Consider the following 506,576-nt stretch of genomic DNA (forward strand, 5'->3'; position numbering starts at 1 on the left):
TAGATCCTGGTTTGAGTGAAGGAGAGAATAACAGAGTGGCTGATGAGGGGTAAGAAGAGGAAAAGTGGCTTCTTGGGAAAGACTTTTTGTGGGGAAACGCAGTATACCTGACACTGGGTCCTTTTTATTCTTCCCATTGCATCAAGGTTGCTGCTGTTGCTGGGACACGATGGAGGCAAGACAGAGAAATAGGTGGTGTTTTGAACAGGATCACAAGAACACACCATTAAATAGATCTGTCACTGCTAATATTGTTTGAAGGCTTTCTGTTTCCATGACAACCTGACAACCTAACAGCCTGGCTGACAGTGCTCTAAATCACTCCGGGATAAAAGCCTTTTATTTTTTTCTTTCCCCTGCATAACTTTGGACATTAACATCTTCAATGTGTCTTGACAGTTTTATTTGTTGTTTTTTTCTTAGAATCATAGGGTTAGAAGGCACCACAAGGATCATCTCGTCTAACCCCCTGCCAAGATGCAGGATTTGTTGTGTCTGAACCATCCAAGACAGATGGCTATCCAGCCTCCTTTTGAAAACCTCCAGTGAAGAAGCTTCCACAACCTCCCTAGGCAGTCTGTTCCATTGTCCTACTGTTCTTACAGTTAGAAAGTTTTTCCTGAGATTTAATCTAAATCTGCTAAACTGTAATTTGAACCCATTGCCTCTTGTCCTGTCCTCTTTGGTAAAAGAGAACAACTTTTCTTTATCTTTTTTCATGGCAGCCTTTCAAGTATCTGAAGTCCACTGGCATATCCCCACTTAATCTCCTCTTTTCCAAACTAAAAGTACCCAGTTCCTTCAGTCTTTGTTCATATGGCTTGCATTCCACCCCTTTGATCATCTTTGTTGCTCGCCTCTGAATCCTTTCCAGTTTCTCTACATCCTTTCTATACATTGGAGACCAAAATTGGATACAGTACTTCATCTGAAGCCTAACCAGTGCCGAGTAGAGTGGTACTATCACCTCCCATGACTTTCATGCTATGCTTGTTAACGCAATCTAAAACTGCACTTACTTTTTTTGCAACAGCATCGCATTGCTGACTCATGCTGAGGTTTTGATCCACCACAACTCCTAGATCCTTTTTAGCAGTGCTGCTGCCAAGGCAGTTTTCTCCCATTCTGTATTTGTGCATTTGGTTTTTCTTCCCTAAGTGTAGCACCTTATATTTCATAGAATCATAGAATCTCAGAGTTGGAAGGGACCTCAGGAGTTCATCTAGTACAACCCCCTGCTCAAAGCAGGACCAATTCCCAACTAAATCATCCCAGCCAGGGCTTTGTCAAGCCTGACCTTAAAAACCTCTAAGGAAGTAGATTCCACCACCTCCCTAGGTGACCCATTCCAGTGCTTCACCACCCTCCTAGTTAAAAAGTTTTTCCTAATATCCAACCTAAACCTCCCTCGCTGCAACTTGAGACCATTACTCCTTGTTCTGTCATCAGGTACCACTGAGACCAGTCTAGATCCATCCTCTTTGGAACCCCCTTTCAGGTAGTTGAAAGCACCTATCAAATCCCCCCTCATTCTTCTCTTCTGCAGACTAAACAATCCCAGTTCCCTCAGCCTCTCCTCATAAGTCATGTGCTCCAGCCCCCTAATCATTTTTGTTGCCCTCCGTTGGACTCTTTCCAATTTTACCACATCCTTCTTGTAGTGTGGGGCCCAAAACTGGACACAGTATTCCAGATGAGGCCTCACCAATGTCGAATAGAGGGGAATGATCATGTCCCTCGATCTGCTGGCAATGCCTCTACTTATACAGCCCAAAATGCCGTTAGCCTTCTTGGCAACAAGGGCACACTGTTGACTCATATCCAGCTTCTCGTCCACTGTAACCCCATTTGTTTTTTTTTAATTTCATTTTGTTGTTTATAGCCCAGTTCTCCAATTTATCAAGATCCCTCTGAATTTTAGTTCTATCCTGCCAAGTATAGGGGCACCTGGCATTGGCCACTGTCAGAAGACAGGATATGGGGCTAGATAAATCTTTGGTCTGACCCACCATGGCCATTCTTATGTTCTCTTAACAGTAGTTCTGTCGAGCCCGCATTTCTACAGCTTACTTATCAAAGTATCAGGTCAACAGCCTTGCTGAAGTCCAGGTATATTATGTTCACCGCATTCCTCCTAGCCACCAAATCAGTTACCCTGTCAAAGAAGGAAATCAAGCTGGTTTGGAATGATTTGTTCTTGGTAAATCCATGCTGTCTGCTAGTGATTACCCCTTCATCCTCCCTTCTTAAACACATCGATTGCTGGGTGTTTGGAGATGTTTTTTCTTTTTAATTACCAAGTGACGGGGAGAAGGATCAAGATCAGAGGTGAGGAATAGTTGAAAAATCCCTCCTTAAAATACTTCTCTGCTGTGGTGCTCGCAACATACCCAGCAATGATTGTGGGCAGGCAGGCAGCTGGTTTGCTGGGACTGTTGTTTTTCATGCTGATTAATGCCATCTCTTTATTTCCATTGGCTCAGTCCGGTTGTCTATTGTATCCATCGGTTGGCTGTGACCTTACACTAGAGCATAAGCTCTTCAGGGCTGGGACTATCTGTTATACCAAGGGTCGGCAACGTTCGGCATGCGGCTCGCCAGGGTAAGCCAGGCGGGAAGCGGCGCGGGCTGAGGAATGTGCCAGTGGGGGCCGCGATCGGCCGAACCTGCTGCGTCAGCAGGTAAATAAACTGGCCCGGCCCGCTAGGGTGCTTACCCTGGCGAGCCATGTGCCGAACGTTGCCGATCCCTGTGTTATACATTTGTACAGTGCCTAGTACAATAGAGCCTTGGCCTTTAGGTGCTATCTTATTAATATTAATGAATCAAGGTCCCTTCTCGGTCCAAGACACACCACTGTCAAGGATAGCGATGGGAAAACAAAGCAACAATTCCGTAAACCGGCAGTTAAAGAAATACGGAGTGAAGAGTCAAATGCCTAAACCAAACTGGCAGAACAGATTACAGGCTGTGAATCGCTCAGATACTATGGTAATGGGGATTGGGGACCATATAAGAACAGTAGAGAGGTGAAAGGCAGCAGAGGATTGGGAACTCTCTCCTTTTGGCATCTACAGCGAGGTCAGGTGTTTACCTGCAGCGTAGCTGTACTTGGGCCAACCTTTGGCAGAGGTGTAAGCTGTGCCTCGTGCCTAAAACCCCAGGGTGGGCCAGGGCTGAGACTCAGGCTCTTGGCTGAAGTCTCAGGCCTTGCTCAGCCCGCTCAGGGTCGGGGCCCGGTGTGCCAAGACCCAGTGGCGCACGGCCGCAAAGGTGATGCTGATTAGCAGGGAGGGCAGCAGAGCACAGGCCCCCAGGCTGCAAAGGAGAGAGATGGCTCTGGAGTCCTGCAGCCGGCTGGAAACATGGCGCAAGCTGCCCAGGAGGGGAGATTGGCCCCTAACGTAAAACATCTGGCGCAGGGGCAGCTCTGTTCCCCTGGGGGCTGGAGGGGGCGGAGCAGGAGGCAAGGGACTGGGGGGGGGCGGTTCCATCCCGGGACTCCAGGTCCTGAGGGGAATCCCCCACGGGAAGGCGCGGCGCGGGGTCTATGACACACGGCAGGGCGGACTCAGCCAGGCCCGAAGACTGCAGCGGGCCTGAGTCGCTGCCCCTGCACAGGCCGGCGGCATCCCGCGGAGAGCGCTGCTTGGCGGGGAACCTCCTCCCTCCAGGGGCCGTTCTCCCGCCACAGCCGGAGGACCTGCGCTCAAGAGCGTTCTGATTGGCTGGAAATAAGTCTAGCCGCTCAGCCAATCGCGTAGCACGGTGTATGTGACTAAGCCAATCAGAGAGAGACTATGAGTTCACAAGCCAATCAGAGCCTCTCGGCTAACCCGAGACCGGGAAAACGCAGCAAGCGGCGCGCGCCGCTAAATACGGGCAGCGTCCGGCGAAGGTATGTGGTGGGGCGGGGTCTATCTTCCTCCCAGCCAATGGCAAAGGGCGGAGGCCGGCGCGCGCGTGCTGCGAGTTCCAGTTCCGGCGGGTTGGCGGCGGCGCCCCCTCAGGGCCATGGATCCCGCCGAGGCCGAGTTCCTGGCCGAGAAGGAGCTGGTGACCGTCATCCCCAACTTCAGCCTGGACCGGATCTACCTCATCGGGGTGCGGGGCGCGGGGGTTGAGGGGCCGGACCGGCGCGTGTTTGGGAGGGGAGCGAGGGGCTGGGCTCGAGGGCGGGGTGCAGGCAAGTGGGCCTGGGTGGGGGCTGGGCTCTGCGGTGTCTTAGGCTGAGGGGCGGGAATGGCGCATGTGGGGGGGGGGCGCAGTGGCCTAACGTAGGGAAGCAGCGTGTGGCGATGGGCTGGCCCGGGGCTCGGCTGCGGGGAGGGGATTGGTGGGGACGGCTGTGTGGCCGACGGCCTTGCCCCACTGGCCGGGGTCGGAGAGCCATTCGGGGCTGACCCGCTCCGCAGTGGGGCTACTGGCATCCCAGGGGGGCTGGGATAACAAAGCCCCTAGTGGAGCAACAGCAAGTGCCCAGTTGTGAACGTTGCATTCTCCCCCCCCCCCCCCATGGCTCTTCCTAACCTCCACATCCCCTTTGGCTAACTGCCTATTAGCCCAGATCCCCCCTGCAGCGTCAGTGGATACAAGAATCACCTGCGCTTACTGCCCTGCACTAGCTGTTCTGCTATTAAAACCTCTCCCATAGTCCACCCACTGCCAAGTGGCTACATCCCAGGGATGGGAGAAGTAATTTTCATCTCTAGCTTATGAAAACCTTTAGGATAGAAAGTGCCATCAAAATGTAAGTAGTTACTGCTAAGGGATGAGAGAACTGTGCTGGGATCTGGGACCAAGGGGAAGGGTGATATCAGTTGGCATGGGGTGGCTTCCCTAAATCTACAGGAAACTGTTGATCCTTTAGCAATGTGTGAGGCTGATGAGGGAAAACTGGATTTTCAAAGAAGTGTCACAATTTTCCATGACCTGTTACTTATACTTTCCTTATTTTCATACTGAATTTCATTTTCCAGGGGGATTTGGGTCCCTTTAATCCGGGCTTGCCTGTGGAAGTGCCTCTTTGGCTAGCTGTTAACCTAAAACAGAGACAGAAGTGTCGGCTAATACCTCCTGAATGGATGGATGCTGGTAAGGAGAACAGTAGCCTACAGGTTAGGTATGGACTTAGCCAGGCTGCAGGGCTAGTGGAGAGTCCTGAAATACAGGAATTGGACCTTTGCACTTTTCCCAAGGAAAAGTTGCAGGGATAAATGGAATTGTGGGAGCAATCGTTGCCTAATGCAGTGCTGCTGACATTTTCAAGACCTAGCATGATTTTAGACAGACAAGGTGGGTGAGGTAATGTCTTTTGTTGGATTGACTTCTGTTGCTCCAAGAGACAAACCTTCAAGCTTACACAGAGCTGTTCTTCAGGTCTTGTCTCTTTCACCAACAGAAGTTGGATCAGTAAAAAATATTACCTCACCCACCTGTCTCTCTAATATTCTGAGACCAACATGACTATGACAATGCTGCAAACTAGCGTGATCTTAGCATATCATCATTGTAATTTTTAATCTGTGCAGTTAGAATATATTCTTATTCTGATACATAAAATTGGTTTAAAATACTGCATCCCAGTTCTGCCACTGCTTTCAGTGTGATCTTCAGCTGGCCACTTCACTGTTCTTGGCTTTATTTGGCCACTTGTAAAATGAGAATCATACTTGCCTACCTCAGTGGTGAGATTTGTTTGTAATAAAAATGCAGAGTATTGTTATAATCAAAGAGGGGGGGGGTCTGCTGCCTTTTAGCACCTCTCTTTTCTAGCTTTATCTCTAGGGAAGAGGGGCCTTTGGAGAGCATACAGAAGTTCTGATCTCCTCATTCTCCTTTGTCCCTTGAAGGCGGTCAGGAGTTGAAGAGATTTTTTACCTCAATGTGATGTATGTTCCTCCCATTAGAAATAAAAATCCTAGGTTCCTCCATTCTGCTATCTTGAGGGAAATGTGTAGTTGAGGAGGGCAGGAAGCAGGTAATGATGGAATCTCAGGAAGAGTGAAGAGGCTTTTGTCTCTAAACATTCTCCCTCTTCCACATTTTCTTCATTCAAAGAATGCAAATCAGTGAGCCAAAATGTTACTTGGCAGAAAGGTTCCCTTTTTTTTTTTTTTTTTGGGAGGAGCTTTCTCTCCAGGCATGGGACTCCTTCTCTCCTCATGTCCCAAGTGGTGATGGTGATTCATCCTTCTAGCTATGTAGGACTGAATGTTGCTCCTCAGTTCCTGTCACCGCAATCCTGGGTTGATGGTGGTCCCTTTCTCCCATATGAGTTGAGGTCCACTTTTGCTTCTAGACATGAGATCAGAGCAACTTTTGGGCATTAGAATTGTTTCTCCTGCAGCCTCTGGTGTCTCCACCTAAGTGCTGATTCCACCTGATGTAAACACAAAACTGGCAGCTCATCCTGCAAGGTTGGTCGAGGGGACTTGACACCAGAGCACTGAAGCATCTAGTAAAGTATGACTCTTCCAATTGTGTTTCAGAAAAGCTGGAGGAAATCCGGGATCAGGAACGCAAAGAGGACACTTTCACTCCAATGCCCAGTCCCTACTACATGGAACTAACTAAGCTGCTGTTAAACTAGTAAGTAGGTCTCTTACTGTAACCAGTCAAAGACACTTTCCTCCCTGCCCAGTGGGGTTTGACGTTGGTAAATATTCAGGAATGTGAGTTGTGACACAGGAAAGCTTTTAGGATTTCATTGGATTTAAATTTGGAGGCCTTTGGGAAAGTGTTAATAGGAAGCGTAATCCAAAGTACATCAAGATTTTGCTTGGGAACTTACCTAATGGTAGCCTTTGTATTCATTAACTTGGTTTCACTTGTTCTGTGGTGTGATAACTGGACTGCAATGCTATGTAACTATGTGTAGTGGTCCTGGATGTATTTAGCATATTTTTTAGCTTCATTTATCTGTATAAATAAACAGATTCATAGCTCTTTCAATCTACCTGAGAGGCCCAGCAGCCTAATCTTTCCAGACTTCTCAGCCCTCTGCTGCTGTTATGGTACCCTTTAGGAGATTGAAAATTCTTCCCTTCTCAGCCTGCAGAGCAGGGATTGGGGGTGTTCTGACTCTAAGCCAGGGGTCGGCAATGTTTGGCATGTGGCTCACCAGGGTAAGCACCCTAGCGGGCCGGGCCAGTTTATTTACCTGCTGACGCAGCAGGTTCAGCTGATCGCAGCCCCCACTGGCCGCGGATCACCGTCCTGGGCCAATGGGGGCGGTGGGAAGCCACGGCCAGCACATCCCTTGCCCGCGCAGCTTCCGGCCGCCCCCATTGGCCTGGGACGGTGAACCGCAGCCAGTGGGGGCTGCGATCAGCCGAGCCTGCCGCGTCAGCAGGTAAATAAACTGGCCCGGCCCGCTAGGGTGCTTACCCTGACGAGCCGCGTGCCGAACATTGCCGACCCCTGCTCTAAGCTGTCATGTCTGCTAAAACATTTCATTACCATAAAATTAGCATTCTGGCTGGTATTTCTTCTAAGCCAGTGGCTCTCAACCTTTCCAGACTATTGTACCCCCTTCAGGAGTCTGATTTGTCTTGCTGACCTGAAGTTTCACCTCACTTTAAAACTGATTTTGTAAGCAAATAGACATAAAAATACAAAAGTGCCACAGCACACTATTATGAAAAATTGATTACTTTCTCATTTTTACCATATAAATCAATTGCAATATAAATACTATATTTACAGTTCAGTGTATAGTGTGTGTATATAGAGAAGTATAAACAAGTCATCTGTATGCAATTTTAGTTTGTACTGATTTTGCTAGTTCTTTTTATGCTGTTGTAAAGCTAGGCAAATATCTAGATGAGTTGAAGTACCCCTTGGAAGACCTCTGTATACCCCCAGGGGTATGCGTACCCCTGGTTGAGAACTACTCTACTAAGCACATACCCTTCTGACTTGAAAAGCCCTTGATTACAGAGGACTGGCCATTTGAAGCCCAACTGTTTCTTCTGATGCTTATGACGTCTTAGCATGCAGACCCTTTCCTTACACTAGAATAACCATGACGCTTCTGTCCAGGTGAATTGATCTGATCTCTTGACGTCCTTGTGGAAGTATTTCATTGCCTGACCATTAGGATGTTACGTGGTACAAGCTGTATGGTCCTTGTGATTGAGTGGTAAGCGTGCTGGGCTCAACTTGAGCTCTAGTAACAGTTGAGCCATTGAGTTGCTGTTGTGACTTTGGCCGGGTTATTGGACTTCCTGGTATTCCAGACCAGCTGGGCAATTAAAGACCAGAAGGATTGTACTGAAAACTGAGCTTTCTTGGGTAAATAAAGTATCCGGAAAATCCCAGCTGCAGAAGCCGCAGCACTTTGGATTTCAGTGTTCACTCTTTGTATAATGCAAATTACTCTGCTCATGCTTCAGAGATTCGAGAAGCTGCCAGTGTTACTCATGCCAGAGACTTAACTTATTAGTCCCTTGCAGCCTGTTCTGACCTACCTCCTCCTCTTCTAGTGCCTCAGACAGCATCCCGAAAGCAGATGAAATCCGAACACTGGTTAAGGATACCTGGGATACACGGATAGCTAAACTGCGGCTGTCTGCAGACAGCTTTGTCAGACAGCAGGAGGCCCATGCCAAGGTACAGTAAGGGAAATCTCGGGTGGGCTGATAAGTCTGCTAGTTTTGGCCTGAGAATGTTCAAGATGCTATGTGATTATGTGGCTTGTGAATGATTAATACTGCTAGTAAATGTTCCAGTTGTAGCTCCTTCCCCCCCACCCCACCCCCCCAGTGATTTGGTTACTTCTCAGTTGAGAACTATAGCCATATGGAGTTTTTTACTCCACATGTATTATGTTGTGCTTCTTTCAACGCTAAGTGTCTACACTACAATGTAGCTCTTGACAATGTAAGTCACCCAGTACACTGACCTTAAACTCCACCTCTGCAAGAGGTGTAGCTGCTTAGGTCAATGTAGTTCAGTCTACACAGTATTACTATAGACACTGCATTTACTGTTCCGGCTGTCAGCCCCTGGTGGCTGACAGCTCTGAGCCCTGGCTGTCAGCCCCAGTGGCTGGGCTCCGGGCTTTCAGTGTTCCACAGTGCCCCACGCTGTCATTTAAATTGGTGGAAGTGCTCCTGTTGAGGACACGCACTGCCAACAGGGGGAGGGTAGTGTGGACGTGAAAAATCGATTTAATTACTGCAGTGAGTATATGTTGACGTAACTTATGTCGACTTGTCCATAGACTGACCTTCCTTTTGCCATTGTGAGAGATTGTAGTGCTGCTTCCCCAAATACTGCTGTAATGTCACCCTCCTTGTCTTTTAGCTGGATAATCTGACCTTGATGGAGATCAACACCACTGGGACTTTTCTTACTCAAGCCTTAGATCACATGTACAAACTACGCACAAACCTTCAGCCGGGTGAGAGTGCCCAGTCCCAGGATTTCTAAGATGCCTTCTGACAGTCTAAAACCCTCATGGGATGAGGCAATAAGAGTAGGAGGACTCTGCCCTGTGGGCACTATTAATGAGTCCTAATGCAACTTGCCTTATGCTGTTTTTATGCCGTAAATACCCTGTATAGATCTCTGCTAAAAACCATACAAGTCTTACAATTGACAGGAAATGTGTATCTAACTTGAGTCTCTGTGTGTGTGTGTGTGTGTGTGTGTGTGTGTGTGTGCGTGCGTGTGCCATAGAAAGAAGGCAGTCTTGTGGCTGCATATTAATAAGTTGAGGACTGCTAATGGCACAGGGAGCTGCTGAGCAGGGAATGCCATCGTGAACAGATTCTGCTCTGTAATGAGCATCCTTGGCAAAACAAATGATTCTACCTGGCGGAACTCTCCCAGCCCCTGTGCAGCTGTCTTTGCGAGATGAATTGGTTGCAGCAGTTAGATGCTGTTCGGAGGTTTTTCTTGTTATTGCCCTATTGGATGGGGATTTAATATCTCTTAAATGATATGTAGCAGTAATAAATATGCTCTTAGTTTAGTGTCTTGCTCTTCTTCTCCTTCCTCTGGGTTGTCTAAAGCTTGGTTGAGGAAGATCACAGAATGGGACTGTTTTGAACACCTGGATGCACAGCAGTCCTGGGGCTTCCCTGGGTTAGAGAGTGATATATGGATTTTAACCCAACTCTACTGCATCGTAAGGCTTGTTTCTTCAACGGGGCCATCACAACAGTATATTCATCTCTGAGCAGAGATGAGCTCACATAGCTGGCTTGCCAAGGCCACTTAAGTGCACAGTTCTCTCTCTGTGCACTTGTAGCTTTGTATTTTTCCCTCAGTGGGAGGATACAGCTTTAAAGAGAACACACACTACCTCATTTGGTTCAGGTACTGCTTCTAGCAGGCCCCTGAGCTATTCGGTTTGGATGCAGCTGTGGCAGGTGGTGGCTTACCAGCAGCATTTCTCTCTCATGTACACTTTAAAAAAAAAAAAATCCCTTTGTTGATTTTCCTGAATATGAATGTTATCTCTGCAATAGAGAGAATATTAGATGGTGTTCAGAGAGCATGTTCCTGAATGCTGTGGGGGTAGGTGATCGTTTGAAAGCAAGAGACTATGATGCATCTTAGCTCCCACTGCACTGAATCTAATCTCTGACAATATGCCAGTTCCTGTGCTAGGCTCTATGTGGACAGCAGTAAAGGGGAGAGCCTAGCCAAGCTGCTGGCTGTTTGGGAGACTAAGAAGTGGGTCCAAAATCCAGTTGGAGGAGCAGAACAAAATATTCTGGATGGTTGGAAGACATGTCACCGTGACGTATTGTATATTTGATCTTTTGACTGAAGTTACTATTTGTTTAAAAAAAAAAAAAAAAAAAAAAGGCATAAAACAGAGTGAACTGTCTGTCAGAAGAATAAGACTCCTGTTCCTTTACCGTACACGAATTGTGTGAAAACAGCTCCTCTTCTCTTCCCCACATCAGCTGCAAAGGGTGTCCTTGTCTATCTCAGAATGTATAAACGGGTCTTACTGTCAGTTTTAGGCTCAATTATAGCAGTCACATCTTTGTGAACACTGCAAGGAATCAAATGTAGCTGAATGTGTATAGGGGCTGCCCGTCGCTCAACGGAAAGCAAGTCTCTTGCCCATGGCTCTCATCAGGCAGCAGTATTTAATCACCCTAATGTTCCCCATGTCTTCAGACAAATGTTTCCCTACTGCCTTTACTCTCCAACAATTGAACTGTCTCTTCCAAATATCTCCCACCATCTACTCCCTTCTGAGCTTCCGCTATGCTGTTTTTGCTATCCCATTGTCTCTTATGTAGTCCCTGGTTAATCTCATTGTCAGGTGGGTGTGAGTGAAGTGGCCTATGTATCTGATGCTGTAATGAGGTAGGATACTCTGTACTGACTTGATCCTTCTGAAATAACAAATCCCCTGACCTATGTATAAGCTGCTCAGATACTTCACCCCTGCCTTAAAACAGCTTGTAGAGCCTGGGCTGGGTACTGGCTAAATGCCATGATGTAGTGTCAACCACACAATGCCTTTTTGCTTGAATCTTGTAAATAATGGTAGTGCATTGTACATGTTGTCCTTCACGCTGGATCAGTGTAACTTTTCCATCCACTAGTGGGAGGGAAAAACAATCCTTTGCCATGATTTAGGACAATTTTATTTTTTGGATGTTGTCAGAAATTACAGCAATATATTCATAAATACCTAATTACTACATTCAACAAATAATATATTACATTACAATTAATTCAAACAAGTACACTTAGAACAGGTTTAATTTTTCTTTCACAGCATCTAAACTGCCCCCAGCAGGCCTGGGCTTTCTCCCCCCTCTGCCTCTCCCTCCCGTGCTCTGGTTTTTACTGCTCTAGCAATTCTGCACAGGGTACATACAAATAAACACAACCAGTCAACATGGCCCGTACGGCAAGGAAGAGGGAGGGGAGTATTACTGAGACTTTTTAATTAAGCACTGGGCCAAGAAGTTGGTGATTAGCTCCTTTCTCTATTGGTATGTGAGGGATGGGGGTGGAATTGACACTCAAGTTCAGGAATTGTTGCTAAGCAAAGTTACATTTTCAAACAGGCTCCTAAACATTGCCATCTGGTGGTGTGCTTGTGAACTCCCACTTTCCAGTGTATTGAAATTGATGGATAACCTGACAATGAACTTTTTTATCAGGGGCTGGGAGGGGAAACAGCGATTTAAGCATAAAGTGTATTTTTCTGTGTTTAAAATTATCATGAAGTTTGTGAATTGGCAGGTAGTAGGCCAAAGGCTTGCTATGCAATCTGGTTTAAAGAACTGTCAGCTATACGTGTATTTTGCTTCTTAAACAGGTAAGTTAAACCAAGAATTTGTGTGCTGCTTTTTTAATGCACTTTTTGCACATGCACCAATAGACCTGAAACAGAAAGCAGTGGTAACTTCCTTTTTTTTAAACGAAGCCCTATTCATTTTTAAAAGCCCCCAGTACTTAAATGCAATTATGATTAGAAAAGTGACTAAAAACAACATTATAGTGCTACTTGGTGTATGCTGAGTCATAATACCCACTCACACTTTTTTCTGCTGTGAGTCGTGTAGTATTTACAAGACTGAACCCCAGAAGCTAAATTCTAGTTACCGCAGCAGCATTGCCAACTAAATTCGGATGCTAGAATCTTTGATTGCTGACAGTGTGTGAAGCAGGAAGGCTATGGCTTTAGTTTCAGGTTAGCAGTAACCTGCCTTGGCATTAAAAATAGTCCCACTTTAAGTTGTAAAAATAGGCAAGTCTGATCACAAAAGCATCAACTAGGAGTAAATCTTTAAAAACCACATAGTATTCCAGTCACTTGCCTGCCCATAATGGGACTTTAAAAAAATCTCTGCCCTCCGAGTGAAAGGAAAACTGCAGGCCTGGTGCTGTGAAGACATTGCTAGTCATGGAAGACAGAAGTTCCTTCATGTAAATACTTTGAAACCAGCGTGGCGTAAATCAGCTCTGAAGCCAACTGTGCTGTGTAATATTTGCTGTTCTTCCTTTTGTATATGTGGATGTTTTGTCTGCTCTTCAGTCTCCCAGATGGGAAATAGTGTCAGTCCACCAGAAAAGAAGAATCACACATGAGCAGTCCTACAATTAATCATTTCAGCTTTTTGGGTAAAGCTAAATTGACACTAATCAGTGACTGCTTTGTTTTCTTCCATTTGCAAAATGGAACGGGCTCAAGATAGGTTAGAGGGTTGCTGTTTGCATTGCCCTAAATACCAACACAAAAGGGGAAAAAATAGAGAATTGCATGGTTTAAAACGGGTATTAATTTCAGATTTCCTTTCTGGTCCTTTGCCTTGTTCCTGCTGCATTACAGCCTTAGATTTACTTAATCTGATTGTCTTGGGGGTACTCCTGGGGGTAGGGGGGAAAAAAGAGCCTTCAATGTGGAAACTACCCGGGTTGCAATGGGGTGTGTGTAGGAGCTATGGCTAGAGGAAAATCATAGCCTCTACATCAGGGGTTGGCAACGTCTGGCACGCAGCTCGCCAGGGTAAGCACTCTGGCGGGCTAGGCCAGTTTATTTGCCTGCTGACGCGGCAGGTTCGGCCAATCGTGGCCCCCACTGGCCATGATTCGCCGTCCCAGGCTGATGGGGGTGGCAGGGAGCCGCAGCCAGCACATCCCTCGCCCGCACTGCTTCCCGCCGTCCCCATTGGCCCGGGACGGCAAACCGCGGCAAGTGGGGGCCACAATCGGCCAAACCTGCCGCGTCAGCAGGTAAATAAAGTGGCCCGGCCCGCCAGGGTGCTTACCCTGGCGAGTCGCGTGCCAAACGTTGCCGACCCCTGCTCTACATGCTACATCTAACAATAGATTGATGTTACTTAAACAGTGGCACATAGATTTGCTTTTCCCTGTTCTGCCCTCATTGTTTCACTCTGGCTAGCCCCTCAATCATGAGCTATGCAAGAGGGTGAAGTAGCTGTCACTGCCCTCTGACAACATGTAGGTGCAAAATCTTCTAGGAATGCAACAAGCCAACCCTTGCCCTGCCTGAGATGTAGTGGGGGCAGCGTGAATGTTTCTTTGGAAGAACAGCAATAGACTCAGGCTTTGTCTACAATGGAAACTGAACGACAAAACTTTGGTCATTCAGAGGTGTGAAACCCCCTCCCCCCCCAAATGACAAAAGTTCTGCAGACAAAAAGCGGTGTGAACAGCACTTCATTGGCAGGAGAGTTCTTCCACCGACAAAGCTACTGGTGCACACGCGGGGTGGAAGTTTTTTGTCAGTGGGAGAGCTCCCTCCTGCTGCTAAACAGTGGCTACACTGCGCTGCATGCCTTTTAGCGGTAGGGCTGTAGTGGCACAGCTGTGTAGTGTAGACATAGCCTAACCGGCTTGCCTTCTAAGTGTCAACTGTTAGAAACCTAAAGCAAATACCATGGAGACAGAAGGCCATGAACCTTGTCTAGAGCATATTGTGATTACTAAAGGCTGTTTTTCCACGCCAAGTGCTTCACCGTTCCAACAGAACAGGTGTCTCTGGCTGTCTGTGTCTTCCGAAATCTGCTGTTGAAGGAGACATCTCCAACCAAGTCTAGAGACAACAGTAGTATGTAGATTTTGATCAGAGATGTTTGTGATACTTTTGCCCTCAAACTGTCCCACGACTCCTCCCCCAGCTACAGAACATTTACAGTAGCTGTTGAGTAGGGGAATGGGATATGTACATCTATAGCCCTTCCTGTCTAACTTACAGCTGAAAACGAAGAGCCTGTTAGTGCTGTTCCTCCTGCTGCCACTTCATCTTAATTTAAGATGAAATATTCCTGATCAACATGCACAGCAAATGCTATATGAGGAAACACCTAATGCAATATTACTGCCAGCTGCTAGGAAGTAGGGTGAAGCAGAAGCCTATTACCCACAGTATCCCTCACCCATCTAAGAAATTAATAAAAAACAAAATCAATTCCTGTGCACTGCTCAGAAAAGACTGAATTTTGCCAGCAGCTGCCCCTCGGCTGCTTACAAGGACTAGAGCTCAGCTAGGTTAGGGATAACCCAACTGTAAACTGAACTTCAAGCCAGCTCTTTGTGAAAGAGGTCCTCCTACTTCACAGAAATGTTATTGAGGAATAAGTACATGGAAGAGACAGAAAGGGCAAGCTGGGAGAATTTCTACTTCCTCCTCCCTATTCGCACTGGTGTTTCTCATGTGCGTGAACAACGGGAAATTCAGCTCAGTCTGCACTGCTTCCTCTCCTGTTGTTCTCTAACACCTCATTGCTAACACAAGCAGTCTCCCCCCCGCCCATTTAAAACATTTTCTAGATTACTTGTCAGAGCGCTGGAAAGACATCAGTAATGCTGAATCAGAGACCCAAACAGTTCATTTAGTTCCTGAACTTTTGTTCCCAACACAGACTTGTCCACTCCCTTCCCCATTTAGTAGCAGCTGGTCATATTTGTAATGTAACTTTTGAAGTGCTTGAAGGGGAAAAAAAAATAATCAGTGAAAGAGCAGTAAGGAATAATTAATTCCTGGCCTTTTAGTAACAGAATTTTCTGTACCAGTAACTGATGCTACACAAAGCAAAAAACAGAAGTGATAGCACATGCCCCAGTGGAAAGCTTTTTTTTTTTTTTAAATTGTTTTAAAACACTTCAATATTTGTCATGTCCTGACCAGCAGCAGTACAAACACTAAAAGCAAGTTATTTTGCCAAAAAAAAAGCAGAAACATATTAAAAATGGCAAGCTTTTTATAACAATAATTAAAGTAATAAAAACATACAAAACTTTTTAAATATATACACAGTACAAGGCTGAAGCACCTTTTTGACTTTTTTTTTTTAATTGCAAAATCGTTTGAGTTTGTATGAAAAGTTCACCCACTAGGGTATGTAATTTGTCTCTCTCTCTCTCTCTAGGTGTGTGTGTATTGTTGTTCTGTACATTCCGTTCCCTACCCCCCAAAACAGTAATAAAAAGGTACCTTCGGTTTGTTTATTCACTTTATTTTTTTATAGCGAAGTGCATTTCCAGTGGAAAGCCTGTTGATTTAGGAAAAGGCTCAAGTTCTGAAGCTGTGTTGGCTCCTTCCAGGACTTGTTACTCTGCAGATCACTACCACAGCTTTCCGTATCGGAGATACACAGTTCATTTGCTTTCAAAAGTATACCCAACTTCCTCTTAACACGAGACACACCATCTTCCCCGTGAAGAACAGGCAAACCCCATGGTACAGTAGTTGGACTAATATGGCAACAAAAGAATGATTTTGTGTGTGGACAGCACCCTCTCTACAGGGAGGTGGCTATTAGTGTTGTTGATGAAGTCTTATCAGATTTAAAAAATAATAATTAAAAAGTGGAGGGGAAGGAGGAAAAAAGCACCCCTCATTAAAATTAAACAAAATCTAGCCTTCATGGGTGGGTTGTGGGTTGCTTGCAGAATTACAAAGATTCAGTTGCATTGAAGTCAAGATAGAGGTGGGTATTTTTTCTGGATCCCATAATCCTTTGCTCCATGCATGGCACATTCTCCATTTATATTTTAGCTTCAAACCTCCCAGTGAAAAATATTAAATATTCAAGGTAATAAAATAGATTATTATTTCTATACTATATGTTCAGCCTAGTGCAAGGGAGCGTCACCTGGGATATCCCTTGAAATAACCCCTAGACCACTGCATTGCAGGCAACGCAAGGCACTTTCTCAAGTGATCTAGTTCGGCCTGAAGTCGCTCCCTTTCCGAGACAATCTTCTGCTTCTGGTTCCTTAGTTCCTGTAAGGGAATAGGAAAAAACAAAGTGAAAAAAGGGACACTGACACCTCTCTCCCAGCATGTGCATCTATGGGGGATATATTATGCTCTTCTGCAGGGGCAGGCCACTGGGTTTGTTGCAGTCAACATTTGGGTGGTTTGGTAGGCAGATGGAAATGATACCAAAGTTGGATCAGATCAGAAGAGCTGATTTTCAATCATGCTGGGGTAGTCCCGTTGAGTTTCCCCTGAGTAAGTGAGCTCGGAATCAGACCCACATGTTTTCCTCAAACTTTGTGGCATCTATTTTCCTCAGCACTGTTCCTTCTTACATTTGTCCACCCTACTGCCTCAAAGCTCCTGCCCTAAGAATGGAGATCCTGACATCCAGCCTTGGCTGGAGCCAGCCCATGTCTTTTTCCTGTGGTGCAGAGGTGGGGAACCCTGCAGCCAGCTTTTCAGTGGGCCAGACAGGAAACTAAAAGGGATGGCAAAACTTGTACTGCTGCATTTAAAAAATCCTACATGGCAAGTGTTATAATAAACCTACTGCCCTGCACAGGCTGAATTCCCAGTGATGGTGGGGGCACTGAACAAGCACAGAGAATCACAGGGGAGCGGTTCTGCCCTACAAGTTGTTTATAGGTTTGCACAGACTCTGGATGGGTCTCCTTTCCTTGCTAACAGCGTTATGCTGCTTACAGTGACCCTGTCTGCATGATACTTGCTAGTGCATTTTTATTCCAGAAGATGCTGTATACAAATGGGCAGTAGGTCATCTGAGAAGCATGCTATTCTATACAGGTTTTTACACCACACTCATCACCATAGTGTCTGAGTGCCTTCCAATAGTGCAATGAGCAACACGACTACACGTGTCATGTGTTGGTTCTCTTGTCCTCACCTGCACATTCCCAAGGGCAGACTCCAATTTTCCTCTACTGGGGTTCCAGTAGGTTCGCCCTCCCCCCCCCCGAGCATGTTCAAGTGTCCATCACTCACCGCCATGCTGTGTGACAGCTGCTCTGCAGTCAGACTGAGACTGTAATGCTGGGCCTCCAGCCGTCGGCACTGTGTCTGCAACACTTGGCGTTCCAGGTTTTGTTCTGCAAGCAAATGAGAAACAATCAGCCTTGCATGGTATCATCAGACTATTTGGCTAATAGCATCTCTGGTCTGGCTAGTCTTTCCCACACCAGGCTCCTGAATTCTCACCCTTGATGTTGGCCTTCTGAAACCTCAGAAGGTCACTGCCAGAGGCAAGATGTCAGACGTGCCAGTCTGCTCCAGCATGGACCTCTCAACCTTCATCCACCACTACTGAAATGTTCTCACCATATTATGTCATGGAGATTAAGGACACCACCACTGTAGCCAACGATCAACTGCGCAGCAAACTACATAACCTCATGGATGGAAGAGTCCTCCATATCTTGGCCTTTTTCCTAAAATTTGTGCACCATGCTGCAATGTTCCTAAGGTGTTCATTTGTGCATTCACCAGACATGACCGCTGGCATTCTTTAAACCAAGCACTGGCACACTGGACAGATCTGTAAAAAGTTAAGGCAGGATACTTCTTGCCAAATTCTCTCCTATTCCAGCAGGATTAACTCTGCCCTTCCCACGTAGATTAAAATAAATTCCAGGCAGTCTACAGTGCCTCTAGAATGCAGCATGGTGCTGGTTCCAGACTTACCGCCTCTTCAGAATGTAGGCCCAGCTCCTAAAGGTGTGTAGGCTCCTATCTTCCATTGATTTCAAATGTGCTCAGTTTGCATAAAGGAAGGATTTTTTTTTAACTGCCAGTCATGCAAATACAGCCTAGGATCTGAGAGACAAGCTGGGTTCTTTATTGCTTGTGCATCATCAACTAGGTGCCTAAATCCCATAGGGAATGGAGAACAGGCTCTGCAGCTGGAACAAAGATTCTATTGATGGGTGAGCCAAAATATAGCATCCAGGTTCCTCCCCCACAACTCTGTTGCCTCTGCAAGGCTAACAGGAGTAAAAGCTTATTATGGTATCAGACAGGAGTCAGAATATATACAGGGAGCAGAGCTGTTGAGAGAGGTCCATTTTCCCCCTGACATTTTTCTGACTCCACACTTTAAACAGAGACTCTGCTCTGTGTGGAGTTTAACCATCCAATACCACTTTTCCTAAGGCAGGACTGGTCTCCTGTCCAAAACTCCTCCTTCCACGCGCAGCCTGCTTTGAGCCAGATGACTACCACCACCCATGGCAGAGGGAGCTACATTATAGTGGCACTGTTGGTGAAATACTTTGGGATCCTCCAAGATGAAAGGCTCTCAGGAACGCAAACTAGTATCATCATTTTCTAAAGGAAAGTAAGAACTGATCTGCAAGACAGCCCGATGTCAAATAAAGGGTCCGCAGCTTATGGAAAAAACACTGCCGAAGCTCCTTTGAGAAAGCTAACAGCACCTTTCAGTTTTCTAAAAGACAATTTAAACTGTATTCAGAAGGATCTGAGTACGTGAGATGTAATTAACTTCCAGGGTATCAGAAACATTATTGGGTCTTGCACACTAACAAAGGATTTATTGCCGCGATAAAATGAGAGGGGAAGCGAAAGCAGCTGATCCACTGGAGGCTGTTCAATATTTCTATCGTCTTATCAAGAACACAAAGAATAATCAGAGCGCCGGAAAATAAAACAGCATGTAGCAAAATTTGTGCAGCACTGAATGTGTGGAGCATTCATAGGTGTTCATAGGTTAGCCAGCTGTATTGACGCTGAAAGGTTGCTGTGTATTTTTGATAACCATCTAATCACGGAGGACTAATTGCAGTGGCATGAACAAACACCTGAGTCTTAAGAGCTGGAGAATCAGGTGGATAGCACAGAGATGGGAGCTGTGGAAAACAGATTAAATTAGATTCACCAATAATGGTAAAAGATGCCCCAATCCTATTTCAGACTCTGAGTTGCAGCCTACACATGTATTTATAACTGCAATAAATTAGGGAAAGACTTGGTGATCAATCTGCATTTGTGTTTTCCTGAGACTTGGCTCCAGCTCGCCGTTTGGTAATTAGCTGTGTTGTAATTCCTAAAGTGTCTCTCTCCACAGATGAGACTGACAGCCCTTAAGTGAAGTGTTGTTCAAAAGAAAATGACTCACAGCCCCTTGGGTGCAGCGCATGCCAGTGGCTGAGCTATCGGATTGTTTTGGGGCACAGTGGAGGGTGCGCCAGGTCACTGTTTGACACCTGTATGGCATCTCCATTGCCAGCTTGAGGCGGTGCATCAGCGGGGTTATTTTTAGAACATTTCAAGAATATAAAGCAGGAGACTAAGGAGAAAAACATCAAGGGGTTTTGCGCTCTTGAATCCAGACTCCATTTCACTGTGCAGCCTTACAGACACTGCTCTAAGGTGCTGGGTCGTATTAATGAATTTTCATACACACCTGTCGCCTTTATGTCTATCCTCTGCTAATTAACAGCCTTATGCTTTTCCACAGCCCCTTCCCGTCGGAGGATCTTAAAGTGCTCGACAGATGTGAATAAATTTGCCTCACCTGTGAGTCTGATCAGTTTTTAATCCCCGTGGTACGGATCAGGAAACTAAAGCACAAAGTAACATGCCCAAGGTCCCAATGGGTCGATGGCAGAGCCAAGGCTCGAACCCAGTGCTCTTGGAAACTAATAGGCACAGAGCAGTTCTTATCATTATCAGAGAGACAACCCTTCAGTATTGAGAGAGCACAGTCAAGCAAGCAACTGCAGCAACAGGGACAGCAGTAGCCCTGCTATTCCTTCTCCACTCCAGCTGAGGTTGAAGTTGGAAGTTTCACCAAAATTCCACCTCCACTTACATTACAGAAAATGTAGTGATGTGAGCACACTCTGAGATGGTAGCAGAAATACCATACTGTCATTTATAGGACTGAGACCTCAAGGTGACAGGAGGGCTTGAAATCGCCTTGATGACCCATTTGTAATCCTTTTCCCTTACCTTCTATATGTTCCTGATAAGCTTCGAAGATTGCCTCAATCCCCTGCCATTTAGGTCTAGGGTACTCCTCTTCCTCCTCTTCTTCCTCCTCCTCCTCCTCCCCCTCTGAGTCAGAGTCCTTGTCCTGTTCGGGTGGGATGAGCCCCTTCCGTGCCAGTGGGGTGTCTTGCTGCCCATTCTGTTGAGGCAGCTGGACCCTGCTTGAGGTCTGAAGCTCAGGAATGTTGTAATGGATAGAGGTGTCAATTTTGTGGTTCTGCTCTGCAGTAAGTGCTGCTGCACTTCCTGAAAGCAAGACAGGAACAGAAAACAATCAGAAAAGAAGACTTCTTATGTCCTCAGAAAACATTTCAAACTAAACAGGGCACATACTGGAAAACATCTCAAGGCCCGGGCCAGCGCGGATAGTCTACATGAGCTAATTCCACAGCTACCACCTGCGATCAGCCTAATTTCTGGGTGTCAAAGCATGTCCTGCGATGAAGTATATTAGGACTGATTTTCCAATCCTTGCCTCCATCCGTGTGCATGCACCTGCTCTGCACTAACACCTATGCACACAGGTCGACATGCACAAGTGGGGGCCAGGTGTTGAAGCTCCACTGACAATCAGATTCGTAGCAGTGTCTGGTTACTGTAACCAGGCAGCCACAAAGGCTAAGAAGCTTGACTCCTCATTTGCTGGAGACAAGAGGAGTGTGGGAGCTGGGGTGTGGATCACCTGCCCACTAGTGTCTGATTAGAATTCTCTGTCTCCCTGCTTGCGAGGAACAGTCTGACCCTGACTGTCCGGGCAGCCCATGTGGAATCACACTGGTTGATAAATCTAAAAAGGATGAGTGAATGAACTCCATGCACTTGCATCAGTGTGAAGAGAATGCCAAATGCAAGGCTGCAAATTCCCTTTCACACCCTTTGTAACAGAAGGTGCAGTGAGTGCAAGAAAACTCTCTTCACAATCCTTCTCTAATCCTCAGCCTCTCCTGATGGCACACACGCCTGGAAATATGTTACTGCTTTTCTAAAATGCTACAACTATTTTGTGTATTACAGTAGCGCCTAGTGGCCCCTAAGCTCTTTAGGGGGAGATCCTAACTGGCAAGATAAGAGACAGGGCAGGAGGAACAACAGAGGTGCAGAGAAATGATGTGACTTGCTGTAGAATCATAGAATATCAGGGTTGGAAGAGACCTCAGGAGGTCATCTAGTTCAACCCCCTGCTCAAAGCAGGACCAATTCCCAACCAAATCATCCCAGCCAGGGCTTGTCAAGCCTGACCTTAAAAACCTCTAAGGAAGGAGATTCCACCACCTCACCTCCCTAGGTAACCCATTCCAGTGCTTCACCACCCTCCTAGAGAAAAAGTTTTTCCTAGGTCATACAGCAGGTCAGTGGCAGAGTTGGGACTAGAGTGCCGGTCTCTTGCCCGTCAGTCAAGTGACCTAATCACTGAATGTGTGTCCTTAAAATAGGCTTCTTATTTAAAAACATTTTTGATCAGGTTGCATTAACAAATGTGCTGCCCTTGGCTTATTAATTTGTCTATAAGATTAACTTTTCTTCCTTAGCGTTGGAGATGTCTTCAGTAGATTTTAATGGCTCTCTGAGCCAGTCATTGCATACATTTATGGCCCCGTACTGTCTACATTTTTTGTATGCTGCTCCTCTCTGCTTTCTTAATACTTTTTTAATTTTCTGTTAACAGCTGCTCCCTACACACTGTAGTAACTTTACTTCTGCCCACTGAAATTAATGAGCTTTTCAGTGCGTGAGCCATATTTTCAGTGCCTCTCATGAAGTTCCCATATTTTTACCTCCTACTGTAATTGTTCAGGCTGTTTCAGTGATGGGAAAGCACAGATGTATTCATAATTTCCAGAAACAGGTTGTGCTTCATGCTTACATTGAATACCCACATGGCTGGCAGTCAGATGTGCTTTTCTCCCTTCCCATAATGGTCATTTCCAAAACTTTTTTTCTAGAACACGTAAGAGATAAAAGCATGGCTGGCTGGGGAATTACTGTCATTATATCTGTACCAACAGCCAGATTTTCTAAACTAACTCCTGCATTTTTACATGCACAAGTTTTGCACGCACTTTTATTTCAGGTCTAGGTTTTTGTGCACACAAACTCCCATGTATATGTGCAGATGTCCTTTGTGTACACAAACTGGAGGTTTTGATTCTAAATACCTGACATTGTACAAGCAAATAAAATTTGGCCTCTATTCAGGATCCGCACGTGCTAAAACTCAGGTGAGGAAAAAAGTGTGCGTGCAGAATCTTACATGTGCAAAAGTGTGGACACTTGCTTTAGGGCTTAGATGGAAGCCTCATTGAGACTTCAGTGCAGTGCTCTTATTTGTACACATATACTGTTGCTGTCTCCCCCTCCATTTCCCCTCTGGGTCTGTTCCATTACCTTTGTGCTTCTGCAATGCTTTCTGTGTGGACTGCAGCACAGACTCGTGAAACTGATGTGCAAATTCCTCAGCTATGAAGGGCTCCCATGGCTTATTCTTCCCATTCATGCTGTGAGAGAGTGGCACCGGGATATCCTTAGGCAAAGGGCCCCTGACATAATTGAATATGCTCAGGCTCTTCTTCCCGGTGTGCCCATCGTTCAGCCTGGGCTTCTCAGCAGAGACCGGAGCTGGTTCCTTGGCCCTCTGGAGCTCGTGTGGTCTCAGCTGTTCTAATCGACTGGGCTCTGATGTCTTTTGAGTGTCTGGCAAGGAGGCAGTGATACCAACAGGTTTATCTGAATCCACAGGAAATTGCTGCACCTGGAGCTCTTTGGGAAATAAAACACAACAGAGTTACTAGTGGTACTTGGGACTGATTCAGAGGAGATGCTTGATTCGAATGTCCCTGTGTTCCCTGAGGCGTTACTAAATGGCCGGACACATCATGGCTCTGGGGAAGGCTCTCCCACTGCCCTTTGGTTGATTTGCTGTTTTCTAGAAGAAGGTCCATTCACACAGCACGGGATAGATCTTCCTCCAGCTGGCTGGGGCTGGAAGAGAAATCCTGTGCCAACAGTCAGGTGGGCCTGTAATGCTAAAGGACCTCTAAAACCCCCCCAGCAGACGTTGCAGTTGCAGATCAGTTCACTGCACCTTGGACTGTCTGGCCCATGACTGTGCACAGCTCTCCCCCAGGGCACCCCAACTAGGCTCTGCACATGCTGTAGAGGCCCTTTGAAAATCTGACCCAGGAAGTGTTTCAACACCAAGCCTGCAACAGGCCTGACCCTCCCCCCTCCATCACTTCAACAAACTCTGCATTAGCCAGTTACTGTGAAAGCCACCTGTCTGCCTTTGGAGGAGGGGGCAATGGGCAGAATGACAGGTGAGTGTTGCCCATTTTATCCAGTTCAGTTATGAAGAGGTGATTGGTTGGACCCAGCTCCCCTCTCGCTCATGCTGGGGTAATTTCACTGACATCAAAGTAAAAGCAGTCAAAGTACGAGGATTATCAGGCCCACTAGGTGCGCACTCTTTAGTCCCTATGATCCAATTCTCAGGAGCACCATGGAGGTCTGTCCATCCGCTCCATCCCACTTTTCTCCCCCCCATCAGCTCCTCTGCCCTGCTACTTACCAGCTGGGTTGAGACTGGGACTGTCCCGCGGGGAGCTTTTCACCACCACTGCTGCCGTCACACTTTTCTGCTTCATGGCATGGAGCATTTCCACCAGTTTCTCTTTATCTGCAGGATGGGAAGCTGAGATTTAGTGCAGCCTTTGCCCATTGGAGCAGAGAGAAGTAGGAAGATGCCGCAAGCAGACAGCACAAGGGCAGCTTTTGGCTTTGCAAGTGCACACATGGGAGATTAGTCTCACTGGAGTTACAGCACACAGACATGAACATGGCAGTTGGCCAGCACGGGGCACAAAGGCAGCAAAGGAACAACAACTGATTTTGCAGTCGCTACAAATCAGAGCCTGCAATGGGCATTTTGCTGAGCTAGTAGGAAGTCACTGCTTGTGCCCACGCAGCAGCATACGGCACTATCCATAATCAGGGTGGTGGTGGTGAGCACGGGGTTAAGGATGCTTCCTGTATCAGCTTAGCTGATCTATCCAAACCTGGCCTTGTGTGTTGGCTCCGGGGAGGGGGTGGCTACCTGGCCAGTGGAGCCATGCTACTCTCTTGCAGCACTGGGCAGATTCCCACCAGGCTGCTGACGGGTTGCATGCCATGTCATGGGAGAGACGGCATTCATGTGTTTCGGCTCACAACTGGATTGCAAATTAAACATTCCTTTGGATGCCCATTTTTATCACACTAGCTGGGGCCGCCCCAGCACCAAAGGGTTTCATTCCTGGGCAGTGGAAAATGCCCTCATTTTGCTCACCACAACCAAAGCACAGATCAGGACCAGGGCGGGCTGGATCTACCGGAGAAGCAAAGCCGCTCTAACCAGCCTGCAGCAGAATGAAAACCTTGAAATCAAGAGTTGAGTGTGCCTCTTCATCTCAGACTAGTGTCACTTGTCCCAGAAGTTCAGGACCTGCCTTGCAGAGGTGCTGAGAACCTGCAGCTCCCCCTGACTAATGGAACTGGGGGTGCTCTGAAAATCAAACCCTAGGGGTGCTGTGTGTAGGGGTGGGGGTGGGGAGGGAAGTCACAGCACCATGAGGCAATGCGTCATCACAGGGCAAAAGACCATCACCATGGTGTGACACACAAGTTCATGGAATTGAGACATTTCTCCTAGTGCTGCTCTAAAGCCCATGGCCACCAGCGTTGTGAGTTCCCCCTCCTTTCACTCATACCATAGTGACAGGGCTGTATATGTACCTAGAACCTCATCTGCAGAATCCAACACACCACATCCCTCCCCACTGGCCTGCATGGATCAAGCTGTACCTTTCCTTTTCTCTGCGCTGATGTGAGTCAGGTTGAAGATGGTCAGGAACCTCTTCTTCTCCTCGAAGTTGGGGCTGTTGTTCATTTCGTCCGGGCTGTAGCGCGTGGAGAGTGGGAGCCGCGGTGAGGGCGTCCGACGTTTGTTCTGGACTGTGGGAGGGGATGGACTCCTCTCCCTCAGCATCCTCCGCCTCTTCCTCCTCTTCTGAGTCAGCAGCTCCTCCTTCTGCTGCTGGGTGGTCAGGCCAAAAAGCTGCAGGAACTCCAATTTCTGGAGTTCGGCAATGAGAAGAGCCACATAAATGAGTCGTTTCAAAGCTCAGCGGGACTTTTCTTCAGCTGAACAGTGAAGAACCTGCTGCTGCCATGTTTCCCTGTCATATACGTCTCTCTAGCTAGCTAGGTTCATGGGGGTATAATTCCACATACACCACACTGCTTTCTGGGGACGCTTACGCAGTCTGGAAAGGAATCCATAATACTAAAACCAATGGCACGGGAAACCCAGCGTCTTTTAAACAGAGACTGAGCTGTTCCGTTCCTCCCAAACCACAGATGTACAAGCCATCCGGAAAGGGGACAGGATTGGTGGCCAACCTAAATGCTGAAGACAATTCAGCCTGTCAGCAGGTAGCATGGGAAGTGCACCATGGTGCTTGTTCAGATCAGAGAGCTACAGGCTAGCGGTCTAGACATGGGACTGGAAGGCAGACTTCCGAGCACTCCTCCTCCTGTTGTTGTTGTTATTAAATATTTATAGTATGGTAGGACCAAGGCCCCCAATCGGGATTGAGGCCCCATTGTGTTAGGTGCTGTATAGACACAGTAAAGAGACAACCCCTGCCCCGAAGGACTTGCAATTTGAAGACACAAACAGACTAAGGGTAAGGGAAGGTTATGGCTCGGACACTGTCTCTCTCTACGGCCCCGAGCAAGTCACTTTACCTCCCTGCCTCAGTTTCTCCATCTGCCCGATGGGGTAATAAATCCTCATTCCCCTGTCTCACACAGGTTAGTTAATGTTGGTGAAATGCTGTGAAGCTGATTAGTGCAGTGGGCTACACATTAATAGAGGCCCTCTTCCAAAGGCTGGCAACGGGCTAAGCCTCGGGTACAGTGAGGCAGTGAGAGGAGGATGATCCTACAGCCCCTTTTCCGAGCTGAGAAAACTCAGTCTCTCCTCTGCATCAACCCTCTGAAACCCCCTCACTGTATCTTTCCACCTCGCTCAGTCACCTTCCTTGTCTGAAAACACCCCTTCCATCCTTTCACTGGGCCCCTTCATTGTGGCTTGCCTCCTGCTGCTGCTACTTACTTATCTCTGCAGTGGGAAAGGTCTGAGAATCTATACAGCGCAAAGCCACAGTGTCCTCAATGGTCCTCCTGGGCTAGAAACATACCATGGCTGTATCCTAGGCTGCTCTGCCCCATAATGCCCAGTGACCATATAGAGTCTGAGCTGGCTCAGGGCACCTCACCCATAGGACTGGCCACAAAGGCTCCAGAGTAACCTCAGCAGGATCAGACAGCTAGCATACCTCCGAGGAAGTATCCAGCTTCAGCGGGGGCTGCTCGGCAACGCACCGGAGATGGGCTCTCACTTCCTCCTCATCACTCTCGTCGTAGGAGTCATCCAGGTCATAGTAATAGCCTGTGCGTGAGAGACGCAAAGTGGGACGGTGAGGCCAAGAGGCAGGACAGACAGCTCCCTCCTTCCCCCCCTCCCCACTTGAGAGAACCCGTCAGAGCTCCATCAACTCAGACTTGGGTAGCTTGCGATGAATCCCAGCCAAGTGACACGCCGGGAGGGCACAGCAAGCAGGCCTGGAAGAATTGCCCAGCTCTAAGGGCTTGTGACTGGGCAAAGGGCTCCCTGCAGGAACAGTTTTCAGCCTGCTGTGTAATTCACAGAAGTGGCTGGCTGTACCCTCAGGGGGCTGAAGGCCATGCCATGCAATAGGCCTACAAGTGCATTTCAGTCCGTCTCCCTGGGCCCATTACACAGGGAAAAGAACAGTCCAGGGCATGTGTGCATGTACCTACGTCACTACCTGAACCACACGGGGTGCCACGGTGACTGGCAGCAGTTTGGGTTGCAGCTATGATGCGTGGGGAATATATTCTCTCTACGTGCCAAATGTCTCAGAAAGCCTGCTTTTGAAATGTTTGAAAGAGGCTTTAAGCTATCACTGGTCCTTTATTCATAAGCCTCCACCTGGGAAGCGCAGCTGCTTTTAGTACCAGGAAGGCAAGTGGCCAGGATTTGGAGGCAAAAGTGGGGAATTATCACTAATAAACCTCTACAAGTTCACCACAAAATGGCTTTTCTCTCTGGAATAATAGCACATAAATGGCTGAAATCCTGGGACTGGTCACAGGCTAGCAGAATGTGCTGTGGGTCCCAGTGGAAAGCTGGGAAGTCCCCTTCCCAATGGGATAAAGCTCCCATTTCTAGTCTTGATGAGTGGAGAATTGGGGAGTTCTCAGACCGCTATTGGCTCAGGGCTTGGCGATCCTGGGGCTTGGTCCTTTTGGGTTTGGAGTGGGAGGAGAAGAGATAATTTCCCAGGTTGTTGATGGGTTTGTTTTTCATATAAATGCAGCTGTCTGAGGCTGCTCAGTAGTTTGACACATTACAAATAATCCCATGGGAGGAGGATTCATGATTAGAGACACAATTTATTACAACCACGGCATGTGCAACTACCATGATTGTGCACTGGTCATTTGGATGTATAGTCATGGTAACTGAATATGCAGAATAGGCATGTGTGTCTGTGTGCTTAGATAAGCTTGCGTGTGTGATCATATTAGCTGATCTTTCAAGATTATTCCCCGCCGATAGAGGAACTCAAACTAAACTGACACCCCACACTTGAGCAATCCACTGGGAGCCGATATTGATCTGCAGCTGAGATCAGAATCCCTGCACACGAGGAGGAGCTCCCCTGAAGCCAATGGCCTTCCCCTGTGTGCTCTGAAGCTGCCAGCTCCCCACTGTGGCTGACAGCCCATGCCCCTCCCGCAAGCATTCGGAGTCACGTGTAGAATTTGCGACACATTGGGTCTGCAGCATCAACAGTTGTTCAGATTAAACATCTGAACCTTGCCGATCTGTAACTGCTCCCTGCCTGTCACAAGAAAACAGCTTCTTGGAGATGCCCAGCCAGGTCAGTGAGGAGTTCAGGCCCCGCTGAATAGCCTCAAATAAGGATGTCCTCCTGGGTACATGGAAGCCATGAACTACCAGGCAGCCTTCTGCAGGGAGGGGGTGGAGTGGTGTGTCTCATTTTTATGGCAGAAGCATCTGTGCACTGCAGGAGTGACCAGCGTGCCACCCTGGCATAGTACCCAACATTGCAGGAGACACAGCTCACATGCACGGCAGTGTAGCAGCCTATTGTGCCGTCAGCTGCTTCCACTAGCTCCAAAGAGTTAATGGGCAGAGGCAGGAGGTGGGCCAAGTGCAAAGCAGAAATAACAGAACGTTTGGTGCCAAAAGGGAATAGAAGAGAACTGCAGCATGCCGGTGAGCCAAGAGCCAGCCATCTGAGACACAGCATGTGTCAGCAGCAGAGACAGCAGCAGCCCAGAGAATGACTGTGTAGCTCCCATGCCCCAAATCCCCCTCTCCCCACCACAGAGCAGTCTCCTCCCTCTGTTCCCATCCCTGCTTGTACAGTCCTATTAATATTTAAAGCCATCTTATTAGCCTCAGTTCATCATTTATTAATTGGGCATGTCTGCAGCGGAGGATGTACAGAGCTGCTCTGATTTGGCTTTCAGCGTGATTTGCATAGGCAGTGGGGACAGCAGTGTGGTCTGTCTGCTCGGCAGAGGTGTCAATTAGCTCCCTGGAAGACATACGACCCCACTACCAGGGCTTGTTCAGAATCAAAGGCGTTATTGTCCTTATTTAATTGTCTTGGACAACACACACACACACACTCTCTCTCTCTCTCTCTCTCCCCCCACCCCCCCCATGGAAGAGACAATGTTGCTGCTGCTTTACTGTGTTTGGAGCAGGATTCACAGCCCTGAAAACTCCAGTCCTCTCTTCATCTCCAGAGCAGGGCCAATGGCCATGCTGCCCGGCCAATGCATTTGGCCCGTCTCAGAGGAACCCCCTCTAATGAACACGGCCCATTCAATCTTTGTCTTTCACATGGACACAGACAGGGGTGCCAGTGAGAGCCAGCCATGGTGGTGGGTGAGTGAGAGAGACAAGAGACTTGTTCAACAGGAATTGGACTAAGATATCCCCATCCTGAATAATTTCACGCAGGCCACTGATCAGCCATCAGATGGTCACAACTTTCATCCCCTGCTGACCTCAGCTGGGTTTGAGCCTTTGCTCTAGAGGTTAAGGGCTCTGCAGCTCATTTCCAATCTTCTGATCTGTCCAGTTCCCCCTGCCCAAAGCTACAGCCCTTTAGCACTGCTTCAGTTTGTTTCTATTCTCAGAGCTTGTCTACACGGGACGTTACTGTGCGACGAGCCAGGGTTTGAATCTACCGTCCAGGAGTGCGCTTTGGCTACTACTGTTTGTAAAGTGTCGCAAGTCAAAGCACTCTCCCGGCCTGTTTGTGCCCTGTAGCACAGGGTGTTATGGCACAGCGAGCTACTGTGCTGTAGATTCACACCCTGGCTCACAGCGCAGTAGCATCCTGTGTAGACAAGCCCTCGGTGAGATGTCATGTTCGGCGCTACTGCGGCACTGTGGCCGGAAGGGACTCCTCAATGCAGGCACTCACCTTTCTCCCTGGCTTCTCTCCGCCTCCGCTCCTCCAGGTCCAGTTTACTGACTAGTTTACGGTGTTGCTGCAGGAACTCGTCGTAAACGTACATGGGGTCGTGGGCCCTGGGCAGCGGGTGCCGGTAAGGTGAGCTAGGCTTGCTGGGCAGGCTGACCTCAGCAAACTGCCCCGGCTGGGAGAGCGATGCCCTCTGTTGGTTAAGGATGGTCTGTGTGGACTTTTCCAGTTCTGCCAGGAAGGGCCCATGGGAGAACCCACCATGTTCCGACGCCCCAGGCTCCCTGGCAGGCTGGTATTTGTCCAGTGTCTCTCTCTTTCTGGCCCCTTCGTCCAGCTTCTCGGGGCAGTATACTCGTTCCACCTTCACCAAGGGGATGGCTTGTCGGCTGGGCTCGTACTGGGCAGGGTGGGCATGGAGAGAGTGATTCTCCTGGATCCTGCGCGGCTCCATGTTGTTCTCCAGCAAGGACACAGGGTTCCAGAGCGAGGTGGGCACTGGGTGATGCTGAGGTTTGGGAGAGATGAGCGGAGGGGGCCCTCCAAAGTGCTGTGGTTGGTCTCGGCCACTTGGCTCATGGCGGTTTGGTCCTGATCTGCGGAAACAAGAGACCCACAATAAGTTAGAGAGGTGTCAGCAGGATCCTAGAAGCCACAATTTTGGTGCCACTGGGGGACACTTGAATAAGAGGAGTGCCTAGCAGTCATGCCCTGCCACTGTCACCCAAAGCAGACCTCGCAAAAGGAAGCTGCTCCCCTGCTGCTCATCTGCATCCTTTCACATTGCTCCTGGGGGGAGAGAGGCTCCCATTCAGTAAAGGGTCTATGTGAGCAAGTGCATTTCAGGGCCCGCTGACACCAGCATTGGGAGCCCCTACGCAACACCAGCAACAGGGGAGCTTCACGCTCATTTCTGAACTTTACCAGAAACATTCAGCTTTCGTTTGGTTTTAAGGGCCAGATCATCAAAAAAGATAGGTGCAAAAATGCATGTGCAATTCCTCACCTCATCTACGCAAGCAACTGCCACATCAGTACAGCCACACAGGGTGATTGCATTGCTGGCCTTTTTAATGCATCTGTCGGCATTGGTCACCCAGTTGGCACCCCCCCCCAGTGGGAACGATGGGCACATTTGCACACTCAGCTTTGATAAATGCAGCCTTAAGAGCTCTTTAGAGTGGTGTGATTTCTCCAGGTGAGGAAACCATACCACGTGACCTGTAAGGACTAAGGCTATGGCTACACTTGCAGATGTAGAGCGCGGGGAGTTAAACCAGCCCTTGGAGACTGCAACAGGGAAAACGCTGCCATGTGTTCACACTGTCAGCTGCAAGCGCAGGGGCATGGCCACATTAGCAGCTCTTGCAATGCCACAGAGAGCAGTGCATTGTGGTAACTATCCCAGTGTGCAAGTGGCTACAGCGTGCTTTTTCGGGGAGCGTGACAGGGAGTGTGTTATGTGTATGTGAGGGGAGAGAGAGTGTGTTTTGGGGGGCAGAGAGTGTGTCAGCATGCTGTCTTGTAAGTTCAGACAGTGGCGAGGGAAGGGGGAAACCCTGACATCAGCCCACACACACACACACACACACACACACACACACACACACACACACACACACACACACCTCTGCAACAGCAGCATTCCACAGTAATGGTTTGCTTTGTCCCGGAGAAGATAAGCATGCCAGCTGTCAGAAACGGAGCTTTGAAAGGGGATAGTCACATGCCTGCGGCCCAGTTCAAAACAATGACCGGAGTGGCCACTTGACTTCAGGACTTTACAGAGGCCAATCACAGCGCAGTAATGCAACACGTCGTCCACACTGACACCCCGACGTTTCAGCCAGGGCGCAGCAAGGTGAAGGTGGATTACCAGGGACGCTCCAGCCGCGGAGTCCAGGCGCTCTAAGTGCCTTACCAGTGTGGACACCTCAGGAGTTAGGGCGCTCTAACTTGCAAGTGTAGCCAAGCCAAGCCCTAGGACACATCTTGGGCCTCCCAGGGGAATAGCCAAGAGATGGCACAGGAAAAAAGGTATTCAGATTATGAAGGCATTTAACTCTGGGATGGAAGAAAAATTCCCTGCTAAACTGCATCTTCAAGGCTTGATAACCAGATAAAGGGCCTTCAGACTGCCTCTGAATGCAACTGGCACGACATCTAGTGGTCATTTAGTTAACTGCAGTGGATAATACACAACTGTGGAAGGCATTCACATTATAATTAATGGAGATATCCCATCTCCTAGAACTGGAAGGGACCTTGAAAGGTCATCGAGTCCAGCCCCCTGCCTTCACTAGCAGGACCAAGTACTGATTTTTGCCCCAGATCCCCAAGTGGCCCCCTCAAGGATTGAACTCTCAACCCTGGTTTTAGCAGGCCAGTGCTCAAACCACTGAGCTATCCCTCCCCCCTTGAGCTATCCCTCCCCCCCAATGCATAAACCTATTCCATTATCAGCTGTTGCAGGATGCGATTACAGAATTAAAGACTGTGTGGTAATGCATAAGTGAACCTGGGAAGAACTGAGATGGCACAGTTACCCTTAATGCCTACATAATTTGGGGAGTATTTAACATGTAACCAGTTCGTCAGGAATCAAGTTACTCTCTTTCTGATGCATAAGCTTTAGTCTGAATTTTGCCCCCTTTTTGGGTTAATGAATCATTTGCAAACCGATCTGGAGTCTCCCTCAATGGCTTTGTTATTTAGAAGCATTTGATAAGCAACTGGCCTAAAAACCAAAGTTGTGACTCAAGGCTGTTTGCAAACAATTCATAGTTCGTTATTGGTCATCTAAGTCATATGATATGGTATTTTCTTGCCCAGATTGGACAGGCTTTCTGGTTCTTAAACACCTGGCTAAAAACTCTCGGATTCACAAACATTTCCCCAAATACCTGCTGGTCAAGTCCATGGTTAACATTGAAGCTCGGCATTTTTCATCAATTGCTTGTTTAGCTATTTGACCCACCCTAGTTGTCAATTCCCCTATAGATATCTTACTTCCAGCCCAAGGCTCTGATCATGCCTCTTGATTGTTGTGGGTGCACTGCTGTGCTCGCATGGAGCGCTGTTCAGTGGGGATCTGCACAGAAGCAGCAGTTTACCTGCGTGGGTCCCAATGCAGGACCCAAGGGGGTAAATCTACTTTTTAGCCATCTACAAACTACCAGATACAGCCTCTGCCCAGGTTCTGCTAAATAAAGGCGAGGAGATGGGGCATGGCACTCAGCGCTCTAGAAGCACAAAGGGAACGACACCGTGAAACCCTTCTTAAGTAACCGGCAAAGGAATAAAACTGTTAGCAGAATAAATATTTCATGCGCTGAAGCTGTGCATTTAACAGTTTTCCACTTCAGAGCCCCGGACCTCCGTGCACTGAAGCATCAAGTTCAGATCAGCGCTACAATTTATAGCGCAGCTGCCATGGAGCTGTGGAAAGCAGAGGTACAGACACCCACAGTGAGCAGGAGACGAGCCTCTTCCACTTCCTACCTAGAGTGCTTTCCTCCTGCCAGCATGCATGAGCTCTATAGGCCTGTCTAGTATAGATCGATCCTGTCCTAGCTACAGAGCTCTGGAGAAATTGGCCCATGTCACAGCAGCCTGCTTGTTTAATAGACCTTTAAGAAGGCAGGGAAGCAATGCGCATTCAATTCGACATGGCAAGGTAGCAGGGCTTCTTATTCAGTCATGATGGACGTTAACTGGCTCGACTGACATCTCAATTGTCAAGCATGAGTGAGTCCTCTTCGAGGGAGACGCAGCACCTCTGCTGAGCAAGGCAGATTAGCGCCCACACGCTTCCTTGTGGCCGCTCCCAATGCAAGCCTCCCCACCCAGCCAGCCTGCACTTGGGGAGGGGTGGAGGGTGAAGGCGCCCCCAGCCCCCACATTCTGGTCCATGTAGTGGAGGTGACCTTGAGCTACTTGCTTGGGTTTGGGGAGGGATGAGAACGTGGAAGTGGAGAGTGAAATGAGACTTTACCATTGTGCAGCCCTGCAATCCGCTCCCTATTATACCTGATTAGTTTAGCTAATCCCCTTGATACCCAAAAATGACAATGGAATCCAGTGGCAGAGATGACTGGATGAGCCAGCAGCGCTTAAGTGCTCAGCCACAGAGCAAGAAAGCCAGCATCAATCAGCCCCAAGGTGGCAGGGTTAGAGAGAGGGGCAGTCACATCAGGAGGTGTCAAAGGAGGCCGCGTGCTGCTCTTGCCCCACTGCCCCCTTGTAATTTGCTGACCTGCTCCCAACGCCGAGGGCTGACGTGGCGCTGCAAGGTAAGAGAGGGGTGCTGCGCAGCAGGGCTAGGCTGGCATGCAGCTTGCAGGGGGCTGGCCGGGATTCCTGGCTGTTCAGGAAGGCAGGCTACCATACTGAACTCCCCACTGCACCCAGGGCTCCGCTGGCGCCTGACAGATGGAAGCGCTGATGGAGCACTCGGACCTGGAAAGAATCTGGACTCGTCCTCTCATTAAATAACAACGAGATTTTGCCCCTGTATTTACTGGGACTAAAGGTAGATGCTGGTGAATGGTGTCACACTGACAGCCCTGCAGCCCCAGAACAGGTCCGAGGCGGGGCAGCAGCGCATGCTGCTTCCTCCTGCCCTGCCAGGGTGCCTGACGCCTAATCTTGGAGGAGCTGCCCCTCGGGGGTGCCGTGGCTCGCTTCCCCTGCAGTCTGAGTGTTTTCATACTGCCAGCCAGGGTAGCAATTAGCAACATCTAGTCACTAGCAACTGGCCTGAGGTCACCAGACTTATCTCACGCAGGCCACTGAGCAGCTGTCAGGAGATATTAAATTGCGGTCACTGCCAGCACAGACCAGATTGGAACCAGTGACCTAAAGGGGAAAGACTCTTTAACCCATTGCCCACCCCTCTGAGCCAGCCCGGCCCTACGAGAAAGGGGCTCAGCCAGCCTTTTGTGGTAGCCCAGCTGCTCAGACGCAGCACGGAGCCCTCTTAGGTGGACTCAAGCAAAGCCGAGCGCTTCCGGCCTAGTCAGCAGTTGCCTCCTGAATCACACAAGCCAGGCCTGGCTGCTCTGCTCCTCCGATTCCCGAACTCCAGAGTCCCTGTCTATCCCAGCGCTGGAGTCAGCCCTTACCTGGGGTTCTCCGGCCGGTGCTCAGCTTCCGGCTGGTTCGGCGGCCGCCCGATCTCCAGGTGCTGCTCCAGCACTTGCTGCCGGAACTCCGACACCTGGGACTGGCGGTCCTCCTTCTCCTGCCGCAGCCGACGCTGGCGCGCCAGCCACTTCTCCTCCTCGTTGGTGCGCTGGATGAGAAGAGCTGTGGCTGCGCTGCTCCCGGGGAGGGGGAAGACGCTGTGGCTGGAAATGAGGCTGGGCACGGGATGGTGGGAGGCGGGCGGCTGGTGCAAGGGGTGCTGGACGGGCTTAGGAGTTGGGATGGTCGTGTCCTTGGGTTTCTCTGCAGGAGGAAGAGGACGCACTGCAGTCAGGGAGAACTGTCGTCTACTCTCAGCCCAGCCAATCAGTTTGCAGATGATAGGTGGGCAACTAGGTGCAGTGTTCATTACATGAGGCAGAGCAATGGGAACGGCCCCCAGAACTCATCCCCGCTGGAAACCCAGCACCGATACTAATGAGAGTCCGACTAACGTGCAATGACAGCCAGGACTGGCAGCTGCAAGATCTAGGCTTTAGCCTTGACCTCACCACAGGCTTCCCGTGGGATCTCAGTTAATACCCCTTCCTGCCTCACCTGGGGGTTGGGAGGCTAAATTCACCTGTCTGTGGCATTTCAAGGATGGAGGGGGGCTGGAGAAGGACAAAGCTTTGGTACGTCACTAGCGTCGGGAAGCTGCCGGGGGCAAGCCTACCCCATCCTGTAGTCACGAGCAGCCCGTCTGCCCAGAAGGCAATCGGAAGGAACCGAGAGGAACCCAGTGGCAGTCATTTGGGTTGGGGCAAAATCCTGGAGCACGGCCTGATTTGTGACTCCCTATTGGCTGGGCTGAGTCTTGCTGTGAGCTTCCAGGTGAACTCAATGCAAAATCCCAGGGCTGCGAGTCTCACAGAAGGCCCAGACGAAGGACGGGCCCCTGGGAAGTTACCAGTGGGGCCTGGCTCAGCTGTGCCTGGGAGAGCAGCCAGCCCGGAGTGCGGCATGTGGGGGGAATTACCTGGTCTGTTTGGCGTCAGCTGCTCGGCTGGTTTCACACGCTCCTCCGCCGGGTGGCTCCTCAGCCCGTGCAGCTCTGCCACTGGCAGAAATGGGCTCTCCATGGCTTTGGCCAGGTTCATCTCCTTCTCCCGGGCCCTTTCTCGTTGTCTCTCCAGCTCTCTCTCCCGCTCCCTCTCCTTCTCCCGCTCCCGCTCAAGCTCCTTCTCCCGCTCTCTCTCCCGCTCGCGCTCCTTCTCCCGCTCCCGGTCGGCTTCCCGCTCCCGCTCCTTCTCGCGCTCCCTCTCGCGTTCCCTCTCGCGCTGCCTCAGCTCCTCGTCCATCTGCAGCCTGAAATCACCAACAGAACAGCAAAGTTAGCATCTCCACGGGCCTCCCCATCCTCCCGCCCCAGGGGCTGCGCATGACACGGGACATGGAGCCCTTTACCTCTCCGCAGTCAGACTGGACATCCGCTCGGACTGAAGGGCAGAGAGCGACGAGTGGGGCAGCTCGGTGGGGTACCTCACTCCCGACAGATGGAGGTGCATGGCTGAAGGATGAAGAGGTGGGAGCGAACCCGGGGTTGGGATCGGGTAGAAGGGGGACCGCAGGGCCGAAAGGCAGTAGGATTCATCCATCCTGGAGAGAAAGAACGGGTCAGGTTGAAAAGCTGCACAGCTCCCCTATCCAGCTGGCGGCAGAGGCCAGGAGTGTGTGGCTACTGAAGGGAAAGCACCTGCTGTGGGAGAAGTGACTTCACGTCTATGGCAGACTCTTGTCAATCCCCCAGGGATGGGAGTCCCAGCCTGACTCTACCACTACAAACCGCCCGGCAGCTCCTCAGAGGCCTCTCCCAGTTCGGGTTCAGGCCGGCTCCCATCACTGCCCCTCTCCCGACCTTCCACAAGCCTGCCTGTGGAGAGCCACGGCTCCATGCCAAAGGAACTGCACGGTACGAGCGCCGGACGGGCCCTCGGGCTCTGGGGAGAAGCTAAACCCAGCCAGCTTAGCAAGAGATTTCCCAGCATCCTTTGCCTGCAAGGGGGATCTGGGCTCTGTGCTGATCGTTCCTTTCTCTCTGGTGAGGGGATAATGCAAGGGGCTTCGGCACTGCTCCCAGCAGCGGAGCAGATACAAGCCTGCCGGGAAGGGTTCACACTCAAGGAGCTAGTTATCAGCCCCGCCGCAGGAATCTCCGCTGCTGTGGTAAATGACCTCCCTGGAATGCCTTATTACCATTGTACTGAAGCACCCGGGGAACCATCAATTGTGGATAAAGTGTACTTATTTCTGTGTGGCTTCCAAAGCCGACGCGCGGGTAATTGATTGCACTGCTCTGCCTCAATCCACGGCCCCCGCAAGGTTTGGTGAGCAGCCGCTGTCGGCTGGACGAGTGGAGAAAAACAATCGCTGCCCAGCCCCGAGCAGTCCCTCTCTCCCCTGGCCTCTGATGCTTACCTGAAGGCTGGGTGAGGGAAGGGGTGGTGGGCCAGGTAGCCGGGGTGGTAGTAAGCGGCGGCGGTGGCCGGATCCAGGCTGATGGGCGGCAGGGAGGACATACGGAGTTCCTCAGCAGTGTGGTAGGGCCGGAAGCTCCGCAGGTAATCTTCCGTGACCGCGCTGGGAGGCACCACATGGTGTACAGGCCGCTGCAGGCTGCTGGCGGGGAGGGATGGAGGGAGTGTCAGTGACCTTCCCAGTCCAGGAGATTCGCAAGCCTCTGGATGGCCTCATCAGCTTGGATCTAGGGAGGGGACCGGGCTCCCAATGCAGAGCCCGGAGAAGGGGCAACTCCTACTGAGATGCTGGTGGCTGAGCATAGGAAGTCACTGCAAAGGCAGAGCCACAATCCACTCTGTGCCGGCCGTACCCTACCAGGCTCGCTACCTTCCAGCACCTGCGTCCCCTTCCAGCACCTGCGGGGCACTTCACCTCCAGGGGCCTGGCCATCCCCAAGCCATGCTGTCCGAAGTTAACACAGCAGAATGCAACCCACCCAGTCACCCTCTGCTCAGTGAGAGTCGGCCACAGGCAGAGGGAGGAAGGCAGCTGCCTGGGAATGGTGGGGCAGTTTGAGTGGAATGCTGCCCCCCACTGGTGAGAGCTGTCAGCGCAGCACCTTTAGCTGGCAGAGGTCATTCCAGGGAGCAGCCACCATCCCTCAGGGTTTAGATCTCCCCAGTGAAATGTAACCCAGCACATTTGCCATACAGTCCTTCAAGGCAGTGCATGAAAGTCTTAGGTCTGTGCTGCTGGAGATCTGGGTTGGGAAGGAGCACTGGTGACACACCCAGCATTGGTGTTTGGAATGCTGGTTTCCAAAGCAGTTTGTTTTAATTACACGTGGTCCTGCCCAAAACCGCAGAGCTGCCTCCCAGCTCCCCCAGTCCTTGGAGACACTTGGGGCCAGTCCTGGCCTTGAACTCTGCAGCTCAGGCCCACCTTTGGTTTGAATTTGTCGCCTGCTCCTGGGTTGGTTGGTTTGAGGTTTTGAAATGTACAGGGAGAAAGATGTATTCAGAGTTGTGGTTTGGGTTTGTGTTGGAAGAACCCCGGCTGGGACAGATGAGAGCGTTGCACAAAAACCGCATGGCTCAAGGCAACGTCTGTGATGAGCTTCTAAGCCACAGAACACATGTCGTGGAACTTGGTGGGAGAGGAAAGGGCAAGTATTACAATGGACCCTGTCCTAGGTGAGCCACTCCAGGGACCAGCAGAAGCCAGGTGGAGCCAGCCTGTGGTTGCAGATCTCGCTGTGTTCCTCGGTTACTTCTATCTGCGCTATTTCAGGAGCTAAACAAACCAAACACCCACCTACAGGATGGCCTGCTCTCCAGGGCTGTAGAATTCTTTGGGGAACCCCAGAGAAAACAGCCACAAAGGAACTCAGCCTGGAAAAGGGCAGGCAGACACCAGGCTCTGAGAAGCAATACCAGGCCACCCCACTGCGGCATGTGTCAGAGCTGGCAGCACACGAGTGAACCCGACACTGCAGGAGGCTGATGCCGCGGATCCTGCTCCCGGGGACGTGACTCACTTTAAAGGCGGGAAGCGGGAATCCTGGACGACGGAGGTGGGGGGGATCCCGAAGGAGTAAGGCGTCCCGAGGAGGTGAGAAGGGACAGCGGGACCCCCGGCTTTCTCCTGTGGGAGTGGAGGCTCGGCGATCAGGCGCTCCCGGCTGCTGCTGCCTCTCGATCCTGCTTCTTGCTACAAGAAAACAAACGACCACCCCACCCTGAGTGTCAGGGAAAAACTTTCCGGGGGGGCAGGAAGCAGATGCATCTGGCCAGGAGCTAGCTCAGTGCTCCCTGCCCAACTGGGAGTCGCAGGGTCTCCCTGCTGAGGAACAGATCCCCAGCAACGAGCCTCCTGGAGGAGTCTGTCCCAGCCTGCCCTGCAGTCAGACTTACTGGAGGCTCCCTGGGCTGTAATCTAGGGAACTGCTCAGGCCAGACTCCCACTGACTGCCTTTATCCCATCCTTTGGGAGCGGCAGCATGAGGGTGGAGGGAACTGCCAAGGCCGGGTCACTCTGGATCTTTGATAGGCGAGCCCAGCGATTTTTTTATCTGAAGCGCCTAGATCCAGGGAGAAGTGCTTCAGCTCAATAAACCCACCCGTGGCCCTGATCTTCAGGAGGGCTGAGCGCACGCAGATCCCCCTGACTTACAAGTGACTCTGCAAGTGCCCCTCAGCTCGGAAAACCGGCGGGTAGAAAAGGAGATGGAAATGCTTCAGGAGCTGACACGATGAGAATGTTGCCAGAGGGCGAACAGAGGAAGGATTTCAGGACTGCACATGTGCACACACTTATATACACACACTCGCTTCCAAACCTTTCCAAAGTTTTAAATAATGTAAGAAAAATAAAATCAGGAGGGTTTGGAAACAGCTGGTGGTAACCACCATCCCTACTGGGCTGAGAACGCACAGACCCGCGGACACGCTGAAAAGACAATATGTCTGAGCTCCAGGGGAGATGGGAGCAATCCGCATGGGGCCCTCCTTCGCACGCACGCCAGCGATCATTCCTGGAGTAAGGCTGGCATCTATTCTGGCACCACTGACACAGAGAGCGAGAGGGGACATTAGGAAGCTGGCATTCCTGCCGGGATAGGGCAGGCTGGTCTGTAACCAGCAGTTCCCCTAAGTGGCCCTGATATCAGCTGCGAAGGCAGCTGCTTGCCTGTGCTGTCACAGCTATTCCGGCAGCACCGACGCACACGTGAAAATAAGGGAAGGAGGCACTGGGGCTGCTGTTGCCACCACAGCCTTTCCTCCCTTCCCTGGTAGGGCTGCATGGCCCAGGGAGCGCCCACATGCTGCATGTTCTCCGCAATCTTTGAGGGCCTGGTAGGGGAGAAACTACTGGAGGAAAATGGAGCTCTGTAAGGGCAGGTGGGCACAGAACCCACTTCTGTACTGAGCTGTGGGGCTAACCCTGCCCCCCAGCCTCCACTGCTGCAGAACCCCTTGGGCAGGGGCTCTCTTGCCCTCTCTGCGGCCTCGGAACGGCACTGCTCCCAGGGCCGCAGCCCAGGCTGGCTCTCAGAAGAGCTAAGGAAAGAACCTGGGGAGAGGGAAGGGAAGCAGGAAGAAGAGAGGTGAAGGGAGGGAGAATACAGCCAATGCGTTTGGAAGCTGCCAGATAGCACCTAGATTGACAGCAAACCCGTCGGGGGAATGTTTAAACCAAAATGAAGGGGAAAAGCTCCTTTCACTGAAATCATGCCAATAAGAAGCGGCTCTGTGGCGCTGGACACGGCACAAAACATCCTAACCCCCGGGGGCAGGGAGCGTTGGTCTGTTCTGTGTTTGTACAGCATCTAGCACATTGAAGCCACGAGCCACAACTGGGGGTCCTAGCAGCTATACAACCCTGCTGTGACGAGCCCATGCTCCAAACTGCTGAAACGTGGAAGGAGAAAGTGAGGCACAAAGAGGGACCCGCCCAAGCAGCAGAGTTGGGAATTCAGCGCAGGTCTCCTGAGTGTCAGGCCATTGCCCTAACTACTGCACGCACTGGGCCCCCAGGCCAAAGGACGGAGCCTGTCCTCTTAACAAGCTTCCTGCCGGCAGGGTGGACAATGCAGGAAGCCCATACACCTTATAACGCACCATCGGGTGATCAAATATTAACCACCTCATGGGCTTTTCTGGCTGACAGGCCTTGTTCGATTGGCTACTCCTTGTTTGGATTTGGAAGGAAATCCCATTCTGTGAACCATTTCCCCTCCCGAGGGGCTGCCACGCTCCAGCGCTGGCTCCCGGCCACCGAGCGCTGACCCAGCGCGGCTCCCGGCCGAGAACATGCAATATTAAATGTCAGCAATGTTATTTTTGCCGAGCCCGCATGTTGCTCAGGCCCGTTTAACGTGCGTTGCCCCTGGCGGGGAGCCAAGCAGCGCTCTCCGGCTCTCCCCGGCCCCTTGAAAGGGATAAAACCCTTCTAATGGCTCTGCGGGAGCGGACGCTCAGCGGTACCCTGGATGTGTGCTGAGGCGGAAAAGCAGTTCAGAGATGTCAAAAGAAGTCAAAATCAGAGTTCAAGTGCCTCCCTGGCCCCTCCCGGTGCTGGGTCTTCTGAGCATTTCCGGAGCTGCTTCATAAAGAAACACAGGCCAACCACCATTCCCACCAGCCCTTTCACTGGGGGCTCAGACAACTGCCCTGCTCCAGAAAGGAAACCGTTAACACCGCCATCAAAGCCTTAACCCTCTCCTTGCCGAGAGTCCTGGAGTCCTTTTCCCAGTCGCTGGGGAAACGCTGACACACTGAATTGCCAAGGGATCCCAAGACAAACTCAGCCTCTTCAGAGCACTCTGTTAAGTCATTCATCCTGTTAACCCCTTCCTGCCCAGGACTAGACACCAGTCTGCTTTTGAAAACAAGGCATACGGTTTTAACAGTGAGGGTAATTAACCAGGTTCCCAAGGGCCGTGGTGGAGTCCCCATCACTGGCCATTTTAAAATCGAGATGGGATGTTTCTTCTAAAAGCTCAGCTCTAGGAATGATTTAGGGGTGGGTCTCTCACCTGTGCTGTGCAGGGGTGATCACAAGGGTCCCTCCTGGCCTTGCAATCTAGGACTCTAAGAGACAGTGAGCTCCTTCCCCTGCAGGACGAGACCTGGGAGTCTCCACCTACCTCTTTCCCGCCAGCTGCTCTAAGGATTTCTCACCGTGTGCAGGGAGACCATTCTGTTTGCAATGGCTTACTGCAGCTGTGGACAGTTTATAACCCAATGGGCTACCAAGGACAATACAATGACTGTAGCCCACATGTATTATTGGGTAAAGGGATTCTCAGCTGGACTCGAATTTTTTTTACACCATCAGGTGGGGTTGCCCTGCCATCTTTGGGACCCTATGATGTGGTCACAGCAGCACCCAACGTTGGTACTGGACTGCTAAGTACTTTGGTGGCCCTTTGGCCATCACGGTGTTCCTCTCCCTTGTCCTGCTTCACTTAAACAACCCTGCTGTTTTGAGGAGTCCTGCTCAGTCAGGCCTTTGTTGTGCTGCAGATTTCCCTCTCTCCAAACATGGCTTTCGCCCAGCTCTTACATGGGATGCCAACGAGACTCCATGCAAACCCCTTCGCTCGGGGCCTTTGGCTCCGACAGCACATCCTTCATGCACTGCAGGGAGCTGGTACCAAGGACCGGCAGCCAGATGGACAGTAGTCGGGGGCTTTTAGAGCTCCAGCAAACCTGTCTTGGAGACAGACGTGGGCTACTCATTTCCTAAACCGTGATTTTGAAAAAAAGGACGGTAACAGTCATGGAGGGGAAAAGAAAGAAACCGCATGGCAGAACAGAGTGAACGATCTGTGAGAGGGAGGGCTATGGACTGGCTGTGGGGGGAGTGGAGGGTGCTAGTGGGGACCATTCCAGCCAATGCCACAGGTCCTGCAAGGTGAATAGCGCCTCCTGCAGGCTGCTTTCAGCTCTTGGGGAAGTCAACAGGAACGGAGCTGAGCGCTACGTGGGTACCAGCTCCCCAACCATTCCTGTGGGCTTGGTGCTGTGCAACTTGGCGGCAGTCCATGCATCCAGCTGACCACGGACCTTGCCTGTATGCTGGAGGTGCTCAGTCGCTCTCTAAGCTTCTCCTGCCCTCACTCCAGACGCACATCATCCTGCAGGAGAAGGCACTTTGATACAGGAGCCAGCCGTTCCTCCTGTCTGGAATTTATCTCCCAGGGAGACAGAGGGAGCATTGTTTTGCATAGTCTGCCCTTCTTACGGAGGCCCATCCATCTTCATATCCCCAGATAGTGACATCTTGGAACACACAGCGGATAAGATTTAAACAGCACTGGGCCAGGCTGTGCCGCACCATCAGGGGAACTGCCTTCATCAGTCAAGTGTATTTACTAAACACCACCACAGCACACACTCCGCGAGCAGCTGATGGCTCCTCAAGACTTCATAATCTCTTCAGAAGACACATCGGCCATAATTAATTGAAAGAGATGGGACCCGCTGATGGGAATTTTTAATGAGCAGGAACATCTGTTCACTCTCTGCGCCTTGTAGGCACCCAGACCCCCACGTTTGGCCTCTTTCGTGCCCAGTGGGCCACCTCTGACCTTCTCCAGAAGGCGCGTTCCTGGGATAATGATATGACTGGACAGGAGGGGTCAGGGCGACTCGACTGGAACAAAACACGTACGTCGCGGGGCTGGAGAGGACGGACCATATGGAGCGGCCGCCCTTGCCTTTCGCAGGCAGGGGGCGAGGGCATCGGGGAGATGAACATGGGCCAAAGGGTGACCTCGGTGCAACGCCACCGACAACACCCCAGCAACTCTGGGCCTCTCTGAGAAAGGCCCAGATCTGGATGAGCAGGAAGGGGCCCACAACGGGGTGTGTGTCTGTGTGTAGCTCCCTTCCCACCAAGCCGGGGGTTGAGATAAGGCAGGCGAGCGAGTGGGAGGGAGGAGAGCTAGCAGCAGGCCCACATTTCACCTGCCTTTAGATTTACAGGCAGCTTTGTTCTCCAGCACCATTAATCATCCAGGGAGGATACAGACGCCTATGGAGCTTGAAACAGCACAGCAAGTATAAATCCAGCAGGCCTTTGATAATGGCCATAAAACAAACAGGTTAGTCAGGCATTGCATGGAGGGGCCCAGGAAAGCGAGCCCTGCGGACAGGCCACCATCGGCACACCCCTCCCAGGCAGCAGGCGCCCCCGGCTCATCCGTTTATAATGAAATGATGATTTTTGTTCCTAATACAGGACTAAGGTCATCTCCTTAGATCAAAACCCGGTCAGTGCATTGGGGAGTCTGAAGGAGGGGATCAGTGACAGCAGGGCAGGGCCAGAGAGGGAGGGAGAAGGGAAAACTCCCGCCCAGCCTATCGCGCCTGTCAGAACAAACCCGTCACTCCCCTCTCCGTGTCACCGGGCAGTACTGACCCGAGAGGAAGGACACAGATTGTACGCCCGGCCTAGCCTTAGCAATAATCCATTCAGAAACAAACAGGGGCTCAGCTAGGCAGAGAGCCAGGGGAAACAGTGGGTGCCCAGGGGATAGGATCTGGGGTGCCAGCTGTCTTAGGAATAAGATAGATCGATAGATAGGGTTCTCAACCTGGGGACCCCCAAAGGAGACACAAAGAGGTATCAGGGTGTTCTAACATCCCTGCCCTTCCTATATGGCAGAAAGAGAGCAGGGTCCTGGGTAGATTTGGGGTTGATGGGAGGTGATGCCCTGTCCGGAAGGGGCTGACAGCTGCTGGGTTGGACGGCTGGATGAGAGGAGTAACCAGGGCCTGAGCCCAGCGTGGGGCAGAGAGAAGAAAGCGAAGGCAAACCAGAATGTCCCTGGGTCACATGAGTCAGAGATATCCTGCCCTGGGGCAAACAGGGCGGCCCTTCCTCATTCCCCAGCTGGATTGGCGACACGCCCCCAAGCACAGCACTGCCACCAGGGCCACGGCACACCCATGGCAGCTTCCCAGGGCTCAGAGCGGCACCGGACGGCCTGCGTTTGATTTGCTGTCTCGGAGCGGCGGCTGTGACGATGAAAGGGGAGGAGAGGAGGAGAGACGGGGGAGGAAAAGAAATCCGTCATTCCCTGGCGATTAGCGAGTGATCTCCGCCAGTGAGAATGCAGGACATGCCCTATTAGGTTTAAAATAGACTATTCTTCATTTAATCGGGCCTTTCAAAGGCTCCCCATTACCGGCGAAATCTCGGTAACCCTGGAGAAGCGGCTGCTGATGGATCGGCTGCTCAGCTCCCCATTTTGATTTCTGCATTGCTGATGCGAGTGACTCACCCCTCTAACTTTATGAAGTTATTTCCCTCTGTCTCCCCCGCCCCCAAAGAGAGGATTAAACCCTCAATTGAGTCTTTGTGCAGGGACTGAAGGGCCATATATCATCTGTTAATCCAGTCCCGGCTCCCTCCCAGCTCTCCCCGGCAGCATTAGTGGTTTGTTAAGCGCTGCGGCGATGAATCGCTGGAGCGGATCTGTCCCGGCCCCATCTCGTGGGGCACTGGATGCTTTGCAAGCAGCCGGGGGGAGGCGTTAGTACTCAGTCGGCTGTGAGGACATGGACAATAGGGTACTGGGGATGGCACAGGGGAATCCAACAGGCTGGATGAGCTCTGAGTCGGTGCAGGGAGGAGTCTAGGCGTGGCCCGGCCTCTCCCCCATTCCGTTTGGGGTGATGTGCAGAGAATGGGGGAAGTAGGGGCCTCCCGGGGTGTGGACCTCCCGAGGGGGAGAGGACATGTCCCCCTCCACCCTGCACCGCCACCCGGGGGCATGGAGATGCTGGCTCTCCCTCTAGAAACTGTGTCCTCTCCCCCTCCGGAGGCCCCGACCCTCTCTGAGCCTCTAGAATGGAGAAGGTAGGTTCCCAAGCGCTGCTGTCCCTGGGCTACGCTGTCGCTTCCCCCTAGCTTAGAGCAGGGGCAGACGGATTAGCGCAGCGCACTGACCCCTGGGTAATGGGACCCAGCGGGGAGAATAACGCCATCCCCCAGTGCTCTCACCCGGCACGGCTGTGCAACTCACTGGGAAGCAACGGGGAGTGGTGGAAAGGGGAGAGCCCCACCCACACCCACAGCTCTCGGCACAGGGTGTGGGTCACTGACCCAGTGGGATGTAGGTGTAGACAGGAATATCCCCCCCAACGCCAAAGGGCCTTGCAGAGAGGAGAGACTCAGGATGGGGGCAGCGAGACAAGATCCAAGGAGCTGGGGAGGTGAAGGGACACGGTGCCAAGGCGAGGCAGTATTCTTGGGGGCAAAGTCCAAGGTGATCTCTGGGACAGGTCACAGCATGGGGGCTGGGTCCTGGCTATCTGCAGCAGGACCTTCATCTGCTCCCCCAAGATCCTCTTGCCCTGTAAAGAATGTGTCCCCTACGGCTCAGTCTGAAACCATCTCCCTTCGGGTCATTTGCCCCGCAGCAGGGGCCAGAGGAGGGATCATGGCAGATGGGGGGGGAAGGGTGTGAGGGGGTGGCATCGATTTCTGACTCATTGCATGACCCTGCAGAAAATCACTTCTCTGAGCCTCAGTTTCCCCATCGGTGAAATGGGCTTGAGGATACCTGCCTTCCCTTGTAAAGCGTGTTGAGGGCTACAGACGAGATATGCTACGTATCGCTATCACTCCTCTCGCCCAGTGGAGAGGAAGGGTGGCCCAATAGGTAGGGCGCCAGTCCCTGCTCCATCACAGATTGCCTGTGTGACCTGGGGCAAGTCACTCAGCCTCTCTGGCCCTCCGAACGGACAATGGGGACTTGCCCTGCCCTGCCTCTCCGGGGGGCTGTGAGGATGACAGCAGCTTCCAGCTCACGCTTTGCAACCATTAACTACCGCCCCTCTGCCAGTCCCCTGGGGGTCCCAATTAACACCGTGTTACAGCTATGGAAACTGAGGCATGCAGCCAGTAAGGGCCCAAGCTTCACACTGATCCGTGTGGACCTCCGGGCCCAGCACTGCTCCACCCAGGGGCTGCCCTGCCCAGACTGGCTTGCAGGGCCGCGGCCGTAAGGGATTTGCACACGGCTGTCCCCTCCAGCGAGTTGTGCAAAGGGCAGGGGTGGATCAGAAGGAGCAGGAATGGCCTCTTCTCTCCTTTACCATCCTAGCGCATTAAAGCCTATTGTGTACGCGGCAATTACCTCCTCGTCTCCAGGCGCCAGGCTGGGACGCAGCTACGCGAGACAATAAACCAGACCTGGTTAACCTATATTTTAAAAAGGTCACTTCTTACGAGGCAGCCAACGGGGGGAGGAGGGGGACAATCAAGTCAGCAGCCAGGAGGGGGAAGGCTGAGAGAGAGGTGCTGTGAGCGCCCTGCCCCTCCCAAAGCGCTTGCAGAGGGTTCTGCTTCGTGGGATTAGAGCCTGCGTCCCTTGAAGCACCAAGAGTTTTGCTTTCCTTCCCCTCTCGTCTTTGTGTTTTAATTAGTATTTCCAAGTGGTGTAATCCCTCCGGGAACCCGCCATAAAATACAGGCGAGGAGAACCGCTAACAATGATTCTTAATTAGCAAGCGCTTCCTACCCAGATTGCAGCATGGGCATGGGGCGGGGGGAGAGACAGGAAGGGAAGCCTAGGACAAACCAAGTCAGATTGGGGTGCCAGGAGCCACAGGGCGAGGGCCTGCTTGGTGGGTGTATATTTACTGCAGGCTGCATGGAGATTAGAGACAAAGGCTGCCCCGCTCCCACCACCTTTTATCACTCTTGGCACTGGAACCAAAAACATTTGGCTTGAGAGCAAAGTTCCCACCAGTCTCCTTCTGTGCCCGGTATCAGATACACGCACAAAGCAAACAGCGCTGTGCACACATGTGGCTTTGTCCTCTGAGCTTGCATACACAGCACACACCCCTGCGGAGAGTCAACACATTCTTGTGGCGCTGGATAAGGAACTGCTGCACCAGGTCAGATCTCTGGCCCATCGACTCTGGCGTCCCGCGGGGCCAGTTGCTTCGGAGGAAGGTGTAAGATCCGTGCACTGATGGGATAAACCAGCCTGCAGGGAGAATTCCCTCCTGACCCCAAAAGTTAGAAGCCAGTTTATGCCCTGAAGCACGAGAGTGTCTGTCCCTCATAAGATTCAAGCGTGCGCGCACACACACACACACACACACACATACACACACACACGTTACCTGTCTGCCTTCACTTCTCCAGACCCCGTTCACCGTTTTCGTTGGGGCGATGGTCACCACAGGGGGCGTGCTAGGCACGCTGTGCCCCCCAGGGGGGACGATGATGGGGCCCATGGGTCCTCGCTTGGGTGTGCTGGCAGGGGAGCTGTGGTTGGTAGCTGGCGAGGAGACGGGGGAAGACTCGCTGCTTATCGAAGACCCTTTAAAGAAACCGAGAAAGGAGATCAGAAGGGAAACCTTTAACAAACCCTTAATAGTAGCACATCACCCATTAAACCTCATTGACAAACCCCCTGTCCCCGGATCGCCAGGCTGTGGATTTGGTGGCACCATTAGCTGGGTCAGAGACCATAGATTGGGCTAGCAGATTACGTCCTGTGCAACCCCCCTTCAGAGCCGCTGACCTCTCTGAACAGGAGCATACAAGAGCACATCACCGAGGGCCCCATCCTACACGGTGCTGAGGGATTCCTGTGAGCTACTTCGCACCCACAATGGCCACTGACTGCCATGGGTATGGAGGGATTGGGCCCAGAGTGTCGGGGCCACTAGGAAAGGTCCTCAGAGTCCCATGGAGGGCCACCATCTATCCTCAATGCCCCAACTAGTCCAGTGTCATGGCCACCACTGGAGCCCTGCCTGGTGGCCCATAGGATATAATCTGCAAAGCCAGATCTATGGCTGGGAAGGGAGAAGGGCCAGGAGGGGACCTCTCTCTTATCAAGCAGGCCTCTGAATGAAACGCTGGGTGAGTACCAGGGCTGGTAGAACCCAGGCACCACAGCGACCAGCGCAAGACACCCCCACATCGCAATGCCGCTGTGTGGGTTAGACTCCCAGCAGGTGGCAGCTCCGCCCCGACAAGGCAGTGAATGCCCATGCCGGGCTGAGCGGATCTTTGCCATCCCCAAGGTGGGGGACAGGGGGAGATGGATGAAGATCCCGGAGGTGAGGGAAAGGAGGAGATGGATGAAGGCAACCTCAGGACATGTCTACCCAGGACAATTTCCCGGCATAATGATAATTACGCGCACACATACATCCCATGTCACTCTGGAAGCGATACAAACACTAGTGGAATAAGAGTGCCTGCAGGGGGCAGTTATACCAGCAAGGTGGGTACATTTCCCAGGGGGTTAAAGAAGGGATCCGTGCAGTGGATTTACTGTGTACGTCTGAGGACCTATTAACACCCCCTTCCCCGACCCCACACCAGAAGATCCAGCAGCCAGAGAACGTAGCAGCCATGTTTGTTTTCAAACAGACTCTACTTTGCCTTGCTCAGGCGAATGACCCTTTGCTCTGGGCTGCCTGAATGGCTGTTGTGCTTCATCCCAGAAGTGGCTGCATTTCAGTGGCGGAGGCACTCAGCCACAGCCAGGGCGTAAAGTACATCATGGCAATGAGTCTCGCTGTACAGTGCTATTAATAAGAGACCGTTACTCCTGCCCAGCCCCCCCAAAGCTGGCTCCTTGCCCATGGAGAGAGAGGCTCCAAGACGACCATGCAGGAGATGTGCTGCTGCTGAAAGGGGTCAGAGGCATCAAAAGCGATTAGTTGTTTATTTATAATTCAATACCCCTTTATTCAGCACGCGGCACTGTCTGTGAGCGTGTGTGCTGCGGTTCTCATTAGGGAGCATCCTCTTAGCGTTAAAAGGCTTTGCCGCACGCTGTTCAAATGGCCCAGAATGGATCCTCTCGTCAGTCCCGCCTGGCCCGGGCAGCACCACAGCCAGGAGAGGGCTTCCACACTCGAGGACAAGCTGGGCTGAAGTCACTCACCGAGGGCGTCTTTGTGCAAACGGGGCAGCTGCCCGGCTTTCAGTGGTGCCAGATGCTGGCAGAGGGCAGGGGTCGGTGCATGAGGATCCCGCCCCTTGTCCTCTCCCCCAGGGCCTGGCATATTTGGTCAGCAGGTCCGTTGCTGGGGGGATGGGAGGGCTGGAGTTCCTGACATACTGCCTCCAAAGGACCTTGGTTTTTCACCCCCAAGCCCCGATGCAGTGGAAGGATTTTCAAGGCCCTCTGCCCAACCGTGGGGGCTTGAGAGCACTTGGAAAAACCGTCTCTCAAACAGACAGCTCTGCTGAGCCTTAAGACAGGGTCACCGCGGCTGCTCCATGATGCGGCCATGTCTGTGCAGCCTCACATCACAGATCTCCCCATCAGGCAGCCAGCGGCGCCAGCCCCCGGTAAGGAACAGCCGGCTGGGGTGGTGACAGCAGAGGGGAATATCTCCCCGAACAGCCTTTGCTCCCGACCGTGGTCTTATTCTCCAGAGCCCGTCCCCAAGCACCGCACTCACGGCAGTTCTCTTGCATGGCCAACAGGGAGGCTAAAATGTGCCTCACAGTTCTCCCCGCAGCCCCTCTGGTGCCATGTCTAATCCGACACAGGGCAATGAGATCCCCTCTGGCAGCTGGAGGTCTTGGGGGCAGAGGACACGAGGGCGACTGTCACGAGCAGCTCACCAAATTACTCTTGTAGTTCAGAAGTCAAAGATGCTGCTTTCGGATAGGAAGATCCTTGGTTCAAATCTCAGCAAGGATAATTGAGCCGTCTTCCATGCCCTCCCCAATGGAATGAGAAGAGTTTAGCAGCAGGCTGCAGTAACTTACAAATATGGTGGGGTAGTCATTTAAGATTTGGCTCTCCAGGTCAGCCCCTCAGTTCCCCTGTTGACCCTCTAGCAGGGGACTATGATTGTGGCATTAGAGGAGGACAAACCCCCTCACAACAAACCCAGCTAGCAGTGCCATACTAGGTAAACGAGGAAACACATTCCTTCCTGACCTCCACAGTGATCGCCCCACGCCCTGAAGCATGGAGATTAGACTAACAAACAGAACTACAAGCTTTATCGCTGCTCAGAAAATGTTCCAATCCCTTTTAAAACCCTGCCATGCTATTTAACTCAATAACTCCCTGTGGCTGATAACACGCTGTATGAGTACGTGTGTCCTTCCCAGGGGCACCCAGTCTACAGTACACCACCCTCCACACAGGCAAAGCTGGGGCAGCTACAGATGCCTAATGCAAAGTCCTGATATTCCAACTTTGAGCCAACATGAGAATTTTTCCAGCCCTCAGTTTGGCTGACTGAGCGGCATGGACATTCATCTCTGGCACTGGAGACGGGAAAGGGGCATCGGGGATGCCAAGCATGCGCAAAAGGGTGCCACTTGCGTGGCGCCAGCACCCGCTGCCAAGGACGCCCATCACGGCACACAAGTGGGGGCACAGTGACCCGAGAGCGTGACCGCTTTCTTTCAAGAAAAATTAGCCAACACTTGCAGTTGAGGCTGCAAAAGTTACTCTTGAGTGAGCGCTGGCGCTCGCAGACGCAGGCATTGGGATAAATCGAGTCACTCTTTGTAACCCTGGGGCAAGGCTCTGGCATTATTTGCATAATACATCTGTATTTTAAATTATACCCACCCCGGGGATGCCGGTGATATTTGCAAGGGAAAAATAAAACCTCCGAAATGGAATTAAAGTACCGAGAGCAATGCATATAGAAGGGAAAGGCTGGGCCAGAAATACAAATGGGATGCTAACTAGGGCACGCAGAGCTCATCATGTGCTTCACTGCAAATTGCTAGCATGTAAAACTGAGCAAGGACAGGCCAAGCTTTCGGATGTGTGAATTTTGTGCTCCTGAAAGATACCGCTGTAGGGCCGTGGAGACAGCAGCAGGAGCAGCGTGGGCTGCAGTGACCCCACGTCGCTCTGCCAACGCGCTTCAGCATCGACCACTTCCAGTGCCCGTTCAATCCTTGGCTCCTCTGCTGAGCCCGTCAACAAGCGGCCTAATTCTCTGCTGGTGGAAATGGGCAAAAGGCCAACCAAGTCAATGGCGCCGCATCCATTTACGGCAGTTTGCTAATTAGCACCAATTCTGAGAGTGGACTTAGCGGGAAGAGAACTGAGGCTGCTCTCAGCCATCAGGTGTCCCGACCGGCCTGGGCTCTGCAACTCGGTCCGACTCCCCCAGCACGTCGCTAATGGCGTCCCAGCTGAACGAGGTGCCTCTCAGCTATGAGGCTGGCACAGAGCTGGATTGAATCCCAGGGCTTGTAACTCAGAACTGGAGCCTGCAGACCTTGCGCCCGCTTGGCAGGCCAAAGGAAACGCCGTGTCGTGAGTTCAGTGGGAGTTTGGCACGGATCTGGGCCTGGCAGACTCCGTGACGTCACTAGCACTACTGTTTTCTGTGGAAGGTGCCCAGATGTCACGGTGACGGGCGGCAGGATAAAGCTCTAAGATAAGATGTTCCCCTAATTCACCTGTGGGCTCTCGAACGCTATTGCTCCCCATGCTCCGGTGGCAACGCAGAGCCCAGCAACTCTCTCCGAGCCACTGTGAGAGCACGGAGCTTGGTGCCGAGCAGCAGGGGAGGAGCATGGGAAGTGGAGAAGCACCAGCTGTTTCACGTGGGCTCGGCATGGCTATCCGGGCAGGCTGGGGGATGGGGGAAACGAAGGGGCAAGTGGCGGAGGAATCCTACCAATGGCGGTGTGCGGAGAGGCGTTATTAGCTGCCGAGCCCTATTAATTATTCCTGAGTCTCTTCGGGGAGCATCAGGGAGAGAAAGGCTGCCCATGACAAAGGAGGCGGCCGATACGGATTTGACACCCTCTGAGGTCTATCTTGTCAGCGCAAGGCCAACAACAATTAGCACCTAATCCCCTCTGAGCTGGGAAGCCATTACTCACCACGCGCTAGCGTTAACAATCAATACCGCCACAATGAGACGGGCAATTAATGAAGCTAAAGTCTTACTTCAGAACCTTAATTCTCGCTGTGTGGCTTTAAACGGGAGGGTTTGTGATCGTTATAATTAACTGGTGCTATTCAGCCAGGAGTTAGTCAATGAAACTAATCTGGATTGGAGATGACAAGAGGCACAGTGTGATGGTGTCACCTTTGTTGTCTGACCTCCTGCTTTCCGCTCAGTGATAGCAGATTAGCAGGCGAGGCTGACAGGCAAATGTAATTAACAGCTGAGACCCTGCAGAAGAAGAAAAAAAAACAGAGATCTGAACCAGCGAAGCCCACAATCGGCTGAGGAGCTTTGGGGATTTCTTTGTGCCTCCTTCCTCCCTCTTCGCTGCGCCTCCCTTTCAGAATAAATTTACTCCTTGATTAGGCAAGAAAAGGTGCAGATTTCTGTCCAGCCAAGAAAGGCGTCGGGGACCTGCATCCCAGACACTGCAAAGGTCTGAGTTATGAATGACTCATCCGGCAAAGCAACCTCACAGGCCATCCACAGTGTCTCTCCCCTCTCCTCCCCTCCCCTCCCCACCCCTCTAGCAAAGCCATCCACAGCTGGGAGGCATTCGCATTAAAGGCCAAACTAGTCACCATCTGTTGGCAAATAATGTGGCGCACTGAAGACACACTCTTTTTCCAGCTTCTTACTCCTGTCCGGTGGATAGAGCAAGGGACTGGGAATCAGGACGCCTGGGTTCATGCCCAGCTCGGTCGCCAGTCCCTGGCACCACCTTGGGCAAGTCTTTAGCTTTCCCCTGCTTCGGTTGAACTATGAGTAGAATATACCACTAGAGGTCTGGTCAGCACCCAGGTCTGAGCACTTGGTTAGCCTAGCCTGAGTGTGAGCAGCCCCCCTGCAAAGCCCCACCCGAGTTACGGCGTCCTCACCGGTGCTGCGCTCACCTGCGCATGTCGCTAGGGCTTCTGGGGGCGCATCGCTGAGCCGCTCAATGATCCTTTCCCAGTGAGCTGGGGGAGAACTCATCTCGCTGGCTGGGCACATGGGGGAAGGCACTGGAGGGCTGTCAGCACTCGAGAGTGAGTTAGCCAGTGTCCTCTCTGCAAAGCGGGCGGGTTACCTGCCTGAGTGAAAGCAGCACCTGGGCTCTAGCCTATACCCCCAGCCAGGCCAGCTAGCCAAACCCCCACTCCCAGCCGAGGGGGATGGGTTGGGGTAACACCCGGGGCTAACTCTGCAGTGAAGGGATGGCTTCGGGGGGTACCAGCTCCTAATGCAGCAGGGCTGACATCTGACAGGCTCAGAACCCAGCAGGGCTGACCCAGCTCTCCTGGAAAGGCAAAGTTCTCGATGCTTTGCTCTAGCCGGGCCTCTGCACACGTACGGATGTTTGCCCGGCTTGGCCGTGCATGAGGACCATGGCGCTTTGGGGACCCCGCTGTGTGCCGTGCCGGCTGCATCCTTGTGCCCCACGATCCTCACAAGGATGGAGACGCTGCAGGGGTCCTTGGGAACCTGCAGTCTAAAGGCGAGGGATCGCTGGGCTGACGTGGGGGTCGGCTCGCCCTGCCCCGTGGGAAGCCGTAGCGAGTTCCAGCCCGGGGAGCACAAGGGGGCTGGGCAGGCAAAGCCTTATGGGGCACACTGGGATGACACTACTGTACCCCACACTTAACCAGCCGGAGTTACTCCGCGGGCCGTTCCTTCCAGCTCAGACACACGGCAGCGCATGCTCTTGAGGATAAGCCCCGCAGCCTCCCCGTTAAAAAATAGCCCTTCCCTTGAAATCCTTCCCCAGGACTAGATCGACGGGGCCTGCTCCTGCCAATTCGCAGCACACACCATGCTTCTTCAGCAAGCAGCCGTGGGTTCCAGGGAGGCACGAGTGCTCAGCGCCTGGCACGGTCAGGCCCTAAAATGTGGCAGAAACAGCAACAGGCAAGCAGGAACCCAGCAGCATTTCACTGGGGCTGGGAGCGGCTGGAAACCAGCCCGGCCCGATGAGCACACTGGGCCAGATACTGGCCGCAGCGACGCCCTGTAAAAGCAGCACAAGCCCCCAGCGGCCAGCGCAGCCCCTCTGGGTTCACAGCAGAGAGAATGAGATTGGAACCAGGCCCTCTCTTCAGCCAGTTCCATTTTGGTGAGCCTCCCTGAGCACGGATCCCTGGACAGCTTTACTCTCGTAGAACGGGGCTGAGCCGGCAACGCAGCGAGGATGGACCTGGCAGTCTCTATCCTGGAGAACAGCAGCACCGTGGGGGCGGCTCTGCACAGCCCAGGCCCTGGGGCTCAGATATTATCTTGATCATCTGTGTTACAGTAACACCGAGAGGTTCCGGCTGAGATCCGGCCCCTGCTGCGCCAGGTGCTGCCCAAACACTGCCCATCCACCTTACACTCTAAGCAGAGGGGGAGGGCAAACAGAGGGAAATGGCTTGCCCAGGTGACCTGACAGGTCACCAGAACCCAGGGCTCCTGAGTCGGAGGCCAACGTCCAACCCGCTAGATCAGTGTAGCTGTCAGTCATGGACAAACACCGAGAACAAAGGGCCCTGGCTGCTCTGACATGGCCCTTGAGTTCACACGACAGACCTTTCCTTCCTGGAGGTTAATATCCCTTTAACAGATTCACGCAACACCAACAAGGGGGGGGGAAATGACTTTGAACTCTGCGCTGCATCTCCAAGCTCCCGGAACTCAATTAACATCCATTTGATATCAATAACTATGTTAAGCAGCTCCCTGTTTCTGGATGCGGCGGGCTCCCGGCGTGGCTGCTCACACACACAAGCCTTTCCCACAGCTTCTGAGCCTGCCTGGCCTCTTCCTTTGAGATGAGAGAGAAAGAAATTGCAAGAGAAACCATGTCGCTTTAATCCCCACCGGGCACGGCGCCCCTGGTTAGCTCTTGTTTTCCCCTTAAAGTCGTGTTTCAGCTTGAGCCGAGCCATTCACTAGGAGACACAAAATCCTACTCAAAAGGCACCAGCAGCTTTTCCAATGGAGTTGCGGGGGGGGGGGGGGGGGGGTGCTAGACCTGGCATACAGAGTTCTTTGTACTGGGACTGGGGGGCGGCTTTCGGGGAAACTTGGTGGGTGAATTTATTGCTCATGAAAGAGGAACGAACAGCATTGGGTAGAGCCGTGTGGCTGGAGTGCAAGAGACTCGCTCTCCCAATGCGCCTCAGCCCTGCCCTGCAGCTCTCAAGCATTCCCCTGAGAAGAAAATGACCAGGGCTCAGAATCAGGAGGTGAATAAACATCTGTTAGGGGCCAGGGATGCTGGGGTGGGGGGAGGAGGCGGCCATGGCCCTCCCACTTTTTACCAACCATAAGGTCAAGTGACGGGGGGGCAGGGAAGAGGGGAAAGGGGGGCGGGGGCGGAGACAAGCGAGTGGGGGGGGGTCTTGGGTGGAAGAGGAGCAGGGCCTTGGGGAAGGGTTGGTGCAAGGGTGGGAGGCCTCTGGGAGAAGGGGCGGTGTGAGGGTGGGGCCTCGGAGGAATGGGTGGCGTGGGGGCGGGACCTCAGGGAGAAGGGGCAGCACAGGAGGCGGGGCCGCAATTCGGGCCCTGGTGTCCACCCCCCACACTTTTAGGGATCTTCTGCCACTCCTGTTAGGGACTGAGCCTCTCGAATTCATTTCTCCAGTGATCTAACCGACATCTGAACCTAGCTCTCCCGAGATGAGAGATCAGTGCACCAACCTACCGCAGCCTCTAGCATCACAGGAGAGAAACACACCAATTTGCGTCCACTTGTCAAAGGCCCACTGGCGCTCAGTGCTCTTTTTACCCGCAGCTCTTCCTAATGCCATATTCCTGTTCTACACAATCCCCTTCCTCTCCCCGCCAAAGCCTCCCGAGCTAGATAATCTCATATATTATACATCTAGGAGATGATCCATCTCACAAACCCAGGCAGGCGGGGAAATCTGAAGACGGGGAAGGATTCTGCAATCAAATTATACAGTAGTTAAATCTAAATCAACAGAGAAAATGTGTGGCTTTTTATTATGAACCAAATTTGCTGGAGCAGATCTCTGTATATCGCTGCAAAGGAAAATGACTGCATTGGTGAGGATGACTGGCGTGCGAGAGAAAAATTTAAGCATCAGGAAATCAATGTCAGAACCCACTAATGTCGCTTTTGATGGCTAAGCAGCGAGACGTGGCTGAGGAGAATGAGACAGAGGAGGAAAATGGGGCGGCAGAATCTATAGCATTTTACAAATTGATTCTCCACCTTGTGTGGGGGTGGGGGGATGCGGGGGTTGCTGACCCACAGACCAGCGCCCATTATGCCAGGTAGGATCCACGTGTGATTCATGTTCTCTTTCAGAAGGCTGGGCAATTCCCATCGTAATTATTAATGAATCCTCTGCCGTGGTGAGCCTCCACATTTCAGAGGCCAATCAGCCGCTTGATGTAATCCTGCCACCCCACTCCGGGCCCCCTCTCGCTCTGTGTTCCGGGGAGCGTCCCTCGGGAGATTTGCCTCTTGGCACTGGCCGGACAGTGGAAAATGTTACGGTGCATCAAGCAGAGACGAACGGCCGGGCACAGAGATCTCCCCTGTCACCAGCAGCCCACAGCTCCCTCCCTTCCCCCGTCGCAAGACACAGCCCGGAGCAGCCAGATTGAAGCTTGTCTGCATTTTTCACTCCCTTCCCCGTGAGAAATTCTGCTGGCAGCGCAAATGATGCGCAATTACTGAACTTCCCCCCCCCCCAATAAAACAGATGGGCTGCCAAACAGGCGCTGTGCCGCCGAAGGAGGGGGCCTGGCGATTGACACACGCCATCCACGCGCTGCTGAGCGCTGGCGCGTTGCTCTTTAAAGGGGCCTAGCCAAGGCAGAGGAGCCCCGAACATGCTCCCCAACGAGCCGGGATTGCCGTGCGGTGCAACGGGCCAGCCCTTGGGCTCTGCCCATGCCCGTCTCCTCTCCAGACCAGGGCTGGCCCTGGCAGCACGTGGCCCAGAGGCATCTGGCACAAATGGAAGGGCAGCGACCAGCGCTAGGCTCTAGCTCTGTAACCTGGCTACGCTCATCCCAGATGAGCTGGTGGAGAAAGGGAGGCAGGCCAGGGACCTGGCTTCTCTGGTTCAGCCGCCCTGCGCACAGGCACTCCTGTGGCACCGCAGCCGTGCTAACGGCATTAGCAGATGGGACAGGTGAAGCGACTTCACGCTGCTGTGCCGGGGAGAGCCACAGAGCTCTAGTGGCTAGCGGTGACCCTGGTCCACAGCACAGCCACTCCCACAGGGGCCGGAGCGAACCCAGCAGGGGCCAACCTCTGTCTGAAGGAGAGGGAGCTGGCTGGGGTGCTGGGGACGGGGGGTCCCAAAGAAGAAAATGGTTGGGCTTGGAGAAGAGCCAATGGCTGTGCAGGGACCTTTCTGAACTGCAGTGAAAGCCGCCAGGGCAGGGCAGCCTGTGGCCACAGGAGCAGCTTGAATCATAGAATCTCAGGGTTGGAAGGGACCTCAGGAGTTCTAGTCCAACCCCAGACAGATTTTTACCCCAGTTCCCTAAATGGCCCCCTCAAGGATTGAACTCACAACCCTGGGTTTAGCAGCCCAATGCGCAAACCACTGAACTATCCCTGAGCTTGCTTTGCTTTCTTCCTGATGTCCCCCCCTTGGGCTCCAGGGCCCTGCAGCACTCCCAAGCTGGCTTCCCCGGGACAAGGCTCTCTGCAGCTCGGAGACGCTCCCTAAGGCCGACCCCTGCCGGCTGGTGCTGCGGGTGCTGGCTGCGCTCCAAGGGTGGGAGTCCATTTAGAGAGGGCGGGGCTGGCTGACGCCACCAGCAAACTTGAAGCGACAGCTCTGCCCTGCTAGCCCGGTCCATTAGCGCTGCGGGGAGATTCCGACTGGCCGGGGGCAGCTTGTTTGAAACCACTTCCCACCCCCCGGCCCTGAGAAGTTGGAAGATCCCGAGGCTCCCATCTCGCTTGGAAGAGTTGATGAGAAAATGGCTGAGAGGGAGAAATCCCAATGAGAAGAGGGTGAAATATGGCCCAGAGCAGGAGAGAGGGAATCTGATGGAGGAAAGGCCCTAGCCTGCGTCCAGCGTACCCCCTGGGGCCAGACGGGCACTATGTGCATGTGTCCATCTGTCCTGCTGCTCCCTGCTGGATAGGACAAGCCCTGCTCTGTGTGCGCGAGGGTGTGAGCGCCGTTTAACGCACCCCACGCTGGCTGCCCTTCAGCTAGAGCGTCACATTTTGCTTGTTGCCAGGTCTCCCTTTTAAGTCACACGGGTTTGAATGACAAAGTCCTTTAAATCCTCTGAGCTCCCCTGGCCACAGCAGCTTCCCGCCCAGATTAGAGGCTTTCAATGGAAACGCGGGTCAGGTTTCCAGGCGCTTGTCATGCAATCCACACTCCCCGAGCGGTACCACAGGGCGGCCACAGCCTCTGCGGGTGCCATTGCTGGGGGTACGAGGGCAAGACGTGCTGAGGTGATACCTTGTCCTCACTGTGCCAGCCCAATCCCGCCTGGCCAAATGACCTAGCAAGATGCAGGCCAGGCTTACGGGCATTGGGAGTATCCAAGAACAGCTGTGGCATCCTCTAGCACCCCCCTCCCCCCCTGAACATGTGACATAAGGAACGGGTGCCCACCAACGGTGCTTCCTGCACCCTCGCCTCTAGGGCTCCTGCCCAAAGAGTGAATTCCAAGCCTGCCTAGCCACACACGGCGGGATAACGCACAGCCAGCTGCAAGGGCCTGCGAAAGGAATGACCTCGCTGGAATGACGGAGTGACTGCCCGGGACGGCTCTGCCTCGGGGGATCAGGAACGGGATTCAGCTGGGCACCTCCAGGAGGCCCCTCTCCCGGAATCGCACGTCCTGGCCTGGGCACGCTGGCGGGCGGGTATGAAAGGAAAGGAAGCTGCACCGTGTACCCCATTGCAGCCGCAGCAGAGAGGCCAGCATGCAGGGGAGTGCTGCAGAACCCTGCTGGCAAGGCAGGGAGCGAGGACACCCGTGCTGCAGGGAGCTAAAGGTCTTTGCTTCCCCCAGACTGTGGCCCCAAACCTGGCACTGTTACATGAATGAGAATCCGGAGCATGGGGCCGGGAAGTCCTGCCACTCCCTGCTACCCCCCAGCCCTCCACTCTTCCTCTAATTCCTACCTGCGCTTCCTCCCGCCGGCGCCCGCGCGATGCCTTTGGCCGGGCTCCTGTTAAATAGCCCATGAAAGAGAAATCCATTTCTCCAGGCCGGCACCCAGCAGTCGCCGGCTTCGTTATTAGCAGGGCAGTTTGGCTGGTGAGCGAACGCACGGAGGAGCCTTAGGCAAAATAAAACTTCACTGAAGCATGGCAGTCGACGTGGGGGCAAGGCCGGCGTCTCTCCTCCGCGTTCTCTCAGGGGACAGCAAATGAGATGGCCTGTGGATCACTCCATCTGAACCGAGTGTTTAAACTGCCCCCTCCAGACACGATGCCGAGGAAAGACATTAGCCCGGGAAGCAGCAGGGAGAGCAGGCAGTTGTCTAGGGAAAAACACGAGGGAGCTCGCCAAGGCGGAGAGGAGTGAGACCGGGCCTCAGACCACGGCTTCGAAGGTGGTTAGAAAACCCAGGGCCAGGGGCGCAGTGCTGGGTCAGCTCTGCAGATAGGTCGGCAGGCAACTGGGCAATATGGGCTGTCACTCCATGCCAGGGCTCAGCTGGCACCGCAAAGAACTGGAGCAGCCGGAACCGCCAGGGAGAATCAAACCAGTGGCTCCGGGTTATCGGAATGAGACAAGGAAAACCGTGGCCGTGTAACTGGCCTGCAGTGATGGTGAGAGCATGTGTGCGTGCACGCCAGGCTCCCCCCGCCTCTGCCCCCAGTTTCTGTGACTGCGGCAGAGCCCACAAGCGGGTACGGGGTGACTAGAGCTCCCCGACCCTGCCCACGTGCCCAGCATGGGCAGCTGCGCACTCAGATCTGGGCCGACACAGACTGTTCTAGCAGCTGTGGGGGTCTGAGGCTCCCCTCACGCCCGCCTCCTGCCAACACTGCCCCTACTGCAGCACTGCGCCTCCGACACGTCCCCCACAACCCTCCATTGGCTTCCATCCTGCCCCCTACTGCTGCCCCCTCCCTGCGACTGCCTCAGCTCCTTGGAGAGACTCTGCCCCAGCAACTCCCTCTTCCCCGGCTTGGCCTGGCCGCTCCTGCCCTCCAGCCTCCCTGGGCAGCCGGCTCCAGCAGCATCAGGGGACCAACCGTCCCCGTTCACGGCGCTGGCAGGGCGGCTCCAATGGGCTGCAGCACATTTCCCAGGCCACAGTCCCCCGCAGGGATTGGCGCCAGCACAGACCCACGAGTCGGCTGAAGTCCCACCGCGCAGGCAGAGCTCTGTCTGCAGGCACGGCGCTGGGCACCGCAGAGAAGAGGGAGGGGACAGTCTAAGGCCTGGCTGGGGGCCTGCTAAGGGCTCTCGCTAAAGGACTGAGAGGTCTGCCAGTGGGCACAGCAGCAGTCAGTGCGTGGGGCAGCAGGAGGTCTTCCTAGTCCGTGCTGCCCAGGGTACTGCAAAATGCCACTACCCGCCTCTGCAGGGTCCTTCGCCTGCCAGCCCCGATTCTAGGCCACGGCTAAGCCCACCAATAAGCCCGGCCTCTCCAGCTCCCTGGGAAGCAGCCGCCCATGGCCAGGCCACCCAGAGCGATCAGAGCCAGGGCAGGTCGCTCGGGGCGTTCGGCCTCCCGTGCAGGGGGTGCAGCCCGATGCAGACAGGCGGCTTTCCCCCATACCCTCCCTGTCCCTGAGCTGAGTTCCAAGCCGCTCAGTGCATGGAATGCGCAGGGAAGCCAGCACTAGATTTGCACCCGGGGGCCATGGACGGGCTGCCCCAGACGGGCCTGGGGTTTGGTGCCACCTGGACCTGGGACACACAAGGCATCATTGAGCTTTATTCCCAGGATCCTGACCCTGTCCCGTAGGGAGGGACCTGGCCCCAGCACCCCAAGCCCAGCTACAGAAACTGCTCCCCCTTGGGACTCGCCCCCCCGCCCCATGCCCTACAACCAATCCAAACTCCCTACAGCCACAAGGGGCAGCGCGTTCCCCAGGTGATCCCGTACCCACCATCCACAGCAGGAGCATGGCTCTCAGGTGCACCCGCGTGCCAGCTCCCCAGGCCTCTCACACACAGATTGGTCACAAGTGCAGACCAGGGCAGTAGTGGGCCAGTGCAACCCCCCAGCATTTGCATGTGTAAAGTGGGGACCGGTATCTACAGACGCACCTTGCAGGAGGGGAGACAAGCAGATGCACCTGCAAATTGGGGAGCTCTTGGTAAGTTTGGTCTGCGGCTCCGTCCTATGGAGACCGACACTTTTCAAAGCTGTTCCTCAGAGTCCCACAACCCTGAGCATCCGCGACTGAGTTTTGTGCGCGTTGCCCCCCCGCTGTTCCCCTCAGCTGAGGATTAGCCGAAGGGATACAAGGAGCAGGACTGGGGTAAGGAGTTAGCAGTGGGCAAGTCTGCTCTGGGCATGCAGCATCCGGGCTATGGAGGCCCGGCCCAAAGAGACCGGGGAAGAGATGCAGCCCTTTGGGGAGTCCCAGGTTGATTCTGTGGAGGGAACCAATGGACGGTTCGTACTAATTCTTCCCATCACCAGCAAGAGAAAAACATCCGCTGAGGATTTAAGGATGGTGAGATGGAAACGGCTCTGCTCCTGACGCAGATCTGCTCCTCACTAGCCAGAGCGCCCGGCTCCTTGTCCTGCCCTTGCGGGTCAGTGCTGATCCCATGCCAGGCGCTTGGCACACAGGGATGTGGTCCCGGAGCCGACGGGCCTGCAATCTAGGCAGGCCCCAGGGAAACACAGCAGAGGGAGCAGGGGAGGAGGGCAGGGGAGGCAGAGTGCTTCTTGAAGGAGGGCTGGAGGGGAGGGCAGAGGCATGGGGAAGTGCCCTACAATCCACTCACACCCCGGGGGGGGGGGGGTCACTGATCTCACTCTCCACAGTGCTGTTCCCAAAGACAAGGGTCTCTCCTGGGTCCCCACCCCTGGAGCCGCGCTGCAGCTGACTGGGACCCCCAGACAGGCCAGGCCCAATCCCCTGGGTCCAAACACTCGCTGGTCAATCCGACCTGGCTCTGAAACCTGCAGCTGGGCCCCCTCGAGCATGGGCTGCACCGATGGCTGGACCCCAGCGGGGCAACCGGAAGCAGCTTCTGACCCAAATGTAAGGCCCGTGGGTACTGTATGGAACATGCAGGAGGAAGGCACAGCTCTATACCAGCCAGCCAGGGGCTGGCTGCCCAGCGGGGTACAGGGTGAGCCCCTGCCCTTGCCCAGAACTCCTGCCAGCGCGTCGCAGCGAGGGAACAGCGCCGAGGGCCGAGGGAGCCTGTCCTGCCAACCACAGCCAGTCAGTGCCTGCTTAGCACCACCACTGGGCGGCTCAGCACCGCCCCCTGAGAGCGTTCGGGCGGCTCCTTCAGCGACAATTCAATGAGGTCAGGAAAAAAGCCAGCCGCTGCCAGCTCCCCCGCCCTGCCGAGCGAGAGGCGCCTGCCAGACAGTTGATGTGACAGGTTTAGGGCTGGCAGGATTTATGGAACGCTTGGGCTGTGGGAGAAACAGGCTGGCACAGAGACAAGCAAACAGGCCCCGGCCTCAGCCACCTCGGGCTGGGCTGGCGCGAGAGGCAGGCCCCAGGGCCCAGGAAGGGACGGCGGCAGAGGGACAGGGCGGCGGCTGGGGCTTGGCCGACATGGCCAAGTTAGCTCGGCGTCGCTGTCGGGAAGGAGTGCGGAAAAGCTGCCACCCCCCAGGGACAGAGCTGTGCTGGCCACGCCCCAGTGCAGAGCCAGGAGCCTGGCACAAAAGCCCATTTGCTGGTCTAGCTTATTGCGTTCAGGCAGGTAGGTTAAGCTCTGGCCAGTCTAAGCTGCATTTCCAGGGGGGCAAAGCTCCGCCAGCCAAGCCTTCAGTGCCGGCAAGGCAAGGCAGCCTCAGAGGCCCTGAAGGGGGGGGGATGGGGCACAATGGGGCTGGCAAACACAAATCCCGCATGACCACGACCTCCCGCAGTCCTTGAACAGCTTCCTGGCCTGGCTACAGCCTTCAAACCCGGCCTGCAGGGTCGGTGCAGGGAGCGCCAGGCCAGGCGCAGTGCTGCTCCCCAGGTGGCGCTTGCACGGCTTGCCAGGGGCCCCCGTTCCACCCCCCAGGTGCTGGGCACTGCGCTGTGGCTAGGGAAAGCCGCACGGGGGCCCAGGCCTCATGTGTTCCCCGTGGCACAGCCAGAAGAGAGGGGGCGGGCGGCGGGGCCAGGGCGGCGGGAGGGGAGGGCTTTGGTTTACGCTGGCTGCTCTATTTCAGCTGAGCTCCCCGCAGAGCAGTCCCGTGTGTGTGACGAGCGAGCAGTAACAGCAGCCACGGCCCTCCCGGCACCTTGTCCTCACAGCTGGGATCGGAGCACCTCCAGCCAGCGCCCCAGGGCACAGAGCCCCCAGGGCACAGAGCTGGGCTCCGCAGCTGGGTCTGGGTTAATATCGGGAAGGGGGTTTAAGTGGGGAGTGGAGACAGGTAACAGGGTGTCAGAGCGGGCCTTGGATTGGCTTTGAATGATGGGGACATGCCCAGAGGCTAGGGTGACGGGCAGTAACGCCTTTCTCTACAACTGCATTGCTGGCCTTGCAGGATCTGGAGATCCCTTTGCTCAGAGCATTGTGCCCTTGCCCTGCCGTAGCCCTGGGGGGCGAGGGAGCACAGGGCCCCCTATCCCAAAGACACAGGGGCAGACACTGCTCAGACACAGGGCCTGATCCTGCAGCCTGCTGGGCTCCCGCTCCAAGGCAGTCACCCCACTGATCCGCACAGGCGTTGCCAAGCAGCCCATCCACACCTGTCTCACATAAAACCACGGTCCTGAGTCCCTGAGCGATCACAGCAGTGGGGCTGTTAACCCCGGCGTCCTGCCCGGTCTCTGGTAAGTAACACTCTGCCCATCCAGTATCCCCCTTCAGCTTCAGCGAGACAAACACTTCTTCCCTCCTTGCCCCAAACGACTGCACAGAGCATTGCTGTGTGCTGTTCCAGCTGCAGCAACCCACCCCCGAGGCGGCTGCATCTCAGCACTGTGTGGGTGATCCCTGCACAAACAGTTGCCAACCCACACCCCAGAGGCACCTGCCTCTCAGCACTGGGTGGGCAACCCTGTATAAAAAACTGCTGCATTTCATCCTAGAGGTGACTGCATGGGGGTGGGGGAATCCTTGTGCAACAGCAGCTGTGTTCCGCCCCAGAGGTGGCTGCATTTCAGTACCAGGTAAGTGACCCTTATATAAACAGCTGTTACATTCCACCCCAGAGAAGGCTGCATTTCAGCACAGGGTGACATGATCCCTGTATATCCCTTAACCTAGCCTCACTGGGGGGCACTGGGAGTTTTGATTCAGGTTTGTAAAGCACTTTGAGATCCGGGGGTGAAAGGTGCTCGAGAAGAGCAGAGTAACGCCATCACCGCACGCCATGTTCAATGCCCTCCCAAAGCGGGTGCTGTGCATGGTGCTGGACGGGAAAATCCCTGCCTGACCCCCACTGTCCATCACTCAGCTTCGTCCTGAAGCTTGGGGCTCCTTGAAGGGAGCTGCTGTGAGTGCCTGGGGTCAGCTCCGACCTTAGGCGAGTATCTCAGAGCGGGGCTGGGCAAGGGGTCTGTCTCAGGCACTCCCTCCTCCCCCACCCCCCCCGACGTCATTTCCAGGGCCCCTCTCCCTGCTCCTCTCTTACCTCTGGGTTCCTCTGCCTGTTTGGCCAGTTTGCGCAGGGCGGCAGCGAAGCTGGAGGAAGGCGCTGACTGGACTGACAAGGAGCTGTTGGCCGCTGGGCTGCCATTGGGCACAAGGGAGCCATTGAGAGGAGAAGGGGTCAGGGGGCTGACGGTGGCCGTGGTCCGGGTCGCGGTGGAGAGCATTCCTAGTGAAGGTGACTTTGGCTCATGGCTCATGCCTGAAACAACGAAAAGAACAATCCAGATCACCGGGAGAGAAGGCGCCCGAGTCACCCGAGAGTCGCGACTGCGTGCAGGGACAGAGGCCGGGGCAGACGACAGCAGTCGGCTCCCTGGCACGGACAGAGGCAGCCCAGCAGCCATTCACCCCCGGCACCCAGCAGGGCTTTCCAGCCGCAGATCTCAAAGCGCTCTGCAAAGGCAGCGCCCCCGTTTACCAAGGGGGAGACGAGGGACGGGGACGGGGACATGACTGTCCTAAAGTTGCCCCCAGTTGAAGCCACGTCTCCCAGCTCCCTGGTCACCAGTCACGGCTGCCCAATGCCCAGCAAGGCCAGCACGGGCGGTAGTGGGGGAACGGGTGCGTCTCTTAAGGGAGCTGCCCAAGCCCGCGCCCAGCGGTTGCCCAGCAGGGCTGGGAGTCTCCTCTGCTTGCACCCCCAAACTTGGATCAGCCTAAGGGGGCAACCATGTACAATCACCATAGGTCACCATCCACCCAGGCCAGCTGCCTCCCTGGTCTCTCTGGGTGCTACATGGAGCTCCCACTCCAGCATCTGAGCATCTCCCACTTGAGGTACCCTCCCAATGCCCCCCTCCAGAGGGGCACGCTGCCCCATCTGACAGAGACCACGGGCCAGGGCCCCAGAGCTTGTGAGGTTCCTAACTTCCCTGGGAACCTAAGGAAAGTGACTCAGCCAAGAACCTGTGGTGGGGCCAGGAATTGGACCCAAATCCCCATTCAGTGCTCCACCCACTGGACCATCCTTTCCACCCACACAGAACTGCATCGAAGACGCCGTATGCCAACAGCGTCCCAGCTCCAAAAGGAGCCCGCCTGCCACATCAATACTGATACAAGCCCAGCTGACCCCGTGCACTACGAGCGCCCGACCCTCCCCTCGCACTGCGGACTCCCAGGAGGAGATCGCCGTTACAAACGAGCCCATCTGGAGGAAGTCACGGGCAGCCGTGTGAGGGGAAGAGGCAGAAACTGATGCCAGGCAGGTTCCAAAGAAAGCAGGAGCAGACCTGCCCAAAGGGGAGAGGCAGCGGCGGGCAGACCATTGGGGCCAGATCCCAAACACAGACGTCTTGGAAGAAGGCCTGGGGTCAGGCTGCACCGGCCTAGGATCTGCTAGAACAGGAGCTGTTGGACTTTCAGTCCTTTTCCCGAAATCCAGTGGGAGGGGAGGGAATCAGAGACAACAAAAATAGTGAATCTAAGCTCTGATTTCACCATCCCACTGGGACTCACAAGATCGGACACTGAGCGAGCAACTGGGCTTCCCCCTTTGGCTCCGCGGGGAAGGGGAGGGGAGAAATAGACGAGGATTTCAGCCAAAGGCAAGAAAGTCTTTGAAACCCTCCTGCCCGATGAGCCCAACCGCCCCCTGGCCTGTGGAGTCGCATGGCGCCGGGGGCACAAAGCATGGCCCCTTCTCCCATCCCCTCCTCCGAAACCCAGCCCCAGAACAATGAATCAAACGCCCACCCGGTGCCCAGGTCAGCCAGGCCACTTCCCTGCAAAGGAGAGAGTAGAGAATCAAAGAGCTTACAGAGCGCAGGCCAGCAGGTGACTCCCGGCTTCCGTCAGCTGATGGCTCGGGGGCTTTGGGTTTAATTTCTGTAGCCCGCGATGGATTATAAAAGAGAGCGGCGCTCAGGGAAACCCCATTCTTCCCAGCGAGCGCTCGGAGCTTATCTAACAAAGCAGCGGCACACAGACGCTGCTCCCCACAGAAACCAGGCTGACACTCTCGGCCGAACAGCTGCCGCGAAGTCACATGGCCCCAGCTGATCTGTAATATCCAGGGCCGCTTTTAGATAACAGTGGTGTTTTGTCAGCGCAGCGCCCAGCAGCAGGCCCTATTGAGCGCGTCTGAAGCAGCATTGATCCAGGAGTTTGACCCCGCCGTGTCCTCCGCTCTGGTGCTAAAGGCGGAAGAGGGAGAAAGCAGCCAGGAGCGGGCTGAGCCGCCGTGCTCGCCCATGAGTCTGCGAGGGCTGAGCAAGATTTAGCACAAACTGCACCACTGATTGCTCAGCCAGACACAGGGGCTGGAGGCCCTCAGCCGTGGCCTCGCAGCTGCCGCTCGGAGCAGCGCACGGGGAGAGGTTGCTCCAGGGGGCTGGCGGCAGCTCCTCCCGCAGTGCTGGGGGCTGGCTGTCCCCTGACTCCCTGCTCCGGGCTTCTCGCTCAGCTGGGAATGATTGGACTCAAATACAGCTTAGGAAAGAGGAAGGGCCATGGCTGCCAGGCGGTTCTGCCAATGCCCCTCATTCCCGACCCGCAGCCCCTGCTAGTCATCCAGCCCTGGGCTCCCCCAGTACCCACAGAGTTCTGCCAATGCCCCTCAATCCCGACCCGCAGCCCCTTTACCATCCCAGGTCTGGGCAGAAATTGCCGATCAGGCTTCACATGGTGGAAAGAATTGTTTTGTGGCAGAACAAACATCCATTAGCCCGTCACACCCATTACCCCCACGCCCTGAGCCAGGTGGGAATCCAGGGTTATGGGGTGAAGGGCCATTGCAGAGACGAGAACACCGACAGCCATCGTCGCCCACCCTCCCTTCCCGCCAGGAGAACATTCCTAGCCTGTGGGGCCGCCCCTGCGCTGCAGTGTCACTGCGGACACTGGGGCCTTAGCACTCGCTATGGACGGGGCAGGGCTTGGCTCACCTGCCAGCAACAGGGCGCCAGGAAGAGCTGCAAGGGGAGGACAGCCAGGGTAACTGGGTGAGCTCAGAGCCAGGCAGGCTCTTGCCAGCTTGTGCCAGGCCCCATTTGCCCAGGAAAGGGCAGGCTGGGGCATAGATTCTGTGCCTCTGGCGGACAGGCTGGCAGGAGCTGCCCGGCGCCCAAGCAGTGATCCGTCAGAGCCGCCCATGAACACTCTTCACTGCAGTCAGACCTACTCTGCCGGCTGCTCTCTCGGCTTGTAGCTCCAGCCGGAGCTCTGGGTTCAAACGGGGCCGTGGGGCGTTACCGCCGCACCTGACAGAACTGGTTTGTTGCAGGACGCCCTGGGGGAAGTTCTCTGGCCCTCCTGGGGCTGGGCAGGGATCAGACCAGACAGTCAGAATGATATCCCTGACCGGAGGCCGGCCAGGGGCTCCAAGTGCCAGGACAGCGCCCGCCACCTTCCTGCACTCAGAACAGGCTGCAGAGCACCGGAAAGCCCACATCAGCCCCGGGAGGCCAGGGCGTGTTGCCTCACAACAATCTCCTCTGGGCTCTCTGTCCCAGGCTGCCGTCCCTGCATCGGCGGCCCCCCCAGGGAAGCTGTGCGTCTGGCTCTCCTGGGCATGGAGGTGGCCAAGCAGGAGAGGGGACGAGGGGGCACACCAGGAAAATGCCACTGGGTTCAGAGGGAACTTGGCACTGATGTGACCCCAGGGGGCAGGTCACAGCTTCCCCCAAATCACCTCAATCTACAAGCTCCCCTATTATCCCCCCCTGCCCTGGCACCTTCCAAGGGACTTCTCCAACCTGGGAATCTTCCACACACAGGGGGGACCCCCACGCCCGGCTCCCATCTGCTGTGGCCACTGGAGCCAGGACTTTCCCTCTCCCCGGCTGCCCAGAGGAGCCCTTCCCATCGGAGGCCCAGCCAGAGCTCTGCCGCAGAGCGGCTGGGCGCTAAGGGGGCCAGATGACAGCGAGGGCACAAAGGCTGCGCTTTGTCCCAGCTGCATGGCGCCACCTCACCCCTCAGCCCAGCTCCGGGGTTGTCTCCATCTGAGGAAGGCCCCATCTAATCAAGCCTCTGGGGCGCTAAGCGACCGGGCTCTGGGGGATACAGCCCAACCAACGGGACCAGGGAGCCCAGAGAACCAGGCTGGGAACAAGAGCTGGGCCCAGCCTCCTAGCACGTTCCACACGCAGTCTCGGTGAGGCCTGGCTCGAAGCCTTTCCCCACTCAACGCAATCCCCGGACGGCACCTCAGGAAGGGCCCATCTTCACGACTGCCTGGCTGAGGCCTGGTTCCATTTTGCAGCTGGGCCTGGGCCATCACTTGAGGCGCTAGCAGGCTCTGCAAAGGCGGCCCGTGAAACCCTGGAGCTTGTGCCATTGTGCCCTTCTCTGCGCCGGACAGCAGGCTAGTTCTCCACACAGGCCGTCTCGCCTCAGAAATCTCCGGCACGGCAAACCGGGCTGCCCTTGGCGAGCAGCCGGCGTGTCTCACAGCACGTGGGCTGAGGGGGCAGGGAGCCATCTTTAGCCAAGACTTCCTTTCTCCAGCATGCTCACTGGCCACTGGAGTAAGATGCGTGTCAACAGCCAAGCACTCAGGCGCAGTGCTAAACCAACGGCCACCCAGCTTTCCCTCTGGCTGTCACACGCTCTCCGGTCACCACAGACTCTCCCCAGCTGGACAGGAGGCGAATTTCTAATGTAAAAACCAAACAAAAACCCTTTCCAGCTTCCTTTCTTCCCCACCCCCCCGGCCTCTGCAGCTCCTCAGTGCCCTATGTGACACAGCCCTACTGCAGTGAGACAACAACTGCACCGCCAGCAGGTCTCCAGGCACGGTGCCACGCACAGGGGGCCTACGTGTGCATTGAACAGGGATGCTTGAGAAGGCAAGAACTAGCGCAGGAGCAGCTGCTGCACGTCTGTGGGGAGACGGGGAAGAGGCAGGGAGAAAGCCAAGCACTTGAGTGGCCCGATTCCTGGGGAAGATGGAAGGGGAGGGCGGTGGTTCTGGAGTGTCACTCAGCATTTATTAATCTTTGGCCCCGGTGGCCTCGAGAGACACCCAGCGAGCCCGAGCTCTCTGCCTCTCCCCTCGCCTCTGCCCTCATTATAGAGGCATTTATTAACTTCTGCGCTCTCAGCCATTGACTGGAGTCTTGTCTACATGATCAGCTCATGTAAATTCATTATCCTAACAGCTGGGAATAAAACCCTGCCTGAGCGGGAAGGGAGCTGACGGATGAGGGCTGTGGGGGCGGCGTGTGCCAGGCAAGGGATCTCCTGCCTTTTATGGCACCTGCTTGAGCCAGAGGGAACGGGCGGTGGAGGGGGAAAAGGGGCTGCAGCCCTGAAACATCTGTTCTAAACCAACATGCAGCATGTCAAACAGCAGCTCTTCGGCGCGCTGGGTCCATGAACTCTCCCAGAGCCGTCCCTTCCCTAAAGCCGTCGCCCATCACCGCAGCCTCCGGGGCTCCTCACAGAGCCAGGCTGCAGCGCCGGCAGACAGTCACCAAGGCCCAGGTTTTCCAAAGCATTTAGACTCCTAACATCCATCGCGAGCGGCGGGGGCGCCCGGTGGCCTGCGCGGTACATGTTTGGTGGGTCCCATGCCACGGCAAACCCCCTAAGCGCATCTCAGCAGAGAAGCCTGGGCCAGCCTGGAAGCGAGCCCCCTCTCTCGGGAGCAGAGAGTCGCTGCCCGGGCTGTCCCTGTCGCGTTTCTAATGAAGCTGCCCCGTCTCCAGGGCTGGCAACTCACCCCGGCGAGGCCGGATGGGAGAGGCACCAATCAGGACTCCTGGGTCCTGGTGCTAACTCAGCCCTGTCTCCTCGGGCCCTGCAGAGCGAATGTCACGGACTCACCTCAGCAGGGCGCTTTGAGATCCCTAGGTGAGCATTACGGCTCTTGCTGCCACACCCCTCCTTCCTGCAAGGCACCCGGCGATAAGGAGCCCGGATGGGTTAATCAGTAACTCCCCCATTCACAGGGAGCCGGACCAGCTGTCCCAGGGCACCAGCCGATAGAAAGCAAGCCTCTTCTCCTCCATTAAGTATGGCATCTGTATCCCGCCGCACCCCCCTGCCCAATAAATGGTTCAAGAAGCATTACTAATCAGCACTCTGCCTGCCTCCTGCCGATTCCATAATTACTCCTTCCTTTCATCCCCGGCTCTGCGCAGACACCAGACCTCAGGCCTGCTGCCTGGCTGCTCTGTAATTACAAGCTAATAGCTTCACTGAATTTTCTGCTGGGGCCCAGTTCAAGCACCAATCCCGCCCCTTCCCCCTTGACGACCCCCCTTGGGGTAATTACACCCTGGAATGCCAGGCGCAGCAGGCCTCCGCATTTCCTCACAGGAGCTCACTGGCGGCCTGAATTACCTAATCACCCCACTCGGTAATTCTTCATTACCAGAGAAAGAAATGTTTGTGAACAAATAAAGGACGCCCCAGAGCTGGGTGCACTGGGCCTTCCCCGCCCCCGCAGGCTGGGCCTTCCTGTGCCCCCACCCCACCCACATACGCCTCTCCCAGGGGGAGACACACACAGAGCAGGCATCATCCCCCTCCAGCAGGGGGCAGGAGAATGGACAGACACACAGAGCAAGGATCATGCCCCCCCCTCCCCCGCCCGCTGCCCCCTCTGGCAGAGGACAGCAGGACAGACAAGCTGACAGACACAGAGCAGGGCTCATCTCCTCCAGCTGGGGGCTGCTGGACAGACAGACAGACACAGGGCAGGGCTCACCCCTCCAGCTGGAGGCTGCAGGACACACATACAGCATGTGATGCTCAGCTGATCTCCGCAGCTGCATAATAAATTCCTTGTTGCCTTCGGCATGTTCCAAGCTCACTGGCACAGCAGCAATTTCCCCAAAGAACTGGGCAGGAAGGGATTCCCCCTGGAGGGGCAGTCAAGCAGAGGGGGTTTAACGCCTAGGCTTTCATCCCACAGAGACCTTGGGGTCTGGAGGGGAGGAACGAGAGAATCCGGGGGCCGGAAAAGACCGATTTCCACAGGTCAATGTCTCGGAGGCCTTGCCCCGGCGGCCTGAGCCAGGTTACAGCAGGGCCAATTGCCACGACTGAGTGCAGTGCCGATGCAGCTCCCCGGGCACGGTGACCTCCTGCACGGATGGCCCTAGGGGATTACCCTCCACCCTGGCAGTAAGGAGAATCCCGAGGTGCCAGTAAAACGGGGAAGATGCCAAGGCCATGCCTGGAAACCAAGCGGTTCCGAAGAGGAAGACAAGCTGCTCTTCCTATGTCAAGGCACACGGCGACGCGCTCCTCAGCAGGACAGACGCTGGCACGCCTGGCGGCACCGCAGTGCCCAGAGGAAGCCACATCTGTGTGGAGGGGCTGGGCGCGTGTGAGCCTGGGGCTGGGTTCTTGGCTGCGTGTCCACGCTTGTGCCTGTGTGCGTGTGCGCGCACGGGAGGTCTGTTGCTGTCTATATGGGTCTGAGTTCACATGGATCTGTGTGGTCTTGGCTGTGCACACAGGGCACGTATGCATCACAAGTGCTGTGCAGAACACTGGGTTTTGCACACGTCCTGGCTGGCACATGCCAGTGGGCGGGGCTTGCACGGTCGCATGACATCCATCAGCTGGAGCCTCAGGCTTCTCCGAGCCCCTACCCTCAACCGAGTCGCAGGCTCCGGCCCTGGGGCCCTGAGTGTCATTCTGTGCGGGGTTGGACCTAGCCCATTTACTAAGAATTTCTAGGGAGATCCCAGTGCTGGGGCTGGAAATGCTTCAGATCCCAGCTCAGCAGCCCGAGCGCTAGCCAGCAATGTGGGCAGCACGCAGCCCCGCCTAACGGCTCGCGGGAGATCTCGGGATCCGCCAGCCACTCGCCAGCTTGCATGGAGGGTGGCTGCAGCCCCTAACTACACAGCATGGCCGCGGCTTGCCAACACCGGGCGGGGGAAGGGGGCTGTCCGGAGGGGTTTTCTCTGCAAAGAACGCCCTGATACCTTTCAGGAGATGCCAGGCAGAAGCCCTGTGCTCCCTCAAAGCATGCAACACATCCACTGAGGGGCTCCAGTCTGCAGAGAAACAGGGTGGGTCTGGAAAGCATTTTCTGCAAGGGCTCTGCCATTCATCTCCCCTGACCCCTGACTTGGTCTAACAGAGCCTCAATTTGTTACCTTCCCAAGCCCTCTCTATCAACCCAGGCTTTCCCAGAGGCACATGCATCTCTGAACCCCCGAGAAAGGGGCAGGAGATCTGCTGCGCAGCCAACATTTTCCTCCTCAGCTCTTCCCACTCAAAGCCCCGGCGCCCCACGTTCTGGTGCAAGAAGAGAGCCATGTCGCCAGCTCCACGGAGGTGCCTGCCCCTTTAAGAAAGAGCGGCCAGTGCACAGCATCAGTACAGGACAGACAGGTCAGGAGATCAATCCCTTTCATTGCCACCCACCAAGTCAGGGCTCCCTTTACAAGGAGGGAGGATGGCTGGAGCCTGTCTAAAGGTTTCCCTCCTTCCCCACCACAGCCAACCTCCCTCGCAATCACGAGAGCATATCATGGAGAGTCCTTTAGGCAGGAAAAGTTTCTCTCTGGGGTTTCCCCCCCTTAATTAACAACAGTTCTGTCCCCCCCCACCCGGCCAGCCCCGAGGTGCAGCCTGAGCCGCAAGCTGCTAAAAGCAGCATCAAATATTCAAGAGACAATTTGGTGTTAAGAACTCAGGGCGGAGCCGGCCTGGAGAGAAAGTTCCCACCTGACCCCAGGGGAGGGGAGAATTCCGCTCCGCTTAGCTCTCCCCTTCCCCCCTCCATTAGCTCATGCGCAGAGATCGGCTGGGAGACAAGGCATGACCCCTCCCAGGATGGAGCGGGAGGGAATCCCGCCTCTGAACCTTCTGCAGGACCTGGGGCCGCATTGTTTCCCCTCTTGCCTGTGCTTGGGGGTGTCACCTGTTCCCTAGAGAACCTGTGCACACGCGCGTGCACACACACTCCCCGGCCCCCTAGATATGGAGTGTAATTTCTGGGTGGCTGGTACTTAGCCCTCGTCTACACATAAAAATTAGACTGACCAAGCAATGCCGCCTAGGGGTGTGAAAAAGTCACGCTCCGAGCGTCGGAGTTAAGCAGACCTAACCCCCAGTGCAGACATGGCTAGGGCAACGGAAGAGTTCTTCCATCAGCCTAGCCACCATCACCCAGGGAAGCTGATTACCTGCACTGACGGAAAACCCCCCTCCGGTGGCGTAGGAAGTGGCTACGCTACCATGCTACAGCGGCACAGCTGCAGACAGAGTCTCAGTCAAAACCAGGCTCCAGCCGGCACGTTCGTGCCCAGTTTCTAAACAGGTCTAGATCCAGATTCCCAGGCCAGAAGGGATCACTGTGATCATCTAGTCTGATCTCCTGCATAGCGCGGGCCAGAGCACGGCCCTGAATTAATTCCTACCTCGATCCCAACAGATCTTTGAGGAGAAAACATCCAGTCTTGATTTAAAAATTGCCAGCGTGGGAGAATCCACCACAAGCCTCTGTCAGCTGTGCCAATGGGTAGTTACCCTCACTCTTACAAATTCGCACCTTGCTCCTAGTCTGAATTTGGCTAGTTTCAACTTTCAGCCACTGGATCTTGTTAGACCCAGAGCCCGTTATCAAATATTTGTCGGTACCTACAGACTGTGATCAAGTCACTCCTTCACGGTCTCTTTGTTACGCCAAACAGGTTGAGTCTATCACTGGAAGGCAGATTTTCTAATCCTTTCATCATTTTCGTGGCTCTTCTCTGAGCCCTCTCCAATTCATCTGCATCTTCCCTGAACTGTGACCACCGGAGCTGGACACGGGATTCCAGCAGCGGCCGGACCAGTGCCAAACACAGAGAATACCCTCTCCCCACTTCTAGCTGAGATTCCCGTTTACACATCAAGGATCGGAACTTCGAGGCTACCTGATACAATCAGTGTTTTCAGCAATTTGGCTGGAACTGTGTTGCAAACAAGCTGTGAACCAGTTCTGCTATTTGGTCCCCAGCAGTGCAGACATAGTCTAAAGATCTCAAGGTCGGAGGTGTTTTGGCCTGACTCCAACTCAGGCAATGACGTCTGGCCTACCTAAATTCCTTCCCGGCAGTTTCAACCAGAGGCCATACCCTTCTGCTCTCGGCGCCCTGGACTGCTGTGTAATGTTGCTGTGCACTACGCTACAACTGCTGTTCCCCACACCAGAGGTGGCTGCCTTTCAGCGGTGAGGCAACTAGATCTGGGATGACAGGTGCTGAATACATCTACACTACGTTATTTGTACCAACTCTTGCTCCTGCGTAAGTCAGCTGCAAAACTCTGTGTGCACAGGTTTGGGGTCTTCCTCAGATCGGACTTATCCTGAATCCTCTGGGTGCAGAAATTGTGCAGCGGAGTGGAGCTGGCGTTCCCTCCTCAGGCAGGAGGCGATACGCTCTGAGGCGCCCCCAGGATCTCAGGGCGTAGACAATTTAGAGGCAGGGAATGCTCCAGGGTCGTGTTCGGGTACAAAGTGGAAGCAACAGGATGAAATGAAATAAAGGGAATTTAAGGTGAGTAACAGGAAAATCTCGACTGATGCCTCAGGCAGCATGAGGGAAGAGGTGGCAGACCCAGTGCTTCAGATTTTTAAATGGACACTAAGAGCAGGGGAATCCGCTGTAGGCAAATTCTGCACCAGGTGAACGACAAGGGACTAGGAATTCTCTTCCATCCCCACCTACTCATTTCTGTACCATTGTTACGGAGCTGGATTTCCCTGGGCTCAGTAAGATACACTGGGCTTGATTCTGATCTCCCACCTGCATAAATCTGGAGTAACTCTGGATTCACCGTCCTGCCAGCGAGACCAGAATCTGGCCCAGTAATTTTAACCAGGTTTTGCATCCTGATCTTCAGGATGATCATCAGCCTGCTTGCTCACCTGGTACCCACCTTGCCACGTTACTCGGTGCTAGATGGCATTAGGAGCTCTTTGGCCCAATCCACTATTTCTGTGGTAAGAGAGGTGCCAGCGAGTGAAAGGTGCTGTTTGATCCCAGGGTTTACATGCAACGGGAGAGATCTGGATAATGGCAGCTGCTGGGGATAAATGATCCTGAGAGAAATAGCATCAGGTAGCCAAAGGACCCCACACAGCAGCACCAGGGCTAGGCAGCAGCTCTGCTGGGAAGGCCCATCGGGAACTATATACATTAACACCTAGACTTGACAAGGCGTTGATCACCCCTGGATCTCAAAGCACTTTACCAGGGAGGTCAACGGGGAATGGAGTCGCAAAGAGGTGAAGGCCCCGATTCCCAGAGGTATACAGACGCCGAACTCAGTGGGAAATCAATGGGAGCGAAGTACCTACAGAACTTTGAGGATCTGGCCAGCACAGCAAGTCAGATGCCAAGTTGAGAACAGACCCCAGGCCTCCCGAGCGCCAGTCCAGTGCCCTGCCCCCGGGACCACACCCCGTCAGGTACTTTCCGGACATATGTGTAGGCTGTGTACTGCCCTTTACCTCCTGTAGGGGGAGCTCTTCCTATGGGAACGAGCAGGATCTGTACCCTAGCCGCAGGGCCTGAGGTCAGTGGGGGCTGCGGGACTCACCCCGTGCACCGTCAGGCCCTCATGTTCTGTAGGTCTCCCTCCCACGGCGAGCCCGGGGCGTTCGGGATCGCAGCACGCACCAGGGCACCGCCGCTCAGCGAGGCGACAGAGACACGGATCGGCCCACACGTACAATGGGACCGATCCTCATGGAGAATGGGTCCATCAATGACTACTAGCCAAGACATCAGAGACGCAAGCCCATGCCTGGGGTGTCCCTAAGCCTTGGAGTCTGGGCGACGGGATGGATCACTAGATAAATTTTGCCTTGTTCTGGTCATTCCCTCTGAAACATCTGGCATTGGGCACTGTCGGAAGACAGGATACTGGGCTAGATGGACTTGGTCTGACCCAGTGTGGCCGTTCTTACGGTCTTAACTCTGGGCCTAAACCCAGCCAGCCAACCCCTTCATCCCCGGGGAGTGGCTGATCCCCATCTGTTAGCCTGACAGCTGCCCGGGCCCTGGGCCCTGCTCTGTCTCACTGGCACAGGCTGTGTTTGGACCCTGCCACGTGTGGCCCTGGGCTGGCCTCACAGGAGTCACATTTGCACAGGGGAGCACAAGCCCCCCCTGGATTCAGCCAGCTCTGTTTGTAGCAGTCTGGGCAGGGACGAGCAGGTGTTTCCATTTGTACAAACAGCCCCCCTCCCTCCTCAGCCACAGCCTCCGGTCGTAATCCCAGAGCTGCCTCCTCCTCGCCCACAGAGCGCCCGCAGCGCGCCAGACCAGAGCCAGCCCCGGGAGAGAGGCGCCGCGGCTAGGAGCCTCTCTAGACACAAGCCACCTGCAGCGGAAAGCCCGGGAGGGGTGTGAAGAGCTCGCTGCTGCTGCATGTGCTGAGCCCGGGCTGCGTAACCCTCACCGGCTGGGTTGGAGGCAGCTGTGGGGAGCAGCTCGCTCAAGGTTCGGCCCAACTCCTGGGGCATCATTGGCCAAGAGTTCATTCGCCTGCCACTGACACGCATCGGATCCACTCAGAGCGGCTGCTCCGAGAGCACCAGCCTTAGCTCCCTTAAACCACAGCCGTCTTGTCTGTGTGCTCAGGGCAGGGCCTGGGAGCCAGGACTCCTGGGGCCTGACACCGATGCTCTCCGTGACCTCAGCCTGAAATAGCCCACAGGACCAGGGTCCGTGAGGCCAGGGGCTGGGTACTTCCTCTGCGGGGGCGCTCCCGTTGGGTCGCGTTACAGCACAGGGATGAGGGAGCGTGAGCCTCCATGCGTCGGTCAGCGGGGATCCTGGCTCTTTAGAAAGGGCCTAGACAGTGGACGGGTGTGCCCAGCGCAGCTGCTTGGTGACTGTCACGGGACAGTCACAAGCGGCCATCGGAACGGGCTTGCCCAGTGGCTTAGGGGAAAGGTCCTTTTAAGAGAAAGCAGCAGCAGACAAGCCATGGCAGGGTTTCAAATGCCAAGTCTGGGTTTGCAATCTCCAGCCGTCAACAGGATCCGCCCCCAGACTTCCACCGAACTCATAAACAGCCGGGAGCAAATACAGGAGCGCGGCAGCATTCATCAAAGGGGGAAGCTCTCCCATAACCAGCCCAGCCCTTAACCCAAGGCAGCGCTTAGGGGGCACTGCTACCAGGAAGGAAAGGGAAAACCCCCCTCACTCCCCCAGTATGGAAACAGGCAGCACCTCCACCTGCCAGGAATCACTGAGCCCCAGCAAACATTACAGCAGCACCGGGACTTTCTGACTTGCTTGGGGACCTGAATGCTTATGACAGAGCAGGATGAGAGGGAGGCATAGGGAGAGGGGCTGATGATTGGTGGGATTGAAAGCTTTAAATTTTAATGCGCCCATCTCTGCTGTATCTGGGCGCGTGACATGCGTTAGCAATGCCACCAGGGCCAATCCATCTGAGGGGTAACTGCACCAGTTCTGGGGGGGAAGGTTATATCAGGCAGGAATCTGGCCTTTCATGTCCGTCTGTTTTTACTCCCAGTATGTCATGCGCCTCACAGAGACCCTAAAATGCAGCCTCCCACCCCAAGAGTTTTGCAGGGAGGAGATGCGGTCTGTCACTTTAGGCTCTCCCACTTTTGCTCTAGGGCAGCAAATGCAAAATCCATGTAGGCTGCCTACAGCAGGCAATCCAAACAGCCACACCGCTTGTAAACCCCTTTCCCATCCCCCTCCGCACACCCCACAAAACAAACACCACAAGACTCAGCACAATCCAAATAGCCTCTTTGTTCGGGGCCTGGCTCGGTTTCTCCAAACTTCCAGAGAGCAGGATCACTCGGCACCCAACCGTGTGGCTTAGACAATAACACTTGGCTTGGAGTACCCCCCTTCCCCCCCTACCCAGAGATCAGCACCCCTGAGCTCGTCAGCAGCCAAACCTCACAGCTGTTCTTTAGAGCTACAATGGGCTGAACCGAACCAGCCCAGATCCAAACCTTCCTGAAACGGTGGGAACATTTCAGACCCAGATCTGGAGCCAAACCTCTCTGGGCCATGCCTGCCTCCCGTCAATCCTAAATCATGGAGCATGAAAGAATATCGGAGAGATCCAATGCCATGGCTCAGGAATTACAGAGCTTTCCAACACTGTCACTAATGGAAGTGTAGAACACACACACACACACACACACACACACACACACACACACACACACACACACACACACACACACACTTCTCCCAGGCTCCTGTCTTCCATCAGGTTTCGGATCCCTGCAAGACGTCCCCTGGGAACTAAGCACGCCCATCGAAGTCAGGACTAGAGAAAACTAGAGTTTTGCGCATTAAAGCCACCCTGTTTTGGCCAGCTGCCCCGGCACTCGCTAGGGTTTGCAGCGTAAGGAGAAGCCCTGGGTGCCCAAGGAAGGGGTACAGTGGGGCTAGCCGAACGGAGAGAGAAGCCCCCCGCTCACCTTTCATGGCAGGGCAGCGTCCCAGAGCTGGCCCGTTCTCCTGCCGTGGCCCCACTTATCTGCTCTGCAGCTCTTGGGAGATGTCCCGCGTGGGGAGGTGGAGCTTCCTGTTTGGGGACACCTGCTGCTGCAGGACACACCCAGGCCAAATGGTTTCACTTCTCCCGCCCACACCAGCCGGTGCCTGGGGCGCATTTTTCCCTGTGCTGCCGAACAGGGCAGGTTGGTTCTGATCCCAGCTACGCCCCTGGAAGCCGGAGTAATACCCCTGACTCCTACGGCTTTGCCCAGCTGGAGGCGAGGCAGGACCGGCGCTGGGAAAAGGGGCAGGGGATTAAAATCACAGAAACGTCAGGCTGGAAGGGACCTCGAGAAGTCACCAAGTCCAGCCCCCTGCACTGAGGCAGGACCAGTAAACCAGACCAATGCCCATCCGGGGGGAGGGACAACAGGGAAAGACACAGGACCCTGCTTATGATGCAGACAGGACTTTTGGGGGCAGACGCATCTTCCCCCGTAGTTCTCAAACTGGCCATGCAAGAACAGGTTACTGATTCCGCTTGTCCAGCTATCCAGCCTCCAGCCACCGGCTAGCGGCCTCATGCCACTAAAAGGCCCCTCCCCAGCCGCGTAATGCACCTGGCTTTACCAAAACCCTGCATGGGGTGAGTGGGGACAGAGCGATTCCTTCCTGACCCCCAGTGCAATCAGCCCCTGCCCTGAAGCTTAAGGGTAGATCTCTTTTATCTGCCTCTCGCTATATTAGCTGAACACTTACAGCTTCAGAGGTGCAAGTACTCCTCAGCCTTGACAGCCCATCTCAGTTGCTTTGCTAGGCAGCCATGAATCCAAGAGTGTTTGGCGGAGGGGATACAGCCTGGCTTGGTAGTTGGACTCAAGTCAAGACTCCTGGCATCTCTCTTTGCCTCTGGCCTCGTGGGAGGCCTAACGAGCATTGTCTGTCGGCGCGCAGAGACCCTCTGAGAAAGGGGTCACAGGGCAGCCAGCCCTTCCCAGGTGGGACCCTCGCCCAGGCCTGTTGCTACGATCCAGCATGGGAAGCCAGCGCCAGAGTCAGATGGCCACAGGGCTCCCTCAGTCCAGCAGGCAGCCAGAGACAGGAGGCTCGAGCTGACCTCCCCCCGCAGCGGTGGGGAAGTTCGGGTCCAGCCCGCTGACCCAGGCTCAGCTGCTGCTGGGTCTGGCGCCCCACCTGGCTTCCCGGCCCTGGAGCGGCAGAACAGCCGGTGGGTCAGCGAGGGAAGGCGGGGATTTACACGCACAGGTGTGTGGGGGGGTGCGTGTGTGTACAATGCCCTCCCCCCCCCTCGGGAAGCGGCGGAGGATTTGGCAGCGACGCCGCTCCCTGCTGCCCTGGCACAGTGCTACGCGCCTGGCTCCTGGCACCGGAGAGCAAACAGGCTTGGCAAAGATAGCGCGGAGGCCGGTGAGTGATGAAAACCCAGTCCCTGTGCTAGGGATGAATACTGATGGGGGGAGCCCAGGAGGGTGGGGGGGAGGGGCGGCTGATTTACTCCTCCCTATGCCCCCCTTGCCAGCTCCGCAGCATCCCATCCGTGGGATCCCCACCTTGCCTGGGACAGGGGCCTGATTCAGTGCTTGTAGAGCAATGCCTATTGGGCATCACTAAGGCGGGCGCCACGCTCCCTGCCTCCAGCTCTGACGTGGGGCTGGGAGCTGGGCCCTTGCCATCCTCCCTCCATCTGTTGCTGATGATGCCGATGGATTTTTTGGCACGGGCAGCCTCCTCTGACAGCGAGAGCAGAACCAGCCTGTCTGCCTGGTGCGGCTAGAGACAAATAACATACCGGCAGCAGCCGCGGGGCAGGAGGGAGTGGGATCGGGGCTGGCACCGCAGGGTGACGCGGGGAGGAGGGTGCTGGGGAGAAACTGGCATTGCAAGAAGCTGGCATGGATGGTGAGGTGCAAGATGGAGATCTTTGTTGGTTCACCCCAGAAATGCAGCTCAGGGGCCCGGTGCAGAAAGATCACACCCTGCTCCGGCCCGCCCCGCCAGGGAGAAGCAAAACACTCCCTGGGCAAAAGAGAGGGGCCAAACTGAAGGGCTGTAGCTGGCCAAAATCTGGGATACGCTGGTGGGGGCCTGATCCTGAGAGGCGCTGAGCACCCCCAACGCCCTGTGGCTGCTGCTGAGTGGACCAGGGAATCCTGACGTGCCATCGCTGGCGGGGGGACACGTGTGGCTGGCAGCAGGGCAGGGCTGGGGAGACCAGCAGAGGACAGGGCCCCAGGGAGACGGGCACCGCACCGCACCTAGCAAACCCCTGCATAACCGCATCCCAGCGGGCGGCGTCAGTTCCCCCTCAGAGCTCAGCACAAGACAGCTGCATGTCACAGGCCGGATACAGCCGCGGGGGCCGAGTCACACCAGGGCTAAGTTAGTCCCAGTACCCGCTAGGAAGATTTGAGCCTAAGCCCCTGAAAGCCAGGCTGGGGGTGGGGGACTGAGCTCCCTCCAGCTGGAGAGCGGTGTCTCCGGACGCCAGGTGAGGCTGGGGCGCTGCTCAGGATGCACTGGTAATAGCGAGGCTCAGAGTCCAGGGGCCCAGCTCTGAATGCACCAGCGAGGTGCAGGAGAATGAATGGGTGGAGGGGTGGGAGGCCTGGCACGTACCCCAGCAGCCACCAGGAGGCAGCAGCCAGCCAGCCCTCCCTTTGCTCAGGGGAGACGCTGGCAAAGGGGAGGTGGCTGACGCTGGCTGGCACTCGGCTCTGTCCGAGGAGAGCCTCGGAACACCCAAGGGAATCGGTCACTGGCACCCACAGGCTGCTCTCCTGCCCAACAGGCCATGCCCGTGCCAGGCTTCCCCCTTCCGCCAGCGTCGGCATGACCCAACCCTCTACCACCACCGCAGCTGGGTCCCAGCGCCCCTGTGCAAGGCAGGGAGCTGGGTGTGAGTCATGGGAATTTCCCTCCACCTAAGGTCCATCAGTCCCAGCTGGACATGGTAAAGCCCCCTGGCAATGAGGGGCCGCAGCTGTCGAGGGAAACGCTGAGCAGTTTGGGGAGCAAATACCAACACACCCTGCCCATCGTTGTACCTCACCATGTGCTCTTCCCTGGCGCGCCCCCAGCATCCCATTCTAACGAAGCCACGAGAGCCTAGTGGACAGAGCACAGGCCTGGGATCAGGGACTCCTGAGTTCTAGTCTGACTCTCTCCAGGGTCTCGAGTAGGGCATTGCCCCTCCTTGCCTCAGTATCCCTATCTGTCATGGGCTCACCATTGGACCCTGCCTCAAGGGGACCTGACCGCCCTGGAGCAGCATTTCACAGACACAACCCACTACGTGAGCCCTTCTCCCTACAGAGAGATGGCTGCCTCAGGCACTGCTGTGCGACGCCCCCTCTGCCGACTCCCCTACCCGCTTCACCCCAGGAATCAAATGGATTTCACCGGGGCGGAAGGACGGCCCTGGGCGCCTGTGAGCTGATGTCATGAATTAAAATTCTCCCGGCGGCCCCTCCATACATCACGGGACCAGGGGACGCGGGGAAGTGGGAGCTGTCATCATTAATGGCCCCGTCTCTCCCTGCGGGCCTGACCATTAGCTACATTACGCATGCGTCCATTTGCTTTAGGCACCATTAGTGTTTTCCTCCTTGTTGTGGCATGGACGAGGTGCCGGGGGCGGGGGGGGAATAACAAGGGACTTTGCACATGCCGGAGCCCCCATCACACGCCTGCTGCTTGCTCGCTCTTGGGCTGGGGGAGGGAAGGCCCCCCTGTCACGCTCCGCTTAGCAGCTCCCAGGTCTCATGAAATATGGAGCGAGGGGCTGGGGGAAGCGGATGCCTCTGAACGATACAGCAATTACTGGGAAGCTGCAGCAGGTGGCTCAGATTTATAGGCACTTGCAAGGAGCAGCGAGGTAAGTGCAAGGAGTGGGGGTGGGGGTGAGACATAAATCAGGCTGGGGTGGGGTGGAAAGGGGGGGACATTTGAGAGGGTGGCCTGTCCTCCCTGACAGCCTGGCCTGCTGGCTGCCTCCCCAGGTTGGTGCTGGGATCTCAGCTGACACATGCTGATCTGCTCCAGCCTGCCCGCGTCTTCGCAGGGAAATGGAGCGCTCTGGGCATAGCCCCTTCATCCCCCCCGCCCGGTACGGCACAGACACCTTGAAAGGCCGATAATGAGAGTGAAGTACCCTTCAGAGCAGATTGCCATTGAACTCAACCCGCGCCAGCCGCCTGCTTAAAAGCCGCTATTTTGAGCTCGTGGGAGCAGCAGCAGTGGAAGTAGTAATTTATTACCAACTACGATCCAGCAATATCTCCAGCTCCTGGCAAATGGAGCATAACCCCCCCCCCGTTCCCCCAGTACAGCCAGAGCCTGGGCACTGCGACACAGAGGGCTAGCCACACAGACAGCGACCTTAGCCACACACCCACTTGCTCCGCTTTCGCTAAACCACTGTCGCTGACCCAGTGGAGGCCACCCGGCCTTTTGCAGACGAGCATCACTGTTCCACATCGATGCCAACGAAGCTGAAACCCACCTGGTGTAAACCAAAACGCACGTCCGTGCTGCCTTTGCAACCGGTTTGCTGTCACTCTTTCAGATGGCCCCTAGACAGGGCCTGGGCTGCCCCAGGAAGGGGAGCCGCCCCAGAGCCTCCGAGATGGACAAACAGCTGCAGCAAAGTCCTGTGGGCAGGAGGTGAATGACCCGTAACTGACAGACACAGCAGCAAAGTGAAGGAGTAGGGGGGGAGATCCCATCATCTCAACAATGGCATTAGGTGACCTCCCACCTTGTCGCCATCGAAGGGGGACCATGCTCGGCCCCCCCTCAACCAAACCCTGCTGGAAAGGAGCCTTCCCAAGCAACCCAAGGCAGGCAGCTGGAGAAAAGCTGGGATCACACACGCACCCCCGTTCACGGACACCGTGCCCCGGAGAGAGACAGACGTGGGATATTGGCCAGGCCTGCATCCAGGAGGCCTGGGACGGGGATAAGGCCTCCTCTGTCCCCTTTGGCTTTTGTTCCATTGCTTTGCCTCTTAACCCTGGGCTGCAGTGACACTTCCTCTGGTCTCCGGCTGGAGCCAGCGCACAGCTGCACTCCTTTGCAATCAGTTAACAGCTGGTTTGCATAGATTTTCAATTCTAATTGCCTCGCATTGTCAGAGCTGGAGCACTGGTGAATGAGGCAGCCGGAGCCTGGTGAAAGCATGTGTGAATGTGAAGGGGGGGGAGTGCAGGCGGCACGCAGGGGGGCATGTGCATGCTTCCCTACTGAGGATCCACGCTTTCTCCTCCTGTTCCTTCCCTCCAGAGCCAGGGGACCCCCTGGATTTTCCAGACGGGAGTCTCAGCCCGAGGCCCCAGGAAGGAAAAGGAGGAGGGAAAAGCCTCGGTTGCTTTGCCACTGCCGAATTTGCTGACTGTGCGGTGGGACCCAGCACCAGGGCGGATTGCTTGGCACATAGGGCTGTCTGCACAGAAATGAGACCAGTCTCGCTGGTGCTTGGGAACTGGGAGACTAATTGGATGGGACAGCCGAGCACCAAGCCTAGAGAGAGCTGAGTTCTCCCCCGAGAGGGCCGGGTTCTCCGCTGGGAGGGATCTCCGCCCCCCCGGAGAGGGCCGGGTTCTCCGCCGGGAGGGATATCTGCCCTGGGGTCTGGGCACAGGGAAGGGGCTGGGGGCTGAAAGGGGCAGTTTACACAGCAGAGCCGACCAGGGGCATTAGACACATGACTCTCCGGCTTTCCCACAATGGCAGGAGCTGTGCGTCTAACTCCCCTCTGTTAACCTCACCCCTGGCTCCCCAGCCCTGTGCTCATGGCCTCCATTTCAAAGAGGCGGCCTCCCTTGTGGGCACAATCTAACTGCAGCTCAAGTCCCAGTGGCCTCAGCTCTCACTCCCCGGGTGGCAAGACGTGCAGTGGCTAAGAGCTGCGTCCGGCTTTCCCATGCAGGGGCATCAAAACCAAACCAAGGTCCTGCCTGCAGAAGTGGCGGGTGAATTTCACGCAGAGGGGAAAACGATTGCACAGTAGGAAAGGAGAAGACAGGCTTGCCCCAAGCTCCGGTAACCCCCAGGCTGCACCTGCTCACAAGCAAACAGAAGCTCCCATTCCGTCCCTAGCACCACATATATGAGTCACAAACACCTGTCGAATGAGCAAAGATGTCGCCTCAGCAAGCACAGGAGAAAGACCCTTGAGAGACCGCCCCCCGCAGATAGTAAACCAGTAACAATCCCACCCATCCCATCCCATCCCCGCACCATCAGCAGGGACAGAACCTCAGACCTTCAGAGCCAAAGCACAACCCTCTTCCACTGGAGCTAGAGGAGGGATAGCTGTAACTCCACTAACTTATAGTAGGCTGTTATCCTCCACAGGGACCAGCCACTAGAGGAGGACAAAACACAGCCAGCACATGCCCCCTGTGAGATGGGCTAATGCCAACAGCCTGAGATCCCCAGGCCGCCCCTTCCTAACCACTCACCACCCCCAGGACTAGAACTAGAACCAGTGGCCTTTAGCATCACGTGCCCAGGCCCCACCCACCTGTTCCCCCCCTCCTAGGCAAGGATTAACAGCAGTGGCACGTGACAGCGGATGCATTTCGGTGGCCTCCCTGGTACTGGCCGCCCGCGAGGAATACTCATTTTCTAACCCAACAGCTAGTCAGCGCTCGGTGCCCCTGCCAAGGGGGTGGGGGCCTGCCTCATTTCCGTGCGATTGTTAACGAGGATTGCTGCTGAGCTGTCACATATTCCCCGCCCCTCGTTAGCAGAGCTCCAGTGCACCTACAACCCGCTTCATTAATCCACTGCCTGACGGGCGCCCGCGTTACACCTCCCCTGGCCGTGCTGCGGCACGCTCGCAAGGTTCGGAGCAGAGTCACAACCACTGCGGGCACGAGGGACGGGCAGCCGCTCTGCAACCTTGGAGAGGACATGGCACCGCTCCCTGGCTGCTTCCTGCCGGCTGCCCCTCGCCCCCACCTCCCACTCCATCAGCTGGGACGCTAGACCTCTTCGCTCTTCCCCAGTGGGAGATCTGGCCACACGGATAAAGGGGTTTTCACCACTGGGGGACGCTCGCCTTCCCCATGCAAACGCCAGTGTCAATGGGGATCCAGTCAGGAGGGTGCCATGGTCTTTAGAATTCAGGCCCAGCTGGGATCCTGCGGAATAGTGGCTTAAGTACTCATGCTCCTTAGGAGATCTGCCCCTGCCAGAGTCCATGGTCCTGCTTTGTCTCCGTAACATGGCAGGACCTTTCCAGTGCCCCCAGCCGCGCGGCGCATGCAGTGGGAATGGACACCCAGGAGGTCCTTGGGGATGAACGCAGCTAGATATGAACCACCTGGCCTGACTCCAGGATGGGGGGCGGGCATGGGATGAGGCAGAGACATCTGGAATGGGCCTGCAGGTCTGAGCTGGGACGTTGGGGAGCCTGTGGGGCTGCTGCTACCATCCAGCCCCCCCCCGGTCTCCTGGCCGTGGTGCGAAGGCAGAGGGAGGCAGGGACCACCCCCCAGGACGGGCTGGGGATCACCCCAGCACCGAGAACTGCTCCCTGAAGTTCCTCTTGTGTCTGGAGAAACTTTATCCCGGCCACAGAACAGGAAGGAAGAAAAAGGACCCTGGAATTCCCATTTCAGTGAGACAGGCTCTCAGAGCTGCTTAACTGGGCCTTGGTGAGAACCCTCCTCTGCCCGGTTTAACCCAGTCCCCCAACCCAGCCATGTGCACCTCGGTGAGCCATCTCCCCACGCAGTCACACCAGCCGCTGGGCGCCTCTCCCCCCACCCTCCTGGTGCCTGGAGAATTACCATGTGCCCGGCGGAAACTCCCACAGACTCCGCCCGGGCCTCCCTGCAATGCCACCTCTGAGCTAAACTTAGCACCAAGCTTTCCTGCAACTCCCATCAAAGTCACCGCGACCTTCCCGACGCGCGCAGGACAAGGCTGGGACTGGCTGGGCTTTCCGAGCATTTCCAGCCAGCGGGGGTGCTGCGCTGGAGCAGCGGGGTCTTCACTTTCTAGCCACCACCAGGGTAACTGGGTAACAGCCAACACCGAGGGCCAGGACATGGGTGATGGGTTCGAAAGACAAGGTCCCGAGGCCAGCAAAGGCAACGGAGAAGGAAGGCAAAGCACTCGCCAGGAGAGATCTGAAGTCTGTTGTGATGAGCATCTCCCCTCCGCATGCAGGAGCTGGAGAGGCTCAGTCCTGTGGTGGGGTTATAAGAACCTAGCGGAGCTATTTTCCCATCGCTGCATCCCCGTGATCCTGAAACCCTCACTCAAGCAGTGGCACGAGGGTGAAGGCCTCCTGCGGAGCTGTGCCAGCGCCACCTGCACACACCGTGCCCTGGAGCGCCAGGCGGGCCGATGGAGGTGCGTGGCGCATCGGCGTCACGCTGTCTAGTGATGGCTGCGGGACTCCAGCCAGGAGCTTCAAGAGAGACGCAGGAGGGGGAGAGCCAAAGAGCTCAGCAAATTGTCCGTGTGAGCCTCCCGGCGGGGAATAGCTGGGAGGTTTCGAATGCTGCTGAGGCAGGGGCTGCCCTATTAGCCCGTTCAGTTTTCATAGGCTCTTCCATCCATCACTCTGCCACGGATCATTGATCTGGCAAATGACAACAAGCCAACTAATCAGAGCTCATTTCGAGAGTGCAGGCACCGGAGAGAGGAGCCTGGCACCGGTGCCACTCGCGGGCATGTGATCACAGCAGCGTTCTGCTGCTGCGCACTGTACTGCAGTGCCCCATGCACCACGGCTGCGAGGCGGGGCCTGCCGCCGAGCGGGGATCCCCTGCGTTGCCGGGCGGGGCCTGCCGCCGAGCGGGGATCCCCTGCGCCGCCGGGCGGGGCCTGCCGCCGAGCGGGGATCCCCTGTGCCGCCGGGCGGGGCCTGCCGCCGAGCGGGGATCCCCCTGCGCCGCCGGGCGGGGCCTGCCGCCGAGCGGGAATCCCCTGTGCCGCCGGGCGGGGCCTGCCGCCGAGCGGGGATCCCCCTGCGCCGCCGGGCGGGGCCTGCCGCCGAGCGGGGATCCCCTGCGCCGCCGGGCGGGGCCTGCCGCCGAGCGGGGATCCCCTGCGTTGCCGGGCGGGGCCTGCCGCCGAGCGGGGATCCCCTGCGTTGCCGGGCGGGGCCTGCCGCCGAGCGGGGATCCCCTGCGTTGCCGGGCGGGGCCTGCCACCGAGCGGGGATCCCCTGCGTTGCCAGTTGCCCTTACAGAAAGCACAGCAGCATCCTACAGCAATGGCTTGGGATCCCTGGGCAGAGACAGAGAGCAGAATATGGCGTCCTCCCTCCCCTTCTCTCCTTGCTGCACTACTAGGGGGGCACTTTACCGAGCATTCGCTGTAGAGGCATTTGCTGGGGTTTCCAAGGGAGGATTAGCAGCCTCACAAAGCGGAGGTTGGTGAGGGTTTGTCGAGAGGATTAGGTGTACCTGCTCAGCCATTTGAATCCGGGTGCATTTAAGCCCATTGTAAATTACACTGGCAAGGCCTGAAAGACCAGAGAAGTGTTTTAATTGGAAGGATTTCTCGCCAGGCTGCAAAGCAGCACAACTGTGCGCGTCCTTTGGTGCGTGCACCTCAGGACACTGCTCCCTGGAGCCCCTCAGGCCCTCCCGGCCCGGCCCAGGTGCAGAAGGATGATGCATTCCCAGCAGGAATACAAATCCAGGCCACTGGGCACAGGGTATCCACCGTACTGGCCTGGGAAGGAGCCCAGAGAGCAGCAGCAACCCGAACGGCCATCGTGCCTGCAATTGCAAAGGGCTCGGGAACCATTTTCCTTGTCAGTTGCACACAAGGGGTGTGAAAAACAGGAGCTCACAAAGCAGCTGGTGGCGGCCAGTGGGGAGGCCTTGTGGGGGGCAGCGGAGGAAACCCCCTCACTTAGATCATTTCCCCAGGCAAAGCCCTGGGGAATACCCACTAGGGTTACCCCCTGCGCCGGCCAGAGGGGCTGGTCCACATGGGACCTGGTCTGGCTCCTCGGACAGGGATTGAAAGCCACCTGCCGCTAGCTGGAGGGGAGAGGAGAGGAGAGGAGAGGAGAGGAGAGGAGGGCACTCACTTTGCATCTCAAAGAACCTCTGAGACCCCCTTCCCCGAGCAAAGCTGACACTGAACATGCTCCTTGGAGACGCCTCAGCCTGGCTGGCGCACCCAGGATTTGTGGGGTTTCTATTTTCTCCTGGGGCCTTTGCGGGAAGAGGAGAGCTTCGTCTCTATCTGCACCAGAGCTCGTAGGTCCCACAGCCCAGAGCTGTACACCCCCCCACACACACACTTTGGTGTAGTTCCAAACCACCCCGCTGGCCCCATCTTATACCGGGCAAAACCAAAGCCTTAGATCTTAGCACCCCTGAACGTCGGGGTCATGGGAACCAAGCGGAGAATCACCCTGGACAGCGCAACGAGGGCAGCATCCTACTTCCTGCACTGGCCAGCCCCAGGCCCTTCAAAAGGAAACTCCTGCAAAGAACAATTATGCAACTAGATGCTTAACAGGGAAGCTTTTTCCTAACCGGCCTAAGGCCTGAAGCCTGACGGTTCGGCTCCCTTCTCCTAGCTAGGGTAACCGCAGGACGTTTGCATCTGGGGGTTCCCATCCTCCAGGTAGGAGATCCCGCACCCTTCGCTTGTGACGTCCCAATGGGAGGCTGAAGACAATCCAGGCAGGGCTGACGCAGCGGGAGCAGACGGACTTGTCACCAAAGATCCTGGTTTTATGCAAGCATCTGCAGTAATCAAATTGAAAAGACGACGGAGGAAAACCCCGCAATCCAGGGGAAGAGAAATCCAGGGAAATGGAAGTGTCTGCAGATCCGCCGCTTGCCGACGGTTACATTGGGTCTTTATTAAAGGAGAGACAGGCAGGGGTGGCTCTATGGTTTTTGCTGCCCCAAGCACGGTGGTCCACTGGTCACGCAGATTCGGCGGCATGCCTGCGGGAGGTTCGCCGGTGCCACGCCTTCAGCATCCCCGCCGCCGAATTACCGCTGAAGCTGCGGGACCGGCGGACCTCCCGCAGGCACGCCGCCGAAGGCAGCCTGACGGCTGCCCTCACAGCAACCAGCAGGCCCCCCCCCCCCGCGGCTTGCCGCCCCAAGCACGTGCTTGTTGCATTGGTGCCTGGAGCCGCGCCTGGAGACAGGCTTGTCTCAGCCAGGGCCGTTCCAACTGCCAGTGATTCAGATGACCTGCTCGATGACTGCTTGTGCTGCGCTCCCACTTCACTCCTCGAGTCGTCTGGAACTCGCAGCTCCAAGCGGGTCTCTCCCCAGCGCCTTCGGCAGCGTGGCGCGGACAAAGAATACGGGGAGTGAGAGCTATTCGAACCAGAACAGCCCAAGCGGTTACTCTCCTGCCTGAACTAAGAAAGGAGCATATTCGAGTGGCCGTGCCGCCCCTCCCTAGACAATGCTGAGCAGATGGGCCCCATGTCCTAGAACCAAGGAGCACGAGCTGGAAACAATCCTGCAGATGGAGGGCTCCGAGGACAGTGGCTGGGCCTCTCGTGCCCGGAGCCAGGTGGAAATGCGTCAACCTCCCGTGATTTGGGTTGAAATCCTGCCCTGGGGTTTGACGGGCGGGGGACTCTGTCTGAACAGACAGCAGCGGGTTTCCCAAGGAGGAGAGAGAACCCCATCATCCTCAAGCTCACAGCAGGCCCAGGGACTGTTTGCCCCCCACCCCACCCCGAGAACGCAGCACGTACTGATTAGCAACACCTCTCCCTCGCACGCGCCACTAGACTCCAGCACCACGACGGGGGAGACCCCCAACAGCAAAGGACCGATCAACAGCAGCTTCCATCTATGGGGGCTTGCAGACCCCTTTCCTCCACACACCCCTGCATCATTGCAATGAGGAAACGTGACTGTCCCCGATGTCCAGGAGAACAAACCGCCCGGAACGCCCTGCACGGCCATGTCTTTTTCGTGCTCTCCCCCCACTGCTGCCACCAGCGCTCGGCCGTCCCATTGTGCCCTGCTCCCTGGCTTTGTTCCCCCCTCCATGGCTTTGCTTTTCCCCTCTGGCACAGAGCTAATAAGCTAGCAGCCCAAGCGCTGCCTCCTCCACTCCTTCCCCCTCCAGCCTCGCCAACCCCTTTGTGTTCAAGGAGTCAGGTTTGCCATTCTGATGCATTAAGCAAGCCCAGTAATGAATGGCTAATGTGCCCACAAGGGGGGGGGGGTGGAAATCGTGCAGTGCACAGAACTCCTGGGCAGGATTCCAGGTTTAGCTGCTGACCCCCCCCCCCTCCCCCTTACCCCTCTTCTCCACGCAGATCCCCCTGCCCAGGCCTCCCTCCCCACAGATCAGCCAGGCAGCCGCATGCTCTGCCATCAGAAGTGCATTGTTCTAAGCAAAAGAAAAAACTTGCCCAGCAGATGGCAGGTATAACAAAGCAGCTTGCTGTGGCCAAGCCAATTATTTATCTAATTATGATTTACCACTTAACCACATGATCTTTCTGCAGAGTTGTGGGCAATTAAAACCAGGGTGATTATGTGGATTATGCAAATAGGCTGGAGCAGAGCGAATAAAATTGGAGATTAGACATTCACACAGGCTGGAGCTGGCACAGGGCAGGCCATGGGTGGGGGAGGAGGGACACAGAGGGCAAAGAGGCTAAGGGGGCACGGGGAGCAAAGTTGTGAGGAGATGGGGCCCGGATTCTGGGAGGAGGCGCTAGCAGCCAACTCCACTGGCCAGTCCCTCAGGTCAGCCCTGTGGGTGGGTCACACGTTAGGGCCTGATCCTGCGAGGTTCTGAGTACACAGGGCGCTGGGAGGGCGCTCGGCAGCTCCCCTAATGGTATGCCGTGGGGGGGCGGGGTCGAGGGAAGGGGCTTAATGCACCAGATGGAGTGAGCTGGGCAGTAAGATTGCACTCCAGTAGCAGTTAGGGTTCCCTGCCCTCTGCTCTGGGTGGTCTCAGAGGGCTTTACGCCCCCCGATGAGCTGACCGTCTGACCCCGTCCCCACGAGGCGGGTGCTGGCACCCCACTCCCCATGGGCTGCACGGGAGGGCTGCGGCAGAGTCCCTGGGCCTGAGTCCCCAAACACACCCTTCCCAAAGGCACGGGCCAGCGAGCGGGGGATCTATCTCCTGTGCCGCGCTGGCAGTACCCAGGCCAGATGGCCAAAGGGTCTCCAGAAACACAGTGCTTGGGCGTGCAAACTGCGTGTTTGGCAGGAGGGCCTGCCCAGGGAGGGGAAGAGACGCGGGTGTGAGCAGGACCACATTTCTCATGGAGGCCAGCAAGATCTTCTCATTCTCTCATCAGGGCTTTTATCGATACGCAGCTGCCCCGGCCGGCTGCCTTGCTAACCGCCCCGGCTTTGCTCGGTCTGGGGTAAGCCCTGGCTGTCGGGGACAGATCAGCCAGCGTGCCCCGGTCTCAAACCGCTGGCGAGGGGCGGGCAGCACACGTGTGTGGTGGCAGCCGTGCTAGGGAGATAACCCCGCACCTCCTCTTAAAGTTGACTCACCCGCCAGGCAGCTCAGAAGGGAGAGAATCGCCCAGGTTCGCGGCTGGCCACCACTCGGTTCCCTGGAGGTGGAATCCCGATGCCAGGCCACCGACGGGAGGACCAGGCCTCATTCCCCAGGGGCGGGCACTAGCTGAGCCACTGGGGACTGCACTGAGGAGCGGAGGGAGCCGCTGGCCCCTGACGTCTCCCCGAAGTGCCAGGTCTTCACTGACTAATGGGGTTTGAGAGGGGCACAAGCACCACCACCTGCCTGAAGCCAGCTCCCTGCAGACACACACAACTAAGCTGTCTCCCTCCCCCACCAAAAGTGTGCCATAGAAAGAAGGCGAGTGGTGATTTCCTCCTAGCCAGGGACAGCTGAACGCTGCCCGCCCCTCGTCACACCACGTCTCATGCAGCTCCAGCTTCCCCCTGGACCTTAACAGCCACCAGCGAGGGGGAGATTGCCAAAGGCCCAAAGAGGCTCCAAGCTCCCAAGTGCCAGTGGCTTTTGGTGGGAGGCAGGTGTCCAGCTGGCCTGGCATTTGTGCCAACCACAGCCCCGCAAATAAACCCACAGGTAGGCACACAGCACTGCCCCGGGGAATTACAGGGGTCAGGGAAACAAGCCAGTGCAACGGGAAACTGCCCAGAGAGCCCCAGACAACCCTGCTGAAATCCATGGGGATACCTTGAACGGGGCCTGATTCGCTGATAAGCACCCGCCCCCTGAGAACCAGGCTCCTTCAAGGTGCCTCCGCAGTTGGGCTCCCCAAATCACTAGTGAACATCTTGGCCCTAATGCCCCATTCCTGAACAGCGCCACCTTCAGGTGACACAGGGGATTCACCCCCTACATCAGGCCAAGAAGCATGCACAGTCCCTCTCCACCCGTGCATGCGACACCCCCTGCCCTCCCCCACCTCACTGAGCCTCCTTTGCTAGGCTCCTATGGGGCTTTCACCCCCTGACCAGTGCCTGTCTCCTGCACTGAGAGCCCGCTGCCTATCTACCCGCGATTCAGCCGAGCCACTCCAGTCCCCCTGCTCTCCAGTGGGAGCGCACGAATCTCAATCTGTACTTAGTCCTGCCCTGAGTGCAGGGGACTGGCCTAGATGACCTCTTCCAGTCCTATGAGTCTATGTACCTGGATACCAGATAGAGAGGACTCACCTGGTGTATCCCAGCACCCTGCAACCTAACCGAACCGCAGCAAACAAGATCTGCGCTAGTCCAAGCAAGCTTGTTTTCAAGGCGGTTCCTTCTGGCCTTGAAATCTGAGAAACCAACCAGTGCTGGCCTGCCAGTAACGCCAATGGAAGGAGGAGGCCAAGCCCAGCTGGTGTCATGCCCCAGAGAGTCCGGTCCATAAAACATCTCTGCACATGGTGGGGCGGGATCAGCTAACCCGCCCCTCCCCACCCTCCCGGAGATCAGAAGGACCTGACGCAACATCACAGCATTGCAACACAACCAGGATGCAGCAGCGGGACCAAGGGGGCTGCAGGTTGGTAGCACGTGCCCACGCCCAGAGACACAAAGGGACCCGCAGACGGGCGGCTGAGGCGCAGTAGCTGGGCGGAAGGAGATCAGGATGCTGAGTGCGGTGCATCCTCTGGAAGAGCTGGCGATCCTGGCCTTTTGTTGGAGACAGTATAACAAAGAGCTTATGCGGCGAGGGCGGCGCGTATTAATAACACAGCCTGGCAGATTACTTTGCCTGCCTGAGTTGATATGAGATTTATGCATCGCCCAAACCCAGGAAATACAGAAGTATTAATGATAATACTTCTTGTCCTAGCAAAGGTCACCAGCAATCTCTATCAATCCAGCTGCAGAGAAGGTTCCTGTGTTCGCAGGCAGAGGGAAGGAACTGCCTTTTAATCGCCTCATTTGGTGAGGCAGCTGAGGTTGTATGTCACGAGAATTACAGATTCAGCAGTAATTGGCCAGATATGGGGGCTATTCCAGCCCCCCGGGTGTCATAAAGTGAACTCCCACACTGGTGATTAGCCCACGAGCAGGGCGGTCCCCGGCCACTGGGAAGGTGAGGCAATGCCTGCAGGAGGAGGGGGAGAGTGAACTGTGCGTGCACCTGTCTGTGTGTGCATACATATGTGTACCGCTCTTACGTGTACCCACGTGCATGTGACTGTGTGCAGTTTGCACGTCCATGGCTCTGAGCGTGCACATGGTTTGCATCTGTGGCATGCACATGCCTGCGTTTGGGTTCACCTGTGTGCAGGTACGTGCCTCTGTGTGCATGCACAGTTTGCATCTGCGGGCATGTACGCGGCGTGTGTGTGTGTGCGCATACCAGTCTGTGCATACGTGCCCGTTCAAAGATCCCGGACACGAAAGCTCATCTGCTTCCCACTCATCCCCCCCCCCCCCCTTGCCTTTCTGCGAAGCGGAGGGCCCCACATGCGTGCAGACACTCGATCAATTCCGCCGTAATGTATTTTATGAACATGCAGATGGCATGGCATGGGCCAGCGGGAAGGTTTTACCTTGGGATAAGAAATTAACACTGGCAAATAGCAAATTTACTGCATGTATTTTCATTTTCCTAATACCAGCACCATCTGCTAGCAATTGGTGCCCCACATCCCGTTTTTTTTCTCCTCCTCCTCCTTTCTTTTTTATGCACATGCAGAGCAAGATGCTGGATCTGTCTGAGACCTGAGAACCAGCTGCCAGGCAGCCCAACTTTCACCTGGCAGCAATTGGGCGAGAAGTGCTAGCCCCTGGCAGGGACGTGGGGGCTGGGATGGAGTTGGCTTTACAAACCCGAACCCATGGCTGGTTCGGGTCCAGATCACATTTCGAACAACACCCGGACTGCACTGGGCTGGGGAGGTGTCCAATAAATGGTTCCGGTGTGGGCACCTCTACCAGAAAACCCCGTTCCATTCCCCAGTTTGAGTCCAACACTTGGCTGGTGGAAATCTAGCTCCACGAGCGTCAGCGGGGTTAGCTGATTTGCACAAGCTGAGGATGTAGCTCGCTTGCCTTCCTCCTGCATGGATTTCTCCCTCCCCCCCCGCCGCCCCCAATTTCTGTCTTGCTCCTTCAAACCAGCCCCTGACACAGCCGTGAGCCCCGCCGACAAGGCAGGAGGCGTTTCAGCCACCGGCAAAACCTGCTGTCACAAAATGTTAACTCCAAGCCATCCCAGTGCCGCCGCGAATGAGCCCCTTCTGCATCACTCCCAGCACAGCCCCGCCGGGGGAAAGCTGCCCCTGCCCAGTCTGCACCCGGCCTGGCAACAGGATCGCACAGGGAGCCCAATCAGCCCCGGGCTCATGGCAGCAAACGAAACCAACCTGCCTTTGCAAGCCTCACGCTCCGGCTTGATGCACTCTGAGGCCAGATCCCCGGCTGGTGCAAATCACTGAGGCTCCAATTTATGCACCTGAGAACCTGCCCCATTGTTAGTCTCAGCCTGAAGCCTCCAGCTGGTCGGCCTGCCAGCGAGCAGCCGGGTATTGGCATCGGCCAAGCTACCCCCCATGATCAAGCCATGACTTGGGGGTTTATTTCCTTAGGGGTGGGGAAGGACGAGGGATCGTGTCTGGGGAGAAGGCGGGTCTGCTTTACCTACTAAGCAAATGAGATCAGCGCAAATGTTGAGCAGATCTAAGACCCAGGAACGAGGTGTTATCAGAAGGTGCACGTGTCTGCGTGAGCACGCCTCCTGCTTTCAAAGCCCATGGCCATCTCTCAGAGCAGCTGGGACTCTTGGCCGGGGAGATCAGTGGCAGGGCAGCTGGCAGGCGCCCTTTCCTGGACAGCACCCAGCAAATATATTGAAGGGAAACCATTCTTCCAGGGCTATAAAAATCAAATGCTGGCTGTATGGCAGTTAACCTCGCAAGCACACAGAGGGCGAGGAGCGTATTACAAACCCAGGGAGATTACAGAGCAGCTCACAGAGTCAGCTGTCGAACCAGCGCTCCCAACGGGAGAGCAAACACGCTGGGAGTGGGTGAGCGAGCGTGTGTTCGGCACAGCCGGCAGGGGCACGCTCCCAGCTGGCTGAAAGCACAGACGAGTTGTCAGGAGGCACTTCTCACCAGTGATCCCCCCCACACCCTGGAGGAAGGCGTGCCAGATCCTCCCCTCGCAATGGAATGGCGGAGGGAAAAGGCTGCCCTAGGAGACGCCTGTATCCAGGGAACACAGTACGGACTCCCTCTAGCTTGGGGTCCGGACTGAGGCCGGTTTGGATTAAAAGAGCCAGCCGTCGGGCGGTGAACTTTACCTTGGGGGGGCCAGAGGGGACAGACTTCTGTTTCTTATGCTGACGAGGCGCTCGCGGCCTCTCCTGTCTCTCTAGAACAGAACTGATTACTGATGGGCAGATCTGTGATCTCGGCAGCTCTCCCAGCGCCAAGAGATGGCAAGGCTCCGGCACAGGCCCCCTTTGGAAGCCTGAATGGCCGCTTACAAGGTAGCTGGCAGTACAGACTGGGATGGCTATGGCTCCAGTGCATTTATTACGATGGCTGGTCACGCCAGCTCCCTCCGACAACAGCAGGTGGAGGCTAGCGCCGGTGTCAACAACAAAAACCTGAGCGGTGTACCGTCGCGACTCCCTGTGCTGTAAAATACGCCAGGGTGACTTTTCTTCAGAACAGTCAAAGCGCAAAACCAAGTCTCAGATCATTTGATTGCATGCGGGTGCCGCAAAACCTGCCCAGATAGCTGTCTGCCTCAGCCGAATTCCCCACCGCACAGGGCACTGATCTGTCCATCGGGAGGTGGACTTTTATAAAGAAGACTGGTTGCCTGTTTCCCTTGCCAGCTTGGGCAGACGGAAGGCGAGCCTCACAGCAGAGGCTGGTCGTCAGGCTCCATGGAAATGAACCAGAAAGCACCGCAGTGGTTGCCGAGACGACGCACAGGCATTGTAAGCTCTTTGGGGGCAGGCGTCTGTGTCCCTGCGTGGCTGGGAAGCCCCTAGCGATATCAGATTCCCCCAGGAAAGGGGGAAGTTTGGATTGCTTATCGCTAGTCCCCAGAGTCCATTCCGCTCAGGGCTTTGGGGGAGGGGGGTGCTTTTAGCACAAGAGCGGGGACCTGGCTTTGATTCGGTCGGTTTTGATCGCTACGCACAGTGACAGTTTTAAATAGTAATGAGGCATTTAAAAAAAAAAAAACCCAAAGGGTGGGAGGAGCAAAGGACAACAAAAAATAAAGATGGGCCCCGTGCACCAGGCTGGCAGGACGCTTGCCAAAGAGGCTGGAGTCTGAGCGGATGTGAGTTACAAAGAGAAAAGGCTGCGGGCGGCTGTCTCACTGGTTGGGGGTTTTTGAGGGGGGAGGATGGGGGGGCACGGTGGGGAAGGTTCCTGCTGCTTTGCAGACCTTTTCAAAGCTGCCTCCTAAATCTCGCGCAGAGACAGGTAACACATTCATTATTGATGGATCAGTAGCTGAAGAGTGTAAATTACAGAAACAAACATGGAATAATTAGGGCATTCGAGAGAGCGTGGAGGGAGAACAGGGTTCGTGAGGCTTGGCACTGGTTTTCATCTTTGCAGGTGCTCCCCCCGGTGGCAGCCAGCTACACACCCAGTTTCCCATATGCCCCTCTCTGCCAGCCAGTTCTCAGCCGGGAGGCCTGCTGCAAAGCCCGCTCTTGCCCAAACGAAGCAGAGAGGGGAAGGAAATAGCATCTCTTTGGCAAGAGGATTGGCGTTGCCTCCAACCCGCCCCCCCCCAAAAACCGTTTGTGTTTGAAAGAGGCCAGTGTGCGGGCAATACAGCTGGTGAGGTTGGTACCAGCCCATGCCACGGGGCCTTTCATGCACGCCTCGAGGATTTCGTGACAAGCACAGAACTGATCAGTCAGACTGCAGCGCCATAATTAGGGCCAATTGAAAGAGAGAGTGAAATCTGCGAAGATCACAGTGGGAAGCGGCTGTGATGAACGCTGGCTTTGAAACAGCATTTTGTAGGCAGTGGACTACCTTCATCGTTACATGAAAGCTATCTTCCTATCGCCTTTGCCCAGATCAGGCGCACAATGTGCACACACACACACACACAAATACACCACACAGGTTTATATTCTCTCTTGCTTTTCTAGGTCAGGGCTGATTTCTGGAGGCAAAACAAAAGACTAGGTGTCAGCCGGTTATTTGTCATTCTGCGAGGGGGATCTTCCTCCAAACTGAAGGGTTCTGGAAACCGACGAGAAAAATCGTTGCTCTGTGCAACGTTTGTGGTTTCTGGTATTCAGCGAATGGAGAAAGCAGGAGAAAAAGCCAACAGCACTTCCCTACCTAGAGTGCAAGGCGATGGATTTTCATATGGCTTCCAGGCCAGATCCCTGACAAAGCACCGTCGATACGTTTGTTCACACCAGCTGGCTGGCTTCCTGCAGTGCTGGCCTCCATCTATAATGGGATGCTACATCCTACTGTCCTAAACGGACACTGAGGATGGGCAACAATTTCATGGACTGACTGCTCCCAGGGTCACCTCTTTGGAGAGCGTTTCCATCGGGATAAACTCGGGCGGCCCCGGTGTCACGTCAGCATGTCCCGACGCCAAGGGCTTGCATCGCATCAACGGGGGAGGGGTGGCGCAATACTGCAGCGACTGGTGATTAGACAGAGAAATGCAACTGCGGCCTTTGAGCTCATGCTGATTCCAGGTGTGTGGGTCTCCAGGCCACCTGCATACCTGGCCCTGTATCATGGCTGCTATACAGGTGATAACTGTCTGGGAACGGGCAAAGTGCCTCCACCCCTGTGTATTTCACTTGTGATGCCAGCTGATGAGAACGCTGGTCCACGTGGGACATCACAGTGTCTGAGAAACTAGTGAGGAGAGGCAAGGGGTAAGGCATTTAATGGTGGCTTGACTGTTATAGCCACATTACACCAGTGTTCCCGCGCCTCCCTGCAGCTCCTCCCTGGCCAATGCCGGGAATTAATTAGATTAATTATATTCGGCCAGCGATCCTGCATGTTTGTGCCAAAAATACTCTCTCGTGTGTGTGCCATTTCCTTCCTTCCCCCTACAGTAATCCTCAGCCTGTAGAGCAAATTATTAAAATTCACTTATATTTAATCTGCCTTCTGGAATTAATTGAATTTTTACGCTCGGCAAATGTCACTTTTCGCACTACCTTTGACTGCTGGCCGGGGGTCGGTTAAGTGACGGGCTTGAGGACCAGCGGCAACTTCAGAAAACGGGATCAGCGTGCTGGGGCCGGCAGCGCCTCCGGAGCCAGCATGAGGCAAGCGCAGCGCGAAGAGCGTCCGGGCTCTCTGCATGCGGCGCTAGGACTGGGCAACAGATACACTGATGCCAGTTGTTCCAGACACCAAGGCTGGCTGGTCCGGAGAGCTGGCGACTCATTGGCCCCGAACCAGCATACAACTGAGGCGCGTGTTACTCCGGGTGCCAGCCAATTGGCCAGGCGCTTGTTTCATCCAGGATCCAGCGTCCCGGCTTTGCTCCAGCCAGGGGGCGCACGGGAGCGGAGTTCCTCTGGCTCATTCTGCCAACTGGGACTAAGACAATACGGTGATACTGGGGGATGGCACCCACTCACTAACTCCACCGCCAGCCCGGCTAGCGTCCTGACAGCCGATTGCTCGTGCCTCTCCCAGAACCATGCGTCCTCCGAGCCCCTCCCCTGGACCCCTTTCCAACACACACGGGGAATATTTAACACAGGAAGAGCTCACTGGGCACTGCAGGTCACGATGGGACACTTAGAGGCCACTGAATCTCTTGGGTTTCATTTCCCATAGGACCTGATCCTACACCCAATGGGAAGCTTTCCATTGACTGCCATGGGAAGTGGATCTGGCCCTGTTTGAGATCAGCGGTTACTGCTATGTCCCCTTTGGGGTTCCGAAGCTTCACACACGTTCCCCATTCAGCCCTTCCAGCCAGTATCCTGGCAGCTAAAAGGGACTCAAAGAAGGTCCTAGATCGGTCAAAGAGTTCACTCCCTCCAAACATCCCCCAGAAAGGGCCAGCTGACAGAAGCGCACCAAGGCAGTGCTTTTCGGAGGGGCTCTGTAATCAGAGCTCTCGTTAAAGACAAGCCCTTAAGCTTCCCGCCTGCTCAGATAACTGTCAGAATGTGTAACCGACACAGTGACGTCTGCCTGAGTCTGCAGGCAGCCTGAAACAACTACCGCCCTCTGGTTAAACATGGCCTTCACTCTGAACCCCGGCGATCGCTCTGCAATTGTCACAGCTGATTGAGAGGAAGAGGTGGGTCATATAACGAAGATCAGCATGACCTCTCTGGTGAGGAGCATCTCAAGTGGGTGAGGCTTGGGTTGTGGGGGGAACTTGGCAGGGAACTTGGCTATATCTCCTCCCACTCCTGCAATTCGACCCCTAGGCAGGGGGTGCAGCTGCACACCTCCCTCCTGGAGGAAGAGAACCCAGGATAGGAAAGTGACCGAGTTCTAATCGCCTGCCCGGCAGTGCTTGGCACTGCTGCTAAGCCACCTCTCCCGCTGGCTGACAACGTCACTAGGGCTGCAGCCAGCTCTGGTGAGGAGCCAGAGGGCCTCTGGAGAAGGGCTGGATTTCTCAGCGGGAGCGGCACCTCCCGGAAGGCTGAAAGAGTTCAGCAGCAGCCTGGCTGCAGAGCCCTCCCATTTCCAAGGCGGGATGGAGACATTAGACAGACACACCAGGGCTAGTACCACCCTCTGAACTTGGCCCGGAGAAGCTCCAGCTGCTCCCCGACTCTTCAAGACCCACTCCAGCTATTGCAGGGCATAGGCTGGTTCTGCGCCGGAGCCTGCCATGACGTAAGCAGACTGAGCCGCAGCAAATGCAACCTGCTGGCTGTTTGCTGAAAGATAAAAGGCTTCCTCCCCCCTCCCCCCAACTTCTTGAAATTGCCCAAGTGTCTAATTTGCCTGCCTGGAAGGGAGAGAAAAAGAGCCTCAATTTTCCTGGGTAATAAGCCCTCCAGACAAAGGCAGGAGCAGGCATTCAGCAAGCGCTGGCGCTGAAGGGAGCACGGCGTGTTCCCTCCTGAAATGACAGGCTGGGTCCTGGGCCCAGGTATTGTTCCTCCACCTGGAATTTCAGAGGGAGAGGAGGGGGTGGAGGGATTAGCTGATGCCCCTGCTGTTGCTCCCTCCCGACTGTGAAAACAACGTGCCAGTGAGAGACTGGTGCCAAGATGCCACTCCAGGCAGCAGGCGCTTTGCAGAGCTCAGGAAGCAGGCGATCTTCCCCAGAACTGGCGGAAGGGGGAACCGGACAGTGCGGGTCCTCCACTAGCCATTTTAACAGAGCACAGAGCATCCCAGAACTACCCCTCCTGCCTTGGGATTGCCAGAGACCAGCAAGCTGGCGTTTGCCACACACAGGAGTCAGAGCATCCAGAGGGCGGAGCCGGGGGAGAATTCAGAGAGACCCCGGGGCAGTTTACACCTGGCCGCAGGAGTCCTGGGGACAGAAGGACCTGCTCCTTGGAGCAGCAGCTGGACCCCTGCACGTGTGAAGAGCAGGAATTCTGGGCTAGGCCCAGACAGCTTGGGACACTGGTGACCGTAAACCTTCCCCCCATCTCCCCGACTGCAGCCCCCCCTCATTCCCCATGCTTCTCCGGCTGCAACCCCCCCAGTGCCTCCCCAACTGCACCCCCCCCCCGCTGCTGGTTTAACTGGTGGCCCAAGACCAGCAATTCTGTTTCATTGACAGCTCTGAGGTTTTGAGATGAGTTTTCATTCTGATGCAGAACATTGCATAGAGGGGGGGGGGAAGCGCGCGCACCCAAGAGACAACAAGCCACTAATCAGGACGCTCAGCTGAGATGTGAGGGACTCGGGTTCGAATCACTGCTTTGTCCGGTTCAGACACGGACTTTTACTCGGGTCTCCTACATTGCAGACGACTGCCCCGCTTGCTGGACTAGTCTGGTCAGTCTCTTGCTCTGCTCCTGCCCCTCCTGAAATTCCACCCGGGACCTGAGAAACCTGCCCGGCGAATCGACCTCTTTCCAACGGAAAAAAGTTTTGTTTAAAGTTTTCCGACCAGCTCGAGTTCTGCCCCGTCCCACAGCACCAAGGAGCCCCCAGCCCCTAGCGGGTGGCTTACACGCTGGACTCCATCTCGCTCGCCTGGGACCAGCATACATGAAAACATCATTGCCCCCTGGGAACGTATAGCACGAAGCTCCCGGCACTGACAAGTGCGTTTCACACAGATGGGAGAGATACAAACAGCGCAAAGGCCTGCTCTCCACTGACAGCGCCACAGCCAGCTTTCGCTTGGGGAGCTGCCCGCAAAGGCCCCCAAGCAATCCAGCACTGGGCGGGTGCCCTCAGCCACAGGGGAGCTGCTTGGGCCCTGGCAGCTTGCCTTGACCCCAGCCATCCGCATGGCTGCATCATCAGGGCAAACAGGCACTTGCACAGCTCCCCCTGCTGGCCAACGGGGTTAGCTGTACCAGTGCAAACGTATCCTGTCTACACCAGGCGGCTTGTTCTGGTGCATTCGTTACGGATGGCTGAGAGCCCTGCTGCAGACAAGGACTGGGTGCCTCTGAAAATCCATGGTCTCGGAGCTACTGGCATTTGCCACGTCTCTTTAGATTCCATACACACACACGCACACAATTAATCTGCCTGCCAATCGACCTGGGATAAAATGGTCACACGCTTCTCGGAGGAAAAATCTACAGCTTACAGCAAATGCTAACAAAGGCCCCGGCCTGGCGCTGCCTGCCTGAGCGCTCGGGTCCAGTGGCATATGCTTCCGATGTTATCAGTGTCGCTGCGCCGCATTAAGGTGGAGAAATTGATTAGAAGGTTACTTATCCCCAAGCTCAGGCTGGGACTGTAAAACCCGGGGAGGGAGATGCAGCCAGCAGTTGTTCACGGGCGGGCTTTGCTTCCTGGGTGTCAAATGAACCCTGCCCGAGGCCATCCCTCCTGGCTGGCAGGAGCGGCTGTTCGAGCACTTTTGCAGCAGCCCCACCCTAACCCCCTCCCTCAGTCAGCAGTGCCCTGAAGAGTTGTATGGGGGGAGAGCGGTTCCAATCCAGACGGGGGTCTCCTCCTCCTGACCCCCCTCCATCTCCCAGGTCAGCATTGCACACAACACAGGGCCCACCTGGAGAGAGCTTACCCGCTAGGAAAAGTCACATCCAGCCAGGCAAGCTGCCCTGGGGGGGGGCCTGGCCTCTCCCCTTGCAATCCAGTCAGCGGTGGGGAAGAGGGCGGCCCAGGGCATGCTGGGATGTAGAGAGGCTCTGTGAAGGGGAGGCGACAGGAGGGGAGGAGCTGCCCAAGGGAACTCAAGGGGGAGGGCACGCGTTAGCTCGGTTGGGTGGCTGGAGACCCCGTGCCCACAAGCCAGGAACCACGGCCATGTGACGTCAGAGCTACGCTAGGAGATTGCTGCCCATGGCTGCTAGCAACGGGTCCCCTTGAACTGGCGCTGAAGAGAATCCACGCGGCTAGCCGGGGCGGCCACCGGCACCGAGACCCGCAGTGCCAGGGACCGTGCTGAGAACAGGACGGGGAAACCAGCTGCTCCATGGCAGAGCAGTTCCAAGGCAGCGTCTTACTAACCAGCCTGTCCAGGAACTCGCCGAGACGGGGGCTCTGTGACAGGCAGGGGAAAGGAGGCATCTGGGCCACAGCGGCTGGACTGCGAAGGGGAGCACCTGGAAGGAACAGTGAAAGCTCCCAGCGGCTCCTGGCTCTCCCTCACAGAGGCTGCGAGGCGGTAGGATGCTGCCTTTATTCCCTGTTCGAGCGAGACAGGCACGTTCGCTCCCACCGCTTTCATCTTGTCCCACGGGGTGCCTCGGCGTGCAGCCACGCTGGGCTTTTCAGTCTGGGGACGGCAGCGCTTGACACTCGCCAACGGGCTCTGACTGCCTGGCTCTTCATCTCCGCCTTTCATCTCCCTTCCAAGGGGGACCAGCCGCGCTCCACTGAAGTGGGTGCTTATGAGAAGAAAGTGCTGAGCTGGCGCCCGCTGCAAAGGGCTCAGGGACGCTGGGGTGTCAGTCGTTCCAAGGGAGAGCGGGACTGAAAAGGTGTCAAGCCCTTGGCTCCCTGCAGTCACTCCCTTTCTACCTCTGGGGTATCTCCAACTGGATCCTAGCCAGCTCCCCAACTAGGGGACCGGGCAGCTGAGCCAAACTTCACACGGGCATCTCTACTATCTACTGCCCATCCCTTCCGCTCTCCCTGGCCCCCCACCTCTCTGATCTCCCGCCTTCCTTCCACCCTCGGCAGCTGTCCTCCCCCCTCGAAGGCCCCGGTCTACACCTGAGAAATTCACGCCAGCGTAACTCCCTCCATGCAGCGCCAGCAGCACGGACGCAAAGTGGGGCTTACCCCGGCCCAACCAATGTCAGCACCTCGCACTGGGGCAAGCCCCACGTCCCAGCCAAGCAGCGCACCCCCCACAGAAGCTGGGATGGCAGCGGTGCCGTTACCTCCTGCAAATCTCTCAAAAGGCAGACAGAGCCTGGGGAGAGGAAGAGGATGGGCTGCCATCTTCCTCCTCCCCCCTTAGACAGGCTGGCTGCAATTCCTCACTGCTTTGTGCCCTGTGTTGCCAGCTGGGAGCCTCCGACACCTGCCTTGCAGGGGCAGACCTTGGAGCAGTGGCGGAGATTGACCCCGTCATGTGACCGCACTATTAACTATCGGTAAGCCATGACCCCTGCCAAGTGCCGAGGTTCTGGATGATGGAGCGTGACTTTATTACCTGTGCACAGACAGGAGGGGCAGTGAAGAACCAGGTTCATTGCTTAGGAAGGACGCTCTATCATTTTTATTTCTTTAAACCCCAGTTAAATCGGCCATTCCTCCCCTTACCCAGACTTGTTATTATATGGGTCAAAGGTTTCAGGCAAAACCCTTGCGTGCCACGGGACCAGCACACATGGGGTTAAGCAGATCTAAGGATGGAGTGATTCTCTATCTGGGTGTCCCCTCCTTCTCCGATCTCTGCATTAATACCAGTGGGTGCACCAGCGCTGACGGTCAGACACATACAGCTGTCACATGCATTAAAAAAATAATAATCAATGTAGCAAACAACAAAACAGAGCGAAAATTCAGGCGGCTAAAACAAATACAGCCATAAAAAGACGGGAATCCTAGCAAAGCTATCTGTGCAATTAAGCAGTTTTCTGCTGTATAGTGATAATCACCTAATTATACTATTAATGACAGTTCAACCTGCTCTGAAATAAAAGGACATTCTTCCAGAACAGGATGCCAGCTGTTTGTTACAGATGTCAAACATCTTTAAAGCATTATTATTAAAAAAAGGGGGGGAAAAAACATAAAACGAACACAGCCTTATTCCCCTCCCTTGCCATGTAAAAATAACACAGCGGAGAAACGGTCGCTGGCTAAAAGAGTGAGCCAGGGCACAATTAAAACCTGAAACGGGAAGGAGTGGGGGGGGGAGGCAGCATATTTTTATTTTAACTGCGTCTTTAATTCTTTCCAATTAAATAATTCATTGAGGAAGAGGAATGTTTATCCAGTAGAATAGCTCTCCCAGTGACTCAGACTCAACTCCCCATGTAAACAGAAACTGTAAAATACGTTGTCATCCCAAGCAGTTCGCCAGAGCCAAATTTAGAGAGCTGCAGGCTATTTGTGGCAGCCCCAGCCTGCCATTCGCGCCTGCCCTGAACTCAGCAGACATATGCTCGGGTTTTCATTCCCTGCCAGTAGTTCTTCGGCGCATGTGGGCCTTTGACATTTGGTAGCACGAAGGTGTAATAAATATCCAACTTTGTCTTTTGACAAAAAGCAGCCGCATTTAATTAACTAGAGTGTGCAAAAGGGAAGGGGGGTGGAAAGGAAGAAAGAAAGACAGAAAGACCGAAAGAAAGAAAGAAAGAAAGAAAGACAGAAAGAAAGAAAGAAAGCCCTTTGAGAAGTAGAATCAAGGGCAGAAGAGCACGGCAGGTTGTGGAGAACACTCCGTTCTCTAGGGGCAGCTCAGGACGGTTCTGATGGTCCCCAGAAAGGTGCTGAGAGCACACGGCACTCACCCCCCTGGTTTCACATCCACAGCCCAGGAGCGGGGTGACTCTGCCCTTTCCCAGTGGGACCGAGCCCACCGCCAGGTGAGCAGACTTGCTCAGGCTGGACATGGCGCCATCATTAGCCTGCAACCTGCTTTCTCTGCATTTCTGGCTGACGCTGCAGACAGCGCCCCGCTAGCTTTGCCATCTGCACATGCCAGCGGAGCGGGGCAGCCCGCCTGAGTCCGGTGCCAGGGAGAAATGGGATCCAGCAGGTGCTCCAACCCAGAGCCAAGCGCAGTTCTGAGGCAGGGCACAGGGGAAGGAGGGGTTGTTTATTTCCCTTTCAAAGGTGAGATCTCCAGAAGCCAAATGGATCCATTTGGAAAGGCCGCAGGAGCGGAGCGCGCCGGATCCAAGCGAAGGCAGATGCAGGAGACACCGGCAGTTCACATTTTAAGGTAACATCTGCTAAGTGCTAATCTGCTTGTTGGCCCTTCAGCAATTCATTCATAGGCCTCTCCACCATGGTTACAGAGCAGGCCCTCCTGGCAAGGGGGAGATCAGATGTTGGTAATGGAATTAATGGTTTGTGGGACTTTCATGCAATGTCACAGGTACCCTTATCACCAAGGGGCTTTCAAGTGGGACAGGAGGGGAGATGGGGGGGAGGCTGGGCAGCCCATAATCCGCCACCTCCCCGGATGAAGCGGCAGGAATTGCATGTGCTCTCTGCACCATGCCGCAATGTGGAATGACAGATCAGGGGCTCCTGCCAAAGCCCGAGGGGAACATTTGCTTTCCGAACAGCAGACCATGACAAAACCTGCCTTCCAGGCAACTCGACTGGCCCCTACTCCAGCCATTTGAGCTCCTTGACAGCCAACAACCGCAGCCAGCAGAGGGTTTTCAGCAGCGCTGCGCATCTGCTGCAGTGCCACTCGGGGCTGCCTCCAACCCATGGGGCTCTCACGAGTGCTCCCAAGCTATGATGTGTCACGCTTAGGGGCTGCTTGGCTGGGAGAGATCCCGGAGAAGGCCCAGTGCAGCATGAAATGCATGTGGGGATAGTCCAGGGGTGCTCTTCCAAACCAAGGCCAGGGGGGCGCTGGGCTGCCAAGGGGACCATCTTTCAGATCAGATTAGGTGAGGTTGTTAAAAATTCCTTAGCGCTTTTGCAAGAGCTCGGGTGTTAGCCCCAGTGTCCTGGCCAAATTCCTGTCTGGATAATTACATTCTGCCTCCCGAAATCCTTCCCAGCACTTCCAAGGGAATACAACATTCTTCTGATCTGCTAAAGAACAGTGAGCAGCTGCTGCATTCCACCCCAGCGCTGGCTGCATCTCATTGATGGGTAAACTGATCCCTGTCTATATAGGCTGCAAAGCATCTTGGGATCCTTTGGGACAAGAGGGGCATAGAAATGTCAGATGATATTACTGTTACACTGGGATTACAAGTGCGCACACACACAAACACACACGCTAGCAGTCATTACCACTATGTCCGATATGGCTAAGGGCAAATCTGTCTTTAAAACCATTGGAAACCAGGCTTAACCCAGGAATAAAGAGATTAAGGGGAAGGGGGGGGGGGGGGAAGGTTGGCTTAGTAATAACTTACTTCCCCCTCCCCGAGCCATTCACGTCCAAACCATGACTACAAGCAAAGCACACCGCCATACTCCCAGAGGAGCTGGCCATAGTGGGGATGTAGAAGGAAATTGGATTAAGGTGAAGCAGGGAGAAAAGGCCACCCATACCAGGCCAGATAACAGATATTCACCCAGATTATACGGCCTAGCGGCGCAGAGCACTGGTAGTCAGGAATCCACAGTGTGTGACCTTGGAGAAATCCAGCCCCTCCCCCCAGTGCCTCAGTTTCCACAGCCATGAACTGAGGCAAATGTTACTGAGCCTCCTTTGTAAAAAGCTTTGAGATCGTTGGCTGGCAGGAGCGCTCTGGCTGTGCCGAGTGTTGCCACCGCTACAGTCCACCCCCGGCTGTAGGATCCCACTCTCAGAGGCCAAGCGGGTGGCTAACCTCCCCTCCAGCCCAGCAGAGCTATGAGGCAACACCCAGGTGCCAAAGCAACGTCCCATTGCCATCAACGCCTGGCAGCCAGCAGACAAATCCGACACGGGCTACTCATCACGGGGAGGGCGGAGAGGAGGAGTAACAGGCCTGGGGCCAGGGAGGAGACAGATCCATCCAGCAGGCCACAGCTGGGCCCGCTCCCATGCAGCACCCTCGCCTTAGCCTCATCATGGGAGCTAAAGGCTTCAGGCCAAGCCCTAGCCCCACCGAGTGAAGTCGGTGGCAGATGCTTGCCCCATTGCCTGCAGCGGGTGCTGGGTGTGTCCGCCCCTTTCGGCAACGGGCAGGCCGTGGGTTACGGAGCAGGGCGATGACGCCCACCTCAGGTGCAGCTGGGCGCCGGCGGGGGACGCCCACCGAACAGGGAGCGGCTGTTGGAGCGGAGAGCATGGCCTTACCCAACCGGCCTATAAAGCTGGGCGCTGCACTGATTCTCAAACGGGCAGCGTTCTAACTGCACCCGCTCGGCTGTAATGAGCTCGCTCGCTCTCGACCGCCCTCCGGGCAGGTGCCGCCCCGGGTAGCAGGGCGGCAGCAGCAGAACACACAGGAAGGGGTTAAAATCTCTCTCTTGTGCCGGCTGCTATGCAGGGGTGTGAAAACGGCCTCCCTCCCTTTCTCCTTCCCCTTCCCCTTCCCCTGGAACTGGGGCCGGCTGGCTGAAAGCGCCTCTGCTAATCACCGCTCAAGCTCTTGACACTTGTTCTGGGCACCACGGTGCCAAGCAGGGGAACAAAAGGAGCCGGGCCCTCGGCATCCTCTCCTGCACACAAAGGAAAGCCAAGGTGACAAAAATCTTTGCCTTTCCAGCCGCCCGCTTCCCTCCCTCTCAATGTTATTGATTTCCACTGCCTGTTCCTCGGGTCACAGATCCCCTCCGCGCCAGCCATGAAAGCACCACTTAGCCCCTGCCCCCCCTCCTCCCCCCACAGCTGCTTCTGCAGTAATTAGTCCACGGACGCCCAGACATCAGGCCTTGTGCAGGGCGGTTTTCCTTTTTTTTGCTCCCTCCTTTTATATCCTCCCTCTTTCTTTTCTCTCCCACCCCCCCTTTCAAATAACCACAGGGAAACTAGCAAGTGGGTGACACTGTTGCCATGACGACCAAATTTAGGACTGGGGGGGGTGTGTGTCCTGGAACTAATCCCATGTGAATTACATTACAAGAGGGGGAGAGTGCTATCACCTCGGGGCTGAGCCACGCCGGGGAGCTGCAGGGAGAGGCACAGCGTCGCCAGGTGCCGAGCACCCGCACCGACTCCAACGGGAGAGGTGGGGGCTCATCACGTCTGAAAAGGAGGCTGCAGGATTGTCCAGATGACTCTCATCTAGGAACCTAGGCAGAGCCCAACTTTTATAGATTCACTGATTTTAAGGCCAGGAAGGGCCATTAGATGATCCGGTCCCAGTTTCTCCACAACACCTGCTTACCCCTGTACTGAGACCAGTAACTGGTGTTTGACTAAAGCATATCTGACCTCTGGGGTGCGTTGCCAAATTCGGCTTGTTTGTAGGAAAACGGATAGGGGGGAAGGATTGTAAGCCCCGATCCCACCAGCTGCTCTTCATTTGCCAGGACTAGGGGGACACCAGTGGGGTTTGAACTGTGGACAAGAGTCTGATCCGTGGCTGCGCATTGCTTTAAATCAATGGTGTTTGTGCAGCCGGCCTGACCGAGGAAACACATTCGAAACAACCCTGAACACCCAATGGGATTTGAACCAAGGAAGCCTTGTATCAGCCTGGTAAAACAATAAACCAACTCCAGCCAGGGGCCTTTCAAGACCAAATGGCTTTGTGGACCAAGATACGGCCAGATGATAGTCTGGGCGTGGCTTGTAGGTGAAGCATTCTGATTGGCTGGTGACACTGACCCACCTGTCGTTGTTTGCAAGATTCCTATTGGGGCTGGCAGGGAACTTGCCAAGGGGGAGGAAGGTGAATGGCTCCCAAGACTCAGCCAGGGAACCCGGTTTGAGCTGGGGATGCGGATAGGGAGTGGGGGGGCGCTAGTGATCAGGGCAGAGGGGGCAGAGGCTTTGCCACGGACTCACCCCACAGCCTGGGCCTTACTTGCTCCTCCATTGGGGCTAGCAGGCAAGAGGCGCTTTGTAAGCACCCTCCTGATGGGAGAAGGGATAAAAAGCCAGTCCCCCACCTTCTCCATCATTCACAGGGCTCTCTGCTCCGGGGCTGCCAAGAGTACTTTTTCATTACCAGCCGCAGTGGTACCCCAGTGGGGCGTACAGCATTGCATTCGCTAGGCACTCATCTGCAATTTGCAGGGAGTGTGTGCACCCATGTGAGTGAGATGGGGGTGATGGGGAAGCAGGAAACTTCCCTCTCACAAGCCCAACTTCACAGGGCATTTCTCACTCTCCCACAGGAATGCCCTCATCTGTTCATCAGCTCTGGTTCTGCCAAGGCTTGCTAGGGTAGGAAGTGTGGCCTAGTGGATACAGCACTGAACCGGGACCCTGGAGACTTGGGTTCTATTCCTGGCTTGATCACTGGCCTGCTGGGTGGCTTTAGGCAACTCAATTCCCCTCCTGTTGCCTCAGTTTCCCTTTCTGTAAAATGGAGATAATGATCCTGCGCTCTGAGCTCTCCGGAGGAAAGGCACTACACACAAGAGCTTGGTATTATTATGATGTCCATCTATTTAAAACCAAGACAGGAGAGGCGACAGGTGCCACTTTCAATGCGATGGAAGTATTGCCTCAGCGCAGTCCCCCATTAGTTACCACTTCCCTCCAGAACCCTTCATGGGGGAGCTCTGGAGGCAGATACACACTGCAAGGTGTGTGATTCAGCGACCCATGGCCTTTTTGTATAGCAGGGCAGAATGCTCCTGGGTGCTTCTAACAGCACCTTTCATCTGAGGATACGAAAGCGCTTAGCAAACTATTAACCGAGCGTCACATCAACCCTGCCTCAGGTGTAGTAGGTCAGCGCGGCATCCATTTTACAGCTCGGGATGTCAAGCCACGTACGCCGGTCAGGCCCCTGCAGTCCCAACTTGCTGGCCCCCACTTCAACTACTAGCCCCCACGCCCTCTGAGTGGGAAACGGAGTCCAAGCCGCATGGTGTGTTTTCCCCAGCGAGGAGCCTGGAGGCGGAATTACGGCCACGGCCCAGCAACGAGGCAACCTCAGAATTAACAGGACCTTTCCCATGTAGGTGCTAAGCCAGGTGCAGCTGCACAGAAGGGATGTGAACGTCCTCGCCGATGCTGGAGAACCCTGCCCACACACTTTCCCGAGGGGAAGGCTGCACTCTGAGAACAGAGCAGGACACCGGAGGAACACAGCTTGGGTGACTCATCCTTAACACAACGCAACCGACACAGGCAGGGCAGCGTTTACACGGCAGACCCTAGATCCCACCATCTGCTCTGATCCGCTGGCTAATATTGCCACCCTGGGCTGAAATTAGGAACCAGTCACAGAGGCCCTGATTCTGCAGCTATCCCCATTCAGCAAAACACCTAAGCATGCGCTTAAGACTTTCCCAGAGCTTGAGTGTGTGCTGGAGTGGGGTCACCAAGAGAACCCCAATGGGATAAAAGCGAGGGTCTGACCCACAGTGACCCAGAGCCCAGGGAAGGGACTCCAGTGGGATTTGTAATAGGCCCACAGCTAGGTGGCTACATTGGAAGGCTGGGAGCAGCCAGAGAGCGAGCGAGGTCATCACAGCCTCCCACAGGATGCTGAAAGGGAAAGCAAACTCCGGCACGGCAAAGCCAAGTCTTCACGGTGAGCGTGGGGGCTGCTAACAGGCAGCATCCCCAGCCCTGCTCAAAGAGCACCATCTCATGGGACTGTTACGGGGCCCGATCCCAAAGCCAAGGGGGGGTTGCCACTGATGTGTGTGACTCCCCACCCCTACCACATCCATTCTGGCTCACAAGGGCAGCTGGCTTGGATGGAAATCGAGTTCCTTTCCACCACGCATCAAGTTCTCTGCCACAGGCAGTCCCACCCCCACTGCACACCCTCGAGGCTGGCGGCTGGACAGCTCAGAGGTCAGCCACGAAGGCCTGATGCAACTGCGCCCCCAGGAACACAGCTTCCCCTCGCATTCAGCACCCGTGTGCCGGGGGCTGAGTTGAGCTGATCTGACCAGGTGCTCCAGCCAGAGGCTGAGCAGGACGGCATGAATCAAACCAACCATCTCAGAGCCAGCAAAAGGCTTCACCACACTGATCTTCAGTCCACAAGTTCAAAACAATCCAGCCACGCAAAAAGAGTCATCAATAAAGGGGCAACACCGATAATGGGTTACTCTGCAAGGACCAGAGCTCCGGGCTGTGAAGCCGGCAGCCTGGCGATGGTCCTTGCTGGGGAACAGAACCCACAACAGACAGCTCCATCCAGCTCACATGGAACGAGCTGCCTCCCACCCCCTTGACAGCACTGCAGACAGAGAGGAAGCGTCCCAGGAAAAAGCCTCCCAACCAATTACTGGGATAAATGGCAGAGAAGGAATTTCAAGTTTTCCATCCCCCCCCCGGTTCCTTGCTGGTCTTTAAAAGAAGTCTGGCTCCTTTGACGCAAGCCCAGATGATGCTGTTAAAGCCGTCCTGCCCCACTTCAGCAGCAGCGGATCCGGTCTGGTTGCCATATCCCTTTACTAACGACTAGCTGAGCAGCCGTGCAAGGGAATGGGTCTGGTGCTCTGAATGGCTCAGAACTGCACCCTTCACTAGAAGAGGTGCAGCAGGGAGAGTGAGAATGTCCACTCTGATGAGTCGGTTCCTCAGCCTGGACCACGCACCCATCTAGACTGTGCTGAGAGCCCCAACTCACTTCCACCTAACGGTCAGAGAGTTTTGCATAAGTGGTAAAGCGCAGGACTAGGAGCTCTGCATTTGAGCCCTGGCTCTGCCACTGCCTGGCTGGGTGGACTTGAGCAAGTCACTTCTCCCCGGCTTTGGTCTCCCAATCTGTAAGGTGGGGCTGATGAGCAACCACTGCCTCACAGGGATGTTCTGAGGCACAACAGTCATAAAAATAAAGCACTCAGGGGGTCCTGGGTGCTAGAGAGGTGCAACATGTGGTTACTGGTCTATGGCCCACGTGAACACCCGCCCCACACACACACACATCCTCACTGGTGCTCTTGTAGGCAAGGTGTTGGAGAAAGTATTGCCTCCAGGAACCCAGACAGGTCCTAAAAGAACAGGTGGCACCTGCACTGGCATGGGAGGAGCTTACATTGTTGCGTTCCCTGCTGCTGCACCTGTTCCCTCAGACAGAGGCCTTCAGGCCCCAGGGCAGTCAGTCTAGCACCTTTCTTCGGTGCTTTCTGTTTCAAATAAAAGTCATCTAGGGTGTGAGGCGCCCACCTCCCTGTTCTCCTATCTCCCCGCTCCGCCCACTCAGGTTACAATGAGCTGTTGGCCTGACATTACACACACAACTCCACCTCTTTGACCTGTGGGTTTATGCGGGTCGCTGTGCATGACACCAGACAGCATGGGGACAGGCCCAGTGATGGAACAGAGACGGTTACAATGCTCCACAGGGCTTCTGCAGCTAAGTCACCGCCATGATCATAAAACCACTCTGTAAAACGCTTGAAAGCCTAACTTAGAAGGTTGAAATTTACATCTGCTCTGACCCTACCTGTGCTATTAGCATTTCCTAATGCCTCTGGTAGCTGCGAAGGCCTGCGTGCAATGATTTCTCTGTTTGACAGCACCGTGAATAGTCCACACATAATTTTCCTTAATTGCTTTAAATCTCAAAGGCTGACACTTCAATGCACCTCTTCTTTCTGACGCTGGTTGGAAAGAAAATAGACCATCTGATGGATGCCCAGAGAAGGTAGAAATACAGTGGCCTGTGAAGGGGAACGGAATATTACTCTGCTGGCAATAGATCATACTTTTCTATCACTTCCTGGAACAAATCCTTTTCTCACATCTGCAGTGAATCTATTTCGATATTAAATGCCGATTTGTTTTACAGGGTGTAGGAATTAGTGAACTAGCAATTATAGTAAAACAGAGAAGTTTCACGCAACGGGGGCACAGTAGGTAAATACCGCTGGATTGGAACATGTTAAAAAATAGTCTCGCTCCATCTGCTTAGAGACTTTTCAGGCATCCCCTGTTTGATTTTACAGGACCAAAAAAAAAAAAAGTGGAGCATTTGTGCAGTTACTATTGATTTCCATTTTAAGCAGTGAAAAAACCCCAGAGCAAGCGAGAAATGGAAACCCATGAAAACGCATCTCTAAGGATCCTCAAGACCTCATAAAAACACAAAAAACTGGGAAGGAGGTTAGGGATCTGCACCCAGAGCAAAGGAAAAAAAAAATTGGCACCGAATGCAAATAAAACAAAACTAATGAGCTCTGCCTCTCGGTTTTTATCTTTGGGGACACGTTTCCTGTTGGCAGCACGGTGCTATATAAATAATAACTGCGCCTGCCTCAGATTGCACAGCATCCCTCGCACCCGTTTCTTTTTTATATACCCTCTGTGCTAAGTTGAAACAAGTCTCAAAAACAATAAGCACACTTCCCGGGGACTGCAGCCGCTGGGCTGAGCGATGCTGCGGAGCAGACAGCTACTATCACAAAAGGGACTGCCACCGGTAGCTGAGTATTTAGGATCTGTCTGGGTGACTGTAAGGCCCACACAGCTATAGGATCTGAAGGCCTCCAAGGATTAGTGATTTATCCTCTCTACCCCATTGTGAAGTCAGGGTCCTAAGGGTAACAGGCCCTGAAATAACTAAACTGGTTGAAATTTGCACCTTCAGTTCTTTCGGTGCAAATCTGTGTGTGGACACGCTGATTATCTCATAGACAAGTTACACCTGTGCAAATTCACTCTGGTGGCATGACTCCAGATTTACACCGGCACAACCATGCTCAGAATACAGTCAATACAGTCTACCGTCAATAAGAAAGCAGCTGAGAAACTCAGGAAAACCCTTCAGAACACAGAATTGACCAAAACAATGATATTTAACAAGACCAAAGGTCAAACCGGTTGCGAGCATTCATACATTACCATTGTGGGGCAAACAGAATTCCCTTCTCCAAGTATCCAGCAGACTTTCAAGAGCACTGTAGCCAGTTTAAAACCAGGCTGTTATGAAAGACACCAACAACCTTTTCAGTACAGGGAACTTCGCATCAGCTTAAAGACCTTTGGGGCTCTTTTTTTTTTTTTTAATAACAGTTCATTCCTGTAACTAACTGCCACATGCAAAACCCATTTCCTGAAACAAATAACCATCACAAACAGGCACTGCTATGAAACCACCAAAGGAGTCACAACGGCAAAGGTAACTGGAGAGCTAGTCCTCCCACCAAAACCACATGCCTGGTGCACGCAAACAAGCGAGAGAGAAACCCCCCCGCAAACTCGACAGCCCGAGCGCCGCGGTTGCATTTCGGCGAGAACTCTAATTTAATTTTTTTTTAAATACAGATGGGGGAACGACAACCAGCTTTTTCTAATCTGCTGTTAAATTATCCATCTCCTTAAAAGAATATGATCTTAACGACAGGCAGATTTACAGGCAAAGCCGTCCACTCATTTTCCCCAAACTTGCACTGAAAATAAAAAGTTGGCGTGCAAACTGTTGCTCCACTGTGAAGGGTTAATGAAGAGGAAACAAAACAGAGCAATATTCTTCCCCTGCCATAAATATCTCGGTATGGCTTACCTCCTCTCCCCGCCTGAGCAGCAAAGAGTGTCAGGAAAGCACATGTCAGAGCAGCGACACACACCTCCTATCAAGGGAGAATAACCCCAGGGACTTGGGGCAGAAAGGGAAAGGGGAAAAAAGTGGGGGGGGGGGGGGAGAGAAAAGAGGAGAGACTTCGAGTCGCCACTTTGGTGCTGTCTGCTACATGATCGGAGCTCACTGAGCCATGAAACAATATTAGGCACCACTCGAAAGTAACTTCACACCACACTTCTGAATTCACCTTAGATTACTTAAGTGCTTCTGCCGTTTGCTGTTAAATAAAACAAGGCTCACCACTTAGGACGCCGAGCAGGGCAGACAAGAGGAGCGAGATATGCTATACACCCCAAGGGCTGGGTGAAAACTACAGAGCTCACGTTGCACAAGGATTTCGGAGGGGAGGGAAGAGGGAAAGAAATACACAAGGGGGCCCGATTCTCCTTTCATTTACGCCTAACAGCCATGTAATTCTGGCGACTCCCCGTGCAGTTATTCCCCATTTACTCCACACTACTACTATCCACTGCAGTGGGATTATTCCTGATTCACACCGACACAAATCCTCTGACTCCAGTGCAATTAATCCGGATCTACACCAACAGAATTCCATCATCTCCAGTGGAGATACTCCAGATCTGCAGGAGCGTGGTGTATCAGAGAATCAGCGCCCATCTGTTATTATCAGCTGTACAATGAAGGTGGGGGGGGGAGACACACACACAATCAAACACATCATGCATCTCCTTACCTGGTAAGTAATACAGAGGGGGTTTCAGTCCAAACATGATTTATGTTACAGTTCCATTGCGACCAGAAAAATCAAAGGTGAAAAGGATGAAGGGGGTTGTCGAAGAAAAGAAATAAACCACACAAAGGGGTTTTTCAAAAAGCAAACAAACCCCAAAGGCAAAAATAATCTAAATAATAATAATGTTTTTTTTTTAAAGCAGCAGGGATGGGGAAGGGGGGAGGTCTCTTGTCAGTTTCAGCAGCAGCCTGTCACCTGCAGATCCACACGGAGGTAATTGACTAACAACACAACAGCACTTTAAACAGCTGCCATGCCTTGATGCCTTCCCCTGTTTTTCCTGCCTTTTTAGACTAGAGATGCAAATTACACACACACACACAAAAAAGAGAGAGAGAGAAACTGAAGAGTGAGGAGAAGGAGGAGGAGGAGGAGAAAGAGGGATGGGGGGCAGAAAGGAGGGTCCCGGGCTGTAAACTCTCCTTTAGGGATTACTCATTTGGAGAGAGAGGAGGGGGGGAACAAGCCCCCAAAACCTGCGACTTGCACTCTTTTCTCCATTCAATCATTTGAATGTCAAGGGCGAGCGAAGGGGGGTGGGGGTCAGTGGATTTGCTTCCAACAGGGCTTCATGTTCAGAATCAAAAAGGGGGGGGCGGGGAGGAGAAAGAGGAAAGACAGATTGAGAGAAAGAAGGAGTGGGGGGGGGGGAACTCTCTTGTTACCAAGGCGAAATCGGCTTTGTTTTCTTTCCCCCTTAGCTACCGGTTTCCAAAAGGGAAAGGTGGGGGTTAGAAATTACTGCACAGAAGTGACGCTGGGGTTTCTCCTTTAGGGGGAGAGCCCGGGGATCAGAGCTGCTGCGGGTTCTTATCGCCTTCCCCTCGGTGTCCCGCCACTGACTCGGGAAGGAGCGAACGGGAGAAGGGGAGGAAGGAAGAAAAGAGACAGAGAGAGAGAGAGAGAAACCCAAACCTCCCCGAGGCTACAGCCAGCCAGGCGGAGCGAGCCGAGAGCCTAGCATCAGAAAGCCCCCTCGATCAATTTTCATGCAAGGATCATTATCGGTAAATTGGAAATCTGGCTACTTGACAGCAGATTTGTCTCCTCTAATGAAAGAGAGAGGGTAGGAAACCATCAGGCATCTGTTCATCGCAGGCAGTCTCCAGCGCTTAATGCCGGGTTTGTTCCTCCGCTCCGGAGCATTCATCTTCTGCTTTCCCCATTGCTTTTATATATTTTTTTTTCTTGGGGGGAGGGAGAAGGGGGGGGGAGAAACACAGACGAATTTGTAGCAGTTTTCACTTCCGATCTTCCGGGGTGCGGGAAGCAAGGCGCCAAAGAAGCCGATCCATGAAAAACCGGGATGCAGAAGTCTCTTTTCCAGTCCACCCTCCCCCCAGATAACAGCTACCCCCCCCCCCGCTCCTCCAGCATTCAGCCCCCCACTCTTCGCAGCCTTCCCCCCCGGAGGTGGGCTGTGTTTCCAAGCAGCTGCTGATCAAAACCAACCCGAACGATAAGCCATACAAAAGACCTCCCAGCCACTTAAAAAAAATTGCCTTCACCGCATGCCCTGAGCTTTTCTCTCCCCTCTCTCTGCCTTGCACATAAAAGACTGACAGGAGCAGCGGGGGCCAGGAGTTAACTATCTTGACTGAGGAGCAGAGAGAGAAAAAAAGAAAGAGGAGGAGGAGGAGGATCCAAAAACTCCTACCTGCCCCAGAGACTGGCTGCCTGGCTGTTCACAACACACACACCCCGCTTGCCAGGTTCAGACTACAAGCCATGTCCCTTCCCTCCCCCCCATTTCCCCCTTTCCTCCCCAGTCCGAAAATATCCCTGTTGTGACCGTAATCAAGTGCCTGATACAATCTCACACATTCCCTCTCCACCGAGGCATTATCGGATCCGGGAAGACATGCTCGCAGGCAAATCGGGCTAATAAATGCTATTACAGAGCTCTGGCTGCACCATAGTAACAAAGGCCCAGGTTTAATTTGCTTTAAGTAAACGATCAAGTGACACAATGTGCTGTGGGCCTTCGGTCCCTTTCCGCCACCCCTTCCTGAACTGCCGGCTGCTATCACCGCCAAAGTTCACCAAGGCAAAGGTGTGATATCTCCCTACTGCAAGAGAAAGCCACATCCTGTCTGATAACTGACCAGCCCATCCACCAGCTTCAAGATACAGTCACTGCGCAATGGTGTGGCTTCCCCTTTGAAGTCAGAGTCACAAAGGAGCCCAACGGCATGGCTAGTTATACCCTTATTGCGCCTGGAAGTCCAGAAGCCACCAGCAGGTTGACGGGTCATCATCTGCATTCCTGTCCATGCACAGAAGTGGGGTCCATACCTCAGCCCCCAAAGCCAGGCACACGTGTCAGGGGCACATGGCTCCTCCTGACACAGCTACTCTCAGACAGGCAACTCTAGCCTATTGAAACCAGTCATGTATTTGCTATAACACACCCTGGGCCTGCTCCAAAACCCACTGCTTTCAATGGGATCTGGATCAGGCCCTGTAGGACAGAGAAATACACAAAGGAAGAACTGTGCTACTTTCAGATGATGCCAGAGGCCCCCTGAAGCTAATTTGGTGAATAATATTTTGTGCAGGACAAACAGCTGGGTTTTTTTCTGGTTTAAAACCACGTAAAAAACCCCAAAGCCTACATCTGCCAATACTGGAGCTGAAAGTATTTCTGGGAGAGCAAGCGGGGCCCTAAATTCAGGGCTCTCTCGTGTACCCAAGTATTTCAGAGGTCCTTTTTTAAGCTACTTTGCAGGAAAATACACTGGAGCCAAAGGGTGACCCCCTCCCCGCCCCCGCCGCGAACGAACACGCGCACACACACGTACACATGGTTTTATTAAGCAAAAGTAAAAGCACTTACAAAGTGAAATGACTTTGCCTTGTCCTCGACCTGTCCCTAACGGTTCAGTGGGTGTAGACAGAGCACAGGCTCCTATCAGCCCAGCCAGTCTGGGCAGGAGATAAGCAATAGCGTAACCCTCCCCCTGTGCTGTTCCTGAGCGCTGGGGTGGCCGCGGAGCAGTCGGTGCTGTGTGTGCTTCCTCCCCACCCCTCAGCAGAGTGGGGGGAGGGGTTGACCCAGTGGAAATGATCCGCTCTGGGGCCATAACAACACAAACACTGAGCATCTGGCCTGGCCTTTTTATTTATTTTTTGGTCTGGGAGACCCCGGGCTCCCCTGTGGGCTCCTGTGCCCAGGAATCTCTCTGGCTCCAGGGCCCTGTGCCGGACTGCCAGGGCCCTGTGCCGGACTGCCAGGGCACTGGCTAGCATCACCCACCCTGCAAAGGCTTTCAATCTCCAGCCTGCTTGCTCAGACTCTTCTCTCTCCAGCACCAAAGATCCCATTCCCATCCCCCCCAAATGTCCTCAATCCCCACAGCCCCTCTCTTTCCCTTGGGATTGCCCCCCGCCACCAGGCACCCCCCTCCTTTCCCCTCCCACCACCCCCTCGCCTCCCAAACGGCTAGCCGCACCCACACCTCTGACCCATCTTCACCCCCGCCTCTCCCCCCCGCTTACACAGCAGCGCCAGCGGATCCACGCCTGGGAGCGAGCGCAGACACAGCCAGCCAGGCTAGGCCAGGCTCCCACCGAGCCAGTGGCTAAGGAATAATGGCCAATATAATCTCTAAGGTGACGCTTCCTCCCATTGTGACCCCAACTCTCCTGCTAGTGATGGGGTCCGGATGGTACGGCAGCCTCTGCCCCCATAACCCTGACAACAATTCTGCCCGGCCGGCAAGCTCTCCGTTTTCAGCGGCCAAGCCTTTACAGGCTTGTAATTCGCCAGGATGACACTAACGGCAGAGGTAATTAATACTTACCTCCCCCCCCCCGACTGTATATGCTAATGGCGTGAGCCATAAAAATTAATTTGCAAACATGTCATTACACAATAGAGGTACAGGCAATAAACCTGTAATTACAGGCCAATCACAGAGCGGGTACAGAGGGAGGGGTGCCTTGCCACTCCATTTATTATTTTAATAATATAAAGCTCTACAGAATGGTTTCACTCAGGTAAGTTGGACTCTGCTTCAAAAGCAAGTTGTGCCTCTGAGGCAGAGAGCACCTCTTGGCAGGCTTAAATAAATATCAATGAATAAATTAATACCAACTCGTGCTTTTCATCAGCGCATCCCGCAGTGTTTTACAAAGCAAGTCAGTCTCACTAGCCCTATGGGGAAACTGAGGCACAGGACAGGGAAGTAACTTGGCCAAGGACACCCAGCAGGCCAGTGGCAGAGTGGAGAACAGAACCCAGGTCTCCTGCACCAGTTCAGTGCTCTCTACACTAGGCAAACCTGCCTCTAACCAGCCAGGGAGGAGGAGAGAAACCAGGAAGAATGGACACATCAAAGGCAACTGCCTGAGCCTAGCAAGCACGGGACAGAAGTGCTGAGTCTGCTCGCTGACAGCCAGATGTCAAATCCCCCCCCACACCCGAGGCTGTCTGGGCCCCGAATTTTGCTTTGGCCCAGCACAGACAGGGCCGGCTGAGTTCGAAGGATCCCAAGGTCCCGACCTGCCGGTACTAAGGGAGATCTTTGAGCACAGGGCAGGCCCCCCTCCTGCAAGGGGCTCAGGGCAGGTGGCTCCTCGGGGCTCTGCCCCGCTGCAGAGGGTCCATCCAGGCAATGTCTGTAAACGCATCTCAGACAGGCCTGTCCCTTCCTATGTGTGGGTACCGCAGCCAGCACACAGGGATCCTGAACCAGAACGGGGCCTCTGCACAGGACTGCGGTCTAGATGTGACAGAAGAACAGCACCGGCAGCGGCGATGGGGAGGGCAAAGCTGACTGGATGGGAGCCTCCAAGTCATGCCGGGAGGGGGAGGGGGGGTACACTCTGCGGTGCAGCATTGGGCCGCCAGATTGAGAAACGGGCCTGCCTGAAGGAGCGCTGCCCCTTGCAACATCTGAAACCCAACCGAACTAACTGACGCTCTGATTCCAGCCCCCAGCCAACCTCCCATGGCTCAGCGGGAGAAGGAAACGTCTGCGAGCCCGCTCGCATCTCCTGAGTTACACAGGTTCTTGCTTCACTTGAACAAGGTTTTTAAAGACGAGGCCAAGGGGGAAAGTTCCCAGTAGAAGGTTGGTCCGATTGTGAGGCCCTAGAGCGCACGGCATGCGTCTGGCGGCGTGAGCGTGGGTCTGAGAGCCACGGCTCAAATCCTGGCTACGTGGCCCAGGTAAATCGCTTCCCCCTCTGGGCCTCAGTTTCCAAATCTGTCATCTGAGGCTGCCAATCCTGACCCACTTCCCAGTGGGGCGAGAGGATGAACTGGACAGAGCTCTAGGCACGGGCCGGTGATATTAGCGAGGCTCAGGGGGGCTAACTCGACTTGTTTGGCAGGAGCAGCTGGCCATGCATCATCTCCCTCCGACACACTTTCAGCCCCAGCTCAGAGCTCTGCTGCAGAAGCACAGTTCCCCCGCCAGTCTGTGCACTGCCCACTCACACTCACCCTCCCCATGCCAGGGCCTCCAGGGTTTGGCGATGGGAAGGGAAACCATGCCAGGCAGCGGGAATTGGCCACTTGGAAACGAGCCATCGTTTGCTTTTGTGTACTGAGCGCCAAAGGGTGGGGTGAATAATCCGGCTCAGGGAGCCCCTTCAGGGTTTGGTGTTTTCGATGGAATATTTCCCCTGCATCTGCCAAGTGCCCTTTAAACTCTTACAGAAGCGTGCTCAGCGCCCAACGACAATCCTGGGGTGTATTCACCTAGAGATAACAAATGCAAAACCACAGAGCAGCCAGCTGACAGCCAGGCCAGGCCGGAGAAAAGCAAAGCAAACCCGACTCCTCTCTCTTCATGGGACGCCAGGTCCTTTCCCCCCAAGGATCAGCTGTGAGCTAACTACTGCATCTGGATCTGTGCTGCAACAGAGGGGCCCTGCCTGCCCTCTAGCGGAGGAGACAATGCCATAGCAGAGACACAGGCCAGGCAAGGAGTCCAAAGGGGGTAAAAACAGACCCTCTCCCCACTTTGTAAGGCGCTGAGAACGCTGAGGTTGTCAAGCCAGAGCTGCCAAGAGCTCCTGAAGCAGGATGACTCAGATCTCACCAGCATGCGGCAGCATCTGCCCGTCTCCTTTCCAAACCCTCCAGAGCAGCAAGGTCTGCTTTTCGCAGGAAGCCTCGGAGCTAGCCAAACGCTAGCAGCGCTGCTTCCCATAGACCCTGCTACTCCCTCCCCATGGCCTGACCCATATCCTGCACTCTGGGCTCGTGCCAGCCACAGCAAACAATGATCAGATACCTTGTCTGCCTGGGAGCTCCAGTGTCTGGTGAGGGTCTGTGTGAGCTCACGGCTGGATGGAGCAGCCGACACACAAAAGCGGGTGACTCACCCCGCGTCCTACAAACACACGGTGGGAGCAGGGTAAACTGTAGCACTTTGTACGTTTCTAGCGCTGCGATCAGTCTGCCCTGTCCCTTCAGTTCTCCCATCACGTACCATTTGAGGCTCTCAAAGCTCATCGCAAACGTTATCAAACTGAGCCCCATGAGGTAGGTCAGGCTAATCCCCATTTGACTGATTGGGAAACTGAGGCACAGAGTCCTTCAGACCAAGATCACTCAGCTGGTCTGTGGCAGAGCTCCCGAGGTCCTAGAGGGGGGTTTCAACTTTAAATCCTTGGGCAAGCTTCTGCCATAACCCCTGACAAACGGCTCCTGGCCTCCTGATCATATTTATGACTTTGCAATGGACACAGCTTGTTCCTGACACTGAGTGCAAACAGGTAACATTCCCGCCTGCCAAACCCTGAGTCGCACGTACTGGGATCCCGTCCTCGCTGCCTGCGTTCTGACAGGTGAGGAAACCTGTTCCCAGGGTTATCGCCCTCTGTTTGCTTTGTAACCCACAGTGCCAGGGAAGCCAGGGCAGAGCGCCTGCCATTCTGACCTGCCACTTTCCCGCAAGTCCACTCCTTAGCAGGCTGCGCCAAGTGGACCATCAGAGAGCGGGCGGGGGGCAGGGAGGGAAAGCGGTGCCATGCTGAGAACGCGTCAACTCCTTTCACTTTGACCCAGATCCCGCCTAGGTGGCATGTGCTAACCAAGCCCCTGCGCTGACCCAGTAGGGCAGGGTTGGAGCGCCTCATTCCCACAGCCGCAGCAGAGCAAGCAGGGGGCGTAGCTGTGCATGCACGGAGCATTCAGATTAGATCTCAGCTCTGAGTTAAAGCGAAAGCCTCGGTGACAGGAGAAAAATAAGCCCTGTCTCTCCCATGAGTTATACAAGCTCTTATGAGCTACGTGCATGGGCCTAACCTATTTGGTTACGTAGAGTGATATACTGATGCTGAATGCTGCCCACATTCCCTCGGCGCCTGTTCGCGCCCTGCCTCTCCCGCTGTGCTTGCCTGGGGCAAACCTCGTTACCAAGCAGCTAAGAGAACCAAACAGGCCAGTGAAACCTGCAACTGGTGTGCCCAGCTCTACCTTCCTCTCTCCGGCTGGGCTGAAACCACCCGGGAATGGGCCTAGGAGTGACCCAGAGAGGAGCATGTGGCCCTGTGCTTGAAACAAGCAGGCTTCCTGTGGGGAGGGGGAGAGGGGAGATCACACACAGCACGACTGGCTGAGGGGAAGCCAGGCCCAACCTTTGCTGTAATTTGACAGGAACATTTTTTGACCTGGAAAGGCTCCAGGCAGAAAAACAGGTCCCATTCAAAGGAATGCAGCTCTTCCAAGCCAGCGAACCCTCAGTAGCTCAGGGTGGATTTTATGAGCGCTCTTCCAGGTCACACCAGGGACTGAGGTCTCTGAGGGGAGTAGGGACAGCAGGAGTTTTCCAGCTCCTTGCTTTGCAAGCCATGGGATGGCACCAAGGAAGGGACACTCTGGCTCACAACAGGTCTCTGAAATGGGGGTGCAATCTCCCAAGGGAAGGGCTGGAAGGCCCAACCCACACAAGCCAGAACCAAAGGGAATGTGTACAAAGCCCTGGAGAAATGAAACCTGCCTGGGCCTGCCTATGTCCCTATACAATTATAACGTTGGGTGAAGCATTAGGTAGTACCTGAACTGCTGGATAGCTGGGCTCTCTAGCCTGCCTCAGGCAGCCTGTGACAATGGGAAGAGGTGTGTCCCCTCTTCTGAATGCCATAAACTCTGCCAGGACTGGCCTGGGCTCCCCACTTTCTTCAAACCACTTTAAGCACAGAGTATGGGACAGGTGTTGGGACAGGTGCAGTGGTACCGGAGGGCAGGAGCAAACCACAGGAAGGACTCCCCATTGGCTGCCTGGCACCCGTTGGACCCACAATCAGTGTGTGGTGAGTCAGAGGCACAATGGGCGCTAGAAACCGCTGTGTGTGTGTAATGGGCGCTAGAAACCTGTGTGTGTGTGTAATGGGCGCTAGAAACCTGTGTGTGTGTGTTGGGCGCTAGAAACCTGTGTGTGTGTGTTGGGCGCTAGAAACCTGTGTGTGTGTGTGTAGAAATCAAACAAACAAAATAATCAAGCACGGGCGACTGCCTTACATTAAATAAGAAACTCAGCAATGATTTCCTGTTCTCATTGACCTTTGACAATGCAGAATACAGACATAAATCCATATTTTTAAACCAATCTGAGTCCCAGCGAGGCCCAACAACCATTTATAGCCTCCGATTTGGATGGGGAATGAGCAGGAAGGCAGTGGTTTCTTTAGGCACCATTCCCCAGGGGGAAAATGAGAGAGAGAGAGAGAGAGAGAGAGAGAGAGAGAGAGAGAGAGAGTGTGTGTGTGTGTGTGTGTGTGTGTGTGTGTGTGTGTGTGTGTGTGTGTGTGTGTGTGTGTGTGTGTGTGTGTGTGTGTGTGTGTGTGTGTGTGTGTGTGTGTGAGAGAGAGATATAGATAAAATAAGGATTGTTCCTCTGACACCGTCCCCCTAACTCATGAATAAAACATATGGCTGTGTAACTGGCTAATTACGATGTGATGACAAACCCGCTAGTCGCCGGGAAAAGAAATCAGCTTTTTAATCACCCAAGTTCCCTCTGCCTCCAACGTAAGTAGAATAGTATATTCCGGTCTCACACACATACCCCGTCTCCTTGGCAGACGGCCCCCTTTCCTGGCAGTCATTTTGGGTGGTATGTTCCAATGAGCCTAAGGGAATGATGCCCAAATCCCCCTGGAATCTAGGCTCCCTTGGGAAATCCCAGTCCACACTCTCCGATGTGTCCCCGCCTTGGTGGCACTGGGAGGGGCTCTCCGAGGTTTTTGCAGGGCAGGGCTCAACCCAACCTGTACCCGGCTCCTGCGGCCGCAACCGGGAACTGAGGGCTGACCTTGCTTGTGCTTGCTCTCTGCACAGGGGGGAATTTCCCCCAGAATGCACTGGGGGTTCTCTCTGGGGTGCACATTGCAAAGGCCTCAAGCGCCTCCCCAGAGCCTATTCCCCACCCTTCTGGCTCAGACTGAGCTCCCCTTTGCCCGCTTTCCGGCTCCGCTCCCTCGGACAGCTCAGCACAGGCCTGACGCTCACTCACCCTTCGCTGCTTACCCCACAGGGTGCCTGGTAAAAGTGGAGGGCCAAATGCTGCTCTTGGGTACAGCAGCGGAAATCTGGAGTAATCCACTGCCTTCACAGATTTACACCAGCCTAACCGGGAGCAGAGTTTAGACCATCAAATCCTCAGGCGGTGTAAACGAGCCTCGCTTTATTGGTTTCAGTAGCGCTATGCTGAGGATCTGGCCTCTCCCACTGATTTTTACAATGGTCCCGTCCTGCTCTGAATGAGGAAAAACCATTTGCCAACACTTTGTCTAGGTCCTACACATAAACAAAGCCGCACAGCTGCCACGTCCATTGCTTGGACGAGGGGGCGGGCAGGGAGAAATCAAGCCCCGTTACGCACGGTTCAAACGCTGGCAGGTTGCTCCCTAGACCTTCAATACGCCCGGTGCGGGGGGGGAGAACCTCAACACTTCCAGCCACCGCTGCACCCACCTCTCAGTCACCTTCTCCGGGCTGAGAGCAGCCTGCCTCTCGCTCAGCTCAGCAACTGCCAGGGAACATACAGAGTGAGCCGAGGCTTAGACGTTCAAACCACGTTGTGCTTTTCCCAGCAAGGCACCTCAGCCCTTCGCCTGCACGCCAGCCACCCCGCTGCGACCCCCCGCTCGGCGTGAGATTGATTCCCTGCAGCGGTCCGAGCTCAACCCGCTTACACAGCTTGGCCAAACAAGCTGGGAAGTCATCCCCAGGTATTTCAATGCTGTTCAGCCTCCAGGAGGGGCAGGAATTGCTCAGGATTTCCCCAACGGGGGTGTCACGGGGCATGATCAGATGAAAAACGGGCAGATGGACAGACAGACAGAAGGTGTGTATGGGGATGGACAGGCCGAGGGGTATTTTTATCCCGTAGTGAGCTCTATTAGCCTGCCGGCCCAGGGAGTTGCGGGGGGCCCTGTTATTTCCAGCTGGATTGCTCAGCGTGCGGAGGACGTTCCGTAGGGCGCAAACTGCCCTGGCCGAGGAGGAGCAAAGGGACCGGCTGACCTGGCCACCCTTTCTTGTCTAGCTCTAGCAGTGATGAGGCGGAAACACAGAGACTGGAGCGCACGCTGCGCCTTTGATCGATGACAGATGCTGGGTCCTCTCTCCTTTTATCTGCCATCAAGCTGCAGGCGAGGCAGGCGTGGGCAGAGGAGAGAGATGGCGCAAACCAGAGAGCGCGTGAAGCTGGCTCAGCAGTTCAGCAGGCTTGGGCTTGTCACAGGCTCCGTGCTCCCAAGAGCAGCATCTGAACCTTCAGCACAGCGGCGAGCTGCCTGCTCCGGCTCCCCAGCCAGGGCGTGGAGGAACCTTGGTGCTCCCAGCTGTGCGCCATGCAACCCTAGGGGGCTGCACTTCCCCTGCAGAGAGACAGGCCCTGTCTGCTCAGGGCACATGGATGTGTCCCAGGAATACTGCCCGGCTGCCTGGGGGGCCAGCCTGTGCCCTGTCCTACAAGCACGGGATCTCTCTTTCCTGCAGGCTCAGGCTGCCAGGCCTGAGTCTGGGGCCAACGGGGGCCAAGTCCTGGAATGGGGAAGCGGCTCTTGTAGGCCAGGCCTTTGTCCCACTCTCAGAAACATGTTCAAAGCAGGAGAGGTCCCTTCTCTCCTCTCTGGGCACAACTGCTGCCCGGTTACGTTGCACCCAGGCACCGAATGAGAGCAGACCACCCCCCAGCTTCGAGGAGAGGACGCTCCAGGCCAGCTCAGTCACCCCGAGATTCAGTGGCAGCCCTGATGGAGGCAGGACCCCCAAGCAGTCTGTCCTGTGGGCCAAACGCAATCAAATGGGTGCTGGGACAACGGATCCTCCTTGTGCCAACGGAGCAGCAAAGCCCAGGTTCCTGCGTGCAGTGCGATGGAGCGACCCTTGAGTGCAGGCACGCCTCTCCCACGGGAATGGGACCTGGGCGCGATGCCCTCCCAGACCTTCCCTGGCCCTGGCCCCATCGTTCTGGGCAGCTGCCCGGTGCGTTCTCTACCCAAACCGGAGTAGATGGCAGCAGCAGCAGCAGCAACACTCACACCAGCATGCCCGTGGAGACCGCCCACCGTGAGGCCAGGTAGTACAGTTACCCCTGAGAGGTTCAGTGATCTGCCCAAGGCCAAGCCCTGTCTGCACTGCAGGGCACCTGGTGCCCAGTCCAGCATGGATCCACTAGGCCAAGCTGCCTGCTTCCCCGAGGGGCTGCAACGCAGGCGGCAGGAGGTGCTTCGGACAGTAGGAGCTCCTTGGAGCCGCCCTGCCCAGTGGGGGGCTGCATTACAGACTGGGAGCTCTCCTGCGCTGGATCCCCCAGCTCACCTCGGCTGCATGTTCAGCCCTCACCGGAGCGTGAGAAGCGCCTGCAGTTTCAGACGCCGTCTCCAATTCACCCCGGAGCCGGGGAAGGGGGGCAGTTCTTGTTTCTCCGGCTTCACCCAAAGCCACATTCGAAAGAGCTTCCTCTTCCCAGCTACAGAGTCAGGCCGGCCAGGGCTTTTCCTCCTCCTCTCTCGACCTGACCTTTGCCCCTGTGCATCTTGGTTTAGAGGGGAGCGCACGGAAGCCTGGGCGCTGATTTCCACGCTGGAACCATCAGCATTTCCCGGCCGTTACCCTCATCACAAGCCAAGCCGGCCCCAGTCTTTAAAGCAAGCAGCATTTTCTGGGTGCCGACAAATGTTCCCAGCGCTGCCTACAGGGCTTTACTGTCAAGCTAATTAGTCTTAAAAATACACCCAGGCTGGCTGGGCTGAGCGCTGATTGCTGTCTGGAGGCGGCGCGGGTGGGAAGGGAGCTCAGAGGAATTGCAACTGGGATATGAAACCTTTCACATCTCTAGGTCACTGCTTTGAAACAGGCCCAGGTGCAGCTGGTGACCAAAGAGGCTCTAACCATTTCCTGACCTCTATGCAATGAGCTACTGGTTCTCAGCCTGGCTCCCCATGTCTAAGGTCGCTTCTAGGCCCGGCACAGAGGCCTCTGGGTGGGGCAGGGCAGCGGCACTGCCGCGGATGGAGAAAATTTTGCTACCAGCATGGGGGAAAGCGATTTCAATGCAGGATCCTGTCCTGGGAGACATGAGGCTTTGATCTAGCAGGGCAGAAAGCTGCAATTAGCCCCTTCTCTGCCGAGCCTCCGCTCCATGCAGGTTCGGGGATGGCATCAGACCCATAACCCGGCCAGGGTCGCAGACAGAGGGGCTAACACAGTCTACCAGCCGCAGGGGAATACGCAAGTCAGGGGCAGTTTGGTGGGGTCTAGCAATCGGGCTCAGTGCCGGCCTGTAGGAATCCCAGCCTCTCGGCATCCATGAGCCCCCGCAGACAGAGCGGGCTCAGCGTGGCTGGGGATGGGAGCCCGCTTTGCTTGTCAGCCTCGCTGAGCCTGGACGTCTCCCAAACACTAACCAGGCCTCCTCTCCGCCCGCTGGAGCAGGCGCTGCTGACCCCCCCTTTGAGTCTCGGGCCCAGAGCCACACAGTGGGACCTGAGGTGCTCCCTGCGCCCAGTCCTGTGTTTGGAACACTAGGGAAAGCCTCTCCCATGGGCTCCAAAGGAAACCCCAGCCTGGCCGATGGGTGACATCCACCCCGGCCAGGGGGCCGCAAACGGCCCAGGCACCACTGAAACCCCACCTATGCCCAGACACACTCAGGCCACCAATTCTGAAATGGTGCATTGGACCTGTGTGCAGGATGAACTACACAGGCTGAGCGGGGTGCATCACACTGGGGGGCCAGCTGGGGATGGGTCTACGGGGAAGTGAAACAGACACAGGGAAGCTTTATTCACATGGCTCCAGCCTTTTCAGGCGATGGGTGGTTTTCGGAAGGAGCCAGGACACTCTGGAAAGGTATCGCTTTGGAGGCTGTAATTGTTTCTTACACATTAGATCCATTAATGAGGATTCTGATCAGCCGACTGGCTGTTTGGCGAGGAGGCTTCAAGTAGCAATTTTCCATTTGCCTTTCAAATTTTAATGACTGTTCCTGTCTAAGGCTGAGATGCGTTACGATAATCTGCGCTGCTCGGGTCAGCGGCGTAGCAAAGGCTGAGGCACGGGAGGGATTTCACAAGGGTTTGATTTCTTTAGGGAATAGTTCATATAAAAAACAGTAATCGCAGGAGGCAGCGCTCGTCTCCCATTGGCTGCGGGAGCCGGAAAGCTACAAATCAGAGGGTTATTATTTCTTTTGCCTGTCCCTAAAGGATCCTATATCTTTGGCAGGAGAGGAAAGTTCAGCCCTGCTAAGATTGCATCACTGGGTAGGATACATTTGCTCACTGCTGTTGCTGCTTTTTTTTTTTTTTCCCCCTCCTCGCACCTCCCTTTCCCCTTATTCTTTCCTTTTTGTCAATAATTCATGTGTGCTCCTCTCCAGAGCGGCCAATGTGGCTTGAAGGCGAGCGCTCTTGGAGCTGTTCCAGCGGTCGATGGATGTCGTTCCTAGGCCAGCACAGAACGCAGCAGGTAGCCTAGCGCCTGGATCACAGTTGGAGGGCATTGCTGGGGGTGAGTCTGTCGCCCTTGCTCTCCTGGAGTCAGTGACCTCTTGGGGCGAGGCAGGGCCTTGCATTTCCCCTTCCCAGAGCTGCCGAGGCCTGCTCTCCCCTCAGAGTCCCCACAGCCCGCCGAACGCCACGGGTCTGGGCTCTGATGGGCTTGTCCCTCGTGGCGGTTCACCGAGGGTCCTCGACAGAGCCTCAAGAGACAGCCAGTCGGTCCCCAAAGGGTCCACAAGTGAAATCTCCCTGTTCTGGACAAAGCCCCCAATCCACTCCCTGGGTCTGAAAGAGACTCAGGATGGGCCTGAGTCCCGAATGAGTCCATGTGGGGTCCCCAGAGGGGTTTGAATGAGGGAGCTACGAGGTCCGTGTAGGAGGCCAAGCAAGCTCGGTGGGCAGGCCGAGAACTGGAGTCCCACGTGCTTTCCCCTTGCTAGGATGGCCAGCGGTCAGGTGCCCCCCCTCAGCAGCATCGCCATGGCTTGCTGCGAAATGGACGGGGAAGGGGTGGGGGTGGGGGAAGAAGATGCAGCCCCGAGAGCAGCTGGCACTCGCAGAGGCCGCGGGGCTCCACGGGCAGCCAGTGTGCAAAGGGGAAGGGAAGGAATCCTCCTGCATTCAGGCCAGTCTCCTCCTGTCTTCCCATGGCCCCGGCACGACGACAATAACGAGAGAATCGGAGCCGCGGACACGCTGTGAGGACGGCGCTCTCCCTCCAGCCCAGACCAGCACGTCCTAAGGGGTCTGTGAGCACGTGCCCAACTCCCGCTCCCCTCAATGACAGCTGGGCCAGCCCAGAGCAGGAGAGAACAGACCCCTGGTGCTTAGCCCTACCGCCAGGAGCTCTCCACACGCCTTCATTTCACACCCAGCCAGACCGGGAGCATCTCTCAGCTCCACTGCTGCACATTAACTGCATCAGAAGGGCACAATCCAGCAACAGAGCCCAGACCTGCACTGCCAGGTTGGGGAGTGGCGCCTTCTCCCAGCCTTTGCAGAGTAGAAGGTCAAAGCCGGGGTCCTTTGGTGCCCCAGCGGGGACAGCCTTAACCTAAAGCCCAACATGCTGAGCTGGCTGGTTCAGGCTTGCTCCCTCCTCTGAAGATGGCTGCTTGGCAGCCACTGGGAAATGAGCGGGTCACCTCCCTCCATTTCTGGCTGGCCCGGCGGCTCCAGGAGCGCCTTCTGGCTGGCAGGCTCCGTGGCGAGGCGGAGGAGAGGATGGATGTGGAAACTGTCTGCATCCTTTCTTTCAGGTCATGCTGAGCGCATTGGCAGGGAGTGGGTGGCGGCCAAAGGCTGCCTGCTCTGTGCGCTGAATCACCAGCGCCATTCTCCTGACATGAGACAACTGCCCCCCACGTTCTCCCCAGCCTGGGGCCTTCGGCAGCACCCCCCGGCATCGTCCCTCCCCGCCCGGCCCAGCCCCTTCCATCCGCTGTGCAAACAGCCCTGCCACCAGCGCAGGGAAATCCCCGCTCGAGAGCAAGGCCCGCAGAGGGGAAGTGACTCACCCGAGGTCAGTGCTAGAGCTGGGAACAGGCTGCGGGAGGCCGATTCCCACCCCGAGCCTGAGCCCCCAGCCCGGGCAGCCGCTGCCTCCACCCGATGCTCTCGCTCCGCTGTGGTCTGTGCCCACGCCCCTCCCACCCCTTTCACAACGGCATCCCCCATAAATCACTTGGCCACTCAGCAGAGCACTGTCACGGGGCAGGTCCGCATCCCCCCCCCTACCCCCACCAGTGCAGCTGGGGCTGCCTGCGCGAAGGTCGCGCCGGAAGGTGAGATGGCTGCCAAGCCAGCGGCCATTTAAAGCAGCCGATTAATAATTCAGCACGTTTACCGGAGGCGGGGAGGAGAGGGGGGCACCGGAGCTGCTGGCTCCGCCATCCATCGATCTAACGCACCCACCTGGGTGCTAGAAGCGAGGAGGTCAAGGCTGAGAGCAGCCAGACAGATCCAGAAATCACTCCTAAGAGGACATGATTTTTATAACCCTGTTTTGGCACGTCCACCGTTAACTTAATTTACCATCCATGTTGCTGCTACTTAATTAAATAGATGAACTCATTTTACATTTGCAAGTCTTAATTCATCCTGAACAAAATTGGCCATGTTTAGTCCTTTCTACACCACCAGCTCCCCGGAAAAAATGATTGCCTTTTGGAGTTAACTGCTAGTACAGGTTAAAAGCTAATTACCAGCTCAGGTAGGGTGTTAACTTCTTTATTTATCACAAGGGGCCATGTGATTTCTGAGGGAGCAGGGCCTAGCGCTCCCTGCCTCTGGCTGGCAGTACTCCAGTATGAATGGCAGTGCTGAGACTACCGAGTACTACTGCCCGGGGTACTCACACCTCAGCACAAAGCGTGCCAGGCACGTGGCATTGCTGACAATACCCAGGTACTGCTGCTGGGCGTACCGGAGGAATATTCTGCCTGAATATGCTGAGAATACTCAGGTACCGCTGCTCGGGTACCATTACTCTCTCGGTATGGGGAGGAATGGAGGCGATGCCCCAGGAAGTGCTTTGCTATATCATTGCACTTTGATGCAACAGCTCTGGGCCAGGCGCATGGTCTAGTGGTCACAAGTCTGGGAGCCAGGCAGTCCCGGGTTTTACTCCAGGTTCTGACCCTGACACCTGCTACAGCCTTGCTCCACCTCCCTCTTCTGAAGGGAACAGAGTCATGGAGCCCAAGGCCAGATGGGCCCACTGCTATCATCTCACCCCCAACCTCCTCCAACCCGAGGAAGGAGCTCCGGGAGGCAGGGAGACCACGTATGGCCCTCTGTGAATGCTGCTCAGAGGCCAGCCCTGCTGCTGAGCCCAAAGGAGCCCCCATCAGGTGGAGCCTCCACGGCCTGCCCTTTGAACTTTCGCCTGCGGCCGCAATGGTGGCTTGGCGCCCTGTCCTGCCATGGGACCTGGACGGACACGCCACCGAGCCACCTGATGACTCCCCCCAGCCCGAGCTGGAGTCACATGGGGGACTACAGGCAGAAGCTCCGTTATCCCATGACCAATCTGCAGAGCTGTGCAGTCCCCTTGCTAATTCAAAGAGAGACCCCTTAGCTTTCTCCTCAGCGCACAGATCCCTCCAGCCCCGGGATCCGGCCAGGAGACCCCTGCCCCGGGGCCCACGATCCATCCCAGCCATGGGGCAGTGCCCTGGTTCTGACCCTGGCATTCTCACAGCACAGCAGGAACAGGGCTCCAGGAAGCCTCGTCTGCTTTGACTAACAAATTGCCAACTGCTTCCCCCGGGGCAGGTGGCGAAGGTGCGGAAAGGAAACAAAAGCTCCACTGATGTAAACAACCCTCCTCTCCCCCCATCCCCCCAGGACAATGTGGCTTCCCTGCACTGGGAGACTTGCCCCCCCTCACCCCCCGCAAACCCCAAGGGGAAGGCGTGCGGCTCAGACGGGAAAGCTCTTGTGAAAACCCCCATCTGCAAGCAGGGCATGTGGTGATGCAACCCCGCTGGGCTGTGACCGAGGCTGCGGCTGGGCTAGCGGATCAGAACCCCCTCGGGTGCTGCTAGGAAGGGCAGGGGAATTTGTTGCGAGGCACTTTCCCACCCACACACTGAATCATTGCGAGCAGGAACCCCTGGCCCTCATGGTGTGATTCTCCACAGCTGGCTGCTTGCAGTGCATCAGCCATCATCATCCTTCTCCTTTCCGGCCTCCCTGCCAGAGCCCTGCCCTCCCTGCGGCCATCTCAGCCGCCCCCTGGAGAGGGGACTCCCTCCGGAGCCAGGCAGTGCAGTTCCTCATCTAACCACCGGTGGGTGGGCGGCTTCCTCCCAAACCAGAGCCCAGACCCGGCTGTCTCTGCAGCCGTCCCAGTTTCACCTCTGGGACAGCCCCAAGCAGGAGCAGCCAGTTGCTTTCATGGCCAGAGCTAGAAACATGTCCCCTTCACCTACCAACCAAACCTAGCCTGGCCCGTCTAGCCGTGGACCCACCAGCCTTCACTGTGGCCTTCAGAGAAGACAACCGTTCCAGGAAAAAAGCGCAGGGCAAGGAGCACCCAACCATGTCAGTAAAAACACACGTGTGGTCTGCATGTGCAGATTCCAAGTCTCACCTCCCCCTAGCCATCTGCCGCGACTCCCCACAAGACTGCATGCCCCAACAGGGCACCTCTTTACACACCCCCTGTGCTGACACCTGGCCCACAGCATTTCCTCCTAGAAACTCCCTGTTTCACGGCCGTCCTGGGCTAGTCCGGGGTTTCAAACAGCATCCTCGTTTAGTTCAAGACCAGACGTCGCCTTCTGGAGTTCTCTGGGCAGGCACACGAGCTCGCCATGCCAAGCGACGCACAGATTGCCACCTCCTCCCTCGCCCCGGCGACCCTACGGCAAAAGGGCCCCTTCCCATACCACGTCCCTGGCACATCAGCCTGCTCCGGGACAGCAAAGGGCTTTACGCTAAGCACCGGGATTGCAGTGTTCCTTAGGCCTCATGCTTCCCCTGCCCAAGGGTGAATTTCACCTCTAGTGAAAGGCCCGTCTTATCCCCATGCAGGGCACCACATGGGGGGAGGTTCCCCAGGGGAGGGAAAAACCCCACTCTCTGGAGAGGGCTTTAATCCCAGAGTCAGAAAAGCTGTGGCAGGTTCACCCAGTGTCACGCTGCAGTTGTAACACCAACAGACCCCGGTTGTCGGCGGGCGGGATCGAACCTGGGATCTCTGGAGCTTAGGGCATGAGCCTCTACCGCAGCTGGAAGGACACACATGCCCATGCTAGTTTGTGTAGCTGCGGCAGCACGAGGGGCTGCTGCCTCATGGACCCGCCTCCGGGTTCCGATGGGATTGTACTCCAGCCGCTAGCTCCTCCTGCACCGGCACCGCCGCGGCTATGCGGCTGTCGTTAGCGTGTGTTAGCTGGGGACGTCCGCCCGAGCCGGACCGCCCGCCTCCAGCTCGAGCCGACGTTCAAGGGGTCGGCAACCTTTCAGAAGTGCTGTGCCAAGTCTTCATTTATTCACTCTGATTTAAGGTCTCGCGTGCCAGTCATACATTTTAACGTTTTTAGGAGGTCTCTTTCTATAAGTCTATAATATATAAACAAACTATCGTTGTATGGAAAGTAAATAAGGTTTTTTCAAATGTTTAAGAAGCTTCATTTAAAATTAAATGAAAATGCAGAGCCCCCCCCCGGACTGGTGGCCAGGACCCGGGCAGTGAGAGCGCCACTGAAAATCAGTTTGCGTGCTGCCTTCGGCACACGTGCCTAGGTTGCCTACCCCTGCGTCAGACCCTCACAGCAGGATCTGCCCCGGCTGAGCAGATAGGGACACAAAGGGATGTGACAGAACCAGCAGCTGCGTAGAGGCAGGCCAGGTGGGACAAACCTCAGCGAGGCCTGCCCCCGGCTGGGGAGTGCAAAGGGGGTTGGGTCCCAGCCCCGTCTGCAGGGAAAAGGTCACAGAGGTGCTGCTCTCTGGGGAGCGCTGTCTGCCCACTTATCTACACAATCTCTGCACAATGGGCCAGGCCTGCCTGCTACCTGTGCCGTTGTGTCACCTCGACCCAGGGCAGATAAGGATCTCTAGCCCCAGTAAGACAATACAAGACTCTGAACTGGAACTCTCCTGTTACTCTGCATTGTCCCGAGAGCAAGCAATGCGGGTGCGCTCCAGCACCAGGTGCATGGTCCTTGGCCTGGGGCCAGCTTGAAGGCAGGCCAATTCTGCACACACACAAGGAGAGCAATAACCTGCCGGTTCTTGCCAACAGTTCCCCTCCCCCCGCCCCCCACTGGTATTGCATCACCCTGATCTCTGCAGCACAGGCCTGGGAGAAGCAGCTGGAAGCAATCCTGGGCTATACCCCAGAGGAGCGGGGCTGCACCCAAGGGGCAAGCCCCCCGCCGCTCTTTCTGCCCCACGGATGGCGGGACCGGGACCGGCCCTCCCCAAGGTAGCCTCCCTCAGCACCCCCAGGCGAGTGCCAGATGAGACCCTGCAAAATGACACCCTCCGGTTCCCTCCTTCGGCTGCCCTGGGGAACATGGCATGTTTGGGACCCAGCCTGCACTCCTGGACACGGGGATGGGAAAGGCTGGGGGGGGGGGGGGTAGGGGAGAAAGATGCTGGGTCTCGGTGAGGTGGGAAAGGAGAGGAGTGCAGGGGAAGGAATGCAGGGGTTGGGAGGGGAGGGAAGAGGAGGAAGGTGGGGGAAGGGAAGGGAGAGGGGTGGGCAGGGGAGGGGCAGAGGAGGGCAGGGGGAGGAGAGTGAAGGTGGAGGGCAGGGGGAAGAGCAGATGAGGGTGGGGAATGGGGAAGGAGAAGGGAGGGTAGTGCAGTGGGGAGGGCAGAGAAAAGAGAAGGGGTGGGGGAGGGGGAGGGGAGTGCAGTGGGGAGGGCAGAAGAAAGAAAAGGGGGAAGAGGGGAGGGCAGAGGAAGAAGAAGGGGGCATGGGAGTGCAGTGGGGAGGGCAGAGGAAGGAGAAAGGGTGGGGGGGAAGTGCAGTAGGGAGGGCAGAGGAAGGAGAAAGGGTGGGAGTGCAGTGAGGGGGGAGGGCAGAGGGAGGAGAAAGGGTGGGGGGGACTGCAGTGGGGAGGGCAGAGGAAAGGGCTGGGGGAGGGGAGTGCAGTGAGGGGGGAGGGCAGAGGAAGGAGAAAGGGTGGGGGGGAGTGCAGTGGGGAGGGCAGAGAGGGCGGGCGGGGGGTCTCATATTTCTCAGTTTGTAAATGGCACAGAGAAGCTGCCTGGTTTTCCAGCAGGCGCCAGCTGATTCCAGAGGCGCGGGGCCCTCCCTGCACCCAGCTGGCAGTTAGTGGGCAGGCCGTGGAGGGGGAGGAGGCTGGGGGGAGCTTCCAGCAACTGATGCCCTTGGCACAAGAGGACAGGGTGTCCCGGTGCCACCAGCCAAAGGCCACGCGAGCTCCCCTCCAGAGGCCCTCTCTCCGTGTCACTGCCCAGCCAGCCCCAGGAGCCCAGCGGGCAGAGGTCACCTCCTTGCCATGCCGTCTCCTCCATGCACCAGGCCTGCTTTCTGCTCAGAAGAGGCCAGCCCAGCCCTTCCGTCAGGGCTCAGCTTACCCCCAGCAACCAGAGCCGCCCCGGGGAATATGTCAACTATTCCTGTGAGTGCAGGGCCTTCCTTCTTCCCTCCTGACCATCCAAAACAGAAGCTGCAGGAAAGCTGCCCCAACCAGAGCGTGGCCTAGCTGGGCCCTATGGATCTCCCTGTGCTGGACGGACGGACGGACGGACGGACGGACGCGCGCACGCACACACACACACACACACACACACACACACACACACACAGAGTAAGGCTAACGCTCAGATCCCAGCAACGGAGCTAAAAGAGACTCTCCCCGCGCACTACAAGCCCTCTGTCCCATGGCTGAGTGGTTCCGGTGCCTTCCAGCAGAGGGCAGTGGAGTACCAACGGGCTAGCCTGTACGCTACCGGCAAGGATTATTTATCCGGGGGCTGGGATCGTGCTGAAAAATAGCCACAGGGCAGTTGTGACCCACCGTGGACCTCCAGAGCGGCTGCAGCTTGAGCGAAGAGCCAGAGCTCTGTAGCTGGGAGCTGCAATAACCCTCATCCTCCAGGAATCAGCACCGAGCGGGACCCGAGACGCCCTCACCAGTGGGTCACATGGTTAGCGCTGTTCCCTAGAAGCCACTGGCGGGCGCCTTAGAACGGAGATCCAGAGCCCCCTTGCTCTGCAAAGCCAGCGTGCAATGATCGCTTTGCAGTTCCCAGATCTCTTCCCCGCACACACACACTCTGCTCCTCCAGCACTGCTCAGAGGCAGCGCCAGCTCTGCCCCATCTCTCTGGAAGTCTCTTCTCCCCCTTTGAGCCCCAAGGAGCCACCTTTCCACAGGAGCTCAGGCCCCCAGATGACAGGGCCGCGTTGTCTAGGGTGCCCCCACAGCGCCTGCTGTTCTCGGCGGCAAGCGCTGAGCACGTGCGGCATTCTGGCCCTACCACTTCAATGAAGCCACATCGCCGGGCCAGATCCTCCGCTGGTGTAAATCAGCAATGATACAAAAGGAGCCAGTTTCCACCCCCCGAGGATCTGGCCCCCCAGATTAAAGGATGTAATTAATTCTCTCTCTCCGCTACAAGCAGCACTTCCACACCGAAGGGACTTTAACCGCCTCCTCTCCCCGGTTCTCGCTGCTGATCTACCTTTTGCTCTGTTCTCAGATGGATTGTGAAAGGAGGCTGGTCACTTTCACATTAGAATCCAGTCAGTTTCAACCCCGCCTCTGCCCACCATCCCCAGGCTCTGTTTGGGTTGAAATCAAGGCATGAAGGTGGGGGACGTTGGTCACTTTTCCGTCTCTCTTCCCAGTCTGCCTCTGCGCCTTCCCTCCAATTGGTTCCCCTGTGAGCCGCTTGGTGTGGCAGTGCGTGCATTAAGGATGCGCTGTAAAAGCCGGCTGCACTGTGGCATCAAGGCGCTTTCCCTTCTCAGGATGGGTGCGGTGAGCCCTAAGCCGGGGCTTCAAAGGCAGGGCCAGGAAACGGCACCGCTTAAAGCAAACTCACTTCGGCAGCCTGGCTTCAGCCCTTGGAGGAAGGACTCGGTCGTTCCAGCTCCAATTGTCCCACGCACCCTGGCATGAAGTACCGGCTCAGCTCAGGAGATGCCCTAGAGGCACGGGGCTGCCACAGGGTCAAGATGGAGATGCCAAGGCTGAAGGGCACTGGCAGAGCCTGGGGCTGGTCTGGGGGAGGAACACACCTGGTCCATCACATCCCCACTCCACCTGGGCACTGTTACCTGAGCACCACGCCCTGAGAGCAGCACTGCAAAGCAATGCAGTCAGAGCGACTTAAACACACAGGACCTGGCTCTCCTCTCAGCGCTGCTATGCCAGAGTCAGTCCATCACGCGCCAGGGCAGGCCCAGAGAGCTAAACTAGTTAACCTCTTAGTACCGGACTAGTTTTGCTACCATCACGCAAAATAGGATGGGCCGCATATGTGGCTCTCAGGCTAGAGGGCTGGCTGCGAGCAGGGACCTACATGTGCCCTGTGTTAGCGCAGCTTGTCTCGTTTGGGGCTGCTTGTTCCTTTTAGCACCTGCTTCTCCTATTTCCTAAGTTCCAGCTCACGTCCCTGCAAGCGGCTGGTGAGATTCCAAAAAGCACACGGGGCTCTGATGGAAACGAAATCTTCCCAGGCAAGCCCCCATTGCTCCCCCCACCCTCTGCACGCTAATACTCGGTCGGGACCCTCCCCAAAATCACCAGGATCAGCAGAAGTAAATGACAAGGGCTGTAGCAAGCGGGCGGGTAACATGATAACAGCTCTCTGCGCGGGAGAGATAAATAGCGCCAGCAGCGAGAAGATGTATTCGGCTAGAAGCTAATAGTGTCTGTCAGTGCGTTTTAGGCACGGAGCATCACTCCTGGTGCCTGAATAGGGGAATGCCAACAGGAAGTGACAGGGAAACTGAGCAGAAAGCGACAGGCAGCGCACAAAGAGCATGTCCTCTGTAAGTGGCGATAAACCTTGGAAAAAAGAAGAGCTAAATCAGTTGTTTAGCCGATGTACCACATGCTGACAGGGCAAATGTGAAGGCTTTTATGGCCACATGGGTTTTCATTTGCAGTTATTCATAGAGGAGCCGGGTGCTTTATCTCACTTACATTATGTACGACCACAAAGCAGACACTTGCACCGCAGCACTCGCTCCCCTAGAAAATATTAATATGTAAATGTCAGTCTCCGAAGGCCAGGAATGGAACGACGGGGGAGCAGCTCCGCGCAGGAGATAAAACAAACCCTGAAAGGGGGCAGAGAACTGAACGGCACCTGATGGACTCGGTAACTTTCCATCCGCTCCCAGCAACCACCTACGCCTGGACACTCAGAGAACCAGCAAGAGTGCAACCATGCACACCCCGCACAAGCACTGGGGCAGATGAGCGTGCACTCATGCACCCCCCCCACGCAACGGAGGAGGTGAGTGGGCACACATGCACCCCCACCCCACAGGCTGGGGCAGGTGAGTGTGCGCACATGCACCCCCACCCCACAGGCTGGGGCAGGTGAGTGTGCAGCCCCCCAACACACACACAGGCTGGGGTGGGTGAGTGTGCAAACATGCACCCCCCACACAAGGAGGGGCAGGTGAGTGTGCATACATGCACCCCCCCCATTCACACAGGCTGGGGCAGGTGTGCACGGGAGCACACACAGCCATGCAGACATACGTGTACAGATGAGGAATACACCTTCCCAGGAGCTGAGCACACACGACACAGCAGAATCGGTGAATCCACATTGGAGCTCGCTCACACGCGCCCGCCGGCGTGCACACAGAGCCATGTGCACACTCAGACACAGCACACTTAGAACCAGCATAAGCACACGCTTCAAGGCAGACATCCAGGAGCTGGGCCCCCTCCCACGCAGCGTGCTGCTGGCTGTCCTGCTTCCCGCACCATCCCCCGCAGATGGCAACACCCTCAGATCCCCCTGCCTCCTCTGAGCTCCCTGCACTACCAGGATCCAGGTCTTTGCGCCCCAAGAGGGGCTGCGATGGGGAGCTCCCTTCCCTTGGGTTCGGAGAGCGCTGAGCTGCGGTGACACTGGCGAACTGGGGGCAAGGCTTCCCGGGAGCAGCGGAGGGGTGTGCAGTGCAGGTATCCAGAAGCCAAGGGACTGGGCATCAGAGTGCCCCCAAGTGGGGTGTGTAGACTGTCAGGAGCCAATCTAGGATGTTTCCCGGTGTCTCACGCTGTAAGCAAGTAGTGGTGATTCGCCCCGGCCTAATCCCGCGCTGTGTCACAGCAGGACCATAGGATCGGGGTCCAGGGATCGCAGGGGGCCCCCATGGCAGCTGGACCAGCTGCTTATCTCACTTTCCCCCATGCCCCCAGCTGGCGCCCTGCCCAAGGATGCTTAGACAGGTACAGCGCCGTGCCTTAGCCACTAGGCCCTGCTGCTTCTCAACCATGGACGCTGCCTCAGAGAGCTATGAGAGCAGGGCAGCCAGAACAGGGACAGTGCAAGCAACGGTGGGGACCCCCGTTTCGTGGTGTTCTTACCAGCCCCAATGCTGCAGGAGGGGCCACGCTCTGACAACCCCGGCAGCTGGTCCGGGAACATTCCCCACACAGGGAACCTCTCTGAAAAGACCAGGCCCAGGGGAGCAGCAGAGCCCAGCCCAGCGATGCTCTGGGCTGTGGGGACCCCAAGAGGACTGTGCGCCCCGGGACAGGGCGGCTGGTATAAGCCCCTGCTGTGCCCTGCAGTGGATACACACAGGAGTGGAGGGGTGCGTCGGGAGTTTGCGCAGAGGGCTGGGGCAGGAGTGGAGGACTACGCGGGAAGGCTAGGAGGGGGGAGAGGTGTGGAGGGCGGTTGGGGGAAGGGGTAGATGGGGAATCGAACCCCTAGGCTTGCCAAACAGCTCACCCCCCTCCCAGGCCCTGGGGAAGGGCTGCACTGCGCTGGCAGGGGGGAGCCTTGTGGTTCCCATTAGCTCCCAGATAGGTGGCCCAGCCGAGCAGGACTTGGCGATGAGGAAGGCTTGCGTCAGAGGTGAGCTCAGCGTCTAGCGGAGCGAGATCAGCGTGAAAGCCCGCGGCGGCCTCCTCTAAGCCCGTGGGCTGGTTACCACGGCACGGCGCTGTACCTGTCTACACAACAAAGCGCCCAGAGCGCAGAGCCGATCACAGCCCTGGCGGAGTCAATGGAGCGAGACCAGGGGGGACCCGTCCCCCGGGTACCTTGGGAAAAAGAAATATTCCCCGGCCATTTCTTTTTTGGCCGTTCCCTCCCTTCTCCAGGCCCCAACCGCTCCCGCGCGGAGATACAATTAAATCAGCGTTCTGCTAACAATCTCCCGGCTAATCAGACATCTCTCTCCTCCCCCGCCACTCCACCCCAATCCTTGTGTGATGGGAGCGCTTTGATATCAGAGTGGACCCTAATGGGTTCAGTGTAAGGGAGCCTTAATTTATTACGTGCCTGTAATTGATGTTTATATAAAGTAGCTCTTACAGCTCCTCAGAGCAGGAGATGAAAAGCAATCAGTCAGCCATTTGCCTCCAAAGGAAGAGGGAGAAAGAGAGAGGGAGAGAGACAACCCGACACATATCAAAAAGCTACTCCCTGCAAACCAGGAGGGAGGGTGTTGGATTAGCGCGCCGGGGGCTTTGAAGCTGAGCCATCCAGCCACATAGACAGGCTGCCGATTCCCACCGCGACAGGGACTAGAAAACACGGCGGCAGGCAATTTGCAGGCACAGGGGAGCCGCGTCAGGAAGGGTTCCCTGCAGAGCGCAGATCTCTCGGCCTGCCAGCCCATTCCTCGCCTTTAATGCCCCACCCTCCAAGGTGCTGAGTGCCTCAGTTCCACGGATCAGGACCGCTGCATGGTAACCGACCACGGCAGCTTCACCCGGCCATGGCCATCAGTAAGGAGCAAACCCGTGTCCTTCAGCATTCAAAGTACAAGCCCCTATCACTGCAGCTAACAGCGCACCTCCTTCAGGGAGGAGCAAGTAGAAGGCTGTTACCCCCACCACTAGAGGGAGCCACAGTCTCACGCACGCAGAGGGCCTAGACCCCATGGTGACTGGTGGGTTAGAAATACACCACCTAGGCAGGTAGGTAGGTAAGTATCTAATGACAAAGAAATGTCCCTGGGAAACCATTTACCACTGGCTCTGGGTAGATAGTTAGGAACAGGACTGGTCAATAGAGAAGGAGCAGGAGCCCATTTCTGTCTGGGAAGGGAAAAGCGAAATCACAAGAGGTGGCATTGCCGGAAGCGGCATAAGCAGACCACAGACCCCCTGGCTCCGGGGGGACACCCCGACAACAGTGCATGGGAGCCCTGGGACCCTGCAATGCTGACAGGAAGCCAGAGAAATAACCTAGCAACAGGCGCGCGAACACCTCCACGAGAGCTGGTTTCCACAAGTGGCTAGCAAGCCTCAGGGAGGGAGTCTGCTTTTCCCAGGGCGGGAGCTCGGTGCTGTCCGGGAATCAGGCCCTGTAAGGGTGACCAGTTGGGCCCCCCAAAATTGAGGGATCCAAAATCATCAGTGACCTTGGAAAGGCGTCACCAGGTGTGGCCAGAGAGAGGCCAAAGCCAGCCTGCTGTGCCAGTTTTACCAACCCCTGGGAACCAGGCCCTCCCATCCCGCTGGCATCTCTGCCTGGCAGGGACCAGTACCAAGGGAAGAGGCTTCTCTTCTCCTCTCCTTATGTATACTCCCTCAGGCCGCACCCCGGCACCCACATAACACGCCCCCAACCTGACCAGCCTTAGCCCACAGCCCTGTCGAACCTCCTCCTGGGGTCACCCCTGGAGCTGCCATGGAGAAGGTGCTAGCACCCGCAGGGGCAAGCAGTGGGACAAGAGAGAGGGGAAGGAGCAGGGAGGAGCATGAGGCCGGCGCGGCTGGCTGGCGCCCATGGGATCGGGATTCTACAAACTCTGTATGTGCCTGGGTTGAGGCGGGGTGGCCAAGCTGCTGCCTCTGCTGCCTGTAATTGCAACTGGCATTAAGAATTCATCAGCCCAGAGGCGCGAGGTCTTGAGCAGAGATTCCCCCGGAGCCAAGTCCTGGAGGTGGAGAACTGACTGCTGGAGAAGGAGACTGAAATTCAGACCTCCGCTCTCAGCCACACCATCTGGGCCGCCAGGGAACGGGGAGCAGGCACAGCGCTGGTACCAGGAGGGGCGAGGTCCCCCTGCAAAGTCCAGCAAAGCGGCGTAGCGGCCGCTGGCCCATGAGGCGTGGTTCTAACACAGGCTCAGCCCCCGGGAGTCACATTCTGCGCAGCTCCGGCTGGGGAGCCATACGTCACCAAACCCAGCAAAAAACTGGTGCTAAATTGAATCAATCCATCTTGGAAATGGCTCTTGTCAGCCTGTGTCAGGGAAAGCGGCTGCAGGAGAGAGAGGGATCAGGTGGTGAGGGGGGGCCAGTCGGGAGTGCTGCACAAACTGCATGCACAGCAGAGGGGAGGGGAGCTGCACACGTTCAGCACCCCCGGAGTGCCTCTCTAACCAGGGCTGTTCACAGCCTGAGGCTGTGCACAGAGCCACCATCGCTGGGCGGGAGGGGTGGGTCTGACTGTCAGACATGGCCAGAACCGGACGGGTGGGGGAAGAGGTGTGTTAATCACGCAGAGACACAAAGACTCCCCCTTCTGTCTCATCCCTCCAGGCCCGCAGGAGCGAGAGCCGGTGCTGGGAGAGGACGATGGGCCTCATGCTTAGCGCACAAGGGGAGTCACTCTGTGCCTCGGTTTCCCCACCCGCTGCTGATAGGCGTGCAGGGAGAGACAGAGAGATACGGCTACGAATGCTCCCCATGTTGCACTCCCTCCCCTTGTTAGGCCCAGGCCGGCACCACAGGAAGCCGAGGCCCGAGTCCATTCGCTCTGGCAGTTTGGCTGCTTCCAGAACACGACCCCAGTTCGACCCCAAACCTCCCCTCCCCACCCCTCTACCACAGACAGCCTCTCCCCGCCCGAAGAATCAGGCCCTTTCTCCCGAGTCTCATTTCCATCCTGGAGCACCACGCCCGCACCTGCCCCATCCATGTCCTAGATCTCCAGGTGACACCGGCAGCTGTCCTACCACAGCCACACTCCCAGGGCCTCCCAGCTATGTGGGCTGGGCCTGGCCGGGGCTCGGCAAGGAAGCCTCTTGGGAGAACGCAGGCTGGGAGACGCAGGCGGTGGACCCAGGGCTTAGAAGAGGATTATAGGGTGCTCTGTGCTGCTGGAAGGGACGTCAGCTGGAAGGCAGAGGAAAGATGGCCCAGTGGTTATGGCGCTGCCTCGGATACGGGAGACCCAGGGTCAACCCCTATTCGGCCCCCAACTCCCTTCTGAGTCACTCAGCCTCTGTCCAAGGGGGACTAGAGCACTGCCCTGGCTATTAGGATAACTAGGGCAGATTGTGAGGGGTTCAGCTACTACAGGGAGCGGGGCCAGATACTAACACCTTGGCTAGAAGACAGGTCGTGTCCAAGTCCCGCCCCTTGTGGCCATCCCAGTGCCTCCCACAAAAAGAGATGGGGGAGCCCCAGACTCCCGGCCCCATGGGGATGGCTGCATTCTGCCTCCATACGCACCCCCTGCGGGGCCAGCCTGGCCAGTTACTGCTCACTCCCCCCCGAACCAGCGCCGCTGGCGGAAGCAGCCCACCCCTGATCCTTGGGGGGTGGAAACTGGCTCCTTTCGTATCACTGTTGATTTATACCAGCGGAGGATCTGGCTCAGGACTTTGAACCCAGCGATGTGCCCACGGCCCAGTTTCACCTAGCGAATACAGCGTCGCTGCCCAGCTGCCCTGCCCAGAGGCAGTACCACATCTCCACACGAGGCCGCTCAAAGCGGTGTGAAGGGGTGGCCACCTGTGTACTAGAGGCAGGCAGGGGACAAACGCCCGGGCCCCGCTCACTCCCGTAAAATGCCCCTTCCCCAGACATTAATTTCCCAAGTGGTGCCCCAGAACGGTGGCCGCTGAATACGGCTCTCTGGGGTGGGATCCATGTGGAAGACAAAGGCAATCCGGCCTGACACAAATAGAGATGGATGCTGGTGTACCGAACCTGCAGACTGGCCAATGAAAATGCAGCACAAAAGGGGGCGGCGGGCGTGGATAGAGCCTGGTGATTGATTTTCCATCCAGACCTTCACACCAACCAAATATGTCACCCAGACAGGCACTTTAAAAGCCGTGGCAGGCACAGATTTATCCCCTGCCTGGACCGGAGACCATCAATTGTTTCGCGCCGGTATCTGCGGGAAGGGGGATTTTAACTGTAGGATTCCAAGCACCTGGCTTCATGAAACTTAACATGATACCTCCGGCCCCGCCCTGTGACGGGAGGTGTGGGGCCAGGATGACTGACCAGAGCTGGCACCCTGGGCGCGAGAGGATGGGCAGGTCTGTGTCGGGGTGGGCAGGGTGTCACAACCACCCCGTAAGGGGCCTTGGTACATGGCCGTGCTGCTGCAATGCAAACGACAGACTGACGGGCGGGCGCCAGCGTAGGGCGTGAGCGGGCACGCGCGTGCCAGGGTGCTCCCACAGCCACGGGGGGTACAGATTCACGTGTGCAATACGCAGTGGTTACGCACGCACGGCGTAGTGCAGACACGTGCGCACACATCCGTACACTGCTCCACCGCCGGTGGTGCTGGCCGGGACTGCTCTGACACCTATCAGCCGCTGCCACACGATTGCACAGAGCCAGCCAGTGGGGGGGGAAGGCGAGGGCTCCATGTAGCTGCGCCCGCAGAAGGAGAAGAGAGCTGGCAGCTCTGAGAAGGAGCAGCTCAGCGCCGGCACAGGGCAGGCGTGCGGGGCAATCCGGATACCACCCATCTGCCGCAGACAGCCACTCTCACTCCGCTTCTGCGGGGACAGGCCACGAGACGGGGGCATGGAAGGTCGGGGGCAGGGGCTGGCCTCCCCAGGGGTTATGGGTAAGCACCAAAGCCAGACACCCCCTAAGGTCAGGAGTGTGCAGCCGGGCCCCATCCCCTGTTCCAATGCCTCCCCCAACCTACATGGGGTGGATGAGGAAGAACTGTCCCCCGTAGCCTGCTTGGCTTGGCTCCTGCCTTGTTCCAGCTTGGCCTGGGATCAGGAGCTGCACCGCCTGATAACAGCCCTGATCACATCCCCCCGCCCAGCAGCTGCTGTCAGCAGGGCCCCGTCAATGTCCCTCTAAACAAGGCCCCGGGAGGCCCAGCAGGCGGGCAGGGCTGGAATCTGCTAGCTCAGCACTCTGCCCCTCAGCGCTTAGGTAGGACCCCGGAAACGTGGTTCTCAGGCAGGAAATTTGAAGGGTAAATCATCCATCTTTTGCACCGCTGGTCCTAATTAAGAGCCAGCCAATTCCCCTGCCTGCCGGCTTCCTCTCCCTAGCACAATACGTTATTTACCTGCGGCTAATAGGTTCAGCGGAGTAAGGACAGTCTTGTATCAAATGGCTGGATCGTGGCTTCTGACAGCTTGACAGACCCGTCGCCGGGACACGAGGGTTTCTAATGACAGGTTTTGTCGGCCGCGAGGTTCCAGCTGAACCCCACCGTTTTCCGCAGGTGACACGGCCGCCCAGATTTGAAACCCAGCCCCAGCCCAGACAGTTGAGGTGAAGAATATGGCACCGTGCGAGGCCAGGGAGCGCACTCGGAGTCGCTGCCGTGTTTAATTAATTGGAGTGGAACAATCCAGGTGCCGTGTGCAGTAATTACAGGCAGGCTCCCCACTCTCGCCCTCGGTGGTTTCCGGCTGTGATCCGGGGGAGGCACTGACCTGCTCCGATCAGATGGCGCCTGCTTTCGTTAAGGCAGGAGCGTTTCATTAGGCTTGGAGCAGGGAGCCCGTTTGCCGGCAATCCAAAGCGCAACCAGGGACAGTCTCCCTAGGGGCCGGGACCCTCCCTGCTGCATGTCCAGGGGTGTCTCACAGGGAACGGCTTCAGGGCTGGTTGGGGTATGGGGGGGCTCCCCGGTTCCCTCCTAGGTTGTAACCAACTAACAGCCACCACCTCCCAGCTCCTTGGGGCCATGCGCTCACGTTGGGACCCCAGGCCTGCTGCCATGGGTACCACGAGAGCACAGGTCACCGTGGGGGATGGGCAAAGCTGGGGATGCAGGATAGGGGCTTAGTTCCTCATGCCCTCCACGGCCTGTATCATGGCAGCCCATCCTTCCAGGCCAGGCAGGACACCGCTCCCGGGGGGGGAAGGGGGGACACACACGGGTGCTGACCTCGAGTCAGCTGATCTGACGGGGAAATGTGCCCGGGGTGCCCAGGCCCACAGATCTGCCCCCTAGCGCCACCGGACCGAAGCCACAGCCAGCAGTGCCAGCAGGGATGGGGACGAGGAGAGCCGGCTTGTCAGCAATTTCACCTCTGAGCCAAAATCCCTGCCTGGGAAGATGCCCCTGCTCCGCTGCAGTTCAAACTGTGCCTGAGCCCCTAGCCCAAAAGCAGCCACGGCAAGGCGGGCCAGCCCTGAAGGGACAGCAAAGCTCCGAAGAGGAGGAGCAGCAGCGAGGGGAAGGGCGCGAGGGAGGGAAAAGCAAAACAAACGAGCCAGCAGCTTGAGATGGCGTCATTGCCAAGGTCCTCCTGGCAGGCACGGAGGGCAGCATTAATCACTGCCACGCAAGGCACGGCTTGTCCTTGCTGCCCCAGGGCCCGGTTCCCATGGTGCTACCCAGCCGCAGCGAGAGAGAGAGAGAGCAAGCTAGGGAACAAACCCCACTGGCATGTTTGTTCGGAAGCCCAGGCCCCTCGGCCTAGCGGCTCAGCCAGGCCTGCGTGGGAAGTGGCAAGTGATTTATTTTAGCCAATTACTGGTGCACTTTTCCCTTCCCGGGGACCACACTTCATTGATTGAAACCTATTGAAAACAAATTAACCAGCTCTGGGATGCAAAGATCTGTTTATCGCTCCTCTGGAGGCTTGTGGGGAAGCCACGTGAACTGCGGCGCACGCTTCAGAGCCGCAGATTTCCTCTCCAGTGTGTCTGGGATGCCAGGCGGGGCGCAGACACCCAGACGGGCGTACCAGGACATCCCCCCGTGCCCGCCCGGGAGCGCTTCAGCCCCTCACAGCTTTACCTTGCCTACTGGATCCGCCTCTAGGCACGGCCACACAAGGCACAGGAGGTGTCATTTGAGGCCTCCCTTCCTCTTCCTCGGGGGGATGCCATGATTGCGAGCTGGATGCGGATCAGCCAGCGGGTGCTGAACCGGGAGAACAGGGCCCTTTCCACACAGCCTGCAGCAGGGCCAGTGGGGAGGGAGCAGGAGGGCTTGCCAGGGCCCAGCTGTTAAAGGCCTGTCCACACAGCACACGTTACCACGCATGGGGAACGTGTTATCACCTGGATCCGCCGCGGCTGGGCCGACAGGACCAGACCGCCTGATAAAATCTCTAGCAGCCAGGGCTGTCCAGGGCTCCCACGCAGCTCAGCGTCACGGCACCAACAGCTGCGCCGTGCACCCATCACGGACGAGAGTCTCCACGATCCTCCACACACCCCAGACAACACAGCGTTTATTGTGGTGATGGGCCCTAAATGGCTCCCAAGGGGTTGATCCTCTCGGCAGGAGGGACCAAGGAGACGGTGCATTCGGACAGGGATGCCCAGCCGTCCCCGCCTCCCAGGCTGTCACCAGCAGTCGGCACAGGCAAGTGCAAATCTGTTCCCATCCTGTGCCCTGCCCTCCTCAGAAGCCGCCTTAACGACTGCGGTCTCCTTCCAGGCATGGCTTCCTTCGAACCACCGCAAAGCATTCTGGGGCCACAGGGTGGGCGCGTGGCAGGACAAGGGGCCGAGTGACTCCCCCACACACCCAGAGCCACGTGCTACAGACACGGCAGGGGTGGACGTGGCCTTCCGAGTCAATGCGCACACTTCACTCATGTGCCTCCCCAGCACAACCCTGCTCCCCCAGCTCTGTGCTTAGCCCTTTGCTGCCCGCGAACGCTCCCCAGCTTTCACCCAATCCATGCCGGGGAGAGTCTGGGGAAGAACCGTGCCAGATACCGGCAGGCAGCAGCAGCAGAGCCAGCAGGAATCAGGGGCCCCCACGCGAGTGCTGGATTGGGGCAGCCGCTGCATAAAGGTACGGTTGGCGAGCGGGAGAAGAGGGGCGGTGTCTGTGGCACCGACATCCACGTCAGACCGGCCATTCCCAGCATCTCCCCAAATCCTCACCCAGCCCACTTAGCAACACCTTCCCTGCCCCACATATTCACTACTACGCACGGCGGTGCAGGGAGCATTGGGGGACTGCCCAGGAGAGCAAGGCGGGTCCTACCAGCGCCAGGCCTTGGCATTCCTGCTGCTGCGTGAGGCTCGAGGGAGGCGTGGTGCAGGTTTGCCCCCAAGCAGGTGAGTGCTCTCCAAGTTTTTCCTCCCTCCTCCCCCGCTCCGCTCCCCTTAATGGGATAGGACACAGCAGTCTAGATTGCCAGCGCTATAATTATAAATAATTGAGTGTGTGAAAGGAACGGAGGCCGTATAGAGCAACTGGGTGGATGGAAAACGCAGCCAACTACCTGCCTGACCCACAAAAAGCCAGGCCCTGTGCCTTACGGCACGCCAGCGCACCGCCTGCCCCACCAGAGCCTCCTCAGGACAGCATCCAGAGCTGGTGCTGGGAGCTGGCTGCAACGCCACCTCTGCCCTCCTCCGTCTCAGCCCAACAGCCTTGGGGGCGACACATGGGCAGAGCTGGGAGCTCCCCCCGAGCGGGGCAGCAGCCTGTGTGCCGCGTGGAGGAGCGGGACAGAGCTCTACACAGGGACACGGACAGGCAGTGGGGGACTGTTCCAATCCAGCGCAAGGGGCAGGCCTAGTCCCTGGGCTAGGCAGCTCACTTCCATAGGAGAGGCACAGGTAACGGTATTCACAGGTCATCACCTCAGGCTTTTCTCGCCAAGCAGTCAGGCATTACTGGGGTATAATCATAATTCTGTGCACCTCCTTGTCACCTCAAAGCACTTTAGGAAGCCGCATAAAGTATCCTAGTCCCCCATTTACAGATGGGGAAACCGAGGCACAGAGCAGGGTAGTAACTTGCCCATGGTCACCTGGCGGAGTCCGGAATAGATCCTAGGTCTGCTGACTGCTAGGCCAGTGCCCTCCCCACTGTCCCATGCTTCCTCTCTAGGAGCACACGCGGGTGTGTTATGCCCGGGGACTCTGCCGAGCACGGGGGGACACCAGGGGTAGGGCAGAACAAGAAGTCAAGTCCTCTGGTGCCATACCCAGGCCCAGCCATGTGCCCGATGACTGAGCAGTGCCCGCTGCGGTGATGGGTCAGAGCGGGCAGAGACAGAACAGACCAGCCAGGCACGCTGTGAGCACCAAATACAGCCTCGGCCGCTAGACATCAAAGGGAGCCTCTGCTGGGCTCAGCCCAAACCTGCAAGGGTGGAACATAGTCCCCTCCCTGCTGGGCAGCCCTCCCAGGCTGGGGGGCAGTTTCTGGGGGCGGGCACAGGTGGAGGAAGCTATGAAAGCTGCATGGGGCCATAGACCGGGGTGAGGTGGGGGGGGAAGGCCATGGAGATGGCAGGCACTTTCCATCTTCCACTGAGGGGCAACTCCTGTTCCACAAATGGGAGGCTCTGGAGGAAAGGGTCTCTCTGCCTATCCTAGTCCTGGAGGGCTCAGTGCTCAGTGCTCCGGGAAGGAAAGCACCCCATGGGAAGTCGCTAGGAAGAGGGGCTGGACAGGGAGGGAGGAGCTAGAGAGCAGGACCGCCCCCGGAGCAGCACATCTCCGCACGGCGCTCTCTTTTGACATTAGCGCTTACCCAGAAGCTAATGATGGTGACCCCATTAAGTGAACCTGGCTGGCATTAATCTGACCATACACACACACACACACTAATCAGCTGTAACCGTGGCACCCGGCTCAATTCAAATTGATTTACCGAGGCCGGGAATGGATACAAATGTGATTAAAGGCTTTTTATTTGACAAAGGTTCTCTAGAAAATGATTTAAATCAATTGCCAGGTAAGCCTCGCGTTCTCTCTGTGCCGGGGCGCCGCGCCGGCTGGCCGAGACGCTGCTCGGGGAGAGAGCCGCCCAAGCGAAGGGCAGGACGTGCGTCCCACCCGCTAACGACTTGTTGTCCTTTGGCCAGAGTGTTCCTAGCGTCCAGGGGCCTGACTCACCGATGGAAAGGGTCCCATCGCCCCGCTGGGCGGTGTGGGAGTCAGGATCAGCGCTGCCCTTGGGCAGGACACAGCTGCCACCAAGGAGCTTAACACGCCCACAGCAAACGCCTGATCACGCCTCTCCAGCTGTGGGGAGGGACGGCCTGGGCTCAGGACTCCACCCACTCCAGTCTGATGCCTTCACCTGGTGCCCTCACGGGACCAGTTCAGCTGGGTTTGAGCCCCATGCAAACCATGCAAAGACTGTCAGATCGCTGCAGTCCGCTGGCAAGAACCAGCTCCTCTGGGAGCAAGAGCCTCCCAAAGAATTCGCTTTTCCTTGGTCTCGTCCCAATCCCTGGTGCTCAAAGCACTCACCCACCACACCGCCTGGCATGACCAACAGGGACACCAGCAATAGCCAGGGGCACTGCGGGTCAGGGCCAGGGTGGGTGGAAGGACGCTGGACTGGGCCAGCCGGGGGCGCTGCTCCTCCCCACAGCCATTCTGACAGGCCTCATGCATCCCCAGCCCCTGCTACAACCTCTAACCAGCGCACAGGGCTGGCGCCTGCCAGCAGCACTCCTGGGTTGGGTGGGGCGAGGAGGCGCTGCTGTGTGGGGTGTGGCACACCCTAGCCCCCAACAGAGCTATACTGGGAAGGGACATGCTCCTAGTGATCCTCGGGGCTGGGGGTTACAAGTGGGAGATCCCAGAATGCAGAGGGAGGCACTCAGAGGTGGGGGAGGGGGGATTAGCCTTTGCCCCCCCACCTTCACTTGCTCACTTGTCACCCACAGGCCCCATGGTTTTCACTGGCTGGAGTGAGGCCAGCGCAAAGACTGCCTTGGTAAACGGGCAGCTCTGCTCTCCGCTAGCCCAGCCCTGCAGGAGCTGAGCCCCCACCCCTACAGCCAAACATCCCCCCGACGAGGCGCCCGGGGCCTCTGCCATCAGCGCCTGCGAGTCCAAGAGCCACGCCCTGGCAACGGATCAAAGCCCATTCCGCCGAGTGCTGAGGCCTGACCATTGTTCTTCAATTATTCAAACAATAATTGCAGCCTTATTTAAAGTCTAGTCTTGCATCCGCAGTGTTGCAGGCTGCCAAGCCCCACGCTACGCTGGTAGATTTACACCAGACCACGCTCCTGCTCTCACATAGCCAATTAATTAAGTAAACACATTCATCAGCATGTTCTCAGGTGTGCAGCCAGAGAGGCAGCATGTCTCCTTCCCCACCACCTCGGCTCTGTCTCATTTCATCCCTGCCGGAGCCCGCCGCACTCACGTGAGCGGGGAAGTGGAAAGCAACCGGGCAGGGGCCACGCTGCTGCACGACCACTCTACCATTGCCACACCCACACCTGGCACGTCAGTGTCCTCTATACACAGAGGTCACGGGAAGCCATCGAGAGCAAAACTCCAAATGGAGTCTTCCCATTCCCTTCCTGGCTCGGGCCCGCAGGCCCGTAGAATGCCAGCCGTGAACTGGCCCAATGCACTCAGACAGGTTCAGCGTGACCTCTGTGTGCACAAACCTCTGCTAGAAATGGTGCTTGCAGACCCTGCCCTGGCTAATGCAGTGCCCCTCACCACCTGATTGTTCTGTGATCTGAGCAGTTAGTTAAAACATTGTGCTACACACAATGCGATATAAGCCTGCTGCTTCTGCGTCCAATACACACCCTCACACGCGCACACACAATGCGTGATACGCCTGCTGCTTCTGCGTCCAATACACACCCTCACACGCGCGCACACAATGCGATATAAGCCTGCTGCTTCTGCGTCCAATACACACCCTCACACGCGCACACACAATGCGTGATACGCCTGCTGCTTCTGCGTCCAATACACACCCTCACACGCGCACACAATGCGTGATACGCCTGCTGCTTCTGCGTCCAATACACACCCTCACACGCGCACACACAATGCGTGATACGCCTGCTGCTTCTGCGTCCAATACACACCCTCACACGCGCGCACACAATGCGATATAAGCCTGCTGCTTCTGCGTCCAATACACACCCTCACACGCGCGCACACAATGCGATATAAGCCTGCTGCTTCTGCGTCCAATACACACCCTCACACGCGCACACACAATGCGTGATACGCCTGCTGCTTCTGCGTCCAATACACACCCTCACGCGCGCACACAATGCGTGATACGCCTGCTGCTTCTGCGTCCAATACACACCCTCACACGCACACACAATGCGTGATACGCCTGCTGCTTCTGCGTCCAATACACACCCTCACACGCACACACAATGCGATATAAGCCTGCTGCTTCTGCGTCCAATACACACCCTCACACGCACACACAATGCGATATAAGCCTGCTGCTTCTGCGTCCAATACACACCCTCACACGCGCACACAATGCGTGATACGCCTGCTGCTTCTGCGTCCAATACACACCCTCACACGCACACACAATGCGATATAAGCCTGCTGCTTCTGTATCCAATACACACCCTCACACGCACGCACACAATGCGTGATACGCCTGCTGCTTCTGCGTCCAATACACACCCTCACACGCGCGCACACAATGCGTGATACGCCTGCTGCTTCTGCGTCCAATACACACCCTCACACGTGCACACACAATGCGATATAAGCCTGCTGCTTCTGCGTCCAATACACACCCTCACACGCACACACAATGCGATATAAACCTGCTGCTTCTGCGTCCAATACACACCCTCACACGCACACACAATGCGTGATACGCCTGCTGCTTCTGTGTCCAATACACACCCTCACACGCACGCACACAATGCGATATAAGCCTGCTGCTTCTGCGTCCAATACACACCCTCACACGCGCGCACACACAATGCGATATAAGCCTGCTGCTTCTGTATCCAATACACACCCTCACACGCGCACACACAATGTGTGATACGCCTGCTGCTTCTGTATCCAATACACACCCTCACACGCACACACAATGCGTGATACGCCTGCTGCTTCTGCGTCCAATACACACCCTCACACGCGCACACAATGCGTGATACACCTGCTGCTTCTGTGTCCAATACACACCCTCACACGCGCACACACAATGCGATATAAGCCTGCTGCTTCTGCGTCCAATACACACCCTCACACGCACACACAATGCGTGATACGCCTGCTGCTTCTGCGTCCAATACACACCCTCACACGCGCGCACACAATGCGATATAAGCCTGCTGCTTCTGTATCCAATACACACCCTCACACGCACACACAATGCGATATAAGCCTGATGCTTCTGTATCCAATACACACCCTCACACGCACACACAATGCGATATAAGCCTGCTGCTTCTGCGTCCAATACATACCGTCTGTCAATATAAAACACACACAAAATCTATGTTAAAATAACATTATTAGGGTGGCAAAGTCAAGCACTCAAAAATTAGGAAATGCCCAAAGTAGGGCTGCCTGTGCAACATTAATTCGGCCACCTTGTATGTCTCCATTATAATACAGTCTTTCATGACATGGTCACATATTGTTCTTTCCACTCTCAGATCTGGTGCCTGGCCCAAGCCAAGCCCGAATCAGCTTGGAGGCAGAGGTGACATGTGGAGGAAGGGGCATGTGGGGTCACGTGCCCCCTCCCGCTCCCCAGAGTTGCTGCTTAGCTTGTACGAGTATGCTCACCCGGATTGAGCATGCTCAGTAACACTGCTGAAGCCAGCTGCCCTCACTCTGCCCTCCCACTAAACTATCAGCAGGTATGGCTTCACCCCAGTTGCTCAAGGTTGGAGCATACTCAGTCTCTCAGCACTAGGAGCAGTGGGCGGTTGGAGCATGCTCAGAGAGGGTGGACTCTTTGGAGTTTTTAGCGGCTAAAATCGAAGCAGTCACTACTGAGTAGGTGCAAACTGTGATTTTTCAAAGGCAAATCTAGACGGATTTTCACAGGGACGACAAAGGGCACCTCCCTAACAGTCAGGCCCCCACCCTGCCAAATTTCAAGCCCCTGCTCCATACCCTGGGGGCATGAGGGATGTTCAAAGAAAAGGTCGCCAGAATTTTTGTAACGTTGCGAAACAACATTTTGTTCTCTCGCCTCGCTCTCAGAAATAGCTTAACTGTTTTGGCTGAGCCGTTCCAAAATCATAACAATAATAATTCAGTCTGAGGCAGACACCCTGCATGGGACATTTCAGCCCAAACAGTTTGAGTTTGGCCAAGTTATAAGCAACTGAAAAGGGGTCTTATAATGGGATGTAATAACCATCATAACAGGGGGCGCAATAATAGCTGGAGTTACCAGTCCCGCCCATAATACTGTGGCTTCGAGCACTGGGCACACAGGACTGCCTGGGATCTAATCCCAACGCTGGCACTGATTTGGTGTGACCCTGCCCCAACTCGCTTCCCATTTCTGGGTGTCAATTTCACCATTTGTAGTGCCGGGGTGAGCAGCCTGCCCTTATCGCAAGGGTTAATTAGTGCTCACGCAGCTCTTTGGACAGGCCAACCGTGTCACCAATGCTTGGGGTTATTCAGAACGCACGTGTGCACACACACCGACGCCTGTCCAGATACTCTACATGGGAATTGCACCTGATTAGCGGCATATTTAGTAAAATGGTCGTGTGCCGTTGGTTTAGCGCCTAGTAAAACTCCCTGGAATAACAGTGGCCATAGAAAGCCCATTAAAGGCTTGGGGGCACCATAAATTGAAAGCACTTTACACCTGTCTCTGGTTTTATGTGGATTTTTCCCCGAGGGCTGATGGTGACAAGAGACCGGTTCTGACTGGAGAGCTGGGCTGAGCGAAGTTAATTCCCAAAGCAGCAGGGCTGAGGGGAAAATTTGGGGAAAGAGGGTGGGAGGCGGTGGCGACGGGCTGGGGCTCCAGCTAATGACCACAGCTCATACAGCCTGGCCCCACCGGCTGATTCAGTCCCTCAGCTGTTCATTGCCCCGCCTTCCCCCCCCCCCCCCAAATGATAGGTTATAAGCAAGGGGAGGAGAGACCTTGTGGGTTTGGCTTTACAAACCTCTCAACTGGGGTTCACCAAACCAGAGGAAATTCACAGGCTTCTTCTGGGATTACAGTCGTCTGTCAGGGTGATTTGGTTTTAGAACAAACCTGTTATTCCAGCTTAGGTTTGATGGCTCGCCAAAGCAGGTCTGCAGGGCTGAGTCAGGCCAACCCGCACTTTAGACAGGACTAACCATTGTATGTCTTCATGGAAAAGCCACCCGTCTGAATTTCCTCATCTTCCGCATGCTCCTATGGCTTCATCCAAAACTCACCGGGGTCAACAGGCGTCTTTCCATTGCTATCAGTGGGCTTTAGATGAGGCCTCTTAGGGGGATGATACCTTCTCCCCGCCCAGGAGAGCTCGATTTCTACCCTCCCGGGAATGGCGCAGTGGCTAGGATCCGGAACGGTGGCACGCTAGGGACACGACATGCTCTGGGGGGGCGGAGAGGGGATGCTTATTCATTCCCTGATGGTAATCACCCAGAGGACATGGGTGCCCGGTCAGCCCCAGCTCCCACCCCTCTTTGCCCCTAACAGCCTTCTCCTTCCCTGTGCGCGAGGGTCGAGCAGAACCGGCTGCCCTGTGAAGAGTGCAGAGCCCCTCCCAGCACGGCACACGGGGGTGGAGAGGACTCAGTTGTTATGACACAACTCAGGCGCTAACTGCAGCGTTCCCAAAGAGAGGAAGCGGCTGGAAGAACGGACTGTGTCTGGAAATGCTTTTGTGATTACTCGCCACTCTGGGGGGACTTGGGGAGGCTGCTCTGGACGAGCGCTCCAAAACTGACTCCAGATTAAGCAATACCCTTTCTCCACCTCCCTCCAAATGTCCCCGGGGAAGGAGGGGGCAGAGGAAGGCTGGGAGCTGACGTGGATTCCATTTATTAGGGTCCGTCTGGGCAATCACCTAAAAGGGAGGAGGGTCAGGAGTGCCAGGCACAAAGAGGTCAATTAATTCAGCTGGAAATGTTATTACAAGTCAAAATTTATTGTCCCTGGGCCACATTAGCACTGGCAGAGAGGACATTAGGTTGCACCCCTACTGAATAAGCAGATAAATTAAAGACATCTGGAGAGCAGAATGAAGGGAGAGATTATTAATGCTGAAATTTAGAAGCCAAGGTCTAAGCCACGAATCCATCAGCGCCACTAGTTACGTCCAATAAATTAGGAGAGATAAGGATTGAAGGATGGTGTATTAAAGGCAACCCTCATTTCTGAGCTGGCACATGGGCTTTAAGGCATTCTTCCCCTTAGGCGTTTAACCCTATCTCTTTACAAGCCACACCGAACCAGCCGGCGGGTTAGAGCTACAGCGCTCAGGCCAAGGGAAGGAGGATGCTCGGGCTGCGTGGATGGGAAATGCAGGCTGCCCTGTGGAGCGACACCACACTATTACTTTCCAAAGCAGTTTGCAACACCCACTCCCAGTCCAGCCCTGACCCCTCAACGCACTTCAGTCCTGACCAGTGACCCCCCCTGGCTACGCAAGCTCTCACCCCTACCCCGCACCCCAAGCTCTGTCGTCCCTCAAACCTCCCAGGAAGCCCTCCCCGCTAGTCCAGCCCACAGCTCCCCATCACGCTCTGCCAATGCCCGGACCCTTCCAGTAGCCCCCATTATTCCAGTCCTGCACCCGCTCACAGTCCAGCCACTGCCAACCAAGCCCGACCCACAGAGTCCCTGCTATTGCACCGAAAGCCAGGCCTGGTAAACTGGGGGTGGGGCGGTGGGGGAGGGCATGCTGTGATGTACAAACATCAGCCAAGAACTAACCGGCTACCACCAACCTTGTGCTCCCCTATGATTTCGGCGGGATTTGAAAACAGGCCGGCAGATCTGAAAGGCTAATGCATTAAACAGTATCACCAGCCACCCTGCAGACGGCACCTCAAGGAGGGGGAACAGTGTAATTGGGATGACCTAGTACCCAGCAAAGATAGGGAGAACGCGCAGGGCCTCATTCCCCATTCCTCCCCATGGCCAGCCGTTCCAGAACCACAGCCCTGCTTGGGCCAGTGGGGCTAGCAAAGACAGTTACAATCAGCCGTGATACTGGGGCGCCATCCAGACATCCGACTTCCCGGCAGAGGCGCTCTGCCCTGGAGCCTGCTCCCTCCTGCAGCCAACCAGAGCCACCTTTTAGGATGTGCTGCAGGATACATCCCTGCAGCTGGGGAAAATTCAGCCCAGAGCGGGGGGAGTGACTTGCCAGAGGCTGTGCAGCGAGTCAGTGGCAGAACTAGGAATAGAAGCCAGGGCTCCTGAATCCCAGTCCAACGCCCTCCTTGCTGGCACTGCTGCAGCCTGGATGTTTATGGGCAGTGGGCAGGGCCAGGCTGGCTCTCCTTGGTGGCCAGAAAGATATTGCTTCTGCAAAGGCTCCCAGCTAGAGTCAATGGGTCGCGCCAAGCGAAGTCTGGCCGATGCCCACAAAACTGCTCTAAAGCCGCCCCACCCTCACAGCAAGGGCCCGGCCCGCCCCCTCCCACCTCCATCATTCCAGCCGCCTGTCTATTCTCCCCAATTAAGGCTGTGGACCAGTTCCTGGGCCTTTCAGACTGCCCGGGGACAGAGCGTCTGCGCCCTTCACCCCCACCCTCCCGATTCCAACCTCCTTAACTCATTACCGGCCTGGGGTCAAGTTGGCGGAGTAGGTCGTTCAGGGACTCATAAACATGCCATGGACATCCCTAACGATCAGCCTGGACAGAGCCCATCTGGGCCCTGACCTCTGCTCCCCTGCAGTCATGGCAACATACAGGCCACGTAACAGGGGCTGGGGCTCCCGCGGCTGTCCCAAAAGGATTATTCACTTCTTCCTCGTCTGGGATTGGCTGAGGGGGGAGCTTTATTTGGAGACATGGGGGGGGGCCGCGTGTGCTAGGTCTTGCGCACCCCGCGGTCGCCCGCCCCGCGTAGCTCTGCCGTCGCAGGTGCCAGCTCAATATTGATTTAACAGGAGTCGGGCGCTACAAAACCAGATTAGGAGCGCAGCAGGCAGGCGCTGATTGTCTAGCGGGCAGTGGGAGGAAGGCAGGTTGGAGCCCCTCAAGCAGTGGGGTGCCTGGGAGTCCCACCACCAGTCTGTGCCCACCAGACCACAGGTAAGGATGAGAGCAGGTAGTCTATAGGGAGGCCCTGGCAAAGGGGGTGGATTAGCTGAAACCCCCCAACATTCCTCGACATCAAGTGATGCCCCCACCCTCTGCATCACTTGCACTGAACAGCCCTCCCCCCCCACCGACCTGCCGTACTGACCCAAATAGATTCCCTGCCCCTCCCCCCGTGCTAACCAGTGCTCCATGGGGCCGGCGGCCCCTACAGCTGGGGTGCGGGATGGTTCATTTCCAGATGAGAGGGGTGCTGCTGGGAGCTGGGAATGAGCGACATCCCCTCCCCGTCGGCGCAGGAGCCAGAGGGCGGTATGCTACGTGGCAGGAGGCAATAGCTATTAAAAACTCACCGGGGTTCTTTCCTCCCCATCCCGCTGCTCGCTGTCGCTAATCCAGAGGGCTGGGTTCCCGAGGCTCCTTCACCCCATGACTGATGACAGGGGATCGCTCGCACTCCCATCCGGGCAACAGCACAGCCCGGGGCGGTGGGTTGAGCCTCGGGCTCACGCAGGCAGCTGGGAGTCAGGGCCTTGGGCCAGCCTGGCAGAGCGTGACTTCCAGAGCGGCCAAGAGCTCCCAGCTCTAGCCAAAGTTAGCAGGAGCCAAGGACACTCAGCAAGTCTGGGAGTTGGTCCCTTCAGCTCGCTCTGTGCCTCGGTTTCCCCATTTGTGAAATGGGGCGAATTACACTCAGCTACCTCGTGGAGAAGAGGCTAAACTGATCAATCTCTGGGATGTGCTTTGAACTGAGCTGGGAGGGCCGGGGAGAAAGCAGCTTGAAGCAGAAAGGGGAGTTCTTGCTGTACAGCCAGGGCAGTGAGGGAGCTGCCCAACTCCCCCTAGCTTGGGCTCCTGGAAGGGGCCAGAGACATGCAGAGAATTACTGTTCTAATGTGTCCTGACAGACGGACAGACAGACAATCCTCCCTCCCCCATCCTTCAGTCTCCTTAACAGTAAGAATGGGAGGGGACACCCCCTTACTCAGGCCTTAGGGAAGCGTTGCATTTGCTCGTCACCCCCAGACCAAACTCAGCTCATCAGTGTCATGAGCTGCCAATTCTCACATTCTCTAAAGGACACTCAAAGGCCTGGGTCTTGGGGGAGGCAGTGGCAGGCATAATCCTGCGCAGAGGCTCCGGTACCTGCAGCACAGCCGTGCAGGGGGGTCTCTGGTACCAGCCGGCTTTGCCCTTGCTTAACCTCTGCCTCAGCAAAGTGAGTGAGACCACCCCGATCTCCCCCTCTGGCCTCCACCAGCCAGCGGCCCTGGGGCCAGCCCAGAACAGCCCCGGAGGCAGAAGCACCAGGTGCATTTACAGCCCCGGAAATCGCCACGCAGAGGGCGAGCCCCGGGAAGGAGCTTGCGCCCAAGACCGAGTGTGTCTGCTCCTCTCCTGAGCCGTGCTGGGAATCGGAGTAGGGAATGGAACCAGAGTGGGAGGGGAGGAGAGGGAGGGAGGGAGGGACCAGCACGCGGCCTGGCACAGGCTGGGGCTATGATGAGCCATTATTAAAGCCCAGCTCCTCGCTCTGCCTGCTTCTGCAAATCGCCCCTGGATACCGAGCTGGGCGCTGTTTGGCTCGCTCCCAGGGGCTGGCTAACAACACGCTGGTGGTGTCTGGAGGGAGAGGAGAAGACTGCAGTATCTTGTGCCTCTAATGAAGATTCCCACCCCCAGGCGGCCCCCACTGATTTTAAAGCGACAGGGCTGGGGCTGGTGGGAACGAACGCCAAACGAATGCACCAGGCCCCTGGGGAGATCCAAGCCCCCATGCCTGTCATTGGTAAGACAACCCTGCTTGGGGCAGCACACACCAGTCCCGTGGCTAGCACAGGGTTTGCTCCACTGGCTGGGTATGCACTATCTGGGCATGCAGAATTCGAGGCTGGCTAGAAAATAAATATGGCCCTGGGAGTTTCAGCAGAGGCGAAACCCGGAGCTCGCTCTGTATTAAAGCACTCCAAGGCTGGCGCTCTTCTCCAGTAGGGAGGGACAGTCCGATTCCAAGGGGAGAGACCTCGAGGCCGAGGGGCAGTGAGGATAAAGCCTGTGCAGGACCCTCCAGGGACAGCGGGGGCAAAGCTGGCATGGCTGTGCTGTGCCCCTTCTGGGTATCAACAGAGGACCAGACATGTTCATATATGGCTTCCTAGGGCTAAGGCTACAAGCCCATCCCCTAGATACAGCTCCCCAGCCGTCCAGGGACAGCCCTCCATTCCCCTGTATACGGCTCCCAGGGGCCTCGCCCTGCTGTCTGCCATTTCCCTGCCCCTAGGATCCGACCCACCAAGGTGGATGCAAAGTTCCCCAAGCCCCAGCAGAGGAGGGAGCGGGTCTGGGCAGGACAAGACCCGAGTGGGCTCCGGACAGAACATCAGTCGCAGACGCCGCGGGACACCCAGTGAGCCTCTCGCTCGGGAAGTGGGCGACAGGGACAGCGCAGCTCACCCTGAGCTGGAACCGATCGGCACGGGCAGCAGGACAGACTGCCAGACCAGCTCCCTGCTCCCTTCGTTCCCAGCCCGACGCCTGCTCCCCTGCCAGCCTCCGCGGAGCCCGGGATCGCTGCCCACCCCGGCCTCAGCTCCCCGCTATCTGAACAGCCTGCTCCACGGCTCCATCTGCTGATCCGCTCCCGGAGAGGCAACGTCGGAGCCAGAGGAGCTTAATCGGTGCCTCTAGCCTGCATTGGAGGGCAAAGGCTCCGCATGGCCTGCCGTGCCCTCTGCCTGGTAACCGATGGCAGCCAGAACAAGGAGGCAGCTATGCTCATTTCACTTGTCACACAGCAGGTTTCTGGTCATAGGGATGAGCGCGCACGGCTATTTCTTTCCCACTGGATTCCCCACTGCTGCTGGCGTCTGGCCCGATCCCTCTCCTCCCCCGGCCCCTCTGTGCCCAGGGCAGAGAGAGCAGCACGACGATGGTGCGAGATCGGCTGCTCCCCCGTTCTGACAGGGTTGCACTGACCCCTCAGCTCCGGCCAATGGAGCCGCATGGGGACCCGAACTCTCTGCCCCCGGGGCTAAGGGACACTGCACTAGCAGCCAGGAGGACAGCTGGCAATCTCCCCCGGGAGACCCAATCCTCTGCCGCAGGCTACAAATTGCTCCCCTGGACTTACTGGGGGTTACTCAGCCTGTGTGATGGGTGAACAGGGCCCATAACCCCTCCTGTACAAGGCCTGAGGCCACTAGAACAGGAATTGCCCCAACTGAGCTTTATCCCACACCCGCGGCGCAGGGCACGGACCCCACAGCGGGGGCAGTGGGATGGGCGCACGTGTCACTGCCTGATGCAGTGAGAACCCAAACCCACTGGTGGCCCAGAGGTGACGCCCAATGGGGAAGCGCAGAACCAATGGCTCGCTCCATACTCCTGGGAGGAGGTGGAGCACGAGTGGAGATGGGAGGCCGGACCCATCCCTAGGCAGGGTGGGGAGCAGAGTCTGTTGCTCGCTCAGAGCTCTTTCTGGGGCTGGCCAGGAGTAGGTGTGCAGTCACACCAGGGGGCTGGCCCAGCCCCAGGGTTTAACAAGCATTGCTGCAGCCGGGCCTTGCCCGAAGCCGTACCTCCACCTGGAGCACCTCACTGCACATGGGGCCCCACGGCGGGCCAGGCCGCTGGGCCTCTCCTCCAGCCACCAGCTCCCTCCTCTCATCCAGCCAACCCGCTGAGACACAAACAACGGCTCCAAACACCAACAACCAGCAAGTCAAAGCGACACCTTGGCGTTAGCCCAGGCAAGTCCCGCGAGTAGCTTCAAGAAAAACCAGTGGCTGCTTCCTCCAGGGGGACTGCTCAGAAATTACTCGTGCTCATGTTATTAACTAGCTACACGGGGAAAACGGCAGCCTGGAATCTGGGGGAGCCGGGCATGGGGGCAGCTCAGAGAGAGGGCAGGAGAGGGACCCCGGTTCCCCCCAGCACCATCTCCCAGCTCGCGGAGGCATGTCTGTGGGACAGCCCGGTCAGCCGACTGCCAAGAGAGAAAGAGAAGGAAGCAGCGTCTCCTGGTCCCTCAGAGACACTAACCACAGACTTTGACATCACCGCAGCTGGACAAGGGACGACTGATTTCCCTGCCACAAAGAGACACCGCTAGCCACAGCGCCAGGGCCCCACCCGCCGGCAGCGCCACACCTTATCTGAGCCTTTCCCACCAGGGCTCCCCAGACAGAAAGGCTGCGGGGCTTGGCACCCTTTTGGATGCCCTAGTCCCTGGCTTGCTTGCTCTGAATTGCCCTGGCGGTGACACACTGTATGGCAGCCTGGGCCTTTATGTGCCACCACTGCACTCTCGGGCTCCTGGGGAGTTGTGTGTGGGCTGAAGCAGGGCCATGCCAGGCAGAGGCCGACTCTGCCATGGGGCGGCCAATAAACCCTTCCCTCCACTGTCACGGCTAAGCCATTACAGCCTGCCGGCACTCCCGCACCCGACCCTGACCCACGCTCCCCCCAGGTCACACAGGAGGGGCTGGGCCGGGGATCCTCAACGCTCAGCCTGAACATAACCAAACGTGACCGAAGCTTCTCCTGAAGCAGCTGCAAAAGGCTGGGCTACGAGCACTGCACAGCGTCCCCCAAGAGCTGCCGGCACACAGGTGGCAGGAGACCAAACCTGTCCATTCCTGAGAGCTCCTGCCTTGGCCGGCGGCTGCATTTGCTTTGCTTTCGCCAGGCCACACTGAGACATCTGGGCGCAAGCTCTGAGCCTCCGGCTGCCAGGAACCAGAGTGAAGGGCAACGAGGGGGCTGCATCTGACATGGGCAATCGGAGGTGGGTGGCCGGGGCTGAGAATCTGGGTCAGTCCAGGAGAGCGCCTTGCCAAGGCCAGCACAGACCAGGACTCGGGTCCCACAACGATCGGGGGAGGGGGCAGCGGGAGACCTAACCTCGGCTTGTACAGTGCTGGGCCACCTTGTGGCACGACTTGCAAGCTGCTGCCCCCACGCCCCTGAAACGAGGAGCAATCTAGTTGCCCGTAGCTACCAGCAACTCTCCCATCCACCCCAGGCTTTGAAGAGCATGTGGCTTTCTGATTTATAATGACCATCAGTCACCGTGCAGCCACCAGGAGACACCAGCCCACGCTGGGCTGGGGGTAGAGGGCTCTCCTCCCCCTGTTCTAATGGGGCTCACGCCCCGCCACTCAGGGCTCTGGTAACACCATAATCTCCTTGGTGGCAAGCACCCTTCTGCCAAGCCATGTTGCGTCTGCCTCTGAGTCCCCCCTTGGCCCCGGGGCCATCGAGTTCCTGATCTGACATCTGATGGCTGATCTCGGGCGCATCTCCTCCAGCTCCCGAAGAAGGGCAGTGGCAGCTGGGCGACCAATACGACGTCTTGCTTTCATTGTTATTGCGCGGGCATGGAGGACGGTGCAGGGAGGGAGAGAGAAACGACCCAGTCACTCCGGCAGGAGGAGAGCTTACAGGGCTGCACGCTGGGGATGTGCCTCCCGCCCAGGGCCGCCTCACAGCAAATTTTAAGCAGCCTAATCTGGCAGCTGACAGATTTAGGATTTGTTTAAGCGCTTTTCACCCGCTGGACTTTAATCATCACATTTCCGTGACCTCCGCAAAAGCGCCTCCCCCCGAGCTGTCCACAGTCAAACCGTATTCCTGCAGCAAGCCGGTTCGGGGACCTGACGGGAGCCCTCCAAACAAGGACCTGAAACACCAGCCCCGCTTGCCATGCGGAGGGTCTGTCCTGCCGCTGATGGTGCAGTGTGTGTGTGTGGTGGGGGACACTGGTCTGGTACTCTAGTGTTCAAAAGCCAGCACGCCCATGCGCAATCAAGCCAGGCTTTCTGCTCCATCGCTGCCCACAGAGCAAGGCTCAGCCTCCTGCCTGGGAGTAGCTGTCAAATCACTTTGCACAGAAACCCTTTTTCAGAGGCCCATGGCGCCCGCTCAAACGCCTTGGCCCTGTTTTCACAGTACTCCCTCATCCTGCAGCACCCCCCACCCCCTGCACACTGCTGGGCGCTCTCTGGGGGACACCGCTCTGCGCCACAATCCCATCCAATTACTTTCCGAGCAAGGTCCTAACACCAGCTTAACGGCACATCCCACGCCAGGGCTGTGCCAGGCTCGCGGCCCGGGCTGAGGCTTCGCGGTAAGAGGGGAAGCAGATCTAGGCTGCACGCTCCATAGCCCTCTCACCTTCCCTCGCCCCCTCCCTCCCGGCACAGCCCGTCAGCACTGCCCCTGCATGTCGCTCTCCCTCCCGCCCCGGGGACAGGGGCTGGCTCCAGAAGAGAGAGCAGCTCCCTGGGTTGGACGCTCAAAGTTTTCCCGGGGGGGCTTTTTCCACCCAGGATTCTCCCATCCTCCGCAGCATCTCCCAACACTCCCACTCCAGGGGCGGAGGAGGGACAGTGGCCAGGCGAGCCTGCGGGGGAGGGCTCCTGGCTTCTCTGTCAGATCCAGCGCCTGGCCCCCCCGGCTGGCATAACAGAGCAAACCTGAGAGTCCCTGAGTGTGCAAGGGGGAGCGAGTGTGCTCCAGGGGGAGGGGGGAAAGGGGGTGAGTTGATTCAGCCATTCTGGGCCTTTTACTGCTCTCCAGTACACTGATGTAAATCCAGGGTAACCCCGCTGGGCTCACAGGAGAGGCCCTGGGCCAGGAGCCAGGGCACGTCTGACCTGGTGTTTCCAGCTCCTCTTGCCAGGCACTCAAGGGAAGTAAATATTTGCACTTACTCAGACTCTGGAGCAAGGATGACCAGGTCTTCATCTCCAGCATAGTGCCCCAGCCCTGGGCAGCAGGACCCCAGTGGGTCTAAGACGCAATCCTCAGCATGGCTAGTCCGGCTCCCCCCTTCACCCTCGCGAACAGGGCCACTCACAGCGCCTACGTCCTCGCCTCCCGCTGGAGTTTACCGTCCCAGCCCCGGGGTCAGCGGAGCCGGGGAGCGAGGGTGGGCTCACGGTGCCTGCGTGAACTGGGAGCAGCTGCTCTCTTGTGCTGTGGGATCCGTGTGGCAGACGGCGCGCCAGCCGAGGGAGATAGCAACCATTTTATTCCCTTTTAACTCTGCCTGCCTTACTCCGTCTCTCCCTCTGTTCCAGGGCTCGTCCTGAGCTAACGGAGCTTTCCTCCCCCCCTCTCCTCCCACTCCCTTGCACTTGATAGCAGGCTTGTCAAGACTGCTGAGTTGCTGCTGACCTCTCACCCGCAGCTGCTAATTAAGGTTCCACAGTGACAGTTCAAGTGCCTTGCCTCAAGTTTGCAGCACCAAAGCGTCTAATTGGAGCCGCTTTTTATTTCTCAATAGCAGCCGCTCCGGGTTTGGGGTTTTTTTTTGTTTTTTTCCCCCCGCCAGACCCGAGCAACAGTGCTTCTGGCTTTTGTGTTCACTACTGGGGGAGGAAATTGGGAATAAGAGAGGGGCAGAAAGGCAGACCCTGCTCCTCCCCCCGCAGCCGTCCACCTAGCCTGCCAACTGCAGCCCTCCTCCTCTGCCCCCATCCCGTGGGACGGCTTGACCCCACGCTCCCGCCGCTTGCCGTTTGCCTAGGCCCCGCTGCTGCCCTCCGAGGCCGGGTGATGGGAGAGGCCCAAGGGCTGGTGCGACGGGGCCACCCCTCGCGCTGCATCCTGAGGTTGGCGTGGAGCAGCAGGAGGCAGGTCCCTACGGTCACACCTTCCCGGGGCAACGCCGCCACGTTATTTACACCCCATGTTAGGTGCCGGCTGGACCCCGGCAAGCCCCGTGGGAGGGCTGGTGTGGGAAAGCATCAGGAGAGAGGAGGCAGAGAGGGGAGAGACGGGACAGAGACCGAGGGGAAATAAAAAGGAGGGATAAAGGGTAAGATTTAAAAATAAAGGGATGGAGAGAGACAGGCAGTGAGGGGTCATGGGCACTGGACAGCATCAGGTGTCCAGGCAGCGCCTAGCAGGATGGGGCCCGCTCTGCTCTGCCATAAGGCAGTAATCATCCCAGTGAGGGAGGAAGGGGAGTTCTTGGGTGCCCAGAGTCACGGCAAAGGGCAAGAGTGCAATACACGCCCTGGGAATGCTTCAGCAAAGAATTAGAAGGTTTTTTCCAGTGGCAGATTCTCAAAGTCCGGTTCCCTCAGCCAGTCACATGCGCCTAAGCGATGGGTAGAAATAAACCACCGGTGGACTCGCAAAGACCATGACCAGCCTCCCAGATGAACCCCAGACAACCCCTTTGCACTGTTCGTCTGAGTCTATGTTTGAAAATAAAATCCTTGCCGTGCGACACCCCACGTCATTAATAACAGCTCAGCACCTTGGCTTTGTTCAAGTGTTTGCTGCGCAGCCCGACAGCTAAATCCTACAGGCTTTTCCTCTGCCTTCCGGAGCGGGACTGAGCGGGAGCCTGAAATGCCACACAACACTGGGGGACAGTGGGCTCAGGGGCGGGACGGCTCTTGGGGCCAGCAGTGGGATACGCAGCCTTTCCCCACCACCTTCTCTAATCATCTGCTTCGCGGCCATCCCCAAAGGAGGAGCAACTGGTGTTGGTTAGCCCGACTGCTGGCAAACGGGCAGGGAGGGCAGGCACTGAACAAAGCCACGTGCCAGGAGCAAGCTCCCACTGGCACAAAATGCAGCGACTCGGGTCTCCAGGAACACACAGCTCTGGTGCCCTGCCCTCTGCACTGACTTCCCACTGGCCAGTTCAAGGGCTCTGCCGGTTATTCCGACCCTCCATGAGACCAGCACAGAGGGACAACTACTCATAGGAAAAACCACCATCCGGGCTGGGGAGGAGGAGAGTGATTGTTACACTCTGGAGGCACCTGGATACCAGCTGGGTGGGTGGGTGGACGGACAGACAGGAGACCAGGCTGTGAAGACTGAACACCCCCTCTCACTGCCCCTGTTCTGGCGGATCCATGGCTGGCTTCGGTCCCCGGGGTTGTCAGTCTGGTGCCTTTCACTAGCACTAAATTCTAACAAAGACAAATCTATCAGGGTTAATATCTGCGAGAACCTGCTTTGGCAAAACTCCTGCGGCCCATCGATCAGCCCTTTGGCGAAATCGGCAGCTCCATCACTTCTAGGACTCAATACTGTTAATTTCCCAGACAGCAGGATCTGAGCCGAGCTGGATACGACATGTGAACAAAAATCATTGGAAGCTCTGAACAGATAACGCAGCAATTCATAAAAAGGCCGTCAAGTCAGCAGTAAAGAGCCCTTCCTATTAGCCAGGGTGATTAGGGCAGGGAAGAGGAGCTGAATATTTCATCCTGCAGTGTCATTAACCAACTGGGAAGCAGTGTGTGGCTGGCCCTGGGTTCTAGGACTCTGAAGAAAAACCATGCCAATCTGGGCATTACAAAAAGACATGACGAGAACACACCTCCCCATGTTGCAGTGTGGTCAGGGAGTCTCAGAACCATCTCCCTGGGAAGGTCTGTGCCATGGTCTAGTGGGCAGGATATTGAACTGGGAGCCAGGACACCTGGGTCCTACTCCTAGCTCTGCCTGTGACCTTGGGGAAGTCAATTCCCCTGTTTCCTCTGCCCTCCTTTGTCTGCTCATCTCTTTAGACTGCAAGCTCTCCAGGGCAGCGATTGTCTCTCTCTGCGAATGGACAGACCTAGCAGCACGATTTCACCAGGGGCCTGCAGGTGTTACAACAACACAAACACATCACCACCACCGCAGGTCTTTAGCTCTGACTAACCTACGTGAGAGTCCATCGATTCTCACAGAACCCACCCCATGTGGCTAAGGTAGAGGGATGGGCACTGTGCTCCCTGGGAGATGGCAGCCATACAGCCCCTGAGGGCAGATACACAGCAACCCAGGGAGCGGTAGTAGGCCGTGGAGCCTTTCACCTCTAGATCAGGTCTCCTGTGGACTACAGCCTTTGCCATCTGCTGCCTGTCTGCGGGCCTGAGAGAGGCAAGTTGGCAGGGTCCATGCAGGGGACAGCTAGGACCCATGCTGCCAGCATCAACAAAACAACCCAGGTGGGAACAGGTGAGAGCAGGAAGTCCCCCCTCCCTGCTGGAGTGCGCCACATGGGTTTGACCCTACTCTACCGACAGGGTAAACTAAAGCGTCAATGCCATCCTGGGAGGTTGGGGTCTAGTAGTCCCACCCCAGGTCTCATTGGGATCATGGCCCCTCCTTCCTTCAGAGGGAACTCATTCAGGATAATGCTGCACCCAGCCCCCTGTGTGAGTAAAGCCACCTGTCCCCACGCTGCCCATCTCTGCCACGGGTGCTTTATTCCCGGGGGTGGCTGAAGGATGGCCCAGAATGGCCCGAGACAGCCGCAGCTTCTGCCCTTGCTGCACCTCGAGGCGAGTTGCAGAGAGAAGGGCGGTTGGAGTGGAGGTGGAGTGGGAGGTCTCCCCTGTCTGCCAGAGCCCCGAGGGGGACTGCTAGCATCCGCTACATCAGCGGGGCAAGAGGAGACGTGGCACTGCACGACCGAGCAGCCGATTGATCTGAGCCCTGGGGAGGCCGGGCACCCAGCCCACCTGCAGTGGGGCTGGTCCCCCAGGATGCACTGAGAAAAGGCATCTCAATCGCCGCAGAGGCTGCAGGCTCCATGGCAATCTACGCACTGGGTTTGCACACAACGCCAGGGCCAAGGGGCGGCACACGGGGCTGCAATACGGAGCAGCCCGCACAAGAGAAGCGGCCAGGCCCGTAGCTAGAGAGAGGCTTAACCTAACGATCTGAGCACAGACCCCAGGGGCAGGAACTCCTTGAGCAAATCATGGCCCTTGCGTGCCTCGGTGTCCCCATTTGCAAAGCGACGGGGATCCTGGGAAGGCGGTTCAGTGAGTGCCTGTTTGTCGGGTACTTTGAGATCCTTGGGCAGGAAGGGCTACAGAAGCGCTGAGTGCTGTGAACACTAAGGCAAAGGGTGTCGGTGTGAGTCTAGTCCCGGAAACCCCCCCTCTTGGGCAGCACAGACTCCACCGCGGGGCGGGCGATGGACACAACCAGCTCTAACCTCGCTACCGCAGGCACGGGACAGCCCCAGCCAGACTCTGCTAGTCACTGTGCCTCGGAGCCCCCCAGCTGGCGCAGGGGTAAGGGGAGCAGCCGGCGAGGCCGGAGACAGGGCCCCCGCTTTGTCCCCCTCCCCTCCCTTTGCTTGTGCCAGAAGCTTGACAGATCTATTGTGTCGTGAGCACTTGAGACGTTTTATCAGGGCGAGCGAGACAGGGAGAGCCGTTGTCCTGACCCCGTAATCAGTCTGAAGAGAAACAGAAGATGGCTTGTATCATCCTCCCAGGTCAGAGGCCAGGAGGAGTTAGCCATTACCCTCCAGCGCTGCCAAATTCCTGGGATTCACGGCCAGGCAGGCAGCTGCTGTCACAGGCCCGGCTGCGCCTCTTCCGCTCCCCTCTAGGTCTGTGGGAGACAATAGAGCAGGTGCTGAGCAGGGGGGCAGGGAGGCCGGACTCTGCTGAGGAGGGGACCAAGAGATGGCTGCACCGACAGCCTCCCCTGCAGGGTTAGATTGACCCAGTTTAGACTCTAGGTGGAGTTTTCGTTTTCGATCCTGTTCTAGCCCCTGCGAGAAGGCCTCTCCCGGCCCGCTGGGTGCGGGAATCTGGGGCAAAGGTCAGAGGGCGCCAGCAACCCGCCCACTTCCGCATGGCTAGAAGGGACCCCCAGCTTGGCTGTGCTGATCCTGCAGCCTGGAACCTTTCCTCATTCCTCTGGCGACACATGGCCGGGGGCAAGGTGTGGGGTTGCAATGCCCCCACAGAGAACAGGCCGCGCTGATGCGCGCTCCTCTTCACCACCTTCCCGACAGACAAGGAAAGCCGCCTCCACGCCATATCGATGTTTTTTCCATCTGAAATCAGCTGCGTACAATCTGACCCTGTCCAGGCAGTGCTCCCCATTCGCACCGCGACCGGAGCACACACCGGCTAATCTCTAATCAGGCATCAATTCTTAATGTCCCTGACACACGAGAGAGAGAAAGGAGAATTCATTCAATTAGCAGGGCTGGAGACTCTACCCTCGCCTGGTACCTGAAAAGAGCCAGAGCCAGGCATTAGCTCCTCACCCGAGACCCCCCACGATCCAAAGTGGTGTTATGTCCCTCTGCCCTGAAGAGAAAATCCCAGGACCCTGATTCTCGCCAGGCAGGCAGGTTCCTCCTGGGTTTAGCTCCAGCTGAAATCCAAGAACTCACTTTGCAAACGTGTGAATGGGGAAAAAGAGATGGCTCAGGTCTGGCCAAGCCAGCTGGTCAGGCCTCTGATCTGTGTGAGCCGACCCACAGCTGGGGAGGGCAATCTAGCAGTTACAGCGAGGGTCTGGGGCCGGGAGACCTGTGCTCTGTTCCCAGCTCAGCCCCGACTTGCTGCGTGACCTTTGGACAGTCGCTTAGCACCTGATTTTCCGGGGTCAGTGGGAGCTGTGGGGTGGCTCATCCCCTCTGGCAATCAGGCTGCTCCGTGCCTCAATTTCCCTCTCTGTAAAATGGGGCTAAGAATTCCCACCCACCCCAGGGGGGCTGTGTCGATAAGTCATGCTGGTGCCTGCGAAGTGCTTGGACACTCTCCGAAAGAAGAGCTAAGTAACCTCAGCGTTCAGGGGGCAGATGCTGGTTAATAAGCGACGGACTCCCCTATTTCCCAGCGAGGGGTGGAGCGGCAGAGCTCAGAACAGCGCGGCTGCAGCTGCCTCATGCTGTTGGCTCAGAGAGTAGCTGGGGCGGCCTGGAATTGCTGAAAAAGAAACACGGCATCTCTGAGCGCTGCAAAGCAGCCAACGACACGCACAGCCCTGGCCTCGGGGTTCCTCCGGCCGCTGACCTCCATTTGGGAGAGCGTTCTGAAGCTGACGCCGCCCCACGCCCCGGATAACAGGCCCAGCCAACAGCCTTAACTGCTTCCCTCATACACATTAATTGGTTTAAATGGCTTCCCTAGGCCCCTTGCTAATGTCCCCGCATCACTGCTCTCCCCCTCTGCTACGGCACCGGCAGGCAGCGCAGGGGTGTTCTTCTTCTTTCCCTTAATAAGAAGGGCACCAGGATCCTGTCCGCGTTTGTGTCTCTCGCCGGAGGGATGAGGCCGAGCACTAATTCTGGCACTTAGCAACGCTCGGAGACACGGAACGCGAACGTTGCCTTTCCTCGGCCGCAGCCGGCGGGTCAGGAACCCTCCTCTCTGGCAGAGGGTCATTACCAGCTTCCTCTGAGGGGGATCGGAGTGGGCGTGGGGTGGGAGCAGGCCCTAGGCATTGCACAGGAGCTGCTGCCCACATGCCTTCGGCCGCCATCCCAGCGGCCCAAAGTACACCCCAGTGGCAGCACCTGGCACAGACGCGGCGGGAGTGAATCAGCCCACAGGCACACGCGTGCGCACACCGGCACATGGCAGAGGATGGGTGGGACATCCGGGCCTCTGGAATCCCTGGAGACTTGGTGTCTTGTTGCTGGTGCCCTGATACCACAGTGATGGCAACATTAGAAAGCCAGAGACGGATCCAAATTCATCGCAGCTGGAGCTTCGCTGATCTCCGTGGAGTCCCCCCAGGGATGGAACTGGCCCCCACCTCTCGAAAGGCCAGATTTCCAGTGGTGTGGAGATGTGTGTGCTCAACAGCTTTGGGAATCAGGCCATGAGCCCATCAGGGGATGGGCACTCGCTCACGAACACCATAAACGTGTCGAGGCTCCCAGGAAGCAGACGCACGCATACATGCTCGTGAACACGCACCCACGCACACCCGAGGGGAGCAACCGCTGCTGCACAACCACCAAACCAAGAGCTGATGGCACTGAAGTCTGTGAGAATCCATCCAGCTCCTTACCCGGCCTGCTGGGGCCAAACCCCCACTGAACATGGCCCCAGAGTGCGCTATGCCTGCACCACAAGGGGCGGAGAGGCTGATGGGGAGCAGACAGGAATATCAAGGGGAACAGCAGCATTTGGGGGAGCATGCAAGCATCGAGGGGAGAGGGGTGCTCTCATTTCCCACCAGCCCCGCTGCAAAGCATCAGCTGAGAACGAACCGCCCTGGCTAACGCAGAGAGGTGACGTGTACCAAAGCAAGCCCAGGCTAGAGGTGCAGTGTAAGTAATTCCCTTCATCTGCTTCCCCACTCCGCGCGGCCTCGGATCTGCTCCTGAGCGTTAATTATCCCGGCCTTTATTCCGCATCTTTCAGCACGTGAAAAAAGAAAGAAGGAAGGGGAGGCTATCAAGCATCATCAGATTATATATGCGAGGAGTCAGACAGCTTGACTCTCAAGACATAATCGTTTTAATTGCAAACCCTCGTAAAGGCCAGAGTTGCAAACTGTTCCTGCTCCCCACTCGTTGTATTAAAATCCAATTATTCTCTTGCCATGGGTCACTTTACCAGGCACAAAGATGTCTCTTCCTCTGGAGCTAGGCCTGACTTCAAGAGACACATTAGCATCCAGCAGTGAAACACCTTTGTGCTAGCAAACTGCCCGGGTCCCTACAGCGGTGGCAATGGGACAACAGAGAGGCGCAGACAGGCCTGGACCAACCCCCCACAGCCAAAAGCTGCTCCAACCTTGGGCATGTCACTGCTGCTATAACAGGCCAAACCAAAGCCCCTGATGTGAACTGAATCCCAAGGCTTGGATCTGGACTGGGCCCATCGCAGGTTCCAGGCTCCACTCACTCCCTTGACTCCGGCATTCCCCCACAGCGAGCGAGAGCCCCACAGTTCCACATGGATCTCCTCCGGCTCTACCCCGCTGTGAGTGAGGCTGGAATTCACCCGCGCCGGCCTGGAGATAGATTGCCCGCAGAGGCTTTGGTGATTTCACAACCGCAGTAACTTTTGGATTCAAGGGCCAGCGTTTTACTCAGCCCAAATACTTGTTTTATTACACAGCTTTATTTGCTGTAAATAAAAGCGCCGGCTCAGCCAGAATCCCCCTGGCCATGCTTCCAGATATGGGAACCATGAGAGTCGAGGGGGAGAGGCTAAATTCTGCTCTCAGTTAACTCCACACGTTACTCAACGAACCGTGGGGCACAAAGAGGCCCCAGTCCTCCAGGCAAAGGTTCACCCTCCACCCATGTATCCCGGCTTTAGAGCAGCGTAACTGCTAGCGTCAACTACACCCGTGGGACTGAGTGCAAACCCACGCCCTGCAGCCCAGGTATGACGTAAGAGCCATGCATGCTCCGACAGCCTGGCTGGCAGCGTTTAACAAGGAAGTTAGTGTCAGGGAGGTGGACAGTCGTGCCAGATGCAACCCAGACTCCTGCCAGCTCTCAGTGTCTTCATTAAGAGCTCCCTGTAAGCAGGGATGCAGTCAGCCATTTTTGTTTCAGGCCGTGCGCGGTGACCTAAGCTGTGCCTAGAAAGCCGTTTCAGGTGGCACGGTAACGTTCCAGCCACTCAAAATCGAGAGCAACACGGTAACGTGTTGTTAAAGGGACAGACCCACCCGGCTGTCTCTCTCACCTGCAGCCCATGGGGCGAATGTACCCAATGCACGCACACTCCCACCAGCAGAGTATGGGCCCACTGGGATTGCACAGGCAGACCCCAGGGGAGGAAAGGGTAACCGTATCACCAAGCTAAGGTTTTACAGAGCTGATACAGATCATATTTAGCAGTTATGTAGCACTTCTCCCATGCAAAATGGCATACCATTTCTCATAGCAGCCCAATAAGGTAGGTGCTGTAAATCGGATTAATTAATTAGCCCCATTTCCCAAGTGGGGAAACTGAGGCACAGAGCGTAGGCATCTTGACCAAGGCCGCAGCAGGAGTCGATGTCCGAACTGGGATGAGATTCGATCCCCAGTCCTGTGTTTATGCCCCGGCTCCCCAGATACAGCTATCCCGGGCGTCCACACAACCTCTGCAATCTGTGCTGGGGCCAATGTGACCTGAAGGCCCTCAGCCCCATGTAGGACCGCCCCGCACTCTACTGCACAGGTGTATTAGGATGCTGTAGTCAGGCACCGAGATGTTACGGAAAGGAATGCAGCCATTACCAAGGGAGTGCACAGAAGGGAAACCAAGAACTCTTCTTTCCAAGCAGCACTCGGCTAGGGTGGACAGCTACCCAGCTGCAGATCCTCCACACCCAAGTTCTCCCTCCCCCTCCTCTGCGCCTCACCTCAGCCAGCACCGAACCAGTCAACACTGACTCAGGTTGCCTCATTCCAGAAGCATGAAGGGGGAGGAGGAGGAGGAGGAAGGGAGGAAAAATCCCAGCTACTGAATTTTCTACTCAATTGCTGTGAAAGGAGATGAGAAATTGCCTTCCTGACCCAAAACCGAAGTTCACAGCTGCACTTCATTACAGATTCCTCTATGAAGCCCAGAGAGAACGCCGCTCAGTAAGAGATCACCTGTTAGCAGCAACAGCCCCCGGCCTGCCTGGAAATCGCTCTGTGCTTTTCCTGCCCCAAGACCAGTGTCATGGCGGGATAATAGACAGAGGAGGGGAGGGATGGCTCCTCCTTCGTCCTGGGGGCTCAGACTGAACTGCTGGGAGGGAAACAGGAAGAGGCAGCATCGGGGTTCATCCGCCTGGGAGCTCCAACCCCATTCACTGAACCCATCCTTCGGTGGAGAGCTTTCAAAAACCGCCGGACAAGGATTGGCCAGACGCGTCTGGTTTCAAGGCAGTGCTGCTCAATGCTGCAAGGGGATCCCCGCTCAGCATCTCACCCCTCCTGCCCCATCCTTCCCTGGCCTGCTGGGGTTCTTTAGAAGCGAAAGAGACTCAACTGCAGGTGGAAATTCCAGAGAGCTCAGGCCCAGATGTCCAGGTGCTGAGCACCCACAATTTGGGCCAGATTTCCCGGACAGCTCACCTCCCATTCAGATACCGAAATAAGGAGCAGATTTTCACAAGCACTCAGCACCCACCGGGCACCCAGTGTGCGGAGCACGTTCCAAAACTCTGGCCCTAGGGACGCGGAAGGCCTCTTCAGTAACCACGTTTGGCCTGGCACTCGCTGGCAATGCCAGATTGCTCCTAGCAGCGCGCTCTCCAGGGCCTGGGGGCAGGGCCGGCCTTTTTGTTCGGTGTTTGGAGAGTGCCTGGCACAGTGGGTCCTGGTGGGTCCTTTGAGCAGGGGGTGCGACTAGATGACCTCCTGAGGCCCCTTCCAACCCTGAGACTCTCTGATTCTGTGATAAAAATCATAATAAATGAGACGACTGTGGGATGATCTAACCAAAAGAAAAAGCTTCCTAATCCTTGGCCCTGTGCTCAGCGTCACCCTATTCTTCCCACACCATCTCTGCCCCCCACCTCAGCTCGGACCGAGCTTTTATTGCAGCCGCATCCAAGGGAACTGCAGGCAAACTCGCAGGGTGGAGCGAGCAGACGGCGGCTGGGTTCTAGCTAGAGAGCTCAGCTTGAGGAACAAGAGCCTCACCCAAGCGCTCACTGGTGCCCTCTCAGGATGGCACGGTGCAAAGGCATCAGGTGGGCATGGAAAGATACAGGTGGCAGCAGAGCAGCGTGGTGGACAGATCCCTTGATCCTCCTAGAGCTTTGCCGACTCCAGGCCAGCATCATACACCAAAGCACCCCTATGTGGGTGGGACCAGCCAGCGGGGAGAGCAGTCGGTCCTTAGAGCAAGGTCCCCCTCAAACGAGGAGCCAGCAATGCATCCCAGCAACTGAGCACACAATGCGACACGGGGACACGAAGGTGGGGGCCAGAGCCAGCCATCCTCCCTGTCCACAACAGGGGAGCTGATCCTGCTAGCCCTCAGTGCACCATGCTGGCACCAAGGGGAGCACTGGGAATTTTGCCTGAGCGAAGGCTGCAAGCTTGGACTCTTGGGATCCAAGCCCCCGGGTAAGTGCCTAGCGACTCGGGGAGGTTCTGCGATTGGAACAGGGATGCCCAGCCGCATGCTCCCCTCCCCGCCTCTGCCTCTCTCTGCGCTGCGTCTCAACAGGCGCCTGGGGGGCGAACACATTAAGGAGATACAAAGCAAATCAAACCCATTTCCGCCGCAATTTTCTCTATTCCATTATTGACAAGCTGTTTCTTGCAGGTGACGGCAGGGTCATCACGCCAACCCAGCGCTGCTGAAGCACTGGCTGAGATGGGGGCCTGTGCATCTCCGATCATCCCCAAGCAACACTCCCCACCTTGCCCCCGCAGTTCTCTGATACAGCAATGCCATCGGGGGAGGCGCGAGCATCTTCCCCGCTGCAGGCTCCACAGAGATGGCGTGATACAGCAGGGAGCATGCTGGGAAATGCACACCCCCTGAACCAGAGAGGGGCAAAAAGCGGGGTGGGCTGGGGTTTCATAAAAACAGACACTGGGCTCAGATCATCAAACCCAACAGCTAGGGTGGGAGGGTTTGTCCAGTTACATCTTCAGCACTTCCAAGAAGCAGGAAACAGACCAGATGGGGGGTCTGTGGGATGGAGCTGGGGTACCCCGGTTTATCCCCAGCAGCAGAGCTCTGGGTGATGAGAACCAGTATCCTTTGGGTGCCCAGCAGCTCCTTCCACTGGGGGATCTCAATGCAAAATCACATACACTAATGGGTTTAGTGGCACAGCTGCCCCCCGCAGCAAGGCAGCGAAGTATCATCCTCTCCCCTGTACAGACAGGGAAACTGAGGCAAACCCGAGGTCTGCCATCTTGCACAAGACCCAGAGAAAGTCAGCATTAGAGCCCAGCTCACAGCTCTGCACTTTAACCACTACACTGCACTCCCTCTCTCGCTAAGTAACGGAGGAGAAGCAGCCCCCAGAGACAGCTTGTCCCCCCACAGCAAGCCCCTCCCCAGCCAGAATCAAGATCACATGGCCACAGTCTGACAAAGGGGCCGAGGAACTGGGTCCTACGGCCGGCGAGGCGCCCGCAGAGTCTGTCGTTAGCACCAGGCCAAACCCAAAGTGGCTGCTTCTAAACTGCAATCCAATAAAAGCGCGGCTTGTCTATTTATCATCCTCAGGGCTTTTTATCGCCGTGCAGATGGCTGCTACCTTTGGAAGGCACAGCAGTGTGCTGGCACACGCCTGCCTCGCAGAAGCCATGCTCAACAGAATCTGGGCCTGCACCTGTGCAGAGCAGCCGTCGCTGACTGCTTCATCTCCGCGTGCGATGAAACCCTAGAGGAGAGCTACCTGCTAAGCAATAATTCAAAGGGTTCAACAATACACGTTTATAGGCCAAGCCCCCAACCAGTCGGGGGTTTTTCTTCTGCTGCTGCTTAACACCGACCTGCTCTCTACGGCGTAAGCAAGTGATGAAACCCAGCTAGCAGCAACACTAACCCCTCCTCCACTGATGTGCCAGTAGCAGCAGCCGCAGCACCTGCCTCGTGCCCTGTAATTACCCCTTACGCAGGTTTCCTCTTCAGAGGAAACACACAGCAGCAAAACCTGCTGCCAGGCTGGGCAGAGGGGCAGTGGGTGGGATCCAGCGAGCGGGGGGTGGGGGATGCGTGTGTGTGAGAGACAGAGAGAGAGAGACGGTGATTAAAGCCATATTAAGTGTCTCTCTAAACGCTGTAGAACAACACACCTAATTATCCAGCCGTAGTTAGATGCAGGGGAGGATCGGAAGAAGCACCCCAGATAGCGATCACATAATGAAGCATAATGTGCGGTGAGACCCGGTGCAGGGAGCACATCGAGGGCTTTAATTAAGAGACGGGAAAGCCAGAATTACAGCCGCAAATCCTGCCCGTCAGCCCAGCATAGTGAGGCAGGGGCAGGCAAAGGGTTCAAAGTAGCTCAGACTCACACATTAACACACCACACACACAGAGCGGGGTACACTCCACACGCATCCCGCACACGCTATGGACACACCCAGACATAGGGTATGTCACTGCACCACCTGCCCCGGCCACATCCCCTCTCTCCGGGCCCCTGCAGCTCAGCACAACACACACAGAGAGACACACAGCACAATCCACACACACACACACCACACCAGAACAGACACATCCATTCATACCTCAGTACCACACCCATACTGCGTGCACACACACACCACTCACATCAAGCCCCTCTCCAGACATCTACACAAGTGACCTCTGGCTGTGTGCACACCCACACCACCGCACCCTCCCACACCGGAGCACACAAACATGTACCACAGTGCTCGCAACACAATCCGGTCCAGAAACATCCCACCAGCTGTATCTTCAAACACGTGCTACAATAATCACTCATCCACTGACACCCACCAGAACACAGCCATACAGAAACACACACCAAACACCCACCACAACAGACAGCCCGCTCTCTCACATTTGCATACCACCTCGCCCATAAAAGCATACGACTCTTGGGGGTTCAGGAGCCCAGAACCCCCAGTCCCTGGCATGGATGCAATGGTGTCTCTCTCTCAGGGAAGGCCAGGGAGGGAGTGCTGAAATCTCATGGCGAGACCTATGTCTGGTGCTGAAGGTGGGCTACAAAAGGATCTAAGAGGTAGTCTTTAAAGGAACAGGCTGCCTTGTGGATGCTCAGGGTCAAATGAAATAAGCCATGAGCTGCATCAACAAAGGCCAAAAGCAGCGCTCGAAAGGAGGCCATCCCCGCCCATCGTAAAACAGCCACGCTACACCGGGCTAACATTTTGGATGGGTGTATCTGAGAGGACACGGGGCGCTCGAGTGACAGCAGCCTAGCCCCTGGGCGCTGTAGGCGCTGCACAACTGCTCATCCATGTAGCCAGCTGCTGTATCATGCGCTGGGACCTGGGCGCCTCTCTAGGATTTGAGCCCCTTATTCTCAGCCAGCGGGAGCAGGGGCAACAATCTGCCTCCCTCAGCCAGGCCCAGCTGATCGCTCGTGCTGCAGAGATGGCTCGGGTCACTGATTTGGGCTGTGGGGCAGGTCCTGTTATTGCACTGTATTCACAGCGACCCAATGGCACGGCACTGCCGGGCAGCCTGTGACACCGCCACCGGGAGAGAACCAACCCCACTCTCGGCATGGAGAAAGGCAGCCCAGCACCAAGGATGCCGCCCGGCGACGGGCAGTGCAGCACTTCGTCACCTCCAGTGCCCCCAGATGTTCCTCGTTTAGTCGCAGTTTGCCCAGTGTCTGTCCTGCATTTGTGCAGCGCCTAGCACAACAGGACCTGCTCCATGACTGGGGCTCCTAAGCCCTAGGACAACACAACTAATCAACAGTAAGTATCCCAAGCGAGGGCCTCCATCACCTCCCTGGCAGACGAGTCCCCAGCCAAACCCATCTCCCCGTCACGAGGGTTGGTTGTTCCTGCTACCAGCCTAAATCAGAGTGTTGGGGATTTCCATTTCTAGTTTTTTAGATGTTCGACGGATACGATCAATGTTTATTTTTCAGCATGCATTTCAACTTGTATCGATTTCAAGTCTTCTGGGAAACGCTGAGGGGGGGTCAAACACTGGGGTGGGGGTCAGACAGTAATTATTTAATGACAGACTCGGAGATTCAAAAAGTTAAAGCTTAATAACCATTAAAACACAAATTGTCAACCTCACACGTCAAAACACACAAAGCAATCTCCTTCAATTAAAGTTCTCAAGCAGCATTTTTCTGTCTTGCCCATCTGTACATTTCAGCAATCATCACCGGAAAGAGTTTCCATCAGTTTGCCTGAGTTCGGCGAAATCGACGCACGTATTTGGCTCCTCCCTGCTCCCGTATCCAACTTGTCCATATTGTTCTCGCAAGGAGCCCAGAGGTGAACGCAGCATTTGCCCCACAGCCCCTGAGAGAGAGAGAAACCATCTCCTGCCTCCCTGTGCTGGGCTATTACTGAAGGGACAAACCGTCTGCTCAGCTGTACTGACATCACTGGGGTTGGGCTGGTCTGATCTGTATTGCAGTGGTGCCCCACTGGGCGAGGCACTGCCCCATGCCCACCCTGGGTTCCTGCCCCCTAAGTTTGCACTCCAATCACAGTCTGGGTAATTGTAAGAAAACTCCGCCCTGCTGTATTCTTGGCTGAGGCTGGCAGGGGGTGGCAGACAGTCTGGTAGGATGTCCCCACTAGACCAGTCTAGCCGGAACTTCTCCACCAGGAGTCCGTGTCCCCGGTGGCTGGGGGTACGATACAGGCCAGGCAAGCAATGACTGCACAGCACGGCCTCCCCTAACCGCAGCCCCCATGAGCAGAGCGTGCCTGCTCCAAGGGCCGAGCGAAGGCTGAAGCCCAGTGGGTTTGGGGCTCCCTTGCAATCCTTTGGCTTGGGCTCTACCTGGCACCCGGGGCGGGAACAAGCTGGTGGGCTTTGCCTGGCAAGGATGCACACCTCTGTCAGTCTCCCTGCCCCGCCAGGAGCCGCTGTGCAGCCACCTCCCATGGGTATGAGGGGAACAAACCCGCAGCATTCTAGCTCAGCTCATTAGCATTCCTGGGGGGGGGGCACTGCAGTGGCCTCTTGGCACCACACACTGCTGGAAGATGCCATCCTCTCTGCCCCTTGGGGAGGCCTAAGTGAGCAGCGGGTCTCAGGGTCAACCCCATTTCTGGTGGCAGCTGGTTCCACAGCCCCCCCACTGGCTCCCAAGGCCCCGCCAGCACCAGCATCCCCAGGGAGAGGCAGCAGGGAGGCTGGGGAAGGGGACCCTGGGGTCCAAATGAGGATCCCGCTCCAAGCGCATCTTCCTGTGGGGACCCCTCCCGCACAGCCCCCAGCCACGAGGACCCGTCACCCAGGCCCACCAGTGAGAGGCCTCAGGCAGTCTTGCCCATCCTGGCACCTTTGAAACGCAAGGCAGGTGCCTGGCGGGAGGGGGCCGCGTTTGAAGTCCTGTTTTTGGCGCATTGACAACTCCAGGCTCCTGACTACAAAGCACAGCCGGAGGGGAGGGGCGGGGTGACCCTCCCTTCTTCGCACGCTGTCTTTTTTTTTTTTTTTTTTTTCAAAGCTCTTCAGAACAAAGTACACCCTCTCCCTCTTCAAACCCGCCATCTGCTGCACGGCTGAGCACCGCAGACAGCCAGAGCCGCCCGGCCCCTCTCCCTGCCCAGGCAGATGGTGTCAGGGGAAGGCTAAGCCCCTGATTCTAATGCCCTCCAGCGAGGCAGGTCACCGGGGGTCTATCTTCCCTGACCCCCATCCTGCTAGTCACATTAATTATCCACCATGCCGAACAAACAGGCTTTCCTGGGTAATTGTCCAGGACCCCACCACAGCCTTTAACTTCTGAACCGCACTGACCCCTACCACCCCTGGCCTCTGACCTCCACCTCAAGTGGCTTTTCTGCAGCAGCCGCTCCCCTCCCCCCCACCCAAAAAGAGCAATAAATCAAATGGACATGACAGGACAAGGCTTGGGGGGAGGAAATTCCCTCCCTCTGTCTAGCCTCTGCCAGACCAGTTCCAATGCCTCCCCTCATGCTTAAGGAACTGCATATGCAGAGGGACCCTGGCGAGGGACCCTGCATGAGAATTTTCACACCTGCAGTTTTGCACGTGCATTTCTCACGTCTAAATTTTTGCACACACAAAAATGTTTGCGGAGGGCAATTGTCTGAGCAAACACTCAGCTGGAGTTCTCACCACCCAATTCGGAGTACGCAAAACGTCCTGGCATGTGCACAGCGGAGTTTTTGCCCGGGCAGAAACTCAGGTGTGGGGGGGGAGGAGGGAAGGAACCATGCTGCCAAATACTGCAAGGGCCACTGCCCCTGCACGTTTGGTCCATTGACCAACCCAGTCAGGTCAAAGCGAACAATATCTGCACTGCGGAGCTGGCTGGGTTTGTGGTGGTGTTGCTTGGTTTAAAAAACAAAAACAAAAAGCCACCAACAATACAGGAACAAACAATGAGAAAAACAACAATGCAAGTCAGAACATGAGCCACACAGCCATCCTGCATGGCTGTCCCCAGGGTGCGCCCGCACGTTCCATGTATTTACGGCTGTGTCTAAGATGCTGCAATGCACGGGGGGGGGGCCCTCTGGATCACTGTCACTCTCCTGCCATGGCTCTGTCCTGGTGGTGCACGCCTGACACAGCTTCCCCGCCCTGTCGGTTCCAGCCAGGAAGGGCTGACAGGGAATGGACACCCACCCAGACCACAGCACGGCTCCTGGGCTGGCCATGACACTGCAGTTCTCAGCCTAACTCAGGGTGGGGGCAGAGATGGCGGGATGCAGCCAGGCTGCAGGGACACCTCTGTGTTGCCCCAGCCACAGGCAGGGCCTGGTGGGTGAGATCACCCAGCCCCTCTCACGCTCCTGCCTGTACAGCGCCCCTCCATGCCAGGGGTTCAGATCAGAGGGGAACCCCAGAACCGGCTGGGGATTGGGGATGCGAAGTGCGAGCCTGCCCTAGTGCTGCACGGGGCCAACACACCTACCAGCCCCCATCCATGCAGTGCTGACCTGCCTGGTAGCTAGCCTTAACTTCCTCCCTTTCCCTCCTGGGGCGACTCAGCCCCCCACTGTGACCCACCTGGCTCCCCGCACATCCGGGTGCCCTCGGAGTCGGGGGAAAGGCTGGGGCTGTACAAACAGGGCAATGACCGCTGCCCAGGCCTGGCTGTCGGGGGATAGGGCAGGGCAGGGGGAACAGACAGACAGGGCAGGGCTTTATTGCCTTCATTGGTTCTGCAATGCCTGGGGACAGACTTGGCGGCAGCAGCATTTCACTCTAACTGCTCTTCTCCAGCTCTCCCTTTGGGGGCCGGGGGCTCTCGGCCTCTGACTGTCCCCACAGTTGGATTTTTCCCCTTTGGAGACCTCTGGCCCAGGCAGCCCCCAGAGGACCCAGGGCACTCGGAAAGGGCCACCCAATGGGGCTGCGCAGCTCAGCTCAGACAGGGGCTGGGGAGTGATCGGTCATGGCCTGTTAATGGGAAATTTCATGGGTGTGGTAACACGGGAACCCAGCTGGATGAAGTGTGCCCCGGAGCCATCTGCTCACAGGCCAGAAGTCGCTGGAGACAGCCTGAGTCCAGGTTGCTGGAGGTTTCAGCTGCGCTGACCTCATCATTAAAAACAGTTTGCAAAAGCAGATGTCACGCCCTCGCCCCCCCACACACCCCCGCCGCGGAGCAGTCGGGTCGGTTTCCTCCCGCTACCAGCGTGCAGCTCAGCATCGGCTTTCAGCCCAGCTGCCACGGCTAGGTCGCTGCAAAGGCAGGAGTCTGGTCAAAGGGGAAACGAGACCCCAGGTCTCCCAGCTTAGCCAGCGTCTGGGCCGGACGCCGCCTGGGCCTTCCAGCGGGCGGGTGAGGAGGTGGGCTGAGTGCAGACTGGAAAGCATTCCCAGCGGGGAAGGGGAGGAGCAACAGGCTTAGGCCACTGCAACCAGATGCTGGAAATCTACAAAGGGGGATTGCCTGGGGCATGGATGAGGTGAGCAGAGCTGGGTCACTCTCTCTGCCTGGCTCCCAACGGGCTCCCCTTGTGACAGACAGGCCCGGGAGCGAGCCTTGAACAGCCCCTTCCTCTGCAAACCCCAGGACACACAGCAAGCAGGCTCCCGGACACGTGCGCTGTCCCTGGGCGCCCGACAGAGCTCCCCTGCAGGGCTATTGCTTTCACGCAAGCTGAGGCAGTGGTATTTAGAGAGCTTAATGTGACTGAGACACAGCCCGCGGAGCTAAGTCCCTGAAAACCAGCAGAACAGCAAGTGCTTTGCGTGCGCACACACACACACACACACCTCCCACCCTTAGAACCATCCATCATATGCTGCCTCTTCTCCCACAAGGAAGAGCAGCGCCCTGGGGTCAGCGCAAGACCCTGCTGTGAAATGCCTTTGTGTTGGCGATATAAACACTCAGGTACCTCCCATCCCCATCTCCCAAAGCTCTTTACCCAGGAGTATCGTTACCCCCCTTTACAGAGCGGGAGCGAAGGCACAGACACAGCGCCGGCTCCAAGAAGATTCTCTCCTGCTGACGACAGGTGGAGAACGTGGTTTAGTCGCAAGCATTGTTCAGAACAAAGTGCGGTTAGTGGCTTCTGCTAAGGGTGCTGATCGGGCGTTGCCCTGGGCTGTGCTTGCAGTTAAGCCCTATTCAGCACTGTACGTCTTGTCAGCAATGGGCAGTTTTCCCAGAGTAGGCAAGAGTAGGGAGGGGAAGGGATTTGCCCGAGGCGACAGAGGGTGTCAGTAGCAGAGCAGAGGCCAGACTCCAGGTCTGCATCTGACCATGGCTACGAAGTGGGATGAGTTACCATTCACATTCCTCCACACGTCCAGTTCTCCTCTGTGCTCCGCTCTCTGAATCTGCATAGCTCAGTGACTGCTCTATGCTTCCCCTCTGGCGTGCGCTGTTAAACAACTACCGCCTTCTACCCCAGAGGGGACTGCCCCGCGGTGGTGGGTAGAGCCATCCTTCTCACATCCCTTCTCAAAAAGGAAAAGCACTGTAGGAGCAGGGGACACTATTACTTCTACAGCTAACGAGGAGGCCAACCCGGAAACCCAGCCCCTGAGCTCTGGGAATGTTGGGCTCTGAAATTCGGAGCTAGCCCATCTCCGTGAGGCGAGGCCGATCCGAAACCCTGGATCCATACCCCTCCCCTTTCGGACCACTCTGAACTGTGGCGTTTATCCCTCTCCCACTGGAATCTGGATCTCAACAGCACAGCCTGGGCCTGTCTCTTTTCATAATACAGGGCCTGGAAGAACCAATGCTCGAGTTGCCACGCCTAGAGGGCATGATTGTCCAGTGCTGGGCACGAGGCTGGGAGGCTGGTAGGGGGGAGGGATAGCTCAGTGGTTTGAGCATTGGCCTGCTAAACCCAGGGTTGTGAGTTCAATCCTTGAGGGGGCCACTTGGGGATCTGGGGCAAATTAAGTACTTGGTCCTGCTAGTGAAGGCAGGGGGCTGGACTCGATGACCTTTCAAGGTCCCTTCCAGTTCTAGGAGATGGGATATCTCCGTTAATGACTTTACTATTACTTAGAACCGCCTTGCCTGATGCTGCATTCAATGGACCCATCACTTCCATCTCAGGGTTCAAATCCACGGTAACAGCAACCTCTGTCCTCACACGCCATAATGGCCTGGATCTGCTATTTCTAAACCAAGGAAGCGCCCGTGACTCTTCGGATTTAACAGCGCCTCGATTCCAGCCCGCTGTTCCCTAGGAACGCTACGCAGGGGACCGACCTATTCAGCTGGCCTGGACTTTAACACAGGCTAGAGCCTATTTTAATCTGGGCCTACAGAGTGGCTAATGACAGTGAATTTTGGACTCATTAAAATTCATTCTGCATGATTTAGGACCTAATCTCGGTGAAACTCCACAGTGCTTTATTAATAGCGCATTAGCGGATAATTCATGCATTGGGATGAAAAATCATCCTGTGTTAGTTTATGGAGGGGGAGGGGGAGAGCAGCAGGCATGGGGGGAGGGGAGACCTCGGCTCCCATTCCTCAGCTCTTGCCAAGCCTCCTGCACCTCCACTTCGCCGCGGCATCAAGGAAATGCAGCAGCCCTTCTGACAACTGCCACCACTCATTAATCTTGACGAGTTTTCTGCTGAATATTCTTCCACGGGCTTTCAAACCGTTCACTAATTGCAATTAATCACTTACCGAAACAGATGTCAGGAACAATGGAATTTGGAAGTCTGGAGGCTTGATAAAGCTGTCAGAGGAGAGCGCCTGTGTGGTTACTGGTGCCAAGAGGCGCCCGCAACACCTTCCCTGTTCCATTTGTTCAGGGGAGCGGCCTGACCCCTGCGCTGCCTGCGATAGCATCTGTCAAACTCCGCTCCGCCGCAGAGACAAGCAAAAACCAGGACAGCGGCGGAGTGACAGTCTGCGCCCTCCGAGCAGGGACCGCACTCCAGCCATCCCCAGGGCAAATGGGGCGAGAGCCCCATCGGGAAGCCTGTTCCCCCTCCTCCAGGCGGCAGAGGAAACGGATATTAATCTGGTGCTTTGCCCCTTTGGATGGCGAGGGGTCAGCTCTGCAGCAAAGAGCGATTCTACAGATGCTCCAATAGGGGGACAGGGCTTGGCCTCCCACAGCCCATCAACAGCTCTGTCTGACTATTGTTTGCCTGATGGTGGAGCCTAGGAGCCCTACTCACAGACCAGGCCCTGCCGTGCTAGGCGCTGTACGAACAGACAGCAACAAGGCACCCTTGCCCTGAAGAGCTTACAAGCCTAATAGATCCGCTCTGACCTTTCACTGTCGCTCTCCAAGCCAAGGGAAATCTGCCCGGCTTCAGGTGCAGCCCAGGCCCTTCTGCTAGTTCATGAACAATGCACGGTGCTGGTGGCTGTCTGGCCCAGAGATGGGCCCCCTCCCAGATCTGACCTCCCCGCCGCCCCCCAAAGCGTGGGGGTGATTGGAGCTAGGGCTCGGGGGTTGGCCCATATCAATACGGGAAGCCCTTCTGCACTCACACCTTGCATGGCTCTGAGCAAAGAACCCGTGAAAATTCCGCAGCTGTGACCGTGTCTGGCTTTGCGTTCTGGGGTTTGCTAATGAGACATTCAAATTCCACACAGCCACGCCGCAGGGTACCGCCACGCCCCAGCGCCAGCCCCTCACTCGTGCTGAACAGCTCAGTCCGGTGGGTGCTGCCTCCCTTTCCCCCTCCTCCAGAAGTAGTCTGATATGGCTTTTGTATCTGCCACGCAGGACGCTGGCTGGGAAAACGCCTTCCGTCCCAGCAATCCCTTCGCCAAGTGATGGCAGGGAGCGACACACCCTTCTGCTCTGCCCCCCGGCTGCCCTGGGAGGCGACAGCGCCCCCTCCTCTGATCTTCAGGAGAGCATGGTATCTCGTATTGATCAAGAAACCCACAACAGCTCCCCCAGGGGCACCGTGTACGCGCGCCAGGCTCACACGGCAACCGCACACATTCCCCATGGCTGCCAGACGCTGGATTAGCACCAGCAGGAATCCAGCGCTCCTCTGAAGCGGCCTCTTCAACACTGTTTACCCATCGCAGATGAAAGGTGCTGGATTGACAGCTCTGGAGACTGAAGGCTTCTCCCTGCCTCTACAGCAGGTACAGCCTAGGCTCCCCCCGAGCCGCCCTCTGCCGGGGAGCATCAGCCCGACTGGGAAGACCCTACCACTCGGGGCGAGAAGGGAGTTTGGTGTCCAGGCTCCTGCCCCAGCAGCATGGGGTTCCAATTAGGGCCCGTCACGGGGTGGGTTTGGGGACCTCTACGGGGCAAAAATCCATCTGTCAGAATAACCTCCCAGCATCAGATTCTGATCTCTCCTGCCCCCAGCACAGGGGCCAGTGCCGAAACATCTCTGATGTTCGGGTTGGGGTCATCGGGCTGGAAGGCAGCTGGTTCTGCAGAGCTGGGGCGGGACGGCTGTGCGGCTTGTTTTCCATACCCGGGACTAATCTCAAGCCTTTCACCCAATGCTCCTCACTTTGCTGTGCTCGTTCGCTCTAAAAGCCAGCGTCTGAACGTACCTGAGGTCCCGGCCCCCAAGGAGGAAGGATTAAAAACAGGCTCCTATACATTCTTTAAGTCTATTGACTGTGCTGCATTTGCACAGGACCTTGTAATAGTGCCAATGCACACGCAGACACTTGCTGGCTTACAAGGCCAGCAGATCGACTTTAGCGGGACTTTATAGGGAATTTGGAAGCAACCTTTGCTGGATCTGATCTCCTCTAGCTGCAGGGGCTCCAACCTGCCCCCTTTCTCCCCCCAGCCCCCAAAGCAGTGTTTCTTTGGGGCTGTTGCCCTTTTGCACCTCTCTCTCTGTGTTCCCGTTTCAGAATGGGCATTCACTCCCAGCAAACCTTCCTGGTGATGACAAGCGCTCTCCCCAAACACATCTGCTTCCCCCATCGCCAGCGGGGCTCACAGAGCAAAGGCAACTTTGGGGAGCAAGTATCCAACAGGATGTATTGTCTGCGAGACACCTGTGGCATGCAGTCTGCAGACAGAACTTATGAGTGCCACCGCCGCTGGACTGCTCCATACACGTCAAAGGCTGTCTGTAGGCGCACCCAAGAACAGCCTACTAAGGAACAATGTTTAGTAACACCGGGCCAAATCTGGGGAGCCATTGTAGTTAGGCACGGATTCTCAGGGCAATCGTTAGCAGGCTTCTTTCTACAGCTCTTGGTCCAAAGTTGACATCCCTCGGTCAGCGGCTTCATTCTGCTGCTAGCCAGGGGCTAACACACTATTAAGTTCTCAGCTTTTTCAGAAGGGTTAGATGCGTCACACGCATCCTTTGGAAAAAGGTGAGCACGCATCAATTCTTACAGACCCTTTCACACGCTTCAAAGCACCAACTCTAGGGAGATCCCTTTCTCCACCACCAAAACACAGCTAGCTTTGGGTGAGAGGCTACAGCTATCTCAGACAGCTCAGGAAAGGAAGTAAAAGAATGCTGCCTCCAGTTAAAAGAACAGGGGATGCAATTAGCCAAACTGGAATCTGCCCAAGCTAGCTAGATTCTTGCAAGACGGATCTTTAATAATCACAAGTGATCAGTGCTTTGAGTTTTACATCTTATCTGAAAGTACCTACCCCCACCACCACCAGCAGCAGCACGGAGTCCCCTGGCAAACAGACCTTCGGTGATGAAAGAGAATTTCCAGCCCTCCTGCACAGGGCCTACGTTTGTGAGCAGCGCAGCCAGGACACATGTTAAAATAAATATTCCACAAATCTAATGTTCCATATGTATGATTTGGAGGGGTGATGATTTTTCTACTGATCACTGGAAGTGACAGCTGTGTGAAGAGCACGAGAAACAAAGACACCGACTGCTCTCCCCGTTACACTCTGCTAGAGAAATGATCGCCTGACATGGAATTGTAGCATCTGGTGGCTGTGGAACGCATGTGGAAGCAGAATGCCTGTTAGTGCTCAGGAAGAGAACATTAGAGATTCTGAGGGACATATGAAGCAGGTGTTTGCAAACAGCCTGTTCATAATAATTACTTTTAGATTGTTTTAAAGTATTTCGAGCAGGATCCTGCATGCGGTGGGGGAGAAAGGAAAATATAAAAATTAAGAGCTTGTCAATACGGTCCCGCCCTCGTTAAACAAGAGAGCGGGCAGCTGGCTCCAACCCCGCATTCTACTGCTCCAGTCCCCCCATCCCTACATCCAGATGGGATGACTGTTTTGCGGTCCAGCCTGGCACCGCTTGGCAAATTCGCACACATAGTAACCTGGATGTCAGATTGTTTCTCCAAAGCTGCCATCTACACTGCCTTGCTGAATAATGCAGATTGGAGGGTGGGTTGGGGGGAGCGGGGGGGCGGGTGATCAAAGGTATCAGTTCAACCATGAATTGTCTTCATGCTGCTGATTGTTCTCTTCCAAATCTCTGTGTTACGTTCTGTGAGTGTGACATTCAGCCACCCTGCCTGCCGCTTGCCTCTCCCTGCCGCTGTACTTCCCCTGCCCCCCACAGAAACCAGGCTTCTGGAGGCAGTGAGGCTTGTGGTTACAGTGGGGGGGAAACTGGGAGCCAGGAGAGTTGGCGTCTATTCCCATCTCTGACACTGACTTGCTGTGAGACCTTGGGTAAGTTACCTCCGTTTCCCCTGTCAAATAGAGAGAATGATACTGACCGACATTTGTACAGTAACTCAGAGATCTGGGGATGAAGAATGCTAGCACAGTGCCAGATGCTGTTAATTATTAAGGTGGGGCATTTACAAACAGCAGGTATAGCAGGCAAGGGTTAAAAGACTCAGGTAAGGTTCACTTGGGGCAACCAAAGCACCTGGGGATTACGCACAGGCTTCTTGCGATTGTGTAGCTGCCTTGCACCGAGCCTGCTCTGCAGGGACATGCCCGGGGACCTTTGCACAGACCTAGGGCAGCACCTGCTGGCTGACAGGGCAGGAGTCACAGTTCGGAGACCCAGATGGTGAGAGATCAGCCAAAGGGTTATTGAAAACCCCAGGCATGTTCAATATTTGCATTAGCTTTGCAAGCCTTCCCTCCCTCAGATAAAGCCAGGACTGCAGCGGACTGGAGGGAGCAGTGTTGGGTTCAGTTAATAATTAGCGAACATGCAAATTCCCCTCCACGAGATAACAATAAACACCCCGATTTCAGAGACAAATGGGGCTTTCAATTGCCAGCAGCCTTTACTGGTGTAAAAAGAAGTGTCCCTTATTTATTTAGCTCCTTTGAGAAGCCACATCAGTCCCCAAACAGTCTTTTACTGTCAGGCTACAGTAGAAACCTTTATACACAGAGAAGATACTGACAGCTACCCCCAGCACAATCATCTTTTATTCATGCACATAATATAAACTGTATTGCCTCGGAAACAAAAGGATTTAACCCGTCGCTGGCTGGGACGGCCTAACGGGAGCGTCAGGCCAGCTCGGGTGAGAGGGCCTGGGCAATCATGCAACCAGGCGCGGCCATCAGCACTCGTATGCTGGCCTCAGGCCGGTGCGGGAAACTCGCTGCGCACGCTCCCCCATTGGGTTCAACAGGGGTCGCACGTGCGACAGGCCGAGGGGGACGGGGCCTTTGCGGAGAGGGGGGAGCATTCAACACAAAAACCCAAGGCCCGGCCACTGGCAGGTTAGAGCAGACCCAGGCACTACCAGGCTCTACCATCCCCCACGCCAGACCTGGTGAATCACAGGGCCTAGCCGGGCCCCAAGCAGCTCAAACTGCCCCCGTGCACAGCATGCTGTGGCCAACGGGCAGCCCAGCAAACCACGAGCCACAAGGGAAGCCACATCGCTAAGTCCCAACCCAGCACCCGGCCAGGCTCCGAGGCAGCCGAGTGACGGAAACAGCAGGGACGAAGGAGATACAGCAAGGAGCTCCAGGGTGCTGTCCGATTTCCAAGAGGCCCTGGGCATGAACAGTGCTACCAACAGCGTGCCAGGCAGGCCCAACGCAGAACCCCCCATGCCAGCAGCCCGAGCACCACTTTGCAGTTGGCTCCAGCCTCTGCAATGGGTCGAACCAAAACCCCTAGATCCAAACATCTCTCCCCAGAGTTTGGATCCTGTTCTGACCTGTGGGGATGTGGCAGGAACCTTGTGAACGTTCTGAAATCATTTGCTGAAACAGGTGCCAGGGACAGCCACTCTAACCAGTCCCCATGTCTGCACTCATCACCGCAGCATCCGGGCCTCGCACGGACGGCTGGCGCCCACAAGGAAGTGCTCTTCCAGCCCACAGCATGCCACGGCCTCGTCTACACCAGAAAGAAACCGACTCAGAGCATGCCACCACTATGAGGACTACAGCAGCGTAGCAAGGTCAGTTCAGCGACACTGGCATAACATGTAGACGCAGCCTACACCCGACTCCTAACCCGTCCTACATTTGCTGACCCCCTCAGAGTCCCGCTAATGCTCCTCAGTCCTTGTATACCAGCCTGCCTGCTCCTCCCCTCCCATCCCCAGCTCTGCCAAGCTACCCCAGGCCTAGCCTGCAGTTCTGGGCCACTAATGATTCCAGGTCATGGATGCCGGGGACTCGTTTTTAGTTGTGACTTTGGCCAGGATTTGAACTCAGCTCTCCAGAGGAGAAAGGTTAGTGCATTACCCCAGCACGCCACCTGGAGCCCCGCGGCTAGCTCGGGCTGTGCCATCAGGAGACACTGACACATCAGAGCAGGGCAGGACAGTGTGGGGAAGGGGAAGCCGGGGAGTGAGGAAGAATTCAGGGGGAGCACACGGATTCCAAAGGACGGGCAGAGTCTCCTGGAGACACAGGGGGGGTTCAGACTGAGGTCTGGACATTAATTGCCTGGTGGGAAACATGAACACAGACAATTTCCTCACCCCTCCCATCCTGGTGACTCTGTGCCCCCCTCCTTGGCAGCGGGTCTCCACTGCTCCCATGCGGGCCCAGTGAGACTCCTCCAAGGCAAAGCCGGTGCTACTGTGGTTGCGGGCAGCACGGCTCTGATGGGGGCCGACCCCTTCTGGATGTCCGCAAGTCACCTGGGCTCCAGCGCCAGCCCAGGAGAACTAGAGCATCCAAAGTGCAGTCCCCCCACGCTGCAGCCTTTGCAAAGGTCTCGCCCTCACTCAGCTTGGCGCTGGTATCTCGACGCTCCCATCCCCAGAGTCCTCCCCAGCCGCCCAGCACTTCTAAGGGCCACGGGCCGCCCGGCGGGGAGGCAAGCAGCTGTGGCCTCATTACTCTCCCGCGCTCTGTGCCATCAGTGACTGAGCACAAGTCAAATAAAACGGATAGTAATGGCTGAATCAGAGGCGTCATTATGTAACATTATCCTGGAGAGACGAGGCCGCGGCGCTGAGGAGCGGCAGGTGCACTCCCAGGCCAGCAGCTCATTTGCTGTTTCATTTCTTCCTCTCCTTTCCCCCCCTCCCTCCACCTCTGTAATCTAAAAGTCGCCACCATCACACGTCCAATTGCATACTAAGTGCAAACCCGACGCCCTCCGAGAACGTCTGCGGCGCCGCCGAGCCGGCAAGCGAATACTAATGAGGCCTCGATGCCGGCGGGCGCCTGGCTGCGGAAAGACAACATGATCTTGCCCCGGGCCCTGCCACCCAATCACCCCCCAGAGCAGCCAGGCATAAGTGAAGAGGTAATGCCCAGCCGGGGTGCCTGGCTGCTGGCGAGACAGAACCAAGCAGGAGGGACGCTCAAGGGAGGAGCAGCCAGTCTCTGAAAGTTTCCAGCCTGACACCTTAAGAGCCTTTCATCGGGCCCCTTCCTGCCTCCCACCTTGATCACCTGCTGGGGCAACCCGGCCACGCTCCATCCTGTATGAGTGGCACTCTCCAGGGATGGGCCCCCAGGGTGAGAGATCGTCTCCAAAGGCAGGGGGCTCCCAAAGGCGGGAAGGGAAGGGTGAAGGCACGTGGAGCGGCACAGAGGCCAACAAGAAGCCAGCGCCATGCAGCAGCCCCTCCGAGAAGAAGAAGAGCCCCAGCAGCACGCCGTGCATGGCGGGGGTCTAACCCTGCAGCAGTCTCTGTTCTCAGAGTGGGGTGGATTGGATTTGCTTTCCTCCCCAAACCAGGAATCAGGTCAGGTTCCCGGAAACGTGGCTTCGGGCTCTCCAAAGGCTCCCAGTGCTAGGCTCAGGGTTGCAATCAGGTGGGATCTCCTTCTGCCATCCCTCTGGAATGCCAAGGGACACACTTCACCTTGGAATAGCCCCGGCGTGGCGGAGAAGAACTTGGCCCTAAGAACACTGCTGCCTCCTCCAGCCTCTCGGTATATCTAGGTCTGATCCCAGCTACCCCAGGTGTGAGAGGGAGAGCCCCACTAGGAATCACAGAGCTCTGCTGTAGGAAGTGCAAAGAGCCAGGTTACAAAGGGACTCTCTGATATTTAGGTTAATCAACCAAATGCACAATCTTGGCCTGCTCCCACAAGACGGGTTTGGGATGGGCGTGTGATTAAAGTGCTGAATGAGACTCAGGAGGCCTGAGTTAAATTCTTGCCTCTGCCACAGATTGCAGCCTTGTGCAAATTACAGATCTCTTGGGGGCCTCGGGCCCCCACCTGTAGCATGGGGATAATAATCTGTATCAGTAACGGGATTAGCTTGGTTGCCCCCTCCCACTCAGAGCTCCCTCGGGGGTGGTTTCTGACCCCATCGAAGGGGAAAAGCCAGCCCTAACAATCTCTTCCTGTTTAGCTTGACCACAGCAGCTGCTAACCCTTGTCTAGCACAGCTGGTTTTCCATAGATTTCACGGCCTTATATGGCTAAACTGCTCTTTTTCTCCCTTGGCTTATCCCACATGCGAGATGCTTTGGATACAATAATTTTATGACAGCTGCATTTTACTATCGCTGCTCCACAGTCACCAATGAGGTGTGAATCCCACTGCCGCCGTTTCCAATGACACCGGAAGGATTTGTCAGGCAAATTGCCGCTCAACAGACTCAAGAATCCAAAACCCCGCCAAAGGCAAGAGCCATTCACGGGCCTCCGGGGTTCGCTCCCCTCCAGGCACAAGGTACCGCCAGGCCCTGATCCCAAAGGATCCCAGAGCACTTCATCACCTCTGCACATGCGGGCCGACCGAAGCACAGCCCCCTCTGGGCCAGGAGGGCAGACAGCACACAGCACACTGCGGACAGGGAGAGAGGGAACAGTAGCCAAGGACACAAACCAAAGAGCCATGGGCCCTTGCAGAGCCGAGCCAGACACAGGGGGATTTCTATACTACGGACACCTAGGCTGGGCTGAAATCATCTCACCCAAGCAGGGCTCACTTGGAGTCACCACCAACCTAACTCAGATTCAACCCAGCGACCTAGAAGTTAATATCCCACTGTGACTTCCAAGAGCCAGCCAGCGCTCTTCCTGGGCAGCCGGAGAGCCCCACGCACAGCAGGCGGCAGGTGGCTGGGCCCCTGCACAGGCCTTGCAGACAGCCACGGGTGCCCCCAACTTACCACGGTCTCTGAAAGGGGACCATCATGGCTGCTTTCCCTTCCGAGACATGACTCCCTCTCCCTTCCCTGCCCCAGTCCTCAGGGCAAAACTAAGGGGCAGACTGGAAACAGGAAATCCCAGGGCTTCTGATGCAAGATCTGCTCTGTCTCGTTCCCTCTAAACAGTCCTCCGCTCCCTCTCTGCAGACCCACTTTCTCCGTTTCCTTCAGGCGGCCTGCCGGTTAGTGCACAGACCCAAAGGCTGGCGCATGCCCAGCTGTGGAGCTGGTGCGGGCAGTTGCATGCCACGCCCATGACTCAGTCCCTCCTGTGGGGGCTCTTGTCTCAGGGTGCGAATGGAAAGCTGCTCTCCACCTCACTGCTCTCCTGAAATGCCACTTTTGCAGCAGCGTTCCTTCTTCCGGGGTCTGCAAGAGCAGGTTAAGCTTCTACTTCTTACCACTACGATGGGCAACGGTTTTACCAGAGAGGGTAATTAACCAGTGCAGCAGCTTACCAAGGGCTGGGTCGGATTCTCCGTCACTGGCAATCTTTACGTCAAGACGCTGTTCCAAGAGATCGGCTCTAGTTCAACCCCGGCCATTGGACGTGATGCAGGAATTCATTCAGGACAGTCTAATGGCCTGTGTTATGCAGGAGGTCAGACTAGATGATCCCAATGGTCCCTCCTGGCTTCCAAAATCTATGACTCTATTCATCTAAACCACTTACCCCATTCCCGGATGGCTGGATAGCTGGCTAACACCATCTCCAGGCCACAAGGGGCACCAGAGACTAGGGACTTCCCTGCTGCCCATCCGTTTTTCCTGGACTGTGCAGACAGCGTGGTGATGGGCAGCAATACAAAACCCAAAGACAAGCAGAAAACAGAGCAGGGCTCACCACCCTGTACAAAGGAGACGCCACCTCTGTCTCTACGCTCCATGCAACGCCAGCCCTTCCTCAATACTTATGCCACCCTGGGCACCAGGGAGCAGAGCGCATCGTACTATAGGCGGACAACGGCTTCCTTTAAAGTTACACATGCCCACGGCACATCTGTGCTACGCTAGGCTCCAAGGGTGAAGGGCTCTCCTATCTGCCAGCGGGCACTGAGCCTGCATCCAGAGAAAGAAGGGAGGAAAATCATCTGCTCAACCTTGAGAGATTAAGCAAGCCCTCCCTGCTCCGTGGCTTTGGACGCTATCCTTCCCTCAAATCAGCAGGCAAAGCGGTGATTACAAGAGTGGTTCATATTTAATAATGCAATTTATATTCCACTCGCAGCATAAACTATTGTAAAGGCACACTAATGTAAAAATACATCTGGCTTGTCAATAGTTTATCTTCTGGATCTGCATCTAAATCCCTGGGCATTCTTGACTTATGGCTGCACCAATGTCTAATGAATAAAAAGGTGCAAATTATAGGCCTTGCTTTAATGCTCATCATAAAATTAGATGATAGTTGCAAAAGCTGCATTCTCCTGCCCACAGAGCAGCAATAGTAAGCTATAAATAAAGTGTATTTAATGTATCCCAGAGCTGTGCAAAGCCAGGAAACAGTATGTTATTGCACAGCTTTCAATGGATCCGCCACCAGTTCAATGAAGTGATAACTGATCCATCATGTGAATTTATGTTAACTGTCGGCTCACAAAGTCATGGCCTCCACACTGTAAATAGCCTACAATCCTTCTAGCCGGGTCTGCCTGCCAATAAAACTGTCACTGGCAGGCTTGTAGCAAGCACCTTCAGGACAGTGGAAACAAACCATTCCGTTCTTGGGTTTCTCATCCCAGTGGTCTCCTAGCTTCTCTGCCATTTGCCAGCATGGTTAATCTGCAAGGGAAAACGCAAACACATCCTCGCTTCGGGGCCCGGCAGATTCGTATGACAGGGATCAGCGGAAGCCCCTGTCACCCAGAAGTTGTGCTGACCACCGCGGGGCCACCGCACAAGGCTGGGAGGGGGCATTCAGAGAGCGATGTGGAGGAACGGGCAGGGTCAGTCAGGCAGCCAGCTCTGCACAAGCTTCAGAGAACGAAACAGCAGCGGCACAGTCCTCAGCTGGCTCTAGACAACCTTGGGGGAGGAGAGGGAGAGCCTGTGAGCATCCAAATACCCACAATGCCTCACTGCAGGCCATTTATCACCCAGCACAATGCGGAACCTCTCCGAGAGGGGCTGACCCCTCACTTGGGAAATCCGACCCGCTCTGGTGACACAAAGGCAAAACAAAGAGCTTGGCTCCAGTGCCAAGAATGGGCACAGGTCCTGGTGATGAGCCCCACTCCCCTGCAGCACTTCCCGTCCCCGAGGGGGGGGCCAAGGATGTGGCAAGTTTGAATCCAGTTCAGGGTTAGGCTAAGAGGGTGGGGGTAGGAGGAGAGTTTGACTGCTACCCCCAGGCCAGTTGTTTCTCGGGAGAGGTCGGCGCTGAATGGTGGAACTCCCACACGGCCAGTCAATCTCACAAGACTTCCGCCATCTTGAGCAGTGGAAATCTCACGCAATGAGCTGTTCTCACACCATGGCTGCAGCCGGGGGCAGGCGACTTTGGCAAGAACCTCAGCAGCAGCTACATCAGCACCAGAAAGTGACCCCCTGGTTCTCCCAAATCTAAAGGCAGCGGGGGCAGCTCGATCCCGGGACTCAAATCCAATCCCCACCCTGCTCCAAATCTCAAGGAGTTCCGGCCCAAGCTTCCAGGGTGTCCCATCTTGCTTTCTGTAGCTCCGAAAGGGTTAGTCTGGCCATTCTGGAGAGAGGAACAAGAAGAGGACCCCTCTCTATCTATCCAGGCTCTTCTCCTGCCCTATCAGCATGGGATCAGAGCACTTCACCAACACTAGCAAATAGCCTCACAACATCCTGGGAGGCAGGGAAGGTTATGACCCCCATTCTGCACAGGGGGAACCAAGGCACAGAAAGACTAAGTGACTGGCCCACGGTGACACAGTACATCTGTGGCAGAGCCAGGAACTGAGCCCAGTGCCTTCAACACACAATCATTCTTCCTCTAGGTTGCCACTTGGCTTTGGACAAGACCAGAGCCTGATTTTTAGTTCTGTGATGAGCTCTGCTTCCCATCCCCCTGAGACCTGTCACATCAGGGATTCCTTAAACACAGCTCCAAATCCAGTGTCCCAGGGCTGTGCTCACCCCAGGGGCCGGGAGCTCGCAAGCTGAATAAGCCTGGGCCAGGCTAGCCCTCAGGGAGGAGGCCTGCACAGGGCTGCAGGCAACAGCGTTGGTGTTCCAAAAGGTCATGCTCGTCCAGCTGTGTCTGAACGGAACCAGCACCCCAGGGTTGTATTAACAGGCATTGCCGGTGGTGCAGACGTTTGGAGTAAGTTGGAAAAACATTCAGAGTCGCTGATGATCACATGGCACATTTTGCAAGAGGTGAGGTTAACTCCCGTGTCCCAGCACAATCCCAGTTGCACTCCAGAGCCACGCCCCCATGTCCCAGCCCAAATCCATTTCCACCCCAGAGCCACGCCCCCATGCCCCAACCCAATCCCAGTTCCACCCCAGAGCCACGTCCCCATGCCCCAGCCCAATCCCAGTTCCACCCCAGAGCCACGCCCCCAGGTAGTGAGGCAATCCCAGTGAAATTCTAGAACCACGCCCCCATGCCCCAGCCCAATCCCAAAGCCATGCCCATTCCCCGGTTTCAGTCAGATGCAGCATTCTTCTTTTCTCCATGCCCAAAACTATACTTTGCTGTGCACGGTTAAACACCTGTTGCCTTCTATGCCAGAGCCAGCTGCATTTCAGTGGTGGTATGCCTACATATATGTCTATAAATAGGATCCTACTCTGCATCTTTTATCTAGGCAAAGCTCCCAGTGGTGCAGGATAGGGCCGTGGTTCATAAGTCAGTGTGGGATCATTCCAGGAGAGAGGTTACATGAAACCCCCTGGCTTTCTGGCCACTGGAGCAGCCAAATTCAGTCATGGTGTAAGCAGGTTCCCACAGAAACTAGAGCCCAGCATTGACCTACTGAGTCATCCAGTTTCTGTTCTGCTTTCTCAGCTCTGTGCCTCTGGTCCCAGAGAACACCCCTTTCCCCGCAGCACGCAATCCAAGTGAAACCGCAACCCAGCCACACGGCCACATGGTACATGGAGAAAGAACCATTAATGCAGCTTATTATTTAAAGAGCATTAAGGGGGCTCCGAGGCACTGGAAAACTTCCCTGCCAGTGGGCTAACCACAAACAAAACAGCTCTTAGGCCCTGCAGAAACAACCTCTTCACAGAAGGGAAGGGGTGAGCGCCAACCTTCCTCCAAGGTCTCATAAAGGCCAACAGGCTAGATTCCTTGTTTTTTTCCCTGCAATAACAGTCTTTTATATTCGGATAGGTATTTTCCTCTTAACAGGATCCCAAAGCACTTTGCAAACTACAATCCCACATACTACCAGATTGCTGGCATGTCAAATTAAAAAGGGCATAGAGGAATTTTTAAACTAAGGGCTGGGGGAAAGCCAACAGCTGCGGAGGTGCACGTGGTTCGGACAGAGACATCCCATAGGGGAGGATTTATTAAAGGGGAGACTCTGTATCCTAGAAGACCCTTTGTTCGTGTGTTATGTGAAGGAGTAAATAACCCACGATTTAAATTAGCTTCTGTAGCAGGTGACTGGAGGGATAATTAATGTAAAGCTAATTTTTAAAAAAGACTACAAAGGCAATCATAGGCTGATAAGCCTAACTTCTGTACCTGGCATGCTGGTTGAAACTACAATAAAGAACAGAATTATCAGACAGATTGATGAACATAACATGTTGGGGAAGAGTCAACATGGCTTTTGTAAAGGGAAATCATGCCTCACCAATCTATCAGAATTCTCTGAGGGGGTCAACAAACCTGTGGACGAGGTGATCCAGTGGATACAGGGTACTTGGACTTTCAGAAAGCCTTGACAAGGTCCCTCACCAAAGGCTCGTAAGCAAAGTAGGCAGTCCTGGGATAAGAGGGAAGGCTCTCTCATGGATAAGTAACCAGTTAAAAAATAGGAAACAAAGGGGAGGAATGAATGGTCAGTTTTCACAAAAAAGAAGAACAGGAGGACTTGTGGCACCTTAGAGACTAACAAATTTATTAGAGCATAAGCTTTCGTGGACTACAGCCCACTTCTTCGGATGCATCCGAAGTCTCTAAGGTGCCACAAGTACTCCTGTTCTTCTTTTTGCGGATACAGGCTAACACGGCTGCTACTCTGAAACCAGTTTTCACAGTGACAAGAGATAAACAGCAGGATCCCAGGAGTCTGTACTGGGACCAGTGCTATTCAACATATTCATAAATGATCTGGGAAAAGTGGCAAACAGTGAGGTGGCAAAGTTTGCAGATGATACAAAATTACTCAAGATAGTTTAGTCCAAAGCAGACTGCGAAGAGTTACAAAGAGATCTCACAAAAATGGGTGACGGGACGACAAAATGGCAGATGTAATACAATGCTGATAAATGCAAAGTAATGCACATTGGAAAATATAATCCCGACTATACATACAAAATGATGGGGCCTAAATGAGCTGTTACCACTCATGAAAGAGATTGTGGAGTCATTGTGGAGAGTTCTCTGAAAACATCCCCTCAATGTGCAGCGGCAGTCAAAAAAGTGAACAGGAACCATTAGGAAAGGGATACATTATAAGACAGAAAATGTCATAATGCCATAATATAAATCCAGGGTACGCCCATACCTTGAATACTGTCTGCAGTTTTGGTTTTCCCATCTCGAAAAACCATATTAGAATTGGAAAAAATACAGAGAATGGCCACAAAAATGATTAGGGGTATGGAACAGCTCCTGTCTGAGGAGAGATTAAAAAGACTGGGACTGTTTAGCTTGGCAAAGAGACAACTTTGGGGGGATATGATAGAGATCTATAAAATCATAACGGATGTGGAGACAGTGAATTAAAGAAGTGTTATTTAATCCTTCACAGAACACATGAACCAAGGGTCACCCAATAAAATTAATAGGCAGCAGGTTTAAAACAAACAAAAGGAAGTATTGCTTCACACAACCCACAGTCAACCTGTGGAACTCACTGCCAGGGGATGTTGTGAAGGCCCACTGATTCAAAAAGAATCAGATAAATTCATGGGTGATAGGTCTATCGATGGCTATTAGCCAAAATGGTCAGGAATGCAACCACATGCTCTTGGTGTCCTTAAATCTCTGACTTCCAGAAGGTGGGACTGGACGACAGGGATGGATCACTCAATAATTGCCCTGTTCTGTTCATTCCCTCTGAAACATCTGGCACTGGCCACTGTCAGAAGACAGGATACGGGCTAGATGGACTATTGGGTTGACTCAGAATGGCCATTCTTATGGTCTGATGTTCACTGAATGGGGACAGAATCTATAGTAATTAACACAGCACAGGTAAAAAGATCAGCAGGTCAGATCCGAAAGACTGTGGTCATGTATGCACACCCTCATGCAGACACACACATCTCACTCACCCAACCTCTGAAATGCAGCTACCTCTGGGCTGGAACACGACACTGCTTAGCAGAGCACAGCAACATTGCACAACACTTTAGGACAGGAAATGCAAACAGTATTCAACTGATTGGGCTCACATAGAGCCATATTTTCTGGAGCGCTTCCCCCCCACACCTCACAATGCTCCATCAACTCTCCCTCTGTCTGAGGGTGGCTGGCTGTAACTGCGCCCCTAACCCATCATTATCACTGAATGCGGGGGTCACCCAGGACACTCCCACCCTACCCATGCTACTCCTGCAGCACCTCCGGCCTATGCACTTTCACACCCATGCAGGGCAGCAGGCCCCTGGGCGGTAACTCATTCCACGCTTTCCCCTCCCTTCAGGAGCCGTAGGACGATGTAACACAAACAACCACAACAGCGTCTGGGAGCACTGCAGCCAATGAGAGATGGGATTCCCCAGCGCATCACCACAAACACCCCGGCAAGGCAAAACGTGAGGCTGGGCTTCCTTTCCCCATAATGGGAGCATTCACCCCATAGCCCCCATAGCGATTTCCAAGCAGCTCAGTGTGCCCCCCAGCCCCGCACTCCCTGTGTGTGCCGACTGGGGCCTAGAGGTGCGAGCAGATCAGAATAAGCCAGGGGAGGGGGAGGCAGGAAGAGAGGGGGACAAAAACATGTTGTAAAAGAAAAAGGGGGGGAAATGAGGTTCAGAAACCCCTCTTAGAAGCCAGCTATTCCCACGGCTTGTCTCTCATTACCGCTGCGCTGATATCCCTATTAATAGTACCAGTAAATCCTCCTCCCCAATTCGGGTCCATTTCTATAAATAATGTAGAATCTTTTTATTTACTGACAGGTTGTAAAAGTATCAGGGAGAATAATGTGAAATCAGGGGTTGCTGAATAATTCATGCTACCAGCTTAACACTCTCCTCTCCCTCGGCCTGCCCGTTTACTGGAGAGCACCTTATGCCCAGGAATCTAATAAAATCAGGACTAACGACCTGGCACTAATTCTTTATCAATTGGGACTTTTATAGCTTAAAAAAAAGGAGGCGGCAGAAAGAGAGAGAAAGGCCTAGAGCCATGGAAAGAATATGCACCCTATGAAAAATGCATGGGGTTTTTGCACAAGTGGGGACATGGTGCATTCATCTCCACCCAGCACCTTATCCTCATGGTGCAGAAGGGCCTGTTCTGAGCCGGATGTACCGGTTCCTACACCTTAGATGGCTGATTCCCGATATCTCCGAGGCTTTCCAAGAATTAGTATTAATTATGGAGCCTGCATTTGCACAGGCAGACAGCAGGGCTGTCACAATAAAACTCCCTCCCTGGAGGTAATTCTCTGTCATGTGTGTGATTCTCTAGACCAGGTTTGTTCTCCCAGCAGGTGGCTTTCCTTAGCATACAGGGGAAGTTCAATTCCCCTTCGGCACTGATGAAAGTGAAATATGTAGCATCCCTGATACATGCCAACAGCACGCCGGGCTTTGCGGGCCCGCTGCTGCCCTCACATGGGGGGGGGCCACTGCCCAAGGGCAGTGAAGGGACTAGCAGTGCCAAGGATTGGGGATTAGAATACACCCTGTTCTCTGCCCGTTTCGAAGTGCTAAAGCAGCAACCGCAGCATAAAGAAGTATCAGACACACACACACACCTCTCAGCCAGGTGTGCAAGCAGACATGCAATCACATGCACTCGTACGTTAGTCAGAACACAAGCATGTGCACACGTGTGCACACAGCTGAAGGGAACCCATGCAGCATGGAGGCAGGTACAAACCTCCGGAACTCCTCTTTCCATGCAGCTCGAGGGTCGGCCTGGGGAATGGAATTAAATGACGCATGGCCCAGCTTTACCGGTGGCTTCCCCTTGCTCTGCAGCTCAGAGGCAGGCGGGTTCCCCACTCGCTGACAGCTCCCAGAAATAGGGTAACCAGATGTCCCAATTTTATAGGGACAGTCCCGATTTTGGGGTCTTTTTCTTATATAGGCTCCTATTACCCCCCACCCCCGCCCCGATTTTTCACATTTGCTGTCTCGTCACCCTACCCAGAAACGAGGCCGGCGTGGGGTGAGGGGTGGGGTGGGAGCCCTGCCACACCAGGTGGTTCGTTCACTGGGCCCATTGTGCTCTCTCAGGTATTCCCAAGGGGGGCTCACTCACCCTAGCTCTCTGCACCAGTGACTCCCGGAAGGAAAGAGGGCCTGGCCTTTGGCCTGACCGAGCTCGGACACATCACCGCTGGCGTCAGGAGGGCAGTTTGCTCCACGGGAGCCTCCCAGGGGCTGGTTCCCAAGGCGGCGGCAGCACCTCCTGGAAGCTGAGCACCAAGACAGGATATGGAAAGGCCTTAGGGACCATCCCCAGCTCTCCACAGCCTTGCTGGGCCTTCCCTGAAACAATGACTCAACAGCACGGTGCTATCTGGGGCTTGGCACGCAGCATCGCCAGAGATCCCTGGGCCCCAGGGGGGTTCCCCTTGCCCACTACAGGGCCTGGAGGTCCCCCCGCCTGCTGATCAGTAGGCACCACTCTCGTGTTGGAAATACCAGCGCGGTGTGAGGTCAAGCCCAGGGTAACGCTATCCTTTCTCTAAAGAGCCAAGGGGAAATGGGCAATGTACAGCCGGAGGCGTCATGCAGTCCCTCTTTGTTCTGGCCTAAAGCCTTCCAGATGTGTTGGCCCTTCCACCCAGCAGCCACTCCGAGTGAACTGTCAGGTGCCTGGAACAGCTGGGGTCAATTTGTTCAGCCCCCAGGGCCCTGGAAGAGGAAGAAAAGGTTCTGACCCACTGATCTGACATAGCATGGCCCTAAATCCCGCAGACAGGGGCTCCAGGCCTAAGACATCACCCAACAGTCAGCATGTACCGCATGGCAGCACGGGCAGGGAGCTTGTTCCACATGGCTAGCAAGTCACTGGGGCTGGCTACCCCTTCCTCCCCCCCACCCACACCCCCCAATGCCCCCAGTGGTCCTGCTCCCTTCGCAAGAGGAAATGCAGTCTTCCTCCTTCCTGTGCTTTTAAATGAAGTTCAGGAGGCTTGGGTTTGTTTATGTGTACGACCTACACCAAGCGCTGTGTGTGTTTGGGGGGGTGAATGATCGCTGTAAACCACCACCCAAGGGGAAGGCGGGACAGAGGAGCCAGTCGCCAGCTCTCCGAGGAAGCGAGAGAGTCAGGGCAGTCCCATGGGGTGGGGAAATGCAGGGGACGTCTCAGCCCAGCCCTCACATCACAAAAGCCACCAGCTCTACCTCCCAGCAGGGCTGGGGACCTCAGCAGAGTGGCCAGGGACAGGGCAGGCCTCTGGAGCCCAGCCCTGGCGGGTGGGCCAAGCACCAGGACAGTTCGTGCTGCTGCCAGCTGTTCCACTCTCTGAAGCTTTAAGGTTCTATTTATGACAGTGCGGTAGCACCTAAGGGCCTCAGTGACACCCCAGGCCCCCACTGTGCTGGGTGCAGATACAAACTGTAGGTCCCGGCCTGAAAGAGTGGGCGCTACCATAGCACACATCAGTAACGAAGCAGATGCCTTCCAGCTCCAGGGTTGTCAAGCCAGCCTCTCCCACCAGAATCACATTTACACAAGAGCGTGAGTGCACACGCACACCCTGGGCCCACTCAATCTTCAGCACAGGAGAATGTGTCTGCAACCTGGGGCACGCGCGCCCAGCCACACGTACCCAGCATCCCCTGCCTGCGCGCACCGAAGCAGACAGGCACAGAACCACGCCCATGTCATCACAGAAGTGCGAGCTGGCCTGTGAGCTCCCCTAGCCCGTCCCGCTGTGCCTCGCCTGACCCCACCCCACCCCACCGAGGGGCTCCCCTATTTCCTGTGCTGGGCTCTCTGCAGCTCCCCAGCACAGGGGGGGGGCGTGTGTTTGCTTTAGCCAGAGCTCCCAGTTCCATTCCTGGCCTTGGCCTCTGCCTGCCCCCACCCGCCCCCTCCCAGAGGCTGGGAATGCTGCGGAGGCGACACAAGCCAGGGGAGAGGGAGTGACCCCGACAGCTGATTTAGGAGCAGCGGCAGCAGCACTGATGGATTGGGTCCTTGTGCAGAGGAGGCGGAGAGAGGTATGTCCCAGGGTCCAAGCGAAGCCCATTCCCTCCCCCTCTCAGTGACTCAGAGATGACCTGGGCGTGATCTAGCTCCACATCCAGGGGGCCCTGGATTAGGGGGTTTCTTCCACCCAATAAGCACCACAGTGTAATAGGCACTAGAGGAGGCTGGCACCCTGGGGCACAGGGCTGGGAGGAGACGGAGCCCTGGCCTTGCCCCCTCGCAGCAGGGGCACCTTCCCAAGGGTGCTCTGGGAGGCGCTGCGGCTCCCATCTGGGCCTACAGGAATTGGGGCTGGGCATGAAATTCAGCCCTGCCATGCAGAGGATTCTGGAGAGAGTGTGCTGTGGGCTTACGGTCTCCACTGCCAGGCTGCCAATCAGATGCCCTGCTTCCCCTCTCCCCCCCCCCACCCCCCGAGTGCCCCAGGCCAGCATCGCACGGGCAGCCTCATGACAGGAACCTAGATGCTAGGGAGATGGGCCTGGAGGCCCACAGACAGATTCAGTCCAAGGAGAAAGGAGGCCCTGCCTGAGGGCCATGGGGCAGCCTCTCTGATGAAAGGAGATGGGCAGAGAAAGCCGAGGACCCTGCCTGTATGAACCTTCGGTTAAGGGGCAGCAGGACAGCACAGCTGCGGCGCTCCATCCCCGGCCAGAGAAAAGCTCGGCCCCCAAGGGGTTAACCGCACCAAAGAGACCCAGATAAGCAGAGTGGCTAATCCCTGGGCCCTTTGACAACCTGATACCCAGCTCACAGACAGCATTATTGTCCCTGGCCCTGCTAAGGAAGGAAGCGGGGCGTGCTGGGGGGGCCAGCGGGCAGCTCCCCCTGCAGCCCACTCCCCCTTAGAACAATACCTGGCCTCTGCGGTTTTGATGTGCAGCACAAAGCCGAGCGAGCTTGCCATGTAACATGATAAAAGCAAGTCCCCAGCTAGCACAATTATTTGATAATTCTCCCTTAACACCCATCAAATTAAAGCAATGTCCAAGGGCTGCCTGAAGTGGCACTGATAGGTATTAAACTTTAATGAGATTTAATGGCTCTGGCCTACTTTTTAAGCGCTTGGGCCTACACTTATGAACATTTAATTTCGCAGGCCCTGACCTCTTTTCTTCTCTCTTGGTTTATCTTCCCTCTGCTGTCCCCCACCCCGTCTCTTCACTGCTCCCTCCCCGCTTCCACACGCAGCTGGTTTATGTTAGTGCTACCAGCCTTCTGCAGACCAGGCCAGGCCACCGCATGTCACAGGCAATTGGGCGTGAGGCTCGGCAGGCTGGCTGATATTAATCTCCCTGCACTTAGTGACTGAATGTTGATTCTATCAGGGAGCTGGGGGCAGTGGGCGGGGGGGGTGGGGGGAGAGAAATACAAAAAATGTGATTCAATAGCAGCAAAAGCAGACGAATTTATGGAATAATTTAATTTGCTCCCAGAATGACATTACGCTGCAGGTCGGATCAGCGCAAGTCCCTGCAGCAAGAGCCTGGCCAGTCTGCCCTGCGGTTTGAGTCCCTCTCAAGTCTCGTTTAATTGTTCTCCTTAACCTCCTCCCTCCACACGCCCACCCCCGAAACTTTCTTCCCCGCCCCCCCCCCCGCCTCACACACACTTCAGCCAGCAGAATTAAACAGCCACCCAGGTGCGACTCCAAAGCAAACAGTCCCTGGGGCATCCTGGCTGTTGTGCCTCGGGTTAAACCTCCGGCCATTACTGGAAATGCCACCGGATCTGGCAAATTCAGAAGGTTAAATCCTAAATATCCCAGTGATTGAATGTAATTTAGTCTTGTCTGTGGGCTTGGTGCCGGCCAGCTAAGCTCACGGCTGCCCTCTAGTGTGCAAAGGACAGGAGGTCCCTTGTCTTAACCTGCCCCTCCAGATCTAGCAGGGACGATGAGAATTAAAATCTGCCACAGGAAACCGGCTGCAGCCACAGTTTCTGGGTGGAGGAGGCCGAGATCATCTGGCACAGAGCAGGTGTGAAGCTCAGCCTTTTGCCTAGCTTCTCTCAATGCAAGGGGTGATGATCTCGGGCAGGGCACCCTTCCCTCTCCAATTCACAGCCCTCCCGAGTGCCATAAGGATCCGGAACTGGACTGCCAAAATGGCACCACTCTGCTCTTGTGACTCACAGTCACAGCTACCCTGAGGGATCCTGGTGGTGAGTGCTGTGGAGATATCCCAGACAGACAGACCGACCCACCTAAGACAGAACACAAAATACCATAGGGTTTGTATTACTTCTGCCAGCCACCCACACATGGAGCCCCAGCACAGCTATGGAGCAAGGAATCAGGGGCTGCCTGCTCCACCCGCCCCCAGCAATGTCATCCGTTGGGGGAAGCGTGATTTGAGAGCATCTGACAGTCCCACTATGCACAGCCTAAGTGATGATGCCGGGGGGGCAAGGCCAAAGAGAAAGAGCGGTCTGATGGCTAAGGTGCACCACTGGGAATTGGGGTGGCTGGGTCAGTGACTCTGCCACCAACCTGCTACATGACCTCTACCAAATCTCTTTGCCATTATGTGCCTCAGTTTCCCCACCTGTCAATTGGGAATGACTGGGAGGCCTAATTCACTGGTGTTTGCCAAGTGCTTTGAGATCCTCAGATGGAAGGGGCTGCAAAGAGCCTATTATTAGTAGCTGGAAATGATTCTGCCGGAGAGTTTCACTGGATTGTCCCTCCCATCATTTATTTTTTATACTGGGGGTGGGGGCGGGAAGAGTGTTGTTTGCACTAAAATCTGCTCCTTGGCTTCCTAGCGGAGGTCAGATGCTTCTGCAAAGCGACAGCATAGTCATCTCCAAAGCCCCCTAGCACCGGGTTAGCAGGAGCATGACAACTCCTCTAGGAGCAGAGGCTCCGTGTCCATGCACTGGTCTCTAGCGATAAGGCCAGAGACATGCCGAGACAGGGCCACGTGCTCCTCTGTGTGGCACCAGTGCAGAGCCTGCAGAGTCCCTGGAGTGCCTTTCAAAGTTTCCCACAAGACATCTGAATTGGTCTCCGAAGCCGAGCGCCTGCCTGCAGCAGGGTCACACGGCGGAACCGGGAGGTTCTATTGTGCTCGAGCCCACTTACCTTCAGCGGCCTGGGCCAATGCTACCACGTGTGCCGCACGAGCTGACCCAAATCAAGGCTATTCCGGTGCCAGCCCTATCCGCCTGGATTGCACCATGGCTCTCTCTAACCAGAGGGGCGGTAACGAACGCGCTCTCTCCTGTTGAGAGCTCCACATTCAAAGATCAATGGGGTTATTTGATAAAAACCCACAGCAGCCTTCCCGAAAGCACCTTTCCTGCCAAGAGCGGTGACCCTCTCCCTTGGAAGAGAAGGGGGCCAATGTCTTTGCCAAAACATTTCTAGAATCGATGGCATCGATAATACACAGCACTTACACGTCACGTTAACTCATTAATCCTCAGAGCACCATGGGAGGGGAACAAAGTATTCACATCAGATGGGAGAAACTGAGGCACAGAGCAGGGCAATGACTTGCCCAAGGCTGGTCAGCGAGTCAATGGCAAAGCCAGAAACAGAAGCCACGGTCTGTAGATTTCTAGGCTTCTCTGTTCATCCTCCTTGGCCAAACCACGGCCTCTTCCTGAAACCCTTCCAGCGACCCCCGCTCCACAATGAACGCAGGGGAGGAGTTGCTGAGATGGTAATAAAGGGGAACGTTATCAATTCCCTGCAGAGCCAGGAGCCTCCGTTGAGCTGGGGAGGAGGAAGGCGGACGAGAGGGGGGGAAGTGGAGCTAACCCAACCTTAACCCAGAGATCACTTATCATTCAGGCTGCATCACGCATCTTGAAAGTGCAGACACAAAAATGTAATGTCATAACATTCGCAGTTCAATAACCTTTGCTTCACGAGCCGACTTGAACTGTCAGAGGAGCTAGGAGGTAAATATTTCAAGGCACAGACACTGAATGCAAAGGCATGGGGAGGGGGCCAATCCCATGGGGAGGAGGGAAGGAAGGCAGAAGAGGCCTCTGATTTTCTAGGCAGCCTCAACACATTAACATACCCCCACAGTAAATCCAGGCCAGAGCCATGGGGAGGCTGCCGTGCGGATAAAATACGAGCCGGTATAAAACCAGACACCTTTATTGTTCAGAAAAGTCTTCCAACAAGTTATGAATCCACAGCTTGACCCAACCCCATCATACTGTTATACGGCAGAAACAAAGCCAGCTCTTAGAATCAAGGCTCAGATGGGAGCGCCCTCCCCCGCATCCCAGCCACAGCCTGGATGGTGCCATCCTTCTCAGCGGGTAAGCATCGCTGGTCTGGAGGCTATAAAGCCAGTAAACCGCCCATGGATCCTAGACTTGCAGCCATTAACCCCGTCAGCGCTGCAAGGTCGGTCCCAACCTCCCAATGGCTAGAAGCCTGCTAGCTATTCAGTGACACTGCACCTACCGGCTCTGCGGGGGGGGATCAATGCCAGAGGCAAGTCACGCTCCTGGTGCCAGCTGTCACCACAAGCACATCCCCAGGCCAGGGGGTCTCTGTGTTTAACTCGTCACTTTCAAAGGCTCTGCACAGACCCCTGGGCATGTAGGACACAGATCCAACTGAAGTACTTCAAGTGTCAACCAAGTGGGTGGCTCAAAAGCAACACGAAAAATGCTTCCCGCCCCCTCCGGGAGCCAGCTGCCGATGTGCCCCAGGCCCGGGGGAGGGGAGAGGATCGGAGAGCCAGATTCACCCAGGGCCGGGATGCCAATCTGCAGGGCCTGTCTCTCCCTGATTTTAAAGATCCTAGACTCCAGGCCCCACGGCGCCAGGGCACAGAGGTGATGTCCCGTCAGTACACAGCGCCGCGACACAGCCTGATGGGCGGGTTGCCCTGCCCTGCCACTGGGGAACGCTACACTCGGAGGCAGCACCTCGGATGTCCAGGCCAGCCCGCACCAGGATGATAACGCCCTCCCCCCCTCCCTTCCCCAGCACAAGCTCCTACCCTAAGGATCTCAGAGGCCCATGTGAAGCGGGAGAGAATTCGGTTTTAATTCTTTACAAATCAATTCTCTGTGGCAGTTGACTGGAAGCCCCCCTCGCCCCTTGGAGAGCAGCTGGAAGGAGGCGCTGGCTTTATCTGATCCCTCTATGCTTTTAGCTGCCTAGCAGCCACTGAAATAAACGCCTGTCAGCCCCGGGAGACTCTGGGAGAAGAAACTAGGTTAGCTCCTTCCAATTAGCCTTTCTGAGAGGTTACTGCGGCTGTGGCGTGTGAATTCCCCGCAGCAAGGGGTTAACAGATCCCAGACACCATAGAGCTATTACTGTCCCGAGCCTGCGGCAAAACACCTCTGGGTTAATGGAGGGGAGCCGGGTCTCTTCTCTGATCAGGAAGAAAACCCTTGCGTGTCTATGAGCAGAAACGCTCGCAGTCACGGGACAGGCGGAGGGAAGACACGGGCTGTAGGTCAGCGCAAGCCGGCTGGGCCCAGCCTCAAACCAGCTGAGGCGTCAGGCTCCCAAAGGGCCATCGGGTTCAGGCGCTTTTCCGACAGGCAGACTAAAAAAAAAGGGGTGGGGGGGAGCCTGCAGCTCCTGGGCGTGGAAGGAGTGGCCCCTCTGGATTGGAGTCAGCTGCACAGGCCAGCCCAGCCCAGCAGGACCGGGAACGCTGGGAGGCGCGTGGCCCTGAACTCGGCTCCAGGACATCAGTGCCCACATGGGTGGGGGTGCTGCTTGGCTAATCCAAACCGGCGGTGCTTTGAGGGGCAGTCATGCTGCGTGTGAAACTGGGTGGGGGTGGAGAAGCAGCCTGTTCTCCAAATTCGCCTCCAGCAAGGATCTAGCAGGAGAGCGTGACCAAGACCAGGGCAGGTCCTACAGCCCAGAGGACAAGGGTGGGCTCCAGGGGCCCTCAAATGGAGGATGGATAGGACAGTAAAGACAACAGGTGCTGGGGCAAGGGAAACAGCAGCCTCCTGCGCCAAACCTCTTTGCCGGGTGGGGGCTCCAGGTGTTGCTAAGGGCTGGAAGCCCCAAGCTGGATGAGCCGTGAGGAGGGCACAGAGACAAACCCACCCCCCTCAGGACAGTCATGTTCCCTTGTTCTATCATTTCCTGAGGCCTGATCCCCACCCCCCAGCTCACACAGCTCGCCCCAGCCCTAAGCCCCCCAGGCTGCTCCTCCCGCTCCACACCACTCAGCGTCTCTGAGGTGCCAGCACTGTAGTATCCAGGGGCTCATCTCTGATCTCCCCAGTCACAAGGTCACCCTGGGGAGGGACCGACCCATGGGGCCATTGTCATCCCATGGATCTCTGAAGTCCGCAGCCGACGGATGACTGACTCCAGCCACTTCCCAGGGGGCAGGGGGAAATGCCACTGGACAGTGGGATTTACCAGGCTGTGGGCTCTCAGTTGAGTTCACCCGCTGTGGCAGCAATTCCTTGAACGACCCAGTCTGGGTTTGTACCAACGAGCCGGTCCTGGCCCCATTTGTCACCTACCAGAGTGCTCATGACATCTGCACCCATCTATAGCAGCTTCCATCGGAGGCTCTCGCAGCATGACTGGACTGCACCTGGGTGGTAGGCCAGGATCACTATCCTCATTTCATAGGTGGGGAAACTGAGGCAGAGAGACGTGACAGGATTCGCCCAAGGCCACACATCGGGTCAGTGGCAGAGCTAGGGATGGCCCACCATTACTTCCGACCGACATGATACAAATAACTCAGGGCTGCCCCGGGGTCCTGGCTCCCAGCCTGTGCTCTCACTACGAGGCCCAGATGTCACGCTGCACCTGGGAGCGTCCATACCGACAAGACAGCCAAGGCTTCCCCCGAGGATGGGACCGGGGAACAGCGCCCGCCGACGCAAGAAACAGTTAAACGGCCTCCTCTCACGCCGGACGTGCAGCTACAGGCTTCGTCCCACCCTCCCCGAAACACCTGCTAAGGTCGCATTGCCATGGGGCAACTGTTCAAACCTGCGCGGGGGGAGGGATCCACAGAGGGCCCTGCGAGCAAGAGGCTGCATGTCGGCTGCTTGGCAGCACAACAGAGAGCAGCAGCCCAGAGCAGGTGACAGGCAAGCCGGAGTTTACTTTATTACAGGAAGCCAGTCTATAAGCATCTGACTCGGCTGTAACCAAAGAGGGAGCGAGGAGCTGGCCAGGATTAACCCCATCCTGCCTGCACTGGGTACACACTGTACACTGGCTGGCCGTGATGACCTGGGACACATGGTCCCTTTATCCAAGCGCTCAGCACCCCCACTGCTGCGCATTATCCCCAGTAAACCAGGGGGAGGAGCTATCTTAGGCACCCCTGAAAGCCAGTCCCTTATGTGGGAGCTGCTGGAGTCTCAGCACCCCGATAACACCCTAAGTCTGGCAGAAGACAGCTGGGCCTCCGCTCCATAGGACGTAGTCGCTGCTGGGCCTGGGCTGGCGCGGCACCATGGCGCTGCCGCATACAAAGCATCTCTGAGCAACTCCATTCACCCGGCTTTATGACAGGCCAGGCCAGGCAGACATTACATTTTACTACCTCCATAAATATCACACAGGGCGCTCGTAAAGGGGCCCCCGGTCGCCGGCAACTGCGAGATAAGCGGCGTGCCGCTCTCGCCAGGCGTCCCATGAGGCTGCCCGGCCGCCAGCCCGGAGCAGGGGGAGTCCCCGGGGAGAGCAAAGGCAGCTGCAGGTGGCTGATGTAGACACTCCTCAAGGAGACCATAGCATCTGCTCTCGTAGGTAACTCCCCCTTCCAGGGACATCAGACACCGGCCCGGGGTTAGACCAGCACAGGACGGCCCAGAATGCTCCCTGCTCTGCTGTGATGTCACAGCACGTCGAGGGGGCAGCTGGCCCCACTGACACGACGACGTCACCGTGAGCTGCCTACAACCTGGCTCTGGTTCCGAGAGCTCCTTGCCTTCGGCGCCTTCCGCAATAACTGCCCACCCCGCTGTCTGGTTCCCAGAGCCCGACTAGAGGCAGGCTGCTATGCTCAGCCGGAAAGAGGAGGGGGCTGGGATTCCTCCCCAGGCACTGTCCTTGGAGGCTGCTCGAGGGCTCCATCTTGGATAAGCCCCCGGCTGGAGGGTATGAGACCGATTTAAAGCCCAATCCCCATCCGCTCTGGCTGCTGGAAGGGGGGAGTGTCTGCCTATCTGCATTCCCCACTCCCATTCCTCCTGACTGATGATGGGGGTCTCCATTATTCTCCCTCCACCCCTCACCACCTGGCACCCCTGAAAGCCAGGCCCTTATGTGGAGCTGCTGAATCCTCGGAGCAGTCCTCCGCCAGGGATTGCTCCAGCACCTGCGGCTTCAGCTTACAGCATCCCGATGTAACTTGACATGGCTCTGGATTGTTTCCACTGCTGCCCACAGGGCTCGGAACAGCAGCTGCAATCCTGAGCAGCATCTTGTTCATTTCTGCCCCTGCTTGGGTGAAGCAAGGAGCAGCCAGGGAGGCACTGGAGCTGCCTGCAGACTCCTGTTTTGATCAAGGAAGCTTAAATTGTGTCGAGATCAAGGGCTCAGCTCCCCCCCCCCCAGAGCACATGCCCACTCCCATGTGGTCTAGGAAGGCTTCCTTCTCACCCCTAGCAAGTGGATTCTTCAAGCCAGACACAAGTATTTAAAGGGCCAGATATTCAGTGGGCATAAATCAACCTCACTCCATTGCATTCAGTGGAGCTATGCCTATGCACACCAGCTGGGAGATCTGGTCCGTAAACTCCCCCTCGACAACCCTGACTAAACTAAACAGGATAAATAACACACCACCCTTCTCCAATCACTCTCTCTGCTTTAACACTGCATTCCCACCCCTCCCCCTCCCCCTCCCCCTCCCTCTATCTTTGGCCTGGGCTGATTGTAAACTCACTGGGGCAGTGAATGTAAAGCACGGAGCCAGCTACGGGGCTGTATGCAGCACAAGCGGCATTGATGCAAGACTCCAAACTGGAGACAGCACTCACTTCTTCATGGACACAGAGCCATGCCTAGGAGATCTTGTCCATACGGCGATCCCTTGACGATACGCCTCCCCCCTCTCTCCTTTCCCTTCCTCAGGGTCAAGCAAATCTTACTAAAAAAATACAAACATTTCTCCTTGGCAAACACTCCCTGAGAAAACAAAACCAGCCGGCACTCTCTCCCCTGCCCCCGCTCACACACAGGCCCACTCTTCTGACACAGCAATTAGAGGCAGACATTAATATTTAAATATTGCCAGCTCCAGAGAAGGGAAATCAAATAAAAACGCAGGCGTGTCAGGAACGCTCTTCCACCCCTCGCAGCCCAATTAAATCTTCAAGCAGGAGTAGCCCAGGCTACCGATTTGCTACTTCTGCCAAGTGCTGCAGAATTGCACCTCTGTCACCCACCCCTGGCCCACGGGGGCTGGCTGGTCAGTCACTCGCACCCAGCACTCCGGGACTGCGTCTGGGGGTCGGGGCACCACGAGGTCCGGCTAACGCTGCTCCTTGGAGTAGCTGGGCAGAGCCGCTGAGGGGCCGAGAGACACGGCGCTGAGGGTCTGCAGAGGGGAAGGGAGGTGGGCGGAGGAGAGGTGAGCGGTGTGAATGTGTGCGCACACACGGACTGGGTTCCAGAGCAGGATAATGCAGCCAGGAGAACAGACAGAGAGATCCGTGTGCGCGCGCGTGTGCCTGGGTCACAAAGTCCAAGGGGCCACGGAGGGACAGAGCCCACAAGACAGGCAGCACCCTCCCCTCTCCTCTCCCGTAGGATCAGGCACATCTCCCAACGCCAGGGCAGCTCTGAGTGGAATCCAGCTTCAGCAGCCAAAGAGACCACACAGGCCACTCGCTGCCTGCCTGCCTGACCGGGAAGGGAAGATCCAGAGGCTCTGTCCTAGGGAGCAGAGAAGGGGTGTACCTGGAGCAGCGGGGGGTGGTTCCGGGCTGTGAGGGAGGGATGGAGAGAGGGAGGCTGCCCACGGAGCCCAGAAGGTTTGTGGGACCCGAGTCCCGTTTAGCCTCAATACATTAAACAGGAAGGCCGCTGCTCACCTCGCTCTGCTGCATTTGGCTGGCCTCAGCGCCACCGATGCTGCCAGGGAGTCACCATGACCCAGCAGTGTCACATGGGAGGCCACAGCAGAGTAGTCAGGCATAGAGGACAGCTGGGCCAGAGGTTCGGGCTCTAGCCTAGGACTTGAAAAACCCAGGTTCGATTCCCTGCTCTGCCCAAGACCTCCAGGGTGACCCTGGACAAGTCTCTTCAGCCCAGAGCGCCTCAGTCCCCCATCCGTTCAGGGGGGATAACAGTACTGCCCTGCCTCCCGGGGCCTGTGGGGATCAATGCGCTATAGATTGAGACACTCAGACACTGCGCTAATGAGGCGTCTGTCTCACTAGACAGACAGAGCGGGGCTGAACCGGGACGGCCCTGAGTCAGCCCCAGCAGGAACTCAGCCCCTGGGGAATGACAGCGCACATAGGCATGAGAGAGACACAGCCTGCTCCCCTTGCCTCCAGTCCAACCCCACACAGGAACTGCCTTATTCAAGCCAGGTTGGGGGAGGGGAGATTCTGTATCGCCTTCCCAGCAGGGACGGACAGACTCGGCTAGCCTGGACTGCTGTGGCAGGGAAGGGCGATACTAATCCAGATGGCCCACGGGCCTGCTGTGACGCAGGAGGCAGACAGTGCCCAGACCAGCTGACTGGTTGGCCTCCTAGGGCAATTCCCACCCCCAGCCTTGCTGTTGCTAGGCTGAATCACCAAGCAGGCGGTGCCCGTGCCCTGACTTGGCTCGTGGCTGCAGAGGGAAGATGGCACGGAGCCGGTGTGCCGTGCGGGCCTGGTGCCTCCACCCAGAGATCAGGCAGGGGAATTTCTGGACTTGAGAAGAAGGGGCCAGGGGGAGGGGTGGAAAGGCCCAGACTTGCTCTGCTCCTTGTCAAACCAGGCCAGAAAGAAAGGAGTAACCCAGCTCTCTGCCCCCTCCAGCGGGCAGGCGACTCCCCCTTTCACAGCCTGCAGCCACTACTGCACGGTCAGGGAGAATGAACAGGCGAGAGCGCCCACTGCAGGGCCCCCCCATCCCCAGGCTCCTTAGCTCCCTTAACACCAGGGAGATCTGTTTCCTTCCCCTGGGTAACAGGCACCTCCCGGCGGCATGAAAATCAGCCAGGCTACCACCAACAACCACGGCGGCAAGGCAACAAAACCCCAGCAGATGTTCCCTCCTCTGGAGGCTGGCGCTACAGGGCAATCTGCTCCGGCGAGAGCCTGATCCTGCTCGGCTCAGCCATGCGCCACAAATCCCTGGGTGCTGGGAACGGGAACCAGGAGGCTGCCACTGCGGGCACCTGACAGGCAGGAGCTAGAGACACCACTGCTCTAGGACCTGCCCCGTGATACCCACAGCAAGCTCCCTTGGGCTCCCTCCCCATCCAAAATAAAAGTGGTGCATGTGCACACCCAGCTTGCCTGAGACACGGCCCCAGGTCTGCTCACAGGGGCTAGGTTCAGCCCACCAGGGAGGGGAAAGCTGAGGTGGGCTCCCCTCCCAGCAATACTCAGCCACACCCTCAGGAACCACCCCAGCATCCCACACACCCCTTGCCCCACTCCCACCCATGACACTTTGGGCCACACGTCAGGAGCCAAGGCCATTGTGGTTCAACCCAAATCAGCAGGATGGGGGGCCTGGATCTCCCACGTCCGGACACTGCTCTTCAACGGGAACATGGGGAGAGAAACCCCCCAAATTGTGCACTCCCTCCCCCATGTTCCCCTTGGAGGAACGCAGTGCCGTCAACACCCCCTGCCTCACCTTCCCCCTCCCCCGCTTTCCTGGGGCAGGACCCTCCTCTGGTGCTAAGAGGCTGTGTCAGAGCAGTAAAGAGGATTTACTGTTAAATGCAAGGGGCTTTAGAGGCAATAACTTTCCCTCCTCTTGACTTAAATGGATTTTAAACTTCAAAAAGGATAGAGAGGGCATGCTGCCAAGTGCCAGGAGCGCAGCTTGCTAACTGAATGTCGGGTCAGCAGCAATCTCCGAAGGGATGACCTCGCGGGATGGAAGCACTAAGCACTGCAAAGCAGGAAGGATTGTGGGTAACATGGAAAACAGCTAACGGCGCTGATCCTCCCAGGGGCCTAACGCAGTCATGACAGAGCGGGGGGGAGGGCTGATCTGGGGAAGGGCACGGCTGGGGCGCTGCAGGGCACTGGCATTACTTAGGGCCAGGGGCTCAGGTGAATTCGGGAAAGAAGCCCCCATGACAGGGGTGGTAATTGTGCTAGAGTGAGCAAACAGGGGAGCTGGAAAGGTTCCCTAAGTGGGAGGGGGGGGTTATGAGGCTGGGAAAGTGGTGGGCATGCCACCGCCTGGCACACTAGCACGGTCAAAGCCCTGGAGAACAGGCCGCAGGGAACAATCCTGCACTGGTGCGTGGGACTCCTCCACCTCTAGTTCTGTGAGGGATCAGAGTGGATCTGAGCCCTAAGAAAATGGTGCCCCTCACCCATCGCTTCGCCTAGTGGCGCCTGGACCATCCCTCACCCTCAGGGGTGCATAGGAGGGGCTGGCCAGGTTCAGGGGATCGGCAGAACACCAGCCTTGTGATCCCAACTGCCTGGCCTGGTCGCCTCAGTTAGCCTGCCCACCCCCCAAGCTCGTGCCACCATCACATGCCCACGAGTTATAAACAGCTCCCAGAGTGAAGCTCCAGACACCGCTTTCCAGAGGAAACAAGCAATGTCTAAGGCAGATGATGGCAGCCAGATAAGGCCTGGCGGGAGCAGGGGACCCTGCCTCACTCTTCTCAGAAGTCCCCGAGATAAGGCAGCCGCTGTTATCAGCAACAAAGCAACGGGGCAGGTTTCCTCTTCACGCAATAGTGCAACCACTCACAAACAAACGGGACAGGGGAGGGGATGGGGAAGCAGCAGTACCCAGTAGAGCTCACATCCCGCCCCAGCTCCCCCAGGCTGGGAGGCTGACAGGCAGAGCAAGGGAAGCCATGGCACAGGAAGTACTGCTTCAAGGACAATCCCCTTGGCAGCTGTCCCAGAGCGGGCTGGGGGGCCCACAAACACACTCAAGCGTACGACCCACAGACGCACATGCAAATGCTCACACAGACGCATGCAAAGATACCCATGCAAATACCTGCACGCACGCGCTGCACGCCACGACAGAGCTACACAAACAAGAGGACACACGTGTGCACACACAAGCTTTGCTCGGGTGGTAACCAGCAGCACCGGCCTCCGGAGACGCTGCTGCCCCCCTGCAACATGACATGTAGATGCAGCATCTCTGCTCTTCTCCTTGGGGTTTCTACTCTGTCCCCCTCCTCGCCCCACTCCACCCTGTCACTAATCCTCCATCCCCTGCAGGCTCCATGCTGCGCTGCCCAGCGGGGGCTCCCATTCAAACCTCCTCAGAGGGGGCCACCTGTGGCTCAGTAAAAATGTCTGGCCCATTGAGTGATTAGAGCTCACAGACACCCCACCCCCCCCTTCTCTTCCCTTCCCCTGTTTCTGGGCTACCATCCAGTTTCCTGGCCAGAAACAGAGAGCAGAGACAGCTCGCCTCCCACAGCTCCGAGAACAGATCTGGGGTTGTGTTCACGTGTCCCACCAGCGCAGACCACACGGCACAGTGAGGACAAGAGCTGCCGGCTTGCAGTCTGCGCCGGGACCTAGCATTAGGGCAGCCAGACCGCTGGCTCAGATCTGCAGGGGGGGGGGGGGAACAAAAAACCAAAGACCCAAACAACTAAATCATAGCCCTGAAGTGATGGGGAGGAAGAGAGGGGCAGTGCCCTGACTGCTCGCCAAACCCAGCCGTTTAACCTGGGAAAGCAGCTGCTGCAGCCAAGTAAGGACACCCATGGCCTATTCCAAGCTACTGGAACACCGAGACCCTGAGATCCAGGCACACATGGTGAGACAGGCCTGCATCTTGCCACACGCGTGTGCAGGCAAGGCTCTGCTCCCACACGGATGCAACAGTGCACCAACTTCACAGCCCAGGAGCGGGCCCTCAACCACTTTGGGTGATGGGGAGGATATTTACCGCCCCACCCCCAGGGCTGGCATGAGGCTTCATGAATGAATAATACCTAGCCGTTATGTAACACTTGCCATCCGCACAGAGGCTCCCCAGCTAGCCCTCCCAGCAGAAGCATGGGCATGTTTGCAGGTGGAGAAACTAAGGCGCCGAGAGATGACGTGATTGACCCAAGGCTGTGCAGCAAGATGGAACTGGGACCCAGGAGTTCTCACTCCAAGTCTCCTGCTTAGTCCACTCGCCCAGGATGCCTGCCACAGAGCAGTCAGTGTCCGCGAGAGGCTGTGGAGATGGAAAGTGCTATCACCCCCACATGGCCCAGCGATCAGAGCTCTGTCGCTACACTCCCATGCCAGAGGGCAAGGGTCAGCTAGCTGGTGTCTGGCTCCCCGGGCCGGTCAGGGAGAGAGACGGAGCTGCTGTCAGCTCAGGATTCCTATGACACTGCACTGCGACCTAGTGATTCTGTCCCAAACTCTCCTCTCCACCTGCCGAGGGACACCTGGGCCCATTCAATCCCAGGTGCTTACTTCGCAGCTCTCAGGAGGAGACTGTATCCCCCCACGGTGCAGAGATCAGAGCTGCACGGGGTCTTCCACTGGGAGAGCCAGGGCTCTGAGGCCCCAGAAAGGAGCAGAAAGAATTGAGATTAAAAATAGCCCCCACCCGCACCCTCTTTCCTCCCCCTGAAACCTGCAGCAGCCCCGTCCGTGGCCCTAGCATGTCAGGAAGCGATAAAATGTTCTGCTTCTCTGGAGCTGCATGTCACATCCCAGCCTCCCTCACACCCCCACCAGAGACAGCAGGAATCCTGGCCTCCTGCCAAAGCCACTGTCTCCACTGTAATTCTCTTTGCCCTGGAGCCAACACACACACACACTTAGATACAGACGCGCACACACACACACCCCCGACAAAGACACTGGCACCACACAATCACACTTCCCCTGCACACCCCCCACAGATACAGGCACATGCACACACATACGTACACCTCAACGCACACACATACGTACACCTCAACGCACACAATCCTAGATACACAAAGAGCTCAATTTTGCACCAGGCTGAGCGCCTCCACCCCACGTGACCCCTCACAGGATCAGGCCCACAGAGCGCTGGCTGCTGGACAAGGGGAAGGGGAAAACGCTTCAGGAAATCCACTTGACTTGTCCAAAGGGACAGGGCCAAGAGACGCTCCGTGGGTGGGGCTGTGTGGAGAATCTCAGCTACATGGACCAGGCACAGCCAGGCCTACCCCATCACCCCATTTACAGGCCTGTGATGGGAGAATCACACACGCAGTCCCATCCCCGCCCTGTCCCCGCCCACACACCCACGCCCACAGACCTATCCCCACACCCAGCCACACCCACTTCCAGAGTCAGCCAGGTAAACCCACACATGCCAAAACGCTCCGAGCGGCACCAGCATGGACACACACTCCCTCGCAGGAGCAGGTGCTGGATGGGCTAATTGGCTTTTCCATCCCTAGCTCCTATCACACCCATCAGGACACTCCCCTCCCATTCCTAGCCTCACAACTGTACACGCTCCCAAACACGCACCGTGCACACCCATTCTCACGCTCGCACCGTGCCGGTGCATGCACACACGTGAGCTCTCACAGCTAGGTTGCCTCCCCGCAATACACACTAACATGCCCCAAGCCCTTCCCCATTTCAGCTGCCCACCCCCACCCCCCACGGTCCGGGATTCATTTTACGTCAAACTAAACCAACCACTGGACCTACGCGGCCTCATGCTGCAGCTCCTGCCATGAGCTTGCCAGTGCTGAACCCTCCAACCTTCCCCACTGCAGCTGCCACCCATCACCCCTGGCCCAGCCCTGCCTCTGTCCGGTGCCTGCAGCCTCTCGGTGCTGCTCTGTGGCCCCAGGGCAGCGAGACTTAGAGAAGCCGGGGTGGAGGCAGGAGCAGAGGAGGATGACGGACGGGTGCCAAAGCCAAGGACATTAACTGTGTGTCCAGTTGACTCACAGAGGGCACTTTCTAATGGGACAGAGAAACAGGAGCCCTGTGTTGGCACCAGCCTTAGCACAAACAAACGCTGGGGAGCGAGCAGAAGGGGGTGGGATTCAGGGTGCCCACCCCCAGCAGCCATTAAAGCATGCTGTGCTGCCCTAAAAGGGCCAGTGACTCTTGAGCCCCCAGGGCGAGGGGCAAGGCCAGCTGGAGAACACCAGGGCGGGTGAGCAAGCCATGAGATGAGACATGTGGGAGCCGGGCAAGAAGCAGGACTTCCACCCCAAGGCAATGACCTTACACCATGCGACATCAGGTTTCCTGTGTGAGTGTAGAGGTCATGAGAATAATCCTCTGCCCCTCCTTCTAGCCTGGGTGTTTACAAATGGTTCACAACTCCCTCAAAATTAACACTGTACATGGGTAAACTGAGGCACGGGGATTTACCCAAGATCAACACTGCATCAACAGGAGAGCTGGGAACAGAAATCAGGAGTGTTGATTCACTGCCCCCTGCTCCTACCACCAGGCCCCATTCCCACCCAGATAATATCTAGTGCATTTCATCAGGAGATCAAAGCACTTTACAAAGCAGGTCAGAATCATTATCCACATTTCACAGATGGGGAAACTGAGGCACAGGGAGCCAAGTGACTTGCCCAAAGTCATCCAGCAGGCCAGTGACAGAGCCAGGAACAGAACCCATGTCTCCCAAGTCCAAGTGCAGCCTCTCACTACCCTCGCCGTTGCCATTAGACTGCATCCCACCCCAGAGCCATGAGTCCGGACTCCCAGTACCACACCCCACCGCCTGGATGGCACAGGCTGTAGATGGCAAGTCTTGGCCCCTTCAAGGACCCAGTTCAGAGGCAGGCAGACAAAAATGGAGACGGCGTACTTCAAAGCAGGTGCTGGTGACCAGAACCAAACCACAAGCAGAGAGTCAATCATTCAATGGCCACAGGTCCCGGGGAGAGGGAGCTAGGCAAAGGCACGGACAAAACCGCAGCGACCCCATGCTACCCCCAAAAGCCGAGATCGCTGGCAGAGCAGTGGCCAGCTGTGGCCCCCACACTATTCGCTCCAGTGACATTCTCTCCTGACCCTAGGTGGAGAGAAAAACCAGCTGTGGGCAACCCGCCATTCCCCACTGGCCCAACAGGGGGCAGCAAGAGCAGTTTCCCATTCCAGGTATCATAAAGCTTCCCCACTTACTCCCCTCCTTACTCACATTGTGTGTTTGCGGGGAATGACGCAAGCCAGGTCAGTGCAGTAGGGGCTGGGGACTCTGCAGTAGGAGCAGAGGGGTGCATGGCACAGCGGGAGGGGGTACCTCCAACCATATCAGTCCAGTGGCCCCTCTCTGACACTAGGCAGCATCAGCTGCTTCAGATGAAGGTGCAAGAAATCCTGCAGTAGGTGGGGTTATGGGGCAGCCTGCCCCCAGGGGAAGTTAATGGCTGACTTATGCCCTGAAGCAGGAGAGCTCATAGGGCTTACACCCCTTCTCCTGTTTAAAGTACCTAGGGATGTTCTCATTACCCCCAACAAATGTCCAGTCCTGCTAAGCTCTTGTCTTCAGGGACATCTTGGGGCAGAGAGTTCCACAGGTTAACCAGCGTACTAAGCACGCAGGGGTAAGAAGCTGTGCAGCAGGGTTGGGGGGAGCGTAAGGACCCTGGATGGGTAGAGTAGGCGCAGAGAGGGTGTTGAGGGGGACAAGATGCCAAGGCAGAGGGGGTCAGGCTGCCTTATCAGTGTGCCCCCATCCCTTCCCACACACAACCCCTTACAGTAACCCCGAGCGTCTGGCCAAGTCCCTACGCGGCCAGGGGCCAGCGAGAGTCTTTTGGGAAACAACCCCCCCCCCCTCGCCGCCCTGCAGCCCCCGCCCGGGCCCGACGCCACGGGGATGGGGGCCGCAGGCAGGAGTCTCCCCCCACGCCGCTGCCCCGCGCAGGCACTCACCGAGCGGGCGCACTTTCCAGCGGGGGCTTTTCTCTTCCATGGAGAGGGCTCCGAGCCGGCGCCGGCAGCGACTGCGAGCGGGGACCAGAAGGAAACTTTCCCCCGCCGCCTCCGGGCGGGGTCTGCGCGTCCCGGCGGGCGCGGGGGTCCCAGCCGGCCGGGGGCCCTGCCCGGCGCTCCCGGAGCAGCAGGAGCAACGCGCGGGCGGCTTCCCCGCCACTTCCTGCTTCGCTCCGCGCCTGCCCCGGCCGCCGCTCCGGCTCGGCGTGACTCACCGGCCCGCGGCCCCCCGCCGGCTCCCGGCCCGCGGCCGCTGCAGGGGGCGGGGAGGGGACGCGCTGCCGGGAGAGGGAGGCCGCGCACCCAGGGGGAGTAGTGGGGGGAGGTCAGGTCACGCCATGGGAGGGGGAGGGTTGCACTGGCGGGGGGGGGGTCATGCTTGGAAGAGAAACACGTGGTGTTGTCACACAACTGGGGGTACCCAGGGGAGCAGTGGGGGCCGCATTGCTGGGGGGAGCAGAAATGGGGGCGCACCCCCCGCGGAGCAGGGGGCGGAGGTGGGGCGCACACCCAGGGGGAGCAATGGCGGGATGGGGGCGCACATACCCCACAGAGCAGTGGGGGGATGGGGACGCACCCCCGGCGGAGGAGGGGCGCACACACCCCGCAAAGCAGTGTGGGGAGCGCACCACCGCAGAGAAGTGGGGGGATGGGGACGGAGGTGGGGGACGCACACCCCACAGAGCAGTGGGGGGATGGGGGGTCACCCCCGCGGAGCAGGGGGACGCACACCCAGGCGTGTGGGGGACGCACACCCCATAGAGCAGTGGGGGGATGGGGGCTCACCCCCCGCAGAGCAGGGGGCGGAGGTGGGGGACGCACACCCCACAGAGCAGTGGGGGGATGGGGGCTCACCCCCCCGCAGAGCAGGGGGCGGAGGTGGGGGACGCACACCCCATAGAGCAGTGGGGGGATGGGGGCTCACCCCCCCGCAGAGCAGGGGGCGGAGGTGGGGGACGCACACCCCACAGAGCAGTGGGGGATGGGGGCTCACCCCCGCGGAGCAGGGGGACGCACACCCAGGCGTGTGGGGGGCGCACCACCCCAGAGAAGTGGGGGGATGGGGGCTCACCCCCCGCGGAGGTGGGGGCGGAGGTGGGGGACGCACACCCCACAGAGCAGTGGGGGGGTTGGGGCGCACTCCTCGCGGAGCAGGGGGATGCACACCCAGGCGTGTGGGGGGCGCACCACCGCAAAGAAGTGGGGGGATGGGGGCAGAGGTGGGGGGGGCATACACCCCGGAAGCAGGGAGGGGGAGGGGGAATCACATGCTCGTGGAGAGCAGCAGCCAGTGAGAGAGGTCATGTGCTTGGCAGAGAAGATCCCCGGGGTGTCAGCAGCCAGCCAGCCAGCCTGGGTGCGGGGCAGGATTGCAGCAGAAGCCGCGCTGCAGAAGTGGGTCAGGACTCAGGAGCGTGGGGGCAGTCAGTCTGGGAGGGAGGTATTGGGGGAGGAGCTGGCTGGTTCTTGGCAAAGGGGGGGAGGGGGCTTTTTAGCAGAAGTATTCCTGCCACTAGGCACCCCCCATCTTAGAGACCTCCCCAAACAGCCAGATCCCCCAGTGACCTGCCAGGTACCCCCAACACCCAGAGATACCTCAATGACCTGCCAGAGACACCCCTCAAACTCTGCCAGAGAGCCCCCAGCCTCACTGGAGAACCCAGAGAGCCCCCCACACCCAGCAGCCAGACTCCCGTCAACCCCTCACACTCTCAGAGATCCCTGACACTTCTCAGCCAGCTCTCAAGATGCAAACTGCCTCCAAAGATCCCTGCCAGACACCCCCCTCTCCCAACTGGGCAGACTCCAGGATAGGCCTTTCACACGAGGGTGGGAGGAACCTCCTGCTACTTCCCCGAGCTGATGAGCCATCTCCCCAGGAGGCCTGGTGGGCACCCAGTGAGGGGGCACTCAGAGGTGCCAGCCTGCCCTGTTGCAGGCTGAGGGCCTGGCTCCTCCAGGAGCTGTGCTGCACTGCCTGGGTTGCCATGAGCCTGTGCCCTGCTGAGATAAGGGCATCTGGGGCGTTGTTTGCTGCCCACAGGGAGCAGAGGTGGGCGGCTGTGTGGGATGATTTCTCACGCCACCTGCTGGATAAATGGAAGATGACAGCATGGGCCCTGAGCACCTTCCCAACACTGCAAGGCAGCTGGGGACCGGGGTGCCAGTCCCCCCGTCCCCCCCCCCAGGTCTGGAATGAGCGGGAACGGCTGATGAATGCCACATGGAACATATCCAAAGGAGGCTGGAGAATCCAAGGGGTATACCCCTCCGGGGTATTGTTCTGAACCCCGCAGTAACCAAAAGTCACTCATACTTAGCATGTTGCCTTTTGCACAGGTACCGCCGCCGGGCGCCACCCAAACATCTACTGAGCAATATAACCAACCAGTTTGGGGGCCGTGGGAGGTCACAATCCAGTCCTTAAAAGGACAAGGGTGCTGCCTGGGCTGATGAGAAGGGAAAAGGGGGGAACAATCGGAGGTCAGGGGAGTGACCATCTGTAATGGCTGTGTAAATAAAGTGACATGGGAGGGAGCGTGACCCCTTAAAGATGATGTACCAGGGGCCCCAGATTTCTCTCACCAGACCTGGGTTCCGATCACTAAACCAGCCACCACCTGCCAATTCCGATCTCAATGCTGCCCCCCGCAAAGTCGCAAGAGGGACTGGGAAGAGGTGCGGGGACATGCCCCCTGGGCTGAGCTTGCAGCAGGCTGGGCTGCCCCATGCCTGGTGAAGTGGGGGCAGCCCAAGGCACCCTGTACTACTGGGATCAGGCCTTATCAATCCAGTGGCTTCCACTCTGCTGGGGATGAGTGACTGACTGACAGGCTTGGACAAGCCCCTCCCCTGGACAGGTCTGGCACAGGTGGCAACAGGGCGAGTTGAATGCCACAGAGAATGTACCCAAAGAGGGCTGGAGAATCCCAGGGGGTAGGATTTTTGCCATTCAGCTGCCTGACACCCCCACCCAAATGGAGGGGTCTCCCTTACTCCTGTCACTCTGCCGGCTAGGTCCTTTCCCCTATCTCATGCTGGAAATGAGCTGCCACTCAGCATCAGCCCAGCGTCATCCTGCCTCAGAGGCAGCTGTCTGCTGCTGGCCAGAGGCGAGGATAACTATGCAGCTCAGCTTGGGATCAGGGGACCAGGAGGCAGCCGCTCGTCTTTGACTAGCCCCAAGGGGGTCCCTCTCCTAGAGCCTCCATCCCCATTAATAGCTCTCAAAGCCCTGTCAGTGGAATTACTGCAAAGGACTCGGGCACCATGTTCTACTGATCCATCCCCACTGATTCCAGAGAAATGGACATCTATTGGAAGAGCAAATTAATGAATCCTCAGGGCAAAGCTCACTAGCGTTCGGAAATCAGGAGCACCACCCAGTCTGAGCTCCACATAACTTCACCTGCCTTGGTCTGGACAGCCACCAGTCTGCCTCACGTCATCAGGGAGACGAGCCTGGTGGGTTCTCAGCCCAGGCCCAAGGGAAGATTTGTTCAGCATCAGCAAACCACTGCACCATTCTATCCAACAGCTATGTCTGGGGTGACAGAGATGCTACAGGACGGGAGGGGAGGATATTGTACGCTTGCCAAGACACTGGCTGCAAAAACGACAGTGCCCAGATATTCCACTATCCCAGCAATAGGTGCATTAGAAATGAGCTATGCTAGATATTCTCCTTCAAACCTCGCACCACTTCCCAAGGAGCCCCTGTCCAGCATTCTCACTTCAAACCCCTTCTCCCCCTTAGCTTCCACTGACTTTTCTTCCCCACCCTTCCCCAGTTCCTCTTCCTCCAAAGGCCCTTCGCTGCTGCTAGCGCAGCTGCCTTGTGCCTGCCACCCCAGGTGTCCTCCACCCTCCTTAGCGCTGGTTGCGCCAGCACTCTCCTTCCCCCAACTCCCTCTTTCTTTTCTATTTTAAATTTTTATTGCCTTTTTCTTTTTTAAGAATACAGAGGAACAAATGCCCTTATCAGCAATTCTCACAAGGTATAAAAAGATGCTTTTATCTCACTGTCTTTACTCAGCTCGTGCAAGCCAATGCCTGTTAATTTTTTAATTTTCCTAGTGAATGCATGTGTGGCTTCGTCAGCATATATTATACGTGCACACTCACAGGGAGTCACAGAGTACGTACACACCCCCAGTATAGGCAGATCTGCCAGTGATACCCACAGTTACGGTTGCTCAACCTTTCCCCTTACAAGACCATGTTTCCAGTTGCTTAGAACTTTATCAGACTTTAACCATTCGGGTGAAATTTTCCATGCAAGGTGGCTGCCGCAGACAATTTAAAAAACAAAAAAAAAACTTTCAGCTAAAAGAGTCCAGCTGTTTCTGAGAATGAGATGAGGGAAAAATCATTGTTCGAAAAATCTTCACAGCTGTTTCATGGAGAAGTGCTAGCACTCCAGTACTTAGGAGCAAGGCCTTGATATTTGGCTTTTACTCTACCCAGGAAAATCCACCCACATTTGGCTGAATTATAAGCCTCTGAAAATTGCCATTGCACATGCTCCATTAGAGTCTGCCAGCTAAATTCTCCGAAGATAGGGTCAACACTGAGCATGCTCCATCCTAGGGCTGCAGAAGCGAGCAGCCCGTTTCCTGCAATTGATTCCCCAAGGTGGTGCCAGGCACCAGAACTGAGAGAGGGAGACTTTACTGTGCTCTGAATGCGTCTTCTGCTGGCAGTCTGGAGGGAAAAGGAGGGAGCAGCTTGACTCAAATGCAGATGGATGAAGACAGGAGCAAAGTAGGACAGGGACAAGCTTGGGGGAAGGGGGCAAGAAATACAGTGGGGACAGGATAAGAAAGGTCTGTAACTACTAGAACACACTCCCCTCCATAACCTAGAATAGAATCCAGGATTCCTCAGTCCCCAAATTCCTCTGCTGTCGACAAACAGCTGAGTGTCCCGCTGGCAAAATGTGTCTCTCTTCCCAGTCTAGTGACTGGCTGACCTAGAGGATAACAGCCTACTTCCACTACCAGTTACTCCATTAGCTCAAGTGGTATAGAGGTCTATGCTGTAGATCTAAAGATCCTAACCTTGCTGATGACCCATGTGTGGGGTCAGCGTGGTTCCACACGAAAGTACTCCTGATTTCTCAGTGGTTTTTTAATGTAGGAAATCACAACTAAAAACTACATTCAAAGAACATTACCGTTGCAAAGTCAAGCACTCAAAAAGTAGGAAAATGCCAGAATTAAAGGTGCCCGTGGAACCCTAATTCGGCCCCCTTTGTTCAATATGCAGTATGATTACAGACTTCAATTCCATGATCACATATTTGTTTCCACAGGATCCCTGCCTATTTCAGTGCACCGGCTGGACCTGGTCTGGGGAGGAATCAGGATGGTGGAGTGAATGAGACAAGGACATGCAGGAAGAGAAAGGATAGCCTTGTAGTGGAGTCAGCTGAATGCAGCCCTGGAGAACTGGAGTCTATCCTGGCTTCTGCTATAGCGTTCCCATGTGACACTGGGCAAGACACTATGGCAATAAGCGCCATAGAAAAGTCTATGAGGAAATGAATACCCCTGGATTTCATTGAATGCGAGGGTCGGACGGCGGGTGGGAAATAAGGCCTGGGACCACATGCTGAATGAGGAGGATGAAAAGAAATAATTAATAGCTGCCCATTTCATCCAGTGCACGGTGTGAGGCAGTCGTCCTATGCAATCATGTAATTAAAGACTGGCATAAAGCACACTCCCTACTATATACCCAGCATGAGTTACTCTGGGGTGTTTCCAGCCTGAGACGCATCAGGGTGGGGCACGAAGCTGCAGTGAAGCAGCTGCAGAGACCAGTGATGGCAGGCCCTGGGGGCCAGTGCAGCATGTGTCTCCATGTCTTTGCAAAGCCAGCCAGCTTGCAGGGAGGTGAGGCCCTGGGCCTTTGGGTGGGTAGCACCTCTAGGCACTCAGAAGGGCAGGGGAGGGGGGGTAAGCCCCAGGATTCCAAATGCCCCCTGTGCAGATCCTCATGGCATGCTGGAGGAGAGACAGGCCTCTGCTGTAAGAAATGCAAATAGGGATTCTCGCTGAGGCTTCTGGATGCCGGCAGACCCCATGATTCTCTCTGGCACCCAGACTGACTAGCACAGCTAGAGTCACCACGCAGGGCCCTCCCTGGGTCCTGGCCTGGACTCAGCACGTGTGTACAGGGCCACTGTTCCCACTACAAAGTGCCTCGCCATATTAACAGCGTGGGTGGTTGCAGGTATAGCTCTGTCTTCCTGTCGGGACACCCTTCCCCGCAAGGAGAAGGAGCATCTCCGCCATTCAGCAGCTCAGAGGCGAGGCGTGGATTCCCCCGGGGTTGTGGCTCTTCTTGGAAGCAGCCAGCCCATTTGCAGCCATCCAGCAGCTCCTTCTCCTACCATGGCAAGGCCCTCATTGCACATAGGGCCTCGCTAGTCGCCCCCACCTGCCTGCAGAGTGACTCCTGGGGGACACAATCCAATATTAAAGCCCTCCCCACTCTGTGCTAGCCCCGTCTCCCGTGGAGCCCGCTGGCACCGGGAGGCTCGATACACTCTGTGCCCTCGGCATGACAATCAATCGCGACACCTCTAGCTGCCAAGGCTTAATCATCCTCACCGCTAGACTGTTCTAGCTAGGACTGCTGCCCGGGAGGCTGCAGACACAGAGCCCATGAGAATCTGCGTGCCAAACAGGGGAGCAACACAGACAAGAGGCAGCGCATGCAGACGTACGCAGCACCAAAGAGGGCATCAGCTAAATGGCCTGCGACATCGAGGGGTCTTGTGGACAGGACTCTGGGGGCGGCGGATAAGAAGCCTTTCCCCGGAGGTCACAGATTCAAAGCCAGGTTGCTCAGTGACCATGTGTCACTGCCATCAGATGGCACAATCTTGTGGGCAGAGGCCTTGATGGCTCTCCCTCATCCTTCATCCTGCAGCGCAAGTGCCCCTCCCCACTCATCGGTGGTGTGGGGAAGGGGCAGGAGATCCCCATGCACCAGGATCTGGAGTGGGAATGTGAGCGCCCCGGGACAGGGGCTGCAAATGAAATGTGGCAGGCGTCTAATGAGCCATTAGTCAATGTCACCTGTGCCCGGCAGCTGATGGCAAGGCAATAAAAGCGGGGTTGGCTCTTCCAGGGCACAGCTCCCATCTCGCTTGGCTGGGAACAGCTTGCAAATGGTGAGGGCCCCAGCCCGGAGCGATCACCGAGGAAGCACTGGGGGGGCTCCAGGAGGGGTAGTGAGAGCTCTGCAGCACTCACACTAGCTGTGAGTGAAAGGATAACGCAGCTCTCTTGGGCAGGGCCTATCGGAGCCACCCCTCCACGTGGGCCTGCAGAGGTGGGCTAGGAATCGGGGCAGACAAGCTTTCCTTGGGGTAATTCAGTGGTTCTGCTTCCAGCCAGAACAAGAGAGTGAGTAGCGGCAGCGGATGATGGTGTCTAGGCTCGATTCGAGATGGGGTGAAGGGTCAGGGGCGGGGGGCTCTGGGACCATCCAAGCCAGCTGGCCCATGCCTAGTCAGCCCCCAGTCATATCACCAGCTGCAGTCATACAGAATACTGGGTTGAGTCCCACGGCCCCGATTCAGTCCTTGCTCAGGTGGCGCGGTCCAAGGAGCTCTGGCCCAGTAACGAGACCCTGTGCTTTGCCCACAGCCCCTTCCGCTGGAGGATCTCACAGTGCCCTTGCACAGCCGGGCCTGGGGAAAGCCAGGGACTTGCCCAAGGCTGCTTGGCCGGTCAGTGGAAGAGCCAAGAACAGGACCCAGATCCACCAGCCCCTCAGCTTGACCACCCTCCCAACAGAGAGGAGCTCCCTGCACCCAGGCAGCTACAGGCATTGGCATGGAAACGGGCCCACGCAGGGCTCCCTTCACTCCCTGCCTGGTGCGCTCCACTGCCTGCTGCACCTGCGGTTCCCCTGCACGCCAGTGCCTCTCTCTGCTGTTCCCCTCTGCCAAGAGCTGGAGCAGGCGGCAGTCTCCACATCAAAGCAGCCAGCGCACCAGGAGCCTTCCAGGGCCACCGGGAAGGCTGCTAACAAACAAGCCCAGCCTGGGAGGGGGTGTGACACCTCCCCGAGGAATGCTGCTGCTCCTGCCTGACAAGGCTCTAAACTCCCAGGAGATGAGGCCCAACCCAGCCCCAGCTCCCTGGCGTCCCGGATCGCAGGCACAGCTGGCATTGCCCCGCAGCTGTCCTTGGTGCCCAAGTGAGGCACCAGTGTACCACTGGGGCAGCAGGGCCTGGCCTAAGGGGACTGGCCACAGGAGAAAGAGCCTTTCACATCCAGGTCACCCTGGGGATCCGGCCTCGGGGTGGCTTTCACTCGGACTCCCAGCAGGCTTGTGGCCCCCTTCCCCAGCCCTGGTTGGCCGTCTTGGCAGAGGGGCCACGGATTAAATGGGCCAAGGAGACAGCACATCCACACAGGCCAGGGGAGGCACAGGTGTGGGAGAGTGAGGGCTTGGTAGAGAGACCTCTGCCACCAGGTCACCCCTGCCCCTCACCCTGGCACCAGACCCTGGTCACTACCTCCTGTTTGCTGGGCACTACCTAGCCACGAGCTTCACCTACACTCTGTCCTCTCCCTCGGCCTTCAGACCCAGTCCATAGACACAAAAAGGCCAACGGGAAATCTGATCAGCAGGCGTTCGGCCCAGAGCATCCAACAAGCTACAACACGTACCCACGGCTGCCCCCTTGACCAGACAAAGCTCTGCTGGCTAATGACAGGACATCCACATTTCCAATCGCCCCCTGCCCCGCACGCACTCCTCCCTGCATCCCGGCTCTCAGACTGCAACTGCCTGGAGCTCGCCCGGGAAGGTGGAGGGTAAAGCAGCTGCACTGGGGGTAGGGGGGAATCCCGCCCGCCGAGTGCATAGATTGCCGCCCAGCACACAAACTGTGAGGGCCCAGTCCCACAGTCCTCCTACAGGCAGTTTCCAGCAGAGTCCATGGGAGTTCGGCCTGTGCAAGAACGGCAGGATCGGGTCCCAAGGCCCAAAAGCTGCCTCCTTCGCGAGAGGAGCCGAGCCACAGTGAAGAGGCTGGTCCCACGCTGCCTTGGCTTGGTCCAATGCGCTGCTGTCACTTCCTGGGACACCCCGGGTATCCCCTTCTCCAGCAGGGCCCAGCTGTGCCTAGCGCACACGCCCCGGCACACCAGGGGATTGGCCGGCCCAAGTCTTGCAAGCAACACTGCAGCACACAGTCAGAACAACACGGAGATGGGGGGTCCCTAGGGTCACGCCCCAGAGCTCCAACCTCTGCTACAGCAGGCTCCCCCCATGCCCAGACAGCAAATCTAGCACCTACTTGTAGCTCCCAGGTCTGCGCCTTCCACATCCACGCTCTGCTGGCCGCGGTCAGAGCCAATCTCCTGGGCAGCTCCGTTCCTTGCACCTGGGCTCTCCCCAGTGCCCGCCAGTCGCTGTCTGGGCTCGCTGGCGGAAGGCTTCACAGCAGGTGTCTCCAGAGAAGAGGACAATGCCTGGAACAAAAGCAGAAGAACAGGGACTCAGAACCTTTCCCTGCAGGGATATTCAATAGCTGACAGCCAGCATCAGCTTCAGCACTAGGCAGCAGACCTCCCAGCTCCCTCTCCCAAGCCCTGATGCTCGCTACCAGCCTGGAGAAAGCAGGGTCCTCCTGCCGCTAGCCTGGGGGGCCTCGGGGTGGAGAGACACACGATGCTTTTGTTTTCTTTCAGGCAGATTGCACATGGCTGAGTAGGGGAGCTGTCTGCTGCTCACCAGCCAGCCAGCTCCATGTCTCACGGGGGCTACAGCTGGATCTGAGTGAGCAGTCCAAGCGCTTCCAGTCAGGACCAGACAAGAAAGGCTTTGGGGAGGTGGGGGAGGGAGGGCAGGAATCAAAGCAACATCCCTCTCCCTGCCAGTGGCTGCCGGCTGATTGTTCTGCTGCTGATTACTCAATGGGCCGGTATACAACTTCCCTCCCCTCCACTAAGACAGTGCGGTCACAATACATGAGACTCCTGCTAAAGGGACACAGGGAGGGTAAGCGTCCTAGAGCCAAAGAGGATTTTGAGGCTAGAAGGGATTGTTACGATTATCTAGTCTGACCACCTAGGCCTGAGATTCTCACCCAGCGATTCCTGCATCAGGCCCAGTATCCTACGCTCAGCCTAGAGCATCTTTTTCAGAAAGATGTCCAGGGCCCAGATCCTCAGCTGGTGTAAATCAGTGTAGCCCAATAGACCTATCTGGGTCTCTTCCCCTTTATACCAGTGAAGGAGCAGGCTCCCAATCCAATTTAAAGACTCCAGGTGATACAGACACCATCACACCTCTAAGTAATCTGATTGAATGGTCAACTATCCATTCCCTTAAAAACATAGGTCTTATTTCCAGTTTGAACTTGGCTGACTTCATCTTCCAGCCACTGGATCGCGTTATACCTTTGTCTGCCAAGTTAAAGAGCCCTCTAGTAACAAACTTCTTCTCCCTCCGTAGGTACCTCTAGACCGTGATCAAGTCGCCTCTGAATCTGATTACTGAGAGTGAATGGCCTTCACAACTCTCATTTACTTTACACAGCGGCTGCTGTTGGTTTACATTTTGCACTTCAGAGCGCGTGAAAAAGGAAACGACATTGGTCTGCTCCTAGTCACTTTCACTCTCTGGTCATAACTTATTCCATTTTCCGTTTCATTTTCTGAGACAGATCCAGGCTGGGGTGAAGCAACACAGAACACACGGGCGCTCCTTCAGCGGAGGATCCAGCCCTGTTTCTAGACCTTTGCAACTTTCTTTCCTCATGCAGCAGCTCCACACTGTTGTCCGTCCGGTCCCAGAGCTGCTAGGGGGATATCAACAGCCTGACAAATCTATCCACTGCTTCTTTATTTTGGTATCTGAATGAAAACATTTCTGTTTGTGCTCCACTGTGCAGAACCACTTCCCCTTCTCTAACACCTACCATGTTTGTCATGCCTACTGTAACGCATAATCTCTATTGTCTCAGCTCTGTTGTGTGCCCTTATTTGCTGCATCTGTCATCCTCTTGTTTAATGCGCATCTGAGAAAACAGTTGTACTGTCCTCACTTCTTTGTATCTTTAATAAGTGGCAGTAACTAAAGCAATCCATATTCTAGCTCCATAACTGCATACACTTGTGCTGGAATGGATTTTTTCATCTTTGAGACAGAAATGCAATAAAATAGTACTCTAATTTTATTTAACATAACTGCCCCCATTGCTAAATGTCTGGATACATGAAACCTATATACCAAACCCAGCACTTTCCACAGTGACAGGCTTTATGGAGCTGCACAGAGCTATTCTACAGACTCTCCCTGACAGACAGACCAGTCCTGTCTCATTAGCTTCGACTTGGGCATATTAAAAAGAGAGCTAGAGGAAGGCAGAGGAGACCAGCTGAGAGAAGAACCCCATGATCAGCCAGACAGTGGTTTAAGTTTATAAACTCAGTCTTGCCTGTGTCACCCTAGGAAGTTGGTGAACATGGCCCAGAACCCACTGTGTATGTGTGATTTATGGAGAAGGATGTGACATATTGACAAATGCGGTCCAACCAAACTCAGCCAACTGCACCAATCACCCACAGAACTCAGCTATCCCACTAAAGCCAGAGGAAAGAGGACAGCCTTGCACCATGGACTATTGGACCAGCAAACTCAGGCCCTGCCAGACCAGCCACAGAGAAATTCCCCAGCTGAAGGTTTGCTCCCCCACATCCTAGTAAGAATATCCTTCTCCTTGCTCCAGGCTACCAGATCTGTCTCAGTTGATCTTAACCAGTGGGAGGGATCATGTGCAGAGCAAAAGACCCAAGTCACACAGACAGCGAGCCTCCCAGCTCATACAGACAGACTTGTGGTACCGGGGTTCACACTAGCTTGCTGAACGGAGCTGTGTGGACGTTGCAGGGTGGGCTAGCCACCTGAGCTCAGGCCCATCCTATCCCTTGGCTGGCTCCATGCTCGGAGCTAGCCAGAGCCTCCGCCGATGCCACAACGTCCACACTGCTATTTTTAACTAGCCCCACTAGCGTCTGCCTAAGCAGGCCAGGAGGCCCTGCCGTGTAGACGTACCCATTGGCGAGCACTTCGGGTTGCGCTCGGGTCTGCAGAGAACAGGTGTCATGTTCTCTGTAATGCCCAGCAAGTGCACGACCGGTACCCCAGAGCTGGCAACACAGTCGCAAGCACATGCAGCTGCCATGCCAGGCAAAACATGGCACAGTCTGACACACCCCCAGGCATGGGAACCTGCTGTACTGAGAGAGGACTAAGCCTCTCTCAGCAGATCCCCCAGCAAAGCAGTAAATCCTTGTGTGAGACTTGAACCCAGACCTTCCCGCCATGTGCAGCTAATCAAGCTCCACCCAGCCCTGATTGTTACCAGCCCCTTCCTGCCCTGGGATTCCAGAGAGGATGCAGCTGGGCTCTGTATGCTCCAGGACTTGGAAAGAGGAGAAAGGGGCTGTGACCAGACAGACTGGAGAGGTAGTCAAAGCAGGAGGCTTTAGGTCAGGGAAGGAGCCTTTTGATGGAGCCAGACAGGCCTGCAGTAGGGCCCAGCGGATGGGTGCAGGGGGTCCCCACTCCAATTTACGAGCACTAAGGCCAGGGCTGCTGTGCAGAAAGGATTTTATGTTGATCCAATTTTTCGACGGCTTAGTCCTATAAAACTGGGAGCGTCTAAGTAAGATGAATGGTACATGAATTTTGCTGGGAAGCTCTTAGAATCAATGAGCCACACATGTGAGCAGACGTATAAATTTACCATTCGTTTCCTGGAAAGGTTTAATTTATGGAATCCATATGGTAACGCTGCACAACCGCGAGCGCTCGACAAATCCCACAAGCCCTCAAGTGGCAACACTTACTGACTCCAACTGGCAGCTTTCCACCAATTGCCCGGTCGCTCTGAGCGAGGCCGGGGAGAGGAGAGGCTGGCAACTTTGCCACCACACAAGATCTGTTAGGCAGCCAAGTGGCCATGTCCTGCCTAATCTCTGCCAGGGCGCGCCACGGTCCCCCAGGGCTAGTTAAGGGAAACATGGGTGTAACTTTGTGCTGTTTCTTCTCTTTTGCAATTATTAATAGAAAGTGACTCTTTCCGCATGGCGGGGCTGCTTGCTGTGTCAGGTTTTCTACTGCATGGCCTCCCCTTTAATTGGGCACCAGTGGCAGCATGAGCGTGCAGAGCCTTACAGGGAAGGCTGTGGGCATACGCAGGAGAAAGGGTGTGTCAGGACCTGTCCCCTACAAAGGGAGTCTTGGGACTACTTAACACAGATGGTAACAGGGCCCCTCTCCTCTAAGCAGAATCTCCCTTCATTCCTATGGGTCAGGGGCCTTGTCTGCCTTGGGGATCCCAGCCAACAGGGTAGCTGCATTTGGTGTAGCCAGGCAAAACCACGGTTTGCACCAGTTCATCTTAGCCCTGCACGAAGTCAGGACAGACGATGACTATGCACTAGGGGTTTGCACCAGCAAAGCTAACCTGGTGACAGGCCACTGATGGCTGGAATTAGGGCAAATCCGCACTGCAGACAAGCCCTTAGAATATGGCCAGCAGGCGCAGGGTCTGTGCCAGGGGGCCATGGCTCCAATACAACGCGCAATGCCCCATGCAGCAGGGCAAAGACAGACTCTAGCCAGCACTGCAGGTTTAGGCTGCATTGCATGGCTGTGGCACAACCCAGGAACTCATCTGCTCAGGGCGAAACCTCACGTCAGATACAACATCACACTGTGTCCCTAATGTCCCTTTGAAAGAGTGAGGTCTGAGTGTGAGGGCATCACGCTACAGCAGATCCACCCAGTGCAACGCAAACACCATCCACTGTCACATCCCAGGGGTACAACACAGCCCAGAGAAGACGCTGCGAGCACCCTGCCGGACATGCTTGGGGACACAGGCTGGCCAGGATCTAACCAGTACGGCTCAGACCTCTCCTGGCAACAGTGCATATGATTTGCAAACCTGCCCTAGGCACCTTATGCAACAACCTGCGAGACACACGGAGAAGGATTAAAGCACATCAATGCAGCAAGCTACAGGCCTACAAATCCCAGAGATAAAGGAGGTCTCATGCTCTCAGCTCTGCTGATTTTTGATCATGGGCTTGATCCAGCCCGCTGCTGATCCATGAGAGGACCTTCCCTCTTATCCCAGGACTGCTTACTTGGCTTAAGAGACTTGGGTGAGGGACCTTGTCAAAGGCTTTTTGAAAGTCCACCTACAGTATATCCACCGGATCAACCTTGTCCATATGCCTTGTGACTGCCCTCAAAGAATTCTCATAGACTGGTGAGGCATGATTTCCCTTTACAAAAGCTATGTTGTCTCTTCCCCAACATATTGTGTTCATCTAAAGTGTCTGGTTGAAACTATCGTAAAGAACAGAATTATCAATTTGCCCGGTACTGAGTTCCCGCCCCAATAACAGGAGGGGTTATGTCAAGGGCTCCCACTGCCACAACAGGCAATTGCAAAATAGTCACAATTTCATCCCAGCCTACGGTTGGAATTTTTTAAGAGACTCCAAAATGTTGTCCCTCCCCCTCACCAGCACAAACTGGCGGAGTTTGGAGGGGAGGGCGAAAAGGAGTTTAAACACAAGCCTGGCAAAATGTTGGGCTCCCCCCATGTACTCTATGTGGCTGGAAGCTGATCTATGCCAGGCTGAAATCTGGATTTCAAAAGCTTTAGATTCTGAAGACTCAGAGGGCTTTTTGCTCCAAATTAGCAGCGTCTCTGAGGGGAAACGGTCCCATTTGGAGCACAAAAAAATCCCACCCCGAGAGATGTCTCTGGGCTCTTTGCAAAATTCAACTGTCTCGTGCAATCAAACTGAAATGGAAAATGCCTCCCATTCTGACGGAGCCTTTCACGCTATCACAAAATCCTGCCCAGCTCCATTTGGGATTCACTCTCTCAGGAGCCATCAGCTCCCCTCATGACCAAGTCTGTAATACCAGCCAGCAGAAGCCTGGCTTAAAAAGAAACATCAGACGTACCCGGGATCCCTTCCTGGCTTGTGCTCTGACTGTCCTCCTTTCACACCAAGGGAATTCACGGATGGTGCAATGTGCCAGGGGACAGACCTGGAGGCTGAAATCCTGCCTTTCTATAAAGAACAGCCCATGCGATTCCCCTGCCAATGCTTCTCCAAGCCTGCCAGGGGAGACCCCACCTCTGGGGTGAGAGGGGAGACCAGTCTCTATGCCCCTCTCAATCCTGTCAATGAAGGGGCCCATTAGGGTCGGCAACAGAAACACCTGTCCATTAGGAACTGGGCTGAGAACCATCAAACTCATTTTGTATGGGGGCGGGGGGGGGCGGCTCTGAACACAAGTCGGATGACTGGGCCTGCCCATCACTGCAGGCATGCCTGAAATGCAGACCGTGAGCAAAAGGGTTTTAGGGCCCATGACCAGCTCCCTGAATAGGGAGCTTTCTAAGGTTACACATCAATGCTGATTCCTTCCGCTGCCTCCCCAAACCCCTCCACTTCCCTCAGGGGAAAGAGCCCAGCACCAGCCCAACAGCCACTTGGATTCAGCCAATCCAACCATCCAAGCCCCGCAGACGCTGCCAGCGAAGGAGACACCCTGTGAATAGCTCCCAATGGCTCCCTAACCAGGGACTGGGCACTGAGGCAGGGACGAGGGTGAGGGACAGGGAGGACGGATGGATGGCCGGACAGGAAACTGCTGCCGTCCCATCTCCCCCACAGAGCTGGGCACGCGCAGGGGATGCAGGTGTTTTCTGGAGAGGAGGCGCCTGCCAGCGTTTTCAGCTCAGTTCACACCACCAGCAGGAAACGTGGTGTCCTGGCCAGCAGCCCCCTCTGACACGCCGTCCTCGCCTCACCCCCTGACGCTGAAAGAGACGGGAAACAAGGCCCCGCGAGGTGAGGCCAGGACAGAGCGAGCGGCAGCCTCACCGGGTTTCAGCCAAACTCTCTGTGTTCCAAACTCCCTTCCTCGGCCTGCTGAATGGCGGGTTGCCGAGGGCTTGTTCCTCTGTTCAGGGTCTCCCTGGAGATGGCAGAGGCTTTTCCTCAGGCCGGGCCCCCTGGGGGTGCAGGGATAAGTATGCTGAGAATCTCACATCTCCTTCCCTTCCTGCGCCGGTTGTGGGGAGAGGGGCCCCGCCGCTTCGGCATGGCCCAGCCACCACTCTGGCTTTTAGCCGGGCGGCCCCTGGGGTGCCAATCACCATGGAGCTGGCCGGCTGTTGAGAGGGGAGCTGTGTGTTCCCCGGCTGTGCTGGGGGGCTTTAAGGGGAGACTGAACCCCTGAGGTACAGCCCTACCCTGAGCTCCTGCAGAGCAAGAGGGCTGTGAATGGCACAGTCAGGCCCTGCCTGAATACTGATTTGCTGTAATACACGGGAGAGTAAGATACAGAGAGTCTGGAACACTGGTAACCAGGGCATTATTCCATGGGCCATACTGCCCCAGCGCCAGGAGACTGTTACTCAGGGTTACCAGATAGCAACCGTGAAAAAACGGGACAGTGGGTGGAGGGTAATAGGCGCCTATATAAGAAAAAGTCCCCAAAAAACGTGACTGTCCCTTTAAAAACGGGACATCTGGTCACCCTGCTGTTACTGCCCATGTCACAGGCATGGAGCAGGAGGTTGTTAGGCAATCCGTTACCAGGGTAGTTAATGAGCCAATCAATACTGAGTCAATACTGCTCAGGGTGCTGTGCTACCACAGGCGCCCTCTCTTGGAGGAGATGTGAAACCACCTGTAATCAGCAGGAGTCTGATCCTGCTCCCACTGAATTCAATGGAAGTTTTACCATTGACATGGGGAGGGGGGCAGGATCGGGCCCTAATGTTCCCATGACACATCCCCCCTTAGAGTAAGCGTGTTATGCCTGGTATCCTGGCCAAATTCCAACTCAGGTTGTCACATTCTGCCTCCCTAAATCCAACCCCACCCCTCGTTGCGACTAGTTACAGGGCTTTGCCTCTCTTTTTGTCCTAAAACTGCTAGGCAAAGTTAATGTGTGCTGTTAATCAGCTGCCACATTCCACCCCAGAGGTGGCTGCACATTGCTGCCAGGCAAATGATTCCCTATCTGTTGGGAAGCATCATTAATTAGGGTTTGGGAATTGCTTTGAGATCCTCCGATGAATAAGTGTTAAAGAGTAGTGCAAATAATTACTAATTATTATTATTACTGGCTAGGTAATATGTGCAGAACTAGGCAATCAGGAGTAATTCAAGGTATATTAGATACCGGATCAAGTGTTAATTAAATGTGATGCTCAACATGATTGGCAACAGCTCCTCCAGTCCTATCAGATGAAGGTGGCCTTCGCTAATTATTCATTGGCAGATTATTGGCATGCCAGGCCAGTGCTGCCGCTTGTGAAAAGGAACAGGCACCTGAAGGGAAGCAGTCTGATTTCCGGAGGCAATGAACGTACAGCAGCGTGCACACGTGACTTGTGGCAGCCCTTGCAATCCCAGTCCTAGGCCTCTCTCAAGCAGACACTGTCCCTATTGGGCCAAACTGTGTCATAGGGACCAACCGAGACACCATCTGACTCCATCCTCCCTTGCAACCTAAGGCAGGAGTTAAATCTAGATCCCTAATGGTGAGAAGTACTGTGTGCAGTTCTGGTCTCCCATGTTTAAAAAAGATGAACTTAAATTGGAACGGGTGCAGAGAAGGGCCACTAGGATGATCAGAGGAATGGAAAACCTGTCGTATGAAAGGAGACTGGAGGAGCTCGGATTGTTTAGTCTGACAAAACGAAGGCTGAGGGGGGATATGATTGCTATCTTTAAATATATCAGAGGGATAAATACAAGGGAGGGAGAGGAATTATTCCAGCTTAGTACTAATGTGGACACAAGAACAAATGGATATAAACTGGCCGTGGGGAAGTTTAGGCTTGAAATTAGACGAAGGTTTCTGACCGTCAGAGGGGTGAAATATTAGAATGGCCTTCCGAGGGAAACAGTGGGGGCGAGGGACCTGTCTGGTTTTAAGATTAAGTTAGACAAGTTTATGGAGGGAATGGTTTAATGGTAAAACATATTAGCTGAGGAATACCAAGCAATGGTAGGCAAACAGTATAATGGCTAACAAGAGTTAGGCTGGAGACTCTTGCCTACATGCTCGGGGTCTTACTGATCGCCATATTTGGGGTCGGGAAGGAATTTTCCTCCAGGGTAGATTGGCTGAGGCCCTGGAGGTTTTTCGCCTTCCTCCGCAGCATGGGGCAGGGATCTCTAGCAGGAGGGTTCTCTGCCAATTGAAGTCACTAAGACACAGGATTTGGGGACTTCATCAGCAGAGTCAAGGAAAGGGTAGGGACGGTTTTGTGGCCTGCAGCATGCAGGGGGTCAGACCAGATGATCATAATGGTCCCTTCTGACCTTAAAGTCTATGAGTCTATGAGAAGCCAATGATGCATCCGAAGAAGTGGGCTGTAGTCCACGAAAGCTTAGGCTCAAATAAATTTGTTAGTCTCTAAGGTGCCACAAGTACACCTGTTCTTTCAATGATGAACCAGACATCCGGATCCCTTCTCAAGGTTCCAGAGTAAAAACCCAGTCCAGGTTTTACCTTCTACCTTCCACTGGGAAGGCTGCCAACCAATTTACTAAGAGCTCTCCAAAGCTGGGGACAACTATAAGGCTAGGGGCATGTGCTGGCACCGTGGGGAAAGCGGGCTGGATTTCTGAGCCTGGTCCTAGCGGCCCTGCTGGCGATTCTGAGCACATTCTCCTGCAAGGGAAGCAGCGCTGCCCTTTGATTAGATTCCTTCCAATTAACATACAAGCTAGGGAGTTGGCCTGAGCTTCCCGGGAGAGGCGAGAGCCTTTTGCTTATCTGGCGGGTAATGTTCTGCAGGAGCTGCCCAGCTCCCCCTAGACACAGTGATTATCTTGATGGAAGTGCCAGAGCGGGCTGTGCTGCCAAGCGAACAAACCAACCACAGCCAGGCTCCCTGCTCTGTTTCTCCCCAACGGTTAGCGCTGTAGCCCCATGGCAGGCACCACGCCCGTGACCTGAGCTCAAAGGGAGGACCCAAAGCACAGCCTTGTTTGGTCTCAGTGGGGCAGATGCCACGGGGGAGGAGCTGGGGCCGCTCTATTCTCCAGCTGAAAAGGGTGCCCTGGAAACCAGGAAGGGGCCCAGAAATGGAGGTGAACGTTCACACAGTGGCGTACAGTATAAGACCACCCAGAGCCCTGATCCAGTGCCCCAGCTCCAGCCAAATGCTTCGGGAGGGGGGGACCACCCAAGGGGCAGACAGGAGACTTTCCAAGGCAGCCCTGGATATATGGGGTATTTCCATCTCTGACACCTAGAGGCTCCAGCTTGGCTCTTCAGGCAGCCGCTTGGCCCACGACACCCACACTCGCTGCCACAGTCTGGCACCGATGTGCACTTTCCTCACCTGGAGGCAGGCCTGTGCTGAGCACCCTTCCATGGTGTTGCTAGACTGGAGCTTACAGAGTTCTCTGGAGGGGGAGGGGATACTCACTCTGCGGGTATGGGGCGTCAAAGTCTCAGGGCAGGAGGTTCCCAGAATGGACCTAGGAAGGAAGATGCTGATTTTGGCTCTGGGAAAGCTCCAGGTGGGAGCCACAGACCATGGACAGACAGACTGACAGGGGCTGGGAAGTGCCAAAAAACAACAGAGACCGAAATACAGGAATGAGCCACCTCTGGTCCCAGGGAAAACACGTCAGCGCCTCCTCTCTACCCCAGCAGCCTTCCTTCTTCCCCCATCTTCTCTCTCCCTCCCACTCAAAAGGGCATCCCACCACCTTTTGGTGACATGATTGCTCACAGCCAGCGGTACCTGACCTGCCGGGCACAGGGAACCTTGCCTTGCTAGCCCCTGACGCATGGCAATGGCCGCAGAATTCTGCCTCTTCTCAGGCAAGCGATGCTACCCCTTGCTGATCTGGGCCTAGCACTGGAGAGGACAATCTCGCCCTGATGGGCACAAAGCCCCTCCCGTCTGCACTTACAGATCTGACTTGAAGTGGGCCACATGCCAGCTGGTCTCTTATGCAGCCCCCTCAGAGGGCTGGAGGGATGTGTTGTTCATTCCCCAGCTAGCTCAGCCCCCTTGGATCCTCAGCAGGCAAACTAGCTCTTTGTACCACAGGGTGTCTTGGGCTTTGCCCGGCTGTTGGTGCAGCACACACAGAAACCAGACATACCGACCGAGACACACCCACCCCTCTGATGCTCCAAGGACAGGAGCGGTTAGGCTTCCTGTCAGGACCAGAGCAGAGCCAGACTGGTGCATCTGCAGCAGGGACGAGGCGTCAACACAACTGGAATCCTGAGCCACGAAACAACCAGGGACAGGTGCTAACCGGCGAGGAACCTCTCGAGAGACACCCCCTCCCCGGCTCACAGTCCAACAGCCCTCCCCCTCCCCAATGCATCGGCCGGGCCATTGTGTATGGTTAGGAAAGTGCACAGCAGTGCCAGACTGTGGCAGCGAGTGTGGGTGTCTGGGCCTCCTCCTTCTTTAACTCTCCCCCATGCTATCTGTCAGAAAATCATTCCCGGTTACACAGATAAGAAATAATTGATGCAAAGAAGCCATCTGTTTGTGAACATGGAGTATCTGCTCAATTAGGAGGAATCTGTCCAGCCAGATAAACCATCTCTCCATCCCCACTCACGGGGAGGGCTTTGCACCCTGACCATGTCCTCAAAGACTCACAACCAATTAGCGGCAAACAGCGTGATTTGGGCACTAACTTGTTAACTAGCACCCCGAGGCTCTTCCGCGGGCAGGGCGGGGTGTGGGGGAAGCCGCCGGGAGTGCGGGGGCCTCAGACATGCCACCTTTTCTGCTGATGCACAAGAAAGCGCCAAAGCTCAACAGATGTTGCAGGAGCTTGTCAGGGAGGCGGGCCGCGAAGGGCTCACAGCAAACAAGCCCCGACCAGACGCTGAGCCTGACCAGCTGCTTCCACGCCTGCTGCTGGGGTGAGAGGAACACAAGGGGGCAGAACTCCCTGAGGGGAAGATGGCACTTCCAGCAGCGCAGTGCCAGGGCCCCTGAAATGAGAACTGGCAGGCTCGTTCCAGGGACAGGTCTCTCTAGACAATAACACACAGGGACCAAGCGTCTCTGCCTAGCTGGTGCATCGTGCACAACAGGTGCTGATCAGAAACAAGAAGCGAGCCCCCCGGATGGGAGTCTGCCTTCTCTACAGGATGGTGTTCAGTTTGCTCCGTTTCTGCTGTGCCAGCTGCATCTCTAGCTTGCCCCATTTATTGGACCCAAAGGTGCATCATCCCAGAGCTGTGCCTGGCTACAGCGAACCCAACCCATCGCTGGCTGCAATTCCCCTGACTTTGTTGGAATCACACCAGGGTCGAGTTTGACCTCTGAAAAGGAAGGATGGCTCGGTGGCTAACACAGAGCAGCAGCAGGAGTTGTGAGAGCTGGCTTCTGTGGCTTGCTATCACTGTATAGCCTTGAGCAGAACACGTCGCCGCTCTGTGCCTCAGTTTCCCCACAAGCAAATGGCGACAAGAATTCTTCTTTCTCAGGATTCATTGCAACTACCCCTGTCCCACCCACCCACTTCCCTGCAACCTCATCACATAGGGCCACGTCTGCAGCTGAAGCATTGTGGTTAGAATAGTTAGGCAGAGGGTTAGGATGCTGGGACCCCCTCCACTCCTAGCAGAGGGCCTGGCTGCTTGGTAACATGGGCTATATATTGCCAGAAGGGGAATGTTAAAATCATGTGTTATTAAAATACAGGACACGGGGGTGGGGTGGGGGGGAAGAGGGGGAATATGACACAATGGGCTGTTCCTACAAGAGAGGTCCCTGTTCAGCAGCCAATCAGGATAACGTCTACCCCTCTCAACAGCCAATCAGACTTCTTAGCATTTCGGGAGCCATGACAAGGTTGGACAATCCCCAATGTTGATTGGCTAGTGAGAAGCCACTGATTTATCACTTCCTTTGAGAGCCCCCAGGGGGCAGCAGAGCACACAGCGGCTCCACCTGGCCTTTGCCCCACGCCCTCGTCCTGTGCACTGGGTGGGAGCAGGCGACTGGGACGTTGTTATTATTAACGTGGACAGAACTGTGCTGTCAGCCAGCCGGCTCAGTTTATCACATCCTGACAGCGCATTAGAGGAGCGATCACTGGCCTACTTGTATTTTCCAGTCCCTGCCTGGGGTATTACAGTGAAAAACGTCAGCTCAATTCCAGGGAAATTCTTCATGGTGACAGACATTTTGGGGGGGGAAAAGGCTCTAATTGGAACCTATGTCAATTATACCTTAAACATACAGAGAGCGCAAGAGACACTGCATACACGCAAGATACTTTCAGGACTGATTTCCCATCAGACAATAACAGAAACATAAGGATAGCACCAATCAAACTTATTGTACTGTCCAATTCAGTGGACTCAGCTCTCCCACAGTATGGTGAGGTATTTTGAGACGTCCTTCCTAGGCAGAGCAGCTGGTATTAGCCACAGTTTGTCTATGTAGAGGCGGTAGGGCCCAGTGGTTTGAGCAGGGTACTGGGTTCCACTTGCACTTTGGGCAAGTCCCTTAGGCTCAGTGGGCCTCAGTTTCCCCACCTGTAGAATGGGGCTAATCATGCTCCCCTGTCTTTGTAAAGCACGTTGAGCTCTTCGGCCACCTCAGCACCAAGGATTCTATCGACGGTATACAGGTCTCTCTGGGGATCAGACAGATAGCAAGGGGAGGCCAACGCAGGTACAATACGAGACAGCCAGCCCTCCTCACTCTCTCAGCAGGCCTTCACCAGGAGCCAAAGACCCGCTGTAATCTGAGAGAGGACGTGCCAGAGATGTCACCAGGATGCCTGATTCCCCTCCTACACCCGCCTTCCTCCCCCTCTGTCCTGGAGTGACAGCTCTCCGCCCAGAAGAGCTGGACCCATTTATCCCCGGTACTTATCTGTGCAAGTGCCCGATTTGCACACACAGATGGCAGGGGGAGGGGGGAGGCACCAGGGCAGCGCCATCCTAGCTGGGGGTGCAGGGACACGCTACACACTTCCCTCAGGGTGACTCTAGCGCTGGGCAGCCGAGCAGCTACGCACCAGGGAGACTAATGCGGCCGCTCGGCCCCTGGGGCCAGATTGCTTCATTGCTAAGCACACAGGGCACCTCCTTCCTAACTTGCACCGTGCCCTGCCTTCTCCGCCCTGGGCACCTCCCACGCAGCCGGCCCCCAGGGGCAAATGCCTTCTGTGGCTTTGGCCCGGGAGACAAACACCTGCCCAGCACAAAGGAGATTAAAGCCACCAAGAGCTCGATCCCAGGCCTCCTACAAGGCTGGAGGATGGGTTAAACTTAGACCAACAACAGAGACGAGCCCTGGAAAACTAGGAACCCTGGATCCCGGTGGGAGTGTGTGAGAGAAACTCCCGGACCAACCCCGCTCCACAGCCAACCCCACCCCTCCACACTCAGGGGTGTTCCACCTCTCGGGCCCTGATCTCTTTCGAACAGGAGCCTCGGGGATTCAACAGGCTGAGGTGGAGAGACAGACTCTGGAGCTGACCTTTGCAGACCCCAGTCTGGTGCCGGGGTGTGAGCCCCTGGGGAAAGCAACTTTATCCTGAGTGAGTTTAGCGCCGAGCCTGGCATCCATGGCTTGGCTGAGCCAACTGACCAAGGAGCAGAAGGAGGCCACCCGGCTCTCTCAGGGTGCGCCTACACAGCCCATGTCGACAGGCTCACACTAAGTAGCCGTGGATCCCTTTCGGCTCTCGCCTCGGAAGCCTAGGGAGGGGACGGGCTTCGGCGCCCGAGCCGTAACTTCAGCACACTGTCTACACAGCTGGTTCAGAGCCCGAGCAGGAGTCCTGCAAGCCCAAGCGTGTCGACCAGACGTACCCTCCGTGGCATTAGCCGAACGCTGGGGCCTTTCCCGCCAGCTGGCCAAGCTCTTCATTAGGCTGCGTGTTTTGCTGCCTACAAAGTTGTTTGTTTGGCACCTTCACCCCCCCACACTTCCCCCAGCCCCAACGGTTATCGGATGTTCCCTTCCAGTGGGCCAATAAAGGACCGTATGCTGCTCCGCATCAGCGTACGCCCTCTCCTTCCAGAGCGCCAATGAAGCGGGGAAGCAATGAGGTAATCGGCTTTTGAATAACTCCCTGCCCCAGGGGAGATGGGCTCAGCCGGGCTGCCTTGGAAAGAGCTACCTATTGATATGCAAAAGGGGCTCGACCTTGCAGCCTCTGCAGCTCCCAGCAGCTGGCTCCCCCTTGCCCACCACGTTGTTCCCAGGCCAGACAGCCCCAGTCGCGCCGCACGGAAAGGCTGTAGAGCGGAGCTGCAGGCCAGCAGGGGAGAGACACCAACCGAAGGGCCCAGCCTTTGCACGCGGAGAGGGCTGGGCGTGTGTCTGACTGGGAGAGGCCCCCGATGCATGCACATGCATATACCGACATACACGCGCAGTGTACAACCTACATTAGAAACAGGGCAGAAGCAAACCCCCAGGCCCACGTTCCGAGCCAAATCGTGTATCTGCGGCAGAACCAAAACCCTGGATCCAGAAACTCCCAAACTTAGGGGCTCAAAATGCAAATCCAAACTGCCCCTACAGATGCAGGTCTGATTGCGATCCAGGTCTGGGGTCAGAAGCATTCCTGCCCTCCATGCCCTGGCTGCATCCATATCTCTGTGGTTGGGAGTGGCCCTGGTTTCTCTCTCAGCGAAAGCTTCCATTTTACTGACCCCCCTCCCGCACATAGGCAGTGCAATCCAGTGATGCGAACCGAGACCCAGGAAGCACAGCTCAGCACCTGAAAGCAGGTCTCCCAAAGCCGGACACCTCTTCCAAAGCTGTCGCAAGGAAAGTTCTGATCTTTACTGTCAATTTCAGTGCTTCCCCCACCTGATCCCAATGACTTCAATGGGCTTTTGATCAGCCCCAGATCTACCCTGGGGGCCCTGCCATCGGATACACATGCAGCGTCTCCTCTGACTCCAACAGGAGCTGAGCTCACAGCTCAGCAGAATTGTGTTTCAACGTTTTCTACATGAGATTTACCTTACAAAAGCTGTGCAAGCATCTTCCTACTACGCTAAGGGGCTTTTCCGGTCAGCGATGCCATCCGATTGCCACATAGGCAGCTTCCCACTTCCCTCTTCAGTTTCTTTACCCGTGAAATGCTCAAAAGCGAGAAAAACCCAGTCATTTCAGGGGTGATTTTGAGCATTGCACTCACATCGAATTTGCACGCAAGCCATCCTGTTGGCTAACTGTGCACCTGGCCAGTTAGACATTTAACTGGCCAGTATGGGTGGAACTGGGATTGCACGGCATGAGCAAATCACGCGAGTGCCTTCTGTGTGGTCAGCTCTGAAACGCTGGGCCTTGCGCGGCTTTGTGATTTGAAAAGCTCATCCCTTGCACTGCAGTTTGCCTCCCACCTTCTTCCCCCTCCTCGCCATCCACCCTCTGCCTTTGAAAATCCAATCAAATGCCACTCCACTGTGCTGACTGCAGGCCATTCCACGCTGCACGGTGACCTAAATCAGCCAGCTGCAAATTGGCACTGCCTGCCAACTGCTTCCAAGAACGCGTTCACCTGCGCCTGCGGGGCGTGTGCCTGGATTCGCTAGCGGGGAAGGGACCCCGGCTGTGTGGCCAGCAGTGCCACTGCCAGCGTTCAGCTCAGCTTGTCTGTCAAGAGCCCCCCCGTAAATGAGAAACAAGCGCTCGGGAAGTTCACGGTCGGGAAACAGCAAACATGCCGAGGGGAAGCAAGACCCCCCTGATTGGCTCAGACAAGCATGCGGGCAGGTGGCGCTTCGGGCATCAGACACAGCCGGGGCTAGGTGGGGGCTCCTCCTGGCAGATCTTTCCCAAGCGTGGCCTAGCCCAGCAGCAGTTCTCAGCCCCAGGTCTAAGAGGGGCAGGGTAACCTGCTGGAGCGGTTCTGGGAGCTGCAGATGTACTCGTTAATTAAGGGCACATTGAAAAGCCCTTCAGTCCCGTGCTGCGACAATGGGCCTGGGCGTATCACTGCAGTGCAGGTGCCCTCCCCGCCACCCAGCAACTGCTGTGGCCTCGGAGGCCTTTAGAGGCACGTGTGTTAGCAGCCGCCCGGGCACAGAGCTAACATCGGAGAGAAGAACGCGCTGCTGGCTTAGGGGCACAGGGACGCGGCGTGGGAAGCAGAGTGAAGCCCAAAGACCGGTGCCAAATGTGCCCACTATCCAGGCTGTGCATTTTGGCATCAAACACCCTGGGTTCCCAGTCTGCAGGGGTGTTTGGAAAACCTCAGGCTCAACTCTATTTATTACACACATATTTGCTCTACAACTTCAATTTTAAATTAAGAGCTGTACCTGGTGCATGGAGTTGGGGGGGGGAAGGTGCATGTAATAAGCTGGGAAGTATGTATGTGCACCACTGCCCTCTAGTGGATGGAATCAAAGCCACTTAACTGTGCATCATGCACCCTATATGGCTAGCAGCTGATGGAGAGTCTCCTTTAGCTCAAGTGATCCCAAAGGGCTGTGACTTTGGGAGCTGACAGAGCTGCGCTCCAGCTGCCATGCAACACACTGACAAGTGCCTAGGTGGCCTTGGGCTTACATTCATTCCCTAATTTCCAGGAGTGGGGCAGTCACCTGTGTGCCCCAAATGCAGCATTCACCCCTCAGCTCACAGAAAGCCGAGAAGCCAGCTCCATGCAAGGTCTGGGCTCACCGTCTCCCCCATCATGCACTGGGACATTCTCCATGAACCACTGACCTGGAGGAGTCATACCACCTCTAACCTGGAACACAGAGAGATTCAGCACCTGCCAAAGGGAATCTGCCCTTCTCCCAGCACTGCTGGCCTCCTGCTATTCTGTGCCCTTTAATAACAGAACTTGGCACTTAATACTCTTCCAGCACTTTGCAGCTATCGTGTGAAGCGGCCGGAATTATCATCCCCGATTTACACAGCGGGGAGACAAACCCGCACACAGGTTAAGTGACTCGTGCAAGGCCACATGCCACGTTAAAGGAAGAGCTGGGATTGGGGTTCTGGACTTCCTGGCTCTCAGCCCTGTGCTCAGTCCACTAGGCCACACTGCCTCTCGCTCACATTCACAGACATGGCCAGTAACCCCCTGCCAACTACTAGAAACAAAGCCCTAGTCCAAGAGCACCATATCACCGAGAGAAAAGGGGTGGACCAAACCCCAGAATCAAAGATCCCGAATTCCCCCTGCCCGCTTCACGTGCTCTTTAGAGGCTCGGAGCCAATCTGGGGTGCAGGTTGGCTACTGCACAGCATCCTTAACAAGCCACCATCAACTCCCTCTGGGCTCCTGCTGCATCTCCCCTCCTAGCAAGGCCAGGAAAGCACAACTCACACACACACACACACACGCTCACACACACCCCGCCCCAGGTGTCCAGGGAAATCTCCAGCAAGGAAAGAGCAGCTCTCAAATGGGGGGCGAAGGTAGGTGGGAGATCCTGCCCCAAATCCTTGCTCCTCAGCTAACAACTCAGCACTTTTGCAAGGGCCAGTCACGCAGATGTTAGCGGTCAAGGTCTCGTGAACCACCTGAACTGGAAATTGGGCCATTCTGTGGCTTGCCAGGATTCGCTGGTTCTCCAGTGGGGTCAGCTATTCCTGGCTGGCACTGGGAGTTCTCAAAATGAAAGTACACTCCGGAGAGTAAGGAAGAGGGTACGCTTGATCTTAGCTCTTAGGCCGAGAAGCGATTGGAGTAAGGAAGAGGGTAATCGGAATGACTGGATTTTGAAATCCAAATATCTTGCACCCTGCCAGGGCTGAGAACAAATGCTCTAGGCCATCAGCAAGCTGGGATTCCTGGGGCTCTCCAGGGGTATGGCCCATTGGCTTGACATCAGCATGGGGAATATCAGACCTTTCATCTGTCTGTGGCGGCTCGGCCTAGCTCTGCCTTTCTGGCTCTGACCGAGCGCGAGTCCTGGGTCTGCCTATGCTCTAGGCACAGAGAATCCCACAAGGAAGGGAGGGGGGCTGGGAGGGTCCGAAAAGCTGGAAGCAGCCGCAACACAACAAGGTCCCCCACCGCTGTGGCCTGAGGTGGGGGTTGGTGGCCAGACACTTGGTGAGCGAGGTGGGTTTTTAACCAGGTCCAGCCCCAGATTTTGCGGGGGTTCTAGGGGAATAAAATCCCCAGGCGAGTTTGCTCTTCCTCTCATCAGTAACCGAGACATTTGCTCCCCCCCAGCAGGCTTGCGAATCTGCACTAAAAGTAAAAGGCAGTTGGAGTGTTTACGGCTGCAGCAAAAGGTTCCCTCCAGCTCCTTTTGTGGGGAAAACTGCTGAGCCCTCCAGCTCACGCTGGGCTTCTCACGTCTACCGCTGACAACGTCCTACTGCTGACAATTACAGCTGCGGGGGGGGGGGGGGGGCAGCGCTGGAGTTAAGCCAGATATTTTCAGCCGCTCTGCACTCCAGAACCTCCCCACCACGCACACAGGAGACCCTGACAGAGAGCATCAGCTCAAGCAGCCATTGTTCTAGTGCCTCCGTCCCAGAGCACAGGCCAAGCCCTGCACTCCTCAGTGGGGTAAATCTCCCCCTGGACACAGGATCTGGCACTGAGCGCTGGACGAGGTCCAGGTAAACCCCAGGTCTCTTGTAGGAGCAGACAGAAGAGCCCCAGGTTCTCCTACCCCTGCACAAGGTCCTCAGAAATCACCTCAACAACCACTGCAATGCTGCCACCTCTGGACTAGAGCCCGGCAGCTGTTTCGCCGCGCAGCAACACTCTGCAAGCATTTGAGACGGGAAGTGAAGGGAAATGTCCGGGCCAGTCAAAACTTTGGGAGATAATCAGCCAAGTCGGGTTTGGTGGGGACGGCCCTGTCAACACCAAGCTCTGCGCGACTCCTTGGCTCCAATTCCCAGGGGGCCCTGAGATGTGCCAGGCAGGTCTCGGCTCCCATGGAAAGGCTCCAACGTCCCTGTTCCCTCACACAGCATTACCAGCACCCGGTCAGGACGCCATTCTCCGGAGCATTTCTAAGCACTTCGCAAACAGTCCTGGATCATGCCTTTCACCTCCCACCCACCCCCAGCCATGGTTATCCCCACCTTCCAGAGGGGAAACTGAGGCACGGGCTGGGACAAGACTGAGGGCTCAGTGCAGCAGCGCTGCACTCCCTGGTTAACCGTTTGCAATCCTGTCCCAGGGGGCTGCAGTGAGGGCGATTGGGGGGCGGAGGGGCTTTGAGGGCCCTGCATAGGAAGGGCCAGGAGCACTCAGCGTTATTGTGGGACGCTGACGGGCCTTGTGAAAGACTCTCTGAGGCAGTCTCCCCGGCAGCGAGCTCATCGTGCCAGGGCTGCGCGCCCTGCTGCCGGATTTCAGGTTTCTCAGGCATGTTTGCTTTGCAGAAAGCCGGAGCCTGTAATTACAGCTCCCATAACCTGCCATTAAAAACCAGAAATGCTCCAGTGGGGAAGAGCGCATGAACCCTTCGGAGGCGGGGGACACGCCCGCGCGCTGTGCACCCTGTCGCCTGGCAGGAGGTGCCGCTCTACAGGGTTAACGGGAAACCCGGGCCGGCCTTCAAAATGCATCAGCCAAGCTCCCCGGGGAATGGCTGACGGCTCCCCCAGGCGACGTACCGAGCCCTGCCTCTGGGCTTGGTGAGCTGGGAAGAGGAGGCCGGCTGAAGCCCTGCCAGAGAAGCAGCCCCCAGTCATCAAGGCAGATCCCCTAGACACACCGCATGCAGCTGGCTGCAGTATATGGCCGCGGACAGTGGGTGACTCCGCTGATTACATGTGCCCTGGGCTAGGTCCCAGAGCAACTCCCCAGGTGTGGAGGCTCAAGCATGCTGTACCACCCTGCAGCTGCCCTAGAAAATGCCCTGTCCCTGGCAGGGGGCAGCTGCCCCATGCCCAGCCAGCACTCCATTGCAGACACTCCACTCCAGGTTCCAACTGGTTTCTCCACCTGCCGCCGGGCTATTCCCCAGCCCGGTGTGAAATGACACTGGCAGCGGGGAGCCTGTCCCCTCGCCACTCAGCTCTCCATGCTCAGAAAGGCACGTTCGCCCCCCCAATGGCTTTGCCCCGTTTCTCCTACTCAATCCCGCCTGGGTCAGATCATCTCCACACAGCATGGACCAGCCCCTTCCCCGGCCACCCTGCCGTACGGGCACCGCGCGCCGGGGACTGCCGTACTATTTCACAGTGCCCAGGCCTGGGGTCTCCCAGCACGGTGCCGAGCGGGCGCCCCGCCTCCCTGCCCGCGGCTGGGTTGCAGGCTGCCGTGGGGCACGGATGCAGAGGAGAGTCCTGCTGTTCGATTCACAGCTGGGCTGAGGGGCTTCATGCTTCATTGGAAGTGACAGCCCGCTTCCCCCCCGCCCGCCGGCACTTCCTGGCTCCTAGGCCCCTGCGCCAGCCCAGAAGGGCTCTTTTACTGCAGCCCACGTTGGGGGCACAAGGCGGTGATAGCAGAGGGGTCCCATGAGGGTGGAGGTGGCCCAGGGGCTAGAAGCAGGAGATGGGGCGCCAGGGACAGTTCTGGCCCCAGGGTGCTGCGCTGCCCCCAGCACCAGAGACAGCCTCAGTCTCTGTACTGTACCCGCCAGGGCAGGGCAAGCCGCTGGCTCCCCTGGGGAAGACAGGGAATCAGAGCAACAGCAGGGCCCTTCGGTGCCGTTCCCCAGGAGCCAGCCGCAAACATGCGAGCTCTCGCCCCCCGGCAGCAGGGTCCTAGACTCTAGGGGGCAAAAGCGGGGAGAGATGCCTCCAGCACCGCAATCACTGCTGCCAGCCGAGAGTCGCCACACGCCCACCAGGCTCTGCCCAGGCCCCTGCCCCGCGCTCAGGGAAAGCCACGGCAGCAACGCGACCTAACCTTGCAGAGCATCTGCCGCGGGAGCCCCAGGGAGCTCCGACAGCAGCTGTTTCCCAGCCCCTCACCGCCCCCTCCGGCCTGCAGGAGTGCAGCCGTCAATCCTCCCCCACCTCTCTCAAAGACCCAAGGCCACCCACCTCGCTACCCCTCCCCAGGCCCCCAGGGAGACTACCTCAGAGCCCCTGTTCTCCCCCTCAGCTCCCAGTGCACATCCCCTTCCTCATCTGCTGCCCCAAGCCCCCCCATCCCCCAAGAGCCTCCCTTCACAGCCTACTCCCAGCACATCCCTGCCTTCCAGTCCTTCCCGGCGCCCCGGCCCTGCCCACTCATGGCCTCCACGCACAGGTCTACAGCGAGAGACGGCCCCTGGCACCAAGCGACGTTGTTCCCTGCCTGGCAAGGAGCAGGTGGCACTACGGCTCCAGCAGCCAGGGATGTGCCAAGCACTTGGCTGTGGCTCTGTCTCGCTGCCAAGCCCTGGGATGGCGCAGCCGCCACCTCCCTAATGCCGGCGTTAACTCAGTGAGCTGCTCGCGCGTCAGTCCCTGGCCACTGCCCTCCCAGAGTTGGAGATCTGCACGCCTGCGTGTATCTGAACAGCGTGGGCAGGCCCGTCTGTGTGTACACGCCAGAGCCCTGTGTCACGGCACGGCTGTGGTGATTACTCAGTCTCCAATAGCGCAGTAATTAGGCCTGCTGCAAGATCCCACACAATATGTTGGCACTTATCTCACAGCTGCCCCCAGACAGCCTTGGGTTACACATGCTCCTCCCTGACATTCAGGCGTGCGCTCTCAGCGGGCTGGGTCTTTTAATAAGAGAGACGCGGCCTCCCACTTCGGTTCTAATCCGGGTGCCTAGCCCTGGGGTGGGGCCCAGGGGAGAGGGCAAAGCGGGGAGGGCTGCTGTCCCCGCCCCGAGGGGATCGCATAGGCAGGGACGGCCAGGGACCAATTGCAGAAGCTGGGGCTTGGGGTTGTTTCATTGCTCTGGGTTTCAGGAAGGCTAAGGTACCTCCCTCCCCCACCCAGCCCAGTGCCCAGCTCCCCCAGCCCAATAGCCCTCCCCACCCAGTAATGGGCCCCTGGCTCCCAGTCCCCTGCTCTAACCACTAGCCAGCTTGAGATACATATTGCCATACTAGGGGGTGGGCGGATCTGTGCCGATATTAATGGCACCGCTGCATCTGGTATCAGGTTTAACACAGCCATTCAGGTCACCAGCGCAAAGGGCAAATAGCTGATTAGACAGCAACGTGATTTCATTTCACTCCCGGCCGACGTTCACCTAAACCCGGATTACAGTCGGCACTGGCCGGGGGTTCCGGCAGGATGGCCTGGCCTGTTTACAAGCGCATATCACGAGAGCCGTTCACAATCTTGTCAGCGTGGATCCGACTGCACAGCCACATGAGAACGCGTGGGATGCCGTGATGTCCTCATCGGACGCACTGGACAGCCATCCATGTGCGTTTGCAGTACGTGAGCGTGGCGATGTGTAGAAAGAGCCTGACTACAGCGTGTGTGCACTTTTAGGGTTTCAAATGCCCAACAGGCTGGGAAGTACCAGCGCTGAGGGTTAAAATGGTTCCCGGTGAGGAGGAATGGGGCGTGTGATTAGCACTAGCATATCTGCGTGCAGAGCCCCCTCCACGCCCTGTGACTGTCTTGTGTGTTTTAACTGGGAGTTCTTTGGGGCAAGGACTGTCCATGAATACAGCACTGAACTCATCTGGGCACAACCTCAAACCAAAACATATAGGGCCACGGCCGCTCCTAAGGGTTAAATGGGAACAGCTAAGCTCTCCAGAAATTCCCTCCCCACACTCCTTGGGTCTCAGCCTGTCCAACCTTCCAACAGCACCTGGTTAGCAACAGCCATTTGAAGAACAAGGGGGTATGTACCCCTCCAACTGCAGTCCTACCACATGCCCGCATCAATGTCCCATCACACACACACACACAGCCGTCCTGCCTTCTCACATGCATGTGCATGTACATGCAGCCAGCCATACTGATTCCTTGTATGCATGTACACACACCCAGCCGTCCCGCCTCCTCACATGCATGTGCATGCATGTACACACACACACATATGTCCCTTGCACACACGTAAGCACGCACACACAGAGCACTTTGTTGCCTCCCGCCCTAGCCTAGCTGCCTTGGTAATAAAGTCCTTGGACGTTTCATTTGCTCCCGTCTCAGCCTGGCCAGGCGCTGAAGAATGTGCCATGTCTGGGCTCCCGTCGGCGGAACGCCAAGGCCGGTGCAGACGGCCCTGCACATTCCTGCTGGCTCCAAGGAGCAGAGAGCGCAGAGTCACATGCCGGCGAAGCCTGTCATTAGTGACCGGGCCTCCCCCTTCCAAGCCCAAGGGGAGCCCACAAGGAGCCCACAGCTTCACTTCCCCAGGACGGTTTGCAGAGGACATGGGCCTGGGCCCCTCCCACAGCCTATGGTAACGGACAGAGGAAACCTTTGGAGCAGAGCAGTCTCCGCCGCGGGGCTGGCAGCAGAGGGGCAGGCTCGGAAGGGAGGGCTGGGTGGAAAGGTGCCATAGTCAGTGCTATTTGTCTTACAGCCTCATGCAGAAAAGGTCCCTATTATCCGAGCTCTGGGCTCGCGGTGCTGGCAGGTTCCCAGGCAAGAGATCATCCCCTGTGAGCTGCGATAAGTGGACCCCCCAGTCTGTGCCAGGGCACCCTGCAAGGCAGATGCACATACTAGTGGCCTGGGGCACGCTCGCTCCCTCACAAAGGACCCATCTGAATGACACAATCCCTGGGAGGCAAGTACAGGATCCCCCCACTGACCACCTCTGGGGTGGAGCCCAAAGGCAGAGGAACACCCGCCAGTCCACCGCACAGCACATAAGGGCTGGGGCTTATGCCTACCCTACCCTTTGGGGGATGGCCCCCACTGCTGCACTAGCGGGTGCCCCTCCGCACTAGAGCTCTCTGCCTGACTGCACCAGTGATGGTGCAATGGGGGGGATGTTGCCCTCGCCCCCAAGGCCCTAGAACACCAGGCCAAGGGAAACCCCTGACCTGGAACCGGCGAGGGCAGCGGGGCTAACACCCCACCCCTGTGAAAAGAGTCAAGGGATCGTTACGGGGTGTAAGTGGCCAGGGCTTTGGGTTCATCTGGCATCAGAAACAGACACCGATAGAAACCTGCAGCGCCACCCTGGGCACTCGGTTCAGGGAAAGTGCCCCGTTGAGCTGCTCAACCTGCTGCCTGCAGCACAGCGCCCCCTAGTGCCACGCTGGGCTCAGTCACAGGGAGAGTGCCCCTTACAGGATCACCACACTGCTCCCTGCAGCACAGCGCCCCCTAGGGCCACGCTGGGCTCAGTCACAGGGAGAGTGCCCCCTACAGGATCACCACACTGCTCCCTGCAGCACAGCGCCCCCTAGTGCCATGCTGGGCTCAGTGCTGAGTCACAGGGAGAGTGCCCCCTACAGGATCACCACACTGCTCCCTGCAGCACAGCGCCCCCTAGGGCCACGCTGGGCTCAGTCACAGGGAGAGTGCCCCCTACAGGATCACCACACTGCTCCCTGCAGCACAGCGCCCCCTAGTGCCACGCTGGGCTCAGTGCTGAGTCACAGGAAGAGCGCCCCCTAGTGCCATAGGACTGCACTGGGCCTGCACTGACAGAAGGAAGAACACCCTCCACTGAATTACCAGCAACACTTCCAGCAGCTTCCAGGTGTTCCCTGGACATCTCCCATACCCAAGCTCTGACTGATGAGCTAGTCCGGTGGGACAGGCTCACAGCAGGAGCCTTATGGCTCCCCCTTGCTCTGGCCAGCAGCACTCCTCTCCCAGCGCTACCCCTAGTGACAGACTACAGGGGGAAAGCAGCAGCTTTGGGAGCTACAGGCAGGCAGACCATGCCCCCCACAGCTCTGCCTCTAGCTCCCAGAAGGAGCACATGAGTCTTTGCCCTGGAAGGGCCAGACGCGCTCTGCGCCATCCACACATCTGTCTGCCTTGGGGCAGCTGGGGGGCGGCGTGGGGGCAGCGCTGGCGATCAGACCGACCCGCCTAGGGTTCAGCGGCGCCTACGCTGCAAGGAGACGCTCCCCCTGCCCCCGGAGAGCAGAGCCACACGGCTTTGCCCTCCCATCCTCCCAGCGGCGACAGGATCTCACCCGACAGAGCCACAGCGATTTCTGACAGCGAGCTAATGAGCTGCAGGCTGCAATTTGGGTTATATATAGTCCCAAAGCGACTGCCTCTAATTGCGGCCGTGCGCTCGCTGCAGAGGGGTCTGGACAGGTGAGGGGGCGTGAGCGAGGGAACAGGAGGGAACCCTCACCCCCTGGCCAGAGTCACCCAGCTCCGAGGCCGCACCTTACACCCAGGATCGGGGCTTCTGTCCCCACTGTTTCGCCCAATGCTGAGCCCCTCGCTGAGAGGCATTCCCCGGGGGCTGGCAGAGCGGAGACAGAGCCAAGGGGCTGGCGACAGACGCCGATGCCTGTTAGAAACGCTTCCACTGACTGCCCTAGACCCCTCTGCCCCCCAGGGACGCCCTGGGCTCAGCCTCTCTGCTGCTGTCCCTTGACAGAGCTCAGCAGCCCGGCCTCGCAGGCTCACACCCGGAACGGGGCCGCCCACGACTGGCCTCCTGAAAGCCCTCGTTGGGTTCGCTCCAGCCAGCCTCATGGTCCGGTCTCGCCACTCTGCTTCCCCACACTTGTCCGCATCTGCCCCACCACCTGTAGGTGTGAGCGCCTTCTCCTCTGATGCTCCCCGCAGCTGGCCTGGCCTCCCCCTTCTCAGCTGGAAGTGCCTTCACCTCTTCCTCGCCCCTCTGCTCCTGAGCCGTCCCCACAGGGGCACTGGGAGACATTTCGGGGGGGGGGTAGTTTGCCGCAGAAGCGCCATCCTGGATCACCGTGGGGCTAACCAGCGGCCACGGGGCCCAGGAGCTGCGCGGAGCATCTTGGAGCGGCACAAAAGGAAGCGATATTCGCCCCTTGGCTTTGTGCACAGCCCATAATCTGCTTTGGCTAAAGCCCAAATTGCAGTCTGCTCCAGCCAGAGCCTCTAAGGCGATTTCTCTCCCTCATTAAGGGGTTTTGGCCAGGGTGGCTGAGAGATCCCCCTTCGCCTACCTTCCCCCTGGCCAGCATGAGGGTCCATCTGCCCCCCTGGGAAGACCCACACCTTTCTATCTTGCTCCCCCCGCATCCAGATCCAACCCACTGTCTCCTGGGTGCTGGGAGCAGGATCACCTGATGCTCCTGGGGCAGGACACAGGTTCCAGTCAGCTGCGTCAGCTTGTGGCTGGCTGGCAGGAGCAAACCAAGCAGCAGGGGAAGGCTGTGCCGGGAGCCCAGGGAGTGGAGGGATGGGTGGGGCGGGCGAGGGGTGTAGCGTGGCCCATCCTTCCTCTTTAAAGCAGTAAAGTAAATGAACCCGTCTGCTCCGCAGCGCAACCCCAGCCCTTTGTTCCGATCCCTTTGCTCCGCTCCCCTCTCAACAGCTGGAAGGCGAGGGGTCAGCGGCGCAGACGTGTCCCCCCGCCCCAGCTCCCCTTGGCCACGCAGAACAGCCACGGGGCGGGGAAGGAGCCCAAATCGCTTGCCAGCTTCCTTGGCGCGGCACAATGGGGGACCGCGCAGGCGGAGCCGGGGTCAGGGGTGAGAACAGCAATAAGTGGCTTATGCCTTTGGTGAAGAGGCTGAACTGACAGCCCAGCGGATTAACAAAGACGTCCTCTGTTCTCGGGCAGGTCATGTGGAAAGCGCTCAGCCGACCCCTGGCACTTCTTTTTTTTTTTTTTTTTGCAAGAACAGACATTTGTTCCAGAGCGAGGGAGGGGAGGGAGAGTGGGGGGGGAGGGCTGGGGGGAGCTGCTGCTTAGCCTGTTAGAACAAAATCCCTTCTGCTGAGCAGTTACCCGGACTGGAGAAGGAGCGACAGCAACAGCAAAGGGGGGAAGAAATCGAAGATTACAGAAGCTGGTTGGCAAAGGCGGCTTTCGATGGGCAATCAGGGCCGCGCCACCAAGGGGGATCCGCGACGGTTGGGGTGCCAGGAGCTAGGGAGCACGGGTCTAGGGTGACCAGATGTCCCGATTTTATAGGGACAGTCCCGATATTTGGGGCTTTTTCTTATATAAGCACCTATTACCCCCCACACACACCCCCGTCCCGATTTTTCACACTTGCCGTCTGGTCTCCCTACATGGGTCCTGCCACACACTCACTGCACAGCCTTGGGCAGGGCCTTGTGCCCTCCCCTTTCTGATAGCCAAGGCCAGCAGGCCACTTGCCCCCGGAAATCACAGCCGCCATGTAGCTACCTACTCACTGCGGAGCGCTGCCCCCTCCCCCCCAGAGAGAGCCCCACTGGGGCACAGTTGTTGCAGCCTGGCAATGGATGCTGCATCACGGGCAGCCGGCCCCGGGTCCATCATTCCGCGGGGCGCACACAGTCCCACGAGCTGGTGCTACGGGCCAACTACAACAGCCGCCGGCGCCTTAGGGGGGAAGCTGGCGAACCAACAAAGGTGGGCGTAAGCTCTGCGGGAACTTGCTAAGAGCCCCCCTATACACCAGCCCCTGGTGTCCAAGCCCCAGCCTGGGAACCGGGGAGGAGCCCCCACTGCTCGCCTGAGACGGACGTCCGTCAATAACAGCTGCACCGGTACGGCCTCCACCGCCAGCCATAAGTGCCAGAACACCAGGTATCTGTGCAAGTCAACAGCCGGCAGACGCCTACGTCTTGCTCCAGCTTCCACCCAGTGCAACTCCCCTGCTAGCAGGGGGTTTGCATGGGGAGTACAATCCAGGCAGAACATGCCCCTGGGCCCATAGGACAAGGGGTGCATGACGAATCAGGCCCTCGCCATGCATCCATCCTGCTCTCTCCTGACGGACATCCACACAAGCCTGCCTGGAGTTCACCACCTCGCCCTTGAGGTTGGAAGGTGAAACCGACCCTGGGCAGCATTCGAACCCAGACTCCGAACCAGAAGCCTAGATCTTTACGCCATCCTCTTCTGCTGAGAGGAACTGCCCAGTCACCTTTCGTTGCTAAACGTTACAAGCAAATGTTAGCAGCACCTGGGACAAAACCCAAACACCCCTGCAGACGGATTTTCAGCTCCCGGGGTGGATGAGACAGACGTGTGCAGAGCTGTAAAACAGGGCGCGACGGCCCCTGCCAAAGCTAGTCGCCCCTTCCTCATAAACACCGGTGCCAGTCTCTGAAGGAGCCAGGACCGGGCTTGACGGGTGTCAGCTCTGTGCTCCTAGGAGAAACCCATGGAGCATGGCTCTCAGGTGTTATGTCACACCCAGAAGCCCCCAACAGGATCACAGCCTCCTGTTACACAGCTGGGGTGTGTGTGTGTGCGCGTATGTGTGTGTGTGAGAAGCACACAGTCCCAGAGATCTGGACATGGGCCCGTTCCACCCTAAGGGACCCCTGGAGGGCTGTGCCCCAGGAGGCTGGCACACACCAGGCTGGGGTCCCATGGAGAGAGAGATGGGGGCGGGGTGTAGAACACCATAGCCACACTCACTTCAAGGAGGCCATGTTGATTGGCATCAGCTGAGGACCTGGGCCTCAAAGGGCTGCAAATCCTGGCCTGCATTGGGCCCGGCTGCAGGCAGGCGCAGCTCCCAGGGATGGGTTTGGCCTCACCCCTTCCGAAGCCTGCGTTTCCTTCTCCTCGACGCGACCCAAACGCACAGGCGCGCTTGGCTGTGCCAGCAAGAACACCAGATCAGCCGCGTTACCAGTCAAGGACAAATCAACCCAGAAAACAGCTGTGCCCTCCTATAGCACCTACCCAGCTGGCTTCTCCGAGCCCCCCACGGACCATCCCGTCAGGAACGCACATCAGCCAGCCCCTCTCACCCTGCCCCTGTCTCAGGGGTGAAACACACGATCAATCAGCTCTTTGGAGGGGCTGTTTAAAGCTCAGCAGCACCCCCTACAGGCTGCTTGCTGCACTGGCAGGGCCTCTGGAGGGCTAAGAATTGCCACTCTCTTTGGCTGACCAAGGATGGGTGAGGGGCAAGGACACGCAGGTGGCACAGGCAGCAAGAGGCACCCGTAACAGCTCCAGCCACCCACATAAACGCTGCGGTGCCAAGAGCCAAGCACCGGACTCCGCTCGGACACGAGTCTAGACGGAAACTGGCTCCACAAAGCAGCTTTGCGAGGGCGTTTCACTCACGCCAGCCGGTGGCTCCCAGTGATCTCAGCGGGATAAAGGGAAAAAACCCTGAGACGGGGCAGCCAAACCCAGCCACCGCACAGCTCCCTTGCACAGCGGCAGCCAAGCCCTGCCCTGGCTCCCACAAGGCGAAGGTCAGGGCTTGGGGCTGGGCCAGGAACGAACCAGCCTTTGCAAACATCAGCTAGGCTCTCTCTCTCTCGCTCTCTCTCTCTCTCACACACACACACACACACGGCAGAGAATCATTGACCCTGCCCAGGCACAGAGACCCTTAAGCACCTTGACCAAGGTGACCGAGGTGGCAAGTGTCAGGAAGGCAGCTCCCGGCCGAGCACTCAGCCTGTGGTACGCGGATCCCACTGGCGCTCTGAGCTCAAGGGGCCCCACTGCTGCGGGTGGAAATTCCCTGTTGCTGGAGCTGGCTGCGTCTCCGGCTCCGCTCAGCCCAACCTGGCAGGGTGGGGCCGCAGGGAGACAGCGACTTGGCTCCCTGATCTCACCCCGCCTGCCCGCCAGGCAGACACAGGTAACGTGGCCCCGTTTACTGGCAGCACTGGGCGCTTCGTGGACACAGCAGCTCCGGGGACTTCCAGAGAACTAGTACATCATGCTGGGTGCGCCCCCACCACAGACAACACCTCCAACCCAGACGCCCCAGACGCCAGGGGCAGGGCAACAAACAAGGACTGAGTCCAGGCATGTACGTTCTCGCCCAGTAACAGCCTGGCTGGGCCCCGTTGCCCCTGCCTGGCCCGCACGACGGCACCCAAGCTGCAGCGTCCCCCGCCTGCATTGTAGCGCCAAGCGACAGCACCCCCGACCACACAGTGCCCACGCTGCAGCACCCCTTAGGTGTTCATTTATTCTCCGCTGAGCGCCTGCACCCCACTGCACCCGCTCCCAGTGCTCGGCAGGCTCACAGAGCGCAGCCGGTGGGCTGGGAAGGGAGCCCCATCCAGTCCTCCTGACCGGGGTTGTGGGACAAGGGGACACAGGAGAGGGAAACAGAGCAGGGCTGACCAAAGCCCCAGGTGCCCGGGAGGAGGGGAGCGGCGGGGCAGGGCAGGGCAGGGGGTTCCTGGGAAGTTGTCAGACCGGCTCTCCGGCCCAGGTCACATGGAGGGAGCCATTTGGACAGGCTCCAGCTCCACTCCCCGCGGCTTCTCTCGAGTCAGCGTTTAGGGCTTGGGCAGCTTGCTGCAGATGAAATAGGCTGGCACGTCTCCAGCAAAGCTACTACCCAAACCCCACCAGTGCCACCTGTGTGGGCCACCCCCAGCACTGAAACCGGCTGGCCAGGTACCAGGTAGGGGGTGCTGCCCCCGGAGCGACGCTGCTGCAGAGTGGAGGAGGAGCGAGGATTTGCCCACCAGATCTCCGGCTGCTGCTCGCAGAGGCCACGCCAAACCCACAGCATTGGCACTGAGAAGTGGCTGCTCCCCCACCGGTGCAGGCGGGAGCAGCCCACGGAGGGATGCTGCCCCATGGAGCAGGTTCGGCTTTGCCACAAGGGGGCCAACAGAAGGGCTGGTGCAGAGCAGGGCTCCAGACTCTCCCAAGATCCTGGAATCTCCGGGTCCACGTTCCCTAGGGCAGTCCAGAGGCTCCAACTCTTTTGCATTCCAACCAGGACCCCCTAGGGCTCAGCTCCCAAGGTTTAGCACGCTGCCTCGGTCTCCCTGCTCCCCCTTCCAGGGGCCCTGGCATCCACAGCCGGATCTGGCAGAGACCCACCCATCTCCCTCTGCCCAAGGCCCAGATGCCATGCCCCACAGCCACAAGGGCGTGCTGTTGAGTGACACACCACAGCTGCCCAGGAGCAGGGTCCAAGCAGGGCTGGCAGCTAGGGGCCTAGGCTGGCCTGAAGGGACATGTTCCCCTTGGCTAAGATGTTGACTTTCAGCTCGTGTAACCGAAAGGAGCGGCACCCATTTCAGATACAATCTGGCCGATAACACTGAAGCCTCCCATGGGGGCTGCCTCCCTGCTGGCGCCTGGCAGGCATATGGGCCATGCAGGGGTCTCACTCTGAACCCCACCGCCACCTTGTCCTGATCTCAAGGGGGATCTCCCTCTCTCCTTCATTATGGGGGTGATCACCAAAAGGGAGATGCCACGGACAAGGACTGAGCATGCAGTCCCCCCAACAACACATCACTGCCCACTACTTCGCCCGGTGGTGTTCCCTCTTCCATCTCACAGCCTGGCACACCCACTACCGGCCGCTGCTGCTCCAGTCAAGCTCTGCATCCAACCCCATGTACTGTTCACAAGCCCCACACGGCCAAAATTTCTGCTAAAATGTAACTGGAAGTGAAAGAGTTACCCTCACCAATTGTCTGGCTTGTCGTCAGTAGGTTTCAGAGTTAACATCACCCTTGGGATAAATGGGGCCGTTGAGTGCCATTGAGCTGAATGGCACTCAGAGTCAGTGTTTCCAGTGGCCGGCCCTTGTGGGCAGCACCTGCCCTCTTTCCAGTATTATATATCATCATCCCTGCCAGCTCTGAATGCCCCTTTGTGCCGGTCTTGCCCGCCCACACTCTTGTGTCACTAGTCCTTCCCCACTGCTGCTGGTTGCTCGCAGACAGACAGCATCAGCCACCTGTGGAAGGATCCCTCTGCAACTAGAGGGGTTAGTCCCTTGAAACAGCAAAGATGCCAGCCTAAATGCAGCAGGAGCTGATGGGCACGTCGCTCCCCTGCACAGGGCAGCATGGGGACTTCGGGCTCTCCCTACCTTGACGATGGGTTTCTGTGCCATCCCCTTCAGTTGTGCACGCTGGAACCTGGCGCAGAGCTGGAGGGGTGACAGGCAGGGAGTGCTGGCTGGCCCAGCCGAGGTCTTAGCTGGGTAAATCGACACAGATAGCTGCGAAGGCTGGGAACCCCTGACCAGGACAGCAGCCAGAGTGCGGGGATCTCTGGCAAAGCCATCCGGAGGAGAGCTGGTCTGTTCGCTGCATTTAACACCCCAGACGCCTGCCCCACCAACAGCCTGATAGGCTGGCTGGGAGCAGAGCTGGTGATGGTCAGAGGGCGAGACCGCCCCCCACGCACACGCTGTGGAAGCCAAGCAGCGTGTCCAGCGTGCGAGGTGAGCAGCCGAAGCGAGACGGGAAGGGTGGGGGAGGGGCTTTGGAAGCGCCGCTCCAAGTTCTGATCAAAGGGGGTTTTTATGCTGGAAAATTCCCCCCCCATCCCAAACACCGCTCTTGCATTTCATGTTCATGCAGCGCTCCCTCTCTCGGCTCCCAGATACACACCTGCTGCCTCCGCCCTGAAACCCCCTGTGTCTAAAGCCAAGGGCGCTGGGCTCAAGTACACAGCCCAATGCAAGGGGCCATGCAGCCTGGCGCCCGCACAGCACCACTGACCTGCAATGTCAAGCGGTAAACTGAGGCACCTGACCAGCAGCCCAAGGCTCAGCCTGGCCCACTGGGCTGTGCTCTATCCGGATAAGTCCCTCCGTTAGAAGGCAAGGTGCCAGCAGTTGAAATCCTGGTTCAGCCACCCACACTGCCCCAGCAGGAATCATGGCCCAGGGGATAGGGCCTTAGGAGAGCAGGGGTCTTCCTCCCATCCTGGAATTAATCCACCAAGCCTCTCCTTTCCATGCCCTCCTCAAGAGCCATGCATGCTGGCAGGGACCAGCCCGCCATTGCTGGCTGGGTTGGAGCAAATTTCACATTTTCCTGTGGTTCTGAACCATCTTGCTGGGTAACAGGGTCCATGTACCCTCCCGATCCCTCCCCTCAGCCTCCCACCCCACTTCCTCCTTCCGCTCATCACCCCCGCCCGGTCTCGCAATCAGACAGCAAGCGGCTCTGTGTGGGGAGGGCTGCATCTCTGTGCACATTCACCCAGCGTCTAGCACAACCAGGGCCCGATCCCAACCACTAACGCCAACGATACTCCCGGCTCTGCTGCTGCTTTCACCGCAGGCCCTTGGGCATGTCACCAGACCGGCCCGTGCCTCAGTTTCCCCACCAGTACCACAGAGATGAGGCTACCACTCCTTGCTAAGGGCTTGGAGATCTCCAGGGGAAGGGTGATAGAGCCCAGTCACGTGGACCCAGGGGCCAACGCACCCCCTCACCGGGAAGCCTGGCAAAGCGTGGCAATCGTGGTGCAATGCCAGGTGCAACCGGGGTCTGGGATTTGGACTATAGCTCCACTAAGGTGTAAGCCTCACACAGGGCTGCCGGGAAAGACCACTTTCCCCCCTCGCCCCAAACCACTGCGTCCCCTCCGGCTCTTCTCAGCTGCCGCAGCGGGATCCCTGAACGCCTCGCTCAGCGATGACGGCCGCTCAGCAAATTGGACAGACAGGAAATTCATTAGGGCCCAGGCGCACGTTCTGATGAAACCAGCGACTCCTGATAAGGTTGCCCCTGAGTAAGTGGCAGAGGCGGCGGTTCGTCTTGTCAGAACGCCTGCGAGTCACGCTGGATTAAATTAATAATGATTAATTGGGGCTTCCGAAAGGCGGAACGCAGAGCGTGGCGCGAGGATTACAGATGGGGTGCTCAAATCCCCCCGGCTGCGGGTTCTTCCCGGCTCGGCACGGCACCTGCAGCGGGATGCTGGGCTGCAGAGCAAGGAGGGATCAAGGTTACACGTGCAGGATGCCCGTCCTCGCCCACACGCCGGGTTGGCACTGGAGGGCTGCCCCTTAGCTCTGGGCCGCACACACTGTTCTGTCACTGTAGACTGCTCTGCCCCGGTAAGGGCCAGGGGCCAGCCAGTCCTGGGCGGAGGCAGAGCCCTTAGGAGAGGTGTTTGGACCTGGGAGAGGGGACTATCTGGGAAGGGGTCAGAGGGTTGCTTTACCGGCTGAAAGAGCTCAGCCGAAGACAGGAAGCAGGGGGGATCCAGTGGCAAGTCCTAAAGCAGTGGGAGAGACCCAAGCGGAAAGGCCCGGGGCCCAACCGCCTGCCCTGGTCAGGGGACGGCGCACTGTTACCTTACGAGACCTTTCTGTTTGAAGAATCAACTGTGCCTTGAAGGAGAGGCCTGAACAGATTCTGCTAAGGGCACGGCGAGGCCCTGCAGTTCCCAGCGCATCTCCCTTCCGCCGCGGGAACAATCACGGGTCTGTCCCACGCCAGCAACAGGACCCCCGGTAGGGGGCTTTGGCAGAGGGCCCCCCACTCCATGCCCCTTAGCAGGCAGCAATCGGAGCTCCCTGGCATGCCTGCAGCCAGCTGGGGAGGGAGCGCCGCAGGCCAACCCTAGACGGAGAGGTGCCTGTGCTGGCATCCCGAGGGCCAGTCCATTCGAATCAGGCCCCAGGGGCCACAACCCAACCCAGGGACGGGATGCAAAGCCAGCAGGGAAGCTTCCAGGGCTCCGATGGGGGTGACCGAAGGCCCGTGCTCTTGGCTAACAGTCCCTCTCTCGCTAGGGCCCCGTCGGCACTGGCTGGCCAAGCTGGGATGGAGCCAGGAAGGAACCCGAGCAGCAGGATTCGGATCCAGACCTGAAACTGCCCCACCTCCTCCCACACAATGCCAGCGGGGCAGGCTGGAGCCAGGGGTCAGGGGGACGCCTGGCACCATGGAGCAATCCCTCCTCCCCATCTCTCTGCAGTCGGGCGCCAGCCCAGGACGTGGGCTCAGGCAGGGGAGCCGGAGGTGCCCCAGGGGGCTGGATGGGGCAGTACAGTCCCGAGGCCACTCCCTCCCCAAACCAGTGGGACATTGCAAGAGGTGAATCCTATGGATTTCCTGCTCCGGGCCCAGGTCACACCAGCATCATCTCACGGTTCCCCTGCCATCACCGCGCACCGTGGTCTTCTTTCATGGCGCAGTCCCCCTGATCTCCCCTCGCCACCCCTCACGCTTCCCAAACCCATTCACCAAGCTGACACCTGGGAGCATGGCGCCTGAAAGGTGGCGTCTCGGCTCTGTATGGGTGCAGTTCCCACTGATGCCAGGAAACTCGCCGGCAGACAGCCCCCTGGAAGTTTGGGTTTCAGACCCCTAATTTGGGGGACATTCAGCTCTGGGGTTCCAGCCAGCCCCGCCCCTGATCATACGCCAGCCCTGACACCGTAAAGATCAAAGGATCAGAAAAAGCCCAGCCACTCATGTAACCTTTGACCCCAGCTTGGGTAGCAGCCAGCAGCGCTTTGCGGGAGGACAACCCTCCGCGGGCACCAGAGAGAAGCGGGTGCTTCCCGCGGCGATGAAAGAACAAGGCAGGGGCTGTACATGCGCCGGTCCGGCAGAAATGCCTATCCATTGCACTGCTACCCCAAATACCCCTCCGAACGCACACACAGATTCATACCCCCAACACCCCTGCGCACACCCGGAGAGCCGAGATGTCAGCGCTAAGGCATTAAAGACACAATCTCCCCCTTCACGCAGCAGTGACGGCTTAACGGGCTTGTTCTCAGCTCCCGCCTGCCATCTAAAGCCAGACTTCCAGCGCGGTACATGGCTCTATTAATCCGCAGATTAAACACACACCATCTGCGCGGGGAGCGGGAAGGCAGGCTAATGCCTACAGCACACCCTGGTATTACCGAGGGCATTAGGCGCGCCGGGCGGGGCGGTGTTACCACCCTGCTGCCGGCTGTACCAAAGCCCGGTGGTCGCAGGTGCTGAACACGACCGCCCGGCGGCAAGACAAGAAGAGCCCCCGCGCTTGCCATCTAAAGTGGCTGCCCAGCTATGGGGTTGTGTTGCTGCTCCGCACAGACGCACGCCTCGGTGTGTTTGTTGGCCACCCCAGCCAGACCCTGGCAGGTTCATCTGCCAGCCAGGGCAGGAGTGGAGATTATATGGGGCGGGTCGTGCCACCTCTACAAACCCCAGAGCAGGGGGGCTCTGGGCACAGGGAGCTCACGTGTGAGCCAGGACACATAGGGCATGAAATTAATCCAGGATGCAGGGCCCTGGGTGCGGGGCAAGGGGGTTTGCCCATGCAGCTCCCCTGGGTACGCACCGGGGACTCTCCACAGCCCTTTGGGTCTTCGCTCCCCAGGCAGTGCCTGGGCATTGGGGAACTCCACATGGCTGCACCTGGTTAATTACTTTAAGAGATTATAAACCTCTTGGTCAGGGCGGGAGATTAGATGCTGCTGCTGCCACCAGAGCCCTGCCCCCGCCCGGATGCAGGGGGCTTGGGGAATTAAAACCCAGACAGGGACATAGGCCGGGGAGACAGACACTGACCTGGGGCCAGACTGGCAGCTCCCACTGTTGTCAGCGGGGGAGGGGGGAAACATCTCCATTGTTCCCCACAGGAGGTGGAGCGTAAGAGCCGCTAGCCCTGGAGAAACTGCGTATCTGAGATGCCTGGTGTCCCAGCACCCCTGCACAGAGCTCCTTCCCCTCCTCACCCTGTGACTCAGCCCCAGGCACCGATCCCAGGTGACTGACTAAGCCGACCTGGGCCCTGCGTCCGGGCCAGGGCCAGCACCGCAGGGGAGGGGAGGCGGCGCGGGTTGGGCTCACATCTCTGCCCTGAGGAGCCAGGGGAGATCTGCCTGCCCCCAGAGATCCAGAGCGCTAGTCCTCCCGGTTGTGATGGAAACCTTGAAAACATGAAGCATGCGTAATGAACACAGCGTCGTCTGCCTGAGTCTGCAGCCGGACAGCAACGGCCCCACTCAGCTCAGTGGGTGTTAACACTGAAACGTAATGATGGTGTGTAAAGACCCAAGATGGTTAACTATTTAACCGCTGATCATTTTAGCAGAAACAGCCAACAATCCCAGACTGCTTCCCACACCTCCCCATAGGAACGCGTTCAAATCCAGGAGCCTTCCTGCAGAATTTGTGCCCAGCATGCTGTGAGCAAGGGGATGCTGGGTTGTGCCGTCAGCTGGAGAGCTGCTGGCAGAGCGGCTGCGCATGCCAGGGGAGGGCATTGCCATGCTAACCATCTGGAAAGCTCCCATGCAGGGGGTGCAGAGACCATTCCTATTTCTGGCAGGCCGGGGGAAGACCACAGTGGAGCGGATGAGCAACGCTGGCTGAGAGGACAATGGCGGGAGCGCAGGAACCCAGTAAGTAGCTGAAATCTTGACACCCGAGTGGGTGGCTTCTGTCTCACTGTTTTGCCATGGGTGAGGGAACTGGGGCGGGGAGGTGCCCCCAGGGGGCCGGCGATGGAGTGGGGCACGTGTCCCTGGGCCAGAAGGTGCCTATGGGACGAGTGAGGGGGTAGGGAAGGTGCCCAAAGGGCAGATCAGAGAGAGGGGGGAGGTGCTAATGGAGCAGGCAAACGGGGTACCCCTGGGACAGGCAAGGTGAGATGGGCGAGAAGGGGGAGGCAGGGCCGGCTTTAGTAAGTGCGGGGCCCAATTCAAATACCCAGTGGCGGTCCGGGTCATCGGGTCCTTCACTCGCTCCAGGTCCCTCACCCATGGCAAAATCCCGCTGAAGACCCAGAGCAAGTGAAGGACCCGCCGCCGACGTGCCGATGAAGACCCGGACCACTGCCGGGTGAGTAAAAAAATTAAAAAGGCACCTAAGTTAGGTGCTCTTCTTTAGGGTGCGGGGCCCTCTTAGGCGTGGGCACGGGGCCCTCTTAGGCGCGGGGCCCGATTCGGAGGAATCGGCCCAAAGCCGGCCCTGGGGGGAGGTGCCCATGGGGCAGGTGGCTATAGGGCACTGGGGACAGGCAGGACCCACCCCGGTCCCCCAGGGCCGAGTCTTCCCCCTCAGTGGGCCTGCTCAGCTCTGGGCGCATGCATGGGGCAGGAGGCCATGTAACAGGGAGGTGCCTTCCCAGTTTGCTGCGTCAGCACACTGGTGAATTACACCAGATTAGGGGTCCTCGGCCAGGTCGCCAAGGAAACAAGCAGAGGGGGCTTTCTACCTCCCAGCCAATCTACCATGGTGCTGCGTAATTAGGGCCTGGGTGGACATGGCTGAATCAAACCATGGGGGCAGAGGGAGAAAGTGTCTTTACTACAAAAAACAAAACAGCATGGTCTAGCGGACAGGGCACTAGACCGGGGCTCAGCAGACGTAGGTTCTATTCCTGGCTCTGTCAGAGTTCTGTGCCTCAGTTTCTCCAGCAGTAATCTTGTGGGGAGGGGAGTAATGCCTCAGAGAGAGGCTATCGATTTTCAAGGCTAAAAGGGACCATCATCTAGTCTGACCTCCTGTCTAGAGCAGTGGTTTTCAACCTGTGGTCCATGGACTGGGGGGGAGGGTGTGTCCTCAGACTGTGTCTAAGGGGTCCGCAAAAGGTTGTCGTTACTCCAGAACAGTAACTTTCAACCTATAGGACAAGCTTTCCAAAGGGGTCCGTGCCTCCGTTTGAAAGTGTTTAGGGGTCTGCAAATGAAAAAAAGGTTAAAAACCACTGGATTAGAGGAACTCGCCCCATCGTTCCAGCATCAAGCCCAGAACATGACTGAGCGCTCTTCGAAAGACATCCACCTGAAAGACCATATGAAGAATCCACCACACCCACTGGTAGATGTTCCAGTGGGTAATTCCCCTCACACCTTATTTCCAATCTGTTTGTCTAGCCATCGGATCCCACTAGACCTTTGTGTGCTAGACTGAAGAGCTGGCTACTATGAGAAATCTCTTCCCCACGGAGGTACTACAATCAAGTCACCTCTGAACCTTCTATCCGATAAGCAGATTAACCCTCCAATTGTTCGGGGAACTCTTTTCTGCACCCTCGCCAATTTTTCAGCGTTGTTTTTGAAGGCCGGACACCAGCGCTGCACTCAGAAGCCAGTAACACCACGTAGTGAAGTAATAATCGCCCCCGATTCGATATGTCCCCGATTAAACATCCAACGATCTTGTTCGCCCCCTCAGCTACGGCCCTGTGCTGGGAGCGCACGTTCACTTGGTTAACCTACCAGGACTCTCAAGCCTTTACAGAGCCACAATCCCTCATCTTACAAACATGGCCTACTTTCCATGAGAGTTGGGCGTCAGCGGTTATCATTAGGAACACAGGGACTGCACAACTGGAGCAGTCAACCGTCTAACCCAGCGTCCTGTCTCTGGCAGTCACCAACACCAGATGTTCCCGGGAAAGGTGCAAGAAGCCCCGCAGTAGGCAAATGTGGGATAATCTGCGCCCCATAAAGGTCTCATCCTGATCCCTGCTAGTTAGAAGTTGGTTTACGCCCTGAAGCCGGAGGATTTAGATCACTTCCCCAAATCCTTTTTGTAGCGTTTGCCTTTATAACTCTGCGTATCCTTGTTAGCCACACACCACTGGCGGCCCAAGTGTTCAGAAACCATGAGTCTGAGCCCCAAAATCATGAGATTTTGAAAATAAATGTTGGGTCTCCCTTTGCCTTCTGGGTTTTGAGTGAGGAGGGGTCACGTTTTCAAGCTTTTCTCTGTAACCAGGAGCATTAGGAACTTTCATTCTATTTATTTTTTTCAAAGGAATTCAAGAGTTCCACATGATCACTTGACTCCAGGAGCTGGGGCTTTCAGACCACCACCACCACCACCAAATATCAGAAGCCTTGTGATGAACCTGCAAGAGTTGTAAATGTCCAATCCCTCTTTAAATCCCGAAGCAGCACCGCTTTGAGTCTAGGCCAGCTATGTGGAAGGGGCCAGTACTACAACAACAGGCAGCCCTTAGATAAATTCCTGCCCCAATCCTGTTCAGATCAGAGCCATTTCTTTGCCTACCTCCCCACGTCTGTAAGATCCCTCGCAAGTTTGCCTTGTGCCTGGTTTTAGGAGTGTGGTTACGACTAGGCCATTGGAAACAGGTTTTTTTTTTTAGCACCTTTGGATAAATACTGTTCCTGGTGACACGGCTGTGCCGAGCCCTGGAGCACCTGAGCAGGAGACACTCATTATTCGTACCTACAGAACCCCAGTTCACAGGCCCCCAGCCCGCTCTCCGCTCCCGAAGAACTGGGCTCACCAGTCACTGGTAGTTCCCTGGGCGGCACGAGAAGAGAGGCACCATGACCTGCATGCAGCATTAAACACTTAAAAGCCCTGGGAATCAGATGCACCATTAGGCGCTAAGTGATCCAGTCTAGGGGAAGCGCGGAGAAGTGGCGCTCAGGGAAGGACGTGGAGCTGGCCCCAGGAAGCGGGAGATTCTCTGCACAGGCACTAGAGCAGCAGGTTTTCCTTCAGGACTCAGAATGAGCCCAGTCTGGCTGGAGCAAGCGGTGCAATGCATGGCCTCTCTACTAGAGGGCAGCACTGAGAGTTTTGCCCCCTCTCATGCTGGCCTGGCCAGCCCCAGCAGCCGCTTTCGTTGCTAGTGTTCAAGGGGAGCCAGAGCAAAGGGCCGCTGCTGATTGGGGAACCCTGGGCCTGGCTGCACCGGGGTCTCCTAGGAGGCTGGGGACATATGAGCTGGGTCCTTGGGGTCATTCAGCTTTGCGCACAGGGACAACTAGGGGGCATTGTGGGCCACGAACATTGGTTGGATGGTCCAGCAAGTCACGGGGCCCTGGGGCTCACGCTGCCTTTAGCCAGCGCTACAGGCCCTAGCCGTGGGGCAGAAGCGAGGAGGCAGGACAGGGACTGCAGCAGGAGCTGGTCTCTGCCCGCTGTGGAATTTCCCCGTGCAGCCCGGCAGCTGGCCGCGCACACAGGCCGCTCAAGAGTGGGGACGATTGGAGAGAGGGCTGGCTCATGCTTCTTCACTCCACATGCTCCCAAAAAAAAATCAGCCTGTGTCCCTTGTTCCCTCCCAGCGCTCAGCCCCCCCACCAATGCAGTGCCTGAAGAGTCAGATGCCACATGGTGGCAAACCCATGTACATGGGCGCTCAGCGTGTCCACACAATCCCCATGGGGGGTGGATTAGCACTACTGTAAAGCTGGGGAAACTGAGGCACAAAAGGTTGTAGGGACTTGCCAAGGTCACCCAGCCAGCAGAGCTGGGCATAGAGCCGAGGTCTTCCAGTGCAACGTCCTCAGCTCAACCCACTAGACCCCGCTGCCACTTCCCCTAGCTGAACAGCTTAAAATCCCAGCTCCCAAATGCAAAGTACCCAGGGCCAGGGACTCGGCAGCGGGGGCGGGGCTGTGCCAAGGACAAATGCATAGCATAGCTCTCCCCCCACCCGGCACCCATCATGGGCTGGAAAAACAGGGGCTTTCAGGAGTGTAACCCAAGCTGCTGTGTTGCTGTGAGAGGAGCGTGGTGGCTGCAGGGCTCCGCTCCAGTGAGGCTTGCAACGAGGGGACGGTTATCGAGTGGACAGGCCTGCATTTATCACATTACAAGGAGGCTGCCTGCAGGCGGCACCATGTCGGCTCGCGCTCTGAGCGGGCGGGGTGCCTGGCACAGCGAGGGATCAGCAGGGCTGGCAGGAGCCAGCACCTAACTGCCCCCTGTCCCACCCACCACTGGGCCAACGCAGGCAGAACTGCCTGTGTTCACCACAGCCCTGCAGGTACCCCTCCCTCCTCACCTGTAGCCCCTGATATTCCAGTCCTGGCCCCAGCCCCCCACCTCAGCTCCGCCAGTGCACCCCCACCTCCCCACAAAGCTCAGCAAGTGCACCCCCCAATCTCTGCCAATGCACCTCACTCCTGACCTGCAGTGCCCCCGCTGTTCTAGTCCTGGGTCAATCAGCCAGAATTATGCTAACTCCTGCAGTGCTTCTGCGAGGCGGGACGTGTCCAGCTTGGCTGAGACCCACAAATTCATGTCAGTTGTGTCTTAGGCTGCTCACAGAGCTGTCACGCGGGCCCTTTGGGAACATCAGCGCCAGCCCTCGTTAAGGGCCTTTGGTCTCTGGGGATGGTCCCAGGAATGCTGCCGTCCTGCACCCAGCGCCAGCTGCCCCTGGAACAGGGCAAGGCTCTGGGAACCGGCCCAAGCAGTCACAGCAGCCAGCGCTGAGCCGGGGCCACACACGGTGCTAGACGCCGCTGCTTCCGCCAGCCCAGCTCCGACCCAGCCTGCCGCAAACAATCAGCCCCATTCACAGGCCCGTTGCGGATCCAGAAATCAATGCTCCAGAAAAAACCACTAGAGCGTCCCCTGTCTAGAATGAGGGGCTCCAGGCCAGGCTCTTCTGGGGGCTGGGCATGCCTGCCGGGAGCCAGGGGAAGGGGGCTGGAGAGCCCACAGCCCTCCTGGCTCTCCCCAGTGCCGGGGGGGTAAGCAGCTGGCTGGGCACAAGAGCCTGCTGAGAGCACCCTAGCAAGCCGCCCTAGCACGCTGCCTTTACCGGACAAACTCCACTGTGCCAGCGGGGGAACAAAGGAGGGGACGGGGTCCCCCTAACCAGGGAGAGCTAAGACCCTGTCAGACAGGGACACTGAGGAAAGTTAATCTGAATTAACTAAAGGAGTGAATGTAAATTGGGTTAGTTCAACCACATTAGACCCATATTGACGCTCTCCATAGAAGTGGCTTTAATTCAGTTTAGTTTGATTCCTTTCCAAAGTGAGCTCAATTAAGGCCACTTCTGTTCCGCAGGAGAGCGTCCACACAGGGGCGCAATGCGGTTTACCTGAGCTGGTATGGTTACTGCGACTGCAAGTGTAGATAAGCCCTCACAGCAGCCAAGTCAGCGCAGGTTCGGCTCTGCTCCCCGCGCCCGCTGGAGCTGATGTCAGGGCTGCCTGATCCCAGGGTGTCCGGGGCCCGACCTTTGCTGCAGAGCCTAGGGCTTTGGGCACTTCACAGGAACCTCTCTGCACAGCCCAGTGCACCCCGGCTCTGCGGGAGTGACGTGGCACAGAGTGGAGCATGCCACTGCCGCGGGGACCAGCAGGGCAGTGCCCAGCCAAGCAGAGTCGGCTGCCACCCAGGGAATGAATCAGAGTGCCCTGATTAATCCGCCTAAGCCTAGGGCCTCCTCACAGTGCCCTGCCTGCCTCCCGGTGAGAAGGGAGCGACCGGCACAGAAGGGGGCCCACAGGCCAGCAGGTGTCAGCCTGCGTCCCCCCTTCCCCAGGAGGGTCCCCAGCCCCCGTGAGCCATCACCTGTCCCTCACCTCCTGCTGCCCCCTAGCGCCTCTGGAGTGCCAGGGACACTGCTGCCCAGGATTCTGGGTATGAGCCGAAGAGGACGAGACTGGCGGAGGGGAGCTGCAGGTCAGGCTGGAGGGGCATCAGCAGAGCCAGGTGCCGGGGGAGCCCAGGACTGGAATAGCAGGGGGGCTGGGTGTTGGGACAGAGCTCGGTATGAGGAAGGAACGGAGGAGAAACTAAACCCCACAGAGCACCGAGCACTGACAAGGGGGATTAACAAGCCAAGGCATGGCCCAGGACCCCATTGTGCTAGGTGCTGTACACACACAGAATAGTCCCTGCCGCACAGAACCTGCGATGTAACAAAGGGGCCTTTTTCCTCTCTAGAGTCTAGGCTCCCCTGGGGGAGGGTGTGCTAGATTTCTGGGCCTCCCTACCCGCCCACAGTCTGAACACCATGCTACTGCACCACACCCATCATGGCTAGGCTCCCATCCCCTGGCCTGGCTGCGACTGTCGCAGAGAGATCAGCTGGGAAGCTGCTCAGTTCCTCCATGCAAAGCATCCCTCTGGGAAATGCAAATGCAGCTGGGGATGGGGGCGGAAACTGACCGACTGCACCCGAGCTTCCGACGAATGCAAACCCCACTCTGCGCGGGCATCACGCCCCAATGTGGGGGCCATGCCCAGGGACAGACCTGTGGTTTCAGCTGGCAGCAACTCCACCTCTCCTGCCACTTCAGCACAAGGGAAGAGCAGCCCTGCCCCTCCAGCATGGAGACAGAGCCTAAGGGAAGGACAGCCTGATGGCTAAAGCACAGGACTGGGAGCCCCAGGCTCCCTTGGGCAAGCCATTTCCCTCCTCCGTGCCTCAGTTTCCGCATTTGTAAAATGGAGGAGTCGCTGCCAGAATGGACCATGATGTTCGGTCTGATCTCCTGCACAGCGCAGGCACAGGGAGGGGCAGTGCCTGGCCCACAGCCACCCAGCAGGTCAGTGGCAGCGCTGCAAACTCAACCCTGGTCTCCTGATTCCCAGTCCAGTGCTCCATCCACTGGGCCACATACTATTCACCACCCTCATGAGGGTTGTGAGGCTCCAAGCTCTCCGGCCAACCTCCATTCCCGGAACACTCCTGCAACCGGGAGTTCAGGGCAAGGGGCACATCCACGATTGGGCCCCGAGTCTGCCAAGCACAATGAACTCTGTGGACGGCGGGTGCAAGAGATGCTCTCTCCTGGGTACTGCGTCTGTGCAACCTGCATTTCTGCCTGAGGCATTCCAGCAAGCCGGACTCGAGCTGTTTCCTTGCGCCACCTGTTGCAAGCCCATCCCAGCTGAGAGGGCTGTGTCTGAAACCCACCTCAGGGAACTAGAATCTCCCTCCGCAGGGCTCCGTGGGGGCAGGGCCCAGCAGAGTCAGTGGAAAAGCCCAGTCACAAAAACCTCGCTGTGGTATGCAGCTGCCGCCCGCCCGAGAACACGCAGCCCCTCTACACTGTTCTACGCCACTCTGCAGCTGTGGGTGCCTCTGCCTGCACCACGACAGCAGCCCCCTTCCATACCCATCTCCCCCCACCCCCAAGAGATGCCCGCGCCATGTCTCTACATGGCTGCAGGGATGGACTTTGAGGCTCTTCAGAACCAGGCTGAGCCACATGCCCCCAGGAACTTGTCCCACTGTTACTGACCGACAGGATGATGCTAATACCTGATTAGAGGCTTCTGGAGAGACAGCTCATAGCCTGCACTTACAATGTGCCCAGGGAGACTCGGCCAACGCGGCCGCACTTCCTGACTGGTGGATCTGCGCTAAGGAGGGTGCATGGAGCAGTGCTCACAACAGCCCAGTTCAACGGGCATATATAGCAGTCACTCAACGCACTCATTAATCCACAGAGTGCCCCGGGAGGCAGGGAAGGCTCAACCATCTCACATGAGGAAACTGAGTCACAGTGGGACATGACTGCCCCAAGACTGGGCAGCAAGTGAGTGGTGGGGTTATGAAGAGAACCCAGGTGTCCTGACTTCTAGCGCTCTTCTCTAATTCCAAGCCAAAGCTGTGTCCCAAGAGTGGAAGGGCCTGCTGTGAGCCCTGGGATTAGAACTTGGGGCTCCCTGGCTCCCAGCCCAACCGATTGAAGAGAGCTGCGTGACAGCCTCCACTCCTGAGAGGTTCCCTCTCCTTATCAGGTGCCTCTTCGGCTCAGATGTCCAGAGATGCTGCACAGCCCATTTCTGCCCGCTCACAGTCCCAAAGGAGGGGATTTTAGTCTCTCCGGTGTGATTTCAGCCAAGAGATGGAGTCTCTTGTCTGGAGGCGCCTATGGGCCTTTGCAATTGCACTGCTCTGAGTGCACCACTTGAATGACTTTTCACCCTGCCAGAGTGGAGTACAGGGGCCATAGAGAAGTTGGGCCTCCCCGTCCGTAACTTTAGCACCATGCTGGCCCGTGGCAGAGCCCGCCCAGCCCTCTCAGTGTTGCCCATTATTTATTCTGCAGCCAGAGCCGTGCGATTGTTGGGCCTTCGACAGCACCCAGCCCACAGCCCTGCAGGAAGCACTCTGTCCTGCGGTGGCCTTCTCCAGCTAAGGATCTGAACGTGCGTTGCTCATAAAAATGGAGCCTCTAACGTAGGATTATCCCTATTCCCAGATGAGGAAACGTAGGCACAGAGAGCTTAAGACTCTCCCTGAATGTCAATGGTATTTGGGTGCCTCAACCCCTTAGGCAGCTTTGAAAATCCCAAGCTTAAGTGACTTGCCCAAAGTCACACAGGAGATCAGCGGCAAAGGCAGGAAGAAAGTCCAGGTTTTCTTGATTCCCAGCCCTGGGCTTTAGCTACTGCGCTGGCCTGTTCTTCCTGCCTGCTATTTACCAAGGGCCTTATCAAAGGCAGAGTCCAAGAGGTTTTGCCCCTTTCCTGGATCTCTGAGCACCTGGATGTGAGCTTACAGAAGCTTTGTACATAGCCTCACGAGCCAAACGGCCAGAAGAGGCGGGTGGGACTGCCTGGCAACTCACAACTAGCAGCCGAGAGGCAGAAGGGTTCCCAAAATCTGGGCAGCTTGCACCAACCAGAGCAGATGGCAGCGTCCTCAACTTCCACTGAAGCCAGTGTGTCTGTGAGCTCAGCACGCCCAGGATCGGGCCCTGAGGTGGCATGCTGCGTCTGACTCCACGTTCCGCAGAGTGCCATGCGTGGGTCACAGCGACACGGAGATGGTGAATAATGCCTCTGGCTGCGGTGTAAGCAACCACAGGGTCCTGCTTCAGCTGCAGGGTTAGAAGAGGAGGGGGGGGATAGAGAAAAACGATCCCTCTCAAATGACTGACCCTGGCACACAGCTGTTCCCTCCCATCCGAGGAGCTCAAAGCACAGGGCACACAGCAGGGCGTAGCCTGTGAGGTAGGGATGTACTATGATCCCCACTTTACAAGGGGTATTGCAGGGATGGGACTTGCCCAAGATCTGACCACAGCAAGTCCGACCTCCTGCGCCTGACCCACCAGAGCACCTTTCCTCCCCCTTGAGTTTGTTGGGGCTTGCAGATCCACCTAGGCAACGCGTGGTGTCACAAATCCCCCCCACCCCGACAGGATGTGCTCAGACAAGACAGCTGTCACCGGAGGCATCCACCGTGCATGAAAGGGGTTTTGTGCCCGTTTCCATTTCACCTGGACCACATCCTCTACGAAGGCCGGCAAGCCAAGCAAAGCTGAAGCCTGGCTCGGAGCCGAGAAACCCTCTCTGCAACAGGCCGTGTGAATGCGCCACCGAGGAGCTCGGGCAGTAAGAGCACCCTGGCAGGCCCCCGTCCCAGCGGTCACAGTGACCTTACACATCACTGCAGCGGGCTTGCATGTGCAGGCAGCCCCACCGGCTTGGCTTGGGTTTCAGTTCTGAGAGCCAGCCCAGATACTTGGCTTGGCGCATTCTCCCTCTGCCTTCAAACTCCCTGGCTAGCACAGAGCTGGGAATGCAGGGGCAGAACGGAGGGGGAATCAGATTCCTCCCAACCGTCCATCCTCCAACAGCTGCAGGACAGCATGGAAGGGCAGAAGGAGCAGATCCAAGACCCTGGGATCCATCCTACCCCGCCCCCATCCACCCCAGAGCCAAACTCTGAAGCTTAAGGCCTCCCCTACTGGGAGGATGGAGGGGAGAGGAATCTAAGACAGAAGGGTGGCCTGGAGAGACTACAAGACCCAGCATGCAATATGGCCAAACTGCTTGCCTCAAGCATGCTGGGACATGTAGTCTCCATTGGCCGCAAAGCAGCCTAAGGCGTTAAGGCACTCAAATCCCATTGACATACCTCATCTGTAACAAAGATAAGGGCTGCAACTATTGCCTTTATTGCACGCCCATCAGGTGCAGGCCACCGACTCCTGTGGGGTGGACCAGGGCCGGCTCCAGGCACCAGCTTAACAAGCAGGAGCTTGGGGCGGCCAAGGGAGAGGGGCGTCATGTGCGGCAATTCGGGGGCAGCAGGTCCCTCACTCCCTCTAGGAGCGAAGGACCTGCCACCGAACTGCCACCGCCGATCGCGGCTTTTCTCTCCCCCCCCCCCCCCCATTGCCGCCGCCGGTCGCGATTGCGACTTTTTTTTTTTTTGCTTGGGGCAGCAGAAATGCTGGAGCCGGCCCTGGGGTGGACAATGTTACCTTCAGGACAGGCAAAGCCAAGGCAGCCCCTGGTCTGAGGAAGGTCCCCAGTGAAGTGGGATTCCCCCCAGCCAAGCTAACGGAGCTTTCTAGGGGGGCTTTGAACCATTCCACAGATTAGCCCTGGAACAGAACCTCTTAGCCCAGCCAGCCGCACCATCTGCGTTTCATGGAGCCACCAGCTGGAAGCAGCTCCAAACGCCACATGCCACCAGGAAACAGAGTTCCCAAAAATACAGGGATGACAACACTATGGAGAAGGAGGCAGGAAGGAGCTGGGTTTGAGAAACAAAGGCCCCAATGCTTCTGAAGGCAGCAGCATCTTTCATGGTGACGTGTCCACACTCACAGACTGGGTGCACCTCTGCCTTCACAGCGCATGTGTCATGCCAGGATCTCCAAGGAGGGAAGTATCATTCTCCCCCTATCAAATGTGGAGAGACTGAGGCCAAAAGAGTTGTGTTGCACCAGGAGTCATGCCACTACCCTGAACCCTGAATGTTTGGGGGGCAGGTAGAGCGGGGCCCGAATCCCATCCACCCATGATTTCCCAGTAGTCAATCCCAAGCCTGGCCAACCCAGAGCCAGGCCATCCAAGCAGAGAGCACGAGGCCTGTGCATCGCTTATGGACAAACCCAGCTGCAGCAGGTCAACAGGCTTCTCTAGGAGCAGCAGGACGGGCAGATGATGGGGAGATTCAACAGGTTTTGCTCGGCGGGTTTCAATCTCATTGTTGCCAGGATCCCAAGAGACAATTTCAGCCGGGTTAATCCTTCCTTCCTCCACAGGAAATGGAGAAAGGTTTAGCAGCTCTGCCCTGCACCCCAGCACAACCGCAGCCCAATCTCCACCACCAGCTCCAGAAACCCGAGCTGGGATTAGATCACCTCCGGGGGGGGAAGGGGAGGGTAAAATACACATACACACCCCAGAACCACTGCAGCCTCCTAGGCTGGGGTATCAACCCAGATTTGCCCCCACCCTACCAGCCGGGGGGGGGGAGGAGGGGGAATAAGACCTCAGGCAACAGTCTACAGAGCTCCCAGCTCTGCCAAGAAATCACAGAAATGCCAGGCTGGACGGGACCTCAAGAAGTCACCGAGTCCAGCCCCCTGCGCGGAGGCAGCACCGAGTGAACCTAGACCCTCCCTGACACAGGGTCTTTCCAACCTGGTCCGAAATCCACAAAGAGGAATTCTACAGCCTCCCTTGGGAGCCTATGCCAGAGCCCAACTCCCCTCCTCGTTAGAAAGTTGTTTCTAAGAAATATCCAACCCAAAGCTCCCCTGGCTGCAGATCACCCCCGTTACTTCTTGTCCTACCTTCAGCGGGGGATGACCTGGTCTCTCCTCTTTAGAACAGCCCTTAACATATTTGAAGACTGATCAGGTCTCCCCTCCCTCCCCTTTTAAGACTCAACATGCCCAGGTTTAGTTAAAAACCAGCCCGCCAGGGTCGGAGAACCAAGCCCCGCCGCCTGAAGGCAAAGTTTGTAATCAAGGTGCATTTTGGCTGCACGCCCTACAGGGCTGCCCTGCGCCGGGGCTGGCCGCTCCCCTCCGCCCCCGCACATCGCCAGCAGCAGCGGGAGAGGCCGCCCGGGGATCCGGAGGGAAGCAGACAAAACACACGCGACCGAGAGCGAGCCAGCAACAAGCTCCAGCCCGGAGCCACCGGGGGCTGGAGCGTCCGGGGACGCCCCCTTGTACCCCGGGGCTGATCAACCACCCTCACCCCCCCTCCATCCCCGCCTTACCCAGCCGCTAGGCGAGGGGAGCCGGCGCCAGCCCGGGGAAGGAACACGCGGTCTGCTTCCCACCTACCTCGGAGCAAGGAGCGCCACCCAACCCACCGGGGCCGGTGCGTCCCGGACGGCGGGGCCGGCGGACGCGGCGGGGGGGCAGGGAGAGACACACCCCCCTCCCCACTTCCAGAGCCACTAGCAAATCTGGGACGGGGGGGGGAGGGAATTAACCCACCAGCCGCCCACCCCCACGGGGAGAGAGGGGGGATTTGCTGGGATTGATGGGGCGGGAGGTGCCACACAAAAGCAGCATATGGCCGGGGCAGCGAAGGCCCGTAAATTAAACATAAAGGGGAGATTAGATAATTAATGAGCGCTCACATGGCCGGCTCCGGCCCTACCACTGCGGGGCCGGGGGGGCGGCTCCGGGGCGCCTCGATTCGCCGCCCCGGGGCACCCTCCCCGCGGCCCCCCGGGGCAGCCGGCCGCTCCCCGCCCCCCGGGCGGCCCCCGGCTGCCCGCAGCAGCCCGCGGGCCCGGGGCATCCCCAGCGGAGCCCCGGCCCGGCGGCGGGGGCGGCACCTGTAGCGCGGGGAGAATGGCAGCGCCCCGCTCCCCGCCTCGCCAGCTGCTCCGGGGGCATCTGCCGCCCTGGGCTGCGAGCGCTTCATGGGATTAGGCGCTGCCTTGTGTGTCAGCTCCGGGCAGGGGAGCCGGCCCTCACCTGCCGGCTGCAGCCCCCGGCCCAGCAAAGGTGTGGGGGGCACCCCTGCCAGAGCCCGGGGGTCGGTGCACAGACACCCAGCCCCACCCCGGGAAGCCCTCGGGGCTGGACTGTAGGGGGGTGTCTCGCCCTGGGCCCATGCAGCGCCCCCCCCCCCAACACACACCCCGGCAGCCTCAGCCTGGCAGGGCATGGGGTGCACCGGGCGGGGAGGGGGAAGGGGGCTGCTGGAGACAGTGCGAGGGAGAGGAGCCAGGTGCACTCCTGGATTGAAGCCGAGCAGGAACGGGGGGGGCTGTCACCGGGCCAAGACTTGGAGATCTTCCATCAGGCTTTCGAGCACCCGCCCCAGCGTGACACCTGGCGGGAAGAGACTCCCCTCCTCTCCCAGAGCCCCAAGGGAATCAAAGGAGGCAGAGCCCTGCAGGAGTCTGTTCCTGGGGGGAGCGCAGCCCCCACCCACTGCCATTGGGGAGGGAGTAGTGAGGCATGGCCCAGCCTGGCCTTCAGCTGAGAGGTGTGGGGCTGCTGCCCCCTTAGTGTCCCTCATGGCGTGGGGATAGGAGGGGATCTATGGCACCCTCCCACCCCCTGTCATTATAACAGCAGATCCACACTACCGGGATTTTCACTCGAGTGGGCAGCAAGGCACGCCGGTCTGGGGGGGAACAGATAGGCGCCCAGTTCTAGTTACAGACTGCAGGCCTTGGGGTTACTGAAAAGGGCCCCTGCTTCTCCAGGGGTGGTGGAGCTTGTTCTAATACACACTCACATCCTGCACTGCTCCAGCCCCTCCTGCCCGAGGGCCCCAAAGCTCTGGGTATGGTTCAGTCCCTTTTCTACAGGTGGAGAAACTGAGGCAGGATGACCTTTAGGCTGGATGTGCAGAGGTGCCGAGCATCTAGCACACCCCCTGAATTCAGCTGGAGTCAGCGGCTGCACTCAGCACACCTGGAAATCACCTGTAGGTGTCTCACCCCGTGTCACATGGCCAATAGGTGGCGGAGCCAAGATTGGCGAGCCGGACTGTCCCACCTCACCAGCTGGTGCTCTCACCCCTAAGCCATGCTGCCTCCCCAAGAGGTAGCACAAGCACCCCACCGTCAAGAAAGTGGCACCAGCCTCCAGGTATGGCACCATCATGACCACCTCCTCGGCCTCATCTTCCCCCAGCCCATTAGTAAATTACTGTAACTGAGAGAGCTGGCAGCAGGCGTGTACCCAGGGGAGACCCCCCTTGGCAAGGGCAGGCCCCGCGCTGGAGGAGGACTGAGAGGTGCATGGCACAGTCTGACAGACTACCCTCCTCCTACCCCCACCCCCACCGCCCTCGGACCTGGCAGGGCAGGAAATCCCCCCCTCCAGCCCCCTTGCTAAGGACCCCAGGATGCTTGGCTGTACATGCAGCAGCATTGCTCAGGCAACTGCTGAAATCACTCAGCAACGCAGCCTCCTGCCCGAGCCGTCCCCACGGGAACTCCAGGTACGGCAGCAGCACATCCCGGGGAAAGAAAGGAACCAGGGTGCTCACTGGTTAGTCAGCCCTACCGGGGGAGCCTGAGCTCTCTCCACAACACTTCAGCCAGGGCTCTTCACCAGGCCAACCTGTAGTCTTGTCCTCCATTCCCCTTAAATAGCCTGGCACTTGGACCCAGGGCATTGGGAATGGGATTGACCCCAGGCAGCTCAGCATGTCGGAGCTGCCGAGGTCAACAGAGGCTGAAAGTCATTACCAGCTGAGGGCCATTCCCTGGCCCCCACTCGAAGGGAGGGTGACGTGTCTTAATCCAGTTGCTACCTCCCTTGTCCTATGGCAGCTGAAAGGGCGCTGAACACCCAGCGGTAAGCCCAGTCGCTGGCAGCAAACGGGCAGGGCCTAGACCACGCACTCCCTTCCTCCACGTCAGATCAGTGGTCCACGTGCAATGCTGGCTTTAGAGGCTGGACTTTCAACAGAGGGTATTAGGGCTGGGCTTGCAAAAACATGCGCACTGTGCCACCCGCCCACACTGCATGGCAAGCCAGGAGCTAAGGCAGGTGCCCACTTCCTTGCCCGTGCCAATGCAGCTGTCTGCGGGTGCACGCGCAGTCCCGTGGCTCAGCCCACTGCATCCGCGCTTGCTTTTTTAAACAAACAATAAAGCCCCTTTGTCCGTCCGTGTTCAGCTTCAAATCCTTCTCCCAGGGGAGAGGCTGAGTGTGAAGCGTTCTGAACTAAATACGGCCTTAGACACAAGTGGTGAATGGGGCTCGGACACGGAGCAGCTGGGCGGCAGGGTGCCAACGGCAGGCCCAGCTAGGATCCTGGCAGGTCCTAGCAGTGCCCCTATAGAGCATGCATATCCAGGTTAACTGCTTTGCCACAGTCTCCATTACCAGCCTCTGTACTACGCAGCCATGCAAGACCCCTGCATTGGCATCAGTTCTGTGCCCCCTTTCCAGCACGCCCATCGTTCCCGAAATATAGGGCAGACTGTGCTTCCAGCTCCTTTAGTGAAACCATCAACCCCCTGAGGGGCCGGCCCCCAGGGCAGCAAATGTTAAAAGCTAGAAGGAGCAGCCTGCTTCCGTCAAAGAAGTCCCAGAGTCACAAATCCATCCGAAGAAGTGGGCTGTAGTCCACGAAAGCTTATGCTCTAATAAATTTGTTAGTCTCTAAGGTGCCACAAGTACTCCTGTTCTTTTTGCAAATCCAGCCTTGTGATTTGCATGTTGGAGTGATATTTGGACATGCAGCTACTGAAGGGAGAGTGTCAATATTAATCTATGCCTAGGCGAGCAGCGTTATTTATTATGGGCAGGGCTGCAGGAACTAAAGGCGTTTGTCCTCACAGAGAGTTCACGTGAGAAAGAAGCCAAAAGCTTGGGATTCAAAGGAAGAGTGGGATCCTTATCTGAATGTCAGTCGCACCCCCAGTGACCCCTGCCTTTTGCAGTAATACACTGTGCTTCTGGCAGATAGAGCTTTCCATTGGAGGATCTCACAGCACTTTACAAACAATGATGAATTAAACCTCCCAGCCCACCCTGGGGTATGCATGGACTCTGTTAGACAAATAGGGAAACCGAGGCACACAGTAAGTCAGTCCCACTGCTAGGAAAAGAACCCTGCAGTCTTAGCAACCTCATCCTCTCACCACCACCCCCGTTGCAAGTAGTAGACATGCTGCCACTCTCTAAATAAAGCAAGAATTCTAAAAATGAAAAATCCTCATGCTTCAGAGCCAGGTTGGGGAAAGTGGGGAGGTCAGGAAGGAATTCCTCCTTCCAAACGCAGCACGGCACAACTAGCTAGGTGTGCTATGGAAGGTCGACGAGCTGGACAGAGAAGACCATCTTAGGCAGACTAGTGCTCTGCTCCAGGCAGACAACTCTTACATGCCATACAACGCTCTAACAGTCACAGGGATATCCCCACTGTTCAGACTGCAAGGACTGGGTATGCTGCTGGGTTTTATACAGTGCCAAGGGCCCAGTGAAGTTCGTGGGAATTTTCCCATTGACTTCAAGGGCGGTGGATTGGGGCCGCACATGCTTCGCCATCTAGCAGTAACTCTGCAGTCACACAGCTAGTCTGCCCCAAGCCATCTGGGCAGGGGAGTCCAGCATCAAGTTTGTCCCAGTCCTGTTTGTCCTCACATTCAACAGCTCCATGGCGCTCGCCCAAGGGCCTTTAGCCTTGCTCCCCATCCTGCCGCACCTGCACGTTCAGTCCCACGGACAGAGGGCTTCCCCCAGAGCCAGGGATTGATCTGAAAGGCTTTCCCCAACCCTTTCGCATCGTAACAGACAGCGTTTGGGTTTGTTTCCACAGGACCCTGCCACAGCAGCTGCTTGATGTCCCCGACAGCTTGTCACGGTCTGTATGTTACAAGTCAATTCTGCAATCGCCCTTTAGGGCACAATTACCATGGGGGGCAGGTGTCTGACACTAATGGAGAGCAGCACGGCTTCCCCTGCCTTCCTTTTGGAGGGCCGTGCTCAGCCACTGAAGCTCATGCTCCAAGCCCGAGCACAGCAACCAGCCTTCCAAAGCCGACAGCCCCTTTCGGACCCCCTGAAACCTGGGGCAACTGAGGGGTTAATACACGTCCTAAAGGGCATTACTAGCAGACGGCTGCTCAGTGGCTTAGGTGAAGCGAGTTGGTGAGTGCTCAGACCAATTCCCAGAGGAACTTAGACGCTACAACCACACTTGATACGAGCAGGTCTCCTGGTTGGCAGTCACAGCAGAGAGGCCAAGGATAGAATGGCAATGAAGTGACCCGCGCATCTAGGGTTTACAGTCAGTTAGTGAGATGTATTGAGGATACGTGGAAGCAGCTTGTACGGACGCTACCTAAGACGCACCTGTTCTTTGCATAAAACAAGAGCATGTCAATCTCCAGGGTCTCGGCCTGCCACATTTCATTGGTCTGTAACATGGAGAGGAGGTGGCTCATCGCATATCTATTGCTTCTAGATACTAAAGAAAATCTACATTAAAAGGCGATTTAGTTCGCAAAATCAAGCAGTCACAAGTTAGCATGGGTCAGAGTTAAGGTTTTCCCATGAAATCATAATTTGGCCCCCTTGTGTCTAGTACAGGTTAGGATAGGTTCTCAACCCACATCACACAGGATGGCTACAGCAGAGCCAGAAATAGAAACCAGTTTTCCTGGGTCCAGTCCAGAGTCTGAACCACACCAGAGCAGCCTCTGTCCTCCTGCGACCCCCTACCTCATTCTCTGTCAATCTTGTGCACGGAACAAGGCAGGGATCCTGCATGCGTAAAGCAGAGTATGGGCATCACCTAATTAAAGAAGGTATTACAATGCATGTGCCCCAGGGACAGAGTTAAGGTTGCACAGGTAACCCAAATTCTGGCATTTCCTAGTTGTGGAATACTTGACTTTGTAACTTAAAGAGGTTTGGGTGTAATTTCCTCCTTATAAAAAAAAGCAGCAAACAAAAAACCCTCCACAAAACCCCAGCTATCCCATTCTGTGGAGTGGTACTGAGGCCCCCGTGGGTCATCAACAGGATTTGGAGTCGCAGTCCTGTGCTCTGCTAACACTAACGAGGAACTGGGCACAGTAGTAGGCAGAAGTGTTTCTGCTGAAACGTTCCAAAAACGTTCATCCTGACGCAGTGGGCAAGCAGGGAGCATTTTAAATGGTTAAAGTTTGGCAAAGTAACTAGACGAGAGCTTAGAATGGAAACTGTCAGGCAACCTTAACGCCAAGTGTCACCACCAGCTCTGTGGATCCTCTGGAAAGAGCTGTGAGCTGCTCAGCTTTCAGTCTTCTCTAATCTCTAGGGATGTGACTTGGAAATTAGCCTGCACAAGGAAGTACAGGGGTGTCTTCCCTCCTGCTCATAAATCTGAAAGGGAAGGCAGCCCCTGACGCACGTCACAGACAGGAAGGTTGCTCCAGTGGGTTAGCACACTAGCCCAGCACGTGGGAGAGCCAGATTCAATTCCCTGCTTCACCACAAACTTCCTGGGCAAGTCACTTAGGGCTCGTCTACACTAGAGTTTCGGGAATAAGGCAGGGTGTGAGTTGAGCTATTCCAGAGTAACGATGTGTGGATAAGCCCCTGGGCTCTCCAACTGCGCCCTGCTCAAAGGGGAGGACAGCACCTTCCTACTGCATGGTGAAGATAAATACATTATAGACTGCGACATGCTCAGATACTTCGGTGCTGGGGGCTACCTAAGAGACAGGGAACGGCGATGAGACAGGGAAGTGGGGCAATGGGAAAGAACCTCTTGCTCCGGCATTGGAGGATTTCAATGTCTGGGGGAGGCCTGGTTCCGAGGAAGGGGAAGACACGCGCGGGAGGTTTCGTTCAGGCACAGGCCCTCCGCAGGGGTGCGCTAGTGGGGTCTCAAAGCTGTACTGTAGTTCTCGAGGGCTGGCGTGGGACAGGCTGCAGGGCTTCTGTGACTCCCTAGGAATTGGAAACCCAGGCTCACCGAAGGCCTCATCTACAACTGTTCCCTTAGCAGTGCCCATTAGTAATTATTTGTCGCATGGTGGTGCCCCAATCAACTATCGCAGCCCCCATTGTGCTAGGCACTGTAAACACACACACACACACACTCGGTAAAGACAAGAGACAACAGGTGGATACAGCCACCAGCTGGGGAAGCCCAAGGTGACCGTGAGCTGATTACAAACAGTGACAGGCCCTGGTCCCAGCACACCAGCTGCCTGGCCCTTGTCAGTTGTTTTGTAAGCAGCAGCAAAGGAGGCTGAAGGAGGGATTGGAAGGAGAACAATGAGCTGGCTTTGTGGCTGGCTACCGGCGCTCCGCCCATGCATGGGGGCGGCCTGGGAGAAAGCACACTGGAGAGCTTGGTAATGAACATACAGAGATAAGCTGCCGGTCAGGGCGGATCAGTTAAGAACCTGCCTCCTCGCTTTTAAAACCCTCCATGGACTTTGCCCCAGCCAATCTCACCGATCCTCAACTTCTCTGATCCCTCGGGCCCTGCCCCTCCCTGGCCCACTGCAAAAGTCCGAGTCTGCGGAGGACAAGGACGTCTCCTCTGCAGCTCCTGCTCTCTGCTTTAGTGTATCTTTTCTCCACGCTCAGCGGAGAGACAGTTTTCTCCCCTGCCCTGTCTCCTTTCCTCTAAGATTCTCTCTCAGATCACGGGACTCTGAAGGATGCTTGGGATAGAGTTTATGGCCCCATATAAAATTGCATCACTCTATAGCAGGGGTTGGCAACGTTCGGCACATGGCTCGCCAGGGTAAGCACCCTAGCAGGCCGGGCCAGTTTATTTACCTGCTGACGCGGCAGGTTCGGCCAATTGCGGCCCCCACTCGTCCTGGGCCAATGGGGGTGGCGGGAAGCGGCGCGGGCCGAGGGATGTGCTGGCCGCGGCTTCCTGCCGCTGCCGCCCCCATTGGCCCGGGACGACGAACCGCGGCCAGTGGGGGCCGCGATCAGCCGAACCTGCCACGTCAGCAGGTAAATAAACTGGCCCGGCCCGCTAGGGTGCTTACCCTGGCGAGCCGCGTGCCAAACGTTGCCGACCCCTGCTCTATAGAGAACCACAGGATAGCTATATGGGTCTTTCATGCTTAGGTATGAATGCACAGTGTGCCAGCACCCTGGGACACCTGCCTCTTCACTGTGTCCTCTCCACTCCTAGGGACATTCCTCAGGGCAGGGTATAGAAGATGGAGAACCCCACCACGTATTCACCTGTGGACCAGGACCCCAGGGCACCGGACAGTGGCTGGGAGAAGAGGGAAGAGCCTGCTTTGCAATCATACCATTGCATTTCCATACGGTTCTGACGCAGGTGCACCACTCTGGCCCTGCAATGTTCTCGGTTCACCTGGAAGCTGTGTCTGATCGGCCCCCGGGGTGCTCTCTGACCACAGGGACGTAGCTTCCAGTGCATCACTGCGCGTGCCTGAAGCCCGGCCTGTCTACCTAATTAGACCCCAACTCTCTAAGGTGGGGGAGGTGGAGATAGGGGTGGTTTTGCTTCCTGTCGCTTAGGTGGAACCGGATGAGGCTGCAGACAATATTCGATTCAGTCCAAGGTGACAGAAAGGGTTAATCCATCACTGGCAGGCTCCCAGCTGGGGACTGAACTGATTGCCCCTGTTTAACACAGATTTAACAGAGAACATAAGGAGGAGGGGGATGGAGACCCAGCACCGGTCTCTCCCAGGCTCCCGCCCTTTGGAACACCAGGCCCCGTGTGTCCCATCTAGCTCATCCCCAACTGCTACTCCGCTCCCTCCTGTGTGATTTCCCAGTGCTCCCATCCGGATAGCTTTAGCCCCTGCCCGGCTCCTCCCTGCACAGCCAGACCCACCTGGGCCCCTGCCCTGCCTTCCCCCCGGGAGGTGGAGAGCGACCTGGGCAGATGCCAGGAAGCTGGGGAAGGCACTGAGCTAGCAGAAGCCAGGCGGGTGAAGAGGAGAACCCCAGGCCTTTGGAAACGCACGGCCTGTTTGTCCTGCCGGATCCATTCAGCTCCTGCACTGAAAGGGGAGACACAGACAAAGGGGGAGCACGGAGGCTCCTAGACAAACACGTTCCAAACAGTGCCCAGAGCCTGGCCTGCATATTGTCCTCAGGCTGAACAAATAGGCCCATTAATCTCTGTCCGAAGCGCAGGCAGGCGGCTGCGGGGCTGGCACGGCCGGCTGCGGGTGGGTTTTAATTGTCTCCTGAGCAACCAATGACAGTCGGGGTGAGTCACGGAGCAGATGTTGAATGCAGGAGTTGGAGAGAGGAGAAAAGGCCCCATGCAAATGCAGCCATTTCTCGGCATGTCAGACTAGCTGTTAGGTCAGCGCAGAGGTTCTGTTTACCGAACTGGGGATATTTAAGCAGCTGCTCCCTGCACATTTTAGGTGGCATCAGCAGCAGTGGCAGCAACCCCAGGATTAGGGAGTGTCTGAAAAGGCTGGAAGCCGGCCAGAGACGTAGAGAGATTTCCATTAGTCACGCAAGAGCCCCGAGGTTTAGGGCAGGAAGGATCCGTCAGCTGGAGAGGGTCGTGCCCAGTTCAGCCAGAGCGAGAGTGAAGCATGGCCGGGGGAAGGAGACTTGAGGGGGCAGAAAAGTGCCCAGAAATCAAGGCTAGCTGGCACTGAGCCAGCATTCACCTCCCTATTACAACGTGTATTGCAGTAGCACCGAGAAGCCCCAAGCAGAACCAGGGCCCCTGTGCTAGGCGCTGTACGTCCACGCGACGAGAGAAAGTGCCTGCCCCAGCGAGTTCACAATCCAAACAGGCAAGGCAAGGCAAGGCTTGTCATCCCCATTGTACAGATGCGGGATGGAGCCGCAGAGTAGATGGAGTGACTCGCCCAAGGTCACGCAGGGCGTTTTTGGCAAAGCTGGGAATTGAACCCACGTTTACGGAGTCCCACTCCAGTGCCTGAGCCGCAAGAGCATCCTCCTTCTCTGCAGCCCAGCCCCTCGATGGAGAAATCTGGCAGTTCCCTACCCCAGCCCTGGCCTCACTGTCAGAGGGGTAGGCAGGGACATGGGGTGGAGCAGGACTTGGGCTACTGATTCTGCGCAGGACCATCGCCCGGGCCAACAGGAAACCTAGAGTCCCTGAAATCCCACTGAATCCTTGCCCCATTGATCTCAGCGTCAGGTGGGCGGTGCCCCTCCTGCCCGGGCCAAGCTCATGGAATGAAGCTGCAGCCACATCAGGGTCTCGATGCTCAGCCCCATGGCACACTCCTGTCACTGAGTTGTGAGGAAGGAGCAGGCTGTTATCCTCACCAGCCACTAGAGGCGACATGGCCACTCAGCAGGTGGTACCCAAACAGGGCTCCAGCCCAGCACCGCCTCCTTCCAATGCCAGGGCAGAGACATTCAGCTACCTGGCAGGCGACCCAGGAGGCAGAAGCCTTCAGCGGAGTTCATGGAGGCTTTACCAAGTGCCTCCCCAAGTCTAGATGGGGAATCAAATCCTGCAAGTTCCAGCTCTTAAATGCAGGGGATTTTTTTGAGAATGCAATTGTCAAGTCATCCAAATGCCGCCCTGGGCTCAAGTCGGCAGCTCGAGAGATGAATTTACTCACTGCTTCTCAGCAACCCCATCTTGCCACGCAGGCAGTGCCCAGGGGCCTCAGCTCTGCCCTGGCCCATTGCTGCCAGAGCCTCTCCCCTGAGGCTGCCGCAAAAGGCCCGGGTACAGGTGGCTTTTGGTGAGGTTTGCCCATGAGCAGCTAGTCTGAGAACCACCAATCTCATTTCATGTAATAAGCAGCACACATTCCGCCCCCCCCCTCCTTCTTTTCAATCAGCAGCATGGGATTTCTGCAACATCTCTAAGTAAGAACCCATGTGCCAAGACCAGCACGGCTAGAGAGACAGCAGTAATTTGCTAGGTTGACACAACCCCTCTGCCACCGTCCACAGGAACTGGCGTCTTTTCAAGATGGCTGCACCACAAAAGGGACCTACAGCAGTATGAAGTGGATGTTTTAAAAGGGAGGGATAGGCAGATGGCTAGATTCAGACCTCAGTTATCTGGGTGTAAATCCAGAGTGACTCCACTACAGTTGCCGCCATTCCTCCCGGTTTACATCCATGCCACTGAGGTCAGAATTGGGCCCAAGGAATTTTCTCCTTTTTGACAGTTCCCCGGGGCTATTTTAGAGCAGCCTGTATGAGCCCCCTATGTCAAGACCCCCCCAAAAGCCGTACTGCCGAAGAGCAGGATTCTTAGCTGTGTCTGCCAGCCAGCTGGCAGGACCCAAAGGACAGTTCAAATTAGGTACCATCCAGCGCAAACCTCTTCGGTCTAATTTTAAGACTCTCAAACACTAGGCCTTTGATTCCGTGCTCCGGAAAGCAGGGGGCTGACAGCAGCGGCTTGTGCCAGGCATAGCTTGGACGGGCACTCTGCGAGCTTCCCACACACAGGCTCTGCCCATGCACCACTTGGTATTCCAGTCCCGTGCCCTGACAGCGATACTGCTCCAAAAATAAATGCTTGGTGTTCACCCCATGGGGAACATTAACCTCAACCTGCAACTCCTGCGGGGACCTCCCACAGCTCTTCCAATCCACCTCAGTCTGGACACCCAATATGCCAGCCCAGGAACCGTTGCCCAGGCCCTTTGGGGTAATGCCCCCCCAGACCTGCACTCAGCCCCCCAGCAAAAGAGCACCAGGATTTGCAGATTCAACCCCGTCTCAGGTGCAAGAGGCAGCACAGCCGGTGCCCGAGCATCCTGCCACGGTACGGAAACTCTGCCACAAGGCCACTCTCCAGGGACGTCCCCGCATTGAGCCCCTCTGGCCAGGATCCAGAACAGAGGCAGGGCTCTCCCCAGCAGGACAACAGAGGGCACATGTGAGACGACCCCTTGCAAAGCCATGTTGGAGGTCCCCATAGCAACGGGCCAGCATCAGGGGCAGCTGGCAGAGATGGAAACCGGGTAAACAAGGGGGCTGCCCGTCCAGCTGGCTGCAAGGGGCAGGGGTCAGCGAGGCGAGCAAGGTGCGCCCCTGGCAGGAACACGTCCTCTTGAAAGGCCCTGACGATGGCAAGACAGGACACCGGCAGCACTTCTCCTGCAGAGGCACTCGGAGCAACACCGACAGTGACGCCTGGCCTGCAAACCAGCACTGCCATGGGAAACCAGTGCCCCTTTCCCTCTGCTGGTCAGCAGCTCTGACCCATGCCTCCCACATCCTAACACATCCCAACCCCTCCCTGCCAGCAACGGTGCGTGGGCCCAGGCCTGGCTAGATCGGGACTTGCAAGGAGCAATTCTGCAAGGAGCTGGCCTGGAAGGTTACCCTTTGCCATCACATGTGTGTGGTCCTTGCGCCCTGGCCAGCGTGGGCCCCTGCCTAGAGTTGCCAACCCTCCAGCATTGTCCCAGAGTCTCCTGGGATTAAAGATTAATCTTTAACGAAAGATTATGTCATGTGATGAAAGCTCCAGGAATGCGTCCAACCAAAATTGGCAACCCTCTCCCTGCCTCACACCTCCCCACAGCAAACCCGGCCCTGCCCCTAACAGCTCCCCACCTTCCCCACCCAGGCTGGCTCTGCTGCCTCCATCTAATCTCAGCTGTTCCCCCCCCCCCCCCCGTGTGCACACACGCTGAACCGCAGCCAGGCCCGACACCGCCAGCCACACGCTAGGAAACTGACAGCAGCGCTCGTCGGAAGCCTCCCGCTGGCTCAGCCCCGCTCCCATCTCCAGCGGAGCCAAGGTTTGCTGGAGCAGTCAGACACACTGCTGAACTGAGAACCGTACAGCGCCTGGGAGAGCAAGCCCTGCCAGCTAGCCAGCACCTCTGCCTGGCGCAGGGCCCACCCAGCACTGCTCACAGCAACGGCCTTTCCGAGGGCTCTGCGGTGCTTTGATTCCAGCCCACTGGCTGGGAACGCGCTTGGCGGGGCGGATGCATTTCGCAGGCCTTCAGAGAGCCACCTCTCCAAACCAGCATTTCCCAGAGACAGAGAGAGAGGAACATTCAGGCCACGACATGGGGAAGATGAGGCAGAGGGAGTTTAAGCCATCTACCAGAGGCTTGCTTCACGGTGAGTGGGTAGCCAAACCGGGATTAGAACCCAGGACTTCCTGGCTCCAGGCCCATGCCCAGATGGCTAGCTTGTGCCCATCTCTCTAGGTGTGCCTCTTTTCAAACACAATCCCCTTGATCCCAAGCCCCCCGCATTTTTCAGCCCCCCAGCAGGCTTGGACACTGGGGTGAATCTGGCGCATCTGAGAGGGATGTGCAACACCAGCGACTGGTGGCAACTGCGCCACCTTCAGCTCCTCCCCGAAACATCCCCTGCCCTCCTCCCGCCCCATCAGCTCAGTCAGCCCCCTCGACCCTTCCTTGAATTACCAGCACCTCGGTTACTCAGCACATCTCCCATTGCAGCCTGGGCCTCTTCCACCCCAGCCCCGTCTGCACTCCTCCCCCCTCCCACTGCTCTCCCTTTCTGGGGTGCTCTTGACGGCAGTCCCCTGGCTGGGCCATTGTCTCAATCCACTTGGGCCCTCCCCAGTGTAACTAGGCCCTGATCTGTCAACAGGTGTTGCTGATGGCTGGAGACCTGAGGTACCAGACCACTGTGCCCTGCTCAGATTATGCACAATGCAGCATGGAGTTAATCAGCAATCTCAGGGCCCGGGAGCCAGCGTGAGACTCAGACAGACGCCTTTCCAGGCTACAGGCACCAACCGGCCTTTGGAAAAGAAACACCCAGCCCCACACAGGACACAATGAGGAAAGTTAACTGCTGTACATTCCCCGGGGGGGGGGGGGACCCTGCTCTGGCCCCTCTGTACCAGGCTGCTCCTGACAGAGGATGAGTGAACCACACAGACAGAACGCCAGGACACAGTCCATACTGCTCTGATAACACCGGCGCCCCTCGGGGAGTGCCTGGCCCTGGAGCGATGCCTTTAAAGTGGGTACAACAAGGCAACAGATTCAAAACCTGTCTCTGGAGCAGCTCCGAGCCGGAGCCTGGCCCTGGCTGCTACATTTATGAGGTGTTTTACTCCTTGGCTTTGCAGCTGCCAAGTTCAGGGCTGTTTTGGGCTTCCTACAGAGCGCGGCCAGACAACGTGCAGTTTGCAGGCGGGGTGCGAATGCACGAACGTGTGCAAATGATGGTGCTAAAGAGACACACACACCTTGGAAGGGGCCCAAGTTATAGATCCAATAAAAAAAAAAAGTTTGGTTTTTCTGGTTTTGTTTCCAACAGAAAACTCGACACCAATAGAGACAGTGCCAGGAATTTAACAAGGGAATTAGGAGCCTGAATGCCACTGAAATTGGAAGACAGCTGGGCATCACACTATGCTGGGCTTTTTTGAAGACCCCCAACCCACAGCTATTCCCAGGGGAACCAAGCAGGTGCCCACAGTGTGTCTGCCTCCCAAGCACTGAGAGTGCACCCGGCCATGCCAGGGGAGGGAGGCAGGGCCAGCTTTAGGCCAATTCCACCAATTCCCCTGAATCGGGCCCCGCGCCTAAGAGGGCCCCGCGTCCAGTGGCAGGGCTGCCCAGATTGGGGGGCAAGTGGCAGAGAATCCCTTCCCTGGCTAGAGGCACCTTTTTAATTTTTACTCACCTGGAGGCGCTCCGGGTCTTTGGCGGCGGATCCTTCAGTGCCGCCGAAGACCCGGAGTGAGTGAAGGACCCGCTGCCAAAGACTAGGAGCACGGCTGGGTGAGTACAAGCCCCGCGTGTTTTTTTTATGTGTTCCCTGCCGGGGCCCCGTCGAAACTGTTCGAATCGGGCCCCGCACTTCCTAAAGCTGGCCCTGGAGGGAGGAGGACTTGACTTCATCTGGGGCCCTCAGCGTTCCTAGTGCCCAATTCGCACTGAGCTCAGAGACGGTGGGGAGGGGCACAGGAACAGGCCCCCTTCTGGCTGAGAAAGTATGAAAAGGGAAATAAGTAGGAAAAAGTAAGAGTGGCACTTTACCCTCCTTGCAGCTTTAATCAGCGAGAGGCGTATGAAGTGCATGGGGCCAGGAGTGCATCGTTTGCCTCTGATATGGGATCTCTAAGATCAGTGTCCTACTAGTCTGAGCGGGTGGGCATGTGCGCGCGTGGGTGCGTGTTTTTCCCCCATTGCTTCTGCAATTTCAGACTTTTGGATCGTGCCGTCCTGGCCTTCACGGAAATGTGCCACAAAGTGCAGCTCCTAGAGACCGAGACGAGGAGCAGAGACGGGCGCACACAGGCGTCTCGCTGCCCTGCAGAGTGGCCGGATGCTCCCACCCTGCTGCTGGGATGTCCTGGGAGCTGAAAGGCACCTGGCTTTGCACCGTCCTTCCTGATGGCCCGGGGCACCCCCCAGCTGGTCTCAGTGCCACCCAGAGGTGACCCAGAAAGCAAGAGCCCCTCCCTGTCGTGTCGGAAACCACGGGGCCAGGCTCCTTCCTGGCACCCGCCCTGCCAGAGTCCCAGACTTTCCTCTCGCCCAGCCCAGCTGGCCACCAGTCGTGCCCTGCACCGCCACCTGCCAATCTGCTTTCTACGGCTGAGCCCTCGAGGCTCCTTCTGACCACGAAGACCCCACCTTCATCCCCCCGCAGTGTGGTTCTGCCTTTGAACTGGGAGATCTGCTTCCTCCTGCGACATGAGCTGCTGCCCAACTGCCCCCCCTCCCACTGCCCTCCCATCTGCTTTGGGAGGGAGCCCTCAGCCGCCCTTGTGGTCTCTGCAGCTTACTAGAGCAGGGCCCCATTTCCGCCGGGCAGAAGCTCTGGCAGGCGGGCAGAGAGGCTGCAGAAGAATGGGGCCAGGTGCCGGAATTCGTTCCCATCGGCCCCCAGCCGGGTCTGCAGTGAGCAGACAGCCCCCGGCTGCTCCTGAGTTTGGGCCCCCAATGCCAGACGCCCAGCTGGGAGCAGGGATCATGGATCCTACCAGCATTCAACCTTCAGCGGGTAGGTAGCTGTGCTGGGGATGGGGTTACCCGGGCAATGGCTTTGTTATCTCCGGCTGGAATAGGAAGCAGAGTCTAGCAGAGCCAAGGTTTGCTGAAGCAGTCAGACACACAGCGGAATTGAGAACAAAGGACAAACCACCCCAAGAGCCAGGAGAGCTGGGGTCTATGCAGTTACCAACTGCCTGTGTGACAGAAAGCAGTGGTTCTCCACCCCGGGTCTGGGGTCCCCTGGCAGGCTGGGAGCAGGTTTCAGGGGGCCCGCCCACATAAACCAGAGAGCAGGGTCGGTGTTGGACTTGCTGGGGCCCAGGGCAGAAAGCCCAAGCCCAAGCCCTGCTGTGCAGGGCTGAAGCCACAGCCTGAACAACAAAGCTTCCGGGAGCCCCCTGTGGCGTGGGCCCCGGGGCAGCTGCCCTGCTTGATAGCCCCTAATGCCAGTCCTGGCTTTTAAGCTACAGGATATGCAGAAAAACAGCTGTGGCACAGGTGGGCCAAGGAATGTTTATTGCAGGTGGGGGGGCCTCAGGAAGAAAAAGGTTGTGAACCCCTGACGTAAAGCAAGTCACAGCCCCACCCTCTGCCTCCGTTTTCCCATCTGCCCAGCAATAATACAGATGGGGTTGCGAGGTTGAGTACCTTGAGCCCCAGGGATTGTAGGAGCTGGAAAGGGGCCATGGATCGTCCGAGTTACTGGTACTGATCCACTCCCCAGCTCATTGCTCGCTGGCCTAGCGGCAGATTTAGATAAAGCCTCCCGCTCCTCGTGTGATGCACCCAGTCCTGCCTTCAGCCCAACGCCTCCAGAGTCTGCACATCTCACTGCCAAGCTCAGAAGGCAATACTCCATTCTCACCTCCCACCCACGCTCCAACCCCGCCACCCCAAGCAGACTCAGCTCTGCAAACGCCTGCCCACCAAGGCACTAAGGTGGCTAACCAGGGAGGTAGTGTTGCCTAGGGGGTAGTGCACTGGTCTCCCAGGAGACCTGGGTTCTAGTCCCACCTCTGCCACTGGTTTGCTGGGTCACCTTGGGCAAGTTGAGTCACTTCCCCTCCCTGTGCTTCAGTTTCCCCATCTGTAAAATGGGGAGGATGCTGCTGTTGCCCTCCTTTGTAAAGTGCTTTGGGATGGGCAGCTGGAAAGCAGTGTCCTCAGCCCATGACCAGGGAACACAGATCATGGGGACATCTCGTGGACTCCACTAACAGAAGGCACCATCACCCCTCCACCGCAGTGATCCCACTGACCAGCAGGCCAGGTAAGCCCAGCCCGAGACACCTGGCTGTCTGGATGAAACCATGGAGACAGGGGCCGCGCACAGAAACCTTGGATCTGTGCATGGAGCCCGATGGCTGGATCCAGAACTGGGGGGGCAGACAGAAAAACATGCAGCCTGAGTTACCTGTGCTGAATGGCCCCCGGTGGGGAGCAGGGGAAGGGGGCCTCGCAGCAGGGCAGCAGATTAAAAGGGGACCTGTTTGGGGAGACAGGCGGGGGCACTTCCTGCCCCACAGGCTGCTCTCCAGCCATAGACCGTTCGCTCCCATGCAGCGTGGCACCCCGTGATGCTCGGCTAGAGAGGCTGAACCCCGGGCCAGTAGGAGGCATCCCACTGTACAGCTTGGTTTTATACACAGCTCCTGCCCCATGCGTAACACTGGCCATTTTACACCTCCCAGGCCCCTGCCTCAGCTCTGGGGCCACAGCTGGGAAATGGAAGAGCTCTGCATGGTCACCCCATCCATCAAGGCAGAATCAATCCCCGCTATAAGCGGTCCCCAGCAGGACCTCAGTCGCTACTCGCTCACCCAGGAGCAGATGGTGCCTGGCGGCAGGGCAGGGGCGCTAGGCCGCAAAGCACATAACACCTTAATGCAACACGGGCACAGATGGGGTGGCCCAGAGCCTGGCAACACCAGGCCTCTCCCTCACCCCAGACAAGCCACCAGGCCTCCCTGACTCAGTTTCCCCTAGCGGCAGCCTGGGGATGCCTGTACCGTCCCATCAAGGGTTGATTGGGGACGTCCTTGGAAATCCCAAGAGGGGCAAAGCATTATCGACAGATATTGACAATTCCACCCCGCCGCTTCCCTAGTGCATGGGGCCTTGGATCCCTGCAGCCCTCGGGGGCCTGGAGCTCTTTGGAGGAAAGATGAGCCCCCAGGAGGCTAAGTGGGTGTCCCTACCCCTGTGGACTGCAGGGAACCCCCCCCAGGAGAGGCTGCAACTGTGGAGCCAACCCCAAGCCCTACCTGGTCAGACACAGAGAGAAACTCCTCTCCAATCGCATCCCCACCAGCTGCTGGATCCAGGCTCCCACCCACACCAATGGCCTGGTGGGTAACCGGGCTGTGCTCCGAGGGAGGGCTGCAGACAAAGGAACCCCCTCACGGGTAGCTGCTGCCAATATCCCCTCTGTGGGGTGAGTGGGGGATACTGCACACACCTGCCCCACCCCAGCCTGCCCCCCTGTGGAGGAGCTGTGCCCTGCTCCTTGTTCTATCCACCTCCTCCCCACCCTGCCTCTCTCATCTCGTCTATGAACAGGTCTCTAACCTCTGTCCATATGGAGCCTGGACAAAGCCTTAGAAAATCCACCCCGGGGAACGACCCTGCCCTGGCCAGGGCAGCAGGACAAACGGGCTGGCCGGCCCGACAGGCTGTTCCCTTATCCTGCCCCAGCTGCCTTGTAACGGCCCTGGCTAACGCGCCTGGCACGAAGCGCCCATGGTCAACCGCCCCATTCAAGCGGAGCCCTGTCCTGCGTCCTCTCCCACAGGCAGCAGAGCTGGCAGCAATCCGGCAGCCAAGTGCAGTGCCCTTCCAGAGCCCCAGGTGCCTGCTGGCACACCCTGGCATGAGGGACGCTCACCCCTGCCAGGGATTGTCATCGTTTGTCAGCTGCTGGGCACCTCTGGGAGGGGGCGGAGCTTGGCTCCTCTTATACCAACCCCTGTATGAATTACAGAGGGTACAAATGGGCACAGGGTGGGCATGCATCACTGATGCCACTGTGCGTTAGTACAGAGTGCTCACTGCAAAGCCTCTGGTGCTGTGGACCCCGACTGTCCCTGTTCTGTGGGCCCTGGCGGTGATGGGTGGTGGGTTGGGGCAGCCAAGGAGGGGCCTGCGTTTCCACTGGGTGCAGTTTAGCCTCGTGCCCTAGCATGGTGCGTTTGCACTGGCCGCTCACAAGCCATGGCACTGGGGGACTAGAACATCAAAGCTCCAGCCGGCAGCCAGGGGCGAAAGGAATATGGGGGAGCCATGGCCTGTTCCCTGGGGGCAGGCAGCCAGGTCCCAGAACTGCGATCACGAGAGGTAGCAACTCCACCTCCCCTTTGCTGGCAGTTTCAGAGGCCAAGAGATCGAAGTCAGACTGTGGGGGAGAAGGGGACACATGGTCTGGCCAGCGCAAGGACATGGGGCACACACAGCCCTTTGCTCTGGGGGGTAACACCTGCACAAGCTTTGAGGGCACGGAAAGCCATTAGAAGAACGTTCTAGCTCAGACCCCTGACAACCTCCCCACCCCCCACCCGCAGCAGGAAGGCCAGGCCCCACTCCTCCCACAGCCCAGCGCACTGCCATTTCCATCCATTACAGATCTTCCAATCCATTAGCCTAGAGCAGACAGGTTGAGGCGTGGAGCTGCCTCTCCCCGCGCCGTTCCAGCCAAGACAGCACTCCCCGGGGACTAATGCTGGCATGTAAATATTAGATACTTTTGTCTCCTCCGAGACCAATTACACAAATCATGGCAGCTCCCGCAGGACTCCGGCTTCCACTTACTGTATCATCATTAACAGCTTATTAGGGAACAGCTGCTCAAAAAAAAAAATAAATAAAGTGACAGGCTCGAGGCTGTATCCCCAATCTTGTCTTCCCCCACCCCAACCCCCAGCTGCACCCCACTCTAGAATATCAGACTGGTTGGATCAAAGCGGAGGGGGCAGAAGACCTCAAAGGCGGTTGCTTAGATCCCCTCCCATTTGCCAGATCAGGACTTGGAATGGATTGGAAATGCCCAGGGGCAACCCATCGCAGGGTTCTCAGCATGTCCCCAGGGAGCGCAGGGGCAGTGCCATGCAGAGGCTCGGGCACGTGTTTAAACAAATGCACTGGGCACAAGCGGCTGGTGCCCAGGACGCAGTGGGACCCAGTGACTTTGCAGAGGAAGGCAGGAGAAGGAACTGGCGTCTCTACTGGGAGCGGGGCAGCAATGGGATCTTGACAGAAGTCTCAGAAGCACACAGAGCTGCCCAGTCGGGGCGGAGCAGAGTCTAGAGAGCGGCAGGTTGCAGCCCACCCCAGCCACGCTGAGGGCAGGCCTTGGGCTCTCCGTCCCAAGGATAGAGCAGCATGGTGATGGGCCGCGGGAGGGGAGCTGGCAAAGGTAGTTCTTTGGCCTTTCTCCATCTGACTCTCCCAAAGCCCATGGGGGAATTCTTAACACAGCAAATCCCAACCGTCCATCAGCAGGCAACCACTTCTGGAGCTGCCAAGGGCACTGGACGGAAAGGGCAGCTCCCTTTCCTCACAAGTCTGCCATGTTGCATGGAGGCTGCTGGCGGGGGTGTGCGGGGTGGAGAATCAAGGGCAGTGCCCTCATGTACACAGCCTACCAAGGAAAACAGACAGCTTCAAAGCAGGCCATACACAAGTATAGCCGGCATGCCCTATCCCATTCCGCCCCAGCTGCTGTATTGGCAGCTAGGGTAACTTAAAGCAGCTCTCAGGCAGGCCGGGGGATCAGACTGGCGCACAGCTGGCTAGGATGGGAGAACGCAAAGGCCAGTTTGTACACGTGTGTGCACACGCCCTGAGCTGCTACAGCCCTCAGCCGCAAGATCTTGGCCACTGTGTATACACACAAGGGTTTTCCACACTGCCAGAGCCTGGCTTGTTTTAGAGAGAATTCCCGCCCCCACCTGTTAAAGTCCGCAGGTGCCGCGAGCAGCCCTGGCAGGCCCAGGTTAGCTGGCACAATGCAGGGGATCTTTCTAAGCCGATTATTTTGGCATTAAAGGTGAATCTAATTTGGAGCTGGCACCCTTGACATGCAGCCTTTAGCCCTCCTTCCTTATCACCATCCTCATCTCTCCCAGCAGGCAGCCAGGTTCTGCAGGCAGTGAAGGGAAGCCCAGCTGCTGGCCAGGAGAGGAAGAGATATCTTGGCTTTCAAACCTGCAAGCTGCCGTAGTTCGTCTCTTCCAGGCTCCTCCGGCGGGTGAACCACTAGGAGCAGGTAGGCAGGGTGGCAATAGAAATCACTGACCAAACAGCTCATAATACCGTTGCTTGGGGGCTGTCAAAGGGTCTTGGCCCTGGGAACACGTAGGAAAGGGCGAAAGAACCTCCACCCTCCCTAGGGCAAAATCAACAGATGCTTCCACCACCCCTGCCCCTCTCCCCGATGCTCTGCTGGGAGACCACATCCATAGTGCTGGGGAATCTTAGTGTCAGGAAGATGGGGCGGCAAGGGGAAGAATCTTGGATGCGGTTTGTATTCCCCAGGACAATGACACAGCAGGGTTCTGCCGCTCTCTAGTGTCAGGTACCAGGTACTGCATGGGCTTGCAAAGAATTCCAAGCAACCCTAGAGCGGCTCTGACCCAGAGAAATCAGAGCACGGCACTATACAGGGGGAGAGAAGGAAAGTGCCTCTCACCCCAAACGCTGTAGCTTTGGATAATCTGGGAGGCTGAGCAAGTGGCGATACTAGACGTGAACTAATGGCCCAGGCCGACAGTCAAGAATTAAGAGAGCCTGGGGGTCTGCAGGGGCATGGGACAGCTCAGCACATGGCCACTGGGGAGTGTTTTTTCCACCTCAAAGTCACCGGTTCAAATCCGGACCAGAATCTTACAGGGTGGTGGGTTGGCCAGTTCCTTCCCCCTCCATTCCACCCAACACAATTTGACACTTGTTCCCCCTCAGCCCAGAGGCCAAGGATGATCAGGCTATGGAGACCACCCTCCTCCTTGGAGGGGCACACTCCAGGGCTGCAGCCAACGCATCACCTCCATTTGTGTTTCACACCGTCCAAAACCCAAGCCACGGAGAGCTGTGATGCAGGCCCCACAACTGGCAGAGCAGCTGAGGGAAACCGCCCAGTTAGGACAGACTTTTCAGAAGGGCTCAGCACGCACAACTGGGGCAAGATTTTCCGAAGGGCTTTGCTCCCCTTCGAGCCATCAGATCGGTTTCACAGGACAGGTGTCATTTGCTGTTCCTAGCACAAGGAATGGCACAGATACCACAGAAAGTTCAGTCTTCACACTGCAACAAACGCGGCGCGTTAGCTGGTGGCTGCCAGGTCCCACTCACACAGTCTCTGTTTTTAAGAGCTGCCAGGCAGCATTTTGGCACCGAGAGTGGATTAGAGGCTAGAGCAGGGAACTTGGACTCCTGGGTTCTAGCAGCTTTCACTTGCCTCCCAGTGCCTGGAGTCCCTCACTTAGGAAGCAGTCCATAACGCCTCCCTAGCGAGCAGGCTGGGTTTGAGAGCCAATTAGCGTTTGTCAGGTGCTGCAAAGCCCTTACATGAGAGCAGCCATGTAAGAGCGAAGCAGGATTGCGATCTCCATAGTTACAGGTGCTGCTGGTGTCACTCGGTGTACACTGACAGTGTCTCCCGAGGGGGAGATTCAGGGGCAGGGCAAGGACGCTGGGGCTGGATACACTGGGTTGTTGTTTTACGCCTGCGTACGTGGGTGCAGAAGATCTCCGCCGGGGGAGGTTTGGGAGGGGTTGAGCTCAGTCTGCACAGGGTGCAAGGCCATGGAGCCCCAGGCCCTGACACTCTTGGATTCAAACGCACGCCGCTGAGCCACAGCCCCTGAGCTTCAGCCGGTGGCATCAGATCAGTGAGGTGGCAGCTTCCTGTTTGATTGCTAATTATCCTTGTTATTCTCGCTCAGACACTTTCTGAAGCACCGGAGTGATTTGCTCCTCTCTGTAATTAGCCACATAGCAATTAGCATCTATTTCAAGTTCAAGCTACTCATCCTCACCAGCAAGACCTTCTATCGCTCTGCCCCTGTTTTTCTGCTTTGCTTTTAATGGGTCACCCTCACCTCGAAACTCCCCCCCCCCCCATTCTAGCAATGCCAGCAGCTCTGACGTCCTGGTGGTTCAATTCCCCACCACCCTTGCCTGGCACGTGACACACTCCTAAAAGGAGCTTTTCTTACCAGCTCTGCACTGGTTTGAGAGCGCACGGTGCAAGGCACCGATCAACTGCCCTCCCATTCTGATCCCTACTCAGACTCCTGGGTTGCCGTGATGCCCACAAGGAATCAGACAGCCTTTAGATCTTCACAAGACAAGCCACGCTCTGTCTGTTGTCCAGATGTGGGCAGCTGTCCCATAGGAGGCAGGCGGGGTCAGTTGTATACCTCCCCTTGATGCATTGCCTGCGGCAGTTTTAACCTGCGTCTTCCTTTGTACTCTAAACAGCGCGTAACGCGCCATGGGTGCTCCCTGTGAATGGGGAGAAGTGACAGGATAGGAGAGGGAGCAATGGAAGCTCTGGAGACTAGGTGGGGGGTGGCAGCCGGCTCTAGCCTGGGAGGGGGCAGCCCAGCAGTTCCTTGGTGGCTGGTGCCCTACGCGCCGATGCCCCCGTCCAGGAGATGGTGCCCTGTCCCATCCCCCACTCCATGGTTCTGTCCCTTCTCTGGGCTGGGTGTCTCTTGGCAGGACCAGTGGCGTCTAGAAGGTGGGCCTGGGCCGGATCAATCTTGGGGGGCATGGTGGCCGCTCCAACCTCGCCTTCAGATCCTGCCCTCTGTGCCCTGGCACCTCTCCTCGCACCCAGCCTAGCCGGGTCCTGTTCTCACCTCCACGAGATACTGGGGGCAGAAACATTGGGAGGGTGGATCTGCATTTCCATTGTGGGGGAAGGGCAGCCAGTGCCCCTGCAATCACACCCGCAACCCCACCCCCATGTGGGAGCTGTGATGCTCCCCAGGGGTACCTAGGGTTGCGAGGCACCTCCAAACCCCCTTAGAGTGGGGAAATCTTGTCTGTGCCTGCTGTGGGTCAGCTCCCTGAACCTACCAGCCCCTGGCAACACGAGTCCCATCCTACAGGCCTCTGAAGACCTGGCTTGCGCCGTACAGGTCAGCAATAGGCACACACCAAACCCCGAGTCCTCCCTGTAGCACCCAGCCCCTTATCCACCGGACACTCCCAGAATGACCGGGCCTGCTCTTCCCAAACCAACAGTACGCACCAGCTTGTGAGATTCAACTCAGGGCCAGCACTTTGCTGGACACCACAGCACTGAGATCGATTTAGAGTGAAAACCAGAATAAGTCTATAGCCAAAGAAGAAAGATTCAAGAGAGAGTGAGTAAGGATATTGGAAACAAATGGTTACACACAAAAGACAAATCACAACATACTTTCTAGACCCTAAACGTAACAAGTTAACCTGCTGCCTAAAGGAGCTTCTCACCCGAAGTCCTCACCTTGGTTGAAAAGACTGGAGGCTTGGGACCCTCCCTCGTGAAGCAAACGCGCTGCCAGTTACTTCCTAGGAGGCCAGGGTGTCTGCTTTGTCCCCCAAATCTACTAAAGCAAATCTCTGATGTGCACCTCAAGATAGGGCTTCCTTCCCCTTGTCCCCTCCACTGTTTACTTTTCTCTTTGAAGTTTTCACAATCCTTCCTTAACAAGCAGTTGAGACGGTGACACCCAGTGTATGGTTCACAACACTTAATTCACACGTGACCAGTCAGATAAGGATGCCTTGTCAGACAGAAAACCTGTTTTTCACCTTTGCTGGTGACCAGTCTCTAGCCACAGGCTTTAAGAACATTATTTTCAGTGTAGCTAACTCCTCACACAACAGCCGTACACACGGTTTGTGATGATATTGGTGCCCCGTGTGACAGCGGCTTGTATTAGAGACCTCACTTGACACTCTTGGGTGAGCCAGACTGGACATACCAGACCCAGGAGACCCCTGTAGTCCCTCTGCGCCTCTTACCCATTGGCACGACGAGGTTCCTGGGTCACAGGCGTTTCTTTGGAAGTCACGCTAACCCCTGGAGTGCTGGGTGGAAGAGGCCAGAGCCTCAGCAGGTGTCAATCCACACAGCTGTGCAAGTCAATGGAGCTACACCGACTGGCACCAGCTAAGGATCTGGCCTCAGAGCTCAGACAGTGGCATACACTGGTTAGCCAGCTGCAGAGGGGTTAATTCACCAAGTGTGGAGAGCCCTGGGAGGCTGCAGCTACGGGCTCCCTTATGGCAGCCCTCCTGCTTCAGCACCATGATCCGCTGTCCCTTTCACTCGGCTCCTCCGCCCAGCCTTGCGGGAGAGATTCCCCAGGAATCCAAACCCGGGGAAGACAGAGGCTCCGTCAGTGACTTATTGCTCAATAAAAACCAAAGCCCTGTGTCTGCTCTGGGCTGTCAGGGGAAGGGGCGGGGGCGCTGCTGGCAGCGCCCCTTCCCGCCCTCGTGTCATGGTGTCACAGCCCCACTAATGAATTCAATGTGTCTCCTGCACTCCCAGCAGCTGCTGCTCCCTGGGCCCGGGCTGGGGCTGGCGGTGGGGAGCTCTCACACAGGCACAGCAGATATCTGCCAAACAGAGAGCAAGGGAGAAATGCAGGATGAAAGGCCGAGGGCGAGCCAGATAAACAAGAGGCGAGGAACCCATGCCCAGCCCCCAGGAGCCGCAGGGCTGGGAGAGTGGGGTCAGTGTGGTGGTGGTGGTGGGGGGAAATGGGGGGGGGACACAGCCCTTCCCCGGGGGGCTCATTGTGGCTCTTTGGGGGATTCTGGTTGAGGAAGTTTGGGGGGGGTCTGGACATCACCTCCGACTTTGGGACTCTCTCATTATATCCTCCAGGGAGCATAAATGAGAAGGTGTTGGCCACGCTCACCTCTGGACGAAAGACTGGGAGGTAGGGCCCACGCCTCTTCGCTCAGTAGATACCTTGCCCCGCACTGGGGAGAGAACAGAGCCTGGTGCAATTTGGGCTCCCTGCGCCCAAATCCATGCAGTGAGGGAGTGCTGCATGCCGCACCAGCCACTGCTTCCCCAAGGCTTTCACGGCGAGCACGTTTCAGTGCGTCCATGGCACATCCTTCATCTCCCATGCCATGGGCACTTAGGGTCCTCATCACCTGCCCAGAAAGTACAAGAGACCCCTTCCACCACCAATCTATTCCCTGACTCACTCCACACCCCTAGGTTATTCCTTGGGGGGGGGGGGGAGGGGGCTAGCACGTACATAGCCACACTGCGCTCGGGCTCCCCACACACACACACACACACACAAGGCCCCTGCCCTGAAAAGCGTCAGTCTGACTAGACAAGATGGGCCAGGGTAGGGGCATGGGATGTGACACAAGCAGGGTGATGCTTTGCTGGTGCGGGCGAGCCTCACACTCTGTCTCGCTGGGGTTCTTTCCTGTGAAGTCATGGGTGGGTGGGTGGGTGGGGGGGGGGGGTTTGTTTGATGGAATTCATTTTTGTTTCTATTGAAGGTATTCAAGATGATAAAACCAGACGGGGCCACTGACCATCTCCTCTGACTTCCTGCCGGACCAGACCACAGGTTTTCCCGGCCTTCATTCCTTTTGGAACTAGAGCTTCTCTTTAAGAGACATCCAATCTCGGGAGAACCCACCCCACCCCGTGGTGAGCCATTCCAATGGTTCCTTACCCTCACCCTCATCCATTTGCACCTTCTTTCCAGTCTGAACTATCTAGATTCAACTTCCAGCCACTGGCTATTGTCTGCTAGATTGAAGAACCCCCTATGATCAGATACAGGCCTGGTGAGGGGCAGAGGGAGGGCTGCTGGAGTGTGACTGAAGACCAGACTCTGGGAGGGAGCTGGAGCCAGCCCCCAAATCAACACAGGGGAGAAAATGTGATGAGAGCACGCACTGCAGAGAGCAGCCTGCTGGCTTCCCTTCTGCTGGAAGGGCCCTGCTGAGCATTCGCTCCTACCATCTTGAGTTCCTCTAGCCCCAGTGGGCGAGCTGCACCCTAGGATTCCCCTCCCAGCCCATGTGGCCCCCCGATTCCCAGCATGCTAAGCAGGAAGCTACCGCCTGTCTGAGCGAGAGGGGCCTCGTGGGTTGTTTCCCTGACCTGCGACACTAGCAATCTCGGAGATAAATCATTTCAGCGACTTTAAACAATTAGGCTCGGCCAACTGGCCGGCTGGGGGAGGCCATTTGGGGGTTGCAGGGGAGCGCGCGGGGTGGGGAGAGTGGAATTTGGTTGAAACCGGAGCCAGTGGGAATGCTTTTGCTGACAGCTCCTTGGAGAGAGATTACCAGCATTCCAGCGCTTCCCAGCTGCCTCCCACGGCGCGCCCCAGCCATGCTCAGCCACAACAAAGGCCAGGCAGAGTGCCCAGAATGGGGGATGGAGAGCAAAGCCCCCTCCTTCCCCCCACCTCTCCAAAGGAGCCACGCTGTAGGGGTTTCCCTTTGCAGAGAACATGCTAAATATCAATTAGTGCTGCCCAAGGAGACAGAACGGGGGGCCCCTCAGAGGGCAGCCAAGTGCCAATCACGGCCCACTGCTGCCCCCCTGCTCAATCCACTGGTGACTGCAAGCCCTAGTACGTACCGCGCCCCCTTGGCGGAGGGGAGACTACAGGCTCCAGCGTGCAACACGCTCCACCTCCATCGGAGCCGCTTGGCCTCTGGAGCACTGCATGCTGGGATCAGTAGTCTCTTGAGCTAGAGTCACCTTGGGCAGCCCCACTGCATGGAACTTGAAGGTGGCTGCAACCTGGCTGATGATATGCAAGTTTAGCACAGCCCTGTCCAGCTCTTGGCAAGGTGCCACTTTCTTACACCCCTGGGTGGGGCAACATGTGGGCCCCCCTGTTTTGAACCGTTCCATTTCTCTGTCTCAGAGCCCTCTGTTTTCATGTCAACCTTGTATCACTCTGGAGCAAGGCACCCAAAACCCAACTGCTCCCTGACGGGCAGGCAACCCCGGAGAGCAGCACCCCCACAGCTCACGCTCGCCCCCACGCGGGACGTGCCGTTTCCAAGTAGATGAGGGAACGCACAGCCAGTCTCCCTACACCACTAACGCAGCGTCTCTCTCCAGCAGGATCCCTACACGCCCGCAGGCCGGCTGACAGTTTTGTTCTGTGTTTATCCCGCACCCAGCGCCGTTGGGTTCTGCTCCGTGACTGGGGAACCTAGATGCTCCGGCAATACAGATGAATAATGATCGCCCAGATGTTTGATTTGGGGCTAGGAACTCCCACATTCTAATCCCCGTCTCATCCCTGGGGATCCCCTCCAGAGCTATAGGCCAAGGAGCTTACCTCTGTCTCAGTCCCCACCTGCCAGATGGGAGTAACCCCAGGCAGTTGGCAGGGACTACAGGTTGGTTCATGGATGCTTGTAAAGGGTTAATTACAAATGAGACAAAAAGGGCATTAACCCCGTGTGCGCTGCAGCAAGGCACATAAGTCAGTGGGGATGGTTTACTGCAGGGGTGGGGAACCTATAGCCTGTGGCTCACATCTGGCCCGCTGCTTCATTTCATCCAGCCTGGGGCAAGTCTCCGGAAGCCTTGGTGCCCCCCTGTGGGGCTGGAGCCACGAGCAGCAGCTCACACGTTGCCAGAAGTCCGCTCCGCGCAGCTCCTGGCAGCAACCGGCATGTCCCTGCGGCCCCTAGGAGCAGGGGTGACCAGGGAAGCTCCATGCGCTGCTCCCACCCCCAGCACCGGCTCCACAGCTCCCATTGGCTCTGAACCTCCTCCTGCACCCCAACCCCCTGCCCCAGCCTCACACCAGAGCCTGCCCCAGCTAGAGCCCTCATCCCAACCCACTGCCCCAGCCCAGAGCCCCCTCATGCACCCTGAACCCCTCATTTCTGGCCCCACCCCACAGCCTAGGGGAAGCCCCAAGCCTCCTCCGCCCCATCCCGCGGGGCTGCAGCCATGAGCGCCGGTTGGCCTGGCTGCAGGGGGAAGTGCCAAGCCTCCACACACGCCTGTGGGGCTGTGTGGGGCCCACGACCGATTTTTTCTGTGGGTCAGTGGCCCCTGATAGAAAGGTTCCCCACCCCTGTTTTAATGCCATCTCACTGGCAAGGCTAGGCAGCATCCTGGCAGCTCCACCCCCGAGGTGGCACAGTGCGCTCGGGAAGGGGTTAAATCCCCAGCCTCTGGGCGTGGCAGGAGAGCAGGCTAATTGGCACTCTCAACAATAGGCTCCTTGCTGCTGTGCAGTTGCAAAGCGCCAGCACAGGAACAAATGACTGCGCTCCTGTGACCTTAATAAACAGATCGTCAATGTCAGGGGCATCTGGTGGAGCTGCTTATGGGCAGGATGCGGGGGTGGGGTGGGGGTATCTTTAGGGCAATTAGACAGTGGGATCCAAGATGAGTGTGGGGAGGGATAGCTCAGTGGTTTGAGCATTAGCCTGCTACACCCAGGGTTGTGAATTCAATCCTTGAGGGGGCCACTTAGGGATTGGGGGCAAAAATTTGTCTGGGGGATTGGTCCTGCTTTGAGCAGCGGGTTGGACTAGATACCTCCTGAGGTCCCTTCCAGCCCTGATATTCCATGAAGAGCAAGGCTCAGGGAAGGGCTCCCTAGCTAGCATACCCCTGCTGTTTTAACCCTCCTGGCTCTGCTCAGCTGCCCCACTGGTTCCTCCCCCACAGCTGGGCATTCCTGCAACTGCACCCCACCAGGCTGGGATCAGACCCACGCCCCTTATCCCAGTTACAGGCCTCACCCCTCCCTCCCCATCCCACTAACTCTGGGCCTAGCTGTTTCCTCCGTCCAGGTAGGCAGATGGCTCTCAAAGCAGCAGCATCCCTCGCTCCCCTGGACTGATTTTATCCACGCTCACTGCTGGGGGAAAATACCTCCCATACACAGATCTGAGGCCCCGGGTAGATGAAGTGACTTGCTCAAGTTCTCACAGGGACTCTGAGCCATGAATTGAACCTAAGTCTTAAGTTCTAGCCCCCTAACCCGCCCTTCCTAACCCCTCCTGGGAGGAAGCTGTGCTTGTGCAACATTTCTCCAGCTCAGAGCCCGAAGCAGCTGTGTTGGCCAGATGTACCCAGCACAATCTGGCAACCAGCTCGAGGGCTTTCCCAGAGTAATTGGAGGCTAGTGTCAGGCCAGACAGGGCACGCTCATCACCGCAGAGAAGGGGCAGAGCCAGCACAGGGCAGAAAGCCTTCAGCACCCGCCGGGGGTGCCCACACTGGGCAAAAGTCTTCCCCCTGGGGGTAGCGGCCCTGGCATCACCCGCAGCAGGGGCTCTAGGGTAGTAGAGGGGGCAGCACTGGGATATGCAGATGTGCCGGGGAAAGGTTAGAGAAATGCCTGGCCTTGCAGGGGACAGGCTGCACTGAGCTCCACCCCAGCAGGATAACGCTGTAGGAGCCGGGGGCTCACGCGCACTCACTGGGCACTAGCCTTTCGAAGCCACAAGCCTGTGTTCCCAGCCCAGCTAAGATCCCACACAAGGGAGTAGAGTCCTGCCACACGGCTGGGGATCACAAGCCCCATCTGACACCCCTGCTGGCTGCCCCAGAGATGCCAGGAATGGTCCAGAAGCATATGGCAAAGCTGAAGGCGATGCCATCGCTGCACCGGCAGGGGGTGCTGCCGTGGGCCAGGACGGATGTGCATGAGCAGTGCTGCTTAGGGCAGAGCCGAACGGGACGCAGACCCAGGCTGTCAGCTGCCCAGTTTCATGAGCCCCAAGCACAACCCTCACAAGACAGCATTCCTGCGGGAGCACATGCCAGCCCAGGCTCACCCTGGCTGGGTGGCGTGGCTAACAGGGGAGTGGAGGGGGATTAGACTCGGTAGAAAAAGTGTAAAATAAAAGCACAAAAAGGCTATTAACATTAAAGATGGGCTAGAGGAGAGTCACTGTCAAAGCCAGGGTACTACTACGGCACACCTCTATTGTCCTTTACTGCAGCGGTTCGCAACCTCGAGTCCTTTCAGGGGGGCCACGGGACCCCATGGCTGGAACCCTGAGCTCGAGCTGGGCACGGCTCCCCCCCCACTGCAGGGCTGAAGCCGGGAGCCCCAGCGCCCCCTGCCGCAGGGCTGAAGCCCCAAGCGCTAGTTGCCCCCCATCCCCGCAGTGCCCGAGCAGTCCCAAGGGCAGCTCCACACCCCCCCACACACTTCCTCCTCTACCCGCCCCGAGGCCCCACCCCTTGGCCAGGTCACAGGTGGGAAGCCAGGGTTGGCCAGTGGGGGCAGCTGGTGCTCCGGCGGCTCCGGTGGAGCGGGCAGCCTTGTCCTTCTCCTTCCCTCACCGGCTGCAACTCAGCTCATGCAGCTGGTAAGAGCTGCCCAGGCCGGGGGGCCCGGCTCGGGGGCCAGCAGAGCCCTTGGGGAGCAGTGACCCTTGGGGAGCCCTCCTGGCCACAGCCCCCAGATACCCCCTGCCTGCACCCTGAGCTACCCCCCTGCCCGCACACAGTCCCTCGCTACCCCCCCTCCCTACACCCTGAGCTACCCCCCTGCCCGCACACAGTCCCTCGCTACCCCCCCTCCCTACACCCTGAGCTACCCCCCTGCCCGCACACAGTCCCTCGCTACCCCCCCCTCCCTACACCCTGAGCTACCCCCTGCCTGCACACAGTTCCTCGTTACCCCCCCTCCCTACACCCTGAGCTACCCCCCTGCCTGCACACAGTCCCTCGCTACCCCCCCCTCCCTACACCCTGAGCTACCCCCCTGCCTGCACACAGTCCCTCGCTACCCCCCCTCCCTACACCCTGAGCCCCGCCAGCCCCTGCCACCCCAAAATAGAAGTCAAAGTATGCCTATGGGCCCACTCCCGTCCCGGAGCCCCGAGTCTCCCCCCTCCCACGCTGGGCCCTGGAGTTTTTGTAGCAGGTTGAGGGGGGCCTCAGAAAGAAGAACCCCTGCTTTACTGCACAGCTCAGCCGCTCCCCTTCCAAGCGCTAGCTGCTGGGCTTTCACAGGGGACGGGCTGAACCAATTCACCTTTGGGAAAGTTTGGATCTAGATGCAAACTCCGGCTGGTGTAAGTGGGTGTAGCTCTGCCAACTGACACAAGTTACCCCCACGGGTGTTCTAGCCTCCCAGCACCAACCATCGCTGCATTAACGGCCCTGTAGCTTCTCCAACCGCTCAGGCAGGGGCGGGATCCAAGTCAGCGCGAAGCAAGCAGCTCCCGGAGTGATCCATCACCCCCCGTCCCTCCCGCACCGGCGCTTTTAATACAATCTGCTTACTGTCGCTTTTTAGCTTATTCCGGGGGAGGAGGGGCAGTAAAGAGCCTGAACAAGAGGGAGAAGCAGCCAAAGCAAGCAGCGAAGCCAGCCAAGCCCTTCACGCCGTGACACAGCGAGAGCATGAGTGGGCTGCCCTGTCAATGTTTTGAATTTCAGAAACAGAAGAGAGGAGCCAAGAGCTGCAGTGCTCCCAAACGAGCCAAGGACAAAGGGCATGCCTCTAACAAGGAGAGCCGGGCAGCCACCCAGCACTCGCTCACCCCACAGCTCTGTGCCAGGGGATGCCATGCAAGGCAGAAAGACATCAGCGACAGCAACTCACCTGCTTCAGGGCACAAACCAGCCTCTGAGCATTAGGGGTCAGGAGGAAAACACTGGGGGCAGGTTAGCCCATCACCATCTGCTGCCGTGTTTCACATGAGGCAGCTCGTGCTGCCCGCTGGCAGAGATCAGGCCTCACTGACCCAGTATGGCAGTTGTGTCCATATAGTCATTCGCCCCACCCCTCAAGATCCCTTTGTGAGCGAATTCTATTTCTTTATCATTTGCTGGGGGCCAGCCCAGATGCCGAGTCAAACCTATGCGGCCATTCATGGAAGAGCAGGGACAGGGCGTAGCAGTAACATGTAGTGCATGCACATTAGCAGGGCTGGTGCACCCCAGATACAGAGCCGGAGTCTGTACTGATGTGCAAGTGGTAAGAGGAGCACAATGGCTTGAATGCCCCATAGGGGCTGTTCTAACTATAGTAGCGCTTAGTGCAGGAAGCGCCTCTCTCCTTCACCGGAAGCTGGGTGTGTGTCTGACTGGAGAGACACAAGTCAAGTAGAGCGGCTTGTTAGTGGCGAACCTCCAGGTCCAAATCGGGTCTTTAAAAACAAACCCCACGCCTGTCCAATGTTCCACAGCAGGGATGCTCAGGCACGGGGCCAGGTGATGTGGGAGATCTTATTTCCCCGGGTGCTCTAGTCCCACCTCCCTCCTGTTGGTCCTCATACTTGCTGGCCAGGTCTCTTCTCAGATTAGATCATAAGGCCTGGTCCTCGTCGGAGCCTCTCAGCACAGCCAGGATACTGATCAGGGCGCCCTGATGGCTAGCTAGGGCCGCAACACACAGGAATGGTGCCCATGCGGAAGATCTCCAAATTCAGAGGCTGCTCTCCAGAAGTCCAGATTACACCACTCACGGTGCTATCCTAACCCAGGGCAGGACCCTTGAAGCACCATCACTGGCACGGCAGGACTGGCCCAGATGCAGCGTGGGGGGCTAATACCCAGCCTGTGAGAATCTACAATGTGGTTAGGATCGACCCATGGAAACGGCAGCTCCCACCCTGCAGTGCCGATTCTGAGTGGGCAGGGGGCCACGTCACCCAAGGGTGCTGCTGCAGTTCGAACCAACTGGGTCTCTCAGGAGACTGCTAGCAAGGGGCCAGAACTGTGACTGACTCAAGAGGGACAGCAATGAGGCCTGGAAGGTGCAACATCCCTTCTCCATCACAATGAAAGTGGCCATGATGCTGGAGTAACGGGGGGTGGAGGAATGCACCCAATGACATTCCCGGCATATGCAATAAAGCCATCTGCCTAAAACAGGCGAATCCAGGCCTCGCTTGAGGGGATCGTTTACGTTATCTTAGCGCACGGATTGTATTTTCACTTCCCAGGCCAATAGCCCCCCTGCCTGCCCCCTCCCCATTTGAGTACCAGACTCCTCTCCCCGCTGGGAGTCCATAAACCGGAGTGCCAAGGAGAAAGAAAACCAGGGTGCCAGCAAAGCTACTGTGCAGACATCACAAGAGGAGAAACCCCCCAGTAAAAAATGTCACCAGATGCGTGAAGCCCCCCGTCGGCATTTCGGTGAGGTATCGCAAGGTTAGAAGCGGGCAGGAAGACAATCTACGGACTATTTGGCCTCCCCTCAGCCAGATGTGCGTTAATAAGGCAGCTGCCCTCTAAGCTAATAAGGTCAGTCACTGGCTCCAGCAAGACGAGAAAACAAGCAGGGTCTTGGCTGCCGTACAGCTCCGACTTGGCACCCGCCGTATTCCAGCTTCCTGCATCCTCGCAGATTCAAGAGCAGCAGAACGGGGTGGAAAAAAAAAAATGAAAAGAATAGTAACAAAATTCCCTCCTGCCTCCTCTCTGGTGTTTTTTCAACCTCTTCCCTCCCTGTTAAAAATTAGAGACTTCCCTTTAACTCCCTCAGAACCCAGCGTGAATCACAGTCCCAGGGCGGCTCACTGAAGGGGAGAGGTGTGAACAGAGGGACCCCTGAGGCAAGGTCCCAGGTGCACAGCGGGTGTTAAACATCGCAAAGGAAAAAGCCGATCTGGATTGTCAGGGGAAAGGCACCTCAAATCAACACCAGCAATGCCTTCATTCAGTGCCTGTGCAGACAGGGAAACTGAGGCACGGGGCGAGGCTGCATGAGCTGCCCTGCCCAAGGAATCAGGATCTGAACTTGGACCTCCCACTATCAAGCCCCGCGGTCGCCCCAGCCAGCCCTTTCTCCCCTCTGCACTCCGAGGGGCTTCCCACAGGCTTGTTGGGGGTGCTATGCGGAAAGCGACAGCTAACGTGAGCTAGGATTGCTTTACTGCCTAGTAAAAGCTCCACGGGAAGGAGTAGGGTGGAGGGGTAGTTTCTGCTGTTATCGCTGCATACTTTCCCAGCAATTACACCTTGGTGAGCAGACCACCAGACCCCTCCTTCCCCTGCCCCAATAATGGCGCCTGCAACTCCCTTTGTTTTAATATTATAAAGCAAGCCAGATGCTGGCTTTAATCTCCCCAGCTGGTGAGGATTTGCAAACACATTAGAAGGCAGCGTCCTTCTGAGTCAGCCCCTCTGCTGCTACCACTCAGCCCCACGGCTCAGGTTCGCGCTCGCTAGCCCGGCCTTCCCCATCTGCTGCCTCTGAAAGGGGATCCCAGCCTGTAATTGGCTTCTTATGTCCAGATTAGGAGCCAACAAGGTGTCTCTTGTTGCACATGTGTATGCCACCGTCCCCAGCCATCTGCGGTCAGGGGACTGGGAGCTGGAGGGAGCAGCCTACGGGGGTGCCCTGCAGAGGCTGATAGCCAGCGGGTGAAAGGGCAAGAGACAGAATTAACATGGTGCCTGCAGCAAAGGGCTGAAGGCAGAGCCACACCTGCCTGGGGGGCTGCTCCCCTTGGGCACTGGGAAACCGGGAAGGAGTCTGGCCTTGTGGTTACAGCACTGGCCAGGCCTGCTCTCTGCCTCACGCCTGACCCCCAGCAAGTCGTTTGACCTCCCCGGGGCCTCAGTCGATACAGATGGAAAGCTGGAGAGAAGGCAGGAAGCTGACTGCAAAGCCAGATGCTGCATCTGAGCCCAGGCGGCCAGGGGAAGCGGGTTGCAGAAGAAAGCCACCCCCGCCACCTCCCTCGACCCCAGCGCCGAGACTAGACAACAGCAGGGCAAGCGGGAGCCAAGGCGCTGTCAAACCAACTGCCAACAGCATCTGAAGCTGCTCCCAGGGCACCATGCAGTGCGCCCCTTGGACATCCAGCCACTCTCCTCCCAGACGCTGCCCCAGGCACCCTGCCTCCCGAGCATCCCTCCCCCTTCTCTTGCACATCTCCTTCAGACACTGTCTGCCTCCAAAGAATACCTTCCTCACCCCCACCATCCCTCTCCCAAAGTGCACCCCACCTTTTCCTCAGGCACCCAACCCATCCCCTCACACCGACACCCTATCCCCCACCCATCACACACTCCCATCCCTGCCCAGAAGTACGGCCATCGGCTGGCTCCCTGCGATGCTGGGGGCAGCACTGATCGTACTGCCAGGAACAGCCAGACTGTGCTGGAAAGTAGATCCTGATTTCAGGAGAGTAATTCCCATTTACTTTCTGATCTACAACGGACGGGGCAGCCACAAGCAGCCAGCGCTGCAGGGCGCACGGTTCGTTATCTAGGATATCTCAGCCCTAGCGCACAAGATGGCTTCTGACCAATCCACAACAACCAAGTGCCCCCCTCCCCGTGCCAAGTGTCGGGCACGCAGTTCATAGCCACGCTCCAGGCTTCCCTGCCTCAGGGAGATCCTAACGGCGTCCCAGTCCGGGAGGGGAGCAACACAGCCTCCGGGGCACTCCAGACCCAACGGAGCAGCAGCTCCTGCACATGCCAGCTTAGAGGGCTCAGACCTGGACTCCAGCAAGTACAGCTTAGGGACTTGCCAAGGTCACAAGCAGGGCAGTACAGTGCCTAGCGCAACAGGCCCAACCAGATGGAGGCTTGTAGGCACTCCCATGTCGGAGTTAAACAGGAAGACCATAGAGCGCTAACTCCCAGGCCCCTGCTTTGAGGAACTTCTAGCATCCATGCCCATCCCTGTAGGCCGAGTGCCTGTAAGCCTGGATCACCCCATGCCGTATATCCAGTGCCATAATCCCCATTTTAGAGATGAGGAACTGAGGCCCAGAGAAGCTAAGTGACTTACCCAAGGTCACACCGGAAGCCTGTGGCAGAGCAGGGGTTTGAAGGCAGGGCTCCCAACTGCCAGGCTAGGGTTTAATCCTTGATCCAGCCTTTCTCCCTACTGCTGTCCCCCCCCCGGAGCTGGGTGCAGAACCCCAGCATCAAGCCAACAGCGACTCCCAATTCAACAAGGAAAGCTCACAAGTAAGGGCCGGCCAAGTCAGAACTGAGACCTCTCAAATGCTTCCGTCAGAACAGCCTGGCGGCATTGGGATCCCACAGGAAAACGGGAGCAGGGGAGACACTTTAGAGGTGTCTATCTTCTGCGTGCAGCTGTGCTGGAGCAGATAAGAGGGGGTCCAGGCACAACAAAATATCCCCCAGGCCACCCCCCGACCCTTGTGGAGCCCTGGTGAATTAGTCCTCATGCCCCCTGCTGGGCACCGGATTTGTCCCCTGGCCCGGTGTAGAGCTCAGCCCAGTGGAATGCTCCCTCCACCTGCTGCTACTCAAATTAAATTCTCTCTTGCCCTTGGACATTGAGCAAGGCTGTGGGACAGCTTGTTCCGAGGAGGGACAGCAGGGCGCCTGCTGAGGCATTCCTTTGCCCCATGCCTAGCTGGCTGCAGCGGGGTGTTTAACTCTGGGAGGCAGCTCCGTTAGGAGCTGGGAGAACCAGACTGGGAAAGGGAGCCAGTTTCCACCTCCCTAAGCCTCTCGTCACAGAGAGCACTTGAGAGGCTGCCCAGACTGGGAGGAATAAATGCGCAGCCCTTTGGATCAGACAGCTTCACTTGGGGGCTGTTTGCTTGTGGTGGAGAGAGACTGGGTACTTGAGGCCTCCAGAGAGAACCCTCTACTCTGGCTGATGCCCTCTCCGATCCAGGCTCTGCGGTGCAAGGGGGCAGGCTGGGACAGGGAAGCTGACGGGCTGCTCAGCCTGGATAATGAGAACAAAGCACTGCAGAGACAGGGAGGGCTCATTAAGGGAGCTGAGCTAGTTGGACTCATGCATGGTTATACGAGTAAAGGTTAGCCAGGCAGTCAGCTTGGCGTCAAGCTGATGAATCGTGCATCTTTTATAGCAGCAACACAGAGCACGAGTCCAGCTAGTCCTGGATCCCGTCTCAGTCCGCAGCAGATGCTGGATGCTTTTAAAAATCCCAGTACACAATTATGCAATCAGTGCTTCATCTGTAATGAAAGAGGTGCTGGGGCTCAAGCAATTATTTTTTTTTACTTTCATAACTGATGCAGCAAGCCCAGAAGTGCCGGGGCTACGAACTGCCAAGCCCGGAAGTGCCGGGGCTACGCACTGCCAAGCCCGGAAGTGCCGGGGCACAAATTAAGCACGGGATGCAATGCTATACAAGTGGGAATGCAACAGCGGGGTTAGGATGCGATCTTCTTCCTGACCTCAGTCGCTTACCTCCTGAAGCATGAGGATTGCTAGCCCTTGTCATTTTAATTTTAGCTGGTGTCACTCACTGCCAGGGCTGTGCTAATTCTTTTTTTATTTTTTTTGGATACTTATGCTGGAGCGGAAAAAAGAGGAATGCTATCAACTTAACCAAAAAAAGGAAAAATAGATCACACCACTGGCAGACAATAGTGTCTCCACTATGATACTGGTAACCCCTGCAGTGGCTTTAACTGAACCATTTTAGGAAAACCATGCCACTCTGCTCTCACGTTTGCAGTTTATTTACTTTGTGCATACGTCGCTGCATTGTATCCCTTGTATAGTCATTTCCCCTGTGGGTCTGTCACAGAGCAACAGGGGAGAGAAAAAAAACATTTTAAAAATAAAAAATGGCTTTAAAGCCAGAGATTGGGAAGGAGGGGGACAGTGGGCAAGAATTGAGGTAGAAGCCAGAGTCACATTACAGCATCACCCACTGCAAAGATACAATCAGTCACAACAACGGGTGCCTAGAACGCAGTCTGATCCATGGCGGTGCCAGGTAAAGCCACTCCCTCTGCTAAGCACAGACATGAAAGGCTGAAACCCACAGCCACCCCCCCCAACCAAATCCTCTAGCGCCACAGCACCTTCTTTCCAAAGACCCAGATTCACATTTCCACCAGCAGGGGCACAAGTGTGCACAAACGCAGCAACCTCACACAAGCTAAGCAGGGCTGGACTGGGACAATACTTGGAGGGGAGACTACGTAGGCCTTGACTACACTCGGGACTTCACAGCGGTGCCGCGGCAGCGCTGTGAAGTGCGAGTGTAGTTGCACCGCCAGCGCTGCGAGAGAGCTCTCACAGCGCTGTACATACTCCACCTCTCCGAGGGGAATAGCTTGCAGCAAGCGAGCGAGCGTGCAGCGCTGCAGGCTCTGATTACACGGGCACTTTACAGCGCTGCACTCGCTGGGGCGTTTTCACACCCCTGGGCACAGCAAGTTACAGCGCCAGTGTAGCCAAGGCCTCATTCAGTGGTAAGAATCCCATTGACTTCAACATCATTTAGGCCCTTAGTAGGCCGCAATCTCCCTTCCAAGTCACTACTGAACTAGTACCCCAGCATGGCACTAGGGGGAACTGTGCTGCTGGATGGACCATCTAGCAGATGAGCTATAAATGCAGAGTCCCCACTGGCTGTGATAAAGGAGGGATTGCAAGGACACTTTACATACGAGGAGGGGGAGCTAACCCTGTTATCTAAAGTGAATTCTAGCAGTTTTGCCTCCCCAAAGTTCCCCTTGCAGTTTAAGTTGCCTTTTGTTCTAAGTGCTGCATGGTGTTGCAGTGTGCTGTTGAAATAGCTACCACGTTCTGGCCCAGAGGCAGCTGCATTTCAGCGAGGGGTGATCAGATGCCTATCTACACGCACCGATTGGGTTGGGAGGCTTAATGTTTGAGATCCACTGACAAAAGGCTCTATAAAAATGCAAACTTTGGATGTTAGGGGGAAATCCAAGTGAAGGAGCGCCCCCCAAAATTCTTTACTATATATTTTTTTTAAACGGTAAGAAAGCACTTAAAATTAAAAAAAATAAAAATAAAACAAGACACCTGCTGGGAGCACAGAAGGTTAGAGAGAGCCAAGTTTTGAGTGATTAAAAGGAAGACAAACTTTTTAAGTGACTCATGATTTGCCTTAAAATAAACACTGGAAAAAAATCAGAAGAAAAAAACCCCCAAGACCCTACAGCATAACAACCCTGAGCAGACGTAAGCTACAAAGAGTCAGGGCTAGTCTGCATTCCAGGGACTTATTTCTGCACTTCTAACAGAAAGGCACCAGCACTCAGGTCTGAAGGCTTTGGCCAGCCTCTTCCCATTAAGGGATTTCACCTTCTCCAGCCCCCCCCCTCACGCCCCCACCACGCTCGGCTTCGCTTTCCGCTCTGCAGGTCATCGCCCCTCTGGGAAATCCATGGCTCGTCTCCCCAGCCGCGCACACAGGGCCTGGAACTGGTAGGGCTGTTGCGGTACGGTTCACAGATCAGGGTCACCAGGAGGTCACTTTCCTTTATTATGGGACTCCTGGGGCCCAGGAAGGTTTTAATACTGACTTGTAACACACAGCTCATTCCCTCCACTGGCTGGCTGGGGGGGCGGGGACCAGCAGCATATCTCAGGAGAGGATAAAGGAATGAAATGGCAGGAAGATTTTTGGGGATGGGGGGAAGGAATTAACACTTTCCTGCCAGGCAATTTTCAAACTCGGGGTTAAGAGCTGGGGTCCACTTTACATAGCGGCTGGGAACTGTGATGGCACGGGGCAGGGGAGCAGGTGAGGTGCGTTTCTGTGCCTGCCCTTTGCTCTCCATGCTGGCAGCGCTGGGGCAAGGGGTGTGGAAATGGGGTAAAGGCGCCTGTCCCATGGCCGATGCCTGGAGAGCGGCAATTATCTCCAGAGGGAGCAGCAAGCAGACCTACTTGGCCAGAGACAGGCATGGAGGGGAGGGATAGCTCAGTGGTTTGAGCATTGGCCTGCTAAACCCACCGTTGTGAGTTCAATCCTTGAGGGGGCCACTTAGGGATTTGGGGCAAAATCAGTACTTGGTCCTGTTGGTGAAGGCAGGAGGCTGGACTTGATGACCTTTCAAGGTCCCTTCCAGCTCTATGAGATAGGTATATCTCCATATATTATTATCCCAGGGCACTTAGGAGCAGTGGAACCTTAAGGGAAGGTGTCCCCAGAGCCCAGCACTCTTAAGCAAGCTGGGATAGTGCCTCAAAAGACACATTGTCGGCTGGGCTGCAGATTAGGATGGGAGAGGGAGGGAGACACTGTCCATCTTCCCCAGAAGGTAAAGCTCTACCTATTAGTTTACAATTTACACGGCCCTAGGACCCAGGGCCACAACCGACAGGACTGGAAGGCAAGTCAGTGTCCCTCGCTGGCTAGGGCAGAGAGGATGGCTTATGAGTAACACTGTAGCAGCTCTTCAGGCTAAGGAAGAGAGGACTGGATGCTCCAACCCCATAAGCAGCTTGGAAGGGTCACAGCCCCCTTGTGCCCTCCCCCAGCTGCAGGGGCGCCGTTCAGAGGAGACACCGTTAATCATCCCCCCATGGGCCCACCTCCCAGCAGATGGAGCATCTCCCCAGAGCCTGCCTCTGGCATTTGACATCTCAAAGCAGAAAGAGATGCCTTTGGTTGGCCCAGAGCTCCCCCCGCTCCCTCCCACCTCCGGCTTCCCCCTTCCCCTCCCAACAGCTCCGAGAAGCCGATGTCTCCACCCATCCCTCGCGCCAAAGGGATGAGAATGTGGAAGCAATTCCACTTGGCAAGCCAGCAACAGTGAGTCAAAAACAGTTGTTTGGCTTGTCAGCCACCCAGGCCCTGCAGGGCTCAGAGCAGCCGTGTTTTCTTTCCGGTGACTTAACCCTTTCAGGGCCCCCCGACCCCTTATCTCCCCAGGAGCCAGAGACAGTGCACACAGCCAACTCTGCCCCCTCGAGCCAGAGCCTTGCAGGCTTGACGTACCTTATTCCCCATTCAGAAGAAAACTGCCCCAGGCTGCAGGTATGGAAGTGGCACCAGAGCTCCTTTCTGCATCTCTCATGGCCGGATCGGACCAGCTCACACAGGCCACGAGTAAACACAGCCTGACGGGACCATCCTCGCACAGCGCCTGGATAAAGGCCTGGCTGCTCCAGTGCATTCTGGGCCACCATCGTAACCAGCCTGCTTGGAGCAAGAGCTGGCAGGTAATTGACAAACGAGAGGCTGGGATCAGGGTAAGTGGATGGGGAGCTGGGGAAAGCTGCCTGGTCTGTAGCTTCCAGGGAAGGAACTGGGATAGACGGTCAGTTCAGCCAAACTGAGCTACAATCTCACCTGCAGGACTCCAGGGACCGCCATTTGTGGATGGCCCAGCAGTGGTAGGACACCTGTGCTCTGTCTACACTACGGCTCCCCTCACTGCTCACCAGTGGGGATGCTACACCCATGGGTCCAGTGTTGACTCAGTCCCACAGTTTTCGTCATGGGAGCCAAGTTCCGGCAGCAGGGGGAAGTGGGCTTTCAGGGCGCGCTGGGGAGAGCAGCGTTGCTGGGGCTGGATAGGAGGGATTCAGGAGCAGGTTTCTCCCTCTGCCCAGCCAGCCGCTGCCTCCATGAGACAAGGCCCCAGCTGTGTGTGCTTAGACCCTCCTCAGCAGTGAGCCCAGGAGAGCTGATTAACATTTACACTGGCGCTGCAGGGAAACGGGGCCATCAGACATGCCCCGCCTTCAGAGAACTCCAGAAATTATATTCCAAGGAAGAGGAGACAAGCTGCCCACCCCCACCTGAAAGCTCTGGCTGATGGGAAGACAAGTTTCCCCTCCAAAAGATCCCAGCACTGTCTCCCTATGGGGACAGATCAACCCTAAAGACTCCAAAGCCCACATCCAGAGGATGGGGGATCTGTCCCGCCCCCCCCCCCATCCCCGTGGGGGGATGGATTCCCCTTAAAGGCTGAGACCTTGGTCCTAAGCAAAAAAAGTGTTCAGAGGGAGAAATTCAGCAGCTTCTGGCCTGCTCCCATGCAACCTGTGGCCTGCAAGCATTTAGAAGGTCACAATACAATGGGGGCTTATCCAGAAGCCAGTGTTTGTCCGTCATTTGCCAGCAGGGCCGGCTTCAGGCACCCGCTTAGCAAGCAGGTGCTTGGGGCAGCCACTCCGGAGGGGGGCAGCACGTCTAGCTATTCGGCGGCAATTCGCCAAAGTGCCGCAGATCGCGTTCGCGGCTTTTGGGGGGGGGGAGGCTGCTTGGGGCAGCAAAAACCCTGGAGCCAGCCCTGTTTGCCAGCCCCAACACAGGGATGCAAGGGACATCCCCAGACCTGACACGCTTGGGCTCATGTCTTTACTTCAGCCATTCTCACCCATCAGTGTATCCTCCCCCTTGGAGACCCCGGGGCTTTTCCCTTCCTTTTGAAAATCCTCCAGGCAGTGGCCACAGGCAGAACCACATGGGGTACCAGAGTGCCAGCTCCAGCCACAGGTTGCCGTGAGCAATAAAGGGTTTCCTGGTTTCCCGCCTGTCCTGGAACCCCTGCACCGTTAACCTTTGTGGAGCCCATGTGATGCATGCTCAGTCTTTCATCTGCTTTCCCACCTGTCTGCGTGAGGAATGGATCCTCTACATGGAGCCACCTCAGCAGTGTCTGTGCTATTTAAAGCTCTGAATGCAGCTAATGACATTAGGCTTCGCGCTGCTCTCTGGCTACAGCTTGGAATCAAAGTCTCTCTCCCTTTTCTCTCCCATGCCTCCAGATGATGCTGTTTAAGCGATTAGCTCAGACGAGAGCCCCCTTCAGTCCTCTTCAGCTAGCAGGGTGCTGGTGAGGACTCCTGGCCCCATGAGTCCTCAGACCCTGCAAGGCCACAAGTACGCTCCTGCCTTGGCTTCATGGGAAGGGCGTGGTTTTTAGCCCCTCACTGGATCAGACCCCAGTGATAACTCCGACAATCCCTACTCTGATCACTCTGCACAGCCTCTAGGTGCAATTAAATTCAGGGCTCTGCTTTCATGCTGCTCCTGGATGACATGTCCCCCAAGCCAGAGAAACAACGTCAAAGTTAGCCTCTGCTAATGGAGCAGGCCGCCTTGGAGCCAACATGGGTATGACATTAGATCCCTTCTCTGCACCGTGCTGTGGTCAGCAATGCAGGCCTCTCCTCCCATGTTGCCAGACCTTTAACACTCAGGACCCAGAGGGATATTAAAACAGTAGGGATCAGTTAGATCAAGATAGGGGATTTCTCCTTACACTTCTGCTGCATGGGATGACACCCCAAAGTTCCCCTCCCCAAGAGGATAGGGTCACCTAGAAATAGCCCCAAATCCCCGTTGCCACACAGCACACAGAAGTAGGGTTAGGAACAATGACTTCTGGCTTCTACCCCAGGTTCTGCCACTGACTGGGATCCTGGCCAAGTCTTTGTGTCTCAGTTTTCCCATCTGAGAAACAGCAACAAACCCACTGGTTTCCCAGGGCTGAGGTGCAGCCTAGCACTTCCAGACCTGAAGATAGCAGCATCTAGAGAAACACCAAACACTATAGGGTTGTCACCTTTCTAATTGCTGGTAATCAGAACCCCCAGATCCTGCCCCACCTCTTCCAAGGCCACACCCCTTCCCCCCTGAGGTTCCACCCCATCACTCGCTGGATTATCTCAAGGGACCTGCATGCAGGTAGAAGATGGCTCTGGCTGAGCAGGGGCAGGCACGGGTTAATGACCTGGTGCCTCGCCCGGCCCAGCGGTAACCAGACTTTTGGTTCGGGTGCCATATTTAGGGTTGCCAGGTCTCCTTTTGACCAGACTTTCCGGTCAAAAACCAGGCACCTGGCAACCCTAAATGGCACCTGGACATAGAAGCCAAAAACCAGACTGTCCGGGTAAAACCCAGGTGAGTGGCAACCCTATTAGCTCCCTATTTCCGGGTGAGAACATGACTTACAGAAAACTGCTCTCCAGTTCCGTTTGGTTTCCCAGGGGAACCCCATTGTATTTCAGGTGTGGTCATCCTAGAAACGTATGCAAAAACTTCCAATGGCCAAATGCTGCGACTGGATCACTCAAAATTGCCCTGTTCTATTCATTCCCTCTGAAACCTCTGGCATGGCCGGCTGTAAGACAGGATATGAGCTAGACTGACCACTGGACTCACCTAGTACACCCTTCTTATGTTCTTACAAAGCCGCACACCGCAGCCACCGCTGAGCAGCCCACCTTCCCCTCTATCATGGCATGATACAGAAGGAGACCAACACAAAAAGGGTGCTTCCTGGGGGCAGGGGAAAAACTAGAGGGTTGGAGAAGGAAGAGTTAAACCAGCGAAAGCAAGCCTGGAAAAAAAGCAGAGGGCGAGAGAAAGACAAAGCAAGAGGTTAAAGCCAAGAGATGAAGGAAGAGCAGGATAAGAAGGGGAGACAGGGAGTTGGTGTGTGCACGCCGCCGTTCAGGAGGGGAGGGAAAGAGGTGGTTGATGACCAAAGTCATTGAAAATTTTTTGGCATGCCTGCCCTCCAGTATCCTGGCTGCCGGCCCAGCTCGGAGCTGAACTTAAACAAACTCCTGTTGCAGCCATCTGCTTGATTTTAAAATAAATCAAACAATCTGTTGAGCCGTGGGTGATCAAGTTTCCATCTGTGCGGACGCCTGCTCGCCTGCTTGGAGCCTCCGCTTGCCTCTACCAGCCAAGCACTCCCGGCAGCATGTGGCCTCACTAATTCCTCCAGGAAAAGAAGAAACCGGACCTCCCCCACCCAGCCCAGCCTCCTAACTCAAACCAAGTGCTATTTTTACAGCTGCCCACCAAAGAGATAGATGTTTTAAATGGGGAGAGGGGGAAGAAACAGGGGGTAGGATGATCCTTAGAGGTCTTGCCCAAGCGCTGCACAAGCGGGGGAATTCCTCGTTGGCAAGCACTAGCGCCTTTCCCACCCCCATCTCTATCTATCCCACATGATTAGGGTCCAGTGGAATAAAAATAAAGCGAGCCGCGGCACCTGGCTGGCCCGACACTCTGGTGACCGCAGGAGAAAAGCCACTGACCAGCCAGAAATAGCAGTCGTGAATCCCACTCCATACGGCTGTCTCAGGAAAGCAGCCGAGTGAGCACGTTCCAGCCAGGTGCCGGGGAAGCCCAGAGCATGCACGGGGGAGCGAACCACAGAGGAGCTCAAAGCACTGTGAACACTAAGCCTCAAGATGCCCCATGTGAGGCATCTCATCACCCCTATTGCATAGGTGGGCAAGTCCTTGCCGTGCCTCAGTTTCCCCCAAGGCCACTAAGGCAAATACTAGCTGAGTTCCCAGTCCCCTGCTTACGTGTTATTCCTCCTCCCCCATCTGGGCTCAGGGTATGTCTACACTGCGTTTTAAAACCCAGGACAGCGAGGCTCAGCCCAGGCTTGTGCCATGGAGCTAAAAACAGCAGTTTAGCTCTTGCGGCTTGGGCTGGAGCTGGGGCTCTGAGCAGCTACGCCGCTATGTTTAGTGCCGCAGCAGGAGCCGGAGTCTGGAGACTTGGCTGATGAGACTTGCTGCCGTGGGTTTTAAAACCCCCCGTGTAGACATATCCCAAGCTCTTTGGGACAGCGACAGTCTCTTTCTAGGGGTATGTACAGCACCTAGCGCAACGGGGCCTCGATCCTGGCTGGGGCCTCCAGGTGCTGCCACAATGCAAGGGTCCCACATGGGAGACACCTTTTGCTCCGATGGGGGCAAGGCCACCTAGAAACCTAGTTAATCCAAGCCCAACATCATCGCCCTGACCCAGACGCTTAGAAGGGGCCCAGTGGGGTGGAAACCTCACGGGCCACAAACTCCCTTATTACCAGCCAACTCTCCTCTCCCTGGTGACTCATTGGGGTAACCCCACCCCCCAGTCTGCATGCAGTGCTAAGCCACTGGCTTCCCTCCCAGCTCGAGACTTCCATCCTGCCGATACAGAGCAGAGGAAAAAGAGATGGGCTCTGAGCCAGCGTGGCCAGAAGAGGGGCGGAGGAGGGGAAAGAGGGCAGCACAGCCAAGGAAAAAGTGAGCAAGGAGCTTAGGAGGTTGTGGTTAAGCTCACCAGAGCCCATCAGTAGCAGCAGCACGTCAGAGTCCTGCCAGACCTGACCCTGAGTAAACAGGATGGTGTGAAAGGCAAAGCTGTGCCAGTTGCTTTGGGGTTGGGGCGATTTGTTTGGAAGCGTTTGGACAAGGCTGTGGGGAGAAGGAGTGAGCAGGCTTAGCCCTGATGCCAAGGGGAGGGTAACTGGGTGCATGCCTCCTGCACTGCGGCTCAGCGTGGGGGAGCCCAGGGGAACTCGCTGTGCTTGTGAGAGCTTCCAGCCAGCAACTCTCACCCTCGGGAGAGAAGAGACGGCCGGAGTTCCACCAGCTCCCCTCAGAAATGCACAGTGATTTGTGGAGGCTGAAGTCTTTTGGTTGGGCAGCTGGGTTTGCCACAAACACATTTTCCCAGGCCCGGGAAACTACAGAGGATCAGCCAGATCAGAAGGGAGAGGGACTCTACTGCATCAGCCGCTCTCTGGAGCTCTCCCTGGCAGAGAAGGGGCTGGCTGAATAGCGGGGTGTCCTGGAAGGACAGGCACATGTACAACCGTCTCAGGTCAGCTCCGTTGTCACTTGTCCCAGGCCCGCCCCGATCCGCAAACTCCGGGGCAGGGGAATTCAATGAGATCCTCCAGCATCCCAGGAATAGCTGGGTCATCATTTGTCCCTTTGAAGCAGGCTCACAGCCTGAATCAAGGTGCCAGCTGCACATGAGAATCCAGCCTGGGATTTGCCTGTGAGAAAAGCACCTGCTAGTGCAATCTGCACAGGTAGAGAATCCCTCCACAGGCCTGCCTCCTGGAAACCCACGCATCTAGACCCTCAGTCATGCTCCCGGCCTGCAAGGCTCTAGGACATCGCAGCGTGACAGAGCGCTGCAGGCTCTCATCTATGGGTGGAGGGGAATATCACCAGATCTGCTCTCTTCATCCCTGCAGCATGAAGTACTGTACCACCAGATCACACGTTATTTCAGCCCCATAAATCTCCCTGCTCCCAAACCCCAGCAGAAATACTAACTCAGATGCACAGCTCGGCTCTGGGCAGGGAGTGTCAAAAACAGCCTGCTTCGGCAAGGACACGCTGGGCGGGGACACTGCCCGTTCTCAGCGTTCTCTGCAGCTGCCCTAGGACTGGCTGCAGAGACGAGCACGTCCCACCAAGGACAGACACCCCCGCCCCAGGGGGTAAGCTAGCTGGAGGAGAGACATGGACAGCGCCACTGCCATGCGACAGAGGCAGCAGGATTCGGGGATGTTCTTCCCTTCAGTATGAACCAGGAGCCCCAGGCATTGCTCCTGGCAGAGGGGAAGAGCAGCTGAGAAGGACAGAGAAGGGAGAGAGAAGCAGTGTCCTTGGCACACACAGAACGGGGGAGGGAGATGCGGGGCTGGGGAGGCGTCTCTGGGCAGGAAGAACTCCTCTGCAGCACTGGGCTTCCGTCTTTCCCTGGCCTGCCAGGAGGGAGCAGACGCAGGTCCCGGGTCGTGCCGCCAGCCGGTCCCAGGCACAGCGCGCCCTCCGGTTGGTGCTGCCAGGAGCCCAGGCCAGCAGCAGAGCTGGAGAATAAACATCCCCCGGTGCAGGGAGAAGGCTGGAGCCAAGAGCTGCCCAGCCGCTGTAAACAAACAAGCTCTCCTCCGCCAGCCACGCCAGGCTGGGAATTAGCACTTTGCTGGTAACGAGTGAAGGGCGGGGGAGTAGCCAAGCGAAGGAGCACGGGAGCCAGCATGGAGCTGGGGTCCCCTCCCCACCCCCAGCGAGGCAGGAGAAGGGGTGCCTGCAGAAGCACTGCCAGGGACCAAGAGAGCACCTGGGAGCAGCCAAAGGGGTGGTTATTTAACCCTTCCCATTCCATGCCTTCTGATGGCAAAGCCCATTGATCCCCACGCAGCAGTGGGATGGGGAGGGCCATGTGGGATCAGCGCACAGTGGGAGCGCCTAGGCGCTCCCGTCACCGCCCTGGCTCCCATTGTGCGAGGTGAGGGACAGACACAAAGAATCGCGGGCCCAGAGAGCTTACAAGCCAAGTTGGAGACAGAGTATCCGCACATTGCCAGCATGGGGCACATACAAGCAGATCATCACCATGGGCTGTGACTGGTCTAAAGCGAGCCAGGGTCAGGCCAGGTCAGTACTTGAATGGGATCAGTAGATGGAGCGTTTTCTTTCAGATCAGTATGGGACCCAGCACGCTACAAGGGGCATTGGACAGAGTGGGCCTGATTTTAACGCTAGCTTTGCATGTTGCATAGTGCTTGCCACCAATACAAATGCTAACCTGCTTGTGCTCTGTGTTGGTGTAAGTCACTACACAGGGGGCAAGAGATTCGTTCGCATGGGATGTAAAACCAAGTTACGGGGAAGAGGAAAAGTGATTCTCCCAGTGTCCTGGAGAGCTTCCAATTGAGTCATTCTATTCCACGTCCCTAAGATTCCGATTAAATAGAGTATTCTTCATTTCCTGTCCTAAGAGTTTTTGTCTGCTACTCAACAGTTGCAGGGGTCCGCCCCAGAGGTGGCTGCATTTCAGCGGTGGGCACTCAACATTGGATAGGGCCTAGCAGAAAGGACGGGCTCACACAGACACCCCGCACTCAGCTCTGGTCATGTTGCTTCCTACAACAAGGGATTTCTTGGCTTAAGAAAGAACTGACATGGTCTGGCTGAGAAGCAGGAGAAAACCCAGGTTTCCCAGTTACTGTGCAGATGTTCTGGACCAGGAACAGAACAGAGACTGAATTCATCCATCTCCCACTCAGCAGACACCACAGCCAGGACATTTGGAGCGTATCTGCAAGCAGGATCGATATATTGCCCCCCGCCCAGCAAGCCCTTCATCCTGCTGTCAGATGAAGGATACCAGCTGATTCTGCATCCCAAGCCAGGAATGATAAACCCAAATCATTAACCAAGAAATCAAGAGAGAGGGTGGTGGGGAGAAGTGTCATTTCTGGCCAGGCTAATAACGGAAGTCACTAGCACTCAATCAACATAGGAAAAGCTTCCCAGCTGGCTGAATAGTCTGCACCCAGAAACACGCTGCAGGCAGATGGATTTTGTTGGTGGCAAGTTTGGGGCGTGGAGAAAGGAGGAAACCCAGCATTGAAGTCTCCCACCCAATCTGCACAGCTGTCCCCCACCTCCCTCCCGTACTCAGTCACACCCTCTGCATCTGGAAACGCAAACGCAGACGTCCCAACAGTTGGCAAAACGTTCTAGGCTTCAAGGGCCCTTCCAGGACTTCAGCAGCAGCAAAACTACAAAGTCCTCCTGCCCAGCTTCCGAAGGGCCAATCCGCGGGCCTGCAGTGATGGTCTGAGCCCAGGAAGTGTCAGCTGATCCCCTCTCCCACCTCCAAAATAAGGGGGGGGGAAGGGAGGGAGAGGAGTTAGAGTCTGAGATCAAAACTGTTTCAAAGGGTTACGGGACAAACATCCAGCTGACCCCTGCATAGGCACGAGGCTCAACTCACTAACTGGAACCACTCACAGTCCACTGCCCCCCCACCCGGTGGCGTTCCCAACAGCTCTATCCATCATCACTGGATCCTTATGGGGGAAATGGAGTAGGAGCATGGACTATGGAAAACAGGGCTCGGTGCCAGGTCAGAGCCATTCGAACCAGGAGGGGACATGGCGCCATGGATAGCCCAAGGCACTGTGGAATCTTTAGCTTCCACCTGGACAGCCCCACTAGAAACCTCAGTTTCACATCTCATGTGACCAGGCCCTCTGCAGAGAGAGGCATGGACTAGATAGTGGAATGGGAGCTAGGAACCATCAGATTCCAATGCCAGCTCTGACACAGACTCCCTCTGTGACCTTGGCCCAGTCACTCTCTCTCCCCAAGCCACAGTTGGCCCATGTGTGCAGTCAGGATACAATAGATATTGCCATATGTGCTGACTCCATGGGTGCTCGGGGCCCCATGCCACTCCTGGAAGTGCCTGGCTGCTGGCACGTCTCTGTGGCCCTTGGGAGGGAGGGGGGCAGCAGGTCTCAGTGCACCGCCCATGCCCACCGCCCCCGCAGCTCCCTTTGGGGGGGAACCAGCCAATGGGAGCTGCAGGGACGGTGCTAGGGGCGTGGGCAGTGTGTGGAACCGCCTCACCTGCCCCCTCCCCAGGGGCCACAGAGACATGCCAGCAGCTACTTCCGGGAACAGTGTGGAGCAGGGCAGGCAGGCAGCCTGCCTGAGCCCCGCTGCGCCACTGGACTTTTAGCAGCCCAGAGATCGTGATCGACTGGCAGAGGCTCCAAGATTGATGGGTTGATGACCACTGGTCTAGACCAAGCCCTTAGTGCAGGGGTCCCCAACGCGGTGCCTGCAGGCGCCATGGTGCCCGCTGGGGCATCTAAGTGCACCCGCGAACTTGCCGGCAGATGAGCATCCGCCGAAATGCCACCAACAAGCAGCGTCATCCAGAGGCGTCGCTGCCGAAATACCGCTGATTTTCGGCAGCGACGCCTCTGGATGACGCTGCTTGTCGGCGGCAACGCCTATTGATGTTGCTGCTTGTCGGTGGCATTTCAGCGGATGCTTGTCCGCCGCCATGGTCCTCCGTGGCTCGTCGTCTGGCGCCTGCCAGACAAAAAAGGTTGGGGACCACTGCCTTAGTGGGTACCTCTTATCTCCAAGATCCTGACCCAGAACAGACCATCACAGCTCAATCTAATCTGTACTGCCTGGTTGGGCCCTGACTTCAGGAGTACTGGGCAATCCTCAACTCTTGCTCCCGTCTGGCAGCTGTAAGTGCAGAGGTCCCCTGAAAACAAGGTCCAGGATATGGTGGTGACATTGCCACATACTAAATGAACTAGGAATCCAATGTGTTTAGAGGTGGGGTCACCAGACAGACCAAGGTCCTGGGAAATGCTTGTGCACTCACTATATTAAGAACGTGCACACACTCTGGCCTGGGACACCTGTGGGCCTGGAATTGATCACACCGGCTTTTTGCTAATGATGTGCTAAGTCAGCTTCTGCATCCTCTGTGCTGACAGCAGCTGGAGAACTGCCACTTTATTCTCCCCATCACTAACTCTCCCCATGGATTCAGCAGGCTGTGCAAGTCTCAGAAAGAACAGACTCTGGAGTATCAGATCTCCCACTCCGGAAGCAGCAACAGCCAGGCTGCTTGGCTTAAGGGAGACCTGAGGGCTAGATAAATGACTAACAGAGCAATCGTTAAATCAGCATGGCTTCACAGCACCACAGATGATGGATGGGAACGCAGCCTGCCCCCAAAAGCATAATGCAGACAAGCAGCAGGCAGGGGTACCCGCAGTGGTGCAGTCATCGACCAGGCAGGTGAGAACTGAGGTGCCCCGCCACAGAAAACACTCAGGCTGAAAGCCAAGAGCTCTCCACAAACCCTCATTCATCACAACAGCCATAGCCAACTAAAACTTCCTGCTGCTTACCATACTGCCCACCAAGGCCAACTGGCAGCTCCGAGACCACGATGCTAGAACGCTGGTCTTCCCGCTACCTCCGATCCGATCCTTGAGCTAAGGTTGGATCCCTGTTAGCATTATCCGGAATGACTCTCAGGGTGTGTCCGTGCTGGGGCTGGAGGGTTAATTTCCAGCTTGGGCAGACACACCCGTGCTAGCGGAGAGCTGCTTGCTAAGAATAGTGGTGTAGTCACAGCAGCATGGGCTAGCGGCTCTGGGTGCAATCCCATCCGAAAGCCTATGTCCACACGCAGGGCAGCCAGGCCATCCCGCCGTGGCTACGCTACTAGTTTTAGCACACTGACTCAAAGCTAGCGCTGGTGCATCGACCCAAGCTGGGACTTGCACTTCTAGCTCCAATGTAGACGTAACCTTAGTAAAGCAGCAATTCATTAGGGTACCAGCACCACCCCACCATTGTGCAAATGGAGTTTGGTCCTGATCTGCCACACACCGCTGCCACACACTGCTCTCTGCCCGTGGGACACACCATTGGCTGCCACGCACCGCTCTCTGCCCGTGAGACACGCCTCTCGGTAGCAGATCTGCTGTCTCCACCAGTTCTCCAGTGCTGGGCCTCTCGTAGGCATGCACTGAATTTTGTGAAGGACAAGGGTGAGAAGTTACCTTACATATGGTCACTTGCGACCAGAGTTGGGATTTGAACCCTTCTCTCTGCCCCCTGCCGAAAGGTTAGAACCTGAAAGTGGCTTCTGAGCTGTCACTTCTCTCAACTGGGAGAATGAATAGTGTGACCAATGAAAGGGATTTAAGACTTTCATTCAACAATTATTCGTTCTCTGTGTTACAGGAGTGCCTGGAGGACCACATTATGCTAGGCACAGAACAGACAGCAAGAAAGAGTCCCTGCTTTGAGAAGCTTGCAATCTAAATCACTTGCATCTGAAGAAGTGAGGTTCTTACCCACGAAAGCTTATGCTCCCAGTACTTCTGTTAGTCTCAAAGGTGCCACAGGACCCTCTGTTGCTTAATCTAAATAGAGAAGACAAAGGGAAACTGAGGCACGGGGCAGTGACACAGCTTGCCCATTGTCCCGCAGCAGGTCAGTAGCCGAGCTGGGAGTAGAATGCAAAGGCTGACTCCCGGTTTTTAAGAACCAGAGACCTCAACATGTCCAAGGAGTGCAAAACCCCCCACATTCCGATTCAAGTGGGGCAACGGCAGTTGGGGAAAAATACTGGAAACAAAATACCTTTGGAAGCGATGAAGAATCACAGAACGATGCTCTTTCTTCTTACACTGAACAAGGAACTCCAGAGCCGGCTAAACGGGCTTCTCCCTAAAAGCTGTACAGAGAGGCAGGACTGACGATGCCTAGACCCTTCCCCACACCTCTCTTGACAGGCTTCCTGCTCCTGATTTAGAGACACAGCACATGCCTCTTCATGACGGAGCCTTCGTCTCGCATTTTACCTGTTGTCCCTGGAAATGAAGCCTCCCCACAATGGATTTCCGTTTGCCCCGTGGTCACTGATGCAATTGCTCCAGGACACTGGAAACACTTGGATGCCCCTTTTGGCCATGAGCAGGGATCAACCCCAGTAACTAGGGGACTATGGAAAATGCGGATCCCTCACACCAGCAGTCTGCTCCCGCTGCCTGCGCTCACTCGACACAGCGCTGTGTTCCTGCTACCAGCTATCCCACGCTGCAGTCAAACTCCACGGGCCTGCTTCTGCCCTCTAGTTCTGGAGGGGCTCCACCCAAGCCAGGCTGGGTGAGCAAGAGGTAAGTGAGCTCCCACATGTCCAGACCTTCCAGCTCCTCCCCATCAGCCGGAAACTAGCGTAGAGAGCATCTGTTCCAAACAGGCAGAAAACCCGGGTTCTAGCTTTTCCCCTTCTCCCTTACCACCAGGCTGATGGGCACCTGTCCCGTCCCTGCCTGATGCTAGCACCGGATCACGCTTCGCTGGGTCCCACGTCTTGCCTGCATCAGGCACAAATCAATCCCAGGCAGGAAGTTAGCAGCCCTCCCTTGGGAGCAGCCGGAGTGGAAAGGGCTGCAGTGCTCGACTCAGAGGCTGCTCACACCAAGGATTAGGGGGCTCCCCAGCCTCTCAGTGTAAATAAACCTGGCAGATCTTGGCTGACTCTCAGGGTCCTGTTTCTCCCTGGTTCCCACTGCAGCTTGGAGACCTCCCTAGCTGCTATCTCCCCCGGAAGAGGCAACGCCAAGGACTGGGCCAGACAGGTTTCCTGAGACTGTGCTCAGTGTTTGACTAACCGACAGTCCTGACTAATCCTGCAGCATTTTATAACCCCCACGCCAGAGCGTGTGCTGGGAAGGCGAGCGGCGTCTGCATGGGGGAAGGCAGAGACCCAGCTAGAAGAGCACCCCACAGGCAGCAGTTGGGGACGGCGTAAGAGACACCACGCTCTCCTGCTGCGGTCGATTCTCGTCAGTGCCGCTTGTGCGGACTGGAAGCCATCATTCCTAGGGCTTGCATGTGGTCACCAGAAGTTTACAACCGCCAGGCTGGGGAGGCGTGACCTTCGCTGTAAAGACGCACCGTGCTGTTTTCCCCCCGCATTACCCAGTGCTGGGGCTTGCTTCATAACGAACCGTTTAGATGCCATTGTAGAGCGAGCCTGTAGCCGTGCACCTCCCAGAGAGGGGAAAAAGCCAGCCTAGCGCACCCCCTGGCTGAGGGCAGCGCCAGTGTTTGCGTTCCAGCCCTCGGTCTGCAAACTGGGAGAACTAGGGTCACTTCAGTTGGGTTTTCCCTTCAGCTGGGATCAATTCCTCAGGCTGACATGTCAGGATCCAGGAACCCGGCCAGGGCCTTTTGGGAGGAAGGATGGTTTTGTGGTGGAAGCACAGGACTGCGTCGGGTGACCTGCGTTCTAATCCCACCCTGCCACAGACCCTGTCGCTTGGGCTATGCTAGGATTCTCCAGGCCCATAATTCCCATGGGCTCAGCTCCAGGAGGGGTAGTTGCACTGTACCAAAGGCTCAACAGCTGGTCCTATTCCAACACTGAACATTTACCATGATGTGATAGTTGCCCACAGATCTATTCTGGACACTCAGACGAGCCTGGACCTGCAAGACACAGACTTGGCTCAGTTAATTCCCTTTGTCTCACTGCAAGTCTGTGCCATAGAACACACAGCAAGTGCATGGACGCGGTCCTTCCTCGACCAGGGATCGAATAGCTGAGACCCTCAGCACCTCAACAGCTGATCTAGCGCCTGATCGGGAGAGATCTTGATTATCCCCTAAATAACCTTTAGCACATGAAAGGAAAGTTCATCTCACACACACCTGCCCCATGGGAGAGAATCTGAATGTGACATACTAGATGTGACCAGAATACAGCAGCGGCGGCCAAACGCTCCTGCATTCTTGCCTAGGTCGAGTAGTTCTCAGCCCTGTCTTACCCCAGGAGTCCTCCTGGCTGCAATACTATGGATTTCCAAACCAGCTGCAAGGTGACAGCTGGGGAGATTCAAAGAGCAACAGCTTTGTACGTAAGAGCTCAGTGCATGGTTTGGTGGCCAAGGTAATTGCCAACAGGATGCTGCGCCTCTCACCCGGGCATCCCTTGAGGCCTGAGCCTGCAATCCGGGCGCAGTCAGTAGCAGCAGGCACATGATGGCCACTCTGTGGGCTGCGTGAAAGGAGGGGCAAGTCTCAGGCCTGGCCTGGCAGACGCAGCATTCACAAAGCCACCTGTACAATCAGCACCTGGACCTGGGGGACCAGGTTCGGAGAGGACGCTTGTCTCCTGCTGCCCCAGCCGCAGATAAACAGATGCCTTTGCTCTCCAGAGGGCGGTTAAAGGCAGCAGCACCAACATGAACAAGAAAAATCAGACCAAGGAATGGTTCGTGCCAGGCTGAAACAGGCACGGTTTGAACTGTCTGTGGAGTGTGTCTCAGCCCAGGCCCGTTAGCTCCCCCCCCCCCAACTTGGCACAACTCAGCCTGGCTAATCCCAATGAGGGGGACGGAATTTTCCTTTCCTCCCCCCTCTGCCACTGATGGTTTAGCAAAACCAGGCTGAGGCCACACGGGCTGCAGAGAGTTGTTTATCTAGAGACTCCACTCAGCACACAGGGTATTTCTGAGGTCAAGGGGAGCCCACGAGCCCTGCATGTGACACAGCTGTTCAGCAGGCAGCAGCCACAGGGGCGGAGGGAAAGCAGGAGCAGAAGGAACACAAACCCCAGCTGCAGGGCGAGAGCCTCAGGAGTCACGGCACCCCGGTGCTCCCTGAAGGCGGGTCCTGAATCAGTGTTAGTTCTCAGAGCAAAGCTCTACGTTATGCTCCATCTTCTAGGGAAGACTAAATGCCAAGGGTACCCCAGTCCTGCCCCACCGAAGGCCTCGCTGACAGCGGGGGGGGGGGTACATCTTCGGGATGGGAGGGGAATTCATTCTGTGGCCTGTTAAGTCCAGAGTTCCTGGCTGAAAGTGACAACATGTGGGACAACTAGAGCCAGCCCCCGTGTCTGTTTGAGCGACGGCCCCTTGCCCAGGAGCCACCAGCTTTTTTGCTGCCCTAGGCGGCGGAAGGTCCCGCCCCCGAAATACCACGGACGACCAGGGCGGCTGAAGAGCCGGTCGCCGCCCCCCAAATGTTAGCGCCCTAGGAGACCGCCTAGGTTGCCTAATGGGTTGCGCCGGCCGTGCCCTTGCCCCCTGGGAAATGAACAGAGCCACCCCAAACGCCTGTCACACCAGGGAGCACCCAATCCAGCATTCCACACTTGAGACAGGATCAGCTTAGGGGGGAAACAGAGAGCAAGAGGTAGCAAATATACGAGAGAGGTGCAGACAGTAGGCGGAGAGCAGAACCCAGGGGCCTAGCTCGCCATTGCCTGCGGAACAAGAGCACTTTGCACTGAGGCGAATGAGCACACAAGATGCAGGGGCCCAAGAATGATAAGGAGACCCTGGCCCTGCGTCCTTATTTTCTACTGCAGCGGGGTAAGAAACATAAAAGCCCCTCTGCAACCAATACTTGGTAGCACAAGTGAGCCGGCTTCTCTCTCTTCCCCACAAGCAGTTACTGACTCAGCCTCTGCCTGTTGCCAGCGGGGTGGGGCTCAGCGTCCCAGGAGTCCTGGTGCATCCCATCAACCCTGAGGGATGGGGTGAGATTATGGAGCTGTCATGGCTTTTTCGGCCTGGGAGGATTCAGCGTTTGGAACATCTCCCGTCTCCAGCTGCTAATAGAAAAGGAAAACCCGGCCCACCGCTGGGAGCCTGCCACTAAAGATATAATGTAGCTTTTGTGGGGCTGCTGCTCCGTTCAGAAAAGAGGCCCTGTCCCCAGGCAGGAGCCCGAAGTGAGCACGCGGCCTGGCTCGACAATGACATCACAGGGGGAAGGTCAGTCCTTTCCTTCCATGATGTGAATGGGGGATCTGTCTTCTCCCCACCCCAAACACTGAGTCACACAGGACCCATCTGATGGGAGGGCAGCTGGCTAGCAGGGGGCTGCAGGGCCCTGCTGTCTGACCCAGACTGCTGGGAGTTTCATTTGCTTCCTTTGCCACACACGCCCCCTCCTGCACCCACAGAACATGCTGCAGCCTTCTCCCCAGCAGATGGGATGGTTTCTTTCTCCTTTATAGATCCCTAATCAGACTCCGCACTGAAGAGTCTCCCACTGGAGGGGAGAACACAGCCCGATGGTGGCACTTCCGCTCTGGTTTGGAATTAGGAAGGGTCGTTGCTGCCTGAGCAGGGACGTGGCCCAGATGAAGGGGGGTGAATCACTCGACTACAAGCACCAGGCTTTCAACTCCCCACCATCGTCCAGTGCTGCCAGCACCACCGGAGGGCAGCAGGACAGATGCTCTTGCTTTCTTCAGACCCAAACGCCCACGCTCGTCACTGCATTCTGGGCAAAGGCACCAGAGTGCTGGAAAATAGATGGGCATAAGGCAGGGGCCAGGGGAGAGTCGTACATCCAGTACCACATGGCTCCACAGCATTCACACATGCTGGCCAGCTCTTTGAGAGCAAGCCACGGCGCCTGACTGCCACTGCGTCCTGGCCCAGCCAGGAGACACTGAACCCAAGGTGTGGGAGGGGGAAGCTACCTCCTTCTGTTACCCTGATGTGTGCACATGGCAGCAGCTTGGTGCCTTGGCTTTAAGTGGGGTTCTGCTCTCTGGGGAGCCCAGGAAAGCCCACAGCAGCACAGTGACGCTTTGGGGGACTTCCCTGGGCTATGAAAGGAACACACAAAACCACTTCAAAAGTTTCTGCACTTTTCCAATAGTTGGGGCCTCTCCACTTTCCTCCAAACTCAGACCTACAGCTGTTGCCCTGCAACTTGGACAGCAATGTACATGGGTGGAGGATGCTACCACTCCAGTTTGGTAGCGTTTACACTGGTGTGAGCGCACACAGCACAGGGCAATAGCAAATCGAGCCTTTCACTCTACTCCCAAACAGGGACAGAAGCGGGGGAATCTAACCTGCCTTCAGACAGGATCTAGGCAGATTAATGTGTACAGGAGTTAATAACAAGTATTAAGGAAAGTACAAGTGTGCTGCTGGAACATTCCCAGTTAGAGAGAAGGTCTGCACTGGGGTTCTTTTCACCCTGCCTAGCTAAACAAAACCCATGGAAGGGCTACAGAGACAGGGAACCCCAGTTTGTAAGTCACACTGGCACAGCCCATCCACACCAAGAGTTTGTATTGGTGCAGCTACATGGGTGCAAGGGAGTGGTGATGAGACCAAGTTTGAGCTTAGACACAGGACAAGAGAGAAAGGGGTGGGGGCTGGGGGGAGACAGCCAGGCACCGTGAAGAGGCAATGCTCTATGCAAGAACCGAGGCACACAGTGCTTCGTTGAAAACGACAAAAATGACAAATGCAGATTCTCCCAGTCGGCACAGTGAAAGCCAGCCTCATCTTTGGCAGGAGCCCCAAGCTGCCAGAGAAGAATGAGGGATTGCAAGTTGTGGGTCTCCTCGCTCTGCCACTGCTGGAGGGGTGCGCTCGAGCCAGCTGGCAAGTGACTGAGTCAGCACCTGGCCTGGAGGGGATCAGGGCTGCAAAGCAATGGGGGGGACCCCCTGATATTTTAACAGCTGTTAAAGCAACTAGCCGGCAGCAAGACAGAGCCAGTGAGAACAAACAAGTGCAAGGGCGAAGGGTCTTTTTTGCAGGAGGTGGGGAAGGGGAGATGGGTGCAGGGGCAGGGTTTGCTAGAGGAAGCTAAGGACAGAAGTCTTAGCCTGTGCCCTGTCTGAGGTCAGGACACTTAGCCCTGATTTGTCCCTGGCCCCCTGCTGACTCCGCACAACACCAACACCAGCTGGCTGGTCAGCAGGTGACACTGAAACAACTGATCAGAAAGAGGTCGGAGAGCTGGAGGGATGGGATAGCTCAGAAGGGTGTACGTTTACAGTTCAGATACGTACATACCAAACGCTGGATGCCCACGGACAAACATTCCGTGACCTCATCTGCAGGAAAAAGCAAGAGGCACATTTTCCTAGTGTTTCTTTGTTTGCCCTCTGGCAACATGATCCAACAGGAGGCTGGGCCCCGAGACATGAAGTCATAATATGATGATATTGCCACCTCTGAGTCTCACTTGAGATTGCAGCTAAATGCCAAACAAGTTCATTTTTAGTGGCTGCAGGGTTTGTCTCCCAGAACTGCTGAATACCTGATCTTCAAAGGGAAGCTCTATCAACAAAGTCACTTCTTACATATGGAAATCTTGCAAGCCCCTATTAGCTTAAAAATCATGGGTCTGATTCTGATCTCACTCGCACTCTGATGTTACCCCCTTGATTTCAGCTGAATTCATCTCAATTTACACTGCTGCAGAATCAAGCTCATTTTAAAAAACACTTTCCTTAGTTGCACTAGTAGCATCACCCGAGATTATTGAAACTGGAAATTAAAACTAAAACCAAACCAAACTGGCTTTTCACCATGCCTCGTTTCATTTCCCCATTTCTGCTAATTCCAACAATGCAAATATAGACTAGCCCAGTTATTGTTTACAATCCATTTCTCGTAGATGCTGCACTGTTCGGGTTGCAAACAGTACAGAGGTGAGCCAAAAGGTGCAGACACTAATGTTTAATTGACTGAAGACATTTCCATTAATTAGTAGGGCTGGGTTTTTTTAAATCTAAGTTTAGGATCCTAACCTCCAATACCCGACAAGACAATGTCCCATTTAATGGAACCAGTCATACCCAGTCCAGTTTTCCTATTCCTCATAGGAGAGGCTTCCAAACTCATGCACCAAGCAAGAAATTCCCATAGTCTCTCCCAACAATGCACTCAGTTTTAGCCCATGGGCTTGGCTAGTTAGTACGTTGAATTGGTTTCAGAGAAGCCCCTGTTCCTTTTGGTTGGTTGAAGGAGATCAGCTACACTGTAGTCAGAAGTATCAGATTCTTGCTATGTGTTTTGTTGGGCTTTTTTGTTTGTTTTTTGTTTTTGTTTTTTTTTAAAAGGGAAAGGCTGCAAACTCCAACATGACCAGCAATGTTATAGAACACAGTTTTGACAGCGCCAGTGAAAAAGGTTTGCGTAGAAGACTGCAGGGGAAAGAACTGACACCTTCCCGGCAGCGTTGTAACCCCAAACGCATCCCCATTCTGCTAGCATGAAAGAACCACTAAGTGTCCAAAGCCCAGCGAACGTCCAAAGAAGCCCATTGGTGTTTAACCTTCGGGGGCAGAGTCATTAACACAAGTAGGGACTTGATTCGTTTATAAACACACACTTTAAAAGGGAGGCTTGAAAACTTGTGTAAGTGCCCAGTTCTCTAGAGACAGATTTTTCTTCATTTTCCAGGATTCAAACCCTAACAATCCAGCACAAAGAGGGTCTGATTATGATCTCATTTACATCAGTTCAGCACCGTTGACTTCAATCGAGTGGTTCCTGATTTACGTAGCTGCAAATTCAGAACCCCCACTCAACCAGAACTCTGTTTTCTTTGTTCAATGCACAGTGACGCGGGAATATACTTTCAGACCAAGGCAACGGGCCATGAATCAGATTCAAAATACCCACATTAACTGGACCAACAGGTTCAAATCCAGGCTGAGATCTCTCAGCCTTTCATCCTCCTTGGGTAATGGAGTTCCATGCAGTTTAGTGTGCGGAAGTCTTCTGAGTGGATACTCTGGGTACGATTCTGAGGGCACAGGTCCAGGGACAAGAAACACTGGAACAGGCACTGCAAATGAAAGCTTCCCAAAGGAAGAGGAGGCCACCAGGATGCAAATTTGGCAAACCACTGGGAAATGTCTGAACATTATGAAAGACAACAACGTCACTTGCCATGCAACAGGACTCTATATGCAAGTTGCTGGCAGACGCTGCCAGAAAGGGAGAGTTTTGAACATCTGCAGACCCTCTCAGTGTGTCTATATTTACCGTGAATATACAAGCATGTGACATGTCTTTTTGTATTACAATAGCACTTAGGCCGCAACTGAGATCAAGGCCTTACCATGTTAGGTGCTGTACATACACATTGCAAGAGACAGTCCCTGCCTTGAAGACTACAATCTAAAACAAGAAAGACAAAGGAAATATTGTCCTCATTTTACAGATGGGAAACCGAGGCACTGATATTAAGCGACTTGCCCAACGTCACACAGCTGGCAGCAGAACCCATGTTTTTCAGCCCCAGTCCTTTGCCACAAGAACACCTTGCTTCGACAAGAAGAAGAATTGTCCATGCACTTGTTCCACACTGAAACGTCAGGTGCAGAAACCTGGACGGGTCTGAGCAAACTGCAGGGACAGACAAACCAGGTAGATAAGCATCTACTTGGCCTGAGTGTGCAAGCGTAGAATGTGCAAGAGCACACATCTGCATTGTCTCAACCACTTAGCTATAAAGACCTACGTGTGCAATTTTAGAGGCCTCTTTAAAAAATAATAATAATAAAAAAAAAAGTGGCTCAGAAAGTTAAGCCACGCTGTAGTCACACAGTTTCTCAGCCCACTATCCTGGGCAAGTAAGCGATTCGTTTTGTCATTCGGATCAAGTAGGACAGAGGGAAGGCAAGTAGACCGTGCTAAGGCTATTAAGTATCTGTGAGTTTTACAAAGCTGCAGTATATAATGTGTATGATGGGTGCAGGTACATGCCAGTAAAGGGAGCAGACCTGCTTTGATGGGCTAGGAGATGTATGGTAATTGACTCCATTGCCAAACGATCAAGACCAAAACTCACTAAGTAATTATTTTCCCTTCCCCATCACTGATCCAGCAGCTTCCCCAATCAAATGCCAGAGCCAGGCACAGGAACGGTTATCCAGATTGAAAGTAGAGATGATGATCCAATCCCAAACCCAGTTGGTTTCTCTTTAGCGAGATGCGCCTTGCTATATGTGGATATAGCGCAGTGTAACACGTCAGCGCGTCATTCCCAGAGTCATAGAACACTTTACAGCAAATATAGCAAGCTGCAAACCAAGTGCTAGACAACAGGCTGCCTCCGTAAGCTATTAAGAGCAGTTAAGAGATGCTTAATGTAGATCCTTAAAAAGCAGGCAGCCCGATCTACCCACACAGACAAGATACCTGAGTTGATCAGCACCACAGAGCTTAAAAAACAAACAATCACTGGATTTGGAGAGCACACCGGAGGCATCAAAGCTTCTGCCACACAAGATATCTGCTCCGTCTAGTAAAAAGAGGCTCCTTCTGTACCTTTAAGTATTTGCTTTTGATGCATGCAGTATATATAAATACTAAACTCTATGCAGTCAGTTTTTTTAGAAAAGTCAAGTCACATGCACGATTGTCTCATGTGGTGTGTGAGGAACAAGATGTTCATAACCTTGTAGTACAAAGGAACAGAGCTACCCGTTACCCTTCTTTGGTCTTGTTCATAACCCCAACGTGCTGCTCAATACTTACAGAACCAGCACTGCCTGAACATAGCCTCTAAACACAGCCTCTGAGAGCACAGACAGCCAAGTGTGAGTAACTACTAGGTAACGCGATTAAGATGTGGGAGTCAAAGGGAAGTGAAGGAATCCCCTAAAAATGCCAGTTTTTAATTCTTCTTTCACTCTAGACCTAGATCCTATGGGGATTAGGACCTTAGTTTAGATTCAAGGAATAGGATGCAAGTCACAGACAGGGCCGGCTTTAGGTTTTTTGCCACCCCAAGCACGTGCTTGCTTTGCTGGTGCCTAAAGCCGGTCCTGGTCACAGAGACCAGATGGGCTCAGGCTCAAATTACCCCTCTCTCTCCCTGTTGTGTCTCTACAATCCTCAGAGTAGTTGGGCCCAATTTTCCAAACCGTGTGCCTGAAAATCATATGTGCCTGCACCGTGGTAACTGCGTGCGCAAAGGGACAGGCCTGAATCTAACATGCCACACGTATGACAGCCACATGTATGTAAGTTTGGTGCACCAAGGCACCTCTAGTTACACACACAATCCAGCCAAATCGGGCCCTTTGTGTCCTTGTAATGCAACACTATTAAGAGTCCTCTACCTTTTGTATATTGCATGCAGAGATTGTATGCCCAGATATGGGTCTGCCATTAAAGAGACAGCTGCACTACGCTGAACACTATTGCCTAAACCAGCATTCCTCCAGGCGGCAGCTAGACAATAGCAAAGCCGCCGCTGCTCTGGAGCACTTCCTGCTGAAGTGAACATCACCAGTCTCTCCAGATGCTCTTTTTCAGTGGCCTGTTACCCTCCCTGACCTTCAGGCCTCCCATCTGTACTGTACCGTGATGCTTCTTCCTGCAGACACTTAAGCTTGTGAGCTGCTGTATATCACACCAGACAGCAGCAAAGCCTTTAGTCTAATGCCAGACATTGTCCTTGCAAAGGAGGGACCAGGCAATTCTGCAAACAGCCCAACAGCATCAGCAAAGGAATGCAGGGATGCTTGAGGAGTGCCCTTGATTAACAAGGTCATGGGCAGCTTAGGAGAGTTACAACATCCCAGCTGAAATGTTGGCCTGCAGCCCTTCCCGCCCCAGAAGTACTGAACTTAAAGGGACGGGGTCAAGTGACTTAGGCCCAAAATTGGACCCCAGGGCCGCCCGGGAGGGGTGGGGGGGGCAAGTGGGGCAATTTGCCCCAGACCCCATAGGGGCCCCCATGAGAATATAGTATTCTATAGTATTGCAACTTTTTTTTATGTAAGGGGCCCTCAAAATTGCTTTGCCCCAGACCCCCTGAATCCTCTGGGCAGCCCTGTTGGACCCAACTTGCACATGAACACCCTCCCCTCCCCCCAGTATTCATTTATTTGTGAAGCTTTCAGCAGAGGGGAGATGAGCCACCCAATAATCTGGAAGGAGAGGACCAAGGCAAATAGCACAGCAGGGTAGTCAGCAAATTTCAATGCAAGCCACAGATAAGCAGTGGGGAGACAGAGGATTGGGAAATGAGCGAGAGGCCAGACTCAGGTTACTGAGAGCAGGCTTGTTTGCGGTGTTGTAAGCCTGGCTAAAACCTCTGACTGCAGGGGCTAAACACCCAAGGGCTTGGAGAGGCTCATTTTAAATTCACAATTCTCTTAGCAAGAAATCAGAAAAGAAAAAACAAAAACCCAACCGCTGCTCTCAGTTGTGGATCCCACAGAAATAACGCAGCTTTCTCCACCCCTGCAGAGGCAGGGTCACAAACATACACAACTCCCTGGAGTTGTCTTTCTACAGCCAGTGATGCCGGTGCACGCAGAAAGACAAGGCGTTACTTGGATCAAGGTTGATGTCAAACAAACAGCAGCCGAGGACAAGCCAGAGTCATTTCAGTATTGAAGACCTCTAAGAAGGTACCACAAGAAAGAATCTGCTAGAGAAATATCTGGCGGTGTCTTTTAAAATGGCAGTTTTGTATCATGACTCTCTGGATACATCTACATTACCCGCCGGATAGCGATCAACCTATCGGGGATCGATTTATCGTGTGTAGTGTAGACACGATAAATCGATCCCCGATCGCTCTCCCGTCGACTGCGGAACTCCACCATGGCGAGAGGCGGAAGCGGAGTCGACGGGGGAGCCGTGGCCGTCGATCCCGACTGCAAGGACGCGAAGTGATTCTAAGTCGATCTAAGATACGTCGACTTCAGCTATGCTATTCTCGTCGCTGAAGTCGACGTATCTCAGATCAATCCCCCCTAGTGTAGACCAGGCCTCTGTGGTTACAAGGAGTTTAATGAATGGCAAGTGTACTCCTGTTGGATTTCTGCAACTGATGAATTTGGAACCATAGTACTGTTGCCAGTTATTCCTGTTGGAATTCTACACGATTAGAACCTGTCACCCTCTTCATTCTCAGCACACAATTCTCAAGGCAAGAGGAGATTCTTCTTCTATATTGCTAGCCTGGCCTCATCCATTATGAGCTAGTTCACCACTACTCGACAGAAGTGCACAGTGGGGAGGCTTCTTTCACAGCCCCCATCTCCAATTCAGGAGCCATTCACAATTGCAGGCTCAGCCGGCAATAACTGCCCCAGGAAGGGTAGGAGACAGGCAGCTCAGCACAACAGCCAGCTACAGTAACCTTTGGTTCTCTAATCCACACCAGCAGCCCCTGCAGCAAGGAGAGAGGAATGATTTGACCAGAGAATAACACACAAAGGCTCCTTGCTCACCTCAGACAAAGAGTAGATCCCATTGTTCCAGCAGGATACAACGCACCCAGGAACTCTGAAGAGAATTTGCCCTGCCCTCTCTTTTATATATAGGGGCGTGTCAGAGGCCTTGTCCAACCCAGAACACACCTGAGCCCACCTAGGCCTGGTGAGAAAGTATAAAAGGTCAGTTTCTGAACAAGACTTGGTTCCCTCCTTCTGTCACCAAGGGCTGTAGGAGACACCTGAGACATAACATCTTCCTTCTCAGGCTGCTACAGGAGAAGGAGCTGGGGCTTTAAGTATCATACTGGAATTTGTTCAGCAAACTAGTGGGTGAATTTATGCAGGAAATGCACTTTGGGGATAAGTCCTAACTCTGAAGCGTGCGTAGTTCTGGCTCTAACAACTCTCCCCCCCCCCCCCCCAACAACAGTGTTCCCCCACTCAGTGTTTAAACCCCACCCCCACACCTATGCACACTAATGGGTTTGTGTTTGCTGAATGTGTAAAAAATAAATAGAACACAAAAGGCAGAGCTACAGGGAATCGTGGGAAATACCTTATGGGACATATTGTCCAACCCCTTTTTTGGGGAGGGGGAGGCTTTTCCCCACTGTATAGTCAAGTGCTTTGGTCTGTCTGGTTTTAAAGGAGGGACGTCAGCAAAAACAGAGGCACCAAGGGCTTTGTGATGAAGGGTAAAGAGCTCTTACAGGGCTACTAGCCACAAGAACCCTTGATTGTGTGAGCGGCAGCTGAGAGGGAGAAGAAATTTCTCCCATTAGTTAAATTAGCCAAATGTATCAAGTCCTGTTTAAAATAAACCTGACACCCTCTGAATCCCAGCCTTACTGAAGGCTAATACAAACATGGGGAGAGTCAAAAGGCAACAGGTAGAGAGTTGTTGTCCCAAACGGCAATGAAGGAAAAGCAAAGAGTATTAACAATCAAATGGGGCTGAAATTGCAATGCCCTGCATAAGCAAATCTATTCAAAGCATCTGTGTTGGGGGCTGCCCCGGGGTGCCCAGTGTAACAGCTAGTTACATCGCTCATTAGCGAGCCATGTAACAAGAGAGGAGAATTCAATAGCATCTGCTCTAAGCCTCGAACACCCTCCTTGCACAGACCTTCTGGGCTAATCCCATCTTCCCGACACACACATCTTTCTTTCACTTCCTCGCACAAAAGATTCTCCGAGCCATTCAGATTTGGGACAGTGCTTCAGACAAGAGAGCCAAAGTGGATATTTTTTTCAGGGCCGTTCTCTGAGCAGATGCTTTCCCCTTTGCCAAAACAAGCCTGCCACACTGTTCGGCTGAAACGGTGGAATTCCAGGAGAGGGAGGGAGGGAGGCGAACTCACAGGGGCTTTATGTTTTGTCCTGCGGCCCTATTGCGGGCTTTCACGGGGTGCCGAGAGTTTTCTTTGATTAATAAGATGATGAGCACAGCATATCACCTGAGCGTCGGGTTAGTGCTCTGGTGGCAGGGAGCCACTGAAAGGCTTAAGAAATATGTAGCTTTTGGGTTGCAGATAACAAACGCTGCAGGAAACGCAGGAAACAGATGTGTCTAACGCTGACATTCGAGTGATGACAGAAGCGCTCTGGAATAGTTCATATGTCAGTAAAACACCCCAGCAGCACCTGTTCCCAGTCCAAATGGCACTAATGTAAAGTACTCTTGGACCCGTGATATTACCCAGCGCAAGAAAATAAAGCCCAGTGGAGGGAAATAGCCGCAGACAGCATTTAAAGGGGAAATGCACCCAGCTGCGGAAGAAACATCTCCTTCAAAGTGAGGGATGAAAAGGGGGTTTGGTTGCTGTGGTTCACGCTATACAGCCCAATCCTGCAACCTAAGCTCACACAAGTAATTCTGTTCAAGTCAGCGGGATAGCTCACGTGACTACCGGGCACTCCAGAGACCAAGAGTTGTAAGAACAGGCCTTTTGCAGCTACCGCTTTAATGGAGGGGCTTTAACTCTCAGATCAACCAAAAAATGGGCTATAGAAAGGAAGGCTCTACACTTATCTATATCTCCTTACGCTCTGCTGCATTCTAGCAGCGCATGAGTGTCTCCTAATACATGTACCGCCGCAGGCCTGGGATTCAAAGGGAGCTTGTGAATGAACTCTCAGGAGACAGGAATATTCTCAGTTGAGTTACCTGCTTTGGGAGCCAACTCTGGGTTTCAGTGAAATCAACGAGAGGTTTGCTATTGGATTCAACGGGACATGGGTTTGGACCTTTTATGTACAGCGTAATCTCAATTTTAACAGTGAAATCCTGAGTTATCACCTGCACTGAGTTAGTACCATTTGATCCAGCAGTCTCACGTTTCCCAGTCCCCACCATCGCACACACAATGTGTCATACATGATCATAACTCACAAAGTGATTAACAAGGGTGGATTCTAGCCGTGCTCTGCCAATCGGCATGTAACTCACAAAGAAATAACCTGTGTTGATGAATGACCTGCATTGAGATCAGGTCACTCTGGCTTGCACTGATGTAGGAAGGGAGCCAGGGGAAAACTGAAAAGAGTGACTTTCGGAGGATTCCTGTCTCTGGTGCCAATCAAACTCACATCTCGGTCCTGGAATTCTCAAAGCAGGCACTGTGCTCTGAACCTCTGACTCGTTCAGCTGTCGCCCAGCAAGCCCGAAGGGAAAGACTTGTGAATTTGGCAGCTTGACAGCGTAAGGAGCAGCATCCCTTTGCTTCGAAGCCAGTGAGACTCCGCTTTGAACACAGCGCCCACGCTGCAAACGAGCCCATCTGAAAACTGTACTTCAACCAGCCACAGGAGAGAAGAAAAAAGGAGTCCTGACTCGGAAAGATTGTGGTGCATTTCTAAAGAAAATGTCAATGCTTCGAGAACAAATGCCGGCTATGAACAAAACCTGAAGATTTTCAAAACTGATTAGTCCTTTTGGATGTCTTCATTTTGGGGGGCACCAACTTGAGACACTTTAAAGGGTCCTGATTTTCAGATTGTGCTGAGCACTCACCCTTTGAAACCAGGTCCCTTTAAAGTCAGGCATCTCTAGTTGGTCCCCCCAATCTTTCCCTTTTGACAAATTTTGAGCAAAGGCATTAATGAAATTCCCCTTCCTAAGAAGAGTGAGGAGGACAGTTTTTGAAACATAGGCATGGGCCTTCCCTTGTATGAGTGAACTTTCTGGGGTTCTCCTTCAGCAACAACACACAGCACCCCTACACTACCTTCCCACCGGAGGATCTCAAAGCACTTTCGGTAATTTAGCTAAGCCTCACAGCACACCCGGGAAGTAATAATAAGGACTCAATTATCACCATTTTACAGAGGCATCAACGAAGGCAACCAAAGCCAAATAGAGACTCCCAGTCCTGCTTTTAAACTACAACACGCACGCGCACACAGCATTTATTTTGTCATGAGTACTATCGAAAATTCAAATAGGATCCCATTCCTGCTGACAGAAAAGTAACCTCCAGGCAGGCAAATGGCCAATTTTCCAAGCAACCTGTCCTTGCTGCACCTAGATGCTGACTGCCTGCATCTTCGTAGATGTCGTTGTTCTGGGTGCAGGCTGCTCAAAAAGCAACCCCTGGATGATCAAGGTTTAAATGACTATTATTTTCAATCCAGCACTCATATTCGATGGGACCCACTGGGAGTCTATTAGGAGCTGCTGCCCCTCTAAAAGGGGGATGGAACCACTGATGAGAATGAAATAGGTTTCCCTAATCATAGCAGCATGAAGGCAGGCGCCCTTTATACAGGATAATCCCACCAGCTTCCCCTGCTCCTGCACAGCTGACGGGCAAAGAATAAAGGCTCATTCTCAGAGGGGAAAAGCAAACCAGGTTGGGAATGTCGCCCTGTCCTCTCCTCCTCCCCGCACCCAAAAAAAGAGAGTCTGGACATCAGCTGGAAGGACTTGAGTTCCTCTTAAGAAACACTGTTTTGATTGGGATTCTTAGGAAAATAAAGTTAGCTGGATAACTTTCCTCTGAGTTGGCGGCTCCTCTCTCTGCTAGCTGGCGGGATTTCCCATGGGGCTTGTCTGCTGGGAGCAGGCCTGTTCCTTTAAAGATCTGCTGGCTGGAGTAAAGGGAGACAGACGGCTCTCTGACCGGCCAGAACGTGGCAGTTGTGACATTCACCATTGAGAAAGGTACAAGACCAGGATTTCCCCACTTGGGCAGACTCAAGTCCAAGCCATCCCCACCTCCGCAGACTGGGCCCTTGCTTTCTTAACAAGCCAGCTCTTGGCTGGCCATAGCTCTTCTGGAGAGACTCCATTTTTTAGCTAGGAGGCCAGCGACCCCAAACCGGTTTGCCAAAAAGCACCCTGCTTAGTGTTTACCTCCTGAATCAGACACTACAGAGGAAACTTGGTCAAGGACCCCACTGTAAAACTAATTCCACTGAAACCAAAGCATCCGGCTTCCCCTGCCTCCCCAAGGGAAATCAATGGAGAATGGAGTGAACACTGGTACCTTACCTTTGGGAGACTGGCTGGGGGTGTCATAGCCAGAAAGTCCGGAGGTGTCATGCTTTTGCCAGCAAGCACCACCGCCCCACATTCTGCACATGCTCCAATGGTCAGTTCTTTACCATCATCCACCAGTAAGCTGTTGGCCATGCGGAGGGTGTACAGAAACACAGGGAGCCGGGCAACCTGCACTGCTTTTAATCCAAGGCACCGCTTCTTCTCCTGCCGGCAGAAGAAGCACACGAAGGTCTCCACTTTGTACTGCCTGGACCAGGCGCTGCTGGGATGGTGGGAATTCCTGCTTTCGTGCTGCAGCCACTGGCCTAGGAGGTCATGGTAGCAGAGCACACAGGTAGCTACCAGCCCAGTGGAGTCTGCAGGCCTGGCCCTGGGGGCCGGGGGGTAGACGGTGAGGAAGGGGAAGAAAGGCTCCTTCTCCCCAAAGCGCCCTGGCGGGTTGACGTTGAGCTGGAACTCTTTGCCGGCTCCCAGCTCAGCTCCGCAGATGTAACAGACAGAGGCAGGGCCTGAGGTGGCCGAAGGGTGCATGGCAGTGCTGCTGGGATCCCCGGTGGAGAAGACCTGGTGATACCTCCCCAGGAAGCTCTGCACTGAGGTGATGAGCTCCTCGTTGCGGCACGCCCGGTACATGGCCCACAGGTCCTGCAGCACCCCATAGCACTTCCTGCAGCTGCGCACCTCCCCATGCTTGTTCAGCCCCTTGGCGCTGGGAGGGCAAGGCAGGTGGCTGAGGAAGGGGAAGTGCATGGTGTTTTTAGCATTGCCATTGGTGAGCTTAGCAGAGACCGGCCTGGCCTCCTTGCTACAATCCTCCCCACAGAGGTAGCAGGCTTCCTGCAGCAGGGCAGGGGCACCCTCCTCTTTCTGGGCCCTCCTCCCTTTGGGCGGCATGCCCACTGCGCTGGCATCCAGCGGCACCACGTAGAGCCGCTGCAGGACCGGCACGCTGGCCACCTCGAAGCTCTGCCACTGCTGCATGAGGGAGGTGAAGCAGCAGGAGCAGACCAGGGTGCTGCCCGCGGGGCTGATGGGCAGGGCCCCCAGGGGCGGACTGTGCAGCCACAGGAAAGGGAAGAAGGGGGCCTTGGAGGTCTTCTCCTGTTTCTGCACGTGGATCTGGTGCTGGCCCGCCGGGGACAAGGGGCTGCCGCAGATGTAGCAGACGGTGCCCGGCGGGGGGGCTGCTGCCCAGGGCGGCCTGGGCACTGCCAGGGCGCGGGCGTTCTCCGGCCTGCTGGGGGCTCGGCAGGCCCCCTGCCTCTCCTCGTCGCTGGTGATGTTGATCTCGCTCTCCTCTGAGGAGCCGTAGGCCGGGACCCGCTTGCCCATCAAGTCGCCATCCCCCGGGGCAGACTCAGGTGCCCGGCCGGAGGCCGCCGCTTTGAAAGCATCGGGCAGGGATGCTGCGCCCTGGCCCCCTCTCCAGCTGCTCCGGACGCTGCTGGGGGCATCGGCCGGCCAGTGGCGCCGCCGCCGCCTCCTCCTCCCCCCAGCCAGCCCGTTGTCCTGCGGCACAGGTGCCTCGTCCGGGGCCGGGGGCGGCTGGCCGTGCCACTCGCGGGGGCGGCTGCCCATGGGCGCGCCTGGCCCCGGCCGCTCGGCTGCCCCGTTGGCTGCGCCCTGCTGGCGCAGCAGCTGCAGCCCCGCGGCTTGGCTCAGCGGCTCTGGGGCCGGGCAGCGGCCGGGGCTCCTGGCGCTCTTGTCCCGGCCGGGGGCGTGGAGCTGCAGCTCGGGCTCGGAGAGCTGGTCGGTGTCCGAGAGCGAGGACAGGTCGGAGTCTCCGCCGCTTGCGCCGGGGTCCTCCTCCTCTTCCTCCTCGGGGGGCTGGCTGCTGCTGCTGCCCCCCAGGCTGAGCCGCCGCTGCTCGTCCAGGGCGTAGGAGAGGTTCCACTCCTGGGGCCCCCGGCGGAGCCCGGCGCCCGCCGCCGCCTCGCACTGGTAGGGGCGCTTGAGCCAGTACATGCGCTTCTCCACCGGGGTCCGGCTGCGCTCGAACGCGTCCCACTGCTCGCCCAGGAAGCAGCGGCAGACGGCGCACACCAGCGCGCAGCCCTCCGGGGTCACCTCCTGGGCGCCCGGCGCCGGCTCCTGGTGCTGCAGGAAGGGGAAGAAAGGCTGGTTCTCCCGGGGCTGCTTCACCTGCAGCTTCAGCGCCTTGCCGCGCCCGATCCCCCCGCCGCAGATGAAGCAGCAAAGCGCCGAGGGGGGCTCGGCGCTGGAGCTGCCGGAGGCGATCGCGGCCATCAGCCGCTGCTTGCGGGAGATCGGCGCCTCCTTCTCCAGCGCTGGGTAGTCGCTCATTTTGCACCCGGGGCGCCTCGGCGGCGGCTGGGCTCGCGGCTGCCTGCTCCCCGGGGCTGCGCTCTCATCCTGCTGCCCAGCCGCGTTCACGGACGGGCCACGCTCCCACACGCAGGCGGCGGCGGGGAGACCGACGAGCGGTACAAAAGTTGGTCCAAGTTTGGGTGCGATCAGCGCCCCATGGCAGGGGCAGGGGGGGTCGCTGCGGAGCGGAGCCCGGGAAGGCGCCGCTGGAAGGGCTGGAGCCGCCTGGCAGCTGGGAGCGAAGAGCTAACTTTGTCCGTACGTGTCTCGTGCAAAGTTGGGCTGCGAACTCGGCAGCGCCATCTCCGCAGCGCGGTGGGTCACTTCGCTCCCACCCCCAGCAGCTGCTGCTGCTGCCCCAGCCAGACACCCGCCCCACGGCTCGGGGCTGCAGCTCCCCCCTCTCACGCGCTCCCGGCCATCCCCCGGAGGGAGGAAAAGCCACCCGGTAACCCGGCTCTGCCTGCGGGGCCGCCCACAGAGCGCACAGCCCCGTATGCGCCTGCCAGAGCCTTGGCCACTGATTGGAGTTGGAAGGAATCTCGCTGCTGCAGGCGGAGGAAGCTGGCGAAACCACACACCTCTGTGCACTGGCTCGCCCGGAGCCCCGGCTTGGAGAGTCTCCAGCGCCAGGCTGCCCTGGACCCGAGGAGGGGGGTGGGGGAGGAAGAGGAGTTGCAAAACTGGGTAGATTTTTCTCTGGCAGTTTTGCGCATTCACCCACGTGTGGTTGGGGGCTGGGAAGAAGTTTCCAGGATGGCTGCGGAGTTGGAGGCCCATTGGCCTATTAATTCCCCCTGCCAGAGAATCTAGCTCTTATCGCCCCCCCCCCCCATCCACCCACCCACACACACACACACCATTTTCTCCGGCTGGCATCACCTATTGCTAATTCTACGGCCAACCTCTTGTCTCGGGCCTTTTTGAGACCTTTGTGCCGATTCCCCCCGAGCTAGGAGCTTCCCAACTAAATCAGAGATTTGACCCAGAACAGACAGGGGGCAGCCCCAGACAGAAGCTGCGTTGGTCATAGCAGCCTTCACACACAGCCCTGATCCCTTTGTGTGAGCTCTTCCCTCCGAGTCACCACTGAAAACAAGGGCCCAGCAGGACACCAGTGGGTGCTGTGATATGCCAGCACCACCCTGAAGCCTCACATTGATGGCCTGGGGGCATGATGGGTCCCAGGGTACTTTGCATAAGAAAATAACCCAACCACGCTTTGATACTGGGCTTTACATCAAGCAATAACCCTGTGTCCGGACCCAATCCTAGCTTTGGTAATTAGCCCCACTACTTAATATGCGCCTACAGTTGCAATCAGAGACAGTATTTCCTTTCCCTATTAGTCCTAACATGCTGTGTAGTGTTGCTGTGCACTGTTAAACAACGGATGTGATCCAAGCCAGAGCTAGCTTCATTGCAGAGATGCCTGAATTAAGCCTTGAATAACCTGACCCACCTGAGGGGGTGTTATGAGGTTTAATGCTTGTAAAGCATTTTGGTGTCCTTGAGTAATAGGCACTGCGGAAATGCAACGTGTTATTACATTCAGAGACAACTAACACTGGCTTTAGTCAACCACCCAAGCATCCAGCACAGGTTTGCAACTAAAAAATGTTCTGGAAACCGTCAGGATGCTTCCGTTGTCACGGAAGACGCGTGTGCATGCGCCGGGGGCGGGGAGGGTAGTTCCAAGAGGTATTTCTTCAGGTGTGTAAATTTCCCACCATGTACAAAGGCCTACAAAGTGCTGTGCGCGCTGCACTTCCATGGATGTCACTGGTAAAGAGGGGGTGCTGCTCATCACTTGCAGAGACTCCTTGGAAGAATCAGGGGCTCAGGACCTCTCAAGATCAGGTCCAAGGTATGTAAGTTGCCATCAATAGGTAGCACCCACCAGTAACTGTGATGGGACACAGCGGAAGGAAGAGTCCAGGGGCCTGTGACGAGCACCACATAAAGGCCTGGATGGATAGACTAGACCGGCCTAGTTTTGCGAAGAACAACTGAGCACGGAGCAGCTATACATGCTAGGGATATGTATAGATTCTTTATGGCTCCAGTACCCATAGGATCTCAGCACATCCTTATTGTTCTGATGAGAGAAAGGGGGCTAGGAAGCAGCTTTAAAGGACAGTATAACAACTAGTCTCTCAGAGCCTGTTCCTTAGGAACATTTGATAATTTAAAAAACTTGCCTGGCCTTTTTCTTTTTAGTGGAGATTTTTGCACGAAAACAGGAACTTTCTTCCTTCTCAGTCTATCTGCTCTTGCTGCTTGTTCCTTACTCAGGTACAAGTTTCAAACTTCTGTGCGCTGGCTGATCTACCAAAGAGAAGAGCAAACTTGGTTATTCCAGGTGCCGTCCAGCATTTGGGCACGAATATCAACTAATTGCACAAGCAGACGCCACCTGTGCTTGCAATATCATGATCTGCCCATGCAGGGATGTTGTCTTGACTCCCCTCCCTTACAGCTCTACACCAGGGCTCTGGTAGATCAGGTCTTGATGTCATCCTCTTCCTCTACGGCAAGTGGCCATGAGATCAAACGGATTGTATGACATCAGCTGGAGAATAAACAGGAGGGGCAGGAGGACTCCTAAGGGATGAAGATCCTGTTTCTATGTGGATGGCCCTAGCAATAAAGGATGGGGGGGGGGGGGCAGTATAGAACATGATCCATAAGGAGAACTGTCTCTAAAGAGATTTTTCCCCAAAGTTTTCCAGGAGGCATGAGCAGCTCATTACATTTTATTTATGTATAGGCCTGATGGTGCAGCGGTTCTACACCCAGATCGTCCACTGAAACCAAGGGAAGTTATGTGCATGTGGCAGTGCACCTGGCCTACATGCAGTTTACATGTGTAGGCAACAACTATTTAAGAGTCTCTAATGCATCCCCTTTTCTACATGCAGTGACGTGCTAGTGGCATTGTTCAAGTTATTCCATTCCTGTTGATCCACCCCCACTCTAATCAGGTAAATAGCTTGATTTTCCGCCTCCCAATGCTGTTGCATTTGTCAGAAGGATAGGAGTTTGAGGGCAAGGGAACCAAAAAATTCAGCCTGGGATTTCCCTGTGACTCATGGATTAAAACAACAACAACAAGAAGGGTGTAAGATGCTGAAGTCTGCACCAGTTCCAACCAGGTGCAGCGGAGAACTCCCTAACCCTGTTCATTCACTTGGGTGGTTTCATAAGCTAATACATTTCACTCCTGACAAATCCCAGACAGGAGCTGCATGCTCTCCCCTCCGCTGCAGTGAACCCCATCATCACCCCTTAGGAGAGAGCGGATAGAGAAGGCAATGCAGTATCAAAGGAGAGCTCATTAGCACATTCCCACTGAGACAAAAATCAGAGGAGACGGGCTCATCGTTAACTGTTGGGAGGAAAATATTGAATTTAAATGTATTTCATGCTATTTCCCAGTGGAGGGATCTATTACGCTGTGGAATGGTCTCAGTAAAGAGGCAGAAAGCCCATTGCTTGAGTCATCAAAATAATAAGTCATATTCATAGGGAGGTTTTCACTCACAGATCTCAAAGTGCTTTATGAGGGAAAAAAGTGTCATTATCCCCATTTTACAGATGGGGAAATCAGCACAGAGGGAAAGTAACATGCCTGTTGCAGGGCTGGGGATAGAAGGCAGGTGTTCTGGGTCCCAGTCCAACCCCCTAGCCACTTGGCCACACTGTCCCAAAGCACTGAGTGAAGGGAACAATCCCACCTTGTAGAACAACAGGTGAGGTAATCTAACTGGTATTTTCTCTAACTTCAATGACGATGTATAAGTTATAACCTATTATTTGCACCACAGTAGTGCCAGTCTCTGCACAGACTTCCAGAATGACACACTCCCTGCCTCCAAAAAACTTACAGTCTAAAAAGTAACAACAATGTTGATCTCACATTGTTGTGGTGGTGAAGTCAGCATTGGGGAGTGAGGCAAAGACATTCAAGCTCTGTCTGGCCTTCTCTGTGCTGAGATTTTCCTGAAAATCCCACAAAAGTGCAGGTACCATTGCAGACCAGCAGCCGGTGTTTTACCATGCTGCCTTCTAGGTCTGCTCCAGGGTGATAACGCTGGCAGGTAGTCTATGCTAGTCCCCTTTGAGCTGCCTAGGTGGGGTATTTTCAGAACAATCTCAGGGTGGACTGGGCACATGTGCAGTAGGGGTGTTAAACAGGTGACTGACTTGCTACTTCTAGAGTAGTTTACAGCTTTATTTGGTTTCTAGACTTTGTGCATCCTCATCTCATATCCAGCCCTTGGAACAACAGGGCCCCGATCCCTGACTGGGGCTGCAGGAGCTACCACAATATAATTTTCTTTCTATTTTTCACCATATCATACTTAGCTACCTTCCCGACAAGAGTGCCATGTGAATGAACTCATTAATATATGGAAAGTATTTTGAAAACATAAAGCACTAGAGAAGTGCTCAGTATGGCTACTAGTCTAAAAATCCAAAGCCACTGAGGACTCCACAGTTGTTGCCGTGTCACATGCCCTACTAAGAACGTCACAGCACCAGCAGGGATAGAATTCAGATCCTTGTGCTCTAAAAGCACACTTCAGCTAAAGAGACTCTTCACGAGCTCTCAGCAGTATGGAAACTATGACACCCACATGGGCAGGTGTGATTCCCGCTCCTAGAGGGCAGCAGTGCTCAGTCACTACCCAGCCCCTTGTGTTATTACGGCCAGTTGCCAACGTTGGAAAAGCTTCCATCAACATGGTTATTCAGTTCAATTTGCATACTCATTTTTCCCTTCATGAATAAAAGTATTTTCTGGATGGCACAAGATCTTTCCACCTCTCCTGTTAATATCGAGTGAGATCCTTATATTTTGGAGCACTGTACAAATATGGATTTCTTCTCACAGGGAGGCAAGGAGAGTTGGGCGAATAATTGATTTTTTCAGTTCAGTGGCTGAATAGAAAAATTCAGGAAAAAAAAATATTTCAGGGTTGACCCAAAATGACAATTTTTTAGTTTTTCCTCACCAAAATAATAATACCCCCCCAATTAAATGTTTCATCTTGTTTTTGATTGCTCCCCCTGTTGTTGATTTTAAGTCACACCTAAAGTCAATGTTTCGACCCTTTGGGGTCCCCCCCAGCCAAAACTATTTTCCAAATTCGACCCGAATTCACAGATCGTTTTAAAAAACCTGAAACCACATTTTTCAGTAAATAAATCATCAGCCTGAAAAAAAATATGCCCACGAGCTCTCAAAGCAAGTCCAGTTTTACAGATTGAGAGCCCGAGGCACGGAGAAATTACATGATGTGCCAAGGCAACAGAGAAAGCCCATGGCCCAGAACCCCAATACCTGGCTCCTGGTCCTGTACTCTGGCTCCTTGCCAACGCTGTTTGTAGTCCTCTGTTTTCAGGGGGAAATGTGAATCTCCAATTCCCGGCACATGCAGTGCATCACTGCACAGGCACACAGCAGGCATCAGAGGCCGCTTCCGGGGCCCTGGATGCAGCTGGGCAGAGCAGCTCATTTATCACTCTGCATGGCCTTATTCCTGCGGCTGCTGTTTGCAAAACGCAAGCTGAGCGGGGGAGAGAGAGAGAGGATTTCTCAGTCAGCTTCAGAAAAGACTGAAAACATCTGCCCTGGCCGCCAGCACCTCCTCAGGGGAGAGCCGCGGCTCCAGCAGGCTCTAAACAGGAATCTCCACAGCAATTCCATTCAGTCTGGTGGGCCAAAGCGGTCCTTTGGATCGTTTGAAAGTGAATTTAGAGCTGGTGAAAGGGGATTGAAGACACTAGTAGCTGAAATCCACTAGCCACCGGATGGACATAGCTAGCACAAGTCCCTACACAACACATGGTCCTCCGCCCTGACATACAGGGATCTCTGTAGTGGTAGCAAGATAAACTAGTCTCAATAGCCAGTCTCTCTTGTGATGGACAAGGATGGCATCTGTAATGGGGGTGACTGATGTGACGGGCCTCAGGAGCGAGGCTTCCTACAGCATCTAGCACAATGGGGTCGCGGTCCATGACTAGGCTCCTATGCGCTGCAATAAATAATCATCATAATTCTGTGTAGGCCACTGAACCGCTGTCAGACTAGAGTGGCCATCAGATATGAATGCATCCAAGCCGGTGCTTGGTGATCCATATACTCAATCTCAATCCCCTGAGCCATTCAGTACCCACAATAACATGGTTTCTGGTTACAAGCATGGCAGGCTAAACACTCCCCTCGTTTTGGGTGGCAGCATCCCTTCCCCTCCCCCCGCATCAACTTCGGTGCTGTCTCTGTGATAGAACGGAGGAGAATTTTGCTGCAGATCGTAGGGCCCATCCCTGCTCTCTCTGAAGCCTCTGGCCAAACTCCCATTGATTTTAAAGGAAGCAGTATCAGGCCCTTAATTTGAAATTCTTGTTTGTACGGCGGTAACATCCAGGAGCCTGAGTCATGGCCCAGGACCCCATTCTGTTAACCTCTGTACAGACACAGAACAACAAGACGGTCTCTAAACTCAGCATGCAGTGGGCATTTGGAATATACATGCACTGAAATATACGTACACATTTTTAAAGCTAACCCCAACCTCACGGAACTGACAGCGGGGAGGAATAGCTCAGTGGTTTGAGTATTGGCTTGCTAAACCCAGGGTTGTGAGCTCAATCCTTGAGGGGGCCATTTAGAGAACTGGGGTGTAAAACAAACAAACAAACAAACAACAACTGGGGATTTGCCCTGCTTTGAGCGCAGGGGGTTGGACTAGATGACCTCCTGAGGTCCCTTCCAACCCTGATATTCTATGATTCACATAAGACTGGATCCACAGCCGGTGTGAAATCTCTGCAGCTGAAGCCAATGGAGCTAAATCAGTTTACACCAGGTGGGGATCTGGCCCTACCATCACCATTGTTGTTGGATCAGACTGCTTCCTGTTACATCCCAGCTTCTATGTATGAACGGAAGCTCTTCGGGGCAGGATCTCGATTTCCTATCTCGGTGATGGCACCTAACACACTGTTGGAGTTGTATGCGAATGATACCACATTACCAACAAGCACTCCCCAAGGCGGCTGGCCTGATTTATGGTAGCAGAGGCTTTTAGCACCATTGTGGCATCTTCTGCCTAAGCTCTGTTCCTAGTATACTGCGGTTAATATGGAAATTACGGACTGCTTATTTTTTCCAGCTGTTCCATGAGTCAGAGTGTGCATTAAAGCTTATTTCAAACACCGCACTACATTGGAGTCAGCGTGGCCATTCCCCAACCCACCCCCTCTCTGTAATCCTGCTCTTGGGATGTTGTTTGAAAACGGACTATTTCTCTAACTAGTCAATTCAAAAGTATGTATAATTTAAGACACAAGCCCGAGGCAGTGCTGTGCTGTGAGATGCAATGCCTTTTTGATGGAATCTGTTTGGGGCTGGGGCAAAATGGGTTCTCGTGTGCTCCTGAGGTTTGATTATTGGTATGTTTGGCCACTCACCACGGTGCCCCTCAGTGCCAGCTGCAGTACAGGCACCTATCCACTAGCAACTGGAGAGAGAGACACCAAGTCCTTTTACACAGACTCCGGCGCAACCATTAGAAGGTAGCTTTCAGGGTGAAATCTTGGCCTCACCAAAGTCAATGGCAAAACTCCCAGTCATCCTCAGTGACTACCCATCAAGGGGTAGAAAGGATGGTCTAGTGGACAGGGACTGGCACTCAGGATGCCTGGATTCAACTCTCAGCTCAGACACAGACTTCCTGTGTGACCCTGGGCAAGTCATTTCAGCATTCTGTTCGCCCAGTCCTCACTTGTAAAATGGGGATCCCAGTACGGTCTTACTTGGGCATGCCCTGAGGATACACTCCATTAAGCTAGGAAGGGCAGTAACGAGGTCCATGCCACAGAGAGATATCAAGGTCAAACCTTATAAAAGACTCCACAGTAATTACTAGTTAGTTCCCAGACTCATCAAAACTCCTTTCCAAATACATACAGCGTCCAACTGGGAAAAGTAAAGGAAATGGATGATTTAATAGCTGGAGGCAGCTGTGAATGTGTATTTTACTTTGATACAGCGTAGGAGTGATTGGGGTTTGAATACTTTCTTTTTTTTTAATTATTCCTAATAGACGAAGTACCACTTTTTGAAGAAATCAGTTTAAAATAATTCATTCTTACATGCTCAGACCCATATTCAAGTTCAGAATGGCTCACCCAGCATCTACAGCTGCATTTCTAAAGATCAAGAATAAAATCATCACCCCTCTAGAAATACATCGCACCACTTAAAATGACCAATTTCAAACCGGGATATATACAAACTGCTGAGAGAATCCTGATAAATATGCCAAGATAAGAATTCGTGCTGATAAATACAAACGTTAACGTAGCTTCTCGACACCACTAGGCGGTAGAGATGATTATTGCCATTATACAGATGGGGAAATTGAGGCACAGAGGAGTGAAATTGATTTGCCTGAGGTTTCACAGGAAGCCAAATGCATACCCAGGATTAGAACCTTGTCACCTGATGGCTAGTTCTGTGCTACTAGTGTACCTAGCATGCCAATCTATTAAATGGGTAATAGGTTGATGATTGGTCCGAAGTTCATTCATCTTGAACTCTGATATGCAATCTTTTTCTTGCCTTTTTTTCTTTTTTTTTTTCAAATGGCTAATACATGCACTTGGTTTGTGTTTATTATTAAAACTAGAGCTGGTTAAAAAATGGTAAGTATGTTTCATGACAAATTTTCAAAAGAAATTATCTTTGTTTAACATTTTGAAATTTTTTCAACTGACTTAAAAAATTATTTAATTAAAAAAAAAATTGTTGTGGGTAACCCCTGCCCCACTTGCTCTCTTTTAAATCTTTCTATGAAAAGGTGGGGGAGGGAAAGTGAGAGAAAAGTCCCCCACATTTAAATGAAGCAACATTTTGGGGAGAAAATTGAAATTTTGCATTTCAAAATTTGTCATTGAAAATTAACATTTTTGACCAAAAGGAAAACATTTCACAGACACTTTGGTTTTGATCAAAAAGGCATTTGATGTCAAAAAGTTTTGATGGAAAATATTTGACCAGCTGTAATTAAAACCCATTTCAAAGTGTTTCCCAATGTAAAGAGTGCTTTTTCTACTGGCCAGCTTGGAAAACTCAGCTTGGGAAGGGAGAATCAGTTTGGGTTCAAGCTGGCTTGTGTATGATCACCACCAGTAATAAAGATTTTGCAGGCTAAAAACCTGCCTTGAGAGAGATCTGTGGCACCTGATTACCTTCCCATTTCGCCTTCATATGGGAACTTATTGTAGCTCTGGTCCGCCACTGCCCTTTACCATGGGTTGTTTACACGCGTACAAAGGAGTGTACCAAGGCTGCCATTCTGGTTTGCTAGAGTTTCACATCCACCTTTGCACGGGTGTAAACGTTGATACGAGCTCCAATGCAGCTGAGAATCAGTCCCGGTGTAAGATGTAACTAAGGGCAGATTCTCTTGATGGTGTGTGAGCCCAAAAGATATATGCAGGCAGAAGATCTTTGCTAGCTTTGCAAATCCACTATTCTGAGCAGGCCACCCTACAAAAATACAATGTGAAATCTGAGTTAGCTTGTCCCAAATGATGCAAAACAGAAAGTTAGCTAGCGGAAGAGGTAACTCCCAGGAACACGATACACAGAACCGTGTCTCATGTTCCCTGCAGTTCAGTCAGACCGGCTGCATCCAGAGATTGGGACAGGCATCTCACAAAGAGCATCTTTCGTTAGTGCAAACTGGTAACTGGAGGTCACCCATTAATATTTATCAAGAGCGAAAGCTGAACTCCAGCAGAGGTGAAAAATAGCAGTAAACAGGTGCTGCTATTTGCTGGCATGACAGCTCAGGGAGAAGCTTGGGAAAAAGATAATAGAGCCTGGGACAGGCAAGCTGTTAAGGAAATGAATGAAGACGGTTTGATTTGAAAGCTTGAAGGCAATATTTCTCCTCTTGTGAAAGCGTTACCTCACGCGCTAGACGAGCGAGCTCAGCCTACTGTCCAGGGGTACGTACGCCACTCAGTTCATTCCATTATTAGTTATGTTTGCATATAGCACAACTCTCTAGCGGGTGGATTCAGAACTGCTTGGGTTGGTCATAGACCCTTGTAAGGGGGCAGGACTCATCCCTGCGGCGCCTCCTGCTGGTCGTCTCAGGAATTAGCTCGTTTCCAGCCTTGGAGCGCCCTCTGCAGGCCAGTGTCCCGCTGCTGCTTGGCCCCCGTGTCTCTCCCGGACCTGGTGTCCTGTTGTCTGGGGTGCTGCCCCCTGGCAGTAACCTCTCACAGCTCTGGGTCTCCCCCCACCCCCAGGGAACTCCCACCCACTATCCCCACTTTGCCTCAGTGTTAGGCTACTGCCCCGGGGCAGACTGCAGTATAAGCCACTCATCACAGGCAAAGGGGTTTGTATCTGCTGCCTCTGCCTACCCATGGGCTGCCTCCAGCAACCCAAGTGTCCCTTTGGCCTTACCCTAGACCTGTAGCCTGGGGCTTTCCTAGGCCAGAGCTCACTTGGCCTTTCCCCAGCCCTGCTCCACTCTAGGCACTTGGTTAGGCTCCCTGCAGGCAGGCCCTTCTCTCCCTGAACGCAGAGAGAGAGAGAGAGAGAGTGCTGAGCTCCAGGCTCCCAGCCTTTTTATACAGGCCAGCTGTCGCCTGATTGGGGCTTGGCCCAGCTGCGGCCGCTTCCCCAGTCAGCCCAGCTTTTAGAGCTGCAGCCCTTCCAGGCAGGAGCGGGTGTCCACCCTGCTACAGCCCTATACTGCTAAACCCAATGGAGAGCCTCTGTTAGCTCAATTGGTAGGGGCCTTGGCTTTTGTTCTAGCCTCAATGTCACTGCACAGTTCCAAATGCCTGTGATGTGCGGCATAAGGACAGCCATGACATTGCAGGTGGCCACGGATTTGTTACAATAATAGGTAAACATAGAGATCACTGAAATGCAGCTACTTCTGGGGTGGGATGTAGTGACTGTTTAAAGCAACAGCAACCATATGCAATAGTTTTCAGGAAGTGAAATAAAGAGCAGCTCCTGCAACTAAAGTGCAGGAGGGACTGGTAACACCCCGGACTGGAACAAGTTTAGGACACTGGAGTTAATCACCTTAGTCCTGTGCATAAGGCCATTGGATGACCACCAGTAGCCAGAAGGAGGTTGGTTTTGCAACTTATCCAAAAGATGAGCGCCTCCTTGTGGCGGGACATTAGTACAGTATTGATCCAGATAAGAGTCCTCCTGCTGGCTCACCCTCACCATCCTAACCAGTCTAGACATCCAGTGTGATTCCTTTGTATCAAAGCCTCAGGCAAGTCAAACATCCTTATGGTAAGGAAAGCTTGGTTGTCCAACAAGGCACATCTGTCTGCTCGCTCTCTGGAATCTGAAGGGACGTGGGTAGAAAACACATGGCTGTATTTCACAACAGGAGGGGAAGGCACGTTTCTCAGCAGTCCTCATGCTGGAGGGCAGCGCCATTAAACATCATGTGCCTGTCTCTCTGTATTGACCTCACCAACGTGCTGTTTCCATTTGCCCAGGTCTCCCGCTACGTACGTCCTGCCGATCGGACTCGGATACAGCAACAGCCTTCGAACGTGATCACAATAGGGAACAAATAATCTGTAATAAACTATTACGGAGTGCAGTCAGCGCTGGGGAGGGGAGGAGCAAAGTGACCTCAGCCTGCCCGCGAAAGGACCCTCACTGGCTGGGAGGAGGGTCAGGGTCACACATAGCCTTTAAAGGAGAAGGTGATGCACTGGATAGAGAAAAAGAAAAGGGTCAGGCAGACAAACAAGCTGGTTAACCCAGACTCGGACTGACTTCAGGGGTGAATTGGGCCCAGTTAGGGTTAATATGATCTTCACACCCCAATGGTGAGATTAGAGATTCCCAGGATCGGCAAAGATAATCCCCACTCAGGTTCTCGACCAGGAGATCACAACCGGGTGTCAGGGGCTCACAACCAGCCTGCCTTTTCCAGGGTGTTAAATGGGAGAGGGGTCCCAGGTAGATTCCCCTAGATGGGAGGGGGGTCTAGGAATGGAAAAGACTGAGAGCCACCGCTATATCTGACCTGAATGGGAGGCTTTGCAGAAGCCAGGACACGCCTGTTTCAGGTGGCGAATCCTGGTCTAAGTGAGCGGTGTGTTCTAGCGATCACCGCTGACCCGTCCTTTTCCTAACCTGCCAGCGAGTGCTTTGGGCTAGGCTGGTTTCCACACTGCGGTTCCCTTTAAAAGCAGGAATTAACAGACGTGAGGGAGCTCCCGGAGAAGTCTGGATGGATTTGGCCTGCGCAGGGCACCTGGAAACGCAGTTAGAGAGAAAGGGCCTTGACAGGGCCATGCTCAGGGCAGGGAGCTGGGTGGATTTTAAAAGAAAGGGATAGCCCTGCCCGGAACCAAGCCGCAGTGCGCCATGCACCTAGTATGATTCCCTCTACCCACGCGCCTCATTCCCGGCAGCTCCCCTTCTATTCCAGACCTGGCCTTCCCTGCCCCACCCCCACTCCACAGCTCTGCCTGTGCACCCCCTTCCTGAGCTCTTCAGCCCCCCTTTCCTTTCAGAAGGGCTGGATGTCTCCTGGGCTGATTAGCCAACAGCGCTGGCAGGGGACGTGGTCGGTGCTTGTGCCACTCACAGATATGCTCTGGAGACTGTGCTCCAACCAACATACACACTCAAACCGGGACCTGAGACAGATGTGATCCTACATCTTCAGAGGTCAGAAGGCTTCGCTCTCAACTCACTGCCCCACCAACAGCCAGACTGAGTGTGGGAGGAGGAAAGCGATGAGCTACCCTCACACCCCCCCAGCCAGAGCCGTTTCATCTGTACCTCGCTGCAGGTAGGCAAGGGGTCCCCTTAGTCCTGACTCCCGCACTGACACCAGGCGATGGGCTATACAGTTACCTATGGGCTCCATGCGGGCCTTGAGAAACCCACATATGGGTCTGGCCAGGCTGCACTTAGCCATAGTTCCACCCTCTTGTCCTGGTGCTGGCCAGAGGCCAAGACTCCGTAATGTAGAGCAGCATATGGACTGCTCTAAATGTGCTGGATGGAGCAGGTTCCCTAGGGACTGCTCCGCCAGTGGGGATCACCAGTGCACTGTGAGCTCTGGTCTCACCCCCACATGCTTGCTTTAAGCTGACCCCAGGCACTGGATCTAGTTTTCCCGAGCTCATCTCTGCACCCACCAGGTCATGTGTTCAAGTATCACACAAGCCCCGGGCTTTGTTTGCACAGATGCCGTAAGAGGGCGATTTGTGCCTTCAGCTCAGCCCCTGGCTCTCTTCCAGCTGGCAGATGCTAATGACCCCAAAGCAACATCTGCAGGAGTGTGTGGGCTAACGCCGCAGGGCCTTGCTCAGTGCACGGTGTCAGCACGCTGGCGTGAAGGACTGCAGTCAGCGTCCGGGCACTAGGTGGAAAGTTGCTGAATGTGTATTGTAGCTGCAGTCGCTTTGCTCTGCGAAGCATTTTCCTAAATGCTGCCTCAAAAAGTGCTGCTCCCATAACAACCAGAGGCCAGCAACTCAAGCCACAGTGCCATTTCCTAGCCAGCCCCGTTCAGGGCCCGATTCTACAGCCCTAACTCACCAAGTCATTCTTGCTCCCGTAGGCAAACCCACACCCGGGGAAATGCTCCTCTCGTTTTTGCTCCGGCGGGCGTCTCATTGGTGGAGTTCTGGCGCTGTCCTTGGAAAGTCAATAGTTGGATGCTTGTACATGGACCTGGGCAGATGTCAGGCTAAAGCTTTGCTCTCTCACACCCGGCGGGGGAGAGAGGAAAGCAGCGCTGCTGTTCTGGAAGAAAAGAGAAGCCCCTGCAAGGAACGTTGATTTCTTTTTTGCGTATACTCATGTATGCATTCACAATGGTGCCACATGCTTTATGTAACATGGCGGCATAGCTCCTCTCCTCTCTGAGCGATGGAGGGAGCCGGACCTGAGCTGTAGCATAGGATTCCGCTCAGCCAGATGTTGCATGCACACACCTCCCACGGAAGTCAAGAGGTCCCCGGATTCTATTTCTAGCTCTGCCACAGGCTGCCTGTGCAAACGTAGGCAAGTCACTTCACCGCTCCGTGCCTCAGTTTACCCACGTCACGTAACCGCTCTGTGCCTCAGTTTACCCACATCACTTCACCTCTCCACTGCTTCCCCATCTGGATAACCCCTCCCACACGGACATTTTGAGGGGTAATTCATGCTCTCTACAGGGCTTGACGATGCTTGGATGGAAGGTGCAAATATTCTTCTTCTTGCTTTGCTTGTCCCCTGCCAGCTCTGTGGCAAATGCATTGTTAATTTCAACAATGCAAGTATCCAACAGCACAGACACAGGGTAACTATGAACTATAGCAGCAGCAGCAGCAGCAAAAGGCTGTTAGGAGCGTTCAGAAGGGAGCAGGCATTGCTTTGTTTTAGCAACACATTGTCTGGTTCTTGGCTTGTCAGAAGAGTAGTACGGACTCATGGAACCAGGCAGGCTCCTGGAATACTCTACTGACTCTTTAAAAGCCAAACTGCAGTTGTGCCCCTCCGGGGGGGCTGTGATTTTGACAGAGCCAATCAACTAGGCAGGTCCAAGGCACCCAGATACCACGTTGATGAGCTCAGTGCAAACACAGACAGGGTCAATTAGCGAGAGAGAGTTCTGGCGAGCGCTTGGAGGGGAGGTGTTTGAGGAAAGGCCCGGGTGCTGCCTGCGGGAAGCTGTGCTGGTGATTCACTCAGTGGCACTCTTCCGCGAGTCAGGCGGGAGCCAAGTCCTTCAACATGGTGTGAGGTTTTTTTAAGACCCCTTTCTCCCCCCTCACCGCTTCCAGAGCGCTATGCTCTGCAGTGCCAAGCCCCTATGCCAAAGGGCCATGTCAACACAGTGGCTGTTAAAACCTGCTATTAAAAAATTACCAGCAGTGACCATCTTTGAATTCTACAAAGCAGTAAAAATACCGGGGACATTAGCCCTGCGACCCCGGTTGCAGCCATTGACAGGCCCGCACCACGCAAAGATGCTTTGGAAATTTAACCCTAGCTCTTTCCTCTGCCCCAAGATCCTAATCGCAATAGCCCCGTAGGGGAGCTCAGGGTAATTAATGCTCGGCCCTCCCAGTGCACCTTCCCTGCTAGGTCCTCAAAGTGCTTTGCCAGCTACTCAAGCCTCCTGAACGATGTGTCTGTGTCCTTATTCCAAAGAGGAGGTTAAGAGACCAACTAATGGAAAGGATAACTGGTGGCAGAGCTGAACATTGGATTCCTGAATGGGTGTCCCCGACTTTAAACACACAGTTACTATAGAGAGTACCATGCACTACTCGCCTGTAATTCAGGAGGTGTGTGTGTTTGTGTCTGTCCCCGTCTCTCTCTCACACACACACACAGCTGCTTTTAATGCAGGAACATCTGAAGCTGTTTTCTGGGCAACCCGTGCCCATTGTTTGAGAGGGAGGGAAGGCATCTAGCATGACGCTGAAGATGCCCCAGGAGGAAATGGTCTCTGGTTTTAACTTTCTATTCCAAGTCCATTCATTCAACAGGTGAAAATGCCATCTGCGCTCTCCTCCTCTGCCTTTGGCGTGGGTCCAGCCCTTTGGAGTTGAACTTGAGCTGCTGAGAACCAGCCTGGAGAGGGGTCAGTCACCAGCCAGGATGTCCCTGCAAGGCTGAGCCTGGTGTAGCAGCCTCTTTGGCTCTAGGACCTCCATCACTTGGCCCTCTGACCCTGGGCTGGCTCGCCCCTGTTCACAACTCAGCCCAGTTCCAGGCAGAAGTCTAAGGAGCCTGTCCTAAGCCATCAGCCCACTCTGCAGTTAATAGTCCTTATCCCCCTTTGTGTCATGGGTTTTTACCTCCCCTTCTTGGGGGTCGGTAGGGAACCCCAGGCTCTCCCTCTCCTCCGGTTTCCAGCCAGGGACTCTATATTAAAAAGCTAGAGGCTGCAGTCCCATAGACTTGCTGTGGTTTCCCTGGGCCACTTCATACCTTCGGTCTGAAGAGAGTCCCCTGAGGGTACCTGACAAACTGGGTCTCCCAGTGATCTCAGAGGTCACTCCTGAAATTCCTGTTCCTGGGAGCTCCTCTCCTCTGGAGTCTCCTGCACATTCCTCTTCCAGGAGCAGCCTTTTATCTCAGCTGTTGCTGGCCCAAAAATTAGCCACAGGCGAGGGAGTAGCTGCTCTGTCCATTAACCCTTGGTGGCTGTTGAAGTTTAGGGTCTATTCATCCCATCTCACAGCCCTTTTGGAATATGGGGCCAGATCCTCGGTGTATAAACCAGCACAGGTCCACTGTCCTCGGTGGAGCTACGCCCGTTTATACCTGACCCATGAGTGCTACGCTCTCCATTAAACATCACGCACATTTTTCATGAGAGGACTCAGCTTCCGGATGATCACTTTGATGCCGTCCCATCTCACTTCAATGTAGCTTTATCAGTCCTGATCGTCTGCTCTCCTAATCCTTGCCCCTCCAATTTTACACCTCCTAACTTGGGATTTCTGAAGGGGCCTGCAAGTTAGGTGTCCAATTTGCACTGAAAGTCAACAGAATTTAGATCCTTTATGACAGTCAGAGCTGTTATGTTCCTCTCTGAGCCTCAGTTCAGAGATGCTGGTAAGTGGTAGGATAGATGGGTTACTGCAAAGCTGGTCTGGAACTGGAATTTGGACATTTGGGGGGAAAAAATCTTTCTGAATGGAAATGAAATGTCAAAATTTCCCATGATGGGTCAGTTTAACTGTTTCCTTTGCATTTTGACATTTGTAATGTTACTTTTTTAAACAACAAAATATATGTATCTTATTTTTAATTGTATGTGTATCTTATTTTTATGTTTAATTTATTTTAAATTAGAGATTTATATTATTTTGCTTTATCTTATAATTTATAATACAATATAAAAGAAAAAGTCACTATGAAATGAAAAATCAAACCGTTCTGTTCCGAAAAGGCAAACCCTATCAAAATGTTTCATTACATTTTTAAAAATTAAATCTTGTTGAAGCATTCCCACAAAACATATTGATTTGAACAAATCTTCGTTTTCTGACAGAAAAGTGCTTCGGTGGAGAAATTTTGACCCACTCCAATTACCAGCTGGTCATGGTGCTGAGGTGACACAGCTGGGAAAGGAACGGCAAGTCTATCACACCAGAGCGTTACTGGGGGTCTCTTCCTGGCAGCTTGTGTTGTAGTTTAGACCAGTGTGAAAAGGGTGTGAAAAGCTCCCGTTCGGATTTGGGAGCTTTGCACTGGTGTAAATAGTTACATAAGAGGGTGAACTGGGCCCAAGAAGAATACGGACACAAAGAAAGGGGACATGTGTACAAAGGAAGGAACAGCTGAACAGTACAAGCAAGTGCCAATGTGACAACCTCTAAGGTGAAAACACTGGTGTGAACATCACTGCCTTATTGAAATTAGAGATGCAGTCTCATTGTAGTGGTCCATCGCCGTCCCTCTCTGTCAATCTCCCTCACTACATTGTGCCTATAAGTGCAATGCTCAATAGGGGAATTAGCAGTCTAGGGGCTCTGGCCCTCCGGGCAGGGCAGAACAATAAGCAATCTAAGAGCTCTGTGAGTAGGGTGATCAGATGTCCCGATTTTATAGGGACAGTCCCTATATTTGGGCCTTTGTCTTATATAGGTGCCTACTACCCCCCCACTGCCTGTCCCGATTTTTCACACTTGCTATCTGTCACCCTATCTGTGAGTAGGCCAGCTGATCTCAGGTGAGTAGGCCGCCAACCCCCAAGGGGGGCAGGAGGACCCAGACCCGCTCTTCTCCACTGGGTCCCAGCCCAGGGCCCTGACAGAAGCAGAGGGTTCCGCCACTGAGTCAGTGGGGATCCCACCAAAACACGCTGATCTAGACTCTGGCAACACAACTGGATTATTGTCTGCTGTCCCTGGGCTAGTTCCTACTACCCCTTCTAAGGTACCTCCGTCTCCTGGGTTCCTCCGTCTCCCCGGGGTACACGGCCAGCGGCAGTCCCAGTAGCTCCTCAGGGTACTGGTCAGTCGGCAGTCCCGGCACCTCCTCTGGGTCTTTGGCACAGCAGAGCTCGGTCTTGGGCGCCGGGCTCAGCTTTGGGTGAGAGACATCTGCTTCCTTCCCCAGGTCTCCTACAACTGAGCAGTAGGGCCTGTCTTTTAAACGTCCTGTCCTGCCCCTCTGATTCCAGTGGGGGTGGGTGGGCTGGTTCAGCTCCGCCCACCGCGGGAGTGGTATAGTCCCTACCACTCAATCTTAGAGGGAAGCCACGCCCCCTCATTCAACCCATCTAATCCCCTCCCCACCACCTTCCCAACTGATGCAGCAGGTTGGGCAGTGGTAGCCATGGGGTTGATGTTAGCAGGAGCCCTATGGCTAATTCCTACCTCTTTGGAAGTTTCTCTCTACTATATTTGCCAGTAACTTTTAAGTGTTTGAGCAATGGGTTTCCACCACTCCAGGAGGTGGAGTATTCCACCTTTTTGGTTCTTTTTGAGCGCTGTGATCAGTTGGGAGGCCCCCGTTCTGGATAAATGGCCAGGTTTCACCATGCCCACCCCCCACAGGTCTGTTTTAAATGGCCCCAGGAACATTTATACTTGTCTGCATCCGACATCCCTGTGTGATTACGTTTCATTAGTGTGCGGGGGGGTGGGGGGGGGTGTTAGAAGCAAGGTAAGGTGGTGTTTGGAGGAGACTTGGTACGGGTCCGGGAATGAAAGTTTTGGTGCCAGTTTCATGTTCAGGTTGTTTCTACCCCTGCCCCAAAGACGGCTCAATCCTGGCTTTTCTAGCTCAGCCAGAAGGTCACTAGAAATGTGAACCAGGGCAGGAGCTGGGCTACATTCTGAAAGGGCATAGCCCACTTCTCTGCACCATGCCCTCTGCGGTGCATAATGCCACTGCGCTTCTAGCCCTTGGGCATGGGCACACTGAGACCCAACAGAGGTACATATGGCAGGGAGGAAGGCTCCTTGCACCTCACCCACTCCCCAAGACCCTGCCCAGCACAGGCTAGCTACAAGCTAACTCCAAGTTAGGCATTTTGTAGAGAGCAGCAGAACACAGGCCAAGCCCTGCTATCTGGACCCGTCACTCCTGTTCTCTGAATCCCAAATCCGTATGCAAGCTGAATGTTGGTTATCTGAAACTCTGACTCTCTAGAGGTACCAGATGTCCCCAAGGGTGGAATTCACTAAACAAATGGCCTGTGATGAATAATTCAGCCTGCTCTCATTATTAACAACATCTTGCAGGATTGAGTGAGCCCACACAGTTGATTAGCAAGCCAGGAGTCCCTACTCTCAGCAAGTTTTCTACCAGCGCAGGGGATCACGATCTACAGCCAGTGTCTTATCTGTAAGAATCGGTGGAAGTGCTTGTTTGGAAGGTTCTACTCTGGCTTCAGTTGGCCAAGTGATCTAGAGGTTTTTCTCAGAAAGCTAACCCTGTAAATACAGGACAATCCTGTATGGAATGAATCAGGTATATAGTATCTCCACTGTGAGCAGAGGGGGTGGGGAAGGAAGCACATGTGTTGGAAAGCTTTAGTTCCAGATAGCTGGTCTGCACAGAAAATAAAATACACAATCAGGAGGCATGGAGCGTGACATGCATTGCTACATAGTAATAACCGCAGGATGCATTCGCTACAGCTGAGTGATACATTTACACAGGAGCTAGAGAATCAGGATTCCTGGGTTCTTTCCCTAGTGCTTTGCGATCTATCTTGGTATGTACATAGCCCCAGCTACGATAGTACCTGGGCACTTGACAATGCATTTATCCTCACAACCCTCCTGCGAGGCAGGGCAGGGGGTTATTCCCCCAATTGTACAGATGGGAAACTGAGGCACAGAAAGACTAAATGACCTGCTCAGGTTGCTCAGGTAGCCCGTGATGGAATTGGACGCAAGTCCCTGGCTAGCATTCTGACAACTGGCCTTCCTTTTTAGTTTTTTAACCAAGTCACTGTGTCTGTTTCAGGTTTCCCATCTGTAAAACATTGACATTAACGCCTTCCTACTTCACAGGGCTGTTGCTTCATTAATTAGAGCTTGCTAAAAAGCCGGAGGTTACTAGAATGCTCCAATTCACATTCACACAAAGTATGTTGTGGGAGGAGGAGGACAGGTAAGTACCTAGGTTAATAGATTACTAGACAAAGACACAAATTGCAGTGGAATTTACATCTAACTGACCCAAATTCATCCCTGAACAATGTCACAAGAGTCTGTGAACCAGCTGGGAATCCCTTCTTTGCATTTCAGGTGCTGGTTTGGTTTGTTCCTTTTTTAAAAACTGAAATGTGGGCTTAGTGGAGGGACAGACACCTCCCTGTTGCTATAATTTGTAAATCATACCCCTCATTTTGTTATTCAATGTTTTCCCCTTCTTGTGTTAGTGTATTCCAGGTACCATCTTCTCAGCCAGCCACAACCTCTTGTTTATTCTGTCCAGCTGAAAGCACATACCCCTGGGCCCTGGTCTGGCCGAGCTCGGCCAATCACTTTACATTTCTGCACCAAATGCAAATTTTCATCAGCTCACCCGCTCCTGCCAACCAATAGCTGTAAGTACAAACAACAATTTAGAGTGACTCTGGACACAGTAGGGTGACCAGACAGCAGGTGTGAAAAATCGGGACAGGGGGTGGTGGGTAATAGGAGCCTATATAAGAAAAAGACCCCAAAATCAGGACTCTCCCTATAAAATCGGGACATCTGGTCACCCTAGAACACAGAGCAGCTCCAACCACAACATTGGGGCTTGGATGAATCTCAAAGTTCAGGGTGGGTTGACCCTGGAGGTTTATAACGACATTCAGAGCAGATGACCATACCTTAGAGAGCACTGGGTGACCATTTGCAAGAGTGGTCCTGTTGATTTAGGAAGCGGATCTCTGCAGTTGATTTGAATTTGCACCATTTGAGTTTTTCACTCATTCGGAGATGCTTCATCTGAATGGTGTCCAACTTCTTTTCAATCTCCATGGTGAGGGCTCAGGTTTCAGTCCTCTACATCAGGGCACTGACCACCAAAACGTTATATGGCCTCAGCTTCATCTCTCTACTTATCGGGGCACTCAGTTTGCAAAAGACCTTCTTGGAGAGGTGCCCAATTACTGACGCTGGTTTTGCAGGGCGGGCTTCGAGTTCTCTCTCAATGCCACCCATGCTATCGACAACAGAACAGAGGTAGGTGAAATCACCAGCAATCGCCACTGGGTGGTCACTTACTAGGATGCTAGTGCCTCTAATGCCTTCGAAATCACGACTGGAAGAATTTGGGGTTTACCCCAGTTAATTTTCTGGCAGGCTTTTGCCGCTGAGCTCTCCAGGGCTTTACGTACCACAACCACCTCATCCATTGATTCAACAACTATGTCCTCAGTAAAATCGACACTGGGGAGGTTCTTGTCATCATTGCATAGGCCTGAAATGCATTTACCTAGTGTCTGGTCAAGCACATAGTCTATGATGGCACGCTCCAAATGGCTGCCAGTTTCTCTCTGGGAATCATCTTCAACATTGACCCTATGAAGGCAGGAGGAAAAAGACCCCTTGGAAGACCTAAAACATGGCGTTGATGGACACCTGTCTGTCTCAGGCATCCCATCCTGTAACACGCCAGATCTGGCTCAGGACAGAATATCATGGAGGCACATAACACGTTCAGTGGCTTCTACACGGTCCATGAGACCGAACCAAACCTTACAACGACAGGGACAGTTTGCAACATTTGTCTCTACACCTAGAGCTTGGACCTTAACCTCTTCATGGTTTGTGGGGGCTTCAGATCCAGGGAACTGATCCAGAGCAATTCCAATGTCCTTGGAACGAATCTAAATCCCGTCCCAAGGGCCAAACCCGAACTTCTGACTCAGCTTCCACTTCGGCAAGATGCCGAAGAGGAACTGAGAACCCCCCAGCTGAGGTCTAGGAGTGAAATCCCGGCCCCGTTGGAAACAAGGCAAAATGCCCATTGACTTCAGTGGGGCCAGGACTCCCCACAATGAGAGTTATGGGAGCTTGACCCTTCTCAAGACTTAGCCTCAGCATAAGGATGAAAGAGAAATTAAATAAGGTGTCCCAGGATTGTGCCCCAAGAGAATGTATTTCCTGACCCAAGCAGATTCCCCCACCCCCTGCCCCCACCCCAAATACATGCTAAAAAACAGTGAGTTTATTTAAAAAAAATATATAGCTCAGTGAAAAGCTGCTTTGCTTTTTTTTTGTGTGTGAAAGGTTTATGCATCTCTGGAGACCGCTTTAATAAAATGCATTCGGGCTCTCCAAGCATCTGCCTGCAAATCAGGGGCCAGCCTTTCCCTTCCTGTGCCGACCTGCTGGAGTCTGCTGTTATTCTTGGCAGGCCGCCCTGAGGAAGAGAAATCACACTCCCCCCAGCTTGAAGCGGCTGGGAAATGCTGATGTCATGACACCTTCCAACATCCTTCAAGGTCAGGAGGGAGGATAAAAGGGGAGAGGTTTTGTTTTGTTTTGTTTTTAAAAAAGGTAGTTATTGCCGTGCTCAGGCACTTCCTTTTCATGCTCCCTGTTGTTCCACAAGATGCTGCAGGCTCCACACTTTAAAAAGCCAAGTGCCAGAGTTATAAACGGCTCCCTCCTACCGCTGCAAGATGGGACCGAGACTCCTTTCGCTGACCATTGGCTGGGAAAGCCGCATAAATCATTCCCCACTGGCCAATCACTGGGGGAATTGGCACCAGCAAACTTTGTTGTAGTTCTAGTTTAGTCTGTGTCATTCAGCTTAGCATGGCAGCTAGCAAAGGAAAACTCGAGATGAACGGGTCATGTTATTACATAGATTGTAAGTGCTTTGGGGCAGAGTCCATCTTTTTGTTCTGGGTTTGTACAGTGCCTAGCGTGCTGGAGTCCTGGTCCATGATAGAGGTCCCTAGATGCTACCACAATACAAATTAATAATCAAAGCAACACTCAAGCAGCCCAGTATTTCTTGAAAATATTTATGTACTAAATCTTACTTTGGACTTCCCTTTCCTCTGAAGAACTATTTCACAACGTGACTCTAGTTAAATCTCACCACTGCCGAACCTCCTGGCTTGTGCATCAGCAGGCCAGGGCCTCTGCAATCTAATATATTCTCAGTTCTAAAAGACAGGGGACCCTGAATTTGGTTCCAAGTTACTAGCTGCAAAAATAGGATACTGGTCCACCTCTCTAGATTGCATGGACTAATGCTCTCTTTGGAAAAGAGCTGAGGCAGATAAAGAGAAGATTATTTGGTTCCTCTCTGCTCAGGAACAGCCGGTCGCAGTTGCTGTAAGCACCTTTGCGCACTAAAATTCAGGAGAATAAAATGAATAGATGCTCCCAGCTGTTTCCACAAAGCCAGCCCATGAAACTGTTTATAAATATTAAAATGACATCGCCGTGCGGCAGTTGCGCCTGGAATGACTCCGCTGCGTACGGAGTGTTATTTATTGTTTATTGCACCGTCAAGTAGCGCTCCTGTTTTATGTGCCAGCATCTCTTCAGGGCCCTAACGTTTGGGGGAAGTGTGTGATCCATCATGCAGGAAGACAATGGCACAGCCAGGCAACGTAAGCCATGCCCCAGGCTCTCTGCAGCATGCATCGCATGGCTGGCCTTCATGGGGCACGCAACTTCAAACGGGCTCATCCTTTTGGAGCCCCATATCACAGGCTCAAAGCCTCACCCCAGAAAGGGAAAACTTGGCACTTTTACTCCCGATCCAGCAAGCTGCAAATCTCTCCGGATCCCCAACGCTTCCAGCTGCCAGAACTGCCCCCCACCCACCCCTCAGCAAGCAGTCTAAACTCTTCAGTGCACTTGGCATGCGTTAATTAATCCTCGCAGTGTGCACAGACAGGGAGAAGGGCAAGTGACTGGACAGAGGGCACACACGGAGACACAGGCAGAGCCCAGGGAAGAACCGAGGACTCAGCTCCCGGATCAGTGCTGCCATAATGCAGCAGGCCCCCTTGAGCAATGCTCAGTGATGGAGAAAGGAGGCATTTTATCCTAGCTGCTGATCACCCATTGCCCTGAAACCTGGGAGCGTACGTTGCATTCCATATCCGTACCCTGCCGGTGCAAACAGCAATGGGGTTGTACTAGTTCGCCCCCCTCAGAAGGATGCTGTCGCTTTCTCCCTTTTCCTGGCTGAATTTAAAACAAAGATCCCCAACGGGGTAAGGAACAAACAGCCTTCTGGTGCCGACTGCCAAGCTGCGTGCCTGAACTTATGAACCATGGAAGCAGGAGAGAGGAGGCCGGGCAGGAACCGCACGGCATGAGAGCAGGATGTGCAGCGACCTGCGAACCGTGAAGCAGCAAGGAAGGTGAAACGGGAGACGCCGGGCAGGAGCACAGGAGCCGGGCCAAGGGCTGGAGTGGGGAGAAAGCGAGCATGAAGCATGTGGCATGGGGAGAGGAAGCAGGCGTGGACTGCAGCAGGAGCAAAGGGTAGGGAGGAGACCCCGGGTAAGACGACGCATTAGCTAAGAGGCCCCTGAAGGAGGCGCTGATGGGAGATGAAGTTGGAAGCGCCTGCAATACCTGTGCAGAAATCGGTATGTGGAAGAGGAAGTGGAGAGACAGGAGGGTGCAGCAATCCCTGCTTTTCAGACATCTGTTCCTCTCCCCAGAGGGATGGGGACCGTATGGGGTGCCCTGGGAGTTAACACACCAGGATCCAGCTCACTCTTGAGGCTTCACTCACTGCTTTACAAGCATCATCTGCAGAAACAGACGTGCTGGGTTAAGTGTCTCTCAGATCTTCCTATAATTCACCCAGGGCCTTGGCAGCCTGTCAGGATAAAGTGCTCTAGGCAAACGGCTGTCTTCCTAGGAGTGCTGACACACAGCGCATTCTCCCCTCCCGCCTCTAGAACAAGAGCAGCGACTGAGCTCTTCCTGCAGTATGCCCTTTGGACATCAGCACGGCCACTAGAGAGGCAGCAAACCAGCCCAGTGGCCACTGCTCCAGCTCTCACGGATCGAGCACCCCCACAGGCGCTCAGACCTATGCACGCCGGCCTCGTGAGAGATGCTGGAGGGATGGCTCTGTGCACACCACAGATGGGCAGGAGTAGCTCAGGCCTCTCCCACGCTGTCCCATCAATGGACTGCACCCTCAGGCCAGAAGGGACCAGCTTCCTAAGGCAACAATGGCAGATCAGAGTCCACGGCCCTCCCGAGTCTCTTGTTGAACTCACCACTGAGATGGCTTTTGCCAGGGGCTCATTCCACTGTCAGGAGTGGGGACCAACGCCACACACCAGCCAGAGTCTCAGCCACATGCGTGTTCACTGAAAGAAGGAGAGAGAAAAATACATGATGTTACTGCACTGGGAGATGCAATTCCAGTGGAGACAATGCACATGCGTTCCAAAGAGCCAGATGACCAAAGCTACCAGGTTCTTAGCTTTTAGCTAGTTAGTTCTTAGCTAACCACATAGGAAAAGCAATTAAGTGGAACAAAGTTTCATAGGGGTATTTTCTGCATCCGCCCCAGTGAGGGGTTTTCTAGCGGGAGGGGGCGTCTAAACAAACAATCGGCTTTTCAATTTTATGGACAAATAAAGGAGCAATAAAACTGATGCCGGGCTCTGGTGGCTTTTTATTTGCCTGGACCCCAGTGGGATAGCTACACAGCATCGCAGCGATTTTATCTGCCCCCCACTTTTCATTTGCAGCTGCCACGCCGGACTCACAGGAGGGTCCCTCGGTTCAGTGAGATGGACATTACGATCAGCAGGGAAGCATCAGAAATATAAAGGGAGATTTGCCTCTCCCCTCTCCTGGACCCCACAGGAGGCTTTCGATAAGCAGTGCCCAGGCCAAGCTGTTTGCAAAGGGGTGGGCGGGAATGCAGCACGAGCGGATGGTGCTGGGATGTCCTCCCTGAGGCATAACCTGCCATGAGTGCGAGAGCTCGCGGAGAGGCAGGCACCGGTCAGCCCCCACCAGGATGCAGCGAGTGCAAGTTAAAGGAGAGGCAGGGAAGCTGCTCTCAGGCTCCCTCCTCAATCCTAATGCTCGGCTGAGCGCTGGCTGGAAGGCATCACAGCTAAGGTACATGACACAGCAGCTTCTGTGCCCGGGGCAGTTAGCTACAGTAGAGCGGCAGAGGCTACCCACCGAGCAGTCAGGGTCACGGCAAGTGTTAGCAGAGCCTGGGGCTGGTTCCTAGCATAACCCCTTGGTGTGGCCTTGCATGGAGTGTCCCCACAGGTCACGGTGACACACCCGCCCCACCACTTCCAGTGCTAATGACGCATGGCTGCAGTAACCTGTCACCTCCTGCGCTTGTACTAAGTATCCCCAACAACCAAGACCTCTTTCATATCTGTAGAGGGGCAGGGGCACCCCTTGGCTGACCCTATGACTGAGCTAGACCAAGGGAGCTCTCTCAGGGCTTCATTGCTCCTCAAGTGACTTGTGTCTTTTATTACTCAGACTAGACGGCACCAGTGGCCGGAACTCAACATGGAGCCTCCGGGTTTGAATGAAGTCCCCTGGGAACAGCTCTTCTGTCTCCATGGATTGGTTCTCAGGCCAGTCCCCAGTGGACAGGTGTCCACATGCTAAAAATGCCCCTGCCATCTCTTTGTGGTACCCTGATACCAGATAGGTGACAGGGGCTGAGTGAGCATGGAAATCAAACGCCCCTCTCGGCCCGAGAGGTGGCCCCTCCAGGTCAAGGGAGACAGAGGCTGTTGGCAGGCTGGTGGCCTTGGCATTTGCTCTCATATATGCAGCATCCTCTGCCCAGTGGCCTCCAAGTCTCTAGAGCTGCCCGTCCGGCCTCTCCCTTTGATGCTCGGAAAGTGCAAGCGAGTCGGGTCTCAGAGCGGCCCCTGGCATCAGCGACGGCTGCAGGTTCCGCTGGAAGCTGGTGGGGAGCCGTGTCCTGCACGGGGAGCTTTTGCAGGATATCCAGGAAACCTGTGTTACAATACATTACTTCCTGCCAGTGAAGGATCCGCAGGCATGGGACAGAACCGATATGCCGGTAAGACACTGCCATCCCCAGGGGAGAGGCAGCGAAGGCAGCAACCCCTGTGGCCATAGCCGAACTGGCTCCAGGGGACTTCTCAAGAGCAATCCCCCCTATGGCTTATCCACATCAAGGGCATGACGATGCTGGAGAAATGTCCCGTCTGCCATCATCATGGGGGGTGGGGGGTGTGTGACACCTAGGGGTTTCCTCTTCTTCCCTCATTGGAGACACCAGGCTAGTGAGCCAAGAAAGGGACAGGTAGCTGGGCATGCCTGAGCTCCAATCCCAACCCTGCATCACTTTGGGGGAGCCATTTAGGCCAAGGATGATTAGATAGACAGATAAAAATCGGAGAATCAAGTCAGGCTCCAAGACCATTATTTGGGCTCCCAACTAGGTATCCAGAAGGCCATGGGAGGTGCAGGGGACTCAGCACTTTTGAAGATCAGGTCACTTATTAAGGGGCCTAAATATGGACCTGGGAGCTGAACTTTAGGCCCCTGTGGTGGCAAATCGTGCCTTAATCTTTTTGTGCCTCAGTTTCCCATTTGTGAAATGGGGACAATATTTAATGGCCTCACTGGACTGTTTGGGACAGCTCAGTAAGATGCTGCGATAGGTACTTATCTGACCCCCATCACCGTAGGGTCAGCACATCGCACTCTGTACCATATTTATCCCCATGACACCCCTAGGTACCAGGCAGGACTATTAACTGAGGTACAGGGACTTGTCCAAGGGCATATGGGATAGCTGTGGCAGAGCAGGGGCTTGATCACAGGTCTCCCAAGTGAGTGTCCTGGGTCATCCTTCCTCTGTCTGCCTTGCACATTGGGGTGTCAAGCACTGCACAAAAGCCAAGCATTGCTGTCACCTTTTGTTTGCCAGCCAAAGAGACCCCAGGCCAGCTGCCTGGATTGTCACCGGAATAATGTGGCCCACGCTGAACAGCTGCTACAAGGAATTAGCAGAGCCAGCCCAGATTTTCTCCTAATTCAGAGGAGTTGTCCGAACTCTCTGCTGAAAGATGAACCTTCTTGCCTGGTTCTAAACCAGTGTTTCACCTGCAGGAAAACAGGAGCTGCAAATGCCCTGAGAAAGGGACTGGAAGGGTTGCCTGGGCTGGTTGGATCAGCGGGAAGTGCCTGGGCACCCTCTGCCAAGATGCTACTGCGTACCATGCTACTGAAAGTCCTTCCCCCAAACTACCATGGCACCCTATACACAGCAACAGTACACCGGGCTGGGTCGGGAAATAGAGGCATTGCCTCTAGAGTGGGAATACGACTGTTTCACAGCCAGGCACTTGTGCAGGGATAAACTCAGCTTGGCAGGAAGCCGATACAGTTTGAGGTACATCAGAAACTGTCTATATATGCACACACATTTAGGATGGGTCCATTACCGTGGCATGGAGGTACCAGCTAGAATCAGGGCATTCAAAATTGGGTTTCATCTACATAGAGGCTGTTTCATGTAGTGCATCTTGGGTACTAACATGCATGGACTCCATGCTTGGGAAACTCAACTGGCTCTTTACTGAGAGAACTATTGACGGAGATGCTGCAATTACAACTAGCATTCCAGCCGTGTGCACACAGACTGACTTCCTGGTGCTGCTTCCAAACTCTTCCCTCTTGCAACTTGTGCTCCCCCTCCAAGTTCCAGGCAGGGTGCTACATAGGCAGATGATTCGTCAGAAAGAAGATGCAACATAAAGTGTGTTTAGGGTCTGATCCTGTGAGGTGCCAACCTCCTTCCACTTGTTCAGAATTCTGGATTAGGCCAGTATTTGCCAGTGAAGTACTAGGGGCTAATTCTGAGGGTCTTACACAGGAAAACACCTCCTACGTAAAGTCTGTGGGATAAATCCTGAGAGAGACCATGCATCTGCAACTCCCATGGAAACCAGCAGCCTCTCAGAAGAACTCAGTGTGATGGCTCTGTAAAACAGGGGACTACAGTTCCCATCAGCCCCTTCTCCAGAGCATTCTATTTCCCCATTCCCCCATTCCCCTAGGTATGCAGAAAAATAAAAATTCTGTCTCAGAATAACCAAATGCATTCCAGTGTTATTATTGAATTACAGCCTAGATCAGTCAGACTGAAAGAATTTTTAAAATCTAATAGACTTTTCTAAAGTTTGTTTGCTTTTTGTACTTCACAAGAGTTCGGCATTGAAACCAGGTTGGTCAGTTTCACTTTCTGTTTGCAATTAATTTCACTTCCTGGCTCTCCGGCACTTTGAATTGCAAATGCTGTAGGGCATTTCTAAAATCCATTTAATTGAAATTAAATCCTAAAACCATTTCGGTGCAGGTAGATGGGCTTGAACAAAAATACCCTGTTTGTTGTTCCCCAAACTCTATTTGTCTGATTGTGCCCATAGACTGCAAATTTCTCAGAGCAGGGATGGTCCCTTCTTGAATGCACAGAAAGCACACGGCACCCTCTGGAAATATTAATAATAAACAGGACTGGTCAGAAAATGGGGAAATGATTAACAAAAAATCTAAATAATTTCCATTTCACCAGTTCAAAATGGACCCATTTTCATGGAATTGTCCATAATACTTTTAAAACTGACACTTGCATCTGAAGAAGTGAGGTTCTTACCCACGAAAGCTTATGCTCCCAGTACTTCTGTTAGTCTCAAAGGTGCCACAGGACCCCCTGTTGCTTTTTAAAACTGACATTTATTTAAATTGAATTTGAAATTTTTTATTTACCAAAAACTGTTTTCTTACTGAAAACTGGGTTCAGTAAATGAAATTTGACCATAGTCATGTTCATTTTTAAAAAAACTTCATGAAACATAAACAATTTTTATATCAATGATTTTTTTCTCAAAATTTCATTTAAAAAGGGCAATTTAAAAAAAAAAAAAAAAAGTGAAAAATTCCAACCAACTCTCTATTTTTTTCTAGCAGATTAGATTGTAAGTTCTATGAGGCAAGGACCATCTTTTCATTCTATGTTTGTACAGCACCTAGCACAATGATCCATGACCAGGGCTCCTATGTGCTACAGTAAAACAAAATAATAAGTTTTGTAAGCAGCACACTAACTCTCCTAGCAAAACCTACATGTTGAGTCTAACACTGTTGGACAGAGTTCCTTTAAAGCTTTTTAGTTTGAAGAAAAGTCTGACTCTCGAAGGAAAAAAAAGAAAAAGTTATCAGCTGCTGAGTGCTAGTTGGATGTGAGAAAACTGTTGATCTTGCTTTGCGGGCTGCATGCCGGACAGACGGATGGACAGGGAACTGCATAGATATCATATTGGCCTCATACCATACGTTTATGGCTCTGGCTGGAAACCTTCTGAGAAATCCATTGGTATGATTTATTGCATTTCCGATGTATACAGATCCATTTCTGTTCCACTGACCAACTCTAAAGACAACGGCTGTAATATGTCAAAGTCAGAGATTTAAAAAAAAAAAAAATCGGTGGCGAGAGATGTCTCATGGCAGATTTCCTTTCCATGCTGTCTTTTGAAAGAGGAAAGAAACCTTTTGCAAAAGAACAGCCAGTCTCCTCTCCCTCGGCCCTAGCCCTGGCGCTCACCCTGGTGCTATTCTCATGGTTTTCCCATTGAGTGATGAAAAGGCAGAGAAGCAATAAAACTTGTTTGAAATCAACATACTGCCTTTCCCACCACAGCCAGTTAGGGATGACCAAGCCCCACTCTGTTTCCTGACATATTTACCCTGGCAAGCCCTGAGTGGGCTGGCGTAAGTGTACCCCCCTGGACTTGTCAGCGGGAACGACTGAACCCTGTCCTATGCCGGTTTAGAGGCTGGGATCTCTTCCCAACCACGTCTCCACCATACCCCCTGCCACCCTCTGCACATGCTCCCTGAGCCAAGTTAAACATCATGCACAGTGGAAAACACCCAGATGTGGTAATCTGCAACAGGGTGAGGTTTGGTCAGGCAAGCCAGAATCACCCCATGGAGGGGGAGGGGAGATGACACTTCCAAGCCCTCCGCTCTCCACCAGCGGAGGTTCACGTTCACTGGCGAGGAGTCAGGCACTGCAACCCACCAAACCGATTACTGTAAAGAGCATTCCCAGATGTTGAGAGTGGGTCATCAAAATATCAGAGTGTGCCCGGGTCCTGCTGGCATGTGCGCCTATGGCAGGTGTTCCATCCGATCCAGGCGGAATATAGCAGTGGGTTGTGATGCACAATGGCACCAAATCGCAGCTCTTGTCCCAACAGAACAGAAGGGAAGAGCTGTGGGGACGCCGTGGTGGAAAAACCCAGAGTATCCCTGCGTTGGTCAGAGCACGTCTCCTCCAATCCTAGCCATAGGGAGCCTTCCCTTATAGAGCCAGGCCTGCTGGGGCTGGGGGCGTAGTACAGGACGTCCAGTAGCAGAAGGAAGGCTTGCCGAAAAGACTGATGGCAGGCAAACCAAGATGACATAGAAAGAAATACTTCTTCAGGAAGGACATAATCTGCCTGTGGTTGGACTGCGGCTGGAATTTTACGCTGGGCTGGATAATTTTACAGTCAACAATATTTGAAGGTGCAAGCTAAGATGAAACCAATTAAACCTCAGGCTTCAGGGCATAGGCTGATCACTACAGGGGTCAGGAAGTAATGACAACTGGCTAGATCCATTACGGGAGTGGGCTTCTTCTTATGTCTTTCCTCTTCACCATCTGCTCTTGGAATTGATAGACTAAAGGCTTGATCTGCCCTGCTGACTGCCAGCTCTGAGCAGGTGCAGGAGGACATAGTGGGCCTGATTTTCAGGTGTGAGAGTGTGCAGGCATTTGTGCAGCTAACTGCAAGGAAACAGCCAGTAAAATGCATGACTGGTAACGTGGGCACAAAGTTAGCAGGACCCCCCTGCCTAGTCATTTGTGCACCTTGACTTCTGGGGGCAGAAAGCAGATGGCAAGGGATTCACTTGGGGCTGCAGTGTCTTCACTGGTCTGTTTGTTGTTTGTACAACATGCAGCGTAAATACGTGACCTTCCCCACACCAAAGAGCTCCACCCCGCTCCCACTGACGTCAATTGCAGGACTCCCACCGGGAGCAGGACTAGCCCCGAAGTTAGTTAGTTTTGGCAGCCCTAGAAAACACTACGTACCCGCTGGTCTGCTCTGTTGTAAACGTGGCCCTGCTGCCACTAGCCGTGCCAATGAAAGGTAGCACTTCCCTTGGCAACATCACAGGTCTTGGCATTTGGGGCACCGTAAGGACATTCCTGGAGGATAAGGCTGCCAAGGATAACAGGCCCGGGCCTTGCGGGTATATGCTAACAACACTGCCCTGGCCCTGCTTCTTCCCTGGGAGCCTCTCAAAGGGCTTCACGGAGATCAATGAATTCAGCCTCACTGCCCCACTGGGAGGCAGGTTACCCCCCCACACACACACACTTGATAGCTGGACACTGAGGCAGAGAGATTCACCCCCAGTCCCCCGGTCAGGGCCGGCTCCAGGCACGAGCTGAGCAAGCTGGTGCTTGGGGCGGCAGATTGTTCGAGGCGGCGTTCTGCCCAATCCTAGGGCGGCACGGCCGGGTTTTTTTTGTTGTTGTTCCACTCCGGCTGCCCTGTAGGGGGCGGTGGCGCGGAGAACCAGAGCACCCTGCAGGGCAGTCCTCTTCCTTCCCTCCCCGCCGACCGGAGCGGAGCCCTCGCGGCAGGCGGCAGGAGGCAGTGCAGCGGGAGGGGCCGTGTGGCAGCGCCCCTGCTGTAGCCCTGGCCGCCCCCTTCTCTCTCTTTCCCGCCCACTCCCTCCCCCTCCCCCGCCCCAGCCGGTCCCCCTGCACCCGCGCTCCGGCCGCGCCGCAGGTTTTTTGTTTTTTTTTGCTTGGGGCGGCCAAAAAGCCAGAGCGGCCCGGCCCTGCCCCCAGTGAGTCAGAGCCAAGCCTAGAACCAAATCGCCTGTGCTTTAACCTCTGCACAAGGCTGCCTCCTAGCGTACAATGACAGTATTACAGAATCGGTCCTACCAACCATGCGAAAACACTACAGCTACCATAAAATCTGGTCAAATGTACCACTTTTGGTGAAAATCCCCATTTCAAATTCAATTTCACCCGGAAGGGAAAACTAGGATTGTGTTTCCCAAAGCCCACACTGGGTGTGTGTGTGTGCGCGTGTGTGCATTTTTAAAGGTAGCTCACAGGGGAATGCACCGACCAAATGAGAGGAATCAAGGGACCAAGCCTGAATCTCCCTCCCATGGGAAAACCTGGCAGAGAGGCTGTGTGCATTGCATTGCCAGCACGGCTGGAGCTCATGTCATTCCTTGACGTTAAGTGGAACACTGACCTGCGTTGCTTGCCAGGTCTCGCCACACCGCTAGGCAGACGGGCTGTGGGGGAGGGAGGGAGGTTGTGTCAGCATGGGAAATGCTTCACAAGGAAGCAAGCTTTAAATACGGTTCAAACTGGAGCCAGTGCTCACTTGTGAGTTCTCTGAGTCAGTCAAGGGCAAACTACATAATGGAAAAAAAAACCCCAGTTAAATTCCCATGAATAAGTAGGGAGGTTCCCAGACACCCAGCTTGGGAAAAGGTGGAGAAGAACAAGGGTTCAGAGGTTAGGGCAGTAGAACCTGGGTTCAAATCCCTGCCTCGCCATAGACTTCTTGTGTGACCCTGGGTAAGTCACTTAATCGCCCCGTGCCTCGGTTTCCCTATCTGTACAACGGGGATAAGAGCACTGCCCTACCTCACAGGGCATTGTGAGGATAAATGCATTAAAGACTGTGAAAGCAGACCTCGATCGAACTGCCCACGAAGACTTGATTAGTCGCGAAGGCACCCGGCCAGGTTGATTGCTGACGAAGCCCGGTATTAGTGCCCTATACGTACAAGTACATTTAAGACATGTGTGCCTGTGATAATGGATGTGGTTCAGTGAATGGCAGGACTCTCCATTGCCCCCTCGGCTGGCTAAAGACAAGGGGCTCAGAGGCTACTGTGCTGGACACCATGCAAGTCCCCTAGGCAGAGAGGAGAAAATCACATCCCCTTCTCATCGCACTGGCAGTCCTGCGCAATGGGAGAGGAAATTACCACTGGGTTTTGTGGGAGGGGCTGCAATTCTTTGCCAGTGTGGCGAGGGGACCGGGGAAATCGCAAGTAAGAGGCACGGCTCCCCGGGTGATGGGCACGGGCTGTGAAGCGGGAGAGAGAAGTAAATAGTGAGGAGTCTCTCAGCGGAGGGATGGGGGAAACGGAATATCCCGGCCGGGTGCTGCTGTCCATGTCAGCAGAGGCGAGACAACTGAGCGGATTCGGGGTGGAGGAAAACGCAGAGGGGCGAAGCATCAGGCCATGTGGAACGCCTCCTGGCAGGGCGTGAGGGTGCCCATGGAGGGGGAAGTTCTCTGTGCCAACAGCCGCTCCCTGCAGCATCCTCCCCACCAGTCCTGTAGGGATTTGACAGTCATGCTGACTCAGCTAACGTCAGTTTACCGCTCCCGCTGTCCCCAGCGTGACTCTCCCTAATGGGGGCGGCGGTGAGCAGCAGGCAGGGGAGCCCATAGTAGCACTGCTCCTGCTGCCACGCGGGCTGGGGAGGGGGAGGCAAGCACAGGGCCTATGTGAATCTCAGGGTCCAAAGCCCTGTCATTTCGCACCGTGGACCCCAGTTGGAAGGTCTGCCCAGTGCAGCACAGCTGTGTGGCCCGGGTCCAGCAACTGTAAGCCCTTTAGAATGCAGTGCGCACACTCACGCGCAGGCTTGGAACACCGAGTCCACCAGCTCGGGCCCCACAGAGCCCGGGCTTACAATGCAGTGTAGACATACCCTCAGAGGCCAGCCCGCCCTGCCGGTTCCAACCTGAGGACAAGCTCTACCTCCCTAGCTGCAGATAGAAACCCACTGAGCCTCCAGGCCCAGGAAACCACAGAGGGGAAGCCCCAGGTCCTCTCTGCCTAGGAAGGCCTAAGAGGCAGAGGCAAACCCAGAAGCTGCTGCCTCTCCCCTCTCTGAGCCGGAGGGGAAGGGGTGGGCAGATGGAATTCCACCCGCTCTGTGCTTCCCCAGCTCCTTAGAAGCATAGAATCTCAGGGTTGGAAGGGACCTCAGGAGGTATCTAGTCCAACCCCCTGCTCAAGGCAGGACCAATCCCCAACAAATCCCCAACGAAATCCTTGAGCAAGGCAGAATTGGGGCAGATCGTGCAGTGCTGAAGATGGGTAACTGGAGGACACCCTGATCCAATCCCGGCTCGGGGCGTGGGTGTGTCTGACAAAATGGCAGGCTTTGTCCCAAGATGTCGGGGGAGGTCACCCAGGTTGGTACAGATGCAGCGCAAGGAGTTAGTGTCTTTTAGAACAACAGAGCCAGCACGGCAGCACACAAACAGCAAGTGGCAGCTGTTTGCCTTCCTGCATGGCCTCCAAAACTCCTCTCAGCTTCGGCAGCGGGGCCTGGGGGTGAGAGAGCACCATCAGCCTCCTGCAGCAGCCTTGATTGGCTGTCTTTCCCCAGGAGGCACGGAAGGCATCCAATCAGAGAGGGTTTTCCCGCAGGCGCAGCTGAAATTAATTCAGGAGCAGGCCAGTGCTTCTGGCCCCATTGCCATTGCGTGATTTGGCAAGGCTGGTTTTATTCCAGTCTCCATCATAAGACAAAGGCACAGTTGGCACAACTGGTCAGCTGTGGAGAATCCCAGGGTTGGAATAGCAGGAGGAGGAGGTGCCCCGGCAGTGGAATATATGGGTCCAAGGATTGGAATATCCGGATGCAGCAGAGCAGGTCAAGACTGAGGTGCAGCAATCAGGCTGCGTGTGGAAGGTTGCACACAGCTCATCTCAAGCCAGTGCTTGCAGCTCTTTACTTTTAGGAGCATTAATTTCACCCAAAGGAAAGATCTTCTTATGCTTCTGGAGCAAACATGGTGATTGGCAGGCACCCTGTAGCCCGACTCACACGCATGGGACTAGCTAACCCAAGAAGGAATCATTAGAAAATCAAGTTGAATCTGATTTTGTTTCTGTGCCAGCTTTGACAAACTCCACACCCCCGGGAGCCATGAATCAGCACATCAGACCCTACCTTGCTGAGGCCCTGCACGGTTATGAAGCAAGAGGCTGATGGATTAAAGGACATGTTCTCCTTGGCAGGGAGGCCACGCAGTCGCGCACTGCTTGCCCATTATCGTTATTCGAGGCTGAGGCCCAGGTCAATGCCTCGCTGAGGTTGCAGGTTCTCAGTGAAGGGAAAAATCAGGAAATGCAGAAAGGGAGAATGCCCAAGCAATGGTAACCCAACCACACTGGGTCTCTGGGCCATTAAAGAAACACATGAAAAAAGCCTGCTGAGCACAGGAATCATGAAAGTGGATCATGCCCACAGACCACCTCATCCTGTATCCTGTCTCTGACGGATGCTTCACCAGTGATGCTAACGCCAGATACTTCAGAGAAAGGGGTAGGAGACCCCCCATAATGAACAATTATGAAATAACCTGCTCATGGGAAAGTTTCTTCCCGACCCACCTCGCGGGGAGGCTAAGGTTTATGACTCACTAAACTTATGCTCGCTGGAATCCTTGACTGAAAGGCACAGTACTAGCATCAAGCCAATGAGCGCTACACATTCATTCTTTGCATTGACTGCAAGCCAGCTGGCTTTTCCCCTCCGCCAGACCCTCTGTTCCACCTTCTTTCCCCCCAGCACAGTGGGTTAAATTCACCCCGGTACAGAAGGCCCATACACCACTTAAGTTGTGATAGTAAGGCTTAGGGAGCATAGAGGCTTTGTGCAGCCTCTCTACAGCGGGGTGACGTTCAGCCAGTGGGAAGGGAGATGATTGGAGACGGTTTATCTTGGAACCTCCAGAGGCGGGTTGGGCACGTTTCCTCTTCTATTATCACAGGCCAGAAGCTGTAGCCTTCGGTATTGTTCTTCCTCCAGGTTGTCGAGCGCTGCAGGCTCAGTAAATAAGGGATCACCCTTTCTCCATCCCACCCCCCTTGCTGTTCCTTGGCCAGAGATGTGTTAAGACTCCACCGTCAGTGCAAACAGGTTCAGTGCAGAAATGTGCCAAAGAACAGACGATGACTGACTCAGTGCTAGACCATTGTCCGCTGCTGGGGATTGACCCAAAACAATCCAAATGCCAAACCCTAAAGCCCACAGGTTGGATGCTCGGCATGCAACTGTGATTTAAAACAAAGACCAGATGGTTACAGTAATATGACCAGCTTGTATGCCATAAAATGACTAAGTGTGAGAAGACAGGAAGACTCCCAGTGGGGTTAGAGCAGGCCCCAGCCTGGCCTTTGAGCAGCAAATGGCAATTCTTTATTCAGCCAACTCTCTCCCTTCCCAGCAGCCAAATAATGAAATATTCATGTGTTTCCGCCATCCCTTAAGAAAGCAATAAGTCAGATTTTAAGGGGTGGGGGATTAAAATTACCCAAAGGCAACAAATTAGAGTAAATTTCCAGATCTGCACAAAGCCCCCCGCTTCAATTTATGAATGAAAACACACTTTGCCTTGGCGTTTAGATTTCCTAGATACACATGGGTAGGAAGGGGGGGAATCCTGGAATTATGAGGCTCCAGGACCAATTAGGGCTGTTTACGCTGACGTCAAGTCTGGGCAAGTTCCCCACCCCTGCTTTGAGCATATTTATGAAATTACACCCGCTGACATTGACAGATGCAGAAGGGAAAGTCCCAGTGTACAAATAACCAGCCAGTGCTACTTGGGTTTATTTTAACAGCAACTCACACTATGCTGGAGGCAGCCGGTTCTTATAAAAATATTCCCAGCCCCACCCCCGTTTGAAACGTTTTGCCATGCCTTGCCATTTTCTGGGAAGAGGGGCCCTGAAATTTAAGCAGTTTGGCTTTGTGAGAGTTCCGCCCCCTGACAACGAAGACCCCGTACGCCAGCGTCCCCCCAGCTGCAAGACGGAGCCAGAATTCAGCCCAGAGAAAGCAGAAGAGGCAGAGAGATCGCCTTTCTTCCGGCCTGGTGGGATTTGGGGGGGGCCTCTCTTATGCAGGAACAGAGCAGCCGGTCTCCCTTCGGAGGGAATGACTCACTAAGGAAGAAAAACAAAGAGGCTGCCTCTATCGCTGGACAATGAACAAATCCTTTACTCTTCACTTCCCATTGGGCTTCTCAGAAATCCCCACAGTCATTATCACTATTAGATAACTTAGCCTTGCAACCGAGGTTATGAACTCCTACCTGAAGGCCTGTCAGTGCTCTCATTGAAGTGAAGGGCAGAACTCCCAGTGACAGCAACAGGGGTGGGACCAGGCCCCTAGACTATAAACTCCTGTATGTTTATTCCCTCTGGTAAGCACTATGGAGAGAGATACAAAGGATGAGCTGGGTCAGTGTAATCCCCTCATTTAGCAAAAGGGGAAACTGAGGTAAGGAGAGGCAAAGGGACTTGCCTAAGGATGCACAAGTCAGTAGCAGCGTGGGACTAAAACCCAGTGATCCCGGCTTCCAGTCCCGCACCGCCCCCAGCAGCAGAATGATAGGAACTAGGGCTACGAGAACACATTCCCTCTTGGCACTGAGGAGACAGGTCACCGTCACCATTTACAAAGGAAAAGCATTTACAGAGACTCCAGCCTTTTCTTCTTCCTGCCTGATTCACCAAAATGGGCATTTAGAGCCTCCCTAAGCCAGTGCTCAGGTAAAACGAGGCACCAGTGGGGCTGCTTTGTGGAGCTGCTGGAGACATCAGCAAGGCCTCCTCCAGTGCCATGGCTCTGACGTTCAGGTAACGCGTGAGCAGGAGCGCTGTCTCTGGGGTTGTAATGCCCTTGGGTGTTGGCCAATGCGGATGTAAGTTACACACAAAAAACGCTGTTAAAAGAACATTATTAAGTTTGCAAAATCAAGCACTCAACACTTAGGAAGAGCCAGAAATTAGGCCCCCTTACTTCAGCCCTCTTGTGCATATACACAGTGACAGACTCTTTAAGTGTATGATCACACACTATATTTTCCACAGGACTCCTGCCTCCTTCAGTGCCCGGGATGGACCCACTCTAGGGATGAATCAGGGGCATGTAGCGAAGGAGGCTGTTGTCTGTAGGACTCTTGCCTCAGTTGCTGCAGGTGTTGGAAGATGCAGAGTGAATGAGACTGGGAATGCAGGAAAAGAAAGCATGCAGTGTAGTTGTAGCCCTGTCAGTCCCAGGGTATAAGGACAGTCTCTTCGTGAAGTCACCTGAATGCTGCCATGGAGAATTGAATGCTATTCTTCCCTTTGCCACAGAGTTCTTCAGGCCAAATGGTTAAAGTCTGGCAAAGTCAGAAGCAACTGAAAACAGGATCTTATAATGGGAGCTATCAGGCAACCTTCATTATAGGCAATGCTACCTCCTCTGCCTGTAACACGGGACCAGGGCTTAAAATCAGCCGGAGCTGTGCGGACCAGAGCTCTGGTAAATATTTTCAAACCTGCGGAAGCCCAGGTGCACCCTGCGGGGCAGAAACCCTGAGCCCCAGCGCCCCCACCCCGTGGGGCTAAAGCCCCGAGGCCCCTGCCTTGCAGCCGAAGCCTGGAGCCCTGAATCGGGAGAGAGTGTGTGTGTGTGTGTGTGTGTGTGTGTGTGTGTGGGGGGGGGGGGGGGGGGGGGGGGGCTGTTCCTGGAAATAATCTCTGAGAATTTAAGCTCTGTATGGGACCATGTGCAAGGATGGGCTCTTCCTATCCTTCTGACTGGTAGAAGCTTTAATGAACCCTTGTGAAATCTTGCTAGACTCAAAGGACTGATGAAGCAGGACCTAAACTCACCCTGTTGGAGCTGTACCCACTCAGATGGAGTAAAATGGCTTTGAGCTGTGAGGAGGCTGATGGATCCAAGTGTCAATGGGAGATGGCTGGGCTTTACCTTGGGGATAGGGGCATGTTCTCTGCCCCAAAGAGCTTACAATCTAACTAACTAAGACTGACAGGGAAAAGAGAGACACAGAAAGGGGGGATAAATTGCCCAGGGCAGAGCTTAAGACTAGAAATCAGGTCTCCCGAGTCCCGGATCAGTGTCCTACCCGCTAGACGGCCCTGCAGAAGGTTGTGGTGACAAAGAGGGGTACTGGGAAGGCCAGAAACTTTTTACTGAGGAAGAGAGGACGGCCTTTTGACTGGATTGGATCCAGTCTCCACTCACTCTTAATGAGACCCGGCAGAATTTGATTCTGGGTTTTTACCATTTTGATGGATAACACTGATGTTTATTTGTAAGCCTCTGTCCCACCCCCCACCCCCCCCGAGCCCTGATTTTTATTGATTTTATGTTCACAGTTTCAGGAACCAATGAGGGGGGTCACACAATCAGGGGGCGTGACGGGGCATATCTGGTCTTTGCGGCTCTTTCCAGGAGTCCCTGCAGTCCTACTACACTCCACCCCAGGAAGCACGAAGTGACTGGCAAGGAGCAGCAAAGGTGACTCTGGAAGGCCTGCCTAGAGAGGCCTCACGCCCGGGGGTAGAACCCATAGTAGTGGGCAGGCCTGGGTTCCCCTACCAGCCACAGGTAAAGTGGCATAAACCCAAAGGAGGGGATGGATCTTATTTGGGAACTGAACCAAGGGCTGAATTTAAAGGGCCCCGAGCTGGGGCTGAAGACCCTAGTGAGGGCAGATACACTGTTTATTGATTGGACTCTTTAATACCCTGGAAGGGGGCATTTGGACTTTGTGATTTAGCTGGGGGGCCAACCATTGGAAACCCAACAAAGTTAGCTGGCAGCCTGCAGGGGGCGCCAGGGGTGAGAAAGCACTGTAATACCTCACCCCACCACTAGGAGGTGCTCTAGAGGTGAGCACCCCTGAGTGCAGGGGGTCAGACAAGAATTCTTTAGCGACAGCAGATGCTGAGATTCTAATTGTAAAAGCTGAACCATTAAAACGCACTGTCAACAGCACGCGTCAAAATGTACACATTAAATAGCCTTCAATCAAACGCTAAGAAGTTCTCAAGCAGCAGTTTTCTTTCTGTGCCTGCCTGTACGTTTTGATTATCGGCGACGGAAATAGCTTTCCGTCGGTTTGTGTGTGTACAGTGAAATTGACATTTACCAACCGTTACCGATAAGAATCTAATCCTTCCAAGCCTCGTCTTAATCCATCACTCCTTAGTCAGCTGGCCCACCCCTCCCTCCATTCCTAGAGTAACATCCCGAGCAGAATGTATCAGCCACACTAGAAACCAATGGGGGGATGGGGGGTGGATTTATGGCCAGAAAATCCACCATAAAGATGTTTTTTCCTCCATAAAGAGAAGCTATTTGAACCTGATCTCTCGCCCCTAATACGCCAGCCCAGCCACAGAGGGGGCAGTGTCTGACATGGGAATATTTGATGTGAACCTTAAAATTACAGAGGTTTGCAAAGCCTCCTCCACCCACAGATTAATCCAATACCGCCAGCCGCTCTGCGGTGGAGCTCGCATGAGAGGGCTCTGCTGTGTGAATATGATCCAAGCCAGCCGGGTTCAGCTGGGCCCCCCGCCCTCCTCAGTGCAGACAGCAGCTGCATCAATCCGTGCGAGAGGGATGGATAGAAGCATTCCCAAGGGATCTGAGGGATGAGCTAGGAGGCGAATGGGCTGTAGAGAGGATGTGCGTTAATTACAGCTTCGTAAGATCATTCCGTGTTGGTGGGTGATTGGGAACTCGTCACTGGGCGGCTGGATGAATGGGACAGTTTCACCTAGGGTCTCTGCCAGTGGAGGGGTTCCTAGGGTAGACAGTCCACCAAGGGGGAAAGGCTGCAGCAGTGAGGAAATTATCTTGACCCCCTCCGTACTAGGAAGGCAAACAGCTCTCAAAACACGGGCCTGGACAGGGCAGGCATGGAAAGCGGTGACTCACTGTGTCTCGTTGATAGCGTTTGGAAGAGCAGCTTCCATACGCCCTGCAAGGTGGCAGCCCGGAGCACAGCTGGCACAGAGCGGCTTATTCATATTGCCATGGCACCGGCACTAGGCAACCTCGCCTGTTGTCTATGTTAAAGCAAATCCAGGGAAGAGATTTCACTTACAGTAATTCACTAACGTGCCCTCCTTTCCCATCAGCTCCCCTTCTACTGGCAGAGTCGAGGGGTAGGGGCAGAATGCCGACGGGAGCGTAGGGGAAGCTGGGAGGGGAGTAGGTCAAGAATCTTGGATGTGTTTAGGAATAAACGGTCAGTTTTATCATGGACCAAGGTGTTGTCCAGAGGATCTGTGCTGAGGCCAGTGTTTCTTAATATAGCCATTGGTGAGCTGATAAAGTCTGCCACAGTGAGGGGACAACCTTTGTTTACCTGTGCTAAGACTAAAGAGGGCTGTGCGGAACTCCAGAGGGACCTAACACAACAAAGCATTTGGGCCCCAGTTCAGCTAAGCACGGAATAGGGATGGGTAGTTCACAGGCTTAGAGTTAAGCACGTGCTAAGTGCTCTGCTGAATCAAGGCCTTGGTCAACTGGTGTTCGACTAATGCACATTGGAAAAGACGGTTTGAACTATTCACGCACACTGCTGGGCTCTAAATTAACTGCCATCCCGCAGGAAGAAGAGCTAAGCATCACCGGGAACGGATCAATAAAAGCTTCTGCTCAATGTGCAGTAGCAGTCAAACAGAACACCACGGCGGTGAGGTGCATTCAGAAAAGGATAGCAATTAAGGCAGAAAGTGCGATGCCATCCTATGGCACCTTCAATTGCAATACTGTGGTCCGTTCTGGTCAGCCCAGCTCAAAAACAAACAAAAAAACCCGACACAGCAGAAATACAAAAAGATTCAGAAAGGAGCAATGGAAATGAGGAAAGGCATTAAAACAATTTAGGGTAGTTTATTTAAGAGGGGACAGGAGAGCCGTGGGGAAAATAAGTGCTATCAAGGTCTGGGTGCTAAGAACTCTGGGATACAATAGTCCACACTCACAAAAGCTGAAGTTCTGACTCATAGACTTTAAGATCATCTAGTCTCATCTCCTGCACAATGCAGGCCACAGACTCTCACCCACCCACTCCTGTAACAAACCCCTAACCTACGTCTGAGTTACTGAAGTCCTCAAATCGTGGTTTAAAGATCTCAAGGTTCAGAGAATCCTCCAGCAAGTGACCCGTGCCTCACGCTGCAGAGGAAAGTGAAAAACCTCCAGGGCCTCTGCCAATCTGCCCTGGAGGAAAATTCCTTCCCGACCCCAAATATGGCGATCAGTTAAACCCTGCCTCAAGTCTGCATAGTGCAGCATGGATGCGCCAGCACAGCTGTGAGACCCAAGTTTCCATTGCAGTATGGACGCTCAAGCGTGGGCTTGAAAACACTCGTCAACGAACCTGGGCCCCATAGACCGGGGCTTAGTATGCAGCATAGACATACTCTTAGCCTCTCCTGTAAACCAAGAGCAAAAGCACAGCCATTGAAAGCTAAAGTCCACAAATGCCAGCTTGATGAAAGAACAATATATTTTACACAAGTTACAATTAACCTGTGGAACTCCATGCAACAATATAGTATTGGAGCAAAGAGCTTAGTATGGCTAAAAAAAATTAGACACTTATAAGAACAAAAAGAATATGTGTATTTACATTTGCTAGGAGAAATAAATCCTGAGGCCATAGGAAATATTCCACCCATGGCCTGCCTAGGCCTGAGTGTAAACTTTCCTACAGGCATGATAGTACATAATTGTCTGAAGACAAGCAGGGATGCAGAGGAGCACTGGAGACAGCAGGAAATAGCCTCAACTTAAGCTTATGTTACAGCTTATCCTAAAGAATCCAAAATGTGTTACAGGCTGTGCTCAGTGCAAAAGCCACTCACTCAGCACTGAAATGCAGCTGCATCTGGGGTGGAGCGCAGCAGCAGCCATTCTGTACTAGTAATGTACCTCTTTATTTTAGGGATTTAATTTTTTTTTTAAATAGGCCAGAGAATAAAGATTCCTAAGGGCTGTATGACAATTATTTAAAACATATAGATTGCAAAATGGATACCATTTCCCATTCTTCATAAAAACTCACCTGTGCTAAGACATCCAACTAACGAGAATGACACATTTTAATAAAACAATCCAAACCCCGAACTGAAGCAAGAACTAACAGCGAATCAGCTTGCTGAGCTCAGACAGACAGAAGACGGAAAGGAGACAGGAAGAATAACTTCTTCATTGGACACTGAAGGTGGCCTTTCGGTTATCAGGACGCAAGGCCACAGAGGTAAAATGTGACCGGTGCCCAGAGTTAGCTCCCTGCTCCCAGCAATACAGCAGCTCCCTAGGACACGGCTGGAGCATAGGCTCCATGCTGCCTAGCTGGGAAAGCAACACTCAGTCTCACACCGCATCCTTGGATTTTCCACTGAGGTCTCCCTTGACATCTAGACTGTCTTGAAACAGGAGTGGTTGGGGATGGGCAGGCCGAGAAAGGAGCTTAGACTGGGACTCCTCGTATTAGCAACCCACTACCTCAGAAAAAGAAACACAGAAAAAGAAGAGGGTCATGGCTCGGTTATGGGGACGTTGGAATTTGCGCCAAAGAGCCCGAATTTGGGCACTCTGCAACAGTCATCTGGCTGACCGGGATTCTGCAGGGGCCTGCGGGCCGGCGTTTCAGACCAATCAAGGAGTGGAAAGGAGCTTTGGCTTGTAGGTGGCTGGCTGGTAGGGTTCCTGTTCAAAGCATTATTATAATGCGGCTGGGGGTTCATTGCTAACACTAATTGTGCCTCTGTACAGCATCTTTATTTTACTATTATTTAAACAATAAATAAATAAATAAATAAATAAATAGATTTTAAAAAAGCGACTAGGAGATCATTCCTGAGGCGCTCAGCTTCCCTTGTTGCAATGTACATGCCCCATTAGTTTCTGGTAATGAGCCTATTTCTGTTAAAGCACTCAGGATGGATGGAGGGGCTGCAGGGTGTTCAGGCTGTTTGCAAGATGCAGAAGATCGTGAGGAGAGCTTTGGTCAGGGCAGAGAAGCTTCTCTCTGAGAAAGACACAGCAGCGTCTCTTCAGGAAAAGTCCCACAGAACGTAATGGAAAACGATAACCTTTCGAGAGGGTGTATATATTTTAAGGCCGTCCTATAGAATTGAATAGAGAATTATATCCCATCCTATAGGATGGAGCAAAAAGCTATGGGAAGGTTAGAAAAGTCTCAGTCAAGTTCTGTAGGATGGTGAAAAACACCTATAGAAAGGATCTAACTCTGTATTAAAAACCCATAGGGTTTTAGAGTAGTTTCTATGGAATCCTACTCCCTTACTTTCAAACCCTGCTGGATTCGCCCTGATTGAATGCGATCGCACTTTGCTAATCCACTCCCTCTCGCTGCTGCAGGTAGATTAGTGCAGATACGCTTCCATCCATACTGATCACTCCCTTTCTCAGATGTTCTTATTGCAGCATCACCAACTCTTGACATTCATAAACCATGAGTCCAGCCCCCAAAATCATGAGATTGGCTTTAAAAAGTCACATGACTCCAGTCCTTAGGACTTCAACCAGAACGTCAAATATCACAAAACTCCAGAGCAAAGCGTGAGCATTGGGAACACCGAGCGCTGATGCAGCATAAGAGACATTTGCAAACGTGTATATGCTGAGAGTCATACAGACACCTCAGAAACTCTTCCCTTCTCAATCCACTTTGCCAGTCCTTTAACCCATCTCCGAGCTAGAGTATTGTCTCTAGCTCCCGTTACCGTATTATCTAGCACGTGGGAGGCTTCGTATACCTCTGCATCCTTTGAAAGCCTCTCTCATATATTGTTCTAGGCCTCTCCAATCTAAGTATAAGAACAGGCAGAGACAGGGCCAATCTCTGATATCCCCATATAATAGGAACAGGGCAGTGTCCTGCCATTGTGGGGAGAGGTGAGCAGTAGCCACTATCATCTGTGACTCCTCCCATGTGACAGCAATCTTAACCTGTTATATCCCTGACCCATGTTGGATGACTGAGGCCAAGTGGTAAAATTCAGTCCCTTTCCAGTTGTCCTTTATTACATGATTGATTGTTTCCTGACTCCTTACAGGAGCTCCTTACCTAGCTAATAATATTATTATTATTAATAATAATAATAATAATAATAATCCCTCTCACCACCAACCTTTAGAACAGACTGCTTGAACCAGCTGTATCCAGCCCATAATGCGTCCAATTTTACACCACTGGAGTCACTCCTGATTGACAGTGGGGTACAGAAAGGAGAATCCAGCTCAGTGTCTCTCCCATTGTTTTCTGCCATTTGCCCCACTCGCTGTCCTGCGTCCTGTCTCGTAGTATTTAACTTCAGACAGTGCTTAGAGAGACAGTCTGTACAAGGATGCTCTACGGAAGAGAATTGTCCTGGCTTGAATTGCATTATCCCGGTTGCGCTGGGGGGGTTTGAGCATCCATTCAGATTCACCGCAGCTTCGCGCTAATGCTGACAAAAGGAGGATTGCTACCAGTGACAACCTCCGAAAGGTTCAATTACAGAACGGATCAGCTGGCTCTGTAGCTTTCTGGGGAAAAGCTGCTGATGCTCTGTGGTTTCAATCTCTTTACTAAGAAATCCCAGTCATGTACCTTCCTTGGCACTGACCCATTTGTAGATGAACCTCTACAAAATTCAGACTCTAAATCTGTTTGATGGGGGGGACTGGGTTTGGCCCCACATACGGAGCTGCAGCACAAAAAGCGTGGCCTGGAGTGTTAGCTGTCTGCAAATCAGTGTGGCCCTCAATATAAATTAGAACAGGGTTTCTCAAACAGGGGTCGCCACTTGTGTAGGGAAAGCCCCTGGCGGGCCAGGCCAGGTTGTTTACCTGCCGCATCCGCAGGTCCGGCAGATCGCGGCTCCCACTGGCCGCGGTTCGCTGCTCCAGGCCAATGGGAGCTGTTGGAAGCGGCAGCCAGTAAGTCCCTCAGCCTGCGCCGCTTCCAGCGGCTCCCATTGGCCCAGAGCAGCGATCCGCGGCCAGTGGGAGCCGCGATCTGCCGGACCTGTGGACAGGGCAGGTAAACAAACCGGCCCGGCCCACCAGGGGCTTTCCCTACACAAGCGGAGATCCCTGTTTGAGAAACCATGAATTAGAGTAACCCTGGGGTCGCTCTTATGTATGGCAGCCTCCCCAGACTGAGTTGCAGCCCAGAATCGCCAGAAAAAGCAGCATGTGCTCTAGAGATATTCCCTGCCACTCCTGCTATGAACAAAGAAGGCAGCATAGGGCTAACAGCCCCACGCTGTCCTGCCCCCAGGGAAATTCGCCCCTGGTCCCTTTTTGTGAATTCGCAGCCACTGCCAGAGTAGCATATGGAGTAGGAGCAGAGGAGAGAATCTCCCATGCTGCCTTCACACGTTTGGCTTCGTTTGCCCAGATTTGACAAAGCTTCAGATTTTGCTGCAGGGCGTTCCCCGCCCCAACACACACAAACACTCTTCAGGTTTTCAAGCCGTAACTCACCTCTGCAAACAGGGCCAAGGAACACTGAAATCCAAGGACTGCAAAAAGAGACAACCACATTCATGAATGATATAGCACCGTGGCGGGTAAAAACTCAAAAGCATGGCCCGAAATTACCTGAGCATTAGGGCTATTTACATCTATTTGGATATGACAATTAGCTTCTGCAAACACATTCTTCGCCGTGAATAGGGGGACGTGCTGCATATAGAAATGTAACAGTTGCAAATACATCCCCCACCTCTGACCCAGTCTCTTTCCAAGAAAAGGCCTTTACGATCACATTTATTTTGACAGGTCAGGTAATCCTCGTTCCACTGCAGAATCGTGGCGGTTTCTCTGATGTCAGACCAACAGCCCTACGGGTAGGATCGATAGCAGCTCAGAGCCAGTGTTATCGCTACAGATTCAATCAGGACAAACTCACCGGCAGGCCAGGCTGAGTTTATTCCCCGGTTATGGATGTACTCTCCCACCCCCCTGCTCAGGCTGTCTTTGGCAGATGTGGGACTTCTCTGAGGGCATGTCTACACTTAGACTGCTGCAGTGCTTCGGTGTAGTGGGAGGAGTTCTCCCATCATTGTAGCTAATCCACCTCCCCCAAGAGGCAGTAGGTAGGTGGATGGAAGAATTATTGCATTGACCGAGCTCTGTCTACACGGGCGGTTAGGTCAGCATAGCTGCATCTCTCACGGGTGTGGATTTTTCACACCCCTCAATTCATTGTTAAGCTAAATCTAGAAGATGGACGGGTATAAACTGGAGGTTTTAACCTTACCCTCCTCCATTTCTTTCATTTAGAAAAAAGCCCATTAATTTGAGGACTAAATAGTTGCTATTAAAATGCTCCATTAAGTTAGGAGGAAAAGGAAGCGCTCTCCCCAAACTTCTACAAGCCGCCGAGCTGGAGAGAGCAGAAGCCGGGAGCAGAGACAGATCCAGAACCAGGAGACCTCTTGGCTTGGCACTGGATTTCCTGCCTCACTGGACTCGGGGGGCAGGAGGAGGTTGGCCTAGCCATGGCTGCCTCCTCCTAATATGATGACGACCCTGTGCCTATCCCTTATTTAGGGACTGTTTCTGACCATTGCCCTGCAAACTCAAGGGTTCAGGTGGCACCCCAGATGAGGGAACACCCCACATGCCTGGTCTGGGTTTCGTATTCATTTTGCAGGAGCAGACAGAGGGGGGCGAAGGACTCAGTGAAAGAAACAATTCCTGGTGTTTTCCTCCCAGTCCTGAGTGGGAGGCAGCCAGTCCAACCTGAAAACGGCTTAGTGGCAGAGAATGGCTTTTAGTGGCAATTATTCACCTACATGATTCAGAACGAGTAGCGCCCTCTGCTGGAGGGAGTGAGCGTCAGAGCTGGGACAGAGGGTGCTCAGAGACTGGTTGGCGCAGTCCCACAGAGGCGGAGGTGGAATACCGTCAAAGCAGCTGTCGGCACCGGGAGGGTGGAGAATCAGGGATTTGTTTTACCGTGTCCCTTCCATACCAGCCTCGGCACAAGCAGCCGCCCCGCTGAAGAATTGAGAGTGAAGAGATCGCACGGCTTATGGAAAAACAAATGAGCATCTACGGCCAAGCCAGTGACCTCACCAGCTCTGAGCAGCCAGGCTGAGACAGGGAGTCCTTGTTCTGCCATCTAGCGGGGCCGATGCAGGAAGATAAATGATCACCTCGATGCTCTACAAGCAGAGATTTGTCCAGCCTCCTCAATAGCCGTCTTGAGGGGCTCTGAAGGTTTGCTCTGGCCTGGGCCGGGGTGGGGCCTGAGCTTTGGGGAGCCCTGAACCTTCCGAGCTGTTGCAAAGGCTCCGCTGGAGCCATCTGCAATTCACTCTCTTGTTCCAATGACTGTAACCGGGGGAGACCGGCGGAGGTCCCCGACTGCTCAGACAAACGGCTTGCACTGCGACCCATGAATGGCTCCTTTCAGCGGTTCTCCTGGGGAGTGTTGCTGTTGGCATTCTGGCCAGCCACTGTTCTAGCTCCCTGAACCAGGCCTTCAGGGCAGCACTGACTGCAGAGTCAAAGAGCCACTACTCACATGTAGTCAGAACTGCTCATCAAACCCCAACGGCGCATGCATGGATGCGCGGGAGGAACCATTGCATCCTTCCCTCTCTTAGGTCACAATCCAATGCCTGTCAAAGTCCGTGGGAATCTCTCCCTGGACCAGACCCTTCCAGAGCTCAGATCCAAAGTCCTTGCTCAAGCCAAACTTCCCTTGACATCTGAAGGAGACTGGCTTGAGGGAAGGTCTGCAGGATGGAGCCCATCGTGCCTTGTACTCTGTTAGGGGGGAGTTAAAGCACCTGACCTGTCTTTGCTGCCTGGGTCTCTTGGCTAAGGCGGGATCATTCCAGACACTCAAATGGGCTTCAAGTACTGTACTCTGGGCTGTCTCTTAAGAGGAGAGAAGCACAGGTGGGGCTCAGAGCAACTGGCTCTTTGCTGTTCTTACTCCATTTACATGTTCTGAACCAGACCCTCCTCCCTATTGCAAGACCCAGCTTCCACCGCTGAGCAGAGCAACGTTCAGGGACGGGGAGGCACATAAGAAGAGGCACTGGCCCTGCTAAAGCCGCCAACAGGGATACTAAGCCATCCAGCACAGTGCACGGCAGAATGACGAGTCCTTCATCCAGCCTCTCCACCGGATCTGGGCGGAGGCAATAGAATCAGAGCCTGAGAGTTGAACTCGGGTCTCAGAAATCCAGTCTATTTGAAATCACCGTCTGGGCACATGGGGGAGGACAGGGCAGGGCAGATGGCTGGTGTGGCAAGTTGGGACTGGCTCTAGAGTTGCTATGACCCTGTTGTTCTGCAGCAGGGTTTTTAACCCCCCTTGTTAGTCGCTTGCCCATTTTCTGACCCGGAATGTTTTTGTGAATGGAATATTGTCACCCGATCGCTGAAAAGGAAGCCAGCGGACAGACTGGAGCAGATGGAGAATGCTCCCCTTTCCCTGGGTGAGGTCGGGAAGGTCGCCAACAGGAGAGGGATGGAGAGGATTCAGGAGGTTGTGAGCGATGTGACCAGGTGCTAACGGCCGTCATTGCTCCAAGGTTACATAGGCTCCGAGAAATAAGAGATGGAAGAGACCTATGAGGTCATTGACTCCATCCTCTTCCTAACAGGGCAGGATTGTCCTTACAACTCATTGCCTAGCACGCCAGTCGAGCCAGCTGTAGAGGTCTCTGACGGGGTTTCCACCACCTCCCTCGGGAGAACAATCCCCAGTCTGTTAGCAAATGTCTCCCCAATATTTGCACTAGATTTTCCTGTGATCAGTTTCAGTCAATCACAACTATCTATCCAGAGAGAGATCATATTTGTATGCCTCCCTCACAATAGTATCTCAGTACCTCGCAATCTTCACTGTATTTAACTTCATATTGCCCCTGGGAGGCACAGGTATTGTCCACATTGTACAGATGGGAAACTGAGGCACAGAGAGGCTAAGTGACTTGCCCAAGGTCACACAGGAAGTCTGTGGCAGAGCAAGGACTTGAGCCCAAGTCCTATGCTAATGCCCTACCCTCTGGAACCATCTTTCTCTGCTAGTTACTGCTATACCCTCTGATCCAGTGGATCAAATTCATCTCAGATATAACGCCACTGTTCCAGGCAAATCCACCAAAGAAAGAATAACTACAACCAGAATGAATTTGGCCCAGTGTTCTTCAGCAAGACTCATCTACCTGAATCTGTCCAACACACAACTCCCTGCACAAATGAAAACATCTGCCACTAAGTAGCTTGTTTTTTTACTTGCTAGCCATGCCTCTACATGAGGCTACCAGATGGACACTGGACGGGTAAATGCCAATGGTCCGCTGGCTTGAAAGTGATTTCCCATATGCAAAGTGGATATGGGTTGCTAGGCACCTTGTTGTACAATGTAGGGTGCAAACCTGTTTCGCCCCCTCTATACACACAGACTCGCACTCACGGCTGTTCCAGTCTCCCTGGATGCCACACGGGCACTATCACCTTACACACACCTCGACTCTCACAGTTCACCCAGGAGACTCCAGAAACACCTCCGGACCAAAGGCCAAGCACCGCCCACAGTTGGAAGGTCAGCAGAGCCAGTTTGGCGCAGAAGGGACGGGCGTGGCTCCCTGAACACTCTCACCTCTGGCTGTTTGCGGTTGGGAAGCGTGCAACGGGAAAGCAGAACCCCCCAGCACACACATTCCAAAGGCTTTGCCATTCGGAGTCAGGCCGGCTGGAGAATTCCAAGTATTCCAGCATCTTTATCTTTTTGGCTACGATGACTCCATCAGGCACATCATAAATTAGGCCGCTTGTTTGCTTTCAACCTCATCCAAGCTGCACTTCTTGACCCTCTTCCTGGGACAACTTGAACCTGGCCCAGGCAGCTGCCCAGTTGTTAGGACTAGCGCCAGCCGGCCACGGCCCTCTCTTTCTCTTCTCTGTACACGGCACCAAGGAGGGCTGCTTGCGAAAGGAGTTTGTCATCACGGATGGATGACATGGGCGGCACTAAGGCTGGAGAGAGGATGCTGGGATGTGGCTCAGAAGGGTTTAACCAGCCACCCAGATGGCACTAAGGGGCTGCCAGTTAGGAAACCCAGGTTTGAATGCTGGAATCATTCTTACCTGGAAGTTGGCATCCCTCACCAGGACACTGGGGCGTTCTGTAGCAACTCCTGGCAGGAAATAGGTCATGTGGACACGAGCCACATAGAGGGAGAACGGGAGATAGTATGAGGGGAAAGCGAGGCCTTCATGAAGGAACAAGTTCAGCCTGGCAATTCCATGCCTAGCAATCGGAGAACAGGCCCGGGGCCAGGATTCCCTGTACGGCCCTGGGAAATCACGTAACCTCCCTGCCCTACAGTCTCCATCTGTATAACAGGGAGGACACGCTTACCGGCTTCATGGGGTTGTCACCAGAATTCCTTCATTGGCGTGTGCCGGGAGATCAGAGGACGGTGAGAGTCTCGTTCTGAGCAGCACCGCCTGGGACTATACGAACGTGGAGTTCAGATGCCCCAGTGATGGGCAGATTAGAAAGAGCAGATGGATATAGAGGGAGGGAGGGATGACAGACAAACAGCCTTGGCTGCTAAGCTTTAGCAAAGTATTTGCTCTGCCTTATTGGCTTCCTACACTCGGGTATCAGTGCTGCTCTCAATTAGAGAAAGGCTTCCCATATTACTGTCTCTTGGCTCAGGGGAGGAACAAATTAGCCAGTCGTGATTATTAAGACATTTAAAGTGCATTTAACCCAGGAGCCTTTCTTCCCCCCTTTCAATGTAACCACTAATTCCTTCTAAATGGGCTGCTCTGCACCCAGAACGAGACAAAGCCTTTAATGTCTGACTGAAAAGGCTTATGTCACAGGGGCTGGAACAGCAAAGGAAAGTGAAATGAAAGGAAGGTGCAGTCTCCAAGGGGAAATCAAACGCAGGGGCTGCCAGCGGAGCACTGTTGGATCACAGCCGGAGCCCTGCCGCTGAAGCCCTCCCAGCTTATTTGGAAATCAAACCGGCGAGCTCCTCGCACCACATCAAGAGGGAGCTGCTGGGTGGTGCAGCGAGTTACAGCGTTGACCTTTCACATCAGGCCAGCTGGGTTCAAACCCCAACTCTCTGCTCTTGGTACTGAATGAGTCTGGGTGTCTCCGTTTAGCCCTCATTGTGGGCACAACAAAACCAGCAGATAATTCCACATGACTGGCGCCTTCTGCTCCCGACAGGCTGAGAAGAGAAAGGAGTTGCAGCTATTGAGGCTGGAGATGCCTTGGCACAGCTATACAGGGACCCAGGGCTGGAATGACAGGGGATGCTTCTGGGCAGAAGGGAAGTGCACCAGCGGAATAGTGTGTGGGTGCCAGGCTGGAAGAGCAGGGATGCAGCAGATCGGGATGGAGGGTCACTGGCAAAGATATGAGCGAGGAAGCATTTGCATGATGCTTTTCATCCATTCGCTTTTTTGGTCCCCCACTTTCATGAGCACTGAATCACCCTTTGCTCCATAACAGTGAGGAGAAAAAACACGTGTTACAAATCCAATAGGCTCAAAGCCAGCCCACCACTCAGTGACCATGTTGTCACAGACCCCAGCTGGTGACTGACCCCCAAGTCATTGTTGTAACAATTCAAGGAAGGCCAGACCCCAAACAACCTTGCCAATTGCACCTCCCACCAGCTGTTTCCCTGCAGCAATCCAACAGGGGCTTCACATGAAATATAGCTGGGGTTTTAGAAGTTATGACGGCCAAACCCACCACTGATGCATAGTCCAGGGATGGCACTGATGGAGTTGCACGGGAGATGAATCTCACTCTTAGCGGCTAATGCCGCTGGCAGTGATGCAAGGAGCACCAGGAGCTGGGAGTCCGAGTGCCACAGATCAGGTCGGACGACAACACCATCGTCACCCCGACGGCCAGGGGCTTGCTGGAGAGGACTCCGAAGGCCGCCGTCCGCTCGCTGTACATGGAAACCCTGAAGCGTAAACCGGACCAGGGTAAAGCCTTTGAGTTGACCAGCAAGTGGGATGCTAGCAACCACTTCCTCGCCGGGGGTGGCTTCACCCGTTTCGCCGACTGGTGGTTCATTCACCGTGCCCGGCTCAACTGCGTCCCGCTCAACGGAGCCGTCTGCCACGGGAACCGAGACAAGCATTGCAGGAAGTGCGGCTACCCCAACGAGACCCTGCCCCACGTCCTGTGCAGCTGCAAACCCCACTCCAGAGCCTGGCAACTGCGCCACAACGCCATCCAGAACCGCCTGGTGAAAGCCATCGCGCCACGCCTAGGGGAGATCTCCGTGAACTGCACCATCGCCGGTACTGAGAGCCAGCTACGACCTGACGTGGTTGTCACCGACGAGGCCCAGAAAAAGATCATTCTCGTCGACGTCACGGTCTCCTTTGAGAACAGTACCCTGGCCTTTCGCGAAGCCCGAGCTCGTAAGCTGGAAAAGTACGCCCCCCTGGCTGATACCCTGAGAGCGAAGGGCTACGAGGTGCAGATGGACGTCCTCATTATCGGAGCCCTGGGCGCCTGGGACCCCTGCAACGAGCGTGTGCTGCGGACCTGCGGGATCGGTCGACGCTACGCACGTCTCATGCGGCGCCTCATGGTCTCGGACGCCATCCGATGGTCCAGGGACATCTACATCGAGCACATCACCGGCCACCGACAGTACCAGGAGGCGTGAGCCAGAGTGACATCGTTCTCCCACTACGAGAAAGAGACCAAGTGACCTTCTCCGTTGGATCATATGAACTGGAACCATAAACTCCCTGAACATTAAATCTCACCAAATGAGGGTCAATCCATCCTCATCATCATATCCACTCATTATTATCCACACCCGAACATAGCCACTTTATGAACTTCATACCCTCATATCTCAATGTCTGTACTTTGACCCATCAACCTTTTCCCCCAATCGGGGATATTGCAGATTATGTATTCCTCATGCCACCTTATCTTAAACCAACCTTTGCATCCTCGATAATCTGTATGTTATTCCCTGATAACCAGAAACTTCTATGCTCAAACTTTGTTCACTATTTTTTTCTTTAACATCATCTTAATAACATTTTTAAATCTTTCCTCGTGAGCCAGCCAGCAAGGCATGCCTCAAAAATTGTCTTGGTCAGTGAAAAGAATTCCTCCTTCTCTGGAAAGGATCCGACTTTATCTTCCCTCAAGTGGTTTTTATAAACTCCTTGTCTCATCTGCAATTAACACCCCTCTATTTGTCCAGTTGGACTCTGCATTCTTAAAATACCTGGCTCGGTTTATCATTGCTGAAAGGATCCCCAGAGATACCTGGATGCACAGCTAGTTAAAGACTTCTTAACACTTAATTCCTGTAAGAGAAAGGACACTCAGAGGAAGCCTTTCCAAACACTGCCTCTGGGCTAATATTCCCAGCCTGAGGTTCTCACTGCGTGCAGGCCTGATGGGTACAACAGATGGCGACAGCTTTGGCTCGTTCAGGATGGAGGAGAGAAAGACCAATCAAGCAGAGCAAGAAGGGGAAAGGAAAAGCAGATTTGCAGAATTCTGTAACCCAACGGTGCTTCAGCAGGCTCCAGCATGCAGTGGAGATTGAGAGACGGGCTGCAACTCCCTGCAGGTTCAGGGAATTCGTTATCTGTTTTCATTTCTCAAAAAGAAAAAGAAAAAAGTTGTTCCCAGATTCCAAGATGGGAAAAAAGAAATCAAGCCGAAGTCCTTTGATTGCCCAGAGATTAGAGAAAGAGAGGTCCACACAGATCCTTCCATGCATGCGTTACTGGCTGCTTTGCATTCAGCCCACAATTAAACAGCTGTATTTGCTTTAATGTACAATTTAGAGAGTTTGTTTAAACACATATTTTTCCAAAGGGTCATGGGCATTTGGATTAATATGGTCACAGTTTCAGGGTAACTGCACCTGCATCCCCCCCACTCCATGGTCCATTCCAGAAGGGCCCAGTCAGTAGGGTTACCATACGTCCAGATTTTCCCGCACATGTCCGGCTTTTTGGTCCTCAAATCTCCATCCGGGGGGAATTGCCAAAAAGCCGAACATGTCCGGGAAAATGCTTTGCCGGCATCCCTGTCCCCTGCTTACCTTAGAGCGGCTCCGGCGGCGGCTGCTGCTGCTGCTTCCCCCAGACATCTCAGCTCTGTGCAGGTGAAGAGCCGAGCTGCCCAAGCGCTACCGGCTTCACGGTTTGCCGGGCAGCCCCCAGACCTCCAGACCCTGTGCCCCCGGCCAGGCGCTTCCCCTCCCGGGCTCCGGCTGCGCTGGGGAAGCGGCTGGCCGGGGGCACAGGGTCTGGAGGTCTGGAGGCTGCCCGGCAAACCGTGAAGCCGGTAGCGCTCGGGCAGCTGTTTCGCGTGGCTGGGAGGGAGGAGGAGGGGGAATGCAGGGCGCTCAGGGGAGGGGATGGAGTTGGGGGGAGGACTTTGGGGAAGGGGTTGGAATGGGGGCGGAGTTGGGGCGGGGAAGGGTGGGGCCGGGGCGGGGCCAGGGCCCCGTGGAGTGTCCTCTTTTTTAAATGTTTTAATATGGTAACCCTACCAGTCAGGTCTCCAGCCATCACCTATTTCACGGCAGGGACCTTGTCCCACTCCCTTCTGAATGGGGGGTAGAAGGCTGCACAGGTCCAGGCCTTAGCAGCAAGCCCCTCTGCCTAACAGTGCTTGGTTTTCTCTCCGAGGGCTAGGAACCGTGTATTGCCAGCAGTTGCAAGTTACCACATAGCTTCTTCTAAGCAAGCACCTTTACTGTTAAGGTAACAGCATCACCGAGAAAATGTATAACAATAAATAGATTTAAACACACTAAACATAACAGGTGTCACCCATCAGTCTTACGCCACCCTACCAGGCCAAAGTCTTTCCAACCCTTCTTCAAGAGTTGGGGTCCCCATTGGACAGAAGGCCTTGTCCGTTCACTGGATCAGAAGGAAGACTCTGTGTCAGTTCAAGCTCATCCTTTTAGACAAACGGTCTTTTCTTTCTCTCCCTGTCTCTGGAAAACTCAGTTTGAACCAGTATATGCAAACCTCTCCAGGGGGTGATACCTCTCGAGGGATGTATCATCTCAGTGATTCACCTGAATCACTGTTTTTAGTTCCTGGAGAAGCTGTGGTAACCCTGCCCCATGGAGTAGAACACAGTCATACACAAACCATTCATAGATTCAATACAATATGGTCCCCAAAGACATTGCATATGATTGCAATATCGATCATCAATATTTGTTTAAAATATTTGGCAATACTTTTTTGCTCAGTGAAGGGGATAAGAAAAAAAGGCAACAGAACTTTTTTTTGGCGGGGGCGGGGAATTGAATTTAGAACAAAAATTCATTCGGAAGTAGGATATGTAAAAATAAGTCAGTTTAAAAAAAAAAAACAATGGTGTGTAAACACAGATGCACCATTTGCATGTGCAACTGCCCCAAATGCACATGCAAAGAGGGCAGCTGTGCCCATGTGGGTGTATTTAGCAGTTGTGCACATGAATGGGCCATCTGCAAGGACTGAACTTGACCTCTCTTCATCTAAAAGCCTCTCTCTACTCCCTGAGCAAAAGGACAAGCTACAAGGAGACTCAAAACTATTATGTGGTTCAGTCATTAGCGGGGAAGATGATTTACATCTCTAGGGAGAGAAAATCCAGCTGTTTTCCTCCATGTGCGTTATCCCATGCTCCACTTCTCCCCCTCGTACACACAGATCCATATGGATGGAGGACACGCCTGGCCTCTCAGTGCATTTACATTAAAAAAATATAACTCCAGCGAGATTACAGCAGGCCACCTGCAGCCAGCATTGGCAATGCACAAACCCTCCGCTCCTGGAGCTAGTACAGTCAACAGCCACAAGGCTATGATGGCACATGTTCCTCTCTCTACCATCCCCAAGATAGCCGCAGACAAGACATCTCTCAGACCCACCTCAGGGAAATGCTGGGCCTTCCACCATGGCCAGTAAACTAGCTCACAAAGAGAACCAGCACCCCAGCCAGGGGAAGGCCCTGCCTTCAGAGTTTGAAGCTGGGGACCAATAATAGGAGCACCTCAATGGATCACAACTGCCAGGTTGGTGCATAAGGCCTCTCCTTGGACCAACCAAGAATGGCTAGAATGAGCCAGTCTTAATGCCTTCAGAGCAGGGCACCCAGCTAACAGCCGCCACTCTCCGGCCTCCCAGCGCTGAAAGCAGGGAGGAGTAAGGGTAGCAATGCTGGTCTCCCCCATGAAGTCTGTATAGCAGGGATCGGCCCGCACCGCTTCCCGCAGCCTCCATTGGCCTGGGACGGCGAACCATGGCCAGTGGGAGCTGCGATCTGCCAAACCTGCGGATGCGGCAAGTAAACAAACCGGCTTGGCCCACCAGGGCGCTTACCCTGGCGGGCCGCGGGCCAAAGGTTGCTGATCCCTGCTGTATAGTATAAGGTAAAAGCATAAAAGATCAAATTTCATGGGGGAGGGGAGGGCAAATTTCATGGTCTGTGACGCGTTTTGCATGGCCGTGAATTTGGTAGGGCACTACCCATGAGCCAGTTTAGCCTCATCACCTCTACTTTGATTAGTAATCTGCTGAGCATAACAAACAAAATTGTGCATAATGTAATATAACAAATAAGAGAAATGTCCGGCACTTGCATTGCCTTCTCCTCCTCATGGTGAAATCGCAAAGCAGGTGGTACAGCCAATAGAGAGTCAGCAGTCCGGCACATTACAGCGTATCCCATGGCATCTAGGCTGGCTACCAGCTTTTATAACAGGTTACGCTGATGCCCCCTGTATCTGATCCATGTTCATATGTCTCCCTGGCCTTTTTCCTCATTTAAACTTCCACAGCCTTCCGTATCTTTGTGGGTACACACTGTTAATTGGTTACTTACTGATTTCTCGCACTGTCATTAGCATTTATGTCAACTAGTCGCCACGGTATTTCTGAGGTTAATACATGTAAGTTTCACTTGTACATATTCTCTAAACTTATCCTAAAATATCGTAATTTGGCATGACCTTCCCTGGTTACTTGAAGCTGAAGCATCAGTTAAACACAACTTACCCTGCCACTCTCTGCATTGTTGTTGCCATATTCTTCTTATGTCAAGCCTGAGGCCTGTTATTTGCATTGCAGCGTTAATCAATACTTATCTCACCTCTATTTTGATATGACAGGCTACAAGAGTGTCCCTAATGCTGTCATTAGAGTGGGTGGGTAGCAAAAGCTAAGAGCCACGGCTGCTCAGCCAGTGAAGTCAGGGTTAAAGCTGCAATCAGTCCCCCCCAGTTATTGGGTGAGCACATGCTAGTGGTTTAATATTAACTGAAGCGGGACGGCAGGATTTCAGCCCAACTGTCTTGCTGCTCAGCAGGAACTGTTAGTTCTCACTCAGAACTCCTGCTCCCCGGAGAGCAGGCACAGCGGACAGAACAAAACCTGACCCCAAATCCTGCACGTCCTACCTCTACAGCGTCTGCCACAAGACGTGGAACAAACACAACCCAACCACCGTTGGGCAGAGGGGAACAATTCTAAATAATCCACTGTGCTGTCCAGATAATCAAGCACACAGTTGTGTGTGTGTGTGTGTACCTGCTCGCCCTACACGCATGCTATTGCACGGGGAAGTGTGATTCTGCTTATAACAGGTGGCCAACCAAGTAGGCAGATAGTCAATACCTAATTTGTGGTTTCGCCTTTTAGCAATTTCCCATTCATTTCAGGAAATGGATTGGATTCCCATATCTGCGAGAAGATCGAACAGTCTTCTGCATCTGCAGATTCCCGCCTTGGCCTCCCCATCAATCGGGGTAACAATACAGATGCTTGCTAGAAGCAGAAAGGCTGTGGTGCAGATTCCTCTCCCAGGCAAGTCAATGACAATCATGGGACGTCAATCCAGATGCAAAAATGTCAGGCTAACGACCATCGTAGTTATAACCTTTGAGCCAGCTTGGGTGCCTATTTTTTTAGGCAAATACAACGTCAATCTGCTGGATGGCTCAGGAAATCAGTCATGGGCCGTGGAGTGATTCACCTCGAGGTCATTGGTTCAAATCCAGCCGTGGTCAGAGACAACCCAAGGTTGCTACCATCTGGCAGCCTTAATAGTAAACAGTGTCTGCCTCACAAAGACACCAGGCCAAATGCAGAACTCCTCCTCAATCTATTGCTGTCAGCTGCCCCATGTCCTCATTTCCATCTCCTGTCTCTCACTTTGTCCCCCCCAATACCGATGCTGGTTTTATCTCCACGACAGCCTTAAAATGCAACTGTTCCCACCACAAATCCTCATCCAGGCTTTGGCCATCTCGCTCCGACTGCAGCAGCCCGTTCTCCGCAACACTCAGCCCCTCTCCCGCCAAGACTGCTGCAAAAACTGTCAGCCCCTTCTGACGCCCCCTTGCTGGCCCCAGACCGCCTCCCAGATCAAAGTCAAGCTCCCTGGTTTCATCTGCAAGCCCCTTAGTGCCTTCCTACTAAAGCTGGGTGGAAAAATTCCATCAAAACAGTTTTCTGTCGGAAATGCCATTTCAACAAACCCAATATTTTTCAGGAAATTGTGTCGCTTTCGATGATATTTCATTTGGAAAATGAGTGGAAAAAAATGTCATCGCATCCCAATGCAGCATGTTTAAGAATGAAAACTCTGAGGGCGGGAGGGGTTTGTTTTGAAAAGATTTTTCATTTCAAAATTTACTCGATAACATTTTAAAGAATAATAAAGGGTTGAAGTCAAACCAAAAGGTTTCAACTGTCCAGAAATGGGATTTGTTCTTGGACTCTGAGTCGGGATATTTTTTTTAATTTAAACTTTTCACAGGATGGAAGATCCATTTGCTGACCTATTCTGCTTCCTACTCTCCACTTGCGTGTCCTTTTGGTGTCTGCAGCTCCCAACTGGCTCAGCCCAAGCCGCTCACCCCCTTTGGCTGTGTCTACACTGACTGGTGGTGACACACGGCCTGTGCTAACAGAGTAACACGAGCAAGGCACGCTCAGCCAGCACCCTGTCTGCCTGACATCTCCCACCCTTCATACCATTCACGCCACTGCTCCTTGGGGAGTGATGTGTGACGCACAGAGCATGGTATGGCTCGGGGCTGCACCACAGATAGAGATTTATGAGGCTACTTTTGGCTTGGATCAGCAGCTCGGATTTTTTTAGCTCGGGCAATAGCAGCTCATGGTTTTAGATCCTAAAGGTCCCAGGTTCAATCCCTGTAAAAGGTACAGCCAAGGTCATTGTTAGATATGGATCCCGTTTTTGCATCCTCCTCCTTCTGCACCCTCAACTCAGCCTTCTGTTTCTCCTGCTGCCCCCTATGCCAGGAACCCTTTTCCTGGCCCTGTCAGCTACATACTGAGTATGGAAGTATGACAGACACACCCAGAGGCTCCAGCTGAGCCTGGGTACGCTGCACAGACACAGTAAGGACAGACCCTGCCCCAGAAGAGGTTGCATTCTAAATTGGCAAAGGTGGGAGGGGAAGCCGCGACACAGAGAAGGGACTTGCCCAAGGCTGTACAGTGGGTCAGTAGCAGAGCTGGCAGCCAGAGATTTGCCTTCACCTCCCTCCCTCTCCCGCCGGTGTTCTCCTCCTGTGGCTCTTGCCTTCACTCAGTTGAAAGGGCCTGGTTTTGCTCTCAGTTATACCAGTATATTCCCCCCGAAATCCATGGAGCTGCAGAGACAGAACTGAGAGCAGAACCTCTCCCTGTGCTCTCTGGCACAAGGAATCATCATCTCTAGTCGTTTCGCGAAGTTCCATGCACATCTTTGATGCTTCTGGGGAAACTGAGGCAGGAGACAGCTCAGTGACTTGCCCAGCCCCACAAAGCAAGTCAGTGGCAAAGCCAGCATCCTGAATCCTTCCCAGCGCTGCTTTAACTACAAAACCAGCCTTCTGTTTTCCCTACTTGCCCTCGTAGAGGGAGCACCCATTGCAACCACCTGCAGGGGTTATGCACCTGGGATGCAGAGAATGCACCTGAAGAGCTGATTGGGAGGTAGCAAAGGGGATGAAAGAGGAGATTCTCTCCCTGGCTCGGTACCATCTGGCATTTGCCATCAAGAGCTAGTGCAAGAGTCATAACAACCGATCCCTCCTTCGTTCCCATTCTGTGCAAACAGTCCACAGGAAATACCCGATTGTCACCCACCAGCAGGATAAATATTTGAGGAAGGAACACACTGTTTTGGGGTCAAACAAGCTGCCGAGCATGTGAAGGGAACATGTTTATAACACACCCTGGGGAATGGCTGACTGGATACAAAGTTCTCTGTTGCCCTCTACTGGCCCAGGGGCAGGGACACCGCAGCGAGACCTGTTTGAAAGGCAGGGAAAGCTGTGCGACACAATTATTCCTAGAGCACAGGACACCGAGTGGGAGAGAATCGCTGCTCCCAAGAGCTTAACTCCTCAATAGACAAGACAGGCAAAGGGTGGGAGGGGAAACTGAGGCACAGAGCGAGGCAGTGACTTGCCTATGGCCACACATCAAGGGTAGCACAGCTGGGACTAAACCCAGGTTCCCAACCCAGGTGCACTACCCACTGGGCCGAGCTGGGCCTCCTACACATGGCCAGCAAAAAGGAAAAATCACTGAGCATTGCAGGAAGAGGGTTGCCAAGGCAGGCCAGCAGCAAAGAGCAGATCATGCCACCAGACTAGTATTCAAAGGGTCTCAGGATCGGATGCCACGCCCCTGGCTGCACTGGGGACCTGCCTGGTGAAAGGCATCAGCCATAAGACTGGAGGGGCAGAGGGAAGAACTAGCGCTCGTCTCCCATACGCCATGGAGATGAGCAGGTTGTCAAACAGAGCTCGGCCCCCACGCAGCAGCGTTATGGCCTTTAAAACCCGCTGCCTCTGTTTAAGCAACTGCCTCTGGCTGCAGCAACGCGGGTGGCGGAGAGCCCTGCACTGAGCCATGTCTGAACGGCTGTCTCCTCACCAGGGGGCAGCTCTGCACTTTGGTTAGATTTGCTCCCTGCCCCCCCCAAAGGAAAAGCATCAGGGGGCCCCCCACTGAATACGCCTGTGCGCAGCAAGGCTAGACTAACCTCAGGCAACTGCAGTGTGTGTTATAAAACCAGGCTTGTCAGCTAAGCTCCTTCATGATCCCCTGGACACACCATCTCCCTGCCCAGCTTTCTTCTTGCCCATTTCAAAGCCAATGCAGCCGGATGTATGGAGAAATAGTCCAGCTTGGCTGAGCAACAGATCTCAGCTGTGTGGTAGATCCCCCAGACTCAGGAATCCACCCATCCAGCTGTGCAGTAGATCTCCATCCCAGTAGGAAACCTTCTCGAACCTTTGATCTTTCCAGGGGGCCCAATACTTCCAGAACTACATAAACAAATCAATGCTGGGTACTTGGAAGCCAAGAATCGGAAGGCAAAGTCCAGTGCCTGCTAAATAGAAACCTATAGTTGGAGTCAAAGCACTGTGGGGTTATAACCTTAAAAGACGGCCAGACCCACTGGTGTAGAGCCAGCCACGTGCATTACCTGACCTTGCTGCCCGCCACGTATAAGCCCTTTGCTGTACACCACCCTTTGTGCACTCAGGCGTATCTGAGTGCCAGTCAGGGACAGCTGCATTCCGCTGGCAAGGACCCAAAGCCGGGAGGAGGGGGGCCGTGCTGGGGGACAGGCCCTGCATGTTCAGGTAGCTCCAACCCCTGCCAGCTGCCGGTGAAGCGGCGTATGTGCCTTTGCCAGGGACTCATCTGGCTTTGCAAACTGTTCCAACAAGAACGCAACTACAGAGCTAAAAAAAAAAAAAAGTCTCTCCATGGCTGCACATTGCTTACACCTGCTGCAACCACAGATGGATTGTCTCCCTTAAAACTATCCCCTCCCTCAAATAAACATCAGTACTGATGGGGAGAAATAATCCCCAAAGGGGCACGATCCTTCACCAAGGACATCATCTCTTAGTGCCCAACCAACATCATGGCCCCATCACACAGGGCACTGCACAGATACACAGTGAGAGACGGTTCCTGCTGTCTAGTAGCCAAGACAGCCAGAGAGGACCGTCATCTCCATTTGATGGGGGAAGGGGGGGTGCTGTGGCACTGAGCAGTCATGCCCAAGGTCATCCAGAGAGTCTGTGGCAGAGCTGGGGGTTGACTACAGGTCTCCTGAGCCTCTCACATAGCCTCTTCCCTTCCTCTCTGTGCGAAAGACAGCATGGAGTCCTCTGACCCCAAGGGGCCACAGAGGGGCCACAGGACCCCAAGGGGCCACAGGACCTCACACCTGTCTTGCCAGCCTCATGCTTGAGCCCTTTGCCGAGACTGCTACTTAGCAGAAGACACAGCCCTTATCGCCCCCGAGACGTAACCTGCCCTTTGACGTCGCTCTGCCTGGAGGGCGCCACGGTGCACTCCAGTTAAGGAGCTCATTAAAACAATCTGCAGCTCTTTGAGCACCAGAGACAGTTCAAGGGATGCTGGGGGACTCCCCCAGAGCAGTCACTTGAATCCCTCCTGTCATGCCCCCCTCCCCGGTTCCAAGCACTGGGCTCCGTCAGCTGCTAGGGTGGGGACAGGCTGGGTTGAGCCGGGGGAAGGTAGGTGATGTGCCCAGGACTGAGGAAGGGGTTTGTGCAGGGAGCACTGACTGGAGGTCTCCGGTGAGACAGAAAGGAGGAGGGGTGCTTGTGATGTGCCCCCGCCAGGGCCATGGGAGAAGGGGAAATCCCCTAGTTCCCTCAGGGGCTAGCACATGTCACCTCCCTCTCCGAGCCATGGAGCACGAGCAGTCAGCACTGCTGTTTGCGTATCTGCTTGGAGGGATCCAGTGCCAAGTGCCAACCAGAATTTGCCCCTATAACTATCACAGGAGTTTGATAAAAGACCGAGCTAGGCTTGGCTTCATTCCCTAGCCAGGGCCTTTGCGCTTTACTGGTAATACCAATAGTTTGCCCTTCTCGAGTGCCTCCTATCCAAAGGCCTTCCTTTGCAAATGGTTAAGTAAGCCTCACAACACCTGTGAGAGAGGGAAGCATTATCCCCATTTTACCGAAAGGGAAACTGAGGCAGGGAACAATGTAAAGGACTTGCCCAAAGTCACAGAGGAGGCTGGAGTAGAACCTAATTCCACTGACTCCCCGGCACAGGTGTTAAGGCCAGAAGGAACCATCATGACGATCTAGTCTGGCCTTCTACAGAACACAGGGCAGAGAATTCCCCCTGTGATTTAGCCACAAGAGCTTCCCGGCTCTTTGAGCTCTGGTCAAGTGAAAAATTCTTTCCTGAGCTACTCAATCAGACTCCATCCCCAAGAGGGGGATGAGCAGAGACAGCAAGAAGCTACAGCTCACCTACAGCTTTACAGAGGGTTTTAGCTAATGGAGCCACTCCATGTAGTGGTGGTGGGAGCGGGGAAGAGTCCGTTCTTTAATCTCTTTCTCTGCAGAAGATATTGAATTTAGATTAGACTTAATCTGCAGCCAGCCAGTGAGCTAGACCGTATGTGAAGCAGGCAGTCCAGGCCCAGCTGTAACACATACACAAAAAGGTTTCATGCTGACCTTTAAACTTTGTACGAGTCATGGAAAGATAAGAGCCTTTATCCTCTTAGCAGCAGCTTGCACATCCCCAGGCACTGCGAGGAGGCATGTGAGAAGATCCGGCTGGTGGTCATGTGCCTATACTGGCAGACTGCCCATTGCCCAGAACAGGTACCTACCCTGGCAGAGGATTTGTGAGAGAGCGGGATCTGCAAGCCAGCCGACAAAAGCCAACTGAGATCCAGCGGCTGGGTGTCGAAGCCAGACAAATTCCGACTGGAAATAAGGGGCAAGTTTTTTCCCAGGGAGGTGATTAACCATTGCAGCCACTGATCTAGGGACATGGCGGATTCTCTGTCACTTGGTGCCCAGACGTCTCTCTAAGTGATCCATTCTGTCTCAGCCAGAGGTGCAGGAATCATGGGGGGAGGGTCTCTGGCCGGTGCTAGGCAGGAGGTCATACAAGATGATCCCAACTGTCCCTTCTGGTCTTAATATCTATGCAACACATGAGGAGGCAAGGACTAGACACGGGGCTGAACCATAGGCGCCGACTTCTGCTCCTGCCGGTGGGTGCTCGACCCCTCTCTGCCCCCGCCCCCTCCCTGGAGGGGAAATCCCTCCCCTCCAGCCCCTTTCCCCAAAGTCTCCACCCCCTCCCTGCCCCTATTCCGACTCCTTCCCCAAATCCCCGCCCCGGCCCTGCCTCTTCCCTGCCTCCTTCCCTGAGTGCGCCACGATTCCGCTCCTCACACAAGTACAAGTGCCGAGCCTGGCACCGATGGGGGCTATAGAGAATTGGTGACATCGAAATCACCCCTCCTGCGCAGACTCAAAAACCAGGCAGACCCGAACTGCCAGGCCTGCCCCCTACTGTCCTGCTTCCCAGGGCCACCTTCTGCTGGTTGACACCTAGCCAGCCCAGGAAGGACAGTGCCTGGGTGCTAGGGGAGGGGCAGAGCTAGTTCTCAGAAGCAGGCAGGGGAGATCTACCCATTAATATGGACAGATTTGAAGAGGAAGCAGCCGTAGGCTGGGCAGGGATATAGAACTGGCCCAGTTACCCCTGGAAACCAGAACCATGGCTCCACCCACATCCCGGGCTCTCTGTTGGTAGCGTTGCCATACCAACCAGGCTGGGCGTGCCACCTGTGCCGGGTCAGGAACAGCTGTGCTTTTGGTGGGTCCCTCTGCAGCCAGAACTAGTGTTACTGCTCGGTGATAGGAAGGCTGGCCCATTCCTGCAGCCATGAACATCGTCCTTTCCAGGTAAGGCGGGCCGGGGTCCAGCTGCTTGGGGGTGTCCTTTCCCTTTGTCCCCCTCCCATGGAGCCTGCTGGGGAAGAAGCTTGCAGCGAGTGGCGGGAAGCTCCCCTGAGACACATAGGGGCATTACAGTGAGTGAGGACAGCTTGTCTGGGTGGACAGAGCAGCAGGCTGGGAGCGAATAGATCTGGGTTCTCGTCCCACCTGATGTAGCCGCTTAACGTGACCTCCGCTTTCCCCTCTGTGAAATAGGTGCAATGATACTGACCTAGCTTCACAGGGCAGGCTCAGTTCAGCCACATTTCTGAAATGCATCAAGGTCCCCTCCGAGATTTTGCTGTACACCCCAACAATGGGAAGGAGGAGCCTGGAGATTTAAAGGCACATAGTGGGAGGTGGCCATTAATTTCACTACAGCCCAAGGCATTCTCACAGGGAAAGCCTGTGTTGCAATCAGTGGGTGTGACTGTAGCTCATGTAGCCTGCAAAGCAAACTAGCTTCAATCTAGCTCGCTCCGGTACCTGTGAAGCTGCAGCAGCCCGGGCTTCAGCCCAGACTGTACAAACCCACCTGGAACCAAGGGTAATTACTTGTGCAGCCAGCCCACGGTGGCGCCTGAACTGACCCCAGCTTCATTGCTCTGGTATCCAAGTAGCTAGATGAACGTTAGCTCGGGTCCATCCATTCGAGCTGCAGTCTCTCCCCCGGCCCGATGCAGTGCACACAGACCCTTATGCACAGAGCACAGTAGAAGGTGGGGGGCGGTTTGCATGGCAAGGACCTGGAGAATGGGGATATTTTAGCACAGCGGCTGTTATCTAAGACGTTTGGGGAACCCTGGGAAATAAACGTGAACTATCTACAAAGCTCAGGAGCAGCCTGTAGCCGTGAAGTAGTCAATAGACTTGTAACTGGAAATGTTACTTGTGTTCTGGTGTCCCTGAGCTGACCTACGGGCCAAGGGCCACAGCTGTCTCTGCACAACTCACCACTTCGTATGCTCACCCCCGCAACCCACAATTGTCATGGTCACTCACCCTTACAAACGGTAAACGAGACCTATGCTCCTTCAATTAGCATCGTTTGGCTCTCCAGGCACAAGTGATGGTGTACTAACGAGGGAAGCCGGATGTCTGAAAACACGGCCCTAAGCATTTGCATCAAGCTCACGAGGGGCAATGAAGACGCAGCTTTGGCGAAGGGCTCTCACCTACAGCTGCAGATAGCAATCCTAAGGAGAAGTGGAGCAAGACAAACATCCTCTATATGTAGCCAATGTTTAAGAACTGTGTAAAGCAGCAGCAACTTCTGGAAACTTTGCATCTGCTGGAGCTGTTAGACTATGATAACAAACATACACTGAAGTGTATTGGAGCCAGATGTTTGACAGCAGGACTAAAGCCAAGATCCAGCCTATATGCCGGGGCTCAAGCAAGAGAACAGAAAACACTGGGTCCCTAGGGATTCCCAGGCTGCTGGAGGCAGGAGTCTGGCTGTAACTTACTTCCCCCTCCAGCACTACTGCCAAGGTGAGAGGATCTGGCAGAAAGCCTACTTCTCCCTTCCCCACCAGCACCCTGCTACCAGACCTGGCAGAGCCATGTGCCCCATGTGGTCCAGGGAGAGCTCAGGCCAGGCTGCAAAGTGCCCTATCACGGCGTCCCCAAAATCATACAGCTCTCAGCAGCTTGGAAGACTTCTGCTGAAGGCCACACCCAGTTAAGGTTTCACTATTAGGGACCTGTTCCTTTTTCCTAGCACATGTGAACGCAAAGGAGTGTGTTTCCAAGGCTTGAGTCACGTCAGGCAGCAGCTCCCAGGCCATGGCCCATCGCTAGCCACCCAAGCAGCCCTCTGCAGAATTAAAATGCGCAAACTAGCGCTCATCCACATCTTGGTTGTCACAATGCGTTTTGGATGAGAAATGGAAACAAAATTTTTCCACGAGACTTGTCATGTTGGTCAAAATATTCCAGTTCTGGACAAACAATCGGAACTGAAAACTTTGCAGGTTTTTGGAAAACTGAATAATTTTTGGTTTTCAGTTTTATTGAAAAACCTGAAACTCTTTAAGGGGAAATTTAGGGGGTGGGGGGAGGGCAAGAAAATGTTTCCAATTCTCCACAAAATTCATTGGCATTTTTCAGCCTGCTCTAGTGGGGAGTAGCAGACGGACAGAGTGGATGGATCCCTGAGTCTCTCTCTCTCTCACACACACTGTGGTTTGTGGAATGCAAACACTGGAGAATCTTGGGTGTACGTCTTACGGCATAGCCCACTTGGGAAGCATGGATGAGCAAGGGGTTATCGTGGAAGGAGAGCAAGGCAGAAGTTAGAGAGAAAAGGGTTGAGGAGGGCTAGGTCCCTCCTACCAATTCAAGGTGTTCCTCACAACATATCTAGTATTTCATCCAGTCCTATTTGGGCTTCCCACCAGTTCCCTGGTGGACCACCGCAGCTTGGGAGAACATCCAACTGTCAGGAAATATTTCCAGATATTCACCCTACATTTCTCCAACTTGATTCCATCATCTTTAGGTTTTAATAGGGACCCCCTTCCCTTTGGATTTTGAGGGCCTCGATGTATTTACACTAAATAATTCTGCTCCTTTTGTAGGCTGTTACATCTCTCCTTCTCAGCCAAACTATGCACCCTTAAACTCTTTCCATCTTTCCTCTTAAGTCAGTCCCTCTAGACCAGAGGTGGGCAAACTACGGCCCGGGGGACCCTCCTGCCTGGCATCTGAGCTCCTGGCCCGGGAGGCTCGCCCCCAGCCTCTCCCCTGCAGCCTCAGCTCACTACGCCGCTGGCGCAATGCTCTGGGCGGCAGGGCTGCGAGCTCCTGGGGCAGCGCAGCTGCAGAACCCACCCAGCCTGACCTGGTCTCTGTGCTGCGCGGTGGCGATGGCATGGCTGGCTCCAGCTGGGCGGTGCAGCTGTAGCGCCACCAGCCATCGGTGCTCCAGGCAGCACGGTAAGGGGGTAGGGATCGGGGAGGTTGGATAGAGGGCAGGGGAGTTCGGGGCGGTGGTCAGAGGGTCGGGGGGTGGATAGAGGTCGGAGCGGTCAGAGGGTGGGGAACAGGGGGATTGGATGGGGCAGGGTTCCTGGGGGGCAGTCAAGAATGAGAGGAGGGGTTGGCTGGGGCGGCGGGGGGCAGTCAGGGGCAGGGGTTCCTGGGGGGCAGTCAAGAATGAGAGGAGGGGTTGGCTGGGGCGGCGGGGGGCAGTCAGGGGCAGGGGTTCAGGGGACAGGGAGAAGGGGTGGTTGGATGGGGCAGGGGTCCCGGGGGGGGGTCATCAGGAATGAGATGGGGGGTTGGATGGGGCGGTGGGGGGCAGGGATTCCAGGGGCAGTCAGGGGACAGGGAGAGGGGTGTGTGCAGATGGGGCAGGGGTCCCGGGGGGGGGGGCTGTCAGGGAATGAGGGTGGGGGGCAGACAGGGGGTGGGGGCCAGGCCATGACCCCCTCCCCTAACCGGCCCTCCATACAATTTCCAAAACCCAATGCGGCCCTCAGGCCAAAAAGTTTGCCCGCCCCTGCTCTAGCCCCTGCTCATTTCACTGGCTGTGTCTTTGAACTCCCTCCAGTTTGTTGCTCTGGTCCTGTAAGGAGGAGCCCACAACTGAGTGCCGTAAAATCACGCTGCAAAGGTGACCGGCTACACCACACAGAAGAGACAGAAAGGCCAGGGGGCAGCACTATGTTTAGTGACGTTATTCATTGCAGCAAGCCTGGGAGGGGTGGGCATAGTCCCACCGTTGCCTAAAGCAGCAAACGCTCTCGAGAGCCAGCACTGTTTGCAAATGATTTATTTTCAACATGAGGTCGGGGGAAGGCACTTAACTACAGCTCTGAGCCTTGAGAAATGTAAGGCCCCCTGGTCTTTTGTGGCAATGAGTCAAGCTCACATGATGGAGACCAACAGGCTTCATTAGATGATGCACAGCTGCAGCACTCTTGGCAGAGCTGCTGGGAGAACTAGACACATAGGCAGACTGCAGCTGTATCTTTCCATTAATACCGCTCTTAAAAGAATTTAGGAAGGTCTTACACTGATAGCTTGGGGATTTGGGTTTCTAGATGGGATGAAGTGGCGCGGATTTGAAGTTTATGAAAGGAGCATTCAATAATCGGCTTAAGCCCACCAGTACCGTACAGGGCAATGCAGCTGGGAGATGTGTCAAGAACGACTGTGAGCGGAGCGGAGTTTAGCACGGCTCCCAATGGCTCAAGGGGAGGCTTGTTTTTAGCTAGCCTGGAACAGTTGCTGTCTATTGACCGTGAGGGTCTAGGTTCGAGTCTCAACGGTTGTACTATGCAGATCACATACTTGCCAGATGAGTCCATCCAGCCGCCCAATTTGGGGCTCAGCTGCCCCAAAGGGCAGCCACACAATGCCAAATATCAGACCCCTAAAAGCCAGGCTACACCAAGAGGCAATTCTTCAGCCACCCAGCCTCCTTTTCATGGGTGCATTTTTGTATCTCAAATAAGCTGCAGGTGCAAGTAGCAGCACTAGAGAGGCTACCTATCCTGCTAGCATGTCATCCCAGTGCTAAGACGTGCACCCAGACTATATCTGCAGGTGCAAAATCTGCAAAATTGGCACCTCCATGGTTTTAGGTGGGTACAAACTATACCAGCAAACAGGGAGACCTGGGTGAAAGTGTATCCCCCAAGTGAGGAAACTGTGCCATGAAATGGCGCTCCCCAAACCTTGCAATAGTTTAGTCAGGGCTGCTTTTAAGGGCAAGCAAATGGGGCGGTTGCCTCGGGTGCCAACTTCCACGGGGTTCGCCATAATGCTGTGCCTCTCAGACCTTTTTTCCCACCTCAGCTGATTGGCCACCAGGGTGGGCAGGTTGCTTATTTTTGAGGGGGGGGGGGGGGAGAAGAGGGTGATTTTTTTTTCCTCTTGGCCACTCAGGGCGGAAGGGGAAAATGGGGCACTGAAAACATTTCCCACCCTTGCCGGCAAAACTCCTAGCATGGGGCCTGGATTTAGCCGATCCACATTACTTTTGACAGTGCTGTGATGGACAATGGGCTGCTCTGTAATAATTTAGGACTCCTATATGTTTGTTTGACTGTGATTAGGGTGTGCTGCTGGATGAAAACCTGGGGTGCATTTAAGAGGCTGACTGCACATAGGCAGGAAAGATACAGTGGCTTCAGATAGCCACCCAGCGGCTGACACGTCGGAGAGAATGCAAGGGCCATTGGCTCCGTTGTCCTACTTCTGTCCACCAAAGAGAACCAAAAAGCCCAGGGATACAAGTCAGTCTCCTGAGGGAGGGGGCACTTGTCAGGGGGCTGTTCAGGGAACACCCACAGATACACACCAGGTTGCCTGAAGTGCTAGGCCATCCTGGGCTCCTCTCATAGGTTGGGCTTATTCAGACCCTTTTTCTCTTATGCTTTGCTTTATTCCTGCTCTTAAGATTAACCCTTCAGACTTTGGTCACTATGGACCTCTGCTCGTAGACTCCCGCAGGGAAGAACTGCAGCTGGTCCTGCTGAGAAAGCACGAGTGATCCACAGAGTGCTGTAGCCCGGGTCTTGGCCTCCAAGCGGGACAATCACGCGATTCCACCCCAGGAGAGAGAAAGGCATGAGGCCTGACACCTGAGGGGGGGGGGAATGCTCAGATGATACATCTACACAGCGATAAACCTATGGCACCACATCTCAGAGCCCAGCCCAGCGGATTCAGGCTTGCAGGGCCCGGGCTGCGGGACTAAAAACAGCAGCGTAGATGTCCGGGCTCAGGCTAGAGCCTGGGCTCTGAGACCCTCTCCCTTCATAGGCACTCAGACTGTGGGCTCCAGGGTCTACATAGCAGTTTTATAGCCCCGCAGCCGGAGCCCCACAAGGCTGAGTCAACTGACCCGGGCCAGCCACTACCATGGCACGGGTCTTTTATTGCAGCACAGACCGAGACCAGAGAGGAGACGGGCACAGCTAGCCCTGGAACTGTGACATAGTCCATTATGGAATCCCTTAAAACCATGCTTGCCCCTGTGCTGGAACACCTCAATCACCTATCCCATGAGACCCAGCACTGTCATGGGGAGGTCATTTTCAAAGCAAGAGAAGGCACTGTGGGATGGAGATAAGGAGACGGGATGAACTGACTCATTGGGAACCATTATGGACTGAAACAGCCAAACAGTACGGCCGGACAAAAAACCCAAATCTTGCTCCTACACATTACAACCAACTCTCACAACTGATACTTGTAAAATGTTTGGGACAACATTTGGGTCTAGTTGCAAGCTCAAGACATTCTGAACAGCAGCATCTGACACAGGGCCCGGATGTGACCTCCTACTGGGAAACTGCTCCAGCTGTTTCGAAGGCAGTCTCCACAAGTGGCCCAACATTTCAAGTTTACAGTTGTCACCGTAGGCTCTTGGGTAACAAACCCTTCAGCCTGATTTATTGAATTTCTGACTTGAGTTGTTCCTTTTGTGGTTGACCAACAATAGACACCTGAGACCCAAGAGAGAGAGAGAGAGAGTGTGTGTGTGTGTGTGTGTGAGTGTGTGTGTGCACATGCACTGAGCAGTCAGGTGCACAGTTCTCCAATCTGTGCATGCAAATGCCCCATTCCATACATACGAAGGTGGGGTTCTGATGCACCCACAAGAGAAATCCTGGAAAACTCTGGGCTCAAGTTTCTAAAGTCGGGTCATACCAGCATTGATGGTGAACTAACCCTACATGCGGCTCGTCTCTTCCCTACCCAGAGATAGCCAAGTGAGGATCATGGAGAACACAGTAGCCAACGCAGAGAAATATTTCGGCCAGTTCTGCACGCTGATGGCCTCCTACGCCAGGAAGACAGCCAAGCTGCGGGACAAGTCAGATCTCCTGGTGAAGCAGCTCATCGACTATGCGAACACCGAGAACCCTGAGCTGCGAAGCACCATGAAGAACTTTGCTGAGGAGCTGGCCAAAGTGCAGGACTACAGGCAGGCAGAGGTAAGGAGCTGCCTAGCCCCCACAACACTGACTATGCCAGGAGTGTGATCACAGCTAGGGAGGCACAGTCTGACCATAGTCATGGGACTTCACGTTGAGGGAGCAATGGACCTGTATGTGAGCAATACAGGAACCAGTAAATATTTCATTGTCTGTCGATATACTGTGCTAGTGTAACCCACACACCGTCTGGGTGTGGTGCTCTGTCCCATCTAGTGGCACCGAGACCACTTAGAGATTAAGGAGTCTGCTCTACAGCCTTAGCTAGAAGCCACGTGGCTTTTAGCTCATGCAGTAGAGCAGGGGTGGCCAACCTGAGCCTGAGAAGGAGCCAGAATTTACCAATGTACATTGCCAAAGAGCCACAGGAATACGTCAATGGCCTCCGGATCAGCTCGCCCCCTCCCCCCCCGGCTCCCAGCGCCTCCCACCCACCGATCAGCGCCTCCCCCTCCCAATCAGCTGTTTCATGGGGTGCAGGAGACACTGGGGGGGAGGAGCGAGGGCATAGCAGGCTCAGGGCAGGGGGCGGGAAGGGGTGGAGGGGGGCAGGGCCTGTGGCAGAGCCGGGGGTTGAACAGTGAGCACCCCCCCAGCACATTGGAAAGTTGGTGCCTGTAGCTCCAGCCCGGGAGTCGGTGCCTACACAAGGAGCCGCAGATTAACTTCTGAAGAGCTGCATGTTGCTCCGGAGCCACAGGTTGGCCCCTGCAGTAGAGGCTCACGCACTAAGCTGCAGAGGTCCCAGATTCGATCCTGCCCGCCGACAACCGGGGTCTGTCAGTGTTACACTAGCAACTAGTGTCCTGTCCTAGGATGGCCGGGCTCATTGCTGCTTTCCCTGTTCAGTGGCTGAGGGTGTTGATCTGTGCAGTCTTCCTGGTCCTTTCCAGCCTGGAAGGGAGGAACCAAGCTAAGAAGGAAGAACTTTAGGGGTGAATCTATTCCTTATCCAAGCTGACAAGCTCTGCGTCATCCCCCAATTTCTGCTTCTGAGGAGATTATGGGACATTCTTTGGTTACTATTTGGGGAGGATTCACCCTCTTCCATATCTCGCTGTGCCTTTTGCATTAGAGAAGTGGCAGTGGGTTAGAGGGCCTTTCGCCTCTCGGGTGTCTGGTTCGAATCCAGCTCCGGTCAGCAGCATTTTAGTGTTGCCATCTGATGGATGTTCAGGAGCCTGCACGGAACATGTCCATGGCTGCCAGCCCGGTTCCTGTTTTGAGGTCCCTGCTGTAATTGGCAGTGTCGACAGAGCAAGGACTGAATGATCTGGATCCCTTGAGGTGATGACAGAGCAGAGGGCAATTGCAGTGACATTGCTTGGTGGCTAGAAGCTATCAGCCAGCCCTGTTTGTACCGAGTACATTATATCCCCGCCGTACTGCATGTGTGATTTTCCCCTTTAGGTGGAGAGACTGGAAATGAAGGTTGTGGAGCCACTGAAACGGTACGGAGTCCAGCTCAAGCAGACACAGGTAAGTGCCATACCATGGTAACCCTGCCACATCCCGTAGCCAGCTGGCCGCGCCAGCCTTGTAACAAACGCACGTATCTCATCTCCTAGGCAGAGATCAAGAGGTTCAACAAAGTCCGAAACAATGAGATAAAGCAACTGGAGAAACTGGAGAGACTGCGGCAGAAGTCACCCTCAGACCGACACACACTCGTATCCTTTACGCCACGTTACAAAACCTGAGAGGCGCAGAGTTAGCACTTGGTTTGGCAGCCTGCAGCACTGGCTGATCAGTAACGCAGAGGTAGGAAGTCAGGGCTCAGCGGCTTATGTTTCATTGTGGTTTCTTCCGAACGTTCCACAGAATCTTTTGGTAACCGACCTGCGTCAGGAAACCACCCACCCCAGTAAGGGAAAACCCAGACTGTTGTAAACTAACCACAGGCTTCCCTGGGAACTAGCCGGAGCTCAGAGAAACGAGACGCATGCAATGGGATTGCGGGACAGGTGATGAGCCGCCAATTCCACCTCCCCCCAACCACTTCCTTATCAAGCTGCAGACGTGAAAGGGGAGATTTCACACGTGCTACATTTTGACACCAATCTGGTCACACGCATCTCAAATTCGTTCCCAGGCCCACATTCTGCACATAAATCTTGGGGGCTCAGCTGCTAACTAGTCTAAGTGCTTCCCCCCATATCAGCCCTCACTGAATGGTGTGTGAATGGGAAATAGGGTAATGTTCCTTTCCAAAATATCCCTCCTTCCCCCCCCCCAACCAGGGAAACGCACCTTATTATATTGTTTGCTGTAGCTATGTTGGTCCCAGGATATGAGAAAGGTAAGGCAGGTGAGGCAATACCTTTTATTGGACCAACTTCTGTTGGTGGAACAAGTGGAACAAGCTTTCCAGCTACACAGAGCTCTTTCCCAGGTCTGGAGAAGACAGCCAGAATGTCTCAACTAAACGCAAGGAGGGTCAGTTTGTAACCCGGATCTGAAGAACAGCTCTGTGCCAGCTCGAAGACTTGTCCCTGCTCCCGACAGAAGTTGTTGCAATAAAAGATATTACCTCACCCACCTTGTCTCTCTCATGTTATGTCAGACTTTCTGGGCGAGACACCTTTTCAAAGGGATCATCGCCACAGCTCAAGAGATTTCCTTCTGCCTGGCAGAAATATTTTAAACAAGTAACCCCTTCCGCAGCTTTTCCAAAGAAGGCAATTCTCAGCTGAAAGTCCCAAAGATCCTCAAGGGGGAAAGAAGTAACTGGATATCTTTGTGTAGGCCCAGCTTCTCTGGAAACAAAACACTGCATCCAGGGACTAGCATGGGCTCTCCCCAGAAGGGTTGGATGTCACTCTCTCTTGTAGATTCACAGCAGTACCATGCTGATTGGGGACCACACGGCCCCCCAGCTCAGCTTCCTACACGGGGCAACATAAAGGCTCACGCTCCCCTAGGGTCCTGTCTCCAAGAGGCCTGGTGCAAAAAGCACTCAGGTTTGTGCTCCTCATTTGCACACGCACAGAGTTGCTTGACACTTTTTGAATTTCAATGCCATTTTTCATGGGGGAGGGGGAGGCAGGGGGGAATCAAATTTCAGTGCAAAACCTGGCAGATTTTCAACTCTATTTTTCCATGAACGTTTGTGGGTTTTCCACCTGCTACAGAGGTAGCTGGAGGTTTGTGAGCTTCCCAAAAAACTCATTGAATTTTTTTTGGGGGGGGAGGGAGGGGGAGGACAGTAAAATTTTTTTTAAAAAAAGGTCATGATTTTGACTGGTTTCTCTACCAGCTCTGTAGGTGCTTTAAGGGCAAGAGCTCCTACAAAGCAGTTGTTTGCACTGACAGGTAGCCTCCCTCCACTGAGATCACCCCCTATGTGGCAATATTAGGGTGACCATATTTCCCAAAGGGAAAACAGGACACCGTGTGGGGCTAACCCAGGCTCCCTTCCCCCATCCCCCTGCTGTGAGGCTGGGGTTGCTGAAACCATGACTGTCCTCCCCCCCCCCCACAAGGCTTGGGTCCCTGGAACCCTGCCTGCCCCCCATGTAAGGCTGGGTTCGCTGGAACCCTGCCCCACCCCACAAGAGGCTGGGGTTGCAGGAACCTTACCTGCCCCTCTCCCCCGCAAGAGGCAGCTGCAGCCTTGGCTTGTTGCTCCCGCTCCCCGTGTGAACCCTGCCTCCTCCCCCCCCTCCACAAGGGGCTGGTATCTCCACTCACCCTCACCCCACAAATTCCCCCACACCCCACTTTTTTGACAAACGTGAGCATTTGTCCCATTTGCTCTTGCCAACTGATCCAATTGCCAAGAGTAAAAACAGGACAAATGCCCACTACTGCCAGAAAAGTTGGGACAGCCGGGACAGGGCTTAAAAAAGGGACTGTCCCGGCCAAAACGGGACATATGGGCACCTTAGGCAATAAGTTGTTGTGTTCCTTCCGGCCGGGCTGATACGCTGGTCCGACTGGCACTATTTCAAAGGCACAGGCAAAGCTCGGCCTCTGTTTTATAGGGTGAGTAATTGTCATGTTTGCCCCGGGGTGAAAATCCTCTTTCAGAAATGCAATCAGGGCAGTCAGTGTAAGAACACAAGATTCCTTCCTGCCCACAAGCATCTGACTAGAACTGCTCAGTTCAGATAGTTATTCTGGGCTCAGCTGCTCACACAGACACCAGCACAAGGATCAGTGTGTCTATAAACTCTCCCCGTCTCATCAGATTGTTCCTTGACTATTGCCGTCAGTCCCAGGTAAGCACAAATTCCTCTGGGCATAATATTTGTCCTGTGCCCAAGATCTAATTTCAAGCAATGGACAGTAAAAGATTGTCAGGATAAAGCACAGGTGAGTGCTAAAGAGACACGCTCGACCCAGGGCAGGACAGAACATTCTTAACCCCTCCCCCCATTGTGGTATTTATAACACAGCATGGTGTGCAGTCAAGACCCAATTCTTTCCAATAGCACCAGGAACTGGAATCCGGCTTTTTCTCCCATCCTGGGTTGTATTGTCGGTTTAAGCTGTAAGCACACTGGAGCAAGGACTCTCTCTTACTGGTCAAAAGTTCTCTGTGAAAACAGGTTTTTTGATGGAAAATTGGGTTTTCAGTTACACCACATTTTTGGTGAAGTGTCTGCTTTCTGCAGAAAATTTAGACTTTGTCAAAACAATCAAAAATGTTTTGGCTGAAAATTTTCAGGGTTTTTTTTTTTTTAAATGAAAAGTCAAAATTCTCCCTCCCCCATCAATATTGCAACCACCTCCCCTCTTCCCACATACATGCAGAGCCTAGCACAATGGCACCTGATCTCAGCTGGCGCTGCTAGTAGGGATTCATTTATCACGTGCCCTGTTTAGACCAGCGCCATTGACGTCAGTGGATTGACACCAGCGGGAGAGGAGAATTGGGCCTGAGGTCTCAGCAGGAATGCGCAGTGGACACATTAGCCCTGAGTTGCCCCTGTGTACTCAGAAGTGTGTGCAGCATGACCGTAAAGGGTTAACGTTTGGATGCATCGCCTGCTAGGGCTGGGTGGATGCTTACCCTACAGTTTTGTATTCAAAGGAGAAAAAAAGAATGACTGAGCACCACAAAGCGTTGAAATCCACCCACCCTGCCAGCCAGCTTTTTCCCTACCTGAGATCCCCCCACTAATGCAGGCTTTATTTCACCTCCCAGCTGCTTTTCTTATCAACACACTGATGCGCCATGCTCCGCTGGTCCAGATTTTACGCCACATGTTTAGTACCTGAAATAGCCCTGGCATAAGTCTCATCCATTTTCCTGTAATGACATTCAGCGCTGATGGATTCGCTCCTTTCCTCCTCTCTCTCTAGCTGCAGGAGGGATGTCGTGCAAGCTAGAGAATCTTTTGTACTGGAAGGGAAAATCATGGTAGGGCTCCCTGAGGGTGTCTGCCACCATGGAGATGCATCTCACCCCCCTCAACATGCCCACAAGAAACTTCCTTCTGACTGCATATTCTGCACTTTCCAGCCACCTCCCTCGCCTAGAGGAACCACCACTGGGTAGTTTATAACACTTAGTTCTCACATAGGGCTTTTCCACTGTAGATCTCAAAGTACTTTACCAAAGAAAGTCAGTCTCATTATCCCCATTTTACAAGCTGAAACAACTCAGGGAAACTGAGGCACAAAGAAGGGGGGAAGTGACTTGATCAAGATCACACAGCAAGTCAGTGGCAGACCAGGAAGAGAACCCAGGTGTCCTGACACTCAGTCTCCAGCTTTAGCAACTAACGCAGCATTCAGAAGGAAGATGTAACCTATCCTAGGAATAGAAAAGGAAGACCTGACTTGTGATGCCCTGACCCCTCCACAGACATTGCCGGTTCAGGACCCAATAGCACCCCATAAGAAGCTTTAAGAAACATACGAACTAGAAGCAACCCTGCTGCTGTAAGAGCAAATATTCTCTGCATTGTACTTCTGTAGCTTAATTTACGTTGACTAAGGATACACGCAGGAGGCCAGGTGTCAGCTCCTTACAAGCAGAATTCAAGGCTTACTCAGCAGGTGGGCTTATGAATGTGCAAGAACAAACTGGGCTCCACATTCGCCCCTGGCACCTATCTGGTCATGTGCATGTGCAAAGGTGTCAACTCGGGTGCCTGGGTGTGGTCAGTGCACACACAAAACAGGTCTCTGCTTTTTAAAATTCAGGCCCTATGACTATCTGCACCTTCTGTTTGTTCCCCATCTGAAGAGGGAAACGACTGCAAAGTCATATACAGAGAATTAGGGGGAAATCATAGGCAGACGAGGAATAAGCAGTAGGAGCAGATGAACTCTTAGAAAACTAAGATCCTACGGTCACGTTAAACCCCTGGCTGATAAAAATCACAGGGAGGGGACACGTACAGAACATATATGCCATATAGGCTGAATTGGTTCTCAAGGAAAAGGGCCAAGTAAACCCCAGCTGTCACTCTGCCAATTTCAGTGGAGCTCCCTAGGGATGAATTTGGCCTAGATCTCGCAAAGGTTTTCATAGGGCTTTACGCTAATGAAACTATAACCACAATAAGGCACGTTGGGCCATGGGTCTGTTCCCCCATGAAGCATGCATGCCCTACTGCCCTCTGCTGGATAATGTCAGGCCTGTTAAAAAGCACACACATATATCACCATCAAGTGGTGAAACAGAACAGGGATCTAAGCAGGTGTATACATCAGAGAGAGATCACGTCAGCCCCAGTGTGGCTACAGCCCCAGGAGACAGACACTGGGTGAGTTTCAAAAGAAACCATTTACCTGATCGTGCAATGGGAACCTAAAAGGTTTCCTCTTCTGCACCCCGTGCTCAACCAAAGCAAGCCAGCGTCAGACCCAGGGGCGTTTGGATTCTGTGATGGATGCAGGATCGGGCCCTTGAACACAATATTGGACCGAGGCATTTACACGGCAGTAAGGCGAACACTTCCTTTCTAAGGTTGCTCATTGTAAGCCCAAACATTGCTCCACAAGCATTAATCCCAGGGCTGCTTTATAACGAGGGTTTACCACGGCACGGTCATTCCCCCAACCACCTCCACACTGGGACAGGGAGGCTTATGGATTTGACGGATGGGGGAGCTTGCACAGTAACCATGTCTGGGTCTCATTGCTGGTCCCGGTGCTGCAGTTCCTCTGGCCTGTCTACCCACCTTAAGGCTCTAATGCTCCCCATTACCAGAGTATCTGAGCACTTCACAATCTTGAATGTATTTATCCTCACAACCCCCTGGGAGATAGGGCGGTTGTCCCCACTGTACAGATGGGGAACTGAGGCACAGAGAAGATAGAGGATGTGCCCAAGGTCTCAGGAAGTCTGTGGCACAGCAGGGAAGTGCACCCTGGTTTCCAGGATCTAGGCTTGTGCCCTAACCGCTGGACCATGCTTCCTCTCTGAAGGCCCAGTCTTGTAATTCTATACTCTGCTCCCACCGAGCTGCCTTTGCTCCCCGACGCCCATGCAGTTAACCCCTTCTGGAGCTGAAGGAACAGCGTAGGCACCATATGATGCTGTGCTTCCCTTGGGATTTTTCTCAGGCTGAGTCAAATGTGCACAAAGCCTCAGTAGACGCCAGCCGCACCACCCAGCAGCTCGAGGAAACCATCGACGAGTTCCAGAAACAGAAACTGAAAGACATCCAGGTAAAGTGTGCTGTGAAGGGTTCAGAAAAGAGCTACAAGAAAAATTCAAGGTCTGAGAAACCTGCCCGACAGTGAAAGACTAAATCTATGTAGCTTCTCAAAGAGAAGGTTCAGAGCAGACAGAGCAAACAGACAAAGGCATAGCAAGATCTTGTGACTACAAGTTGACGTTAGGTAAATTCAAACTAGAAATAAGTTGCATGTTTTTTCTAAACTCTGAGGGTAATTTTAACCATTGGAACACATCAGCTAGGAATGTGGTCAACTCTCCATCCCTTGAAGCCTTTAAATCAAGACTGGACATTTCTTTCTGAAAGATTTGCTCTAGCTCAGACAGAAGTGCTGGCTTTGGCGCAGGAATCTCTGGGTGAGGTTCTCTGGCCTGCGTTACAGGAGGTCAGACTAGAAGATGATCACAATGGTCCCTTGTCTTAAAAATCCCTATGTCCCCCCAGGTCTCAGCTGGCTCTGTTTGATCTGGGGAATAAAGGCTTTTAGGAGCAGCTTTGACGGTACAGCGACCTCACTTTGGAGTTGGGGTTCATTCCTCCTCATTTCCCCACCCGTTTCCTTTCTAGTCTCTCACTGCAGCCACCATCCATAAGGTCAAAGCAGAGCAAATGGAACTGCCTCCAGAGCCCCATGATGCCACTCCTTAACTGGCCAAAGGGGGCGCCCTTAAGTGCCGTCAATGCTGGGGAAGAGGGCAGGTACTTGGTGCTTTCAGTACATGACTCGTCTTTCAAGGGGTTTTGATAATTAGGAGCAGGAAAGGGCTGACCCGTGTTACACCCCACCCCCACATTCCTTTCTTGCAGAAGATTTTCTCGGACTTTGTCACCATCGAGATGGTTTTCCACGCCAAGGCTCTCGAGGTCTATTCCAGCGCCTTCCAGAACCTGGACAATTATGACTTCGAAAGAGATATGGAGGTACGCGGGTTGGAAACGCACCCTTCTATTAGAACACTTGTACAGCCAGCTCGATCGGCAGAGCTTAAAACATGTTGCCAACAGGAAAGGAATCCCTAATACCTCTTAGAAGTAGGTATCATCATCCCCAATATACAGATGGGGAAACTGAGGCACACGGCAATGACATGACTTGTGACCTTGGATGTTAAGTCTGTGGAAGAGAACCCAGGAGTCCTGAGTCCCAGCCCCAGTTTTGGCCACTGGATCAAGACTCACTAGATCAGATGTAACCTCCCCCCACCCGCCCAGCCGAAGTACAGCACATCACTCATGTGCATGTGTTATTCACAAGGAGATACGGTTTTAATGAGCAATTTGTATTTCTGAGGCACCTGTAATTTTCCATCACACGGGATCATCTCAGATAAAAAAGCCTCATCGAGTCCATCCCTCTACAAGAAGATACACCCCACATTAACCCAGTACAATGCCAGCTCTGCATGTGTATTGTTCAAGCACTTGCACACTTCTGGCCTAACCCAGGGGATGCTTAGTGGCCGATTATGTCCAGCCTGTAAGCGGGCGCGCAGGGCACAAGGCACCTTCCCCTTCATGCGGGCATCATGCACAGATGCAGCAAGGACTATGAAGGAGCCAGGGTCCTGGTCCGACCCCAGCCAGCAATGGAGGGAAGAGCCCACAGCTTCTTAAGGGCTAGTGGCAAGTGCCCACCCCCGATGCAAGCCAATGCCTTTGGTTTGATTAAATCAAGCTGAGTTTGCCAACTCTCTCTCCCAGCTGTTTTGCATCTGCTCCTGATTTAGCCCTGTGTGCTAGTTATACCTAGAGCAGCTAGGGAAGTCCCAGAAACCGAGCTCACACAGTTCCCTTGGCTAGCTTGCGTTTATTCACTGCACTATTACGCGGGAGACACCCGCGCGCACGCCAGGGCTTCGTCTACAGCTGGCATTGACCCTCACCATTGGTGTGTCGCCTGGCTAGGATTTCAGAGCGAAGATCCACATTGCTTCTGGAAATTACGATGCCAGGCCAATGAGCGCCACACACCCTTCCTCCACCCTGCCATGGTCCGCCAACAGCCAGGTGAGAGAGACGCAGCAACACGGTCGTGTCCTATTAGGATTTTGGCCTTGGATTAGAGCCCGAGGCCGCCCCCCCATCCCAGTGCTCAAAGAAAGTAAATTCAAACCACTCGGGGGGGGGGGGGGGGGAGAAATGACCCCTGAAGAGGAGAGCGGCTGTCACCACTTCCAAAGCTGAGCTCATGGAGATTGAAGGGGGCCAAAGTGCCACCCACTTACTCCCAGACTAACATTGGAGTCATTGCTGATTGGCTGTTTTCTCTAGGTGTCTCCCTCCCTCGCAGTCTCTTCCCTCCTTCCCTGTACCCCTACTCCTTCCCTTTTCTTTCCATTTAGCTGAGCCCCTCCTAGCTCAGACTCTAGCACCAGAAGGAACCATCATGACCATCTAGTCTGGCCTCCTGCGCATCGCAGGCCACAGAACCTAACACCTCCCTCCCACTTCTATGGTAGCCCCTAACCTCTGGCTGAGTTACTGAAAGTCCTCAAATCTTGGTTTAAAGACATCAAGTTACAGAGAATCCACCATTTCCTCTAGTTTAAACCTGCAAGTGACCCCTGCCCCAAGCTTCAGAGGAAGGCAAAAAACCTAGGATGTCTGCCAATGTGACCTAGGGGGAGATTCCTTCCCAATTATGGCAATCTGTTAGACCTTGAACATGTGAGCAAGACCCACCAGCCAGACACCTACGAAAGAATTCTCTGTAGTAACTCAGAGCCCTCCCCATCTAGTGTCCCATCTCCAGCTGTTGGAAATACTTGATGATAGCAGTCATGGATGGGCCACGTGCCATTGTAGGCAATTGCAACATAAACTTATCAAGGTCAGTCTTAAAACAGGTTAGTTTTTTTGCCCCCGCGACCTCTTTGGAAGGTTGTTCCACAACTTCACTCCTCTGATGCTTAGAAACCTTTGTCTAATTTCAAGCCTACATTTATTGATGACCCGTTTATATCCATTTGTTCTTGTGCCAACATTGGCCCTTAACTTAAACAACTCCTCTCCCTCCCTGGTGTTTATCCCTTGGATGTATTTGTAGACAGCAGTCAGATCTCCTCTCAGCTTTTCTTTTGTTAGGCTAAATAAACCAAGCTTCTTAAGTCTCCTCTCATAAGGCAGGTTCCCCATTCCTCTGATCATCCTAGTAGCCCTTCTCTGTTACTCCTCCCCTCCCCCCAAAAATAATCGTGGCATTAACGTGACATTTGTCATTACATTGCTCACTGTACTTGTGTGTTCTACCCCTTCCCCCAACCTCTGTCTGTCTTGTCTCTCTAGTTTGTCAGCTCTTCTGGCAGGGAACTTCTCCTGTTCTGTGTTTGGGCAGCACCTAGCACAATGGGGCCTGTTCTTGGTTGGTCCTTGGGCACTACGGCAGTAAACATGGTTAATAACAACAGTGTACCCAGTTATGGAGTATTTGGCCCAAGGAGCCCAGCTGAACAGTATTTGGGGAACTGGCATAAATTAGGCTCCTTTTAGAACCAATTTTGAAAGTTACAAATAAGGAGGAAGGACATTAAACAGCTCCTGCCTTGTTTACCAAAATATAAACCATCTGCTATTAAAAAGCACCAAGACAAGCATCTTGGCATATGACGATCAGGAAATGTCACACAGTGAAAAAGGTCCAGGAAATGTAAACAAATACTTAACATATACATGCTTAGAAAATATTATTTTGTAGCAAAACCATGAGCAACTAAGAACTTCACGGGGGTCACTGAGCTGTGGAGACATTTGGGGTTCTTTTATCTAGCTAAACCCCAAACTTGTCCAAGTTCACCCCAGCCCATTTGACACAGCTCTAGCTATGATCAGAGATCAGCCTGCTCATGATAGTTTGAATCACAGTTTTTCTTGAATGGGAAACATTTATTAAGACAAAAACAGATTCCTACACAGCTCAAGTTCCAGCATGGATTGCTTTTGTTTACCAGGGCCTACACCCTGGCTAGAAGTCTGTGCAGCACAGAGTCAGATAACGGCTGGATCATGTAACTAAGTAAATATAGCACTGTAGGCCCAAGTATCAATGTTCACATTCAGATCTAAGTTTCCCCAAAGTCTGAGGGGTGTTTTAGATCTGGGGTTTTTGCTTAGGTCCCCTCTTACTGGTAGCCTGAGAGTCAGATTTCAGGCTCACTGGTGCAATTCTGGAGTAACCTCACTAAAGGAAACCTATAGCAGAATAGAGGAGATCAGAGATCAAAATGGTAGGCTGCATAATGGCTTTCTACATCTTCATTTCTAGAGCGTTCGGAGCACTCTACAGAGGCAAGAAGACAGTGAAGAAGACTCTGAAGAGAACATAGTGCAGGATTTCAGCAATCCAGAATATGCCCAGATTAGGCGGTAATTGGACAGTGGGATTAACCAGCCACACTCATGAGAGCTGGATGTATTTATTCCTAATTCCACTGTATCTACCCTTACTGAACCTTAGATTTTCCATGAATGCAAGGAACTCCCAATGAGGTTCTTAAGCCATTTGGAGCCTATGTAAATGCATTGTTCCCAAGTATTGAGGTGGCTCTAATTCGGAGACTGATTCTTAGTACTAGAGGGGAACCAAAAGGCTTATTTGCAAGTTGAACATCCTCTGGGAAAGCATGCGGGGTGGACTGTCTGTTGGCATGACTCTGTGTTATTACAAACCAGCAACAGACCTCAGGTTACATGACATCGTGCATGTACATCATGCACTGAACGAGTGAGTTCCATATGAACAAACAAAACTCGCTGGCTGAAGTTTGGGAAAGCAAACTTGTACCCAACTCCCAGGAACAGTATCCTCTGGGGGATGCATCTCCCACAACTGGGTGGGATTTCTGAAGAAACAAAACCCTTATCGATCTACTCAAAATAGCCACTTTAAAGGCAGGTATGAATCTCTCACCAATCAGATGAGTAAGAATCACAGCTCACTTCCAACTAATGTATGTCGTCTTCTTTACAGAGTTCTGTCTATAAGTCTTTCCAATGGGCACACCCCAGTAGCATGCAGGAGACCAATGTTACACTGTAGGATATTGACGATGTCAGAAGTATAATTTCATTTTCCCACTACTTTAATTTTACCTATTGATTAATTAAGAGTGTAAATATGGTTAGCTCAGAGGGCGTTACCATGTAGTTGTCAGTCATTCGCTCTTTGCCGCAATTGGCTATTTCCATGTGACATAATAAACAGTCGTTTTATTTGTGCCCTCATTTATTTTAGTGTGGGTGAAAGGTACCAGATTGCTGGCCCTGGAGAATGAAGGCCTCTGGGTATCTCCAAGGCACTACAGCTTGGGCAGCATCAGGGCAAGTTTTTCCTCATGTGCCCACCAGCATTCTCCAGCCCTGAGTCCTGTCTCAATGGCCTAGTCAGTCCTTGGCCTCTCTCCTGTGACTGCTAGCTAGGGGGTCAATTACTGCCCATTGTTGGGGTGTTTTTTCTGACAAGGGCCTCTGTCAACTAGGAACTGGACTGAGACCATCACCACCACCACCCTAGGTGCTGTACTGACATTTAATTCAATGCATGCTTTCTTTACTGTTTGCCCCAAACTAAACTGATATAATCCTAAAAACAACTACCACCCCCACCTCAGGAGACTGAGAATCTAGTAGTCAACTCAGGCGATTGAGAGATTTGAGAAAGCAGAGAAAAGCGTCACAAGGACCCAGGGCCAGTGCTACCATTAAGGCAAACTAGGCGGCTGCCTAGGGCCCCAAGATTTGGGGGCGCCAAAAAGCGGTGCCCCCAATTCCCCCCCCCACAGCCGTGCGGCAGCTCCCCACCCCAGCTCACCTCTGCTCCGACTCCTCCCAGAGCACGCAGCCCCCGCTCTAATTCTCCTCCCCTCCCAGGCTTGTGGTGCCAAACAGCTGATTGGCACCGCAAGCCTGGGAGGCAGGAGAAGTGGAGCGGCGACCGCACGCTTGGGGAGGGGGCGTAGCAGAGATGAGCTGGGGTGGGGAACTGCCGCACGGCTCCCCGGGGAGGTGCCTCAGGGCACGGGGGGGGGGGGGGTGGGAAGCTGCCGCAGGGCTGGGGGGGGGGCGCAAGGTGGAAGTTTCGCCTAGGGCGCAAAACTTCCTTGCACCGGCCCTGCAAGGACCAATGGCTGGAAGCCAAAAACAAGTTCTAGTTAGACATAAGGAACAAACTCTGAAGAGAAAGGATGGATTCTCCATCTCTTCGAATCATCAGATCCAGCCTGGATGTCTTTCGGAGAGAGAGGCTTTCGTCAGTCACAAGTGACTAGGCTCAATACAGCAGCAGCTGGATGAAGTTCTCTGCCCTGATCTGTGCAGGTGGTCAGACTTAGATCAGGGGCTCTCAAACTGTGGGTCTGGACCCCATTTTAATGGGGTTGCCAAGGCTGGTATTAGACTTTGTTGGGGTCCAGGGCCGAAGCCCAAGCCCCACCACCCACGGCTAAGGTTATGTGCTCCCACCCAGAGCAGAAGCCCTTGGGCTTCGGCTTTGGCCCCCTCCCCACCCAGGGTGGTGGGGCTTTGGTGGGATCAGGCTTCAGTCCCCCCTCCTGGGGTCATGTAGTAATTGTTGTTGTCAGAAGAGGGTCACGGTGCCATGAAGTTTGAGAACCGCTGGACTAGACGATAGAATAGTCACTTCTGGCCTTATGATATACAAATCTATGCATTCAGTTGGAGATACTTTTCAATTTGCCTCTTTTCTGACTTTTGTAAACATTGTAATAAAACACCAGGGGAAGCAGCAATTGTCCTGTAGCAGGCCGACCTGTGAGACAAAGGGAGGGTGTGTCATAAGGGGAGGCTGATGGGACCAAGCTGCTGTATGTTATTCCAGTTTAAATCCCCTTTGTGCTTGTCCATTGGTACAGCTGGTAGAAAGCTGGTGTTTACATACGCTGGCTGTAGCCATCTCTCTCTCTCCTACCTTTCCAGTCCCCTAAGACAGAACCTTCCTTTTTCCCCTATCCCCCCTCACCATGAGCTAAACATCCACAGGGCTTATTGCAGAGCAGCTGGAAGCCATCCCCACTGCCTGGTCTAAGGCCACAGGCTTTGCAGCACTCCCTGGCCTTCGTGACTGACTCTGGGTGGACTACCCACCGGGCAGGCCCGGGCGAGTGTTTGTGATGGAGTCAGTGCCACCTGGGCTCAGAGCAGTACCAGGTTTACCATGGCGCCAGCCCCACCCACCACTTGCTCCTCTCGGCCTGCCCGTCGACCGAGGGCTCCTCTCCACCCCCTGGCTGCACTTGCCAGCTCCTCTCTGCCCCCCTGGCTGGACCACAGTGCACCTCTGGCTCTGGGCAGTCTCTGCTTCCCACCATCTGTGGGGCCCCGCCTGCCTCCCCAGAGCCACCTGGGACTGGTGCTAAGGTAACAGCAAGTGTGAAAAATCGGGACTGGGAGTGGGGGGTAATAGGAGCCTGTATAAGAAAAAGACCCCAAAATTGGGACTGTCCCTATAAAATCGGGACATCTGGTCACCCTAACTGGTGCAGAAGCCTGGCCAATCTCGGCCAGGTTGGGGGGGACCATGTGGGGGGCTTGGATGGGCCCCCTCCAGGCAAGTGGCTCCTGAGGGAGCCCAGCCGGGGCAGGCCATGGCCTGGCTGATTGCACCACTCGCGAGGGCTGGAGTGATTCTCAGGCCCGGGTCAGCCTGGCAGACAGAGTTGCCTCCCAGCTGGGCCGGTGAGTGTGGGTAGGAGGCAGGGCGTGGGTCTCTGGTGGGGGTGCTGGGCAGTTGTCGTGGGGCTGTGGGCAGGGGGCACTGGGCAGGAGTGGTGTTGTGCAGGGCACTGGGCATTTGTGGGGGCAGTGGGCATCGTGGGTCCAGCAGGGCTCTGGCAATAGGGAGTCAGGGGGGTGTTGGGCAGGGGGACTGTGTGGCGCAGCATTGGCCTGCCCCCAAGGAGAAGGGGCATGCTGGCAGCACAGGGCCGGGCAGTTGCCAGATGCAGAGTGACCCGCCAGTTTGTAGCTAGTGCCCTCGCACTGGGGCCCGCCAGTTTGTAACTAGTGCCCTCGCACTGGGGCCCGCCAGTTTGTAACTAGTGCCCTCGCACTGGGGCCCGCCAGTTTGTAACTAGTGCCCTCGCACCGGGCTGGGCAGGACCATCCCTGCCATACCATGCCCCTGGCCGGCCCCTCACTTCAGGGACTGACCTCCCCATGCCAGGCTCCATTGCCCCCATGGGAGCCCACAAATATGTTTGCGGCCAGGCCCACAAAAGGTTAATCCGGCCCTGACTCATAGCCATGCCAGGGTTTTGCCTGCATGAAAGGGAAGCGGATTCTGCAGTGCATACATTAAACAGGTCCTGGCACAGACCCCCAACTCACACGACCTCTGCCCAGTGACGAGGAAGAGGACTGAACAGCCAGCAAGGGATTTGGCTTGGGCTGGAGCTCAGTTGTGCTACTACCAACATTCAGCCAAATGCCACTGACCAAGCTATGAAATCCCGGCGGAGCGAAGTGCTTCTGCGGCACCATGTGCCATTCTGGGATGTGCTGGTTATGCTGGCCTCCCCTTAGAACGCACCACAGTATCTACTTATGGTCCCCAGCTCCCAAACATGCAGTATCTAAGTGCTGCACCATCTCTCATGTATTTATCCCCATCACACCCCCGTGAGCCAGGGTGGTGTTATTGACCCATTGTAGAGATCAGGAACTGAGGCACAGAATCACATAGGAAGCTTAGGGCAGAGAAAAGAGCACCCTGACTACTGGGCCATTCTTTCCTCTCGCCATAGCCCTTTCATTTGTGTCTCATGGGGGCTTCCAACAGGACAGTGCAGTTCTGCATTAGGGGCTCCCAGGGGTATATTTACACTGCATTACAAACCTGGCTCTGTAGGACCCGGGCTTGTGGGCTCAGTGTTTCCAAGCCCACGCTTGAGTCTCCACGCTGCATTGTGAATCTGAACCTGGCTCTCACAGCCATGCTAACACATCCATACTGCACTACCCAGACCTTCTGGCTCGGCTCTGTGGTTTGAGCTGCATCCACGCTGCCAAACGACGGGGCTTGGAGCCAAGTCACAGCAGGATTCGGGCTCTGACCCACCCCCCTAGCAGGGATGTGGGTCCTGAGTGCTTCCTGATCCGAGTCCGGCTGATTTGTGTGTAGACAGAAGGGGGCTTGGGCTCAAACCTGAGTCAGAGCTCAGGCTTAGTGTCAAGTGTAGACATACCCCCATTGACTTCAATGAGCTTTGGCTCAGACCTGAACAGTTACCGCAACCACAGATCCCTCAGTTCCAGACAGGGTAGTCACAGCGCCACCGGCTGGTGAGGGGAGAGCATGCAGCTGCCGGCTTTCCCCACTGCTGCAGCATTTCCACAGTGCCTGCAGGACTGCGCCAGAGATCCTTTTGGGATACAGCCCCCCGGCTGCGTGTGCCTGGCCTCCCGCGATGTCAGCCAGCTGAATGGCCCAGCATGACGCATCCAGGGAGAAATGAGCCCCATTGATTTTTCCCTTTCAGGCACACTTTTTTTTTCTCCTTCCATCAAGCAGCAAATATGCTTTCAGTGCAATAAAGACTGCTGCTCGGTCTACGGAACAAATGCTTCACGCCAGCCATTGTCCACCGAGGTGGGAGGGGGCCCATACCGATTTAATGATGGTGATTTAAGCAATTTTGATCCATTTTTACGGTGCATTTACAGTTAGGAAAAGAATCAAGAAGGAAAGGGAGGGGACACGCCACGGAGCACTTAAGAGGAGTTAGGGAGGCTGCAGTTACTGCAAGCTTCTTCCCTTGGTGCTCTGCCAGCACAGCTCTGACTCCAACCGCCTAAGCCCCATTGAGTAATGTCTCCATTCAGCGTCTCATCATGGAGGTCTCCCCTTTTCCCTGCAGATTTCAGCTTCTCAGAGCTAGGCTCCGGCTCTGAATCCTTGCCCAGCTAATAGCAATAGGTACGGGAACACCTGCCCCTACTAGCTTCCTGGTGCAGCAGGAACCTGGCTAAGGAAAAGCTGGTGTCAAAGCACGGATCTAAGACCTGGAGAAGGTCCTGCAATGGTGCCTCTTTTGCAGGGATGGTACCTTTTTTCCAGGGTACCGTAGAATAAAGGACACTAGTCAACAGTGGAGTAGGTCCTCAGCCTCTGTACAATGGCACAGCTCATTGGGAGCTGACGGCGGCTCTGCCCACCCTCTGACCAACCAGGCTACTTACTTAGACGCCTCACTATGGCTTTAGAAGCCTGACGTGAGGCTCCACTTTGAAAATTCTTGACCTCCATTACTGCCCTTGTGCCTGCAAAGCCAACAGTTACATGGGCCAAAGCACCATTTGCCCGGCTGCGTGCACAAATTAAGCACTCAGCGGCGTTGGAGAAGCTGGCTGTTCGTTTGCCGCTGGGAGCGGCCAGCTAAGCAAAACTCAGAAGGAAAATTTCCGCCCCATTCCATGGCTTCTCTGTGACCTGCCCTCTTGCTCGCATGTCTCTGTCGCACGCACTCTGCACAGCTTTGACCTTTCCTCCCTTATCATAGCATGCAATATGGCTATTAGTTGGGACCAATAACAATTAGACTCTTATATCTGGCTTTACTAGTTACCAGCGTACAGTTTAGAGAAGCATGCTAGAGGAGAGCAACGCGGACTCATTCTGTCTTATATACCGCACCTTCCTCCTCCTCCAGGGGATCTTTAGAAACCACTAGGGCTCTTTGATACAATACTGCATACAGCAGCAAGGCATCCTCTTTCGCTGGAACAGAATTGCTTGCCGATCCGAGCGTGTTTCTAACACAAGAATGAGAGGCTATGGGGCCAGTCAAGTATCTGAATGGCTGGTTCACATGCTACAGTTCTCTGCATTCAGGGCTGCCCCTATTCACTCCACGGTGCTTCATCTCAACAGTTCCTGACACTACGAGCTACCGCATTTGCATTAAGTGCTTAGGGCGGCAAGATCTCAAGCCCGGAGCTGAGGGATCGATGGGATATTGACACAATCATCATGCAGCATTTACCAACATCCACGCTCATATTTCAGGCATATTTAACTTATATTAGAGAAGAGGACGGTTCAATGGATCATCGCAGCAACAGCAACTCTTCTACGTCTGCTAAAGAGGGCCACCTGGCAAAGATGTGTGATTGGCTGGGAGAGATGAAATCTAGGAGGCCAGGCCAGGACAGTCGTCAGAAAGATCTACCGCATCACTGGCACTCCTGCAAGGGCTCAGGGCTAGGCAGAGCAGGCCTCGGCTGGATTTGTAACAAGCCAAGGGGACAACGTGCTTGGCCAGACCTATTCACCGTACACTCTGCCTGCTCTCTCTTGCAGTGAGGAGGGCCTCCTAGTGCTCCTGCTCTCCTTCCATAGTCTGAAGTAGCGTTTATCATGGGTGCAGCGCATCGCAAGCGCTTCTCCTTGGCAATAGTGTTAGTGCGAGCCTCACGTTCATTACCTGCATCGCCACCTGCCTGAGGATCAAATGTCACCTCTGCACTTCAGGAAAGACAGCAGCAGCGCCGGAGAGCCTCCATGTCTAACCGCACGAAAACAAGCTGCAGTCACAGCCTCTGAGGAGATAAGGAAGAGCAAATGTCACATAAATGCCCACGTTGAAAAGAAAAAGAGCCAAGCTCCCCCCCCCTCCCTCCCCCGCCCTGTACATTGTTCAGACCTGGTCAGCACAATAGGGCAGGTGGTAGCTTCTGCTCCTGGCCACACACCAGGGAGCTCTTTGCTCAGGGGCTTTGGCTTCTGCCAAATGTAATTAATTTCCTCTGCACATTCAAAGCAAGGCGGCTTCTGTTCAGAAGATGGGGGCACTTGTAGCTTACACGGAACTGCCAGCGCTTCTGCTGAGCTCCACTAAGCTGGGCCCGCATGCAGGGAGCATCTTGCACAACCAGGGCCTTAAACTGATCTCTAGACCAGGGGTTGGCAACGTTTGGCATGCGGCTCGCCAGGGTAAGCACCCCAGCGGGCCCGGCCAGTTTATTTACCTGCTGACGCGGCAGGTTCAGCGGTTCGCCGTCCCGGGCCAATGGGGGCAGCAAGAAGCGGCGATGTGCTGGCCGTGGCTTCCCGTCGCCCCCATTGGCCCAGGACAGCGAACTGCGGCCAGTGGGGGCCGCGATCGGCCAAACCTGCCGCGTCAGCAGGTAAATAAACTGGCCCGGCCCGCCAGGGTGCTTACCCTGGCGAGTCAGGTGCCAAACTTTGCCGACCCCTGATCTAGACTATGCTTCGGGATCTTCCCGTTCTCCAGGGGAGAGTTGCTGCCACTGGGGAAGCTGCCTCAGCTGTTTAACAGCACACAGCAACATTACGGCAGGAAGTAAAATTGAAACTAGAGGAGAATAGGGGTCAGCAGAAAATGGCTCCTTGGCCCCAGTTCAGGACCTTGCTTAACTTTCAGCACATGCTTAATTCCCATAGAAGTCAATGTAAAGGGGTAGATTTAAGCATTGTGCGTAAGTGCTTTCTTGAATCAGGGTCTCAAATTGGAATTTACCAACTCCCTCTAATTTTCCAGAGTACGACGGGGAATCTTGACCTAGCGGATACTGTCAGCACACTCAGTTTAACACCTCTTCTGGCAGGGCAGGAGACACTGTATCTAAACTGAACACGATGCAACTGTATGGCATTATCCCCTCCTCTCTCTGAATCACCACTCTCCCTTTTCTGCGGCTAGTCTGAAACAGCCTACAGGGTGCTAAGGAGTCAGAGCGCTTAAAGAAGACCTCAGCATGGCCCTGCACTCCTCTGCTGTGCACTTCTGCTCCAGCATTTATGATACAGGGGAGTTTCATGCAGTGCTAAAGGATTCTGCTGCCCTGTGAACAGCATTTCCTTGAGCAGAGCATCTGACCCTTTGTCTTTGTTTGGTCTTCAGCTGGTTTTGGAGGGTCAGGTTTTAAATTCGTTTCCCACAGAACCAGCTCACGGCAGAGCCCAGCGGTGGGCCGCTCCAGCAATAGTCACACAGTGAATCTATATGTAACCCTTCTGCCAGGCCAAGTTGATAGCAGCAAGGGCCGGGTTCAGTACATAGGGGTCCCTTCCCAACAGCGTGACACAGAACCAGCTCGAGCCCCCACCCAGTGACCTGGGAAAATCTTACACAAACCCCTAGGCGCCTCGAAGAGGCAATATTTCCCCTCTCGCAAGCACAGAGCCTCGGTGTAGCAGAAAATGTTTAATAACATGAGGTAAACGACATAGCATTAAATTGGGAAAACACCACAACTAGAGTTCATAGACCAAACCATGAGCGAAGACCCACCCCAGCAAATTGGGCCGTGTCCTCTCCCGTTGGTTCTTGAAACCAGCGACCCAAGAATCACCAAAGTCCCAAAAGTCCACCGATCCCAAAGTCTCTTGGGTCCAGCAACCCAAGAATCACAAAAGTCCCAAAAGTCCGACAACCCCCCAAAGTCTCTGTCCCTGATCAGTGCAGCCCCAGAGTTCAAAAAGGGGGGGGTGAGCAGGGTGTTAAGGGGCACCTTACGTGATCCGAGGCCAACCCGGCTGCTTCTCCGTGGGGTTCCACCGCAGCCTTACCACGAACTGCTCCACTCCACCCGCAGTCCCACTCCTGCCGTCCCACGAACTGCTCTGGCAGCTGCTCCGCTCCGCTCCGCTCCCCGACCTGTGAGCCGCGCCGCTCCGCTCCGCTCACCGACCTGTGAGCCAGGCCGCTCCGCTCCGCTCACCGACCTGTGAGCCAGGCCGCTCCGCTCCGCTCACCGACCTGTGAGCCGCACTGCTCCGCTCCGCTCCGCTCCGCCCGTCCCTTGGGCCGCTCCCACAAGGCTCTGCTCTGCTCGCTGCTCCTCCAGCCGCTCCGCTCGCCCCCGCTAAGCTAAGTTAGCTTAGCAATATAGCTTCAGGCTCCCCCACTAGTTAACACAGCCTCAGTGATCTCAGCTCTTAAATAGCTTTAGCTCTTTTGTGATTTCAGCTCTCAGTGATTTCAGCTCTTAGTGATTTCAGCTAGTAGTAGGGGAGCCCCAGTGCTGGTGCACTATCAGCCCAGAGTGAATTCAGCTCAGCAGTCCGTAACTAGACTCCTAAGGGAATCAAAGTTAGCTCTGACATTCAACAGTGGAGAGAGGAGGAGGTGCAATTGGTGTTTCAGGCCCACAAAAGGGACCCACACCACCAGGTACCAATACCTGCCCCCAACCTCTCTCAATTCACTGGGTTTTGTAACCCATGCCCCTTGACAAGCAAATGCTACTTAGGTAATGGTGAATGACTCACTCAGTCCTTCTGTCATACACCAGTTCCACTGGCCTTGATTCACAGAATCAGGGTAACAAAACTTTATTCTTCCTGCCCCAATAACAGAGAAACTGGGGATCCCACACCAGCCAAAGTAACCACTTTGAGTTGCTGTTGTTTCCTGCCAGGCGAGTGGGTGTGCCTATGCAAACAAGATCAGCCCCTGGAGTTCTTTTCCACACTCGCCATAATTCACCACCAGATGTCAGGGTAGAGCTCATCCTGACTCTGCTTACATCCTCCCCCCAGCCGAAAATTTGTCGTCCCGACAAATCGCACTCCCTATTATAACAACTCACTGGTTCCCTCCAAAGGGCCTCAGATAGCCCACTTTAGCTTCCACAAGCCTGTGTGCTAAACATATTGGTTCCTCACTAGTTACCCCAGGTGCATCATAAGTCAACCGTTTTACTGGTCTTATTACCCTGTCTCGTCTATTGAGAATCTCTGTTGCCGTGGTGCGCGGGACAGCCTCTTGAACGATGGATGGAGAGGTTTCCTTTGAGGGTCCCTCGGCTACTGGCATAGGTCCCTGCATTTCCAGTTCTAACAGTGGAGGGTCCAAGGTGCCCAGGACATCCTCCACCTGTATGTCTCCACTGTCCAATAACCTGGGTGTGTCATCACATGGGGGTCCCACCAGTCGCTCAGGGGTGTCAGGAATGGGCCTAAATACTTCTGCCATGGGGTTTAGGGCGGAAGAAGAAGAGCTCTCTTTTGATTCAGCCGATCGAGACTGAAATCTTGTCTCCATCCCAGGATACACCATGGTTGTGTCTTCCTCCTCAGACTCACTCTCGGATGTGCTGCATGGGGGTAGGTTAGCTGCAGGGGGCTGGCTGTCCACGTTGGAGGGCGGCTTTGGTCCAGCACCTTCATTCTGCCCAGTTGCCCTGTTGTGGCCCATCTCATACGGGGTGCCTACCAATTCCCCCACAGGGAGCAAAAGGTTTCTATGCACTGTCTTTGTCTGCCCTGGACCCTCTTCAGGTTTGATCTTGTAGACCGGCAGGTCTCCTAGCTTTTCCATCACCAAGTAAGGTATTGCCTTCCATCTGTCGGCTATCTTGTGTTTGCCAGCAATACCCAAATTTCGCAGCAGAACTCTGTCCCCCGGCTGGAGTTCTTGCAGACGTACCCTAGCATCATATCGATGTTTGTTGCGGTCTGCGTTCTTCCGAGCTGCAGATGTAGCTAAGTGATAAGCATCCCGCAGCTTTTCTCTCAGTCGGGATACATATTGCTGATGAGTTTCATAGCTATCTCCATCCTCTGATACACCAAAGCACAGGTCTATGGGTAATCTTGGTTCTCGTCCAAACATTAAGAGATATGGGGTGACTCCTGTAGCATCATTCTTTGTGGCATTGTAGGCGTGCACCAGATATGCAACATGTTGGCTCCAGGTTGCTTTCTGCTCTGGTCGCAAAGTCCCCAACATATCTAATAGGGTTCGGTTGAACCTCTCTGGCTGAGGATCACCTTGCGGGTGATAAGGCGTTGTTCTAGACTTCTTAATTCCCGCTATCCTCAGCACCTCCTTCAGAAGATGACTCTCAAAGTCCCGCCCCTGATCCGAGTGTATCCGGGCTGGAAATCCATAAACTGAGAAATATTTCTCCCACAGTACTCGAGCAACAGTGGTGGCCCTCTGATCACGCGTGGGATATGCCTGCGCATATCGTGTATAATGGTCAGTCACTACTAGAATGTTCCCAATATTCCTCTTGTCTACTTCTAAAGACAAGAAATCGATGCATACCAGTTCCAAAGGTTTGGTGCTGGTGATGTTCTTGAGATATGCAGCCCTCGTGGGCAGAGTTTTCCTTTGAACACATCGAGCGCAAGTCTCACATTTCCTACGAACATCTTCAGCCATCCGGGGCCAATAGAATCTACTACGAAGAAGTTCCAGGGTCCTCTCCATCCCTAAATGTCCAAAGTCATCATGCAGGGCCCTCATGGCCAGGGCTCTGTACTCTTTTGGCAGCACCAGTTGTGCTCGTTGCTTTTGTAAAGGGTCGATGGTCATTCGATGTAACACTCCCTGGATCAGTTTTAGTTTGGTCCATTCTCTCAATAGTAGTTTACCCTCCGGGTTAGGAGGGACAACCGCAGCTGGGCTTCGCCCCTCCCTTTTGGCAAGTAGTGTATCACGAATGTCAACATCTTGCAGCTGGGCTTCTTGCCAGTCAGCCGCATTGAGCACGGGCAAGGGAGATTGGTCCAATGCAATATAGTTCACAGAAGCAGAAGGCACGCAGTCAGGGGGCAGGCCCAAAGCTTCAGCAACACATCCATGAAGACTCTCATGGGCCTCTGGCTCTCGGCGACTCACACTGCAAATAGCCCTCACTCCATCCATGGGTATCATAGCCACTTCAGGTGCCTGCGGTCGCCGGGACAATGCATCTGCATCTACATTGCTTCTCCCTGATCGGTATTGAATGCTGAACTCATAGCTAGCCAAGGCGGCCACCCATCTCTGTCCTGTAGCATCCAACTTAGCACTTGTTAACACGTAAGTCAATGGGTTGTTGTCTGTCCACACCTGGAACTGAGCACCATACAAGTAGTCTCGAAATTTCTCAGTGATGGCCCATTTCAAGGCCAAGAACTCCAGCTTGTGGATGGGATAGCGAGTTTCACTGTCAGACAGTCCTCGGCTGGCAAAGGCTACGGGTTTATGTTTGCCTTCCACTTCTTGGTACAGTACTGCTCCCAGACCCTCCAAACTGGCATCAGTATGTAGGATAAACGGTTTGCTTGGGTCGGCAAAGACTAGGACGGGGGCATGAGTTAGGCGACTAATGATTTCCTGAAAAGCCCTCTCACATCTCTCATCCCACCTTGGCCCAAACGGTTCGAAGGGGCCATAATGTCTCTGCACAGGAGGCTTTGGAGGCCTCCTCTTATTCTTGGTCCTAGATTTGTTCTTGTTGGACTGGTATCCCCTGGTAAGATCATTCAGGGGTTTTACAATTGTGGCGTAGTTCTTCACAAATCTGCGGTAGTAACCACTAAATCCAAGAAAGGTCTTGAGTTCTCTGTAGTTACTTGGATGTGGCCAGGTAGTGAGTGCTTCTATTTTGTCAGGATCAGTACTCACACCCTCCTGGGACACAATGTGACCCACATACTTCACTGAGGTTCGGCAGAACTGGCATTTGTCAATTGAAAGCTTCAAACCATACGCCTCCAACCTATCGAGCACTTTAAGAAGTCTTTCTTCATGCTCCTCCAAGGTTCTTCCAAACACAATCAGGTCATCCAAGTAAACTAACACTTGTAGTAAGTTCATGTCTCCCACGACTTTCTCCATGAGACGTTGAAACGTGGCAGGTGCCCCAGAAATCCCTTGGGGCATGCGTTCGAACTGGTAGAACCCTAACGGGCAGATGAAGGCTGTCTTCTCCTTATCTTCTTCTCCCAGAGGGATCTGGTAGTATCCACTCCGAAGATCCAACACAGAGAACCACTGGCTACCCAGCAAACAGTCCAAGGCATCTTGTACTCGAGGCATGGTGTATTGGTCAACTGTAGTGCGCCTGTTTAGAGTGCGGTAGTCAATACACATCCGGATTTTCCCACTCTTCTTACGAACCACCACAATGGGAGAGGCGTAGGGGCTTCGGGACTCTGTAATGATACCATTCGCGATCAGCTCTTGAAGATGATGGCGTACGTCTTCCATCTCAGAGAGAGCAATCCTCCTAGATCTCTCCCTGAAGGGTCGGGGATCTTGTAGCCTGATGTGGTGTTCCACTCCTTTGGCACATCCCACGTCCCACTCATGCAGTGAGAATACCTTGGCTCTCTCGCAAAGCTTCTTCCGCAGGCGATCCTTCCACTCCTCAGACAGTGGGGAGTCCCCAAAGTCAAACTTTGCGGGATCCATCACTGGAACTTCAGCTTCACACTGGGGTCTCACGATGGTTTCAGGCTCAAAGATGTCTGCAATCTTCTGCCCTGGTTTTACAAACACGTCACGGCGTGTTTCATTAGCAATCAATATAGCCACCTCTTCCTGGGCTTCAGCAGGTAGGGTTATGACTCCACTGAGAACCAGCACTCCTTCTGGGAGCCCTCCCTCGGTCGGCTGCTCTACCATTGCTAATGTTTTCTTACTGTCTTTTAGGCAGGTACTCATGACAATCACTTCCTTTTCTGTCATTGCAGGAACCACTAAGGGGGCCGGGCCCGCATACCTCAATGCTCCCACTGGCAAATCAGGCAGCACTTTTCTGGTGTCCTCAATTTTTCTGTAGGCTGCGGCACAGTGTGTGTGTATCACCAAGGTGTTCAGATATTGGTCCCCTGCTCGCTGTCTGCAGTAATCTGCGAGTACCTTAAAGAGGCTGGAGTTGGTCCCTATTAGCACGGACACATCAGAGGCTCCTTTAGGGTCAGGGCATATTAAAGCAGCAGTGTCCACCTCCTGTCTTACCCCCGCAATCTCTTCTGGGAATTCCAGGTGTACTATGACATACCCCTGATAGGGGTATTCATCCATGCTGAGGCCACACAGGCCAAGCCCTGTCAGGGGCCGTATAGGCAGATGCCTAAGCATCTGCTGGTAGAAAGACTGGAATATGATAGTCACTTGGGATCCTGTGTCAAGCACTGCTCTACATTCTGTCCCTTCAACCTTTATAGTTACCTCCGCTCGGGGTCCGATCAATCCTGGTGGGATTCGGGCTGCAGGGTTCTTTCCAGGGGAGCCTCCACACCCTGTAGGCCTAGGCGGCTCCCTTCCCAGGCCCTGGGGCCGTTTCCCGACTTTCCCCAGGTGGTCCTCAGCTTTTGATATACTAGCGTGGGATTCTCTGCATTCTGACACCTTGCAGCAATGTGCCCACCCTGGCCACACCGGTAGCAGAAGAAGGATTGTCTTTTCCCTTGTTGTCTCGTTGGGGCAGAGGTTCTAAATGTAGTCCTCTGAACCGTGGTAGTGGAGGGTTCCATGTACCTTGAAGTATTTGCTGAATCGATGGTATTCTCTAATTCAGCCACTTTCTGTGTCAGGACCTGCACTCGTTGGGTAAGTTCCTCTTGAGGATTCACCATCAGTGCCTTGGGCGTTCGGGTGGATGTTGTGCCAGTCGCCGGGTGTGACTGCACCTCCCAAACCTCGCCAGCTGCCTGCCTCTCTTCTTCCTCTCGGACCTCTTTTATCAGCTGAGAGTAACTCGGTGGATTGTCTTGCCGTTCTCTTAATCGGAGGTGGAGAAGGATTGGGTTCTGATATTGAATTCCTCTCACAATCTGAGCCAATCTAGTCCGGTCCATTTGCCCAACTGCCACTGCTCCCCTCATGATGGCTCTCTGCAATAGTTTCTCCAACCTCTGGATATAGGCAGAAACCTTCTCTCCCTTTTGTTGCCTGGCATTGAGGAACTTGCAATAGACATCATCTGAGCCCTCGGTTCTCCCGAAGGCATGATCAAGGGCCTCTAGGCAGTCCTTCACCTTGACTCCAGGGTTACTGAGTTTCAGGGTGCGAATCACATCTAGGGCTGGCCCCCTGAGGCACTCTACTAGTCGCCTTCTCTTTTCAGCATCAGGCACCGCCCACTCCTGCAGCATTTCAGTGGTGTGTTCCAGCCAGGGTTCAAATGCTTCCTCCCCAGGTATTGGGGTGGGACCCCCAGAAAACAACCTCAGTTTACGATAGGGGCTTGACTCAGGGTGGGGTGGCATAACCTTCTCTAATGCTTGCCCCAAAGCCTTCACCCACTCATCAGGTGAAGGAGCACTCTCCCGGTGTGGGACTCCTGGGTCAAGGCCCAACAGACCTGGCATATCAGCCAAAGTCTTTCCCTCTTTCCCCAAAAAGGCCGACATTTTCTTTAAAAACTCTACATCAGGGGCAGGGACTGGTGAGGGCTGGCTCCCAGTGGTTATTACCGTCCACTCACAATCTTCCACTGCTATCGTGCCTGGAACCTGTAGGGGTTCCACAGCCGATGGCAGCTCGCACAGTACAGCAAAAGCCCCCTCCTCCCTCACAAACATGCGCCCACGCATTTTGCACTTACTCAGGTACTCAGTGGATACCCTTAAGATAGGTTCTATTGCACCCTCATCAAACGCCTCCGGCACCCCCGTTACCAAAAGACAGTTCCTAGGGTTAATATTCATCCCCTTGCACCAGTCCTCTAGCAAGTGTAGGGCCATTATACAAACTGTAAAATTTTTTACAAATATATCAGATCAAAACAACAACAAGAAGATTTTTAGGTTTTCCCAAGTTAATGAATCACCCAAGATGTGCTTGCGAGGGGTACTGACCCAGGGATCCCGGACGAGCCCCCAAAAATGTAACCCTTCTGCCAGGCCAAGTTGATAGCAGCAAGGGCCGGGTTCAGTACATAGGGGTCCCTTCCCAACAGCGTGACACAGAACCAGCTCGAGCCCCCACCCAGTGACCTGGGAAAATCTTACACAAACCCCTAGGCGCCTCGAAGAGGCAATATTTCCCCTCTCGCAAGCACAGAGCCTCGGTGTAGCAGAAAATGTTTAATAACATGAGGTAAACGACATAGCATTAACTTGGGAAAACACCACAACTAGAGTTCATAGACCAAACCATGAGCGAAGACCCACCCCAGCAAATTGGGCCGTGTCCTCTCCCGTTGGTTCTTGAAACCAGCGACCCAAGAATCACCAAAGTCCCAAAAGTCCACCGATCCCAAAGTCTCTTGGGTCCAGCAACCCAAGAATCACAAAAGTCCCAAAAGTCCGACAACCCCCCAAAGTCTCTGTCCCTGATCAGTGCAGCCCCAGAGTTCAAAAAGGGGGGGGGTGAGCAGGGTGTTAAGGGGCACCTTACGTGATCCGAGGCCAACCCGGCTGCTTCTCCGTGGGGTTCCACCGCAGCCTTACCACGAACTGCTCCACTCCACCCGCAGTCCCACTCCTGCCGTCCCACGAACTGCTCTGGCAGCTGCTCCGCTCCGCTCCGCTCCCCGACCTGTGAGCCGCGCCGCTCCGCTCCGCTCACCGACCTGTGAGCCAGGCCGCTCCGCTCCGCTCACCGACCTGTGAGCCAGGCCGCTCCGCTCCGCTCACCGACCTGTGAGCCGCACTGCTCCGCTCCGCTCCGCTCCGCCCGTCCCTTGGGCCGCTCCCACAAGGCTCTGCTCTGCTCGCTGCTCCTCCAGCCGCTCCGCTCGCCCCCGCTAAGCTAAGTTAGCTTAGCAATATAGCTTCAGGCTCCCCCACTAGTTAACACAGCCTCAGTGATCTCAGCTCTTAAATAGCTTTAGCTCTTTTGTGATTTCAGCTCTCAGTGATTTCAGCTCGTAGTAGGGGAGCCCCAGTGCTGGTGCACTATCAGCCCAGAGTGAATTCAGCTCAGCAGTCCGTAACTAGACTCCTAAGGGAATCAAAGTTAGCTCTGACATTCAACAGTGGAGAGAGGAGGAGGTGCAATTGGTGTTTCAGGCCCACAAAAGGGACCCACACCACCAGGTACCAATACCTGCCCCCAACCTCTCTCAATTCACTGGGTTTTGTAACCCATGCCCCTTGACAAGCAAATGCTACTTAGGTAATGGTGAATGACTCACTCAGTCCTTCTGTCATACACCAGTTCCACTGGCCTTGATTCACAGAATCAGGGTAACAAAACTTTATTCTTCCTGCCCCAATAACAGAGAAACTGGGGATCCCACACCAGCCAAAGTAACCACTTTGAGTTGCTGTTGTTTCCTGCCAGGCGAGTGGGTGTGCCTATGCAAACAAGATCAGCCCCTGGAGTTCTTTTCCACACTCGCCATAATTCACCACCAGATGTCAGGGTAGAGCTCATCCTGACTCTGCTTACATATACACTGCAATTAAACTGGCCATTCATTTTGTAGGCTTCCCTGGTCAACAGTTTTATGGTACAGTAATTGCAAAATAACTCAGATGACAGAGGGAGATTAATCCCAATTTTGCCTGTGCCACAGTCACATATTTCTCAGCATTGTGTGCTGTATACTGAGCATAGCTATATTTAGGTATCCGTTTGCATGAGCTTAGCACAAGCCTGATTATTTACCGTTTGTATTACAGTACCACCTAGAGGGCCCCCAGTCAGGATCTGGGCCCATTGTGCAAGGTGCTGGACGTACACATAGTAAGAGAATGCCTGCCCTAAGGAGTTTACAGTCTAAGTAGACAGACAGACACAGGGCGGGAGGGAAACTGAGGCACAGAGGACATGCTTTGTTCAAGGTCACATCCAGCAAGTCAGCAGCAGAGCTGGGAAGAGGAGCCTGCAGGAGGAACGGCCTGGCCTACACGCTCCAATGGCATTTGACTAACTTAGGTCCTCACGCAGCTTAAATATCTTCTAGCACCAGGTACAATCAAGCATGCAGAACACAGGACTGGAAGCCAGGGACACGCATGGATGTGGGCTCAGACAGGTCTCTCAAGCTCTGTGAATTGATAGCCTCCCGTGTGGCGGGGTGAAATCCAGGCTCCACGGATGTCAGCAGGCGTTTTGAGCTAGCTAAGGTGCTCAGACACCACAGCGAGGGGAAGAATAACGAGTGCAATGGACGCTGCTAGTGAGAGCTTTGCTACAGGGATAATGCTATTGCTACCTGCCTCACAGAGGGGTCGGGAAGGTTAATTAGTGCTCAGAAGGTGCTTTGATGAGAACAAGTGCTAAATAAATGATAGTGTTGTTATCCTTATAGGCAACAGGCCACATCCTAAGTGTTTGCCTATGTAACCTCCCCCCCCCGCCGACATTACTGATGCTTGGCTCAAAGATATGCCAGAGCAGCTAACCCTTCCCTTCTCAGCACATCACTGGGGGCCCACAGGCAGCACGTAATGGAGGCTGGGGGAAGCTAAGTCTCCCCAAACCACACACCACTGGGGTGGGCAGTGACAGATTTGGGGCCCCCAGAAAAGTTTCCCCTCGCCACGGCCCTGGGGCACAGAGCTTTTCCAGGCTAGGGGCCACAGCAGGGGGTGGGGGGAAGAGGGGGAACGGGAACAGAGCCGTGGGCAGAACAGGAGGACAGGGCAGTGGGCGGAAAGGGGGGGGGGGCGCAGTCACCGGGCAAAGGGTGGAGCGGGGGAGGGGTTCCAGGCATAGAGCTCCAGCCCAGGGCCTCTGCCATAGCCCCGGCTGAGCCCTCAGCCCCTTCCTCACACCCCCTACCCCACCCCCATGGCCCTGACCAAGCTCTCAGCCCGTGCTGCCAGTGCCATGGGGGGAAGGGGCCAAACTCTCAGCTCCTCCCCAGGTTTAGAGGGGGCTGAGAACAGCAAGCAGGGGTGCGGCCTCAGCTGGAAGAGGCAGGGCAAGGGCTAATCTCCCCGAGGGAGATCTTCACCCGCCACCCATGACTGGGCCCTACAGTCTGTGCGCCTATGTTTTGCCAAGCCTGAGAGAGCTCACATCATGCCATTTCCCTGACTGGGACACTGCTACTCTCACAGCACCTTGGGAGAGCCCTCAGCTACTGAGTCATTTGGTATGAAGTAAAATACAGCTCGTGTCATGTGCTAGCCCCTGGGCTCCAAGCTCGGTAAGAGCTGACTGCACACAGCAGCTGGGACCCATTAACACACAAACAACACACCAAAAGACTTAACTAGGATATAAGGAAAGCAGGTTAGAGAGTCACCCTCCACATTACCTCCGTTTGCAAGAGTAGCACTAGACAGCTCCCCTGCCCACTACCAGGGGCCTGCATTACATAGGGTCTTAGACCACGCCCCTGCCCAATTAGCTTGGGAACCGCCCAGAGAAAGATGGAGTCTCCTGCATGGCAAATACAATCCCCAGGATGCATGGACTACAACTCCCAGCGAGGGAGCAATGTAAAAAGAGTGCAGGATAGTCGTAAGAAGGGTGGAAGGCCTCAACTTGCCCATTCTCATGTGTGCTGCTGACCCACTTTGTCTAATCTTCCCCTGCCAAAAGCAGTAGGGTTGGGGCTCTCACAAGGTCCTCCTGAGCCGTTTGTACCGGGCTGGCTGTGTGTCTGCATCAGTGGCATTTCACTGCGGTTATTGTGCTGATGTTTAGCCCTACTTTTCCCTCTTTTAAAATGTCCTCCCCAGGAGCGCCACCACCTTTTCTGCCGCCCTAGGCGGCGGAAGGTCCCGCCCCAAAATGCCACCCCCCACAGAGGCGGCGGAAGGTCCCGCCGCCGAAATACCGCCGTGATCACCGCCCCCCAAATTGTAGCGCCCTCGGCAACCGCCTAGGTCGCCTAATGGGTTGCGCCGGCCCTGGTCCTCCCTGGTAATAAATCCCAATTGTCATTAGTTACGCACCTCCACCCAAGCTGAGCATTGTCTGAGGCGTGAGACTCCTGCCCCAGGATAAAATTCATGCTGTTCCCTTCAGCCCCCCACCCTGCCAAGTGAGAACAGCTGCTATTTGAGGAGGCCGGGGGAGAGCGAGAGCTCTGTTTGCAGCAGCTCTGATTGGTTGTTCAGCTCCAGGAGGCAGGCAGCACAACCAATCAGAGGGCTTAATTTGCTAGAGGGCTAGAGCGTTCTTAGGATCCCCTTTCAGAACCCAGTCACTTGAGAGGGCCCCCTGAGCATTGGCGGCAGGATAGGTGATGCCCAACGTGCCAGTGTGGCCAAGTGGCTAGAGCACTGGACTAGGACTCGGGAGACCTGGTTTCTATTCCTGGCTCGGCCACTGGTTTGCTGAGTGACCTCAGGCAAGTCACAGCCCTACTCTGTGCCTCAGTTTCCCCATCTATAAAACAGGGATAATGCTTTCCTTTGTAAAGCCCTTTGAGATTCGTGGATGAAAACAGGGCGGGCTGTGCCCATCACTGTGACATCTGAGCAACCTCCAGAGGGGCGTTAAGCACGCTGCCTATCTCCTGCCATTCATTGCATTAGCCTGCTGTGCTGAGTTGTGTGTGTGTGTCTGTCTATAATGGGGAGTCCCCTTTCTACACTTGCTGGACAGGTGTTTGTTTTCACCTGCTTTGTTAGTTGTGGCCAAACAGCCTTTTCATCATGTGGGAGCCAGACTCAGCCAGCTGAGGGGTTTATGCGTCTTATGAAACCTGTTACCCCAGGCACAGCGCTTTGCTGAGCAACTGGAAGCAGGAATTCTAACCGGGGTGCCGCTCCGCTTTATGGAGTACATCAGAATGGCCACGCTGGGTCAGACCAACAGTCCATCGAACCCAGTATCCTGTCTTGTGACCGTGGCCAGTGCTAGGTGCTTCAGGGGGACTGAACAGAACAGGACAATTATCGCGTGAGCCATCCCCATCACCCAGTCCCAGCTCCTGGCAGTCAGAGGTTTAGGGACACCTGGAGCATGGGGTTGTGTCCCCGATGATCTTGGCTAACAGCCATCGATGGACCTGTCCTCCATCAACTTATCTAGTTTGTTTGTTTTTTAACCCAGCCTTCATAACATCCCATGGCAACAAGCATGGGCAGCGCATGAACCCCCGCCCCCGGGTGGGGAGCTAGTCCTCCAGCCCCACCGCTTCTGTCCAAAGCCCTGCCCCGACCCCGCCCCTTCTCCCCTCCTTGCCCACCAGAGCCCCAAGAGGCCCACACACAGCCAGAGGAGCACCGGCCCACCTGCCCACCCCAGCCGCTCGCAAGCCCTAGGCCACTGGCGTCGGGTGGTGAGGGGGAGCGAGGGCGTGGTCTCAAGGGGGAGCATGGGCGGGGCCTCACCTAGGTTAGGGGAGGCTTAGCCTTCCCTGGCCTATTATATCCATCGCCCATGGCAACAAGTTCCACAGGTTGCTATGCATTGAGTGAAGATGTACTTCCTTAGGTTTGTTTTAAAATGTTGCCAATCTCCCTGGAAGCGGACAGGGGACATGGGGCTACACACCAGCCCATTTATTTACTGAATGTTATTTGCTTGTTTAGACCACATTAGCAATAGAAAGCACCAGAATGGGATTGAGGAGACCTGGGCTTGATCCCCAGCTCTGCCACTGACTCACTGGATGGCCTTGAGCACATCACCACTCCTATCTGTCTCCATTTCCCCATGTGTAAAATGGAAGGCACCTAGGCTCCCTATACAATGCATGGGGCGAGATGGGTGCTTAAGATCAGGATCCACCATATTTACATCTTGGGAGTTTCTGAGGAGCTTTCACATGCTTGGCTGCAAGGTGACAGACGTGCACGGCCCTGGAGCATGGTGCTGTAATTAATGGGTTCTCCCTAGAACAGTGGTTCCCAAACATTAACAGCCCGCGAACCCCTTTCACTAAATTGTGACATCTCGTGAACCCCCTCCTAAAAATGAATATTTCCAGGGATTTAAGTTTACATTTCCTCAGTGTGATGGATTCGCTTGCTTTGCTCTGCATAGCTCTTGGAAGTCTGGAACCACTGGAGAAAGATAAAGTCTCAGGTCTGGTTCGGCATCAAGTCTGTTTCTGTATTTGGTTTTCAGATGTGCATACGAGGAAAATGCTTTCTTGCATAAGTATGTTGTTGAAAATGGTAACAAAACTGCAGCAGCTTTTTCTGCCAGAAAGGGGTACTCGTTTCTTAAACTCAGCCAAAAGTTGATCAATGATAGATTTCTGAAACTCCTTTTCAGTTCGTAATCACAGGAGATCTCAATCAATTTATCTTTTTCCTTGGTGTTTAATATCTGTGTTGAGAAAGTGGTATCATCAAAAGGGTTGCGAATTCAGTCATTATCGCCTGACATAGCTGGAAAGTAATCCCTGAAAGTTGTACAAAGTGCTTTTAGGTGTGCAATTATATTGGTTTTAGTGCACTGATCCCACTGAAGTTTATGTTCTGCCAGGAAGTCATGAAGATTACTGAAACACTCAGTTTGATTGTTTTCCAAACAACTTCCCCAGAACTGCAACTTCTTTATCAGGGATTCAACTCGCTCTTGCACATTGAAAACTGTTATATTGAGGCCTTGAAGAGATAAATTTAGGTCATTAATTCTTGAGAAAATATCTGCTAAATAAGCTAGGCTCTGGAGCCAGACATTATTTTCCATACAGCTGGCAAGGTGGAAAGGGTGGCTGTTGAAAAAAAACTAGGATTTCCGTTCTAACCTCAAACAAGCGCACAAGGATTTTACCCCTTGAGAGCCATCTAACTTCAGTATGGGCCAACACACAGTCATGTATACTATCCATTTCTTCACAAAGTATGTGAAATATTCTGGAGTTTGTTGGCCATGATTTTATGAAATTCACCATTTTCACTGCATTGTCCAGCACTTCCTTCAGTCCCTCTGGCATGCATTTTGTTGCAAGGGCTTGTCTATGGATGCTGCAATGAGTCCAAGAGACTTTTGATGCAAGCTTTTTTGTTCGAGCTACAAATCCAGTATACTTCCCCCTCATTGGTGTGGCCCCATCAGTGCAAATGCCGAGGCAACGAGACCAATCTATTTCCTTTTCTTGAAAATATGCATTAGTCAGATTGAAGGTATCTTCTCCAGTTGTACGTTCTTCCAATGGTCGGCAAAACAACAAGTCTTCTTCAACCATACCTTCATTCACATAACATACAAACAGTAGAAAAATAGCTAGATTAGCTACATCCGTTGATTCATCCAACTGTATAGCATAATATGGACTATTTTTCACTCTATGTACAATTGTGGTCTCTACATTTGACCTGTCATTAATTCTTCGTGACAACGTATTATTGGACAAAGGTACCATGTCAATCCTTTTTGCAGCCTTTTCTCCGAGCATGCAATGAACTATGTCTTTTATACATGGACCAATCAAGCTCTCTGCTATGGTATGGGCTTCTGATGCTTTTGCTACTCGGTAGCTCACGTGGTATGACGCTTTAAGTGCATTTTCATGATCAGTACTTGCTTTGGATATAAAACTGGTAATGTCACTTTTCCTCTCAGCTAATTTTCGCTTGAAAAAATCAACAGGCTTGTCGAGTTGTGCAGGATGCCAAGTTTCTAAATGGCGCCGAAGTAGAGAAGGTTTGAGGCTGCTGTTTGCTAGAACATCACCACAAATCACACACAGTGGTTTTGGATGTTCTTGATCACCAATGCATGTAAAGCCATATTTTATATAATCATTGTCCTATTTTTTTTTCTTTGTAAGTGACTTTCCAGGACTATCATGATCATTAGAGTAGATTTTCCACAGTGTGGACTTGAGGAAACACTAGCTTATTCCAGCGTCTTTACACTTTCCTTTTTCAGCCACTTATCCATTGAACTGGTGTACAAAAGTTCTAATAAAAATAACTGAGAGACAGACTGCTAACAACCAACAAACTAGAAACTGAGAAGATTCACTCACTGAAGCAAATCAGCACTCCAGAGAGAAGGACAATTACTGAGACACCTTAACACTCCCATACTGGCTACAACCTGCTTCTGGCTGGTTTGGCTCGCAAACAGCTTTTCTTCCGCCGAGAAAGGTGCCCTGGGAGGGACAAATTAGCTTGGACCACCCCCCACGTTCAGCGTGGCCCCCTGCTGACTGCCCTGGATACAAACTTCCCCTGCCTGACAAGGACAGGGATCCGAGCTGCCACCTGCACCCCGCATGGAGTGCTGGGGTTCGGGGCTGCTGGCTCCCCCGCTGACAGGGGAGGGCTGGGGCTGCCGGCTCAAACTGCCCAGCCCCGCTCTCCCCGAGGCTCGGGCTGCTGGCTCCACCGCTGACGGGGAGGGCTGGGGCTGCCGGCTCAAACTGCCCGCTCTCCCCAAGGCTCGGGCTGCCGGTTCCCTGGCTGACAAGGGAGGGCTCGGGCTGCCTGCTCAAACTGCCCGGCCCTGCTCTCCCTGGGGCTCGGGCTGTCTGCCCTGCAACTGGGTCCCAGCAGAGTCCTCTGGCCGCCATTAATGAAATTTTTCTTGCGAACCCCCTGAAACGTTCTGCGAACCCCCAGGGGTTTGTGAGCCCCACTTTGGGAACCACTGCCCTAGAATGACTGTTGGAAGGAATAAAGCAACGTTGAGAGGAAAATGTTGGGGTCATATTATGAAATCAAGTGATTTGAATGAGGTGAGCAGACTGCTGATGGTTTACTCCTTCAGGAGCATAGGGTCGTTTACACAGGGCCATCCAGGAAAGTTAATCCGAATTAACTAAAGAGGTGAATTTTAAGTGAATTAGTTATACCTCACTAAACCCCTGTATGAACACCCTCATTCAGAATTAGCGTGGCCTTAATGTGGTGTAGCTGAATTCACTGCCACAGTGAATTAAATTAAACTGCATTAAGGCCACTTTAAATCTGAACAGAATCCACAAAGGGATTTAATGCAGTTTAACTAATCCACTTCAGATTCACCCCTTTAGTTAATTTGGATTAATTTTCTTGGATGTCCCTGTGTAGACAAGCCCTTAGTAAGAGCTCTAATGTGGAGACCTGCTGAGCTTTTACTCTGTTGATGTGACCTTCACAAACTGGGGACTGTCTCATTCTGTACCCATGAAATGGTGGTGCTGTTTTGAGACCATCAGTGAGGTTGTTGGTTTTTGTATTTTTTATTAAATGTAGTCATTGATTCAGAGGAATTTACAACAGGCTTAAACCCAACATGTGGTTGTTTTAAAAAATAAATGTTCCCAGCAGCAAACACAATAAATCTTCATATATTCAAACCAAAACAGAGTGAAACAAGCACGAATCCTTTGCAGGAGGCTGTTTGCTATAGCCGTGGGAGTCACTGCCAATTTCAGCACTTGGTTGCTCTTCCAGTTCTCCTTATCCTATAAACAGACAACGCTTGCATCACACACAGCCCATGTTGCTCTGGGATGGGCTGTTTCCTTCAGAAGTTTGGCTCCGGTGTAGGAAAGTGTCCCTAGTCAGGAAAACACCTAAGCCTGTGCTTAATTTTAAGTGTGCCAGACTGTGTCCTTCCAAACTTGGGCCTGTTGCTGGGTTGGCACTGGAATCCACGCGGTCAGTGCAAAACCAGCTGGAACTCCTGCATGTTGGCTGTGAATCCCGAGGCTTGCTCCAACCCTGGATCAGAGCACGCGCTCCAGGTGGATCCCAAAGACAACCGCTGTGTGAAGTGAAATCAAAGCCCCGGCTTTAGCCTCAGTCCTGCCCTGGAGGAATACAGGCGGTGTAACATAGCTGCTCTGTCTAATGCAGTGGCCCCTCTTTGTTTAAAGAAACAGAGCTATGTAGACTACAAATGAAAGGAATAGAAAAGCCCAGGATGATGCTGGACACACATCTGCCTGTGATTTACCTCCATTGGAGGTCAATAAATGATATTCTGCATAAGACTCGTGCCTATTGAAGGAAAGGACTGAGCTGGCGTTTGAACTGGGGCGGGGGAGAGAGGATGTGTGAGGTGGTCTGTCCTGCGGTATATCAGACCCCACTGAGCCCTGCTTGTAAATTACATTGGAGTTCCCCTGCAGATTGCATCCATTGCCTGAGCTAAGCAGAACCCACCAGAGAACCGTGCAGCTTGGATGCATTGAGGAGACAGCACATGGATTACCATTCCCCTGCTCCTTTCAGATGTTTTCTGCTTCCCATTAAGAAACAAACAAAACTGCTCCATAAAACCAGGGTCAGCGTCAGAGGGTGGCCTTTTGTCTCCCAATTAAAAATATACAAGCACCAAAAATCCCGTGGGTGTGGGTGTCTCATTCTGATGGCTAAATAATAAAGCAGGGTTTGTTCAGCAGAAAGGAATCCTTCGGCTGTGAAATCAAAATACGCCTGGGAAACAACTTAAAGTGAGAAATAATAACTGTAGGGCTGCATGTTTCCTGGGCTGGTAGGAAGCACAGAGCTTTAGCCATAGTAACTAGAGTGGAAAACTGCAGCGCTCTCTAGTCTCCCTTCACAGGCCAAGGATCAAGAAGGATCAAGGCTGCAAAGTCCTCGCTTCTCAAATTAGTTGTAGGGTCCCGGCATTCTTGCTTTGATGGTGGCACTGGGAAGAGTGGGGTAAGTGGCCCCGGCTTCCTATTCACCTCTAGATCAGAAACTGCTTCTCCACCAGCGTTTTTGCCGCCAGATTTCTCCTTCCAAGTGCATCCCGCAGCATCTTCACCAACTGAAAGCAGAAGAGAGCAGGTGGACAGCTGCAGACTAGGGCTAGCCAGAACCTCCCCCGGCAGCACCATAAAACCCCCACAGGCAGACCAAGCACTTTGAAGGATGCTGTTACACTGCAGCCCTCATGGAAATGAACTATCTGATCAGAAGCTGCATTTTGCCATCGATTCCCAGTGTAAAGCGATTCTGACCATTCAGCGTGGCTGGACTCAGCCAAGCAGGGAATACACAGTGGAGGGGTCAAAAAATGGAGGTGCATAAATGCCCACGATGTAATTATCTTGATTGCCAGCACTGGTTGGATAACTGTGCAGGCGAATCACGAGCTGTGCTAGTGCATGTGATTAGCCTATTTGCAAATGAGGGCAGCATTTGGACACCTACTCATTGTAGAAAACCTAGCGCTTGGCATTAGTGCCTGCCGCCGGCTTTACCTTCTGCACAACGAAGGTGATGATTGCGGCCAGCAGGAAATCCTGCGTGCCCAGGTCGACGACCGAGAAGAGCAGGGTGTCGAAGAGAAGCAAGGCCAGCTCGTTGTTGTAGAAGAGAGTCCTGCTGAACAAGGCGCTGGCATCTGGGGGCAGGAAGAAGCTGCTTAGAGCACTATTTAGGACGACGGACGTCGTGCCCACAGGCGGGTGCATGAGACCATGGTAGAGCCTTTAAACCCTGCTGAAGATACTGCTGTCCAGTTTCTGTGGAGGGCAGCACGCGCATGGCCCTAAACACAGAGCCTGAAGCATGATCCCAGCCCTAGCAACAGCGCAGGGCTGCATCCGCCCCACCGTGCTGCTCCTTCTGTACTGGGGAATACCTGATTTTTCCTGGGTGCATCCAGGGGTTAAAGGAAGGTGGGGCAGGGTGGGGAGGACAGCTCCTGCGCTAGAAACAGGTTGGCACTGTCCAGGGCTCTCCTTCCCCTCGGCTAGTGCAGGGAGAGTGCCCCCTCTTGTCTCAATGGAACGGGAGCCCCCAGCTCCTGCCAGGGCAGCACCCATTCCAGCAGGAGGTGAGAATTTTACAAATGCACCTGCTGTGGCTGAACCCATTGGCAGCTGGGGCAGATCCTCCTCAAGCCGGGCAGCCCTCGGGCGTAGCTGGGGGTCATGGCCTCATGCATGGACGACAGGGCAGGTGGCTGAGTCAGCGACAGCAGGCCCCGGCTGCACAAAGGGAGCAGAATCCTACCAAGAGAGCCCAGCCCCTCTGTCGGCAGGAAGGTTTAAAGGCCTCTGTACCCTTGCCGGGCTTGAGTCCTACCTCTCAGATACAGCTAGTAGAGAGCAGAGGACTCAATCCAGTACAATGAGACATGCTCAGACCTGGCAGCTGCAGGAGGAAGGGGGAGCTGAGTGATCCTGGGTAGCGAGGTCTTGGAGATCTTAGGAGCCAGTATCGTCCCTCCACTTGGGAACGGACGTTTGAAGTTTACAATGGGGCACGCTCTGCCCACCCCTTCCCAACAGGTGGAGGTCTAGCACCCCATCTCCACCCAGGGCCAGCACTACCTGAATCAGCATGTGATGGATCCCAGTAGCAGCACAAAGTGCAGTGACCGAACGGCATGAGTGACTGCAAGGCCTAGATGATGAAATCAGGACATTTCCAGTTTGTATGGAGCAGTTAACCCCTGAGCGTCCCAGCCTGCAGTCACACCTTGCTGATGACTGCCAGCAATTAGGGGACCAGGAGGATTCACATCTGAGTAAATAAGCTCCCAAGAAAAGCTCAGCGAGCTACCTGTGTACAGAATGGACGTGTCTACCGGCTCCTGGAACTCCATGTCCATGACACGTTCCAGGAAGAACTTGTCCTTCACAACGTAGTCCAAATCTCTGTATGCCTGGGGGAGAAATGCTGGTGCTGTCGGTGGGGTTAGGAGAAGTAGTGATGCACATGGCAGCCTCACCATGGTGTCCAAATAGCTCAGTGAGCCAGAGAGAAGAACATAAGAATAGCCATTCTGGGGGGTTAGATGAATGATCCATCTGGCTAAGAGCTCACCATCTTCTCTGTGAGAGCGCATAGAGACCCCAGAGAGCAGGGGTCCATTATGCTAGGCGCTGTACATGCAAACACACAGCAAGAGAAACAATTCTGGCCCCCTGAGAGGTTACAGTCTCCCTTCACAGGACAACGGAAGCATTCACCCCATTTTACAGGTGGGCAACTGGGACCACCGATCAAAGGTATTTAGGCTCCTAACCACCTTTGAAATCAAGGGATCTTAGGAGCCTAAACACCTTGGAGGATCTGGGCCTAAGTGACTTGGCCAAGGTCACAGAGGGAGTCCATGACAAAGCTGGGAACTGAACCTCAGAACTCCTGGTCAATGCCTGATCCCTGGCAGCACCTCCTTCCCCCATTCGGGAAGTAGTGGTTCTGGGTAGATATCAGGAGGGGATTCTTTTTCATTCCAACAGTGACTGGGATTAGGAACCATCTACAGGGAAGGCAGCAGGGTGCTAGAGAATGGGCACTCCAACGTGTTTGGAGTTAGTGTGTACACAGTACACTGGGGCAGATCCTACCGTCAGGTCCATGCACGCCATGCCCGCGGGCTGCAGTGGGAGGCATAGTTGAGGGTGGGGTTTGGCCCCTGAACTGCAGATTTGATCAGATACTACCTACAAATCTAGTGGCTGCACCCCCTGATCTGCTGCATGTGACTTGCTTCCCGGCCTGCCGGGGGACAGGGTCAGCTGAGCAGTAGGTTCCTTGGAGAGGTAGGCCCAGCCTGGAGCCATTTAACCAACCCCCACCCCAGCTCTTTGGGCACTGGGACCTAACTCGGAACCATGATCTCCAGTTCCACCCTTGTTGGGGATGAGCAACCTGCCGGCCTTGGTATTAGACACCAGACCTTGTGCAATGCCTGGTGTCCACAGCACCTATAATACTTTTTGCTCTCCTAAAGTGCCGTTCATTGGATAATCTCAAAGCCCTTCATGAATATCAATTAATTAAGCCTCAGAACTCCCCAGTGAGAAAGGGACGATCACCCTCATTTTACAGCTGGGGAAACTGAGGCACGGAGCAGGGCAGCGACTTACCTAAGGTGAGTCAGTGACAGAAACTAAATGAACCCAAGAGTCCCAGTTCCCAGTCTCTTGCTCCAACCACTAGTTCCCACTAAAATCTAAAGGTGGACACAACCAGACCTTTGGAAAAGGCAAATAATGGACTCACGTGTTCAAGGAACGAGCTGAGAAATCGATTCAAGGTGTAATAACTCCTTAGTCTTTGCTCATGTAGGTCGACCCTGACTCTCTCCCCTCTCGGGCCCTGCAAAGAAAGTTCCCAGAAGCACTTTCAGCTCACAGCGGGAGCCCAGAGAGCCCAGCTCTCTGCTTCTGAGGAAAAATAATTTGTTTTCATTCAAATTTTCACTTTGGCAGCAGGGATTTTGGCTCAATTTTCACCTGCTGCTTTGGAGACTTTGCTTTGCATGGCAGACACCCACAACTGGGGAGTTTTCAATTATGAACCACGTACGCCAAGATGTAGTTACAAACAGTTGGGCAGCCCGTAGTCCTTAAACAAATGACATCAAAGGGACTTGCAAGCGTGCACTTCAACTCAGGTGAGATTGAGTGATGCTGGTGACAGGTGGAGCTGTGCAAAACTCAGCCAATTGGGATCACAGAAGTTCGGGAAATTGTATTTGCTCATTTGATTTGAATTCAAATGAACACAAACCTCAGCTTAGCTGGCCGGGTTTTAGTGGTTATGAGCATCTGAACCTGACTTGGGCAAGAACTTATCTGTCCCAAAGGCGCCTGCATCTGTCCAGACTTTCCAGTGTGTAACGGAGCATGACATCAGTGACACTTGCCTCATTTGGGGTTTCCTTTAGAAAGGGTCCCAAGTCACAACTGTTGAGTCTGGAATGGATGGGTTTGGATATGGGGCGTTGGTTCAGGCATTACAGAGAGATGGGTCAGCTGCAAAATTCAGATCTGAACCCTGGTTTGGATTCCAGCATCCACCCAGGAAGTTCAGCGGTGTTTGGATCTGGCTGTAATGAACCATGGATGAATCCAGGGCCTCCAGCACTGAAATCACAAGACCCTACACCACTTGGATTAAAGGAATAAGGCCCGGATCCTCAAAGGTATTTAGGCTCCTAACTTCCATTGAAATCAATTTGATATGTCAATAGCTGTGAAGAAGAGACCAGCCATTAGGAACATATGACCAGTCACCAATGCAGTGGTGTGTTACAAAGGGTTTAGGTTTAGACCATCTCCAGTTTTGCCTTGAAAGTTGTGCACTGTTCTCAATTAGGGTGTCTCCTGGAGCAGGGAGTTCAGGAGAGATGAAGAGCAGTAAGAAGGTAAATTGCATTTGACAGCCAGAGACACAGTTAGGGTTCCAGGCTACTCCAGCTATTCTCTAGCATCATCGTTAAGGAAGGGCTGGATTGATCATCATCTTTTTTTAAAGGTGTGACTATATTGAAAAGGGTTCTGATTTTTTTCCAACACCAGCCTGCACAATGGATCTAGCGATAACACTCACAGAACTCAACATCACTGCAGTTCTTCTGCTCCTGTCTGAGAAATCTCGAGAGCAGAGGATTGAAAACCAACCCATGTAAAAAAAAGCATGAAAAAGCCAACAGTAAGGAGTCTAGGTAGCCCTGCAAAGGGGAAAATACCTCCATCAAGGGCTGCGTTATCTTGTCATACAGCTGCCTGGCTCTGTCCGTGAGAAGCACCTCGAAGGTCTGAATGTCAGAGTTGGCCTCCAGACCTCTTAGAGGGCACAGGTTCTCCTGCCAAGGGAGACAACTGAAGTGTAACCAGGGAAAGGCAATAATACTGACTGGCATCTCCATAGGGCCGTATGTCCCAAGATCGCACAGTTCTCTACAGAGCGATTCCAGATTCTGTACACGAGGATTACGTCACCCACCACTAAAGGCAAAGACGAAGGCTTCTGCATTAAAGAAAAGATAAATGAGGCAAATACTTCCTCCTCCTGTGCCTTATGGTAAACCCTGCACTGGCCCCCACAAGGATGGCAGCCCTCCAGAGGCAGAGACCAGCAGGCTCAAGAAGGAGTGACTAGGAAGTAAGATCGAACAAGGAGGCTGGATTACCTCCTCTTTCCTGAGGCAGGCATGCATGGCATCCATGCCCACATCCGCATGGCCGTGCACGCTCCGCCCGTGGACGTAGAAGCCGTAGCATCCGTGCATCAGGATGAAGACAGACACCTGCAGGGATGGAGAATAGGACGTGGAGGATGAGAGGCTCATTACGTTTCTGGAGGTCAAGCCCAGAAATGTGCAGTGTGCACCAGACTCCTATGCTTCGTGATGCCATGCCCCCCCCCCCCTCCTCCAAACACACATCATCTGCGGTGGACCCACTGAGCTGCTGGCAATCTACAGAGCACACTTGGGTTACATCCAATGCTTATACACGCAGAGCAGCTACTCACGGTAGCAAGTCAACCCGGAGCAAGGGGAGCTGTGGCAGCGAACGGAAGGAGAGCGAGTTACTCACTCATTTCCTCCTCGACCTCAGACCTGTTCCGAATCGCTCGTTTTCATGGACCATTAGCATAAAGAAACCAAAAAGGCTTTCTGGGCACATGGCAAATCCAAGAGTGAATGAAGATGCAGAGTGGATTCCTAGCCATGCCACCAGCGCAGGGAGGAAGCACATTGACGGGTCATAAGAAGAAATCTGATACATTGTATAAAGTACCCAGTGGATGGGAGTCTTCACCCTGCACTGCCCCCAGCCCTTTAGGGCCAGGCTGTCAGCTGGCCTCTGCTTTGTGCCAGCGTGAAATTCGCATGCACACCACTGAGTGTGCACACCTGCACCCGCAGGCCTAACTGTCCAATGTGTGTGCACGGTGCAGGTTGCAAAGTGTGCAAATGTAAGGTTTGTGTGCCCAGAGCGGTGCATGCCCAGATTTTGTGCGCACACCCCAGGGGAGCCTGGCTGGAAATCAAGCCCTTTCCTAGTCGGGTAAATTAGAATCTTATACCGAGGTGTTATTAGGGAGACAAAGAAACAACATCGTTTTACAATATAATTTGCACCTTAACAGCGCCCCTTTAAATGTTCAGTTGGTGTAAATTTGGTGCAGCTCCATTGACTTTAATGCAGGGGCTGGCTCAGCGCATGTGATCTGTCGCTAACCCAGGGCAAGACTCACGTTGCTCATGGAACAGAGATCTATGAACTGATGAATCTTGTTCTCCACAAACCGCTCGTAGATGCCTATGAAAAACACCACCTGCAGAAACAGCAACACGCAGCTGCGCCGTCGTGACTTAGCAGACGTTTCACATAACACATCCCGGGAAGCATGACAACACAAAGTTTCCTTTCCTCCCTTCCTCCCACCTTTTCTGGGAGCACTCATTTTTGTCCTTCATCATGGCCCACAGGGGTAACGCTCTTGCCCCCAGGCCACAAGTTCAAGTCCCACCCAAGCACATAGGTTCAAAGCCAGAGCTGACGGACATTCCAGGGTTTCAGGCATTAATGCTAGATTGGCTGATGACCCAATAGGTCTTTTCCTTCTCTCATCTCCATTGTTTGTGCCATAGTGGAGCGTGAAAGGAGCCTAGTTAAAGGTACTCTCCTTCAGACGAAATGCTAAACTCTTTCTTCTGCCCATCTTTGAGCTGCCTAGGTGGAGATTAAACCCACACTCTTAGGAGAACTTTGATATCTGGCTGAGCCTCCCACTATCTCAGGATTTGGGGACTTCAACAGCAGAATCAAGGGGAAGGGTTGGGACGGCTTTGTGGCCTGCATCATGCGGGAGGTCAGACTAGATGATCATAATGGCCCCTTCTGACCTTAAAGTCTATGAGTCTATCTCAAAAAGGGCCCAATCCTGAGTGCTCTTGGCTCCTTTCACACCCTCAGTTTCCCCAGAGCACTTTACCAACACAACAGGCAGAGAGTAACCTGTGCAATCCCCAGTGCCAGCCAGAGAGAAGCGGCAATCCCAAATCTAAGGATTGGGCTCCAGGCAGCCAGGTAGGCGTCAGCGCCAGGGTGCAGATCCAGGTTCAGGTCTCGTGAGGCGATGTTCTTCAAGCCCACAACCTGGAATAAAAACAGGTGAAGTAAATCAGAATCCTTATGTGAGATGAGTTCTTTAGGGGCTGCGAGGCATGAATAAATAACAACTGACCATGGCAAATCCTGGAAGATTACAGTAAACCTGGACTGTTCCCTGAATTCCTGACCCTTCTGCAAAAGTCTCCAGCACATAAGACATGCAGGTCCCAGGACAGGGCATAGACAGGTTCCTGCTTTCTAAACTCTTGGGACCAAATTTTCAACCAGCCTCTAAATCAGTGCCCACAATTTCATGCCCACCATTTTTTTTCACATTCAAAAACTGCCACATTGATCTGAGCAAATGGGGTGCGTAATTAACTGCCCAATTTGGAAGTGCAAATGCTGTTTGGGTGCACAAATACAAGTCATTGCAGAGGCAAGAAATTGGAGGAGCAAAGGTAGAGATTGCGTCTGGAAAAGAAATGGGATTCTTCTCTCACTTCCCAAATTTTGCCAGGCTCTGAAGAACGGTCCATACCCAGAGTACCATGCTACATAGAATCACAGTCCTTAAAAGGAGGCATTTAATAAACGACTATACACAACAGACAATTAACCAGGCTTCCACAGAGCCTAAATTCTGGCTTTGTTTCCTTTCTTCACCAGTGACCATAACCTGGCTGAATCTCTCTCTCCACAGCACACAGAGACATCTGGTGGCTGAATGCTATAACTGCAAGCCTATCTCCTTCCACAGAGGGCCAGTTACCAAGGTGCTGTACCCTTTCCGCATCATTACAGATGTTCAGACTGGTTGGGATTAAAATACAAAACATGTCTCATCCTCCCTGAACCCTTGCCCCAAGCTCAGTCGAAACCTCAAACAAGCCTCTATTTTAGGTTGACCAGACAGCAAGTGTGAAAAATCGGGACAGGGGATGGAGGGTAATAGGAGTCTATATAAGAAAAACACCCAAAACTCGGGACTGTCCCTATAAAATCGGGACATCTGGTCACCCTACTCTATTTCCCCTCCGTGATCAGAGCTGCAGAATGGTGGCAGTGCTTTTTCACGGTGTCACGTCCAGAATTATATCCGCAGAGAGCACCAGGACTATGGATGGGTCGGTGCCAGATCCCAGAGGTTACTTACTTCCTCCAGGTGTCCTTCTCCCCACCTCCCACGTACCTCCAGGAGCAGTAACACTGCGAACAGCTGAAGTGATGGATTCAATTTCCTATGAGTCTGAATCTCGTTCCACTCATTGGCTATCAGGAAAGTTCTCCAAATACTCACAGAGGAAATGGCCCTCTGCCCTCCTAAGGGGAAAACAACACACTGATTTCAATTTGCTTTATTTTAAAAACCGGCACGGGCTCCTAGGACACAAAGCTCCACACAGTTGGGTTTCCCTGAGCCTCACTTCCATTAATTTACTGCTCTCGATATGAAATCATTACAATCAGAGGTGAGCTGGCTCCCAAAATAGCCGCCTGCCAAGCTGCCACTGATTTCCCAGAAGCGCGGAGGATCTGGAAGTGCTTTATAAACACTAATTAGCCAAGTCAGCAGCAATGCAGCCCTGTGTTGTGCAGCAGGGATTAGCATCATGTTTTTCAAAAAAGGGCCTCTCTTTCTGGGCGTTTGACTTTCGACACCTTGGGTGTGCATGGGGGGGGATTTTAAGAAGCCCCCAAATCACTTAGGCACAAGTCAGTGGGATTGTGCTTCTAAATCCCTTACACCCAGATATTAAAAAGTATTTAGTTTTTGCTGCAATCAGGACTGCACAGCCCCACAGAGGAACCAGGCTCCTTACTCTCTTTAGAAAATGGGATTTCGACATTGCAATGCTGAGTACAGCTAAGCATGGGGGGTGAAATCCTGGCTGTTGAAGTCAATGGCAAAGCTCCCATTGACATTGATAGGGTCAAGATTTCACCCAAGCACCTAAAAATGGAAGTAACCCCAAAGCAATTTCTGAAAATCTGACCCGAAGGGGACATCCACACTACAATCAGGTGGTCTGGCTAGCTCGAGTCACGCTAGCAGTGAAGCTACAGCAGCACAGGTAAGCTGTTGAGCACATACCTGGGGTCCAGGTGGGCTTGGACAGCCCATGCTGCCAATCTGTGATGCCGCGGCTTCACTGCTGTTGTTATTGGGCTATTTAAATCAGAGCATGCTTGGGTCTGTCCATACGTGCTGCAGCCGTACCTCTGACTGCAGTGTAGACACACCCTCAGGCTGCACAGGGAGTCACCCACCCAATCAGGAATAGAACCCAGGAGTCCTGACCCCCCGCCCCCCAGACTCACTAGACCATGTTGCCCTCCCCTGCTTGCTAAGTGAAGAGGAGCCAATGAGCATTCCATTGATATTTCTGCAACGCTGACGTTTTATAAAATACTTGTGAGCTGAATTCTCAAAAGAGAAGCGGAAACGGCACATGTGCAGGGCTAATGCTCTGTGGGCGCACATGCGTGCAGCTGGGACCGAGGCACGTCAGGGTGTGTCACAGGGTGGCTGGTCCCTGTGCAAGCCCCTGCGCCAGAACAGATGTTCCCAATTTGGTCAGTTTAGAGGGTGGGGCAGCAGCTGGGGGGTTATAAAGGAGCAGGGGAATCAGAGGGAAAGTCCTGGTGAGAATCAGCCAGGAGAGGTCAGGGGACTGCAGGAGGTCTCTGGGGAAAGCTGCCAAGAACTCTCTGCAGGCCCCCTCTGAAAGGAGGAGGAATTATCAGGAAGCCAGTGGAGGCCAGCCAAGGCCAGAGAAGGCTGAAGGCTGTGGCAGAGAGAGAGATGACTTGCTCAGAGCTGGGGCGCAGTGAGGTGTGCCAGGGAAACTGGGCGGAGCCCGGGCACGGTAGTTGGTGTCTTGCCTGGGTTATTATGGTGTTGGGACTTGTTATGTGCATGGGGCTTTCTTCTATCATAATTAACCCCACAAGGACCATTTGCACAAAGAAAGGCTGTATGGACTATTTCCAGGGACTCAGTAGGACAGAAACGGAGGCAGGTTTTCAACCGAACACCCAGCTGAAAAGGGACCCTCCCCAGCTCGGTGAAAATGAGCGAGGGTGGGGGAGAGCGAGCGACAGAGGGAGGGGGGGATGGAGTGAAAGGGGCGGGGCCTTGGAGACAGGGCGGGGCAAGGGTGTTCAGTTTTGTTTGGTCAGAAAGTTGGCAACCCTAATTCATGCCGTGGCCCGCTGCAGGAAGTAGCTCCAGTCAGGGCTGCTCTATGACAGGGTGGTTTACAAACACAGAGGGCCCACAGAGAGGGAAAGGTTGAATTGACCTGCCGGTGCTTTAAATGCTGGTTTCTCCTTTGGCTTTTCCCAGTCTATCAGGAAGATGGAGATTGTTACCTGGGTGATCAGGAGATGAAGCAAGTCCACAGCCTGAAATAAGAGCAGTCAGAAAGGTTTAGCTCATTACCACACAGCCAGCAGGCTCACTCTAGCTAGGGCCAGCTCAGCCAAACCTGGGGCCCCTCTGTGAAGCCATTTCTTTGGGGGGCAGGCTGCAAAACCCCAGGCCTTCTCCCCTCCTGCCCCAAACTGCTCAGGAAGGAGAGGCAGTCCCTGGGTCAGAGAGCGGTACAGGCAGCACAGGTAACTACTACAGTGCTGTGGGAGGGTGTCTGGGGATGGAGCTCAGCATGCCGTGACCCATGCACCAAAGCACACGTCACTGGAGCACCAGAACTTCAACCAGCTGCGAAGCTCTGTGGCTGCAGGGCCAATCGCCTGTCTGAGCTGGCCCCGGCTTTAGCAAAGGGACCCCGGGAGCTGCCCAGAACCCCAGCCAAAGGCCACGGCTAACTTACAGCTAAACGATCAGAACCTGTGAGATCGCCTGAGAAGAGGCTGTTTCCAGAACGGTGGGTTTCAGACAGGCTGGAACCGCAAAGAAAATGGCATTTCCCCCAGTATTTTGGCTTCTGACCTACTCTTAGGTGGGTTTTGAAACTCTTTGGGACAGGCTTTCCCACCCTCCCAGGCCGACCCATGCCCCGTAGCAGCCAGTTCTGCCCTCTCCTCCGCCATCCCCCACACTTGAAATGAAATGAAATGGAGATATCCCATCTCCTAGAACTGGAAGGGACCTTGAAAGGTCATTGAGTCCAGCCCCCTGCCTTCACTAGCAGGACCAAGTACTGATTTTGCCCCAGATCCCCAAGTGGCCCCCTCAAGGATTGAACTCACAACCCTGGGTTTAGCAGGCCAATGCTCAAACCACTGAGCTATCCCTCCCTTCTCTGCCCCGCACGCCCTCCTGCTTACCTTTAACACAAAAGCACAGGACAAGTAGATAATAAAGTTGGTTTCGATTTGACTGCCTGCCGGGGGCACCATAACCTCAACCGCTGAAGACTGCTGACCCTGGGGATGGATTAAATGAATTTCGACTGGAGGAGAAAAACTCGTGTCATTTCCTACAGATCAAGGCTGAGAAGATCTAGGGTCACACTTCCCCCACCGGCAGAGAACGGCTGCTCTAGCTCACCGTGTAGATTCCCCAGTGCTTTGCCTGTCAGGTTTTGAACAACCAGGCTTCCATCACTAGCTCCAGGGAACCTCTCCACAGTCCCATTGATCTCCCTGGAGGAATGAGACGTTCCCGCGTCTCTTTATTCTGAGCCTGCTGCAACCCTCAGCAATCTGGCTGGGCTGGATCCTGCGCTTTGATACAGACTCTCCCTGTCCCCGGCATATCAAAAATTCAGACTCTGAAGATTTCAAGTGTGACTTGATACCGGATCTATCAAGCACCAAGTCAGCCAGATCACCGTGAGCCCCAGCACCAAGCCAGGAGGCCGAGTAGTTAGAGCAGCGGTTCTCAAACTTCATTGCGGCGTGACCCCTTTCTGACCACAAAAATTACTACCTGATCCCAGGAGGGGGGACCAAAGCCTGAGTTCACGAGTCCCACTCCTCCAGTGGGGAGGCCAAGGCTGAAGCCCCGGGTGGTGGGGCTTGGGCCCCCGAGTGGTGGGGCTTGGACTTTGGCCCAGGCCCCAGCAAGTCTAAGTCAGCCCTGGTGACACTTTGGGGTCCTGACCCACAGCTTGAGAACCGCTGAACTAGGGACGTAGCAGTTCAGAACAGCTCAGGAAAGAACCAGGCAGAATGCATAAAGAAACACGACTCACCTTGAAAACAATGAGCCAATAAATCCCCGTCCCAAGGGCGACCATGAAGAAGGCGTTAGCCAGGGCCCCGGTAAAGAAGGCAAAGAACTTGACTAAAATCTGGGGAAGGAAAAAGGAAATGGACAAATATTGGGAGGAGAAAAACCTTTGTTATGTGTGTCGGCTTGACCCTTGCCTTGGGGTCAACTGCTGGAACTTGGAATCCTTTTTACATCCAGAAGGATCCCAAAGAGCTTTACAGACCATGGGCCAATTCCACCATGGATGTCAACGGGCCCAGCCCCCACTGACTTCAGCAGGAGCTGCGCCTGCTTTCGCCAGGGATGAGTATGGTCCTAAATGTAGCAATCGCTATCTCCAGTAGGGAACCGTGTGTTAGATCAAGCAGTTCCCTCACTGTGTATCTGAACCTCCTAATCAATAACAGAGCAGCTTTCAGAGGGCTCAATGACATCATCTCAGAAGCTGCTGGATCAGCGACGCTAATGAGGAATTTCACCTCTCTCTAGTGCTTTCCATCCAAGGATCTCAGACACTTTATAGACATTAATGACTGAAACCTCTGTCTCTATTTGGGGCTGGTGGTGTTATTCCCACTTTACAGAGGGCAAAAATAAGGCAGGGACTGGTTAGAACCAGAAGGAGAGGGGGGGAACCACAGGAAAGGGTAACCCCTCCAAACCCCAGAGAGTTGCATGGAAACGGTGTGGAGCAGACCAGAAATGGATGTACACAGTGTGGGGAGGGGAAGCGCAGTAGATGGACCTGAGCTCATGGAGTCTGGATAGAACAAAATCAGTGGAGCGGGGAAGGAGTCAGAAAGTAGAGGCCACTTTGAACTGGATTCAGACCTGGATAGGAAGCTGGAAGAGTTGACCAAGGACATGGGTGTGATCCTGCTTCCTAATGACAGAACAGTTGGGCTGAAGCATTCTAGAGCTCTTAAAATCTAGCAAGTAGGGATGGAGGAAGACCATGAGACAGGGAATTTGCAATAGGCCAGTTGGGAATTGGGGAGACACTATTAAATATATTTGCAGTCTCAATGTTGGGGTATCATCACATTCTGGCAATGTTCAGAAGGCAGCAATATGCAGTGACCAGGCACGTAGCCAACATTTACGATCTCTTCCTTACTATAAAGTTTATATTCTGAAGTCTAGACCTCCGCACCCAACTGCTGGTCTTCAGCAAGGCGTACAAGGCTGCCAGAGAGCCCAGGATGGCAAGCGCTATCTGTCAGAGAAAGAAGTTGTCATTCTTTCCAGAACTCAGAAGAGACGGCAATCACATCTTCACCTGCTTAGGCTGAACACCCACACTTCAGGCGGTCAGGCCTCATGGTAGAACGGTCCCCTGTTCTGGCCTTAAAATCTATACATCTGCGAACCGGGTGAATAGATGGATACAAATCCAACCTGCACTGACTCATTAGCATACACGAGTCCTGTGCACATGTGAGTCATCATTCCATCTGCTGTTCTGGAGGCTAAAGGCTCTTCGTATAGTGAAACTACTGCGTTTTCAGGTCCCTGGTTGTCCCTCATTGCTTATCATGGAGTCCAACCCAGATCCCTGTGGGCCCTCATTTGGAGTCCTAACTGGGTGTCATGGCAGCCTCCTTTTTTATTTCTTGAAGGCTGAACACATGCAGCTCCCTAAGTCTTTCCACATCCATCACTCCCTTCATGCCCCAGAACAGCCTTGCTGTCTCCTCCAGGCACTTTCCAGCAGGTGGATGACCTATGGCCCATAGTGCAGCGTGCGCGAATGATTACTACTCACATCTGTGTCTCGTGGAGACGTTCCAGGACGATGTGTGTATGACACTGCAAAGGATACCTGCAAGGGAAAGAAAGTGAGCAAGGGAGACAGCAGCAAGTCAGTCTAGGACTAGAGCTTGAATTGACAGCGCTGCCCAGGATTTTCAAACGTGACGTATGATGTGGGGGGGGCCTCAATGGTGCCATTTTCAGAAATTGCTGAGCACCTGTCTTCTGAAAATCAGCTGTGGTTAAGGTTGCACACCCCAGAAGTCACTCGTCACTTTGGAAATCATGGCCCGTATGGGCTTTAACAACAATGGTGAGCATCACGGATGGTCCAGACCCGGCAATCTCAATACATTTGTCTAACCAGACAATGAAATTGCCTGGCAAAGTCCTGGCGGAAACAGGCTGCTGCCATTGCTCACAAAGACCTTGTCTACAGCGGCAAAAATGTTACCCATAATTCACCCTGGTGGTAGTAGTAGAAGCTGTCGTGTAGGTAGGACACAGCGGCTTTTACCACCATGTCATCAGTATCTGCTCAGAACAAGATTAGACAGCATGGAAAACATTTCAGAGTCTACTTCTGCCCTGCCCACGATATGGCATTGGCTACTGCCTGGGGAGCTGTCCCCCGGGGGAATTATTTATTGTGTGTGTTTATGGTAGTGCCTAGAGCAGGGGTCGGCAACGTTTGGCATGCGGCTCACCAGGGTAAGCACCCTAGCGGGCCGGGCCAGTTTATTTACCTGCTGACGTGGCAGGTTCGGCCAATCGCGGCCCCCACTGGCCGCGGTTCGCCGTCCCGGGCCAATGGGGGCGGCAGGAAGCCGCGGCCAGCACATCCCTCACCCGCGCCGCTTCCCGCCGCCCCCATTGGCCCGGGATGGCGAACCACGGCCAGTGGGGGCCGCAATCGGTCGAACCTGCTCCGTCAGCAGGTAAATAAACTGGCCTGGCCCGCCGGGGTGCTTACCCTGGTGAGCCGTGTGCTGAACATTGCCAACCCCTGGCCTAGAGCCTCTGACAGAGATCAGCATGCCAGGCACTATGCAACCCTAGGGAGAGACAGGCCTTGCCCCAAGGAGCTTACAGTGTAACTGGACAAGACTGACCAAGGGTTGGAGGGGGAATAGAGGTACAGAGAGAAGTGAGTCACCCCAGATCACTGGGAGAGCCAGAAATAGACGGCAGGTCTCCTGAGTCCCAGTCCAGTGTTCTACCCACTAGACCATGGTGCTGATAGTTGCCAGCGTAGATGCATGCAGCCTTTGAGGAAGCTGATGGGCACATTGAAGATGGAATCAGTTGGCTGGTTTCCAGGCGTTTGTTCCTCTGGCAGAGTTAGACCGTATGTTCCCCCCTCCCTGTTGGTTACAGGGGTTCCAGACCCATTCATGTCACCAGCTGATGATTAGATGCGATGGTGATGGGTGCCCCGTCTGCGGGATTTGTCACACAGCATTGGCAAGAGTGTACAGCACATAATAATAACTAAGCTGTCCCATGAACGAGGCACTTAGATGTCCGAGGATGCCTTAGATGGGCACTTAGATGAAAAGGGTCCTAGTGCTCCCTCAGAGACTGGCACGTGGGAAGCCCATGAGTGGCCAGTGACTAAGGTGACCAGACAGCAAATGTGAAAAATCGGGATGGTGGGGGGTAATAGGAGCCTATATAAGAAAAAGACCCAACAATCGGGACTGTCCCTATAAAATCAGGATATCTGGTCACCTTACCAGTGACCCATTCATGCACTGCCCCAAACCTGTCCTACCAGATTCAGGTACACACAGGAGATTCCCCCAGTCTGCACAGCTTCAGCACAGGTCTCCTGTGCCTGCCCCAGAGCCACCATCGGTCTTGACCTCTTAATGCACGACCGCCCACAGCCCCAGCCACCTGCACAGAGGGCGAGTTCATTACATTTCCTACCTGGCTGGCAAAGTGTGGGCTTGGGGAGAGGAGGCACAATTGAACTCAGTCTCAACCCGGACAACATCCAAGCTCATTCCCGGCTCTAATTATCACCTGCTGAAACAACAGCTGCCAAGCGCTGGGGAACTCAAAGGAAAGTCAACCAGGTCTTGTTGTTTCAGCTGCTTCGTTTCACATTATTTCTCTCCCTCTCTCCCCCTCTGCAGCTCCCGCCAAGGGAATCCTGGGGTGCCACAAACTTGCCTGCGTTGTTGCAGTGCTGTCTTGCTTTGCATACTTCACTGTCAACAGGAAAGCAGGCTGGTCTCCTGGGCTACTGGTTGGCAAGTCAACACTGCACGAGCCAGCGTCAAAGGGAAAAAACAGAGAGGGGTTATCCGGGGGACAGAGCAAATAATTGGAGAGGCGAACAATGAATTTTAATGAAACCTCTGTAGGAAACGAGTGGAGGGAGTTGAGTTAATTGTGCAGAGCGGGATGGGGAGATTAGAATTCTTTTTGCACAGAAGATGGTGAGTTTCAGCACGAGGGGAGACGCATGGAATGGGATCTCCTTGGGGAGGGTGATAAAGGAGATGCTAGCTGTAAGCTGGCAAGGAATACACTAGAGAGGGGATGGCTGATTATAAACACCATCTCCTCTGGGAATCCAGGCTTTGGTCTCGCCGATGGGGCGGTCGGTGTGCAGAGCTGTCTGTGTAGGCGATGAGGTTACACGTACAAATAGCTCGGCTGCGTCCTGCCAACGCTTCTGGGCACTACATTAATGCCAAGGTGGGTAGCCCTGGGTGGGTTCAAAATGCAGGTAGCTGGTCTGGTAGCCTGTGGGCACCAGGCACGGGGCTGTGCAAAGTCCCCAGGTTAGGTGGAAGCAAAGTGCACTGAGACTGCCACAGAGCATGCTGGGACTTTATCCTGGGAGCCTACTGGCTGGTGGATCTCACTCAGTGCTTGGCTGGGGGCACTAATCACATTGCACGGAGCAGACCAAGACCTAGACACATATTCCACAAAGATGCCTTTATTGGTCATTACCTAGTAGGCGGGTCATATATGTAGGGTGACTAGATGTCCCGATTTTATAGTCCCGATATTTGGGGCTTTTTTTAATATGGGTTCCTATTACCCCCCCCCACCCTCTGTCCCGATTTTTCACACTTGCTGTCTGGTCACCCTACATATATGGTCAGGGCCGGCTCTAATTTTTTTGCCGCCCCACGCAAAAAAGAAGAGTGCCGCCCCCCCCTGCCCCGCGAGCGCCATGCCGCGCCGCCGTACCCCCCCTCAGTGCCGCCGAAATCCCTGCCCCCCCAGCACCACGTCGCCTGAATCCCCGCCCCCCAGAACGCCACGCCGCCCGAAGCCACGCCCCCCTCTGAGCACCGCGCCAACCCCCGCCCCTCCTCCGAGCGCCAGCCCCCGCCCCCTCAACGCCACGCCGCGCCGCGCCAACCCCCGCCCCTCCTCCGAGCGCCAGCTCCCGCCCCCCCCCAGCGCCGCGCCGCGCCAACCCCCGCCCAATAAATAAATTAATAAAAACCTGAGCGCCGCCCCAGCCCAAGGTGCCGCCCCAAGCACGTGCTTGGTCGGCTGGTGCCTGGAGCCGGCCCTGTATATGGTAGGGTAGGTCCATGCACCTTACCTCGGGGCTCTCTGGCTCCACCTAGCTGTGTGTGTGTGTCTCTCTCTCTCTGCCCACTAGCTGTGGAGCTACAAATCCCAGCATTCTAATTAAAGGGCCAGTCCTTATATTTTAACCCGCGGGATCCTGACACATTGCAGGGTTCAATCTCTTCCTGATGCCAGAGAAGAAAGGTGATTGAACCACCTACCCCCGTCAGTCTCTGAATTCTTTGTGCTCCGGGGCTTGCCCTACTACAGAGCCAGCCACACTGTACCTAATTTTCCTGGAGAAACGCCTGTAACATCCCTTCTTTGTGACAAACGTGGGGGAACAAAAACTGATAGCAGTCAAAGAGGCTGAACCGTTGACTGCCCCAGTGGCCTGTCCATGCCCTTTACCTTAGGAGCAGCCCTGCTGCCAACGTGACAGATGCTGGTTGATTGGATAGGTTCCCTTGCCTGCCCGAGAGCCCATCAACCAGAAAGAATCTTCTTAGCCTCTGAGAGCTCAGGGAGGCTGAAAGAAACAAGCAGAGAGGAGGGTTAGCTGCATACACAGACGCACCATTTCTGGTCGCCAGGGCAGTCAACCAAGATGCAATCTCAGAGAAGGGCTGCAAACGTAATGAGCACTGAGCTACCTATTTACAGAGACACCATAAATGCCAGCTAGCTGCACACCCAACTTCTGAAGAACCAGGGATGAGAACGCACATCTGCTCCAAGACAACTTACACATCCTTATAACCAGCCTTATCACATCCCGCCCATCAGCCTGTTCATTGGTAATAAGACTACTACTACTACCTAGCTCTCATCAGTCGATCTCAAAGTGCTTTACAAAGGAGGTCAGTGTCGATATCCCCATTTTACAGATGGAGAAACTGAGGCAGTGAAGAGATTCCCCCAAGGTCACTCAGGTGGCAAGCACCAGAGCCAGGAATAGAATCCACGTCTCCTGAGTCCCAGTAGTAGCAGAATTCTAGTATAGCCCTCGAACTGGAATGAGAATGGCACAATGTCCTGCTTTTTGATAGCAATAAATCATCTCTCCCTCCGGCATGGATTTAGTCTGCCTGATCTGTGGCTTTCGGGCAGATTCTGAAGGCACTTTACGTGCCTGCATAGCCCCTAGAGCAATCCCATAGGAGTCAATGTAGACTCGCTGGAGTAAAATTCTAAGCATGCCTAAGAGTTTGCAGGATTGAATTTGCTTTGATTCCTTTTGCAGAACTCCATAAGGACAAATCCAAACCAAAATCAATGTAGTGAGGAAGCTGGTAACCGACCCAGGTTCCTTACCAGATATAAGAGGTGGACAATATGTAACAATTTTTTTTTTTAAATGAAACTTGTCTGTTTTCAAGTTCACAAACTTCAGCACAAAAGGTCACATTTGGTATGAGAATTTCTGCATTTGCAAAACCAAACCAAACAAACCCGCACCACTTGGACAAGTGGAATCCAAAATGCATTGCATTCGCTTAGGCAAAGGGCTCCCCTAGAGGGCAAAGGGGCTGGGAGTAGGATCCCCCACCCCTACCACTAGCTGGCCTTAATGTTACTTTGCTCTCATTTAGCCCCTTACGAATGTTGTTATAACTATTCCAGATCACCTCCCTAGGAGACAGGTATACATAGCATCATCCCCCATTTACAGATGGGCAGTCTGTGCTTCAGAGATATTAAGGGCAAGAGTTTCAGACTCCTCCAGGCACAAAAGCAGATTCAAAAATGCACACACATTTGTGTGCCTAAATTGTGTGCACATTTACCATAATTGCATGTGCAAATATGCTAATTATGCATGCAAGTGACTAGAAAGACTGGAACTGATGATAAGTATGCCACCATTTTTGCACAGTGATGGGTCTGAAAATCCAGACCCGAGGGACTTGCCCAAGTTCTCACACATCAGTCTGCAGTGTAGGTGTAATTATGTCGAGTCCATGATATTAGAGAGACAAGATGGGTGAGGTAATACCTTTTATTGGACCAACGACGTCAGTATCAGAACCAGGATTAGAATCTTGGTCTTTTGACTCTCAGTCCCATGGGCGGCGGGTGAACGTGCCATTGGGGGGAGGCTAGCCCTCTCCCACTGCCCTTCTACCCCCCCCTCGCCCAGAGCACACACACACACCGCAGCCCCGGAGCGCCAGGCAGGCGGGTGGCGTGGCCCAAACCCCAGCACACCAGGCAGATGGAGCAGCCCCTGCCCTGGAGCACCAGGCAGATGGGCAGAGCAGCTGAAGCGCCCCCAGCCCCGGAGCACCCCCAGCACCAGGTAGATAGAGGGGTGGTGCAGCGTGGTCCCAGTCCCAGCGCACCCAGAGTGGGAAAGGAACTGGAAGTAGACAAGAGCGAACTTTGGGACGGAGTGTGGGCACGGCCATGCAAGGCTGTTTGGGGAGGGCACCGCCTTCCCCTGCCTATGCTACCCACCGCCCATGCTCAGTCCTATGTCTGAGGCACTAAACTACAGTGTCTTCAGGAAAATCACTTCACAAAAATTTCCTGTCTGCAAAATAGCAATAGGAAAAAACGATCAAATTGAGATGATAAATCCTAAACACACCCGCATTGCGCTAATGTCTGAGAATCAAGCGTGATTGGAGCTTGCAGTAGAAGGATTGCGCAAGCAACCTGTGTATTGGTTCAAATGGCCAGCTAGCTACTTGCATGCCAATACCTAATTGGCATATGGTAATTGTGCATGCAAATTAGGCACCCAATTGGAGACACAGTTTTGTGAGAGTAAATTGCATTTTAAAGGTTTTCAATTTGAATAGAGAAAGGTTTCATTAATTACACAGGGCTGGCCTTTTTCACTGAGCAGCATCGGTTTCACAGCCAAAGCCCTAGCCAGCAGGAGACGCTCTTCCAGACAAGGGAGGCCAGTTTCAAATTCCAGGGGCATAAAGTGAGTCTGAAAAGTCTTTCCTACGTCTATTTCAAGCAGATAAAGGTCTTAAGATTCATGACTCCATTTTTAAACCACTAAAGCCTAACGGGCTGGAACATACTGCTGCCTCCCAATCACTCCTTACACAAAGAAATAGGATTTGACAGGGAATAATCCACACAACAACCAACTGTGTGATCTGTGCATGAGAATGAAATGTAGGGTCACCAGGTCAAGGCACAAAAGCGGGGGCCAATAGACTGTGTGCTTGGGCCAGACACGAGCCTATGGGGATGCCACCTGTGGAGAAATAGCAAACGAGCTTGAACAGGGGAACGGGTATGATGGATCAGCTGCACAAGACTTGGCCATGTGATAGAAGCAGCCCAGAATTAACTTGCCGGCGGAGTGGTCAGTGAAAACAGGTAACATTTCATCACATGGCTAACGGCTATTGGTGCAGCACAAGCTAAGCAAAAGGGCAGGGATGTAAAATCCTAACAACCCCACAGGTATTATTTGTGCCCATCCCCCGCCCAGATACCGATTAGCCAAGCTGTCCGCATCGCTACATAAATTGATCCCCCATTGTGGGATGGCCTCTGAAAGGCAGCAACCATCAATGGAAGCAATGCAGTGTCTACACTGACACTGCATCGACCTAACTATGTTGACCTAAGCGTTCTGCCTCTTGCAGAGCTGGAGTTATTAAGTCGGTGTAGTAGGCGAGTTACACGGGGACAGGCTTTGGAGCAGAGCCTGGAGCTGGAGCGCAGAGCAGCTCCGGAGCAGTAGGTTTTTGCCTGGAGCTGGAGCGGAGCCGGAGCACAGCTCCAAAGCCCTGCATAGGGAGATATATTTTAGTGTAGATGCTTACAGCAAAGATCCCCAAACTGTGGGGCATGCCCCCCTAGGAACATTCGGGGGGATGCGGTGGAGCCTGGGCGGGGAGGGAGCGCCTCCCAACCTTGCCCCCAGCTCTGCTCTGGCCACGGCTCCGCTCCAGGCCCCAACCCCAGCCCCAGCTCCCGGCCACGGCTCTGTCCCTGGCCCCAGACCCGGCCCCCTGCCTCAGCCCCCTTACCCCTGTCTGCCCCCCCCCCCAGCTCTTAGCCCCGGTTCGGGGGGGGGGGAGCGTAGACAAGGGTAAGGGGGGCACAACCTTAAAAGTTTAGGGACCACTGGCTTACAGAGTTAGGTCAAAATAAGCTGCTTTATGTCAACGTAACTCTGTAGTATAGAAACCGCTCAGTGAACTTACCCCTGTGCTTGAGTGCTTTGCTGAATCAGGGCAATAGAGCGTCTCTCTCCTCCCTGCATCCAGGAGGCCTTTGTGCGATCCTCATGCCAAATCTGTTATTAACTGCTCCCCCTCCCGCACCTCCATACCAGCTTTACCACTGGGTCCCTTCCGTTATCTGTTCACTAATAATCACAGCAACCTCTATGCAGCTACCACGGTGCCAGGTCAGTTGCCCAGCCAGCATCAGGAATGGGAGGTGTGGGCACCAAAGCCTTGGGGCTAATACTGGCATTATGGGTGACTAAATATCCCTGATTTTGGGAAGGCTGGGTCCTGTGGTTAGCCAGTAAAACACAGCTCACACACTGAACACGGGCTGTTACATTCTGTTCCCTGGCTCTACCGAAGCACTTTGCTCCCTGCAGGTTATAATAAGGACACAGGACAATGTCCTCTTTTTGTCACAGGAGTCGTGCAACAAGTAGCACCAAAGGCCTGGGGCAGATGATCACCTGAACAGAGCATTTAATCGTTGAGCTCCAGCGGGGACAGGGGCGGGGGTTCAGCGTCGCCTTTTATGTGCAAAGATTTTTTTTTTAAATGCTGCTTTGCAAACACTGACAAATTCAGCCTTGTGGGGAAATGACCATGCCCCCCCCCCCCCCTCTGTTTGCTCATCTGAGAAATGGGAATCAGACCAACATGGCTATCGATGACTTTCAGGAGCCCATCTGGAGACAATTAGGTGTTAAGCAGCAACAGCTCCTCTCGTCTTGAGTGAATAGACAGGGTTCTAGGTGTCTCCAGTTGGGTGCCCAAAACTGGAGGCACCCAGAATTAGAGACTGCTTTTGAACATTTCGGCCTAAGTGATTTGCCCAAAGCCATAGGGAACCGGGGCAGTGCCAGGATTAGATCTGCTGACTCAGAGTCCCATGCACTAGCCACTACACCACACCACCTGTCTGTGAACAACTGAGGCCTTTAGATGGCCAGCTAACAGACTGCCATGACTCGCACACTCGCTGGTGCAAAATGACACCTGTTCCGTCTTTTTCCTGCAGATTTGCTGGATCCCTGCTCGTTAAGAGCAGGCCTGTGGAGCGTAAATGTCAAAGCAAACCAGGCAGTCTGAGCTAAGCCCATTGCCTTACAAGGCTTCATTAGTCCTGCCTGAGCGCTTAGCAGAACAGGTACTCGGCTAACGAGCTCCAGCACTGCTTCTCGCTGTGGCTGGAAGTAGCTGGGGATCCTTCCCAGCTAAACAGAAATATTAGGATTCACAGAGACATGTTTAAAGCTGAGAAGCAAAAGAAAATTGAGACAGGGAAACCAACGCTCTCGCCAATAGAGAATCTCACCCGGGCTATTCAGCTGCAGCTGGGGATTCGCTACAGGGACTGGCCACAGCCAGTTCCCCTGGTCATTGGAGAACTGCAGGAACATCTCGTAAAATATGGGCTCAGGGACTCGTCGCAGCAGGTTGGACACCTGTACAGCGCACTGTAAAATAAAACCACGACGATGCTATAACAAAGATGCCGTGTAATTAGCCCTCCTTTGCCCAGATGCAGCTTTATCTGCACCGCAGAGACTTGTTCCATTTTTAAGCAGAAAAAGACCCTGCGATTTCCACTAACATTTACTGCCTGGGATTTGGGGGATATTCAGCCTCTTGGATTACGTTCTGGTCTCTTTTGAAAATCTGGCCCTCAGAGGAAAATTCTCCTCTCCTATTCAGTTCGGCTTGACGAGACTCATTCCCGGCCTGGGGATTCCCAGGACACAGGGAATGTCAAAGCCAGCCAGATAAGCAACTCACCCAAGGGCCCAGAGACAATCTGTGTCAGGGCAGAGACTAGATTCCCAGATCCCCAGTGCTGGCATACAGACACAGACGTATTAAACAGCAGTGTCTGACTGTAAAGACCATGAAAAGATTGAGCATTATTTCAAAATTCATTAACCTCGGGGGGCGGAAGAGTCTTGGGTACAAGGGAGGAAAATAAATCGCTAGCTCTGGGAACCCAGTGACTTATCATGGAGTTTCATTGCAATGCCTCCATGCAATTACTGCCGCAAACAACCAGCCCAGCCCCCCGTTTAGTGCTCGTTCAGCACATGAGAAGGGGGGTGGGGGAATGGCAAGGAAGACGCAACTGTAACTTACAGACTGTTCGTAGGATGTCCCAAAGGAGTAGGCAGCATCGAGTGCGCTCTGACGGTCTGCACAGAGCTAGCAGGGGGATGAGGAAAGGCACTGAGACCAGGCGGTGGTGACATGCACCAGAGATTCCCAACCCTGCTTTCTGGGACATCTCTGCACTCCTGGGGCCATTGCTATGAGACCACCGGCTGTGTGTAGGCTTGGTGCTGTCACCAGCTGAGGAGACAGCTTCAGACTACACCCTGACCCAGAGCCTGCATGCCATAGGGTGATCAGCGGTGGGGGTGGAGCTTCCCAGAAGCAGAAAAAGGGGAAAGTGGGTATGCGACACACGTTTCAGTGCGGGGTTCACTTTCTCCCCTCTCTCTGGCCTCTATTATCCCCTCGGTGCGGACACCCAGTGTGCTCCCATTAACATTGATCACTCTGCATACCACCTCTAAACAGCCATATAAGTTATACCCGGAGCCTTCCCCACATCTTCCGGCCAATGCAGGATCATTCCCTGCTATTGATTTTCTACTGTTTTATCCCATCTAGTTTAAAGGTCCCAGGCATCGGCGCTTCCACCACTTCCCTTGTGAGACTGCCACAAGGAGAGGTCTGAGATAGTCAGCTCCCACTTTCAGCCCATTACCCCTTAGAGAGCGATCTTACATAGCTCCTATTCCTGTCGTGCCCGGGCATCTCGCAATCCTTTCACTGAATTTATCCCCACAACTCCTCCTTGGGAGGCAGGGCAGTAATCCCCATTGCACAGGTGGGAACTGAGACAGAGAGAAGATGGCACTGGCAGTCTATGACAGAAGAGACACCTGAACCCAGGTCTCCCAAGTCCTAGGTTAATGCTCCACCCACCTGACTATCCTTCCTCTCTAGTGCAACTTCAATTCTCTTCTAGTTAAACGCCATTGTCCCAGCCTAACTAACTCCCCTTTAGTGTGACACCAGGCACACGTTTGCACTTACGTGCCCCTTCGCCAGGCTGGACGTACTTTGTACTTGTGATCTTCACTCAGCAGTTAGCCTTTCCAGCCCCCAGTGTATTTTTGTGGCTTCTCCAATTTATCATCAGTAACTGGTAATTATCTCCACAGGGGTGTATGAAGACAGCCCGTCCCCCCTCCGGTCTGTGGTGTGCAGCCTCTGCCCGTGCAGCCCTCTAAAACTCTGCTGGCCCTCGCCCCTCCCACATTGGGAACTCCTCTCTAATTTACTGCCCACTGTCACCTCTACTGCTACATCCCTGCTTTCTGGGTTTGTCCCTCCCATTAAATATCTGTACCATGCTCCTAATCTCTCCAGGCCCCTTTGGGTTACATCTCTGTCCTGATTGTAGTTCCTCCTAATTTAATATGACCTGCAGTTTTCATCATCGTGCCGGTAACTCCCCCTTCTAGGTCTTAAATGAAGCTGTTGAATAAGAGGGCCCCTAACACCAGCCCTTAGGATACCCCTGGAATACCCCCCCCCTCAACTTGATATGCTGATTTTGATCATCCCCTTTTGTTTATGATTCTTCCGCCACCTTGTTCTCACTGTGTCCATGCTCATGCCCCAGCAGGAATTATTACATGGCTGCAGAGAGCCAGTGGTTCAAAAGGGGGCCACAGTTCCACTACTGTTGGTGGATCAGACTAAATTAAAGTCGCCCCTCCAGCCCCTAGTTCTAGCAACTGAATCCCAGCACTGGTTACATACCACAGCCAGGAGAAAATGAAATTAACTCACCTGCAAAGTGCCACCCGTCACATCCTCCCAGCCTAAGAAGTTTCCTCGGGCATCGTACTTTACAAGCTTAAAATTGATCTGGTCAGGGTGGGGAAGAGGAAGTACAATCATCAAGTACAAAACTTTGCAGAAGAGCTTGGCAAGTCTAAGGTTTTTCCATGCCCAAGTGCAAGCAGATTTCATTTCGAACACCCTTTGTTTTAGCTAAGTGAAGGTTTAAGGAGGAGTTTATTCTGAGCTCCCAGTTCAGCTTGTTCAGTAAAGTAAGTTTACAGCAGCAGAATCTCCTACAAAGAGAGGCAACTTGAGCTGTCCAGGACTCTGCGTGGACACCAAACAAGACCAGTAAAGGGTACAATGCCCCAAGCACAGCAGTTTAGGATGAAAGTGAAGACAGGGAGGTTCTCGAGAGATGGCAGGAACGAGACTGGGGTTAATTAATAAAGAACACGTATTATTTCTTGTCTTAATTCATACAGATGGCTCTGTATGTCTGTCTGTGCAACAGCCGTGATTTACCTTGGAGTTCTTCCCAAAGGAGAGCGGAGGCAGCCCTGGGTTGCTATAAAACAGCTTTGGAAGGTTCTGGCTTCTGAAAAGAAAATCAAATCATATTTCTCCATGAAATAAATAAATAAATAAATATAAACAGTGATAATCTAAACATCCTTGGTGTCTCCCAAGCAGTCTGGATAATCAGGAGAGTGCTGGTTTTTAAATTACCTGGAGCAAAGCTCTATTAGACATTGGGTCCCATCCCGTCCATCTCCCTGCCAATATAGGAATGTCCCCTACAGGACTTTCACTCAGGCTTTGTCCAAACTTTCACCTCTAGGCCACCATTTTGCGTCTAGATGATGTCAGGAGAGACCAGGATTCGTTACCTTCTGATGGCTGTTCGGTGAGTGAACTGATCTTATTCCCCCCACCCACATGCAAGGCGATAGCGCCAGTGATGATGTGGACACCTCATTGTCAATTTTGCTGATATCCTCAGCAGAGACACCTGTTTAAAAAGCCATGAAGACTGAACTACCTCTTCTCACCCGAGTGGTGGTACCTTCTAGGTTAAGGTCTAGGTTAATGGGAGCAGGGGAGAGTAATATAATAGAAGAGCTTCCATTGCCCATTCTGGCCAAAACAAAAATCCCATGGATGGATGGCATAAGGATCAATTCATTCAAGGATCACGCTAGGTAAGGATGCTCTTGCATGTTCTCTGCATGATCAAGCCATGATTTTGCTGCTCTCCTGCTGTAGCCAGACAGCTTCGGCCTCCGCCGTCAGCCTGGCACTCAATTCACTTCCAGCAGTAGCAGCTTGTCACCCAGTTCTGCAGGCACAGTGGGACTCACGTAGCCTTTGCATACAGGTCGTAGGCCCGGGTTTCCAAGGAGAAGGCGTTCAGAATGACCGCGTTGGTCAGGAGCTCGCAGGCAGTCAGGTTGCAAGAGTTCTAGGGAGAGCGCAATTAAGGCAGGGTCGGAGCAAGAGAACAACGTGTGAGTTATCCCCGTACAATCCCTAGCGCGGGCACAGTTACAGCTTATTCCCCTTCCCCTACAGGAATAGCCATACCAGCCTGGGCATCGTTACACCTGTAGAGCTCAAGCAATATAACTCTTGAGTGGAGACAAGGCCTTAAACCTGCAGTTTCAGTCTAGGTGGCTTTGCTTTTAAATTAACAAGTTAAGAACAGCCAGACTGGGTCAGACCGAAGGTCCATCTAGCCCAGGATCCGTCTGCCGACAGTGACCAGTGACAGGTGCCCCAGAGGGAATGAACAGAACAGATAATCATCAAGTGATCCATTCCCTGTCGCCCATTCCCAGCTTCTGGCAAACAGATGGATCCCTGTCCATCCTGGCTAATAGCCATTGATGGACCTATCCTCCATGAATTTATCTCCACCTCTACCTCGATATAACGTGACCCGACATAACACGAATTCGGATATAACACCGCAAAGCAGTGCTCCTGGGGGACGGGGCTGCGCACTCCAGTGGATCAAAGCAAGTTCAATATAACACGGTTTCACCTATAACGCGGTAAGATTTTTTGGCTCCCGAGGACAGCGTTATATCGAGGTAGAGGTGTAGTTCTTTTTTGAACCTTGTCATAGACTTGGCCTTCACAACATCCTCTGCCAACGAGTTCCGCAGGTTGACTGTGCATTGTGTGAATACCTCCTTTTGTTTGTTTTAAACCTGCTGCCTATTAATTTCATTTGGTGACCCCTAGTTTTTGTGATATGAGAGATCCCTAGTTCTTGTGTTATGAGGAGTAAATAACACTTCCTTATTTACTTTCTCCACACCAGTCATGATTTTATAGACCTCTATCATATCCCCACTTAGTCGTCTCTTTTCCAAGCTGAAAAGTCCCAGTCTTATTAATCTCTCCTCCTACAGAAGCCATTCCATACCCCTAATCATTTTTGTTGCCCTTTTCTGAACCTTTTCCAATTCCAGTATATCTTTTTTGAGATGGGGTGACCACATCTGCCCGCAGTATTCAAGATATGGGTGTACCCTGGATTTATATAGAGGGAATATGATATTTTCTGTCTTATTATCTATCCCTTTCTTAATGAGTCCCAACATTCAGTTTGCATTTTTGACTGCCGCTGCACATCGAGTGGATGTTTTCAGAGAACTATCCACAGTGACTCCAAGATCTCTTTCTTGAGTGGTAACAGCTCATTTAGACCCCATCATTTTATACATATAGTTGGGATTATGTTTTCCAATGTGCACAAAGACAGACAAAAAAGAAAATCTCCATGGGAGAAAGCAGAATGTACCTCCCTGTCTGAGCGCCTCCATCTTGGATCCCTTCAATCCCAGCCCACCCCCTCTGCGCGCAGACTTCCTACATGCAAAAGAGAGCGCTTGGACAATAGAACCCTTGCTACAAACACTGTTTCAGGAACTTACATAGCCCCTCCCTGTAGTATATGAGTGCCTCATAACATTTACCCTCCTAACACATTGTGAGGCAGGACTGTTATTCCCATTTTACAGGGGGCAAAATGAGGCACAGAGCAACTAAGTGATTTGCCCGAAGTCAGACAGAAAGCCTGTGGCAAAGCAGGGAACTGAAGCCCAGGTCTCCTGAGTCCCACTCTAGCTCCCTAACCACTAGACCATCCTTCTTCTCTAAAGGGAGAGGAAACAGCCCAAGAGGGTAGCAGCAACATTACTTACATTACAAGCCAGAAAACTGCCATCAAGGAAGGTGGCCTCCCAGAGCGAGGCGGACTGCCGGGAACTCTGCGTGGAAGAGAATATTCTGGCTGCAGAAGGGTCTTGGTAACACTGAGGGTCTGTCTACACGGCAGTCAGAGCTGTGACATGTTGGTAGCATGCACAAGCTAGCTTTGGTCTAGCTCAGAGGTGGTCAAACTACGGCCCTTGAGCTCCCGGCCGGGGAGGCTAGCCCCCGGCCCCTCCCCTGCTGTCCCCCCTTCCCCGCAGCCTCAGCTCGCCGTGCGTGCTGCCAGCGCTCTGGGAGGCAGGGCTGTGAGCTCCTGCTGGGCAGCAGGGGACGGGGTGGGGTCCCAGGAGGGGCGGTTAGGGGACAAGGAGCGGGGGGGAGGGGGGTTGGATGGGTCGGGGTCCCAGCGGGGGCGGTTAGGGGACAAGGAGCGGGGGGGGGTTGGATGGGTCGGGGGTTCTGAGGGGGGCAGTCAGGGGGCAGGAAGTGGGAGGGGGCGGATAAGGGGCGGGGGCCAGGCTGTCTGGGGAGGCACAGCCTTCCCTACCCGTCCCTCCATACAGTTTCGGAAGCCCGACGTGGCCCTCAGGCCAAAAAGTTTGCCCACCCCTGGTCTAGCTAGATCGAATAACAATGGCGGAGAAGCAGCAGCAGCACAGGGTAGCCACTGGAGAACCTCCCCAGGTTTCTGGGTGGGGCCCCACAGCCAGTGCTGCCATGGCTTCACTGCAATTGTTCCTGGAGCGAGCTAGAGCCAAGTTAGCTCCGGTATGTCATCTCCATGTACTGCACATCTCTGATTGCAGCGTAGGCATACCAAGACAGGGAGAAGGGCCGATTAGCATCCCGATTTGCACCTACACAAGCATTGCACTCCGCCGCCTGGCCTGTCACGTTCCGGCTGTCAGCACAGACACAGCGCAGGCCTGGAAAACAGAGGAGCATCAGCAGCTGCGGAAGGCGGGAGCTGGAGTGGCCAGGTTACCGCGTGGTCAGCTCTGGGAGCACCCAACGTTGTCTAAAAGCATCCAAAGTTGGAGCCTGACCCTGCTCAGGTCTTCACTGTGGTAGGCCACACATACCCAGAGCAAGTATGGTGAGTCACTGGAGCTGTGGGGAACTCTGCCAATGATTTCACGCCACTCCGGCATGCAGCCTCCAGCTGGTAGAGTCAATACAGACTGACCAGCATTAGCCAGAAGAGACGAAGGAGCCCTGGGCTGGGCTGGCTTCGTTTCCTCTGCGATTGGAGCTCCTGCACGAACGCATGGCAGGAACGCATAGCCAGGGACGCAGACAGGCTTTCCATTGTGCATGTGTTTTTTAAAGCAGACAGGCTCAAGTCGCAACATTTGGATCTAGGTTTCAAAACACCCTCCCCGGGCCGACAGATCGGAGGTTTGGCCCATTACAGAGCTGTGGGCCAGCTGCAAAAGTCAGCTCCAAAGTTCTGGGGTGTTTGGCTCAGGGCCACCCTTAAATCAATCAGTTTTCAAGCATTCGGCATAGCCAGCTCCCACTCACCTGTAGGGCTTTTCACCAGGGGCTCCCCACACGGGCTGCACTGAAACGCCTCGGTGTCGAGGAACTGGCTGGGGCCACAGTTCCCTGGTGGGGTGGTGCTGCTCTCTGTTTGGGCAGAGCAACCAAGAGGGTAAAGCAGCCAGACAGAGAGCAAAGAGTAGCCCGCTAAAAAGCGAGACATTTTTACTGAGCTCCAGCGGACGTCTGCTGAGCTTCTTCCAAAGCCCTTCGCCTCTTGCTGGCTGTGTGTGTGGATACAGCCTCCATGGTTACTAGCACTGGCCACTTGTGTTACACAACAGAAAACCTGCTTCATTCAGCATGTGCCTGGGGTAACTGAAAACACAGCTGAGACTTCCCTCTTCAGTGAGTGCAGACTTGGGGACGGGAGGCTGAGAGCTGGAACTACCAACTCAAGGACAATCAGATCTTTGGGCCGGGGAGGGGAGCAAACAGCAGCAGTGCAACTTGCACAGTTAATCAGGCATGCGACTAACACAACACCCTGGCCCTAGGTGCCTGGGACAGATACACAATGCAACAGCTGACTGCTATTGTAAGGATCCTAACACGGAGGGGTTGTTGCTTTTTTTACACAGGAAATGGGTTTAGTAAAATGCAAATGTAAAATCTGTATCTGCCTTGCCCCTTCCTTAGAATCTTGCATTTGCTTGTAATGGAGAGGAGAATAATATCTCCTCTCTAAACGGCCTGTTCTCTGGCTTTCACCATTCAGTTACTTCACAGGTAGGGGGTTTATGTTTATGAGTCTTCTCTTAGGAAAGAATGTTGGAGCTGGAATATGACTCTTAGAGGTAGTGGGGGAAGTCAGAGGAAGTTGGGGGTGAGAAGGATATGGGGTATTCAGCTTGAGAATGGGACGGTTGCCTCTTTAAGAAGCCTGCCAGTCTGCAGAGACAGCAGCCAGTTTGTTCTCACAGCTGCAGCAGCTTGTTACAGAGGACGGACACACACACTGTACTCTCTCCTGGAGACTTTACTTTTGTTCTTTCTTGTTTTTATTAATCTAAGACAGAGGTAGGCAACCTATGGCATGCGTGCCAAAGGCGGCACGTGAGCTGAGTTTCAGTGGCACTCACACTGCGGTCCTGGCCACCGGTCCGGGGGGCTCGGCATTTTAATTTTAAATGAAGCTTCTTAAACATTTTAAAAACCTTATTTACTTTACATACAACAATAGTTTAGTTATATCTTATAGAAAGAGACCTTCTAAAAACATTAAAATGTATTACTGGCACGCGAAACCTTAAATTAGAGTGAATAAATGAAGACTCGGCACACCACTTCTGAAAGGTTGACCCCTGATCTAAGACTCAGGTCAGTTCCGAAGGAGAGTACATATTCTGCTCTATGTGTATCAAAGCATGAGTGGAGAGGCAGGCGACGGTAGTGAAAGTGGAGCTTAAAGAATAGGGAAACAGGACAGTAATGCAGAGAGAAGCCCAGACAAAGAGAGAGAAATGCAGAGTGTTACCAAGAGACCGTGAAGGATCAGGAATAAACTCACTGATTCATACTTGTTCAGATGTACTCCGCCTTTATTCATCTATTTCATGAAGCAATAGCATTTACTGTATTAACACATCCTCCACGAGACTCTTAAATATGAAACATTTACAATCTGGAGAGGTCGAGACCACATCTGCCTGTCAAGATTCTTTCCCTTGAAACCTGCCTTGGTTCTCAGTTAGACTCTTTCAGCCTCACTGACTGAAGGTAGGCTTATGGTCAATTTAGTATATCAGGGTCCCGAAGCCTCTCTCTTTACCAGATGCTGGGCCAAATTCATCCCTGCCATAACGCCGAATGAAGCCAGTGGCATGGTGCCAAATGTATAGCTGGCCCATTCAATTCACTGTTGTCACTGCTGAATCAAATGAGGCACATTTGCTGGGGTCCCCACATTTGCTGGAACTTAAGTAGATAGACATGCAATTCCCTCAGCAGACACGTGGTGGGGCTACAAACCTATTAATATAAGACTGCTGCAACAACGAGATGATTAAAAGAGCAGCTCCACTATCCTGGCCTCTGCCAGTACTTTGGCCAGCAATGCTGTGGATACTGGTTTTGCAGTTCAATATTTACCGACATCTTTGTGCCGAGCAAGTATTTCGCCAACAGACACTGACAAAAAGACGACTGGTGAAATCAAGGTGATGCCGCTAGTTCTCGGACGTTGCTGCTGGGGGTCACTGGAGGCCTACAGAGTCACTCCCACCCCCACCCCAAACCTCAGTATAAGCAGAATGTCTCAAAAACTCTAAAGAAAGAAAGTGTGGTCCAGTGCACAGGATACCCGAACGGGAGTCGGGAGATTTGGAATCTATCCCTGGCTCTGCCCCGGATCCACTGGGGGGTCTCGGACAGTCACCTGCATCGCTGTAAAATGGGGATCATCATAATTTAATTTTGAGATTATGGTAGTGCCTAGGGGGCCTGTCTGAGATCAGGGCCCCATGGTGCCAGACACTGCACGCATGCACCCTGTAAGAGACAGCCCCTGCCCTGAAGAGCTTGCAATCTAAATAGACAAGACAGATAATGGGTGAGCAAAAGGGAGTCTTTTGATTCCCATTTTACAGCTGGGGAAACTGAGGCACAGAGCGATTTAGTGACACGCTCAAGGTCACACAGGGAGTCTGTGGCCGAGACAGAAACTGAACCCAGATCTTCTGACTCATAAGAACATAAGAACGGCCGTACCGGGTCAGACCAAAGGTCCATCTAGCCCAGTATACTGTCTACCGACAGTGGCCAATGCCAGGTGCCCCAGAGGGAGTGGACCAACAGGCAATGATCAAGTGATCTCTCTCCTGCCATCCATCTCCATCCTCTGACAAACAGAGGCTAGGGACACCATTCCTTACCCATCCAGTTTAGTGTGAGAGATGCCATGATATCTCAGCAATGGACATCATAGAACAAACGCAGATGGATTAGATTGGGGTCGGCAACGTTTGGCACGTGGCTCGCCAGGGTAAGCACCCTGGTGGACCGGGCCAGTTTATTTACCTGCTGACGTGGCAGGTTCAGCCGATCGCGGCCCCCATTCGCTGCGGTTCACCGTCCCGGGCCAATGGGGGCAGCGGGAAGCGGCGCGGGTGAGGGATGTGCTGGCCGCGGCTTCCCACCGCCCCCATTGACCCGGGACAGCGAACCGCGGCCAGTGGGGGCTGCAATCGGCCGAACCTGCCGCGTCAGCAGGTAAATAAACTGGCCCGGCCCGCTAGGGTCCTTATCCTGGCGAGCCGCGTGCCGAACGTTGCCGACCCCTGGATTAGATAGAAGATCTGGCTGGAAAATAATTTCAAACTTGCAATTTCACCTTTTTTTTTTTTTAAATGGAGTTTCAAAGTAAAGGTTTTCATACTTCAACCCTTTCTTTGACCAACTCTGATAGAAAAATTGAGCTTTTACCAGTGAACCATGCCCTGCCCTTGTAAATAGATATACTTGATGAGGTAATTGGTACAAGCTGGTCAAAATTTTTTGGTCCAGACCATTTTTGATCAAAGAAAATTTTTCACAAAAGCCACTGCTTTCCATGGAAAATTGTAACTGTTCATTGAAAAACCGAGCACCTGAAAACTGAAAAGTTTTGGGGTTTCAGATTAAAAATGTGGATTTGGAAATGTCACCAAAAGTACTTCATGGGAATTGGCTGCATCACAGCCAGGGGCTTCAATGATCACTGCAATGGCTCAGCAAGAGGGGATACTATGGTGCATCATGGGAGATGTAGTCCAGCCAGCAAGCCCAGGCCAGGCCAGCCCAGTCCATAGATGGGAAAGAGAAATCCAAACTAAAACTCCCAGGAGATAGATCATGGCTACATTTACAAACTGAAATTTTTAGCTTTTGGATGAAAAATTTTAATTTTGATTTTTTGCTGAAAAGTCTAAATTTTTCTGCGGAGAAAAAAAAATTCCACCCAGTTCTATTAATAGATTCTGGATACTCTGTGTTTCACCCTCTTCTGCTAATTTTGGTGGCTTTCTTCTGGCATGCTATTCTGATTTATACATTGGTTTAGATCCCCATGGCTGAAGAGAATTGTCCTTATTCCAAGGGTTGGGCTTATGTATTTTTTTACTTCCTTATGATGCTTAAAGAAAGCCTGAAAACTGTTCTACTTTAGAAATGCAGGTTTGTTTAACCTCTTTTACCTGGAAGACTGTGGACAACTGGAGTGCAAGTAGGTTATAACACTAGAGGCAACCAGGTGAGGGAAACATGATTAAAGGAGATGGGAAGTGATTTTTATCCAGAGTATTTGATCTCTAAAATGGTCAATGTCTTTTTAAACTGAAATGCTTGAGGGAAAGTTCTCTTTGTTAAACAGCCAGTGCCCACCCAACTGAAAAAGTTCCCAGTCAACATCCCTGACACATCCAAGGAACGATCCAGCAAAAACAAGGAAGACAGTCCTAATATTTCTAAACAAAAACCAGAAAATAACCCCCCCTAACAAAATAAAAAGTTTTAAAACAACCCATTTAAGTCTTCCCTCTACACATAAACTAAACAAGGGGATACAATACACTTTCCCCATTGCAAGTCACCTCTAAACAATAACCTGTATTTACCTGGGATTTAAAAGTATTCGTTTCCCCCATGTGGGCACAGAGAATTTTGTTGTCTCTGCAAAAGGCATTAATGGCCAGCTGGTAGATTAC

General features: G+C 54.7%; 4 protein-coding genes and 1 long non-coding RNA gene across 9 annotated transcripts; 3 read left to right on the top strand and 2 right to left on the bottom strand.

Annotated features, from left to right (window-relative positions):
- Positions 1-3,906: 3,906 nt before the first annotated feature.
- GINS2 (GINS complex subunit 2) lies at positions 3,907-9,979 on the top strand. Its single transcript, XM_008168624.4, has 5 exons — positions 3,907-4,104; positions 4,980-5,094; positions 6,492-6,591; positions 8,487-8,613; positions 9,310-9,979. The coding sequence occupies exons 1-5, from the start codon at positions 4,015-4,017 to the stop codon at positions 9,433-9,435; spliced, it is 558 nt and encodes a 185-aa protein (XP_008166846.1). The 5' UTR covers positions 3,907-4,014; the 3' UTR covers positions 9,436-9,979.
- Positions 9,980-15,949: 5,970 nt separating this feature from the next.
- On the bottom strand, positions 15,950-359,471 carry GSE1 (Gse1 coiled-coil protein). Of its 5 annotated transcripts, none has more exons than XM_005292260.5 (17): positions 356,571-359,470; positions 236,560-236,734; positions 66,115-66,333; positions 48,621-48,820; positions 39,509-39,681; positions 37,930-38,130; positions 36,919-37,110; positions 36,491-36,819; positions 35,451-35,775; positions 30,328-30,923; positions 27,112-27,224; positions 25,574-25,844; positions 24,303-24,410; positions 23,123-23,494; positions 20,699-20,983; positions 17,717-17,820; positions 15,950-16,735 (listed from the first exon to the last, which is right to left on the bottom strand). In XM_005292260.5, the coding sequence occupies exons 1-17, from the start codon at positions 358,881-358,883 to the stop codon at positions 16,601-16,603; spliced, it is 6,111 nt and encodes a 2,036-aa protein (XP_005292317.4). In that variant the 5' UTR covers positions 358,884-359,470; the 3' UTR covers positions 15,950-16,600. The 5 variants fall into 5 exon arrangements, with proteins under 5 accessions (XP_005292317.4, XP_005292318.4, XP_042708041.2 ...); XM_005292261.5 differs by having other exon boundaries at positions 37,930-38,127; positions 356,571-359,469; XM_042852107.2 differs by lacking the exon at positions 66,115-66,333 and having other exon boundaries at positions 356,571-359,471.
- On the top strand, positions 89,439-101,103 carry LOC135975642 (uncharacterized). Its single transcript, XR_010592618.1, has 2 exons — positions 89,439-98,935; positions 100,118-101,103. It is a non-coding gene; the product is annotated as an uncharacterized LOC135975642 (long non-coding RNA).
- Positions 359,472-425,500: 66,029 nt separating the features above from the next.
- CIBAR2 (CBY1 interacting BAR domain containing 2) lies at positions 425,501-445,502 on the top strand. The gene is made up of 9 exons (XM_005292255.5): positions 425,501-425,660; positions 432,412-432,646; positions 434,057-434,125; positions 434,215-434,316; positions 436,861-436,866; positions 440,168-440,272; positions 441,091-441,204; positions 442,189-442,290; positions 444,545-445,502. Exons 1-9 carry the CDS (start codon positions 425,641-425,643, stop codon positions 444,647-444,649), a joined length of 858 nt encoding a protein of 285 aa, XP_005292312.1. The 5' UTR covers positions 425,501-425,640; the 3' UTR covers positions 444,650-445,502.
- Positions 445,503-470,000: 24,498 nt separating this feature from the next.
- Positions 470,001-502,136, bottom strand: LOC101942456 (meckelin-like). Its single transcript, XM_065567294.1, has 25 exons — positions 501,877-502,136; positions 501,214-501,278; positions 500,343-500,408; positions 498,492-498,592; positions 497,656-497,728; positions 497,137-497,214; positions 495,409-495,474; positions 494,600-494,741; positions 489,491-489,608; positions 487,712-487,802; positions 485,547-485,603; positions 484,899-484,997; positions 483,762-483,860; positions 482,893-482,991; positions 481,905-482,007; positions 479,792-479,922; positions 478,504-478,644; positions 477,740-477,820; positions 476,667-476,783; positions 476,223-476,339; positions 474,752-474,847; positions 473,303-473,405; positions 471,994-472,136; positions 471,475-471,557; positions 470,001-470,241 (listed from the first exon to the last, which is right to left on the bottom strand). Exons 1-24 carry the CDS (start codon positions 502,055-502,057, stop codon positions 471,477-471,479), a joined length of 2,448 nt encoding a protein of 815 aa, XP_065423366.1. The 5' UTR covers positions 502,058-502,136; the 3' UTR covers positions 470,001-470,241; positions 471,475-471,476.
- Positions 502,137-506,576: the final 4,440 nt, after the last annotated feature.

Source organism: Chrysemys picta, chromosome 14 (assembly GCF_011386835.1).
Source record: "Chrysemys picta bellii isolate R12L10 chromosome 14, ASM1138683v2, whole genome shotgun sequence".
Taxonomy (NCBI): domain Eukaryota; kingdom Metazoa; phylum Chordata; order Testudines; family Emydidae; genus Chrysemys; species Chrysemys picta.

Coding starts and splice junctions, on each gene's coding strand:
- LOC101942456 (XM_065567294.1), bottom strand. CDS start 502,057: ATGTCTCGCTTTTTAGCGGGCTACTCTTTGCTCTCTGTCTGGCTGCTT. Junction 500,409..501,213: donor CGGCGGAGTGCAATGCTTGT/GTAGGTGCAAAT, acceptor TCTTCCACGCAG/AGTTCCCGGCAGTCCGCCTC. Junction 473,406..474,751: donor TCAGCTCGTTCCTTGAACAC/GTGAGTCCATTA, acceptor TTTCTCCCCCAG/GCATACAGAGATTTGGACTA.
- GSE1 (XM_005292260.5), bottom strand. CDS start 358,883: ATGAGCGACTACCCAGCGCTGGAGAAGGAGGCGCCGATCTCCCGCAAG. Junction 36,820..36,918: donor TCCAGTCTGACTGCGGAGAG/GTAAAGGGCTCC, acceptor TGGTGATTTCAG/GCTGCAGATGGACGAGGAGC. Junction 30,924..35,450: donor CACCGGCCGGAGAACCCCAG/GTAAGGGCTGAC, acceptor TTGTTTCCGCAG/ATCAGGACCAAACCGCCATG.
- GINS2 (XM_008168624.4), top strand. CDS start 4,015: ATGGATCCCGCCGAGGCCGAGTTCCTGGCCGAGAAGGAGCTGGTGACC. Junction 4,105..4,979: donor ACCGGATCTACCTCATCGGG/GTGCGGGGCGCG, acceptor TTCATTTTCCAG/GGGGATTTGGGTCCCTTTAA. Junction 8,614..9,309: donor AGCAGGAGGCCCATGCCAAG/GTACAGTAAGGG, acceptor CTTGTCTTTTAG/CTGGATAATCTGACCTTGAT.
- CIBAR2 (XM_005292255.5), top strand. CDS start 425,641: ATGAACATCGTCCTTTCCAG. Junction 425,661..432,411: donor ATGAACATCGTCCTTTCCAG/GTAAGGCGGGCC, acceptor TTCCCTACCCAG/AGATAGCCAAGTGAGGATCA. Junction 434,126..434,214: donor TCCAGCTCAAGCAGACACAG/GTAAGTGCCATA, acceptor CTCATCTCCTAG/GCAGAGATCAAGAGGTTCAA.